This window comes from Parasteatoda tepidariorum, chromosome 2 (genome assembly GCF_982258835.1).
Source record: "Parasteatoda tepidariorum strain Cologne lab strain chromosome 2, Ptep-v5.0, whole genome shotgun sequence".
In the NCBI taxonomy this organism is placed as follows: domain Eukaryota; kingdom Metazoa; phylum Arthropoda; class Arachnida; order Araneae; family Theridiidae; genus Parasteatoda; species Parasteatoda tepidariorum.
Genome location: NC_141756.1, coordinates 9,726,129 through 10,256,336, shown reverse-complemented (window position 1 = coordinate 10,256,336; position 530,208 = coordinate 9,726,129). Strand labels below are relative to the sequence as shown.

The 530,208-nt window shown below is 29.5% G+C and overlaps 8 protein-coding genes and 4 long non-coding RNA genes across 63 annotated transcripts; 8 read left to right on the top strand and 4 right to left on the bottom strand.

Annotated features, from left to right (window-relative positions):
* Window positions 1–13,796: 13,796 nt before the first annotated feature.
* On the top strand, window positions 13,797–17,657 carry LOC107456401 (serine hydrolase-like protein). Of its 2 annotated transcripts, none has more exons than XM_043039868.3 (2): window positions 13,797–13,952; window positions 15,969–17,657. In XM_043039868.3, the coding sequence occupies exons 1-2, from the start codon at window positions 13,903–13,905 to the stop codon at window positions 16,930–16,932; spliced, it is 1,014 nt and encodes a 337-aa protein (XP_042895802.1). In that variant the 5' UTR covers window positions 13,797–13,902; the 3' UTR covers window positions 16,933–17,657. The 2 variants fall into 2 exon arrangements, with proteins under 2 accessions (XP_042895802.1, XP_015929743.1); XM_016074257.5 differs by having other exon boundaries at window positions 13,834–14,166.
* Window positions 17,658–18,873: 1,216 nt separating this feature from the next.
* LOC107456402 (lumican) lies at window positions 18,874–40,432 on the bottom strand. Its single transcript, XM_016074259.5, has 6 exons — window positions 40,050–40,432; window positions 34,817–34,986; window positions 31,521–31,681; window positions 25,856–25,970; window positions 22,922–23,070; window positions 18,874–19,085 (listed from the first exon to the last, which is right to left on the bottom strand). Exons 1-6 carry the CDS (start codon window positions 40,245–40,247, stop codon window positions 18,940–18,942), a joined length of 939 nt encoding a protein of 312 aa, XP_015929745.3. The 5' UTR covers window positions 40,248–40,432; the 3' UTR covers window positions 18,874–18,939.
* Window positions 40,433–45,421: 4,989 nt separating this feature from the next.
* LOC107456407 (small ribosomal subunit protein eS10B) lies at window positions 45,422–56,555 on the top strand. Of its 2 annotated transcripts, none has more exons than XR_015431272.1 (5): window positions 45,422–45,478; window positions 48,740–49,063; window positions 50,531–50,587; window positions 52,823–55,614; window positions 56,423–56,555. XR_015431272.1 is itself a non-coding variant. In XM_016074263.4 (5 exons), exons 2-5 carry the CDS (start codon window positions 48,745–48,747, stop codon window positions 56,504–56,506), a joined length of 471 nt encoding a protein of 156 aa, XP_015929749.1. In that variant the 5' UTR covers window positions 45,422–45,478; window positions 48,740–48,744; the 3' UTR covers window positions 56,507–56,555. The 2 variants fall into 2 exon arrangements, 1 of the variants encoding a protein (XP_015929749.1); XM_016074263.4 differs by having other exon boundaries at window positions 52,823–52,878; window positions 56,468–56,555.
* Window positions 56,556–68,748: 12,193 nt separating this feature from the next.
* LOC107456404 (protein FAM133) lies at window positions 68,749–85,337 on the bottom strand. 2 transcript variants are annotated; one of them, XM_043039864.3, is made up of 8 exons: window positions 85,049–85,337; window positions 81,054–81,151; window positions 78,768–78,846; window positions 77,200–77,262; window positions 77,061–77,093; window positions 75,308–75,367; window positions 73,467–73,547; window positions 68,749–71,527 (listed from the first exon to the last, which is right to left on the bottom strand). In XM_043039864.3, exons 1-8 carry the CDS (start codon window positions 85,070–85,072, stop codon window positions 71,471–71,473), a joined length of 495 nt encoding a protein of 164 aa, XP_042895798.2. In that variant the 5' UTR covers window positions 85,073–85,337; the 3' UTR covers window positions 68,749–71,470. The 2 variants fall into 2 exon arrangements, with proteins under 2 accessions (XP_042895798.2, XP_071033247.2); XM_071177146.2 differs by lacking the exon at window positions 75,308–75,367 and having other exon boundaries at window positions 85,049–85,332.
* Window positions 85,338–85,649: 312 nt separating this feature from the next.
* LOC147814429 (uncharacterized) lies at window positions 85,650–90,994 on the top strand. The gene is made up of 3 exons (XR_015431275.1): window positions 85,650–85,749; window positions 86,525–86,607; window positions 90,813–90,994. It is a non-coding gene; the product is annotated as an uncharacterized LOC147814429 (long non-coding RNA).
* A 3,706-nt stretch (window positions 90,995–94,700) lies between these two features.
* Window positions 94,701–121,017, bottom strand: Rab5 (RAS oncogene family member Rab5). Of its 3 annotated transcripts, none has more exons than XM_016074253.4 (6): window positions 120,741–121,017; window positions 117,879–118,049; window positions 115,660–115,811; window positions 110,757–110,879; window positions 106,366–106,459; window positions 94,701–96,898 (listed from the first exon to the last, which is right to left on the bottom strand). In XM_016074253.4, the coding sequence occupies exons 2-6, from the start codon at window positions 118,039–118,041 to the stop codon at window positions 96,780–96,782; spliced, it is 651 nt and encodes a 216-aa protein (XP_015929739.1). In that variant the 5' UTR covers window positions 118,042–118,049; window positions 120,741–121,017; the 3' UTR covers window positions 94,701–96,779. The 3 variants fall into 3 exon arrangements, with proteins under 3 accessions (XP_015929739.1, XP_071033246.1, XP_087012992.1); XM_071177145.2 differs by lacking the exon at window positions 120,741–121,017 and adding an exon at window positions 120,518–120,674; XM_087156866.1 differs by lacking the exon at window positions 120,741–121,017 and adding an exon at window positions 119,303–119,344.
* A 141-nt stretch (window positions 121,018–121,158) lies between these two features.
* On the top strand, window positions 121,159–143,337 carry LOC107456396 (uncharacterized). Of its 3 annotated transcripts, none has more exons than XR_011636084.2 (6): window positions 121,159–121,417; window positions 124,719–124,871; window positions 127,923–127,989; window positions 129,248–129,399; window positions 134,208–134,389; window positions 143,129–143,337. It is a non-coding gene; the product is annotated as an uncharacterized LOC107456396 (long non-coding RNA). The 3 variants fall into 3 exon arrangements; XR_011636085.2 differs by having other exon boundaries at window positions 121,165–121,301; XR_011636086.2 differs by having other exon boundaries at window positions 121,176–121,417; window positions 124,727–124,871.
* Window positions 136,971–138,351, top strand: LOC147814428 (uncharacterized). Its single transcript, XR_015431276.1, has 2 exons — window positions 136,971–137,944; window positions 138,148–138,351. It is a non-coding gene; the product is annotated as an uncharacterized LOC147814428 (long non-coding RNA).
* by (focal adhesion protein tensin) lies at window positions 141,292–506,512 on the bottom strand. 43 transcript variants are annotated; one of them, XM_087156864.1, is made up of 35 exons: window positions 506,061–506,418; window positions 358,380–358,485; window positions 354,581–354,618; window positions 230,838–230,879; window positions 195,074–195,120; window positions 194,813–194,874; window positions 194,494–194,591; window positions 192,552–192,602; window positions 192,338–192,460; window positions 190,439–190,503; window positions 188,172–188,255; window positions 186,952–187,064; window positions 185,944–186,004; window positions 185,464–185,666; window positions 184,405–184,470; window positions 182,596–182,706; window positions 180,715–180,744; window positions 176,945–177,103; window positions 171,754–172,255; window positions 169,935–170,154; window positions 166,971–167,131; window positions 164,296–164,552; window positions 160,548–160,669; window positions 160,206–160,341; window positions 157,862–157,907; window positions 156,746–156,829; window positions 153,279–153,421; window positions 153,052–153,138; window positions 150,355–150,483; window positions 149,455–149,547; window positions 149,293–149,370; window positions 148,092–148,154; window positions 145,170–145,338; window positions 143,903–144,013; window positions 141,292–142,744 (listed from the first exon to the last, which is right to left on the bottom strand). In XM_087156864.1, the coding sequence occupies exons 1-35, from the start codon at window positions 506,115–506,117 to the stop codon at window positions 142,585–142,587; spliced, it is 4,077 nt and encodes a 1,358-aa protein (XP_087012990.1). In that variant the 5' UTR covers window positions 506,118–506,418; the 3' UTR covers window positions 141,292–142,584. The 43 variants fall into 43 exon arrangements, with proteins under 43 accessions (XP_087012990.1, XP_042895786.2, XP_071033209.2 ...); XM_043039852.3 differs by lacking the exon at window positions 156,746–156,829; XM_071177108.2 differs by lacking the exon at window positions 156,746–156,829 and having other exon boundaries at window positions 153,052–153,135.
* LOC122268926 (uncharacterized) lies at window positions 447,928–453,787 on the top strand. The gene is made up of 4 exons (XM_087155178.1): window positions 447,928–448,264; window positions 448,894–449,004; window positions 449,614–449,860; window positions 453,472–453,787. The coding sequence occupies exons 3-4, from the start codon at window positions 449,628–449,630 to the stop codon at window positions 453,770–453,772; spliced, it is 534 nt and encodes a 177-aa protein (XP_087011304.1). The 5' UTR covers window positions 447,928–448,264; window positions 448,894–449,004; window positions 449,614–449,627; the 3' UTR covers window positions 453,773–453,787.
* LOC122268927 (zinc finger X-chromosomal protein-like) lies at window positions 454,587–462,784 on the top strand. Of its 2 annotated transcripts, XR_015431271.1 has the most exons (3): window positions 454,587–457,787; window positions 461,037–461,376; window positions 462,596–462,784. XR_015431271.1 is itself a non-coding variant. In XM_087156854.1 (2 exons), exons 1-2 carry the CDS (start codon window positions 457,652–457,654, stop codon window positions 461,300–461,302), a joined length of 402 nt encoding a protein of 133 aa, XP_087012980.1. In that variant the 5' UTR covers window positions 454,587–457,651; the 3' UTR covers window positions 461,303–462,784. The 2 variants fall into 2 exon arrangements, 1 of the variants encoding a protein (XP_087012980.1); XM_087156854.1 differs by having other exon boundaries at window positions 461,037–462,784.
* LOC139424936 (uncharacterized) lies at window positions 465,552–485,860 on the top strand. Of its 2 annotated transcripts, XR_015431270.1 has the most exons (5): window positions 465,552–466,489; window positions 470,697–471,547; window positions 476,279–476,579; window positions 477,780–481,772; window positions 485,632–485,860. It is a non-coding gene; the product is annotated as an uncharacterized LOC139424936 (long non-coding RNA). The 2 variants fall into 2 exon arrangements; XR_015431269.1 differs by lacking the exons at window positions 470,697–471,547; window positions 485,632–485,860 and having other exon boundaries at window positions 465,751–466,313; window positions 477,780–480,850.
* Window positions 506,513–530,208: the final 23,696 nt, after the last annotated feature.

The following is a 530,208-nucleotide window of genomic DNA, read 5'->3' as shown; positions in this document are numbered from 1 at the left end:
AACAAAAAACACATAATAGAGTATAATGCAAACATATATTACCCCAATCGCTAATTTTTTGTCTGGAATTATGTATCCATACGTGAAGGCGAAGTCTAAGTAGTTGTAAGACACAGATATACTGATTGTTGCCATCAAAACAGGTAAAATAAAAAGAAGAAATGATAAGAAAGTCATACATTTACATTTGTTGACGAACTTTTTTTTACATTCCGTTCGATCTGCCTGAAAGCTGTTCTTGGTTTGAAGTACCTTTTCGCAATTCTTGAATTTGTTTATTTTTAAGACCAAGCTTACTAAACTCCTCCGTGTAAACCAGCAGACGTGCCACAGACAAAATGACAGGGAATAGATGAATACGTATGCTGCACCGATTTTCTTATCGAAATGTGTAGTCATTTCCACCATTCCGACAGTTGTCAGAAAAATGCCAGATACATTAACCAAAGTTATATGAGCGTAAGAAATATATAATAAAAATCGCATATTAGAAATGTCAACTTGAACACCATTTAGTACTAGAGATGTCCACAATGAAGGCTCTGATAAGATCAATACTTTGAAACTTTTCCACATTTCTGCAACATTCGTAGGAAAAATTGTTTTCCTATTATATCTTCAATAAAGCGACTTCACAACGGTGGACTCATCATATTAATATTGTCATCTTTTTCTTCCAGCTCATGCTAAGGTATCCTTGCCCTTAAATTATTGAGCACAAATAAAATCCAAATTTGTGTCCATAAAAATTACGACGAGATTTTTTTTAAAATTCGTATCAAAATTTCGTTTAACTTAAATTATAAGCAAACTTCCATTGAAAAATCAAAGATATCAACAGCTATAGTATCAATATATCCACAGTTTTTTACATTTCTTTAGAAATCCTCTAAGTTACGTAATAATTTCAACTGAAACCGAAACTGTTTGTTGCGGTAGTATAAATATGTTAGCACTTTTCGAGGTTTCTTTAAAGTTTATGGTGAAATACCATATGACCTATATAAGAACTGTAATGGAAAATCAAAGATGCAAATGGAAATGGCACTCTGATTGGGTCAGTAATTTGAATTTCCGTTATTCTCCCCATTTCTTGTGAGTCCGTGAGTCGTTGATGTCTCCACATTTTTTCCTATTCTTTGGTAACCGTTGCAATTTCACTTATTTAAAAATTTCAATGGAAAACCAATACATAATGTGCTATTTTCAGAGACAAGATCAACATATTCATACTGTTCTAGAGTTCTTTCACGTTTATGGCAGAAAAACCATGTGATGTTAATAGAAATGCAATAGAAAATCAAATATGCAAAAGGAAAGAGAAATTTTAAGTGATCGATATTTTTAATTTTTGTTCTCCACATTCCTTAAGAGTTCGTAGTAAATTTTTGATATCTCCATATATTTTTCCATTTCTTTAGTAATCGTAGCAATTTCTCTTATTTAAAAATGAAAAATCAAAGCATACTATACTACTTACAGGATCAACATTTTCATACTTTTCTACGTTTCTTTCAAGTTTGTGGAGAAAAACCATATATGAATTAATTATAACTGCAATGAAAAATCAAAGATGCAAGCGGAAAGAGCAATTTTAATGGATCAATATTTTAAATTTCCGTAATTTTTTATATTTCTAAAGAATTCATAGTAAATTTTATACTCGACCTTTAAAAGAGCATTAAAGAAAACCAATTCTGTCCCCAGAAACAGCTTTGAGAAGATTTATTTAACATTTTCTTATTTTTTTAAGAACCATTGCAGAATATCGCCTCTTTTTCTTTGCTATCTTATTGAACTTGAACTGAATTTTCGCTAATTTGAAATTCACCTTCAAACTATGTTTAACCTCTTGATACTTTTATTAGACTGTAGGTCATCCTTAACTGTGCAGCATCAGTTACAGTTTTCATCATCAACATACATTGTCCATTAAGCATCGTCAATTTTAATTATGCATCATCAATTGTATAATTTTACTATATAAATTTTTATGTTCCAAAAACACTTTTACTTAAGAATTCGGTGGCATTGAATTTTTGTTTCAATTTATTTCACAAACAATTTTTATTGCCTTCGCTTACTTCTACAAATAAATTATCATTTATCAATTTGCTGTTTTTTTAAGATAAAAAACCCTTTGAGATGTCGTTAAATTTTTAAAGTTTACGCCTATTTGCAAACGGAAATAAACTTCCAAGATATAAATATTCTGCTAAATTTTTATTCGAAATAATCTTGAAAAACGATACAATTGGTAAAGAGGTCTTTCTACAATGCAATAGAATAAAGCGAAGCAAACAACTTTAAATTCATTTAGGTGAAATAATTATGTAATGTAGGAAAATTTCACCTTTATTGTTGAATACCTAAATGAATCGTTAATAATTCATCCAACAACATTTATTTATCGGTTTATCTTTATTTCGCGTGTCTTCTTTTTCGTTCTTCTAACATAAAGCATCGAAATTAAAGTATCGAATGAAGATGAACTAGTGCGTTTTGGTACTTTGATAGTTGTGAACGTTAAAATTATAAGAATGGAAATTATTGAGCGTTTCGAAATCGATATGTATATTGTATTTCTTTTGTTATAATAGCTTTTTTTTAAAAAAAAAAATAACATCAAGCGTTTTAATAGCAATGATACTGACCACATGAAAATTAAAAAGCGAAAGGGTGTTATTATTAGGTATTGGATTTTTCAAAAGGGGAGAATTCATTTTAATCAATCAAAATCTTTACGAACATTGAAACTATTTGGACTAAGAATTATTTTCGAAAGACGAGTTTCACGACCATTAAGTATTAAGTTTTTAAGTAAATTAATTATTTATTCGAAGCTCATAATTAACTTGTAACATTGGTAACTGTTAACTAAAAATAACACGCAATTCGCAAGCAAAACTGCCCAGGTTTCAATCAAAATATCCATTTGAAACAACCAATATAAACGTCAAATTTTTGAATAAATTGAAGAATTTTTCAAATCGGACTTTTAAATTTAAACTTTTCATATCGTTGTATGCAGCATGAGCTGGTGACTTCAATTTTTGCTTTTTTATGCTTATTATGAAAAAGGTTTTAAAAACCCTGATTTTTAAGTGAAATAAAAATGAAAAACTTATTTATAACTTATTCATTTATTATTTTCGACATTCCAGTTTTGCGTTCATGAGTTTGTTTTCGTCGAAAAAGTTCTAAAATTTAATTGACGATAAAATTCTTACAGTTTAAGGTTTTACATTCTGGCTTCCCAAATTTATTGAAATATTAAAAGTATGAAACTTCCACCAGCTTTTTCCATTGAACGTGGCGTCAAGATTAGATAATTTTATTTTATTTTATAGCCGTCGTTGAACAGCTGACCCAGTTTTTTGGGTTTACGACTAATAAAGTTCAACTCCGTAGCCTTGCAATTTTTAATCCAATCCAAAATGCAAGGTAACTCCTTGCTCAAATATTGGAAGAAATTTGTCTTCGTGAAGGACTTTTTAATGGAACTAACACGCAATTGAGTTACATGGAGAGGAAAACTACGAAATCCTCCGACAGTGAGCCTGGCGGCAAGGGGACTATTACTCATGATCCATCTACCACAGAGGATATTTTACGTCAGGACTGTGGTCGCTGAGAGCTGGTGCGGAATTCGAATCAACCAGCCATCGCTGAGATTCGAATCCGGATCACCTTATTGGAAGACGAACGCTCTGTCCCCTGAGCCATCACAATTCAAGATTGGATAACTATTAAAAATTTCGGGAAACAATGAGAGGAATACTCTGGTTAAATAGCTGAATTGAGATTGTATCCTCCCAGGCATTTTAGAATGGAGGAATTCTGTGACATATATATACGTAGTGTGGCCGGTGCTTATCGAAAAAGGTACAAGAGCGTGTAGAAATAATACAATTTTGTTTAAAGTAAGGGCCGGAGCCCCGAAAATGAAAACATTACATGCTGGTGGATAGATGGAGAAGAACACATTTGACCTTGGTACGAGGGCTCTTATATCTTTCTGGACAATATATTTAAATATTAATAGGTCTTAGTAACGTGGGACTGATCAAGATCTATATATATATATATATATATATATATATATATATATATATATATATATATATATATATATATATATATATATATATATATAACAAAATGAATAAGTACAGGAAAACACAAAGAAAGTTAAGAAAAACAATAAGTTTCATTTATTGCGCATAAGCTGCAAGTAAACAGAACTCATTAGATAAGAACAAAATGAAGATAAAAACAAGGAAAAATTATAGACATAAAAAAAAAAGTTTTGGGGGGGGGGAATAATAATTTAAAAAAAATAACAAACAACTGATTTAAAAAAAAAAGAAAAAAAACGGATAGAATTTTATTTAAAAACCGGAAGAAAAAAAAAGATATAATCTTTTCATCAAACAGTTGCGAAAACAGTTTTAAATCATTCTTGAAAAATTTTCAGTACATGTAAGTGCTTCTGATTTCGCTACCTGCTTTATAGTGTATATTTTATGCTGTTTTTTCTTTTATTTTATTTTCTATTTTCACGTGTTATCTTTACTTATTGTGATCTATTTTATTTTTTGTAATTTTTGTAAAAAAAAATTTTGAGTGCTCCTCACACTATTGTATTAATATATTTTGCTTTGGCTATATTGATACAATATCAGAAAGCACTCTTTTTTGCGGATATAATCGTGTGGGCTGATGATAAGATTATATCTCTTTTTTTTTCTTCCGGTTTTTAAATAAAACTTCATCCGTTTTTTTTTTTAAATCAGTTGTTTGTTACTTTTTTAATTATTATCCCAGCCCAACTTTTTTTCTTATGTCTATAACTTTCCTTTGTTTTTATCTTCATTTTATACTTATATATATATATATATATATATATATATATATATATATATATATATATATATATATATATATATATATATATATATATATATATATATATATATATATATATATATATATATATATATATATATATATATATATATATATATATATATATATATATATATATATATATATATATATATATATATATATATATATATATATATACAGTCAATTCGCTATAACTCGAAGTACGATAACTCGAATATTACTATAACTCGATTTTTTTATGAGGTCCCAACCCTTTTATCTTCAATTTCATGTTAATTATTCTCCATTACTCGAATTTTACTCCCTTTAACTCGATTTTTTTTTTACCTTTTAAAGCAAGAAAAAAAAACCTAGGAGCTGATATCTTGCCCCTTCCTTCGCAAAACACACACAATGTCTTTCACACTCTTCATGGAGAAGCTAAAGCTGTCCCTCTTGAAGTATGTGAACAGTGGTTAAATGAAACGTTACCAAATTTACTTCAAGGATACAGTTAAAATGATGTTTTCAATATTGATGAAATGGGTTTACTTATTAAATGTCTTCCAAATAAGACTAGGATGTTTAAGGATGAAAACTGCTCTGGGGGTAAAATGAGCAAGGAACGTTTGATTGTCCTAGTTGGAGGAAATGCGTCTGGGACAGAGAAATTGCCCATACTTGCTATAGGAAAATACCGAAATCCCCGATGTTTCAAGAATATAAAAACGTATCCTTTGGATTACAAGTCTAACAAAGAGTTTTGGATGACATCAGTTTTATTTGAAGACTATGTAAGAAAATTGCATTGGAAATTCTTTGCTAAAAAAAGAAAAGTGATACTCTTTATGGATAAATGCACAGCGCATAGTGATCTACCTAATTTGAGAACAGTAAACTTGCAGTTTCTCCCGCTAAACACAACAGCAAAGTTGCAGCCGATGGACCACGGTATCATAAAGTGCTTCAAACAGTCTTATCGTAAATGACTTGTCAGAAAAATGATCTTAAATATTGTAAGCATTTGGAAGATTTGTAATTAATAAGCATTAATTAAATAATCCGACAATATTTTGAAAGTCCAAAACCGAAACTAACGGTAACTCGAACTTCCGATACGTCGAAGTTTTTCGTCAGTCCTATCAGATTCGAGTTATCGCGAATTCACTGTATATATATATATATATATATATATATATATATATATATATATATATATATATATATATATATATATATATATATATATATATATATATATATATATATATATATATATATATATATATATGTGTGTGTGTGTGTGTGTGTGTGTGTGTGTGTGTGTGTGTGTGTGTGTGTGTGTGTGTGTGTGTGTAATAACAAGGCTACAACCCTGTTATCAGTGTTGCATTTAAATAGAAATAATGCAGTCGTAAGCCATCAGACGTTCTAAACAGGTTTATTTAAAGATAGGCTGGTATTGATAATAGTTCACGTCCCCACTCCTGCAAAGGAGGGGGAGTGGACAAGACTCCGGACAGTTCCGGAACAGCTTATCAGGATCACATCATGATCAGGACTCGCAAAACTATGTGTTCTTACGTTTTATACCAACACAAATTTGAGGTAAAAAGGCACACTTCGTATATTCCTTGTAACCTTACGCATTAAGGATTTACTGCTTCCTTATATGGAAGTGACAGAGGGAACGATTCTAAAAATAACTCTTCCTTTGAAATATAAATCTATTTATATTTCAATGGTATGTTTTCAGCCTTGAATTCCCAAAATAGAATCTCTCTACGCTTATTCTTTAACAAAGACATTTTATGAAAACGAAAGAGTTTTAATTCTTTTATTAATACAAAAGTATTTAATTTTTGCATTACATATATATATATATATATATATATATATATATATATATATATATATATATATATATATATATATATATATATATATATATATATATATATATATATATATATATATATATACAGTCAATTCGCTATAACTCGAAGTACGATAACTCGAATATTACTATAACTCGATTTTTTTATGAGGCCCCGACTCTTTTATCTTCAATTTCATGTTAATTATTCTCGATTACTCGAACTTTACTCCCTTTAACTGGATTTTTTTTGATCTTTTAAAAGATCTTTAAAGCAAAAAGGATCAAGTCTTTAGTCTTTAAAGCAAAAAAAAAAAAAAAAAAAACCTAGGAGCTGATATCTTGCCCCTTCCTTTGCAACGCACACACAATGTCTTTCGCACTCTTCATGGAGAAGCTAAAGCTGTCCCTCTTGAAGTAAGTGAACAATGGTTAAATGAAACGTTACCAAATTTACCTAAAGGATACAGTTAAAATGATGTTTTCAATGTTGATGAAATGGGTTTATTTTTTAAATGTCTTCCAAATAAGACTATAATGTTTAAGGATGAAAACTGCTCAGGGGGTAAAATGAGCAAGGAGCGTTTGACTGTCCTAGTTGGAGGAAATGCGTCTGGAACAGAGAAATTGCCCTTAGTTGTTATCGGAAAATACCGAAATCCCCCGATGTTTCGAGAATGTAAAAACGTATCCTTTGGATTACAAGTCTAACAAAAAGTTTTGGATGACATCAGTTTTATTTGAAGACTATTTAAGAAAATTGGATCGGAAATTCTTCGCTAAAAAAAGAAAAGTGATACTCTTTATGAATAAATGCACAACGCATAGTGATCTACCTAATTTGAAAGCAGTAAACTTGCAGTTTCTCCCGCCAAATACAACAGCAAAGTTGCAGCCGATGGACCAGGGTATCATAAAGTGCTTCAAACAGTCTTATCGTAAATGGCTTGTCAGAAAAATGATCTTAAATATTGTAAGCATTTAGAAGATTTGTAAGTAATAAATAAGCATTAATTAAATAATCCGACAATATTTTGAAAGTCCAAAACCGAAACTAACGGTAAGTCGAACTTCCGATATGTCGAAGTTTTTCGTCAGTCCTATCAGATTCGAGTTATCGCGAATTCATATATATATATATATATATATATATATATATATATATATATATATATATATATATATATATATATATATATATATATATATATATATATATATATATATATATATATATATATATATATATATATATATATATATATATATATATATATATATATATATATATATATATATATATATATATATATATATATATATATATATATATATATATATATATATATATATATATATACAGTCAATTCGCTATAACTCGAAGTACGATAACTCGAATATTACTATAACTCGATTTTTTTATGAGGTCCCAACCCTTTTATCTTCAATTTCATGTTAATTATTCTCCATTACTCGAATTTTACTCCCTTTAACTCGATTTTTTTTTTACCTTTTAAAGCAAGAAAAAAAAACCTAGGAGCTGATATCTTGCCCCTTCCTTCGCAAAACACACACAATGTCTTTCACACTCTTCATGGAGAAGCTAAAGCTGTCCCTCTTGAAGTATGTGAACAGTGGTTAAATGAAACGTTACCAAATTTACTTCAAGGATACAGTTAAAATGATGTTTTCAATATTGATGAAATGGGTTTACTTATTAAATGTCTTCCAAATAAGACTAGGATGTTTAAGGATGAAAACTGCTCTGGGGGTAAAATGAGCAAGGAACGTTTGATTGTCCTAGTTGGAGGAAATGCGTCTGGGACAGAGAAATTGCCCATACTTGCTATAGGAAAATACCGAAATCCCCGATGTTTCAAGAATATAAAAACGTATCCTTTGGATTACAAGTCTAACAAAGAGTTTTGGATGACATCAGTTTTATTTGAAGACTATGTAAGAAAATTGCATTGGAAATTCTTTGCTAAAAAAAGAAAAGTGATACTCTTTATGGATAAATGCACAGCGCATAGTGATCTACCTAATTTGAGAACAGTAAACTTGCAGTTTCTCCCGCTAAACACAACAGCAAAGTTGCAGCCGATGGACCACGGTATCATAAAGTGCTTCAAACAGTCTTATCGTAAATGACTTGTCAGAAAAATGATCTTAAATATTGTAAGCATTTGGAAGATTTGTAATTAATAAGCATTAATTAAATAATCCGACAATATTTTGAAAGTCCAAAACCGAAACTAACGGTAACTCGAACTTCCGATACGTCGAAGTTTTTCGTCAGTCCTATCAGATTCGAGTTATCGCGAATTCACTGTATATATATATATATATATATATATATATATATATATATATATATATATATATATATATATATATATATATATATATATATATATATATATATATATATATATATATATATATATATATATATATATATATATATATATGTGTGTGTGTGTGTGTGTGTGTGTGTGTGTGTGTGTGTGTGTGTGTGTGTGTGTGTGTGTGTGTGTGTGTAATAACAAGGCTACAACCCTGTTATCAGTGTTGCATTTAAATAGAAATAATGCAGTCGTAAGCCATCAGACGTTCTAAACAGGTTTATTTAAAGATAGGCTGGTATTGATAATAGTTCACGTCCCCACTCCTGCAAAGGAGGGGGAGTGGACAAGACTCCGGACAGTTCCGGAACAGCTTATCAGGATCACATCATGATCAGGACTCGCAAAACTATGTGTTCTTACGTTTTATACCAACACAAATTTGAGGTAAAAAGGCACACTTCGTATATTCCTTGTAACCTTACGCATTAAGGATTTACTGCTTCCTTATATGGAAGTGACAGAGGGAACGATTCTAAAAATAACTCTTCCTTTGAAATATAAATCTATTTATATTTCAATGGTATGTTTTCAGCCTTGAATTCCCAAAATAGAATCTCTCTACGCTTATTCTTTAACAAAGACATTTTATGAAAACGAAAGAGTTTTAATTCTTTTATTAATACAAAAGTATTTAATTTTTGCATTACATATATATATATATATATATATATATATATATATATATATATATATATATATATATATATATATATATATATATATATATATATATATATATATATATATATATATATATATATATATACAGTCAATTCGCTATAACTCGAAGTACGATAACTCGAATATTACTATAACTCGATTTTTTTATGAGGCCCCGACTCTTTTATCTTCAATTTCATGTTAATTATTCTCGATTACTCGAACTTTACTCCCTTTAACTGGATTTTTTTTGATCTTTTAAAAGATCTTTAAAGCAAAAAGGATCAAGTCTTTAGTCTTTAAAGCAAAAAAAAAAAAAAAAAAAAAAAAAACCTAGGAGCTGATATCTTGCCCCTTCCTTTGCAACGCACACACAATGTCTTTCGCACTCTTCATGGAGAAGCTAAAGCTGTCCCTCTTGAAGTAAGTGAACAATGGTTAAATGAAACGTTACCAAATTTACCTAAAGGATACAGTTAAAATGATGTTTTCAATGTTGATGAAATGGGTTTATTTTTTAAATGTCTTCCAAATAAGACTATAATGTTTAAGGATGAAAACTGCTCAGGGGGTAAAATGAGCAAGGAGCGTTTGACTGTCCTAGTTGGAGGAAATGCGTCTGGAACAGAGAAATTGCCCTTAGTTGTTATCGGAAAATACCGAAATCCCCCGATGTTTCGAGAATGTAAAAACGTATCCTTTGGATTACAAGTCTAACAAAAAGTTTTGGATGACATCAGTTTTATTTGAAGACTATTTAAGAAAATTGGATCGGAAATTCTTCGCTAAAAAAAGAAAAGTGATACTCTTTATGAATAAATGCACAACGCATAGTGATCTACCTAATTTGAAAGCAGTAAACTTGCAGTTTCTCCCGCCAAATACAACAGCAAAGTTGCAGCCGATGGACCAGGGTATCATAAAGTGCTTCAAACAGTCTTATCGTAAATGGCTTGTCAGAAAAATGATCTTAAATATTGTAAGCATTTAGAAGATTTGTAAGTAATAAATAAGCATTAATTAAATAATCCGACAATATTTTGAAAGTCCAAAACCGAAACTAACGGTAAGTCGAACTTCCGATATGTCGAAGTTTTTCGTCAGTCCTATCAGATTCGAGTTATCGCGAATTCATATATATATATATATATATATATATATATATATATATATATATATATATATATATATATATATATATATATATATATATATATATATATATATATATATATATATATATATATATATATATATATATATATATATGCGAATATATATATATATATATATATATATATATATATATATATATATATATAGATTAATTTTGAGACATATACGAGATATATTCACGCTTAATTGCAACGAAATTAAAAAGGAAAAAAGCAAAATCGTTAAAACGGAAGAGTCCTTGAAATAGGGAAATTACACCCGTTGTGAATAGGAACAATTTGTTTCATCAATGGATCCAACATAATTGGTAATATAATGTTCAATTAATTCACAGAATTAAAAAAAAAATGTTGTGAAAACCTATACTGTATACCCTCTAAATTATAAAATGGAAACAAAATTATGCGTAAATATTTTATTTGTAAAATACTATTTAAATTTTAAGGCTTAAGAAGGGGGAGATGAGAACGTCTCTCTAGGGAACTACTGGGATTCATATAAATTTTGTTTTAACGTTTAATTACACTAAATTTTACATAAATATCTGCAGAACAATTTTATTTAAAAAGAACATAGAATTTAGAGTTTTAGGAGAGGATGATGGTCGGGATAGTCTGGTTGGCAGGGAGCTGGACTCCCGTTCATGAGAACGGGAGTTCGAATCCAGCTGGCCGAAGACTTCCCCATCATTTAATGGAGATTGGTGCACGCTAAATCTGTCTGGTCACAATGGTGGCATATAACAAATCAATACTTCTGGGGGTACTGAATTGGAGATTGATCGTTCATTGATTCAGGTCAAAATTACCATCTGTGGACGAATGAATGGGTCAGCCCTAAAAACGAGTGTGACGTATGGGTGTGGTAGAAGTCGATTTCTTGGCCATAGATGGTGCCATTGGAAAACAAGAGCAATCACATCCCCTCTGCCTTAATGGCCGACAACAACAACAGGGGAGGATGATAAAGGAACATGTCATTCTCAGGAAGAAACACTTTTTTTACCGAGATTCATAAACCAAATTTTTGCACTTAATTGATTAAAAGTTTTAAAAAAATTTGGCAAAAGAATTTTTTTTTGGTAGTACTCTAAAATATGTGGGTTTTTCAAGGGGGTGGAGAATGTAATGTCATCCTCATAGAAAATGATCACTATTTTTCATTACAAGGATCCTTATAGGTTATATTCCAATATTTAACTGCTTTAAAATATAAAAAGGATGAATGTTATGCATGTGTTTAAAAGTTCGAATTTTAGGCAAAAAGCATAAGCATCCATCACTGTTATTGTAATCATTCGAATAAAATAATGATCGTTTTAACGATTGGATAAAAATGATCTGGCAATTTCAGACAGTGACGTGCAAAAAGACGTAGAGACTTGGGGTGCACGACTGCAAGATGGTGCATGTTTCGAGCAGTACACGGAATACACGTTTTTTTAGCGTGCACGACGAGGAAGAGGAATTTTTTATTGTTCTCCCTTATAATGATTAGTACGAGCTTAAAAACTTTTTCTCTCCCTTTAACATTAACTATTAATCCCTTACATGCATTGCTTCTGTTTGTTCAGAATTCTAAAAATATGCGTTAAAAGCAGTAAATTCAGAACACCGTTATGGACAGTGTATTCTGTAATTACAACAGATAAATATAATTTTTGAATTAATCGGAAACGTCTTCGTTCAACGCTTTATGATGTTTTTCACAAGAGCAGTGGAGATAACAGGGCTTCTTTGCAGCAATCATTTGAGATGTTATCGCCCACAGAGGGGTATGCAACGTTTCAAGAATACTGGCAAATATGCATGTAAACCATTTTGAATAAGAATTCGTTTCGCAGTGGACTGATTTTTAAGACACGGTTCCCAACAGATCACCGAAGTCAAGCATCATTGGCTGCGGTCAGTGTGCGGTATTGGTCCTCGTTAAACTGTTCTACCGTAAAGTGCTCGACTTGGCATGCAGGTCGTCGGGCTACCGAAGCTGGGGTGCCATCCCCTCTGCAGAGGATCAAAATTGTGATGGCATGTCTTCTGATCATCCTCAGGGATGTTTCCCAGACCGTCACCAATAGTCCATTGTGCAGCTCTAGAGCGACGTAAATGAACTGTTGTTGTTGTTCATTTATGTCGCACTGGAGCAGCACTGCTTCGGAAGCCCGATGACCTGCACGCGAAGTCGAGCACTTTACGGTAGAACAGTTTAACGAGGACCAATACCACACACCCTCGGTCCCTACGCACACTGATCCAATTGGTCACCCACCAGCACACTGACAGCAACCAGTGATGCTTGACTTCTGTGATCTGCTGGGAACCGTGTCTTAACGATCAGTCCACCGCTGGACCGACGTAAATGAACTACAACAACAACAATTAAGAATTTTATGTGTTAGTTTCGTCATCTTGTTGTTGTTGTTGTTAATTTACGTCGCACTAGAGCTGCACAATGGGCTATTGGCGACGGTCTGGGAAACATCCCGGAGGATGATCCGAAGACATGCCATCACAATTTTGATCCTCTGCGGAGGGGATGGCACCCCCGCTTCGGTAGCCCGACGACCTGCGCGCGAAGTCGAGCACTTTACGGTAGCACAGTTTAACGAGGACCAATACCGCACACCCTCGGTCCCTACGCAGACTGATCCAAGTGGTCACCCACCCGCACACTGACCGCAGCCAGTGATGCTTGACTTCGGTGATCTGCTGGGAACCGTGTCTTAACGATCAGTCCACTGCGGGACAGTTTCGTCATCTATTCGAGATATAATGACTTATCAAAATTTACAGAGTTTTTATGTTACAAAAATAAGCCGTCGGTAGTGTTGTCAATATATCAATCCATCAATAGTTTGTTATGATAGCCGGATGAGGATAACGTCGTATTATTATGCTATTACTGAAATATTTATCAAAAGTAAATCCTTTATATAAAATCAGGTGAGATAGAATATTATAACAAGTGTATTTGTTCAAACAAAAGATCTTTAATTTTTCCTTCTTGCATAACTGAAAGGTAATTTGCTGTGTCATTGTTAAAAGAAGGAAGGTTTTTCCTTTCCTTCTAAACTGAAATAGATATCTCCGAAGATAATCGCCTTTAACCCATTGTCTTTTGATACTTATTTTCAAACATACCGAAAGTATTCTCTTGGTAAGCTTAATAAATTTTTTAACCTTTATACATTAGGGCAAACTCTTTAAATGTATTTTGCGAAACTATGTTGATGCTTATATTACTTTAGTATAGTATTTTATGATCCTATCTTTTGTAAACAATTTAAAGTGTCACGGAAACAACATAATAAGCCCAAATAAATGAATTCAAAATCTAGATTGATTTCTTTTGTGTTTTTTAAAGATGGTACTCTGTTTCATGTCTCTCTAATATTTGTTGTTGTACCTACTGTTATTTAATGATCTAGAACAAAAAGAACCTTTCTCGTATTAAGTTTAAAATGTATTCTAAGGAGATTAAAATGTTTATAGTACTGAGGAGGTGCTCATATGTGATGGTAGTATTCTGAAAATTGTGGCAACTTGGTACATCACTCATCAAAATTAAAAAATTTTAATTTATGAGTTTGCACATATCTTTATAATAAATTGGTTAGAATCTCCATGCCATCAGGCTAACTGTAAGATGTTTTCGTGGTTTTTCTGTTCATGTTATACAAAAGAGGGTCAGTTCCATCAAAAAATCCTCCTCCAGGGCAAATTTTTCAAATTACTTGATTCAAAAGTAGCCTCGTCTTGTAGATTGGGCTCTAAATTAAAAGGCTACTGAGTTGAACATTGGTAGTTGTAAACACAAAATAGGATAACGATAGTTATAAAATAAATTTATATAAATATTTTTAAATATTATATTCATCTAAATAAGTACACATTCAAATAATGTTATGCTCTAAAATGTCATTAAAAACATAGTTAAAGTTTTAAATATAAAATAGCTAACATTAAAGGGCTAACTAACATTTAAATAATTATTTCTGTTTGTTATTTATTACCTTCAAGTTTATGCTACATTTACTTTTATAGGTAAAAATTCATTTTTTAAAGGGGAAATTAAATAGTGTTCTTGTTTCTAGAGTTCTATAGAAGGCTTATTATCCTGTAAAGTACGCTTTTCCATGGATTAAATGAATTGAAGAGCCTTTAGTTGTAGAAGAATCTAAATGGCATTTTGTAAAAAATTCAGATACCTCAAAGAAACTTCTTATTTTGATTTTGCCAAATCATTAAATTTCAGAGGTTTCATGGATGAAGTTTTTAAGTAACAAACTTAGACTGTTTTGTGGTTTAGAAGGTTATGCAAATACATATAGCTTGAGACAGATGATGACAACCTGAAAAAACCTTTCTTTATTGCATCATAAGCATATTTAAACACTAAGAGTGTGAATGCTTAGAAATGAACATTTCAAATGATTGTCAGGGATTTATTAATTTTGCTAATTCAAAGTTTGCAGACAAAAAATAAAAGGCATTATTTTTATTTTTTCTTTCACAAGAAAAACGACAACGTATAAACGTTACCGATAATCTTTATCCTTTTATCTTTTTTTTTTTTAATGAGTCCCGTCATGGGTTCCAGCCGATCACTGGTCTAGTGGTTGCTATACTGAGTTACGGGGCCAGTGGTTGTAGCTTCAAATCCCACCGTAGGCATGGATCTAACTTTTCTCTCTCTCTTTGTGTTCTATGTCCTTTCTTTTATGTAAATGTAACCTGCCCTATAAACAGGTTTGTGGTTATGTGAAGTGGGCAACGCTATTCCACCCCCTTGGCTTAGCAACAGGTGCCCACTGGGTAATGATAAGTGAGTAGAAAATCCGGCATTTCCGGGGCAATGGGAAATAGACCCGAGTGTCCACCATTAAAAAAAAATAATAATAATCTTTTTTTAATTGCAAATTTTATATCTAAAATAGTTTTTTCCTCTTTCAACAATAGGTACAATCTCAAAAAATTTTCTCATTTTACTGACAAAAAAATGGCAAGCCAGTGGTCTAATCCTAAAGAAATAAGAATACCTATATCATATGGTTTCATTGCAGTTAAGGCTTGGGGTGATGAAAGTGCAGAACCTGTCTTAGCACTTCATGGCTGGCAAGACAACGCAGGGACATTTGACAAACTTATTCCTTTGTTATCGTCGAATCTTTATATTGTTGCAGTTGATGGACCCGGTCATGGTTTGTCTTCCCATAAGCCCAAGGGAGCATTTTATCACTACATGGAAATCTTAGTTGATATTAAACGAGTCATCGATTATTTAAAGTGGGAGACATTTAGTATTATTGGTCATAGTCTAGGAGGTACCGTCGGTCTTCTGTACAGTAGTGTTTATCCAGAGAAAGTAAAAAATTTGATTCTCCTGGATATTATTAAACCTGCCTCTCGAGAAACTCATCTGTTGCCGAGTGTCACGAGAGAAGGAATTGAAAACCTGTTGAAGATCGAGAAAAAAACAAATGATCCGGCACCGGTTTACAGTTTGAAGGAGGCTGAATCACGCCTTGTTGCGGGAATGTATAATCAAATAACGGAAGAAGGTGCGAGCGTTCTTCTGAGGAGAGGTTGCAAGCCATCTGAATGCGGTAAAGGTGTTGTGTTTTCTAGAGACATTAGGGTAAAAATGACCGAAGATTTGCAAAAGTTCAGTCATGATGATTTAAAAGCCTTTATGAGCAAAGTATGTTGTAACTTGTTAATTATTGTAGGGAACAAATCAGTTGTTGTAAAATCTCGTACTCCGGACGTGCTCGATGATTTCTTGGAAGTGTATGAAAAAAACTGTCGCACGTTTAAAGTTGTGAAGGTTGAAGGAAATCATTTTGTACATTTGAACAACCCTGAACGAGTTGCACCACTTATAGATGATTTTTTTAAGAATTTGGTTAAATCTAAATTTTGATTAAAATCAACTTATGACAGATTCTTGTATGAATTAATATTTAATTTTATATTTAATGTTTGATTCCATTAATTGTTGGGCATGTAATATTTTCATGTAATTTTTATTTATTATTTTAACTTTAGAAAACAAATTTTTCAATTTATGGTACTACTTTTAAAGTAGCCTGTAATGCTAATTTCTGTAAATAGAAAAATTAATGTTAAGTTTCTTACAAATGTAATTTCAATTAATTTTTGATTGTACATTATGTTCGCAAAATTCAAAGGAAGTTTTATTAATATATCTTTAATTATGGAGCTCTTATTATGAATCGTGCTTAAAAAAAACTTCCTGTTTTAAACAACTTAAAAAAATATGTCATTTTTATAGCTGAAGAGTGTATTTGATTACAATTACTTCCGTTGTAGGTTGCTTTTATACATTCTGATTGTTATTATAACTGTTATCAAAACATGTCTTATAATTTCTTTTGAAAAATAATTTATATGTAGTAATTAGTGCTTTGTAATTATTTCAATAATTTTTAGCATAATTCTCAGTTTGTTTATTTTGATTTATTAGCTGTACGATCACATGAAAAACAATTATAAATTTGATTGCTTTAAAAGTATTATCTATTTGTCAATTTTATTTTAATATTTTGATATATGTCGCATCACTTTTAAGATGAATGTTGTATTTGTTTCATGTTTATCATTAAATTATTTATATATTTTTTGTTATTTGATTAAATTTTTATTTATTATATTCTTTGTACTTTTATATTTCAACATTAAATAGTTAGGGTTAAAGTGAAATTTTAAAAGTCACCTAAAACATGCTTCATGGTATTCTCCTTAATAGTGATTTACTTAACCCCCAACCCTAGTTACAAAATAAGTTAACCCTAGAAATGGTCAATTTTAGCTAGTAAATTCAGTTTCAAAAGATTTCTGAATTTATTCTGCACTTTATTTTCTAATTAGGATTATAGACACAATTTTAAAATAATAATATTGTCTTTTAATTTAATGTTTTAGGCATATCTAGAGCTTTTGTGACCCCACCGACCCACCGTTAATAAATATTTTTCGAATACTTGTTAATAATGAAACCCAAAAAGTATATATACATTAGAAATCGCAAATTAATATGTAAACTTGGAGGAAAAACTAATGTTATCAAAATTTGTCAAATCACTAGTGAGGAAGCAAGTTCAAAACACTCCAAAAACAGTTAGGTTTTCTGAGGAAACTTCTTTCTCAGAAAATCAAAACCTGATTTTTGAAAAACAGGTTTTGATGCTTTCAGTCTTGACTTCCTTCCTGAATTGAATATTGATCTGCTGCCTTTAATGTGTATACTTTTTTTACCACATTTTTAACTAGGATTCTTAAAATATTTGAATACAATCATCACGGAGCAACACACTATATGTACACATAAATTGATGTATTGCCTTTTCTTGTGTAGTAAAGTTTTCCAATGTAATAACAGGACACATGAGTCATGATTTTGTTTTATTTTCATAAAAAATATTGAAAATTTTTTATTATTCTTCTATAGATTTAACCGAAGTATATTGTATGGGAAATTTGTGTAAAAAATTATTACTTAATGTATATGCTTATTAATATTGAAATCAAAGCCCTATGGGACAAATTGAAGTGTCGTTAATAATTTATTGGGCCGGGATTGCCTGGTTGGCAGGGTGATGTACTCGTGTTCCTAAGAACAGGAGCTGGTGTACGTTAACTGTGTCAGGTCACGAAGTCCTCCATGTTCCCATAACAAATTATATCTCTTTGGGTAATGAATTAGAGATTGATCGTTCTCTTTTTCAAGTCAAAATTATGAATAGGCCTGCCCTGTAAACAGATGTGGCAGGAGTCAAATTCTTGGCTATAGATGGCGCCACTAACAAACAAGAACAATCGCATCCCTTGCCATAAAAGCCTCTGACAACAACAACATTAATAATTTATTAAACTTGTTACATTCTACAAAATCTTATTTGATATAACTTCAATCATAATTCATTAATTTATCTGGATCGAGCTCTGCTAATTGTGATCCATGCAGATCTGCTGGTTTAAAACACGATCCTTTTAGAACAACTGGCTTGTTGATGATGAGCCATTTCAGTTTATGATCACAGTATAAAGGATTACCTAAAACAAACAACAAAAATTATGAGATAAAGAATCCTGAATTGTGATTTTTAAAATGGATATTATTTTCTTCAACTAAAATTTTTTTTATATATACAGAGTATTCTGTAGTAACTGTACTGTTACATATTTTCAGAATTTCGCACCAGCCAAAAAACGTCATCGAATTCTGACGATTTACTATTATGGTCGGTCAAAATGAAAGAGGGGTTTAAGTCTTCAAAAATCAGCTTGAGGCTTGAAAAGCAGTTACTAATGAAAGGCAAGCCATAATCGACTCGTTACTTGTTTATTATTATTATTCCTTTTTTACGTCGAACAGTTCCTCAAAATATTACAACGTTCTCGTTCTTATTTATCTCTGTCTTAATTAATCTTTTTCTCTAATAGACCTCATTAATGATTTTTCTTCCTTTTTTCATTTTTTTTTCGCTTAAAGATTAGCTAGGTATACTTAATGCACATAGTTTTATTTATGTTTTATAAAAGTTCATAAAATATATATTACGGGTGCTCATTTCGAAATATCATACGTAACTACGATAAATTTATGGAACGAATGACACTCATTATAGTTATAAATAATAATACTTTATCATTTTATTGTCTCAAATTCTACATTATAGTATGTTTTTTCTAGCATTAGAAAAATCATTAAAATGTTATTTAAACTAAAATATTTAGTTATAAGGAGGTGCGTAAATGATACTGATTGAATATGATACTAAGTGAGTAATGATACTGATATTTATTTCACTGCATAATTCATCTTCCTGCGCCTCTTTTTCTTCTGAAAATACCTTAAACCGAATGTCTTAATGCATATTGACAAAACACCGTCTTCTTAGTTCTACTGGAGTTTTACAAAAGTTTTAGTTATTTAACCTTAACGCCGTATTTAACAACGAGGGTTGCTATTTATATTTCTGGCCTTGGCAACAGTAAGTGTTGCTAGGCGACCGCAGACGATTTTAATCGAAAGTTTGATATTTTCAAACATAAATTCAGCAGACGATTTACCATTATAGCTTCATTTGTGTTGTTGACAGTAAATTGAAAAGTTCTTCTCTTTCAAAAAATGGAATTGAATCGTGAACATTTTCGTGCCATTATTTTTCATAACTTTCGACGTGGATTGTCAAGACAAGAGTGCTTCGATGAACTTAATTCTTTATTCAGTGATAAAGTGCCATTCTACGGCACTGTAAAAAAATTGGTATAACGAATTTAATCGTGGTCGATGTTTGATCCAGGATTAATCCCGTGCAGGTCGTCCAAAATCCGTTGTTGTGCCAGAAAAGATCGATGCTGTGTGTGAACTGATAAAGCAAGATCGTCATGTGACATACCGTGAGATAGAGGCATGTTTGGACATTAGTATGACTACAATCAATAAAATATTGCAAGAACATTTGAGCGTAAAAAAAATTTGTTCGCGTTGGATCCCGCATAATCTGACAAACGCTCAAAAAAAGGCTCGTGTCGATTGGTGCAAGGAAATGTTGGGAAAATACGTTCAAGGTACATCAAAGGCTGTGTATAACATCTACACAGGTGACGAATCATGGATCTATGCATATGAGCCGGAAACAAAACAGCAATCAACTGTATGGGTCTTCCAAGACGAGGCAAAACCAACAAAAGTTGTTCGAGGAAGAAGCACATCGAAACAAATGATTGCCTGTTTCTTTGGCATTAACGGTCATGTGGCAACAGTGGCGTTAGAGCAACGCAGGACGGTCAATTCTGAATGGTGCAAACAAATGGTCGTGTGACCATTTGTTTGCCAGAAGTCATCGGAGAAATTCGAAAAAAGCAGAAGAACAGGCGAATCATTCTTCATCATGTCAATGCGAGCTCTCACACATCGACTCAAACAAAGGCATTTCTGACGGAGCGAAAGATCGAACTGATGGGTCATCCGCCGTACAGCCCTGATTTGGCACCCAATGACTTCTTATTCCCACACATCAAAAATAAATTACATGGACAACGATTTTCGACCCCCGAAGAAGCGGTTGATGCATTCAAAACGCATGTTTTGGAGTTACCTCAATCGGACTGGAAAAAGTGCTTTGAAAATTGGTTCAAACGCATGCAAGAGTGTATTGATCATCATGGAGAATATTTTGAAAAACAATAAAACCAATTTCGATCCTACATGTTTGTTTTTTCATTCTTAGGCCAGAAATATAAATAGCAACCCTCGTATAAGCTGCCTGACTTATTACATAATTTACGCACCTTGTATGAATGATTTCATAACCAACGTTGAGCAACCGATCCAGTTCTGAGTTTACGACTATCAGTCTTGTCATTTTGAACCCAATCCAGAAGAGAAGGAAACTCCTGACTCGAGTATTAGGAGAAATTTGTCTTCGCGGAGGACTTTTTTGATGGAACTAACCCGCTTTTGCTTTACATAGAGAGAAAAACCACGAAAATCTTCCACGGTTAGCCTGATGGCAAGGGGATCCTAACCCATGATACGTCTACCACGGAGGATATTTCACGTCAGCACTGTGGTCATTGTGAGCCAAGTGCGGAATTTATATCGACCAGCCATCGCTGGGATTCGAACCTGGTTCACCTTATTAGAAGGCGAATGCTCTATTCTCTGAGCCACCTTGGCTCTGTATGGACCGTCTAAAGCTAAGCACAGGTGGAGCTTGGGGTTAATATTTGTCGTAAGACTTCTGGGCTACAACTTTCGATTTATTTTTACTTGAAAAAGTGCACCAACCAATATTAATGTAATTATGAGTGTTTACGGTATAGCGTGTTCTATCATTTTAACTTTAGCTCAATCCATTTAAATGTGTCAGGAAACGAATTTGAACATGCTCCACAAGTATGCTACGAAAAAAAATATTAAATGAATCTTGGAATTTCGTACACCAGCTTTCTTTGATTGATTTTCCGGATTTCAGTTGCGTTCTTGTATTTTCATCGCACTATTTTTACTTTATTTTACCGCGTTTAACTTATCCCAACCTGTATATTTCTTGTTTTCATATTTGACAAAAACTATAAAAAATACATAATTGGGGTTGTCGTTGCAGAACACCCTGTGTATATTATATTGTTATTCAGCATAAATTTTAAATTGAATGCATGATTTCGATCAACATTGAAAAGAAAAAGTAACATCATTTACGGACGACCCCATATTTGAAGAAGGCAAACCACAAGAGATAAAGCGGATTTGGCATAAGCCTTCTATAGAACTCTAGATTAGCGGTCGCCAACAAGCATATAAAATTGGTATTTAGATATCAAACATTATCAATCAATCTGGCGATTATGTTACTGTGTAAAAGAATAAAATTTACGTGATATGTTAACTCCATTGTAAACTCCCATCCTTTTTCGATGGTTTTTTTCTGAATTTTTTTTTTTTTAACAAATTTACACATATTAGTTAAAATCCTGATATTTTTAATGCGATAATATGACACGCAAATATCGAATCGCGCCTTTCAGTAATCACTTTTTTAAAAACTCGATTCGTGATGAAAAAGAGATATAAATTAAAACTAATTTTAATATCTTTTTTTTTTAAATAACTTACAGTAAAATTTTAAAAAAATGAAGATTTAAATAAAGAAAACTGATTTATATCAAATAAATCGATATTTTTTCTAATAGAATATATTAAAGCAACAACCCTAGTGTTGGGCGAACACTTATATAATAAAGGGCAACCATTTTTTTTTATGACTGATAGTCAGTGGTTACTATACGCAATTCTAGAGCTATTACTTGTCTAAAGCTCTAGCTTTATGTTAGGAAAACTTATGGTGAAGAATTAGTTAGAGTAAAATGTACGTCCTTACCGTCTAGAATAAAATATTGTAACTTTGGAAATCGTGTTACAAACATGAAGGGAGGCAGAGTTGAGATGCTGTTTCCTCGTAGACCAACTGTTTGCAGATTAGGCATGTCAGTAAAGAGATCGTCAGGAAGTGTTCTCAACATGTTCTCGCTGTAAAACAAAAATTAACGAATTAACTCTGAGTAGTTTTATTCATACAGATACTGCAGGAAAGTTTAAGCAGTTATAGTTACATAATAATGCCTGGCCTGAGATTAATTGTTTATGTTATGATTTTTGGATAAAAGTTGCTAAGTTTAATTTTAGCGTTCGTTTGTTTTTTAAGTAAATCCATAGAAACTAAAATAAAATTATCACAGAACCTTTATTCATTTGAAAATAACAATAAGCTAGTTAATTAAGAATAAGACTTTTTTTTTATACGATTGAAATAACAACACTGTACAACAAGTTCAAATGTTTTTTTCTGTCCTTTAAATAAAAACCTGATTCCATATAAACATAAATTGCTAGATTCGTGTATCAAAACCGAAATGGCGCACCACGGGCCGATATTGTAGGAGAAAAGTTCTCAAGCTAAAATTGAATTTTCTTATATCTCGCTTCCAATGTGTTTAGAGCAGGGATGGGTAAACTTTTTTGGTAGAAGGCAAAAAATCGGGGGGGGGGGGAATAGTTTGATGGACAAAGTAAAAACTTCAACAACAAAACGATGTACAAGTTTTAATATAAATATTTAATGAGATGAATGAAAGTGCGATTACATTTTTAGAAGTTCTTTATATTGTACGTACTTATTTTAAGGAGCGAGGGTAAATACTTGTCTGTTAGTCTAATTCTGAAATGATTTTTTCTAAGGTTCCTAGTTGAAAACACTTGTTCACTTATAAAGGATGAAGCAAGCATAGCAAGCAAACATCACAAACTTGGAGCATACATACATTGTTTAACAACTCCCAATCTTCGAGAGATTTATTATTTTTCACAATATTGCATGCTGCAATGTAACTTGCACGCGTAGCTGCTTCTTGGACACTGTTTATCTTCGTGAAAAAATTTGGTCGTCCTGATAATTCTTTAAGAAGACTTTCTGCATTTTGTCTTCTTTCTCATTCATACATTGCTTCGTAGTTGGCATTCTTGTGCTTGGCTGTAAAATGTCGCTTAATGTTGTATTATTTAAAAACTGCTACAGCTTCAACGCAGATATGACATACTGGTTTATCTTTCACAACTGTAAAAAAAAATATTTCTAAGTCCATTCCTCATTGAAAGCACGGCACTCCGAATCAACTTAGCGTTTTTAGTAGCTATTTTGGCCATTTGTAAAAACAAGCACTAGCTATTTTATACATTTAATAATTTCACCATTATTTACAATAACGTCATACAATCTTTCCATACGCAATAAATAAAGATAGAACTCGAGGCGGCAGAAAAATCTGCTCGTTGGAGCTTAAAATATGCAGACTGCCACGCATGAAATACAATTCACATATATTAGATTCCGTATGTTTGCTCCTCGAGAAAGACAAACGCTCTTTGTCGCCAATCTACGGCTATTCTATAAAGAACTTCTTCAACATTTTACCAATTGAAGCTGTTTGTTCTATCAATTTATGTTTTGTAGAACACAAATAGAGAAAGTAAAAAGGTCATCAGTACTTTGTTAAAAAAGAAAGAACAAAAATAGCTTTAAACAAAGTAGACAAGAAAATGGATGTATATTGTTTATATTCGCCACAGATCAGCAAGTTAAAATTCTATCCGCTGACAGGATAAAACCTTCCTGCTGGCCACAGTTGGCCCGTGGGCCGTAGTTTGACATCCCTGGTCTAGAGCCTCGAAACTTCAGGAAGGTATATATTAGGCTTTTGTAGCCAACGATGCCGCAAAGATCACTAATATGATCGCCAAATGAGCGATGCTCCTATTGTTAATGAGAGAACTCTTCCATTGTTATTAAACTGTTATTGTGAAAGACGGCAAGTTAAAATTTGGATTTTTGGGAAACTGGTGTGTAATAAACGAAATTTAATTACAGATTCGTTATTGTCAGTCAAAAATTTTTAAGAGACGCGCATGAAAAATCATTTGTATAGTGTAATTTATTTTAAAAAAAGTATTCTGATGTTTTGAGTTCCAAGTTGACGAAAACATTTTAAAAGTCTCGTGAAATATGTAAAATGTGCATTAAATTGTCAGAAAAGCATCCTGCAAATCAAGCCATTGGTAATTTGCACAAGTATCGTTAATCTAATTTCAATGGGTACAATTCACTATTAATATCGCAAAAAACTTTTACGGTATAATAACTGAAATTAAAGTCGTTACGATTCATCATTTTCTTTTAAAATTATACCGTCTCTGGTCACCAACAGTTGAGAGATGAAATTCGAGAATTAGCATTTCTTAACACAATAAAGACCCCCTATCTTCATTGGGTTATAATAATGAATCAAAACTTAGTAAATTAAGGTGAACGCATAGGTCTTACGAACGTAGTCCTATGGGTAGTTACGCAAGAGTGTGAAATCTCTCTTCGCCATACGACGGGAGAAACTTTTCGTCGCAAATTCTTTTTTGCCTCCGTAACTAATTTGTAATTTGAAGTACAGAAGAAGTGGGTTCTAACAAACCTAGAGTAAGCCATAAATTTTCAAACATTGAAAATAGTTTTTTAAAATGTCACAATGAAAATAAATTATGAGAAGATAAATTAGTATCACACAATGGAGAAGTTCTCTTCTATTAATTTGTTCGCACTTTGATATCTCAAAATTTATTTTTTAGCAATTGAAACTTCATGGATTGCTCTAGGATTGCCTGAAATCACTTTTTTTCGCCTTTTAAATTAGTAATGGATGTAAAAGAGAATGTGCGATGAAATATTTCTCCCGTGGTATGACGGCCTTTTAAGAACGTAAGCACTTACTTAAAATATAACACTCGTCCTTTAAATGGCACGGGAAACATGTTCCTGCGGAGCTCTTGCAATTCACAATGATCAACAGCAACTTTGTCCAAATATGGGAAATTTGCCAGAACACCTAAAATAATGCTCATTTGAATAATATAAAAATGTTGAATATACAAAAACTTTGCTACGTATTTGTTTTTCAAGGTCCTATTGGTCGAGAATTTCAAATGATCGGGAAAATCTGATGAAACTTTTGGGAATAGCTCCTAGTTTAAGGAGCATTTTCAATTCAGTTAAAACTTGTTAAGTGAGGATAAAAATACGATGTAGAATATACACTGGTGTGCAAAACTTAAACAACAAGTGCGTTTTTTGTCATAACTCTACAAAAAATCATCCGATTGACATGAAATTTGAATATGATGTACATTATTTTGTACTTAAACGATGGTAAAAGAATAATGGAGCAGAAATGAATATAAAGCTTAAAGTAGGGTATGGAACAAAAAAAGCTTTATTTGACATATAGTGGCGTTACACATGATTGCCTGAAGAAGCGTAAGTACAACTGACAGATGTTCCCTAGTATGGGATACTGTAATGTACTGTAATTGTTGCTTGGCATCGTCTCTCCATGCTAAGCACCAGATTATCCAGGAGTTCTTGGGGTAAACGTCTCCATTCCTCCTTTAACGCATCTTTCAGCTGATGGGTGTTACCAGGAGGATACTGTCGTGTCGCAAGACTTCTCTCTAATGCATCCCACACAAGCTCTATGGGATTTAGATCTGGAGAGTAAGCTGGTCAATCCATTCGTGTGATATCTTCACTTTGCAGTAGTTCTTGAACATTAGCAGTACGGTGTGGCCGGGCATTGTCATCCATAAAAATGAAGTCTGGTCCAATGGCCCCTCGGAACAGACGCACATGGGGTAGGATTACCTCATTGCAGTAGCGGTCTCCAGTTACAGAACCTCGGTCGAAGATCTGAAGCTCAGTCCGCCCGTTCAACATAATGCCACCCCAGACGACAACTCCAGGATCACCGTAACGATCTCTTTCCGCGATGTTATTCGGATGAAATCGAGCTCCAACCTCTCTCCAGATCAACTGACTTTGAGAATCGCTTGTAGCACTATAACGACTCTCATCTGTGAAGAGGACGCGACTCCATTGATGAGGTGTCCAGGTTTCGTGTTCTCTGCACCACTCTAAACGGTGCTGCCGATGGCTAACTTTTAAAGGTATACAGCGTTCAGGACGTCTAGCAAATAAGCCACCTTTGTGGAGGCGTCTGGCCACTGTAAATCTTGATACTTGTCGTCCTGTGGCTGTGAACAGTTGCTGAGATATGGCGCTCGCTGACTGAAAACGGTTTCTTTTCGCCTGGAGGACAATGTAACGGTCATCTCTTGGTGTTGTTTTCCTTGGACGGCCACCACCAACCTTCCGAACAGCTGTACCAGTAGTTTTAAAGGCATTCCAAGCACGAGAAACAACACTTTCGTTGATCCCAAACTCTTCGGCGACACTGGTCACACTACGCCCCTCCCCAAGCTTCCCAATCATTCTTCCTAAAGTAAAGTCGTCTAAATGATTTCTTGAAGACATGTTTCACAAAACAAATCACTTGCACTTGCAGCGAATGTCTTTAACTACGGTGCTCTTCATCCTTTTATCACAGCTTTGACCTGCGCGCGCCGACCCACAAGGTTTACGTACACTTACATCACCTACGACGTTTTATTTCTAAAATTTGCATACAAATAATCTTTCTATTGAATTACGTGCATATTATACTGCAATTTCATGGCTATCTTATACTTTGTTGGGGAGCTGTGGCCGAAAAACCACTTGTTGCTTAAGTTTTGTACAGCAGTGTATATATATATAAAACCGCCTTTGAGCAGCCGATCCAATTTTGGGTTTACGACGACTAATGTTCAATTACGTAGCCTTGTAATTTTATTTTGAACCTAATTCAGAACACAGGAGAACTCCTGGAGATCAAATATTGAGAGCAATTTTGCCTTTGTGGAGGACTTCTTGATGGAAGTAACCAGCATTTGCGTTACATAGAGAGGAAAACCGCCAATGGTTAGCCTGAAAGCAGGAGAACTCTAACCCATAATCCGTCTACCACTGACGATATTTTACGTCAGCACTGTGGTCGGTGCAAGCCGGATGCGGAATTTGTATTCGTATTCTTTTTCATAGATGGCGCCACTGAAAAACAAGAAACGCACTCTCTGCCTTAAAAATTCGCTTGATTTCTCAAGCAGGCCTGCTAATATTGGCAAGTAGTATAAGTAACAACAACAACGAAAACCAGTTAAATCCTAACACAATTAGAATTCTATCTTTTATCTTCTTCTACGATTGCTATTGCAAATATGGTTGCCACTTACAGAGTAAACTCTTCTTAAAAATGAACTATAAGGAGTTTGAAAAATCTTTTTTAGAAAAGATTAACACCAGCAAAAGAGAGAATAAGAAAGAGAAAGAATAAAACTCCCCGTGGTCGCATATATAAGCATATGTAATCAGAGTCAAATCAATTATCGTATAGGCACTTATACTAATGGCATTTTGCAACACAGTCTACTTCTAGGTGTGTTATTTAAACAATTGAATTCTACTTTCGGCATCGTAATAAACTGAATTAAACTTCTCTCTTAGGGAATGGTGCTTTTTAAATTTCTTTACCTTTGTCAACCACTACTTATGTAGTTATCCATAAAACTGACAATTATTTGATCGCCATTAAAAGACAAACACCACAGACATAAATTATTTTATTTAAACCTTGTTCGGGTAATATTGTCTTGATTGAACTTTTATTATTGTTTTGAAAGAGATAGCTTGTAATAATCGATATTATCTTCGTATTTACTTTTATTGTGTGGGACATAACAGCAGCAGAAGAAGAAAAGCAAAAAAAAAATATAGGCCAATCATGGTCTAAAGATGAATAATCTTATCTAGTTAAAAATTGGTGTCACATTTGAATTTATTTGACATGCAGTTGAATTCATTAATTGTTATCTTGTTATCATTGCTTTTCAAAAGAGTAATACCTTGATCTTTTAATTCCTGAAAACAAAAAGTGAAAAAATTCGTAATAAGCGATTAAAATAATTGAATTTCATCTCTTAAATAAACAACATTTCTTCTTAAATGCTTTAATTTTTTTTTTCAAATTTCAAAAACGTAAAAAAATTTAGACTAAAAATAAATATCATGCTTTGCTCTTATCATCCGTTCTTATCCTAGTTCTTTGAATCAGAAATTCGCTTAATTAATTAGGGTGGATGTCTATATTTATCTTAATCACTTTTTGAGACCTAATTCTTTTCCATATCATTCTTAATAATCAAGTTAATAGATGAGATATCCCACGATAATAACTTTTTCTGTTATCAATAAATTCATTTTAATTAAAATTCCTTCTGATTTTTTTTAAAATCAAATTGTTTCTTATTTCTCGGAGGTTTAAAGTATTGCTAGGTGTTTGTTACTAAATATAGATATTTATACAATTAAACTTGAAATACACTTTCTTTTATAATTCAAATAGTGATACTTTTCAATTGATTCCTTCAAAAAATTGACGTAAATTGATATCGATATTAGACGAAAAATTTCCTACTCTAAACCGATATTAAATTATATTAATTTCATAAGACTTCTTAAAAAGATATCGATGTAAAATGAAAAGCCCTTTGTTCTTTATATCCTTTTTTTATCATAATTATTTATAAAGTTTTTCGTACTTATTTTGGCACTTCGTTAAGATTTAAAAAGCATGAGTATACAATTTTGTGCTACATTGTATTGTGTGCTACATATCAAAAAACAGCGTAAATAAAGCACAAATGATGACACGAAAATGAACAACGGTGCTATAAGCAAGAATCTTCCTAGGTCAGTGTTTCCCAAAGTGTGGTACGCGTACCCCCAGGGGTACGGGAACAGTTTAACCGGGGTACGCGTTCTGTTGCAACAAACGAAAATTTCAAAATTTTTTACTTAAAAACAAAGCTAGCCATGAAAATTTACGATGACGTACTTTTCTATTGGCTATTTTTTGCAGAGTTAACAGTTAATAATTAGTGGTGTCAACAACCAGTTGTGATTTTTAACTTTGGTGCAATTTTTTAATAGTAAAAATAAAGATATTTTTTAAAAAAATATATTCATTTTTTAGGAGTGGTACACAGCGTTACGAAAAATTTAGAGAGGGTACACAGAAGTCATAAGTTTGGGAAACACTGTCCTAGGTGACGAAACCGAAAATAATAAAATAAAACACGAGACAAACAGATAGTCTTTATGCATGAATGTACGTTATAATTTATGACGACGTCTGTGATTGTTTCAACTACTTTGCTTTTCTCTATGTACACGTCTATCATATTCGACTTGTCTTACAATCTGAAAAATTGGTAAAAAAGGAAGAAAAAAATCGCATGCCAAACAAGGTTACATGAAAAAATATTTTAAATGTGATGATTTGAGCTATGGTGGCTCAGGGGATAGAGCTCTCGAATCCCAAAGAGGTGACCCGGGTTCGAATTCCAGCAATGACTGGTCGATACGAATTCCGCACCCGGCTTGCACCGACCGCAATGATGTTGTAAAATATCCTCAGTGGTAGATGGTGCACGTGTTAGAGTCCCTTTACCGTTAGGCTAAATGTTGGTGGTTTTCCTCTGAATGTAATCTGGTAAGTTCCAACAAAGAGTCCTCCACGAAGGTAAATTTCTCATAATACTTGATCCAAGAGTTACCTTGTCTTCTGGATTGGGTTCGAAAGTACAAGGCTATGGAGTTGAATATTGGTAGTAGTAAACTCAAAATTGGGTCGGCTGTTCAACGACGGCAATAAAATTACGAAATAAAATTATAAAATGGGATAATTTGATCCAACTAATTAATTCCTTTTCACTGAAACTAAGTACATATGAGTCCTTATATTACTTGCAACACCACGAATGATAAAATATTCAGTTGTAAATTGGTGCAATGCATAATCATCTAGTGAAAGATAGGGATACCCTATCTTTCTAGTGAAAGATAAGGTATCCACACAAGCTGTAAATTGACAGCTTGTGAATATCCACACAAAACACAAATCTGTAAATTTCTAAATTTACCCTATCTTTCTAGTGAAAAGATAAGGTAAATACTTTAGAAATTTACAGCTTTGTGTCTTTTCCCAGAATTCGAAATTTTACGAAAATCGTGAAAAATTTCCAGCCAAAGATCTGAGCCATGATCGTACAGATTGAGCTTTTATGTATCAACGTATTCTTGGAAAACACTCATGCTAAGCTGTTGATTATAGCTCGTTGTAAATCAACGAAAATCGAAGAATTTTATCGAAATTTCTCTGTAGCCTAACAACGGAAAAGAATTTGATGAAGCTTCCCTAAACAATAGATTTTTTGAGAAAATCTCCTCAAAGCAATAAAATCTTGCAAAATATAATTCCTTAGACAGCGAATTCTTAGACAAAAATTTCCCCTATAGAGTTTTTGACACAATGTAAATGAAACATTATTAAGTGTTTTATAGGTAGTTAAAAGCTCTCCAAACTTCTGATAATTTGGCAAACAAATGAAATCAAAGGATTTTGTTAATAATAATGATTCGATTTCAAATAATAGAATGTACTTACCTGGTTTGATGTCAGTTGTTTTGGTCTCATAAAAAGAGAGTTGTTGCAAAGTTTTTGGAACATATGTGGCAAAATCGTCTCCAATGATATCAATCTGGTTTGAGTAGACGTTTAATATTCGAAGATTAGTCATCGGCGTCAGATGCTCCCAAAGTATTCCTCTTTGTTACAAATGAATAAAAAAGAAAATACATGAAAAATCTATATTTCACAGATAAAACTGATAGCTCAAAAAGTTATCGATATGCTTAGATTTAACATGGCAGTATCTTAAAGCAGTTCAAATCTCTGACATATACTATCAAGCCAATTCTGATATCAAGCTATAGAAATTTCCGCGATAGTCAAACGCATTAAATCATTAAAGGATTCTATGCTATTTAATTCTGACGGTAATTTACTAACATAAATTTCTTGTTGCTTACTCCTTTCCGCATTATGTTATTGCAATATTCTACATGTTTTTTTTTTTTTTGTGGAATACAGTATCTTTAAAATTGAACTGACTGTACTGAAAGGCCCATAGCTTCGGTTCGGATCGGGATGAAACTTCAAATGCATGTTACGTAGATCATGCGGTCGAGGTTTCCGCCGAAAAAATAGTTCCATTTTTTTTCTATAGATGGCGCTGGGCTGCTAAAATCATTGGCAAAAATTAACAGCGTTTGTAATTTCTTGATTTAAACGGCGCATATAATATGACGTAAACATTTTATCACATTTCGAACATGTCGCTCAAGAAGAAGGACCGCGCATTGATTGTGAAACTCATTTGTCAGAATGAAAGCAGATGATGAGTGCAGCTGTTGACAACGCAGTCGTACGTTTTCAATATATTGTTGACCGATAATGTAGGCACATAGAACACATAGATATGTGAATAAATAAAATATTGTTTTATGTTTTAACTTTTATATTTTTTATTTCCTTTTTTATAGCACCAATAGTTGACAAAATTTCGAACAATGTTTTTTTCGACGGAAACTACGACAGCATTATCTACAAAACATGCCTCTGAAGTTTCAATCACATTCCTTCAGTAGAACTCAAGCTACGGGCCTCTGATTATTGCTAGTTTAATTTTAACCACCTTGTATTTCTCTCAATTTTTAGGAGTTCTGAAATGTAAATGATAGACAGGTTTCTAAATGATAATGATATCGTGGATAATAACATAAGTGATAACAATGGATTTCAATGATACTAATCTAATCATAATCAAAATGATCTAAATGGTAACAATAGCTAAGTGATAATGACTACTTCGGCTTGGGCCATAGTAGCAAAGAATATATCGAAAGAAGTCCAGCTCTTCGAATACATAACTAACGCGAAGAACTGTCCAGTTCTTTATGCCATACCAGAAAAACAACGTACAGGGGGAGCTGATATAGCAGAGTATTATACGTACTAAGATCCAGTACAAACGCATAAGAAGCAAAGTGACAGTAGGTACGTCACTGTGGACCGGTTGTTAGACAACTGGTCATGTATGGTTGAGTATACGCTGTCTTCCGCCAATCGTCATTTAATTCTGTCTTTCTATCTCAAAATATGTTAGGAGATTTAGTCTATATGGATGATATAAATGCGTTCGCAAATCGGAAAGAAATATCTTAATAACTAGCGCAGTATACTGCTCTTTTAGCGATAGAAATGGGCTACAGATGACGTAGAGCAGAACTCTCTACCTATGGCAAACATTTCACATGCTTTCACCATTAGCGTGTGGAGAGTAATGGAGGAAGAAAATACGTTAGTTTCTGTTTTGATTTTCAAATAGATTAAAATCTTTTAAGTTAGGAAACTATATGGAACTGAAAACCACGTTAAACATAGTTCTAAAAGAGAGCGTCATGGAAATTTTAAAAAATATTTTTAACAATTAAATACGAAAAATATTAAGAAAAGGAAAAATATCGTGGTACATTCCTATATAACTGAAAAAAGAAGGAGGGGGAAGGGCCAAATGCATGGAACCGATCTTCTCCCCAGATGGTGTATTGAGCGTTGCGATCGCCTATGTATGGTGTTTTCTACACTAGGGAACGCTGCAAGCTCCATACCACCTATACTTCCGGGTTACTGTTTCCGGTGTATTTTAAGGCCATTTGGCTCACAACGTGATCATTGTGTTTTGAGATTCTTGCAAACGTGGTATTTGATTACTTATTACTTGTGTTTACAATGCTAAAGGTGCTAACACTAACGTAAGATGGTGCACGGCTTGCAACAAGAGCTAACAGTAATAAACAAATGAAAAGAGGCCAAATCATGACTGCCAAAAAAGCGAGTTATTCAAAATCTAGCAACCACGTCACCTTACTTAACAATATATCTTTAAATAACTAAAACAAATGTTTCACTTCACACTCACCAGAATTACTTTATAACATTAATATCTTATGAAATACGGCTGATTTGAACTCAGAAATTATCTAATTTACTTCTTTTATTAAAAACAGAATTATCCGTTTGAAAATATCGCCTCGCAGAATAAGCTGTAGTAAGCAGTTTCAAACTTTCTAACCGGAACTAAAGCAGGTGTAGAGCTCGAGATTGTTATTGTTTACATTTGTATTGAAAACACCATCCATAGTGCAAAAATGCAGAACAAACCAACAATAAGTAAAAAAAGAACATTTTCCGTCTGTAGGGAAGAGACCTATAGTGATTGGGAGGAAAAGACGCCTCTACTTGTGGGAAGGAAGATGGTAATGGTGTGATATAATGATCCGATGGTAATGATCCAACCACTTTTAAATTTTATCGCTCATAAAGGGAAAACCCGTTTCAAAAACCTGTGCTGTAGCCCGAAATGTCGCTTTTTTCGTTATACGACCACACCAAGCCTTGGGGGGCCGGTATACATTATGTCTATCGAAGCTACCCTTCTTCCTCCATGTACATTCTTTAGTTGTAGATCACACACACAGATGGATGATATCACGATAGAGTAAGAATATTTATTATTTAGTCAGCCTGTTGACTTTTAACATGGCTGTTTATATCTGGTTATCTGGGCTTTAGAACAGATAAATAACCTAAATATTTTAAAAGTTATTAAGATTTTTTAAAAATCGCCAATTTGGCGACATTTTCCCACCATTTTCAAAATAAACGTAGACAGCGCTGGTATTAGATAGGCTAAACTTGACCTAACAGTCATGAGTAACAGTTGCAAACACACAGCAGTTATAAAAATATCATATTATTCACAAAAAAAGCATAATTTCAAATTACGACTGAGCCTTTGAAAAACAGTCTTAATAACAGTATGAATATTGCCTACTGACCTGAAAATGTATGTCTTTTCAATATGAATAGTTCTTAAACTTTCAGTTTCTTCCGGCGTTTCATCAAAAAGCTGAACAAATGTTGAATTATAAAACTCTAACTCGAGAACTTTGGTATTTTTAAACAGATTACTGGGTAGGTATTGCAAAACTGAATTCGCAAAGCGAACCTGTCAAAAAAAAAAAAAAAAAGAGAGAGAGAGAGAGAGACAAAAAATAGTATTAGGATTTGTTGGACACAAAGTGATTTTTATTTTACAATGTTTAATTTGCTAATTTTGTAAAATATTAACACTTTGTATGAATTATTGTAGAATGTTGATTAATATTCAATACTCTGTAAAAACTGTGGCTTATTATCTAACCGAATTTGTTGTTGAGCAACCCAAATAATTGTGAGGAGGGACACTTTATTTCTACTAGTTTACACCTATAATGGGGTAGGTAATTTATTTATTTCCCACTAGAGCTGCACAATGGGCTATTGGCGACGGTTTGGGAAACATCCCTGAAAATGATACGAAGACATACCATTGCAGTTTCGATCCTCTGCTGAGGGGATGGCTCCTCCGCTTTGGTAGCCGAACAATCTGCGTGCGAAGTCGAGCACTTTACGGTAGAACAGTTTAACGAGGACCGATACCGCTCACACTCTGCCCCAATGTAGGCTGATCAAAGTGGTCACCCACCTGCTTACTGACCGTAGTCAGTGATGCTTGATTACAGTGTTCCACTGGGAACCGTGTCTTAACCTATAATGGAAAATGCTTTTCACCAAACTCACGCTCATTCACAGCATTTTCCAAATGCACCAATTTTAGCATATTTGGGATATTGTCAGAGTAAGCTGTTTACAATCGAGTGCGAGATGGCGTTAGTTTGTTGTCATTTTTTGTTTGTGCTATGTGTGTACTTGAACAAAAGTTCACCGTCAAGAAATGGATGTCATGTGTTAAGAATAATTTTGACCAAGTTTTAAAATTTTATAAATTCTATCCGCCAGTACTGTTCAGCCAAGCGTTATTTGAATTCGTGTTAAGTGGACGCCATACCACGGGGGAAACTTTTCATTGCAAATTCTTTTTCACCTCCATAACTAATTTGAAATTGGAAGTATGGATATAGTGAGTTCAGACAAACCTAGAATAAGCCATGAAGTTTCAAATGCTAAAAAGAAATTTTTGAACTATCAAAATGAAAATAAATTATGAGATGATAACTTAGTATTACGCAATGGAAAAGTTATCTTCCAATAATTTGTTTCCATTTTGATTCTTTGAAAAAAAAATTCTTAACTTAAAGGCTTACTCAAGCTTTGCAGGTACTCACTTTTTCTTTTTTCTAAATTAGTAATGGAGGTGAAAGAGAATTTGAGATGAAAAGTTTCTCCCAAGATATGGCGTCCTCTTAACTATTATCTCTGTTCTGTGTAAGTTTGATTCTCCAACTAATTTTATTTTAAGAGTAATGTAGCACTCTCTAAATTAACTGCTCTTACTTTAAATTGTATCGCAAAAAAATAATTTTACCGACCTTTATGAGTATAAATTGTTATTGTAAGTTTTAGTAAAACTGAACACCAAAAACGGGGAATTCTATTTTACTCCAAAAGTAATTAAAAACAACCTACCCGAGTTTCATCGCACCCCTAACACCAAGAAATTACCTGTGGTATTTCACTTTACTACTTTTGGTATAAAATTGTTGCCATCATAGATACATTTTACTACTAAAGTTTTTCACATAGTAAGAATATTTTTTTAAGTTTCAAATGGAATGCACCAGGAATTCCCAACTGATAGAAAACGTCCACTGGTGGTAAGTGAAGAGCTCACCGGCTGCAAAATGCGGGTTTTTATAATTAAATTTTCCTACTCAGAGGGTTGTGCAGGATGTTCTATAACATAGAGGGAGATAAAATCACACTTGAAACCCTGCACTTGAGATTTAATGAGTAAAAATTGGTGGAAAAAATTGCCAATAGGTGACGCTGGATTGCTTAGTATTAAATGTCAGGAAGAAAATTTGGACACTTCATATTATGTGCTCCATGCAAGGGTAACTAAGAGGTTCCTTGATCTCACCTTTATGACTTCCGATTAGTAGGAGATAACTGGTTCTTTCTTTTCTTAACTACTTTACCATATCTAGACACCACTTTTATAACTATCGATAGCTGCAGCCGTTCAAAAGTTAAGAAGGTAGATATGAGTTTAACTAGTGTGCTAATAGTTTAGTGTAGTAAATGTGTATATACTGTTACTAACAAATACCGCAAGTGCAATTTTGTAATTTCATTTTTGTGCAAACAGAGAAAAAAGTTCTTCCTAATCCCCCCACGTACCGAGAGTATACGTAAGCAAGGGACCGGACGATTTTTCCCATTAAGCCTAATTTCATTTAAAAATTCATATAAAATTATTGCCCCAAATAAATGCACTACAATTTACATTTTATTGTTATTGATAGTACATGATGTTGTTGAAGTTCATTTACGTCGCACTAGAGCTGCACAATGGGCTATTGGCGACTGTCTGGGAAACATCCCCGAGAATGATCCGAAGACATGCCATCACAATTTTGATCCTCTGCAGAGGGGATGGCACCCCCGCTTCGGTAGCTCGACGACCTGCACGCGAAGTCGAGCACTTTACGGTAGAACAGTTTAACGAGGACCAATACCGCACACCCTCGGTCCCTACGCAGACTGATCCAAGTGGGTCACCCACCCGCACACTGACAGCACCAAGTGATGCTTGACTTCGGTGATCTGCTGGGAACCGTGTCTTAACGATCAGTCCACTATGGGATGATAGTGCATGAATATACTGTAATAAAATGTTCGCGATATTTAAAAAACAATTAGAAAACTGACCTAATATTCTAAATACTGTCTAGCAACTCTCAGACTGCAATCGGCAAGTTTACACCCTCATAAACAAGCAAACATTTCATCCTTCTTGTTATAAATGCATTTATTTTACTATGAGTAATCTTCCAATTCCATGTTTATTATATTAGACACTGGATACCACTGTTATCTATTATGTAATGCATAACTTTTAATAAAATTCAATTCGCTGCTCAACTACCCTCCATCTTATTCAGAGCTCATCAACCAATTATTACTTATCATGTTTATTTAAAAATAAACTCCTATTTTAAAAGGCAATCTGAACATTATACTGAGTTATTAATACCTCAACTTATTTTATTTTTATAGCAGTCGTTGAACAGCCGACCCAATCTTTGTTCAAATTCGTAGCCTTGTAATTTTGAACCCAATCCGGAAGAAAAGGGAACTCCTGTATCAAAAATTGGGAGAAAATTTGCCTTTGTAGAGGACTTTTTGATGTAGCTAACCCACATTTACGTTACATGGTAAGGATATGATGTTTGAGGAAAAATAACTAAAGCATCGCTTAAACATCTGCAACTCAAGTTCGATTTAAAGCAAAGCAAATATCTGACTCAAACAGAGGTGTATTCAACTCAAGTTGAGTTCAAAAAATTTAACTCTTTTTTGAGAAGGGAATTAACTTATTCATTTAAAGTGAGTCTAATAATAATGCAGAACGTTTTAATCAGTAGGCTCGATATTAATATTTAGATAAACTAATATCGAGAGTTTTTCTTAATTTTTATTCTTTCTTTGTCTTAAACTCTTGTGCTCACATGACGCGTGTGTAACGTCAGACTATCTTTCAATTCAGTATTCGAAGATATTTGAAAATTTAAAATTATTTGTTATTCGATTCGTTAGCTTGTAAAAATTAATGTCTTCATCTTAGCTAAGAATTAATTTATTTCTGTTTTTTTTTTTTTTTTTTTTAAGTATTTACTTATGAAATGGTTCTTAATTTAGTAACCAAAATAAAAAGTAAGCAAAAGCTCATTGTAATCAAAGGGTTCTTGAAGGTTAAAGCACCTCAATTTCGGCACCAACGGCCTGATAATGGCAATGCAATAATCATTGCGGACAAGCTGCCTTTACTTCCTGATACTAGCTGACTTTACTAGACAAACTGATACCTATAGATCTAAAAAAGGGATCGGGATCGAACCCCAGTTCGTCACAGCAGTTTATTGCCTTACTCACTAAGCAATCGTAGCTGATTTAGAAGAATAATTATTTATAAAATCGCTAAATCAGCGGTGGAACATAGTATATAGTGAAAATATTAGCAGCAAAATAATTTGTTTATTGAAATAAATTAATTACATATCTATTTGTGATTTGGTCAAATTAAGAATTTGATTTGGCAAATTACTAATATCCTCCTTCCCTAAAATATAAGTTTGCAGTGCCCTTCACAAAGGTAAACATTAATTATTTCTGCTACCTTATATTCGTTTAAGTATGTTTTTACAAACGTGGGCGCGTGGTCATTCATGTGCCCAATCCTCTCGAAAAAGCCGCACAAGCGCAGTTTTAACATATTTAAATGCCTCAGATCAAATGAAAATAATAACTTGGACCGTTGAACCCATGTCCAAGCGGGTCGCGAGTTCGATCCTTGCCGGCCGAAGACTTCCTGTGTAGTAAATCGCGACTGGTGCGCGTTAAATCTGTCGGGTCACAAAGTCCTCCATGTTTCTATATCAAATCATACCTCTGGGGGTACTGGATTAGAGATTAATACTTCTCTGGTTCAAGTCAAAATTGCGATCTGTGGATAAATAAATGGATGTATGAATAAGTCCGCCCTATAAACGAGCTATGATGTGTGTGTGGCGGAAGTCGTATTCTTAGCATTCATAGATGGCGCCACTGAAAAATAAAAAACGCATCCTCTGCCTTATATTTGCTTGGTTTCACCAAGCAAGCTTGCTGATATTGATGGCATTAGAAACAACAACAAAACAGTAATAATAATACTAATAATAAAAAATTCAGAATCGAAAGCCCATATTCGAATGAAACTCTCTGTGAGACACCGCCATGCAGTGTTGTCAAAAATGAAAATTAAATGTTCCTTGAAATTAAGTGCGTGTATTCATGGGCTGCCGGTGTTGGAAAAGCTCAACTCATATATGATGCAGTGGATCGTAAAAGGAAAATTGCTTCATTACATAAATGTGACCACGGTCTTGAACAGGTTAACTATATGCATTTTGAAATAAACGTAGGGTCAACAATCTTTAATAGTTAAATTATAATAATTGCTGGTAAATTGTATTAGTAAATTACATCATTCGTTGTAATTGGACAGATTTATTTAAAGGCTCCTACCTGATTATACGATATCCCTTTTGAGTTTAGGAAAACTCTTCGTAAAGCTTCTGTATCATCCACATTGTCACAGCCCAAATAAGGACGCGGATTAGGATTACAAAAACAAGGTTCCACGGGTAACTTAGGACAACCCGTATTAATTTGAGAGGTTGCCAGCGCAAACAAAGAGAGAATGTACAAAGATATTAACTTCATTTTTAAGAACTTAAACTTTTCCAAACATTTAATTACGGTGTTTTAAATTTTTGTTCTATTTCAACGTTGAAGACTATTTAAAAATTCTACACGCATTGGTAGATGAAGTTGCCGATGAGTCGATTAAATTAGGTACTCGAAATTTTGATCGTTTTTTATAACAGCAGATGTTCGCTTCTGATTTCTGTTTTAATTTTGTTTTCTTTATTATTTTGACTCAGATAAACAGATTCGAACGAATCTTGGGAAATTGAAGATAAGAAGCATAAGGCTTTAATAATGATGTAATGAAAATCATATAATAATAATTGATATAATGGAAATGATATAATGAAAAATTTATTAATTAGAAATATACTAATAAGAAATTAGAATGTATTTATTTAATGTATTTTCTGTGTATTATTAGTTTTAAGGCTGTTTTTCGAAGACTTCGTCGTAATATCTAATGATGCTTTTTTGTGAATAATATGTTACTTTTATCACTGCTGTGAGTTCGCTACTGTTACTAATGACTGTTAAGCCAAGTTTAGCCTATCAAAAGTCAGCGCGGTCTAGGCTTATTTTGAAAATGGTGCAAAATTTTTAATAAGAAGAAAGGCCACGGTTTTGTGAAAATGAAAATATCAATGTGGTCTGGTTTTTAAATATTTAAAAACTCATTCCAATGCTGCATTACTTGGGCGCATAAAAATTTGCAAAAACTAAGAATAAGGTAGTGATTTTTATAATTTTCATCTAGGGTAAAAGTGTCGCCAATTTGGCGACTTTTAAAAAAAGTTTAATAACTTTTAAAATATTTAAGTTATTTGTTTTTGTCTAAAGCCCAGACGGCAGGTTAGATAAATAATTTAAAATCATCGCATTGCTTCAAATCTAAGGCACTTAAACTATGGCTTTTTTATTTTCCTTGGTGACAGAGTTTCGAAAAACAGCGCTAAAAATAATAATAATGGAGAAGATTAATTCACCGAGACTCTTTTGACCGTTTACAAAATTTACCTGTGTATTTTATGATAAAGTTTGATGATCAGGGATTAAAAAATCCCTGATTCTCAAAATTTATCATAAAATTCGCGATCGCAACGCAATGCTTGAATCTGGGAGATGTCTTGGCCCTCCCCCTTTCCCTCTCCTCCTCTTTTCAGTTGTATAGGATTGTACTACGATATTTTCCCCTTTCTTGATATTTTTCATATTTAATTGTGAAAAGTTTTTTTTTTAATTTCCATGGCATTTTTTTAACTATGTTCAATGTAGTTTTGGCTTCGTATATTTTCCTGACTTTCCTGAGTTTTCCTGAGTTTTTAATCTATTTATATTCGCGATCGCAACACTCGAATACGCCATCTGGGGAGAGACCGGTTTCATGCCTTTAGCCCTTCTCCCTTCCCTCTCCTCCTCTTTTCAGTTGTATCGGAATGTACCACGATATTTTCCCTTTTCTTAATATTTTTCCTTTTTATTTAATAAGAATATTTTTTAAAATTTCCATAATACTTTTCTTTAGAACTATGTTCAATGTAGTTTTCAGTTCCATATAGTTTTTCAAGTTAAAAGATTTCGATCTATATGAAAATCAAGAGAGAAACTAACGTACTTCCTTCCTCTATGACTTTTCACACGCTAATGGGGAAAGCATGTGAAGTGTTGCCATAGGAAAATAGTTCTGCTCTACGCCACCTGCAGCCCATTTCGATCGCCAATAATAAAAACAGAAACTAACGTACTTCTTTCTTTTATGACTCTCCACACACTAATCGTGAAAGCATGCGAAGTGCTGCCATAGGTAAAGAGTTCTGCTGTACGCCACTTGTAGCACATTTCGATCACCAATTTCAATGGATCGACTTATTATAAATTATTTCATTTCTTAAATTTTTTTTTACATTAGATTCTTTAAGTTTTAGGAGAATATAATTCCCTATCAGGTTCTTATTTTTCCTGGACGACTGCCTGAATCACGCACAGTCAGAAAGACCTTTAAATATATTTCATCTATCAGATTCTCACACGCAGCTTTATTTAAGTCACACAAATAGATTAAAACCTTTTAAGTAAGGAAACTATATTGAATTGAAAACTACATTGAACATAGTTCTAAAAGAAAGCGTAGTAGAAATTTTAAAAAAATATTTCTTTAAGAAGGAAATACAAAAAATATTAAGAAAGAAGGGCATATCACAGTACATTCCTATACAACTGAGGAGAAGAAGAGAGGGAAACGGAGAGGGTCAATATATGGAACCGGTCTTCTCCCCAGATGGCGTATTCGAGCGTTGCGATTACGATGTTGAGCTGCACAATGTGCTATACGCTAGCTTTTCCTAACTGTTTCTGTTTAAATGTTTATCTTTCCCCCATAAGTAAGGGGATCTCCGATGCAAGCAAGAGAAGAGGTTCAACCGGTTTTATTGACGATCAAAATGAGCTACAGGTGGCGTAGAGCAGAACTCTCTACCTATGGCCCCACTTATCAAGCTTTCACCATTCATTAGCGTGTGGAGAGTCATAGGAGAAGGAAGTACGTTAGTTTCTGTATTGGGTTTTCAAATAGATTAAAAACTTTTAAGTTAAGAAAACTATATGGAACTAGAAACTACATTAAACATAGTTCTAAAAGAAAGCGTCGTGGAAATTTTAACAAAATAATTTTGACAGTTAAATTCGAAAAATATAAGAAAGGGGAAAATATCGTAATGTATTCCTATACAACAGAGGAGAAGGGAAAGGTCGAGATATGGAACTGGTCTTCTCCCCAGATGCCGTATTCGAGCATTGCAATCGCGAATAACAAGCTCTGCTTTGTGTAAGTTTGAGAAAAGGAAAACCACTTCGCACATTTCAGCTCTGAGATTCTGAGCTCTCAAAATCGACAGTCGATTCGAGCGTTTGGAAGTCGCACCAGAGGAACCTGAAATTCTTTTGGAATTCAAAGCTAGTTTCAGTCGAGCTTTTGTGCTCTTTTTAGTAGAGGCGAAAACGGCAGGTTCGAGCAGTAGAATTATTGGAAGAGTGTGGAATATTTTATTCATGAACTGACTAAGGTCTGAGTAATCTTTCTCCATACTGGCTCAAAAAAAAGAAAATAAAACACAAATTAGTGATGATGATATGAACATGGATTGCAATAAATAAATAAATAATATAATACTATAGGCTTTTTTTACATAAAAAAACACTACAAGAAATACCTTCTTTTAGCCATATGCATTAAATTTTCAAGGTGATTTAACACTTAAATTGGATTGTCGGAACGTTAAAATTTTTGATTTAACAATAAAAATTCCTGATTGTCAAAATTCATCACTATCATAATAGTATTCTCGAAAACTGTAATTAAAGATCATGATATTTTTATAGTTATTTTTAAGTGCGACAAAATTTTTTTCTTTTCTTAACTTACTATAATTCAATTCGTGTTTGTCCACTTTTTCAAAGATTATAGCTTTTTTTCTTCATAAAGTGACATTACATTTATTGCTTGAGACCCTTACATAATCTAAGTAAATATAAATAAGTTTGGGACAATATTTTCAGATTGCGGGTACTCCTCTATTTCTTGATAGTCAAAAATCGAAATCATTTAGGGGAAAATGTTTACACTTATTGGGTGAAAATCCAATGATTTGAATCAAAGTTATCCAGAAAGATACAGGATTTGTTTCTGGCTCACTGCAAACCACATTTACTGCAGTTTAATTCTGAATATCGATCATACAAATAATCTGCTTTATACGTAAGCTATGCACTGCGGGCATTTCACTTTTTGAAATATCTTACACTCAAGTATCCAAGAGTACTTGTTTTATTCAATTTTTATTGTCATAAAAAATCCCCCAAATAAAGACTGAGACCTCTGAACAATAAAATTTTTATTAAGAATTTAGATTATATAAGGAATTAAAAAAAAATTTTATCACTTCATCGGATTTCCCATTTTTCTGTTTTATGAAATCATCAATTTGTGCAGGGAAATGCGTACATAAAAGAGTACCTTTTCTACAGAATTTTAACTCAGCACATAGATTCATTTCCATTTTGCAATATTAATCTGTGCTATTCCATTTCAGATTGTTGTGATATAAAAAATAATTCAGCTTTTACTGACGCCAATGATGATTATTAACTGTGATAATAGCTACCGAATTTTCTAATATAGGTTTTGTAATAATAGGTTTTCTCCGGCTCTCCAAATCAGGAAAATCTTTTTTATAGTCATTAGTGAAATTTTTGAAAATAATTACGGTACTACTTCATTTTGAAATACCGAAGAAAAGTCTGAAATCTTAAACCTAATTTCGTGTAATTAATTTATCTGTATAATTAATTAATTTATTTATTATCGGTCCCTTCACAAGCTAATAAAAGTAGTCTTTCATCCGCTCACTAATATTTGTCAATGATGCTTGACTTTGCTAATTTACAAGAAACCATGCTTTATGACTAGTCAATTGTCAAACGAATGGCGCAAGGATGCTGCGAACGGCAAGGTAGCAATGAGAATATTTATATAGAAGTTGTGAAGCCTAGTATGTGTTTTCGTCAGTGTGCTCATCTAAAATGTTAAAAGTCAATTTACCCACCTCCGATTGCAGTCGAGAGGAAGGAACCTGTATGATGAGTTTTTCACTAGAAAATATAATTCTCCATTCGGGTTCTTATTATCTTTCGATGGTATTTGGAGACCCATAAATCGTAAAAACTGAGAATTGCGCTGTGCTTCCCTCTTTTTAAGAGCTACATGTAGGCGCAAGAGCGAAAATGCTGCGAGAATTTCGCCCCTGCAATTTTCGCAATAACTCACTGCATGCGAAATTTCGCAGATGTGAATACGGGGATGCAAGATAAAATAGAATTGATGAAACATATTAAACTGCAAAAAATGGCCATTCTGGATATGTTTTTTTGTTTTCATACGCTCATAAGAGAGTCATTGGAGAATTATTTTTACCCCTCATGTCTAGTCAGGCTCTCATGACTACGACAAAATCACCTCCATTGAAAACGGGTCAGAACTTCCAAATCAGGGTCTCATCCGCATCAATGAATTCGCATATGCGAATTTTTTGAGTACAGTAAAAATTGCCATTGTAATCATGGCACCAAACGTGCTTGTCGAAATGCCATCGCATTATTTCACTGTGACCGTGACGTAGCCCATAGTTGTCTCGTTCCAAAATTTGCAGCCGCGTGTTCGTCGTGTTGTAGCGGAGTAATAAATAATTCAGGTATGTAATATTATAATTAATTTAAACTTTTGTACGAAGTTTAGAAATATACGTATTTTATAATTTTTTTAAGCTGTATAGCGTACTTTAACATGTTAATGCTTTAATGGGAAAGCACCAAGATAAGCCTAACGAATTCTGATGTCCAGTCTGTTATTATAATTTTAACATTTCTTAGACAAAAATCTAGAAAAATTTTAACGTGAGATTGTCAGAGCTGACTATTTTTATTAAATTCATTATCTCTATTAGTTTTCTTGTACCATTTTAAAGTTTCGATAAGCTAAGATCCAGCTCCTGCATTCACAGTTTGTACTATGCCCTTATTTCATTTTGTTGCTTAATATTTATTTAGTTTAAGAGCTGAGAATGTTATAAATTGTATTCATGATTACATTATAATACTCAGGATATATTTTATTATTGTGCATCAAGTTTTGGATTAATTGTATAGTTTTTCTATTGAAAGAACTCCCATCGCCAATAAGTGTAAGGTCGCCTGTTGTTGTAGAAACAAACAAAAAACGCGTAGAGCTCCTCACCTTCTCATTAATTTTCTCTAACAAACGTAAGTTCGAACATCCACAACATTACTTGAAATAACTAAATCTTGTTATCACTGCCTTGATTCTCTCAAAAGCCTAGAGAGATTAGGCTTTTTGGTTTCTATTTATTCATTCGATGTTTATAAGATGAATTAACTAAAAAGTTATTTATTTACTCCTGAATAATTTTTATTTTTTGTGCTGCCTGAATAATTTTTATTTTTTGTGCTGCTTGTTCATTTTGTTTTTGAGTGATCATTTTTAAAAATCACAATCTGCAAGGCTTGGGAAAACTACAGTCACTAAGGTGCTGCATATTTACACACCTTTTTTGTTCAAATTATTGTGTAGCTTTTTCTTAACGTTCTCCTCAATATTTATATACTTTTTTTAATGAATTATTTATAAAATGAAAAGAAAATATATGTAATCATTAGGATTCAATTTTGAATGAATTCTAAATAGAAATTATTTTCTGAATTATGTAATTTAATTTTATCAAATGTTTGTTTAAAATTATTTTCCACCAATATGACTGAATATGCATGTGGCTTTTAGTTAGGCAACCTGTTGTGCAAGTGTCCCTTCAATCAAAAGAGGTACCTTAAGGCAGTGTTCCTTAACCTTTTTATCAGGGCAGGGACCTGTCAATGTTTGATAATTTTACCGTGGCCCGCTGGGGGGAGTGCTTATATTTTAAATTATTTTGATACATTAACTTTAAATTAATAGTAATTAGACATGCTTCCTAAATAAAATACAGTTACCCCCAAAAAATTTATATAGAATGATTTAATATTCTAACTTATTAGAATGTTAAATCAATGAGAACCCTGAGCTTGTTTCTTTGCAATGAGACGGTTTCATCTAGGGTTAATCAGATACAATGATACTTTACAAACATTAAAAAATTTATGTCACTACCTTCGGGGGCCCCTTTTTTTAAATAAGTAAAATTTTAATGGAACACAGATATTTTTAATTTGGGGTATAAACCTAGGAATTTAAATTCAGTTTCAAAGAAATGGGCCGTCCGGTACCATTTGGTCCACGGACACTACCTTAAGGCATAGTCTTTTCCAATATCTAAAATTATGTTTTAATACTGAAAATGTAACTGGAAGCAGGGTTGGGTTTTTGACGTCAGAAAGTGGTTTTTGACATGACAAGGGTATAATACTGGTTTAAACCGTCAAAAACCCGTCAAAAATGTCAAAAACTAAAGTTTGCCAAGAAAATATATAAACTTCAAAACTACCAACAGTTGCCATGCATTATATTGAAATTTAATTATGCTGTAGGTAATCAGCAGGTTTTGAAATATTTTTTAATTAAAATTAAGGTAAAGTAACAGATTTAAAATCTCAGAAATTTATATTCAAATGCATGTGCAGAAAAATTTTGCACAAAATTTTTTTTAAATATTTATATTTTGAAAAAAAAAATTTTTTTTTGATGCTTAAGAAAATTAAAAGTTTATTACTATGCATTTTTGACATATAAGGAACATATAACTAATATTTATAAGGAACTTACAAGTTATGTTGTATAAATACAAACTTGATACAAGTGTATGAAAAAAAAATTTAATGTTATACCGAATATCTTTATTATCCAATATGTTAATTTGAATTTAAAAGTAGTTATATTTGGGGATAATGATAAATATAATTCATATTGTTTATTATATTTATTTATAATTATTACACTTATCATTTTAAAGCAATTTTTACCTCTTAATTTTTTCCCCCACTTGTATTAAGAATACAAATAATGCATATCTTGAAAGCAAGAAGTAATTATTCAGCAGCTGAATATTTAGATATTCAACAAAACTATATAGTATTCAGCAAAATGAAATTCACAAGTATTTGGATAAACTAAATTTTCAGCATAGTAAATGAATAGGCTGAATATACTGTAAATCGACACTAACTACTCTGTGTATTTAACAGAAAGCACTTAAATTCGTATTGTCTTATGTTAAAAAGATTATTAAGAAGATTTAAAAGAATATTAAAAAGATTTTTCTTTAAAAGATGTCTAATGTACAAAACTGCTAATGTTTATCTTTAAAAATGTCTAATTTTTAGTATAATCTATACTATACACTAAATTTGGTTATAAATAAATTTCTTAATAATATCACTGCAGATTTTCAATAACACATGAAAATGAATACATAATATTACAAAAGATGTGAGCTTTCAAAAGTACAAGATTTTGGTTACTATTCAAAATATAAGTGTTTCCTCAAAATTTTCAATTTATTTTTTCTAGAACATATTTAGAAACACTATCCTTTATAAAAAATATATAAATTTTGTGCATTAATTAAATTTCACATTGAATATAGGTTTTTGACGTGACGGTTTAAACCATGGTTTAAACTGTCACATGTCAAAAACCTGCCAACCCTGACTGGAAGAGTAAAAATTTTATTCACTTAGGGTGTATAGAGTATTCTTTTGTTATAAATCATTCAGCTCTTATACAGGGAAGTAGTCTCTCAAAAGTGTGAGATGTCAATCAAGCTTTTCAGTTCTGCTATTAAAACTTATTTCCACAATAGTTAAATTATTCACCTATCAACACAATTAGTTAAGCTTTACTGACATCAGTTATAATTGGGCAGAATTTTTATTGATCTTTGAAATATATAGGTAGCTCTAATTGTATATTTTATGCAACTGACTTTTTTTTATATAATTCACAGACAAAATGTTGATGCCAAAAGCTCATCGTATAGCAATCTACGAGTACCTTTTCAAAGAAGGCGTCTTAGTAGCCAGAAAAGACTTCAATGCCCCAAAACATCCTGATTTAGAAAATGTACCGAATCTTCATGTTATCAAGGCTTTACAATCATTGAAATCAAAAGGTCTTGTAAAAGAACAGTTCGCATGGCGACACTATTACTGGTATTTAACCAATGAGGGTATCCAATATCTCCGTAATGTTCTCAATTTACCTCCCGAAATTGTACCAGCAACTTTGAAGAGGCAAGTAAGGTCAGAAACAACCAGACAACGACCTAGAGGTATGTTAAATTGCTATTTTTGCTTGCAATTACTAAATGACCTAATGCAATATTTTAGCAACTAAATATTTTAAGAGATCAATCCTCATGCCCTCAATAACTTTCTGTGCATTTTATATTATTAAATCAGTTGAAAATCTTTTTAACTGGTTTCTTTTCGGAGCATCGTCTAATGAATCTTTATGAATTTGTTAATATAATCATAAGTGAAACACCGATCCAATTATTATACTTCATTTACATAAAGTGCCTGCTTAGCAGGGTTTTATTTTCTCCAGCAAATTGAATTGACTTGTTTTCTTTAATATAAATCTGATTTCTTTTTTTTTTTTTTTTTTTTTTTTTAAGTACTGCAAGTAAAATCTTTAAAAAAAAATTATGGATGTGATTATAGTTTAATTGTTATTAAGAATTATTGCCTTTCAATCCAATAATAATACTTACTGCCAGAAAAGGTGTCATCATTAACTAAAAAAAGCTGGTTTATAAAATCAAAATTGATTTTGCAGATGAATTTTTTCTTCATTTTGATTTGACGAAAATATACTTTTTACAGGGTAACAAATATTTCTGTGTAGAATAACTTAATTCTTTAATATATAAATGAAAACCACTGAAGAAAATTGCTATCTAAATTTCCATTTAAAAATTTAACAAATATTATTTTTAAAAAAAAACTTCATTGGCTGTTAGAATAAATATTTAAAAAAAATTATGTAGCAATCAAAATGTTATTTTAAGAATGCTTTTATGTATCGTGTGCTAAATCTTGTTCTAAATTATTTTGCTTATTAAAATTTAACACAGCAATATCTAACAAATTTTAATTAGCATTAAATGAATTAATTTCTTTAAGAGAATTGTTAAATTGAAATAATAATTATAATTGTTTTAAATCACATACCCAGAGGTGCCAACTTCCAAAAATCTGCCAATTTTAGTTTGTAGTTCACGACTGTGTTTTAAAAATATTTTGTGGAGTAGAATCCAAAGCAGTTGGTATCACAGCATACTTTTATTGTGTGTAGTAATCAAAACTTTAAATTACAATGTAATTTCATTGTCCAAGATATTACCTGGAGAAAAAAATTCCAGGTTAAAATGTTTGTACCAAGTTAAATTAAAAGCATTTCAACCTAGTTGAAGAAATTTATTTATAAGATGACGAAGTATGAAATGTTTGGAGTTATCAAATACCAACTAAAAAAAAAACATATAAAACCACCTTTATTGACAAGACGTTTGATGCTAGTAGGTTTGTACCATTTATTTATGAGTCCATAATTTTTGCTAGAAGAATATCTTTGTTAAACTTATTTGCTAAGAGATCTCCCATATAATAACAATGTTGTGATTATATTATTGTACTCTTTTGTTAGTTTTTATAATATTCTCTTATGTAATACATGTAGTCTCATTTAAGTTAATGGAAGCTTAATTATTGATTCCTGTCATTTTTATTTATAGCTCCAGATGCTGCTCCCAAAACTGCTAGTGACAGAGAAGGTTACAGATGGGCTCCAGGTACTGAGTTTAATTAAATTAGTGCTTAAAGATGCTTATTTTTGATTTACCTGTTTTAAAAGCCCTTAAAGGTGCTTTTCTATTTGGGTTTCGTAAGAAGGGCTTAATTTTTTTTTATCATATCAATGGTTGTTCAGGGTGGCCACTCACCTGAAATTATCAGGGAATTTTTTTATACTGGGAAAATCGGGGAATTTTAAAGAAAAGCTGGAAATTTTTTTTAACTGCACTAATTTAAATTTACTAATTTTCTTACTTTAAATTATTTCATCAATTATACCCACTGTTTTTAAACTGAAATGTATCGCTAAACAATTGATATTTCATCAACTTAGCCATTACAGCTCTGTGAAAATAGAATGTCATATAAAATTTTCCCACGCTTGCTAGCCGAATGTAGAAACCTTTGACTGCTATGGGACTGTACAATTTAGGAAAGATTCTGGTATGGTGGAGAAAGGGATTAGGATATTAGCTTCTGTTTTTAAATTAGGTCCTTGGGCTGAGTCCATTTATTTCTCAAGTTTGTTCCTATGCTTTGGTAATTTTTTTTCTATTTGCAAAATGTTTTTGTATTTTTAACTTTATAAAATTCTCCAAAAATTAGTTGGTCATAATTTAATAATAATAGATTTTATATTGCACTCTTTTTCTGAAAGCTTTTCTGCTCCCATTCAAAGAAATCTGTGAATTATTTTTTCTCAACAAACCAACCAATCACACATTTTTTTACAATCGCTAACAGCAATGTTTGTCGACAAATTGTTACAATTGTTGCATTAATGCTAATTTTTTCTATTTCATTTTAACCTTTTATAATATGTTTTAATTTTTAAAAAAAAGGCTTTTTTAAGAACCAGCTATATATATTTAATTTTACTGTTTTGTTGGTCAATATGATTTTTGATTCAAAATTTTGTACCAAAACATTAAAAAATAAATAAAAAATCTTGCCAAATTGTCAAAATAAATTATTTTTTTCAAGATATGTTTAAAAAAATAACATTGAATAAAATATTATGGACATTTTTCTTGTACACATTCTTGTACAAAAAAAGAAACAAAAACCTGGAAATTTTAAGACTTTTATCTGGAAAAATCAGGGAAATTTAAAATCTGATTTGAGTGGCCATCCTGTTGTTCTAAATTACAAAAAATGCATGATTTTCACAATTTTCTCTGCTATACTTATCAGAAACTAATTGTTTTATCATGTTATGTAAGGTTTTTGAAAGAGTTTTTGAATTTTATTGATTCTATGATTATAAATTAGGAGCTTAATTTTAAACGATAGAAGAAGAAAAGATAATTATTATTGCACAGATCCTAATTATGGCTTCTTTTTTTTTTTTGAGAGTGGTTAAAAATATTTCTTAGTGCTTAAAAGGTGCCATATTTATTGTTGAAAAATTTGGCAACACTATTGGATTTTTTTTTCCCCTTCAAGTTATCTTTTTTTTAACCCTTTCAAGCCGACTGTCACATATATGTGACAGCAAGAAACGCGCTCACTTCCCGGCCGACACACCCGCGTGTCAGAGAGTTTTCTCGTTCACCCCCGACCGTCACTTATTTGTGCCAGCGTTTCGGAACGTTTTAAAAAATGAAATTTCTTCCAAAATATGGCATTGTATGTCCATATGGTTTCAGATACATGTAGATTTGACCTTCTACTCAAGATGAAAGTACATTCACGTGGTTTTTAGGGGAAGGATAGGAGGGGGGGATGTTTTATGAGGACTCTTTAAATTAGCACGTGATATTTATTTACAGTGAGTAAGGGAGTTTTTTTTATCTCTCGCTACTTTCGATTTTCGGATTAGTTTTTAGTGGATAATTAGATCTTGTAGGCTTGAATTTTTTTTCTTTTTACCGTTAGAATGTCGAAGCTTCGAAAATTTTTAACTGAGCTGGAAATAGAGGAAATTATGCAAAATATTTAAACTTATTAATATTTATATTACATTTAAACAAGAAATAACTTAAGTAAATAAAGTATCCATAGAAATATATATAAAGCATATGTCACTTAAATACTCTACAGAACAATATTAAACAACGCGCTGATATTTCGGCAATTTCATGGAATTAGGCTTAACATCAAAAAACCCTCCGGCCCTGGGGAGACACACGCTAGAGAGACTGCCGGCCTCAGCGGTAAGCGCGCTTTGCGTCGCGAAAGGGTTAAAGAAAGAAAGGAAAAATGTGCATTACATTTTTGTAAATCTTTTTCAGGTGGTCCTGATAAACGAGGAGATGTTGGACTTGGTACCGAGCCCAAATTAGAATTTGTAGGTTTAAGTTTTCTTTCTTTTTATAAATTTTCGCTTCCTAATATCTGCTTAGTTTTTTATTGCATCTCATTTCTATGTGTATGGCTATTTTATGTTTTTAATAAACTTGAGGTAATAAGTGAATAGAGTTGCATGGTTTAGGCTATTTTTTAAGTAGATCTAAAGAGACATAGTTTAGTGTTTTCTTATTCAATAAACTCTTGCCTATGAGAAGTTAAGTAAGTGTTTGAAAAAGAAAAAGTCCGCCAATGGAACATGGCTAAATTTGATTCCTTTTGAAGTAATGTTTGGTTAGTCTTAGTTCTTTGTATTTAGTATATTTTTTGGCTCAACCTAGATTATAAAACAAAATGTATGAAAGATCAGATTTTTTTTAGCCAATTGTATCGAAGTAATACAAGTTTGGAACTTATTAGTTTTTATAATTTTAACCTGTATTAATTGGCTTATAAAGAATTAATTTAATAATTGATAATTAGTTGATTTATGGAGCTAACTTTTAAGACATTTTGTCCAGTTATTAAAATTTAAAAAAAATCAAATCAAAGTTTTTTTTTTTTTTTTTTTTTAAGAATATTTTTATAATTATTTAGCCATTATTATATATTTTAAGACATGTGATTAAATCAAACAAGATTTAGCTGAATTTCAGTTACTTCTCCAGTTTTTTAAGTTTTATAACTGAAACAAATGGTTCAAAAAATTTGTAACTTTGTGTTTTTCATGTTGCGAAAAGTGTGTAGTGGTGGTGCTTCGCACTCTCTAGCCTCGTGCCGAGCTTTCATCCTTTCAGTGGGTCGATAAAATGAGTGCCAAACATACTTGGCGACTAAACACTGGGGTCTGCGTTCGGCTGCCCACCCAGCCAGATCATCTACTCTTGCACATATGATTCCCAGGGTAAGAAAACTGTGGTGGGCACAGTAGGCCTTGGTACTCTACAGACTGTCACGCCACTGAGTTTAATTTTAGAAGAATGTTTAATAAACATGCCATGCTCCAAATAATTGAAATCTGGATTGTTAATCTAAATATATTTTTATTGGTTCAATTGATGTATAATTAATGTTAGGTTGTTTAAGTGAAGATTTAAAGATCTTACCTTAACATGTAAAACTTGTATTAATTATGAAGAGAGACAGAATAACCATTAATAGAAATTAATAATTTCTAAGCTTAGAATTATGGAATTTCTCAGGATACTTTCTCTTCTAGTTTGTTGCTTCATTCGTCCTTTCTATTATCTTAGAATTACTTTTTGTGTAGTTTTGTGGAAATTTTGAAAATATATATTAGTGTTAAAAGTTAACATTGGCATTTTTACACATAACTGATCTTGCATGCTAGGCATGGTATAGGTAATTAATTACTTTTTTAAAAAATGACAGTTAATGTATTGCATTTTTGCTCCTTTCTAATATTATGTTTGTTATGTTCGTTTTTATATTTTATTTTGCATAAGTCCAACCAGGTTAGATTATATGCCTCCCTGGATTTCACTATGCTAAAGAGATATCTTTTGTTTACTTACTATCTTAAATTAATTTTTTAGGTAGCTTTGTTCCAAAAGATGACAATTTGATATGTTTTATTTTTTATCAATAGTTTGCTCAAGAGGATGCTGTCAGTTTTAAACAAATTCCGATGTGACTATTTTGTTTTTGTTTCAAATTGTTAGCAGTTTTATATATTTAGGGAGAAAAAAAATTTTCTTTTCTCAGATTTTTACATATAACTGATCTAGCATGTGTCAACATACTAAGCATGGCTATAGCTAATTAATTACTTTTAAAAATGACATTTGATGTATTACATTTTTGCTCCAGATAAGTTATTTGTAGATTTTGCTTCTGATAAGTTATTTGTAAGTTGCAACTGTTTTTATATTTTATTTTGCATAAGTCCAACCAGGTTAGGTTATGTACCTCCCTGGATTTCATTATGCTAAAGAAATATCTTTTGATCTTACTAAAGATCCGTGATGTTACTGTCTTAAATTAATATTTAAGTACATAGCGTGTTCAAAAGATGACAATTTGATATATTTTTTAATCTATAATTTGCTTAAGAGGATGCTGCCAGCACAAGGAACGCTTCATGGAAAGTTCTATTTATTCGATGTTGGTAATTTTAAGTATGTAGAAAAAAATCAGTTATTGAGATTCATGTTGAATTATTCTAACGTCGATTACAATTATTAGTCATAAAAATGTTACATTTTATACAAACTTTAAAGCTCAGTTCTGAAACTTTGATCTTTCCATTATTTAAACAGTGAAGGTGTCTTCACTTGTGCCAAATTATGTGTATAATGGCGTCCTTTTAAGCAAAATTTCTGCTTTCAGACTATTTGCTTACATTTAGAATAAAATAGTGTGATGCATTTGAAATTGCTTCAAATCAGTGAACTCATCTACACTGTCTAAAATAAGTGAGTGGAAAAGAAACTATGTTTAGATGAAAATTGCTGTAAATATACATTTACTTAGCGTTGCTTACATTATGCATAAGTCCAACCAGTATAGGTTTTTCATGTAGCTCTCTGGATTTTATTATGCGATAGAAAATTCTTTTATCTTATAGGTCTTGAAAGGTTTTTTCAGATGTTACATTTAAAAGATAACAGGTTACATATTGTAGAGTTCTTGGTTGTTATTTGCTTTCAATTCATTGCTCATTACATTGTAGAATATCAATTGCATTACATAATATAAAATTTTAATGTCTATAGCAGTGATTCTCAACCTTTTTTTTTGTGGCGGCACAATTTTAACGATTTCGAAATTTGACGGCACACAATGAAAAAAACTAGTTTAAAAGTAGTTTACTTACCTATAATACACTGTGTTAAATAGTTTGTGATAATAATTTTGAATGTGAAATAAAATAATATGTACTACAAATGCACGTTTATTAAGGGATTAATTATTTCTTTCGATGAATTTTTTATTAGTTGGGAACAGTTATTTATTTTTTTGCTAGTTATTAATTGTTAGCTTGTTTTCTATAGTTATTTGCTGTTAGTTTTTCTACATTGTTATTTTTTTATGATTTCTTGTTAACTAGTTTTTTTTGCTAATTTTAATTGTTAGCATATTTTTTTGTTAGTTATCCTTTGTTAATTTGCTTTTGTAACTATTAATTGCATAGCTTACTTTAATGATTAGCTTTTATTTCCGTTTTCTTTCTTTCTTTTGTTATTTAATAATTTTAATGGCCATTAAGTTTTCTACTTATTTCGACAATTTTTAAAATTGCCATTGACAATTTAAACGCTTCCTCCTTATTTCAACTTACTTTAAGATTGTCAGAGACAAGACAATCAAAGATTTTCTCGCGGTTAAAGACCGGAAAAATTATTATATATATATATATATAATATTATGTATGTATACATAATATTATACATAATATACACTTTTCTTTAATTTAAACTTTACTCGAAATAAAAAAAGTATTATAATTTTTATTGTATCATTTCTAATATTTGGCGTCACACAAAAGTGCCGCGGCACAGTGGTTGAGAATCACTGGTCTATAGTGAATGAATGTCTTGTCTAATTAGGGATATATTTTTCTTTTGCAGAAAGGTGGATTTGGACGTGGTCGTGCTCCTCCCCAATAATTTTATATGTATATAAAGAAAAAAAATTAATAAAAAAGTGTCTACAAAATTTTGTTTGATCTTTTTATTTTTAGTAGATAACATGCAATGTACATGTATCATATTGAATTTAATAATATGAAAGGTATGTATGGTTATTTGTGATAGCATGAAAATATTTTCTTTAAATTAACAGACTGGTGGTTTAGCTAAAAGGTAGATTTGAACTAATGTTTCTCTTGGATATACTATTTCCTTGTCTGATAAGATAACATAGAAAAACTGGTTTTTCCCTGCAGAGAACACTTGGGGCTAATATAAGACTTTTTCATGTTAAAGTGTAGAATCTACAGTAAGTCGTGAGGTTTCAAATACTAAAAAAATTAATTGAAATGAATTCTAGTAATTAAAGGCATTTAATTTTCTCCAAATATACTAACAAGGTTCCCACGGTCCTTAAAAACTGCTAAAATAAGGGCCCTTTAAGGTACTTAATTTTTCAGCTTCCCTATAGTTGGTAGGAACAAATTTTTAAAACAAAATGTCGTTCTTTTATGACTTAAAATTAGATCATGCATCGAGCAGGGCTGATTGTGCTCCGGAAAAATCCGGATTTTTCGCTAACAGTGATCCGGAGAGCGAAGGTCCAGACGTTTCAAAAAATTATTGATCACGGAAGTTTTCGGAAATCAAATTTTCAAAGTTGGAATTTAAGAACACATTTTATTTCATTTGCTTGTAAGGGAGAGCCAGAGAGATACTTTATAAGCTTATATTCATGATTAATATTCATTTTTATCAGTAAATAGTTGTCATATTCATAAACTCAAAAAATGACATATTTGTAAATTTTAATTACTTCTCCAGGTCATCATAGGTATGTGTAAAATTTTTGATATATTTTAAGTAAACTAAGAAGTATTGCGAAAAAGGGGAAAAAACGTTGTTTAAATATTTTTTCAATTTAAACTTCTTTTTTTATTTTAAACTCTGGAAATTTTCCGGAATTTTGACTTGGGCTCACAATCACCCCTGATCGAAGGTAGAGAATTTTTGAGAGATGAGAAGGTGAAACGTTCTAAAAAGAAAAGGATAGTGTGGACAGGGGGATCCTGCATATGAAAGAGATTGGTTGCATTACAATTAGTTCATGATTTTGACCAGATTGTTTAGTAACATTATGTAATGTTAATTCCTAATAACAGGTTTGGCTGGAAATAATTTTGTGTAAGGCTTATCATAAAAGTAAATATAACGCATTTGCTATTAAGTAATTTCAAAATAAAGTTTCATACCGTTTTCAATGTTTTTCATAAAATTTTATTATTACAGGAATATTTTATAATAAAAGAATACCACGTATTGTTTTAAACTGTTAATTTGGGATCAAAAAATAAAATATCAAATCATAATAATAGAGAATAACAATGATAAAGAAATATTGCTAGTGAATATCTATAAATGATGAAAAAATAAATTTATTAGTTAATTAAGGAACCTTATCAATTTTCTGGCCATAGGAATATGTTCATACATTTGAAAAATCATTTTAAACCTTTTATATGTTTCACAGAGAACTAATAAAAAACGTTGGTTTGAAAATTATAAATTTATTTCATATTGAAATACATTTTATTTCATAAAAATTATTTCCATGAATTTAAAGCAATATGTTAAGTCTAATGAAAAAAAAGTGGAATGATTTAAGGTGATCGGACTTAATTTAGCATGACAGAATTAAGAAAACTCACATGCATAACTCTAATTCAACATTTTAGCATTAATAAACTTAATTCTATTGTTCAATAAAATTATTAAAAGTAGAATACGGATTAGCTTCATGGATGATGTCAGATTTAACAATCTGAAAATGTTTTTTAAAAAAATCCGACCTGAGTTTTCGAAAATTGGCTGGTACTTCTTTGGGGAAATCTTTTAATAAAATTTTTTTTATATGTATTCCAGATCTTACCTTATAATAAGAAAATTTTTATTATATTTTTCACTGTCACTGGTGGTATGTGTATATTCGATGATAAAGAGACCTTTTTTTTTTAAATAAAAGGTTTATTTTTTTTTTTATAAAAGCAGACCGACTGATTTTTTTGTTGGGAAAATTTAGTGCTAGAACACTAATGTTTATATATTAATTATCATATTTGCCACCAACTTGACTGAATGGATCATGGTATATGACAAATCATTTAATAAAATTGTAGTCATATTATTGAAAATTTTTTGTTCTTATTTCGGCAACTATTTTCATCCTTTATGCTACTAAAAGCAACCATGGTTAATCTCACTTTTCTCAAACTGTTAATATACCAATGAAGATAAAACTGAATTTGTCATGATCTATTTCTCCTACGTAAAATGTTCTGGGTATCTACGCGCCTGAAAAGTCAGATTTCGGTATTGAACAAAATTTGTCATGATTTTAACTATTTAAAAAAAAAGTCATGGATTTAGGTAGCTGAAAAATCTCATTTTAAAAATGGAATTTACCTCCCCAATTTCACAGTGTTCCGAATGTCTGAATTAGTAATAAAATCCCCAATCACAGGTCACATTTTATTAAAATATAGAATGTTCTTATGGTGTTTCATTAAAAATTAAGGCGTTCTTTCAAAAAATGAAAGAACATCATTTCTAGAGTTAATTATCTACTTACTTTTATCTTAAACTTCTGCGATTTCAAATTTTTTTTAGTTTATCAATTTCAAATTCTAGCTGAAGCAAGTCATTCAATTGCGAATTTTTTAAATTGTTTTTCAGCATGTTGCCCGCGATTCTGCCACGGGTCTTTGAGAGTAACCAGCAAGTGGTTAAAGACTAATTCTGCCTGCTTGAGCAGATAAAGGAAAATTATTAAATTTATTGTTGTGTTTTTGTATTGTAAATTTGTCGAATAGTAACTTCGGTGAGTCATGAAAAATTCTTGGAATTAGTCATGGATTAGAAAATCTAAATTGTAACAGATACCCTGTTTCTTTGGTTAAAATTCTTAAAATAGATAATGTTTTATTTAAAATAGCATAAAAATAGGATGTATTTTTGAAATAGTTATTTATTATCGCTGAAATGAAGGCAAATCGTTTGCACAATCGAGGAAGGACAAACCTATGTGGAAGAATTAAAGTTTTTTTTACAACGAAATATAACAGTCTAACGTATAACTAATTTAAAAAAATTGTATAATAGTCTCAATAGAATTTTGTAGTTCTTATAGGCTCGAAATAACTCAGAAATTTTACCCGTCCTCTTCTGAAACTAACCCGTAGCTTCTAAATAAATTAAAACATAATTTTCTCTTATTTATTACAAACATTTATATAAATTGCACAATGAATTAGTAGTTACTAGGATTACATTATACAGTAATAAGAGAAATACTAGGTTACTAATAGATAATACTCCAGATAACTTGACTTTAAAGTCAAGTTATCTGGAATGTCAATTTATCCGAGGGTACTACGTTTTTTTAAATAAATCAAATATGACGTTTGCCAGTTCCACAATCAAACCAAAGATTTACAGAGGTTTCTGCACAGAAATCTGAAAGGGGTTTTGTAAGATCATTGCTGAATAGATCCTTCAACTGCTACAGAACTCCTAGACAGAGAAAACATCAATTCCACCATACGCAGTATGTTGCTGTTTTCTAGATTAGAGGGTCATTTTAGATGTGAGGTCCTAAACTCTTGTAAGGTAACTAAAATTGAAAATGTATCACGAACATTAACGGGAAAATGGCCTTCCGCGCGGACGTCGGATTCGAGAAATTCGTTGTCCGCGGGGAATTTTTGAGCCCTGCCTTATTGAGTGTAACAAGCAGGGTAAGCCCACATTTTCTTAATTTTGCTTATTATTAACTCTCTAATTTTGTTATTTACTTTATCAATAAATTTAACAAATGACAAGAGTTTCCAATTTAATAATTATCTTCTCTAGTCACACAAATGCATTCATGTTTTAACACTAAACCTTCAATAGCGGTCAATTGACTATTTTTAAGATATGTAAAAAAGTTCTTTTTTCAACATCTTTTTTTTCCTAGTAATCATAAGGCACGAAATTATTTTTGGCTCCAAGTGACATTAGATAGTTATTTCTTTTATGGGTGATTAAATATATACAATACCAAGGATGTTATAAATGCGGAACAGAATCTCGAAAATTTCTGGTCTCTGGTGTATTTCGCCGTTTATGTTGATCGTCGAATTCTATACCTCAGTTCAAAGTGTTTTTTTCAGGCGTGTTTTCTAATTACTATGATTAGGTTGATTCAGGCACATTTTGCTTACTGCAGAGCCGTTTTTAAGGATGGGCCCCGAGTTCTGATGGGGCCCCTGAAAAGTCTAAAAATTTAATTTTTTTTTATTTATTTTTAACTCATTTATTATTTATAACTCAAGAGGGCCCCCAGATCCCACTTATTTTAAAGTTTTTATTCAGATTGTTTTTTCTTTTTTGCATAGTCGGATGCTTTTCAAAATCTAATCGAAGTGTTTACAATTATAAAATAATTGTTATTCTTCACTTTCCTAACCAAAAGAGCAATAAAACGCTTTTTCCACCGATGAAAATATCCCCACTTTCGTAGCTACCACCCACAGAGTTGTCAAGTAGCCTCCTCACTTTACACTGTGAGAAAATGTTTTTAGCTTCTTGATATTGCCTAGGAGCTCTTTTTTCCTAACTTCGGAAATATCAGATATCCACAGAAACACCCTTTTGTTTGATTTCTGGTCATAAATTTCTAAGAAGAAAACATTTCTAGGGCTGTAAATAGGGGGAGAGTCTTGTTAGAACCTGTCTTGAGATTTCCATAGTGTCTTTAAATTGGGACTCCTTCAATTCAAATTTTTTTCTCTTACAAAATTTAGATATTTTTTCTAATTTATTATAAAAGCTTTTTTTTTTCCATTAATTATCCTAAATGTTTCAACTGGCTTAATTGTTTAATTTATTTAATTATTGTAGTTGATTCAATTTTGCTATTTCTCAAATCAATCGTAAGAGAATGAAATAGGAATTTCTATATCAAATTTTCGTAGGATATTAAGAAGACATAAATCTTTAACGTTGGAGGTAAGCAAATATGTCTATTAAATCAATTTAGGTAAATCAATTTGATTTTAGGGAAAACGTGAAAGGTTTGCGCAGTTTTTTATATATACATTGAAATTTTTTTGTCTATTTATTTAAATGGCGGGCCAGTATTCAATTCGCTCTTTGACTGGCCTGTTTGCCAAAACTCTTGATTTGGTCTGTTCTGGATAAAATGGATACAACAAATGTAATTTTATTTTAATTTTACTTACTGCTAATAGACAGAAACAACATATGATTTTGTTTAATAGAGCATTGAAATCAAATGATCATCAGCTAAAAAACATGAGAAAAAAATTGTTTAAAACTACGGTAAAACCAAATTTTCCATGTTTCCCCTAAATATGAAATATGTTTAATTTGTAATATTATATTTCGTACACTAAATTAATTTATTTAGTTAGCTTATGGTTTTAGTGTTTATTGATCATGTTTGTTTCTATTTTTAACTCCTTTTTGTTGTTATTATGTGTTTAAAGTTAATAAGGCTTCTCAATTTTTTTATTAATAAGGTTTTTAATTTCCTAATCAAAGTCGATAGAATTTCTTAAAATTATAAATCGAAACTATATATTAAATTTTGACAGCTTTGTTTTTCTTTTAAATGTGTGCATTTAATTTATTGTAATAAAAATAAATAAAAAAATGGAAAAATATAAATAAATGACTGAATAAAATAAAAAACTTCGTTGTCATATCATCTTTTAAATAATTTGAGTATTAATAAATTATTTAAAAATAAGCAAATTTAAAAGGTAAAAATTTTTTTGATTTGTTTAAAGGGTAATTATGCTCCATCATTCGATCATGAGACTATTTAATATCTGTTCCTAAGAATCAGAACTCTTTTTTATTTTATTTTATAGGAAAAATGATATATACTTAATACTTTCATGTGATATGCTGCAATTTTAAATACCTAAAAGATTATTGAAATTGTCAATTCAAAAAACAATTAATACGCAAAAAAGTAGTAAAAACATAACTGTCGCAAACAAATTAACATTAAGTAAGAACGAAACAAAAGTGATATCAAAAGATGCTGAATCACTAGTGAGAAAGGTGGGATGAAAGACATCGAAACCAATTTGATTGAACATTAAAACTAGAAGGTGTTTCTAAAATCCGGAAATCAATTAGGCTTCAATTTTTTTTCGTCACGAAATTTATCAGGGGCTATTCGTTGGATTTCAATATGGGTTATGTTTTTTCTTAGATTAAATATTAAACATTAACAAATATTTGTCTTTTAAAACCTTTCACTCTATAATAATTATTAATTCTATATTCATTCTATAATAATCTTATAATAATTATTCTTTAATTGTAATTCTAAAACTAATTGCTAATTGATATAAAGCTTTAGTGTGTTCCATTGATATATTAAATGTCTTCCATCGGCGGAGCCCCGATATTACGATTAAAGTTTAGTAAGGTAATTACGAATATTATAACCTACAAACAGACTATTTTTAAAATATTTAATTCGAGGAATGTAGATTTTTCATCGTTTTATCATTTTCAATCTTTAATGCGGTTTTATATCCGACAGTTAAATTTGCAGTCTTTGTGTTATATCTAGTCTAGTTTTGATTTTATTTTTAGTGCATATACATAAGCTGAAAATGAATAAGATAAGCCGAATTATGATTTACTTCTAAATGATCTGAAGATACTTGATATAAATGTTAAAAATGGTAATTTGGAAAGCATTTTTCAAGAAAGTCAAGTATCCAAATGACTTAATTTATTAAATTATAAAAAAAAAATTTAAAAATATCCTCAAGGCAGGTGTGTATATTTGGGGCTGATGATTATGAAATCTAACACAAAACTGTGAGATCGTGGGTTCTATTCCAGCTGAAGACACTTTTTAATTATTTCTTAATACTGAAAAATGTTTTTTTTATTTTTTTAAGTACGCATGTTAATAACCAATAATTTAACAATTATTTAAAAAACTGGAAGGCACCACTACCTCTTCATTTTGCTCACTAACCCTCGTGGTTGCTTCTGCATTCATTGCAGGTTAAGAGGAAAAACGGTTTATTTCCTTTTTTTTTCTACAAAAATTACGATTGAATTACCATTTACATTTAGAAGATAATTAAATTTAAGCAAATAATAAAATTGGTACCAATCAATAAAATTGGAAAATTGGTACCTGCCGCAGAGTTATTACTCAATAAAGTTGGACTCATGGGATAGAGTTTCATGAATTAGAGTTCCCTTGGTATCAGACTAGCCGTGGGAGGATTTCGTGCTTTTCCTCTACATGTAACTCAAATGCGGGCTAGTTCCATCAAAACGTCCTCCACGAAGGCAAAAATTTCTTCCATTACTTGATCTAGGAGTTCTCTTGTCTGCTGGATTGGGTTCAAAATTACAAGGCTCCGGAGTTAAACATTAGTAGTAGTAAACTCGAAATCTGGTGGGTTGCTCAATGATTGTTATAAAAAAAACTAATAATTTGGCCACGATAGCTTGGTTGATGGTAGGACTATGGACTCGTGTTCGTGAGAATGGGAGTTCGAATTGAGCCGGCCCAAGTATAAAATGGTGACTGGTGCATGTTAAATCTGTCGGGGTCATAAACTCCTCCGAGTTCTCTTAACAATTCAATACCTCTGGGTATTGATCCAGGAGTTTCCTTCTCTTCTGGATTGGTTTCAAAATTTCAAGACTACGTAGTTAAACATTGGCTCCAAATTGAGTCAGTCTTTCAATGGCGATTATTAAAAAAAAACTAATTATCAAACTGCATTTTCTTGTATTTTTAATAACTCCTTGCATATTTTCTACACACCTTCATAATTTTATGTTTCTAAGTCTAACAGATTTTGATCTGCAAAGCAAAATGGTCTTATAGGAAATTGATTTTGATGATGTGATAGAAGATTCGCCTCTCAAAAAGCGCGAAAAGTATAGTTACCTTAAATTTTCGATAAAAATAATGTATATAAGCTTTTATAATTAATTTATATGTTTTTTACTCCTAAAATAAAGAAAATTTTAAAAATCATTCAAAAAAAATTTTTTTTTCTCTAAATTTACTCATAAAGGGCCCCCAGATAATGACAGGCCCAGGGCCCCTATAAACATAAAAACGGCTCTGGCTTACTGCTTTGAGATTTAGACAAGTCTGTATGATAATCATTTTAAAAAAAAATTCAGAATACTCAAGAAACAAAGAATCTAGCCTCAATTCTGTTAATTGACTGGGGAGGCAAATCTGAAATCTTTTTCCACTATTTAGAGCGGAAGCTGAACTGCGGAGAAAAGGCACTGGCATGTAGTAGTAGGACAGTGTAGTTTCCTGCCAATTGGCAGGAAACTACACTGTCCTGCCAAAAATTGCATATTCAAAGTTTTTCAAAAATGCTAAATCTGCCACTCAATCTATTTTAATACAATAATTTCTAGTTATATGTCGTGGTCTACTAAAGTGTAAAATCGGGGTGCACGTAGCGTTTTTTAAAGGTGCTATTTTCATTGGGTGTTTTATTTTAAAAAGTGTTTAATTATTCCTTTTCTAAAATGAGATTTTTTCTTTACCATATTGATTTTCGCCACGAATTATTCTAAAAGACGTTCTATTCAACGTTTTCAAAATTAATTCAACACCAATCTATTTCGGCGTACCGTGGGTCCGTAGCGTATGAAAACGCCATTCGTTTTGCATGTTTGATAAAATACTTGCTGGTCCACCTGTGCGTGTACTGAGCTAGATTCAGTGAGAAGATTTTTGCCTTCTCATATGCAACTCTGCTGCGTTTTGCAGGAGATTCTCAATTTCAGGCTTCATTTTCTGCCCTCTGGAATCAAACCAAAAAATCTCAATCATCAAGTATATATATAGTTTAGTTGGTCAACTTTCTTGTCTATACAGCTGAACATCAATCGAAAGAACAATTTCGAATATCGGTCTTGTTCATACAGAACTGAAAAATGAACTTAGAGTACAGGGGGCTTCAAAACTATTTTTTTGTTTGGGGAAAAGTGTAAAAATGGAAGTAAATGAAAATTGATTTTATATATAAGGAATGTTAAGTGTTTTTTATATGTAAAATTATTGTTTTTATATTTTTGTTTCCAATAATTAAACAATTTAAGAGATTTTATAAATTGCAATTTGACACATTTTATTTATAATTATTTAATATTTTACACTCCAAAATTTGGGTTCTTGATAGCAATTTTCAAAATAAAAAGAGTTTTATGTTAAAATAATTCAAAAGCATAATTAATGGATTTTACATGCATGTTAATTTAAAAATACTTCATATTTATAATAGGTAATTTTTATCCTTACAAGAAATTTTGGGTTTTTGACAATTGTCAAAAGTTTTTTTTTTTTTAAAAAAAAGACAAATAAAACTGCCAATTGTCAAAAACTTGCCTTATTATGATATTTTTTTAAAGTGCTTAAAATATTTTTGAGTGCTTGAAAAGAGCTTATTTTTTGTTGAAAAATCCGCCCTGTAAAATGCTTTTTGAATTTCTGTGGTTGGCAGGTCTGGTTTATGAGACGCGTGAACTGGCTTGGTATTTTAGGATTAGGTAGTTTTATCATTGAAATTGTAATAAAATTTACTTGCAATTTTATCCATAAGATTTTTCTGTAATGCATAAACTCTAGAAGATCGTGTGATCCAAAACCAATGTAAGAAAATTAAGATAACTAAAGCAAGGGTTGCGATGTTTTCATTGTTTTAGCTTTAAGCTTATGTTAAATGGATTTATAAATGTAAACAGTACAATAAAAAACTAGACGTAATAAAATCTGCAGTAACCTGAAAAACATGAATTTTTACCACTACTACGCCCTGTGCTTAGCTTTATACTTTTACCATACAAATTACTAGTATAGTTATTATAACAATATCCAAAATTTTTCTAAATAAAATGTTGTATTCTCATAAGTATAAAACAAAACCTCAGAAAAAAATTGAGGGAAACTTAAACATGGATTTCCGACTCGAAAAAGGGTTGTAACCGTAAATCTGAAAAATGTGATTATAATAGTTGAACGAGAAAAGCGTTTGACGCCTTAATGCTCTTATTCTGTATATTGTCTTATCTCTGGAGCTGTCTAATTGAACAAAGCAAAGCATGCTATAATAAATTTTGTTTATTCGAAGATGCTAAATCTATAAAACGTAATCAGTGAAACTTCCAGGATGGAATTTTTTGCGTCGACTTAGTGTTGAAGAAAACTTGTAGGAGAGACTATCAAAACCTCTCCTAGCAAACCTCCACACCAAATACGGAAAGCTCAAATAAGGAAACACAAAAATAAATAAATATCGAAACAAAATATATTAATAAAATAAATATGTAGAGTCATGTGTGTTCAAAATATCTGTGAGTGGCTCTTATATAGAGGGCTCTTTTTAACAGTCTCTGAAAGAAATTGACAACCTCATGTTGCAATCAAATTGTTCATGTTGCAATCAACCAATTCAAATTGACAACCTCAATACACTAAAGACGATGCTATCAATGATTTATTTTTAGAGATAAATTAGGGGGAAAAAAAGTTAGTTTATAAAAACTAAGTATCTTAAACAAACAACTATCTTCTCATTTTTTATTGAAGTAAACAAATTTTTATAATATAAAATTTAATGCAAATTTAGAGAAAACATAATTGTTTATTTTTTTAAAATAGTTCTATCATACACATAATTTGTTTTTACACAGTTATATCAGATGTGGTTATTTTTTATTAACGATAAATTTAGCTCATCGATCCATTTTTTATGACGCCAACACGGGCATTTCCGCATCAAGAAAATGACTTTTGGTAAAATTAAAATCGCTTGCGAAAAATCTTGTACCTCCGATAACATTTTGATGTCAATGGAGGTAACCCCTCAAGAACGACCAACCTCCATTAACGACCATTTTATTTTTTGTGGAATAGAGAATGGTTGCTCCAGAGATTTTTCACTATATGTAAAACAAAACTTTTTTTTACAATTCATATTTTTTTAAATTTCTTATAGAACTTTGAAAGTTTTAAACTAGTTTATAACTTTTTTATTTTATAATTCATATTTTTTTCATTTCTTAAAGAACTTAGAAAGTTTTAAACTTGTTTATTCTGTGATTAGTTTATTTATTTATTTTTTAATTTTCTTCTTTGTGTTGATTCATTTTCATAAGCTTAAAAAAAAAAGAATATTTTTCATTCTAGTTTTGTTACAGAGTTTTTCGGTCAGTGAGAAAATTTAAACTAAAGTTATGATAAATTTAATGCAGTATTTAACATTCTGAACATTTTAAAGTTGTGAAGCAACCAAGTGTAAACTATACAAATGTATTACTTCATGCATTTAAATACTATAAGAACTTTACTGTCGCAGATCAACACAGAAGTTTCTGCTAGTATGGCTTTTAGTTATTCATGATATGCATCGATAATAATGATATAGTTTTTTTTTCTTTTATTCTTGTTGGAAAATAGTCTTTTCCATAACATATCAAGAACAGCTTTAAAATTTTTCTCAGCTATAAAAGCAGGGAGAAAAAAAAAAACGTTTAGTGCATTATTATTTAATGTAAGTTTACTGTCTGAATCTTTTATAACATGTTAACAGATAAAACTTATAGGTTTTAATCTATTTTCTTGACTAATTTATGGAAAACAAAAATTAAGATTTTTATTCCTGTAATGGTCATAGGACAAGGGAAATCTTGGCGTATGAAGAAATTTTTCAACTAAAATATTGAGTTTTCTGCACTTAATTTTTGACGACATCAGATAACATTCTTAGTAATTTAAGAAAATCAGCAGCTATTTTCTCTACCTATTATTTATAATGTAAGAAATGGTGCAAAAATATATTTTTTTTTCTTAATCAAAAACACATTTTTTAAAATAAAAAACGGCAAATATTATTTATTTAGGGGTCATTGTTTAGGATAGGTTTTAGCTTGGATTGGCAAGAGAAAAATACTCTTTTTCTTGGTCCATTGTGGTAGCCCTACAGTGAAGAGAAGATATCCTCCCTGAAATGCTCTATTCTTGTTTCCGTAGCAGCAATTTTTGTGGTGATCCTAGTGTATGACATCACAAAAGAGAAAACCTCACATTTTAAAAGTAGTCTTAGCATTGCATTAAAAAAAAAAAATTAAAAAAGAGGATATAAAGGGTTTCACATTTCTTTTATTCACAAGATATAATACAATAAAAAGCATCAACTGTTAGACAAAGTCTCATACAAAGGAAATCTACACAAACATTTTATTCAAAGCTGAAAAAACTAACTTCACAACAAATCTAATGATTTTACAAATATGAACACTTTTGATTGTTCTCGCTTCTAGAAAATATGTATAGCAGTCAATTTATAAAGAAGAATCTTACTTTTATTATAAATACCTCAGTTGATAGTTATTTCATGACTGAAGGGACTATCAATTATTGCTAAGCATGCACGACTATAAGACCCCACAATGTATAAATTTTGAAAGTTACAAGGTACGGAAATTTTTTATGTCTGAAGATTTTTATCACATTACCGTTTGAGAAAAGTACCACAAGTGGTTTAAACATTTGCTTAAACTTGCAGGTTTTGTAGTGCACTGAAGAAAAAATCAGGATCCCATTTATCAAAAAACAAAACAAAAAAACTGGACATTTATTGGAGGAGTATACCTACACAATACTACCCTTAAAAAGGCAAACAATTAATTAAAAACTGTAAAAGAGTAGTAAAAGCAAGTTTTACTGCAAAAAATAAATAAAATATACTATTTTTAGTTTCATAATTTGTTAAGAACAGAAAGTTTAAATAGTTTCCAGAATAATTTTATCAATACTGAACAACTCGTAATAGTTTCAATTCAATATAAATTTTACATTAAAAAAATACATAATATCAATGTGTTAATTTTCCTTCATACAAATATTTCTTCCCATTTGTAAACTCTACTAGTATTTGTAATTGCATATCAAAGAGGTGCTTTCTGAATGGTCAAACAAATGGTAATCTGAAGGAGCTGCACATAGGGTCAAAAATTTCTCAATTTAAATTCTAAAGGTGTTTATGGGCTTAGCAGACTAATTGCTTGTACACAAATTCTATTAAATAAATAATATTGTTTTAAGAAATTAAACTTAACTTTAAAAATTGAACCTTTTTGATCTAAAATTGTGATATAAGTTAGAAAAATCTTGCCAAAAATTTGCCATTTTGACAATAAATCATAGAAATGCATTACAAAAGAAATGAAAATATACAAAGCATATTTACAAAGATTTAAAAAAAACTAACGTTTTATACAAACATTAGATTTACATCATAATATAACTTCTTAATATAAACAATATAATTTCACTATTAGAAATCCCTAAAAATATTCCACATTATTTTAAAAATTAAAAATGATACCAATTTTTAGGTATGGTGATTCTTTCTGAGCCAATAGACCTTAAAAATGCATATAAAAAAAATTATACAATTTTGCTAAGTTAATTGTCAAAATAGAGCTAAAAGTAAAAATTTTACTTATGGTTCTATTGAACATTCTACTAAAGAATGCTTTTTTTTATGATGTTGGTTAATGTTAATACATTTAAAGAATAATGATTTTGATCATAAGTTTTCAGTAAAAAATACAGAAATGTCACTAGAGCAAATCACTAACAAAATAAATTGAGCAGATGCTTATTAATTTTGTACTCAATAACGTTGTACATTGCTTTCATTGAATGTAATTGGGCTTTTTAGAATACAAAAAAAAAAAAAGATAAATAAACACAAGATTTTTTGTTACTTTCACAAAAGGATAGTATTTTACTAGAAAAAAAAAATATGAATGTCAAGTTCCAAAACTAACATATTAACAAATATTCATACAATTTTTGCACCGAAAAATTATTGTTTAATAAAAATAATATTTGAATTGTATAATTGACTAATATGAGTTATAAAAAGGTTGATAATGTGTTTAGACGAAGTCAAATAGACAGAGCAAATTTATTTTAACACAAATTTACTGAAAGTACTCCACAAGTTTTACTAAAAACTTTTTGATGAATTTTAGCATTTAAACTACATTTCTATCATTACAAATTGAAACAAAATTTCGTGTATGACACATATCAAAGCATAATTTTAAAATTATCTTTTATGCCAGGTTGCTACATATTTTGTAAATAATCATTCAATAACAACTTTATATTCATTAATATTTCTTTTTATGTTCATATAATCACCATTCTCATCAAATTTGAAATTTAATTACATTATCAGTTAAATAACAAGTCAAATTATGCACTAATGTGAAACTTTCCTCATCATTGAAAATTTCTCTGAATATTTTCAACATAACTTAAAGTAGAACTGTTGTAATACTATATAAAAGAATAGCTTCTTCTAGTTAGGCTATCATATAAATTTATTAAAGGATAGTAATAAATTTTTTTGACAGTTTTAAGTGTCATAAACAGTAGATTAATTAACAATGTACTGATTCAGTAAATATTTTGTAACCAAACACATTTTGGTAGAAAAAAAAGACATACAAAAATTTAGTTTTTAATTTTTTTTATAAACATTTAAGAAATTAATTTGAATTTATTTATTTTTATAAAATTGCATACAAATCTTACATATATCCTTAAAATAATGACTCCATAAGAAATTTCCTTTTACTTCAATTAATTAGAAATAAGCATTAAACCAGTTACATAAATACAATATTTTTTAACTATCATTGTGATATAAAGTTTTTTTTTTAAGTGCATATTTTTAATCAAGGGAAAAGTCTTTAAATAAAATTTTTCCCCGTTGCAACATTTTAAAAACAAAATATAATGACTACTTTGATATGCAAAATGAACAGATGGCTTCAAATAGTAATTTATTTATCCTTCTTATGCTTCTTCTTCACTTTCCTTGCTCCACACGATTCTCCATTCTAAAATAATTAGTCAATGACACATTAAGAAAAATCATATATTTGGGTATAGTTTTAGAAAATCAAATCTATTTGTGTATTTTGCATCTTTGTTACTAAAATTAATTACTTATAGTTGTTACAGCTTTCAAGTCTCTATAAAAATTGATTAACACATTGGACAATGAATACTTTACCTCAAAATCAATAAGATGGCGTGACTCTATTATGTACCACACTGTATTGTTAAGCACATAGATATTTAAAGTTTATTGTTTGCATGAACTATTTATATGAGCTTAATGTTTTTTAAAAAATATATATATACAGTCGAAGCTTCGTGTAATGATCTTTGTTGTCCAAACAAAAATCTACTTTACCGCTTGAGGATACTGTAATGTAAGTGCATGAAAAAATTTTGAATATTTGCACATGACTAATAAATGTTGGGGTAATTTTGATAAAGCCTTACAGTATTTAATAAGAGTTAAGAAATTGACAATATTAACAACAAAACCACATTTTAAATTAAATATACAGCAAACAACCCTTTTGTCAAATAACATAGCTTCTAAAAAATGCTAGGTGAATTGAGAGTTGAAAAGCAAGCTTCAAAAGTGTGTTTTTATCAGAATAAATATACTTTTTTTCTATTGTATTCAGATTTCTGATCCTCAAAATATGGTCCCAGTAATTAATTGAAGAAAACAGCAACAATTTGAACCCTTTAGATTTACTTTTAAATATTAGTTTAAATATTGTGCATTTATAAGTTATTTTTAATGGATGAGTTTATAAAATCAGCAGCTCTTTAAAAATCAAAAGTTCTCAGAAAAGTGATTTTAATAGATGGCAAACATTATAAAACATCAAGAAAAAAAAAAGACTAGTTATAGACCTCTAGAATGGTAAAAAAGAAATATCCTTACATTATCAAATAAAAATTTTTATGCCAAATTTTACCATATAAATATTCAACAAATATTTAAAAAACACAACATCAAAATCAGTCATTTTTTTGGTCTCTATAAGCTGAAGAGTATGCTTTTTATTTGGAAACTCAACTGAAATTGAAAGCTTGTACATAAGCTGATGTAAAAACAAAAATAATAATAAGATATGTTAGGCTTTGAAATAAAAATGTACCCTACGTCCGGTGATAATCACAGTGGGTAAAAAAAACATGGATTTTCAAAATTCGTAGTACGAAGATGAAAAAATAATAGTATTTCTCACAAGTTATACTTTTTATGTATCTTTCTCAATTTTGATATTTAGGCATTCCATTATCAACTATTATTTTATGCATTTTTATACTTTATATATAAGTTCTGTAACATTTACTGATTTTATTTTATTTTATAAATGTCGTTGAACTACCGACCCAATTTTTAGGGTTTACAAATACTAATGGTCAACTCCACAGCCTTGTAATTTTGAACCCAATTGAGACAACAAGGGAACTCCTACATCAAGTATGGGAGAAATTTGCGTTCATGGAGTACTTTTTGATGGAACTAACCTGCATTTGTATAAGATGAAGATGATATTTGTATGATTTGTATAAGATGATATTTTACTTCAACACGATGGCTGCTGTGAGCTGGGTGCAAAATTCGTATCAACCAGTCATCTCTGGGATTTGAACACGGTTCACCTCATTGGTAAGAGAATGCTCTACTGATTATCGTTAATGCTCAACAAACGGAGAAACATTTTGTTTGGCAATGACCTCCTGGAATTTTTCAAAATTACAAATTTGATTATAAGCCGATCCTCCAACTTTAGCTTTCAAAAATTTTCTAAAACTTTACGGCTTACATTCGGAAATATAAGGCATTTAAATTTACTTTTTACTCAGTATAAAAATTTAAGTCAAAAATAGAACAATTTAAAGCAATACAAGCAATAAATGAAATTGAAAAATTTTCTACAGAACTTCCAATTAACTTATACTTACATCATATTTCTTGCCGTCATCATGTTTGTCATGCCTTCTCTTTTTCCTTGACTTTCTGTGCTTATGTTTATGACTTCTAGCCTATATTCCAGTACCCAATAAGCATGGATCAGATAAAAAAGTAGCATCACATGGCATGAGAAATAAAAAAATATAACATTACACACAAATTTTCCTTTAAAGACTAATCTTAAGGTAACACTCACATAGTTAATCGAAATTAAAGTGGTCAGTTTTAAAAAACAGTACATTTTATGTAGCATATACTGATAAAGAAAGTATGCAATATAGAAATGTTAGAGAGGATGGCCCTCACAAGAAAGCATTGCGAAATGTAACTATTGTATAACTATACTGCCGTGCAATTGAAAAATCAAAGACAAAAAATTTAAATTTGACATTTTTATATATGTTGAACTTCATAATGTTAAAAAAAAATTTTTTTAAAGTAAATTTCAGCGTTCATAGCATTAGCAATAGAATGAGAAAAGTTTTCAAGAATGCAGCACTTATGCTGTTTTTTCAATTGCATGGCAGTATACATGTAAGTACCAATAATAATCTATTTTATATTTGATAAGACTAGTGGTATGCGATTCCCTCTCCACAATGCAATTTTTTTTTTTTAAAAATGGTCACATAAATAACTCTTTGCCCACACTAGCTAAGAAATACTTAGGTGACTATAAGTTTGAAAACATTAATGAAAAAAGTTAAAAGTAAATTTGTTAAATCAAATTCAAAATTTAATAACACTAAGGTCCAAAGCAAATTTCAAACTAATTCACAAAGAATGAGTTTTTGTTTGTAAAAAAAAGAAAAAGATTTTTGTTTGCTATATATATTACGAAAATAAAACATTTCAGTAAGATACAGTTCAAATATCAGGCAAATTACTTTTTAATGATTTTTCCTTTTGTAAACAAAAATAGCTAATTAATAACCCTCCTTAAATGCTTTTTTAAAATTTTGAGTTTTAGCAATAATAATAAGAACACTATTTTCCTCAGAAAGCCTTTTGTACTTTTAAAATTTAAAACCACAGGAGGTAAAACTTATAATACTCGAAAAATATTTTTTAATCAAATTTTTTTTTTTAATTGTGAGTTTTTCCGCCCTTAATTAATCCTCAAATTCACTTTTATAAACAAAAATCAGCTAATTTATTAACCATCCTTATATGCGTTTTTAAAATTTTGAGTCTTAGCAATAATAATAAGAGCAGTATTGACTGATCCTATCTTCAGAAAGCCTTTTTGTATATTTCAAAAAGGCTTTCTTTCTGTGGTTTTAAAAACTTAAAACCACAGAAAGTAAATAACACTCGAGAAATATTTTTTTTATTAAGTTTCTTACTCAAAAAAATAATTAATTTTTGAACTGTCAGTTTTTCCCCCTTTAAATAGCTTTTTAATGAGTTTTAATTCCCTTTTAATAAAAAATTTTAGCTAATTATTAACCTTCCTTATATGCTTTTCTAAGATTTCAAGTTTTAGCAATAATAATAAGAACAATATTAACTGATCCTATCTTCAGAAAGCTTTGTTGTATTTTTAAAACCACAGAGGGTAAATAACACAGAAGGTAAAGTTTTTGACTGAAATTTTTTTTTCTCGAACTGATAGTTCTTTTTCCTTAATTATTTTTGCAATTTACAGGAAATTTTTGACGACAAAGAAAATTTAGCGCCTCAATCATTGCTTAGACCCATCCTTTCCCAGTCTCTCAGCAAAAGTAATCAGATTGAAAATCCACTCCCTCCCTCTGAGAGTAATGAAGAAAACCAAAGACACATGTTCTAAAATGTTAAACTTCATTACATTATAATAGAAACAACGTACCTCGTCATTATCTGAGGAGCACCTAGATGAAGATGAGGATGAAGATGAACTTGAGGATGACTTAAGAAAAACAATTGTGTTAAAAATTGAAAGAAAAAAAAGTAAATATTAAAAATGCACCGATAAGTTAAAAAAGTTTTTAGTGATATGATGGTACAAAATTGATCATTTGTGATGTATTTCTTTAGTGGTCAACTTAAAGAGGGGATGAGTCATTTTTTTTAATCATATTTTATATATTCCATGTAATTTATGTTGATTGTGTTATTCATGTATTTGTTAGAGATTATAATAGACTATTTTAAAATAAAGTTAAACGTTATTAATTTTTTTAACATGTCTATCACTTTGATAAATTATTTCGTAAGTACTTTATATATTCAAAGAAACAAGATTAAACTAATTAATTAAAAGAAGAGATATTAAACTGATTACTTAAAATAAAAATGTACATTTGAGATATTTATTATAAACAGTTTCTAAAGATATAAAATATATATATATATTTTTTATTTTATAAATGTTGTTGAACAGCCGATACAATTTAGGATTTACGGCTACTAATGTTAAACTCCACAGCATTGTAATTTTGAACCCAATCCAGAATACAAGAGAACTCCTGGATCAAATATTGGGAGAAATTTGCCTTCCTGGAGGACTTTTTGATGGAACTAACCCGCGTTTGAGTTACATGGAGAGGAGAACCTTCTACAGTTAGCTTGACGGCAAGGGGACTCTAACCCATGATCCGTCTATCACTGAGGATATTTTTCGCCAGTACTGTGGTCGGTGTGGAATTCGAATCGACCCGCCATCTCTGGGATTTGAACCTGATTAACCTCATCGGATGGTGAACGCTTTATCCCCTGAGCCATCACGGCTCAAAACATATATATAATTAGAGAACATAATATTATATTATTTCAACAGCATTTATATGTGTTCAATATTTTTTTGTTATAAAACCTTATAATTTTTGATATAGGCCATTCACAACTGAGTTTAGGTCAACATTTTATGCTATTTCAATAATTCATTGAAATTTTTAACACGTTACATAACGGTAAATTTTTGGGAAGGTTTTTCTTCTTCTGGTTCCAATTTATGACGAGTTTAGAATAATATTTAATAACACCATGAGGCAGATTTTAATAGTCAACATACAAGAGAGAAAGGCGATCACATTACTAAGGTTTTGCTTCCCGTTACTATATAGGATAAATTCAGTTTTCGAAAATAAAGGCGAACTTAGATAGGTGGTTAACTTACAAGGGTGCGCAACTTTACAATTTTCACTGCTATTTTCTACTTCTTTTTAATATGATTTTTTAGCGCATATCAATAAAAAGAAAAATTATAAATTTTTGGGTATCATGATTTAATCGGTAATCATCATTTATATAACTCTTTATTTTTCAGTGTCATCATTTATATAACTCTTTATTTTTCACTATCATCATTTATATAACTCTTTATTTTTCAGTGTCATCATTTATATAACTCTTTATTTTTCAGTATCATCATTTATATAACTCTTTATTTTTCAGTGTCATCATTTATATAACTCTTTATTTTTCAGTGTCATCATTCATATAACTCTTTATTTCTCATTATCATCATTTATATAACTCTTTATTTTTCCGTATCATCATTTATATGACTCTTTATTTTTCCGTATCATCATTTATATGACTCTTTATTTTTCAGTGTTATCATTTATATAAATCTACCAATAAAAATAACCATCACTCACCCTCTTCTTTCTCCTTTTCTTTGCTTTTTCCTTCTGCAAAATTGAAAAATAAATAATTTAAACGAAATTAATGAAAAATGTTTTTAAAATGATTACTTTTTTATAAACTACTTATTAACAACTATGAGCAATGGCTTACCTCAGACCTAGTGCTTGTTCTTAGTAACTTTTCTCTGTTAATTCTTAATTCTTCTCTAAATTTCTAACAATTAACAGAAAGAAAATGACTTAATTGGCTAACAGTAAATTATTTAAAAATAGTACATCTAACACCATTTCACATTAACAAATGATTTGACAGATAAAAAAAATTTACACTCTCTTAGTTTCCAAACAAGATAAGTAGTATAAAAATAATTCATACTGAAATGAAATTAAAAATGACCATTTACAATTGGAGATCATAATGAAAGAATTATATCACATTTTTCTGAATTAGATTAAATTACAGTTTGAAAGAAAGAAAAAAAAATCTAGACAGTTCACAAATCTTTTATTAAAAACAACATTATTTAAAAATTGACAAAATATTTTAATTTTTTATCCTAATGTTTTTAGTTAGCTATTACATGCTGGGTCCAATTAAGAAAAGTAAAGTTCCAAATTCCCCCTCTTCATTTCTGTCTGAACTCTTAGCATATTTTGTAGAAAAATAAATTACACGCAAATCAAAAGGTTTATGAACAATAACAGTAATGGTCTTAAATCAGATATGTAAAACATTTGTCTTGAAGTGGGCCTTAAAAACTAAAAAATTCTATATTTGTGTTCAACATAAGTTAAAAGTAAAACTGTACTAGTAAAATGTAAAGTATTTTTTGATCCTAATTAAAAACAGCATGCATCTACATGGAATATCCTAATCATAATGTAAAATTTGTAGGTAGTCACATTTCCCAGCAAGCACTGAACTCATGGCTATAAATAAAAATTAAAAAATGAAATGGTCCAGTCCTGCACTAAAACAATAAATAAATAAAAGAACAAGATAACCAGTAAAAAAAGAAAGACCCTTTCTCTTAATTGCTTTATTAAAACACACAGGTTGTGCATCCCTTTCTTAAATTACAATTTGAGGATTAAGAATAGGATTAATTCAAGTAGCAAAACTTTAATGTTTTTATTTTTATAAGTTAGCTATGTCAAACGAGCTTAAAATCGATTCAAAAAACTGTTAATTAAATTATTATTATTATTTTTTTTTAAAGAGAAGCATTATTAGTTACTTAAAATAAAAAGATTATGTATTTAAAAATAAAAATTCTAAAATTTGTGTAGGCAAAAAACAGTATAAGCAAAAAAATATAGCAAAATCTATGATTACCAAATTTTTAAAAACAAAAAATGATTGTTCTTTACTAAGATGGAAAAATAATTTATCACAACAATGGAACTATCTCTGGAATATTTAATGTAATATTAAATTATCAAAAAAAAAAAAAATTACATTTCAAATTTTCTACAATAAGAATAGGAAACTTAAAACTTATTTTGTCTGCCTAGCCAAGACATTTAGGTTTTTTCAAATTAACATCTTCCATTCTACCCCTTAAATCATGATAAATAAACACGAACATTTTAAGTAAATGATTTTACATTGCATGCATAATAAAAAGAAACAATTGTAAAAAATAGCAATAATGGGAAAACAATTAGTAGAAAAATTATATCTTTTACGATAATTTTTATTATTTTTACTAAGATTACTTCATTCATCTTTGCTTCCCAGGCAGCAAGAGTATGTGAGCCTTCTTTTTTCTTTTGCATAATCTGTTTTACCTCTTCCCTAAAATACAATATTCACAATTCAATGAAAAAGGTATTTTACAATGCATGGGAAATATCACAAGTACCAATATATTAAGAGATAGTAGGCAAAGTATAGTGAAACAGTTTTAATAAGTATTCTTTTATAAATTGATAGACGGGAAATATTGTACAACACTGAAAATGTCAATAATGGGAATCATGAATTCAGTAAAATTCTTTCTATTTATAGATATATCAAGAATATAGCCATATCAATATTTTCAAGAAGGAACCTCCCCAGTTTGTCAGTCGTCAAACTTTATTCACTATCGGAAAATATCAAACTTTTTATTAAATATTGCATAACAATATGCAAAAAGCATATATTTCGATGTAAAAACCTAACCTTAACTTAATGATAATAATCAACAATTGAAACAACTATAACTTTTATAAATTAATTAGAAATATTGCTAAGACAACTATGTTGGCAGTAAATCATTCTTTATCAGTGTGTTTAGTTTTAAAACTACAAACTGTTACTGTAAAATAATTTGTAACATCAAGTGTCATAGTACCTTCTATTTTATTTAAAAATATGTAACAATGTATGGATCAAATGTATAAAACTGCTCCGATTCAATTCCAAAATTAAGCTTTGCATTGAGTTTAGTTTTGTTTACCTCTTATAGTACTTCATGCCATCTTTCAAAATGGCAAGCGATCTACAGCTATGTCAGAGTCAGACTCATTAATTTTTATTCATTTGCATTAATTTTATTTCACAGACAAATCATTAATAGTTTTTAAATTAGATAAGATAGGTTAAGTTATTATTATAAGCTCTGTAAGAATTAATAAACTGGAATGCTTATTGATCAGAGAGTCAATATTATCTTTTCATTGCAGAGATGGGCATTTGTCATTCAGAATAATGAATACATTTGCATATGAATAATCATTCAGAATAAATTTATTCTAACTAAATTTAGTCATGAATAAAATTTCTATGAATGATGCCCATCACTGCTTCATTGTATTTATTTTTCTCCTGTTAAAAGATGATGGTGAGTCTGAAATTTTTTAAATGAAAGAATGTTATTAATAAAAATTTAAAATTAGAAACTGTTTAAAAAATTAACAAATTATGAAATTGTTTACTTAAGAGTTTCATAAAAAAGTTTAAAAAAGAGAACTGTAATAGCATAAATAGCTTGAAATTATAGAAAAATGTAATTATTTTTATAGATCAATATATTGACAGGTTGTTAATTATTAATTATCACAATATTAACATACTTATTTGAACTATTTATTTCTATTTAAAGTTTGAGCAAATAAAAATTGTTTATTGACATTTCTTTTAAGTTATAAAAAATATTGCTCTCAGTAAAATTATTTCTTTATTGACCACTAAAATGTTTCTAACTTCTCCCATTAAATGAAAATTCTGTAATGAAAATCAAATATACATTTTTTTAAAAAAAAGTAGGCATAGGAAAGAAAATGAAAGGTGATAGGATTCAATGAAAGATAAAAATTTCTATAATCTTGAAAATATGTGAAATATTAAGAATCAAGTTTTGTCATCTTTTCTTAAAATTTTTACAAACACAGAAAAACTATAAAAAAAAATTAGAAAAAGAAATAGTCGAAACGTCTTCAAATTAGCTATGTTCGCAAGAAATAAAACATCATATCTTTGTTAAACTTATTTAAAAGCTGAGTTAAAAAAATTTTTTTTTTTTTTTTTTAGTTTGTCAGACATTTTAAAAATAATTTTAAAGAAATTATAAAAAATATTTAATAGAATAAACACATTTGAACTACATAATTGCTGACATGGAGGAAAGTTTTGAGGGCTGGTTTGTAAACTGTGCACAAACCCTCCGATTCATTTACTTATAAGGAAAAAAGCCTGCGAAAATATTTAGTGGCCTGGGGTCCTGAGAAAAAACACAAAAGTCTTAGAGTTTTCTTTCTTTATTTTTTTTGTTGAAAATCTGAATATGCAATGTGGGTAAAATAAAAGACAACTTTGCTTATTTTAATTACTAAAAATTAAAAACTTCATTTATTAAAACAAATAAAATAGGAAGCGTTGATTTTAGGCTTAGTTGATTTTTAAAAGTTGTTTTTTGGCTGATATTCAATTAAATTAATAAAAAAGAAGATTTTTTTTATTTCTGGAATTGAAACAAAATAATAATTTATATTACTAGTACAAATAAAAAAAGTTCATACCAAGAAGGTCGATCTCGATTTAGATAATCCCGAATAGATGGCCCTCCAGAGGTGGCAGGCCCTCGTGCTCTAGCCATTGCTATAGGATTCATAAATGCCTGAAAGCAAAGAAAAATAATTGTAAATATATTTATTTACCTAAACTTATAAATGAACAGACATGCATAAGTAGTTCTGTTAAAAAGTTGAACCTCGCGAAGTAGCATAAAATTCCAGGAACATGCCTTCTAAATTATGAAATAACCATTAATTGCAAATTGAATTATGCATCAAATAAATTATAATCATATTTAGTTATTTTATTTTAAATTGTTTGACTCTTGTGATCGTTGTTTCAAACTGTCATAGCTAATTTAACTCCCAAATTGGAATAATTAATACAGTAAAACCTCAACTAATCAATTTTCATTGAACCATTCATTACCAACAATAGATAAAGAAAAACTACAAATAATGGTTAATATTTAAATTTGTTTAAAAATTATGAAAAGTGACAAAGAATTAATAAACTTGAAAAGTAATAAAAAATTTAAACTGAAAAATTATGTACAAATTACAAAAGTATTGATAAACCATATTTTTTTAAAAATATGAGAAAGTTTGGTTTCCATGCATTCTCTTCTTCTCAAATGCAAATAATGAATTTTCAAAATTTTTAATAGATTGCTGTTCTTTATCTGTAAGTTCATGGGACTACAGAAAGTTCCTCATTATTTCAAAAACTTTTCATGTATCAGGGTAGTGACACAAAGTGAAAAATCAGGAAAATTTTATGAGCAAAAACTTTATATCAAGATATTAATGTATATACTATACATGTTTAATATAATAATTTGATACAATCTTCTCTGGCATATGGTTGTGGTTTTGCCATCTTTATCGGAATTATTTTCTACTCGAGTTTCAGCAACCATTTCCTCAAGTGACATCAGACTACAAGTTGCAACATTTTCATTTATTCATGCAAAAAACATCAAAAATGATGCTAGAGGCATTTTCACCAAACTTCTTCAAATTTGTATTTTCTTTTTCATTATTAGCATCAGGACATTCCCTTCAGCATTTTAGAGCAACTATCTTTAGACAGAAACAAGAAAAAAATTAACTGTAATAAATGAGTTTTAATTTTTTATATCTAGCATCAGGATATTCCCTTTAGCGTGCAGAGCAACTCTCTCAAGACAGAAACAAGAAAAAAATATAACCATAATTTTTTTAAATATTTTCCATCTTTAATCGAAATTAGAGCATTCCGAATTTTTTTTAAAAATGGAGCTTAAAATACCCAAATCAAAAAGTTGAACAGTGATAGTCCATTTCAAGAACATGAAAATGACACAAATATTCTTAAGGAAGACATATAGAGAGTACATAACAGTTGTAAAGAAATATAATCCAATTTTGTCATTTTTTCCTCAAATAAACTGCCAAAATCATGCATAAGCAAAAAAAAAAAGAAAATTTTTTGTCATTCATGCTTTTAAAGTCTTATATGTCACATGTAAGTAACTGACGTTTTTAAAATACATTGGTTTTAAAATTAATTATTTTGATTAACCTTGAGCTTGGTGATACCAGTTACACAGAAAAGTTTTCACATCTTTGTACATTGATTCTTGGTCATTTTCTGCTGGCAGACATTTTATTTAACTACCCTGGTAATATGATCTGTTATGAAATTGATAGTTTTTCTTTTACTTCAATTAAATCAACACTTTCTTTGAAAGAAAGAATTTGTCTTACCTTTTTCATTGTAATAAAGTGAAAAAAATACAAGAGAAAGGAAAGAAGAGCCAGTCTTAACTATTTGTTTGCCAAAGGTGAGCTGAGGAGTGGACATTCCGAAGTCTGGGCTACATATATATACTTACATCATGGGTTTTGTGACACAAAGTGACAAATCCCGAAAACTTTCTGTGCAAAAAATCAATATCAAGATATCAATTTATATACTATACTTGTTTCATATTTAACATAATGTTTTCAAAAAAGGATTTATAATTAAACTACCTACCAATGATGAATATCACACCTTTGTCTTAATTCTTACAAGAATCACAATGTTTGACTTTAAAATATCCTAAATATGAATCACGATAATGGATTTTTTAATCGTGTGAATATGAATCACTAGATGTACTATTTTTAAACAATGAGAATACAAATTACAACCTGCAACTTAAAATAGGGAAATATGAAAATTGATGTTTGATATTCCGATTTCGGTGCAGTTTCAAACATTCAAAATGGCTAAAAATCCACTATACCAAAAGAATCTTAATTGGCGGATTTCTGCTTATTGGCAGAAGAATCACATGCAATAGCAAGAATTCGCAAAATGTTTGAAATCTGAATTTTAGATTGAGGAATGCCATGAAAATTTTGTTGGATTCTAAGTTTTTGAATAATGAAAGAGCTGAAAATCAATAGTCTTAAGAGATGCGTAATTCTGCAATATTCCCAGAAAAATCATACTCCTAATTTTTAAACCCAGAAGGATAATGTGAAAGCCCTGGAAATCCAAGATACCCCTGGAATACAATCATCCCTGTTACGTCTAATATTTAAATTAGTTTTTATAAGCATCATTTCAATATTAATGTAAAAACAAATTATATTCAATTTCCGAGATTAAAATAGGGCATGTTAATCTGACAATTTAAAAACCAGAAGCATTCAATTAGTTAAAAAAAATTTGCATCCATGAATTAATCATCCAAAATATAATCATCAAGTTGAGTTAAACTTACTCCGGTTTGGTTAATCAAAATTAATTCAATTTTTTGCTCTGAATATTTTCTGCTCAAAAATTATTTTTTCTCAGTTTACTCAGAGTCTAATACATTTATTTAAACATATTATTAATTAATGATTTATATTGATAATAAAATGCATAACTCAACAAAATAGTGCTCAAAGTTGCGTATAATAATACATGATACAAGCAAGGCATATTGAGAAACCAAAGGCTGGGCACCGGAATTTAAAGACCTACTCCCAAGATAAAATTTATTGTGGAATCCTTTCTTTAAGCGAAGATTTTAATTGAAAATAATTCCTGGCAATTTCATTTTGATTGACAATTTTCTTTTCAGACCCAGGCCTTGAGACAATTTTCCCTGCCTTCCGTTTTTGAGCATGGCCTTGAAGAAACACTTTCTGTAATCGCAATTTTCTTTAATTAATTTTGTAATCAATTCTATATCAGTACTATGTAACTGATGCAGGCATAACACAAATTTAGACAGTAGATGTCAAAATAACTATTTCAGGGGGCAAAATGTTGCTATAACTTTTAATTTTAGGAATTAATGAATGTTTTTTTTAGGCATTAAAGAAGAATGCCAAGATCATGGCACACCATGAAAGAGCCCCAAAATGTCTGGATCACAAAAATTTGATTAAATCTATTGGTTTAGGGCATATTATTATATATTATGCCATAAACCATTTTCACCAACAAAACGCTTAATCCATTTTGTTATCTAACACATTAATTTGAACAAAATTATTGACTATAAAGAAATAGTCAAAATACAAAATATAACCTTTTGCTTGCAAAAATATTTAAATTTTTACTCCTATCACTAGGGTTCGATATGAACTCGACAGCAGATTCCTTTGAAAGCACATGACGAGGTTTGCCCTTAGAGATTGCTACAAGTTATACTCTTTTAGGTTGTCTCTTTCTGTATATATATATATATATACTATTTTAATTTTTACAGGACGCTAGAAGTTGCCAAGAATTAGTGATCGATAACTCTGCCGGAAATCATAATAGAGAAATCCACCCTTCATGTTTTCTGGATATACACATCTTTGTGTTTAGAGGAAGTTTCAGTTGGTTAATGCAAAATGAAATAATATTTTCTTATAAAGAATGGTCAATAATTACAAGTCAAGAATGAACAATAATTACAGATCGTTAAAATCAATTAAAATTTAAAGCAATTTTCAGCATTAAATGTGCAACTAAAACAAAATATTCATACATATCTAGTGTCCCTTTTTCCCATTTTTGACACAATGGAATGATCCGTTTACAAACGCACTTTTATAAGAATTTATAATCCTAATAATTCATAATATTTCATTTACAAAAGAGTAATATGAATGGAATTTATAATAAATATTGTATAGAGCAATAAATCAATTATTAGAGTTCTGTACACCCGAGGCAGACTGAATTTTTTTACATTCACAATAATTATTGTTTATAAAAATTAGAAAAAAAAAGAATAGTCTCGGTAGTTTACACTTCCGACTGCTTATTATTACTGCAGCATTTCTTCCCTGTGCTTAGTTATGCTTAGTTAACCTACCAAATGTAAACATTTTAAAGATACATTTACACTAAAAATATGGTATGCAGAAGTGATCTAAATAAAAGCTTCCGATTAGTTGTTTAAAATCATGTGACCAAAATGACTAATGAAAGGCTCGATCGCGTTACGGTTTGATATTATTAGTGAAAGCAGACCTTAAAAAGAGGGCGCTATAAATCTTCTTCTGCGCTGTTAACTTAACTGTAACCACTATTTTAAAAAAAGCAAGGTAAACGTACTTGACAAAATTTTATTCTCTCAAAATTTCTGACGAAGTTTGGTGAGCTTGAATCTGTTCTCATCGTATTTACTAATTTTATATTATAACTGAACGTGGTAAATAATATTTCCCAGCTATGAGAGCTAAGGTAATCAAATTATTTTTCATTAATTATAATATGAAATATCAATTTTAAGCAATGTATAGTTTGGTCTTCGAAATGCTTTGTGTGTGATTATAGTTTTTGCAAAATCTATCTTATTTTAAATTTATTAAGTAAAAACATTTTCTAATCCTACTAATTTTGAGCTTTACTCTGTAGATAATTTAGATATATTTTATATATCTATGCCATTTTAAATGTAACTAAGCCATTTTATTCTAGTCAGCCACGTGTGATACTGTGGCTGTGGATTGCTATGTGCATAATTTCTCTTAGTTAAATTAAGAATTTATACTTTATTATACGATTTTGTGTTATATATATATATATATATATAATTATTGATCGCATGAAGTTTTGAATCAGATGCTAATGTTCTTTTCAATTATGATAGTTTCGAGATTCCTAGATTAAATATAAGATATAGATCGTTTCCTAAAGATTTCTTATAATTTTATAAATGCATTAATTGGTACTTTTTAATTCATTGTAAGTATCCACGTGTACAAGTTGTAATAATCTATTCCTGTATTAACTGATAGTTCTTTAGAGAAACGTGTACGTAACTGTTTTCATACTCTAATATGACTGATTAGGAAATTATTTTCTAATTGATACCTTTCCGTATCATTTCACGTCCCCACGTGTTAGTCTTAGTTATTGTATCAATCACTTTTAGGCATGATAATTTGTGTTTTTTCATCACTAGTAATTCTTTTATATCTGTAGTCTTAAATTAAGATAATTCGTTCATTTTTAGTGGAGGAAGAAGCGTATGCGAAGGTTGAAGCGTAAGAGGAGGAAGATGCGTGAAAGATCCAAGTAATCTTACTTCATCAAGACGTAAGTGTCTCTTGTATTTAAATTACTCCAGTGTCGAAAATAATGATTTGTTAGTGTGCTTTTGATCTGAATATTTTATTTTAGTGTATTTTATATCATCCACTACTTACCTGCAATCTTATAACTGTGTATTACAATTCAGTGGTGAAATTTTTTTTAGGACAGCAGTTATTGATTTCCTTGTGCATGTACCTTTAATTTGTGTTGTAAATTGCTATAAATTTTATGGTATGATTTTCATAGTTGAGCTTGAGTCGCTTGTAACCGGTTTTAGGTTAGAGGTGCTATTTTTGCTCATAGAATAATTAAATTGATTTTAATACACATGTGTACTTAATGGTTAACATGTCACCCTATCTATTTAACAGTTTTTATATAATTTGAAGATAAGCACTTTGATTTGATCATATATTTATTTGTTTTGATTTTTATGCAGATCATAGGTGCCTTATTTTTTTTTGCTTATTTTTGATTTTTTGTATTGGTAAGAGTAATTTTTTCTTTTAATTTATGATTATTCTTTACATTTGATTAATAAGAAACTTTAGTGTGCTTTAATATTAATGTGACCAAATAATGCTGGTGGAAGCTCTTGTGGTTTATGTTTATATCCAGGGTTACTGACATAGTATTTTATTGATGAAATTTTATCTAAAACATGGGTAGCAATTGATATATGTGAGTTATATATCTAGCAAATATAAATGTTTAAATGGGCCATGGTTTCCTGGGATTTTAAAAACCACCCAAAAACCCCAAGGTGCAGATTAGTTTTTTTTAAAAATAGTGGCCCTGCTCAATAAATCCTAGGTTCAAAAGTTTTTTTTATAAACATTCAAAATGTATCTGCGTTACTTTAAAAAGTTAAGCATAATAGTACTTTTTACTCAGCATATCAGACTTAAGTGTAATTAACCATTGGGAGTAGAATTTTTCAAATCAAAATAACTATTACGAAAAAAGTTTTTAAAAGAGTTGAGTAGTTTGTTGGCCTACAAAAAAGATCATTTTAATTAATAGACAATTTTCTTTTTAAAAAAACAATGCAAAGACAATTAATTTTATTATAATTAAAAATGACTGAGGATTTATCAGATTTAAGATAATCAAATTTTATTATGCTTGCGTGCGGTACATAAACTAGAGAAAAAATACACTTTTTATAACCATTAAATACATTATACCCCTTGTTAAAATGCATTGCTTAAAATTTAAAACAATTGAAGAGATCAATGAAAAAAAAAATTTCATATTTTCTTTTCATTAAAAGTTTAAAATCGGAATGAAAAAATTCAATTAAACATTTATCAATTTCAATTAAACATGAGTTTTTTTAGGCATAAGTCAAAGTTCTTACAGATCATTTTCCTAAAAATAAGAAAAATCTAAAAAATCATAAACCAAGGCCATTATATATGGCATGATGGGCGCTAATTTAGCTCATAGAATAAATTGAGATTTTGTAGTATATGTGTGCTTAGTACTATTCAAGTAACTGTTAGCTTTTATTTTGAGTGATTAATGAATATGCTTGTGATGAATTTGTAAGATAGGGACAAATGACCTACATGATTATTATCTTTATCTGAGGCTTTTTATAATCTGCTTTTTTTTTCCTAAAAAAATTATCAGGCAAGATGGTTACATTGATACTGTTTCTATGAAAATTAATGAAAAATGCTAATGCACATTTTACATGCAGTGATGTATTATGATGATTTTAACAGATAGGGACAAATGATATTTGTGATTATTATCTGAATCTGAAACTTACTGTCTTACTGGTATGTTGTAAATGTTGATTTATCTTGAATTTTCTTTTTATCCTGATTATTTCTAGCAGGTATTGACAGTCTTATTCTTAAAGCAAAACTTATTGTTGAAAGTAATTTGCAGGAAGAATTATCCATAAAAAAGATAATGTCTATCAGATGCTTTTGTAAAATCCTGTGATAATAATTTTTAAATGAACCTGACAATAGGATTAGTCCTATTAGAAAGTATTGAAAAGAAGTAAGCTGTAGTGATTCAGTATTGAGTAATCTGGTTCGAATTCTTCAGTTTTAGCTTTCCATTTGTCTTTCAGAGCGCAATGAGAGTAAAAACAATTTCTAATGTATGATAATGTAATTTTAATTTTTTTTATCATTAAATAATTCTGATCACAGATCAGAGAAGTGTAAATAAAATAGTTCCCACATATAACTTGCCGAATATTTGGCGAGATATTTGGCTCTTTGAATATTTTGCAGAATTGCTGGATTTTTCCTACATCTTGTTATCAGTGTGAGATTTATTAAAGATGGAGTTTGAGTCAATTAACAAGTTTTCTTAGGGATGAGATACTTTCGCGGATTTCTGCTTTTTTCTCCAGGTTTTTGTATTTCCCCCCGCTTATTTCTGCTGAATTTTTTTTTTTTTTTTTTTTTGCAGAAGTTAAAATATTTTATGAGGAATCTAATTTTCCACGGAGCAAAATTATTGAAGTCCTTATTCATCTCTCAGAAGTTTCTCTATAAATCATTACCTTGGGATAAAACTGGTTGACCTTTATATAGAGATCAGAATTTTTTTTTCTGAAATTCAGCCTTTTTACCAAAAGTCAGATTCTCTAAAAGTTTCATTTTTTTTTTTTAAAAAAATAAATATCCCACTTTTTTTTCAAATTTCAGTCGTTGAAGTAAAATTATTATATTTATTTACGATTTTCAAAGATAAACAGAAAATTCAAACTTTGTCCTAGCTGCTAACCCCTCCGCATCTTTACTTAATAGCTATTTTCTGATTTCGCACACAGAAAATAAGATTTTCTGTATTTTTATCCGTCGGGATAGCTCGTATTTTCGTAATTCAGACGTCGCTGCTTCTTTTATTCTGGCGTGAAAACAGACCAAAAAAAGAGAAGAAAAATAGAGGTGGATTTGCGGTGAAAGTATTTATTTGCTCTTTCAATTAATCTTGTAAATTTTTATTTATTCTATCTCAATAAAAACAATACAAACAAGCCTTTTAGAATCCAGACCCAGCAAATATCTCTATTTTTATTCATGCGATATATCATCGATTTTCGTATTTACCCGGTTTAAAAGTTGCACATTGATTTAAAAATCCAATAACGTGTTTTGTATTTATGCATTTTTATTATCAAGCGTCGATTTTCATATTTACCTGTTTTAAAAGTTGAACCTTGCGATTCTTATTCAGGGGATTTATATAATGTACATTGCGATTCTTATTTACCAGATTTAAAAAACCAATATCACGATTTGTATTTACGAGCCATATGTAGCGGTTCGTTTCACACAAGCTTAAAATCCAATGTCGAGATTCGTTTTTACGGTTGTAATATCGCACGATTTAAAAATTATGCATCATGATTTAGAAATTGCTCATTGTGATTTGTATTTTCGCATTTCTAAATTCGGTGTGGAGTTTCATATTTACCTGATTTGAAAGCCTCAATCGGGATTTATACTCACATGGTTTACCAAGCTTAAAAATCGCACTTTTTCTGTCAAATTTTTGTTTATGCATATATATATATATTGGATTTCCTCTTTTTTACTTTCTGACTACTCTCATCCCTGTTTCTGCTGTATTTATCAACTCTTTCCACCTTTGCTACCTTTCTCAGCTGTCTTGTTAGATTTGATAAAATTTACGATAAATAATTATGAAGGTAAGTATATTTATTGGGATTATTTTATAAATTTTTATTTATTGAAGCATTCTGAAATTTTCTGTGTTTCTAATAGTGATCTGAACTATTTTTTCTGGTTCTATTGAGATTTGCGTTATTTCAGAATCTCGTTCTGTGGTTTAGTGATTTTTACTTGCTCAAATTTCTGTTATTTTTTCATTTATTTCAAGTGTAGGTATATTTTTTGGATGTCATATTTTCAGCTTTTTTGGTTTTTGCCAAATTAGTCTGTGTGAATAAGTTAAAATTTTATAAAAAGTTAGAACATTTTTAGAATGATCTTGTTTTTAAACTAGTTTTGCCTAAAGCCAGTCACCATCAAATGGATAGTTTTTAATTGAGATTTTGAGTTCAAGGAGAGTTTTTATTTTGTACAACTGTGTACATTATTTACTAATGTGTGACAGTCATTTAGTTAATTGATCAGTGATTTTTCTTTCTTCCTGTGTAGTTATTTATAATGTTGTAGGTATATGTTTTTCTAATTATGTGATTTTATATCTAGGTAACCATTATGGAACCATCTGTTCTACTGAATGACAGCTTGCATGTTGGATGTGTAGCAGAGGTCCCGTTTGTCATTTCTTTGGACATGACTTTCCAAAATTTGGAAATTAACCATCATACTTTTAATTATTGTAGCCAGGTTGCTGGCTTTTTTTTGTTTATTAAAAGTGAAATACTGAATATGCTCTTGTTTTTGTGAATGCTTTTTTTGTTTTTCGTCAACCAGTGAGTAGTTTCATGTTCTATCCTTTAGGGGAACTGCGTCTGTCAGCTTTGGTAATTGTTGGAATATTGTATACATAGCTTCATTGCTTTTCTAGTAGTCTACTGAATTTTGGATTTCTACTAATTTTGTAAACGTTCTGGTTTTTGTATATTTTAGAAAATTCCCTAAAATTGAGTAGTTTCCTTAAAAGATCCATGTTGTGATAGTTTTTGTTCAGATTACTGCTTTTTCAAATTCATGTGCGAACATGATACATAGCATTTCAAGTTAATTAATATTAGTCAGAATTGCATAATATTAGTTTTTCTATTTTGATGACTAGAAATTCTATGTATAAGGTGTTTAGTACATTTTGCAACAATTGTCTTGAAATTTATATTTCAGAAAGCTATGTAGCTTGTATAACCATTTTTTAAAAATTCCCTGAAATAGTTTGCAAAAAAAAATCATTATTTACATAAGAATCTTGAAAAAAATCTTGTGTGATTTAAAGTTTCTTTTCCCTCTTCATTATTTTTGTTGAAATTTTTTTATATTTTTATTTCACTCCTTTTATGGTTAACAAATTGAGACATTTTATAATGAAGTTAATTTCAAGTCAGTTATGGAACATGTTGCAGACCATTTATGGGGGATGTTTAATAATCTTGTTCACCCAATTTTATAAGTATATTCCACTGATATACCATACCTGCCAAGTCTTTTTTTTTTTTTTTTTAAATTTTAGGTTCCTGTATTCTATTCTTAGCATTGAAAAATATTCCGTGACAAAGGTTCCTGTAATTCCTCAACGATTGGTGCAATTGCCAGTACTGCAGTATGCTTAGTGTTTATAGTTTAGCTAATTATAAATGGATTAATAAATCCTAAGATTGAGATTTATATACATGATTTTTACTTTGCACACGACTTATTATTTCAAATTTTGGATTTTTTTTATTACTTTCATGATTATGCATGATGTCTCAAAACTTTATCTGCAGCCTTAGGCATAATGCTAGTAAAGGCTGTTTTATTTTTCCTAAAACAAGATAGAAATGAAGATAACAATAATTACAACAAATTTTCAATGTTTACATTAATGCATTTTTTTTATTTGAAGAAAATTCTGTAGTTGTAAGGAAAACAAATCTTGGTATTAAAAACAAGTGCGAATAAGAATAATTCAAAACTGATTTTAGTCTCCAGTACTGAAGAGTAGCACTCGTGATAGTTACTAAAATTATAAAAATAACCCTTATAATCTGCTTCAGGAAGCTGCTACCAATAATAGAAATTTATTGTTCATCAAACTGTCCTAGACTTCTTTATTCCACACTTGTGTGCTCTTCTCATCTCACTCCCAGCAATGCTTAAGAAATTTATTTTTAATTTACAATCCATCTTTGGTTAGAATTAAATTAATTTAGTCTTGAATTTTGCAACAATGCGTGGGATTTTCAGTTAGACTGCTTGCTGTAGCTTCAAGATCATGCATTTTGAGCGCAATCTAAAAATAAGTTAAACATTTGAAATAAGTTTTATTCCAGATTGATTAATGATAAAAAATTCCATACATATCCTTGGCAACTGATGGTATATCTGTGTTAATCTTTTTAAAGAGCATTTTTACTAAATGTAGCTCAACAATTATTAAAACACTGCTTAAAGTTATGGTAAATATAATAATGCTTAGGAGCAATATATAGACTGCAAGTAGTTTTTCGAAACATGTAAAGTATAAGGCTTGCAAGGTAACTTTTTTTTCCCCTCAAAATTATGCCTCTCTAATTTATTAATTAATCTAAATTAATCCTCTCAAAATTTCATCAATATCTCTTTTCACTTAGTTAAAATTAAAATGTCCTTTTGATGAAAATTTCAATTGAGATTTTCTAAAATGTGCATATTGAAGCAGTGGAGATGGCAGAGTATGTTTAAAGATTTTTTTAAATTAACGTTAAAAGATTTTCTTGACCGTCATCCAACTCGGTTTTCACCTATTTAAACTATTATAAGATGTTTTTAAGAATGTAAAACCTAAGAAACCATTAGTTTTAAATCGCAAATAGTATTTATTAAAATTCAATTTATTGCTCTTAAATTCCGGGTAAAATTTCAATAAAAATTCTTTAGATTATCAAGCGCTATTTCTCCTTACCTTTTTTTGAAAGGGGAAAGCGAAAGCTCAAAATAGTTATACAGCAGTGACAGACCTGGAGCTAAGTTGACAGTACAGTTCAAATATCCCATTGTTTTGAGATGTGTAAAATGTACATTACACATTTATTAAAAATGCCTAGTCACAATTGCTAATTAACTTAGATGACCTTAAAAATTTTAAGGAAAAAGGATAATTATTAAGACTAGTTTGACTCAAGTTCCCAAAGTTTTAAAATCTTACAGTGTTATTCAAAAATATGGCTGAAAGAAATTTTATTTTCTTATACGGTCCGATTCCATCCATGCACGCAATAACGACTACTTTCAGATCTAGTGAGCAGACATAATAAAGAATGTTTCATAAACAATGATAATATATCCAGAAATAGCCAGTCTTTCTTGCCCGTTAAATAGTTTTTAAGTATACGTAATACAAAATTATTGCATTGCATAATAACTAAGAATTTACGAATTATCTTCATATAAGTAGACCACCTCAAATTTAATATTCTTTTTTATCAATTACTCAGCTATTTTTCAGAAACGGAAGATTTTATTATCTTTTGTTTAAAATTAATGTTTTGCTTTAGATTATAATTAAATTTTCTTTTTTATAGCTGATATTTTAATTTTGAAAATTACAAAATCGGCATCAATCTTCTTCATAAAAACAATTATACCCAAAATACTAAATTTCAAAATAAATGTAAAAAAAAATATATATATGAAGTGTTTTAGCGGATTTGAGAGAATATTTGTAGAAATTTAAGAGATATCCTATCAATATCAAGTCTATAAATGAAAATTATTAACAATATTTTAATATATTTAGAGCGCATGCACAAAACTGAAGACATTTGAAGTATGTATAATTTATAGCTGCCAACATAGATAGGAAAAAATCCAGTAAATTTTACAAAATAATATAAATCTCATACTAATTATTGCATAATATATTAAATATTTGACATGCAGGGAATTAGATATTTTTAGTCATTAAACTTCTAACAGTATAAGGTCTGCAATATTTTTCAGTTAGAATTGACATTAAATGAATTTGAAATGTTATTTATTATGTTTACTCATAATTTTGAATATTAAGAGGCATTTAAATCAAAGATAAGATTTCTTAATTAATTTAAAAAGTTCTGAACAAAAATTAAACCGAAAATTTTAGAGCAAAAAAAGTTTTTAACTGATTTCTATAAATGAGGCTTGCTTCATTATGCATTAGTAATACTTATTAAAATATTCAAGCAAGCAATTAACTGTGCAAAAATTATATTTCAATAGGGATTTTTTTTAGGTAACTTACTCAGTTTCAGGAAATTTTATAAATCATACTAAAACCAGGAGAATTTTTTATTAACCCAGGAGAAACTGACAGAATCCAGCAGCTACGATAATTATTAAAGGATATCTTAAGAAAAATTCAAAGCTAATTTTCTACTACCTGGATATACACGATTCTAGAAAAGCATGAGGTTAAGAGTATGTAAGAAGACAATTCAAATGATATTAACTCAAAAAAGAGTAGCATTTTTAATGTTCAACAGTTTTGCACTCAACAAGTAAAACATTTCTGCTTTGATTAAAATTACAGATGAACTGCATAAACATAAGCAATTTAAACTGCGCTGAAATTGACGCATACTAGTTTACAAAGAACTCAAGACATTTTCGGAGCCATTAAATAAGTGTTAATTTAATGTGTGGATATATAAATTGCACATATACAAGTAATTACTCCTACATTGGAAATATTTCATAGCTTTTTAATACTTTCATACAACATGGATTGTACATAAAGAATGCAAATTGAAAATATAGATTATATCTAAATTTAAGGATTGCAAATAAAAGGAGAGCATAAAAAAATTCAAAGATGGTACTTAAGTTTGTCCTGAAAGTTAATTCTCGAGTAATCAGTGTCTGAGGAAGAGCACCGTTAACTGAATTATAGCAGTGTTACTCAACAAATCTATTGAAAAGGTCATTCAAAAAAAAGATTTACATCATAACGGGTGGAAACTTTCATAAATTTTGCACCATTATTCAATTTTTAAAGGAACAAGATAAGTTTATACAGTTATAATATGCAAATTACTTTTCTACTTTTGAATCATAATATTTATCAATAAATATTTAAATAAATAAAAAAACAAAAACAGTCTGACTATTCAGTAAATTAAGTCTATGATTGTTAAAGATTATAAACAAGAAAAGTTTGATACACACTTTAAATATCTTAAGCATAATTTAAGTAGCCATATATCATATCTGAATTATTTTTATTAAAAATTTAAGTAAAATCTTGAAATTTAGAAAAAAAATAGTTACTTTTGTATTGGAAAAACAGTATAACATTTATAATAAAACAACTTAAATATTTTTTAACATACTGAATTTTTTTTTTTTTAAAGTGTATTGCAGGCAAGATACTAGGGGTTGAGAAACACTGCTTTAATGTTACTTAAAGAATATTGCAAAAGATAATAAAAAATAAGCTGACTCTTTTGCATTGTTTCTAGTCATAATAACACTAGAGATTTTTTTTTTCCTTTATATATTTACATATTTTAATTTGAAGAAGAGAAATTTAAAGAAAAAGAAAACAGGAATGCTGTAACTCATCATTATCTCAATTACATTAGGAGATGAATAATTTGCAAAAAGAAAAATATATATGTATGGAAAAATATTAAATGATCATTCTATGGAATGTAACAAAACGTTTTCACATTTTTTTTTTACTATATTAAAACAATGAATATGGCATGGTTCTTACACAAAAAGGCATAATTTGAAATTTTCACAAAGATCATTAGTAATTAGCAGAGTGGAACCAGCCAAACATATTTAAAAATAAAGAACCAAAGATTTATAAAAACAACAAAATTCAACAATCAAACAGGTATACTTCAGATAATTGTGTAATAACCAAACATGTGTATGCATAAGAAACTGTTAGCAAATTTATTACTTAATAAATGCTGTTTATGGACCCAGAGCTGAAATTTTCCATTTTTCGATTTCTAATGCGACATATTTTATACAATCCAGTGGGATAATTTTATTGCATTTCCAATTAGTTGGAAAAACAATGCAGTACACGTTGTAGTGAGGTCTTTTTAAAACAAAATTAGAAAAATATAGCTACTTAAATAAAAGAACTTTTATATAAGAACATAAATAGTGATAAAAATTTCCACAACACTATAATAGAACATGTATAAGACCGCAGATTAACGCTTAAAAAAATTATAGGGGAGAAAAAAAATCATTCATGCCAAACTGAGATTACAGGCTTTCACATACACAAAAAGTGTGTGGGCATGTTCTGTATATTGTTCTTTCACTATTATCTAAAGTAAAGAACATGGCAACACACAGGATGCTATGAAATAATCAGTCTCAGTATACCTTTAGAACTTTTTTTTTTTTTTTTTTTTATCAATGACCAAATATCTTCAGATAAGTGTTATATAATATATACAAATCGTCCAATGTACATTACTTTTGAATTTTTCAAAAAAATGAAGAAAATGGTAGTTTTTTTTTCTTTATCAATTGTCTGCTGCCTGATGTCAGCCCAGCCTATGACTTGCAGCAGCCACCACCCGATTGATTTTGGTTTTCACTCAGGTCCACTCCTCTTCGACCATCGCTTGCACCACCATTTCCAGTATTTTGGTCACTTTTCGGTAATTTTTTTGCTATAAAGTTATTAACATGATTAAACTAATATTTTGATTAAAATCAGTCTACACAAAAGCAAATAAAAAATATGACAATAATAAAAATCTTAATATATGATGTGAAATTCAAAATATAAACAAAACTATTTTTTAATGCTGATTAAACCAATGATGAATTTAAATTTTTTTTTTTGCAAGTTCTATCTTATTAAATAAATTAAAACATTAATACTAAATCTAAAAATTTATTTTAGTAACTAAAAATTAATTTACTTTTATTTAGCTTATAATGAAGATTTTATGTTTCATTTAACCTTCCGTTAGTTGCGCGCACCTCACAGGTGCATCCCTACTGCACTTTCACCTCCTTTGCCGTCAATAGATTTTTCCAGGGGTCGAGCCTAATGTTATGTTCCTAACTTTGGATTACTCAAATGTCCGTGCAAAACCGACCTTAGAACATGTCGATGGAGAGTTGGAACCGCTCAAATCACCCCTCTGGTGCAGCGCGACCATTGACGCAAGTATTATGGATATAATATTTTTATGAATTAAAAATATATATTTTATCTCATTTTCAGTCCTACTCAACGTAGCAGGTATAAATGGTCAAGTTATATACACAGAAAATGGTTACGGAGTAAAAAACCGCAGAACCTTCTTGCGTTAATTGGTTGAACATCTTGTGATGGAGGAAGAGATCCGACGCGGGAGCGAGAAAAATTTATCTTCGGTACTTCGCTAAATAAGTTTTTTGATATTTATCTCTCTAAAGAGTCTTAAATTGGTAACAATTAACTATATAAACTAGACTAAATTTCATTTGGCTTTCAAAAAATCAGAAACACCTCACAGGTGCAACGCGATTAACCATGTCGGAAACAAGTGCGCGACTAACGGAAGGTTAAACTAAACTCATATATATATATATATATATATATCCCCCAAGAAACTTTATTGAAGCATTCTGAAATTTTCTGTGTTTCTAATAGTGATCTGAACAATTTTTTCTGGTTCTATTGAGATTTGCGTTATTTCAGAATATCGTTCTGTGATTTAGTGATTTTTACTTGCTCAAATTTTTGTTATTTTTTCATTTATTTCAAGTGTAGGTATATTTTTTGGATCTCGTATTTTCAGCTTTTTTGGTTTTTGCCAAATTCGTCTGTGTGATTCAAGTTAAAATTTTATAAAAATTAGAAGGATCTTGTTTTTAAACTAGTTTTGCCTAAAGCCAGTGGCCATCAAATGGTTACGAAAGTTTTTGCTATAAAGTTATTAACATGATTAAACTAATATTTTGATTAAAATCAGTCTACACAAAAGCAAATAAAAAATATGACAATAATAAAAATCTTAATATATGATGTGAAATTCAAAATATAAACAAAACTATTTTTTAATGCTGATTAAACCAATGATGAATTTAAATTTTTTTTTTTTTTTGCAAGTTCTATCTTATTAAATAAATTAACTTTTATTTAGCTTATAATGAAGATTTTATGTTTCATTTAAACTAAACTCTCATATATATATATATATATATATATATATATATATATATATATATATATATCCCCCAAGAAACTGGGGATAAAATTTTGGACAGAAGTGAAAAATTTTAATAAATAATCAGCAAGTTTAATATGGATTTATTAAAAATATATAGGATATAAATATTTCAAGTTATATAAACCTACTAAATGCATTCAAACCTAAAAAAAAGTAGAATAGTCACTATAAAGTGAAAATTAAAGCAATAAAAGAAAGAAATGCAACGTTCTATATAAGATTGCTTGAGTTAAAATATAAATAAATAACAGATCTAAGCATTTGACAAAAATATTAAAAACACCACAATTTACAGTTTTATAAATTTGTGCCTTTTCTAAAAGTTAAAATATTGGGATTTGATAGTAGTTTGATTACTGTAAATTAAGAAGCAATTCTTAGAACTATTTTTTACTTCAAATAATTATTTTTATAAATTTTATTTTTCTTTCTATTCCTTTTTTAAAACAAATCTTAATAATAAAAAATTAATAATAACATAAGCCTAAATATAGTTCAAGATCAAATATTTCATTTTCATGAAGAAAAAATATGACATTACTTTTCAAACACAATATTTTCTGTGTAGTTGTTTCCTTAAAATAAAAATATCCAGACAATTTTCTCCATCACATTTTGTGTACCAATGATATTTCAGTTACCGTAGAATTATACAGCTTGCCTCTGTCATAAATGCATTCTTTAACTTACTGATGGCTCAGCATTTAAAGACTTCTCTAAACATACAGTCTTCGCCTCAAAAAAAAAAAAAAAAAAAAAAAAAAAAAAAAAAAAACTGGTTCTTCCATGTAATTAGATATGGAACTAGTGTACTGGGGAGAAACATTCTCACAAATTTGCCCATTAGCTAAAGCCTCAGTGGGTAGAGTGGCAATTTAAAATTTACTTTATGTCTTGTTTAATAATGCTATTTTTTTTAACACTTACACATATCTATTGTTTTTACCTTAGATAACTAAATCATTCTTACTCTATTTCAAACAAATAAGCGTAGCCAAAAGGAAATACTTTTTAAATTTTTATAAAAAAATAAAAAATAATATTTTTAAAAACCACGTTTTTGTAGTGGAGAATAATAATTAAAAAATAAATATTTGAAAAACGTGGGGCGCATGAAATACATAACAGTTATGTCAAATTAGTGTGTTCTCATGAGAATATGTGCATGTATATCTGTAATTGTATCTGAATGCGTATGTGGAATGTGTTTGTGTATATGCATGTGTATGTGGCTGTGCATATGTATGAGTAAGAAAATGTGTATATGTACTGTTATGTATTTCATGCGCCCCACATTTTTCGTTTTTCAAATTTTTATTTTTTAATTATTATTCTCCACTACAAAAACATGGTTTTTAAAAATATTATTTTTTATCTTTATTTTTTTTTGTAATCACTCCTAAAATCTCTATTTTTTTCACTCACTGTACGCAAAACTTTTCAACTGACATGTGACACTAATTTGAAATAATCGAATCGACAACAAAAGACAATCGCGAAAATACTAATTTTTCTTTAATTTTATTTTATTTGGCATGTCTTCTTTCTCTTCATTTTCATGCATTGTCATCCAATTCTGAACTATGTGCCAAACTTAAAGTCTGTGGCTAGTTGGGAAGTTAGTTTAAAATAGATTACAAAATTCCACCCGAACAGACATACACAAAGGCAAATTAATATAAACGTGATAAAAATGAACATTAACTATCTCTGAAAATATTAAAGTAACATCTTTATTTCTCAATGAGTGATTCAAGTCTAGTCCATTGGATTAATGTTTAGTTACATTGGGCTAAATGTTAGATGCACATATTTTAATATAACAAAGAGCAATTGTTTTCATGATTTAAATTTTGAGTTCTGTCTAAAATAATATTATTTAAAAAGAATAGAACTTGAAATTAAAGATGATTCATGACTTCAATTCAATTACTGAATAAGATCATAGCCCAGTACAGGTCCTTGTATAAAAAATAGTGAAAAAAATGACTGAAATTTTTTAAACTGTGATAGAGACTTAATTAAAAACAGTTAATATCCAAGCAACATCATAATAACTTTACAAATATTCAAGTTAAAAATGTTAGAGAAATCAAATATAATTCTAAATTAGATTTTAATTAACTATTATTAAAAAAAATTACATTAGAAATATTCTCAAATTGTATCAAAATTTTTTTTTTTTGCATGTTTAATTTCAACTACAACAACTTTAATTATTATATTAAAATAGCAGAGAAAGCATACAATAAAAATATTGCGATCATGTAAAGTAAATACATATTAATAATAAATTTTTTTTTAAATGAATTTCTATCAGAGAAGATCTTTTCAGGAGTCTAAAACATGTAAAGATCTGTTAAACAACTTAATTTTGCAAAAAATTTAGCTAAAAACAACGTACTTAAACAATGGAATCATAGCAAAACTAGTGCGGAAGAAAGTGATTAGGTACTAAAATACAAAATAATATTGCGTTAAAAGTATAAAAATTAGTAAAATGTTTGGAACTGGCCAGAAAATGACAAATAACTACTTAAAAAAAAAAAAAAATGGTATTGGTTGCAAAGCAATTTGGTGTAAAAACATGGTTATCATGATAGAACTGAACTCGTCAAAAAGTGATTTTCGAATAAAGCATCAACAAATAGTCATTACTGGAACCCGAATTTCAAATGATATTAATGAAAGAACAAGCACACATGATCAGTTTGTCTCATATGTGCAGACCTGCCAACATTGTAATCTGCATGACCTTACAATTCTGAGTTAGTGTTTTACTCGACATAGTGTTATACAGAAAGTGTTATTATAGGACCTTTTTACACAAAATTAAGATCTGTTACTAAATCAGGGTGGACACTCAAATCAGATTTCAAATTTCCCTGATTTTTCCAGGTTTTCCAGATAAAAATCTTAAAATTTCCAGGTTTTTGTTTCTTTTTTCTTATAAAGTATAGGATGTGTACAGGAAAAGTGTCTATATTATAAAATATTTTATTCAAAATGTTATTTTTTTAACATATCATCTTGAAAAAAATAATTAATTTGGCTATTTTCAAGATTTTTTATTTATTTTTTAATGTTTTGGCACAAAATTTTGAATCAAAAATCATATATTGACCAACAAAGGAGCCTTTTTTGTTTAAAATTAAAATATGTTATAAGAGGTTAAAATGAAATAGAAAAAATTAGCATTAATGCAACAATTGTAAAAATTTGTCGACAAACATTGCTGTTAGTGATTGTAAAAAAATGTGTGATTGGTTGGTTTGCTCAGAAAAAATAATTCACAGATTTCTTTGAATAGGAGTAGAAAAGCTTTCAGAAAAAGAGTGCGATATAAAATCTATTATCATAAAATTATAACCAACTAATTTTTGGAGAATTTTATAAAGTAAAAAATACTAAAATATTTTGTCAAAATAGAGAAAAAAAATAACCACCAAAGCATCGGAACAAACTTGAGCCATAAATGGATTTAGCCCAAGGACAGAATTTAAAAACAGAAGCTAATATCCTAATTCCCTTTTTCCACCAGAATCTTACCTAAATTTTCCTAAATTCCCATAGCGGTCAAAAGTTTGCACATTTGTTTAGCAACCGTGGAAGAATTTTATATGGCATTCTAGTTTAACAGAACTATAATGGAGCAAATTTTGATGCAAGCAAAGTATCGCTAAGTTGATGATATTTCAACTGTTTGGCGATACATTTCCGTTAAAAAAAAGTGGGTATAATGGATGAAATAATTTAAATTAAGAAAATTAGCAAATAATTTAAATTAGTGAAATTTGAAAAATCATCAAAGAAAAATTTCCAGCTTTTCTTTAAAAATCCCTGATTTTTCCAGGTTTTTATCCAAATTTCCCTGATATTTCCAGGTTTTTTCCAGTATAAAAAAATTCCCTGATAATTCCAGGTTTTCCAGGTGGGTGGCCACCCTGTAAATACACTTGTCAATTTTGAATAAATCATTTTTTTTTAAAAATTCATTGTGAAAACAATAACAAACATTTTTTAAATCTTGAGTATTTTATTATACAATTGTTTAAACACATATTTACACTTAATCACAATTTAAAAATTAAATTTCTAGATTAATACAAAAAGGAAAAAAATTAAATAGACTTAATTAAAAACAATTATTGCTTTAAATGTTCATATGTAGCAGACTTAGCTGCTTTTAAGAATCCTTTATCGAAGGTCTGCTCATAACAACATCCAGTTTGCGTGGTTTTGGCAATCAGAATGTCCTCTAGAGATTTATCAGACAAAGAATTTCTGAACTGTGTTCTATTTTTTTTACTATGCTAAATACCCTTTCACATTCTGCATTACTGTGAGGTATGCTTAATATAGCAACCATGATTTTTGCTATTCTACTGTACTTCTTGAAACATCCATCATTGGATGTTATTTTAGAAATTGCATCCCATTTTTTGTCCATCCTTGTTTCCTGTTTAATCACAGAAGGTAAATCAGTAATCTGCAAATCACTAAATTCCTCTAAAAGTTTATCTCTTTTCATATCTTCAGTTTCTTCAACATTGTCATTAATCCACATCGATGGAAATTTTTTCAAGAAGAAATCAACATCCTTGAATCTTTTTGAAGGTAATTTATCAACATCTGCAACTTCAGCGGATAATAAAAACTCACTATTCAAGGGAAATTTCTGCCGTATATAGTTGCAGACAGCAATATAATAATTTTTTATATTACTATAGAAGAGTTGCTTATCTTCCATTTTTAAGACTGATATTAACTTGGAAGCAGCACTACCAATTATAATATCATCATCCAATTTATGATTCTTCTCTGACACTAAGTTAATGTCCATCAGGGAAGAACATTTAATAATGTCTGCTCTTATAAATTTTGAGACAAAATCTTTTAATAAATCTAATAATAAAGAATTCAAAATATGAATTTTTGGCTCATTAGATTGTAAGGTAATTAAGCTTCTTTCAAAAACTGGGATGATATAATTTAGAAACAAACAATAAGCTTTACAGATATCTGATGAAAGAAATAGAAGCATTTGTTCTTCCCTAGTCAAAACAGATTCCTGTTTAGAAGATTTCAGTGAAGAATTTTTAGAACAATTACCAGCTTTTAATTTCTTTGCAGGATTTCCCATTTCTGATTTTTGTTCAGAAGTTTTTAATGAACTATTAGAGAAATTACCTACCTTCAATTTCTTCACAGATTTTTCTATTTCTAAAGGCCTTTTCCTTTTAATATGTGCATTCTCCACTTTGTTGTCATTTGCAGATATTTTTAATGGTATGGAATAGTCATTAAGACTATGGCATTTGCTCTTTCGATTTATTTGATCCTTGTAAAAGCTACACAGAGGATCTCATTGTTCCAGAAGTCTCATTAAGCATCTACCCATAGAGAGCCATCTTGTGCAAGTATGTTTCAAAATTTTATATGTATCAACGTCATGTAAAATTTGCAAAGCTTTAAGTTCAAGTTTCTTTTTAGAACTCTTCTCTAAGTAAAAAAAAATATCAACCAAAACATCACTAACTGATATAGGTTAAGCAGCAGCTCCTCTTTCAGCAGCAATGTGTACTAAATGGCAAGGACAGCCAACAACAAAAATTTCTAGATTTGCTGTCTTAATCACAGTGGCAACACCATTCTTTGAGCCAACCATCACTGGAGCATTATCACAGCTAAGTGCTAAACAATTTTCCAAAGGAATATTTTTTAATTTCAAAGTTTTTAACACCAAATTACCTATGTTCTGTCCTGTAGAGCTTAAATCTAAAGTCGGCACGGCAAGCAACGATACCTTGACTTCACCGGCATTTGCGTCGAAGTAAGATACAACGATGGGATAAAGTTGCGCATCTGTATCGTTGCTACCATCAGTAGCAACAGCAAACATTTGCTTTTGAAGAGATTCAACAATTGAAGCTTTCTTCACATCAGCTATTTTTGAAATAATAGCAGCAGTTTTTGTTCGTCCTGCACCATACTTCTTAGCAACATCGCTTTTAGGGAACATTTTCCTAAATAATGGACCTGCATGATCTGCGACACTAATAGGTAGATTGTGCTCGACAATGAAAGACGTAAAATACTTTTCAGCCCGTATTACATCGTCATCACTTCCAGACGCAAAATACTTACTGATGTTTTCATTTTTATTAACACATTCCGCTAAATCCTTGTGTCTCTTTGTGCGTATATGATCATTAATATCGCTTTTACCGCCATGTGCTATTTTGAAATCTAGTCCACAAACATTACAAAAGGCATAGTGCTGCGATTTGTTAGACTTAATTATACAAGGAAAGCTTTTAGAATAAGATTCTAAAAAAATCTGATTGTAAACTTTAGGTGGCATTTTTACAAATAAAACAAAATCACGCTGCAATCCATGAGCAACAAATTGTAAACAAAAACATTACCGTTGCCAAAAAGCGCTTTTAATTTAGTCCGTGATTACCGGCCATGTGATCTCCTACATCAGCGTTCCCACTGGCTCATTTCGACGAGGCGCATACTCACTCTCATTGGCTAACAATTGTTTTAGCGTCACGCGATCGGCTCTCAATACCAACCAGATTAAAACATGTCAGGGTTTCGTTTTTTTGTGATGAGTTTCCTAACTAGTATTTAAAATCTTGTAAACCTTTGAATTTGTGACTTTAAGCATGCTGTTAATTTTATTTTCTTCATTTTTTTTTAAAAAAAAAAACGAACTATAAATGATTACGCAACCGTATGATTTTAACGCTTGTCCGTACAACCGTACGATCGAGTAAAATACCGTACACTGTACGGCGAAACCGTACAAGTTGGCAGGTCTGTATGTGGTTTTGAAAGGGGAAACAAATTTGAAAAACTTATAAATAAATAGCCGTAACCGAGATCTGAAAACTGTTTTACATAATATCATATTAAAAATATCCAAATTAAAAAAAAAAAAAATATGTGACAATTACTGAAAAAACGATTATAAAAACAAAATAAATTTAGAATGAAATCTGATGCATCTAAAATTATAACTCAAATTCGACACTCACGCAGAGTAAAACAGGAAAATTTGAAAAACCACATAGGAAGAACTGAAAAAATTCCAAATAACTGACATTAAAAAAATCCAATAATGTGAAATTGCGGGTCAAAAAGAGTTTACTCAAATTCAAACAATGTAATAACATCTTATTAAAATCAGATTTTTGGAAAGAAAAAAAAATTAATAACATAACACCAAAGTAAACATTATATTTGGCTACTTCTCTTGAAGGAAAGGTAAGGAATTTCAAACACTTTAAATCTAAAATAAGAACATTTAAGAGTGTTTAATTTTTGTGTAAAAATTTCAAATACTTTAAAGGCGTGCATGAACCAGATAAATAAAAAAAATCCTATTTAAGGAGAACTACACAAAATTTCCTGTCACAGCAACTCCACAGCGGTTAAATCAAATCGGTTAAGAGTTCAAATGGATGATCAATAAAATTATTCCTTGATACACTGATCAGCTCTCTTGTAATTCAAGAATAGTTTATCTTAATCTATTTCTCTATTTTACATCCTATATTCAACTCTCTTCTACGCTACACTCATTTGGGTGACTAGTTCTTTACTAGATCAGGTTGGCAGTAATATCGCAGGTACAATGAAGGAGGAAATAATGAAATGCCAAAAAAAAAAAAGAAAAAAAAAAAGTGAGATGAGTGACTAAGTCTTAAAAATAGTGAATAAAAGTTACTATTTTTTAAGATAGTGATATCAAATGAGAAAAGTAACTCATACCGAGCCCTGTAAGATTCTGAATATTTAAAAATGGCTGTAATACTGATCAAAAATTACAATCAATAAGAGGTAAATAAAAATAGTTTAACAATCAAATAAAACAAGATTTAATGGATCTTGGATGAACTCACCAATTGCAAGAAAAATGTCATTAACATTCATAGCTGTCTTTGCGGAAGTTTCCATAAAAAGTAGTCCATTTTCATCGGCATAAGCTTGAGCTTCCTAAAATATTTGAACACACATATAAAAATTTATAGAGAACCAAATTAGTACAAAAATAGAATGTTTCAACAGCTTAAATATAGCACAGGGATTAATTTAAGAGAAGGCTATATTGCAAGAGAAACTCTTCATGACAAATTCTACTGCATAAGTAATTCAAAATCTAAAGTACAGAAAAAGCAGACAAATTATGACAATAATAATCAGTGGGAAAGAAATACTGCAATAACTTATTTGCATTTTGATATTTTGAAAGCATTTTCTCAGCGTTTAAAACTTGATGGTTTGTCCTAGGTTTCCTTCTCTTAAAATACCAACAGTGGTGAAAAGGACTGGGCGATGTATCAGGATTTAGCATACGCTCAAAAATTATCTATCAGAAATTTTTAAATTAATCAAATAGATAAATAAATAAAAGGAATAAACCTATCAAAAACGAAAATGTCTTAAATAAAAACAACCCCAAGCTTAATTTTAATTTCTTTTTAAAATTAAAAATGACTTAAGATTTACAGGTTTAAAAATAATAATAAAACTAACAACATTTTTTATATTCATGCATTAAAAATAAGAAAAAGTAAAAAAATGAAAGGAAAAAAAACTAAAATTTTTACTTAAGTAAAACATTTTTTTTTAAAATTGCTTGTTGAAAAAAAACTGTTTTTCAAGCATTGATAGACCTTTTATTTATTTATTTAAAATAATAAAGTTGTATTTACTAATGGTCAAATTCTATACTCAATGAATGTAAAAATAAATTTAAGTTTATTTATTATTTCCTTTTTTGAAAATAAAATCGACTAAGGATTTATTTGTTTAAAAATGATACTGACTGTCTAACAAATTATGAAACAAACAAGTATTGAAATCTTTAGAAAAATTTAAAAAGAAAAATACTTTTAAGTACTATTGTTTAATTAAAAAAAGTCACAACATTGCTTAACTTTTCATTCAATTTAAAAACAAAAGTTGTATATATATTAACTACTAGACAAATTTTTTTATAATTAAAAATGACTGAAGATTTATGGTTTGAAAATAATCAAATTCTATCAATGCTTACGTGCATCAAATAAAAAAACTTTTTATAACAAAGTTAAATACATACCCCAATTAAATTGTAGCACTCAAAATAAAATAAAAAATAATAATAAAAAAAAACAATGAAGAATCCTTTTTTTTTAATTAATAGATTGAATTTAGAACGAAAATTTAAGATACCAGCAATTGTGCAGCGATCGTAAAGTAACAGTAGGTCTACTAAAAATAATTGACAAGAATCAAAGCCCGACAGGCCAAAATAAATAAATAATTTATAAGAAACGTTAACTCCTGACGAAATAAAGTGCACAGTGATCACAAAATAACGTAAGCCCAGCTGAAGGTAATCTTCAAGTAAATTAAAATCCCAAAGACAAAAATAGTGCATAAAAAAACTATGCATAGTGTTCTATTTCCACCCTGATCATCGCACAAAACCGGGAGTTCTGATTCAATTCGCTCTTCGTCATTCAACATCACGAAACTAACATTGTCTCTGCAGTTAAGACAAAAATCAAAATTGTCAGCCAGGTGACAGCGTTAGCGCAAGCAAGAATCTTCACATGTTAAATCGTTAAACATTGAGCGTTGTCTTATAGCGACGGCATAAATCACATTTCTGATGCATCGCCTTAAACGAAAGTCACTATTGGCCGCTTAAATGAGATTTCTGATGCATTGCCTAAAACGAAAGTCATTACAGCGGCTTGTCGATCTATGTATTAAATCTATATTTCATGATGCATCAATTTATAGCCCAGTCGTAGTGGTGAAACAGAATTTATCATGAAAAGTTTTTCTTGCAGTATGTCATCAGATATATTTCATAATGATATGCACTAAAAGTAATAAAATCTTAATAGGTAGAAGAAAAAAATAATAAAATAAAAAAGGAAAAAAATAAAAAAACAAGCATCAAATAAGGTGACTTGGTTGAATTCTGGGTAACTTTATTCTCAGGATAAATAATAGTCACTAACTTTTTAAGCATTACAATTTTTTTTATACAAAACAGCTAAATTACATCAAGTCATACTGAAATATTGTATTTATTTTATTGAAGGATCAAACATGTAACAATGCAGCAAAAAAAAAAAAAAAAAAAGAGAGAGACTTTATCCTACTATAAAAACATCTACATCTTCAAAAAAGATAGTTTCTGAAAATCATGAGATGACCATCACATATCTATAAACCATTATCAGTCAAAACATTTTTGAAAAATTTTTTTTTTTTGCTGATGCTGTTTTTAAATACCAAATGGTTTAAGCTCTCTATGCCTACATAAAATTTTTTCTTAATTATTTTGAAAGTTAACGTTAAAAGCAGTGTTGGGTTTTGGCAGTCAAAAACTGGTTTTTGACATGACAGTGGTAAAAACCGTGTTTTTACCGGTAAAAACTGTCAAAAACCTACTGTTTTCTTTCATTTATGGCATATAGTGCATAATATATTATTTTCACATAATTGCCTTTATAAATGAATGTTGTAATTGATTGCTATTGATTATGCAACTATATACATGTATTCTTATAGAAGGATATACATTCATACAGAAATATTGTAATATACTTATTGAAAATAGTGATACTTACTTTTATCATAATAGCTTGATTTGCAAAGGATTCAAAATTTTGCACTTCTTAATTGTTAGAAATAAATAAACAAACAAAAAAGCTTGTAACTATTAATAAATTCAAGAACTAAAAAGAATTTAAAATTTGGCATTTCTTAAATATTAGAAATAAGCTAAACAAAACTTTCAAAACTTGTAACTACTAACAAACTCTAAGTCAAGAATTACTGCTATTTTGTCAAGTTAAAAACTTTTATTCAGTTGAAAAAGCACATTAAACAAAGCTTAATTACAAACAAAATTACATGTTCAGTAGTCGGGGTCACTGTGCCGAAGCATACGATAGCAAGTGACTAATTTTGCGCATTTTTCATTGCCCAGTCGATTTCTAAGTTTAGTATGGATGAGTCCAAAATTCGAGAAGATTCAAAATTATTTTACCAAAACTATGGGTTTTTGACAGAGAGGTTTTTGACATGACGGTAAAAACCATGATAAAAACCGACATGCGTCAAAAACTTGCCAACCCTGGTTAAAAGTAAACTGATTTATCTTCCAATTTAATGGGGGAATTCTTGGTCATTTGGAGTAATTCTGGGTTTCGTCTGTTTTTTTTTTTTTTTTTTTTTTTTTTTTTTATTATTATCATTTTTTAAAAAAAATTTTGTGCAAAGATTAGTTTTTACTTTACTAAAATAATATGCTTCTATGAGGCATTCTCACGGCATATGCAAGAACAGTCTTTACATGTAGTCTCTAAACATTCTTATGCACATTAAGGACAATCGTGTTCAGTGTGAATGTGTATGCCCGATATATTTTACTGTAAGGAATACATTCTATTCTTGAAGAACAAAGATATTTTGCTCTATACCAAAGTCAAAATTTCTCAAGAATCTCCTCAAAAAAAAGCAAATTGACAAAATTTTAACTACTTCTTCATGAAGTTCAATGCTTATAAAAAAATCCCCTTTTTGTAAAGTATATTAATATTTAATTTTGCTTGCATTGTTCAAATACAAGAAAATGTGCATGTTTGTGGGTGAATTATCAATATTAAAACTTGTTTAAAAGATAAACATTTTCAAATCATTTTTCTTATGAACATTCCAAACTTGACAAGTGATACTTATACATGGGAGAGAAAAAAATTGACTGATCTCTGTTTAAAAAAAAAAGTTGGGTTTACTTTTTAAAGCAAGTTAAAAATTCCAAGACACAATGGCAGTATACTAATCTTAGGAGCAAAGTATCTAAATGCCAAAAGTATGAAATAAACATTTGCAACTATATTTACAAAAAAAAAAAAAAAATCTTGTATGCACTGAACATAGAAACCAAAAGTATTATTGATTTCATTGTCTAATAACATGCACACTTAATAGATACATAGAAAAAAAAAGGGGGGCAAATTAAACTAAGTTTCTATTGCTTCTCTTAAATTACTCTAATGGTAGTAATAATAACCAGATGCAAGAATTTAAAAGTGAAAATTAGATAATAGCCGGTTGCAGGACGCAGAAACATTACAATAAGTTCCAGTAAATACCTCCAAAAAACTAGTTATTTCTTGTAATGAAAAAACTTATTGATGAGTGAAATTTCGGTTGACCAAAAACTTCTGTTTTACAAAGTGTTTAACACATTTATAAGATAGAAAATTCAATTTTAGAAACTCACCTCATGTTCAACTGTTCTTTTTGCAGCTAAATCTGCTTTATTACCAGCTAATGCAATGACAATATTAGGACTTGCTTGACGCTGTAGTTCTTTCACCCAAGTTTTAGCACGGCTAAAAGTATCCTGCAATAAAAAGTTGCAAAGTAATTTAACTGACAATAAGATAGATCACAGCATCTAAAGAACAAAAGGAATGATGAACCTATAAAAGATTAGATCGATTCAACCAAAATGTTACCAGTTTATTACTCTAATATATCCTTTACAATTATGCAACTATACATAATAAAAACAATTAAAAAGAAGCTTGTTTTCTAAAATTGTAAAATCACTTTACTCCGTTGCAAGTTAAGAAAAAAGCATTATTCCAATGGAAAGAGCCTGTTTGCACCTGAGTACAATCCAAATGGATGCCAAGTTCCCAGAGCATAGGAATATCAACATTGCCAAATCTTAAAATGACATTACAAAGCCTTCTTTTTGCTTGCTTGTGCGAAATGATGAAAACAAAACTTATTAAATAATCAAATAACAAGTAATAAAAAAATATATATATAACATAATCGCAACAAATCTGCCACATTAAGAAAAAAAAACTGATGAAATAATAAATATTATTTTCTCATACACTATCATTTACAGCAAAGTAAAAATAAAAATTCTTTATCTCACATTTGATTTGCAGAGGGAAATTTGATTTGTCAGCATAAAACGCACCATTTTTAGTGGCCCAATTATATGTCTAATTGTGCAATGTCATATAGTTGTTACTTTTTCACGAACAAATGTATCAAAATATGTCATGCCTAGGATTCCAGTAAGACAAACCCTTTTTTACATAATTCTATGATATACATATTGTAAAAGACAGCACAAATTTAACTTTTGCCTGACGTGTTAAATTTTCAAAAGCTTTTATATTGTTTTGAAAGCATATTTTCATAATTTGATAACGAAATAAAATTTAACTATATGCAATTGCGGATGATTACTTAAATCCGGAACGACAATGGTAAAATGGTAATGGTATTCTTAAATTGCAACAGAGTATAGTAAGTATATGGTAAGGATTGCAAAAATCAGCCTTATACAGAAAAAAAACAAACATTCTTTAATTAGACGCAGTATTAACATAGAAAACAGACAGTTTACAATATTTCATTAATTTTATGGTATAACCATAATAAATTAAATTTTAAGCTGTGTTTGTAATTGCTTATATTGTTAGATTCAGGGTATCTGCTACATTTTAGATTTTCAAACCCATGACTTTCCAGGGCTAATTCCAAGCATTTTTCATGGCTTATTACTATTTTCACCGACAAAAAATTCAAAAAAGCATTAATTGAAATGATAGGTATAACCAAAACTGTTATACTCTGCATCTTCATATTTATAGATTTTAAATTTAAAAAACAGTCAAGGAGGGTTGAAGCAATAAAATAGTTGAAAAAATTACAAAAGCAAAAAAAATTTTTCCAGCAGAATTAAATTCTAAAGATACTTTTCTTGCTCATCAGAGAAAAAGAAACACTCCTGATTTTTCTGTTCTCACTTAGGAATAAAAAATTTTTGCCAATGACTGGCTTGTTTCAGCTAGAATTTTAAATTGCTAAAATAAAATAACAACAAATAATAATAAGCCTGAAATCACAGAAGTTTGAACGATAATTCACTCTAGAAATTATGGGTTTCCCTTTTATTTTTAAAGAACACCAAAATTTTTAAGGAATATGATAAAAACATTTTATATTTTAATAAAATATCACTGTGAGTGGGGATTTTGTTAGAAATACAGACATTCTGAACAGCGTGAAATTGGTAGGCAGCATTCCATCTTATAAATTAGATTTTTCGGTGACCTAAATCTATGACTTTCCACAATTTTTTTTTAAAAAAAATAGTTAAAATCATGACATTTCATGACAAATTTTGTCCAATACCAAAATTCATGACTTTCCAGGTGAGCGGATACTCTGTATATTTTAATAAAACTTAAATTTTTTAATTACCTTTTGCACAAGTTAATAATTTTAGTATTTAAATAAATATACAAGTCAAATATATTTTAATTAAAAATTTTGGTTATCAGCCTTTAATTCTGAGATTACCTATATTAAGCTAGAAAATCAAATACATTTACAAGTTACAATTAAAATAACATTGTAAAGAAGAAGCAATTTATAAAATGATAAGCAGGCTGATAACTATCTGATTGTTGAATAGTAGAAGACTGATAAAGTTATTTTTTTTCCTTCCTGGTTATCTCAAAATTGTTAATAAAAAATAATCAGATTCCATTAAAAAGAGGAATGCAAATTATCTAACTTAAGCTTTTTTAAAACAATCACAAATCTTTATATCAAGAGCATAGTACCTTTATGAAAATAAAATAACATTACAACTGATTAAATATGTTTTTTCCACTATGTTTTTATAAAATTAAAACTTGATAATTAATCCATAAATTCAAATGATGTGTACATTTAAATTTTGTTTTTCTTAAAGCTAACATTGTGAACTTATTCTCAAATTTTGATGATTTACAAAACTAGCAATTCGTACATAAATAAGTTGAGTTTAAAACTAACCAAATTTACACATTATAAAAACAAATACTTTAAAGAAATTAAGTTCTTGGTCAGATTACCAATGGCTTAAATTACTATATATTATTTAAAATAATTATTAAAACACAAAAATAATTTTAAGACAAGTTGGGTACTCGGAACAAATAGAAAATTTTAAAAAAAAAAAAAACTTAACCTTAAACTACTGAACATTTACAAATGCACCAGTAAGAATTACTGTCTTCTTTTAAGAAAGGGAAAGGTGAAAATATATTTGCAGAAAAATGATTTTTTTGTCTCCCTTAAAAGTTAAGTTTTATATGAAAACTAATGCTGCATTTCGAAGTTTACAAGACATCATTGGATATTGATAACTAGATATAACTCTTTGTAAGCAGTTTATATGATATTCAATATATGCAGAAAAAAATGGTAACAAATGACAATGGCAAATTAATTTCGGTCTATTTGCAAGTATTAAATCAATCATTAGGTGCCAACATAAGTGCACACTATGTCAAAAGAAGCTAAGAAACATTGAAATTAAATATTTATGATCTACACTTTTCACTGCTTAGATTATTGACATTTTAACCACAGGTCCACTTAGTTTTGTTGATAGTATTTTGCTATGTATTATCACATGGTTTTTAAGATCTTGAAATTTTAATGTAATATTGATTTGAAAGGGGAATATGGAATTAGGCATTTAAAAGATCCTTTTTAAATTCACAGGTTATGCAAGGTTTTCACCACACATTATTTTCAATTGCATTTTCTACTAGCATTATTATGGACTTTCACACAGTTTTAAAACCTTGATATTTTTTTTTTTGGGTATGATACTATTACAAACTACAGCTTCAAACTGTTATTTGAATAATCACCCAATAATCTGATGATGTTTTATTCTCAAATCTGCAAATTTGGATACCGGGTATTTGAAGTTTTGACGGAAGTAATCTTAGCACCTAAGACAAGAAATAAATAAGCAAATTTCTCAAATTGTAGTGAAATTTCACTCTAGTCACAGAGCTTTGGATATCGCTTAGGTGAAATCCAAATGATATAACAGCAGAAAACCGATAAAAACCAGACACAGCGTTAACAGGGTGCGTAGCCAAATCTCTCGACAAAATGTAAGCACCGTTAAGTACTTTTTAAGCACTCAAAAATGTTTTTAAGCATTATATACATTAACAAAATGCAAAACAATTTTCAAAAACTCTACATGATCATGATAAAATAACTAGTTTCTAATAAAGAACTCTTCTCTGGCTTATATTAGAAATTATAAAATGATCAAGAGATTTTTCTGTTCGATATCAGAGGATGGAAAATGAAGCCTGAAATTGACAACATCTTGCAAAATGCAGCAGAGTACAACATGAAGTGCAATTATCACCCCGAACCCAGCTCAGTAGACGCACATGCAGACTCGCAAGTTGTCACAAAACATATAAAATGATTGGCGCTTTCATAAGCTATAGACTGACAGTACGCTGAAATAGATTGTGGTTGAATGAACTGTAAAACTTTGGATAGAAAAATGTGAAAAGCACGCTTTTGCAAAATACACGGCAAAAATCTAACATGGTAAAAAGATCTCATTTTTGAAAAAGGAAAATTAAGCACTTTTCAAAGACACCCAATGAAAAAAATACCCTTAAGGGCTTTTAAAAAACAAAAATAAACACCTTTAAGCACATTTTAAAAATGCTATGCACCATGTTTAAGTCTGAAAAAAAAAATCACAAAAAAGCAGAAATTTCCATTCCTATAGGTATCAAAATACATTTTTATGCCCGTTGCAAAGCTGCAGAACTATATACTGCTATGATTTATTTGAAATACTATTGATTCCCTCACCCTTTAACTAATTTTTCTCCTCATTTTTGCTTATTGTTAACCTTTTTCTTTTTTTGCTTCTGTTTCCATCATTCACATGTTTTGATGTGGAATAAAGTTTAATTATGAAGCGAATAAAGATTTTTTAGTAGCCCAAAAGACAACTGTTTGAATTAAAAGAGCAATACTCATAACTTACTTGGAAATAAAAAAATTGTCTAGCAAACAACTAATAATATTGCAGTATTTACAACTTTTATAGAATTTCTTATAATAGAAGTAATAGCAAATCACTATACTTGCAGTAAGTAATTAAAAAATGCGACAACAAAGATCTTAGATATAATTATCATGTTACTATTTACAGAATATGAACGAAAACTAGACATTTTCTCTTTAATCAATTCAATTACTTATCTAAAGACAGCCTTCTTTTCAAATATATCAATTCGTTTTAAATAAAAACATTGCCATAAATAACTTACAACATTAGTTATATCATAGACAACAATTGCAGCCTGAGCACCTCTATAATACATGGGTGCCAAACTGTGATATCTTTCCTGACCAGCAGTATCCCATATTTCAAACTTTACAGTAGTGTCATCCAAACAGACAGTCTGTGTTAGAAAAGCAGCTGAAAAATAACAGAAATGTTATACTTTGTAAGCAGTTTATATCTAAACAGCTATTTTACACTCATTGATATTTAGTGAAAAGAAAAATAAAGTAGCAACTCGGCTCTTAATTTTCATTTTCAGAAGTGAGATAATTTCACTTCAGGGAGGGGGCAGTAAATTATTTTTTTGTTTAAATAGATAAATTTTGATAAGAATAGAGATTTCATTTTTGCAACTCACAGAAGTAATAAAATCTCTCCCATTTTATACAGTAGAAAAGAAAAATTTAAAAAAATAACAAATACATGAAATACAAATAAAGAAAAGACTTAATGCCTTGTTATGTTTAGCAAATATTCATATTGTTAAGTAAAAAAAAATTTTTTTTTTAATTTTATTATTGGACTCAAAGTTTAAAGAATTTTCATTTTTAAGAAAAACAAGTAACGTTTATAAAATGTATTAAAAAGCAAGTTTATAAAACACATAAATGAAAGTATTAAATTACAAAATAGCAGGGTTGAAACAATGTAACGATATTGGCATAGAAAAAATGTGTTTTGAGGCAAGTAAATTTGTTTTTGTTTTTTTATAGCAATTAATTTTTATATTTGGAGCAGCACATTATTAATAAAATTACATTAAGGAGATTTGAGAAAATAAATTACATCATTATACAAGGCTGAATACCCATTTTTCTTACAGGGCAAATTTAAAAAAAATTAAATTATCAATGAATCAATGTTAAATGACAGTACAAAATCATGCAGGAAACTACAAGGCATATAGTACAGACACAATTAATAAAGCTAAACTAATTCTAATTATTTAATTATAATTATGTCCGTCGTGGTAGATTTAGATCATGAGATTAAGAAAAATACATTTTTTCTTGTAGTGCATCCCATAAAAATAAATATGAACTCTATTTAGTACAACCTGGCATGATGCTGTAGCTAGTCGAACCACTATCAAGCAATTTTCTCCTGCACTTATCGCTTTCAAAGTGGTTGTAATTTAAGGTACCTATTTCCACAATATCTATATGAAAACTGCTCAGTATTAATAATTATCAATTATACCAATACCTCATACCGATATTTTATACTTATTATGCATCCCTGAACATTTGAGTTTCACATGAAATATGTTAATCAGTTGTAGCAAGCAAAAGCCAAAATTTTAAAAATAAATACTCTCATAACTTTTATAAGGACTAAACACGACAATTTTTCTATCTGACTTTTAATATACCTACTGTTTAAATTATTTAAAACAATGGTTAAAAAATTCCTTTGAAATCTAATTCATTAAAATATTAATGCACTATTTTTGCTGCAATAGAATTCTTTATTAAAAATATTGCATCAATTACCAAAATATCAGTAGTGAAGTGAATATTAAAAAATTTAATTCAGCTTCAGTGGCGACCATCATTTAATACAATGCTATCATGACAAATGAGCATCACTTTAGGACTTGTTCAATTCATCACGTTCAATGGTAATTTAATGTCGTTAGATGACAATTCCATCTTAATTTAATTAACTTAATTCCATCAAATTTGATAGTTTTTAGAAGATTTTAATCATTTTTAAGCTCTCTTAAAGTAGTTTTTTTTAATAATGATATTTAAGAGATTAGCTTTTGTATATAGAATACTTTTTACAATGATTTGGGTCAAATAAGCTTGCTTTCAAAGTTCTGTCAAATAGTCAAATAGTTTTGGTCTATGTACAGAATATTGATCATACAAGAATATGAGATAGTTATGTTCTAATATTTGGTGAGTGAAAAACTAAAAAGAGAAGCCATTCTGAGAACTAGCAGATGATAGCGAGCAGTAGGTATCTAGTTATATATTATTTACAAGTTTGTGATAATTCTTATAAAAAGCTTTATTTCTAAAAAGCAGACCTAACAAATATACATAATGAGATTTGCAAGAATATTTTCTCCTTTATGTCCCTTAAGAACAAGAGAGAAATCATATTAATCAAAATGTAGTTAAGTGCAGAGCAAAAGGTTAATAATAACTTCAATATACTCTACTATATAAACTAATATTACAAGAATTAACTTACCACCAATTGTACTTTCTTGGTATTCATGAAACTGTCCTTTAACAAATCTTAACACTAAGCTAGATTTGCCTACAGCAGATTCCCCAAGCAAAACAAGCTTGAACTGACATATCTTGCCTTGTGATGAATTGTTAGGTCTTTGAGCTCCTCCTCTATTTGCCATCACAAGGTCTGAAAACCAGAGATATCTTTCAAATAAAGATTTAAGTAACTAAACATTATGATGAAAATTTTAAATTCTATACATTTAAAGTTTGAGAAGTTTGGTTATTTAGTTCAGGACATGTAGGTACTGAACTAAATAACCAAACTTCTTTATTGACTTGACAGCTCTTGGAAAATCGATATCCTCTTCAGAATCTTTTCCAATTATACCATCTTTAAATTCAAATGTTTTTAAATTAATTCACTCATATTTATGATTAATATTTTTAATATTAAAAGGTTATCATTATCATTAAAACTAATCAAAATAAAATAATTATGAATAAAAAGAATAAACCAGAAGAATTTATATTAATAACAGAAGTTCAATTTTTGAAGATAAAAAACCTCATTGCTTACACAAAATCATACAAGAAAATGCCTAAGATTAGAAATACAAATAACGTAGGCAAAAAACACTTTTATTGCTCTCATTAAAATGAGAATGGTAATATATACAATTTTAAATAGTAAAAAAAGGCAATTCATAAAAAAAAAAGCAATAAACTTATTTTGTCCATTTGAAAGCAGAAAAATTTTTCAAACCTCACAGTTTACAATTAGTTTAGTTTTGGCATAATCACTTTAAATAAGTCTTTAGGATGAAAAAGGAGAAGAAAAAAATTAGAGTATATAAAATTTACTGGTTACCATGTAGTAGCCGTTGGGTGCTATCTTTAGAAGCTTAAGTTCAACCATTGGAACATATTGTTACACATCACTGGACATGCTCTATAAATTATTCAGACTACCATTTGTCATTGTTTTCTTTTAATCAGTTTTTATGGTAGGCTTCTTTTGTTTGTTTTCTTTCAACAATTTTTTTTTTTTTTTTTTTTGGTTTCACAAAAACACATAATGAACAAATTAGAGTCAATAAGGTATTTTGATTTAAACAAATTATTCTTACAAAAAATAAACACCAGAAAATATTTATAGGTATCTGAAAATATTTATAGCTAAAAAGATTTCTTAAAATATTTAGAAATAATGTGCTCATGTTTAGATTCCTAAAAATGATAATTCGAGTGCTGAAAAATAACAGTAAAATGCTTGTAAAAAATTAATTTGAAACAACCTGACAAAATCATTTACACATTACTATAATTAATGATCAATCTAAGATTTTTTGTCAAGGAATATATTTTTGAAACTTATTTTTTTTTTTTAAAAACAAAGAGTGAACTTTTAAATACAAAAATAAATGAAAAAGAAAGTACCTTGCCTAAAGGATTCCTAAATACACAATAATTCGTCAATTCGATACCTGTTATTTAATTTTTTTGAATTATAAATAGTTCATGCATAGAAGAAATACATTAATAATATAAGTACTAATACTAAGTAGTCATTAAAATATGAATTAGATCAGATTTAAAACACTGATACAATTGAATATAATAAACATTATCTTTTAAAAAAGTTAATTATCCTAGTATCCAAAGAAAAGCAAATTAAAAAGATATCTGGAATGAAAAAAAAGAAACATGCGCACTTTTTATTTAAATTATGTTAAAAACAAAAAGCCACACAATATTGCTCTTACATTTTAAAACTAGGAGATTATTTACAAGTAGTGTTGAGCTAGTATTATGTCCTTTCTTTATAAGTAAACAAATGTGAACTTAAAAAAAGAAGAAAAAATAGGTATCTTTACATTTTCACTTTACATTGTACACATTTACATTTATCTTTACATTGTACACATTTGTAGTATAAAAAAAAAAGAGAACAGATTAATGTATGCAAAATATTCATAAGAAACTATTGATAATTTTAGATACACTTATTTTACCATATGTAATTTTCACTAAACTATACACAATAGTTCGAGAATTTATCTTCTTTCAAAAGTAAGAAATCGGTATTAATAGAATATAAAGCCTGGCATTATTAGGATATTGAGAAATACATTAGCAATACAATGACTCATTAAGAGTAAATACAAGTTAATTTTCTTATCTAAGTTAACCAATTTGCTTAGAACTAAATATTCTTACCTTTAATTCAGTAAATACAATAGAAAATAAAAGCTTTAAGTAAAAGTTTTCATCAAATTTTATTGAAGGAAAAGTAAATTAATATATTTGAAATCACATCTAAGTAATTGACTAAAACTTATCAAAACAAAGTACTTATTGGTAGCATAATGTATAGAGTGAAAGTAAATCCTTCCTTTATATTTAACTTAAAAATATATTTATATGTTTTTAGAGCTCATTTACTTCGTCAATTGTTTGCAAGACTGAAAGTATGCATTATTTCCGCCTAATTTTTGACGAGCTACAGTATACACAAAGGAAAATAATTAAATTAGTGAACAATTTTTGAAGCCTTACTATCAGTGCAACGTAAGGATTAATAAGTTTAATGATTCAATAGAAATTTAATATTTTTCGCAAACATTTTAATTACGAGAACTAAAAAAAATATACTTTATTGTAAATATTAGGCTTAGGCAGTAGTTCAACTTAAAACGCAGTTGTATGATCATAACAAAAAGGAAATAGCCTTCGAGGTATTTAACTTTCATTACATTGAATTTTGTAAAAATGGGTGCTTTCATTTCAGGCATACATCACATGCAATCACAAGATAGCAAATTTTATAATTATCTCGTATAGGAGGCAGTAAAGTGAAAAAATATATAAAACTAACCTTTATAGCAGGACTAATCGAAAAGTTTACCTCAATAGATTGGAATAAATAAATTATAATGTACAAAATGTTAGTCCAGTTATAGTAAAAAAGTAAATTCCAGGTTTATGAATAGAAATTATTTATATAAATCTACGTCATTTGAAGAAAAAATCATTAGCTGAGAGTTCAGACATGAACCACCCTCAGCACAATGCGCTCAATAACACCTCATTACATGAATTACCATATCTACTTGCGCCCATACCACAACCTCAAAGTAAAAAATAAATGACTTAAGTAGTGTATAAATGGTAAATTTAAAAAATACCAATTTTAAATTAGTTTTTAAAAATTATTTCTTGCATAAAAGTATTTTTATAAATCATATATTTTTCAATAATCACGTTTTTTTGACGAACTACATTTTTCATTTGCTGCTCTACTGCAATAATCAGCTGTGTTTTCATGTTTTCGTTTGGAAAGTGTCAACTTTTGATAAAATGAAAATTTGGTGGTTCAATAACAAAATCTTATTACAAAATGTTTAATGAAATTTGAATTTATTGTTATAATTGAGGAGTATATAATTTTCCTACATTTATTCCTATTTTCTTGTTTATTAGTGGCTAATTCTAACGATAACTGTTATAGAAAAACTGATAAATTTCTTAATGAAAAAATATTTTACTACAGAAGTAAAAACATAGCATTATTTATTATATTTTTAATATTTATTCTGCTAATAGAAATGCTCCCAATTTTTCTATTTAGCAGTTATTACTATTTTTTTCTTTTTTAATTATTATATTGTATTTCAGTAAATTGAAAACATTTAAAAAATTTAATGTTCTTGTACCTTAGTTCATTTTTCTCTCTTATTTTTTTTTTTTTTTAATTCAAATGCAAGCTAGAAGAATACCGCTGATTGAATTTTTACTTATTATTTGTCAAAAAATGTGCGTTTTGTAATATTTTATAATATTATATTTTTTTAAGGATATTAGCAGTTATACTATTTTTTCCTAACAACTTTGTTTTATGTATTCCAGTATTTCTTATGTATTCCAGTATATTTTTATGTATTCCAGTATCTACATTGGTATCTATTCATGCCAACTATAGCCGCGTAAGTGCCAAAGGAAATTTGCAAAAATTTTTAAAAGAAAAAGAAAAAACCCTGTGTAGAGTTTTTTTGGGGCATGGACAAAGTTTGTGGTTTTCTGGCTTAGCTACTTTGCTTAGCCCATAAAGTATAAGTTTTAGTCCGTTTTTCTAAAAACTGTGTAACGTTTAAATTTCACATTTTTTTATCACTTTGTTAAAAATATTCCATTCCAAGTTCGTAATTATGAAAAGCAATTGTATACAGGGTGTCCCAAAACTCATGGTACATATGCAGTGTTTTCACTACAAAGCGAGAACGCGAGAATCTCGCATATTTTTTTCTTTTCTCGCATTAAAAAATGATTAACGCGAGAAGTTCTCGCACTCTATTAATGAATTTCAAAATGAGCGAATCTCGCGAATTTTGGAAAAAATTTCGTCTTCCACTATTTTAAATGAAATACGTTTCTCAATCCTTAATCCCTTGATCTTTCCTTATTTTCAACATCGGTCATTGTTATCAAGCTTTCCTATTTACCAGTATTGTTCAGAACCAGTGCGAACAGCAGAACACAATGCCCCCCACCTCCGAAACCCTTTCAGAACACATTTCTCTTCAACCACGTGTTAACCGTAGGTAAGGTTTGTTCATGTAAGACGTTTAAATTTTTTGAGCTTGAATGTAAGATGGACAAATACCTTGTTAAGGCAACATTTTCTAGTCCATAACGCACAAATGAAAAGGAAACAAATGTCGGTAGGAACGGTCAAAACAAAACAAGTACGGATATTCAATGGATACGAATCAAATACTAGCATGAAGTAAGAACATGAAAATAACTTCGCTATTCTATAGCAGAAATAATTGAAAAGCCTATGCTGGCAGGTGAAGAGGATAGGAAAGTGTGTGCACAATGCTACAAATTTGCTTAGTGGTTCCGAATAGTTCAGCATCTGTTGCATCCAAAACCGAATTAAGACAAAATATACTAACAGATTGACTGATAAGCATTTGAGCAACCTAATGAGAATAGCTGATGAAAAAGTAGATATAGAAAATTTTCCATGTGATAATGCAGCAAAAATATTCAATGCTTTAAAAATTAGAAGATGTTAGAAATGAAATATTTCTTTTCCAAGTCTATTCGTGTTTTTTTCATTTTTAGAAATCTCACCTAACTTTTTGAAATCTCACCCAGTTTTTGAGAAAGGGTGAGAAATTCTCACCCACTTTTTTTCTGTAATGAAAACACTGATATGTGCTAGGGGTGATAGAAGACAACTAGACAAGCACAAATCACTGTACATTCCATGGTCTGAACGCAAATTGTAACACGCTAGAAGGTGCAGACGCTTCTTCTGGGACTGAGCTTTTTTTCTGAGGTCAAATGAGGAACCCTATCTACGACAATGGTACCATAGATTTCGCTGTAGACCTTGTTGCCTGGATATCTGTAGCTCCTGGCACCTTAAGAGAAAGGCCTAGAGCAGGGATGGCGAACCAATGGCACGCGTGCCATTTATGGCACCCGACACAATATTTTGGACACGCCACCGATCACATTTGTTATTACACTATGAATTGTTTTTACTCAAATGCTATTACACTATGAAGCATATGTAACAATTAAATTAAAATTCACAAAAAACTCGCAAAATAATAAACAATTAATGAAAAAAATTAACAATTAATGCTAAAAAAGCCATTAATAACCATAAAAAACAAGCTAACAATAAATAAATAACAAAAAAAATAAAAAATAAACAGTCCTGCTTAAACTAACATCTTACAACCTAATTAAAGTTATTTGTCATCTAATCTGCAACAACAGAAGTCACACTGATGTTACTTTAAGTTGAATTACGCGTATAACTGAGACATTGCAAATATTTTTTTTTCAATGTAATTAAAGAGTTTTGAGTTGATAATATTTAGCATTATTATTTTCCCAATAATCACGAAGGCAAAATTATTTGACGGCACGTCTATGACCTCATTAAACAATTTTTTGGAAAAAATGGCACGTTGGTGTATAAAGGTTCGCCACCCCTGGCCTAGAGATTCTGCCAACGTACGGCGGCCACTCCTTTGGAGGTGAAAAGCCTCTGTTAATCTTGACAGCTGTTTTATCACGCAGTTCCTGTGATGGGAGTCCCAATGTTATTTAATTTTATTTTGTTCAATAAAATATTTTATTCTTAATTTTATCGGTTTCTTTTTGTCTTATCTCTAACTTTTCCCCCATCATTTCACGACTCAGCTTGTTTTGTGTTTTAGCGCTTTATGACTCGCCCCCCGACCGCGGATTGCATGAAAATTTGTACTTATCTAGTTTTCTTCTATCACCTATGTACCATGAGTTTTGGGACACCCTGTATATGACTTGATAATTATGTGACAGAGATGAGGCAGTCTCAGCAAATGTAAATATTCTTCCCACTTAGGTTAAATCTTTTGTTTTTCACTATGGTAATTAAAAATTTAAATGAATCTCCTTTATTCAGTCACCAAAAATAAACTGTTGATATTGTCCTTCTTTTGACTCCTTTTTGGGGGCGTAAAAAATTATCACAGTGCCTGTTGCCACAACTAATTGCACACATTAGTATCAATAACAGTTTGAAGACTGTTTTACAGGTTGCTGCAATAAAGTTGTAACAAATAATAGTCATTATAAGATTTCTATTACTATCTGACAACATGAAAGCGGAGGATCATTTTAATTTCAACGAGAAGACCTGAGCCAAAATATGCTACTACTGATATAAGCTAAACTCATCTTTGCTATATTATTCATTAGTTGTGCAGAACCATGTATTACAATCAGTAGTTGTGTAAAAAAAACTTTTAGCGGGATATTTTTACTAAAAAAATTTTTCTCTGTTTTTTAGATTAATAGAGTGTTGGATCCTTCAATTTTATCAAAGTTTGATTGAATCAATCAAGAAGCTTTTGAAAATCTAAGGAAGTTCTTCTTGGTCATGCTAAAATTTTAAATATATCAAGGATGGCTGAGAAACATCTTAAGGTGCTAAATAAATGTGGTAAGACAACTGAATTATTACCTACATTTAATGTTGTTTGATGTAATGCTTACAGTAAAAGTTCATTGTAGTGGGAATTCCTGATAATGGATGAAATTGTCATTTTAGCGAGCTTGTTATAAACAAATACACTTAATAAGCAGAGCCTGACTAAGGCAAGGGTATGCGGGGCAGTTGCCTCGGGGCCCCAAATCGAATAGAAAGCTTATTTTAGGTTTCCTTCTTTAATGAACATATTTTTAAGCAAAATGTAAGTACAGTGTAAAATCCATCAGTTTTATGTTAGCTTCTTCATTATATCTATATTTCGTAAATCCATGACTTTCTAGTGAAGAATTCAGTTAAATTTTCGCAATTACTATGCACAAATTTGGCCAATCAAAAGCCAGTATTTTTACACATCGCAAAGTGCGATATGTTTACAAAAATACAGGCTTCTGATTAGATTAATTGAGCCATCATAACTGCAAAAATGAGCTGTCTTCCTCCCTAATGTCAGCAAGCATAAGAATTTTTCGCAGCTAGATAACAAAGTTAACAATCAGAAAACTGCATTCAGCATGATGGACATAGAATTGTCAGAAAATCAGTAAAATTGACACAATGATATTTCATCTGACCATTGGAGGGGGGGGGGACTTTATAGCTATTTTAGGTTCAAGTTAATTTTCTTGTTATATATGTATAATGAGGTGAAAATTTAAATACAGTACAGAACCCGTTATCCGGAAATCAGAAAACCGGAAAACCAAGAAACCGGAACGAAATTCAGTAAATTTTCCCGCCATTTTAAAAAAATTTTTTTTTTTCCTCATAAGATTTTTGGATTTTTCTTTCTTTTTTGAAAGATGTTTACCATACCATCTTTTTAGAAATAATCATTACTGTATTACTTCATCGTTTTTTCTTCTTTTTAAGATTATTTCCTAATATATATATTTTTTTAGTTGAGTTTAACAATAAAAAAAACGACTTTTTGTAGCGATTCAGAAAACCGGAAAAATCAGTTATCTGGAATAGCGATGGTCCCGATCGTTCCGGATAATCGGTTCCCTACTGTACCTCCATAAAGATCGGTTTTTCGTTACTGAAGTAGTGAAGTAGAGGGGGGCCTCCAAAGAAGTTTTTGCCCCGGGCCCTGTTAATAAGTTATAAAAACAATGCAAGAGGCTGGATTATTATAATGTGCAATGGCTTTAGATGTAATTTATAATACTGTCCTTCTCAAGTCTACTGTAAGATTTCTAAAAGTAATGGAAGAATTTTCCTTTTGTAAGGTGTGAGTTCTTTGAATTTTAACTTGTTTTTTTAAAATTCTTATATTTTTAATACAATAATGCGACTCTGGATTATAAAAACACTACTACTCTCCCACTTTTTCAGGAGTTATTACTGCAGACTTCTACATATTTTTTAAATTGCATTGTTTTTTAATTATTTAAGTTTACTAAGTGTTGTCACTCACTTTTTCCAAAGTTGTTACTATGGATTCTCACATAGTTTTTAAAATCCTGACATTATTAATTTGGCAATCAAAAGCTCAGATAAATTTTTTTTAAATTAAGCTTGCTTAATATAATTATTATTATTAATTAAGCTACTTTTTACTAGCTATTTTATGATAAAAATTTAATGCTTTTTAAGGGAAGTGAAATTATTCATTAAAATTTTATTACTTGAGTGATCACCTTAACTTTTCAATGTGTTGATTCATTTTTTTTTTCTGTTCGAATATTTTGATCAAGTTTTTGCTGACCAAGTCTCAATGGCTAAATTTTTAGTTTTCTCTCCTTCCATGAATAAAATCTCTGATATATTTTACAAGTTTATTTAAGATTCTTTAGTATTATTACGAATTTGTATTTGCGTATATAATTGCATAAATATCATTTTGTTATGAGGCTAAATATCTCCAACAGACTACAGTAACAGTTTTATGAGAAAATTTAGCTAAAAAGTAGTGTAATTCTAATGTAATTTAGAGAGAAAATAACGTCTTATGAAAAACTCGGTTTCGCGACATTTTTACTGACTTGGCCATATTTTTGGTGACAAAATGATAGTTTTAAAAATTCCACTTAAGAAGCAATAGGACTAATATTTATGGAGATATACAAGAATTGTCTAGAATCAGGTTGAAAGTTCTGGGGCCTTGTCACCAAGTCTATACAGGGTGATTCTAAAAAGATGGGCAAAATTTTAGGAAGTGATAGTACACACCCAAGCAAACAATTTTTATCAAAGAATGCATGGTCGAAAACAAAACACAAAGGTGCTGGCGCATTTGGAAAATTGTTTGATGCAAATGTGAAAGCTCCATTCCTGTTACGAGTTACTGCGCTGCGAGTTATTATTTACAAGTTATGGGAAGATGAAGAGCTCGTATGCAAATTTTTCGTCACGATTCATACATAAAAGCTACTGATTCCAGTGCTATAATGTCAAAAAATATTAAAAAAATAATTGGCTTTTTGTGGGGACAGCTGAAGGTTCTTATGTATGAGACTCCCATTGAATCTGCCGAAGAACTTGCCGCCAAGCTTTCAGCCGCTGCAGGGAAAGCTCGTGATGCTGTGTTTCAGAATGTTCGCCTATCTTTTCTTCGCCGTTGTACTGCTTGCATATCCGCTGCCGGCCACTGTTTTGAACACTTATTGTAATCACATGCTATTAAATTTGCTCTTATAATTTAACTTCATCGTTCTTTGTGTGTTTTTGCCTCAGATAAGAACATAAACTTTGACGCCCTCTAGCGGTTTTACATTTTGTTTTCAACTATGCATTCTATGATAAAAATTGTTTGCTTGGGTGTGTACTATCACTTCTTAAAATTTTGCCCATCTTTTTAGAATCACTCTGTATAAATAGGAGTATACACTGAAGATAAAGTAGTAGTTGAGCATTAGTAGTCTGTTAATGTCTGTAATAGTATTCTGATTGGCTATTCTCTGGTGAGTTCATTGACTTGTCTGAGAATGTGGTGCCTTTATTTTACATGCTGCACTGATATTTGTCCTGTGATTGAGTGCTTATAACTGTTGTATTTTCTAGAAATTTCTGGAGTCTTAAAGACTGTTTCATTCATCTCTAATCGTCACGAACCCGTGTGCTCAGTGCAGTAAGTAAATATTTTTAATTGGTTACTATGGTACTTACATTATTAAATGAAAATTACTAAAATAGAAATTTTACATTATTAAATGAAAATGACTAAAATTTAAATTTGCCTGTATCTAAAGTTTCCTTCATAGTCATCATAAACTTTCTCGATAGTCTAAAATTATTTTTTTTGTGTATAATATTTATTGTAAGGTAAATATATTTGATAAATATATTTATATATTATGTAAATATATTGATATATTATGTAAAATATATTTATATATTATGTAAAATATATTTATATATTATGTAAAATATATTTATAGGTAATTTTTTATTAATTATATATTCCTAGGTTAACCTTTTTTTTCAAAAAGGGAATTTTTTTTCTCTGTATAATATTTATTGTAAGGTAAGTATATTTTGTAATGTCTGGTCGATCAGCGAATCTGAAAGCAATTATTGACTGACTTCAAATACTTAATAGGGCTTTGTGCGCTTTAGAGGTCTTGTTTGTACTGTAGCATATCTACCATTACAAAAATACAATTCCAATTCACTAGTATATAAGGCATGCTAACTCGATTCTCTGATGGGCTACCTTTTCATAGATGACATGGTCGATAGCAACTCTCCCCAAATTGGTGACCCGGGCGTGATGTGAACACGCCTACCTTGACAGTAACTCCCACTTCGATTGGAACATTCTTGCTTCGATGGATGGTTCACATTGAGCAGTTGACTTGCTACTTGTGACTGCAACATTATCCACCTCTTCGTGCTGTTGCTACTCAATTTCTATCACACATAACATATTCACTCGACTGCTAATGGCAACACAGGAGCGACTACGACCGTGAACTTAATACAGCTCTCACAATCCGCATTAAAAAAGTACGGTGATCTTAAAACAGCCCTCCCGGCTTCTCACAAAACAGCAATGAATCAACTAGTGGTAGCCGTTCATCGAATTCCATCACAGATAAAATTCTGGTAGGGAGTACTGTAGCGTATCTACCACTACAAAAATACAATTCCAATTCACTAGTTTATAAGGCAGGCTAACTCGATTCTATGATGGGGTACCTTTTCATAGATGACGGTTGACATGGTCGATAACAACTCTCCCCACAGTACCTTATGCAGGCAAGGGGTGTGCCGAACAAGACCCAGAGATTTTATGTTCTGTAAATTATTTATTTCCTCTTTTTTTTAAAGCATTGTTTGTTTTACAATTATATTTATAGGTTATTTTATTAATTATATCTTCATAGGTAAGTTTTGCTAAAGATGGAAGGAAGAATGCTTGTTAGACATTCCAAGGAGGATCTTTTTCTGTTGATAGCTCAGGAAGCCATCCAACAAACAAGCTAATATTCTCAAAAGGCTAATGCAAGAGAGGGAGGAGTGATCTTTTAGAATGACTGTAAGCTCAAATTTTGTGTCCATTAAACCTGTGTGTCAAACATACTCTTAATATAATGTGAATTTGCTTAATATTTTATGTAGAGCATACTTCTATTTCATCTCAAAAAGTAATTTAAGTTTTTCATCCAAATCGTACTGATTTTTTTTTTTTTTTTTTTTTTTTTGAGAAATTGTAACTATTTAAAAGCAAGACCAAAAGGTTAATTTTCAAGACAATTAGATAGTTACCCAAATCTTAGTACATTTTAAGTTAGCAACAATAAGCATATATACACTTTTACAAAATTGTACATATTTTGTTCTTTGATGTGTACTAAAAAAAAAAATTACAAATTTTTTCTGAGAAACTGAAGTAAGACTTTTTTTCTCTAAAAATATTTATTAATAGCGGCCTAAATCTTTTACACAATCATTCTGAGTGAAGGGCCACTTGCACAGCAGGTTGACTAACAAAGAGCCCCATGCATATTTAGTCAGGGCCGGATTAAGCGTACGCAGGGCCCTAGGCCATTCAAATTTTTGGGGCCCTTAGATTAAATTTTTTCTCGTATATTTTTTTTTTATTCAAATATAAAAGTATTTATATATACCTTTTCATTTAAGAAGGCGTATTTAAAATTAAAATAAATAATGATAAATTAAATTTTACTTTATTTTATTAAATTAGAACTAAAAAATAATAACATTTTGAAAAATCATTGTTTTTCTTAATTTTTTAAAATTTATTTTCAAAAAATCCATTTTAAGGGGGCCCCTAATCAAGAAGAAATCAGCACAAATAAAGCATGTCATAAAATTATCAATTAAATACGAGATTTATAGCTCACAAGTCATAATCTCATAATAAATGTGTCCGAATTAAAAATCAAATTGAAAAAAAAAAAAAAAACAATCGAAACGTTACAATGAAATAGGCATTTTTTTTCAAAACGATCCTAAATCAAGTGATAACTTGTTAGAGCACAGAGTTGCAATGCGAGTCCCTAGCAGAGAATCAGCATATATCTTTCGGTAACATTAGTTGTGCAGAAGCAATTTGCGTATATTTATCTCCCTTAGTGATTTTAATAGTTAATATTAAAGATTTAATTGTTGGTATCAATGTTATGTAAATTAGATCACCAAATAAATACCTATGGGCCCTGTGGCAGAATTTTTTTAAGCTATCTGCGATAAAACTCTCTAGCACTAATATCTTTCTGCAAGATATTTTTAATAATAACAAACATATATGTTACTTATTTAAAATAATAAAAGCGCTTTGCTTACCAAAAAAATAATAATAATAGAACCTGTAACAATTTTTTATTCTAATATTATGAGTGATATTCTCGCATTTTGTTGGAAGGGGAGGGACAGACAAATTATTTATTTCTTCGCATTTTGTAAATAATCATCATGGTAAAAAGAATAATTAAAAATCATGAAATCCGTTGTTGTAATTGCCTGAAAAAAAAGATTGACGGCGAAGTCACGCTAATCGGACTCCTCAAATGCGTGTTTCGTTTCGAGATTTGGTTATTGTAATAAGTAATATGGTGTAAAATATATTGGATTTAAAAACTATGGAGAAATCAATAGCAATAATTGCATAAAAATCGATAGAATCATTGACTTAGAAAAGTATATACTCAAATGCACGATTCGAATTTTCCGTATAGTTTGAAATGTATCGGGATATTTAAAATCCACATGAAAATCAATATCTATAACTGCCAAAAATACAATCGGAGCATTATATCAATTCACGATACTATTACAATGTCAATATCACGATATACATAAATTGAGCGCGTCAAAAACTGATTACCTAAAGGCATGATTCAAATATTACATGTAAACTTCTTAAGAAAAGCAATTATTTTCACTTTTTGAAAGAAAAATCATTCTGCAAGAATTCTGTAACGTTCTGCGACAATGTTGCCATGTCGCTGCGACCCGTGCTCCAATGCTTTTCTTTCACTTTCATACTTGCATGCTAAGTACCTTTCACGATCCTGTTACTTTACGATACTGTTCAACAGTAACTAGGTGCTGTTTGATGTATCATGCCATGTCGGCTGAAATGCTTTTAGTGTAAACGAGTGTTGTCAAATGAACATGCTGAGTGTGGAAATAACAAATATCACCTTATGCACACAAAAAAATTTCCATTGCGCGTTTATAATTGTTTGCGAGTAGCGACCTGCAACTTTTTGTGTGTTGATGCTATAAGTTCACTGTCTATTTACCATTTAGATAAATGCTTGCACCTATTAACCCTCCACGTTCAGCTCAGTTTTTATACTTTCCAGTCCTGAAATACGGGGCGATTTTTAAGTTACTTTTAGATTAGTATTTTTCATTTTAAGTAATTTTTTCACCACTAAATATTAAAAATTATAAATATGATATGAAATGCAACGTTAAAGCATCAATCTACTGGTTACTGTATTAAAAAGTAGGCGCTACTATCTTCCTTCAAAGAATTTTTCTATATAATTTGCGAAATTCCCAAATCCTCTAGTGCCACCTAGTAGCGAAAATAAGCATCAGATGATGGTCGTACACGGGGAAATGGCGGGATCCGTATTGAAATTAGGGGAAAAATTTCTTCGCCTGCGATTTTCACGTGACCTGTAGTTGGGGGCGAAACAGATACCCCGCTCAAATCGCGGGAGCCGTACGCAGAGGGTTAACAAAGCTTCTTGTTTTCCTACCATCTTCTGCACAGAAGTAAAATTATGAGAGTTGTAATACCTTTCATTATAAAGCCATAAAAAATATGTTTGATTCAAAAATATTTAATATACGAAAATGTTCATACTTATTAAAGTTATAATTTAAAAAAGTCTCTTTGTATCAGAGGAAAAAAAAACATCACAAATGTTACATTTCTTAGGATAGATAGTTGAATATTTTTTTGCAGTTATTTTTACATCTTGTACTATTACATAATTTTTTAAAAATTGGACTTATCTTTAATCTCCCGTACGCAGAAATATTTATATTTTCAATCTGAGTAAGTACGATTTTTAGGGAGAAAGCATTTACAGTGGAACCCGTTTAAGAAGTTCCCGTTTAAAAAGTTTTCCCATGTAAGAAGTTGATTTTTTTAAAAACCAAATACCATAATGTTACATTTACTTTTATAAGTTTTTTTCCCGTTTATTAAGTTTTTATGAGCTTCCAATTTTCTTCATTTTTTGAACTTTATATTTAAGATGTCTTATCTAGTTTTACCTTTCTGTGACAAAAACAGATAGCTGGACTAAGCAAAATTAACAAAGACCACAGGCTTTCTTTGCTCCTCCATTACACAAAAGGTGATTCATTGGGAACAGGTGTGAGCGAAGGAATATGAACCTTTAGATGAACAATGAAACTTGTGTGGGGAATCACTTGGACATTGTGTCTACTGTAAATTACAGTCGGAAAGCCTGATGATGCATGCACTGCACTGCTGTACCCAACCCTTCAGTGACTGATGCAAAAGATACATCAAAACATTTAGCAGCATCTCGTTGGAAATTTTCTTAGTGTGAAGGTTCATTTTGATTTTCATCTTAAATATCATAGAAAAAAACTTGATTTTTGTTGAAAATGTCCTGTAAAGGCATTAAACGTAACACATTATCTATTTAGGAAAAAGTAAAAATTTTGAAAGCTGTTGACAGCTATTCTCAATTAACAAGGGTTCAAATAGCGAAAAATTTCCCTGTTATTACGTTAAATGGCATTATTACTAAGAAAGACATCTTAAACTCTTCTAGTTCCAGTGCATCCTAGAAAATGAAAATAGTGAAAAGAGGAAAATACGAAGATGCTGAAGGAAAACTGATGATATGGTTTAAACAAGTGCAATGCTCGAACATTCCTGTCAACGGAACTCTACTTTGAGGGGAAAATTACAGATTGCGGAGAAATTGAACATTGATTTCACGCCTTCTAATGGATGGATTGATGGGGTGAAAAAACAAACTGGATTAGTTTTAACAATTGAAGATTGTAACAGTGTTGATTTACAAGAAGCTGAAGAATGGAAAGCTAAATTACCAGAAATTATTTCAGGTTATCAACCAAAGGACATTTTTAACATGGAGAAATGTGGACAGTTTCTCAATTTTTTTCCCGAAAAAACTTGTGCAGTTAAAGGTAAACGTTGCCATGGAGGAAAAAACAGTAAAAAACATTTGACACTTTTAGTTGAGGCTAGTATGAATGGTACAGAAAAATGAGTGATTTTTGTAATTGGCAAAGTGAAAAATTTATGAATTTTTAACCTTCAAATGTTTAAGAAGTTTTCCCGTTTAATAAGTCATTTTTTCCCACTCCCTTGAAAAACTTCTTAAGCGGGTTCCACTGTATGTATTTTATACAGCTATTTATTAATATGCTTTTATGCATAAATTCCATTTTGCTTGTCTGATTATGGTATTAATAGTTTATTACTATAATTTTTACCCCATTGTTGTTTTTCTCATCGTTTTTGCATCAGAATTAGTTTAAACACTCTTAAGCTTATGTAAACTGTTTTATTGCTTAGGATAAGCATAACATAACGAATTCTGTCCACTAAACTCACACATTGAATTCAAATCACCGCAATTGTGTAATTGCAGAAAATTATTGTATGCATATTGAACTTTTTAAATTTATTGCATATCTATCAGTGTAAATACCTCTGTAATTAATTATTATATTTTCTGACATTGTTATATCAAGTTTAATATCACAAAAATGCACATTTTCAGCTGATCAGTTGTAACAATTAATCGTACTTCTTATAAAAGTAAGTAATTCATAACAGAATCATTCTTCTTTTAGTTACATCAGATGAAGCTGGAATATCAATTAAAGACTGGAATATCAATGATCTGATGAAACCACATATTTTGAGTTTGGTTGAGATAAAAAAGCTATGGTTGAATTAAAAATATTTTTTCTGTTGTTCAGCTTAACATTTGGATTTATTGTGGATAGTTAATGTCCTACTGCTACAGTAATAGGTAATATTTTAAAAGAACATTTGAAAATTTTCTTTTCTGCGACTAAATATTTTCCTTGCTATCATGATTTGTGAAATGCTTGCCATATTGTTTATATATATATATATATTGTACAGTGAAACCTCTTGGGAGAGATCACTCTTATTTCCACCGTAAAATGGTCGTTAATAAAGGTTGGTCATTCTTAGGTGTTACCTCCATTGACTTCAAAATGTTATTGAAGGTACAAGATTTTTTGCAGCGATTTTACTTTGTGTCATTTTCTCGGTGCGGAAATGACACTTGTGATTCCGCCATGAACATTGGATTAATGAATTTAGCGTCAATAAAAATGAATGCCTACTAATAAAATTATGTGTGAAAACAAATTTACCAATTATGAATGATAGAACTATTTTATATAAATGAACAATAATGTTCTTTTCAAGTTTGCATTTAATTTTCTATCATAAAAATTGGTTTGCTTTAAAAAATAAGTAGAGGTTTAGTTTTTTTTTTAAATAACTTTTTTTATCGAATTTAGCTTTCAACTCTAAAAATAAATCATTGATAGTATCGTCTCTAAAGCAGCCCGACTGCAATCTTTAGTGTTTCCATATCTAACCTTTTCCGCATTTGGTGCGGAGGTTTGTCGGTTGCTGGGAGAGGTTTTTATGGTCTTTCCTAAATGTTTTCTTTAACACAAAGTGTATGGAAAAATGCCATGTCTCCCAATAGTGATTGTAAATAGAAGAGGTCGCTACACAGAGGCGGTTTTTCTGAAGGTTTCAATGTGTATTAAATTGGTAAACTAAACACTTGTCCAGGATCTATTATAAAAAATAGCATGTATATTGTTAATTTAAAGCTTACTTTAATTTTAAGATTAGCTTATGATTTTAATTTAATCAGGACTCAGAAAAACCCTTTCAAGTCTGGGCTTTAAAAAGAAAAAATGACATCTCCAAGGCTTTAGAGTTTTGAATACATTTTGAAATAATTTTTAAAAATATATATTTTTAATGGTTTAGGATATTTTCATTTTAATATAATTATGTTTTCATGATAATGAGACTTTATATTAAGATTTATAGTTTAATTTTGTTATCAACTACACATTTTAGACTTTTTTTATAAAAATTTGATACAATCATTTCTTAGCTTCTGTCCCCTAAATTCTCTCCTGTTTTTCTTTTTCTATTGAAATTTTTACATTCTATATTGTCACAAATTCACATGATTCATTTCAATCTAATAAACTAATTATACAATGTCTTAATATATGTGTTATATTTCTATATGTGCATTGTAACTCTCACCCAAAATTTTTCAAGTGTCGACACCTATTCGGAATTTATAATAGTCTTGTGACACTCTTGTCTTATACTTGCTTGTAACATTATACACAAATAATTTATGTCTCATGTGACTCTGTCTGTGTTATGTCTCATGTGACTTAATAAAATTCATAATTAAATTTATCTTATGCTATAATTAAATATTCTTAATAAGTAATAAAATAGGTTTAGATTAATTACCATCCATACCTCATTTCGTGTCATGCCCCACCAGACAACTGTCTTGTCTTTTGAAAATTAAATTTTACAAAATATCACCAATGATTAAATATTTAGGAGACTTTCATTTTTTTTTTTTTTTTTTTAATTTCATTAAAATATTTAAAATCTTAAGTGGTAAAATATTTATTAAAATATAAGCGTTTCAATGTCACAATGATACACTTTCATCGGTAGGATAATTGTCAGGGATGGTAAAAACAGAGACGATTTAGTCCGTCAGAAGTTTCGTCATACTAAAGAGATAATTATACAGTTAGCCCCTTCCTTCTCGCTCCCGTGAAAATGACTGGGTGAGGTTTCGCCCTCTATTTCTCGCTTGCATGATATTTCTGGGCTGGAGTGTTCAGTAGTAACTCGTCAATAAGAATAAAACTAATTCATTTCTTTTGCCGGAAAAACATTTTATTTCCCATTTTACACACCAGATGGCAGTGCCAGGAAATTTTTAAGGTAATTGTAAATAGTTAGAGAATGCAAAGTTTGTTCCTCCAGAAGAGATGAAAACAATAAGAGATGTTGTAAGGAAACTTGGTACTACTGTCCAGATTGTGACATTGGCCAGACGTTGAAATTTATCACACAAGAAAAAATTACTAATCTTTATTTATATTATACGTAAGTTCAATAAAATTCTTTTTTAATGTTTAAAACACATATTTTTTAAATTTTCCTTGCTTGCTGGAAAACCAACATTAAGTCATAGTAACCCTACCCTGAATGTTGGCTTTTCCTAAAAATTCAATTTTTTTTAAAATTTCAAGCTAAAAACAAATCAAAAATAAATATATATATGTTGTTCATACACATATTTTTATATAATTTTCAGGGATTAAAAAAAATAGGCACTTTCATGACCGTTTTCTTGAAAATTAACGGATCATTAAGGGGTTAAAGGAAAAACATTCAATTAACTGAAAATTTAATGATTTCCAAATATTTGACAAATATTGTTATATCAGCAAGCTTATTTACAATAGAGTTTTTATTTTTGATGATGTAAAAACTCTCCCAAAAATCTAGGCCAATGTGTGAAAAACATTTATGAATGATGCGAGGTGGATTAAAGCCCAACCTATGTCCTTCTGTCCAGCAATGTTTTGTGCAGTGGCATAAATAAGCTCCTACAATGATAAAGGGGTGGGAGGAGAACACTCACCAGAAATAATACTATGAGTTAAAACAAAGATATTTTTATTTATGTAATACAGTCAAACCTCGATATCTCAAACTTGAAGGGAGAGGAGAAAAAATTCGAGATATCGAAAGTTCGAATTATCGAAAATCGCATGTTATGGATGGTAGAATAAAGAAAAATGCTCTTTACATACCTTATTTACTATTCCATATTTATTCTAAAAACACTTTTTACATTTTCATTTAAAAAAGATTCAATTGTTGTTTGCTTTAGAGATGTGTAAGAAAGTTTGTCTATAACACTTTCTAAGTGGACTAAAGCTTTAAATGTCTCCTCTGACATATTCGGCTGCCTCTCAATAAATCTCCTTACATTGTCCACTGCAGAAAGTGCTTGTTTGTTAGTAACATTGGGCGGTAAATCTTCGATTTCCTCATCCTCTTCTTCTGATAGTTCACAAGATTCTTTCGTTTGAGCGATGATATCATTGTCATCCCACGGACCACACAGTTACTGCATCATCTACGTTTACAAAGTCATGAAATTTCACGTCATCAAGCTTCATGAGTTTGGTCAATCTGTTCCAATCATTTTCGGTGTAGTTTTCAGCAGAATTAACGATATTGATTGTTTGACTACTTTCGTGATCTTTAATTAATCCAGACTTCTTGAAGCCATTCATTATCGTAGAGGAAGACACATCTTTCCATGCCTTGTCAGCCATTCTTAAATTTTTTTATTTTTTTTGGAATATTTCTTTAATTTTTGAAAAAAAATCTACTCTATTTATGGTAAAAAAATTCAAGTTATCGAGGGATTAGAAAAAAAATTAGTGAAATCAAGTTTTTTTTAACATTTATTGTATAGGAAATTTGAAGGGAATTTTTTTTTCTTCAAGATATATTTTTTTCTTCATTCCATGCCTTGTCAGCCATTCTTAAAATTTTTTATTTTTTTTGGAATATTTCTTTAATTTTTGAAAAAAATCTACTCTATTTATGGGAAAAAAATTCAAGTTTTTTGAGGGATTAGAAAAAAAAATTAGTGAAATAAAGTTTTTTTAGCATTTATTGGATAGGAAATTTGAAGGGAATTTTTTTTTCTTCAAGATATCGAAAAATTCCTGAAATCGAGGTTCAAGTTAGCGAGGTTCGACTGCATATTTTTTTATTTATATAATATATTTTTTTATTCACTTTAAATATAATAACCCTTCACTTAACTTTGAATATAATTACTATAAAATAGTGGGCTATTTTCTTCTCTTTTTTTTTTTTTTTTAAAAAAAAAAAAAACTTAAATTTGGTAAGTATATACAGTGTTTCAATTTTAATCTAATTCCCTAAATTATACCTTTTCATCTCAAATACTAATTTTATTTTCTTAAATTAAAATAAAAATTAATTATTATAAATATCTGAATATCTCTTTATAGTGTTTTTGTTTCATATTATAATTTTAAGTCTTTTTATGGTAAGTCTAAAATAGGGCGCACTTATAAATCTTGCACGGAGGGGCACCTAAGTCAATGTACCCAACTGGGTTTGATATAGATGGGGTTTTTGATACTTGACATTCTGTGAGCTTATGCTTGAGTGCTTGTCTAATTTATCCTATATATGACACCTCACATCATTCATAAATGTATTTTATGTGGGTTGACTTGAATTTTTGGGAGCATTACTACATCAACAAAAACTCTATAAATGATCTTGTTGCTATACTATAACTGTCAAATGTTTGGAAATCATTAATTCTTTAAAATTGTAATTTTCTGTTAATTTAATGTTTTATTTTTCTTTTAGTATGCCGTTAACCTCTGTCGGATTTAAATCATCTCTTTATCACCATCCCTGTCATTTATCCAACTGATGAAAGTGCACATTTGTAACACAGAAATTCATATAGGTTTTAAAGAAAATTTTACTATTTATGATTTTAAACATAATATCATCACAAAGAATTACTGTGTAATTTTATAACAGGGTGCGTAACGTTTTTAAAAAGTGCTTAAAGGTGCTTATTTTCGACTTTCGTTTTTTAAAAGTCCTTAAAGGTGCTTTTTTCATTGGGAGTTTTTAAATAAAGCTTTATTTACCTTTTCCAAAATGAGATTTGATTTCTTTACCATATCAATTTTTGCTTCGAATTACTCAAAAAGCGTGGTTTTCACATTGTTCTATACAACGTTTTCATAATTCATTCAGCCACGATTTATTTCGACATACCATCTGCCTGTAGCGTTGTTCTATACCACGATTTATTTCGACATACCATCGGTCTGTAGCGTATGATTGCGCCAATCATTTTATGAAATACTTGCGGGTTCGAATACCGAGTTGGATTTGGTGGGAAGGATTCATGCATTCTCATGAGCAACTCAGCTGCATTTTGCAAGAGAGATAATCTTTTTAAATAATAGTTAAATTAATTATTCATAATTTTTTTTACATAATTGTGTAAAGTAATTATAATTTTAAAAATTTGAATGATTCACACAATATTGAATGTATTTAAAATTGTGCATAAATTGTTCTTATGGTGGCTAATATAATCACGAAAAAAATTCTTTGTCAGAAACTAGTTATTTTATCATGATCATGTAACTTAGAAAACTATTTTGCATTTTGTTAACATATATATATATATAAAGAACTTTCAACAATATAAAAGAAAAAAATTATTCGTGCACTTATCCTAATTATAATATTTTTCTTTAAAGTGCTTAAAAATATTTTTTGAGAGCTTAAAAAGTACTTAAAAGGTGCTTATTTTTTGTATATATATATTCATTAAACAATATATATAACACAATATTCATTAAACGGCTTTTTTCCGAATACATGAATCAGAGAAAAATGAATCCATGAAAACAAATTACACACAATATGTACTTTGTGTAATGAGTGTGTAATCAAAATTGAAAGATTTTTTTCATTTGTATCTTTTGTTTTTACCTTTTCTTGTCGTTCGGCAATGCTTCACCAGGGGATCCAATTGACTTTGACTTCTGGGAATTAGTGCATATTTTAAAATATTCTAATAATTCAGTTAATGATGTTTCTAGTATCCAATTTTTTCCTAATGTTAATAAATCTATTCTAATTTAATTTCTATATGTTGCCTCCTGTGGCTCTCATCAAATACCCTCCTATCTCTCTTATTTTATTGCCTTGTTTAAACTTGTCCCTCTTCCACTATTGGTTGAAACACTTTTATGCTGATTGCAATGTGTTAGTCTCTTTACTTTCTCGAATCGTGCATTTGTAAGTTGGAATCATTTAAACTTTTCCAACCCTTAATATTAGAAAAATATATTCTTACATATATTTATTTAAATTTTTTATTTGTAGTGATAGTCATTTTAGTAAAACTGTGTTCAACTAAGACAAAGATATAAATTTTGAGATACTATTTTAAATATAAAAAGTAAAGTCTATGGGCAAAGTCAAGAAATTTGGATAAAGAATTTATATATATATGTGTATATATATATCATTACATTAGAACTTTCAAATAATTGATAGCTATGTACCCTTTTTATTTTTGTGAATAAAATATTATACCTAAGTTAATGCAATAATTAAAAATGTTATTGATAATTATCATTTCTTAATTTTTTAAAATATTATCGGGCTGGGATAGCCTTGTCGGTAGTGCGCTGAAATCATGACCGAGAGTTTGTGGGTTTGTACCCCTCTGGTCGAAGACTCCCAGTGTAGAAAAATGGTGACCGATGCACGTTAAATCTATCGAGTCGCAAAGTTCTCCATGCTCCAATAAAAAATCAATACCTTTAGGGGTACTGAATTGGAGATTGATCATTCTCTTATTCAGGTCAAAATTACGATCTGTGAAATGGGTCCGCCCTATGTCCGCCGAATGTCTGAATGGGTCCGCCCTATAAACGGACGTGACGTATGGGTGTGGCAGAAGTCGAATTCTTCACCACAGATGGCGCCACTGGAAAACAAGAACAATCGCACCCCTCTGCCTTAACAGGCATACGGTAACAAGAACAAGTTATCAATTTTTCTCTCTCTCTCTCCCATTCTCCTTAAAATAATTCCATTTTTGATCATCTATGATATTTAGTGCTGTATTTTAAGAATGCTCTCTAGATTGTACTGAACAATGTTTTGCATAAAGCCTAAAGAAATAATGTGCGATGAAATTCAATCAATCAATAATAAATAACTTAACAATCATTCAGTTCTTTCAAATGTTTATTAATTAAATATAACTTTAAATTTGTAAATTGATTTAGCAAATTTATCTTGATATTAAACTATTGTAAGTAGCTTGTGAGTTGCATAATTAGTCAAAAATATAATCAGTTCAAAAGATGACTGAATATTTCAAAATAATATTGTTAACATTTGTTTTGTAAAAAGCTTACATAAGCATTATTTACATAGAACACTAATTATGTAAATATTTTGCAACAAGTGACATATATCTATTCTCAGATTGCAAAAGAAAATAATGTTCATTAAAATATATCGTTTTTGAAACAAAGTAATAATTTTTACAATACTGAATTTTATTTACAAAAACACATAAAATTTTCATGTTATTTAAAATGGCTTTTTCATTTGGCGCAAAGCCTATTAAATCATTTAACAATAATATTGCTCCACCTAATTAAGTCTGATGTAGTCAATGCACAAATATAGAATTTATTAATTTTAAAATGCAATTGAATATTACCAGACTTAAAGCCAACAGTTATTATACAACAATATATTGAAATCTAGGCGTAATTACAAATATTCTTTGTATATGAAAACAGAACGTTGAATGAGAAGGTTTAAGGTTTACATTCTTCTATTGATATTTCTTCATCCACTATTGTTCAAATATGTGCGTAATGCATTGACCTTGAATTCTGGGAAGCCTTTAAAATTATAAGTCTGACCAAGGTCCAATATTTGGGAAGTACTTTTTTTTTAACTTTGTTTCCTCGCTAGATGATATATCCTGTTGATGCTGAATTGCTTTTTTTTCTTGTTTTTTGTTTTATTCCTTTTTTTATCAGTTTTAAAAAGTTTTCTGGCCAATGATGGTACACTTAGCTGCACAGAAATGCTTCCAGTTTTTTAATAATGTCTTTATTCAACCTTCTGTTCCCTTATCACATCACACATTTTTCTCATTCCTGGTATGGTTGAAAAGATTGTTAATCCACAATTTGGGTTATGGGGCAGAAATGTTGATTTTTAGTATTTGATATTTATCTGTTAATGTCTAAAGCCAGCTGCCGTCACATCAACTAATATTCTCTTCATAAAGAAACATTCCGTAAATAGTTGCTCGAGAGAGAGCAGAAAATGAAGTACATCTTCAATAGTTACAAGCATTATAAAAGTTTTTCTTTTCGCAAATGAATACCTGTACACAAGTGTTCAGAAACAACTTTTGGCTTCACACACACATTCAACAAATACAACTTTTGCAGAAATATATTTTACAAAACAAAGAGGTTCTATCTATTAAAAAATTCACACCATTTGGGAGGATTGCTGAGTTTCGGCCATCATGACCTTCGTAACAAAGTTAACAATTGCACTTGCAGGCTGATCTGGATCCAGTTCAGCAAATATGTGACATTGGTTGTCTGATGGACTCGTGGGCTTACTTGCGACAAATCCAAATATTCGACTGAAAAGAGACAAACAGTTTCAATTTTTTTTAATACTTTTATTGTATAGACTCAAGAGTCTGTTTAGAAGAAATTTGGGTCCGTTAATGGACCCTTCACAAAATATTTTTACTTTAAAACGAACCCTTCACAAATTTCTTTGTCTTCATTATTGTTTTGTTAATCGAATAAACCCTTCCCAGGGAGGAAAAAAGAAAGATGGATGTAAACGAATTAAGTTTTGTCTTCGGCAGACGCTTCTTCCTTTATTCATCCGAAATGAATATTCTGCGTTCAGCAGTATAGGCTAAATACCAAATATTTGTATGTTGCATCTAGAATTTAGTAGCAGTATCTATGATGTAATTTACTTGTCTAAATCATGTTTGTTTCTCTTTTGATAGGTTAACCCAAAGATCGCCCAATGGCTCACAAGGAAGAACAGAAGTGGAATGATTTGGAAAGTATAGCAAGACAATCAACGTGAAAATGGACCCCATTTTAAAGAAAAGAACAGAATTTATTAACTGCATAGTCTTAAGGAGAAATGTAACTTATTTGGTACGGATTAATAGAGTTACATAATTAAATGTGATTTAATTTTCTTGCCAAACAGTATTTCACTCATTTTATTTTGTTGAAATATTTATACTCATTTTTTTTAAAAAAAAAACACTGAGTTTAATATCCCCCACCCTTTTAATATTACAAAAATGTTAACTTGATATTATCGATATTTAAAAACATGATAATGCAGAAAAAAAGCTGTTTTTTTTTTATTTCAGACACATCAGCCTGCTGGAAACATAAAATGAAATCCATAAATGAATCTTAAATTTAAAAAAATTTTATGTTTAGCTCTGTCTATGAAACTGTCCGTACAATTGAAGAACTATAAGGTATTGACATCAAAAATTAAAGAACCCTTAAAATATCAATATAGTTCCACTAAATGTCATTAAAAACTAGCTGTATTTATATATATATGAAAGACCCTAATGGACTATGTTGATAAACTGTGAAGTTGTCTAAAAATAGAACTAAATCAGCATTTATATGAGTATTGCAAAAGATATTCTGTAACTTGAAAGTTTAACTATGATAAATAAGGAATTTGTTGATTCTTCCACAATTGATTCATGAGAAAATTAAAAGATATAATCTGCAAATATACTTACCAAGTATTTATTGGCACTCCATCATCATTTGTTTGCGTCCATTTTCGATCACCAATGTCTAATCCACAATGACTGATGGCTTTCACTGGGTAGTGGCGTCTGAAGAATAATCTGAAAATATTTTTACTTTGATTAAAATAAAAGATAAATATTTTCAGAATGAATTGTGCACAATGCCTGCACGATTATTAAGTATCTTAAACATAACAGTACTGATTATCCTATAGGTTAGTTTTGGACTGCCTCTTATAAGCATTTTTAAGTATATTTCTTTAACATGTTTACTTTATAAAATGTGCTACCAGCTTTGACCGACAAAATTTTTCAGGGCATACTCTTCAACATTTTAATTTTGTGTTTTCTAATAGTTATGGTCAAATAGTCCTAGGAATAGTTGTTTTATCATAATTTACTGATTTGGCAAACTCAGCAAATTAATGCGCAAATCATTAAACCGTGTTTAAAGGAGTGAATCTAAGCCTATTTGAATGAATGCAAAATTTATATTGCATTAAAATATTCAGTTCAAATGCTCATGCATAGCAAGTCCATAACAGGGAAGTGCCCGTAGCGGCAAAAAATGACATTTCCGGTGATAGATTGCATTACTAAGAGCTATGGTAGCCTGCTTATTTTTAATATCACCATGTTTAAATACCAGAATAAATTAAATTGAATGCAAACACACCCTAAATTTTTAAACATTCTGGATGTTTTAAATTTCAAGATTTTGCAGAAACTACCCAGATGCAATATGAATTATTCATTGTATTCTATATACAGAGTGTTCTAAAATAACTAAAACTATACTCAGTGGCACAAAGGGCCAAGACCTGGCTATGCCCTTTTTCCAATTTTCTTGACCTTGCGCTCTGGGATACGAGAGCAGACGTTCCGTTTGGAAGGTCAGCTGAATGCGGAGCTGCCAGTGTTTATTCTCCTAGTATGCTTAGTACTCATTTTATCTATTTACTAAGCATAAGAGATATTAAAATAATATATAACCTGTTTCTGTAGTGGGGACTGGAATGCACTTGTCATATGTTGGAACTGCTTTTAAGCTTTATCTTCAATTAAAGTGTTTTTGGATTATTTTAATCTCTCTGTTTTTATCAAGTAATTGGTCAGAATTTAAAAACTTTTTTTTCACTTCAATTTGTGGACTTTCTGATGCATATATTTTTTGTTAATAATTCATTATACAAAATACGAAAAATATAGATTAAGGTTATAACAGATTTGTGTATTGTGGTACAATATAACCTACTTTCTTGAGTTGTCTGTCAGTGTTATCCCTTGATTTGACACCTTAAAATGCACAGGGACAACAGTTGGCAAAAGTTTCTTTGCTAATGTCTCAGCTACCGCTTTCTTGACTGCCTGGGGACCCGTAAGGGATTCCATATCTACACTGTTTAAATATAGTACACTGCATGCTAAAAATAACAGAAACAAGAAATCATGAGTAAAAAATCATGCTCAAGTTAAAGTATAGTAAAATGAATTTTCTATTGGGTGTTTATGGACTATGATTTAAAACTTAAAATGCTCCAAAGAAATTTACATTCAATTGATATATTTTGTCTGATTTTAGCTTATGTTTTATGTTGGAAAAAATAATTCTTAATACATTAACACAGTATTCCGTTTAATACGATTTGGATAAAATAAGGATAATAGTTTAAAATAAATAAATAAAATAATAACTCTTACAAAAACAATACATTTAAAATTAATTCAACTTCGGTCGATACAAAACGAGCGGTTGCCTGCTTCCTTCTTTTCTGCACCATATATTTCTACCTCAATAATTTTATGTCCTATATTGGATGAACAAAAGGACAGGGTTCTCAGTAGAACAGCAAAGTCAAGCATCACTGGCACTGATCAGTGAGTAGAGGGTGACCACTTTTAACTGCTGGCAAAAGTATGGGTCCTCGTTAAACCGTTCTACAGAAAAGTTCTCGACTTCAAGTGCAGGTCGTCAAGGTAACAAAGTGGTGAAATCATCTCTTCTGCCGAGGATCAAAATTGTGATGGCATGTCTTCAGATAATCCTGAGGGATGTTTTCCTAGAGAGGCATCAATAGCCCATTATGCAGCTCGAGTATGAGGTTAATAAACTACTACTACTATAATACTTTTATGTTCCAAGTGCAATATTCCATTTTTAAAATTTCCTAATGCCTTATAACAAATGATTTTCAAAAACCAGTCAAATCCAAATTAATGAGAGGAAGGTTCCTATCAATAAGTCAGGAAACAGAGACTTCCTTAAAATCCTTATATGGTTGTCACACGAGAGAAAATTATAAGAAACCATAGACCCAATTTCCACTCTATCTTCAAAGACAATTTTGTAATTTGGATTTTTATACATTTTTGCTTAATTGCCCGAAAGGTTGCTCATAACGAGTTACCATTTTTCAGCATTTCTGAGCTTTGGCTACTATTATATATTTCTTATGTCTCATGTTATTATTCTATCATTTTTCTCTTTTATTACTTTGTGTGACTATTTTTCTTTTTTAAGGCTACACAGTACCCTAAAATTCGCAAAAATATGCAAAAAAATATTTTTGCATTTTTGGGTGGCTAATGTGGTTGGGAAGCAAGTTGAAAAATTTTGCATCTGAGATCTAATTAGTTTTAGAGATATTAGGATTTTTCCGAGTTGTGTCAGACTCACAATTTGACAAGCGAGGGGGCGTGGTTAGTTTCGTTTTCTTTTAAATCTAATTTTAAAACTTTTTTTTTCAAAAAAAGACTTACTTTATTTCGATGATTATTAATTTTCACTTTCTCCAAAAGTTATCAAATTTCACTTTCACTTCTAGAAGCATTGTTGTTTATTTATGTTCGGTGTTTGATGGATGCGTTCTAAAGTTGTGTTTTTACTAAATTTTTATTTATAAAAAGTCTTTTTTAAGACTAATATTTTTTAATTTATAAATACATTCGTAACAGAATATTTGTTATACTTGATTGACTGAATATTTATATAATTATGAATATTTATATAATTATGAATATTTATATAATAATAAATATACTATTTCTTTAATCCTATTGCTTTGTTTGTCTAAACCAATGTTACGTGTATTTTAGCCGATACAGGTTACATATAAATTTTAAATGTGAAAAAATATAATACTATTAATATTCAAGTAAATTAGTGTTTTTGGACCAACAATAAGTTTGTTTATAATATATTAAGAAAGTAGGACTGTACAAGCATTTTTAGTTTTGGTTTTATGGTTCTCTTTACTTTAAATGTCATTTTCTCAGACTTTCTTTTTTGTTGATACCACTGTTTTCGATTCCCTAAGGCTTTTTTCCCTTTAAAGATAAAGCCTTGAAATTTTTTGTAGAAACTTTTATGTATATACAGACCAAAAGTTAGTATGGATTTCAGTGTGAGATGTATACATTTTTTTTAATAAAAATTTGAAGTTGGAGTTTTTAGAATTTTCGGGTTTTCCACGTGTTTAGTAACGATAAAAATAATTAAGATTCAACTAAGTATCAGAGCATCAAATCCATAATAACTTTTGTTCCTAATAATCTAAGATATTTATATTATTTAAAATAACTGAAAAATTTTGAAAATTAAAAAAGTTATAAAAATTTAAAAAAATCTTGAATTTTTTAAAAAATTTTAAATTTTTTAAATTGTGGTTTGTCGATTTCCCTTTTCTTTTTGAAAATCAGTTTAATAATATAATACAAATGAAAATCTATTATTACTTTTAATATTACTGGCCTTAAAAATTTTTTTTAAAAAAAGGGTACCGTGTAGCCTTAAGTTATTTTCTGACATACTAATTTACAAAAGGCTGGCATGTAGATATCAACAATGGAGAATCAAACAGCCTTTAATTATTTGCAGTTTAATTAAAAGTAAGGAAGGAATAAAAAAAAATGGATACTTAGATAAGTATTACTCGGATGTTATGAAAATTTTATGTGAATTATATAATTCATAATGGAGGGCTAATATATTCAAAATTTTTTCACATTTTTCTCCAAATTAATTCGGCTTCTTGTTCAATGTAAATTCAAATACAAAATTTTCAACCCTTAAAATAGTAATTCAATTTTTTTTTCATTTAGGAGATCTCTAAAATGTAGAGAGATTATTACTAGGGAGTACTATAATAAGAATAAAAAGTAAATCTTTAAAAATTACCTGCTCCTTGCTCTAGTAGAGTGTCATTATTAGATACTTGCTCATCCGATTCACCTGTTGGATCTAGAGAAAATGACGTATAGATAAGATTTTGAATAAAACAGATATTATACAATTGTTTTAATACATTTCTATTAATATCAATAAACAATTACTTTTGTTGCTACTTTATGCATAAACAATCTATAGAAACAGCAAATTTATTTTATAATGAAAAAAGAATTTAAAGCAGGCCTCAAAGAAGCAAGTGCACAAAGAGGTGACTTCTGTCGAAAAACAACTAAGGCACAACAATTATTATAAATTGTGAGATAACATACATAAACATGCGCTTTTTTTTAAAATTTATTTGAAATGTTGACCCTCAAAATATGGTCAAGATAGTTCAATCAATTTTGTAATTTAAAATAATTTAGTTAACATGATGTAAAAAAATAGTATTCCTTATAATTCTAAAAATTTATTATCTTTGAATAATTTAGTTTTTTAACTGTGCGCAAAAATTTCATTATCTCAAAATAGTTCTGGAGATATGATTAAATACACAAAAAGTGAAATAAACATAAAGGGATTCAAACTTTCGACCACTAATCCTACCTAAACTATTGGGACAATATTTCCCAAATAGCTGTTCTCCACATATTCTTAGTGGTCCAAAATTTTAACCCGTCAAAAAAATGGCATGATTATTCAGAGAAAGTAGCTTTTGTTACTTAAAATATAATCTGCACAAATGTTTTAGCTCCTAAATGATTTATTAGAGTACAGTAAGTCCCTCAGGCCGTACTAGCCCAGTGGTTAGAGAATCAGACTTCAATCCGGAGGGGCCGAGATTTGATCCTGAAACCCACCCAGTACATTTGACATACATGTTTGTAAAATCTTCCATGAGTAGAAGGATCAGGAGGGGAAAAAATTTTCCTTTCAGATCTATGTTGTGAAAGTGACCTCACAAATGAGTGATGCTGTCATCAATCTAAGAGGTTCTGAACTTAGACATACTTCCACTGTTGCATTACTCTAAAATGAACCTTCCTGACTTCATTCGCAAAACCCTCAGCTGACGAGCAAGTGTTATTAGACACAACAAAATAACTCCTTTGAATAATTAAGATTACATCCCAGTACATGAAAATCTGATCAGTAGATTAAAAGATATTGTGTTCCTTTTTGATCATTGCATATAAGTTTGTATGCTTACCTTGTTCTGGCAGAACTAATCTACAAGGCAATGCCAGAGGTGTTATTGAATGTTGATAAACCAAAGCAGATAAACTTCCTATAAAGACAAAAATAGTGTTACTATTACAGCACAGATTTTGATGTAAATTTTTTTTTTAAAAATTATATAACAAATACATACCAAAAACTGGTTCATTTGGACATCCTTTCAGACGAACTCCTTTTGTAGTTGGTTCAATCAAGAAGTGTCTTACCAATTCACTGGATGGGTCAGCTGCAATTCAATTATTCAATTGTATTTTATTTTTGTTTGCATATTCAGTATAAGATTTTTTAGAGCCATACACATACGAATGATTCAAGCAATATGCAATTAATTATTTTAGATATTTTCCAGAATTAACTTTATGTTAAAAACCGCAGATAATAAAATGGGCATGATTTTTTTGTTATTTTGTAAAAAAAAAAATTATAATTATGCTGATGTTGACTATTTCAATAGGTTGCAGATAAAAGCAAATTATTAGAAGATGCGCTCTTCGCACACTTGAATGAATGATAAAAAATATATAACAAACATGGTCGATTTAATGTCTAATTATGCTACAAACTGCAGAATTTCGAATGGGCGTTTTCTTTTTCTTATCAATTTCAATGCGTCACAGATGAAAACAAACATAAAATGTGTTTCTTGTTTTAAAATATTTATAGTCAAGAAATGTAAAATAGTGACTAATATCTACATCAAAAATTTGCAGAAGTTCAAGAAGTTAGTTTTTTTTTTTTTTTTTTAAAAAATTCTATTTTCCTCAATGTTTTCGATAAGTTAAAGAGTGAAGCAAACTTTTGCAAAAAATATACTCTTTGTGCATACCAAATTCATAATAAAAATCGTAATTCTTTACCTTTTTTTTTAAAGGTAAATTATTTGTTTTATTGTGAACAGTATGAATCAGATCATATTAAAGTAAAAAACTGCTTAATGTTTTAGTAACATTATGGATTATTTGTGAAGTAAAATAATAAATTTACTTTAAATTATTAAAGTTCCTTTTTATTATTTATTGTTAAGATGGCTTACCGGATCTGTTAAGTTGAACATTAGGGGGTGGTGTAGCCACTTTCAAAGCCAAACCGTAAGCTCCAGGAAAGGAGTTACTGTCGCGAACAACAAATGTCCCCGGTACTTTGTCTTTCAATATGCTGATGGCTGTAAAAATATAAGCAATGATGTAACACTTATTACTAAAAATGTTTTAATTTTCTTTGAACAAAAACAAAATTATACAAGAACTTAAGCAATTTTTAAATTTTACTGCGCATATTTTTAAAATTTTTTGAATTACGTTTTAAAATACAGGGTGATCTGTAATGACTGCTCTTACTACGTATTTTTAGAATCCTTGTAAAATAAAAATGATGCAAATTAGATGTCACACATATTTGAGCGAGATGGCAAAAATTCATTCAAATTTGACCCATCAATAGTGTGCTCAATAAGTAAAGGACAGCTAAAAATCAGTTTATTTGAAATGAAGATTTAAGGTCTTTTCTCTAGAAAGACTATTGCAGTCCAAATCTACAAAGCAGTTTTTTGTTGTCTGTTTGACTTTAATAATGATTGGTCAAAGTTTAAAATCTTTTATTTGCATAAATATTAATTAGTGATTTGCATAGCTTTGGAATTTTGAAAAAAGATTCTTCATACAAGGTAATAGGTAAATAGTTGTTCAAAACGTTCATTTATTGCTACAGTCATTGTCTGTGAGGTCAATAATTGTTGGCCATAACGATTTCCCCTTCTGTGTGTAATCAATATTCGCCGAAATTACAATGTATGATGCATCTCGATTCTGGCAGAAACGGATATCGTTTTTTTAATAACTTAATGCAAAAATACAGATGTTAAAAAAATAAAACAAAATTTTCATTACGAATAAAAATTGCTTATTAAGACGGAGAAAGATTTAGAAGACGACATGCTACATTACAATAAGCTTCGGTTTAAAATCTATTAATAAGAAAGGGGATTTTGATAACTATTAATTCTAAGTTTTTTTTATATTCTACTATGCATTTTATGGAAAAACCATTACGAATGTTGTCATTACGAATTCAATGTCGTATAATCGAAACTAAGAATAGGGTGTCCAATTAGCTCCCCCATATTATGGTTTACTAAAATATCATTCGTAAATTACTAAATTTTAGTCACCCAAAATTAAAACTCTAATTTCTCCGCTTGTCATATTACTATAAAATGTCAAGCATGTAAAAGAATATTTCGAAATGAATATTTGGGGAAACTGCTCTGTGAATCAAAACGTCACATTGTTTACGATTAAAAACAAAATTTCCATAAATAGAATTCTTATAAAAGTGAAAAATGATAACGCAACGTTATGTTATAGCTGACATATTTTCAAAAATATTTTTGTTAGCGCAACAGTTATGAAAAATGCGTTAGAATAATAGACAAAAATCGACTAGAAACTATATATTCGTTTGTTTTGTTTTTTGTAATGAAAACAAACGGTTTTTAATCGATTTCGTAACTGTTATCTATAAAGTGATATGGAAAAAAAAATTACAACAATTGTGTGAGATAAAATCACGTAAATTCTATGAGGCATGGTTTGATAACACGTTGTGTATTTTTCATCAATAATACCCAGTATCATCATCAATAATACCAATCAATAGTTTTAATCAATAATACCAATAATCACCCAACCTCTGAATAATATCAACCCAAATATAATAATTCTTTTTCGTACTTTACAAAATTTTTATTTTTTATCCAGCTCATTTTTCTGATCAAAATATCAAATATTTTTACGTATTTATTTTGTAATATCACTACTCAATTTTCGGACAATTATTAGGATTTAAGAGGAAAACAAATTTTCAAAAAAATAAATAATAATAATCTGCTTTAATCATTTAATTTTTGACATTGATAGAAAAAGATTGAATTCCTTTGAAAAATTAAAGTGTTTATTTATACACAGGGGTGATTGTGAGCCCAAGTCAAAATTCCGGAAAATTTCTTGAGTTAAAAAAAAAAGTTTAAATTGGAAAAAAAAATAAAACAAGATTTTTCTTCCTTTTTTTCAGTATTTCTTAGTTTGCTTAAAATATTTTTAAAATTTTACACGTACCTGTACCACTTACACATTCCTAGATGACCTGGAGAAGTAATTAAAATTTACAAATATGTCTTTCTTTCTTGAGTTTATGATTATAACAACTATTTACTGATAAAAAAAAATGAATATTAACCATGAATATAAGCTTATAAAGTATATCTCTGGCTCTCCCTTACAAACAAATTAAATAAACTGCGTTTTTAAGTTCCACCTTTGAAAATTTGATTTCCGGAAACTTCTGTGATCAATGATTTTTTTAACCGTTGGACTTCGATCTCCTGAAACTTCCGGATCTCTGTTAGCGAAAAGTTCGGAAATCCGGATTTTTTCCGGAGCACAATCAGCCCTGTATACGTAGCCAACCATAAACAACCGATCCATAATGTTGCTGCTATCAATATTAGCCTTATAATCTCAAACCCAACCCAGAAGACAAGGAGAATTTTTAAGCACGAATCAGTTGCTTGCGCTATGAAAATCTGTGAAACCATGAAACTTTTTAATTTTTCATGAAAATCTGTACCCACTACACCAAACAGTAAGGAGACTAACCCATGTTCAGATTACCATTGAGGACATTTTCACCATTGAGGACATTTTCACCCATACAAAGCAACACATTAACTCACCTTCCTCTCTCGAAATATTAGGCTTGTACCAATACTTTGATGTATCCTTCACAAACATTGGATGTTGATGAATTATATCAGTACCTTCTGGAAAAGAAAGTCAATGTTAATCAAGTACAATAACTAATTTCAAGAAAGGTTTGTGAACTTGATATTAATGATTTTTAAACATAGATTTAAATGCGACCTCAAATTAGGTGCAAATAAAAACATAATAGAGTTCGTACCATTTAGGGAAACCATGCTGGAGGGTCGAGATTGACCGTAGTAAACACTTGGCGAACTCTGACCGTTGGTATTGTTTGTTCGAGGGACTCCAGGCATATCGTGAAAGTTTATCAAGGTGGCCGGTGATGGACTGCGATCCTTACTGTGGAAGAAATATAATTAAGTTTTATTTTAAGTGCAACCCTTTGAATAATGATCCGAGAGGCAGTGTCACAAAATACTAATCGATTTTAATATATGCTATATTGTATGTATAAGGTGATCTGTAATTACTGCGCGTAATATATATTTTTTAAACCCTTGTAAAAAATGAAGTAAATTGGTATTATAAATCACATATGCGATTTTTTCAAGCAATGATTTAATTTTAAGGGAGGAAAAAATCAAAATTTGAGGATTATCAATTGAGGTTAAACAAGATTGAAAATATCAAAACCAGTTTCAATTACGGGATAAAATTTGAAGGTGTTTTAAATTATTTGTGTTCCCCTCTCAATCAATTTTTTCAGGTGATAAAACAGGTTTTGATTTTTTAATCTATTTTCAATAGATTTATGACCCTTAATGTGTACTTTTTAGACAAAAATTATATATATATATATATATATATATATATATATATATATATATATATATATATATATATATATATATATATATATATATATATATATATATATATATTGTTCTGTAAAGAAAACCCTTACTATACATTTTTAGAGTTCTTGGTTAAATATTAATTTTAGAATCCTAATAAAAAACGAGAACAAAATAGTAGGCACATTGGGGGTGCCAAATTAATATTTAACCAATGTAAAAGAAAGGCATTACTGAAAGACTGGAGTAATTAGTAACAAGGCAGGTTTGTTACTAAAAATCTTCAAACTCCAATTACTAAATCTATTTTATTGTTTATTACATCTGCCTTCCTCTACTGTAATTCGGCAGATTTCCATATCGCTTTGTTTTTATCCTCAGTTGTTTGCGACGGTACCAAATTAGAAAACTTTTTTATGTTCATTATTGATAAGAATTCTAAAAAATACATATTAAGGGCGGTTTTTACGGAACACCCTGCATAATGTAAAAAGCGAAACTTTCTATGTGAACAGCAAGGTTTTAAAGTGCGGAAGTTCACTATTCGTTTCAACTACGAATCACATCCACAATATAATATTTATCTTTCAAATGAAATACATGAATCAATAAAAAAATAATTATTTAACTTTATACTCTTTGAAATGGCCCTTAGAAACCAAATAAATAATTTTGGCAAATTAATCTTTTTATATTTCTATTATCGCTTAAACATAAATACTACGTAAAAAACTCTAAAATCATTTGTGGTATGCAAGAATTTAAAAATATTCAAATGACTGACTATTTTGTGACACACTGCCTCTTGGTCAAAATTTATGACACTGCTGCAGACAATTAAACTACGAATGTTTTTACATGCTACATTTTTAATAGCTAGGCTAGGGAGAAACACCACACACAACATATTTTTAAAATATAAGGAGAAGCAAAGAATAAAATATCACACACAAAATTTTTAATAGCTAGGGAGAAATAAAGTTTAGAATATGGATGCTCTAGATATCCAATTTTTTTTATGGGAGGGGGGAGAGGTAATGGTGGTACGAAATTCAAATACACAGCTAGGCTGAATTTAAATTAATAATAATTTAATGGAATTTTCTTCGTCTGAGATATTGCAGGAGACTTTCAGAGATTTCAATGGACCACCCTAAATAACTTTTGATCTAATCGGATCTTTTCGTTCTAGGACTTAATGGCTTGAGGGGTTGTCCTCAAATATGCCAATTAATTAGAGTAGACGATGTTTTAAGTTACAAAATAAGACTCAAAAACGTACTTTCTCTGAATAAACATATATTTTTCATGACAGATTCGGATTTCTGTCCCCAAAATATGATCCCCATAGTTTGGTCCAGAGAGCAATCCAAAATTTGAACCCCTTAATGTTAATTTCACTTTTTGCGTATTTCGCCATATCTCGAGAAATTTTTAAACGAATTAAAAAACTTTGGCACACAATTATAAAATGCGTTCGTCCAAAAAATATTCTATACAAAAAATATTTATTATTTTATTTAAAAATTGGCGAAAAATTTTGAATTTTAAGGTAAATAATATTTTACATAATTTTAACGTATGTAATTTCACATAACAAAATATAAATGAAATCGATCGAATATTCTCGATTTCTTAGGAATTATTTAATCGATGTCGCTCAAATTTTGTGTTTTGTCATGTAAAATTACATACTTTAAAATGATGTATAAAATTTTATACCTTACTATTCTTTGCACTATTATTAAATAAAATACTAAAACATAATAAATATTTATTAAAATTTATTTTTGTATAGAATTATCTTTAAACAAACAAATTTTATAATTGTTCGCAAATTTTTTTTTAATTCGCTTAGTTCTCGAGTTATAGCGAAATACACAAAAATTAACATTAAGGGGTCTAAACTTTGAATTGCTCACCTGAACAAACTATGGGGTAAAGGTATATTTATTCATATAAAGTACATTTTTGTGCCTGATTGCGTGATTTAAAATAAATATTGTCTGCAGGAATTAATTAGCATTTTTAAGGTCACCCTTTGGAACCATTAAAATTGAGTCCTAGAACGTGAAGATCTGATCATTAGATCAAAAGTCACTCAGGGTATTCCGTTTTTTCCTTGGGGTACATAGTAATGTATTCAGTGAACAATGTGGGAAACATATATTTTTTTAGAGACCTTATTAAAAATGAGGTTAAAAAAGTAATATAAAATTAGGAATCGCGAATTATTATTCAAACAAAACAACAAAAAAATAGTATCGAAATCTAACGAAACATGACTGAGGAAAAAAGGGAGTGAAAATATCAAAAATCTGTTTAATTACCAGGGAGTTGAAAGGCGATTATTAGAGACACTTCCTGCAAACAAATTGTTTTTGATATTTTTTTTATTTCGTCTTCACTAATAACAAGTGCTTCAACATATTTCGATTGCTTTAAGTTTTTTTTTCACTGAAATCTTGATTTGTAATCTCCAATGTGCATACTTTTTTATATCTTTTTTGACAAGGATCATAAAAATATATATTAAGGACGGTGATTACAGGACACCCCGTAAGTGTCCATCGATTTTTATTTCCTCTTCATATTATCAAACGATTTTTAGTTTAGTTAGATTTCATTAGTTTAAGACATGCAATTTCTTGTCCAGAATTTCTTATTTATTGTAAATATACTTATCACTAGCGTTAAGCTATTAGATATGCAGAAAATTATTTAACAATTAAAATATAACAAATTAAAAATAAAAGTCACAAAAAGGGTTCGCCCCATGCAAAATGTGAACATGCTATAAAGAGAAAACATCTTATCGCCGTAATTTTGTGAAATGCTGATCATGCAACACATGGTGAGTTGCACTTACTTCCAGCCTGGTTCAACCATACAAGACCACCTGCGACCGGTATTGAAGGATTCCCTATAAGTGAATCTATGGCCCGGACTATAGCTAGTTAGTGAAAATGTTAATTCGGATTAGTGAGCACACACATAGATTGTTAATTGACATCACACTTTTCAAGTTTATAGTTACACAACAGAGAATTAACAAGTTAATAGGTTAGGCATGCTATTAAGGGAAATAATCACATAAAAAAGTGCATTAATGGAATGTTTTTGTACAACATTAAACAAAAAAGGAAGACCTAATAAATTTAATTTCATTTTTCAAAATTAAAACTTATTCATTTAACTATTTTACTTTTTATTTAGACAGTAAATAAAAATGCAGTTCAAAATTAAATAAATAAAAAAATTTTATTCAACTTATTTTTTTTAAATTTAATTTATAAATAAAATGTAAAATAAATCTTCCAAATTTTGGTTAATTTATTTGCAATCTTCAACTGTAAAATGAATTATTTCATAAGTTAAAAAATAAAATTAAAGATGAGATATTTTTGTCAGTATACTATAGTATCCAAATGGAAGTTTTCATAAAATGTGCACCATTTTATGACATTGCTTCTAATAATATCATTCATTCGAGCTATTTCAAAGATTTTGGCAAGGTAAAATAAAAAAGCCGCTATTTAAGTATAATATAACTTTACCGTTATAATAAACTGAAAAGAATTGAATGGATTTAAGCGCGAACAAACATTTTATATATTTAAAAAACAAATATTAATTTCATTAAAAATAAAACACCATTTTGGAGAAATTTTTTCCAGTCCGATGAAAATTATTTAAAGCGATGAATAATTCTCAATTTTTGCACGTTTTCAATAGCCCGAACCTTAATTTAATAGCCACCTTTGCACATTTTTGTATAATGGTATAGATGTTTAGACATTATTTCAACAGTAGATCAAAAACGATTTTAATTTTTTTGAAAAACTAAGAGGCTCTGCCCCATCAATCACAAAACCTCACAATTGCTTCTCCATTCATCATTATTTTTCTAAAAATCTCGAGTTGCAATTACCCAATTCATAAATTAACAAAATATAAAGTTAAGAAGATAGAAAGTTTTAATTACCGTGATAGTAAAGGACTCTTTGGAGGCAGGTTGGAACACGTTGGATCTAAAGAAAAAAAAACATATTATTGCTTTTCTTGTTATATAAACAACAAGGACGGTTTATGTCTTCTTTTTTTTGTTGCAAAAATGACGATTTGGTCGATATTTATAACATTTTGAGGATTACTAAGCTTCGACAAACCAATAACTTGGAAAATCAGTTCTTCCCGATAGTTATTACACAGTGGAGATGAGCGTCGTTTTTTTTTTCTGCCCCCGAATCAGCTTTTATGGGCATATATCATTCTCTCCACTTGGTCTTCATATAACTTGACTTTAAAAAATTTCATATCTCAAGAAAAATTACATATTAATTATGATTGCAATTAAATAAAAATAGGTATACCTGAAAGTTGAGAGTGAATCTAACATTTGAGTATAGAAATGGATGTTTGTGGGGAAAAAAAGAACTGTTTTTGTTTAATATCCGTCGTCGAACAGCCGATCCTATTTTGGGTTTACGACTACTAATGTTCAACTCCGTCGCCTTGTCATTTTGAACCAATCCAGAAGACAAGGAGGCTCCTGGATCAGTACCCCAGAGGTATGATTTGTTATGGGAACATGGAGGACTTGGTGACTCGACAGATTTAACGTGCATCAGTCACCATTTACTAAACGGGGGATCTTCGGCTGGTGAGGATCAAACTCTCGGACACGGACTCAGTGCCCTACCGAACAGGCTATCCCGGCCAGAAACAACTGTTTGCAGAACTTAGTTTGGCAGATCTAAAAGCTGTGAGTACAACAACAAAAGAATCCATCATAATTTAAAATACTAAAATAAAGGTTAACAAAAATGCCGAAATCAGATAGTGCTACATTTTTCAAATATGCGTAGCGGAACCGTGGTGGCTCAGGGGATAGAACGCTCACCTCCCAATCAGGTGTACCGGATTCGAATCCCAGCGATGACTGGTCGATACGAATTCAGCTCGCACCAATGACAGTGCTGACGTAAAATATCCTCAGTGGTAGATGGATCATTGATTAGAATCCCCTCTCCGTCGGCCTAAATGTGGGAGGTTTGACTCTTCATGTAACGCAATTGCGGGATAGTTACACCAAAAAAGTCCTTCACGAAGGCTAGTTTATCTCAATACTTGATCCTGGAACTTCCTCATCTTTTTTATTGGGTTCAAAATTACAAGACTATATATAGAGTTGAACTATATATAGTCGTAAACTCAAAATTGGGTCGGCAGTTCTACGACGGTTATAAAATAAAATAAAATATGCGTAGTGAGATTTAACTTTTAGTGATATCGAAATTAAAAAGTTAAAAGAAAATATGGTTTTATTTTTCTGGTTTTGATAAGGAGTAGGGGAGAGTGGGGTTAATTGTAACATTTTTTACTTAACTATTTTTAACTAACAAAAAATCCAATATATTATTAGTATTTAATTGACAGACGAGTAAAGTAGACTATCCTCTACTGGAAAAAAAATACCTAATTTTAAATGTTATTATATTAGTTATTAACAATTTTTGACAGTCGAGCACTTGTTACAATTGTCCCCACTTAAGGGGTCAATTGTAACAGTTCATAAATTCAACTAAAACATAGTTAATTATACATATTATCATAGTTGTGATATATTTCTTTATTGATCAAAATAGTAGTGATATTTTAGGAGTAAAAATAATAATGAGCAGAGACCTAAAGGATTAAGCTTTTAACTTTAAGGGGTTAAAAATTTTAATTTATGCTGTGAAAGGTGACAAATAAAATAATGCACATGCAACATAATATAAATGATATAGGAAACTATTGGTGGTTCTTAAAGAGTTAAGTAATGGTTTGTAAACATAAGATTATTTATTTTCAGCTGTTACAATCGTCCCTTTACTTATTGTTACAATCGTCCCCAAGACGCCATTTCAGCTTCATTTGTTAAAAACAATGCTAGTTAATTAGCAAAACTGATCTTTTTTTTTATTGAAATGTTAATTAAGGTGTCCACTTAAATATTCGGTTACTAATTTTTATTTGTTTAAACAAAATTACTTTGTTACAATATAATATTCTAATACCAAAAAAAGTACTTACGTAGCGTGAAAATATCTTTTGTGATGTAACTCTTTCAAAAGTACATAAAAATGGTTGCCAGCAGGGGTGTACATGTAGATTTATTAAATACACCTTGTGCGCCACCTAGGAACCAAATCTAGAACCCGACACTCGAAATTTTTGCTCTGTTACAATCGTACCCTGCTACAATTGACCCCACTCTCCCCTACTATTGATTTTCCTTAGAATATGACTAAACGTAACATAAATAAATGAATGGTTTTCCTTACCTTGGTTTTGATAAGGAGTAGCGGGTGGCACCGGGAAAGCAGGGGTAATAGGTCTGTCCATCTTAGAGGGGCTGCTTGGGGGGCTTGATCCAATAACTGAAGGGGACCAAGATGAATTTTCAGTTAAATAATGACCCTGAAAAAGAAGAAATATAGAACATTTTACACATAATAGTTAACTAACTAGGGGAACTTATAAAGTATATAGTAACATAGTTACAAAGTATATAGTTACAAAGCATATAGTATAATGGTCTCGAATTTTTAAAAATGCAACAGTTAATTTTATAATTGTAGCATTAAATAATATATTAAATTGAGAATTTGGGAAGGGATACAAACCTTGTTGGGAGTTGACTGAGAGAATGGTAGGGGTGATCCTTGATGTTCTCGAGGACTGTTTGTGGAACTAGCAGACGATACTGACAAAGCTTGAAGAGTTTGTTCCAATTTATCGAGTTTAGCTGTAATTCAAACAAAAATCGTACTCTTCAGTTAACTAACATATTAGAGAAAAGTAAATTGTTAGCATAGTAATGGTAAACAATATTTTTAAAAAAAAATCTAATAATATAGAAATATTTACAATAAAAAAAAACGTCTGGTTGATTCTTTTTGACAAGCTATGTTGAATAACATTTTTTTTATCAAGCAGATTCTCTTAAAAAATGATTTTAAACGACATTTTTTACACTTCATTTAATGTGTAACAGTTTCTGAAAATTCAATATTCTTCAGTTTTATAGTTTATTATATTTAGTTCTGCAGTTCAATGTACGTTTCTTAACATATGTTCGATTTTTTCCATAAATTAATTGCGGGGTATGATTCGGGTTGCGCCGTAATGATCGCTCTTGATATAAACGGGATTTTCCTAAATGATCGTTTTTTCTTTTTTTTTTTTTTTTTGTATAAATGGGGTTTTTTCTTAACATCGATATTTATTTTAACGGAGTGATCCGTAATGATAGCTCTTCAGAAAACGGGATGTTCCGTAATTATCGCTCGTCATACCGTAACGGTGGCTCTTCATATAAGTGTGTTTCGTAAGGACCATTCTTCGTATAAACGGGATTTTTCGTAAGAATCTTTCTTCATTTAAAGGAGATGATCCGTAATGGTCGCTCTTCCTATTAACGGAGTATTTTATAATGTTTACTCTTCATATAAACCGGATTTTCGGTAATGATCCGGGATGTTCCGTACTGATCAATCTTCATATAAACGGGGTGTCACACATTGACCGATCTTCATATCACAGGGCGTTCCATAATGGTCGCTCTTCATATAAACGGATGTTTCGTAAGGATCCTTCTTCATATAAACGGGATGTTTCGTAAGGATCCTTCTTCATATAAACGGGATGTTTCGTAACGATCCTTCTTTATGTTAACGGGGTGTTTCGTAAGGATCCTTTTTCATGTAAACGGGATGTTTCGTAAGGATCCTTCTTCATATAAATGGGATGTTTCGTAAGGATCCTTCTTCATATAAACGGGATGTTTTGTAAGGATCCTTCATCATATAAACGGGGTGTTTCGTAAGGATCCTTCTTCATATAAACGGGGTGTTTCGTAAGGATCCTTCTTCATATAAACAGGATTTTTCGTAAGGATCCTTCTTCATATAAACGAGATGTTTCGTAAGGATCCTTCGTCAGATAAATAGGATGTTACGTAATAATCGCTCATCATATAAACGGAATTTTTCGTAACGATCGTTTTCATGTAAACCGGGTGGTATTTCGTAAGGGTTGCTATTCACCTAAATGTGGTGTTTTATAATGATCACTCTTCATATAAAAAGAATGTTCCGCATTGATCGCTCTTCATATTTGAGTATTTCATAATGACTACGCTTCATATAAACTGGGTTTTCCGTAATAATCTCTTTTATTGTATATTTCAAGAATCCTTGTAAAAAGCGTACTACTCATTGGGGATCACAAATTAATATTTAAGTCAATAAGGAAAAAAATTAAACAAATTTAAATCAAATTAAATGAATCAATCTAAACCCAACGAATCTAGTGAAGAAGGCGGGACTGAAAACACAAAACTGGTTTGATTGATCGTCCAAACAGAGAGGAGTTGGAAAGCGGTCACTAAAAACTCCTCAAAGTTTTATCAGAAAATCAAACTGGTTTTAATGATTTTACTTTCGATTGCTTCAGTGATGAAGACAAGATTTCTTTACTTTTTGTGTTTTTATTCCACACTTAAACATTAATTTTTGTTCTTCAATGTGTATATTTCATTGATTTCATTTTTGAAAATGATTTTTAAAAATCTACATCTTTAACGCAAGATTACAAAACATTCTGTATTTTTACACATTTTATAAGATTTAAAGTTTAAAAATAATTATACGCACTTTAAATTAATACTAGCATTTAAAATAAGAAGGAACAAAAATGTTTTCTAACTCTGACCTTTTAGTAATAGGATCACCGTCAAGATTAAAATAATTTATAAACAATTGATTTGATGATAAAGGCTAGTGACGAATAGTTTTAGAAATAGGTTATTCCAGATTATAAATACGAAGGATGTTTTTTAAGTAAGGGCCGTTTGAAAATAAAAACCAAACGAAAGAAAACTTTTAAGAGGTGAATTTATTTTCAGATTCTACATCGTTTCTCTTTTTTTTCTGCAGCTTAGCTGCCAAGTTTGTTACCACAGCTACCCTCATTATAGTAACTTCCGATAAACAAGAGGTCATGACCGTTTTCATGTCTTCATCATCATAGTACTGGTTGCTACCAAAATGATGTTAGAAACATCGGAAAAGGTGAAAATCACTTAGCGCAAGGTCTGGGCTGAATTGAGGGGTGGTCTAAAACTTCCCAGCCAAAAGAGTCCAAATAAAGTTCGGGACTGAGCTGTGTAGACAGTCATTGTCATGGAGTACCAGAATGGCAGAGAATTTTGCTACTTCGCAAATCTGCCAGTGAATGTATGCAGCACACAGGTTTTCTGCTACTTAAAACAAGTCACTGACTGTATCTAGTTCATGGTGGGCAATGTGTTAAATTTGAACATTTTAAAGACACGGAACTGACCGTACAGTTTGCCTACACAGATGCAACTGAGCACAGTTGCTCCCGAAGAATGTCGGGGAGCCACGATGACTCAGAGGATAGAGCCTTCACCTTCCAATGAGATGACCGGATTTGAATCCCAGCGATGGCTTGATACAAATTCCGCATCCGACTTGCATCGACCTCAGTGCTGTCGTAAAATATCCTCAGTAGTAGACGGATCATGGGTTAGAGTCCCCTTGCCATCAGGTAAAGGTTTTCGTGGTTTTCCTCTCCATGTAACGCAAATGAGGGTTAGTTGCATCAAAAAGTCCTCCCAATACTTGATCCAGGAGTTCCCTTATCTTCTGGATTCGGTTCAAAATTACAAGGATTCAGAGCTGAACATGGGTTATCGTAAACTCAAAAATTAGGTCGGCCGTTTAACAACGGTTATGAAATCAAATCAAACCTCTTGAGAGAGTTTCAAATTGGCAAATTTCTCTAAATACTTGATCCAAGAGTTCACTTGTCTTCTGAATTGGGTTCAAAATGACAAGGCTACGGAGTTGAACATAAGTAGTCGTAAATCCAAAAAATTGGGTTGGCTGTTCAACGATGATGGTTAAAAAATTATAAAGAATGCCGGGACACGACACAATTATTCGCTGCGGCGCAGGCGTCGCCTATTAGACTACACAGCAAAATGGCCCTTACTTAAAAAACAACCCTCGTAGATATTCTACAACCACAGATAGGGTTATATGATATTAGTGGTATTTTTTAAATAAAAAACTAAGAAATAAAGCAGATGTTATTTTTTCTTGTGGTTTAAAATATCTTTGAATTCAGTGTTCCCAGTCTGCTTACAGTTAATATCCCATTGCCCCTGAGGGACTGATATTTAGAAACAAACAGTTTTACAATTCTAAAGGTTTTCATTTTTTTCGGAATAAATATTCCCAGGCTGAGGATACTGTGTCAGAAAAAAATGAAACGCACTAGTTTCAAAATAAAAAAACTCAACACTTAAAGAACTTAAATGCTAATAAGAAAAATCATCTAAAGTACCTGTGTCTGGTAATCCGTTTGATTTGTTGGCTAATCCTAGTAGACCTGGATCTGAAAATTCAGGTTTGGGTGAATAAACATTCCCATAGACAGTTGAGGAGGCGATTACATTGTGAGGAGAGGTTTGTTTATTGGCGATCTGTTCTTTCGCCAACTGATGTGCTTTCTTCGTTGTCACGAATGGTCTTTCTCTATCGTATGAAGTGTCTGAGTTTTGCCTTGTTATGGGTTTACTTTGAGTTTGAAATTGAGGGTATCTGAAAATAAATAATCCTAACTATAGATTCTTTAAAGTAAAAAATCATCATCAGGTCAAACATAGGAGGTGATAAGAAAATTCAGTAACAAAAGACGTCAGATTAAAGTAAAAGGCAAAATTATTTACGATTCCTGGATAACTTTTGATCTAATGATGGGATCTTCACGTCTTAAGTCTCAATTTTAAAGGTTCAAGGGAGTGACCTCACATATGCTAATTAATTGGAGCAGACCATATTTTAAATTACGAAATCAGACACAAAAACGTTCTTTCTCTGAATAAACATGCATTTTTTCTAGACGAATTCGGATTTCTGACCCCCAAAATATAGGGAGTAGCCGCAATCTGGAAAATAGGGTCCCCATAGTTTGGTCAGGAGAGCGATCCACAGTTTCGACCTCAAGATGGTAATTTTATTTTTTGCGTATTTCGCCATATCTCGAGAACTTTTAAGCGAATTTAAAAGTTCTTGCATAAAATTAATTGCATAAAATTAATGCATAAAATTAATTTTGCATATGGGTCATTCTCACGAAAACTGTCATTTTTCAGTTCATAAAATCCCAAAAAAGTAAAGTGAATAAAAAGCTCTGAAACTTTTTATATTAATAGAAATATGTAATGGCATTATATAGAAAGTATATATCCTATAAATTATACTTAATATTTAAATTAATTAATTTATAATAATTAATAATTAATTAATTAATTTAATAAATAAATTAATTAATTTAATAAATTAATTTATTAAATTTTTAATTTATTTTTCAAATTAATTAATAAGTAAATTAATTATTTTCACTATTTAAAAAGTGAGGGAATGATATTTTATTTTAATACATGTTTTTATCTAAGTTACATCTACCTAAAGTTTGAAAATGATAACATACTAAGTATATCTAATATTTATTATAATTTAGTCTTATATATTTAATAGTTTTTACAGGTTTGGGAAATAAAATTGGCTGGCACGATTGAACAAAAAGAAATTTGATAATATACTCATCGTGAATCATTCCCTCACTTCAGCGTCATTCCCTCACTTTATACACTAGTGAGGGAATGACGAATTCAATAAAATTTGAAAATAACAGTTAGACCTAATTAATTTCTGAAGTCAATCACATACAATTATATTCATACAAGAAAGCAACATATAATTATCCACTTTCTCGATGAAGTTGTATTTTATTTTACTCTAAAAAATGACATGAGGGAATGACAAATGTAAAAATTTTTACCTGGTTTGATTCATTCAAATTTATTCCACAGCAAAGCTTCTTTAAGTTGAAGATGGAAACATACTGCAATTTTGTTCTATGATGTCATTTGTTAACTTCTGAAGTTTTTATTAAAATATTTTTATTCTAAGAAGATTGCAGGTGATAAGAACATTGTTGTGAGGGAATGACGCGAAACACTGGGGACAAAGTTTAAAATAGTGCTGTGTTAATATTTTTAGCAGAAATTAAATTTAAAATTGATTTTCTGAATTCTATATTTCAGTATTCTGAAATAAAAAACACGAATTTGTAAAAAAAAAAATTTTATTTCAGAAACAATTTTTTTCTTTTTTTAAATCAGCAGTGGGGACAAGTGAGGGAATGACATATTGGTATATTTTAATTACCTAAAATGGATAAAAAATAAAAATTGATAATTTTATTTTTATTCTTTTGTTAGCTTGCATTCTGAAGGACACTTTCCCTGAATTTTTTTTTTTTTCGTAAGCTGTAAAACAAACATAAAATATACTGGGGACATGAAAATGACTGTTTTTGTGAGAATGACCCATATAATTAATTTTTTGCATAAAGTAAGTCATTTTACATCATTTGAAAGTAAGCAAAATACAAAATTTCAGCGATATCTGTTAAATAGTTCTAGTGAAATCGAATTTTAAATATACGAATTTTTTAAAATTTCTCAAGTTCAATTACAAACTTAATTTCATGTAAAATTACAAACTTTAAAATGATGTAAAAAATTGTATTCCTTACAATTCAAATTTTTTTTCCATTATTATTAAATAAAACAATAAAATATAATACATATTTACTAAAATTATTTTTTTTTTCATAGGTTCTTTGGGATAAAGAATTTCATAATTGTAAGCAAAAACTTTTCGATTTGTTTCTCGAGACATGGCAAAATGCGCAAAAAGTCAAATTAACATTAAAGGGTTCAATCGCTCTCCTGACCTAACTATGGGGACTATATTTCCCAGATTGCTGGGTTTTTTATTTTGCGCACTGTACATTGCTCAAAGAAAAAAAAATTTAACAACTTTTTATTTTAATATTTTTTTTCAATAAAATTGGATAGTGTGTTGTTTTTCTATGAAATTGATTAGAATTTAAGGTGCGTAATATGGATTATTTTTTGATTATGTGAGGATAATAAATGAATGAAATACCTGTAGCGGGTAACATCTTTGCTGCTACTCCTCTGGGGTAAGAGGGGAGAGGATGGGGCACTCGTGTTTCTGTAGACTGGAGGCTTCATAGGAGCTATTTGGCTAGATGACACGTGACCGTTGTAAGTATTTACATGTAAAGGTAGCGTGTAACTTAAGCCCTAAAAATAGACAATATTACATCAATGAAATGTAAATACTATAAATATATTATTACATCAACAAAAGCGTAAAAATATTAATACATCAATTGAAAAAATGCAGCGTAAAGAAAAAATGCAGCGTTTTCTCCGCGACGCAGGAAAAATTTAATGTAGACAAAGCTGAGAAAAATTTGTAAATCTTTACAGATGTAATTTAGATAAAACACAATATTTCGGTTAATATTTAATTAAAAATTATGGTTCAATACTTTTTTTTTTTCAAATTTAGTTATTTTAAATATTTAGAAAAACCATGGTCTTGGGAAAACGGGCGATTATAATGGAATTTCAATGCAATATATTGAAATTTCAACGAAGTCATTGTAGAAAAATGTGATTCATGCTAGAGTATTGCAGAGATGCCAACTACTCAGTATACGACAAAATAGGGAGATTTCGCATTTTATTCGTTAGCTTCCGTAAGCAAGACTTGAATCAACTGCGCATGCTCACGTTTATTTTAGATGCTACGTCTCTTTACGTTATGTTGGCGACAAAGCTACAAGCTTTTTAGCTGTTAAATGTTGTTTTCTGTATAAACCTACTTTCGAACTTAAAAACATGGACATGAAATAAGAATTTGAAGAAATATATTGATGACATTTAGAAATGAATCGTGTGATATTACAACAGTTGGTTGAACGAAGAGATCGACTACGTCTTTTGTAAATGTTTTGATTTTGTAGTCAAAGTTAAAACAATATTCCACTAAGTTAGCGTTTTTAACTAGCGGATTTTTGCGAAATTATTATTTTCACTTACGTTAAGTTTGGTATTTTTTCGCAGGCGCATGCACACTAAGAGAGCGCATGCGTTATTACTTAAAAATCTTGCGTAAATTTGCGAAATCTCCCTAATATTTAAAAAAAAAAAACGGTAGCGAACTAGAAACTAAAATTTGCAGATTTTCAGTTAATTATGCCAACTTTTTAAAAGGCTCAACTGTAACAAAGCGGCGTGTTAAATAAAGTTTTGAATTATTTAGAAGTATTGGTGAGTAAAAATCCTATAAAATGAATATAATAAACAAAGAGCGGCCGGGATAGCCTGGTTGGTAGGGCGCTGGACTTACGTTCGTGAAAACGGGAGTTTGAATCCAGTCGGCCGAAGACTCCCCGTGTAGTAAATGGAAACTGGCGCACTTTAAATCTCTCGGGTCACAAAGTCCTCTATTTTCCGTAACAAATTACACCTCTGGAGGTACTTCAAATGGAGAATAATAGTTCTCTGGTCAAAATTACGTTCTGTGGATGAATGAATGGATTCGCCCTATAAACGGGTGTTACGCATAGGTGTGACAAAAGCCGAATTCTTGGCAATAGATGGAGCCACTGGAAAACAAGAACAATCGCACCCCTTGCCTTAATGGCCTACGACAAGAACAACTGAAGAGTCTTACATTAAAAGACGGCCAATTGAAAATATTTATCCGCTTTCCGGAGCAAGTTGGCATCTCTGGTATAGTAAAAAGAAACTTTTAAACTCATTATGCAATGAGCGAGACGACTGATATCTCTCAGAATTATGTCCTTTTTATACTAGGTATTATATTTAAACAAAATTTAGCGGGTACTGGCAGCCAATTCGTGGTCGGTAAAAAATTGAGCTTTGCATAAAATTGAAGATATATACTTGCATCTATGTGGGGGAAAAAAACTGCTGTAATCGAACTCAATCTCAATTTTCATTTCAGAAACAAGAAGCTTCCTTTTTTAAACTAATTAACTAGTCAAAACATCATAAAAAAATATTGTCAGACAAAATATTATTATTAATAATAGTTTTTCAAATCAGGGTAAAAAAAATCTATAATAAAAAATGGAGGCTCTTTTTTAAATATTTTGAAGTTACTCGCGCTCAACCACCATTTTGGTATGATTGAATAATATTTGACGAGAATATTTTGAAAACTTTAGTGTCATGCTCGCTCCTCAAGATTTTTATTTTATTTTATAACCTGCTTTGAATAGTCGACCCTGAGTCAATCAATGTACACTTCCGTAGCATTGCAAGCTTGAATCGAACCCAGAAGACAAGGGAACTCTTGGATCAAGCGTTGAGACTAAGTAGTCTTCGTGAAATCCGCCGAAATTTATCCGCTTTGCGTTACGTGAAGAAACCCGATTAGTCAGACGGCAAGGGGATTCTAACCCAGGATCTGTCTGAATTCGTATCAACCATTATTATGGGATTCGAACCTGGGACACCTCATTGTGGGGTGAGCGCTCTATCACCTGAGCCACAGCTGCTCTCTCAAGATGTTTGATTTTATTTTATAACCGTTGTTAAACAGCCGATCTAATTTTTGAGTTTAAGATAACCTATGTTCAACTCTGAATCCTTGTAATTTTGAACCCAATCCAGAAGATAAGGGAATTCCTGTATCAAGTATTGGGAGGACTTTTTATGGAACTAACCCGCATTAGCGTTACATGGAGAGGAAATCCACGAAAATCTCCCATGGTTAATCTGTCAGCAAGGGGATTCATAACACCACTGAGGTTATTTTACGTCTACACTGTGGTTGGGGAAAGCCGGGTGCGGAGTCTGTTTCTAACCAGTGGGATTCGAACCTGGGTCACTTCATTGGGAGGCGAATGGTTTATCCCCTGAGCCACCGCGGCGCTTTCAAAATGTGCGACTGTTTTGGGACTTACTGGGAGAGCTTGTATGTGGGTCGTCAAAAAGAACCAAATTATTAACAGGCGCTCAAGTCAGGTTAAAGGCGGGTCACCACTAAAGCTATAGAGTTTGAAATCACCTTGGAAGGAGATGTTTCCCTGGATGAAGATGAGAAATCCAATCCTAGACTGATGTCTTCTAAAGACTCTCCGTTCGTCACAGTCTTCTTCTGTGTCCTTCTCAGTTCATCCAGCATTAGCTGTTCCTTCTGATGTTTGTCTTCCCATCCCCTTCCTTCTTTGCGAGCCTTCAACTTCTCCTGCTGCCTCTGAAGCCACGAATAGGAATTGTCTTTGTACCTACAGGGAGAACAAAATTCTTCTATTGTAGTTGTTCTATCGTTTGTGTAATTGTTCTATTCATTTCTGTTTGTGATAATAATAATAAAATTGCGTGTCTGTATTTCTGATTAAATGTGAATACATGGTGGCCTGTACTGTCGTGCAAATGAAAAAACAACGTAAGTACTTCACGATTAATTCTGAGAAAAGTGGTATGCTAATGCTATGAACGCTACTGCTAATACTATCGATTGATGAGTCAGAGGACTGTAACACATAATAATTTATTTACAAATTTAAAGATATAAAATTGACAGGATCATTGTGAAGTTACAGCGAAATGCGCCTTGTTCCGTAGTTGAACACAACTGATGAAATTGACATGAGCGCCGCCTCACGGCATAACTTGACACTTTTAAACAAATTTACTTTAGAAAAAAAAATTCTTTTGCAATATGTAGCTGGCAACACAAAGTTGCAAAAATATAAAAATCTCAATTTTGTATTTTTTGTCGCTTGCGTTGATTTTTCAATTGCACGAGATTTTTCAACTACGAGATTTTTATCAGACGTGATGACAGAAGTCGTCCTAAATTTGCGCACCCCGAAGCTCAATCTTTTAAAAATTAGATTGTTCAAAAAACAATTAAAGTTACATTAACAGCTTTTTATACTGCCGTGGAAATGAAAAAACAACGAAAGTGCCTCAAGGTAGATTTCAAAAAAAGCGGCTCAACAACTTTGTTCCTTTCTACTGTTAATTCTATGATCGCTAAATTAGAATTTCAAAAACTGATACAACAAAATGTAATTTTGAAAAAAAAAATCTTTTGCAATAAGTAGCTTATCATATAAAATTACCAAATAGATAAAAATATTAATTTTGAATTTTTTATCATTTATGGTAAATTTTTTTTATTGCAGGGCAAAATAGGAAGGCTGCCGTGAAGAGAGACTGACAGGTCATCATAACGAACATTTTAGCTTAACAATGATATATGTCTTAGCAAAGTAGAAATAAAATAATTTTGACTTTTAATAGCCAGTTTACTATTAAAGAGTTATAGTATTGGTAATGAATTGCATTTGTCAAAAGTAATAACTAAAATAAAGAAGTAATTGTGATTGACGAAAGATAAAAATATTCAAACGAGGCAATAACTCGAGGCAATAATTACGCTTTACAGAATTCAAGTATTTAATCATAAGAACCTATACAACCATATTTATCCAAACAATGGTGTAAACGTAAAAAAATTAATTGACTTAAACATTGTTCGTTAAGTTTCAAGGATTCTCCCATACAGCATAAAACATTGTTCGTTAAGTTTCAAGGATTCTCCCATACAGCATAAAACATTGTTCGTTAAGTTTCAAGGATTCTCCCATACAGCATAAAACATTGTTCGTTAAGTTTCAAGGATTCTCCCATACAGCATAAAACATTGTACGTTAAGTTTCAAGGATTCTCCCATACAGCATAAAACATTGTTCGTTAAGTTTCAAGGATTCTCCAATACAGCATAAAACATTGTTCGTTAAATTTCAAGAAGGATTCTCCCCATACAGCATAAAATAAAAATAACAGATTGTTAAGTTTCAAGAATTATTTCTCACCTGTCCTGTATTGACAATGGTTGGTGTCCATCAGACAGCAGTCTTTTCCTTTCTGGCGCAGGACTCTGCATGAGATAGGTGAAGGGCGACGTGGACTTCCTGGCGTGGTATGGCATGTCCTCCTCATCATCGATGAAGACATCTCTCCTCGTGGTGGTTGTGTAGCTGACGGTCTCTGATTTGTATGGACTTTCAGTTAGAACTTGCTTATTACCATTTACACTTATGATACTCGTTGGATTATTATGCGGCATTGAATAGTCATTAGGTGCGTTAGTGGTAGTTATGCTGGAAAAGTTTCTATTTTTAGATGGCTGCTGCTGCGTGGTTAATGATGCTGTGAAGGGCCTTAAGGTACTGTACACTGGTGCGTCGGGTATTGACTGGATTTCTTTTAACATACCGTTAACTAGTTCGTCCAACTCCGACTGATCATCTTTATAATTCGAATAAGGAGTCGTTCTTGATGTGGAACGTTCTGAGGGATTATGGCTCTCGGCATCTGGTGGTTCAGCATATATAAAGTTGATTTCAGTATAAAATAGTAATGCATTCTTATGTTGAATCAACTGAGTGTCCCAAAAGCATCTGAAGATTTGAAAACTATTAAAGAAAATCGGAAGGCGATAGAAATTTACAGCCTGCTGCGATATGCCCAGGTAACGAGATCTATTCTCAACAATTTTCTAAACTAGCTACAAAGCTGGTCAATAGATGGAGCTGCTAGTCTTTAAGATGTATAAAGCTGTGTTTTCAAAATAACATCATTTGCAGAAATAATGCGGTGAAGTCTCTTAACAAAATGATTAGATGCGAGTGCAATCATTTCAATTCGAATAGTCTGACGGACAGTTATTTTTATTATAGTTTTCACATTCAGTAGCGCAATCTGTTGACAAACGTCACAGTCGTAGTTTATTTACGTCGCACTAGAGCTGCATAATGGGCTATTGGCGACGGTCTGGGAAATATCCCTGAGGATGATCCGAAGACATCCCATCACAATTTTGATCCTCTGCAGAGGGGATGGCACCCCCGCTTCGGTAGTCCGACGACCTGCGCGCGAAGTGGAGCACTTTACGATAGAACAGTTTAAAGAGGATCAACACCGCACACTCTCGGTCCATTCTTAGACTGATCCAAGTGGTCACCCACCCGCACACTAACCGCAGCCAGTGGTGCTCGATCTCAGTATTCTACTGGAGACCGTGTCTTAACGGTTAGTCCACTGCGGGTCTGTTGGCAAACGTAATAACTAGAATAAATTATCTAGTTCCCTAAGAAGAGCGCAGAACTCTGTATATTTCTATTACCTTCCGATTTTCCGAGTGATATTTCAAATCGCAGGACATTTTTGGGATACGCAGTATGTATTATTCTTAAAACTCGGATGTTGATAATTCAATAGTGATGCTCTTAATCGTGAAAAATAAATAAATAATAAATAAACAGGTAAGGAAAAATATAGGCAAATTCTAAAATTGCAAATTGTGCTGCCAAAAATATAATAGATTAGGCCACAAGAATTTTTTTATCAATATTTGTTTTTTTTAAATATTTTTAATATTTTAAAGTTCAAAACATTGTTTTCTAAAGGCCCAACACAAAAAGTTTTATATAAACCTAAGTTATAGAATTAGAAAATAAGTTCAATATTTCACTAGGATTATTTAAGCGGGTCCAAAAAAATGCAAAATTCCGCATTTTTGAAAGCTACTAATGTTGAGTGTTACTTTGTTCGATTTCAGAAACAAAATTCGAAAAAAAAAATTTTTTTTTTTTTTAATAATAAAGGCAAATATTTGGAGTCTTAAGGGACTTCTTAATCTTGTGGCATCTTAGAAGGTAAATATTTAGAAGGAAGTTATTAGTCTTAGAAGGATTAGTCTAGTTCTAGCTCCGCGTTTTCCTCACCTTTTTAAATAGAAATTAGGTAATAATTCAACTTAACTACCTGGTGCATTTCTTTTAGCGTACTTTTAAAATGCTGGCAAAAACTTTTGGCTCAAGAAAACATCTTAAAAGCTATATTTTCTAGACAGAGGTAGGATAAACTACAGATTTTTTTGTAGTTAGCCTAAGCTACTTAATTACAAATGTAGTTAACTACAAATTACTTTCGAAACGCAGTCACTTCTTCACTATTTTAGTATATTATATTTTAGTAGAACTTACATACGCATGTTAAAAAAGGTTTTGAATATTTGAATATAAGGCCTCTAAGAAATATATATATATTTCCCCTAAGACCAGTGCGCCAAAAGAAAAAAAAACGGACCGTCTTGAATAATTTTGGATCTAATGATCGGATCTTCAAGTTCTAGGACTCAATTTGAATGGTTAAAGGGAGTGACCTCAAATATGCTAATTAATTAGTGTTAACGATATTTTAAGTTACGGAATCAGGCACAAAAATCTGCTTTCTCTGAATAAACATACCATTTTCTTCCGCCGGATTCGGATTTCTGATCTCCAAAATTTAGGGGATAGCCGCAATCTAGAAAATATGGCCGCTCGGTCAGGCATGAATTGTTCGGTCAGGAGAGCGATCCAAAATTTGGACCCCTTAATGTTAATTTTACTTTTTGCGCATTTCGCTATATCTCGAGAACTTTTGAAGCGAATTAAAACTTTTTGGATACAATTATCAAATTCGTTTATCCAAAGATAATTCCATGTAAAAAATTATTTTTATTAAATATTTAAATATTAGCAGCACGTTATTCGAAACGTGTAATACGGAGGCAATTTCATTGCCTTCATTGACAGACCCGAGAAGATATGTACCAATCGGAATTGAAAAATTGATTGCGCTTGAATTTAGTTTCGTTATTAAATTAAAGCTAAAAGTAAAAGCCTGGAATCGCTACAAACTAGAGTTGTTTCGTACCGCATTACACACTACACTATTTTTTAAAACAGTAGCATACTGCACTACAAACTACGAAAAAAAGAAACTACTACAGTAGTTTCGCTATTTGTAGCGTGCTTCTAGTTCAAGAGAGAAACTTCAATAACACTCAATAAAAGGCATAACAACTGTTTCATAAATTCAGTGTCTCCAAAATCATTGCATGTTATTTATATATATATAAAAAATAATAAAGAAAGAAATAACGTTACGCATTAAAAAAACAAAAAAATCTCCTTAGCATCTAAAAAAAAGCATTGACCATTCAACATCCGAGCTTAAGTGTTGCATATAAGTAAATTGTTACAAGAATTGAAGTTGGTAACTACGAAACATTAATCATAAAATCTAAAATATTTAAATAACTTTAATATTCAGCAATTTGTTTAATATATATATACATATATACACTGACGGGGAAAAAGTCCCAACACCAATGAAGATTTGTGTTAGATAAACTAAATTAGGTGGGCTTGTTTATACAACTTAAAGATGATGTAATTTAGCGTTGGGCGCATAAGTGTGGCTCCAGTAGCGCCACTGTGAACATAGAATTCAGGGTTGCTTTAAATACGCGTTCTACAGGTCGTGAGCATTATTTTTCGTTAAATTTTGAAATAGTTAGTAGCTGTTAGTCAAGAATGCCTTTACGAAGACGAAGAAGCCATTATCAACAGCTGACAGACTTAGAACGTAGATCATGTCTAATAGGGCAGCGAGAAGGTGGATTTTCTTTCCGCGGTATTCCAGTAAGACTGAGCCGTAATGTGTGCATGATTTTATATTATAACCGTGGTTGAGAGAGAAAGAGAGAAAATTTACGTTATAGGAATCTAAGAGATTTAAAACTTACTTCATCGTTTCGATTTCTAAATACAAAGACAACGGTTGAAAAGTTGCAGCTGAAATATACCCAGACTTTCCAGTCATGAAGTCCCCCGTATTGATTTTTTAACCGTTGTTGAACAGTCGTGACACAACGAGCAGAACTGGCACTGCAGTGACACAAAGAACTGTTACAAATCGGCTACTTCAAGTACAGCTCCGAGCGAAACGTTCTGTAGCTTCCATTTCACTCACTCCAAACCACTGCCGTTTACGACGTGATTAGTGTCGAGTGAGAGCTCACTGGAGGACACGTGAGCACCTGCTACCGACCTGTGTCTGGTCAAGACACACTGGACCTACACCTGGTCAGGGAAGCAATTTCCTATGACAACAGGAACACTGGCATGGTTATTTCATGCACCTTGACAGCAAATTTGTACGTCAACCTGGTGATTCAACCTGTTTTGTTGTCATTCATAAGCAGCATTCAAGGAAGTATTTTCCAACAGGATAACGCCTGCCCTCCTACTGCTGCTGCAACCCAACATGCTCCACAGAATGTCGACATGTTGCCTTGGCCTGCTAGATCACCTGATCTTTCACCCATCGAGTACGTATGGGACATGATAGGACGACAACTTCCTTCAGCGTCATCCACAACCTGCATTAACTATCCCGGTATTGATTGACCTGGTGCAACAGGCATGGAACTCCATCCCACAAAGTGACATATGGCATCTGTATGACACAATCCATGCCCGTTTGCATGCTTGCATTCAAAATTAGGGTGGTGACACCAGTTATCGATGTACCAGTATTTTAAAATTGAAACAGTATTTTAAAATTGAAATGGTTTTTCTCTTAATTGTACAAACCTGTGATTTTGAAATTTTAATTAATTAAAAAATATATTACTCAGCCAAACGCATTTTTGAAATTTCATTACTCTACCAGATTTTTTTTTCGTGGTGTTAGGATTTTTTTCCCATCAGTATATCTATATATATGCTTAACTATTTAAAAACATAACTCTTACGTAAAATTTAGTTTTAATATAAAAATTACAAAATAACTTCAATATTCAGCCCTATGTTTAAAAAGTATACAAATTTTTTTTTTATTGCATGCTTGATTAACTAAGTAAATTTTAACTTTCTGAATGAAACATACATTTAGATATTTATAAATATTTAAATAATTACGAAATATAATTTCATTTATGAATGAAATAAGTTTATTTACTACGTTTGATAACTATGCAAAACTTTATTTTCAATATAATTTCATTTCAAAAATGAAAAATTCTTGTAAAATAACAAGCGAAATGAAATATTTCATTGTAACGTTAGTCTGTTATAGAGCAAATATTAAACAGGCATGAATATATATCAGTTGCCATGCACAAGAGCAAAATAGTTAATGAAAGCAAATTAATTAACCACATAAACTCACCAACATTACGAATGCCAGAACTTGAGGAAATGCCGGAGTCAATACTGTGGGGACCTTCAACGTCGGCGAAAGGGTCATGGGTCATTTGTGGATGAATAAGTACGTCTGCGTATTTCTTCTTAGAGACAGTAGCGTACAAACTACCATCTAAAGGACCTTCTGTATAAAGAACTACTGTAAATAAGTTTTGGTTGTCCAAAAATAACGTACAAATATCAAAATTCGCCTATTCTATGGCGGGAAATAATATTTTAAAAATTGAAGAGAAATTGCTAATTTGCCCATCCACTGATTTTGCTATTCAATAATACGCAGATTTATCGATGCGTTCTTTTACTACGCTGAATTCTCCGCTCACTGATTCGTTAATTTGAATGATGGTTGCCTACGTAAAATTTTTTAAAAAAGTAGGTTTTCAATATCTAACTTTAACTCAACAAAAGCATAAATACACCTATAATAATAAGGAAGCTATGAAAGAGAAAATATCTTTATTAAATTCAAGTTAGACTTAAACTATTCTCGCATTTACTGATTCACTCCATTGCAATTAGCTGATTTGCCCATTCACTGCTTATTTTGCTTTTCTCTGATACGCAGATTTATCGATGCGTTCATTTATTACGCTGATTTCTCCGTTCACTCATTCGTCAATGTACTACTTTTTTGCCGATTTTTCCGTCCATTGATTGGTTAAATTATTGAACCACTAATACATAGATTCGCTTTCTGTGATTTCACTTTCTTTCTTCTTTTTTTATTCACTTGTTATACTAATAATCAAATTGTAATAATATTCTTTAAAAAGTATAAGAACAAAAAAACGAATCGGTTAATTTCCTAACAAAAATAAAATCATCTGCGTGAATGAACGGCGGAACAGTTTACTTAATGGAAACACGTTTGTTATTTTTCAATTATTCCCACTAGACTTAATAGTTAGAATGAAAGTACTAATTGAATAAGATATTTTTTCTGCCAATATTCCTGAAACGGGATGCCCGTTTCCTGAAACGGGTCATTTCCTATCATTAAATAAATTATGTTTTTTTGTTTCCGCAAGCAGGTAAAAGTTGTAGTATGTTAATTTTTTTTCACAATGCAAGTTTTACAAACAACAACAATATAATGAAAGTGTTAGAAAAATCACCCATACACAAAAATAATCCTTATAATATTAAACAGATAAAATCGAGATTTCATTTTTTTTAAAAGTATTTCGGTGATTATAAAGAAACGGCATATGTTTAGCTCAAATTTTAAAACCTCCTTGAACGTTTATTCGGTTTCCCGAACTCTTAAAATGTGAAATCAGTTATTTTTTTCAGATATACAAAAATGCTTTTATTTCTCATAATATTAACAATATTTTAAAAGTTGAACATTTGTCTATTTTTCTTTAAAAATCGCCACTCCAGTCGATGTATTTTTGCGAACACTGCGACAGATATTGCCTGGTCACGTCATAACAGTTGAAATTATCTGTGAATAAATTGAGCCCTAACTTTTATATCGTCTTTCCTCTCAGATGTTCTTTTAACATATTTAATGACTGATAGTCTCTCGGTTGCAAGTCTAGACTATGGGGTGAGTGTGGGATGAAGTTGCAAAACTGTTGCAATAGAGCGACGGTTTAATTGAAGGCAATTCAACTGCAACGACGAGGTTGAAGGTGAAGTTGAGCGCTTTCTCAAGAATATGGTGGGGAGGTGGTATGACGTGGATATACAAAAACTGTCACAGCATTTTTTAATATGCATTGACAGAAGTGGAGATCATGTATAAAAATATAGACAGTTGTTCAAACTTTAAAATTATGAAAATAATATTTATTAGGCAACAGAAAAAAAAAGATGACAATAATCTAAACTAAAGAAATTAGGAAAATTTGAAGTTTAAATATTATGATGATAGTAGTTAATCAGTAACAAATAAAAACCAAATCTAAAAGAAAATAATATTAAAGTAACACAATGGTTTTAAGAGAGGCCATTGGTCACATACGCGCACGCAATATATATGATTTCTACATCAAGAATATATTCCTTGCTGACTTTAAATAAATATAAATAAATTTATTAATTCCTTTTTATATCTATAAAATCAGTTTTAAAAATCTTTTCACATTTGAAAAATTATTTATGCAAACTTCAGTTTGCACATTTTCTTAAAATTTACTTAAATTATTCAATATTTAAGTTGTTTAACATTTGAAACACAATTATATATACAAATCATCTAAATTCTACAAAATTAAAAAAAATTGCAAGAAATAGAGGGAAAAAAGGTAAAATTGCAAGCAATTTAACAAAGCAACGCCATCTTAAAATGAAGAAAAATTGTCATCGTTGAGTTTTAAATTCCGCCACAGCTCGAAATACGTGTTTTCATTTAATTCGTTTTTCAAAAGAATAAATTTCTTGTTGTCGAAGGCCATTAAAAGAAAAAGGGTACTATTCCTCATGTTTTCCAGTGGCGCCATCTATAGCCAAGCATTCGACATCTGCCACACCCATACGTCCCACTCGTTTATATAGGGCCATTCATTCATCCACAAATCATAATTTCGACCTGAACCAGAGAACGATCAATCTCCAATTTATTACCCTCAGAGGTATAATTTGCTTTGCGAACAGGGAGGACGTTGAGACCCGACAGATTAACGTGCACCAGTCACCATTTAATACAGGGGGAGACTTCGACCGGCTGGATTCGAACCCCCGTTCTCACGAACGTAAGTCCAGTGCTCTGCCAATCAGGCTATCCAGGATAAAAAGAATAAACTAATGAATCCAAATAAATTCCTAACGTGAAATCGTTCATTTACATAAATCAATTGGTACATTTTATCAAATTAGTCTTTTCCTTAAAAAAGGCTTTAAAAGTCAACAATTGTTGTTACTATGTTGCCACGAATGTTATAAACTTATAATTGCGAATAGGTTGAAAAATTAGCGTTTTAGGAATTTAGAGTTTTAAAACCTACTTTATTGTTTCGCAATATGAATACAAAGACAACGGCTGAAAAGTTGCAACTGTAATATACCCCGCCATTCGGCCTTGAAGTCCCCGTAGCTTAGCGATTAAGAAAGTTGGCATACAATTTCCAGTTTAGTTGTTAAATTTAGGTTGAAAACAGAAAAGGAGCATTTTTTGTGTGTGTGTCCATTTTCATAGACACGCATTTTGAGCTGCGTCCATTATCACAAGCGCGCATTTCGAGCTGTGTCCATTTTCATTAACACACATTTCGAGCTGTGTCCATTATCACAAGTACACATTTTGAGCTGTGTCCATTTTCGTAAACACGCATTTTGAGCTTTATACAACAATTAAAAAACTCACCGACGACGTGTATCGCGTGAAGTTTTTATAACTTTTAAATTGATCACAATTAATGACGACAAGAAATATATTTTAATATTGACTTGGAAAAGTTTTACTGGGTATGAATTGATATAGCATTTATTTCTAACAAAAGTACTTTTTGCTTTTGTCTATATATCATTCTAACCTTCCAAATGTAATACTTTTTGAATATTGATACCTTTTACCATTATTATAATTATTTTAAAAAGATATTTTTTAAAGAAAATTTAATTTCAAGGAATATGTTTAAAATAGAATTTATAAATCATGCATTTAATTCCAAACATGCATTAGTTTTAATTAAATTTAAAAACTTTTTTTTTCATTTATTGGCATGCATTTGGCGCGTGCAAGCATTCCATGCACCAAAGTGCCCATTGCCCAGATATCAAATCACTCACCGTGTAACATCCCTTCAAGTAAACCAACATCTAAGGGAAGTAATCAAATATTATCAATCATTTTGCGCCACTTAAAGAAATATACAGTAGCACTGCACTTAAAAATATACAGGGTGTTACGTAACGACCGCCCTTAACATACAATTTTTGATATCCTTATTAAAAAAAAGAATCCAAAAAGTACATAAATTAAGGGTAGCGAATAAATATTCAAATAAAAAAATAAAGCTTCACCAAAACAAGATGATTCCTTAAGGGGGGAGACGAGATTAAAAATATCAAAACTTGTTTGATTACCAAATGAAGAAAGTTAGAAGTAAAAAAAGATCATCAGATACAATTTCAAGTTTCATATGGCAATTAAACTTGCTTTGATATTTTTAATAATGACTTCCCCAATAAAGGTTCGTCAGATTTTGAAAGCTTTTTTCGTCACTTAAATAATAATTTTTGACCACTATTGTGATAATGATTTCATTTTACAAGAATTCTAAAAACAAATGAATTTGTTATATCCTGTATACTTAATAACTGCGATCAAGTTTTAAATGGGGATAGAACATAAATAATCACTAATCTTGAATTTTTTTATCATTGTGTTTTAAAATATTTTTACAATAACTAAGCGACGTGTTCTGTAAATGGCACGTAACTCAACTTTTTTCAATTATTGTACTGATTTCGAAATTATTTAGGACACATTTAGATTCATCAAATAAACTAGTTTGGTTAATATTAGCTCCACGTTTGTTTTATTTTTATTAATTATGGTAATGATTCTCTCTTCGCATTTTGATTAAAAAAATATTTCTTTAATATAACATTGAGATGTTTTTACTATGTAGGTCCTATCTAGTTTAATTTTGACTGATGTACAAAATATGCAAGGTGCGGCCATTTATTTAGAACTGATCAAAGAAACTCCTGAAAATATTATGCGAATTATAACCCCATTTATTGCGTTTCTAAGTAAACATGAACTACTGCAATGTGCAAAATGTCGTGCAATTGAAGAAAAAAAACAACGTACGCGACAAAAAATACGAAATTGAGATTTGTATAGATTTGACTTCATTATATAGTAAGCTACATACTGCAAAAGAAAAAAAAAATGCTTTATCAGTGTTTTAAAATTTTATTTTAGCGTTTATAGCATTATCAATAGAAGGAGATAAGTTGTCAAGTTACTTTTCTCGGAATCAATTCTGCAGCACTTACGTTGTTTTTTTCAATTGCACGGCAGCATATTTCTGTACTCATTTGTACAAAGAAAATTTCAGAAACAAGGTTTATAGTCCATTTTCGAAAGTTCTGAAATCCAGAAGTTGGAGTTTCCTTAATGACTTCGACGTCCTTAAATTTTGTTCCTTTAGCAATTGGTTTCTGATGTTTTGGAGAATGAACCATTCACCGTTCTTTTCGGACAAATCTCCCAATATTTGCAAAAATTTTTTAAAAAAATGCTAAGAAAACAAAGTTTAAAAACGTCGAAGTTATTAAGAAAAACCCCAACGTCATTCCGAAGGAAGACTGTTTCTGAAATTTATACATCAGAGTGCAAAAGTGCATCACACCTCAATTTCCAAACGTATTAACTGCGTATGCAATTCATTGCTTAACTTCAAGAGTTAATAAATCATTCCTCAAAATTAATGTCCATACATTGTGCATTAAAGAGCACATTTATCCTGCTACGTCTTAACATATCTTTAAATTAGCTTACATTTCAAACTAAATTTTTCTAACTGAAAACAGTACATTTATTGAATTCATATTTATATGAAAAATTTTTAAGCATGATTTTGGCATTTTTGTTTCTTCTGCCGCGTGCTTTCGTTTTGTGCCATAATACCTAGTAGTGATATAGAGAGGAGCACTTACCATCCAAATTGTCCTCTGGTGCTAAATCGAAATTCTCGTAGGAATCCCATTTGACAAGAGGATCATTAGCACTCCAGACAGGAACTGTTGAATCTTGTACTGACCCATTACCTAGAAAAAAGCACATTCAGAATCAAGGCTTCAAATTATTAGCCAAATATCAAAAATATTTACCAATTTGGCAATTTTCGACAAATACAAATCTAAACAATATTTTTATTGATTAATTTTTTCCCCATAGAAAACTACTTTGTTTCAGGTTTATATTATTTGGACCCGATTCCAATTGGTTATGCGGCGAATCTACAGAAAATAACTGTAATCGAATAAAAACAACTGATTTGTGTAGAAAAATTCATTCTGAAGTAATTTAGAAGATAGTATATTTCTCTTTCCAGTAGAAAAAATCATTCGCCAATACTTTTACCAAAACTCAATTTTATTCTTCAAATTTGCGATTTTATCGCATTTGGAAAGGTGGCGAATGCTTATGCGGACCCTGACAATTAAACTTACACATCTGCTTTAAATACCAAGACTTACAATGAAATGAGTCATTGGAATAACTTTAATGACTTTAGATTCATAATCATAATTCATAATGATTTAGATTCATAAATCTGGGTGCGTATATCGTGAATCTTTTTATTTTATATTTTAAAACCGGCCTTGAACAAACGACTCAATTCTGAGTTTACGACTATCAATGTATCCTTGTAAATTTGAACCCAATCTAGAAGACAAAGGAACTCCTGGATCAAGCATCGAGACAAATTAGCCTTAGTGGGGGATTTTTTGAAGAAACTAAACAGCATTTGCGAGACGCATCTGCCGATTCTAACCCATGATCCACCTACCAATGAGGACATTCTACGTCAGCGCTGGGGCAGCGCCTCTTAGAAGAGAGAAGGCCTTAGGACAAATCAATTTAGTAGTCCAAAGTAACGAACATAAACTGCGCAGAAGGGAAAAATTGAGAAAAATGTTACTACGTTTACGTGTCGTTACTTCCGGGCTACTAAACTGCGCAGCGGGGGTTATGAAAGATGTCATTACGTTTGAACAACTAAAGGATCAAAGTTCTGGTTTATTGTAACCCGTGCTGAGGCCTTCTCTCTTCTAGGACTGTGATCAATCAGAATTCGTATCAACCAGCCGCCGGGGATTAAACTGGTTAACTTATCGGGATCTGCTCGCGCTAACTATAATCGCCAAGGCACCAAGTAAAACCACCCGGTTGCTGACCTTTCGAATTTAGCCCCATACTGCAGTTTTTTTTCCTGCGTACCACTGCACGGTTATTGCTATAACTTAGCAATTATTTTGATGCAGGTACCGATATTGGAATTTTCCCTGAGGAATCGTGATGTCTTAATTCTCAAATATGAATACCAATTGTAAATCTTAATAGTGTGAATCGTGTGACAGTGTTAAAAAAGCAATCGTTCCATCACCTAATTCATATGGATGAACTTAGCGATATAGCGTTGGTAACGTAAAATTTTAATCATACATTTCACATAAATAAGTGTTGAAGTATAACACTGGAAAAGCAAGCGTTTTATTTTGTACAATTAAATTTACGTAGATTTGAAGCATAACGTTGGAAAAGAAAACGTTTCAAAGACTGTCCTGATCTGGACTTCAATTTATGAAATTTTATTTATAGGCCTCCTATTCCTGTACTAACTAAATATATTTAAACGCTATTGACAAGTAAGGTATAAGTGAACATACTATTTAAATTAAGGAAATGTATTTAAAAATAATTTTTTTTTTCAGAAAAAAAAAAGAAATTATAATAATTACCTCGAACGTCTTCACGATGATTCGATAACATCAGTTCAACTTTTCCTGAAGCAGAAAATCGAGAATCTATAAAAAAGAAAAATAATTAATCAAAGCAAAACTTGAATTATTGACAACCTAAAAAATAAAAACATTGAAGTATTGAAACCCTTACAAAATCAAAATGTCCGCGAATTTTACAGAAATAAATACATTTCAATACAAGTATCTGATCATTTCTTGTCATCTATAAGAACAAATTATGGTTGTTACTTATGATTCAATATCTAAAGCAAAAACGTTAACAATCTTCTATCACTGACGATAAGTGTTTTTCTTTGATAGCACAATTAATGCTTTTATTCTATTTCCAGCTGATTTCCTTGTGGTTCAACGGTTCCCAGCAGATCACCGGAGTCAAGCATCACTGGCTGCGGTCAGTGTGCGGGTGGGTGATCACTTGGATCAGTCTACATAGGGACCGAGGGTGTGTGGTATGGGTCCTCGTTAAATTGTTCTACCGTAAAGTGCTCGACTTCGCGTGCAGGTCGTTGGGTCGTTGGACAGGTCCAATCACTACACCTTGTTAACGACATTAATTCCTCACCACTCTCCATAGTGCCTGGAAATGCATTTTAACCTGATTTAGCAATCTTGGCCTCTTTGGTATAAATTTTTGTTCTGTTTTTCATCTTTTTTTTTCTCTCTTAGCTACTCTGGTTCTTCCAGTTTTCTCATTTTTTGTTGACAACTTATACGTTTTATATTTCAAAACACTTTAGTTTCCTCTCATTCACGTCTGGTAAGTCTTGATAATGGGCGCCTGTTTTTGAGCGTTTGAAACATGTTGATTGTTACTTCCCATTTGTATATTTTTGAACAAATAAAGTTTTTAATCAAGTAATATCCTGCCGCTTCAGCTACTTGGAATAATTTATTTAATATTATTTAATAGAAAAACTGTTATGAGACAACAGATAACTCCCATAGGACAATAGAGGATTCATATTGGACAACATTAATCTTAAGAAAAAAAAAGACTATGACAGTAAAAATAATTTAAAAAAAAAAGAATTCTACCTGTGCAGGCGCTGTCTAATTCGCTTTTCTCAAATATGACATGATCTGAGTTAATTGTACAAGTATGAAACTGAAGCTGGAATACTGTGTATCTGGCAAGGGGTCGATGGCTCATATGATAGCATTTAATGAAGACGTCTCCTCGGACCTGCAACCCACTTTCCAAGGGGATGATGATCTTTTTAGTTTTTTCAGTCGCTGAGCTGCAAAAATAAAGAAACTAATGTTACTGAATTTTATTATTAACCATTTAAAAACCAAAAAGTGATCAATTGTTTATTTAGTTGTTTCGTTATTCAAAATATCATTTTCACTTGCATTACAAAATCCAAGCTTCATTAATTACGAAAAGAAAAATAGAAAAATTCAAAGCAGTATGAATGATATTTCCTTTCATTTATGTTTAGACTTTCTTTTTTAAATTTATATTCCTTTAATTAAGAATGTTTTTAAATAGGTTAAAATTATTTACACACTTACTAAACGCCAGATGTGTAAATCAACTGCATTCCTTGATATATTTTGATGAAAGGCTTACAACCTGAAATGAATAAAATATATTTTAAAAATTAAAAACTGAATTCTCCTAATTCAGTGCATTAAAATTTTAATTCTTTAAATATTTAACATTTGTCACACTTAAAAATGAAACTAATTTACAATTCCAAAATTGGAGTTAACTTAAGATGTTTTTTTGCCAGCTAACCGAAGTGTATGAGGTAGGTCAGATTTAGTTTCAAATAAAATTTTTATCCAGAGCAATTTCAGGATGCACAGAAAAAAGTTTTGACGCCATGAATGGACGTTGTAGCGAAGTCATTAACTGCATAATAGTATAAAAGTCTCAAAAAAAGTTGGTGAATTTATTTATTTTTGTATTTTTTATTTACACGCTGAGGAGAAGTGTATGGTCAAAATTATTACAGTATGGTAAAATTTAGAGTTTCTGGTTTAAGGGAAACACCAAAAATTCTGGTAAGCCCGAAATAATGATTTTGGCGAAATTTACAATAAAATATGGTTTTTTAATGTGATAAAATAAAGCTAATCTGATTAAAATTTAGTAATTTTACCATGATAAATCAGAAAAGGGCATTAATTTTATTTATTCTGTTAAATTTTATTTCCAGATGAGTTTTTTTTACCAAATGTGTGGTAATAAAAACCATAATTTTGGAAACAGGAATTCCCGGTACCATTACCAAATGAATGGTTTAAATACCGTATATTTAGGTTTTATTAACTAGAATTATTATTTTTTTATAGGAAATGTTATTAGTTATTACCATATAATACGGTAATTTTACCAGAATTTTTTTCTCCGCGGCGGTTTTCCTTCGATTTATATTCTTATAAAGTTTGTGAAAAAAAATATACACATTGTTTTACTTTTAATAGAATTTCACTTAAGATTCGGGTGATAAATTTACATTTTCAGAGAAAAAAATTTAACACTTCAAAAGGTGTATTGTAAAGTAAAATGTTTACCTCCTCTGGATTCAAAATTTGGCACTCCGTGTATGATGACACGATGAAGGTAAATGGAGTTGTTGTTCATTCTTATTGCACCAGACAAAAGACCAGCAAAATAATGCACATACCTGCAAAGCATATCATCAAAGATATTAGATTCAAAATTGAACCACGATACCGATACCTTAATAAATCTAATCTTGTTTCGGTGTTAATACTCTATCGGTATCTTGGAGTCATTAAGTAAATTGGCTTCAACTTTACTAAGGTGCGCACCTACAACATGTTTCTGGTTAATTTGAACCGTAGTGAAGAGTAATAAAGGATATATAGTAATCATTTGCTTGGTTTTAAGATTTACCAGAAAGTGTAATGTTGATCAGTGGTTACAATTTTTTTTCTAGCAAAGCAACCCTAAATCAGCGTTTCCCTAAGTGTGGTACGCGTACCCCCAAGGGGTACGGGAACAGTTTAGCGGGGGTACGCGTTCTTATGTGGAATATCTTGCAACAAACGAAAATTTAAAATTTTTTATTTAAAAACAAAGCTAGCCATGAAAATTTACGTTTACGTATTTTTCTATTGGCTATTTTTTGCAGTTACAGTTAATAATTAGTGGTGTCAACAGCCAGTAGTTATTTTTAACTTTTGTGCAATTTTTTTATAATAAAAAGTACATTTATTTCTTAATTACTGGTACACAGCCTTACGAAAAGTTTAGAAAGGGTACACAAAGGTCATAAGTTTGGGAAACACTGCCCTAAATGATAGGACTTTTTCTGGCAGAACACCACGAAGTTCATTAGGGAAGCTGAAAATATTAACCAAAGAAGGACAACTGATTATTTTGTAAATAAATTTTTTTATCTACAACTGATTATTTAGTAAATAAAATTTCTTATCTTTTTATCAATAATAGTCTTAAAGACCTTTTATGCCAGACGGTTGAATTCCCAGATCTGGAACGGCATCACTCCTAGTTCTTAATTACCTTTTCCAGCATGCGTAAGTTCAAAATAAGTAAAGTAAGCTGAATTAAAGATTTTGTTATCAAAGAAGAATAAGATTTTTCCGTTGAATTCAACTACTTCATTTTAAATTGAAAAGTTCAATTAGAAATACTAATGCAATTTTTTATTAATGCATGTTCTTTTCTATAGCTTATTTAAATATATCTGTTTTTTTTCTTCAAATTTTGTTATTGGCTACAGAGTTTTGAAAAAGTGATTAATTACCTCTTTTGAGAAGGCTGCATTGAACCCGATAGACGATCTTCAAAAAACTTTTTCATCGTCAACCTGTCCAAAGCCTGATCAGCACTGAAATAATAATAATAATATTACACACACGCAAATATATATATATATATATATATATATATATATATATATATATATATATATATATATATATATATATATATATATATATATATATATATATATATATATATATATATATATATATATATACACTGCTGGACAATTGCTAAGGACGGATAACACTATCATCCATACCAACCTCAAAATGAAAGGAAGCAAAATGTTGAAAATTAGAATAAGTGCGGTATGTAGTAAGAAGAGGTATGCGTATGCAAATTTTTTTTCCCACGTCTGTTCATCACGTGATAGCGCTAATAAGAGCTTTAAAGGTTTTGACGCGTGTGGAGAGTTGTTGTTTCAAGTCAAAGTTTTACAGAAAAGATTTAGTTGACAAACTTGAAGTTTTCGGCATGTCTTTCCGGTATCACTAAGATGATTTTAAAGCGTGACCGAATTATTGGAAAGATCGAAGAAGGGCGAAAAATAACAGATGTTGCCAGGGAGTTCGACATCGCTCAAAGCGTTGTTTCACGGCTGTGGAAATCATTTAAAACTACTGGAATGTGTAGTAGGCTGCACGGGGGAGGTCGTGTTAGAAGTACGACACCTGCAGAAGACAGATACATCGTCCTATCAGCAAAAAGGAACAGGAGCACCACAGCTCAGCAGGTAACAAATCACTTTCTTGCTGTCACAGGAAAGCAGATTTCCTGAAAAACTGTTGCCAGACGTTTGAAGGGAGGAGGACTATACGCCCGCAGACCTGTTGTGTGTGACCCATTGACCAAACAGCGCCGTACGGCCCGTTTGCAATGGTGTCGTGAGCATCACAATTGGACTGAACAGGACTGGGCATGCGTACTATCCTCAGATGAGAGTAGGTTCAGTCTGTCATCGGATTGTAGACGCCTACTGATCTGGCTCGAGAGTAGTACTGGTTATCGTCCAGAAAATACCCAGGAAAGGGGCCGATATCCGACATGCATTGTCATGGTGTGGGCCCGCATCATTATCATTGGCCGCACGCGCCTACATGTGGTTGCGAATGGGACTATGACGGGCCAACGATACATTGATGAAGTTCTACATCCTCATATTCGTCTTTTCCGTGGTGCTGTCGGTGATAAATTTGTTTTTATGGACGACAACGCAACATGTCATCGAACACTCGCTGTTCAGGATTGTCTAGACAGCGAGGGTATTCAACTCCTCGTATGGCCATCACGTTCTCCAGATCTGAACCCCATTGAAAATGTTTGGGATGCTTTGGAGAGGCAATTTGCTGGTCGAAACTATCCTCCGACAAACAAGAACACCCTTATCCGTGCACTGATAGAGGAATGGGATAAATTGCCTCAGCAGGTGCTGGATAATGTTGTGCAAAGTATGATACGACGTATAGAATGTTGCATCACATTCCACGGTGAACATATCCCGTACTGACACCTTTCTTCAAGTTGCCTGCTGACATTTAGGTGCATTGCTCCATTTTTTCGTGCGCAGCATCAAATGAACATTTTTTTTTCTTTCATGTGTTTCATAGCTTTTGTACTTTCCAGAACAATGAATATTCTTTATTCTAACGTCTAAACAGTGTGGCAACAATATTTTATCCTACTAGGCCTCATGTCCCGTTTAATTTTATGCTACATTGCAAATTTGTGATCCGTCCTTAGCAATTGTCCAGCAGTGTATATATATATATATATATATATATATATATATATATATATATATATATATATATATATATATATATATATATATATATATATATATATATATATATATATAGCTTTTATGAATCACATATATATACATTTATCAATCATCTAATAATAAAATTAATGTAACATTAAAGTCAAGAAGAAGAAAAATGCTGTTGAAATATAACAAATCACTACAGAGGAAAGCTGAACTAGAACCATCAGAACCTGCTCAATTGCATCAGAAAACAGACTAGTTAAAAGGCGATTATAAGAAACACCTTCAACTATCATCAGTCAATAAAACTGATTTTGATGCCTTTTCATTTGCCTTCCACATTATTGATTCAACAGACTTTTCTACTCTCCCTGCTTAATTTACTTCTCATTCTTCGACCCGTATTCGACACAAATTCTTAAATTAAATATTTAGGGTGGTCTGCACGGGACACCCTTATATATTAATTTACTAACCTCGCACATATGTTGCTGTAGTGCATGTAGGCTGCTATCACAATGCCGGCTCTTCCGATATCACCCTGCAAATATAAAACATTTACGTAATTAGGACACTAATCTACAAATTCTTAAGTAATTAAAATGTAAAAGAGTTTAGAAAAAATAAAGCACGGAAACTTTTTTTCCCGCATCATGAACAAATTTTCCCTTTTTTATTTTTAATTCTTGCTACCTGATAATTTTAATATTTAATGACCGGTTCATCTTTTTTTAAAATTAGCAGAGATTATAGAATATTTCACTAGATTATAGAATATTATAAAAATTATAAATAGAATATAAGTATAGAATATAGAATTATAATTAGCAGAGATTATAGAATATTTCACTAGATTATAGAATATTATAAAAATTATAAATAGAATATAAGTATAGAATATAGAATTATAAAAATATTATAAATAGAATATTTCAGAGATTATAGAATATTATAAAAATTAACAGAGTCATAAAATATTTACTTACATTTTAATGTTTTTCGTAACTCCTAAAATACTTTTTGTTGTAGATACTTTTCGAATATTATTAGATTAATAAAATTAAAAAAAAGTATTTCGAAGAATTTTAAAAAAAAAGTTAAATTCAAATTTTTTTGAAAATATAATAACATGAAAATAATTTAGAACTACGTTTTAAATAGATTAAAAAGAATAATAAATTTTGTTTTTGACAAATCTAAAATGTAAAAAGCAGGGCACATATTTTGAATTTTATGTGGAAGTTTATTACGAAAGTAAAGCATCCTTGGTTTTTCATTTCAATTGTAATAGTGAAAAAAAGGATAATTATTTCGTAATTTTTGTAGTCTCTAATAAAAATATAATTTAAAAATTTCTGTTTAATTATTTTCCTTTCGAACTTGTGTCTCAAGCTTTTAAAGCCAGAAAGTAGTCAAAATTTATATTTGACATAAATTCATCCTCACGATAATATGGCATTCACAAACTTTGCAATTTGAAATTCTATCATCAGAAAGTGGTCAAAATATAAATCGATAAACTACTTTCGACGGTTTTACGGCGATAAATTCTGCCTACAGCCTTTAGAAAACAAACTTGCATCGCCATCAGGCACTGAGTCCCAGTAGATATTTAAAGACTCTAGCTAATAAGAAGAAGTTTAAACTTGAAATACTAGAATCTCGATGTTTAATAAAAATTACCAATAGTTTAAAGTTTTATCGAAGTTTCATAAATTAAGAATAATGTTAATTAAAACTAGTTTGTATTTTCAAATTTATATTTCAATTATGAAACAAAATAATATTTTTGATTTTCAACAGGGTTTCGACTTAATTTCAAAAAAAAAAAAAAAAAAATCCCTGACTTTTCCATATATATGAGGTAAATTTCAATGGAAATCCAAATCAAACTTAATCTATACCATGCAATTTTTCATAAGAAAACTTTGATTTTTTTAAATTTGTAAGAATGAGAAGGGAAACGAGGAAAAATTTAACTAAAAAGTAATAGTTTATAAAATAGTAATAGATGATAGAATTATTCAACTCGAATCTCAATAACTGATTACTGTTACTGACAATTCTAAGACTGGTTATTTTCCAGGTATAATATAGGAATTTTCCAGGTATTCTGTAAAAAATTGCAATTTTCCCTGACTATTTCCTGCGTTTTTTAGAGTTAAAATAAAATTTCCTGATAATTCCTTGACCCGTAAGAGCCTTGTTTCAAGTAAATTTTTCGAATTTTTGGTATTCTTTTGGAATAATTCCTTACATGAGTAAGTACCCTTAGTAATGATTCAAAGTTCTTCCAAAAGTTCTAAAGTTCTTTTAAATTCTATGCTTTATTTTCCCTTCTTTAATGAAGCGTTAAAAGCTTTATAATGACTTACTTTAGAATGTATAACTGCAATGTTTTGTGGATCACTATAAATCCATGAATCAATTGATTTACAAATGCTGCACAGCCTTTCCAGAGGAGGAGCGAGGTTTTGCGGCCATCCGAAATCAAGAACCTAAATAAATAAATGATTAAATATTATTCCTAAAGTATTAAAAGAGAACAAATGCCATCAAATGATTATATTAATGAAAATATTTAATTACCCTTTGATTTAATTTGGCTAAGTCATAACGTTTTTCAGAAAGATTGAAAACCTAAACACAAAGAATAAAAATATATAAAAATAATTAAGACAATGATAAATTTTAAATAATACATACAGAGGAAATTTAGAAATATTTTTGTCGAATTGTATAGAAACAAGATTCTAATAAAAAGAAATAACACTGAAACAAAAATTGATCTTTACAGAAATCATAAAATAGGGAAAGATTGAAGGCATTGGGACTAGGAAACGTAGCAGAAATCATAAAAGAGTCAAGAATTGAAGGCATTAGGATTAGGAAACGTAACAGAAATCATAAAAGATTGAAGGATTAAAGGCATTGGGATTAGGAAACGTAACAGAAATCATAAAAGAGTGAACGTCTGAATGCACTGTGATATGAAAACGTATCATAAATCATAAAAGAGTGAAGGATTAAAGGCACTGTGACAAGGAAACGTAACAGAAATCGTGCAAAAGAGTGAACGGCGGCACTTTTCTTACATAAAAGCTTATTTTTTATTCGCTATCCTTTTATAAGCGAATGCTACATCTTCCTGAAAGACGATTGAAAAATCATGATGATAATATATATTTTTTTACAGTTCACAGGAAGAAATTGTTTTTAAAAAATAAAGGGGTAAAAAACATGCATCTAAAGCTATTACATGATCAAAATATCATTCCAAAAAAAAGTATAAGATTTTGAGCATAGAGAGAATTTACAGTTATTTACAGTATTTTTGGAAACACGTGGATGTTTTTTATTTATTTATTTTTCTTTTTTTACTGACAAAACTTGAATTTCAAACAGCGACCTTTTTTAAGATGAAGTGATCGTATATTATCATCGATGCATGTTTTGAATATAATTTTAGAATATGAACTTTAACAGGAGTTAAAATGATTATTTTTAATTGACAGTAACAAGTGTTCAGAAATTCTGCAAGGATAATGAAAAAAAAAAAAAAAACATTTGTTTATTTCTTTTGAAATTATTTCTAAATATTTTTAGGAAACAATTATTGAGATATGGATCAATTTTAAACACAATTATATATCTTTATTTTTTTAAATTTATAATTTAGTATTTAAATAGTAAATTGCAAGACTATTAATGAAGGTAATTTTGTATTAGAGTTCTGACGTTCAAATTTGCTTAATTTATATCAATAATACTTATATTAAAAAGAAAAATAAATTATTTGCAACGTCAAGTTTTTTTCCAAAGAGTTCTCAAAGAGTCCCACGTGCCTTTCTTTTTAAACACAAATTGCATATCTCAATAAATATTCAAAAAAATTTTTTTTTTCTTTTCTTAGCTGTAAAAAGATATACATTGCAAAAAGAAAGATGACATTTTTGCGAAAGTTTCCGTTATAAACTTCTAGAAAAATAAGCTTTATCCATGATAATGTAAAAACTTCATTAGATTCAAAAATTATTACGATGAAAAAAGACCGCATGTTTTAAGTGCTCGAAAATAGGTGCCCATTCTCAAGATTCACCTGACGTAAATGAGAAAAACAAAACGATTTTTAAAAAAATCAATAAAAATAAAATATATAAAAGTAAAATTGACAACGAAAAAATTTAAAATAAAATAAAGGTGAAAAACAAAACTAGAAAAACACAGTAGCCGAGAGAGGCAAATAAGGGCAGAATGCAAAATGGAGTCTTAAGAGCTATTGAGGGGGGGGGGGGTCGACAAAGAAATATGACGTTAAATATTTAATATGCTCAATTAAAATGTACTTTATATGAATATACTATGCATTAAAATGAAGTTTATCTCTTTATATACTTTGATATGCAATTCATTTCTTGATCGTGTATTAAAATGTAGTTTATATTCATAAAATGTATTGAAATGAAATTTAGTTTATTTCCACACCATATATCGACAAGTAGTTTGTAAATCAAAATGAAGTTTATCTTACCATATAATTTGTACCATGCTTCGTACGTAACATCCGGGTAACTTCTTTAAGGTTATTTTTGTATGTCGCCTCAGATTCTGTCCGAGGAAAGACAACAACTGTAAAAAAAAAAATTTATTTAAACTATAAATTATAAAATAAATTTAAGATATACTTTTTATAATTCGTGAAACCAAAAAAAAACATTGATGAAGAAACAGATCGTTTGAAATAAAATATAGTATATAAATAAAGTGCAGGTTAGTGTATAATATGTAATAACATTTAAATAAAGTGCAGGTTATTATAATCATTATTAGTAAGATTTAATTGCACTCACCTATTATACGTTCGGTAACGTACGTAATATCCATAGTGACCGCGGAATGCCTATCTAAACTTCTGGAAAACCAAAATAATTCTTTTTAACAAACACGAGATTCACGAGTAAATAACATTAGATCAAACAGACTTAAGGATTCACACATGAATATGAACACAACACTAAATTAATTTTATACTGAAAGAGTCTGAAAATACTAAATAAACTCCAAAATGGTTTCCCATATGGTAAATGTGTAGTAAAGATTTAACAACTTACCTGGATCTTTTTATTTTTTCAGGCGTTCTGACTAACCCTGGGCTTTTCTGTAAGAAAAGAAAAAGAAATAAAAATATTTTAAATACAATTCAAACATTTGTTTCCTTAAAGTACTTTTATAAAAAAATGTACTTTTTTATTTCAGTTAAGCTATTTCAAAATAACATAATTTATTTATAATCGTATTGCATTTGAACTCTTTCAATATTTTCTGTGTAACACAAAAAAGGTAAAATTAAAGAAATCCAGCAACAGTAGTTGGTAAGGTAAATTGTGGAAGTCAAGACTCCACAATTTCGAGACTAAAGGCCTGACGATGGTAGTGCTACTAGCACAGCCCACCCATCCTTTTATTTTTCAGACAGACTTGTCACACATCGATCTGAAATTAAACGGGCTTCGAGCCACCGCACAGTTAGAAATTTCTCGGGGAAAAAATGGTTAAATAACAATTTATTTAACTGTCATTTAACCATAGTCAAACAAAACAGTCAAATAACTATAAATAAGATGATATTTAAACTGTTAACTGTGAGAAAAACCATCTGTTAACGGATTTTACCAAATACGGTTAAACAACCAGAATTTTATTGCAGCGATTCGGCCCACCTTATGAACTTAGTTCCTTGCAGATGGGTACATATTATAGGCAAGAAGGCTAATATATCAATCTCATGAACGGGGGTTCGAATCCTAGCGTTAACAGGACAATATTTCCTCCATTCCCTACAATAAATGAAGAAAATGAAGAGTGTCTTGCACTCCACAATTTGTGACCCTGGACTACTAGAAAACGATACTCTAATTCACGAATGCATGACAGCACCATAAATCTCTAATGTCTAATTAAGTTTCTTTTTAACAGTTTTGAAACCATGCTAGTTGTAGGTGGTTAATAAACCGTATGGTTTTGTATTTATGGTTTTTTAACCATACTAGTTGTAAAAGGTTTCAAAATCGTAAAGGTAAAAAATGTTCTTTACCATAAGTGTTATGGTTAATTGGATGGACAGACTGATGTCGGTTTTCTTTTATCATGATTTGAGAATGAAAATTCTAACAGTGTACTTGCAAAAGTATATCTTTTTTTAAAATTAAATAAATTATTAAGCATTTACTAAGTTATTTAAATATGTATTACTGTCATTTAAAAATTGCGACAAAAAAAAAATTTTTTACAAAAAAAAAAAGGAAAAATATGTCCTAAAAAGCTCGTTAAAAAGTTTTAATTTCAAGTTTGTTATGAAATAATTTTTAAACTATTATTGTAAACATTGTAAACGGTATGAAATGTTAGATTCTAAGTATATGAAAACATGAAAGCCTAGTGTTTATTACTGTTGATGCTATTAATAATTGCTTTCTTTATTTATGTTTGTCTCATAAAGAGATTTCTCAATAAATGGCACCATGATAACTATTTCCTTGAGCAAAGATTTTTATTTTGCATTTTTGAATGTTACTAAGAACCGGTTGATAATTAATTGTTAAAAAAAGAAAATTTTGTGGAATTAGTGTTTGCCTTAATGGTCTATGAACAAAACTACAACTGCTGAAGGATAAGAAAATTTTAGTACCGTGACATACCATCAAAAATATAGTTATTTCAAGATCTACCGCAATATGTGTATTATATAACCAATTTACACTAATCAATATATTTTTGAGTTAAATGAACTTAAGTAACATTCTCACTACAACATTTGATAATTATCATTATCGATAATAGTAGCGAGATTATCATGCTCGAAATTTTCGTAGTCAACAGCAATCACGATATTAACTACTTTTTAATTATTGCAAACGATTGTACTCACAACAATATGATATTCTGTATTAATCGATGTTGATATATAGTTACGATATTATATTTTTGTCGATAGTTATATTTTTTATATTTAGAAGAAGTATTCACAATATATCAAGCGAATAATTTTTAAAACATTCTTACAGAGTTGTTTGAAAAATATCGATATTTTATATCACCCAGCTCTACTATTCATCATCTATTAAAACTTCTACGGAACGCCATTTTTATTTATACTGAGAGGAAAAAAACGTGAACATTAAATGTTTTATAAACGGAATAAAATGCGGACCATTTGCAATCATACGTCATTGATATTTTCCAAATTTGTCTTCATTAACCGTTATTTAAAGGAAGAAAAATTTAAACGAGCGCAATTTCATGAAAAAATATTCCATAACAATATCCGTTTTGGAAAGTCTTTATTATAAACGAGGCGGCCGTGACATGAGAAAATGAAGAAAGGGTTAATGCTCCTTTTTTTCATCTTTTTAAAAAGGTCACTCTTGTTGTAAAGTAAATGAATACATCAGAAAGAGAAAGGGGGTTTAAAAACGTACAATAGAATTATGAGTTTTACAGAGACAGGCTACGCGTGGTGTTCGAATCGCTGCTGCCAGAAAATAAATTCCTATCACGGCGAATTTCGCGTTTTTTTTCTTCTTTACTTGTTCGACGTGAGATCACTTTTTATTTCACGTGCCTCGACGAAAAAAACGTGATCGACGTGAGCTCCAACATCGTGATCTTGAAACACATTTTTGTTCTTTTTATTATTAGATAGTTCGGCTACTTATTATTTTCATCTTTCTTTCAGTGTATTCTCTCAAACAGAAGGAAGTTGCTAACGTACTCGCATAGAAAGAAAGATTTTTTGATAAATGAATTTTTTGTTGAAAACATCGATAAAATTTACGGTATTTGTTCAAGTATTTTTTTTCCTTATAATTCAAGATGTTTGTAAAAAAACCTACCGGTTATATTTTTTTAAATATTTATTTTTTTAAAAATACTGCTGACAGTAATAGCGGCTTACAGTCGTCAACGGTTATTTATATACGATAAAACCATGTGCTACATTTATCTGATCATTATCAGTTGACAGTTTTGAAAAAAAAAACACATTATTGCAGACGATTTATTTCATAACAGAAAGAATTACGGGAATGACATTTTAAATTACAAAACTATCGTTTTCCAAGCAAAAAATTAATGAATTCCTCTAAAAACTGAATTTAATAGCAAAATAATCAATATCTAATATATATAATTCTCTTACGAGGCTCCCAAATTATGGCTGTATTTCGTTTCCGCCGGTGGCAACGTTTGCTTTGTTTTGTTTACGTTACTATTTCTCTTACATGGCGACAAAAAAAAGCCTCATTACAACTCCCCGAATGGCAACGCTAGAAAATCGACCAATGATTGCCGCTAAAAATGTCACATGCCAAATCTAGCTGAGGTGGCTCAACATATAGCGCTTCTAAAAACGGAAACTGAAATAACCAGAGAGCATCAGCTGCGGCAATCTCATACTATTAAGCTAGTCAGAAGTGAGTAGTCTTTGTCGATAGATCTCTATTTTAGTATTTTGTCGAAAGCGCTTTTTTTTCACGAATTTATGTATTACGAATTTATTAGACGACTTTTGATTTATATCACGAATTATACTATAGCACATTTCTAATAGGTTTAACGAATTACATGTCATTTATTTGAATTCAAATTTATTTTAATGACTTAGTATTTACTAAAAAGATGTTTTTTTTAAAAAAAAAAGTTTTTATATGGATTTGAATGATTGTTTTGAATTCTTAGAATTTTGTGCATTTGCAATGTACCTAAGTTAGTAGCGAGAGAAGCGAGCTTGGTTTGTGAAACAAACCATATAAGATTGCGTAGCAATTTTCGGGGGTTGGCGAGCGTCAGCGAGCAGGGGGCGCAGCCCACTAGTATAAATTATTTACTTCTAACAATACATCATTTTTAATATTTCATTCGTTTATTTTTTGTTACTTCGTTTATTTTTCGGAACTACCGATAGTTGCAACTGCTAACTAGCCCAAACAGTTTTAACGCCATCATGTAACGGTAAAAAGGTTAACTACCAGTTTAGATTGATGAATTTATCGTTTTCTTTTAATATTTTTTATTGTATTTATGAAGTTCTTAGTAATCGTTAGGTTTTTCGTTTTATTTTAGTTCTAAAAAATGTTTAAAAGTTAATTCGTTAAGAATGCCATGTGTTAATGAAGACAAAATTACATTCTGTAAAATAAATTATAATTTATTTTAAGTTGTTTAATTTCTCTTTGAATAAAATACATATACATATGGATGACATGCATCATTTCACTTTTAACATTAAATAATAAATTCCTTAAAGTTGTATTAATATAGAATTTTTCATTTCTCTGTTTATTATATGTCAAAATTATTATATCTCTCCGAATTCATTACATGTCAGATAGAAAATAAAAATATGACAAAAACACTTTTTACGTATAATAGAACTAAAAGCTAAGATAAAAGATTTGAAATTGATTAGAAAATTTTGTTTCTACATAAATGCCCAATATGAAAAAATTTCGAAACACTAATATTTATTCACGCCGTCTTATTATAATTGGAATAAATTGAATGAAGTAAAAAAATACGCATTTTATTGTTTATGCTATAAACATAATCATTGTTCATGATATACTCGTACAAAAATCAACAAAAATATTATAGAGACACTAAATTGTAACCGTAGAGTGTTAATTTATTTAACTATACTGTATCAACTAATCGTTTTCTATAAGTATTGCTAGAGGGCGTTGGAACCCGTTGGACTACTGAAACTTCAGAAAGTATTGTGTTGATATCAAAGTGGATTGTTCTCAACTAATACGGTTCATAATGGAAATTATGCGAAAATGACATGGCAAATACGAGTTGATGTAACAGTGTGACACAAAAAGTATTAGATTGATGTTATAAAATAAATATACCTATTCAAAATCTGCTGAACATGTTAGGAAATGTATTTGAAGAGTTATGTTCAAAAAGTTATTTTGATAGATGGGTTTTTATGTAAAAGTAGAAGATGATTGGACAGCCATAACCACAAATATGAGGAAAGGAAAGTTCGAGAGCAACACATGTTAGTGAAAAGAGATTGAAAAAAAAAAAGGCACTTTGTTCTTGTTTCAGAGAATCCTTATGAATGGAAAGCATCTGTGATTCAAGTGTGCCGGCAGCACTTCTTTTGTGTCACTTAATTGCACCTCTTTTATAATTATGGAATCACAACGACGTTACATATTATACAATCTGCTTCCTTTAAGGGCACTATTCGAAACCACAAAATAAAAAAGATACAGTTTGAGTGCCTCAAACCTGAAGCGAAGTTTTACTTTAAACTACTCATTGGTTCGTACTGAAAATAATTGACTGCACTTTAAAACGAATAAATAGTTTAAGAATTTAAAATATTATTGAACATAGAAAATCGAAGCTCTTTTGCCAAGATAAATAATAATAAAAACCACATATTGTGTGGCAAATTTAGAGCAAAGATATAATTTTAAACTATTTACATATTATATTGCAATAAAGAAATATCTATGCTTTAAACAGTCTAATTTTTCTTATATTTGTTTTTAAAAAAAGCTTTTTTTTTAAAAAAAAATCTACTAATTTAACAAAATTTTTCCTCAGATGAAAAGTAAAAAAATTCTCAATTTATGCACATTTTACAATCTTAAACGCAGCGTTAGAGTAACTTCTCGAACATAAAAAAAAAAAAAAAAATTCTATGTCAATAAAAGCTTTTGATATGCACAAAACAGTCATGATTAACTGTTGTATACAACGTCACAACAGTTATAAAAACAGCATATTATTCGCGAAAAAGAGTTATTTCATGCGATGGTAGAGCTTTCTAAAAATAGCCTTAAAGTCAAAGAATAATTCTTATTTTTTGCAAATTTTTACGAGCCCAGATAATGGAGCGTTGAGATAACTTTTCAAATAATAATAATAAATTAAAGAAAGAAAAAGATTACAAAGAAAATTTATAAAACTGAGTCATTTTTTCAAATTGATATTTTGCACCATTTTCATAACAGCATAGAATGGTGCTGGCTAAAAAGATAAACAAAACCTAACAGCCATGACAAATTGTTACTAACTGATACATGCCACTACAACAGTTATAAAGACAGCGCATTATTCGCTAAAAAGCATTTTTTTTCCCCGTGACAATAGAGTGTCTACGAAGAACAATTTTAAATGATAAATAAATAAATTAAATATTATCAAAAGCTTTCGCAATCTCACATTTTTTTTCTATGTTTCAAAAGCGTACAATAGAATTCCAAGTAAATGATAGCTATAAGGAGTGGCTTTCATCAAAAAAAAGTAATCACGAGTTTTCTAAAAGTATTACTTATAAGTGATGGTTATATTGACATGTCTTTGTTTAGTTCTTTATGCTTAGGCGGAATCAATCCACATTTTACTGTCTTCCTGACAGAACAATTTACATCGTTCGAATATTCTATAATTTATTCACAGCCGAATTGAAAAGTTATTTGTTGAATCAAACCAAATACATGTCTTCAAAAATCCCGCTCCTGCCATTTACTTTTTTTTTTCTTTCTCATGAAATCGATTCATGACCCGAAGCTAATTTGTTTCAAGATGTAAAGTGTTTTTGAATGCTGTCGGTAGAGGAAGGAGTAGGGTGGAGCTGTATTTAGGCTGTCAAGTGAAGTCGAAGTTTTCGTAGAAATTGCTTTTAATATACCCGGAAGAAGAGAGCTCTAAGCTGCACCCTCTTGATGCAGTGCCAAAATTACGCTTAAGTATGAAGAGAAGAAAAAAATTTAGTTCGTCTTTCTCCTATTCTTGCCAAAAATATAAAAACTGCTACATTTACAATAGACCAGAAGATATCATTCTGTAAAACGAAGAATAGTGGATAATGTTTCTGTTATAATACGTTCTGCTTTCGAACATTTTATAGATACCGTGTTTCCCAAACTTATGACTTTTGTGTACCCTTTCTAAATTTTTCGTAACGCTGTGTACCACTGATAAAAAAATGAACGTATTTTTTTAAAAATATGTTTACTTTTCTTTTTTAGTACTAAGTTTTCCGTAAAAAACTATTTAAATTTTTTTTAAAGATTATATGTTATGGATAAAAATTATATTTTATAAAAATAATCAAAATAGGTAGAATTTATTACAAACCTTTACTATAAAAAAATTACACAAAAGTTAAAAATCTTAACTGACTGTTAAAACCACTAATTCTTTACTGTTAACTCTGCAAAAAATAGCAAAAGAAAAATACGTAATCGTAAATTTTCATGGCTGGCTTTGTTTTTAAATAAAAAATTTTGAAATTTTCGTTTGTTGCAAGATATTTCGTATAAGAACGCGTACCCCCGCTAAACTGTTCCTGTACCCCTTGGGGTACGCGTACCACACTTTGGGAAACACTGTAGAAGAATCAGAACAAGAAAATGCGGAGATTTTTAAAAAAATTATTTTGAAAAATTAAGTTTAGTGTGTGTTTTTTTTTTTTAATTGGAACTCGGGATCAGAAATAGTTTCGGTTTTCGCTGTTGACTTAAGGCTGTTTTTCGAAGGCTCAAATCAAATGAATGTGCTATTGTCATAACTGCATCGTGAGTATGCAACAGTTACCCATGACTAAGTCAAGTTTAGCCTATCTAAAGCCACAGCTGTCTATACTTAGTACGAAAATGGCGCAAAACGTCAATATGGAGGAAAATCACAGTTTTGAGAGAATGAAAAAAGTATTTGGTCTATTTTTTTAATACTTAAAAACTTAGAAACCATAGAAATAAGTGATGACAATATAGACATAGTTAAATACAACTCATATTTAAATTCCACTGGAATATTTTAATTGTAAATAATGAGAAAATATTATAAAACAATAAAAATATTTGCAATATAAGACGCAATATTTGCAATTATCATCTACAGTCGAAGGTATTGTAACCTTGCTGCTCAGTACATGACTTTTTAAATTGTGAAAAGAAATTTATTATATTTATTCAAACCATTATTTCGGGGCGATATTTATTCTTTGAAACAAAGAGCTGCTGATATCCCACATGCTTTTATATCTTAAAACTATATACTTGGAAACTGGAAAAATATCTAAATACTTGGACTTAAAATTTTCGAGCAGCGCCTCTAAGTTAAATGCATGCAACAAGAAAACTTCCAATGCGTTATTCTCGAAGCTACATTTATCACGTCGATTTGAACTTCATATTTAAAATTGCATTATTTATAGAAGTACTTAGGATTATTGCATTTCCTTGCGTAAGTTTTTTTCGTATCCAGTTCTTTCGATGCATCAATTCTTAATACCTTTCTTAAAAATAATTAGAATAAAATTTCGTTCCCTCCTAACTTATAAATTGCAAGAGCTTTTAGTCCTTTAGTATACCTTCAAAAAAAATTGTCAAACAAAAAGCTGTACAGCTTCTATTTTGTTTCGTATTGTTCTGAAAAATTAATATTAAAAGTTCACTAGTTTTAAACTAATCTTTCTCAGAATTTTGACTTATTCAATTCTCTCACTAACAACGAAAAATTCCCGAAATAGGCTTAGCTTTTTAAAAGTGGCCTTACTCTTTAAAATATTGTTATTAATATTTTTTTTAAGAATAATAATAACGTTAAAACAACCCGATTTTTTTTTTTTGTGCATCATGCAGGATCTGTACCAACTTTCGTTCCTATTCCGATTCTAAGAATTTTCTGAACTCCAACCATAATAGTTCCCGAACCTGATACGCGACAGACGACACTGCATCTTTGCAATGTTGACAAAATCCAGTAGTTACGAAAGCATAACGTAGTAAAAGGGCCCGCATTTCAAATATCTCTTTACAACCACAAAAAGCGAACCGACACCAACAAAAGAGACATTCATACTTCTCCAGCTTTCCGGAACCAAACAGGACCCCTCGCAAAGAATTCAATTCTCTCGATGTGGCCCCTGACTCCTACAAGGGCCTAGGGTGGTCCCCGACAAACGATAGCTCATTTGTTACAGGGTCCATTTCAACACACAACATTCCATTTTGTTCGATTTGGCATTTATGGGCAACTCGCTTTGATTTCGTAAGCATCGAAGGTGTTTTCAAAGTTTGTGTCACATAAAATACTACTTTATTTTCCTCTGCAGCAGTCCCATTAAAAAAAAAGAAGGCTATGGATGCACTTTATGGTCTCTCAAAGCCGATTTTGAATTTATAGGCGACAATAAAAAGAAATATTTTTGATTCTTGTACGTCAGTGAATGAAAACGTTTTGACTGTAAGCTATGAATCATGGGATAGGTTGAGATTTCTTGAATAAGGCATGGAATGATTTTGGATATAAAAACGAGCAAATGTATACATTACGTTAAATCATACATAGAGAAAACATTGTTATAGCTTGTCTATAAAACCACTAATGCATAGTTTATTCCCAATCTTTTAATTTATAGTTTCACGGTTTTATTTTTATGTGGGTGAGATTTCTATATTGAATTATTTTATATCAGCAATTTTAAGACATGGCGATATTTATGTAATGTTACCAGCATAATTCCGGTTACATTTTAGAGTAAAAGATTGTTGTTATTTCTTGTTTATAGTTTAAATTAATTTTTATGTACCTTTACTTTTAATTAGCGTATTAATTTATTTAAAAATGCTATTATCCTATTTTATATTTTATTTTATTTTGATAAATACATCTAAGTTTGGTTTAAAAAATATAAAGTAACTGCATTTAAACATCAACATCTTTTAATAAAATTATATTAATAATTTTTAAAAAAAGTATTAAGCTGCAAAATTACTTTTCATACAATACGTCGATTAAATTTAGCGATTTTAATTTGGTGCAGTAAGTTAATATTTATTAGGTGTTATTCATTTTTTAATTAGTTTTTCGCTATTTTTATTTTTGTACTGACATAGATAAATACTATACGCTGTAGAGCAAGAAAATAAATTAATCGATGCATGAAAAACGTACGTGATACATAGTACGCACGCGATATGTTTCATTATAAATAGAATAAAGATACGTAATCTTTATTCTATTTATAATAAAAACCAATTATTCTTTGACAATTACAACAAATGAAAAATGAAAAATAAGTTGCATTTTTCACATATTTTCATTATCCCATTAAACAAAAATTCAATGATTAAATTTTACTATTAAATCAAACATGGAAAAAAAAAATTAGTTTGAATTATTCCTAAATTTTGTCACATATTTATATTATTTTTATTGTTAAATAAACTTTTTATCATCGCCGTAAATTATTTCTAATGAGATTTTTTTTTAAAAATATATAATTTAATCCAAGCAAAAAATAAAGTTTGCAAAAAGTGGCAATTAAATAAAAAGGAGCAATCGATATTGGGGACCGACTCATTATTTTTGAGGGGGAAAGTGGCTAGAGTCTACCGGCCACTGGCTACTAAAAGAAAATTTGAATTTTCATATCTAGGCATAAAGATATTCAAACAACTCCTACAATCCGAGGGAAACAAACAAGTGGAAAAACCTTTTTTTCACAAGAAATTTATTCCAAAAAAAATCTTAAGTTTTTTTTCTTTTTTTTTTCTGTGTAGTAACCAAATTCCAATAGACTCCATTCTTTAAGTAAAGAAAATGCGTCTCCGTTTTATCACTCAGTCCGATCTGCGGGATTTTGAAAGAAGGGATGTTGTTTTGGCTGAAGATCTAGGCGGGAGATGTAAAAGGCCAAAAAAAAAAAAAAAAAAAAAAAAAAAAGATAAAAATCTAGTGGTCTAGTAATCGATGTACAAACAGAGTAAATGAGACATGGCATTCAAAAGATGGATTGCACTGACATTGAAAATGCCCCATGTTTATTTTGTTTAAAAAGAAATCGCAACCTGCGGTTTTTCAATGAAGTCAATATATTTTTCTTCAGAACACCTTGGCGTAAGTTAAATATCCTCTTCACTGCTGAAGTATAAAGGAATATAGCGACAACAAAAAATATTTTACAGTTACGAATTTCTATTTGACTGCCATAAGTAATAATAATATAAAGAAAATAAGAATTATGCTGCCAGGAGGCTAATAATTTTAGGGGCACCTACGTGGACCTCAGATTTTAAGATAAGTAAAAGAATGTAAATATTTCAAATGTTAAATTACTAAGTAAAAACAAACATGCATATTGTTATATTATGGTTATTTAAATACAATGATGAATAGAATTAAAAAGCCCGGTAATTCTTACAGAAGTACTTTGGTAATGATTTTTGGTAAAATGAACAGTAAAATCTGGTTTTATTGCAGCAGTTAGGGAGCAATTGTTGTGAAATTCGGTAATTTTATCATAATACCTTTAGGATATGACATGAAAACTGTTTATTCCGCTAATTTTTATTTTTCAGTTTCGTATTTTTACTAAATGTGAGGTAATAAGAACTACAATTTCAAAAACCAAAATATCTGGTAAACCATATCATTACGAAAAGAAAAATTAACAAATTAATGGTTAAATACCGTATATTTTATTTTTATTACCAGAATTATAGTTCCTTTTTTTTTTTTTTTTTTACCAGAAACGTTATTACCATACATATACGGTAATATACCAGAATTTTATTCTCCCGTGCACAATTTAATTTTTCAAAACCGAGGATTTTGGTGCACCCATAGAGCCAAAAACACGGTAAATATTTCCTGCTCCTTATAATAATAGTTAAATTCATAGTTTATAACATAATAGTTTAGACCACACTTTTTTTTCTCAGTGTGTAGATATAATAAATAATGAGTAGGTTCCCTTACAAAGATTCTAAGATGGTAAAGCGTAGTTAATAAAATGTCACTAATTCAGTTTTAAAAAAAAAGATGATACTAAGAAATGAATGATGGGCTGAAAATTAATGAATGAAGCGTTGTAGAAATGTTACAATAAATACTACTTGTGGGTGAAAACATTTGTCAACGTAAAGACATGAATGAACAGAAGACATGCGTATTGAATTACATCTGCGCAGCTGTCGTTTCCGATGCACAGGTGTAATAAAAGAATGTTCTACAAACATTCTTACCCTCTTTATTAGACTATCAGAGTTTCTATAAGCCGCAAAACTATTATTATAGCGAGTACACATACGAATTATTATAGCAAATACCCATAAATGTTATAGCGGGTGCACATGATTATTGTAGCGGGAACACATTAACTACCATAATTATAGCGAGTACATAAAAAAAATATTACAACGAGTACACCTTAGATACCACTATTATAGCGAGTACACATTAGCTACCATTATTATGGTGTGTACACATAAGATTTATTATAACGAGTACACATTAGCTACCATTATTATGGCGTGTACACATAAGAATTATTATAACGAGTACACATTAGCAACCATTATTGTATACGAGTACACATTAGCTACCATTATTAGAGCGAGTACACATTAGCTACCATTATTATAGCGAGTACACATTAGCTGCCATTGTTACAGTGAGTACACATTAGCTACCATTATTATAGCGAGTATGCGTAAGAATTGAGCTATTCTGGAACATTGATAATTCTTAATTATCATGCTAAAGATATTTTAAAATGTTCTTTTACGATGCATCGTGTGATAACAGTTTTTGTGATAAATATGGAATCAATGATAATCTTCTACAACGAAAATACCACGATCATTATCGGCAATGATAAATACCAAATACGATAATGCCGTGATTATTATCAAACATTATAATTATCGTATGCCACAATATAGCGAGCATTACCGACACACTAATAGAACCTCTCTCATCCCGTTGGTGAATTATATAATAGTAAACAACGAAAATAAAAAGTAATGGCGATAATGAATCTCTCAGTCTGATATCAACATTTATATCAATATATTAAATCTTATCTTACAAGACAACAGAGACCCTTTGAAAAATAATGGTAATATATTTAAATTTTTAATGTCCTTAGTCATCCTTTGAATACTCTCTTTCACTAGATGTCCAGAGCTGTTGTCCCCTAGGCCCTTTTTCTGAATGCCATTAGCTACATTTTCAAATTTTATTAATAGAATTGTTTTAAATTTTTTAGGACACCAAGAGCATATTTTTTTAGCGCATGCAAAAAGAGTTCGATTGCCTAATAAAAGTTATGAAACATAGTTTAAAAATGTCTGGTGCAATTCTGCAAAAAGTCTCTGTAATTTCTCTAAAAGTTGGAATTTAACACACTCTCAGACTCAACCAAGTTTTCAGAAGAAGTAGAAAATAAATTTTAGAATTTTTAATAAGTCTGATTTCGTTTTATATACTTTTTTAACTTTAGAATGAGTTTTCTTTGCTTGTAAAATTTTGACTGTCATTATTTAATTTAATTTACATTTAGATGTTGAGTTGTCGTGGCTCAGGGGATAGAGCATTTCCTCTCAATGAGCTGACCCAGGTTCGAATCCCAGCGATGGTCAGTCGACACGAATTCCACACCCGGCTCGCACCGATCACAGTGCTGACCTATTGTAGTTTTTATGTGAATGTTATAATTAATGTTATGTGGATGTTTGGCAGTTATTCCTTAGTGGTCGACGAATCATGAATTAGAGTCCCCTTGCCGTCAGCCTAACAGAGGGAGGGTTTCGTGCATTTCATCTCCATTTAACGCAAATCCGGGTTAGTTCCATCAAAGAGTCCTCCACGAAGGCAAATTTCTCCTAATACTTGATCCAGGAGTTCCCTTGTCTTCTGGATTGGGTTCAAAATTACAAGGCTATGGAGTTGAACATTGGTAGTCGTAAACTCAAAATTGGGTTGGCTGTTCAACGACGGTTATAGAATGCAGGGCCCACGCTAAGCATTCGCCTTCTCGCAGAATGCGATAATTTGGCGAATAAAATTGTGTTTTGGTGGAAGTTTTGGAGAATGATTTTTTTTCTAATGGAAAGAAAAATATTTATTTAACTCGATCCTAAAAATTACGTCCAAACGAATTTTTATAAGCAAATCAATATTTTTTTATTCGATTATAGTAATTTTCGTAACATGGGCAGCATAACTAATTAGAATTGAGTCCAAATAATATAAGCCTGAAACAAACTACCGTAAAATAGTTTTATATGGGAAAAAAATTAATCACAAAAAATTTTTAAGATTTGCATTTAGCGAAGACTTTCGAAAATTGGCCAATACTTTTGATATTTGGTAATTTACTAGCTAATAATTCGAAATCCTTTAGGGCGAGCCCTGAAATATAAAATAAAACATATTCAGATGTTCGAAATATTTCCTGGAAGATAATTGTGCTGAAAACCGGTATAGAATTTTAGAGGAATTATTAAAAAACACTTCTTTGCCGTAAACAGTGATTTATCAAAAACAATTCAAGGTCTATTACTGTTGTTGCTGTGAATCGTGTCGAATATTTTCATCATTCAGTAAAGTGAAGAGTTCACGTGTATAAAAAACACTAAGGGAAAAGAAAAAAGACGAGAGATTTTACACGTTTTTATTTTTTTTATTTTTAACATTAATGTTTCATAATTTGTATTTATAATACAAAATGGCAACTGGTTTAACAAAAATATACTAAAACAAATAAGATAATTTAATGCTTTGTAGCTATTTCTAACACATTTTACAACGTAAAAAGACATAAATGAAGCTGTACACTTGTTAATAGAATATTTCTTCAAAAGGAAATAAATTTTAACGAGGAAAGAAAAAGTAGAGCAGTAGCTTATGAAAAAAATTATTAATATTATGTAAGTAAATAATTGGTTTCTTGATTTATTTAAGATGCTCCATGCTTTAAAGCATTTAGTCATTAAAAAAAGATATAAGAGGCCCTATAGCACTGTAGAACGCATTATTAATTTTTATTTATTTATTAATTTTTTGTAGCTTTTCGCTAGTTCATTGATGACAAGATTAGGCCCTAATTCCAAAAGTTACTCCAGCACACAGGGCAAAAGGCTCTCAAGAATAGTACAAGGCCAGTTTCCTGATTATCTTAAAGCACCAAATAGCCATTATACTCACCAGACTTGAATTCAGTAATTTTTCAGTTTAGCTCGATTTAGGAACTAAGATTTGTGCATGATTATAATACACAATAATGTAAAAAATTCTCAATATCATGAGCGATTTTAAAACATTTTATTAGAACTATTCTTTATTAAAATATATAATATTGTCAAATGTTTTTATGCTCTATTTTATAAGAGAATTGTTAATTCTGAATATTAAAATACCTTTTCGTGAGGACATTTAAGTAATAAAAAAACTAATTTATGCAAAATAAAAAAGAGAGAGAAATGCCTGAGAAAACATGAAATAGGCATTTTTATAACTGAAAGAGTTTCAGTTGATCTCGAATCCAAGACAAAAATTAAAGAATTTCACAAATGTTCTTCTACTAAAACTCACAATAGTAAAGCAGATATTTGTGTTAAGGCTGTTTTTCGAAGGCTCCGTCGTAATATGAAATGATGATTTTTTGCAACGAATAATATGCTATTTTTATAACTGCTGTGAGTTTGCAACTGTTACTCATGACTGTTAAGTCCAAGTTTAAATTATCTAAAGCTAGCACCGTCTATGCTTATTTTGAAAATGGCGTAGAGCGTCAATATGGAGAAAAGCTGCAGTTTTCTGAAAATGAAAAGCGTTTGTTGTCTAATTTTTTAATACTGTTTAAAAATTTTCGCAAATGCTACATTTCCCGGGCTCATAAAAATGTGCAACAACTGAGAATAAGGCAGTAATTTTGATATTTTCATCTAAATGGAAAAATATCGCCAAATTGGCGATTTTTAAAAAGAGTCTAATAATTTTCGAAAAATTTAAGCCCAGATAATTAATTCTTCACGGCAACATTATATAGTCTAAGGACATCGCTTTGTTTCACGTGTGAGGCACTTAAACTATGGATTTTTTTTTTTCCTTGGCGACAGAGCTTCGAAAGACAGCGTTAAACATAAATTTTCTCTGAAACAATGTTAGGCAGTACAAATTTCATTAGTACTGTGTTTCATTATAAAGAAAAATATGAACTGCATCACTCGGGCATATAATAATAACAATAAAGTCAACAAGCAGGGAAGGAAAAAAAAGATGTGGAGTTTAATCATGCCTCTCGATGATTGTACCATCTGCCGTAATCGCGGGTGGCCAATTACTCGTAATTAAACACGAAGTAATCGAGCCATCTCCCCCCCCCCTTCTTTTAGCTTGATTGGACTCTTTGGAAGCAGGATTTATGGCTTCAGTTTCTGTCAACTGTGACTGATTGGGAATTTCATAGTCTTTACCAACGGGAGTTTTCTAAATCGAATTTCAAATTTTCACTAATTACTCGAAAAGTTGTACTCTAAAAGAGCTAATAGACCGATTCCAATTATACGTCTAGGTCGGAAATTTTTAATTAAATTTTATCGGATTTTGAAGAAATAATGTTTTTGTTTTCAAATGTCTTAATGTCAGTAGCTTGTGATTGTTATTGCTATAAAAACTAAAGGTAATATTTTTTTAAAAATTTAATCACTATTATCCATGTTACATTTGTGGCTATGTTCAGTTCCTTATCCTTGTAATTCTGAACGAAACCCAGAGGACAAGCGAACATTTTGTTCAAGTGTTTAGTACTATTAAGTATTATGGATACTGTTTCCTCTAAATTTGCTGTCTCTTACATTGGAATGTTATAAATCCATATTTATTAAACATTTTAAGTATGTTTATTCAAAGATATGCTTTTTGTACCTATTTATATAAACTATTCAATAAACGACATTAACTGATAATCGAATTTTAATCTGATTCTTAAACCACAATTTACTAAAATTTAATCATCACTTAATCATTTAAATCTATCTCAATTTAAACAATTTTATCATTTAAATGTGTGCCATTTAATAAATTTAATCTTTTAGATGAATGTTCATATAACAAAAACTTTTAAAACTGAAATTCTATAATTTAAAAATAAGTTAATACATATATGTGTTGTTCTAAACATAAAAGGCTTCAACTCATATTTTTATATTATTCCTTTATCTAAATTTTTTTCTTAATTTATTATTCTAAACTAAACGCTCTTTCTCACATTTTAATATTCGTTTAATCTATTTTTGGCTTCCAGTCATGCATTAATTAACATTTTTGATTTCCCCCTTTTATGGAATCGCGAGAAAGACCTTTTCCCTCGACCTATTTAATAGACCAATTATAATTATTAAGATTTCCCTTATTCCCTAAACGAAACATTTATTCCCTATCTGTAAACGAAATATTTATTTTATTCAGAATGGAATATCTGCAAGTGACGTAGTGTGGGTACCTCGATCCTGATTGGTTGTTGAAACGTGGAATTGGTTTACGTTATCAATAGTTCTTTCCATTCTATTTCGAGTAAACCAAGCCCCTCACGCATCAATTTTAGTAGATGATACATTCTAAACAAAGATTATTTCACTATATATTTCTTACTTAATCCAAAGACATGTGGAACATAAACAAACTAATTATGCATCGAAGTTGCCAGGTACGCAAAACCAAAATACATTAAAATACATAAACAAAATAATAAATCTAAATTAAGTAAAAGACGTGGAAGAAAAATAATTATATTTCAATAAATTAGATTTGTGATATAGCACTGTATTTAATTAACTTCACGTTAATTAACATTTCTACTTATACGGAGAAACTTAGCTCAACTTTAACACTCCGTTTTGCTTATAAACGATCAACTTGCATGTGTGGGTATTTCTTCTTCTAGAAGTGCAAGTACCCAATTGCTAATGAAATTGACTTAATAAGTCTCGATAATCCATCAAAATGAAATCGGTCATTGAGACTTCCATATAACAAAACAAAAAAATAAATAAAATAAAAACCGCTGGTGCTATAATAGCTTCTCTTGTTCTTTATGACTTTTAATCTTGCCATAAAAGAAAAATATAATTGGGAGGTTAGAGATTTACGACAAATGGTTGAGAACATAAAAATAATCAATAAAACAACCCAATTACTCCACTTTTTTTAAAAAAGAAAATAATTTTGTTTATCTAATATTGTTGATCATTTACAGACATAATAGATAGAATCTTTTCTAAAAAAATCCTAAAATATCTTAAAAACCTAAATGCATTTTTACGAATAATATATTCAATACATATTGCGGTTACATTAAAATAAAATAAATGCTAATTGATTACGATGAAATCGTTAAAAAAATGATGGTCTTATTGTATTTATACACAGTAATAATATTATTGAAACTCTCAGATTTCTAAGAAAGATAATAAATCCTTTAAATTATGATTTCCCAAAGTATTCCATAAAAAACCAGTTACCTGGGTAATTAGGTATTATAAGAGTTATGCTTCAATAAATGCTTTCAAATGAAAAAGTGCAATTCAGATAAAAATCTTTTTATTTTTTGCGGTCAACGAATCGAATTATTTATGAACAGAAAAGTTTTCAGTTGTATTCTTCTTCTTTGAAATGGGATTTACAATAAAAAATTTATTACATTTAAAAAAAAATTTTATCGATATAGATTTATGACTAAAGGCATAATCGATAACGACTAGAAAAAACCGTTTGCTTTTTATTTAACTAAATGAAACCGCTGAGTGGAAAAAATAAACGATAAAATATTATTTTAAACACTGCTCCATAGAATTCAAATAACGCTATAAAAATTTTCGAAAAATGAGTTTTTTCCTTCCATTTAGAATTATAATATGTTTTTATATTGAAAAAATATTCCAATGCAACTTTGAATGATATACGAAGTGAAAATAAATGAAACTGTGAAAGAAATATTTTCCTTAAAATATTATTTTTCTGTAATTCGTCATTTAGTGAAAGAAAAATAAGTAAAATGGCGATTTTTCAACTCAACCATCGAAGGGAGAAATTTTTAAATTTGATTTTCATTATATTTGTTAAATTTTTACAAATAAATTGATGATTTATATCTATTATACTCGACAAGTAGTCACATACAGTCGACATCCAATCAGAATTTAAAGAACTCCATTCAAAAAATTTTACTCTAGAATTTTTCATTTTTTCTTTCTTTTTTTTGAATTAAGTGAAGCAATATGTTAATAGTAAAATGCATACTTTTGGGCAAAATAAATTAGTATTATACCTTTAACTGTTAAAAATATATATATATCGGTTTTTATTAATTTTTTGAAAGATCATTTAAATCTCTCTTTGCAAGTTTTAACAAAAAAAGAAAAAGAAAAAAAAAAGGGAAAAAAAAGAGTTTTAAGAATATTAAAATAGGCAAACAAACAGTATTAAATTACACAGATAAGGTCACCGCATACACATATATGTATGTAATATAGAATGTCTCATACGAGTCTTTCTATATTGAATCATAAGCTTAAAATAGATTTCTCTTATTAATTTTAAGACTAACAAAGTCATTCTTTCACAAAGAGCCACTAATATTCAAGATTCCAATTAAAATGTTAATTAAATTATTATTTATTTAAATTTCTACATTTAATGGGTAATAGTTCTTAGAAAAATACTCATTAACCCCTTCCTTCTCGCTCCCGTGATAATGAATGGGTGAGGTTTCGCCCTCTATTTTTCGCTACCGTGATATTTCCGGGCTGGAGTGTTCAGTAGTAACGTGCCAATAAGAATAAAACTAATTCATTTCTTTTTCCCGGAAAACATTTTATTTCTCATTTCGCACACCAGATGGCATTACCAGGATATTTTTAAGGTAATTGTAGATAGTTTATTTTAAACTAGATGTCAGCAATAATCAAATTCGTGTATTTGTGATATGTGATTAAAAAAATATTCACTTTTATGACCGTTTTCCTGAAAATTAACCGATCGTTAAGGGGTTAAGAACGTCCCAAAAATTCCCTATAGTCTAAATGGCGTCATGTCTTTGAACAAATAAAATCTCAAAATTTTCTTGCTTGAATGACATTCGATTAAGTTAAAGATATTTTAGCATTCAATTCCCTTTCAGAATCCCTAGATAAATTGATTGAACCATCCAAAATGCGTGGCTTTTTCATATTTTCATGGCTAGATAAATCTGAGCCAAATTCAAACATTCCTGCTAAGGGAAAGTATCAATGATGGAAAGCTCCAACGTAAGCTTAATATTAAATTTTTTTAAAAAAGCCAATTTATTTGAATAACCTAATTCTTTAGGATACTCAAGCCTTTGAAGACATTTTATTTCATTTATTTGAATTTTTTGGGGAAAAAAATCCAAAAAAAGTTCTAAGTCATTAAGTGTTATTTCTCCCAATTTAATAGAGTGCAGTTTTCATTCAAGAGTATTGGACAAATTAACGCTGTTCTTCGTAGCTCTGTCGCCAAGGAAAATAAAAATGCCATAGTTTAAGTGCCTTACACTCAATGCAATGATTTTAAATAATATACATAATCTTGCCGTGAAGAATTATCTGGGCTTTAGAACAGACAAATAACCTAAATATTTAAAAAGCTATTAACCTTTTTTAAAAATGGCCAATTTGGCAACATTTTTACACCTAGATGAAAATTATCAAAATGACTGCCTTATTCTCAGTTTTTTCAAACTTTTAGGAGCCTAAGCAATGCAGCATTGGGGTAAATTTTCAATTATTAAAAAATTAGACCACGAACGCTTTTCATTTTCACAAAACTGTGGCTTTTCTCCATATTGACGTTTTGCGCCATTTTCAACAACAATTTCAAAACAAGCGTAGACAGCTAGCTTTAGAAGTTAGAGCACAATAATTCCAAGCAGATGTTGCATTCTGCGCCAACACGAAACAAAATTTTAAGACTCATAATAATAAGGAAGCGCCGTAATAAATGTCGTCAATGATTTCTTCACTTCATTTTATTCTGATTTGACCTTGACTATATGACTAACAATAAGCCGTTTAAAAATACGACACTTAACTATTTTTAAATTTCCGATAACACTCTACAGGTGAAATCATTATGAAATCACTGCCAGATTTATCTTTTAAAAAGTTGTCTAAAAATAACACATTGCATTAACCGGAAATTCTGTCATCATTATTCTTCCACTGATTTTTAACAGTCAACTTCCCGTCTATTTAAACAAAACAAAAAAAAGTCATGAACTATTAGTTAAATAGTAGTTAATAAATATACTAGTTAAATATAAATATGAATCCCTTTAGCTCTGACTGTGTTTTTTCTTTTGAATTCGTAATAATTTATTCAGTTAAAAATCAAAAAAAAAAAAAAAAAAAAAGATTCGTTCTTCGAAATAAATCTAATAATTTCACATTAAATGAAAAAATTTTATTTCTCTTTACATTGTTCCACATGCCTTGAATTATTTTTGAGCTACGTTCAAACTATATTTATGAAAGATTGTTAATTCGAAAATAATGTAAATTAAGAATTGTTTTTTATACTTTTCTTGTTAAAGTTGACGAATTTTGTAGCAATTCATTGAATTTAGGGCAGAACAATACCATTAAAAAAAAATTTTCGCTTAAGCATATAAAATAATTTAATAATAAATACAAATATAGTTATTTATTTTTACATTAATCTACTCGTTTTAAAGTATGCATCGTCAAAAAATGGATACTCAAATATCACGAATTTTTCTTCGTTTTTGGTGAAACCATTAACTAATATATGGCTCAGAGGAAAGATTTCATCTAAGTGACGAAATAACTATAATACTTCGAGGAAACCGATTTCGTCAAAATTAAAGAAATTTTCATCATTCTATTTTTTTTTTCTAAAAACAAAAACCCTCAACGTGACCAAGGCATCTTCCTTGGCTAATAACCACTATATAGTGGGCACTATATAGCTAGCACATCACAACAAGGGTAGATAGAACAATAAGATTAAATACATCCATAGCCGAACCTCGGATCTACCGGGTACGAAGCCAACTCCTTGACCACCATACAACCTATCGGTTAAATTTGCCACTTTATTTTCGCTTATCTAGTATTCATTCTGGTTAACAATGTTCCACAATGCATTACGATGAGGTTTCGAGTTGAAGAAACATTTTCCTCATGATTTTGAGAGTGCAAGTTTCATCGTAAATCACGTGATTTCGTGACGAAATACTGCTCAAGGATTGCTGACTTTATTAAAAGTTTAGAATTTTATTTTTGAAAGTATGTTTAAACTATATGAAAGGTATATTCGGACTATGTTTATGAATCGTTTAGCAAAGTAAATAAGAATATAGATCAAATTAGCTTAGAATGATTTTTTCTTTCTTTTTTCCTGTTGAAGTTGAAAAATTTCTTAATAATTCAGAAAATTTAGGAGAAAACACGATTTTTTTTCTCCGAAAAATAATTTGTTTTTCAAAGTGAATGGAATAATTTCATGGGATAAATTATGAACACGTTCATTTTCACATCATTCGACATGCTTTGAACTACATATATTTAAACTATATTTGAGCTATGTTTTAAGTAAGTGAAAATTTAAATAAGAATATAATCAATTCAGTTTAAAATAATTAATATTTTTTTTTTAAAGCCAGTGAATTTCGTAATAACTCATTAATTTTAGAAACGAACACTATAATATTAATTTCCTAAGTAAATAGAATGAATTCATGGTAAATAATATCATATATTTATTTTCACATTATTTTACATGCTTTGTACCATGTTTAAAACATTAAAAAAAACAGTAAATAAAAAATAATTAATAAAACAAAACTCACGTATAGTAATTACGTAATATTCCTCTCGCTGTAATACTCCTATATTCTTATATTCCTATATTTGCTGAAGACGGAGTCGGTAAGAATTCGTCAGTTTTTATACAATTTCGTTTCAAATTTGAACAATATATTTATTACTATTGTAATTTTCGTTCCATGTAGAATAAAAGTTTCCTAAAATATATCATTTAATTAAAAACTAAGAAAGCAGCCGTCAATAACATATATTTTTAAGTTTTACTTTTCCCCAGTTGCTAAGTTAAGCTGAAGCTATAATTCTTAAAATTATAAACTTTGTAACTCCGGCTAATTCGAATTATAATAAGTTTAATTCATCTTCTTTAGATGTATTGTTTGAACTATTACTTTTGCCTACAGCCAATGATTACCAAAAGCGACAAATGAAGCTAACTAATGGAATTATTAATATCGATATTAATGTAATACTATCGATTTTAATAAACGAAAACATGCATAGAAATTTTGTTTTGAATATTAGTGACAGTTATTTCCATAGTAGCGATCGTTTCGATACTAATAATGGTATCGATAACCCTACTTTTTAGTTTAGATCAATCGACTCTTAAGAACTTTTTAAACTGTTGAATGTTGTGTATGGTAATTAATCAGATGTTTAAAATATAATGATCAACTAATAATATTTCCAATCCAATGGCATTCATTCTACTATCAAGCAAACGATTTTGTAATCCAATCCACTCAAACGATTTCGAATAAAAAATTAAAAACAAATAATAACAATAAACTAGTTGTCGGGTCCCTGAGTCAATTTGTTCACGCAAATCTTTCAAGTAGTATTTCAGTCTCATTGCTAAGTAAAAAGAGACGAAAATAGCTAGTTTGAGTAAAGGTAGAAAAGAAGGGTGTGAAAGTATCGTTTGCGTAAATAAAACCACGTGTTTTGAGTGATGCAACACCCGAGAGTGCTTGATGATTCATGGAGATTTGCTGTTTTTGTGGAAGGAAAAGCGTTCTAAAACCTATCATTATTATTTTTTCCCCGGCTATTAATGTGAAAGGTTATCAAGAAAGAATTTAATACTTTTCATTCAAGTTTAGAGAATAATACTTTCATTTGAATCGGTTGGCTACGCCTGTGGTCTCCAAAATAATGCTAGAGAAAGAACATATGAATTCGAATCTCAAAAAGAGTTTGATAAGTCTAACTTTTTAAGAGAATTTCGCAATTTTAAATTTATAAATCCTTTACGAACTTCAATTTAAGTAAAACTTTTAAAAATTAATTTTTATCAACTATCATTTGCTAAATTAAATATAGTTTCTAAGTAATATCGATATTAATTAATTGCTATCGAAATAAAAAAAGGACTAAAACATATGCAGACATTGAAGAAAAAAACTTTTGTTATAACGAATTCCTTTTTGGAATTTTTTCACACTACTTAAACGTATTAATAAAGACAATCAGTAGATTTTAAATGTTGATTAAATAGTATTTTGGAGATGAAACATTTATACGTTAATAATTACAAAATTTGTTGCCCTTACATTTATGCTATAAATTGATATACGCAAGAAATAACTGAAATAAAAACTTACATAAAATAAAAATTAATTTTTGCATTAACAGAAATTTTTTTATTGATATTTATGCTTATCAAACCTTTATTTAATTACTTTTCCCTAATATAAGAAGTTTCTTATTGTATAAACAAAATTAAATCATAAATTGTGTCTTAACGTTTGAACAATGTCAACAATATTTTGATGAAAAAAATATACATCATTTTTAATTTTTTACCAGATAAATAGATAAAAATATATGTATTAGATATATATGGGTATATTAAAGGCATGCATAGATAAAAAGTTCTAAAAATATTTTATAGTACATTTTGTGATCAATAACGAATACAAAATTCAAATATTTTTAAAAAGTCTTAAATAAAGAACTTATAACAACTTATTTTTTTTATATAATTTGAAACTACAATAGGGTATTTCTTAAAAGTTATTTTCACGCCTCATCTTTAACTTCGATTTTCCACGACGGTTTTTAAAAACTGTCGACAATCTCGCAAAATTTGTTAAATGGTGTTCGACGATAATATTGGTAACTCAGCCTTACTAAAGTATTAAAAAAAAACATTTTTCTTTTTAAGTTGAATTACAGTATCGTTTAATCAAGTTTAAGAAGGTTTCAATTTGCACAATAATATATTTGAATTTTCCAACAGATTAACATTGTAGCCTATTTGAACGATTTCACAGCACAAAAAGCTGCAAAATTTTTATCAACGCAGAAAATGTTTTAAAACTATGCACATTTTAATTTTAGTAAATTGTATAAAAAAAATAATAATAAATGTGATATTTAAGTGTTCAAATTCTTAAATTTTCCTTACAATAAAGAAATGACTGCTAACTAATTTATGACTAAGTACACTTTTTTTGCAAAAGGGTAAATTAAAACTAACATATAATATTGAAAAAAAATCAACAATAGAGAACATTAATGATTAAGACTTGAAGTCACTTCTTTTCTGCTCATTTAGAACATTATTTTGAGATTTTATTTTCTCAATTAAAGGTTGTTGTTTTTTTAAATTTTAGGGTATTTTTTTAATTTTTTTTTTTTTTTGAAATTTTTTAGAAGTAGGTTCATAAGTAGAAAGCCTAGCCTTATGTGCTTTAACATTTTTTTATGTTCTTACGTAAGGGTTTTAAAAGTGCTAACTTTAATGAAAATTGAATCTCAATTTTTATAAATATACATGCTTCAATACAATCATACATTATATGGAATTTGAGGCAATAAATGATATTTCAAATTAAAATATCATTTATTACAAATGATTTTTTTTTCTATTTTAAAAGCGTCTTTAGTTGTTTTTAAAGAAATTTATTTTTTAATTAAAGGGAATTTTCGTTATATTTCATTATTATGCGGTTTCAGTTATTTTTTAGGATATTTCTTGCTACTTATCACGGCATTTTTATGAATTTTCTAGATTTAAAAATCCAAGCTTTATATAATAAAATTACTGACGAAAATAAAGTGCGATATAGAATTTATACCCTTAGAAATTCATTACATTTTGCAATACGAAAACAAGTTATTTTAAAATTAAGATTTCAGAAAATATAAGATTTTCTATCTTTACGTTAATATATTTTTATAAAATTTTTCTAAGGAACAAGAACTGTCATCGTAAAATATAAAAGGAAAAAAAAACGATAACTTATAGCTATACTTTACGTACAGAACACAATAACAAGCAACATTGACAAGAATTAACTGCAATCACTAAAGAATGAGTAGTAATAACAAGAACGGAATAAAGAGATAATAAAAAGAACATGTAATTTTAAACAATGTGCAAGCTCTTCCTGATATAACAAAATGGTCGCGACAACTACAGACATTGTCTTCAAATTGAATCAAAATGGTGCGCTTTCCTTATATATTTGTATCAATTACTGTAAAGAAGTTAGAATAAATGACCGCCAGATAGTGTTCAGAATCATTAAAAAGTGGGATATTAGCCGACGGGGACAATAGGACGCATTGTACATAAAAAAAAAAAATAGAAGACTAGCAATGCGTGAGCAGAAAATATAAAATGTTGCCAAAAGGAAAAAGAAGGTTTTTAAAAAATGGCCAAAAGGTCTGTCATGAAACAGCCCACGCTCTATGTGAGCATCTATATATTTGTTCTAGGTAAGTGAAAGTCAGTGACTTTTTGTCCTTAAATATGTTTTTTTTGTTTTATTCGCATACTTTGCAAGGTCATCTAGAATATAAAATTAGTATGCGCATATTTTTTCCCTTTCATTATTATTATTACTTTTCCCTTCTTAAAGGATTTCTATTTTGTTACTCAATATGTTTTTTTTTTTAAAAAAAACAGCAATATTATTAAATAAATAATAAAATATTATTTAAAGAAATGCCATATTGTTAATTAAAAAATACTATTAATAATTATATTATAATTACATTAATAATTAATTCATTATTAATTATTTTTATTAACCATTATTAAAATAATTTTTATATTATTATTACCATTTACATAAGATGAATATTAATTGTTATTTTCCCCAAAAAGTCTACAATTTTGACATAATTATCGATTTTGTTTTAAAGATAATGCGAGTTTTTTCTTTTTGTATATTGATAAAAGTTAATTATTAGTTACACATTATCAAACTGTTGCTCGGATTGTACTAGGCATGGTATTATTTAGTTTTTGCTTTGACAATACTTGAACCATACTTGAGTCTACGTAATATTTTTAAAAAAATATCTTCATAAAAAAAGTACAAAAAATACAACTATAGTTATTTTATAACAATCATATCAAAATTATTGCCTTATTCTCAGTTTTTGAAAATTTTTATGAGTCCAAGTAATGCAGCATTGGAGTAAGCTTTTAAATATTAAAAAATTAGACCACAAACTTTTTTCATTTTGACAAAACTGTGGCTTTTTCCCATATTGACTCATGTCCCATATTGTAACTCATGACCTAACAGTCATGAGTTACAGTTTCAAACTCACAGCAGTTATAAAAATAGCATATTATGCAAAAAGCAATAATGCAATATATAATGCAAAAAAGCATCATTTCATGTTACAACGGAACTTTCGGAAAAAAAAGCCTTAAACACACAGCCCGCATAAGAAAAATATATCTTAATTAGTAATTTTTGTTATTTAATTGGGTGAAATTGAATGCCAGGATTAATATCGTCGCTTTGGAGTATGTCCGAAGCAGTTGTCGAATGTTGATAGTAAATTATTTTTTTCTCACACAACATTCATGCTGAATGTTGTCAAGGTGAAGATAAGAAACAATGGAGCCAGTGATGCGCTCTCTGAATTTTATCAAATTTTTAAGTTAACATTCGCTTGACTGAGAACTTTCCGAAGAATTCAGTACGTGGATTCCTAATATCGTCATAATCCTTTTTCTGGTAAAAATTTTGCTTTTAAAAATAATCATTAAAAAAAAAACTTAATAGTATACATCAAAAAACTTAAAAAAGAATAATATTCAATAGATTAAAAAAAAAAGAATAATATTCAATGAATTACTTTTCGAAGCTTAAGAGTCATTCTTTCTGCTTCAAACAAACCAATCTACTTAAATAATATTATGCTGATTTTCAATTTTTCAATATATATTTCATATAAATTTTAATTTCAAAGAAAAGGTGACAGTAAAAATCAGAATCGGTACAGTACTATATATTTTTCGTAACAAATTAATTTGTTATGAAATTTTTTTTTTAAATTTTAAATAATTTTTTTACATAAAAGAAATAAAAAGAGGAGGAAATATCTCATCTCTGAAGAGTTTAAACTGATTAAATTTTTTTTTTACTCTTTACGAACAGCTACAATTATGACAATTCGGAGTGAGTTCTGTTGGCTTTATGTCTCGGAACCCCAATGATAGTATTCATGCTATTCAATGCATACACCAAAGAGACTATGTAATTGCATACATTCACTATTTTCACCCTTTTACAGGACTTTAGACAACTATATTAAAAATAATTAATTATTAATAAGAAAAGGTTAATTGAAAGAATTTGTTAAAGGTTAAGGTTATCAAGAGATAGATCTTATTTTGATGCGAAGATTAAGGTGAAGGCTTATACGAACTTGGAATTATGTTTAAAAATCAAAAACTTAACACAGGAAACAATGATAAAAATTCTAATTAGCACAAAATAAAACACCCAAATGAAAAGTCATTAAATTATTAATCTCATTAAATGAAAAATGGCGCGTAACGATGAAAATGAACCATAATAAAAATGGGAAGAATAGAAGCACTAATTCTGTTCTGAAATATTCGGCACACCTTGTGTATAGGGGTCATGGGTAGGACTGGGCGATATTAGAAATTATATATCGTGATATATCGTCAGTTTTGCATCGCGATATAGCGATGTATCGCGATATAGTATTTTTGAATTTTATTTACTTTAAGGCACAGAAAGTCAGATTTCTATCAAGACTTCATACGCATATTGATTTAAATCAATTTATAAATTTGAAAATATATATGTTTGCTAAAGAAAGATATTAAATAAATTGACTAAGATGTACAAATCTTACTTAAAATATTTATTGAAAAAATGTGTGTAGATACAGAATGAAATACTTGCACTTCTTTATCGTTTATAAGGTATAAGCAGTCTTAATTTAAGTTAACCCCTAAAACACCCTTAATGAAAAAAAATATTGTTATTAAACAAAAGCTGATTTTAAAATTTCAAAATATAGTTTAATTAAAATAAAAGTTAGATTGACTAAAAGCCGAAGTTTAAAATTAAAAATGTTCGAATTTTAAACTAAAAAGTAAACATAAGATTTATAATAATTTCTTAAAATTTTCGTTCTCTGAAAGATTTTTTAGTTTAAAAATAAAAAGGGAATTTTTAAAGATATCTGGCTGAAATTATTGAAAGAAAATTTTAAAAATTATAAAAAAAGTTTGTTAAGAAATTCATTATACACTTAAAACAAAGTGTTAAAAATATTTTTTTTTTTTAAAAAAGAAACTTTTTTTAACAAATCAATATTTGCTTGTACTATTATGCGTAAATAATTACAGAATTATTAAGTTCGATCGTAATGTTCAAATTCTTAATGAAGAAGTAAGCACAAGTTTTGTTATATTTTCCAAAAATGATCACGCAAATAACAAAAGATTTCTTAGTGTAAAAATAAAAAAATAAATAAAAGTGAAATTTAACAATATATTTACCTAACAGCATAGGAACAAAATTTAAAAAATAAGTTCGTTAAAAAATTATTTGTATGCTTAAAACAAAGAGCTAAATAAATTTTAGAAAAAAAATGCTTCTTAAACACTATTTTTATTATTATTTCATATAAATAATTAAATTAAATTAAATAATGACCGAATTATGAACGAAAAACAAAGTAAGGCAAAGTTTCTTAATTAAATTCTTAAAAATAAAAACAAAAGAATTGTGATATTCGGTAATATATTTAGCTAATTAACTAATAATATGAAACGAAAATTAAAAAAAAATAATGATTTTACTCTCTAATAAAACGAAGTAGTAATTGATAAAAAAAAAAAAAAAAAGAAATGAATAAAATTCGCAAACTTTTCAAATTCTTTTGAACAAATAAAGTTTATAGACTTATGTCCAAAAAATAAGTTTTGTTTTAACTTTATTTCTAAAAATAAAAACAACTCAAGATTTATAAATTTAAAATCAGTAATAGAAGCCCATTAAATTATTAGAAGTTTTATCCGAAAGGTTTCTAATAAATTAAGAGAAAGTAAAAAAATAACCTAACAAATTTATTTACTTTGTAATTTAATTCCTTATGGATGCCTTAAATTAGATTTCCGATAATTTTCACATTTAAAAATATAAAAAAAGTTTTGTCAGAAAATAAATAAAAAACTTACCTAATTAATGAAGAAACTTTTCTTTATAAATTCTTTTCAATAATAGATTGCGTTCAGAACAAGGTTACGACGGCGATCACGAAGGTAATCCCATTGAAAATAATCTACAAGAAACGATTTCAAATCGCGAAGGTGTGATATAACGATATTAGACGAACATGTGATATAACGATATAAGGTCTCAAAAGTGATTCTGATTCTACCGCTCATCAGTCAAGGCCGTCTCAACATAACGAAACAATATCGTCTTCCACAGCGCGAGTTGGCATCGGAACGTAAGAGAAAGTCCTTGCGTGTATCGCTATATCGTTATATCGTCTTCTTCACTCTACGGCTTAAATCAGATTTCTGATGCATCGCTTGGAATGAAAGTTGCTGTATCGGTTTGCCGATATAAGCGTTAAATCGATATGTGGCGATATATCGATTTATAGCCCAGTCCTAGTCATGGGTGATCGTTAACAGGAAATTATTCCCTGTTCGTGAATAGAACTTTAAGAGAATTCTTTTTCACTCTTTCGCCAAATGATGGGTTTTAAGGACATCTTCAAAACAATTTTAACGGAAGACAGCCAAATAAAGAACAACGGGTGGTTCCTTGTTTTTTCTTTATTCCGTTTTTCAGTGTTCTCAAATGAGAGAACCGTAAAATTCTAAGAAATGTTCTAGAAGTGTAGTGAATTAGTTCTATTCTTGGTGCTTTCGCGCTTTGAAGAAAATATTAGAATTTCGAAAAATAGCCACATTCATTAAAAAAAAATTTCCTTGATGTGATAAACAAAATCCGCCTATACTCCGGTTCCAAAAGGGATCATCCATCGAAACTTTAAGAACAGAAAGAAAAAAAATTAGAGTAATTTGAAAACGTGGGAGAGTGTAAAAAAATCTGCTTGAAATTTTTATTAAAGCTAATCTTATTTGAAGAATAATTCCTGTAGATAAAATAAATGTAATAATATGCTTAATTGCTTTTTCCTTATCTGTATGTGAAACCAAAAACAGAAATATGGCGAATAAAGGAGGGCTGTTAAATTAGGCATCCAAACATATTTTATAGCATCTCAAAAACAATTCAAGTCGGAATTTTTTCAAGCATTTACGATAGTAGAATTTATGGAATGAATGTTTTTCAAAAAAAATTCTTTTTATGTGAATATTTGCAAATAATTTCAAAGAAATAAAAAATATCAAAGTGCTTCCTCACAGAAGAGAGCACTTTGAGTTTTTAAAGAATTATCAATTAAAATTTATAAAAATGTGTAATATTATGTAAGAACTAAATTAGATCTTCAACAATTATTAAATTATCCTCTTATAATATTTTATGTGTATTTTTCAAAAAGTAATTCTCACTTAATATCAAAATAAGGAAAAAAAAATGCAGTTAATAAAAATAATTAAAGGCATACTAAAAGACAATCTCGGTCCATAACTTTTTTTTTTTAACTAACTTAAAAAAGTTATTTCATAAACAACGGAAAAGCTTTTTTTTTCTATAATTTTAACTAAAAATTTTAAGAAAATGAACATTTAAAGGTGGATTTTTTTTTAAAAGGTATTTGTTTAAAAAATAATTTTTAAATTTATAATCACTTAAATTCATCGCTCTCCATCAAAAAAAACTTATAAAAATTTGGTCAATTGAGAATAATCCTAACAAAGTAAATATTTGTAATAAAAAATCAGATATCTTAATATATTAGTTCAACAATTAGAACAATTACCTCAACATCAATCAGTTTTCAATCGAACTATCTTTCATAAATTTAAAGCAGGGCTCACGACAAGCATTCGTTACCTCGCCAAATGCAATAAAATCGTAAATTTGGCGAATAAAATTGTGTTTTAGCAAAAGTATTGGCGAATGATTTTTTTCCACTGTAAAGAGAAATTTATAAAAAAAATTAAGATTTGCAATTGGCAAAGACTTTCGAAAATTGACGAATACTTTTGATATTTGGCTAATTTACAGGCTAATAATTTAAAATCCTTAGAGCGGGCCCTGTAATAGAAATAAGTATCATAATGTCCGTCGGTTTTCAAAAGAAATCCAATGAAAAAAAAGCGCTTTTTCATAAAAATAAAAGAAAAAAAGTGAACATAAATAAGTCATGTGGACTTTTAAAAATCACTATATATATCTAATTAAATGTAAAAACAAATTCGTGAAAGGCACTAACGCAATTTACATAAATCTTTCTCTATCATCACTTTTCCAGAATAGATGGAAAAGTTCGAAGGGGAAAAAAGTTTACTTTTCACGCTTGAAGAACTCTCCTTTCGGACAGTTTATTTTAAGGGTGTGACAAAATCTCGGAACATACACAACAGTTTAAAAAAAAAAATTTTAAACTGATAGAGCCCACACATCTTTCCTCATATAACCTGTAAGAACACTTGCGGCGGCAATGTTACAAAATTCTTAAAGCGCGATGCCTACGCGTTTTTCTGATGTATCACAGATTGCCCAAGGATTTCTCTCAAAAAATATGCGCCTTTTTTTAACGATAAAAACTGTAAATCTTTTAGCAGTTCATTCAAAAATGCACATATGTTAAAGATTAAGCGGAGCATTTAGTTTTGAAATGAGGTTTGTTGTGTTTGGAATGAATTTTATCAACGGCCTCGTTCGCTAATGTGAATCTTATCTCTTAAGAACGCGTATTTGTCAGCAATAATTTTTAAGGCGTCATTAAGCAGTTTTTAAGGGTACAATTCAAAAAGTTTAATTTAAGTTTCAGAATGTTTGCGAAACATTTATCTAGGTCTAAATTACTTTTAACAGAAGGAGCACGAGGATTTTCTAGACAAATAATTCATAACTTTCCGCAAGGTGAAAAAAAAAGTATGGTCAAAAATACCAGAATATGGTAAAATTTACCGTGTTTCTAGATCTATAGGAACACCAAAAAGCTCATTCATTTTTAGTGATGATTAGGGAAAAATTAGCAATAAAATATAGTTTCATAATATGCGATAAATTTTATCATGATACCTAAGACCATGGCATAAAAACCATTTATTCGGTTGCATTTGTTTTTCAGCTTTGTATTTTCTACAAAATGTGAGAGAAAAAAACTATAATTTTGAAAATCAGAAATTCTGGTAAACCGCAACCATATGAAGGAAAAAAATTGCCAAATAAACAGTTTAAATAACGTACATTTCAGTTTTACTAACCAGAATTATGATTTTTTTTTTAAAACTGAAAATGCCATTACCATGCAATACGGTAGTTTTACTAGAATTTTTTTCTCCATGCGAAGAAACTTGTAGATTTTTTTAATTTTTAAATTAATTTGTACTTTTTGTATCGAATTTTCATAGCTTACAAAAAGCGATAAAATTATTTAAAAAAAAAAATTCTACGATTTTCGATCAAATGTCGAAAAGAAGTCAGATTAATTCAGACGACAATAAACTAAGCTACAAAATCGGACACAAAAACCCTTTTTTCATTCAGAATAAACGCTACCTTTTCCCCGACGGAATTGAGGTTTTGAATTGAAAATGATGGGAAGTAGCCGCAATCTGGGAGGTATGACCAAATTGCTTAAAGAGACCATTAAATATTTTTTGCATCTTAATGTTATTTCTATACATTGTGTATTTAACTCTATGTCGGAAACTGCAATAAACTTGTTCGAATAGAAACAATCTCTGTTCTAGTATAGGAGCTTTATTTTGATGTTCCGAAATGTTGTTCTTTTTTCGAATTCCAGGGTTTCACGCAAACGAACTTCACGAACATTATTTTAACTTGAAAGGCAGGAGAAATTCACACTTAGAAACAAAAGAATATTGTGTTAAGACATAAGTTTTTGAGGAAATAAAAATTTCAATAAAAAGTGAACGATATTGGTTGTTTTATGAAGCACGCATAGTCTTAAGAATTGAAATATTATGTCACGTATCTTCAACCTTGTGTGACGTGCCACACAACGACAATAGAAAAATGTTCGATTTATGACATTATAATAGAACATGTTACATATACCACGTATCAACTACCTCAGCCGAATCGGTAATGGTTCATTGTTCAAAATTCCACAACTATTGTTTACGGAAAAGATCGAAGATGCTTTTTTTTTTTATCCTATTTGTGAATTTGAGCTTTATATACTTATAACCAGAGGTTAAAAAATAGTTTTTTAAAATAATTTAAAATGATATAAATAATTAATAGTCAGTGCAAAATGTATTAAATACACTGCCCTACAATAATGGAATAAACACTTTCAGTTTCGAAGTTTTTTTTTTTTTAAATTTCTCAATAAATATTTCTTTTAGAGGATTAATTTGTAATTTTAGAGCTGTTTAGTTCCTGCGAATTTTCATACATAGCAATAAGGTTTAAAGCTTACAAAGATTTGAGGGATTAAGGTTAAAGCTTACAAAGATTTCCCAATAAATTACGAAACAGAAAAAAGCATTTTGAAACACCTTATGCCAGAAAATTAAGTAAAAAGCTTATAACTTATATAAATGAATTCGATTGTTATTTACAATAACTGCAAAAATTGTCACAAAACCTAGCTTGAATATTTATGGAAATATGAATATTTTTATTAAAAAAAAACAATTAAAAAAAACAAACAATTTTTTTGTCTTAATTTTTTTAACTTTAAAAATATTCAATGAATTTAAACAAAATTTTTGGAGCAATTAAAAAGTAATTACAAAATTATTGCTGTTCTTATATATTGCGCATGCGCGGAAAAAAAAAATTTAATTTATTTTTTTTTTCACAATTTTGTAATAAGTAGTATTTAGCAACTAATGAAACAAATCTGATTTTGCATCCCCTGTTTCCCATACTAATCTATAGAGAAAAATACGAATACCAATTTATTATTTGAGTCAGTAATTGATATTTTGGAATGTTTTTATTGAATTTGATTTATTGACGAATATTAGTCAGCAAATTTTAATTGTTAAGTTTTAAAATATTTTCTAGAGCTATTATAGTAGCTTAAGCTATAGTTTGAAAATATTAAAAAAAATTCTTAAAACTTTAAAATTGCTAATTTTAAAAACAAGGTCAAAGCATTAAAAATTTTAAAAGCTACAATAGTTTTGATAAAGTTTAGCTATGTTAAAAAATTTTTAACCGTAAATTTTAAATTTGATAACTAAGTTCTATGGATAAAATGAAACCACATATATTGCAGATATTAACTTCAGACTTCAAAATATTGGGAATAATTTACCCCAAGTAAACATAGATTTAGAATATGATTTTAAGATACGTTAAATAGTAAAGCATGATGATGATGATGTTGAATAGTAAAGCATACAAATTTTTTACATAATTTTAAAGAATGCAATTTTACATGTCAAAATATAAAATTTGAGTGTAATCGGTCGAATAGAAATCGAATTTTAAAAATACAACTTTTTTTAAAATTCGAATTCATTGAAAAAAGGGGTATGGTAAATCAGAGGAAGTGTGTTTTTGCGTCTGACTTAGTAACTTAAAACATCGTCTGCACTAATTAATTAGAATATTTGCAGTCACCGGCCTCGAACCATTGAGATTGAATCCCCCCAGAACATTAAGATCCGATCCATAAGGGTGTTCCTTTTTTTAATGCACTTATCTTAGGGCTTATATTTTTGAAAATTAGTATATGTACTCTTCTTTTGTCTTTATCGTTCATAAAACGATATGATACGATTTAAGATATCAAGCTGATATTATATCGATAATAGTAAAACACTTACCAAATCATAGCTTCCAGATGATGGCTCACAGCCAGTATCAACCTAAAATTAAAAATCAGCAGATAAATATTTCATTGCCAAAGAGCAACAAAGATCACCAAAAAACACAGACCAAAACATAATTTTTTTTAAGTATTAAAGAAAATCAAAAGCTATCTCAAAATTATCTCAACCATATCGATATTTTTCAGCACTTGATGCGAAAATAATCTCATTTAAGAGTTAGTTTTGCTGATAAAATATCGCTTAGAAGTAAGATATTTTGTTTATTGACGAAGCTTAAGAAACGAAAGTGAGATAAATAAATCATTTCCCCATTTGTAGATGTGATTAATATAAAAAAAATTTAAACTTTATACACAACTGTAGTTAAAAGAAATAAATAACAAATGGTGATTCAAGGTATAGAGCTTTCGATTCTCAATGAGGTAACCCGGGTTAAAATCCCATCGATGGCTGGTCGATACGAATTTCGCACCCGGCACACACCGACCGCAGTGATGACGTAAAATATTCTCAGTGGCAGACGGATCATGGGTTTAGTGTCAGGTAAACCGTCGTAAGTTTTCATGGTTTTCCTCTTCATATAACGCATGTTAGTTCCATCTAAAAGTCTTTCACGATGACGAATTTCTCTTAATACTTGATTCTGAAGTTCCCCTGTCTTCTGGAATGTGCTCAAGATTACAAGACGGACTGGTAGTCGAAAACTTAAAATTACGTCGACTGTTCGACGACGGTTATAAAATATAAAAAATAACAAATTAAGAAGTAACCCAGACGGATACCTTAAAACAAAACGAAACGAAAAAGTTTATTTTCCGAAAGAAGATGAAAAGCAGTTCTAATAATTTATTTTATTTTATTTTATAACTGTCGTTGAACAGCCGGCCCAATTTTGGGTTTACGACTACCAATATTCAACTCTGTAGCCTTGTAATTTTGAACCCAATACAGAAGACAAGGGAATTCCTGGATCAAGTATTAGGAGAAATTTGCCTTCATGGAGGAATCTTTTGATTGTGGGTTAGTTTCATCAAAAAGTCCTCCACGAAGGCTAGTTTATCCTAATGCTTGATCTAGGAATTCCCTTGTCTTCTTTATTGGGTTTAAAATTGCAAGTCTACCGAGTTGAATATTGGTAGTCGTAGTCGTAAACTCAGAATCGGGTCGGCTGTTCGAAGGGGGTTATAAAGTAAAATAAAAAAATTCTTGAAGTAAAAATTTACAAACATACTTTAAAACTAAGACATAATCGGCTTTATTTCGAATTTATTTAACATAAATTCGAAAAATAAATATAACATTTATACTTAGATTACGGTAAATAGCCTTACTTAAGGTATCCGACTACCTTAAAAAAGAGGATTTTCACAAAAAATCACTTTTTTATTTTATTGCTTTATAATAATGCCCAATTTTTCTAGTTTTAAAAACTGTTTTGTTTTTGAATGCACGTCTAGCAGAACTTTAGTTATAGCTATTTTAGTAACAGATGACAGCTGTCCAACTTACCGGAAATTACAAAAATGAAGCCGGTAGTAGGTAATAGTTTCGGTTCCATTTCTATTTGTGTGTTTATTTTTCTTAGATATTTAATTTTTAAAAGCTCTTAAACTCACGGCTAATAATCTGAATTATATTTTAATTAGATTTTACGTTTCGTGGTTACTGTTTGTGGGTAACATGAAAAGTTAGCATATTTTCTGATAGTTTGTTTACATTTGAAGCGTACTTTCTATATCTTGATTTTTATTTGTTTTGAAGAAATTTATTGATTTCTTTCAAAAAAATTTGTTATTTATTTTGATGAATTTATTGAAATGGGTAAAGGACATACTTCTCGATCTAAGAAACGTAAATATTACGGTAATCAACATGCCACCAAAAGCAATGATTTGAGTAAAGTTGATTATACCATTTATTCAAAATTGTGTAAAGCAGATGAATCTATTACTTCAAGCTCTTCAAAATTATCGATTTCTATGGATGTCAATAAAGAACTGATGCCTTTGGATAAAAACAATCTGTGTGGCAATCGAATAATTGATATTGAGATCCTAATGGTGATATTAGCTTCATTATGTTGTCCGGTTTGCTATGATAACAAATTGCATTTAGAAGAAAATTCTAGATTTGAGCTATTATAAATATTATAAAAAATATTTTTTACTTCTAATTATTAATAAAAACTATATTTAGACCTATATATTAAAGTGTGAAAATACAGTAAGATGGTTGTTTAATAAAAAATTGTTCCTTTGTTAAATGCTTTATAAGTAGTAGACTTTTGATGTTATTCACTAAATACTTTAAAATATCGCTAAATAATACGTTAAAATATCGCTACGTTAAATAAAACTAAGAAAATGTGTGAAGGAATGTGCCCCCTATAAAATATAATAATTTCCTACTGACAAACATTCATAGTTTTTAGAAAAAATGTAATTATAAACTTTAATTGTGTTTTTCTCAAAATGACAATTTTGCTGTTTTTTGTCTACCGAAAACAAGATAACTCAACTAATTATAATAAATTTGTCTTCAAACTTTCAGAGATTGTTTCTTGTATTGGTGGTTATGTAACAGACCTCCAGAAATCAGATAACTGTATTATGTTTTGTTTTATGAGATATTTTGCAGTAGATAATGTGAAGAAAATGTGAAAAAAATGGAAAAATATGCTTAACACTCCATAAATTTTTTTAATTTCATGCTATCATTTAAGTTGAGGTTCATAACACTTCAGAGGGTTATACGAAACGGCTCAAAAAGTTTGATAGCTGCATGTACAATAGTTTTTTGTGTAGAGTGTTTTCCGTTAATGAGTTATTTTCATTAAAATTATCTAAAAAATACTCTTTAAACAAAAAATTTCCTGTATATTAAAATTTTCTCTATTAAATATGTTTATTTAAATTAATATACAATATAAATTGCAATAATGTTGTGAAAAATATTTATTTTTCAAAAATTTTGTCCCGAAGGTAGTCGGATACCTTAAATGGAAAGCAGCCTTAGTTTTTCCCTAACAAAAGCGTCCCCTTTAAGCATAATAATAAAATATGAAATACAGAATGATAAAAATATGAATACTAATTTTTAACGAATGGTTAAATAAAGCAAGGGAATGGATACTTTTTTTTCTTCCATTCATGCGTAGTTGCTTCGCATATAATATGCAAGAATGTCACTTAAATAGACCGAAACGACATCCTTTTACCATTTTGTGGATATTTAATCCAATTTCGCAGTAAACAACTTGTGGCCTTAATTACTTGACGTCTTTTTAACACTTGTCCCGCGGATTGATTACATGAATACTCGTTTCATATAACAGCAAATAAATTTATCCCTTTTAATCGGTTTGTCCTTTTTTGGAGATTAACCCTTTGACGCAGATGGGACACAGGTGCCCATTATATATATATATATACATATATATATATATATATATATATATATATATATATATATATATATATATATATATATATATATATATATATATATATTATATATATATATATATATATATATATATATATATATATATATATATTTGACACTCCAATCAATTACAAGCAAAAATATTTTTTAGTATTTTTAAATAAAGAAAAATAGTTCAAGGGGACTCTAACTCATGACCCGTCTAAAAATCTGTTTTATTATCAGAATTGCATTTTTACTAAAAAAAATGAAGTTTGGAAAATAATTTTTGTTATTCATATTCAGAAATTTATCAATAATTGATTTTGAAAATAAAAGAAATTTTAATGATGAAAAACAGTTTCTCTTAGATCTAAATAATTGCAAATAAGAGCAAATTCGAAAAAGCATTGCTTAGAAGTGAGTTGCGTTTTGAAGTTTTTACCTTTAACGTAGAAAAAGATATCGGTGATTCATGCTATATTTCATAACCATAAATTATAAAAATGCTAACTATAATATTTTTCAAGGGGACTCTAACCCATGACCCGTCTACCACTGAGGCACGGTGTGGAATTCGTTTCAACCAGCCATCGGCGGGATTCGAACTCGGTTCACCTCATGGGGAGGCAAACGCTCTATCCCCTGAGCCACCACGGCTCAAAGATAATATTTTGGAAAATTCCATTTCCTGAAACTTGGTTCAGTAAAGTTATTTCCTTTATAATTTGGCTGTTTCGTTCCTGAAATACATCACACGCCAAGCTTTGGAATAAATCCAAAGGATGCAGAAAAAAAAACCGATACCACTCACTTTGAGACAATAGTATTTGACTAATATGTTTTTTTTTTCGGTTAAAAGAAATTTAACGACGGCATAGAACTATTATTACTGAAGATTCTTTTCTTTCCACGAATCTATTTCTGGTTTAGAAATTGTTTTTCTTCCGGATTATACAATTATGCAAATTAAGTTTACGATTCAAAAAATGAGATGCGTCATTGAGAGCGATACTAACGACGTTTTCTTTTGTTTCTCAATTATGTATCTAAGATAATTAAAAACAGCTTAGACGAAACATCAGATCATTAATGATGTTTCCTACGTAAGTTTTAAATGACCTGATCACGCGCAAACATCTTTAAATAGAAGATATTAAACAAACAATAATTAATCTAAACATTTTTTATCGATTAAATTGATACCTTAAAAGAATTAATACCACTGCGTGATAACGGATTGATGCTACATAACATGGTTGTTATTTGATTTTTTTTCTATCAACAAATTATACATTTGACAGACTATGTGATTGAGTTTTTTTATTTATATTTTTACATTAATGAAGCGGTAATATCTGCTTATTAACATATTAATATGTATTTGCAATAATTATTAATGTCTGATGCATATTAGATGGAACGGAATTCAAGGTTTTTAAGGAAAGTCGTAAAAAATTGATAGTATTGCTGTTTTTCCAAATCAAAACACTAAAAAGTTATTGCAAATAAACAAAATTCTAGTAAAATAGTTTTTAAATGATAAAAAACTACTATATTTAATTTTTTGTAACATAATGGAGTTAAATAGAAGTTAGAGTTAGCTTAAGAAATAGCCTTATTACTCATTCATAACAAATTCATTCAATAATTCTTGTTTTAAAAATATTCTTATGAGACTATATTACCTACCACCTATTAATTTTTAATACATTAAATATTTGCTTCATTTAACTATATATGGGTGTTAAATATATATGGTAGGTAGGTACTTTCAGCATGGAGTGTTTTCCCTCTTTTGGCTATGTAGGTAGGAATTTTATTGATGTCTCTCTTGAGATGCACAATGGGCTATTGGCGACGGTTTGGGAAACATCCCTGAGGGTGATCCGAAGACATCAAAATTTTGATCCTCTGCTGAGGGGATGGCTCCTCCGCTTTGTAACTACATATGAAGTATGGGGTAACTTTATAACTCAAAAATAGTTGCAGCCACTTTGAACTACAGCGATTTGTGCGACAAAGATTTGTGTGACATAGATTTATGTAATCGATTTGTGTGACAAAATAGTGTTTTTATTAAACCTGCTCTCTAGATATTTAAGTGTGAAAATACATTGACGTAATGCGTTAAAACTAGTTTTTAAATTATTACCACAAACTTTATTGCATTAGAATAATTCTTCATCAAAAACCTAATTTTGCCAGTTTTTATTTTATTCAAAAGTTAGGCTTTAAAAATTAGAAAACCAGTTTGAAAATTCATTACCGTAAACCGGGGCGAGTCTACCCATCCAGGGGCGAGTCTACCCATTTTAGTTTTATTTAATTTTCACTATTTTAAATTGCAAATAAAAAATTTTTTACCGATGGAGGACTTAGTTCAGACTCTAAGGAAGATGGCGCTGTAGTAGTTTGATCCGTTTTTATTTATTTGGTGTCTTTTTAACCGACCTGTTCAAACGTCTTTTGAGAGATTTGTATTGAAAATCAGCAAACTTTTAGTTGGTGCTCCGTAAGTATATTATTATTATTACTATTTTCACTTTGGTTAAGTGATAAACTTATCTAAGACTAAGATTACATTAATTTTATATGAAAAAAAACAAAAAGAATGTAAGTTTTGCTGTTGTAAGCAAAAAGCCAGAATTCGCGGGGCGAGTCTACCCATTCGTATTTAGTTTTAATAAAGCATAATAATATAATTTAGAACTTTGTTTATATTAAAATTAAGTCATTTTAAATGAATTTGAGTATATTATTTTAATTCTGCATTGATAAATTTATCATTAATAGGAAAATTTATAGGTTAAATATAAATGTAAATATAAAATATGTTTATTTTACCTATTTTTTCAATTTTTATATTACAAAATTAACTTTTTTTATTTAATGCAAGTTAAATAAATTATTATTTATAAATTATTATTACCTCCCAAAAGAATGGGAAAAGGATTTTTCATGATTCCTAATGTTTGAATTTCGATTTTGTTAATAATCTTTAATTATTATTACTTATTAATTATTTAATTGTAAATTCATATTAATTTTAATTTATTTTTATCAACAATAATCAGAAAAAAATGTTATTTTGTAATGTTAATGATTATAAAAACAAAACTGTGATCAAAATGTGATAATCTATCAAATACTCAATTTGTGTTATTTTATGAATAAAAAAATTGAATATATAATAAAGTTATGAATTTTACTTCATAAATATCCTATATAGTAACTAAAAAAACAATTTAATAGTAAAATTTGATTATTTACAATGATAACATTCATTTTAGTAGAATGGGTAGACTCGCCCCATACGAGAGATTTGTCAGCAGTTCTATAAAAATATACAGTAACAGCGTAACTGTTAATATTTTCTAAAATCGATTTCACAGCTTTAAAGAGGGATAAATAGCGATTCCGAAACACCTATTAAAAGCCTCTTTTCTTTAATATTTACAAAAGTTTGACCACTTGAAAGTTGACAAACTGAAAAAATGGGTAGACTCGCCCCGGTTTACGGTACTTATTGAATTCATTACTTATTGGTTTGATTAAAGAAAATAATTGCTTGTTTTTTCACCCTCCCATTAAAGAAATATTTGAATAAAATAAAACCCAATAATATATATTAAGATAACTCAACTTTAAGTTGAAAATATTTCTTGATTAAAAGCTTCATTCGCTTAAAAAATATAGAAATTGGTGAAAAAACAGGCGCCTATTTTTAAGGCTTGCCAGGCGTGAATAAAATGAATCAAAAGTGATTTGAATTATAAAACGAAAAGTTGCCAACGAAAAAAGGGAAAAAATAATAAAGACGAGAAACAAAGCTAGAAAAATCACAGTGGCCAAGTGAGAGAGAAAGAAAAAAGGAGAGAAAAAACCAAAACAAGAAAAACCATAGTGGCAGAGAAAGGAAAATCAGAGTAGAATGCATTTCCACGAACTAAAATTTATTCCCAATATTCCAACTATATGCAGCAATTGATGATTCTTCGTATCTTTATTAATGAACATATCTATCGTGTTCCTTAAATCTTAATTTTAAAGCGGATAATCAAATAATATCTCCCCAAATAATTTGTAGGTTGAGCAAAATTTTAATATATTTTTTATTTATTCACAATTTTTATGTTCTTTAATGGCGAACAACAAATTGAGTGAGACGACTTAATGTACTAGTTTATGTTCAAACTGAACCATAACTAGATTAATTTAGTCATATTTAAGACGCAAAATTATATAGTTCAGCTTCCATACTTGGATACCAGGGCTAATCTGTCGATCTCATGACTGTACAGGGGTTCGAATCCCAGCTCTGACTTCACTTCCATTCCTTCAATGAGTTCCATTCCTTGAAGAGTTCCCTAGTGTCTTGCTTTCTCCAGTTGATGACCCCAGACTATTAGAAGGGAAACTCTCATCCATGCATAGATGACAGCACTACTGAGTTGCTTAACACAAAAAAAAAGTCCAGTATTTCCAAACTCTCACGAGATGGCACAACCAGAAAAACTAATTAAGCGTCATTCCACGGTTCATTCGGTAAAACATTATTCAACCACAACTTAACTCTTAAGTCCATTACCTAACGAAAAGCCTGGCATAATCGAACTCGAATGCCTAGGTAAATTTCATTCTTATCGATTTTTAACTATACCAGTTGTTAACGGTTTCAAAACAGTAAAGGTAAAAAATATTCCTAACCGTAAACTTTACGGTTAATGGGATGGACAGATCGATGCCGATTACTTTACCGCAATTTTAGTTTGAGAATTTTAACAGTGTGTACAAGACAGTTTAAAAAAAAAAAAGTAGAATAATGCGGGAATGAAATGAAACGGATAATAAAATAACACCAATAAACGATGAATAAAAATAAGAAAACGGAACGTTTTATTCCACTCCTAAGCACATGGTCAACTTGCGTAACATGATTAAAAAGATGTTTCCATAAATTCAGACACCTTTCCGACACTAAAGATGGAGACAGGTCCCATGAAAAGGCATGGCCCTCCATAAGAAATTGACCGTAATTACAGCGTTCAATCTCCGCTTAATTTATGAAACCATAGGGTCGAAAAACGAGTTCCATAATTTTTCGGTATACAGGCCCTCGGGACTGATGGGATCGTATCTCAAAAAGTGTCGCAACTCACTCAGGGAACGTCATCTTTTCTCTTGAGGAGATGATTGGTATCAGATACTCTTAAATATCGTACAGACGTCGGAATAACTATATTATTTTTGTAGTTTACTACAATTACTTTGTTACAAATGTAAATAACTAGACAGGGGTCTGTTCAGACATTGTGTGAAAGGTTCGGTTTTTGTGAAATTGTGAAAAAATTACTCGCATTCTTTCAACCAGGGTCCTGCTTTTGTGAATTTGTGCAAATAGGGTCCGGTTATTGCAAAAAACTTTTTCAATGAGTTCTTAAATTGTAAATAGATACAAGAGTATGCTCAGCACTGTAAAATTGTAATTAAAAAAAAATTAAATTTTCAAAAATAAGCTGCAATTTGCTGCTTCTAAATTAGAGATGCAACATGCAAATATTTGATATTTAGCCTATACTGCTGAACGCAGAATATTCATTTCGGAAGAATAATGGAAGAAGCGTCTACCGAAGACAAAACTTAATTCGTTTACATCCATCTTTCTTGTTTTCTGCTGTGGGAAGGGTTTATTCAATTAACAAAACAATAATGAAGATAAACAAATTTGTGAAGGGTCCGATGAAAAGAAATACCATTTTGTGAAGGGTCAGTTTTTAAGTTAAAATATTTTGTGAAGAGTCCGTTTTTATGAAAAGATATTTTGTGAAGGGTCCGTTAAATTTCTTCTAAACAGACCCCTGCTACAGCTAGTTTTTTAAAAATGTTGTGACTACTAACTAGTACTTTGGTTGAACTTGAGTAACTACTTCACTACTGCGAACTTTGTTGGAGGAATTTAGTTACATATTATGTTCAAAATGGTTTTTAATAAGAAATTGGCTTACATTAATTATGAAGGAATAATTAAGAAATATTTATTCATGTTCACAACAGAAAGTTTGTTTTTCCAAAACATTTGTTTTTTCGAATTTGTTTATTTAACCTTCAAAACTTTATGCCTTTTTCGACAGCAAAATATTTCATTTAAGAAATACCAAATTATCAAATACTTGCAACTTTTTAATTGTTTAATGCTCTTTTATTTCCTCTAAGAAATTAAGTACATCGAAAATACTTTCCGTTTCCTTGAAATAATAGCAATGTTTCACGGGTATGCATGTGAAAGTGTAACCAAAGTGATTAATTCTCTATTTCTAAATTGAGCGTTTTTGACTATATGGGGAACGCCAAGAAGCTCGGTAATTTTTAACGCAGCGCTTTGGTTATTATTTTGCTAAAACTAACAATGGTTTTATGATGTGTGATAAAACTAGGTAAATGTGTTAATTTAGTCACGATACCTGAAGAGCATGGTATAAAAACCATTTATTCGGTTACATTTACTTATCAGTTTTCTAATTTTTTTTTTAACTAAAGGTGTTGTAATAAGAAATCAGAATTAATGTAATGGTGTTGCAATTTGAAAATCAGAATTTCCAATAAGCCTTTCCCATATGAACGGAAAAATCACCAAATGAATGGTTTAAATACCGACTATTTTGGTTTTTGTTAAAAGAATTATGGGGTTTTTTTCTTTTAAAAAGAAATGTCATTACTATACAGTACAGTACTTTCAACAGAATGTTTTTCCCCGTGTACGATTTGTTATTTTTCCGCTGATGAGTTGGATGGTAACGCATATTCAAAGTATTATCTCACGGCACTTAAAATAACTTGTTACAAATATTTGTTTCAAATAACAATTTTGCAAGATACTGTTACATCAATCCTTCTCTTTAAAACACTTGAAAGGGGATGACCTTTCATTTCTTTTCTGTTTATACCAACAAGACTTCTGGAACATTACCCAATTTAAAGAATAGTTAATATTTTTTTTCCACGGATTTTCTTCAGACAGGCAACTGCGATTCTTCTTTAAGCCTTTTGCTGTGGCAAATATTTTAATAACTTATTAACTTTAGACTTTTTGAGAAAGGTGAAATTTAGGTTTTTTGTTCGAGATGAATTCGTAGAGTGAAAGAGAATAAGAAAAAAGAAAGAAAGAAAAAAAATTAGGAAAAATAAATAAATAAATAAAACCGGAAAAATAACAATAATACAAAGAGTTTAGCAAAATAATAAGTATGCCCTCAAAATATCTCTGTATATATTTATAATTTATTGAAATAAATATTAAAAAAAAACATACAATCTATTTTTCATTGAAATTTTATTTATTAAGTCTAGATTGCCATTAATAACTTGCATTTTAATAATTCCAGGACGTACCTTATCGATCTACATTATTAATTTATAACAACTCTAACGGCGAAATAGCAAGGTCTTCATTTTTTAAAAACTTTTTTACTTCACTATTTTTCAGTCGACTTCGAGAAATTTAACATTAAAGCAAAATAAAAATAGTATTAACAATAAACGCTACCCGAGAGCTTGAATGCAGTTAAATTAAAACCAGAGAAATATTTTGTTTTCCATAAACAATAGCATGTTTTGGTTTAAAAAAACAATGAATTATTTGCACCAACATGCTATTGATATCATTTCTAATAAAAGAAAAAACCTGTCTAAATGATGAACGACATGCAATTCTGCAAACAAATGGAAAAGATGTGGAGTAAAAATTAAATTAAGATGATAAGTTAGAATGGAGAATTTTAAAAAAAAAATGGAAGAAAGAAAAAAGAAAATGAGACGCCTACGCCGTTAACGAGACGGCTATCTGAACTTTGAACAACAGAATAACACCACACGCTGAGAAGGAGTTCTTAAAAGAAATAAAAAGTCAATAAATAAGGATGAAAATAAGAAGGTTCGAATTGGATTTCTCAACATAAAGTCATCCCTTCAACAACTTCGGTGTTTAGAGAGGTTGCCACAATAAAAAGCAGCCGGCGTCTTTAAACTTTTCCTTCTTTATTCTTTTCTATTTGTTCCTTTATTGGAAGCCAATTTAAAGGTTACAGTACACATATTTATTGCAACAACTGATTTTTATTTCGTTTCTAGGTCGATTTTTTTTTGCCTATACCATTATGAATTATACGTAAGGTGTTCTAGTATTTTTATTACCATGAATGACCGAAATCAAGAGAATGTCGACTTTCACCGGTGAATGTCAACAATCACATAGTCGCTTTGTGGTGAATGTCAAAAATATTTATTACATCCGATTTGATATTAATTTGTTTGTTTATTTGATATTTTAATATCTGCTGAAGATAGATTAGGAGAAACATCAGTGTTCGGAATACCGGTTAAATGCATACGGTGCCGTGGCACTTCACCTTAAAAAAACATTGGTGTAGAGCATACCGGGCAAATGTTTGCCGGGAAGTGGCACTGAACCTTAAAAAAACATTGATGTAGGGCATTGGGATAAATGTATACCGGGCAGTGGCACTGAACCTTAAAAAAACATTGATGTAGGGCATACGGGATAAATGTATACCGGGCAGTGGCACTGAACCTTAAAAAAAACATTGATGTAGGGCATACGGGATAAATGTATACCGGGCAGTGGCACTGAACCTTAAAAAAAACATTGATGTAGGGCATACGGGATAAATGTATACCGGGCAGTGGCACTGAACCTTAAAAAAAACATTGATGTAGGGCATACGGGATAAATGTATACCGGGCAGTGGCACTGAACCTTAAAAAAAACATTGATGTAGGGCATACGGGATAAATGTATACCGGGCAGTGGCATTTAACTAGACCTAGTATATATTTCGGACATTTACCAAAGCGACTATGTGATTGTCAATATTCACTGGAAGTCAACAACCACAAATTTTGGTCATTCACAGTGACATTTTTACTGTGAAAAATGGATGCTCAAATTTCACGAAACTTTAGTCGTTTTCGCCAAAACAGTTTCCTGGTATATACTCCGAGCAAACATTTCGTCAAAAAGACGAACTAGCTATCGTCACTTCTTTAAGGAAACAAATTTCGTCAAAATCACTTTATCACAATGAATCACTTTATCGTGGGTACCATATACGTGGATCAATGTTGCCCAAACGACACAAGAAAAACAGATAGAACAGAGAGACAAATGACACTCATGCTCGAAGCGAGATTCGAGCCCGGGATTTTCTAAGTTAGAGATTTTCTAGTAAGATTTTCTAAGTAGGTCTCTAAGTACCTTTTCCTGGTAAGAGAACACCATAAACGCCGATCAGCTTGTTTCGGCACTTTATTTTCGACCGTCTAGTCTTCATTCTTGTTCATTATCTCTCGCAATACACAGTGATGTGATTCCGAATTAAGGAAACATTTTATATAATTGAGAAGTATGCAATTGAGACATACAATTGAGAAACAAAATTGAAAGAGAAATAGTGCTAATTCGTTTAAGGGAAACGTAAAAAATCGCCATAATATTATTGACGCCTGATAATTAATTTTAGTAATAGGCACTACTGATATTATGGTAATTGTTTCAGTTTTAATAGATACCAAATACGCTTACTAATATAGGTACAAAGTATTACATTAGTATATTTGGTACCTAATAAAACTGCACTAATACTGTGCATTTTTAATGTAGAAACTGCGGAAAGAAGTTTCTTATCTGCCCTTTCGAAATAGATAGAAACAGGAGAAAATGACTTGACTGTGATAAATTTTGAGTATGAGTTACACTCCAGCAAAAGGATAGTGCTAAATGATATTGAATAAGTTAATCTTTATTTCGATGGGATTAACTACTGAAAACGTGTTCAGTTTAATCTAATAACGTAAAGTTACCAGAAAGGGCAAAAAATAATAATAATTTTAAAAAATTGAAGTTATTTTAACTTTATTTATTGTGCTGGTATGCGTCTCTCAGTTTAGGGCATCATTTTAAAATGTTGTACAGTACTGATTTATCTACTAGTACTTTTAGTACTTTTTGTTTTCACTTCGTACGAAGAACGGGTATTAACAGCTGGTTATAAGCATAATGAGACACCTTATCAATTAAAAATGATCTCTTTATTGTCGATGAGAAAGATTAGAAACAAGGAGGTTTATTGAGCAGTTGAAATGGGCGATGTGGGGGCCAATCTGGCAGCGCTATGGATTAAAAGTCGCTTTTCATTACTTTTATTCGGCCTCTCTCATACATGTAATTCATCACGTCTTTCTCTTTCGTTTCTCATCACTCATAAAATAAGAAGAAGAAAAAAAAGAAGAAGTACATGAAGGGGAAAAGAAGTGAAAAGGACAGATAGGGCAAGATAGAAAGGGCTAAGTGTCAAAAGAAAACATCTGGAAAAACAGCCTAATAACGCGGGGGCCCCCAACGCCACTTGAGAAATGCATTAAAGATTCAAAACGCAGTTACATAAAAAAGATCCAAAAAGCACTTAAGACTTTTTTTTTATGGAAAAAAAAATCACAGGTAGTAGTAAAATTGATGAGAATCGTGGTAACCGTTTAATCGATCACGCTTTGAGGGTATGTACCCGATATATTAAGTTATAATTTTAAAGAAAGAACTTTTAGAAGATTTTTTTTATGAGTTTATAACAGTTTTTATAAAAAAAAAAGTTTTATGAGATCGTAAAAACTATACTATCGGGAAATATATAAAAGTTTAGTACAGGCATCACACAAATATACTTAATGAGGTTCATCATTGTTACAAATTTTGCAACGTACTGAAGAACAATATTTTCCAAATTTACTGCAAACATAAAACAATACTAAGTTAAACCATATTAGACATCGTTTAAAGTTGAACTAAGTTAGATATGGTTTAACGTTGTGAACTATGTTAGATATGGTTTAACGTTGAACCACACTAGATACAGTTTGACGTTGAATCATATCAAACATGGTTTAACATCAATAGCATGATTTAACTTTGAATCACATTAGATATAATCTAACGGTGAACCATATAGTTGAATGTTCAACTCATTGTAAATACATTTCATGTGGTTCATTGTAACACATTTTGGAGCATAATGAAGAATAATATTTTCCAAATTTACTGCTGACATAATACGACGATAAATAAAACAATATTAGATATGGTTTAACGTTGAACCATGTTAGACATGGTTTAACGTTGAATCACAATAGATAAGGTTTAGTGAATCATATAGTTAATATAATCATATAGTTAACATAATTTTTCTGAAAGTGTATAACATGACTTCCTTGGATAGTAAAATAAAAAATAAACATTAAAAAATACTTTTCTTTAGAGTAAAAAAAAAAAGAACTTTCATAAACCTTTGACGCAAAATTTATACTAAACATATTTTTCATACTTTCTCACTATTTTGTATTAATTTAGGTCAAAATAAGAGAAAAATTTTATATTAAGAATTTTAATGATTTATGGTTATACATCAAGAAACACCGGTGTCTTTTTCTGCGTTAAAGGTAAAACCTTTCCAACACTGCTCATTGCCAAACAAAAAGTTTTCAAATTAGAACTTATTTATAGTTATTTAGATCTAGGATAATCAGTTATCTATCATTGAAATTTCTTTAATTTACAAAATCAATTATTGATAAATATTGAGAAAAAAATCTCAAATTCCTCTTTTTTTAATTTTATATTTTATTACAAATATAATTCCGATAATCTAGAAGATTTTTTTAGTAACTATCAGGCTGGTTTTATAGTTAAAATATACTAAAATATATTTTTGCCTTCAACTGAAACGTCAGAAAAAAATTACATAAAATAGACACCGGTGTCCAGTTTGCATCAAAGGGTCAAAAACGATTTTTTTTTTAACCTTCTTATTACATTTTCAAAAACAGACAAATATTCTAAAAAGATTTTTTAAAAAAATCATCACATAAAAATTTTCCAAAAAATATTTTTAATTAGGCAATTATTATTACTTTTTTTAATAGAAAATGCAATTTTACCAGCTTAAAACAAGACATTTACGATTCGTTTTTTTAACAATAAGTCTAATCCAAATCCGATTATCCCAAATTACTTCTCTCGCAAAACGTTATAAATGTTTTGAGATTAAAAACAACCTAAAAAAACAAAACAATAAACACAAATATCTCTGTTCTGTGAACTAGTTTTTAAAATGAAATGCCTCATATATTTAATAACTGAAAAGTTTTTGAAGATTACATCATCATCATCATATGTCTTTCCTAACAAAAACAAAATTCAGACCTATATCATTAAAAACAGATTCATTTTTTTTCAATGCGCTGATGCCACTTCTGATGATAACAAAAAAGTAAAATAAAAAAAAAACTACGAGTATGCTAATATTTTATCATATTCTAATGATATATCCTCCTACATGTATAATTAAGCAAGTTCTACTTGATAAAACCAGATATGACCATAAATTAATAGTATTCATAAAAGTCAAGCAATCACGATGGAAAGGAAGGAACAGTTACAAAAATGCCGCATTTCTTTTTCAGAAGATTAATATGAATTTCAAGGAAATTGTTATTAGAAAAAATAAGACATATATCTCGTTAAGGGTCATTTAAGCTTTCATAATCAAGGGTCGAAATAAGAATGACCCTACCGTTATTTTTAGAAACCGGAAAGAATTTTTTTTTCTTCAGAATTTTAAAGGAAAGAAAATTGGAAAATTTACTCAACAGTAACTAAACATCGAATGTATTAAACTATAATTGTGTTTACTAAGTCGTATTGAAATATGTTTTCTTTTTTATCATTGTTTTTCTTAATTCATTCTAACTTGTGTAATGCCCCTTTCTAAAAGAGTGACAATTTTAAAAATATTATTTTTTATCAAGACTATTAAGAAAGAAATTTAAAAAAATTTAAAGCTTAGGTACATTTAAATATTACTAAAATAAATTAAAATACGTAAAATTTGTTAACATTTCAAAAAAAAAAATACAAGTCTCGTAAAATTACTATAAACAGTACATACTGAAAGAAAATGACAAACAAATTTCGAAATTTAAGAAGATCAAATTAACATAATTATCTAAGTTATATTGCATAGTTAAATTTAAAAAAAAAAAAATATTCACACTTACACTAACAGGCAAGAATAAAAAATAGGAGAGCTTTATACCTAAAACAAAATAATTTAACTTTTTGATAGACCATTCACTTTTGACTTTTACAATGTAATTCGTTACCTAAATTCATTAAAATAATTCAAATTTTTGACAGAGCTTTCACTTTTGAATTTTACAATATAATCCGTTACATAAATTTATTAAAATAGACTTATTTAAATTAAACACTGAGAAAAAAGTATAGCCGAAACTACCAGAATGTGTTACCGTGTTTCTGACTCTATGGAAAAACCAAAAAGCTCGGTAGTTATAACCGAAGCGATTTGGAAATAATTTTGGTTAAACTAACCATTAAGTATAGTGTTATAATATGCGATAAAATTTGGTAAATAAGGCAAAATTTGGTAGCTTTATCATTATTTCTATGAGTATGGCAAAAAAACCATTTCCATTAAATCATTCAGTAATAATATGAAACGTATAAACTATTTTAAAGCTATAATAAACTAATGTTTATTCTATAGTAACAAACATATAAAATAATAACAAATGCATAAAATAATGTATGATATATATATTATTAAAATGTTCATTTTAAAGCATAAAAAAACATTTATCCTATAAGTTAGGAATAAATTATGTTTATTTTAAAATCTAGTAATGTTTATTATTTCATAAAAAAAACGCCGATACAAAATAGAATTTACTCTGTAACAAATAAATGTTTAAAACAGTTTTAATCTATTCTGAATTAATGTTACATCTATAATGATGAGCAAATTAAATTAAGCTTAAGTTGTTAATACAGATTTTATGCTTACAATATACTTTTAAAGAGCTCAATAACAATATTTTATTTGGATTTTTTAATCAAAAAGTAACATTGTTTATGTACGTTGACCAAAATATGGTACTCCCTATAGTCAAAAAGTATTTCTCTTAAAGAGATAACGCTACATGAACAATCTTCTGAACTAAATTAAGGCGTTACCAAAAATTCGTTTTTTTTTTTTTTTTTTTCTTTCTTTTCTTTCTTTTTTTTTTTTTTTTTTGATAACAATAATTATACCTGTTAAAGTGGACAATTGTTTGATGAAATTTCGAAACTACTTTTTCTTACACGATTAAAAGCAATAAGAATGGTTACTTTTAGAGAGAAAAAAAAAAGAATTTAAATATTTCACCACAAACAAGGGACAGAATCAATAATTTGTTGAAGGTGTCAAGGTTGTAGTTATCAGTCACGGTTAAGATTTTTTCTGTACTTAAAACAATCACACCCCGTGAAATCGACCTTTTCAACTACATAATAAAGATAGGGTGTTTCAACTTAAAAGTTTCCTTTTCATTCACAAATTTGCTCTTTAATTTCATGACACGCTCATGTAAGTGTTATTTTAAGCTTTTTATCACCAGTTTAACATTCAAGCAAATTGTGCGCACAAAAAATGTTTCTTTTTTGTTCACAAATTTATTCTTTCATCTAATCCCATTGTGTTTCAACGAATTTTGTTTAACCCTGAATTTATACTTACAATTGTACTTTTTAATCAAATTTTGCATAAACGAACTTTCTTTACGATTATATTTCATACACAAACATACCTAGCAATTTCAACACGTTTTGTTGTACGTTTGTGGATGGATGGAAAACGTTAAAGAAAGTTCATTTGTACAAAAGTTGTTGGAATTACTAAGTATGTTTGTGGATAGATGGAAAACGTTAAAAAAAAGTTCATTTGTACTTAGTAATTCCAACAACTTTTGTACAAATGAACTTTCTTTAACGTTTTTCATTCACAAACATACTTAGCAATTTCAACACATTTTGTTGTACAAATGAACTTCTTTTAAGGTTTTTCAACCATCCACAAACATACTAAGTGATTTCATCACATTTTGTACAAATGAACTTTCTTTAACGTTTTCCATCCACAAACATACTTAGCAATTTCAACATATTTTGTTGTACAAATGAACTTCCTTTAACGTTTTCCATCCATCCACAAACATACTAAGTGATTTCATTACATTTTGTACAAAAGAACTTTCTTTAACGTTTTCCATCCACAAACATACTTAGCAATTTCAACACATTTTGTTGTACAAATGAACTTCCTTTAACGTTTTCCATCCATCCACAAACATACTAAGTGATTTCATTACATTTTGTACAAATGAACTTTCTTTAACGTTTCCATCCACAAACATACTTAGCAATTTCAACACATTTTGTTGTACAAATGAACTTCCTTTAGCGTTTTTCATCCATCCACACACAGACTTAGTAATTCCAACACCTTTTGTACAAATGAACTTTCATTAACGTTTTCTTTCCCTCGACAAACATACTCGCAATTTCAACACATTTTGTTGTACAAATGAACTTTCATTAACGTTTTCCATGCCTCGACAAACATACTCAGCAATTTCCCCACGTTTTGTACAAATGAACTTGTTTTAACATTTTCCAAACATACTTTGCGATTTCGTCACATTTTATACAAATGACTTTTCTTTAACATTAAATTATTTAAAATCATAAAAAAATCACGTTTTATATAAAAACAAATTAAAAAAATATTTACGTCCACTCTGTTACGTTTTTCGATTTGCTATTTTTACAAAAAAAAATTTCGATTACAATAAAATTTTTACACACATTAGGTTATTATGTTTGATCATGCAGTTTTATAGCCCCAATACTCAAATCTTCTAATTTTGGAACAATGATATATTCAGTATTTAGAATTTAACAAGCAATAAATGCAAAATCCAAAAATAATGTTTAATAATAAAATTGCTTGTATGAGTGGTGTGAACGAACACAATAAACCATAAAAAAAGGGGTGACTTCATTTTAAAACGATTCCCAAATAACATTTTAGAAAGAAAAGATACCATTCGAGTAAATTTCCGAGAAAACGGGTGTTTGTTTATTCGGGTACTTTCACTTTCAATGGGGACACTCCCACAAATGAGGAATGTTAAGTGTCCTAAAGTAAACTCATAGCATTCTGACCTGAATTACTCACACACTTAACAAAGGGTGAGCGCATAGGATGGTTTTTATTTCTCACTAAATGCGAATAATTTTTTTTATCTAACTATGCAGCTACTTTGATGCCTTTTAATCAAATTATCCGAATTGAACCGAAATTCCGTTTGATACAAAATGTAATGAGTTGGAAATTTTCGATTTAGGATCTTGAAATATTTGAATAATAAATTTAAAGATGAATTAAGCTAAATTTGTTCCCTTGACTTTAATATTTAATATATATAAAAGGACCAGCAATCAGGGTACTGGTAATCCAATTTTACCGGTACATTGTTACAGAACAAAAAAATCTGATATACTGTAATTTTTACTGTAATAATTGCCGTAAAATAAACTAATCATTCTATAATTAAATAAAGAGTACGTTAATAATTACGGTATGAAATTTTGCTTAAAAATGGATTTTAATGATACATCCGAAAGTGCGGGTACTTTATACCGTAATTTGATTCGGAATTTTTTTTACGGTGAATATTTTTTAATCTAATATTTTCAAATTTTTTTTTTTGTTTATGCATATTTATTTATCTTTTTTGAACAACAGAACTTGTTAAAATATCCATTATGCTTAGTTAAAAATGTTTCAAATAAAATAAAATACAGTTTTAATTATTAAAAAAATTAAAGAAAAATAAACAAAGAAATCAATTCATAAAAGATTATTTTGATTTTTAACAAAATCCACTCTTTAGATTTCTGTTATTAATTCTTGAAACAATTAATTACTGAACCACAAACTAAGGCCAATAGAATTGTGTTTCTCTATAATTTAACAAATCAATATAAGCTTGATACTAGTACATTTCTGTTTCAGAAACAACTAAAAATAATTGTTTATAATTCTACACTTATTAAAAGTAAACTTTAAATTTTTCTTCGCAGAATTGAGTTGGAGTTCGAACCTAATGCCTCAAAACTTCATATTAAAAAATGGTTATGTAAGTATGGTCTTATATAATCCCCATCATCTGACTCGTTTGTATAAGTCGGCAACAAAAAAGAGATCTACTATCGATTTTCCCATTTAGTTTATTTCCAATATTTGATGTTGAAAAAAAAATATAAGAAACAATATTATCCATTAAGTAAATATTAACAGGTCATGTGATACGCGTCACTCATTTACTGTAAACAACTGAAGCGTTTCCTTTTAAGTCACACAGTTTATTATTAACATGTGATTATGTATAATGATAAAATCTTTATACTTTTTTATTTTTTATACCATTTAGGGTTGGCATTTTGTCCGGAAGAAAAGTGAAAAGACCGGAAGAAAACAGACAAAATGAAAGAAACCAGAAGAAATGTATGAAATTAAAAATAACCAATACAATTGCTACAAGAATAACTTAAATTTAAGCAAATTAAATTTAATTTAAAAAGAAGTTAAGTTTTTCCCAATTGCTTTTTTAAAATAATAACTTTTTACAGGAAGAAAACAGACATAATGGAAGAAACTGGATGAAATGTACGAAATTAAAAATTACCAATACAATCCTTTAGAAATAATTGTTACAAAAATAACATAAATATAAGCAAATTAAATTTAATTTAAAAAAAGTTAAGTTGTTCAGAATTGCTTTTTTAAAATAATAACTTTCTTCAGATTACGTTTTTTACTTTTACAGAATTATAACGTTTATACTTCCTACACTGTAAAAAATTCCGGATCAAATTCCGGTAAAAAGTAACGGCACTTAAAATTAAAATCTATTTTTATTGAAACAAGTTACGAAACAAAAAAATATGTACCGTAATTTTCGCAGTAATAATTACCGTAAAATCACTGAATTACTCTTAATAAATAAATATTATTGTGAAAATTATGGATAATATTTTACTGTGAAAATGTCCAACACTCTTATCTGGACAAGTAAGATATTATTTCCTTCGTACTTAATGCTAAATCAAGTAAAATCAAAACAAAGTTAATAGGACTAATGAGTCACAAGTTATATTTACGTAAAAAAAGTACAGTCTTGTATATTATACCTATAAGAACAAAACTATACCACACGTACAGTTTTGTACTTATAACAATTTATGCATTTGTAAATTTTAAACTGATCCGCAAAGACATTCCATTTTTTGCATTGTTTTACGCTAAATTGAATGAAGTTAAAATTAAATTGACTAATAGTTTAGAAGTTATAAGGATTTCATTTAATAAAATTATAATTTTTGACCCATTTGTACATATTTACAATTTTCAGAAGGCACTTTAATTAGGGTTTTCAAACTTATAAGAAAAATTATAAATTTTAAAATCGAATCTTTTAGGTCGCGATGTCGCGTCGCGTTTCATAAGGACTAGAAACCAATACATTATTTGTCAAAAACAAAAAGGAGTTTTTGACAGTATTGCTAATGAAATATTTGTGTCAAATAAAAACAATAAATTTAGATGCAGTGAATAATGAATAGAAAAAAAAATAAGAATTGACCACTACCAGGAAATAATGGAGAAATATATCTCATTCAAAAGGAGGTTCACCTTAAGGTTAAGGTTATTCATGAAATATTCATGTAAATTCCAATAACACCTACAATAGTTTTGTTTGCAAATAGCCTAATATTTATTGCTGTATGCAAAAGACAAATTAGGCAAGGAATACAGCTGGCCTGCCATAACGTCATGAGTGCATAAATTAAAACTGTAACGGGAGGGATTTACTAATGAGACTCGTCATAAATTGTTTTTTGTACAATAAATTATCCCAAATTCTATAGTTATTTAGACAGATCTAGATTAAAATAACACAACTTACCTTTTATTTAATAAGTGATATTTGATTGAATTAACACTGACTTAAACAGTTGAAGTTTTAATATGATAATCATACATGTCCCATAACCAAATGAAAATAATAATAATAAAATAAATAAATAAATAAAATTTCGCAAGTTTATTTCTTGCATTAATTATTGAGAATTAACTTTTTTTATAGAACTCATGTATAAGAAACTAAGTTTTAATTAAATTTTCGTTATGAAGAATTATAGTTTTTTCAAATATAAATACCAAAAACTTGAAATTTGGACTTTTTCATTCTCATCAGAAAAGTTTGTAGTAAAGGAAAAGTTTGGGGGCTCGGTGTTTTTATAACACTCAGTTTAAATTTTAAATTCATAATTATTTTTTGCCGTACTATATATGGGCTCTAAATATTATGCGTAATTACATATTTTAGAGCCGTGGTGGCTCAGGGGATAGAGTGCTAGCCTCCCTATCAGTTGACCTGGGTTTGAATCCAGCAATGGCTGTTCGAAACGAATTTCGCACCGACCACTGCGTTGAAGCAAAATACTTTGCCATGCAAAAAAATTGTTTACCTTACGATTCAAAAATTTTTCAGCATTTATTAAATAAAATAATAAAAAACAATAAATGTTTACTGATTATTTTTTTTGTGGAATTATCTTGGGGAAAACGAATTTTATAATTGCGTGTAAATTTTTTTCAATTCGCTTAAAAAGTTCTCGAGATATGGCGAAAAATGCAAAAAATAAAAATAATTAAAGTGTCCAAACTTCGGATCAATCTCCTGACTAAACTATGGGAACACTGTTTCCCAGATTGCGGCTACTCCCTATATTTTGAGGGTCATAAATTCGAATGCGTCGAAAAAAGGGTATGTTTATTCAGAGAAAATACGTTTTTGTGCCTGGTTTGGTAACTTAAAATATCGATTGCACTAATTTACTTGCATATTAGATAACCCTTTCGAACCATTAAGAGCGAGTCTCATCAAAAGTTAATGAGAGTGGTCTGTTTATTTTTTTGCGCACTGTAAACAGATGTATCAAACAATAACAAATGTAATTTGAAACTTTACATTCAACGTCTGAGATGAGACAATTTTTGCAGACTAAAAAGTAATTTAAAAAAATCTATTGCTGATTTTTCTGAGTATCAGGGATAATTCGCTTGTATTTAAAAGTTATTCGAAAATCAGAAGAGATCTTATCAACTATGTAAGGGTAGTGAAGTGTGACTGCATTACTTGAGTCGAGGAAAAGTAAGATTAAAAGTGTGAATAGATGCTTTAAACATGGCAGAGATACAGTTACAGTTCATGTAGCACAATACCTTCCCGATGAATGAGAATAAAAAGTTAAATGCAAAGAAAATCAAATATTTCCTCTTTTAAAGACTCATATCTTTTCATTTAAAGTCCCTGGCTGATTTATTAAAAGCACTCTAAGATTCTATGTAAAATCTTAATTATCATGTGATACTATACAGCTTTATTGTTTTTACGTGACTGAAACCGGTTAGCACTTGTTTATGTTCGTGTATCAATTGGTGAAATTAGACGATATGTAATATAAATTCAATGATTGGATAAATTAGACGATATATTATATAAATATCGAATATTTATTATATCAGGTATTATATTAGCATATAATAATTAGACAAAAAATGTAGTGTTTTAATAATGACATGTTTTGCACGAGTTTAAATGCAATACTTTTATATTTAAACATACGTGTACATACGTGTTAACGTATTGCATTACAATGTTAACCAATTAATACACTAACGTAAACAAGCGCAAACCGGTTTCAGCCGTGCAAAAACAATAAAGATATATAGTATCACTTGATAATTAAGATTTTACATAGAATCTTATAGTGCGTCCAGTAATTTGGCCAGGGACTATAACTTACAAAGGAGTAAACGTAATTCAAATAATCCTACTTCCAAGTTTTGTCACCAAGTGATATAAATATGTTTAAACCCTCGCAGATGGAACACGGGTGTCCTTTTTATAGAGTTTTCTTCTGGTTCTCTAATTACAAGCAAAAATATATTTTGGTATTTTTTAATTACAAGAAAAAGTATAATAGTTACTAAAAAAATCTGTTAGATTATCAGAATTATTTGTACTAAAATATAAAATCCAAGAAAAGTACCTCGTAATTTTTTTTCATTCATATGCAAAAATTTATCAAAAAGTGATATTGTAAATTGGAGAAATTTCAATGATGAATAAATGTTTTTTTTTTTATCTAAATAAATGGAAATAATTGCAAATTTGTTCGTAAAAGAGCAGTGTTTGATTAACAAGATTTTATATTGTTGACGAGATTTTACATTTAACGCAGAAAAAAACACCAGTGTTTCATGCTGTATTTTATAACCATAAATTATGAAAATGATAAATACAATATTTTTTCAACTTAAACTCAACTTAACCTTACTTTTGATCCAAATTAATGCAAAATATTGAAAAAAGTATGAAAAATACGGCGAAGACGGTTTTTGCGTCTCAAACTCAAAGCAAAGCTGTAAATTTAAATTATATATACTATTAAGACTAAAAAAGTTATCTTTATATGAAAAATAGTTCAAAGATTTTTAAAAAAATATTAAGAATTTTTAAAAATTTCCCAATAAAAGAATTTTTTCGTTCTAGATGAGAATCATTAAAATCTATGAATAATTCACAATTTTAGAAAAGTTTTAAGAACCCATACAAAGCAGTATTGGAATGATTTTTAAAATGCTAAAAAAAATGCCTTTCCTTTCGCAAATTAGTTGCTTTCCTACAAATTAGTATTATTGCACCATTTTAAAAATTAACATAGAAACATGCCGTTTAAAGATTGACAAATCTTAGCCTAACAGTTATAAATAGTTATAACAAACAACAGTTACAACAGTAACAACAGTTCGACGATATACTTTGAACAGTAAATACAATTCAAAATCGTCGAAGAACAGCTTGAACATACAGTAAGCTACAAAAATTAAAATAAATAATTATAAAAACGGGGGGGGGGGGAAGCGGAAAAGAAACATATTTTAGTTACTATAAGTTTTTTTTTGGCATAGCTGCTAGTGAGAGGGCGTATAAATATTTTGAAAAGATAAAATGTACAAATAAACAAAAAAATATTATTATATTCAAATGAACAAAAAAAAAATATTATTATATTATTATTATTAAAAGAAAAATATAAATGCAAGTATGATTTCAAAAAACTCATAAAACTGCTTTTTACGTTCCTTTAAATACACTATTAAAGCAAAACATGAGGAAATGGATCATGACAACTGAAAAACCAACATCAACTTAAAAAACGAATTTTAAGTGTTTTCTTTATTCAAATCAGTGGCTTATCAATTACAAACACAGTTACGCATCAGTGAGCTACATCAAAACGCATCGCATGTACATCTTTACGGAAGATTAACAGAATTAAAAAGAAAATCATAGGTTGTTTTTTCGAACTAACTAAAATGTTTTCTAAAAAGCTTAATCAATTGCATAAAACACGCTCTGATTTCAATTAAAAAAAGTCTAACAACAATAATTTTATTAAAAAAAAATTTCACTTTCAAAAATATATTCTTTGAATTGAAAAACCTCAGGTCAATTTATCAAACTTTTGATAGTTGAATAAGTTATTCTTTCATTAAAAACAGTATTTTTATAATTAAAGCGTTGCTATTTCAAACTTCAAAGAAACCCATATTATTATATACAGATTTAATAGCTCGGTTATTTTCTTTTCATACAGAACTTTTTCAATATATTTCATTCATTTTCACAAAAAAAAAGACATTTTGACATAAAGAAAAATAATTAGGATAATATAGAATATAATTTAACTATTAAAGAAAACTTCATTAAAAAGGAAATGATTTTTTAATTTCAAAAGAAACAATACAAAATATTTTCCTTTATTCTAAAATATTAAAGAATTTTTGAATACATAGAGATGATTGAAAAATTGGTTTGGAATTCTATTAAAGAAAGAATTTAAAAGAGAATTTAACTTAAATGCTTTCAATAAATAAACATACCAATAACTGGAATGGGAATTTAATCTTAAATTCATCATAAACTTAATGAACAAAACATGTTTTGAAATCTAAAATTCTGGAATAGACTTCAGTTTTCTAATAGAGAAATATTTCTAATAATTATTTATCAATATAAACTACGATCAAAACATTTATCGTTATTTCGATTAATAAATAGTTTTGATTTGCAAAAGAATGCGGAGATTTTAAAAATAAATGACTTTATAGAGTAAAAAGTATTTGAAATGTCAAGTATTTATTTCCTTCAGCATAATTCAGTGAAAAAATGTTTTAAGGTTTTCAAAACTTCACAATTGTTTCGGTTTTAAATTTACGAGATTTTTACTCCCAGTCATATAATTAATATCTCTTGGCAGCATAATACTTACTATATACGTATAATTTATACTTCATGTGTGTTAAGACTGAACAAAAACTACGGAAGCAATAGTTTTCAAACATGGAACATGAGCTGTGGTGGCTCAGGGGATAGAGCGTTCGCCTTCTCATGAAGTGAACCGGGTTCGAATCCCAGCGATGGCTGGTCGATACGAATCCCGCACCCATCACAGCCCAGACGTAAAATATCGTCAGTGGTAGACGGATCATGGGTTAGAGTCCCCTTTCCGTGGTGACACTCTCTAACAGGGTGCGTAGCCAAATTATTCAACAAAAAAGTAGCACCTTTTAAGCACTTTTCAAGCACTCAAAAAATATTTTTAAGCACTTAAAAAAAGCATCATAATTAGGCGGGATTGGAAAGTTTTTGACAATTGATGGTTTTATCTTGTTTTAACCGTCATGTCAAAAAAAAAATCCTTTTGACATTGTTTTTGACAATTGTCAAAAATCATGAAATTTTGAATCATGTGAAACGAATGGCGTTTTCATACGCTACGGACTGGCAATAAACCGAAATAGATTGGGGTTGAAATAATTGCGAAAACGTTGAATAGAACAATGTGAACTGTGTCTTTTTGCATACTTCGAAGCGAAAATCAACATAGTAAAGGAAAAATCTCATTTTGAAAAAAGGGAAAATTAAGCACTTTTTAAAAACACCCCATGAAAGAGCATCTTTAAGGGCTATTAAAAAACGGAAATAAGCACCTTTAAGCACTTTTATAAAAACGCTAAGCACCCTGCTCTAAGAAATAAGGACGAGATATCTCGTCTTTCTTTAATTTGAAACGTAAAAAAATTTCTTCATTTTTAAAACTTTTCGAAGATTAAACACACAATAAGCCAAGTAATAGAATGACTTATTTTCTGAACATGAAACCCGTTGTAAAATAATAAGGCATAAAATTTTTCACTTTACTTTATATGAATTGCCTATATAATATTTCTTGGGGGGGGGGAAGAAAAGGTCAAAAGTGTCGGGGAGATGACACCTTTTGTCAGCCGAAAAATATTTCATTCCTCGACTCGCCTTTTTTTGTGTCATCTTCTCAGAACTGATGATGAATATTATGTAACAAAATAAGTATCAGGCTGAACTAAAGTGAATAGAACTTTATACACGGCGCAAATATTTTAATTGGCGCTAAAATATGATAAGGTGCTGTTTTAGCCAATAGGAAAAAAAAGTAGTAACAGAATAAACAAAACATCTTAATAAACGAAATGAAAAATGAATATTTTTAGTAGGTAGTAATTAAGGTTTAGTAGGTAATATTTTGAGCAGGTTTATTAGTTATTATAAGAGTAAAAACAACACACTTATAATCGTCAGGATACTTCTTTTTTAACCATTTGATAAGAACTATTGTACGTATTTTGATTTGAACCATTTTGATGCGTATTAATGTAATACATTTCAGAATGTATAAATTAAATCTGTTATTAACACTTTCATAACAAAATATACTTTTTCGAACAAACGTTTCTCGTTTCATACTAATATTCATAACGTTCGTTTTCATATTTAAAATTCAACTGCCCAGCAAAAAAAAGGAAAGTTAAAACGTTAATAATTATAATATGCATAGAAGGAAATAATAAAAAATGTTTAAGATGAAAAAACAAGGGCAAAAAGAGTTAAAAACGATTTTACAGAAAAATATTTTTGTTAAGTATCTAAAACTTGTTTTTTCATACTATACTAACTGGACTTAGTTTAAAATTAAATTTATTTAAATGGTTTAAACGGTTTTACAGTTTTAAACGGTTTTTTATCCATTTACAACCAGCATGATCTCAAAACCCTAAAAAGAAATTTAACTGGAAATCGGAGCTAAACTTTTCCTTAGGTGAGGGGCATTGTAGTTAGGTAGTTAAGTTGTATTTTATCAAATAAACTGTGGAATGTGGTAATCTGGCTGTTATACCTATCGTAAGAGATGGGAAATACTAGACGTTTTAATGTTAAACAGATTTATGGTGCTGTCATCCATACGTGAATGAGAGCACCCTTTTCTAATAGTCCAGTGTCACAAATTGGGGAGTGCAGGACGCTGGAAACTAGCCATGTGTTGAAGGGAATGAAGGAAATAGTGTGGCGTCAACGCTGGGAATCGAACCCCCGTTCTGTCGGTCATGAGATCGACAAATATAGAGTTCTCGGCTATAATATGACCCAGCTGCAAGGGGCTAAGTGGTTTCATTAGCTTTGCCAAAATGGTGCGATAAAATTCTGCTTGTTTAACCATATTATGTGAAAGTTGTTAATAAACAGTTTTCCTCAAAGGTAGCAGTTTGAATACCATCTTATTTATAGTTATTTGACCGCTTTTTTTTCAAATATGGTAAAAAAGCAATTAAATATATTGTTATTTAACCATTTTTTTCCGAGAAATTTCTAACATTGTACGAAGATACAAATAAGCGATAAATACCATAAAAGGAGGTATCTGATTACTGATAACATTTATTAACTTTATATTGGTACAGCCAAAAATATATATTTTTATTTCAGGAATAAACATGTCATATGAATTTTTTTTTTCCAATGAGAATGCTCGGACAACAATCAGAAAAGTCAGACATACTTATTGTATAGAGAAACTACTTTTCCAGAAATTCCTTTCGTTTTATTTTTAAAGATGGCTCAAAATACAATACCTTAATATACAAAGAAAGAAAGGGAAAAAAAACGAATGTATTCTCGTTTAAAGAAGTCATTTAAATTTTTTTACCCCCTCGCCATTTTCGAATTTTTTATTCCGGATGATGATACTGACTCACAGTTTACAAAAACAAGAAAGTTTGACTCTATTCGAACTCGTGGGCGAGTGAAACGAGCTATTTTTCTTTAAATGATATCATTTATTTTCAAATGACCCCTATAGTTCTTTTCCGTTAAAAGTCAATGTTCTTTGAACAAAGAACAACGTAAAAGAACAAGGAAATCAATTAGAAGACGTTTTCTGTTGTATAAGAACACAATTAGTCAATTAATGAACAAAGAAAAACATCTTACTCACCTCGGAACAGTTCCCAAGTAATATAAATAGCGGTAAACATCAAAGATTTTATTTCCGTTTTTTAAAAGCTCTTAATTCGATTCAACAACAACAAAAAATTTGTCACCGGAATTGTAATAAAATTAAATCAGACAAAAAATAATTAAATATGAGCATTTATTTCGCATGACATTATTTGCAAAAAAAAAAATCAACCTCTCTGAAAAATCAACTCAACTTAGAATCCTAACATCAGCAACAAGAATCATGGTATAAATTTGGTGCAAAATTTAATAAGATGTTATAAATTTAATTGAAGCATCGTGTAATAATTATAAGAAGCATTATTACATGGTTCAACCCAATTTTTAAAAACTAAGAAATTTATAATTTTTGAATGGTTTTAAAGAAGGTAAAAATATATCCTTTAATAGAGCTTATTACAATTTGATTCAATAATTTATCTAAAGTTATTTTGTAACAGCCATGTATAATTATTTTATTATTTTTTTTTGATTAATCGATATTAAGTAGTTAAAAACGCAGGGAAAAAAAAAACAGCCCTGTAAAACTTTTGATCTAATGATCGGATTTTCACGTTTTAGGGCTCATTCTTAATGGCTCAAGGGGGTGACCTCAAATAAGCTAACTAATAAGTGCAACCGATATTTTAAGTTAAGAAATCAGACAGGAAAACTGAATAAATATGCCTTTTTTTCCGACAGATTCAAAAATCTTTGAAATATAGTCCCCCCAATAGGTGGATCAGGAGAGCCCTAAATGTGAATTTCTTTTTTCGTATTTCGCTATACCTAGAGAACTTTTGAAGCAAATTGAAAAATTTCTTACACGTAATTATATAATTCGTTTATCAAAGAAAATTCCACGCAAACAGGAACTTTAAGTAAATATTTTTTTATTATTATTATAATAAAAAATATTTTATTTAATAATGGTCGAAAAAATGTTGAATAGTAAGGAATACAATTTGTAACATAATTTTGCATGGGAAAATAAAAATTTTCAGCGAAACTGATTTCGCTAAAATTTTTTATTTTGTCATGTAAATTTACATTCCTTAAAATGACGTAAAAATTCTTCACTTCAAAATTTTTTCGACCAATATTGAATGAAGTGATGAAAAATTATAAATATTTACTAAAACTTGTTTTTTTGCATGGAATTATCTTTGTAAAAACGAATTTTATAACTGTGTACAAAAATTGTTTAATTCGCTTTAAAAGTTCTCGAGATATTGCGAAGAATGCATTAAGTAAAATTAATATTAAGGGGTTCAAACTTAGGAGCTCTCTCCTGACCAAACTATTGGGACCGTATTTCCGTATTTTCCAGATTCCGTATATTTTGGGAGTCAGAAATCCGAATCCGTCAAAAAAATGGTATGTTTATTCAAATAAAGTACGTCTTTGTGTCTGATTTCGTAACTTAAAATATCGTCTGCACTTATTAATTATCATATTTGAGATCTCCCCTTAGCCATTAAGATTGAATCCTAGAACGTGAATAGGGATCATTAGATCAAAAGTTATTCAGGGTGGTCCGTTTTTCCTTTTTTTCTTTGGCGCACTGTACAAAATAAATGTGTTTAAGTTTTAATCTAACATTGGAGCATAAAATAAATCCAGTGACAACAAGAATATCGATATTGGAACCGTTATGATCTTATATCAATTGATAAAATAAAGTACTCATAATTTGCCAACTCAAGTACCTTTAGTGCTTGCATTATTACATAAATTAAGTTACCTTGAAATAAAATAGATAACTATCATTAAATCACAAGTTTATATTAGAAAAACGAAGCATAAAAAAGGCCTTTTTGTAATACATCAGGTAGCTAATGAAAATAAAATGAAATAAATTACGTGTGTCTAATTATTTTAACCTTCGATTCACAGCCGTTAAATTTCTCTTAGCATAGCTGTAAATGAAAATATTTGATGAGAATATACGATGGCACCAGATACTATTTTCCTTCAAGGAGTTGCCCGTAATTGGAATTCACGGCTGCCTGATTAAAATTTATGTCCTCAGAATTATCTTCAATTATATTGATAAGACTAATCAGTGAAATACATGAAAGCTTTTAAAGATTTATTTAATAACATTTCTCAGAAGTACAGGATTTTACGGAGAGCACTTTTTTTTCTCTCTTTTTTCCCGTTGCAAACATATTTGTACAGCGTAACATAGGAATTTGCAGAGTCATAAAAAGAACGCTATATCAGCTGTTTCGATGGAGTAATAACGACGCAAAAGATTCGTTTTTAATGTGCGACGCAATTGTACTTTGGAACTGTTTTTAAAATAACACGTTTCCGGGAAAAAACGTTACAAAATAATCGTTACTACGTTTCTGTTTTCTGTAATCCGTCTTAATACAAGGAATTTTGAACCCAATACAGAAGACAAGTGAATTTCTGGATCAAGAATCTGGAGAAATTTGCCCCCGTGGAGGAATTTGTGAAGGAATTAACCCACAATTGCGTTACTGGGAGAGAAAAACCACGAAAACCTCCCAAGGCAAGGAACCCTTGATCCGTCTATCATTGAGGTTAATTTACGTCAGTGGTCGGTGCGAGCCGTGTGTGGAGTTCGAATCGACTAGCCATAGCTTGGATTCGATCACGTGTCCTCTCATCGGGAGGCGAGCACTCTACCTCGTGAACTACATGGCTCTCTATGTGTTTCATACAAATACAAGTTCCTTTACGCAATATCTACGTTTTTGGGGGGGGTTATTCTACGTATTTTCATACTAACAGAAATGACATTTAGCAATGATAACATAAATGCAATATGAAGCAATTAATCGATAATCCTGTAGTTACAACAAATTAGTATACATAATCAGCGTGATGTTAGTATTAAAAAAATTAATCAATTTGTTCTGGGTGAAGAAAATGAGGGGGGGGGAGGAGAAATACGCGTAACGTAAAAAGAAAAATGTCAGAGTGGGGAAAATTTGTTGGGGGTAAACATAAAGGGAGGCACATCCTCCGATATGCTTCTTGACACAGCTGTAAATCAAGAGAAGGGGGGGGGGGTAAGGACGTTGCCATTTGTTTTCACTCAGAGAAAAAGCTGCGAGTAAAAAAAAAAAAAAAATTATTAAGAGCGTATCTGAAAGAAAGAAAAAATGTCCAGATAAATTGTTAAAGAACTGATAAAAATGATGTAGGTCGGATGTTAAAAGAAATTGTTTTTGATTAAGCCGCGCTTGATTTAAAAAGATGGGACCCACCTCGGGATAAAGTACGATGGCTTCTCCTCATGAATTATGACTGAGGGAACGTTATCGATTCGAACAACAAATTCAATTTATCTCAAAATTTTTTTTAAAACAAATACAAGTTATGATTGATGAGCTTAAAAGAAGATGGTTTAAAGTGATGTTTAGAATAAATTTCTCGGGAAAATGTTTTAGTCTCATTTAAATATACAATTTTTAAATTATTTTGTCAAGTATTTTTTTCACAGATTTCGATAGATGAAGGTTCTAAGTGACAATGTTTGAGTGTCTTAAAAGTGAAAGAAGGTTACAAGTGCGTTTGGCAACAATTTAGGGAGTAACGTTAAAATCTGCTCTTTTGACAGCAAAATAAACGTCTGAAGACATGAATATTAAAACTCTCTTCACAATTTAAATGAGTGTTAGGGATTCATTAAATAAGCGTAAAAAATCTCCACTAACATTTTATGAGACATTTTAATAAAGACAAGTTTTTTAAAGAATTAATCTTTCAAATTTTTAATATAATTACTTTGAAATTAATAATTTAAAAACGATTTTGAATAAAAATATCTATGCTATGCTTTAATGCCCATGTCTTTTGAACTTTTTGCTATTACTTTAAAAAAAAGAATAAAAAAAGTTCAAATTAAATCTTCACCTTTTATTATTTTTATTATTATTTCTTTTTAATTTAGTCATCAAAATTAAATAATAATTTTTAAAAATTAATATTAGTATTAAAATTATTACTAGAAATATTAGTATTATATTTTTATTAATTTTTAATTACTTAAAAACAGTTTAAAGCAAAATATATATGTTTTTCAAATTATACAATTATCTTTTTTTTTTAATTTTTTGAGACATATCGTTTTAAATTAATAATTAAAAAGTGAAAATGAAGTCTTAATCACGTTCTAACATGCTTTCTTTCTCATTCGAAAATCATAACAATAATTCCTAATAACTAAATAAACAAATTCTTCAATTTTTCAAAATAAAATTAAAGCAATTATTTTTAAAAAAAACTAAATAATCCAATATTTTGTAATCTCTTGAGTTCAAATATATTAAGAGTCTACAGTAAAAGATAAGAAAAGGAGAAGAAAAAAAAAAGATAAGCTGTAAAGAAGAAAAATGAAAAATTGCGTAGAAATTGTTCGAACTTTTCATCATTAAAACGATTCCAACTAACAAATCTACGGACAAAAGACAACTTTTGAAACGATCTATAGATGATGAGTTCTTACAACTTCCACTGAAAAGAAGCAAATTCCATAAATAGACAAATTGGAAGGCATCTTATCGGGTCATAAGAAACTCGAGAAGATTTCCTTCTTTTTTATTCTTTTATGCTTTTGAACAAAAACCCGGGGGCGTCTTCGTTTATGAGACGTTCAACAATTCATCATAGGATGGAATTGATTAACGATTGCCGTTCAGATACTTGTCATTTATCTTAAGCGTGGAAAATTGTAGAAAAAAAGTTACTTTACCAAGAACGATAACTCATAAAGTGTGACAGAGTGCTTTAAAAAAATTTAGAAATGAAACAAAAACAAATTTTTTTTTTTTAGATTTTAATTAAGAAATTGAACTTCTGATTATGAAATTGATCTATAAATAAATATACATGGGAAGAAACGGAGTCCATTTTTTAAATCATAGATATTAAAAAAAATAAATCGAAAGATGAGTATGACCTATTAGACTCCAATGCCAATTGAAGTATTTTAATATTATTTCATTTTGAAAGTCCATGAGGAATTAAGTGGCAGCACGAAGCTTTTTATATTCAACTAAAGATAGGATAAAATTGGCCCACGATGCCTTTTTAATTAAAAAGAAAGCGGATAAAATAGATAAATGATGCCATCTTAATCAACAATGGTCGGTTAAAATGACCACACAACACTTTTTCAATCAAAAAAGTTAGGATAAAATGGATGCCTTTTCAATCAACAAAAATAAGATGATTGCTAAATGGCATACCAATAAAACAAGGCAGGTCAGATAAAATGATTACAAAACATCTTTTTATTTAACAAAGATCAGTAAAAAGGTTCACATGATACCTTTTCAGTCGAAAAATAACTCCACAAATCCTTTCGTATAAAAAATTTTTTTAAAAAAAGGTCAGATAAAATGGCCACGTGTTACCTTTATAATTGACAAAGCTCTGATAAAATGTCCACTCATTACCATTCCAATCAACAAAAGTAGGAACAAATGGAAACATTTTCAATCAACAAAAATAAGATAAAATGGCTAAATGGTATACCAATAAATCAGGAAAGGTCAGATGAAATGATCGCTAAATACCTTTTCAATTAACAAAGGTCAAATAAAAAGACCAAATGAGAGCTTTTCCATCAACAAATATTAGGTGGACCGGAAAGTAATGTCGTTTCGGCGCATTAAATATTCTTCAGTCTTAGTTCCTTAGTCCAATTCATTTTTTTTTCTCTCGATCCATTTCGATTTATTTTCCATCTGGCATTGAAAGGTTGCTAACGAAAGTGAATACATTATTGATTAAAAATAAAATCTCGATAACAAATATCAAATGCACCGAAACGACATTACTTTCTGGTCCATCTAATAGCACCACAGATTCTTTTGAACAATAAAAAAAAAAGGTTGGATAGAATGACCACATGATATCTTTTCAGTTAACAAAGCTCTGAAAAAATGACCACAATACCTTTTCATTCAACAAATATCGTAAAAAGAATTTCATATTTTTGTACCAGTTTTAATCTGCCAATTTAGAGCAGTTTACATTTTAGAATGCAGCCTAAATAACCTAGTAACAATAGAAATGTAGCTGAAATTACAAAGTTAGTATTATAGCAATAAAATTGATTTTGGTGCAGATTTGGCATCATACATACAAAATTTATTCATAAAGAATGTAATGGCTGAATTGAACGTAATCAACAGACTTACTTGTCTAGACAAATTTCATTTTCTATTTATGGACTATTGTTTCAGTCAATTGAAATAATGGCTTCCATTGATTTATAGTGATTTTGAAATGGAGGGTACCTTACTATTTTAGAGGTTGTATATAGCATTAAGATATTTATACTATTTTAAAATGTAAAAATACTCTTAAAAACTTTACAGTCGATACTCTTATAAGATTAATTTTATTACATTCTCTTATAAGATTTAAAAAAAGGGTTACAGTAAGAGATTTAAAGATGCTTTTTAGAAATGTGGCATTCCTTTTTATGTCAAATTTTTTGAGATTAAATTATTACACCTTTTTAAAAAAATCTTTCCCTAAAATTAAACAAAAGAAAAATTTTGATGTAATTATTACATCATTATTATATTTTGAAACATAAGAAAGCGGAGAACAATATAACATTATTTTGGTCTCTTGTTGCTCGAATCATAACAATGCATGCTTATTTTACGATCAGCAACGAATGCACAACGCAGTTGAGACGTAATTGCTCGCTTTTCCTAGAGTCCCAGACAGAAAAATGTGACATTTAGAAATTTATATTACGCATGTATTCTTAAATACAAAACGAAAATACAAACATATTAATGACAATCTTGCAAAACGATATAAATAGTAAATATAATATAGAGAAAACATGTAAAATAAGGAGAGAAAAAGTAAAATTATTAAAATAAAATATTTTTAAAAAAATTTAAAAAAAATTATTTTAAAGAAAATTAAAAAGCCGGAAGACAAAATAATGAAAAGATATAATCTTTTAATCAGCTCACACGATTATATCCAAAAAGGAGTGAGTATGTTTTGTTCTGTATTTTCTTTACATGTTATTTTCTGTTTTTTGTTTGATATGTTTAATTTCGTAAATATTTTTTAGTTATGCGTTCCATTTTCGTTTCAATTTTTTAGTGCTCCTCACACTATTGTATTGATATATTTTGCTTTGGCTATATTGATACAATATTAGATAGCACTCCTTTTTGCGGATATAATCGTGTGAGCTGATGAAGAGATTATATCTTTTCATCATTCTGTTTTCCGGCTTTTCAATTTCTTAAAAAAGTAATAATAATTTAAATAGTTTTATAAATATGTTCTTTTAATAATTTTTCTTCTCTTTTCATTATTATTTACTATTTTCCATGTTTTCTTTATATTACTTGCAGTTTATGAGCAGTAAATAAATCTTCTTAATTTTCCTTTTTTTTCTTTTTATCTTTACTGTGCTATATATATATATATATATATATCGTTCAACCCATACTGCAAAATTGTTTCGTATAAAAGTATGTATTAATTTTCTTTTTGTAGTCTTAAATCTAAATCTTCTACAATATCTAAAATATTAATTTTGACACTCTTAATATGTTCTCTATAATGATTCAATTCCAGGTTATTGATAATTTTATTAGTGTTTATATCAGAACGGTGTTGATTAATTCGAATATTAAGCAAGTTACTGGTTTGACCACCTACAAAAACCACAGGTTAACATATAAATAACATTTTTCATTTTAAAAAAAGATTTGGAGGTATCGTTATTAAGAATTGTATGTTTTTCGTCAATATTAGAGCAAGTTTTGGATCTTTTATCACCACACACTTTATAAGACGGTAAAATTTCGAGTATAGAATGCAATTCAAAAAAACATTTGCTTTCGCTTTTGCTTTCAGAGTAGCAGGATGTTGATCCGAAGGTCCCCTCTGAATTAGGCTCTTCGTACCGGGTACAACATGAGGAATAATTTAAATATTGAACATATTTTTTACCAGGAGATAAATTGTTGTAACTGTTTAAATCCATAAAAATAGGCTCATAGAGCAACGTCCTAAATACACGGAACGTCCCAAATACACAAATAGAAGGAAAACGAAAGTAAGTACATAAATAGTAGATAATATTAAGCGCTAAAGCTGCATTAAATAAGATCACTAAAACATAGCATAATAACGAAATATAAAAATGACAAATAGAAAAAAAAATAAAACGAAGAAAATTATTAAAAACAATAAGCATTTTATGTGCAGTAAATAAAACTTATTGTTTCTCTTAATTTTCTTCGTTTTTTTTTTCTTTGGTGTCATTTTTATATTTCTTTATTATTATTATTATTATTATTATATATATATATTATATATATATAAATAAGCGTTTTAGATAGAAAATTATTACAAAATATGACATAACTATTTCTTGATATGAATAAGAAAATGAAATTTCGATTTAGTAATATTAAATTGAAATATGGTTATGATATTTTAGTTTCGAAAATAATTGAATAAAAAATGATCAGATCCCAGAGGCTGCACAGTGTGAATACGGCGAACGAGCAGAAAAATGCCATATTTAAAATTTACAGCAGTTGTTGGAAAAAAAGACAAGAAAAAAAAATACGAAGTTATGTTTTGGGGAAACAGCCAAAGAAAAAGAAAAGTTTACTTTTCCTGTACTAACATTTTAAAATCATTCATTATGTTTTTTAATTAATTTCCACAACTCACCATACTATTAATTATCCGATTTAAAATAGCGCATATAACAAACTTTGTCGAAGAAATAATACTTGCATTATTATTATTTAAATTTTTTCCTCCGAAAACAATTACAAATATGGTACGAATTTTGGAAATAAAATAAAATTCAATGAAATAATAATTTGAAAACTATTGCAAAAAATGTAAACGGCACGCATGTTACAGTAATAGAAGTTACAAACGGAAAGAAAATTAATTCTCAACATTTATTTAAAGGCATTTCTTTCGTTCCATTTTTTTTTTGCATTACAATTTTTTAAAAGCGCGTAGAATGTCTGAAAAAAATTCTTTTATTAAAGAATAAGTTTTTGTAAATCGATTGAATAATTAATTTCAAAAGATTTAATTAATAAAAATGGATACCTGAATGCAGAATAGTTTCGATCCGAGGACATTTTACATTTTCCAAAAGAATCCAGAAATGCAGATAACAGAATCGTGTTTTGAGATTTTTGGATGCAAAAGAAAAAATCTGTGTTTATAAATTATCTAAAAAAAAATGTGATAAAATTAGCTTTAAAATAATCTACTTCTGTAGAATAATTTTCGACCTTTCCAAAGGTTTATTTCATTAAAAAAAATACCTTAAAATTGAAAAAAAGAACTGATTATTAGAATTTTTCTTGTTTTATCGTTTGAGAAAACGTTTTGATGTAAGGCATTTTAGAATCGTTTTATAATTTTTAATTTTAAACTCCTGATTTTAAATACAATAAGATTCATGAAAAACTTTTTACAAAAATAATTGCTCAACAAAATTAAAGTTAAAGTTCGTTTTATTTCTTGTGAAAAAATTATAAATACCGACTTTTATACTTTAAATTACTGTAACAGCTACTTTAAGAACGGTAAAGGAAGAATCGTCAACTGCTACAATCAAAATTTATCTCACCTTTTTTCGATGACATGAGCATCTACAGTTGGGTGAGGCATCTCTGGATGAAGACATAAGGGGTTCATAAGCTGGTCGACTTTTTGATTTTTTTCTTCTAAAACATCCCATGATTTTTTGATCCTTTTAATAACGTCACACAGTAATACACAATTTCGTTTTGGACAGTTTTAATAACCGAATGAGCGAGAATTTTCGCACGATATTCTTCTGATCCGCATAATCGACAAGAATAAAAAATAAGTCGACATTTTCCAATATCGTTAGACTAGATTCCAAAACTGGCAGTATGCATGAAAGGGAGAATGACTTTACGAATTTCCGAACGCTTCATTGGAAATTTTTTTTCTGTCACTGTTCACATATAAACCGGCAAAAAGAAAGAACTTGAAAAATAAGAAAATTCATTAAAATAGTTTTAAAAAAATAAATCTGAAGTACTAAAACGATTCGGATTTTTTCCACGTTGAAAACTATTGTTTCTAATTATCTTTTGCAAAAAAAAGGGGGAAAAAACACAAGATAATAACTGCAATTTAAAAAAAAATAATAACATGTGCTCATTTAAAAAAATAAATTGCATTTGTTATAGCATAAATTTGGCGTGTTTTTAAAATTCCCGCTACTTTTCGTTCCCGCAGGGATTATAATCCCACATTTCCAAAAACTTTTCTTCGTCATCCAGTTTTGCTTTCAATTATTTGACATCCATTCGAACGATATTTTGGTGAGAAAATATTTACATCCAGCCAAGACACCATCGCCAAATATTAGCAGAAGTTAGAAATCGAGGAACTTAGTGCGTTGCGGCCTTTTTCGCAATTATAGAAGACGGAAAAACATGAGACTTTTACGGAGCTGTCCGGCGCTTGGGCATGCGCGGATGTTCTATTCTCTGCCACTTTCCTCTCTGTTCTGCGATCTTCTTGGGATGGAGGATGGAACTCCCTACGTTCACTTCACCCCCGCCCTCTCCCTCCCACCATCCCATCCCGCCGCAAGGTCAAAGTTAAAAGAATTGGACCGTTCGCTTTTTTTCGGAAGTAAATAGATGCTCTTGTTAAGATAATTGTGCGATCCTTGAAGAAAAAAAGTTTCTTTTTTTCTTTAATGGTCCTCCCTCTTTGCTTGGAAAAAAAGCAAACGATAATTTTAAGCCAAAAGCTTTCTCGTGCAGCTATGCGGCCACCTAGTTTTTAATAACATTGCTTTTTCTTCAAAGATCGCATTTAAAAATAAAAAAAGGGGGAAAAAATAAAGAATAAAAAAAGTAGAATGCTAGTAGTTTACTTAAGTGATTTGATATTGTGTGATAAAAAGAAATCCTCTTAATTTTATTGCCAGCATTTTTCTTTAAAAAAAAAATCGTAAGAGCTAATTGATAGTGAATGAGAAAAAGAAATGTTTTTAAAACTTGCCCTTTTTTAGCAGGGGAGCATATATCTTAAGAAAATCTGTAATCCAGCATCATTAGGCAGGTACTTTGTTTACGTCGCACTAGAACTGCACAATGGGCTATTGGCGACGGTCTGGGAAACATCCCTGAGGATGATCAGAAGACATGCCATCACAATTTTGTGTGGCCACTTTCTCAATTTTGACATAGATTTGAAGGGGAAGGTTAGGACTAACTAAGTGCTACAATTTTTAAGATAATTAATTAACTAATAGATAATTAATTAATAGATAATTAACTAATAAATAATTATCATAAAGACACAGCTCATCAAAATAAAATGTTTCGTTTTCAAAATGACTTATTTATATCTTAACAAAAAGTAATCATACGTTCAGAGTTTCAAAGATTTGGAGAAAAAATTTTATGGTAGGGAATGTGCGAGTTGGTTTACATTTATATTACAGACTACAAATTTTTATAAATGAATTATTTCTAAATATAATGACCTAAAATTGGTCCATACGTACATTTGGTTATTTTATTTGAGAAAACTTATTTCAGTTCACATTTTCTTTTAACTGCATTTTAATTAAATTAAATTAAATCAATTATATCATTCATTCAATGATAGAAAAACGTAAACGAAAACAACACAAATGTATGAATTGTACAAATATTTTTCCTAACCGTCATTAAGATCCATTTGTAAACACTAAACCTAATCATAAAATATACAAAAAAAAAAGGGAAAAAATGGGAAATATACCATATCAATCTCATATAAAGAGCATTTAAGGAAAAATTTCAGTATAAAAAAGTTGAACTTCTAGTAAATTTCTCCTTAATATATCTTAATGTGTTAACCAACTTTATAGCTTCAATAATATTGACGCTAAAATTACTTAAATTGTATAATTTTATCTTTTTAGAATAATTTGTTTTTGTTACTTAACAACATGTTGTTATCGAAAAGCAAATGTATAAAATTGAAATTAATAGAACGATACCGAAAGCAAAAATTTCATCTTATTTTTACTTTTTAACACTTTTTAAAATAATTATCAATATTTTTAAACGACACATTTTTTTTATTACAAAAAATTATTCCCTAAACAAGACAATATTTTAAAAATCTAATCATAAAATTTATATCAGTATAGTTAATCAAATAAAATTAAAATGCTACTTTTAACGAATTTCATCAAATATTAAATCTAGAATATTGTAATTATTTAACATATCTTTTCTTCGAATAAGTAATAAGTAGTAAGATTTTATAGGATTCTGATTCTGATCAAAGAAATTCGTAGGAATTAATTCATAAATATAAAATTTGCATGATTAGCTTAACTCTTTAAAGACCAAGTGGCCTGAAGAAGTCCGGACTACTTAACGACCGTCTGGGGTCAGTGGGGAACTCTGAAGGGTGAATGGGTAGTAGTGATTGGGAGGGGGTGAGCTGCTTGACAGTGATGCATAGGAACTCATTGACAGTCAAAAGGAAAGAGGTGTGCGAACTTCACGCTTTATTTAGAAACATTTCCCCCTGTGGTTTTAGAGAAACACAAAATCCTCTTAATTTGTAACAGATTTGTTGAGATGGACCTTTTCATTTATTTATTAAAAATTCGGGAATGGCGGGCTTTTGGGAATTTATTTTTGAAATCCCCGCGTCCACTAAAATAAATATCTTTTTAATAAAATTGCAATGTGTTAACTGTTGACTACCAAACGCAAATTTGTTATATAATTAAAAGTGCACCATCATAAATACCGAAATTACTGAAAAAAATTTGGATAAAACCAACGTTGTATAATGCTTTCTGTTAATCACTGATATTTTAATGATAATGTTATCATTAGTTCATAGAAATTTTGATTCTTGAATAAAAAAAAGATTAATATTTCTATCATTTAATAAACTTTTAATAGGTTTTTCTTTTTAAATATTTTATTTATTTCCGTTTTGTTCTCTATTATGCTGTTTGGTGTTTCTCAGTAATCAATTTTATTACAGTGTGCTTTTTATTAGTGAATTTTAGAGAATAGATAAAATAATTTAAAATACATTATATTAATAATGTATCTTTTAAGCTTGAACGAGGAAAGTTGTTTTAGACTTTGTTTTACTGGAGCGAAAAAAATTTTAAATCTTAAAATTCCTATAAAAATTTCCATTTTATGCTCAATTAAGGAAAACTGAATTCAATTCTATCTAAATTTATGATTAACGTAATATAATGCATACATTAAAATGCCTTTTTATATAATTTTAAATACTATACAAATATTTAAAAAAAATAATAATTTTTTCTTTTTTTTTTTTTCAATTTCGTTTTATTCTATTATATTTGCATTGTTGTGTTGTAGTAATTTCGTTCTTTTTGGTATTGATTTCCTATTACTTTCGAGTCTTAAATTTCAGTAATTTTATACTTAAAATGCTTTCAAAATAAAATGAATTATTTATTAAGGATAATAAATTATATAAAATTATTGTTTACAGGAAATTACTTTCATGTAAGGGAATTTTTTAAATGTTATCTCACTTTTATGTAAGCATTTTTGATAATGCAGTTATTGTATATCAGTAATTCACTAGGTATGGTCAAACAATATCGTAGATCTTCCTGAATGAAATGGTTTTTCAAATTTCACCTGTCATGTTTGTAAATAATTAATTGTTATGAAAATAGCTTATTAAATTTGAATACATTTTCTTTGAGAAACAAAACAAGTTATATATTCTAATTGTAAACCAGAGCCTGTTAATCATTATTTACTTTTTTACTACTATTACAATTTCCAAATCAGCTTAAAAATAAGTTTATTGCTTTTTTTTTACATTGATGATAAGAATTTAATTTAATTGAATAATTTTATAGTAAATTATGTAATAAATGAATAAATTATGTATATAATAAATTTTGCGTCCTGGATCAGATAGCAGCAAAAAGCATCCAGGTAAAAAAATTATCTTCAAATCACGATACATAATAGTAAGTATCTATTATCTGGAGTTTTCTGAATGGTGCAATTCAATTGTTAGTCACTCTTTTGATTACTTAAGTCAAATTGTTAGATACTTCAGTTGACTTAAAAATTGAACAAAATTGTTTCAATATATATCTAATATATATTTAGGGAAAAATTTCAAAATCAACTGATTTATTAGAGAAAAGAATTAGGTTATAATGAGCCTTTTAAATCATTAGTTGTTAAAAACGAGTTTGAATGCAACAAATAGATTTCGAAAAAAAAACCATCAGTCAGGAGAAGTGCAGAAAGCGATTTTCCTTGGTCGAAAGGATGGCATATTTGTGTTCTTTTGTGACTAAGCCGAAAAGTGAAGTAAATAGATAGGCATTGACAATAGCAACGTATCTTGTTTGAAAAATACTAGGAATCTATTTCCAAGCACTATACGCCGCTATTATTTGCAACCATCCGGTAGTACTCTCATGTGATTAGTAGGTAAAGTGTGCAATTGAGTGCAGGTAGTTAAATAGAATTGACAATACACTCATTTGCAATGATAAATTTCACCCAGTCAATGGTTTATTCAAATAAATAAATAATTTAATTTAATAGCAATTTTAAAAGATAATCTCTAATCTCAGAAAATAAAAAAAAACCCACCAGCTAAAAAGTACCATACCTTATTTAATCGTTAATTTTTTTGTCTGATTTGTTATTATTCTAAAAACAGTATTATTGCTGAATTATCCGATATTTATTTGTTTATGAAAATAATTTTTTTTTCACCATAAATGAATTTAACAATGTAAAGAGCGGTATAAGTAAACTATTTTCATGTTTCAAGATATTTCAGATATTTTATGCTGAGCAAAATATGGCTTTAAAGGTGTAGGTAGCATAGTTATGGATAAAACCAGACATCAATCAAAATAATTCAGATTGATTCATATATTTCATTTATATGCATTTCAAAAAACATTATTTAGATATACTATTAAATACCAAAGATACCACCTACAAGAAATTTAGGTTTCCTTATTATTTTCTTTTTAAAAAAAAAGAAGAAAGAAATATATATATATATATATATATAGACATAAAAGAGAAATAGCTAACATGCACCCATTTTCGTTACGCGAAACGGAAAAACTTCTGAAGTAATATAAATGAAGGAACTCATTATTTATTATTTAAAAAGCTTATATTACATTACGTAAGAAAAGAAATTATTTAATTTAAGTAAATTTTATTTGTTAAACAATTTTATTTGTTTCGGCGGCAGGATTAATTTGATAGATCAGTGAATAAAAATATTTCGTTTAAAATAGTACGAACTCTGTAAAAAATGCTAAATGCTTTTATTTTTTTTAAATTGTATAATTAATATTAAAAAGAAGTATTACAATTTCCTTTTTTCAGTTGATTTCTAAATCTTTACTAACAAGCGGTAAAAAATCCAATTACTGCAAAAAACTTGGTTTTTCGTTATGATATTCCTTACTCAAAATTGTAGTCATAATATCATTAGTTCTAAAAATGTGATGTAAAGCCGTTGCGGCTCAGGCTATAGAACATCCGCCTTTCGCTGAGGGGAACCAGGTTCGAATTCCAGTGATGGATAATCATACTTTCATATTATGGGTAGTCATCGGCTTTTTACAGTAATTAATAAACAGTATTTTCCAGTTTCAGCGTCTCTTGCTACAGTTACACCTAAATATCTACGCATTTGGAAAGTTATTTCTGTTATTCTTCCACGTATTCAAATCAGGAAAATAGTTCAAATAAATATTTTACAAAAACATTTCTATTAACGAACTTCAATATAATCGAAGCTTTATTTGATTCTTAAAACTGAAAAGAACGCGAGTTCAGTTAATATTAACACATAAAAAAAGAAAAAAAAAATTTAAAATGTTTTTGTTACTTTTAGAAAGCTGATCTTTCAACACATTTTAAAAATAAAACTTTTTTTTTTTTTGTAGGACATATCCATTTAAAATAATCAGTTTTAAGAAAAAATAAACAGAAACTTAAAAAAAAATGAAGAAAAATAAATAAAAAATAATTAAAAAGGAGATTTGGGAAAAAGATATAAAAATCTCTTTATTCCCGCTTTAAAATAGTTAACGAGAAAATTGTTCAATGGGGGGGAGGGGAAATAAGCGATCTTCACAAGCCGATTGTTAGTTTGAATGCCAGGAAGTTCCACTGTCAAGATGAGCACGCCTTTGATTTATTAGTGACGTGGGGGATACTCTTGCCAGCTGTGAAGCAAATGACCAAAGATGCCCCCAACAAAATGGGTGAGTTCATTTGCCAATGAAAAACTAAGGATGTTTACAGTGGTAAATTTTCTTCTGCTTGGGTCTTTAAAGAGTTAAAAGAAAATTTAGTTTGAAATAAAAAATACTTTTTATAAGATTTTTTTAATTGAATTATTTACTTACATTTGAAGTGCGGCATATAATTGTATGAAAAACAAAGACTTCACATTATGCAATAAGACTTTCGATATTAAATTTAAAGAACACACTCTATGCAGTGAAAATAATATTTTTCTGAAACCTACTAAATTTATCTCAAAAAAATTAATTATCATCAACAACAAAAAAATATTACATTTTGAAAGAAATAAAATCGAAGAATAATAATTTTAAATTCAATTATGCAACTAAATATTATATTCACAATTTAGAAATACTTGTGTAAAACAGAAAAAAGTATTTATTTTAAATTAGTTCTTCAGGGTTCACGCTAAGGATTTTAAATTATTAGCCAGTAAATTAGCCAAATCTCAAAAGTATTCGCTAATTTTCGAAAGTTTTCGCCAAACGTTACATCTTAACAAAAAAATTTTTACACATTTTTCTTTCCAATGGAAAAACCATTCGCCAATACATTAGCGAAAACACAATTTTATTCCCTCACCAAATTTACGATTTTATCCCATTTGGCGAGCGAGGTGACGAATGCTTAGCGGGGGGCCCTGATTTTTACACAATATGCATTCAAATGCAAAAAAAACATATATTTTAAAATTTCATGCAAAAAAATCTTTTAACACAAAATTCTTTTTTTCTGAAATTTTTTTTGACTCTTAGTTTACTTAAAAAAAAAATCAGTATAAGACACAAAGAAACGGAAAAGTTCTAAATTACAAGAGAGAAAAACAATTTCGAAGCAAGCCAATCACGATATCGAACACACATCACTTTCAATTCTTTCCAGAAATAAATCCCCATCAGTATTTTTATGACTGGAAACATTCACAATGCCGTATAAATCACCCAGCAATGGCACAAATACAGGAAACAATCGGTTACGTCACCATGTTGACAGAGTATAAAAATCCCCCCCCACCCTTATTTCGAACATATCCCTGTACTGTATGGATGCTTCCTAAAGCAATAATAGTAATTCATTCCCTTAGAAAGTGACCCCTCACTATACACACACACCCAAATGAGATCTTCAGAACAAGCAGAATTTTGATAGAACACCATGACGTAAGGCACATTCTTCTGTGATCATATCCCCCTCCCCGCTCCCTCTAAGAAGTCACTATAATCATGTTTGGGGGGTGGATAAAAACTTGACTGCCCGGGTAGTAAATATTGGGTAATCCATTAAACAGGAATCTGTATTAATAGCGGGTGATCCATGAGATATTTTTGAAGGGTAGTTATTAGCTGGCTGGCTAATTCCGTTAAAAGAAGAAAGACTAAATAGTTTATTTTTTCCTTTACTAAATTACAAATACTTCGTTGCGCAATTCATAATTTGTGGATAAAATTTTCTAGAAAAAAATAATGTTAAATTGAAATAGTTGAACACTTTAAAACATATGTTTATCATGAGGGGTGGTGGCTCGGGAGATAGAGCGATCGCCTCCCTAAACGATGACCCAGGTTTGAATCCCAGAGGCAACCGGTAGATATGAATTCTGCTAAATCCTTAAATATCTTCAAAATATATTCTTAAATATCCTCAATAATAGTTAAGAATTTATTAAAAATTATAAAATAAAATAAAAATTCTTAAATTAAATATACGAGAAAAAAATTGTTAAACATCCACAGTGGCAGACGAATCATAGGTTAGAAACAACTTGCGGTCAGGCTAACCGTGGGCGGTTTAAGTGGGTTTTTTTAACCATGACACGCAAATATGGGTCAGTTTCACCAAAAAGTTCAATGGTAAACGAATCATGGGTTGGAGTCCCCTTGTCGTCAGGCTATCCGAGGAAAGTTTTAACGGTTTTCCTCTTCGTGTAAAGCAAATGCGGGTCAGTTACATCAAAAAGTGCTTTACGAAGGCAAATTTTTCTCAATACTTGATACAGGAGTTTCCTTGTCTTTTGGGGTTGGTTTCGAAATTACAAGGCTACGGAGTTTAACATTGATAGTTGTAAACTCAGAATCGGGTCGAATGTTCAACGTCGTTTAAAAAATTAAAACAAAATATGTTTATTGTGAAACCGAACAAACAGAGGGGGATCGATAACTTTTGGGATCCTATACACAATAATCGTTGAAATCTATCAGATACAATAAAAATGACCAAAAAATTTTCGAAATATTTAAATGTTGCGATATTTGTATAATAAAACGATGCTAGCGAAAATAAATCGATTGTAAGACAGGTTGAAGGTTGTTTAAAAAAAACAAAAAATTGCGCTACACTTAATAACAAAGCATTTTCATTGTTGAGCAATATTTTAAAAATTAACGGGTCAATCTCTGTAAATGTTATTTATTATTTGAGTTATCAGAATGGGCTGCCAAATTCAAGCGATTTAACGCCATGGGACTTTCATTTATTTATTTAAGAGAAATGTTTATGAAAAACAACTTCATAACAGCACATGCTTTGAAAGAGGAAATTAAGCACTGTATCAAAATTAGCAACAATTATGGAAAACGGTTGTTAAAAATTTCGACAAAATCGGGCGTATTTGGTAACAAAGCAGTGGACGCCAATACACTAAACAAAACTCAATAATATATGAAGCGAAAAATAATTCATACATTTTTAATCATAACCCCTACCCTATGATTAAAGCTACTTTTATATAAATTATGGGACATTTTGTTTAAAAAAAAAAACATTTTAGAGCAAATTAACTATGCAATAGTACTGTGATTAAATACGTCCAAAAAGTAAAGGTGGTAGCTAAACGATAAACGTTAAGATATTGTAGCTACAATTCTGCACTAAGCCTTTCTCTCATTATAACTCTAAGGGAAAGATAATAATATTACAGATGTTTATTCATATATAGTGGTTAAAAACCTACATTTTACCTAAAACTCAAGAAAATTAAGAGACATTTTATTTTCCAAGAATTAACCGTTTTCAGTTATAAAAAGCAACACTCTTTTGTTCGTGTGTTACTTACTTTTCTTTTATCTTCATTATGCATAGTGTACAGAAAAAAAGCACCTTTAAACCACGCTACTTTAATAACGCAAAAACACCATTTTTCAAAGCTTGAGTTTGGTGCCGTACAGCCGCATACTACTATTGTTTCATCAAATGCAGATGAACTAACCGTGGAGCTGTATTTTTTTAAAAACGAATTTTTATTTAACCAGAAGGAAATAGTAATAGCCACTTTTCAAATACAGATTTTTTTCCATAATTTTTTTTTTAGTTTAAACATAGTTCCAAAAGTGATCCTTGATAGGAATTTTTGTAGGAGACTACCTTAAAACAATACAATTTCGAAAATAATCATCAACCAAAGGAAGGCAGCTCTGATTTATATAAATATTTTTATTTTCTTCTTCTCTAATATTCATTTATTCATTATTCGTAGACTTCATTGTATTAGAAAAGAATTCAAAACAAAAGGTCAAACATGGCAGACCATAAAATGTCGTCTGCTGCGTCTCAGCACACGATTTAACGATGACGTCAACGAGATTTAGACTTCACTCGAAAAATGTTTATTGATGTATGAGGGGGGGGGGTTCAAGAAAACGTGGCATAACATCCCGAGTTTTGCGGATATTCGCGTAAATTTCCCGTTTGACGTTTTTACCCGCACGTGCTCGCCAATGCTTGCTTTTAGCAATAAAGTAAAGAATTGACGTAGGTGGTCCTTGACTATGGAATTGACGATGAATCACGGAATATCGTGGAAAAACATCCCTTTCACACAAAAAAAAATTGGACTAAATTATGGGTATTTTCACTATTTGAGAATCAACTTTTAAACAATAACAGTGGGTTTTACCAATGGATTAGTGTCAATGATGCAATTTAATTGTTTCCGGGTGATTTAAATATAAGTATAATTGATAACAGGATGACAGACGTGATAACATGATACGACTTAAAATAAAAGCGGAACTTCTTTAATAACTTTCAAACTAATAATCGGATCACTACGTAAAACATGGAATGGCAATAGCCTTACATATGCTAATTGATTGGCGCAGACGATCTTTTTAACGTTTTTCTCTGAATAACCCGACTTTTTTCTGACGAATCTGATTTTTAACATTCAAAATAGCTGCAATTTACCGATTATTATTTCCAAGAGGACCGTGGTAACTCAGGATATAGAGCATTCACCTTCCAAAGAGGTGAACCTGGTTTGAATACCAGCGATGGCTGGTATATACGAATTCCGCATCCGACTCGCACCAACCACAGAGCTGACGTAAAATATCCTCAGTGGTTGACGGATCATGGTTTAGAGACCCCTTGCCGTCAGGCTAACCGTGGAAGTTTTCTTGGTTTTCCTCTCCACGTGACGTAGTGCCATCGAAAAGTCCACCACGAAGGTAAATTTCTCCCGTTACTTGATCCAGGAATTCCCTTGTCTTCTGGATTGGGTTCAAAATTACAAGGCTTCAGCATTGAACATTGGTAGTCGTAAATGTAGTCCAAATAACTGAGACAAAAAGAGCAATCGAAAGTTAAATCCCAATTTTTTATTATTTATTTATATATTTTTATTGCTAATTTCTATTTATTGATTGATTATGTTTCGTTATTTATGTTTCGTTCTATAAAGTAAAGCAATTTCACAACAGACACACATTTTTAATTAAAAGCGAACTTCTTTACAAACACACACAGCAACGCCTTACTCCCGCAGTGATTCGGTAATTTCGTAAACAACGACATGTTTGTGGCACTGTAGTTAACATCGTGCATTGACCGCCTTTACTTCATATAATAATAACATGAGGAAAAAACTGATGTTATTGATCACATCATTATTACAACTTTTACCTTGTTTCTTTTTCTTTAAATCTATTTCAAAACTTTTTTCTTCCTTTTTGTAGAATTAGAAAACAATACAACCACATATCTAGTTCAAAAGTCACGAATCAATTTGTCATTTTTTTTTTTTTTTTAACTTGAAGAAAGAAAGGGTTTAATGAAGAAAAAGACGCAAAACTGAAATGAAAACATTCACGAGTAAACAAAGCAAAAAAAAAAAAAAAAAACAGGTAAAAAAAGTACTAAATTCATTCTTGCGAAAAGAAAGGTAAAAAAAGAAGAAAAAAAAACATTCGAACAATAGACATGTTGGGATTTCAAAGTAGTTGAAATGTGAGGACCACCTGGACTTTATGAAAAATCATTCATACGATTCATTGAATCGACACAAAAAAAATATGTCCAAAAAATAATTATGTATTTAAGTATCGTTGAACTCATTTACTCTAACATGTACCAGCAAGAAAAAAAAAGTAGATAATTGATTGTTTTACTAGTTTTTTTCCCCCTCAAATCAAGCCTAATTCGAAAAATTTTGAAAAATAATAATAAATTAATTAATTTAATGAAAATAAAATAAAACAACTGCAGAAAAATAGCACTTCGGTAGAAAATGAAACAATTTAATCTTAAAACAAAGTTAGTAGAGGAACGAAAAACTAGAGGCAGATAAAAAGGTATCTACAAGTAAATTATTTGTTGCCATCGCAGGGAAGTAATAAAGGCACATGAAAAATCGTTTGAAGTTTATTTCCGAATCTTCAGAAAAAATTTTTAAGCAGTTTATTTTCAAAATTTACTAAACAGGAAATTTACATTTTACAATTACTTGCTCATCAATTAACTTCAAAAATGAAGAAGCAATAAAATGGAATGTATTACCATTTATTGCCTTACTTTTGCTTAATTTCAGCATATACGGGAACCGAAAACCGAAACAACTTGTCATTTGAGGTTTATCACGAGAAATTTTTTTTTCATGAAATACATCGATTATTTATCCACAATGATAAAATGAGACTTGTCATCCTATTCCGTTGGATTTGATGACATTGAAAGGGCATTTGCGTTCTCCGGAACAAAAAAAAGTATTCCGATATGCACGACAAATATTTACATATTGGTTCAGGGAAGAACCAGAACAAGATATGCGGAATTGAATTCATGACCAGAAATCGTCAAAAACGATATATACAGGTCAGATCGAAATCGTGATTGATATTTTGAAAACACTTTTATCAAATGACACCCAACCTCTATCCGAATTCGAAAATCGAAACGATCCCCACAGATTCACCCTACCTATACTATGGGGGGGAGGTAGAATTTGGAGTCTGTCAAACAGTATTTATTTTTTCTACTTCACACTTATTTTTCAAGGTCTCACTATTTCAAAAAGTTTGTAATCCATTAAATCATTACAAATGCCTTTAACATAAGATATTTAATAACAAAAACATGGAAGATGTTCACGATACAGTGCCATAGTGGAAGCTGATTACAATTAATGATTTTACATTAATGTGCAGAGCGCCATCTGTTGAGTTTTAGAAATTATTATTAATATTGAGAAATATTATTAACAATTATTTCCACCCCAGTCACATCAGCCTATCTTGATGCCCTGGAATCTTGTTTTATTCATACAGACATTAGTTCTTCACCACCTCTCTATATCGCATGAAAATGCATTTGCATTCAACCCTGATTTGCCCCCTCTCAGTCACAGTGGATTTTCTTGTTCTGTTTTGCATCTTTTTTTTTCTCACTTCCCTCGGCTACTGTTGTTTTTCTAGCTCTATTTCTCACTTTTATTTTTCTATTTTTTATTGGCAACGTTACGTTTTATATTTCAAAATCACTTTTGTTTCTTCGCAATCACGTTTGACAAGTCTAGAAAATATGCGTCTGTTTTTGAGCGCTCGAAGCATGTCGACTGCCATTTCCTATTTACATATTTTTGAAGCGAATGAAGTCTTTAATCAAGTAATATAATAGTAAAAAAAATTAATAATTGCGGTTAATCAATTTGTCATTCGCATCACAAACTGATTAACCGCACTTTCAGCTTAAATTTAAGAGTCAAAGTTCAAAATGTAATATAATTAGTTCAGCCATTTTACAATCAATAAAGATTACCACTTCTAAGCGGCAAGATATGTTTTTACTATAAATGTATAGTATGAAAGAAATTTATTTTTAAAAAAAATCATGTATTGCATTATTTCATCGTTTTACACCGTATTTTCACGAATTTGTGCCGTGAAAGGCCACATATCGAAACAATCCCGTCAACATAGTTACAAGTCTTGTAAGATTTATTATCTTCAGCTGAACAAATATGAGAATAGTCTTTAGGCAAGCAAACAATTCATTTGTGAGTTTTATTTACAACTAAACAAAAGAAGTTTTGTTGTCTTATTATTGCTTACGCTGTTTTGGATTCTTAGCGACGCGTTCACGGGAAAACATTGTAAATAGTCGGCGAAAGAATTTGCGGACTCTTTAAAATACCGATGATGTCGCCGACATTCATGTTTGACAATCGCATGGAATTTTTTCGATCTCATTGTTCAATTGTTGCGTGTTCTTTTATCCGAATAAATCGAAACCTCACGAAACACTATTTAGAGGAGAAAAGACTAAACAATATTGTTTTTATTGCGTATATTACTTGTTTGTTTTGATTGAGTGTCACAATAAAATAACTACAACATTATAGACTAAACAATGTTAGTATTTTTGTTTAGAGATTTGAAAAAGCTTTGAATTCAATTAATGTAAACAATGTGAAGTAGATAATTTAAGTTTTGAAAACCTTTCTGCGTTTTTACGATAATGTGAAAAGCAAAGCTACAGTTCTAGCGGATGCGATAGCTCAAAGGTTTAAGGCCACTGATTTTGAAGAATGATACCAGTGGCGGTTTAAAGCCCACCTAATTCAGAGCGATGGGTGACAGCTTTTACGGGAAGTAAAGGCCGCTGGTGCGCAATGCCACAATCATGCGGTTGGTCACGAAATTGTGGAACCTTAACCACTATGGACACCCTTGGCCTACTACGGGTTGTTGTGAAAACGCTTTACTTTTACAAATACTAATAAATATCTAATAAAGAAAACGGGATTTAACTTTATGTTATTTTGTAACTTTATGTTTTCATTAATGAAAAAAGGAGAAATAATTTGTCGAATCTGATAGACATACCTAGCACAATAACAACAACAAAAAAATGATTTTATTTAAAAAAAAATGGTTGTAGTTTTATTTTTATAAAAAAAATAATCGTTCTTATTCACAACAGAGATACATAAATCTATTATCTTGACAGGTTTTACAGAATGCGAAAAGGATTTGGATAAAATAGTGCAGTTGACATTCTAAATTTCGAAAAAAATTCCTAATTTTTCGAAAATTACATTAAAATAAATAAATAAATGAAATCCGCTACTCATGTAGGGCCCGCCACCTCCCCAAATGTGATAAAATTGTAAACTTGCGAATAAAATTGTGTTTCAGCGAAAGTATTGGCGAATGACTTTTTCCACTGGAAAGAAAAATATATAAAAATTGGTGAAATTTGCATTTGGGGAAGACTTTCTTTTGATATTTGAATAATTTACTGGCTAATAATTTGAAATCCTTAGCACAGGCCCTGCTCATGTTAGTAAATATTTGATAAAGGAAACAGGAATTTTCCTTTATCATACACATGTTCCTGGGTGTCATTAATGACAAAAATGGAGAAATAATTTGTCGAATCTGATATACTTCAGCTGGAGAAGTGACAGCAGGAAAGGTGAAGACAATCGAAAAAAAGAACGAAAAAAAAGACGAGGTAGAAAGGGCTAATAGGCGCGGAGGGTGGCATATTTTGGGTGCCGAAGTACAGGAACAGGATACGCATTTTTTGGCTAATAGGAATTCCGCCTCGAAACATGACATTTTTCCTCCGGATGTCTTATGGTTTAAGCAATGAAAGAGTGTTGTTTGAGGGGATAAAATTGATTTTACATATATCTCTGACGAATCATTAAAGCGGTAGATTTGAAAAAAAAAAACAATATCCCTGACGAATCCTTAAAACAGCTGATTTAGAAAGGAAAAAATAATATTTCTGACGAGTCATTGAAACAGCCGATTAAGAGAGAAAAAAAATAATATCCCTGACGAATCATTAAAATAGCCGATTTAGAAAGGAAAAAAATAATATCTCTGACGAGTCATTGAAACAGCCGATTAAGAGAGAAAAAAAATAATATCCCTGACGAATCATTAAAACAGTCGATTTAGAAAGGAAAAAAATAATATCCTTGACGGATCATTGAAACAGCCAATCTGGAGAAAAAAAAATTTTTTTTCTTTAATTGAAATGTCGCTACACAAATTATTCTAAATCATATTGTTATACTTACGATAATTATTATCCAGAACTTAGTGATATCAAACCATTAAATTTACAGATCAAAGAGCAGTCAATGACCTTATCTAACTTTTTTGCCGTCCTTTATTTTTCTCATCTTTTATTTTTTTACCTTAAATATTATTATAAACTAGGTGGCTCCGCCCCCTGCTCGCTAACGCTCGCCAACCCCCGAGAATTGCTACGCAATCCTATGTGGTTCACGCCGTGAACCATGGCTCGCTGCGCTCGCTCGCCAATGAACACAATGTTCTAGCACAAAGACATAATATATTATCATCAAAGACATACTATTTTATCATCAAAGACATAGTATTATACTTATGTAGAAGAATTCTATCAATGTTCTTATTGGCTTTTAAAAAAGTATATTAGCTAATTAGATTGTACATGGTGAAAAAATCAAAACATTAGCTAAATGAGAAACATATTAGCAAAATAAATTATCAAATATTGCAGTTACTCACCTAAATTCAACTAAATGTGTATAATAAATTAGTTAATGCTAGAAATTCTGAAACTTTTAGAAAAAAAAATTTATTATTTTAAAATATAAACTTTAAACCCTAACTTTTCCTTGTGAGATAATAATCCTCAAAAAGTCTTTCATTTTCAAGAACACAAAAATTTGTTTTATCGCCAAAATGAAATATTTTTTGGTGATCAGCATTTTTGAAATCAATTTTTATATTAATTAACAATTATAATAAAGTACATAACATTTTAGAACAAAATAAGGATGTTTTACATACAATAAATTAAAATGCATGACTGTTAACATTACCCGAGAAATACCAAGTGGAGGTCGCCATGTTGCATTTCTAATCGGGGAGTTTTGATTTTGGCAGTTCCCCTTGCCAACTGCCAATAGAAGTTTCAATTAAATTTTTTCCAAAAAACATTTTTTTCTGCAAAGCTCTAAGAAATTAACTGAAAGGCTGTCAAATGTCGCAAAAGTCTGACCTTGTGACTTATTTACAGTCGTGGAGAAGGCCAGCCTAATTAATTCCTAATTGAGTTTAAATTAAATATTATCATGTTTTTAGGGCATGAATCTGAATTGAACAACCTGATAATGCTCACTCTGGTTATTGTTTCCGTTTTTAAAAGCGCTATATGTTGAGCCACCTCATGTGACATTTGCCATGTGACATTTTTAGCAGCAATGATTGGTCGATTTTCTAGTGTTGCCATTCGGGGAGTTGTAATGAGGCCTTTTTTTATCGCCGTGTAAGAGAAATATATATATAGATAATCATAAAAACAATTCTCTGCAGATATACTCCATTGCAAGTTAAGAAAAGACCATGGCAATATCGAATTTAAGTAATCTTCCGCGACGGCATATAGTCTCGTTTAATTTAGCTATCAAATGATAGAAATATGCTTTTAAAACAATATAAAAGCTTTTAAAAGTTAAATTTGTCGGACAGCAATTGTGCTATTTTTTTTATAAACAAAAAAAAAAAAAAAAAAAAAAAAGGCCGTGGTACGTCGTTTCAAGAGTAAACGATGTTTATATTCGTTCGCGCTTGGAGCTTGGCCTCGATTTGGCGTGCAAACAGGCTCTCTTCATAAGGATATTACAATCCCGGAAATTACAGTAAAGAGTATCGGCACTCAGAGTACCGTTCCTTACCGTAAAATCCATTTTAACCGAAACATGCTACGGAACAAAATATCTAATATACTGTAATTTTTGTAGAAATAATTACCACAAAATCACTGAAACACTCTAATTAAATAAATATTACTGTAAAAATTACGGTATAATATTTTACTATAATATGATATTGACGGATGATGCACCCATAACCCATACATACCGTAACTTTTGTAGTAATAATTACCGTAAAATCACTGAATCACTCGATTTATATAAATATCACTGTAAAAATTACGGTATAATGTTTCACAATAAAAATGAATTTTACGGTAAAATGGAATTGACGGATGATGCAACCAAATATACTGTAATTTTTGTACAAATAATTACCGTAAAATTACTAAAATCACTCCAATTAAATAAATACTGTAAAAATTACGGTATAATATTTTACGGTGAAAACTGATTTTACAGTAGAATGGAATTGACGAATGATGCACCCAAATATACCGTAATTTTTGCAGTAATAATTACCGTAAAATTACTGAATCACTCGATTTATATAAATATCACTGTAAAATTACGGTATAATGTTCTACAATAAAAATGAATTTTACAGTAAAATGGAATTGATGGATGATGCAACCAAATAATACCGTAATTTTTGTACTAATAATTACCGTAAAATTACTAAAATCACTCCAATTAAATAAATATTACTGTAAAAATTACGGTATAATATTTTACTGTAAAAATGGATTTTACGGTAAAATGGAATTGACGGATGATGCAACCAAATATACCGTAAATTTTGTACCAATAATTACCGTGAAATCACTGAATCACTCAAATTAAAATAAATACTGTAAAAGGTATGGTTTTACTGTAAAATGGAATAGACGGATGAAGCCCCCAAAGTGTTGGTACTTTATAGTGTAGCTATCGAGACCAAAATGTGTGCTTTCCGGAAACGGATTTTTCGGATCTTTTTCCATCGAATATTTTATTGAAAGACTTATCTTATTTCTTTTTTTTTATTTTGTTCCATCATTAAAAATATAAAATGACATAAAAAAAATACATATAAAAGGGTGAAAAAGAGTAATGCTTCACTTCAATTAGAGGCCAGCATTAAGCGCAACAAGTCATAAGATTTCAGATAGTGAAGTCATGTGTGATCGACTCTGCTTTACATAAAGTTTGACATTGTGGGAACACAAGAAATAAAATAAAAAAGAAGATTGAAATGCTACCAACTTAAGTGGAATATAATTCTAGACTTCTTAGCATCCGCTTGGTTTTCCCATAGTCAATAAAATAAATAATAAAGAAAGAGAGCTATTCACTGGGTTATCAGGATGGAGCTATTACATCGCTGAGAGGCTATTTCTTTCCTTAATCGATGGCTGTATACATGGAAAAAGAGAAGCTCGAATTCACACTGCAAATGTTCGAAACACGCGATATCGCTCAACCGCAGACGATTATTTGTTTACATCATCATTTAGAAGGAGGTGCCCTCAAGTAAAAATAAAATAAAAAAATGTGTTTTGGTTGGAAGCGTATAATTTTAAAGGACTTTAAAGGCGACGTAATTGCTTCTTGAATGAGGATTTAAAAACCACTTAACAGTGCCGTTTGAATACATTGCCTTGTTTTTAAAATAAATTTAAATAAAGAGTATAAAAATAAAGATCAATAAAGATACATTTTTAAAGTAAATTTTTCATTAAAACTACATTTGTGAATAATTTAAAATTGAATAGCGACGCATTCTTAAATAATTTTAAAAAGCGAGCTTCCGTTAGAAATATATAACTTGAACAATTTAAATTGGATGTAATTGCTTCCTGAATAAAGATTGAAAAAACATATAGTAGTGCTATCTGTGTTTATAATGTTGTTTTAAAAATAAATTTTAAAGAGTATTATAAAATAATGATCAATAGAGATGCATTTTTTTGAAGATCTTTTAAATAAATATTTCATTTAAACTACCTTTGTAAATAATTTTTAAATAAATTGGATAACGAAATATTTTTAATAGCCATAAATAAGATTTATTAGCTAGATAGTTTTAGGTCATTTTAAAAAGCTAGTTTCATCAAAAGTTCATGAATGACTTTAAATGGGATATAAAAAAAAAGGAATCTAAATAAAAGATTACCAAAAAACCACATAACAATGCTATTTAAATTCATCCTGGTTTTTTTTTTTCTTCTTTAAATAAGTTTACATTTCTAATTATATTTTCAATAACAATACATAAGTTTTAATAACGATGCAGTTAGAAAGAAATTTGAAAAAGCTAGTTTGGGCAGACTTTTATGACTTTAAGTAAGATGTAATTACTTCCTGGATGATGTCTTAAACCACTAAATAATGGCATTTGAATTTATTTTTTATCTTGTTCTTAAAATAAATTCCAATAAAGAGTTCAAGAATAATTTTCAATAAAGGTATATTTTTAAAGATCTTCTAAATAAATTTCAGTCAAGATATAATCATAAACAGTTATAAAATAAATTAATTAACACATTTAACTATGTTTTAAAATAAATTTTACCGTTCATTTTCAAATAATCTTAAAAACTGAATGTTTTAAAATTTCTTTTATAAAAATACACTTTTAAATAATGTGAAAATAAATTTTAATAAAAATAGAGCTTTAAATTAATTTCAATAATGATTCATTTTTAAATATAAAATGAATGTGCAAATAAAGATGCATATAAAAATATAATTTAATCTCTCAACTTTAAATATTTCGTTTATTTTTTACACTCGTGTTGAAGTCATTTCGGGTTTACCCTTTCTCCTTCAACTCGTATATAGGTAAATTTAACCCTATTCCAGAAGACAAGAGAACTTCTGCAATAGGTTGGCTGGACCTATTCGGACAAACTTGCTTTCGTGATGGACAATTTTGAGTGGAACTAATCCGCATGAGAGCAGCTTATTTAATTTTTTAACCGTCGTTGAACATCTGACCCAGTTTTTGGGTTTACGACTACTAATGTTCAATTCCGTAGCCTTGTAATTTTGAACCCAATCCAGAAGACAAAAGAACTCCTGGATCAAGTATTGAAAGAAATTTGCCTTCGTGGAGGACTTTTTGATGGAACTAAACAGCATTTGCGTTACATGGAGTGGTAAACCACGTAAACCTCCCACGGTTAGCCTGACCCAAGGGGATTCCATGATCCATCTACCACTGCAGATATTTTACGTCAGCACTGTGGTCGGTGCGAGCCAAGAGCGGAATTCCGGGTGCCTGGTTCGGACCAGTCATCGTTGGGATTTGAACCAGGTTAATCGCATTGGAAGTCGAATGCTCTATCCCCTGAGCCACCACGGCTCAGAACTGCATGGAGAGGAAAAGTGCCTGACAGAGGAATTCCAAACCATGATGACTCGTTACCATTATAGATTTTTAACGCCAATATTGGCTGAAAGCAGCAGGAAAAGAGAATTGACGAGCCATCATAGAGATTCGAACCTAGGTTAAATCATACGACGGTAAGTTCCATCGTCTGAACTAACCGAGATGTAATGAATTGATTTTAAGAACCAGCTTTACAAAAAATCCGGCAAATCAGGCACTGGATACTTGTTATATTTGATTTTGTTAAAATTTTAAGCATATGATCTTCATGTAAAACCAGTAGACGCGTGATTTTTAATTTTGTGAAGAAAAAATTTTTTCATTAGACTTTGGGAAGATCTTCAAGAAAATTGAGGATTTATAAAAGCGGTAATACTTTTTTTTTAATGAGTTAACAACGGCCATTGTTTTGTGATACTTTTACGGTAACTGTTTAGACGTTAAAACTTCCAGATGATCTTTGAATTGAAGGTTAAAAGTCATTCCAAATTCACCGAAATAGGGCTATTTTTTTTAAATTTCGCCCGTCAAAGAATTTTTGTGCCAACCATGAACAACAAAGGTATATATTTCTTCGAAAGCATACTAATGAATAGTACCTAAAAATCAACTTATTGGTGCTGTACATACATTTGATTCGACCTTAAAACTAATTATATATATATATATATATATATATATATATATATATATATATATATATATATATATATATATATATATATATATATATATATATATATATATATATATATATATATATAATTAAAAAAAGACTAGGTCACGTCTAATGTTACTTTTAAAATTCGATATCTTAGGAACTATTTCACCGATTTCGTCATGTAAAATGACATTTTAAATAATTATGTGAAAAATTTTACACTTTACAATTCAAAACTGTTAAAAATAATAAATTAAAAATAATAAATATTTACTAAAACTTTTACTTTGCATGGAATTATTAACGATTTTGTAATTGGGCGCAAAATTTCTTCGATTCGCTTATAAGTTCTCGAGACATTGCGAAATATGTAAAAAAATAAAATTAACATTAAGGAGTTCTAACTTTGGAACCTTTTCTTGCCCAGACTACGGAGACCATATTTTCCAAATCCCCTATACTTTGGGAGTCAGAAATCCGAATTCGCCGAAAAAAAAGGTATGTTTATTCAGAGAAAGCACGTTTTTGTGTCTGATTTCACAATTTAAAACATCGTCTGCACTAATTAATTAACATATTTTAGGTCATCCGATTAAACCATTAATATTTAGTTCCAGAAAATGAGGATCCGATCATTAGATCAATAGTTATTCAGGATGCTCCGTTTTTTATTTTGCGCAGTGTACATCACATATATGTTGATTGTTTAAATACTACTCACAGAAATATGTATTTTTGAGGTTCACTGTTGGCACACAAGTAAATTTTAGAGGTCAAAGTCTAAGAAAATAGCCTTATTTCGAAAATTTTTAAATGACCTTTGACTTTCGAAGCAAAGATCCACTGAAAGTGTTAACAGTTAGTGTGAAAGTAGTAAAACACAAAATAATAGTCAGTGCCCTGGTTCACAAAAAGTTATACCAAGCATGTAAATAGATGTATTTTGCGCATTACTGCGAAAAATCTCCAGTTTTGACCTTTCCAAAAAGCTCGAAACCCGTGTCTTATAGTTTTACATAACGAACTTATACTGAAAATATCAACCAAATCAAAAATGTCAAGTATCCAACCCTGTTTGACTCTTTAAAAAAATGACTCTTGATAACATAATTACAAGAAGCCCAATATGGTAAGATCTAAAACGAAATAAACACACAACACACGAGTTATAGCCTAAACAGATTATCTTTGAATTATTTTTATTAGAAACATAATTGAATTATCTTTAAAAGATTCACAAATGAAAATGATATGATAAAATAACTTTTCAGTAAACGATTTCATATGAAAAAAAATGGCACTTTTCCGAAATCGTCTTTGGAACTGTCAATTAAAAATATTTATTTTTGAATGAAATGAAATACACCAAAGACATATAGATTTGGCTGGTTATTTTACAGCATAAGTTAAAAGTTCACAAAAACTTTGCAGGCCAAATTATACATATTTCATAAGAAAATGTGAACGCAAAATTGCATTCTAGTTCTTCAAAGAATTTTTTGTCGCAGCATCTTTATATCACTAAAATTCTATTAAAATCTAAAACATACGCAGTGCACACAGGTCGTAAATCTAAAAGCATCCGCCTCAGAAAAAAAAACTTTAAAAAGATTCAGGGTCGTCTCTATCGTATTTGGAAGGGCAAGGCGTGAAAAACACGGCATTTTACATAAAAGACCGATAAGTAATCGTTCGCCAAGACTTCGTCACGAAATTATTCGGTGAGCAGGTGCTCTTGATATCGCTCAGAAACACCCCGATTTACATAGAAAAAGTAATAAAAAAAATCGTTTATTTCTAGAATAATAGAAGACTAGAACTACTGAAAGTTCCGATGAACAGTTCACGTTGGTAGCCTCTTGTTCTAGTAGCATCTTCGGATCATAGGATACTGAAACTGAGATCCTAACAATCGATAAACGGTCAGAGGAATTTTTTTTTTAAATTTTACGCGCTTTTAAAAAAAATAAAGCACAGAATACACGATACAGAATTTGAAAAAAAAAATTAAAATTACGATTAATTGTAATTAGTATGATTAATTCATTAAATATGGAGATTATTATAATTGATTGATTAAATATGGAGATTATTATGATTGATTGATTAACTATGGAATTATTAATGAAGGTTATTAAATATGGCGATTATTGCTGTTGATTATTTATGGTTTTTTTAAGTCTTTGAGGAGTAAAAAATAAGTTTTACATGCAAATATGTTTTACCTAAAAAACTTTTGTATTTTGTCAGATTTTTTCAGATTTGTCAGATATAGATATATATGATATAAAGGATAAAAAAATAGAGATTAACGAAAAAAAATTAAGAAAAATATTATAATAATTGTATTAATATATTATTATTGTATTAATAATTTACTACAATAATAATATTATGAATTTGTATTAATATATGCTTTTGCTGAATTGATATAATATTAGAAAGCACTATTTCTTCGGATATATTCGTGTGAGGATGACAAGATTAATTATATATATATATATATATATATATATATATATATATATATATATATATATATATATATATATATATATATATATATATATATATATATATATATATATATATATATATATATATATATATATATATATATATATACATAATTAAAAACTATTAAAACGCATGGAAGCAGTTTTTAAAATGTGATTAAATTAGATAAAAGAGGAAAAATATTTTTAAAGCAAAAAAATAAAATAAAAAACTTTTAAACTAATTGTTTGCGAGTCCAAAAAGGGGGAGAAAAAAACGCATTTTTGACATAGAGAAATTCACAAAAATATTAACATGAGAAGTACAGTTACAGAAATTGAGGATGACAAAACAAACATGGTTGTAAAAATTCCGGAAATCAAATTGTCACAGGCCTATCAACGTATCTGTCAAGAAACTTTCATAAAGAGACAGCTATGATCGATATTAATAACACTTTTTCGTTATTTGTGAAATCGTTTCACGCGAACTTCCTACACTTCACGCTTACAAAAAACGTGGTCGCCATTTTTCTCTCTCCAAACGATAAATATAGAACATTTCTGATGAAAAATAAGAAACACCGGAGGGTTAGAATGGCTGAGGAATTTTTGTTCGTTTTTTTTAAAAGGTGGGTGCCTTTATTAATAACTTTTTTCTTCTAACTATTTTAACACAAAAAGGAAAATATAATTCCTAAAAGTGTTGCAACGTTATTATATGGTATGACACATAAAAATACACTTTTTGACGTTATTTTTCATGCTGCAAAAAAAATCGTTTTTTCTTCCTATAAAAAAATATATTGAAACAAAAATTCAAAATTAACATTCTGCATTTTATATAAATTGAGAAACAACAAAAGGTTTAAAAAGACCAGGGGCATAAATAGAATTTGTAACGGTTACAAAAATGATTATTTAGATATTACATTTTAGAACATAGTTCGTAAACTGAATCGACATATTTCCTCTCTGTATTAAAAAATCGTTGGGGCCACCGCTGTTTAGGGCATTTAACTTAACGTTACATTTTGTGTTACTGTGCTAAAACTATGAATCTTAGAACCTTGAAATTACTAAGGTATGTAGAAAAGTTCACAGATATTACGATGGAATAAAAAAATTTAACATTCGATAATTTATTCGAGAATTATCACTGTTAAATTTGCTGTAAAAAATACGATGCGGGCCACTCTATAGGCCGCTGAAACAAAACAACAGAAATGAAATTCGGCAAGCTGAAAGAGCTACATTTGTTTATGAACTTAAAGCAGAGTTTTTTCGAAATTCCAATTTCTTTAAATTTATTGCAGTTTTAAGTGTTTTTTACTACATTTTGCTTTGCTGCTCAAAATCTTGAAAAAGAAGCGTGAAACTACGAAGGTGTGTTGGATTTAAAAAAAAAAATTAGGACAGTTCGAAGATTATTAAGTGACTCGAAGTTCGAAGATTATTAACTTGTAGAAAAGAAGAAAAAAAACGTTGGTTCGTTGAAATGCGACAAGAGTTGAAATTTGATAGGACCATTTTGTATTATAATTTAAACAAGAGTTTTTTTCCAAAATTCTGATTTGTTCGAAAATTATTGAAATTTGACGAGCAAATAGGACCTTTTTGTATCATAATTTAAACGAGAGTTATTTCCAAAATTCCGATTTGTTCGAAAATTATCGAAATTTGACGAGCTAATAGGACCATTTTTTATATTAATTTAAACGAGAGTATTTTCCAAAATTCCGATTTGTTCGAAAATTTAACCATTTTGTATCATAATTTAAACGAGAGTATTTTCCAAAATTCCGATTTGTTCGAAAATTACTGCAAATTCAATTTTTTTTTGTCAGCTTTTTTGGTCTAAATATTGACTATTTACCCAATGTTGTAGAAATGTCTTTTTTCTCTCACGAAGTTTTTATTTTAATAGGCTCGCGCTTGAGTAGATGTCAATCAAAACTAACAAAAACGGAAAAAAGAGAGAGACTACATGCTTCCAGATATGAACCTTAGAATTCATAGTGAAAATTGAATCTTCTATTTCGTTACGATTAGCACATTAACGAAATGTTCTTACACAAAGCTAAAGTAATTCTATATTTTGAAACCAAAATGTTCAGTGTTTTTGTGGGAAATAGTTAGGTTTAAGTAGAAATAAGCAATGATGAATACGGGTGAAGCCTCCTGTATAATATAAAAATTATCATATTAAAACAATTTAGCAACCTTTTTCTTCTTTTATTTTGGAAAGTTTTCAACACTTTATTTTAACTTTTAAACTGCAAGATTAATTTACAATTATTTTATCTAACATTTATTCAAAATCTATAGCTCATTTTTTTTTAAGTCCTCAAAATCTTTAAAAAATTTTGATAGTGGTTGTAAGTTTATGATAAATTTTGAGGGAGTTTTCTCTGTTTTTCTACACTATATTAAATAATAAAATGAACTAATATTCAAATTTTATTAAATTCTATTACATTTAATCGTTAGATTATTTGAATAATACTGATTATTTGATAATTTAAAAAATTTTTAAGTGCTAAAATAAATAATAAATGAATAAGAAAAGAAAAAAAAGATATTCGTCTTCCGTTAGGAGCAAATAATAACAAATGCTTCTTCTATAACAAAAATTAGTTTCAGAAAACAAAGAGGCATTAGAATACTTAAAACATCCTAATTTCTTGAAATTCAAACAAATTGCTAAAAAAAGGTTGCTCCGTTGTAGGAAACGTGAACATTTTTGATTTATATAGTTTAATAACGTAAAAATGCTTGGTTAAAATTTATAAATGTGTAAGAAATATTATTTAAAATAATTAACATAATAATTTATTGTAACAATAGCTAACGTTTAGAAACAATTCATAGAACATTAAAACAATTCATGGAACGATTTACTGAAAATCACTAAATTAAAGCAAATTACGGAAAATCGGAAATCAAACTTTTGATATTTTCTTAGAAGAATTACCTAAAATTTGAGAGTGGCTATTTTTATAATTTAATGTGATAATTGGATTCTTAATCAAATGTTTTTATCTTAATAACACCCACCGGGGAGTTAAGATTTGATGATTCAAACGAGATTAAAACAGAAATTTGACAATCGCGCCACCTACAGCGAATCAAATGAGAAAAACACTTCCATGTTTATTAATGATTACTAATGGCATATAAGAAGGTGTGGAACACAGCCCGATTCCGCCCTACAAAGAAAGAAATTAATTTTATTAATTCCTCCGAAGTTTCCACGGGATAGGGGAAGGGGATGCTTCTTTACCCCACCCACACCCCTAAGAGTGAACATCCAGAACAGAACTTCTATAAAAAGACGAGGGAACTGCAGCGACAGAGCGTGTCTTACTTAGGAATATTTTTAGAAAATGAGGGCGGAACTAGGTGGAGTGTAGAACAAATTTTTTTATTCGAAAATTGCACCTGTGTTCGACTCCTGAACTTCACCTGTTAAAGACAGGGCAAGTATTTAAAGGAATGTCATAAACAAAAAAAATTTGTTCTAATGAGAGTTTTTTTTTATTGCTGTTCAACCTCAGTGCAACACGTTAAAACGATATTTTAAGAATGCATGTTGTTAAAAGAGCTCTTTTTATTAAATTAGGCAAGTGTAACATCAACACAATTAATAATTAGAATTTTTTTAATTATCATTATTAAATTTCTAATTTCTTGCATAAAATAAAACAAAATTAATTTAGTTTGTTTAAATTTCATGATGCAATGCAAAGAGGAAAAAATTTTGGTAAGATTACCCAACAACAAATGATAATTCTGATAAAAAGAAAAACCATAATTTTTATTAATTCTGAATAATAAAACGAAAATGTACGGTTTTTGAATCATTCAGTTTTTTCCGCTCATATTATAACGGTTTACCGGAAATTCCGGTATTCAAAATTATACTTCTTATTACTACACACTTAGTACAAAGTACAAAACTGAAAAGTAAATGTAATCAAATAAATGGATTTTATGCCAAGCTCTAAGGCAGTGATCTCCAACCCCAGGGACGCGGACCGGTCCGGTTCCAGTCCGTAGATCAAATGGTCCGCCCAAAGAACGTCAAATTACTTCCATTTTATTTATTATGTTTTAAAACCATCGTTGAACAGCCGACCCAGTTTGGGTTTACGACTATCAATGTTCAACTCCGTAGCCTTGTAATTTTGAACCCAATCCGGAAGACAAGGGAACTCCAGGATCAAGTATTGGGAGAAATGTTGCCTTCCTTGAAGTCTTTTTGATGGAACTAACCCGCATTTACCTTACACGAAGAAGAAAACCACGAAAACCTTCGGTGATTAGTTTGAATCCAAGGGAATTCTAACCCATGATCTGTCTAATACTAAAGACGTTTTTACATCAGCCCTATGGTCGGTGCGAGCCGGATGCAGAATTTGTATTGACCAGAATCGAGACCGGTTCACCTAATTGGAAGGCAAACTCTCTGTCCCCTGAGCCACCACGACTCCGAGGAATTTCTTTGTCTTCGGGATCTGCTTCAAAAGGACGAGGTGTCGGAGTTGAACATTGATAGCCAAACGAAAAAAACAGGTCAGTTGTTCAATGCCGGTTATAAAATGTAAGATAAAACCAACTGAATCCAAAGAAAAAAAAATCAAAAACAGATTCAGTTGCCCCCTCTTAGAACAAAGGTATTAAAAAGAGTAATAATTCCTTTTTTAGAGTCCTAATAGAGGGACCTAATTTTTTTTGCGTCCCTCTTACAAAAAACATCGAACTTTTCCACGGGTTAATGAGTTTTTTGAGAGTTCAAGCCGCCTACTAATTCATCATTTCCTGTAGCGAACCCACTGAAAATATTTATGTTTTTCATTTTTTAGTCACTAATTTATCACTCTTGCAACTTTCAACGCTCTCTCATAAATAGAAATGAATAAAATAATTGAAGAACGTCGTCCCATTAACGCCCTCGCTTCAACGTGACGCTCGACTTTTTTTTCTTTTAATGTCCTAAATTGAATGTCCAATAAAAGAGATCGTTTTCCACAAATATCTTTTAATTATTTTTATATTGAAATTTTTTTTAAAGGAATATCAAATATCAGTTAATATCAAAGTAATCGAAATTAACAACCCATTTAATGCCTTAAAATGGACAAACTAGAATACTCTCGATATCTCGAACATCAATATCTCGAAAACTTTATTATGTCAAAAAAAATATTTTTCACAATTTATTATTATTTATTATTTATATATTATTATTTACTCAATTTATTATTATTTATTATTTATATATTATTATTTACACAATTTATTATTATTATTTATTCAATATTATTATTTATTCAAATATTTTTCACTAATATATTCACTTAATGTTAATTTTATTTTCTATATCGAAGGGTTTCTTCCCAAAACCTTGTCATGGCGAATTCTGTTTCGAAATAGAAAATTAATTTCTTGAGAAAAATCACAATGCAAGTTCATTTTAAATCATTTTCTTACTATTTAATGCATAATTGCTCTTGTTTTACTTTAAAAAATAAAATTACCATTGTTTTAGACTTACAGTTAGCTACCGTTACATACATGTTTAATAGTAGTTATTCTTATGCTTCATGATTCTGCTTATCAGTAATATTTTAGAATACATTTTTTTAAAACTTTTCAGAACGTATTTAGTTCTGAACTTGCTATCTCAAAAACTCGCTATCTCGAAATTTTTTTTAGCGTCCCTTCTACTTTGATATATCGAGAAAATACTGTATTACCAACTGCGGATGTTACTACATGTGAAGAAACAAAGTAAAAAACAAACAATTAATGGAGCAACGCCTTAAAAAAATTAAATATATATGTAACGGTCAATGTGAATTGTCGGTTATTATTAATACTAACCGGTCAATGTTAATAATAGCCAAATAAGCCGGTTAAAGTGAATGAATTTAACTAATTTTATCACCGGTTATTATAAATAATAACTTTTATTGTGAATATTTCAGTATCGTGATCTACCACGCCAACTTGATTTTAAACTAAAAAAATTAAAAAAGAAAAGAAAAACGTGTATATGCCTGCCCGGGGGTGGCTACGAGTTATACCCTTCGAGTTGGTCCCTTTCTGTGATGTTTTTTCTTTTAGTTTCTAGCAGGCCGCTGCCTGGAAGTTGCCAAGACTTGGCAATTATTCTACCACACATAACGATACGGAATCTCCCCTTTTTATTTCTCACTTTGACCAAAACGGTCACTGTTAACTTTGACCGGTTAGTATTACTATTAACCGGATTTATCATTTTAACCGTAATGCGGCACACCCATGTCCCAATGCTATATAAGTTATTTAATCATATTAACCTTATAAGCTACATTTATATATTTACATTTTAATTTTATAACATAAAAAAAAAGTCGATTGAACTTGATCAAAATACTTTGTTTCGTTTAAATGCATATTACGTAAAAACAGTGTCTAAGTTAAGCATGTCGCATTGTCTCTAAATCAAGCATAGTCTTAGTTTATAACAGTTTTTTTTATTTATCTAAATGATTGTTAGGCTGTTTCTGAAATGGATATCCAATAATAAACAAACTGTTTGTCATAAATATCTTCCCACTTCTTTTATTCATAAACTCCTATTTCAGTTATCTTTACATTCTGCAAAGAACGTGCTATCTTTAATACCGACATTTTCGCAACGTCAAAGGTTTTGCCGACTGGCGTAGGATATAAACAAACATTTCATTTTGGCTATCTTGGACACGTGTCCATAGCTTAGTCTTAACATCACAGTGAATGAAATAATTATAGTCCATGCTTCATTAATGTCAAGTAAAAATTAATCTACTTGACGTAATTACTTTCTACACTATTTTATTTCAATATGGAGTTATAATTCAATTGCAATCACATTCTCATCTACCCATTTACTATCCTAATAACGGACAAAACTGTCTCTTGAGTTTGAATTTTTGACAAGTCACAGACGTACAGAACAGCAACGACTGGAGTCCTGAATCACGAACATTTCAATCTCGTCGTCGTAAATGTCGCCATTTCCCGAAAGAAGCACCGACGCATCATTTTTTTGTCGGCACCCTTGTCTGCAGCAGAGTATCATAAAGAATCCGAACTGCATCATAGAGATACCAGAGCGACTGCTGAAGAACTTCAAATTGGAATTGTAGCGCGGTTGCAAAAAACTTCGTTATTCCGAATTCGTAGTAAATAAATTACGGTCTGTGCGAAGACTGCACGCTGTGATCTTTTCCAAGAAGCAATGCGGGAAATTTACGACGAGGAAGACGAAGAACAGTAGAGAGAGAGAACGACAGGGATTCTTCAGAAAAGGTAGAAAACAACAATAAAAATTCGAATTCTTTTCTAAAACAGAAACGTAAATCTATTCCAGTTTAAGTGAAAACTTCACGCTTTTACTTGAAAACAGAGCATAAATATTGAATAACGAAGCTAGAAAAAAAAAATTTGGGTTTCATGAAAAGGTGACCACAGTTAGAACAAAACAACAGCTAGACGACTTTAAAGGTGACGAGGGGGTCACTCAGAAAACATTCCGGAAAACGATATTTATGGGCACTTGCAATTTACGAAGTGAAAAGAAAGTTGGCATGCTGTTCTGTTAGCAACAAAATATGTGTGACTTAAAAAAAATCTTATTTTTTTCATTTAAAAGAAGAAAGTTCCGAACATTAAAGTTTGGTATGTGCACTTTATATTACTTGGCAACTGTGAAAGTTATAAAATAATTAGGCAATTAAAAGTTTTTAATGAAATAAACGATATAAATTTTAAAAATTCATTATAATTGCATAATCAGCTTTATTTAAAATTGCATTTTTCGAAGGAATGATGATACAGTATAGTTGAGCTCAATTATTAATTTTATTTTTTCCTGTCACATTATCTGTTTTACTTTTACACATTTTTATACATGTATTTATCAATGTTCTCTCACGGAATAAAAAAGGGCAGGGGTGCTTGACCACAGAAACAGGCACTCACCACCGTAAACATTTATCAAAATGTGAATTATTATGTAATAGTTGAATTGGATCCTCAAATTTTAAATGACTATCTTATACTATTTTATAAGTATATGTTACTGTGCATGACCGAAATTAGAGGTTGTTGACTTCCACCGGTGAATGTTGACAATCACATAGTCGCTTTGATAAATGTCCGAAATGTGTACAAGGTCTAGTTAAGTGCCACTGCCCGATATGCCCTACATCAATGTTTTTTAAGGTCAAGTGCCACTGCCCAGTATGCATTTAAACGGTACTCCGAACACTGATGTTTCTCCTAATCTATTCTCAGCAGATATTAAAATATCGAATAAATATCAACGAATGAATTAATATCAAATCGGATATAATAAATACTTTGGACATTCACCAAAGCGATTGTGTGATTGTTGACATTCACCGGTGAAAGTCGACATTCTCTTGATTTCTGTCATTCACGGTAACATATATTTCACATTCAAGTATCAAATTAGCAGAAAAATTTGAAACTTCTGAAAAATAATTAAAGTCAAGCTAAAAGACAATCTCGGTGTATAAATTTTCTTCAAAAAAAGGTAAATTAAAAAAAGAAGGATTAATTAATAAACAACTTGAAAGCTTTTTTTTTATATTTTAGACTGAAAATTATGAGAAAGTAGACATTTAAAGGTGCATTTTTAAATAAAATGCATTTATTTGAAGAAAAAAATATACTCTCCAAGCAAAAGATGTGAATATCTCTGAGGCCGAATATCATGTAAATTTTAACTATATAACTAGACAACACAAGAAAAATTTTTAAATAATTGAAGTTAAATAATTATTAGTAACTAAATAAATCAGAAGTGGATTTTTCATTAAAACAGATGGTTAAGAAAACAACCTTTTCCTGAAAAAATAAAATAAAAAGGCAATGTTTTTAAGGCATAGCAGCTTATTTTTACAGAAAAGGGTTCATTTATAAGATATTAAAGTAGGGAGGGTCGGTCTTCTAAAAACGCTTAGGGAGAACACTGTTTTTATCTTTTTTTTACCTTTGTTTCTTTTATCACGTAATAGTATTTTTTTTAAAGAAAAGCTTTTTTAGATATTTTAATAATGTTTTTGTAATTTTAAAGTTAAACATTGTAAATTTAACTTTATATTTAAATAATTCTAGAGCATTAAATTATTAAAGGCTTAATTTGAATTCATACTTAATCTTTAAAATTGAAATTTTAATAATTTTTTACGTTACATATTATCAAAATACTATTTTAGAATTCCACCTGGGGCTGATTGATTCATATACTACACCTTACTGTACAACTGATAAAAAACATCACTAATGCAGGGCTCGCGCTGAGCATTCGCCATCTCGCCAAATGCGATAAATTCGTAAATTGGCGAGAAAAATTTTGTTTTAGGGCAAATATTGGCGAATGATTTTTTTCCTACCGAAAAAAATATATATATCTGTCCCTCAATCGCGGGGAAAAAAAGGTGAAAAGAAATTTTTAGGAAGAAATCTTGCATTTTTTGTTCGATTACAGTAATTTCGGTTAGATGAGTCGCATAATTAATTAGAATTATATTAAATCCAGAAAATGTAAACATCAGCAACAAGAAAGATTAGGAGAAACATCAGTGTTCGAAGTACCGGTTAAAAGCATACTGGGCAGTGGCACTTGACCTTAAAAGAAACATTAATGTAGGGCATACCGGGCAAATAAATACCGGGCAGTGACACTTAACTAGACCTAGTATATATTTCAGACATTTACCAAAGCGACTATTTGATTGTCAACATTATTAATAATATATTATATATATAAAATATAATAAACATTAAATATATATATAATTATAATTATAAATATACATTATATATTTAATTACAATCAAAGAAATAAAATAAAACAATTTTCCGAAAAAAAGTATTAGATGAAGAGAACAGCATATAAAATAAATGAATAGAACTTTACTATTAATATTTGTCTACTATTTTAAGCACATTTCAGAGGCGTATACGCGAGTTATGATATTATGTTACGATAGTCACTCAATTACTCATTAACACATACAAAACTAAACATATTTTTAAAAAGTCACATTTGTATCAAACAAATTTAAAGCTCTAAAATAAAATTAAAAAACTAAAACACTTACTACAGTCATTTTTTATTTTCCCTTTTTTTTTACTCCATTAATACATCAGATTCACACGTGAATAATTGATAATTCTTTCTCAAGTCCAGAAGCTTATCACAAAATTATCACCTTCAAGGCGAAAATTTCTGTAACTAATCAACACTTTACCGACCAGCGATTATAAACAAAATAACAGTTTCGAATGTAATGTTTCTAAATATTTTTAAAAAGAATCTATTTCGGTATCTTCATAATAAAGGTCAGACAATTAATGAGGAGAGTTAACTAGAATATCAAACCAACCCCCAAGGTTAAATTGGTTTAAATTTTTATCGCCAAGCTGGCTAGAAAGCTAATTTGAAAGTGCGCTCTCTTCTGAGTTGATTAAGTAAGCAAATAAGACGAAGAGATGATAGAGTGGCTCACACATAATTCATTTTATCAAGGCCGTTTTTTATCTGTCTTGATTACTAAAGGTAGCACGGTACTTAATGTAAAAGTAGAAGTAGACGTGAAAAAAAAAAACTAAAATTGGTATTAAAGATATATGCCTTTGAGATATCAAATTATACGAATAATAATCTCATTTCATAAGATATTGTAAAAATCGAAGTTTTTTAGGGTATAATGGAATACAAGAAAATTTTTATCTTATATTTTATAACCGTCGTTGAACAGCAGACCCAATTTTTGGGTTTACGAATGTTTAACTCCGTAGTCTTGTAATTTTGAACCCAATCCAGAAAGCGAACGAACTCCTGGATCAAGTATTGGGACAAACTAGCCTTCGTGAAGTACTTTTTGGTGAAACTAACCCTCATTTGCGTTACTTGGAGGGAAAAACCAAGAAAGTTTAGCAGCAAAGGGGATTCTAACTTAATGATTGAGGATATTTTAAATCAGCACTGTAGTCGATGCGAGCCGGGAGCAGTGTTTCGCATCGTCGAGTCATCGTTGGGATTCAAAACTGGGTCACCTTATTGTATCAAATGTATAAAATATTTAAAAAAAATTCAAATATTAAAAGAAATATCACATTAATATACAAAATATTAATCTGATACTTTTATTTTTTAATATTCGAAACGTGCATATCTTTACGATTTTTTATATATATTTTTCCTTCCAGTGAAAAAATTCCTTTGCCAATGCTTTCGTCCAAAATCTGGTGTTCTATTCCATGGTGCACTATTCCATGGTGTACTATTCCATGGTGTACTATTCCATGGTGTACTAATCCATGGTGTACTATTAGCCAAATTTACGATTTCATCGCATTTGGCGAGGTGGCGAATGCTTAGCGCTGGTCCTGTATTATAAAAATAAGCTTTGGTTTACTTTTTTTTATTTAATCACTCAAAAAATAGGGAGTATAGTATTTTACCCCTCCTTAATATGCATTAACAGAGCTTCTATCTCACTGAATATACTCGATATATGGAAATGGAAATCGCAATAAGTAAATAAAAATTCGTTTTTTAAATAAATTCTTGCTCGTATCTGTTACATATATTGAAATATTTTGCAAAAACAAAGATATTTATCAACCATTTTTATTCCAAAATGAATGCACCGGCACGTTCACATTGAAGCTCGGTGTCAATGCGTAATCATACCTTTGTTTGGTAACAACTCCGCCCAAACTGTTGCGGAATTAATTACACCACCTGTTTTTGCAGTGATGGTATGAATTCCCCTTAATTACCCTCCTCAATTATGCGTTCATCGTATACACCTGTTCGAAAAAAAATACTAAAAAAAAACAGCCTACCAGAATTAAGATTCATGATGGACAAAAGACGAACATTTATTTAATAATATTACAGGATGTCGAGAATTAACAGGATGACAGTGATTAACGAAATATCATTCTCATCAACAGATGCATGGTGTAACGTTTAATTTAGTGTGTAATTTTATTTCGATAATTAATTAATAGAATACATAATAATACAGGGAAACGTTAATTAATAAGGAGGTCATGACAGGTGTGTAATCAGAGCACAATGAATTCGTCTCCTTTCATAAAAAAAAACGTTATTATTATAATACTATTAATATTGAAGTGTTAAAAGATAGGTTAAATTGTTCCGTAAGAAAAGTTTAATGACTTTTTATACATTCCGCAATATTCCGAGTTTTGATATTCAAAAGAATGCACAAAAAATTGTATATATATATTTTTTTAGAAAAATTTTTAAGCATTCCTATAAAAAGCGTTTCTTTAAAAAGCATTATAAGAAAGCAGTGATTTTATCAAAGAGCTAAATCATAGCATACATCAATCAATATTGTAGTTTTATTAGTTAATATACACGGAGAAAAAAACTACTCAAATTACCGTACTGTATGGTTAAGACATCTATGGTAAAAGGAATCATAATTCTGGTTATAAAACCCAACTTATACGGTTTTTAAACCCTTTCATTTCGGTTTCCAAAATTATAGTTCTCATTACTACACGCTTGGAAAGAATACAAAACTGAAAAGTATATTTAACCGAATAAATGTTTTTCATACCATGCTCTAAGTTGTCATGATAAAATTAACACATTTTACCGCTTTTACTAAATTTTAACACTCGTTATAAAACAATATTTTATTGTTAATTCAACCAAAATTATTATCAAAGCATTTAGGTAAAAAATAACGTGCTTTTTGGTACACCTTAAATTTTGCCATCTTCTGGTATAGTTCGTTCACCAGGAGTTGGCGCTTGGCTCCATCTCTTCGGACGCAGAGTTCAATTAACCGGGGGCAGACAACCCTTAATGCGCGCCAAACGCCAACAGTGAATTCTTTTTTAGTCACTTACTTGGCTTCATTATCTGCTATTATACCTATCGTTACTCTAGCTAATTAAATATATTTTAAATTTAAAAACTGTTTCCTAGTAAAATATCTCAAAAAGGACAAACTATTCACTCAAAAGAGAGAAATATCATGAAATTTATGAAATATTTAATGTTAAAAAAAATGCAAATGCGAAATAAATATTTTTGTCATACGATCACCAAATAGCAACCTTGTTCAGAATTGTTCACAGCCTTCTCCTAAAAATAGCAAAATAGTATCGTCGGATACCACGTGATGAAGGCAGAGCCAAGTGCCAACTCCTGGTGAACGAACTATAGTTTTGACGGTACTTTTTTACTCAGTGTATTATTGCTTGAAAATGTCATACATTTTCAACAGTAAATTACACGTGGCATTAATTATCGCACTAATTCAGGATCTCCTTTTACCCATGCATGTTATAATTAAATGCATTATGTAAACATATTGCAAAAATTTTACCGATAAATCTTCACATTAAAAATAGTTGTATAATCATTCTTTAAAAACAAAAACTAAAATTCAAACCAAGAACTATATTTTAAGAGCAAAAGATACATCATCTGGTACTATGAAAAGAACAGTTTAAAGCAACTCATCAAAAGAAAGAAAAAAAAATCAGTAATCGAAGAATTACATACAATACATTTGATTTTACGAACCATAATGAATTCGGATTCACTATATAATATCCTCGGGTGATTAAAATTAATTCTGAAATCTGGTTGAAAGAACTCTCTCAAGGTTAAGAAGCGGTCGTTTTCGTGTTTAGTGGAATAAGATAGTTTTCATTAAGAATGTTAATATCGCCAAATAGGCTTCTTTTTTTTTCTTTCCAGAAAATGATAATTGAGAGTAAGGTTTGCAATGGAAAAGTCGCTACCTCGATATTCAAAGAGTGAAACGAATTGGTATCATTTGCTTTAACTTATCCTGTAATGGTGGCTGATTTTAATTTTAAGTTATCACTAGCTGCCCGCAGGTCAAATGTGTCCGGCCTCTGGTATTGTATCCCGTAAGAACTTATATATAATATTATAATGTCTCTGTCCTTAATAAACTCTTAAACAATCCGACCGAGAGCGATAAAATTTAGCATACTGATAGTTCAAAACGCGGGAAAGGTCTGTAGACATTATAGAACATTCTACCGCGAACGTTCATGCGGGAAAAGTGAAAAAAAAACGAATTTTCTCTTAAAATTACCATTACGCACTGTTGCAATTTAAATTGCAGACGATTCCTATTTTAGCTTACAATTCTAATTAATAAAAACTTAGTTTAACCTAGGTGTTTATGGCAGGTTTTTAATGATTATTTATCTTTGGTTCTTAATGTCAAGGACGCCCGGTGGCTGAGCGGTAGCGCTTCGCGCTGTCGTGCCACGGGTCCTTGGTTCGATCCTCGGGCCGGGCAAGGTTGACTCAGCCTTTCATCCCTTCAGTGGATCGATAAAATGAGTACCAAGCATGCTTGGGAACTAAACACTGGGGGTTCCGCGTTCGGCTGACCACCTGACCGGAACATCTGCTCCTGCACCCCAGAGCCCAAGGTCAAGAAAACTGAGATGGGCACAGTAGGCCTTGGCCCTCTTTGGGCTGTCGAGCCACTGAGTTTAGTTTTAGTTCTTAATGTCAAGAAAGCTCAAGTAAAATCATCGCGAATAGTTTTTTGGGTTAATAGTGGTGTCACCAATTTAGTATTTTGATGGCTATTTTCATGAACAAGCAACAATCTATTACCACATGTTTCTTATAATAGCTGCTTATTTTTTCTTCATATTTGTCAAAGTTTGCGTTAAAATGCGTTATATTTCAGTTTTAATATAGTTACGCGAAAAACTATATTTCACTAAACGAGCTTAGAAATTTTAAAAGTTACTTTTAGAACTTTTTTTAGTGAAACATGAACAAATTTTTAAAATTTAGATCTTGAAAAACAAGTTTTCTAATTTCATTAACTACATGTGTGTTAAAGACAGTTCTACAAGTAGCTATAGAATAATTTGTTACCAATAAAATATCTGGTGTTTTATTTAAGTATTAAAATATTATTCAAAAATGATAAAAATAATATGATTTTATAAGCATGCGATATTAACAATATCAAAATAATTTCCTTATCATCTCTTCAAAACTATCGCTTTTATATAAAATTCTAATAGATCAAAATTGCTTTATACTTTATGGCAAGATTTATAGCCCCAACTGGCTGAATTAAAAATTCGTAGAACATTGGGATATTTTTGAAGCTTTATAAATTTCGAGGAGGAGATTCATACTAAAGGGTATATTTAGAAGCTTTTAATAAATCATATTCATAACGATTTTTATCATAATTCTCAATCTCATATAGCATCATTCATCATCTAATACGCCACCATGCCGAAGAAAAAACATAGCAGATAAAAAAATAGCACAGTATAAATGAAAAAAAAAGGTTTGCAAGATGATACCATCAAAAGAAAATAAAGAAAAATGGGTGTTAACCTTCCACAAGAAAAGAGAGAACAAACTATAACGATGAAAGAAAGAATAAAAGAATTTTATATAAAGAACATTGGGAAATCTTTCTTTTCGTAATCACCGGTTTCTTTATTGGGGGAGTCGAAGGTAAAGTAGAATTTCGAGGGTGTGGCGCATGGTGCATCATTGCAATTGGATTCATAAAAAAAAACTGTTTGGTTAACTCCCTTAACCCTAACTCTTCATCAGAGCGAGTTTTCGAACGAGTTAAAAATACCCGATAAAAGTTTGACTAAGTGATTTTTCTTTTAAGTGATTAGTTCCGGAGAATTCATATTACATAGAAAAAAAAAAAGGACGATATAAGATACATACTAAATAGGGGGATATAGATACATAATAGATACATTTATGTATAGATACAATTTCTGGCGAGCCAAGAATATTAACGGTAAAAGTCTACATGGTTTTTTCTTCTTTTCGTAAGTAATCAGTTTTGGAATATAACGAATAAACGATGATCTGATACAAACTAAATGTGGGTCTATATATACTTTTGTGCAGTGTACAGTAAAAAGAAGATGAAAAAAAACCTTCATAACTTTTGGCCAAAAATGCTATCTTAGTGGTATGGCCCTTAACTGTGCTAAATAATTAATGTAGATAATCTTTTAAGAATTCAATCTTTTAAGGACACAGTACGGAACAAAAAGAAACTTAATCTGAATTATGTACCTTTTTGGTTTTTGCAATCTAGATAATACATTCCCAACAGTTTAGGCAGGGAAAAAGTCGAAAATTGGATGTTTATTTCCGATTTTGTATATTTCGAAACAACTCTGAAATAATTTAAGCCAGGATTTCCGAAACTTTTCCAAGTATCAGCATTGTTACGACATTTAAAATTATCTAACGACACCTCAGCCATATGATACTTATCTGCGATACCACTCTTATTAGGTACAGCGTGCAAAAAAATGCACTTTGGATCAACAAACTTTGGATCGCTTTCCTGACCAAACTATAGAAACTATTGTAAGATTTCAATTTTCGTCAACTCTTCATTTTAATAAAAAAATTTTTTAAGGAAATACACAAAGATATAAAACATTTTGTAACATTTAGAGATCCTGTGAGAGTTAGGCCCGCCTGTCTTGGCGAGTGGTGGCCTTTAGGCGATGAGATATTGAGTTGGGTCAACACCTCCTAGATGTAGAAAGGCCTCAGCACGGATTAATTTAGTAGTCCGATGTGACGAAGTTAACTGCGCAATAGACGAAAAATAAGAAAAATGTCATTACGTTAGGGGTACTAAGCTGCGCAGTGGTTGAAAATACAAAATATGTCATTGCGTTTGGACTACTAAGGGATATTTATGGTAATTCGTGCTGAGGCCTGTTCTTTCTAGGAGGTGTTGGTTGGATCCGAGAAGAGAGAATGGGAACACTGCTTTTGAACGTTCTCTCGTTCGAAATCAATTTTTATCTTATTTGATGATTTGTCTGATTGTTGTGTGTTGTGGAAATTAGAAGATTTAATAAATATTAGATTTCCAATCCTGGAATACTTATTTTAAAACACATTACACTATATTTCAAAGATTGCGGCTAGCCCCAAAAATTTTGGGAGTCAGAAATCCGAATCCGCATATTTGAGGTCACGCTCTCGTACCATTAAGATTCAGTCCTAAAGGGTTAAGTTCCGATCATTAGTTCAAAAGTTATTTAAGATGATCAGTTTTTTATTTTGCATACTGTAAGTATGTTTGTTTTATAAGAGTATGATTATGAAACAAAAACTATAAACTACTCTCCTGATTGTACTTAAAAAATAAAATAAAAAATAGAAAATAAAAAAGACCGGAAATAAGTTTTTAATAGTACATTTTTTACGTTCTCATGTAAAGATTTTACAATGTAAGTTAACAGGAACCTACAGTATGTGCAAATAATAGTGTGCCTCTATTGTATCAAAAATTATTGATCTGAACAATTTTTACACAAAAATTATATATGCACATCCCCTGAAAAACACCGCCCGCGTAGAAATCCCTGTAGGAGGTCCTGACCATCGGCGATCTAGTCACCCCTAGAAGTGTTTGAGAACGTTCTCATTTCGAATATTTGTGTTGATGGAAGCACATAAATGTTCTTGAAGTGTTTATCAAAGGTGCGACAGCCGTGAGAATTATCACAATGGTTAGAACAAAAACAAAAGAAAAAAAAATAGCAGCAATAGAATTTCCGCAGTAATGAAATGATGGATTATGATGTATAGTCATATGAAATTCCGATCGTAAAAAGTTATTGTGAATTAGATACCGTAAAGAATAACCTTATATTATATAAGCATCCTTTATTTTAAAATAATACGTCAAAAGTTTCACGCACAAACATGTTCTGATTATTTATTATTTTTTTTTACATTGTAGTGCGTAGATTTGACTTACTGTAAATATTACAGTTTACAATCTGCAAAATAAAAAAAAGTGAATAACTACAGGGGTTACACCCTCTGTTCGCTGACGCTCCTCAACCCCCCAAGATTGTATGCAATCTTGTATGGCCTGCTTTGCTAACCATGCTTGTTTCGCTCCCTACTAAGTTAGCCCCATTTGAAATGCGTTCCAGCATAAAATCTCAAACATTTAAAGAAATTATTCAAATATTTAAAACTAATTGCTCTTTTAAAAATTGATGATTACAAATATCCGATTATCTCTTCACCACAGTGTTTTTGTTTATTATAATTTTAAATTTTTCACGGTAAGTCTAAGATAGGACGCACTTACAAATCTTGGTGGTTGCGCACCTAAGTCTATGTACGCTCCTGTGAAAAATATCCAATTCAGGGGACAAGGGAACTCCTGGATCAAATATAGGGAAAAATTTGCCTGCATGAAGGATTTTTTTATGGAACTAACCAGCATTTGCTTTACACGGAGAAGTAAACCACAAAACTCTCCCACTGTTAGCCTGACGACAAAGGGACTCTAACCCGTGATCCGTCAACCATTGAGGATATTTTACGTCAGCATTGTGGTCGGTGCAACTCTGTGATTGTTGACATTCGCCTGTGAAAGTCGACATTCTCTTGATTTCTGTTATTCACGGTAACATTAAATGTATTTTGCCTCTTCAAATTTTTTTGCATAAAGTTCTTTAATATTATGTTTGACTAATTTTTTGTTTTACATATTTGTTTGAGTTTTATTGTTGAATTAACTTTCTATAGTCGTAGATGATTTCTAATGTGGATTTTTTTGGTAAAAATATAATTTAATAGAAGCAAAAAAAAGAAAAAAAGGTTTGCAAAAAGTGTCTATTAAATGTAAATCGATGTCGGTCACCGAAGAATTAAGTGGCTACTAAGTTATTAGAGGGCTACCAACTAAAAATTGAAATTTCCAGGTCTTCATTAAACTGCCATTCCAAGCGTTATTTTTATAGTTCTCGACATCATACCTCCGTTGCCTATAGGCAAATATTTTTCGATGAGTGCGAGGCAAGTGCCGCGAGGCAGGTACCTCGCAAAATACTATTACATTAAAGCAATTCAGAATAAATCACCGTATATAACCAATAGTGTTATTTTTTGAACAATAATGAACGTATAAGCTATACAAGAAATTAAAAACTTCAATTACAACAGATGTTTGCTATGGAACGCTTTGTTTCGTAAGAACTTTTAAGGCCATCTCTAATCAACGTTTCGAGCTTGCTGCTCCCTATTAAATTCCATCACACATATGTTAATGGAGTCATCTGATATCAATCAGGCATACCTCTTCCACTCATTATTTACTACATTAAATAATGACTGTCAACACGAGAGAAAGATGTTTTAATGACTCCCAGGGACTGACTATTCATTCGCATAATGGAACAAGCGAAGCTGACTGACCGATATCATATTACTGACATGTCGTTTCATAGCGATGACGATCCTTTTCGAAGCATTCGATCCCATCAGCTTTTTTGATGTAACAGGTTGTAATCGGACCCTTATCAGACGATCGAATAATGGAGGCATATGGAAGGGGTGGGCACTGGAATATTTTATTCGACAAGGACGACATAAGAGTTGGATTATAAAAACATGCGTACATCCAATAAAAGATGGATATGGGACAGATGTAGTAAAAAAAGATAGTTAAAACGACGCATTTTAGAGTATTGGCACACAAGAATTCGATATTAATTTAAATGTGCATTTTTAGTAAATGATGCATTACTGTCAAAGCATTTCTATGCTCTTATTAAGATGCGAAATGCTTTAAATGTCACGGATAGGGTTGGTTAAGTGACACTCTCAATAGGATTGGTTCAACATTGAACCGGCAAGGTGAACCATTACAACGGTTCAAATTCATTCCAACTTGAATAAGGTAAATTGAAACATGCTACGTGTCAAGATGAATATTATATTATTGTGTGTGATACGATAAGTTGGTTCAATTGTTGCGAATTTTTTGTAAAATTTAACATTCTGAAATTAGTTCGAGAATGACTAGCTGTTAAAATTATAGGAAAGAATACCATACGATCCGCTCTACAGTCCGCAGAAATGCAACTGCAGAGTTGAAATTTGGCATGCTGAACAGGTCATATAAATGTGTCATACGAAAACGTAGTTTAACTTTTGCGATATCTTTAATTGTATCGTAACTTAATATATGCATTCATTTAACTTATTTAATTTAATATTTATTTAATTCTATTGTTTTTCTAAATTGGTCCTATCCGGTCCTATCTTGTTTTTAGAATTATCTGCTTGGGCAGACGTTTTTATGTTGTTGTTGTTAATTTACGTCGCACTAGAGCTGCGCAATGGGCTATTGGCGACGGTCTGGGAAACATCCCGGAGGATGATCCGAAGACATGCCATCACAATTTTGATCCTCTGCGGAGGGGATGGCACCCCCGCTTCGGTAGCCCGATGACCTGCGCGTGAAGTCGAGCACTTTACGGTAGCACAGTTTAACGAGGACCCATACCGCACACCCTCGGTCCCTACGCAGGCTGATCCAAGTGGTCACCCACCCGCACACTGACCGTAGCCAGTGATGCTTGACTTCGGTGATCTGCTGGGAACCGTGTCTTAACGATCAGTCCACTGCGGGACGACGTTTTTATGATTCCGGTCAATCTTTCAGAAAAGTTCCGATTAGGGGGTTTAGGATAACCTTTGACCAGCAGTTTAATGAAGTGGACTATTGATCTTCCCTTTTAACGAAGGATAGATTAAAGATATCTAGTTTTGATTGGATCTTAGCTTTTATAACCTAAGATGACTGCATTTTAACTTATAAGGGGATGGATTTTTGTAGGACAATTAAAAATAAAAAAAGGATTCCTGGAATGTAAGGGAGAATTTAGATGAGATGAAAAGAAAGTCGAATAAATAAGACAGAGAATTGAGTAAAAAAAAAAATGTGGAAATAGAAGTGCAAGAGAGGGGAGGGGTGGATTTAGAAAAAAAGGAAAAAAAGTGAATAAAAGAATCTTACAAGATAATTTTCAAAGATATGGTAATTGAATATTTTGTGATTCAATTTCTTTGCATGTTTTATCCTTAAAATTATTAACTCATTTAGTACATAATTTTTTCGTACATTTTATATCCATGCTCTTGTCATTTGATTATTTAAAAATTTAAAATGAAAGGCATGTTAGATGATAATTTTATGTAGTTTAATAATGCAATCGTTAATGCGTCTTTTATTCTACCACTATTCACGGCAGTCACTCTACACAACACAACCGCAACAGTCTTAACGTAATTAAGGTTGTTGTATACTTGAACGATATTATGGTTCAATACGGCTAAGAAATTTCTAATAATGTGGAAAGTGAGATATATCTTCATTTTTTTCAATATGATTAAAACTTCGCATCATTTTTTAATGTGATTAAAACTTTGAGATGATTTTCCAATGTGATTGAACCTTTGACATTATTTTTTAATGTGATAAAAACGTGCTTCGTTATTTCTTTCAATGCTTTCTAAAAGTTAATAACAGTTTTTAGTAGATAACAAAGTCTCAATACAAATGAAATTTACATTTGTACTTAATATTTTTGCCTTTTTTTAATGAATAATATTTAATTTTTACTTTTAAAAAGGGAATGCAAATACTATTTTTTAAATCTAAATAAATTGAATAGACTTGATTAGAGTGAAAAATATTATTTAATATGAAAATATGAATAAACCTTAATAATTTAAAGGTTGCAAATTTATACGAAATGACTGAAATACAGAATTTAAAATTTTCGTTAAAATATTTTGACTAACTTTAAACTGAAAACTTCCAAGATTTTTTTTAACAAATTAAGTGTTGAGATTGGTTTTTTGAGTGAAGACTAGTGAAGTTCTAAAATACTATTTACAATTTTGAGTAGAAACGTAAAACAGTTAAAAACATATTAATAACTTAATTAAAAATGAAATAACAAATTAGAGAAAATAATATATCTTTAAAATGCTAAAATGCCACATGAACTTAAATCAAATTCATAAAATAACCTAAATAATAATTTACTATTGTGCGCTTTAGTTGAACATTAATAAAGGAAACAAAAAAGACATCTAATTAAATAAGATAAGCAATTACTTTACTTTGTAAATATAAATATTAAATATTCATTTATATAGATGTCTTTTATAAAAGGTGCAAAAATATATTTTCGCAATGAAGATAAACTCACGTTTCTTTTATCATTTAAAAACCTTGAACTACTAGAAAATAAAAACAAATAAATGAAGACTTAAAAACAAACTTAATATATCTTCATTTGTAAAGCTAATTTAAAAGCATTCATTAAGCGTTGTCCACGATAATGGAATTTCCTAATTACGAACATGTAAAGCAATAAATAAACAATTAAAAAATACACTGGAATGCACAAACGAGTAATTGCAATTATTTTTTTAATGAAACAATGTGTGCAGGGACGCCCTCTATTCTTGTAGATGCACGAAATTCGTGCATGCGTAATCAAGCGTGCGATGCCGTACCTTATTCTTATATAAAAGAACTATGTTTCTTTTTTTTCCCCCAGAATTATTTATAGTTTCATAATTTTGAAATAAATTTTCTCGCGAAACATAAGATAATTTTAACTAAACACAACTAGTAAATTTGAATTTGACTCTTTTTCTGATGCTTGCGGCTTTAAACAACAGTTAAAAGTTGCGGGGGACTTGATATTCAGGTAATAACTTACTAATCTGCTAGCTAAAACAATGTTACGATAATGACAGAAGAATCTGGAGCCGCGGTGGATCAAGCGATAGAGCATTCGCCTCACAATGAAGTGACCCAGGTTCGAATTCTAGAGACGGCTGGTTAATAGGAATTCTGCTCTTGACTGTCACTGATAACGTTAAGTATCATCAGTGGTAGACAGATCATGGGTTAGAAACCCAATGCCGTGGGGGTTAATCGTGGAAGATTTTAGTGGCTTATAACGAAATGCGGATTAGTTGCATCAAAAAGTTCTCAAATTTCATTCTGCACTCCTTGTTTAATTTTTGTCTTGTTCCTTAAAATAAAATTCGTAATAATTAAAACTAATTTCCGGTTAAATTGCAGGGAGATTAGGGTTTAAACTTTACATATTTACCTAACCTAGATACCCAACGTACTGTTTTTTCCCGTCGGTTTTTTCACCGACAAATAACAAAGCTTTCCCTTCAGCAGAAAACATAAACATAAACCTTCAAGGCCTACAGAAAGTAGATTACCTTTTTTTTCTTAATTTTCAATTCTCGCTGCTTCTTTTTGGTGAAAGAGCAGCTGGTAAAGAAGGCGTCCTAAGCCAGACTGAGCGAAGAGCCAAAAACGACTATTTTTGGGTAGGTTTCAGGAACAGTGCCAGAAAACCACCGCCGTCTCTAGAAACAACCATTTTCAAAGATTTTTTATATCATGTTTTTCCCAAGGATTTTGCTTTATTTAAAAAGAATAAATAAAAAACTCTTTTCTATTGTTCTTTAAGAACAAACTCGTAGGAACAAAAAAATTAAAATTTTTTTTACCCCTTTTTAAGATTGCTTTTTAACAATATCACAATAGTATCTGAATACAAAATGTATCAAAATTCTAATTTAATGAACATAAGTTTCATAAGGTACATAATAGTTATTTTATTTACATAGAACAATACTTGCAAATTAAATCTTAATATTTTGTGACAAGAATATTTTTTTAACAGCTTATTATTTTTGTCCGGATATTTGGAATAAAAAACACTTAATGTTTAAAATACAAAAATATTGATTTTATTCATTTTTTGAAAAAATAAAAGCAAGTATATATCGTTAGCTAGATATAATTTTTTTATACATTTAATTTAATGATTCCTAATTACAATAAAGTCTTAACTTTTTTCACGATTATCTTTTATCTATAAGACTTAGGTTAAAAATTTTAACACAACAGCAGTCAAATTAGGGACAAAATATCTTTAATTAAAAAAATAATAAACTTACCTGAAAACAAATAATAAAAAATAGAGCTTAGAAAACAAGTATTTAAAGCTATATATTTCACATAAAACATTTCATTCATTTATCGCTTGCATTTTCGAGAAACAAGGCTAGTAAAAATCAGACGATTCCGACAACGCGAATGCAACTTTCCCTCCAAAAAAAGAAATAAATGCAAATAGATTTACTTTCCCATTCTTCATTTGCAACGTGAAGTATCTGTCAAAATTAATCACGCCTTTCCCTCTACACCTGCCCTAATTGGTTTAGAATTATATAAAACGATGCAGGAACAGTTAAACTAATGTTGACTATTTAGTAGGGGAGAAAAAAGAGCAGTATACAATTCCAGGAAGTATTCAAGTGAAAACGATTTGCATTAATATGAATTTCTGACGTTTGTGATCGTTTGGTTCAATTGCTGCTAATCTGAGTTCTGAATGGCGTTTCATATTGGAACGCAAGTCGAATTTCATGCAATTGAAAAGGGCATTTAAGATTGAAGTAGATTAAAAGAAATAAAGTACGAAGAATAAAAATTAAATTGTGTCCGAAATTTTCAATTGGGATTTATTTAAGAACTGATAAAGAAGGAAATTTGAGTTTTTTTTATAACTTCACTTAATAGATTTATTGTTTTTGCCCATAAAAACATGAAGACAAAATATAAAAGACATATAAATTTAAATAAGGAATTTAAATAAAACAAAAGACAAATTAAATTATTTTTCTTCAATAATAGAATAAAAAATTAAATAAATTAAAAACAAACAAAGTACGTACACAGATTAATAATTACATATATTAAATATATTTATTAACAGTTACGCAAAATTACATAAATAACAAACTACACCGTATTGTTATTAAAAACTTAAACAATCGTTCAAATTAAATAATAAGAATGAAAATTAATAATGATCTAATCAAAACTTTTATTTTCCTGGCATATTTCAAAATTGTTGGCAACTCTCAAAGTTTTGGTTGTAATTACACTTATATTACAAATGAACTAAATGAGTGGTACATTTATTCCGCCGAAGCCACTTCGGGTTACTGCAAAAAAAATTTTTCGATGCAAAAACTATAAGACTTAGAAACTTGAAATTATGAGGTTGTGTAGAAGAATGTACAGGGAGTGGAATAGAATAAAAAAGAAATGTAACATTCGATTGTTAAACTGTTCGAGCTGTTAAACTTGTAGGGAAAAACGATACCACATGGGTGTTAGTATTAGCTGTCGAACAACTTGTAAAGGAAAAAAAGATACCTTATAGGCAGTAGCTCTAGAGTCCGCAGAAATGCAACTACTAAGTTGAAATTCGGTATGCTAAACACAATATATTTGTTTATTATAAACACATATTTTTAATTCCAATTTGTTTGAAAGTTATTGAAATTTCAAGTACTTTTCTCGAGAATTTCTTCTATTTTTTACATTTTGTGTTTCACTGCACAAAATCTAGATAACTTCGAAATTTGAAATTATGAGGGTGTATCGAAAAAAGTACCTGGGGTCCGACAGATTATAAAAAAAATTTCAAATCCAACTTTGACTTCGAAAATTATTAACTGTTAAACTTGTAAGGAAATAATAATAATAAGTATTGTTGATCTTTAGCCCGCTGAAATGCCATTACAGAGTTAAAAATTTGACGTGGTAAAAAAGCAATTTTCTTCAAACCTTTTTTTAAATATTGACAATTTATCAATGTTATATGAAATTTATTTTTCCCACACGAGATCTTTATTTTATAAGCTCGTGTTAAAAAAATACCAAAAATTAGAAAGAGAGAATACATGCTGTTGGACATAAATCTTAACGTTTATAATGAAATTTTCAAAAAAAAAAAAAAAAAAAACTTCATAAAGAGCGATAAAAACTGTTCCCTGCTTAAATTATTTTGAATCTCGTCACCGAACGAATAAAATTCTTTCTCATTTATTTCTTCTTTTTGACCCCCCCACAGACTGCATTTCCTTTGATTAATTTTTTTCAATATTGATAATTAATTTTCAAATGAAGGTAAACGTCGATTTCGATATGATTAATATATTAACAAAATGTTCTTACATAAAGATATAATAATTACGCATTTTAAAAATAAGATGTTCTATATTTTTAAGGAAAATATCGATGCTTTAGGAAATGACGTTTGGGAAAAAAGAATGATGAATAAGAAACAATTATGGGGGTGGGCGAGCAGGGTACAGAGCCTACAAGTTGTTGAAAGAAAACTAATAATTATTTTTAATTAGAATGCCAAGGAAATTAAAACTTACAAGATAAGTACGCATCTGTAAGATTCTTATTAAAAAAAATTAGACCTAAAGAGCCTGGGGCAAAATATGCCCCATTGAAGGTAGACACAAATAAAGCACGTAAAAATTAATTACTATTTTCACAATTCGAAATTCGCGAGTCTTTATAATATCGTAATGAAAAGATCGAAATTTTATTGAATAAACACGTGGAAATCCGACACTATAGCCTCCCAAAGCAACATTGAAAAGTCACTTGGATTAAATATAAAATAATGCACACAAAAAACGACAAAAGTGATAAATAAAATTCGAAATTCAAGCATCATAATTTTGCCGTATTAAAAATATTGGGATTTTTAAAACTACAGAAATTCATACATCACCGAAAAAAGCGATCGAAAAAATACATTGATTTAAATTTGGCGCTTCCGAAATTTAAATCTAAACAATTTCGGATTTTTTGTTACTTTATTTTCCAAAACAAATTATAATATTTTTTTTTTGTTTCATTATTATTATGTTCAGGTTCGATCCCCGTCGGCCGAAGACTCCCCGTGCAGTAAATGGTGACTAATGCACGTTACACACACGCACGTTCGTCGTGTCACAAAGTCCTCCATGTTCCCATAACAAATCGATACCTCTGGGGGTACTGATCCAGAAGTTTCCTCGTTTTCTGCATTGGTTCAAAATGAAAAGACTTCGGAATTGAACATTAGTAGTAAACCCAAAATTGGGTCGGCTGTTCAACGACGATTATAATTATAATATATATATTATAATATTATGTTCAGGAGCTGCCACGGGCGGCACATCAAAAGCTTTCGAGATGCAGGTTGCGCACCCCTATCATATAGTGAATTATTTCTGAATCATGCGGTTTGCGGGGGTGTTATTTATGCCACTGGTTTTCTCAAAGGTATATTTATATCGAAACAAGAATTATCCATAATGGTTGGGAAACCTTAAAACAAATTATTTTAATCCGCTAATTCACCAAAAATATTAGCTCATCTTAACTTTTTCTAGCTGTCAATAAATGGAATTGTCTTTATTTGACAATCATGCAAAGTAGCAGAGAAAGTGAATCAGAATGGAACCCAAAGACTTCTTTTTAGCATCAGCTGGATTCGCGGAACAAGCTCATTTCCTGTTTTGATTTGTTTTGGGAAAAAGCCAGGAGAATAAATATCCCTTGTGTTGTGTTTCCCCTAACAAGGAGAGCATTACACGCATATAAGTTTTTCTTATAATAATTTAATGCTGATAAGGAGAGAGAGAAAAAAAAATTGCCGAAATTTTCGAAATCGGTTCTGTTTAAGTAAAATTTAATTATTAATTTTTCTGTTTAATGTGGTCTGGGGCATAAGAATCTCAAAACTCGTGAGCTTTTTTACTGCTAAAAAAAGGATGAAAATAATATCTTTCGGATAGTGTAAAAAAATATGATTTTAACTTATATCGAGCGTTGTTACATCATGCCATGTAGACATAAACTATAACAAAGTAAGTAATAAATTTTATGCTTAAATGAGGTAATTATGTCATTTAGACATAAAAACTAGATACATCCATTTAAAAAAAAATTATTTGTAAGAATTTTTTGGACATGGTACAACAGTATTAAAATTTAGCAAAACAAAAAGGCAATTTTTCAAAAAAAATTTAAAGTATGTGCTCCGGGTGTCCTTAAATTCTTTCTATGAGCCCAAGTAATGCAGCATTGGAATAAGTTTTTTTTTTAAAAATTAGATCACAAACGCTTTCAATTTTAACAAAATTTGACTTTCCATCATATTGACGTTTTGCGCCCTTTTCAAAATAAGCATAGACAGAGCTGACTTTAGATAAACCTAAACTTGACCTAACAGTGGCGAGTAACAGTTGCAACTCACAACAATTTTATAAAAATAGTATATCATTCGCAAAAAAAAGTATCATTTCATACTACGACGGAGCCTTTCGAAAAACAGCCTTTATAACGCGTGATAAACACTGTAACTAGTAATAAGTATAAGGGAAGTTATAAAGAGAAAATAAGTCGCGAAATGATACATTTAATTACACTAAATTAATTACACTAACCATTCATAACTAGCATGGTTTCAAAACCGTAAAAAAAGAAATTAAGAAATTTAACTGAACATTGAATTTGAGTTTTTCGTTAGGTAATGGGCATTGGGGTTATGTTGTAGTTGAGTTGTGTTTTATTAAATGAACCGTGGAATGCGATTTAATTAGCTTATCTCACCTATCGTAAGAGGAAATACTAGATTTTTTTTGTAATAAGAAGCTTTAGAATATTGCTATCTACGCGTGAATAAGAGTATCGTATTCTAATATTCCAGGGCCCCAAATTGCAGGACACTGGAAACGCTTCGTGAGTTGAAAAGAGTGGAGGAAATACTGCGATGTCAACGTTGGGAATCGAACCCCTGTTCATGAGATTGACAGATTTGTTTGAATACGTTAAGGTAACAATTAAACAAATTGTTATTTAACCATTTTTTCAATAAATTTCGAACAGTGTACCAAATAAAATTTGTATAATTACCAAAACGTCAAAGAAAAAAAAAAGGATAAGCAGGGTGACCAATTAGTCACAGAAATTGAATCTATGAATTGATAATATTAAAAATAATAATTATAGTTAAAAATCGTTAAAGAATGGCAGAATTGAAATAAATGAATTGAATGCTTTAAGATTTAAAAATCAACAATAGAAACAAAACTAAGGAGAAATTAAATGAATTCGTAAAAATGTTCCATTTCAAGAATTTTTTTTTTAAACGAACTTTTTTCTTATTAATTAATAAGAGCCGTTCTTATAAATTAAACTTGGTAAGTTAGTTAATAAGAATCATCGAAATAAAAATATTAAAATGAATTCATAAAGAAAGTAAAAAAAAAAGAACAAAACTAACATGTAATTATAAAATGTAATTAGTTGATTCATAAGTGCGAACGAATGAAAAAAATTCAATGTCTAAAGATTTTCTCTTAATTTCACCTGAAGATAAAAACAAAAAGAACAAGACTAACAAGTGATTATAAAATGTAATAAGTTAGTTTGTAAGAATGTCCGAATTCAGAAAATTAACTCCCTAACGATTTTTAATCTGAAGAAAAAATAATTTTTTTCTTGTGAACTAACTTCATTCCCATAAACTAATAAACGTAACGTCATTTAGTTCACAAAAAGTACTGAATCAAAAAAAAAAAAAAATGAAATGAATTCCTAAATATTTTCTAATAATTAAAATCACAATCATAATAATTAAAATCATAATAATTAAAATCAAAAGCATAATAATTAAAATTAAATTAAAAGCATAATAATTAAAATTAAATTAAAATCATAATAATTCAAATTAAAATCATGATCATTAAAAACATAAAAACAAAACAAATGACTAGTAATTAATGTTGAAATAGTTTTAAATATAATCCCGTTTAGCTTATTTTTTATTATAAACCCATTTAAAAGAGTAGCAAAAAAAAAGGTTATTAAATTCCTTATTATTTAAACGTATATTATTTTCATATAATTTGGAAGATTTCGAAATTTTATGTAATTAGAGAGGCATAATAAGCAGATATCTTTGCCCACTGGATATTACTTAAAAAAACCAAAAAATTTTTTTTCGTTAAGTTTAGCTGAAACTACTTATTATATTTTGAAATAATTTAGTTCGAATCTAATATACTGAGAAAATAATAAAATTCTTCCTGTATAACGTAAATATATTAGCAGATTTCAAATTAAATGATAAACATCTTAAAATTATAACAACTAATTACAGACATTAGAATTTAACTCAAAGCAACCAACAATGAATGTTATATTGCTACAATTTTTTGTATAAAAAGTTATCTCGACTTATCCTTATCTAAATATACTTTTTTAAGTACTAATTGTGTTTATTTCTAATAAATAAACATACACTAATAGGATATTTTCTATACAGGAGAAAAGTAATTTGCATTTATTACATATTTTTGTGTAATTTATTAAAAGTTAAATTTAAGGTTTGCCATTTTTAACAAAAGCGATCTAATATACCCTATTCCACAAAAAAGAACACAATTTGCGAGATTTTAATGATAAGCATTAGTTTATAAGATTCGAATAAATTGATGACAATGATGATGATGATGAACGTAAATAAAATGCAAATATAAAAACAAAGCATAATTCTCTTATGGGAATAATTCTAGTAAAAACAACGAAGATTGTTTGGTTTAAAAATTGAAAGATCAAACTAAATTTGCATTAATTTATACATTTATTAAAATTACTAGCTTCTGAACCCAGCTTTGACGTGATATTTCTTTTGTTGTTGAATCTTCAATATAAACAGGATAAACTCTCGAAAAGTACTTATATTAAAATTTTATAATTCTTATTGTTTTTGATTTGGTTATAGATCCTGTCTGTTATGGCTTGCAAATAAAATAACTCTTAATATATTCACAAAATTAAAAAAAAAATACATATATTTTGTTGCTTTTGTATTCTTAGGTTTATAAAATTATGTTTTAGAATGGCAATTAATACTTAAAAAGAAGTAGCTTGACATTTGCATAATATTAAGTATTGACGTCAATTTAATCCCGTCAAATGTCACGAAAATATATAATTGAGCTAAACTAGCACAAGAAAATTATTTTCCGATTTAAAAAGAGCTATAAGCTTACCAAAGTTACTGGTGCTATAATCAATTTCCAAGAATCGTCTGATTTTAAATACAACAATAACCTATGTTAATCAAATTAAACAATACTTTCAAGCCGTTCAAAATTCAGTACGAGAGCGAATTTATTTTGAAAAGCAGAAACCATTTTGCAATTAAAATGCGTTTAAAAAGTTTCTCGAAAATTTATATTTTTAAATTGTAGTTATGCATTTTTAGAAATAATAAAAAAGTCCCTAAATAGTCTAAGTATTATTTTTAATTACTTGGAATAGAGCAAATTTTTAGCCTTTTGCAAATTTTTTCATTTTAAACTAAAACTTTACAGCCTCGATTTGAAACAAATGAGAAGATTAGAGTAAATATAAATGTATTTAATTTTTTCTATATCTTCTAGCAGAAAAGTTCACATTATTTATGAATCTCTGAAAAATTCTTAAAGATTAAAAAATTTTAAAATTAACATAACTATTTGTTAAGTAGTTCAAAAATTCAATTTTATTTCTTTTTGAAATATAAAAATTGGTCTTTGTGGTTTGAACAAAGATAATGTATTAAATTCTTTTCGAATTTTTCAACCTTCATCTAACTTAAAGAATACAAAAAAAGAAAAAGAAAGCAGACTATGTAAATGTCTGTTCATAAATTAGCATTGAAATTTTGATACCATAAACCTATTTCGTAAAATCAGTAATTTTCAAAAAACAACAATAAAAGCTAACAGAAAAAAGCTAAACATATCAGTCTCAGCTAAACTTTTAAATATTGAAAATTTTGAAATTTTTTTTTTCCCATACCATTCATACTATAGAGATAAAATGTTTAAATTTTAAATATAATTCTATCGGTCATTACACTATGTGATAGTTATTAGCGTAGTTTACTATTGAAATCCTATATGGCATGCAACACTTAGTTTGCATCAAATGCGACCTACAGAATATTAAAAACTAAACTAATAAACCAAAAATCAGTAAATAAATAAATGAAAAGAAAAAATTCTTCATTCTATTTAGGCTTTTCTGAAAAATTAATATATATTATTCTTCATTTGTGTAAATCTAATGCGGCCTTCCAAATCTAGTAATAAAAAAAAATAAAATAGAACAACCAGAAAGGGAAAAAAAAAGAAGAAATTCATAATTCTATTTTGGCTTTTTGGAAAAATAATCCCCATCACTATTGATTTTTCTATTTCTTTCTTTTCTTAGCCTGAAATAATTGCCTTTAAAAAAAAGAAGTATTTTAATGGAATCCACAATACATTGTGACCTACAGAATACTTTGTCTCCTTAAAAATATAAATCCATAACGCATTATTTCCTTTGTGTGAAATAACTGTATTTAATAAGGAAATATTATGCATACGGCCCCTCAAACACATTATTTGCATCTACTGCAGCCTATAGTATCCAAGACAGGGAAATAAAAAAATAATTTTTTTGGGGAGGGATTTGTTTTTCCACGAAGCCAAAACAGAACTTAAAAAAGAAAATATCAATATTTCTTCAAATGGACATAAATTATTTCGATAAAAGGTTGGGGGGAAAAAACTAAAAATATAGCAGTTTGGCGACTTTTAGATATCTAAATTTATTGTACTAAAATTTCCTCCCCAATCATCCGGCTGGGTACACTTTGGACCACGTGTTATCGCTTTGTCAGTCGCCGTAACAAATAGCCTGTATTCTAGAGATGAATGTATTCCATAACTCAAACAGCCTTTACCGGGCCGTACAAAACTGAGACAGCATTTTCCAGGCCATCCATAAAAGGACGACGGGGCCCTCCTGCCAGACGAAAAATAAATGAAGAAAATACAGGAATGGATTCCCAATCATCCATATGCTTACAGGTGTCGACACATTGGTTTATTACGATGACATTGAGCTCAACCTCCATTGTTGTCGTTCACTAAAAAAGACGTCGTCTGTTGAGGTTTCATGTCGCAAGCGACATGCTGCGAATACCATGGATATAAAATAATAATGAATGATCCATACTTAGCGCAACTATTTGTTGTCAGTATGGAAGAAACGTCCGAATGTCATACGTCATCGTGTCGGCAACCCAGTTGGGAGTTGAAATAATACGTCACAGTCATGAGCACGTACTGAGCAGCGGTCGGATAAACTACATTATTTTTTATGATTACTACAACTACAATTACTTTTTTATAAATGTAGTGATTACAAACCACCTTCGAAATGTAGTTAGTGACTACTTCGTTACTTTAAGCAACTGAACTTGCTGGAGGGATTAATTTACACATTGTATAATTTACACTTCTGAAGAGAAATTAATTTACATATTATGTTCGAAATGGTTTTGAATAAAAAATTGGCTTAGATTAAACGTGAAGAATTATCGAGAAATATCCATTTATGTTTACATGAACCAATTTGTTATTTTAAAACATTTTTTTCCCCGAATTTATTCATTTAATCTTCAACTTCCTATTCCCGTCTTGACACCCAATTTTTAATATAAGAAATGCTAGGAAAGTATCCAAATACTAGCAATTCCGTTAAGTTTTTAATTCCTTTTTTATTTCCTCTCAGAAATTAAGTACATTGAAAACATGTTTCCTTCCTTTTCCTAGCAGCAAAATAACGTGGGCCAATATTCACGAGTCTTGGCTCAATAAGGGTTTAAAGGGCCGTTATTTTCCGATATTGGCCTTCCATAAAACTGTCCTGTTCACCCACTATTTTACAGCCACTTCACAACTAATATTGGCCTTATATAGAGTTTTCAAATTCATCCGATAATTTATAGTCATTATCCAGCCAATATAAGCCCTATTTTGGTTGTACATAGGCCGATATTGGCCTTATATAGGAACAATATTAAAAAATCTAGACATTCCAATATTGTTCCCTCGGTGCATGTTCATATAGAACCCATATTGAGCCAATTTTGAGCCCAACTGGGGCCAAGTTATAATTGAAATATCATCAATGTTTCAATGAAATATTAATACAATTGAAGTATCAATGTTTCAATGAAATATTAATTCAATTGAAATATCATTAATGTTTCAATGAAATATTAATTCAATGAAAGTATCATCAATGTTTCAATGAAATATTTATTCAATGGAAGTATCATCAATGTTTCAATGAAATATTAATTCAATGGAAGTATCATCAATGTTTCAATGAAATATTAATTCAATGGAAGTATCATCAATGTTTCAATGAAATATTAATTCAATGGAAGTATCATCAATGTTTCAATGAAATATTAATTCAATTGAAATATCATTAATGTTTCAATGAAATATTAATTCAATGAAAGTATCATCAATGTGTCAATGAAATATTTATTCAATGGAAGTATCATCAATGTTTCAATGAAATATTAATTCAATGGAAGTATCATCAATGTTTCAATGAAATATTAATTCAATGGAAGTATCATCAATGTTTCAATGAAATATTAATTCAATTGAAATATCATCAATGTTTCAATGAAATATTAATGCAATGGAAGTATCATCAATGTTTCAATGAAATATTAATTCAATTGAAATATCATTAATGTTTCAATGAAATATTAATTCAATGAAAGTATCATCAATGTTTCAATGAAATATTTATTTAATGGAAGTATCATCAATGTTTCAATGAAATATTAATTCAATGGAAGTATCATCAATGTTTCAATGAAATATTAATTCAATGGAAGTATCATCAATGTTTCAATGAAATATTAATTGAATGGAAGTATCAATGTTTCAATGAAATATTAATTCAATTGACGTATCATCAATGTTTCAATGAAATATTAATTCACTGGAAGTATCATCTATGTTTCAATAAAATATTAATTCAATGAAAATATCAATGTTTCAATGAAATATTAATTCAATTGAAACATCATTTATGTTTCAATGTTCTTTCGCATTTGAAGGTCGCATTTCGGTTTATAGGGTAGAGAACTCTTAATGGAAAATCAAAGGATTAAAATTCTTTGTTTAAAATTAGGTATTTAATATAGTAATTGAAATTCAGTTAGTAAATAAATTTCTTAAAGAATTTTATTTATAAGTAGATCTTGTGATTTTAAAACGAATTTACTAACCAATTCAGTTATGAAATTATGGGATTTTTCAAATATTAGTTTTTGCAACTATTAAATAAATTTAAGATAGATCAAATGACATTAAGATGAAATTCCAAAATCACCTTTAAGTTAGTTTTTAAAATTGTAAAATAGATTTGAAGTTTTTTTCTTTGGTGAAATATAAAATATTTTAAATTTCATGTTAAATTGCTTAACTGGGCAAAACTAGATTTTGAAAAAAAAAATTAAAAAAATTTTTAAGTAAGTTTTTGTTTATAAAACGAATTTAAATTTTAATTATATTGGTTAAAAATATTCCTAAAATTGTTAGAATTTTTAAACGAATTAAAATTTTAAGAGAATTAAATATGACATTAAACTAAGTTGCGATAAAAACCAATAAAAAAACAGATAAAAATAAATAAATAAAATAATGATATTTATATATATAAAGAAAGATACTACTAAATGGTACGTTGAAAAATGACTTATTAAAAGTTTGGATTAATTAAAATGTTTTTTAAAGAATTTAACTTGATATCAAGAAAATATTTAAATTAGTTTTTAATTGTAAAAAGAATGCAAAACTTTATTTAAGTGGTAAAACACGTTTTTGAAATCACAAATTGAATTTCTAGACTAATTAAGGTTCTAAAAGAAATAAACTTGAAATTGAATAATGATCTAATAGAAACTACAAAAACAAATGTGCTTTTGAAAATAATAAAATGCATTCAAATGTTAATTAAAGTGTCCATGAAATTTCCAAATTAAGTTTCCGTTTATTTAAAAAGAAGAAAAAAAGAAGAAAAGAAAGTTCTTTCTAGCTAAAGGTGGAAAAAATTTTCATAAAAAACTAGTAGTTGTTGTAACAGTAAATAACTTAAATAGACATAAGGTTTTTTGAACCACTTTATTTCTTTTTATCCAGTTGTCACTACTAAAATAAACTCTTCATCTTTTTGGAAATCATGTATCTATTCTTCAGCTTTTTTGACAGGTAAAAACTGCTCTTTTTCCGTGTTATTATTAGTATTTAAAAAAAAAATTACACAAATAAAAACTTTTTTAATTACCGGGGATGAACACTAAATAAAGTTTGTCTCAAAACATGTTTTGCAAATATCATAACAATTATTTTGAGGTTTAACTTCAACAAATTGAGAGGCAAATATCGTTATCAAAATATTTTTTGGAAATATCATAACCATTATTTTGAGATTTAATTTCAACAAATTGAGAGGCAAATATCGTTTTCAAAATATTTTTTGGAAATATCATAACCATTATTTTGAGATTTAACTTCAACAAATTGAGAGGATTTCAAAATATTTTTTGGAAATATCATAACCATTATTTTGAGATTTAATTTCAACAAATTGAGAGGCAAATATCGTTTTCAAAATATTTTTTGGAAATATCATAACCATTATTTTGAGATTTAACTTCAACAAATTGAGAGGATTTCAAAATATTTTTTGGAAATATCATAACCATTATTTTGAGGTTCAACTTCAACAAATTGAGAGGCAAATATCGTTCTCAAAATATTTTTTGGAAATATCATAACCATTATTTTGAGATTTAACCTCAACAAATTGAGAGGATTTCAAAATATTTTTTGGAAATATCATAGCCATTATTTTGAGGTTCAACTTCAACAAATTGAGAGGCAAATATCGTTTTCAAAATATTTTTTGGAAATATCATAACCATTATTTTGAGATTTAATTTCAACAAATTGAGAGGATTTCAAAATATTTTTTGGAAATATCATAACCATTATTTTGAGGTTCAACTTCAACAAATTGAGAGGCAAATATCGTTATCAAAATATTTTTTGGAAATATCATAACCATTATTTTGAGATTTAATTTCAACAAATTGAGAGGCAAATATCGTTTTCAAAATATTTTTTGGAAATATCATAACCATTATTTTGAGATTTAACTTCAACAAATTGAGAGGATTTCAAAATATTTTTTGGAAATATCATAACCATTATTTTGAGGTTCAACTTCAACAAATTGAGAGGCAAATATCGTTCTCAAAATATTTTTTGGAAATATCATAACCATTATTTTGAGATTTAATTTCAACAAATTGAGAGGATTTCAAAATATTTTTTGGAAATATCATAACCATTATTTTGAGGTTCAACTTCAACAAATTGAGAGGCAAATATCGTTTTCAAAATATTTTTTGGAAATATCATAACCATTATTTTGAGATTTAACTTCAACAAATTGAGAGGATTTCAAAATATTTTTTGGAAATATCATAGCCATTATTTTGAGGTTCAACTTCAACAAATTGAGAGGCAAATATCGTTTTCAAAATATTTTTTGGAAATATCATAACCATTATTTTGAGATTTAATTTCAACAAATTGAGAGGATTTCAAAATATTTTTTGGAAATATCATAACCATTATTTTGAGGTTCAACTTCAACAAATTGAGAGGCAAATATCGTTATCAAAATATTTTTTGGAAATATCATAACCATTATTTTGAGATTTAATTTCAACAAATTGAGAGGCAAATATCGTTTTCAAAATATTTTTTGGAAATATCATAACCATTATTTTGAGATTTAACTTCAACAAATTGAGAGGATTTCAAAATATTTTTTGGAAATATCATAACCATTATTTTGAGGTTCAACTTCAACAAATTGAGAGGCAAATATCGTTCTCAAAATATTTTTTGGAAATATCATAACCATTATTTTGAGATTTAATTTCAACAAATTGAGAGGCAAATATCGTTTTCAAAATATTTTTTGGAAATATCATAACCATTATTTTGAGATTTAACTTCAACAAATTGAGAGGATTTCAAAATATTTTTTGGAAATATCATAACCATTATTTTGAGGTTCAACTTCAACAAATTGAGAGGCAAATATCGTTCTCAAAATATTTTTTGGAAATATCATAACCATTATTTTGAGATTTAATTTCAACAAATTGAGAGGCAAATATCGTTTTCAAAATATTTTTTGGAAATATCATAACCATTATTTTGAGATTTAACTTCAACAAAATAAGAGGCAAATATCGTAGTGAGACTGAGGAATAATTGGTTCACTCAACTCAAGTTTAAACATGTCAATAAAATGTCAATTGAACCGATCTCTTCTTTGAACCAGTAAGTTATCATGTGAACTGCGAAAAACAAACAAAATCATAAAAATTAAGTGCACTCAGAAAACAGTATGGTCAAAACTATCAGATTATGATAAAATTTATCGTGATTCTGTCTGAATGGGATCATTAAAAAGCATGGTAATATTTATCGAAGCGCATTAATGGCTTTTGTTAAAATTAATAATAAAATATGGTTTTATTACTATGTTTAGTAGTAAATGTTGTAAAAGTTAATACGTTTATCATGACACCTTACCAAGGTATAAAAACTATTTGATTAAATTAGCCAGTTTTCCTTCGTCCTACTTATAATTTCACAAAATGTACAATAATAAAAACTATAATTTTGAAAACCAGAATTTCCGGTAAACCTTTACCATACAAACGGAAAAATTACCAAATGAATTGTGTTAAATACAAATTATATTTAAGAAGCTGTAGAATTAATTCACAGTTTCAAGCCAAAATTTTCATAATAGTCGACGAAAAATTTAGAAATTAAATGCCTTACAAATACACTTGTTTACTCATTTTAAGCCAACGTATCTTTTTAGTTATCATTTGAATCTTTTAACTTTTAAGCCAACAAGTTATCATTTAAACTGGAAAATAAAGTGAAATAAAACCATTACAGAATGTTTTATTGTAATTGTAAAATTGGCTCAGGGTTGAAACTTAAAACTTGCACGATTCTCAAAAACAAAACAGAAATTAATGACCGGTGCACCGATTTGTTTACTCACTTTGTCCTTTGTGGCAAATGGGACATGGGTGTCCCTTCAATAATTTTTTTTTCTGACTCTCTAACTATAAGCAAAAATTTATTTTGGTACTTTTCAATTATAAACAGTCTAACAATTACTAAAAAAATATGTTAGATTATCTAAATTATATTTGAACTAAATTTTAAAATACAAAAAAAAGTAGCTTAAATTTTTTTCTTCATTCCTATTTAAAAATTTATTAATAATTGAGAAAATTCAATGATGAATAACTGTTTCTCTTAAATCTAAGTAACTACAAATAAATGCCAATTGGAAAAATCATTGTTTGTAAATGAACCGTTTCTGGAAGATTTCACCTTGAAAGCAGAAAAAAACCAGCGTTTCATGCTTTATATCATAATCATGAATTTTAAAAACGCTACATATTATATGTTTTACTTATTTTGACCTAAATGAATGCAAAATAAAAAAAATATTAAAAATATGTTTTACAAATACTCTGCGTCAAGGGGTTAAAGCTACAATTTTATAAACTTAAAAAGATTTAAATTAACACTATCTATAAGCTGTTTATTTGAATCGATTGTCAATTAAATATTTAAGTGCTAATTTGAAACCATTCATTAAAAAAATCTATTAGTTAACATTCTACCAATAATCATTTAAAACTTCAAGATATCAATTGACATTACATATTATAATCTGAATCAATAAGTTATAATTTGAATCTATATATTAAAATTTAATAAGTTATCATTTGAATCTACATATTATACTTTAATAAGTTATCATTTGAATCTACATATTAAAATTTAATAAGTTATCATTTGAATCTACATATTAAAATTTAATAAGTTATCATTTGAATCTACATTTTAAAATTTAATAAGTTATCATTTGAATCTACATATTATACTTTAATAAGTTATCATTTGAATCTACATATTAAAATTCAATAAGTTATCATTTGAATCTAGGTACATATTATACTTTAAGTTATCATTTGAATCTACATATTATAACTTAATAAATTATCATTTGAATCTACATATTAGAATTTAATAAGTTATCATTTGAATCTACATATTATAATTTAATAAGTTATCAATTGAATCTACCTATTAAAATTTAATAAGTTATCATTTGAATCTACATATTATACTTTAATAAGTTATCATTTGAATATACATATTAAAATTTATTAAGTTATCATTTGAATCTACATATTATACTTTAAAAAGTTATCATTTGTATCTACATATTAAAATTTATTAAGTTATCATTTGAATCTACATATTATACTTGAATAAGTTATCATTTGAATCTCCATATTATAATATAATGAGTAATCATTAGAATTTATTCATTATAAGTCACACTTACAAGTCAGATGTATCCCTTAACCAGGCATAAAAAAAAACTCAGATTTCAGGTGTGAGCAATCAACTCCACGTGCACTTCAACACAATTCACCAGATGTTGCCCCTTTCCCTCAACCCTCACAGGGGAAGGAAAAAAAACTGTTCAAACCGAAACTGTAACAACTACTACAGAGAGGGGTCGGCGGACACACAAGTTGCTTGCTTTCACTTCTCCCAGAATCTCTTACCTAGGCAGCCAACGGTTGCAGTTAACTCTCGCTCTTCCCTTCCCCTGGAATTAGATGCTAAAAATAAATTCTGTTCCTGATCAACTGGGGAAGAGGCAGACGATTTTTATTCTTTTTCATGTATTAAGAAAGGGTGTTAGATGTCACGTGTTGGCCACGCGACCGGATAAGATAGGGGGATTTCAGCTTAAGACCCTCTTTGCGGTACGTTTTAAAAAACTTTCTTTTCTTTACGAATGTTTTAAATGTGGCGTGTCTTCCGCTGGAGGCGGATGTTTAATTATTTGTTGTTGAACTCGTTTTGAAAGTAACGATGCGAAATCCTAGGGGGAAAACCATAGACACCACTAAATCTCTTACGGTTTAAAACAAGCATTTTTTTTCTCCTTTTTACCATTTGCGTTTATTTATCTTTTTTTCTGATTTAATTTTTTTTTCTTTGAGCCTTATTCTTATTATAAATCTGATTTCACATTTACTTTAATCCAGATTACTTAAGTTTAAGAAAGGAATATAAATCAAGATTAAATAATTTCTTTTCTTTTCGTCTCGCCATTCTTCATCCTTTAATTCCTCTTTTTTTTTTTTTTTTTTTTCAGGAAGCCTTTCTCAACCTTGTGGTATCTGTTTTTGTTTCAAGTTGAAAAGATATTTTAAGCTATTATTTGTATTTACAAGGAAACCCCCACATGTAAGTGGAAAAAAAATCCCACTACTCCCATAAAAGATGCATACAACAGGCAACAAAGCTTGTTCTATCAGAGTATAGTATTTTTAAAACACTTGAAAGTATTATTTGTGCCTATTTTCACTCTGATCGAGAAATAAGTTAATAAAATAAATAATTAATTACCGTTCCGCCATTTAAATAAACTGTCATTTTAAATAAACTATAGAAGAGTAAACAAGTCCGCTACAATTTTATTTGATAAAAGGCTTAAACATCAAAAGGTTAAAATTACTAATCAATAAGTAAAATGAAGAAAAGTTCTGAGGAATATCTTGGTAATTTTATGATGATATCATAGAGCATGGCATAAAAATCCTTTATATGGTAATTTTACTTTTTCAGGTTTGTATTATCATTAAATATGGTGATAAGAGCTATAATTTTGAAAACCAAAATTCCAGGTGAGCTGTTGCCATATGAATGGAAAAATTACCAAATGAATGGTTTAAGTATCGTTAATTTTAATTTTACTACCAGAATTATGTTTTTTTTTTTTTTTTTTTTTTTTTTTTTTGTACAAGAAATTGCATTACCAAACAAGCTCGGTGATTCTACTAGAATTTTTTTTCTCTGTGTAGAAATTAGAGCTTTGGTCATTCAAAGGTATGATATTGGATGATTCACAGAATGGTATTGGAGAGGTAGAAGAGAAGATTCACGGAATAATATCGAAAGGGTGGAAGAGAAGATTCACAGAATGATATTGGAGAGGTAGAAGAAAAGTTTCACAGAATGATATTGGAATGGTAGAAGAGAAGATTCACAGAATAATATCAAAAGGGTAGAAGAGAAGATTCACAGAATGATATTGGAGAGGTAGAAGAGAAGATTCACAGACTGACATTGGAGGGAAAAGAGAGCAGGAGTTACAAAATGATATCGTAGGGGTAGCGTAAGAGGTTTAGTAAATGATATCGTAGCGGAAGGAAACTGTTATCAAAACAAAAATCGTTGTCGTTACCAAAAAGTTACAACTATGTCATTTTGAGAAATAAGAACTAACTTCTTTTTCTAAAATTAAATTAAGGACTATGAAATACGATTAACAATACAATGCATACTAAAGAAACGATTCTTATGTTTGGTTTTCCACTTAACTTTGAAACATCATGTTTCTTCATCATTCATAAAAAAAAAGAAAAAAGATTTATGATAGTCCAAGAAAAAGATATCCTTAAAATCAGTTAAATGGTGATCAAATTAATAGAGCTTTTCTTGACTACAGATCCCAGAGAGCAGAAGATTTCATTTTTCATGCCCTTCTATGTTCTTTTTTAGAAACAGCCTTCACGGAGTGCTTCATGTTGGGTGGAAGAAGTCATCGTCTGAACTCCTTCTCCTACAGGTGTCACCGCATTGAAAACCTCCACACCACACTTCGTTTCTTTTGTTCCAAATGTACACTTTAAATGGATGGTAGATTAAAAAGAGGAAGCAGAAAAAAAAAGCTCCAGTGACAGTACAATCTGGGAAAAAGGTGTATTTTAGTTCTCGCTCCAGAACAGCGACAAATAAAACAAAGTCGTCAAACAAAATATAAATGATGATCCTGCCTTCCGAATTTTTTCTTCCTTTATTATTTTTCCTTCGTTGAGATCACTCATTGGGCGTATACGAGACACAGTGGCAGTGTCTGTGTTTTTTTGCAAGAGATATGATATTTCAAAGACAGGGTGACAACCGTGACTGGCAAGAATACAAAATCAACGAAAAAGTTCGAGTGAACCTGGTATTCTAAAATTGGAACTGAAATCATGAACTTGATCATAGAACCAGTGTAACTTAACCTAAATCTACTAAAAAAGAGCTGTAAGTTAATTCAAATAGCTGTATTAAAATCACTGCACTAACGCAGAATAGGTAAATCCCTCATAAAGCTCTTGATAATCCCTCTCATCTTTATTCAGACGTTCTAGAATTGATTTAGCTAATTCCTATCTAGTCTACAGAATACTTTATGATGAAATTCTAGATCATAGATCTTTTATCACCGCCTATTTTGAAAGACAAAAACTTTACTACACCCCTTACAAAAAAAGGAAGAAAAAAACATTACCAAATAATTTAAATAAAATTATTTGGGTTTTCTTCTGAGAATTTTAATACTCTTATTATGATACTCTTTTCTAGCTATTATATTGAAAACAATGCTTTTGATACTCTGCATAATAGTTATACAATGCCTTCTACATCTTTTTAGAAAACAATGCCTTTGATACTCTTCTATAACTATTATATTGAAAACAATACCTTTGATACCCTTCTACTGCTATTATATTGAAAACAATGCCTCTGATACTCTTCTATAGCGATTATATTGAAAACAAGGCCTTTTATAAAGATATTTTGAATACCTTTTTAAGTTAATAATTAACAAAATTTTTATGTTTTCTCCTCTGTTTAATAATTCAGAGGGACATTATCAATAACACAATTAAATTTAGATTTCTTATTGCTAATTTATAAAATATTGATTTTTGACTTAAATTTGAAATTTTATAAGTTAATGTTAAGAACTAAGCCTTTATATTGAAAACAAACATAAAAAACATAATAACCAATACCTAATAACCAATGTTTTAATATTATAAACAGTTTTTATACTAATTTTGATGAAAATAACACTAATGCAAAATTATTAAGAGTTTGCAATAAAAATAAATTCAATAAATAAATTCAATATATCGCTTGGCGATTTAAATTAAATAATTGAGTATTATTTTTCTGATTACTTACAATTAAAATGTGAAATAAGAGCAGGTAATTTATAATCAGCTCAATCTGTAATCCATTGTTTGTCGTTTTTAATACAGCAAATTTCAAGTTCAAGTTAACTAAAAAATATATTTCACATTTAAATCAGAAATTTATATTTTATAAATTAGCAATAAGAATTTCAAATTTAATTGTATTTTGATAATTTCCCTTTGAATTATAAAACAAAAAAGGAAACATAAAAATTTTGCAAATTTTTAACTTAAAAATGTATATACAGATAAAAAAAAACTTCTTCTTAAATCTATTTATAAAAGAAAAAAGTAAACAAAAACTGAAATAGTTTAAATTTAAAAAAAAAATACTTTTTTCCAAATGCGTGTTAACGTTACAGAATAATACAGTCTTTTAGGCGAAATTTATAAAAGCAGCTACGGTGCTGATGTTTCTAATTCGTACGAAAATTATTGCGCCGTTTAACGTTAAAAACTATTAAGTGGATATGACATCTGTAACTTTGTAATTTTGAACCCAACTCATAAGACAATGAAATTTCTATTCCAAGTAAGCCACTCGGATGTTTTGTTACTGAGGATATTTTTCGCATCGCGTAATGGATACATCCAACATTTCTCCAGAATTCAAGCCATAGTCGTTTGTTCTAGAATCACACGTTCTATTTTCCGAGCAGTTCTCGAATTAATTGATGAAAAATAACACAATTTCGTTTCCATAATTAATATTTACATAATTATACCCTATCACTCCCATTCATTCCAGAAACAAAGATATGCTTTTAAAATTTTATACCCAAATGTCGATACTAAAATTGTTCTAAGTTAAGCATCCAAATTAAAGATAGTAAATTTCGTATCAATAATTGAAAATTTAAAGCTTGATAATACGTGAACTTTTTAACAAAAAGAAAAACATTTTTAGTTTAGCTAAAATTATGTGCAATTGTAATGTTCTTCGTTGAGAATATTAAAATATCTTATTTTGTAGCTCACTAATTCGTCAGTCTGGAAGATCGAGTGCTGCTATCAATTGCTAATCTTAATTTTCAGTCCTTCTTTTTCCTTGCTTCTTTTTTTTTTTATGACTGAACTTACACGCCTTTCCATTTAGCGGTTAAAGACTTAACCAAAAAAATAGTTCCGTAATCTACATCGAGTTAAGATATCTCATTTACTAGGTACAAATTAAAAACCCGCAGACGATTTAATCTCGAACAATAATAAGCAGTCGAACTATGATTTACTTTTAATTTTTTTCTACTTCTTTTTTTTAATTTCGTAAATGAAGGGATTTTTTACAAACGTTTATGTTACATTTCAAAAGCAATGACAGGTTGAAAGGTTTTTGATTGAGCAATTATGATAGATTTTTCTTGTTTGTTTGATCTTCTCCGCACGATTTCTTTTGTTAGATGGCAACGATAGCTTTTCAGGAGAATTCTGATCGTTTGCACTCGGTTCGAATTAAATCGAGTTAAATGCAGTATTTATCTTTACATGGTTATTATTTTTATTTATTTATTTACTTGCAGTTTAATGCTGTTTCTGGTATTTAAGACTAATTCTTTCATTAGGGAGTTCTAGTTTTAAAGACTATATCAGATAAAATGATTAAAATACTATATAAATCGTGTTTCTCTCTTTGTTATTTGGTGTTTATACCACTTCCTGTTAAGGCCACATTAATATGATTATTTAAATCGATAACCTTTTCTTAAACAGAATTTATTATTTAAGAATTAACTTTAAGAGTACTTTTTAAAGTTAGTTTGTCAAGAAAAATGCTAAAAAATAAACGTATAAATTAAATAAAACTCACAAATTGAGAACAAGAAATCTAAAGTAAATACTCTTTGTTTCATTTTACGGAAAAATATATTTTTCTAAAAAACGGAAAAAAATTAAACCGATTTTTGAAGCGTTTTTCGTAATGTAGTATTTTATAGCAAATTTTTCAGCGGAAAAAGCTAGTTTTATATAACTGTTGAGTGTGAATTCATACAATTATTTATAGCTGATAATTTAAATTTAGTCCTTTTTAAAAAAGGGCCCTCTATGTTAATTTTAAAAATGAGGTAAAATATCAACTTGAAGTAAAGTAAGATTTCTTTCTTTTTTTAAAATATTATTTTCTAATTTATAAATATTAATATTTGAAAATGTAATCCACTACTGCATGGTTTGGGATGATTCGATGCATGCAAAATTTGAGAATTTGTTGTTAATTTGAATAACATTCATCATAACATTCGTGAGTTAAAAGTCTCGCGAAATTGACAACTTTTTAAAGGCATTTATTAACTTTTCAATGTTTTTTTTTCTCGTTTTACAAACAATTCTTTTCAACGAAATACGATAGATAGTTTAATGCTAAAGTTTTATTTTATTTATAAGGCATTCAAAATGTAATTTCCCTTCATTCCTTGGCAAATAAATAGAACACCCCTAACTATTAAAAAATAAAAGAACATCAAACGTTTTTTTTTTATCGATAACTTAGAGAATTTTTTCTCACATTAAATCGTGAGTATCAATGAATAATTTTTACTTAATAATTCACTGGAAGTCTAAGAAGCGACAGAGTACCTTTTCAAAAATTTAATAAACTAGATCCAAACATTTTTCATTAAAAAGTAAATGAAACTCCACGGCATTTTTTTCATGTTTTACTGTTGCACTCTATTCATTACAAGAGTAGAGTGTGACGGCTAGAGATAAGCAACACTTTACCTAACAGCTAAGAAGTGCTGTTACAACAGTAAAAAAATAGCCCACTATTCAATAAAAAGAATTATTTAGCACGACGGGAAATCTTTCGATGACATAAAATCCAAACAGTTAAGAGTAGCCTCTTCATTTCTGTTTTAAATTAAAAACAAAATTTCATTACGGTTCACATAAAACAGAATTCAAATGAAAGACTGAAGGAAGTTTACTGATTGGTCAAAATTTTACCAATGATGACACTATTATATCCAAAATGTTCCTTGAAATTATTTCCAGACATAAAACAGTACAATTTTTCCTAATTTTCTCTAGATAACAGATAAATAGAAACGCTTTGCTCTCTCTTCGTGGTGTTTTTCAACAAAAACGCTTCCCTAAACCAAATGAAAAAATAAAATGACTTGTCATTATCTTGCCTCATACTAAGAGCAATTTCACAAATGGAACAAAAATCTTCAAAAGACTAAATAAAGATATATAAAAGAATAGTTTTTTTTATAAGAGAAACTATAAATCTTTTATTAGCTCGTGATTTCCGACTTATAATGATCCATAGAAGGAAAACTTTTAGTCAATATTTTATGATGTGGAGAAAGAGAGCTATAAGCTTGAAATCACGACTTTAAAGCATTATATTTTATTTATTACCACCATGACTATTTGTTGTAAATATCAAATGGTTACGGTACACTTAAAAGAATCTCTTGTGATTTATTGCAGGAAAAAACGTTGTTGAAACATCCATCGATCTATGATTTAAAAAAGGTTTTGTCAAAATACCCATCCATCTATGGTTTTAGATATGAATCACCGACATTACAATTACATTAACAATTATTTTTTATTGAAAAAAAATACACATTTCATATTTACATTTAGAATCCTTATAAAAAAGACTAAAATTATGTACACATTGGGGTAACAGATTACTATTTTAAAGAGGAAGATAATAAAAACGTTATCAATTACTGACGAATCATTGAAGAGGAAGGCGAAATTTCACAACACGTTAATTGTTAGAGGAAGCTTAAGGGAAATTAGAAGAATATATTGGAAACACCTTCATGTTTCAATGCTTCAGACTGCATTTTTTTTACTCCCACCTTCATTGATTGTCATTCGTCAGATTGATTTCGATGACGTTTTTTTTCTCTTTTTTCCTGGCTTTTACTAATTTGCAACTACTCACGCAAGTTTCCTTTTAAAAAAAATTTTTTGAAAACGATTCTAATAATATATGTTATGGGCTGAGATAAAATATGATTACATACAATTGATTTTAAAATCAATAAATAGATGGACTTTTAAAATGGCTGACATTACGCTGTAACCGTATTTAACTATCACTACAATAAAGGCAAAGGAATCTGAAGTTGTTGTTTTAGTTTAAAATTACCTTTTTAAGTAGATATTAAACAACCACTAAACGAACGTATTACGCAAGAGCTGAGAAATGAGGGGCGGTTTGATTTAGAGACATACGCTAACCACTTATAGCCAATTTTAATTACTTAACTCCAAGGACAACAGATTTGTTGGCTTAAGTAAAGGAAAGAAAAGCTTTAATTTCTTACTCTCATTTTGCTCGCAGAGGATTCGAAAAGTGACAGGCAAGGTTACAGTTACGAGTTGAGGGAGTGTAACATTAATTGCAATTTCTTTTTTTATTTCGGGTTTTCTCCCAATTGGTAATTTGATACACAAACAGCGGCCACCCTCAAGCGTTTATTATCGTTTGATAAGAGATAAAATGGCTAGCGTTTCTTAGGTAATTAGAAAGAAACACCCCCAAAATGTATTGTGAATAATAATGGAGATGTTCGAGAAAATAATTCCAAAATGAAAAACTCGTTGTCACTCGAGAAGAAATGAGAAACATTCCTTTGACTGAAAATGGAATTTTTGTTTACAACGACATAATAAATTAATGTCAACAATAATATATTAACTTTGATAAATTTAGATCTGTGATAGTAATTACTTTTGATGTTTTCAACATCGAATCGAGAATATTTTAAAGCAGTTATTTAATTCTTGAATGTAATTTTTTTGAAAATGTATTTGCTATGGTTAAGAAATATTTTATTAGGTGGTTTAGAATGATTATTTGATAACTAAAATAAGTTAACCTTTTCATGAAATTACTGCTTTTCATTTTTCCTTTTTTTAATTTAAATTATGAAAAAATTTATTGTTTTTTATTTTTTCCACAAGAAAATAATTTGAAAAAAAAAATTTTTTTTTGTGTAAAAAATAACATTTTTTACTATCCTTTTTTGAATATCTATTGCATTCTATTGGCACCATTTCCTTAAATTTACTTCTTCTCAACTGCCGTGTTATTTTTACATACATAAAGATCACACAAATGAATAGAAGAATCTAAAATTCAATGAGCACAATTATTTAATAGGTTAAAATAGATGAATATCATAATATTATTTATATGAAACAAAATTAAAAGAAAATATCATCTTTAGATATAATAGTCTCCAAAATGAATAAGCACATTTTTATAATATGGGTTAAATTTAATGGTCACTTATCATAATATCACCCATACAAGCAATCATAATATCACCAAAATTGATACAAGCAACTATAATAACAAATTAGTCCTGTTTTATAAAGAAACATCTAAAACGAACGAGCGTTTATATAATATCCTCTTAATGATTGTATAGACAATTTAAACTTTATAACACTCAATCATACGCTGTGCTATTTTTTTTATTATCGTGATGCTATTATACGATAATTTTGATGCTATTATAATTTTTAATTTAGTTTTAATAGCATCAAGGTTTGTGGCAATCTTAGTAATAATTCATGAAAGTAATAAATAGAGCAATTTTCAAATATTATAAATATTGCACTTGTTTGATGCCTTATTTTTATGACAAAATATCATAAAGGAATACGATATTATTACAAAATAATATTATTATTATAAAAATATTATTTTCTAACACTATAAAATGACATCTTGTTTCCAAATGATATCATTATAAAATAATATTTTTTGTATTATTAAAAAATTAACTCTTTATACAAAGAACGTCTTTAATAAATTACGATAAAAACTTAAAACCAACACAAATTATAAAGAACTGAATTTTACAAACTTCTGCGACCTTAACAAGGCATCAAACAATGTTATAACGTTCGAAAATAATTACTTAAAAATAATTAGTAAGATTACAACAAATCTTGATGCCATTAGAATTCAGAATAATGCTTTTAAAGCGATGTACTTGAAATATGAAGTAAATAATTAAGATAAAGCATAATTTTTAAATTTTGAACAGCAGCAAATTTACAAACTGTTTACAGGTTTAAAGACTTGTCTCTAACCGGATATCATAAACAAATTCTAAAAATATTTTGGGCGATTTGAAAGTCAGGACACGATTATTTCAATACCCATTCGTCAGTTCTGAAAACATAAACACTTTTACTTTCAACTCGCATCAAAAAATTTATTAGCCACTTGGGTGTTTAGTTTTGAGCTCGGTTCACGCTTAAAAGAAATTTACGGATATTTTGAGTCGGGAATTTTTTAACTGAATCCTTCAACAACACTCAAAAGTTACGAGTCAAATTTTGTGAGATTTGAAATTCTGGCAGAAAAAAAACCTAAATATTTTACTGAGAGAAATAGCTCTGTCAAGAAAAAAAATATTTTCCAAAATAAATATACTATGCATAAAAGAACAGAATATTGATGAAAGTACATGAAAATAAAGAGGGAAACAATACAAATGTAAAATATAATGAAATTAATAATAAAAACATCTTTTAAAATCACGCTTTTTAATTATATACGAACTAAAAAAAATATTTTTGAGTTAAAATTTCGCGAGTCGAAAATGATGAGGAATTAAAGGTATTGTGACTACGTAACAGAAATCATAAAAAGAAGGAGTAATCAAAAACATTGCAACAAGAAATCGTAACAGAAACCACAAAAGAGCGAATAATCAAAGGCATTGTAACAAGGAATCGTAACAGAAACCACAAAAGAGCGAGTAATCAAAGGCATTGTAACACGGAATCGTAACAGAAATCATAAAAGAGCTAGTAATGCAAGGCATTGTAAGGAGGAATCGTAACAGAAACCACAAAAGAGCGAGTAATCAAAGGCATTGTAACACGGAATCGTAACAGAAATCATAAAAGAGCTAGTAATGCAAGGCATTGTAACGAGGAATCGTAAAAGAAACCACAAAAGAGCGAGAAATCAAAGGCATTGTAACACGGAATCGTAACAGAAATCATAAAAGAGCTAGTAATGCAAGGCATTGTAACGAGGAATCGTAAAAGAAACCACAAAAGAGCGAGAAATCAAAGATATTGTAACAAGGAATCGTAACAGAAACCACAAAAGAGAGAGAGTAAATAAAAGCATTGTAACAAGGAATCGTAAAAGAAACTATAAGAGTAAAAATATGGTTGTGCAAGAAAAAACAGAAAAAATCAATAATAAATTTTGAAGGGTGGTTCTATCGTCAAGACAATTTTCTCAGGATAAGACTATTAAAATTGTTTTCTTTATAACTATTATTATTTTTGCTTCTGCTTCTAAAATTAGAGATTCAATTATATTTGTCGTTAAGTCACATGAAAGCAATCGCCAATGGCAAGAAGATTCGTTAACTCTAAAATGAAGGGTTTGAATGAAGAATAGGGCAAATAAATTTTATTAATTTTATTTTTACAAAATAGGATGAAATTCATGACCACCGGGAGAACACAGGGTGACTTAATATAACGGATAGTGACCAAAAAACTTGTCAGTCAGTTGCTACTTTTTTCGTCGAAAATATGGCATTTTATTATTTTTTCTATCAAATAAATATGAAAAAATAATAAACACGTTATAGTATTCTATAAAATCGCTTTACTTCACGCTTGTTTCTTATATATTTGTTTTCCTTTTAAAAATAGGTCTTGTAATCTTCACTGAATTTAGATAAAAGCTTAAAAAAAATGCTTTACATTATTAGTATTAACAGTTTTTTAATCATTTGAAATTTTTAAAAGTGGCCACATAAGCCACTGTTAAAAATGGCTACTGACCAGCAGCAAAATTTCCTAATTTTGTCAAGGAAAAAAAAATCGGCTTTGAAACTACTCAATTTAAGCCTCTGAGATACAAATTGAACGTTTTTTTCCGATAAATACTTTACAAGACTTTAACTGCATTAGTATTAACAGTTTTTTTAATCATTTGAAATTTTTAAAAGTGGCCACATAAGCCACTGTTAAAAATGGCTACTGACCAGCAGCAAAATTTCCTAATTTTGTCAAGGAAAAAAAAAACGGCTTTGAAACTACTCAATTTAAGCCTCTGAGATACAAATTGAACGTTTTTTTCCGATAAATACTTTACAAGACTTTAACTGCTCCTAATGAGTGTTGCCAAAAAATAGTTACTAATAAGTATTAGGATTAAAATATTTAAACAGTATTAAATAGCTTTTTACAGGAAAACAAAGGCCGAAGAAGAGAATCTACTTTATAGGTTTCTTGCACCCAATAAAAGGCATATAAGGACGTATTAAAAAGTACTTTCAGGGATTACACTTAAAAGCATAATCTGACAGACCTTACAGCTAAAAAGAGATTCAATAAAATCGAACGCCTCTCAAGTTCAACGACTTCAACCAGGCCCATCCATCAAATTGAATATTTTGAAGCGATTCTCTCAAAAAATCGCCAAATTAGCTCCACTTTCATCAAAACTGCGGAGAGTCCATTAGAAAGGCTTTTATCAGCAAATCCTTAACCCAATCACTTCATGTCGATTTGGCGAATCACTCCGCAGGATTAGGTGACAGACAGTGCTAATGGCCGCTTTAAGCTTTCTCGTTATATTATAAAAAGCTGATTTTCATTTAATATTTACTTTTTTTTACCTGGAATGAAACCGGTTCAGGTTCTGTTATGGTTTACCCTTTGAGATATAAGGACTGACAGCGGGCGGAGTTTCCTTTCAAGGTTTTGACACCCCGTTCAAGGTTGATACTTAAAGAAGATTTAAAAAAAAGAAAACTTTTTTCTTATTATTTGGTTCCAATATTTACAGTTCACTTTTTTTTCTGCATAGTAACACTTTTACATTCCCAGCAGAGGTAAGGTCAGGAAATAGATAAGGTTACAAGATCACTATCATGACTTAGGAAGTATTGAATTATTCCCAGAATGCACTTTTTCAATTCTGTTTAATATGATAATATTTAAATATCCTGATATTATCTGAAAAAACTACGAAATATAATTGCTTACAATTTTTTTAATTTTTTTAAAACAATTTTAAAAAATCTAGCAAAAATAGTAAAAGCAAAGCGACGTACTTAAAAATTATCAAAACCCTTAGAGAAAGAGGCAAAGAAAAATGAAGAATTCTTACACTTATATATTCACTAAAATACGCTGATACAGGTAAATTAAACAATAAAATAATATCACAAAAAATTCTGGACATTTTATATTTTATAACCGTCGTTGAACAGCCGACGCAATCTTCAGTTTACGACTATCAATGTTCAATTCCGAAGCCTCGTAAATTTGAACCCAATCCAGAAGACAAGGGAACTCCTGGATCATGCATTGGGAGAAATTTGCCTTCGTGGAGAACTTATTGATGGAACTAACCCGCATACGCGTTAGATGGAAAGGAAAACCACGAAACCTTCCACCGGGGTTAGTCTGACGGCACGGGGCGGAATTCGAATCGACTGGTCAGCGCTGATATTCGAACCCGGGTCACCTCATCGAGAGGCAGTGCTCTATCCTTGAACCACCACAACTCTCTTTCTGAACATAGCAAAAAACTGCTTTCTGTTAGAGTTTGAAAAAGAAAGTAGCAGTAATCAACCGAATACTAAATACGCAATAAAATTGCGATGGAAAAAATACAAAAAGTTATTGACTCAAAACTAACAATGGTAATAATTATATAATTCCAATGATCCAAAAATAATTATAATAATTCCAGTGGTTAGAAACTTCCTTAAAGATGACCGTGTTAAAAAATGGCTGTCCAGTACTTGTGACTTACGTCAGCAAGTACTGGACGACCATTTTTTATTTTATAACGTAAGTAGGTTTGATATAATAGCATACACACTTGTATTCACCTTGCAACTTGATACCAACTCAGAAGACAAGGGGATTTCTCAATTTTAGGGTCCAAAATCAGAATATATTTGAAATTTTCTGTTAAAGCTAGCCCTTGTTTTTATTACGTAGAAACGGAAACCTTTCACGGTTAGTCCAACAGCGAGGAGACTGTAACCCACCTCGGGAATATTTTGTGTAAGCACTATAGTTAGTTCAGTTAGAGAAAAATATATATGAATTCTCCCGTCATAGCGGAAATTCAAACATCGGAGGCTTGCAACAGAATGTAGAGCTCTACAAAGCATCAAACGTGATCAACGGCATAACGATTGATAACGTAGATGGAAATTAAAAAAATGCTTACTTTTAGTTTTTTCATTATTATCTTCATTATTTATTATGTTAGAGACGCGTGAGCATAATGTTTTCTTTCTTAAATACAAAATTTATGTACAACGAATAGCCCTTTCAATGTACAATTTATGTACAACAAATACTCCGGGCGATTCAAATTCCAGAATCCCATAAAATCATCAGGGTAATCACAAGAGAATTTTTGGTGCTTTTTCTTTCTCTCTCTCTCTTTTTATTTTTTATTTATTTATTTATTATTATTATTATTTTTTTTTTACACAAATCATGGATTAGGGGCAGGTTCTTTCTAATATTTCCTGCTAAAGGTTATTCTTAATGATAGTAAGGTTGACGAGCAGCTTATATTTTATATAACATTATTCTTAATAAAAAGTCTTAGTGAGGAGTTATTTCGGAACTTTGAATATTTATTTAAAAAAAAAAAAAAACTTTTGTCTGAACTCATGAAAAAAAAAAAATTTCTGAGAATTTTTTTTCCTTAAATATATTTATGCTATGTAAAATCAAAGAGAGATACATTATTGCAGTGGAGAGGGAATTTTTCGTTACATATTTTGAAGAATTGAAAATTTCTTTCCGAAATAAGTAAGAAACTAAAGAAAAAAATTTTAAAACAAAATCTCAAGTAATCTTTTTAAGGAATGTTATTTTAGTAAAATTAACTTAACTAAAATTAACTAAGTAAAATTATTTTAGAGTATGACTTTAGTAATTTAATAAACAGAACTTATAGGGTGGATTTATTTTCCGCAACAAATATAAATATACTATAAATTTTTAAACCTCCATGGTAACAAGATGATAAAGTATGGTGTCGCCATCTAGGTACTGTTTGTAAGAATAGAAGCGGACCCGAGAAGTTCCTATTATAAAGAACACATCTTACGAGAACGTTACAATATCAGGTGTTTGCTTTTCTGAAAAATACGTAATTAATTACTTTATAATAGACTTTCTATTATTTAAAGTTATTTTGCGCCTTCAAAAGAAATTTCCGTAATGTAATTAATTCAATTTACCTCTTAAAAAACAAATATAGTTTGAATCTGAAATGTTTTATAAGAGCATCTTATCTTAAAAAGTAGCTGATTAATCCTTTTTTTTTCTAATGAAAAAAAGGTTTTGTAATAAAAAAATATTTTGTCCATAAAATATTTTTTCAATGGTCAACTAATTTTAAATAAATTTTAAAAAATAATTTTGAACTAATTTTAAATAATAGTTCAAAAAATGATTTCGTGAGACATAATAAAACTTTTCAAAGCAAAAGAATGTTTAAATTTTTCTAGGCACAATTAGAAATTAAATTTTCAGGAAGGTAAGGTACTTAAAAAATTGAAGCTCATAAGCTTTTTAAAATTAATAAAATTTATATTTATTTGAAAAAAATTTCGTTAAAAACTTCTAAAAACACAACTAAAAGAACCAGAATACAATATCATTCTGAATGCAATATCATAAAGAAGACTCAGTTATTAAAACAAATAAATAAAATAAACAATGAGCATAAAGATATTATTTTAATGCATTAAGGAATATTTTGAATGCATTAATAGGTTATTAGTAAGTAAATAAAAAATTCTGATCATTCGAGCATTCAGTGCTTCATATGCAACCATTTTGTTAAAATATAATATTATAACCAGCATTATTGATATTCAAGCTGTTAAAGTTTAAAATGAACCGGATAAATTTGTTGAGGATATCAAGTTTGTTGTTTTTAGATATTTCAATGAAAAATTATTTACAGATCAATGGGCATTTACCTCCTCACATTTTTTTATTAACTTATTTAATACAAAAATTGGAGAATGATGCAAAAATAAATAGATTATATGTTTTCATTTATTTTGTAATCGTATAATTCAAAATTCACCTACAAAAATGAGAATATTTGTTAGGCAACCATTGTGGCATTTGAATCAAAAATAACGTCTCAATATGTTGTAAAAATATTAAACAAATATTTTTTAATTAATATATGATTCTCAAATTATGTATATGTGATTTTACTAAATTGACTTTTTAGTTTACAAAATTAATAAAATCTGTAAAAAAACACATAATATACAATGATAAACTTGCCTAACCATCCATAATTTTTTTACAGATTTGTACTTTTTTTTATATAATTTATAAATTTTAGAATAATTATTTTCATACCTTTTCGCAAATTTTTTTCCTTCACTTTTTTCGTTTCTCTTACATTACAGCTTGGTACATATACATATATACGTAAAAATACGTAGCCATACATATTGAGTAATAGCGACAGTTTTAAACAGTTTAATCATGACATTATAAAAAGTTTTATAATAAAACTCAAACCAATATTAATCGTTTCCTACAAGCTGCTAGCAGGATTCTTATAGCCAAATAGCAGTTACCGTTAACACTGTTTTACGAAACTCTGTCTCCAAGGAAAATAAAAAAGCCATAGTTTAAGTGCTTTATACTTGAAGCAATGATTTTAAACTATATTGCCGAGAAGAATTATCTGGGTTTTAGAACAGACAAATAATTTAAATATTTTAAAAGTTATTAAACTTACTTAAAAATCGCCAATTTAGCGACATTTTGTCCTCTGGATGAAAATTATTAAAATCACTGCCGTATTCACAGTTTTTGCAAATTTTTAAGAGCCTAAATAATGCGGCATTTGGTTAAGTTTTTAAATAATAAAAAATTAGACCACAAACGCTTTTAATTGTCACAAAACTGTGATTTTTCTCCATATTGACGGTTTGCGCAATTTTCCAATAAAAATATCATATTATTCATAAAAAACATCATTTCACATTACGACGGAGATTTCGAAAAACAGTCTTAAGGGGTCTAGAGGTTTTTTTTCAAACAAAATGTTCGGCTCTTTAAAAAAAAAAAAAAAAAAAAAAAAAAAAATCTGGTGTAACTTATTTTATTTCGGGAAACTCGACACCAAGTTTAATATAATATTTAAAAAAAAAAAAACTTTCTTTGTCAAAACAAAAATATTGAAACCCACTCACAGAAAATAGAAAGTAACGCAAACACTTTCTAAATTGTTATCTTCTTCAAACTTCGATATTTTGTTTACAGCTATTTACTCAAACTTTGGTATGACCTTAAAAAGTCCATACTTAACTGCCTATAAAAAGTTATTTCAAGTCATTAACAAGATTTTCATCACTTTAATCACACGCACAAATTGCCATCGTATCTCATTTTTTCCTCCGCATTGTAAACTCTAAAGAAAAACTTGTTGAGATATTTCACAAAAGGGTTTCACAAACTCTTGCAAAAGATTCAAAATCCAATGTCGAAATTAAATAGTTAAAAAAAAAGTTGAACATAGATGCCTTATCGACGAAATTAAAACCACCCAGACCCCTTAAGGTACTAGTGCTAAGATACATGCTGACTAGTGCTGAAACATGATTTTGATCAGAATTTTCAAAATTGAGTTTATTATAAATTTAAAATCCCTGTACTCTTAGCCTTCTAAAAATACTTTACTTTTGCTTGTACTCTGATTATTTACAATGTTATAGCAGTTTTTGTGCAAGGTTGATAACAGTGGAGACACAAATAATTTTAAATCTTTAAATGCGTTTATTACAAAATCCGACTTTTTTTTTCTTCACATTTCACACCATCTTAAACACGATATCTCATGTTCCTTTTAAAATAACTGTTTACATTTTTTCATAAGTGCTTATGATTATAACACACCTGTTAACTACAGACTAAGAGAAAAAAGTAGAATTTCATTTTTGTATGCATGTATTTTCATAAAAACAAGAGCGGAAATTTTTAAGAATATGCTTTTTTTACCACATCCATAGTACATATATTACCTAACTCAGTAATATATGCACTTGCTTATAAGATAATAGTTCAAAACATAGTTGATAGTCTTCTAAATAAAATGTCAAAATTTTTTTTTAGGCTATAATATTTTTTACAGTGTTTAGCATATATGCAAAAAATGCCTTATCTTTACCTAAAAATGGTCATATAAAAAGAAAATAGTAATAATGATAATTTTTTCGCAAGCTTTATAAATTTTTACACATAATAAATCAAATAGACTAGTTTTTTGACATCTAATATTAATATTTTTAAAAAAAGTTGTCGTAACTATTCGGATACCTTAATCGGATGAAAGTTTGCCTGAGCTTAAAACTAAAAATGAAAGTATTATAATTCAAACATCTCCTATTCCTGAAAAGGAAAACTACTTTTATATCAAAGTTCATGGGTAAATCATTCAACAATTTTCTTATATATCTCAATCGCACTTTCTTTATCTAAAAAGAAAAATGGTTCCGGTTCTTTCAGCCAATAAAGAGGGCACCTGCTGGGTTTCCACAAAGATCACGTGTTTCTACAAATCTTTAATATTGACTTTGCATGACATTGGTGGTCAACTTCCGTCACCATTGCTCCTCTTCGGAAAATCAAACAAAACCTTTTTACCCAGAAACCTTGACTCCAATGCAATGAGTGAAAGATTGAGCAAAGATGCTCTTTGGATAAACAGGGATTGACGAAACACAGGTGTGTTTTCGTAACGTTTGCGTAGCAATGTGTGCAAATTGGATCAGTTAAAATAAGGCACTTCCGATACTATTTTGGCGGTAGTTACGATTGTTTATTTTCTCGAACTCTTTTTCAGTAAAAGCAAAGTATTTTTATTATTCAGGTCATTTCGGAAGTAGGTCGTTTAAACAAAATATTTTACAATCAATATTATATTGTGTGCAAAATTAGGGAAAGATGATAAATTTTAGTTCCATAATTTCGAGTTCAATTTATTAAATGTAAAATGAAATACTATTTAAGTAAAACAAATTTTGATTTCCAAATCAAAATTAATTTGACTTTACCATTTGGAACATAATGGAAAGTTTAAACATTGATAATTTAAAAATGAAATACAGAGAGAAAGTGGAGCAATTTATGTACAAATTTTAATGCAGTAAACTCATTATATAATACACTACACTTTTTACATAAAGTCTTTACACAGAGAAAATAATGTATGGTCAAAACTACTCGAAGATGGTTAATTTTACGGTGTTTCTGGCTTTGTGGGAACACCAAAAAGCTGGGTAATTTTCACCAAAGCGCTTTTGCAATGATCTTTGAAAAATTAACAATAAAATCTGGTTTTATAATATGTGATGAAAATGGGTAATTTTATCATGATTACTTAGAAAATGGCATAAAACTATTTATTTGATTAAATTTATTTTTCAGTTTTGTATTTTTTATTATATAAGACCAACCTATAATTTTGAAAACCAGAAGTTTCGGTAAACCGTTACCATATGAACGGAAAAATTCCCAAATGGATGATTTAAATATCGTATATTTTGGGTTCCTTTTTTTTATACAAGAAATGTGATTATCTTACAGTATGGTAATTTCATAAGAACTTTTTTTTCGTGTATATACATAACTGGCGTATTCAATAATTATTAAAGAGAGAATAATAGAACTATTTCAAAATATTGCCTGATCAGGTCAATGACAGTGAAAATTTTTATCGTATTCTATTTAGTCTTTAAAAAGTGTCGAGAACCAAGAATTGTAGGTTCGCATACGCATGTACTGACTGCTCTTTACTTGAAAAAAGAAAAGAAAAAAAGCGTTTTTTTTTTCTTTCTGTCATATTTAATGCTTAATAAATACTTGTGTTCCGTCTTAACTTTGATATTTCAGTTTAATAACCGAGTTCAACCTTAATATAAGGTTTACCCACACTTAAACTCGATTAATAAAAGCATTGAGATTGTCTAAGAAGAGTATAGATATAATCCCAAACTTTCGAATAAGAACACGGCTGTTTTACAACGTTGCTATAAATACGTTTTTTTTTTTGTTGAAAAAAATCAATATTAATAATATGATAATAATAAACTAATTTGAAAAATCATGGAAAAATGCAATAAGTACTTACGTTTACTTCGCACTCCTTATGGCACGCATATTTACAACCTATAAAAATAATAATTAAGAACAAGTAAGAGAAAGAATGAAATGATACTATAACTATATAATACACACCTCTCCTCTATTTTAAATTGTTACGACATCTTTAATTGCATCTTAATTTATATTTTAATGCAACTTATTTAATTTAATATCTATTTTAATTCTACTGTTTGCTTTTTCTTTAAAGTAGAGATTTAAGTCCGGTGTTACCCCGTTTTTAGGACTCTTGTTTGGGGTGATAACATTCATGTTATGGATGTTATATGGTAAAGGGTTATGTTACATGGCTTTATGTTACATGGCTTTATGCTACATGGTTAAAGATATTTTAGTTTTGATAAGATCTTCACTCTTTTTAGGATAGGAATTTTGAAGGATATTAAAAAAAGTTTTTTTTTATTAAATTGGTTCATTTTAATTATATTTAGGATGATTATAAACTTTTTGTACCAAAATTATATAGCAAACCGCTTAAAATTAGCATTTAATGTTAATTTATTGTTTTGAAAATTTTAATTTCAACTTTTTATCCCATGTGGTTTTATTTTTAGTTTAATTCCTTTTTAAGTTTACAACTTTATTTTTAAAGATACTTCTAACATAAGAAATGGAACATAGGGAATCCCAGCCTAACATTGTTGACAATAATATTTTCTTAACAAAGCAATATAGTTTAATAAAATGTTCATTTATAACAAAACAACATAGATTATTAAAAAGTAGTTAATCAAAACAATGCCGTTTACAACAATGCAATACAGTTTAAAACAAATGTTGTTAGCAGAAAAACAATTGCGCAGCATTTTTTATTTTTTACGATATTTTAAATGTCTGGAAAAACCGAGATCTTACAAAGATTAAAAAGCTTAAGTGAATACTTAACAAAAAAAAAAAACTGCTTATCAGTTTTTAACTAATTTTTCTTATCTAACGCAAGCAAGCGTACTTAACTGGAGAAGAAAAAGAAGACAAAACCCTTTTAAATCCGATAATTTATCGTTATAAGATAACATAAACCTAAAAAAAAAAAAAAATGGCAATAACTCTCAACTGGGAAATTATTTTAAGCCTGTTTTAAGAGAATACACGGAGTACTTTTTTCTGAACTCGACTCAAAATGTTTATTTCCAACAAGTTCGAGAGGTTAAAACAACACTATCCAAAACACACAACACCACGTTGTACTTAACTGGAATTCATAACATGACAGGAAAAAAAACCACGATGAAGAGATCTAACTTTTCCTTTTCCATCAAAAATATGTGAAATGTGTCTTTAATGAATAGAAAGTTCTACCAAGAAATGACAACCGCCGAGCGTTTAAAAGAACTTAAGGGTGTTTATAAATCATGTTTTACAAGAGTTAAATCTGTCTGAAAACAAACAGAGGTGGTCCACATTTTTTTTAAAATTCAGATGGCCATCTGCGAGTAATTAAAAGGAACGATCGCTATTTATCACGTTTTTTTATGTATCATAAACATGAATGATATCAGGGTGTGACCAGTAAGAATTTGTCAGAAGGGTGTCTCCAATTTATTTATAGATTAATTATGAAATGATGAAATAACAAATCATTCACTTCATTTCGTTACAAATAGGAAAAGATAAATTAGAAGTATTTAGAATCTGGAGATATAAACCAAAATATACGGTATTTCATTCATTTAGTAATTTTTCCATTTATATGGTAACGGTTTAAACCGAATTGAATGAAACCAGAATTTCTGCTAAATAGCGGAAATTCTCTTTTTTTTTTATTTTTAAATTGCAGTTATTAATTCCAAATATTTAGTAAAAAATACAAAACTGAAAAGCAAATTTAACCGAATAAATGGCATTTATGACATGCTCTAAGGCAGGGATGGCGAACCAATGGCACGCGTGCCATTTATGGCACGAGACACAATATTTTGGGCACGCCACCGATCACAATTGTTATTACACTATGAATTTTTATTACACAAATGTTATTACACTATGAAGCATGTGAAACAATTAAATTAAAATTCACAAAAACGAACAAAATAAACAATTATTAATAAAAAAAATTAACAATTAATGCTAAAACACAATTAATAACCATAAAAAACAAGCTAACAATAAATAACTAGCAAAAAAAAATTACAGTCCTGCTTAAAGAAACATCTTACAACCTAATATAAGTTATTTGTCATCTAATCTGCAACAACAGAAGTCACACTGTTGTTACTTTAAGTTGTTTTAAGACATGGCAAAATGTTTTTTTTTTCAATGTAAATAAAGAGTTTTGATTTGATAGTATTTAGTATTATTATTTTTCCAATAATCACGAAGTCAAAATTATTTAACGACACGTCTATGACCTCATTGAACAATTCTTTAGAACAAATGGCACTTTGGTGTATAAAGGTTCGCCACCACTGCTCTAAGGTATCCTGATTAAATTGCCAAATTTTACCATATTTACCAACGCGCTTTGGTAAAAACTATCGAGCTTTTCGGTTTCCCATAGAGCCAAAAACACGGTAAATTTTACCATAGTCTGGTAGTTTTGGTAATACCTTTTTTTTTCTCAGAGTAGATGATAAAAATAAATTCTTTGAATCATTACTGACATTGATGTTTTAAACGGTGAATGAAAAAATGTCGTTAATTTGGCGATTTTTTAAACACAGTTTAATAACTTTCAAAATATCTAAGTTATTTATCGGTTCTGAAGCCTCATAATTCTTAAGATTATACAAATAGTTTAAAATCGTCGCATTGCTTCAATGCTATAGCTTTTTTATTTTCTTTGGTGACAGAGATCTTTGAAAAACAGCGGTAATGCTATCTGCAGTCCGGGCCACGTTGACAAATCTGCTACATGTTCTGAAATTGGGAATGGTGCCACTTGAGGACAGCCTAAGATCTGTTCTCTATAGTCAAGAGGCACCTAGGCTTTCGGCAGCAATCGCACAGACTTTCGATGTTCTTTGAAAATCAGAAAGCAGAAAACGAAACATGAAAACCAGAAAACAATAACAAGCCCATGATAGACATCATGAAAAGCAAATAATTCTTCTAAACTTTTGTATTTTTTGAACCTTGAGACCCCTTAAGAGTTTTCCTTTTTTAGGTAAACATACAGGTCCTACGATTCTCTGGTGTCCTGGTGCTGTGTCAGACTCAGTTGGTTTGGACAGCTTATTTAGTTTGCATAATATCAAATTACTTTTGCATTTGACGCAATATAGATTTCGGTTCCTCCACCATTAAACTAAACTTAATCCGTTCCGGTTCTAGCACTATTAAACTAAAATTACCAGAATTTCTTCCGGATCTCGAAACCATTAAACTTTACCAAATCAATTTCGACTTTAAATACCGTTAAAATATACGTTAAAATTGGCTAAATCTCTTTTGGTTTTTCTGCCATTAAACTCTATATTCAATTCAGCAGAATTTCTTACAGCTTTTGCAAATTTAAACTCTATATTCAACTCAACGAAAACTTTTCCAGGTTATGTACCATTAAACTACATTTAATTCAACTACATTTGATGCAACTTGTACTATAAAACTTTATATTGAAACTTATCTGCAATATCATTCAACTTAAGTATCACAAGAGCTGGGAGAGGTTTAGGTAAGTTCTACATTCGAAATTACTTGAAAAATTTCGTTCTATTAATAACTTGTTGCTTTAATATCTTCCGCAATTTACTTAGTATTATTTAAAATTTAAAAAAATATCTATAATTAAAATTTTTTTTAACTTTAAAATTTCGAACACTTCTTACCTTTACAAGAACTTCCTTGATAATCTATAGGCAATTGGCACACGTCGCAACACTGGGATTTTCGGAACGTTTTCGTTCGAAAACAATGCGAAGAATCATCTGGTTTCTGAAATTAAAAAAAAAATCGAATGAACTTAAACAGTCTTCCGCAATATATTTTTAAAACTAGTTTTATTAATAAATTCTTTATGTTTTTAAAAAAGCTTTTATAATAAATGTACCTTTTTTGGGCAGATCATGCGATGAAATTATTAGTTTATTACAATGGTTTTCCGACTAAAGCCAAATACATATTTTGTTTTCGTTTTTTTTTTTCAAATAAGACAAACGATAATATTACTTGGAATGTTCGAATTTGATAGCTACTGCTACGGCCGGCATATTTCAAACTGTAACCGAATGGAATGAAATGGCGGTATTTAATAAAAGGATACTACTTTTATTTCGACTTTAAATTGTAATAGAGTTTTTATTTGTATAGGTAAAATAAAGAGTAACATATTATAATAAAATAAAATTAAAATCACGAAGTATATTGAAAATGTAATTAAATTTAAATAGAATTTAAATAAAGTATAAGAAAAAAAAATGACGAAAACATCAATGAGCAAATCAATAAATTTAAATAATAATAGCTCTAGAATGCGGTTTTGAAATTCTCAACACGTAAATGTTTTGAAAACATACGTCGGAGAAAACATGGATCAAATAAATGAATGATACTATAAAAACAAATCAACGTCCAACTAACAAATAAACTGAATAAAAAATAAATATCAGAAATAGTTCAATAACTTATGATTTCAAACTTAACTCTATTAAAAATATACTTTTTCAAGTGATATAGAATACTTTTCTTAGAAAATGACTGTGTTGAAGCAAGCTTCTTTAATTTTATTTATTTATTTTTGGTTACCTTTAAAAATACTTTCACTAGTACTCTCATTACTTGTTTACAGAAAAAATACATTTGCTACACGGCGAAAACCATCTTATTAATGGTTAATTGACTGTTCTTTTTTTTTTTTTTTTTTTTTTTTTGAATATTGTAAACAACAATTACATAAATTGTTATTTAACCATTTTTTCCGAGAAATGTCTAACAGTGTATAGTAATGACGTTTGTGAAAAAAAAAACATAATTCTGGTAATAAAACTCAAAATATAGGGTATTTAATTGATTTCTTTGGTAATTTTTTCGTTCACGTGGTAAAGGTTTACCGAAATTTTTGGTTCCCAAAATTGCAGTTCTTATTACCACACAATTAGAAAAATAAAAAAAATAAAAAACAAAATATATAAGGAATTTAATTCATTTATTTGGTAATTTTTTCGTTCACATGGTAAAGGTTTACCGAAAATTTTCGTTTTCAAAATTACAGTTTTTATTACTACACAATTAGAAAAATTCTGGTAATAAAAACCGAAATATAAGATATTTACATCATTGATTTGGTAATTTTTTTGTTCACATGGTACAAGTTTACCGAAAATTTTCGTTTACATAATTACAGTTCTTATAACCACACAATTAGAAAAACATACATTTATTTTTTAGTTATGATAGTTCGGTTCATTATATTCTTATTACCACACAATTAGAAAAAAAATAAACTTATGTTCAGTTATCAGTTAACATAAATTATTATTCAGTGTTTTTTGCTAAATGTGTGGTAATAAGAACTATAATTTTGAAAACCAGAATTGCCGGTAAACCGTTACCATATAAAAGTGGACTAATTACCAAATTAATAGTTTAAATACCATATGTTTTGGTTTTATTGACCAGAATTATGTTCATTTTTACCAGAAATGTCATTATAATACAGTGCGGTAATTTAAATTTTTTTTCTCCGTGTGGGGTTTGGTCAAGAAAGTCCTTTTGATGGTCAAAAGTATTAGAAATGAAATGTAAGTTAGTGACCCTCAACTTGACCCCAGTCTAAATTTAACAGCAAACAAACGTTAAAAAATAATTTAATCCTTCAATTTATACAAAACGTTTTTAATTACTCTTCACGAAAGTTAATGAGCCGTTTCATTACTAGTTTTTGTAAAGTTCACTTACAAACGTTTCGTTTTATAAATTTTATTAGTTTCCATTTTCAACTTGTTATTTCCATCCGTTATTTTTCAAAAGCAATACAATACACTGTAAAAACTGTAGTGTAATACCTATCCGAATTTGGTGTTAAAAAACTCAAAAAATTGTGTAAACAATTACTTTATTTTAAGATGGTTGTTCGAAACTCTGTCTCCAAGGAAAATAAAAAAAACACAGTTTAAGAACCTCACTATGGAGGCAAAGCGATGATTTTAAGCCATTAAAAGCGAAGGTAAAGTGATGAAAATCGCCTATTTGCCGACATTTCTCTACCTAGACAGGCTGATCTTGATTTAACAGTCATGAGTAACTGTTGTAAACTAACATCAGTTACGAAAATAGCATATTATTCGAAAAAAAGCATTTAATACCAACAATTGATTAAGCTTGCACCTATCTGCAAGCTCATTGGTGAAGTAGGTTGTATTTATCAGAGCTCCGCAAATTTGGCGAATAATTATTGTATATTTAAACTGTTAACGCTGTTTTTCGCGAAGCTCTGTCTTCAAAGGAAATAAAAAAGCCATAGTATAAGTGCCTTACACTCGAAGCATTTCGATTGTCATAAACTAAATATATAATATTGTCGTGAAAAATTATCTGGTCTTTAGAACTGACAAATGACTTAAATATTTTAAAGGGTATTAAACTTTTTTTTAAAAAATAGCCAATTCGGCGATTCATTGCCGTATTCTAAGTTTTTGTAAATTTTTATGGGGGTAAGTTTTAAACAAATAAAATGCTTTTGGATTATTATTATAAGTTTAAAGACGATTAATTGTGCAATTTCAGGAAAATGACAAGAAGGCGGTTTGTTTAAATAAAATGTACTTTTTGAGGGATTTAATTAATAAACTCGTAAGAGCCCGTTTAATACCAAGTTAGTTTCAATCTTCTTTCCTGATTGACAACCAAATATTGATTGTGATCGATTAAAATACAATCAGTCTATCAACTTAAATCATAAATAGAATTAGTGAAACACCACGTCGATGCATTGTTACCACCATTTTTGGTTAACAGATTATAAAAAAAAATATTTATAGTGTACTTTTAATTTCAAAATCGTTGCTTTTTTAAAAGCATGCTTAAATAATAAAATAAAAACATTTTTATAAGTAATTCATAAGCTAACCAAGCGTAAAAGTTATGTATACCAAGTTTAAAATATTAAAATGCATTTATTTGAAATGTTTATGCAAAAGGCACAAAATATCAGATGCACTTACATGAGCGACTATTCAAATTTTTTACAGTTTTAATATTAAATCCCTTATTATTTTTTAGGTATCCTATAAAGCCAATCAAATATGCTAACTAGTAACAAAATAGAATCAGTCTATCAACTTAAATCATATACAGAATGAGTAAAACACCATATCGGTGTACAGTTACCACCATTTTTAGTGTTCAGATTACGCACAAAAATTTTTCAGTGTACATTTAAATTAAAAATCGTCATAGAATGCTTAGATACTAACATATCTTTTTAAAAGTAAATCATAAGCGTACTAAGTGTAAAAGTCATGCTTACCAAACACAAAATATCAGATTGCATTCATTTAAAATGTTTCTGCGAAAAGTACAAAACATCAAATGCAGCGATATGTATGACGATTCAGACTTTTCACTGTTTTAATATGAAATTCCTCATTATTTTTTATGTACGCTTTAGAACCAATCAAGTATGCTAACTAGTAACAAAATACAATCCATCTATCAACTTAAAAATTATAAATAGAAAATTTATTCCAATTACAATACTGATTTGGAAGCTATTCCCTAATTAGGCAAATGACCTTCAATTTTATGTGCGAAATAAAAACTTTCCAATTCAAATCAATAACTTGACGTGTAAAGAAAAAAAAGCAGTACATAAACAGATTTTTATTGCTTCCAAACGAAACAATTGACAGTTGAATTTTATCCAGTTGTATTTGAAAGTATTAACAACTGTTCGGTCATGATTTGATAGTAAGAACATTTTTTTTTTCTTCCTATACGTCTTCCCTCCCCTTTATCATAGTTTATAGAAAATTCGAACAAAATCTTCGATGGATATTTAGCTTTTCGCTTTCGAGACAAGAGAATAACTTTTTAATTTTGATCTTATGAATGGATTTTCATTTAATATTTATGGTTCGAGGGCTTAACTTAAAATATGTTTTTTAATGGGATACCTCAAACGTAGTGCGGGTATCTCTATCCTGATTGGTTGTTAAAACGTGGCATTTGTTTACTCTAACAACCGTTCTTTCCCTTCTATTTCGATGTCCGTCAAGTATCAATTCTCTTAAATGACACATTCTAAATTCTTCAACAAAAAATTTATCTTTGGAACATTTCACATCTTGAATATTTCGTTTATAAAAATTTATTTTCAGGTCAAGACACGCCGCACAATTGATATTTTGTTCCTGAAAAATTAGCTCCCGGATAATGCACATCCTGGGTATTTCGTTACGAAAAATTTACTTTCCCAATATTCCGCACTTTTTTATTTTATTTTGCAATTAAAAAATTTCCTTCCGAATGCAGTAGGATCAACGCGGAGCCACAGCTTATCCATAGAGTTAATATCCAACAAAATAAGTCGCATTAATATCAGTTCATGCTAGTTATCATAAGTATAATATCAGTTAGTATAATATCAGTATTATATCAGTATATATCAGTTCATCAGTTAGTATAATATCAGTTCATCAGTTAGCGCAGAAAAAATTAGTAGCTTAACATGTTTCTTCAAAGAAACACGCTATACAAATTACATTTAGTTTTAAAAATCATTCCTTCAAGTAATAATCCGCATAAGCTATCAGTGTTTCCCAAAGTATGGTACGCGTACCCCCAGGAGTACAGGAACAGTTTAGCGGGGGTACCCGTTCTTATGCGAAATATCTTGCAACAAACGAAAATTTAAAAAAAATTTATTTAAAAACAAAGCTAGCCATGAAAATCTACGATTACGTACTTTTCTATTGGCTATTTTTTGCAGAGTTAACAGTTAATAATTAGTGGTGTCAACAGCCAGTTGTGATTTTTAACTTTTCTGACATTTTTTTACCACAGCAAAAACAATATCATCCTTCTCACTGATACAAGTAAACTTATTAACAAAAAGAGTACCAAAAAGAAAAATAAACATATTTTTAAAAAAACACATTCATTTTTTTTATTAGTGGTACCCAGCGTTATGAAAAAGTTAAAAAGGGTACACAAAGATCATAAGTTTGGGAAACACTGAACTAAATAATCTTTCAGGGAAATCACCAAAAAACCGGTAAAAAGACTTTGATTGATAAGGCTTTTACTTGATGTTATCGACTTGAATTCACTTAAAAGTAAAAAACACTATTAAAGTGAAATTAAGATAGAGTGATTTATTTTTTGAACAAAACAATGCAACATGAGTTCATCGAAAAATAAAAACATTTAAGATTACTTTTTATTATGGGAAAACGGCATTGTCTGCCATTATGGTTCGAATTAGCGGTTTCAAGAGTCCTTGGCCTATTTAATAGTGATTCTCGAACTATTGTTCTTCAATTAGGAAAGTGAACTTATAACTCACGATTAATTCTCTTTTCAATAACCTCGCTAATTTCATCTAACCCGCAAAAACAAAATTAACCTCGAAAATGTACAACTCTTTCACCCTTTTCAAATGAAATGACTCGGTTAAATAAAATATTCTGTAATAAGATCCAGTTATCTAAAATAACTGCAAAATACTGCACAATATTCTTACGTCAAAACTACGTCATTATAGTGTTAAAGCAAAATATTATTTTATATTATAAATATTACTTTATTTCTAAAAATTATTGCGTATTCTCTTTACGTAGTTAAATAATGTATCAAATTATTTTTAAATAACTATAAAAACCGAATTTGTTGGGTTTTCGTTTTTGGTTCATGATGAATAAAAATCAATTATATAAAAAATTATTCTACACGGAGAAAAACAATTACTGCAAAATTTACCGTCCGAAAAACAATTACTTTTCTGGTAAAATTACCATACTGTATAGGAATGACATTTCTGGTAAAAAAAAATAATTCTGTTACTAAAAATCAAAATACACAGTATTTAAACGATTTAATTAGTAATATTTCCGTTTATGTGGAAACTCTTCAACGGAAATAATGGTTTTCAAAGTTATAGTTTTTATTACCATACATTTAGTAAAAAATGCAAAACTGAAAATAAAATTTAACCGAATAAATGGATTTTGTGTCATGCTAAGGTATTATAAAAAAATTAAAAGAAATTAAAAATGATTTTTGTGAAGATTAAAAAGATTCGTGAATGTTGGTCCAATGAGTGTCCAAGTTATTTTGCTTCTAGGGATATTACAAAACCATATTTTGCAGTCAATTTTACAAAAATGATTTCTAAAGCGATTCAGTAAAAGTTACCCAGCTTTTTAGTGTTCCCATAATACCAGAAACATAGTAAATTTTACCATATTTCAGTTGTTTTGATAGTCTTTCTTTTCTCATTTTATGAATTAAAAATCGATACCATGAATTCGAAAAATTGATTATATTAAGCCTAAAAATCGATTGTACGTGCTATCTTAAAAACTCTAGAAATTTCTTACAAAAATTCTAAAAATCGATTGTATTTATTCCAAAAATTAATTATATATTGAAAACATCGCTTAGATAAATATATGGAAATAATTCATACTTAAATGCCAGAAACATGCAGTTAATTTTGTTTTAGATTAATGGTAGATAGAGAATTTTTAAATTTTTATCAAAAGAATTTTAAAAAAATACTTATAAAAAAAATTACGAAATGAAATAGCATAAAGAGAAAGTATAAGTATTATAAATATTTTGACAAACAGTGAAAAGAGAAACTTAAATTGTCCTGCAAACTACTTACTTAGATAATTATATTTAAAAGCTAAAAAACAAAACAAAAAAAACGATATTTTATTTAATGCAGATGGGTTATTAACGCCCTGAAAATAAAAAAGGGCGCTGACTTTCAAAAGAAGGTACTATAAGTTTTAAAAAAGCACTCATTTAACATCGTAAAATTTTTACAAAATGTGCAAAATTTTGTTATAACTGAATTTTGATCTTCAATAATTTTTAAATTACCCTCTTATACTATTTTATATGCATATTTCAAAAAACTATTATCTCTCATTATCAGAATAAGATAAAAATTTGTAGTTTATAAAAATAATTTTAAAAAATAGTACTTATTTGATAAGCAACTTGAAAGATTTTTATAAAATTTGAACAGATAATTTTGAGAAAATAAACATTTAAAGTAGCATTTTTTTTTTAAAAAAAAGTTATTTTTTTAAAAATAATCTTAAAAATTAAAATCATTAATTTAAAAATTAAAATCATTAATTTATTGATATATCCTCCTCAAAAAAAGACATATATATAAAAATTTAACAAGTAGAGAATAATCCTAACAAAGTAAATATTTGTAATAGTAATCAGAATTAAACCTATAAACACAGATAATGCTTATTTTTAGAATGAGGGCACATTTATAGGGATCAAAGGATAGGCAGGGTGGTTCGCCCTTCTAAAAACGCTTACGGAGAACACTGATTAAAGGATCGATAAAATTGTTTTGCTGTATATAAAACCTAGAATTAAACACAGGTAAACTTCACAAGCTATCGAATTTCAAATGCTACAATAATAAAACAATTTGAAATGTGCAAAAATTTGCAATATTTTTCAATTATAAATTAAGAATGCTTTTATCCTTCATCAGTTAACCGAAATTGTTTATAAAAAAATTGTTTCAAAAGTACTATTCATTAAATTAAAAAATATATAGTTTACATTAAATTCCTACTTAATAAATAGCTTCAATGCCCTTTCACTATTAATAAAAAAATTTTGTTTACAGAACAAAAATATATATATAATTATTATCAAATAATATAATCATATAATACGATATGAACATGCATGTATTTACCTTAGTTTATCAGGATATTTATGTTATAAAATCGGTGAAAACTATATACTATACGGCAAATGAATCCTTACACCTTTAATGGACATTCAGTGGATGAAAATTGAATAAATATTTGCCCACAATAAAAATTTTTTTTAACAAATTTCCACTCTTGGTAAATATTGTATTTATGAATACATAAAAATCACCAAATAAGGAAAGCTGTTCACCACGTGATTAAAAACGCAGATAGCCACCTAAACTTTTTAATAACAAAATCATTTTATCTAGCCCGAACCCTATACCACACCCAATTCATTTGTTTCGTAAGAAGTAGACAGCTTATGGATGCTGTCTTACTTAAAAATGCAAAAGAGAAACAAAAGATGATCTCATTAATCTGGACATTTCACCATGAATACATGATGAAGGAGAACCGTTATAATTTCATTTACAGATAACTGTTATTTAAAGTAACCGTTATGTTGTAGCTGTTATATTGTTGAATCTATTCCATAAACAAAAAAATAATTACCAGAAAGGAATCTAAAAAGATTGTTCACACGCTATCTAGGTACAAAGTTAAATATTGTTATGAATGTTATTAATTATACGTTATATGTATTTAATTATATGTTACGAATGTTCAAAAGTTAGAGAGGTCAATACAAACTTTAGTAGATACTGATTCAATAAATGATAATTACAGAGGTAACCGATGAAGTGTTCAAATTATTTAAATAAAGAGGACAAAAAAATGATAAAAAAAATAGTGAAGAACATGTAAAAATTTAAAAGAAACCAAACTTTCAAGTTATTCATACATAAGAATAGTTTCATGCATAACAAAGGTAGATAAGAAAATTTATTTTATATTTATAATAACCAAGAGTAAATTAAAACAAAAAGAGGGGTTTCTTAACGCAAAGCACTTAACCCTGAATTGGGCAATTCAAATCGTTAGCCAGTTTTATTTCTTTTTTTAATTTCGGCATATTACGAAATGAAAATAACCACGTCATCTGTACTGATTATTTAATTAATTTCACTTAAACAAATTACCGTTCCGTCTGCAAATAAAATGAAAGACTTGGCTGCAAATAGGAGAAAAATCTTATTTGTGTATATAAATGCTTCGAAATCAAATGGCGAAGAAATTATTATTCTATAATTCATTGCTTTTTATTAATTTAGTTTTACACGATTAAATTCGATAATTTGCTGCATCTGAAAGCAACATTTTAATTTTTTTTCCGTTTCGTAAGATTTTTATTTTATTTTATAACACCCTATTTTGAGTTTATGCGATGTTCAATTGCTTAGCCTAGTAATTTTAAAACCAATCCAGAAGACAAGAGAACTTCTGGATCAAGTATTGGTAGAAATATGCCTTCGTGGAGGCCTTTTTGTTGGAACTAACCCGCATTTGCGTTACATGGTTTGCAAGGAAAACCACGTAAACCTCCCACATCTATAGTCTATTTCTTAATTTGATTTTAGTGTACGCATGTACTAAAAATTAATGAACTGAATTATGGTTTCCATTAAAATTTAACTAAAAAATGGAGCAAATAAAAGTTGAGAAGGGTTTTCAGCGAAATACACTACTTTATTGTAGAATTTGGTTATTTTTCTTTGATACAAAATAGTAACGGAGTTTTTCACAAAAGCATAGATTGATAATTCATTCACTTTCTTCACAAGCATTTCAATTAAATAATTTCACAGTAGTAACGGAATAATAATAACAGATTATTAATTGGATATAAAGTTTTAACAAAAAATTAAAAATTTCAAAAAAAAAAATAGATGTTTTCATCAGAATTAGTATAAATAACGTTTTTAATATAAATACATTAGCTATGTATTTAGTTTTATTTTCAGCAACGTATGGAAGTATATTACAACGAAAATTTCAAATGATTTAAACGCAAAAACATATATTTAATAAGTATTTATTTGTACGGTTTTTTTAGGGGCGTTAAAATATATATGAATTGCTAAATTGGAAATGATCAAAAAAGGTTAGGAGCCTTTACTTATGAATCAAAATGGTTTTAATAATTTGTAGAAAAACAGCAATAATAGTATTAAAATGCACTTGCTGTAAAATTTCAATATCTGGGATTAAACCAGTTGCACTAATAGATTATTACCTGATAAAATTGACAGATTTTGGGTTTAAGGAAAGCGCGTTTTATTATTTTGCATAGCATTTTCGTGCAAAATCATTTAAACAGAAAAGCACTTTTAAAACTTTTCCTAAAATAATACTTATGTCTTAAAAAGATCAACATTAGGAATGACATCACTTTAATCAAATAAGATAATCAAAGATATCTATAACAGAAACAAAAGCAATTTAAAATCAAACGTTATTTTTTGTACATATATGGTAAAAAGCCAATTTCAATGCCAACCTAAATCACTTCCTTAAAAAGTCAATCAGCCTTCCCCTTCAATAACGGACACATGATTCCGTTTACAACATACCATCTTCAAATACATCGAATAAAATCGAGAAAAAAAGTCGAACAAAACGAGTTTTGAAAAAAGAAAGAATTACACAATTAACTGTGACATCAACAGCATTAAAAGCAACTCAGACCGCGATTGTAATTTGTCTGTGATAAAATCAACTCTAAATCTGTTCTAGAAGTCGTGATTTTGTAATTATTAAATTTCGGCATTGAGTTATGTTCAGCTTATGATTATCGTTATTTGTCATTAAGGAATAATCATTAATAAGATAATGAGAATTAAGCTTAAGGATCTAGATTTTCTTTTCGAAACAATATTATATTAACAAAGCATTGTCGAATATATAAGACAATTTTCATTCAGGTATTTTTTACAATGAAAAAAATAAAATAACATTCTAAAATCTTTCTTTACAAAAACGCATTGCACAGAATATTACATATAAATTGGAAAACACAGGGCTCGAAAAAACTCAGAAATTTTACCCGTCTTCGAGGACGGCTTGTCCAACAATGTACCCGTCCTCCTTTGAAACTAACCCGTCGCTTCTAAATAAATACAAATATAATTTTCTCTTATTTATTACAAACATTTATATAAATTTCAAAATGAGTTAGTAGTTACTAGGATTACAAATACTAGGATTACATTATACAGTAATAAAAGAAATACTAGGTTACTAATAGTAAAACCTAGTATTTCTATTATGAAATAATTTATTTCTATTATGAAATAATTTATTTCTTTGGTGAATTAATCTAAATAATAAAGGTAAAGTTATCTGTCAATTATCATGTCAATTTATCCGATGGTACTGCATTTTTTAAATGAATCAAGTATGACGTTTGCCAGTTCCACAATCAAGCCAATGATTTACAGAGGTTTCTACACAGAAATCTGAAAGAGGTTTTCCATTTAGGTAGATGTTCATAAATGCGTTTAACGCTTCTTGTTTAAGACCTGTAAGTAATGTGTTTTTTTGTAAATTCATTGCTGAAAAGCCCCTTTCAACCGCTGCAGTACTCCCAGACAGAGAAAACATCAATTCCACTATGCGCAGTATGTTGCTGTATTTCGAGATTAGAGGATCATTTTAGAAGTGAGGCGCTAGACTCTTGTAAGATAACAAAAATTGAAAATGTATCACGAACATTAATGGGAAAATGGCCGTCCGCGCGGACGCTGAATTCGAGAAATTTGTCGTCCGCGGGGAATTTTTGACCGCCGAGGACGGGCGGACGGGCGGTTTTTCGAGCCCTGGGAAAACATTTATAATACCTAATTTAAATCGGTATTCATATATATCATTCGTATTGTATTATCTTCTCTATTTCATATCAGTCAAATTTGTAAAGCCATTTTATTATTTGAAACAAGATTGGCATTTGTGATAATGCCAAGATTGGCTATAAGCAATTTGTTTTGAGAGTATCGAACTTAAATGTTGCATTCTGCAAGTCGTGATTTTGTTATTTTTCACACATGACATGGTATTAGGCTCAATTGTTCATTTCTCATTAGGAGTCTTCGTTGATATAGGATAACGAGAATTAAGCTTCAGATTTTGTTCAAAATGCCTGTTATATTAATAACGCGTATTCTATGAAAAATGTATTGTTGAGCAAATTAGAATACCTCATTTAATTATATTAAACATAAAATGCATTGTGTTTATAAATAATTACTTCAAAACCAGCGTTTTTGCACTAACTTCTATTAATATTGCCTTTTTTTTCTATTTTATGCGTGTTTTTTTTATTCCGCCATTTTATTTTCGAAGCAAAACTAAGCGCGAGAACAATTTGTCATTGATGATATGAAATTTAAATCTCCATTTTGTATATTTAAAATGTGAATTTATTGTTTTAAAGCTTGAAATGGTGCTATGTTCATCATTTGTCATTAGAAAAATCTACATTAATAGCATTACGATAATTAAGCGTTCTATACTATTTTGAACGATATTCTACGTATGAACTCTTTTATCATACAATACATTAGACATTAATAATTTATGCTAATATTAAAATTGAAATTAAAAAATGAATGTCCTAATATATATGAAGGCATTATACGCACACACAAACGTAAAACATTTATAACGTCGAACAAGTAACTGACGCCTTTTTATCAGTTTTCATTAATATCACATGATTTTTTTTTTTTTTTAATTTCACGCCTTTGCATTTGATTCGCCATTTTGTTCTTACTAACAAAATCAATCATGAAAGCAATTATTCGTTGATAAGATTTACATTCTGATTTTAAATCGTGAATTTGCTATTTTTTAACACTTCGCGTAGAATTCTGCTCTGTTCATAAATGAACAACATTTATCAGTTCTTGTACGATTATTCATTAATAAAATAAAGAAAATTAGATACTCTTTAAAACTTTTACACTTTTCCATAATAATGGATTGATGATACATCATTTAAGTATGTTAATTACAGTTGTTAATTATATTCCGTTTCTTAAAATAGAAATTTTACATAATAAGTACATTTGTCAGAACAATGAAAAATTTCAATTATCATAATTTAAAATCAACGCCTTTTAAATTAGCTGTCACTAATTTTTTATTCCATGCCTTCATTCTTGATCAGCCATTTTCTTCTTTTAAGCAAAATGAAAATCAAATGCGAATGCAATTTGTCATTGATAAGATCAACTTATTTTGAGATTCGGTTTTTAAATTGAGATTTTATTTTTAATACCTAATATTTTGTATTCCGCGATGCACATTGTGATCTTATTTTGTTACTTAAGAATGAAATAATTCATCAAAAAATAATAAGAATTAGACGTTAGATACTCTTAAGATACTGACATCCATTATTATATAATAATGGATTAAAAATGTGTCATTTCCATAGATTAATTACAAAGTTAAAATTAAATAACTAAAATATTTCTTTCAAAGTAAGTATTCTACATAATAATTTCATTTGTTTTTAAAATGCATTTATCATTAATTATTTAAAAATTCCTTAATTTGTATTTCATTTCTGAAGTCGTGATTTTATGAACATGTAATTCAACTATGTTCATAACGATCGTCATTTTTCAGTCAATTTTCAGTATTTTAGCAGAGCCTTTATCATTATAAAACATTAAAATATAATACAAAATCAACGCCTCTTTGTTTTAATTAACAATTCGCCATTTTTTTTAAATTTCATGTTCGTCTAATTTGACATGCCATTTTGATTCTTTCAAATGAATCTAGTCGAATATGTAATTTGTAATTGATATTTGATAAGATCAACTGTAATTCTGTATTAGGCCTAAGAAGTCGTGACTTTGTTATTAAAACTAGGAATGGAAATTCAGTGATGTCCATTACAATCAACATTTGTCAATGAGGTATAATCATTTACAACATGATGAGAATTAGTCTTTAAATTCCCTTTCCAAACAAGATTCTATTAATAATGCATTGTTAAATGGAAAATGCTATCTTCTTCAAGGACATTAATTACAAGATAGAAGTTAGCAAATTAGTATCCTCAAATTGAATAATTCTTTTAAAAAAATAATCAACGCATGTTGAATATTAATTTCGTTAAAAGGAGATCGGTCAAATCAAAGCAAATCGAATTTTTTGAGTACTTAAATCTAACTTACAAATTGAAACAAAAATGTATCACTGATCAAATCATTTGGCTAAAAAATTTGTATTCACTTTTTTATTAAATGCTATTCAAAAATAATAATTATGATATTGAAGTCTTAGCCCTTTTTCCAAGCAAACGATTTCATTATTATAAAAAATAAAAAGCAACGTATTAAGAATCGTTTGGTAAGAGTAAGACATTTTACACTAAAAATGAGATTATATTTGTGTGAAATTAGAATTTCTGTTTCAGGATTTTTTTTTTACAAAAATAGGGTTGAAATTTTTTCAATAAATTATTTTCATACATAAGGTTTAATATTCTATATTTAACATAATCTTTGTATTAGTTTATGCGAATACGAAAAATAATAGTTTAGTATAATTATATAGGATTTACAATTTCAAATATATATGTTATTACAAGCTTTAACTGCATTCTATGTGTTAAATATTATTAAAGATAAGATATTTTATGATTATATTATTCTGTACTTGAACAATCTTATATAAGAATATTTATTCTTAGAAGAGATTTGAAACGATATGAAATTTAAAGCAATAATTCACAACAAATAATCTTTACTAATTTAATAGCTAAAAATAACAAAATTGTACGTTTAATCAAATCCCAATCGCACCATAAAAATTTGATATTTTTGATCACTAGCATATGCTTTTTTATACAAGTTTTGCTATAAGGTTTTTATTTAAATGTTACATTGTCATTCTATAATATAACGTTACTGGTTTAATTATTTTTCAATATTTTCCTTTTTTCTAAAATTTTTTCTGAATTTTAATGTAGAATTTCACTATTTACTTCGAAAGAAACATTGTATTTTATAGAACGTGTTTAAAATAAAAAGATTTTTATTTACCTCAATAATTTATAGCTTAAAATAGAGCAGTCAAAAGGAAGTTAAAAATACCGAATAACTTATATTATAGTTTTACAGCTTTTTTGGGATGCATTTTATCCTAGAAAAAAAACAATAAAATAAAAAACAGGCCGCCATGAATCAGTATCAAAAGATTCATGGCCATTATAACTAAGGCGGACATGTTATGCTTGCAGACGATCTATTTAGAACGATCTGCAGGTAAAAGTTTCACTTCTCTTCGAATAAAAGTTTCTTTTTTTATTTCATCTTTATTTACAGGTTATAACATATCGCAGGTTAAAGCACGAAGCAATTTAGATAATCAGTCACTGTGTTATAGCGGACATTAAAAGACAATGAAGCTCAATATTTGACACAAAGAACTATAAAAATAAAGGAATCCGGTTTAAAGTTCTACCACGATTTTTGGATGATAAAATTAGATGGCTTTGTATCTGTCACGTCATAGATATGGACATCTAAACACTAAAAAATAATATCTAGAGGTGCCCTAATGTAGTACGTGACTAGAAATTGGGAATTCGAATTAATTTCAGAAGAATATTAGTGTCTAATTATCGATTTGATGTGCCGTGTTTCTTCAAAAGCAAAACTTCAACCGCCAACGAAGTCTAAATTAAGCCAGTTGGGATATAGTAGTTAGGGACTGGTGATGAGTAAACATTTTTGTTACAATTTTATATTGTGTGAAAAATGATACTTACAGATTGTTTAAATAAAAATCAAGTAAAAAATTATAGCAATACTCACAAATAGTGCGATGTGATATAGGAATTTTAATATCGCGATATATCGTCTAAAAATATAGATATTTCCACAATATAGAGCTATGGTTTTTCTTAATTTAACCAATTTAGATTTTTTATATTGTTTAAAATTTTAGTGAGCAAGAATATTCTTGACAACATTGTATTCGATATTTATCGATGCCCATAATTATCATTATTCGATTTTTAAAGAGATGTATAATTGATTGACGTTGTATTATTTTTGTCTAATTTTGTCTTTTTAATTTTTAAAGAGATATATTATTTTTGTCTGATTTGTCAAAAAAAAAATGCTACTAAAAACATTTAATTTAATGAAGATGAAATGTAATTTTGTATAGAATTCCAATTGCTAAAATACACAATCATAATGATTTAGAAGACACACTTTAAATATGCCAATTAATTAGTGCTGCATATAATTTAAACAATGAAATCAGACACAAAAACGTATTTTTCTGAAAAACATGTCTTTTAATCAACAGATTCTGATTTAAAATGAAGGGGGGTGGGCACAATTAATGAAATATAATTTCAACAATTTAATTAGGAAAGTTATCGAAAGTTTTTTCTCTTAATCTTATTGTTATGTTATCTCTTAATGTTATTGCACCTTGTTTTACATCTCAACACTTTCAAATGAATCAGTTCAACGAAGAACCATAATAACAGTATTTTGAACCGGAATACGCTAAATGAGGGGCATATTAAACCAATTTAAGACCCGATTGGAGCAGGATCGAGACGCTGGATGCTTATAGCACAAATCTTACTATGTACAGTACGGAAGAAGAAAAATCAGACCACCCTGAATAACTTTTGATCCAATGATCGGATCTTCAAGTTCTAGGACTCAATCTTAATGGTTTCAGGGAGATACTTCAAATATGCTAATTGATTAATCGAAATTTAAAAAAGTTGTATATATATTTTTCTTTTACAAACTAATATAACTTTATTGGGAACAAAAACAAACACATAAATACAAAGAATATATATTCGTCGTCAAGAGGAAAATCCTGTCCAGGCGACAAAGAAAAGTAATACAATAAATTTAAATTAGAAATTTAAAAAAAAAGGGGGGGGGGTATTACAATCATGAATTATTTTGCTCATCATAAGACATCATATATTGTTGAACACTGTAATAATAGAAAAAAAAATACATGAAACTATATAAAAAAAATAACAAAAGTAACATAAGAAATTCATTTGTATTGGCACAAGACTGGTATAAAAAATCAAATGCTTCCTTTAAAGTGAAAAATAGAGGTCTAAATCGTCAATGTTTATCATAAATTGAAATAAAGCACGCTTAAAAGAAGAATATATTTGGATGTTTTGCAACTGGAATGGTAATTTTTTATATAATTTAGTTGCTAAGTAAAAAAACTGTTTTCGTGAAATTTCTTTTGTAAAGTGGGGAATCTCATATATTTCAGTTGGTCTCCTTTCAGACACATTAGTTTTTAATTTGCATATTAATTTATTGTTGTGTAAATAAAGTAAAATACGAAAAAATACATTATGGCGAAATGGTAATAGGTTAATTCTTGTATATATATTGGTAGTAGTTATACTTGAATTATTTATATTTAGAGAATTAATAATCTTGAAGCATTTATTCTGAACTGAGATTAAAGGAAGTAAATTAGTTTTATATTCACCGCCACATATTATTGCACCATAATTAATTAAATAATAAAACCAGGAGTAATAGAGTGTTTTCACAAAATTAAAATGAGTTTTATTCTTAAGATGATAAAATTTAACTAAAATAAAACGCAATTTTTTAACTAAATTGTTAATATGTGTTTTCCATTTCAAATTAGAATCGATATATAGTCCTAAATATTTGATATTATTTACAGATTGTAGAATATAGCATCGACAATTTTCATTAGTAATTTTACAGGAGAGAGAGAGAGTGAAATTTTAAATTTAAGTTAAATTCTGATTTTCTTAAGCAGAAATAAATATATTTAGTTTTATTTAGATTTAAATTTAAGTCATTTACTGTAAACCATTTTGAAATTACGCTTAAATCAGATTCAATTTGAAAAATTAGTTGATTTAAATCAGTGCAAGAATACAAAATTACGGAATCATCAGCATATGTTATTATCTTACCAAAAAGTTTGAGTTGACAAAAGTCATTGATGAATATAATAAACAATAAGGGTCCTAGAATAGATCCTTGAGGAACACCACGGTTAGAAAAAATATAATTACTAAAATTACTTCGGATTTTAACTCTATGTTCTCTGTTTGAAAGATATGAAATAAACCAATTTAAAATCATTCCTCTGAAACCAGCAAATTCTAATTTTTTGATAAAAAGATTGTAATTGACATTATCGAAAGCTTTTGATATATCAAGAAATATAGCTACTGTTAACTTATTTTCAGCAATACTATTATGAATAAATTTTGAAAATTCCAAAAGAGCTTTTTTTGTACTTTTGCCTTTAATAAATCCATGTTGATTTTCAGAGAAAAAATTTGTATGTTTTAAATAATTGTACATTTTATCAGCTAGAGCTTTTTCAATGATTTTAGAAAAAACAGGTAGTGTTGAAATTGGTCTATAGTTTGATAAACAAATTTTTATCGCCGGTTTTAAAAATAGGAGTTATGGCTGCTCTTTTCAAAGAAGTTGGAAAAATGGATGACTTGATTGAGGTATTGATGAAATTAGTTATAAAATTTATATTATTGAGACCAAATAGTTTAATTAATTATACAATAATACCATCATAGTCAAAGCAGTTTCTATTAGAAAGAGAATTTATTAAGTAAAGTTCATCACAATCATTCAATTCTAGGAAAACAAACGAGGTTAAACTTGGTGAAATATATATTTTTAAAACTATTTGAATTTGGGTTTGAGGTACTGTTAGCATTTGCAAATGATTTACTGAATTGATCAGAAGATTTATAGTAGTTTAAAATATCAGGTAAAGTAGGTGATTTGCTCTGATTACCAATAATACTATTTACAAGATCCCATTTTTGTTTATTTGAATCACAATTTAAAAATTTGATTTTTAAATATTCTGATTTTGCTGCTTTAATTAAGTTCTTAAGCTCAGAAACTATAGTGTTGTATGCTGTTTTGTAAATAATATCCCATGGATATTTTCTAGTTTTTTTAATAGTTTTTCCCTTCTTCGAATTAAAATCAAGATATTACTAGTCATCCAGATATTTTTGGCTCTTTTGTCTGATTTATGCGTATATTTAAAATTATTTTTTAAATTATTCAGTTTGAAAACAAAACTTCGATATAGTTGATCAAGAGAATCTTGAGGATTGTAATTAAATTTGTAATTTGACAGATAATTATATAGCTTATTATAGTTGATTGAAATTTTATTTTCAGTTTCCTTAATTTTATTTACCTCATTGTTATAAACACTGGAAAAGGTTGGATAGTGATCGCTTATGTCATTTAAAATTAGATTTCTCAGGAACTATTCAACCGATTTTGCAAATATTTTGTATTTAACATACTTTAAAATGACGTAAAAATTTTATATCTTACAATTCAAAATTTTTTCGACAATTATTAAATAAAATGATAAAAAATAATAAATATTCATTAAAATTTATTTTTTGTTTGGAATAATCTTTGGATAAACGAATTCTAAAATAGTGTGCAAAAAGTTTTCAATTCGTTTAAAAAGTTCTAGAGATATGGAGAAACACGCAAAAAATAAAATTAACATTAAGGGGTCGAAGCTTTGGATCGCTCTCCTGGACCAAACTATGGGGACCATATTTCTCAAATTGCGGTTACACCCCATATTTTGGGGGGTCAGAAATCCCAATCCGTCAGAAAAGGTACATTTATTCAGAGAAAATATGCTTTTGCGTCTGATTTCGTAACTTAAATTATCATATGCACTAATTAATTTTAATTAACATATTTCAGTTCATCCCTTCACGGGAGTCCTAAAACGGGAAGATCCGATCATTAGATTATAAGTTATTCAGCGTGGTCCTTTTTTGCTCTTTGTACGGTGGTGTAACTTCTGAAATGTATATTATAGTGAAAGTAATATAAATTTTATTGTAAAGGAAAATGTTGGAGGTCCCTTAATTAGAATTCTGCCCAAAGCCTCAGCTTCTCTTAATCGGGCTTTACCTATGTTTTTCATAAAATGTTTTAGAATATTAGTCTTGTCTGACCTAGATCAGCCCTCTTTAAACAAAATCAAACCTGAGACGAAAAATGAGTTGATGTCAAACAAAAACTCAGATAAGAAATAAATATTGAAATAGAAATCAGTTATTGATTGATTTAGAATTGTTCGACTTAAGTCTTATTTGATTTGCCTCAATAACAGAGCTGATACAAAACCATACAATATTATAGATTAAAAAAATGCTACAATATCCTGAATTATAAACCTCGAGTGACCTGACTTCTATTTAAATCATTAAGCACACAAACGCGTATTTTAACAAATGGGATAAAAAAAAAACTCATTCACAATCTCATCCCATTTCTTAATAAAGGTCTATCTAGCGTAAGATTAATCCATTTCTATTTATCTCAATCTATTATTGCATTTCTAATTACCCATTCTTTGCAGACTATCTGAAAGGAAAAAAAAATCTATGTTGGCAGATATAATCACTACTCAACTGGAGTAGCTAAACATTAATGGTCAAAGGGATTAAAGATAGGGTATATAAATTATATTTTTTTTATACCCAGTTCTTTAAAAATAACAGTTCCAAGTAAGCGTTTAAAAATAACAGATCTCAGCATATTGTGTAATGGATACCTCCCTGTCGGTTAGGAAGTAAGATCAAGTAATAGGTTTTCTAAGCACAGGCTTGATGCTTGGTTTACATAAGTATCTGTTCCACAATAACAGATCTCAGCATTTTATTCAGAAGTCTGTTTATTAAGTTCACGTCCGATATAGTTACTATTCAGTGTAAAATTTACTTAGTTTAAAATTATATTTTTAAAGTCTTTTTAAGATTATCACCCCCAACCATTAAAATTATATCAATTCATAAGATCAAATATTATACGGTTGTTCCATTTTCTAACGTTATGTTTGTTTGTTTTTTGCAATAATCATTATAAGAAATCATGATCACACTAATATCTGCAATTAAAAGATCATGATTCCAGGTAATCTTTAAAACAGAAGTTAAATGTTTATCAGAAATTTTAATATTTATAACTGCAATGACAAATAAGCCATGTAAAATATCAAATAATCGTTGTCTTTGATTATATATTATTCGCAAACATGATCACTTAAGACCGGGATAGCCTGATTGGTAGGGCACTCGGCCCATGTCGAAGAGTTCGTGGGTTCGATCCCCTCCGGTCGAAGACTCCCCGTGTAATAAATGGTGACGGATGCACGTTAAATCTGTCTAGTCGCAAACTCCTCCTCAGGAGTTTTCTTGTCTTCTGGATTGGTTCAAAAATTACAAGGCTACGGAGTTGAACATTAGTAGTCGTAAACCCAAAAATTAGGACTGCTGTTCAACGACGGATATAAAATATAAAATAAAAACATGATTACTTATTCTGCAAACATTGTTCATATAACTCAAAGGTAATCGTTGTTCATTATCGTTTGTAATTACTATTACAGTAACAGTAAATTATTATTGCTCCAAATCACTATTCCAAGTATTTGACTATATAAAGACTGTATGTAATGAATTACAGTTTTTAACGAATTTTATATTCAACTTTTATCTTAGAAGTCTAGTATGAAATTTGTAACTGTGCACGCGCATGCGTAATTAGTTTATCTTTTGTTGTTTATTCTAGGAACGATATGAAATAGATTAAAGACATAAAAGGATCAAATTGCATATTACAATACCTGCATTATAAATACAGTTGAATATCGTTTTATGCAATAGTTCGAATGTGATTGTTTTGTTAAATAGCAGTTTTAATATAACTGTTACAGCAAATAACGGATCCAAAATATCTGTGACGAGAAATAACGGGACTCTCCGAAAAACAATCGTCATCATTAAGCATCCATCTTTAACCATCTTTGATTCATATCTCCCTGGAGATCTCAAAGCTTAAACCCCCTTGCGTAATCTTTTTTATCGCCACTCAAATAGATTTCTGCTAGAGCACGCCAAGAAGCCATTTAAAAAAGAAAAGAGTTAAATGGAAGAAACGTGAAGTGCGATCTGCAACCATTTTTAACACGTGATGTATTATGATGTCTGTTCTTTTAATGATGTAACAAGCTTCTCAGTTTGATTTATAGTTCTCACTTGAAATGTTAAGTTGCTGCACTAAGTGCTCGATACCGGTTAAATTTTTTCAATTTTACGTTCCTTCTTGGGCGATTTGGTTGTAAACATTTCACTAAGAGTCTATTCATGTTTGCTTTTTTTTAATTTTTTTTAATACAAAGTGGAATTTGAGTCAAGTGTAAAATTTACGAATTTGTTTACCATTTTCATTCATTAAATGCTATATACTTCCTAGTTTGAAATGATTATGGAATGTTTTTAAGGACTGAATGAGGTTACCTAAAATTATTTATCTTCGTAAACAAGTGAAATATGAATAATTAAATTCTCAATAAAGGGGAACAACGAAATATTCTTTGTCAAATCTATCTGAAATTAAAATATATTTCGTTTTTTCTATTAACTCATAGAACACATTTTATTTTTTAATGATTTTAATTAAAAGCTAAATAATGAAAGTACTAAACTGCAACAAAATTTCATTCAATTTAAATTTCAAAAACTTCGAGAACTCCAGATTTATATATATTTGCTATGCGCTATCTATTTAATTATATTTTATTTGCTTTTATGCATTTGGCTTAGAAAATAATAACAATATTTTTTATAAGATATCTGAAACTGAGCTTCTACCAGTTTTTTTATGCGAAGGTAAGGGTTCAGAGTGAATGGTCACAGTTATCAATTTGCCACAAAGCTCATTTTTTGTTTTTTTAATAACTACCTCAACTCAAGCATTGCGGATATTTCCGTATCGTAATCTCGCTCCAACTACAATCGTCAAGGAGCCAAATAGATTTTAAACTTTAAAAAAAAAAAAAAAAGAAAGAAAGAAAAACGTGTATATGTTTGCCCTGGGGGTGGTTACGAATTAGACATTTCAAGGTGGTCCCTTTCTGTTACGTTTTTTTTATTTTTATTTTTAGTTTCTTGCGGGCCGCTGCCCGCGGAACGATTATTCTGCCACAGATCCCGATACGGAAATCTTCCCCAAACATTTTACATTATTTGTAAATCGACAATGTTAGTTCATGGACATTAGACACATTTATATTTTCATTTTTAATCAATAACATTTTTTAAAAAAACTGGCAATTATTATTGTCAATGGCTAGAAACACTTATCGCGCAGTTAGTTGAAAAGCAGATTAAACTTCTATTTATTTTATCACTATCGTTAAACATTCGTTCCATATCGAATTTGCAGCAAACAATATTCAATTCTGTAGTGACTTTTTATCCCCAACCCAGAAGACAAGAAACCTCTTGGTTCAAGCATCGGAACTAATTCGCATCAAAAGTGCATGTTATTTTTTTTCCTTATGAAACTAACTATATTTACGTCTAATGGTGATGGAAACGACCGAAACTGTCCACGGTTAGCCCGGTGGCATGCGCACTTAAATCCATGATTCGTCTGGATTAAAAAATGGATCACCGCGTAAGAAAGATAGTAAATATTTATTTATGAATGAAAACTGAGGATTGAAGGAATTTAATTCTAAGAACTAACTTAAGATAAGGTGTACAAAAACTAACAAGATGTAAGCTCTCCCTAAGGTGGAATATTTAAAGTTTGGAATATGGATATCGACTTAGGTACAAACCTTGTCATCTGACTGAGATACAAATAATTAAGATGTGTGCTTGGTTATATTTAATTGTGTGTTTTAGTATCACCATTAGCTTAGCTGATATTGATCTGATGTGAAAATTTTAATTGAATTACTGCGTGAGTGATCACAAATTAATTAATTAAATTAATTAATAATAAGGAAACCTGAAATTATTATTATGATTGTTTATATACTCCTTAGACGGTGATGCACCATAAACACTGCAAAAAGTATATTTTCTTTGCAAATTAATCACACTTACAGTCAATTATGGCAAGTTATTCATCATATCATTGTATACAAGTAGCAAAATTTTATTGTAAAAAAATTTATGAACATGGAAAAGTCTTTCTTTAATAATGTCTCGCTGTTTGAATTAATAGATATGAATATTGATGCATACGTTATACAAATAATCGTGCTAGAAGCAACATTAATAACTGCGCCGATATCGAAAGAAAATATTAAATTATATTTTTACTTTAATGAGCATAACAGTTTAATTGAGGCAACAGTCAGGCACAGCCATAAATCTTCATCAAAGTAAATCATTGCTCACGAAATTTATTTTCTCTCATCACGGTTGCACGATTTCACTGTTAACGACGCATTAAAATTTGGGTTATGGATAAAAATGCATATTCATTATATGAGATTGTTTTTGAAAATAACATTTCGTCTCAAGCTAGTTAGCTAAACAAAAATTTTGACTTATGTGGTAATGACGAAAACCGGCCATTTTAGTTTTGATTTTTAAATTAAATTATATCTACGTCAAATAATATATTGATCTATATTATTTGATCTAGTTCTAACAATCATCCCATTTTGCTTTGATATTTCGGCCATTATCAAAGTGCAATTTTGGTGGCCTGTAAGACAGTACACGTCATTTTTGCCGGGTGATTTGGCCAGACAGATCTCCAGACCTGAGTAGGATAGAAAATGTCTGAAATTACCTTGGAAGACAAAATGCTGCTTTGAATCTTCCGCAATGGTCGGTACACAAGTTGAAACACGATTTACTTTATCTCTGGTATTCCTTTCGCATTTTGGTGTCTGGCAACTTAATTGGCAGCATGGAAATTCAATGCAACGAAAACATTGAACTTATGAGTGGCAAAATTCCTCACAAAAACACAATTTTGCATGATTTCAACTTCTCTTATCCACATGAAAGTTACATCAGTGTGCAAAAAGAAAAAAATATTGTGTATATGTTACCATGAACGACCGAAATCAAGAGAATGTCGACTTTCACCGCTGAATGTCAACAATCACTTAGTCGCTTTGTGAATGTCCGAAATATTTGTTATATCCGATTTGACATTAATGTATTCCTTGATATTATTATATTCATTCGATATTTTAATTTCTGCTGAGGATAGATTTGAAGAAACATCAGTGTTCGTAGTACCGGTCAAATGCATACTGGGTAGTGGCACTTGACCTTAAAAGCATTGATGTAGGGCATACCGGGCAAATGTATACCGGGAGATGGCACTTCACAAGACCTAATATATATTTCGGACATTTATCAAAGCGACTATATGATCATCAACATTCACCGTTGGAAGTCAACAACCACCCATTTCTGCCATTCACAGTAACATGCATATAAAAAATTTTACTTTTACTTTTTGTACAATAAAAATTTTGCTTACATTATTAGATAAAATAACAAGAATTAATAAATAATTACTACAAATTGAATTAATAAATAATTACTAAAAGTGGAATTATCTATAGATGAATGAATTTTATAACTGTCAACAAAATATTTTCTGTTCACTTAAAAAGTTCACGAAATGTAGTAAAATACGCAAAAAAGTGAAAATGACATTAAGGAATTCAAATATTTTGAGTGCTCTCCTGGTTAAATAACTGGGACCCTATTTTCCAGATCAAAGCTACCCCCATCCACATTTTTTGAGGATCAAAAATTAAAATCCATGGGGGGAAAAGGATAGGTTAATTTAGAGAAATAATGTTTTTATGCCAGATTCCATACCTTAAAACTCGTTTGCACTTATTAATTTGCATATTTCAGATTAAGCTCTCGAATCATTAGGACTTCAGTCTTAGTGCATGAAAATTCGATCCTTAGATTAAAAGTTATTCAGGCAGGGTGTTCACTTTTTTTTGCGTCTTATTCATTAATTTTAGGAGATTAGTGTGTACTTATTATAATCAAATTTGACTTTATTAAATTTATATTTTTATGTTAAAGTGACTACTATTTGCTCCTTTTAAAAACATCATCTGAGCAAAAGATCTCAAATGTCAACATTATGATATTATTCGCTGAGAAAAAGTCTTACAATGTATCTTACTAAAGTTCAACTTTAAAAAAAAAAAAAACAAACATGGGTGATTTTAAAAAAGGTTGTAGCAAATTTGCACCGTATTATTTATCAAAGTAACGATCATATAGTTCAACCTTGAAAGAATTTTTTTAACAGCGTATTCCTCAAAAATTATAAAATTTTCACTTACGAGTTTATGCAAGGTTAAAAGGTCGTTAAACTTGAAAGAAATTTATTTCACAAAGCAAAACTCACCGCAATAACAGCAGCATGTTTTTATTAGGTAACAGTAGCCTGTTATTAATCAATTTAAAAGAATAACACAGGATGAAACTGTCCGTTAAATTAATTACATGTGTGATCGTTCGTCAAACCTATACTTCCGGTCTTCTTTAAATCTATAAAAGAAATTAAAGAATAATATTTTTAACAATGAAAGCTTTAATCATAGAATGAACCCATAGTGTCAATCACAATTAATATTGATTTTTGTGGCACAAACCTCAAAAAAGAGGAAAAACGTATGTTTCAACTTTTATCATGTTCTTTAAAGTATATATAATGTAAAGAGACTGTGATATCATACTGTCCAAATAAATAATTAGACCAACAAAAGAACGTCTTTTCTTTCCAGCCGCTACGTGCGAACTCTCGACCTTTATTTACAACATCTACATTTGCTGACAGCGCCATCGCAACATGGAGGCATGACACCCCCCCGACAAGATTGCGCTACACCTGGTATAGCGAAATCTGATCCACACTATAGGATAATATATATATATATACAAAAATATATTTAACACTTAATTATAAATAAAACAGATGAATAGAACACTTGTTACAATTACTTACACATAAAATATGCAAAACGCAGATGAAAATAGTAGAAATATGACAGATGTATAGTTGCTTGGTTATAACGCATCATATATACAATTACTATGTACAAATCAAATTTATATAAAACTGGTATATATTTCTATATAACTACAGATGAAAAGAAACCTTGATACAATAGATTCGATATTACCATGAAAATTAAATTTCAATTGAATTATGTATATTTACAGATGAAAAGAAGCCTAGTTATAAAACAGATTATTATATATGTTAGTTTGTTTTCTAATAAACACACCAACATTCAATCACTTACTAGTCTTGATAGACCATCAGCATTTTTTAATTGAGCACCTGGGCAGTGTGTGATGTGAATATTGTACCTTTGGAGAGCTAAAGCCCACCGTTGCAACTTAGCAGATTGTGGTGCTGACTTCTGTAAAAATATTAGAGGATTATGATCAGTTATAATATCAATATTCGCACCAAACACGTAATTTTCAAACTTTTTGATCGACCATACTACAGCATACGCTTCACGTTCAATAGTAGCCCAATTTTGCTGCACTTTGTTCAGTTTTTGGCTAGCAAAACTGATTGGGCAAAGTTGACCGTTATCATCTCTTTGGGATAAACAAGCACCAACACCATAGGAACTTGCATCACACTGTATAACATAAGGTTTTTTTGGATCTGGAGTATAAAGGGAAGGAGCTTCACTCAACTTTTTCTTTAGTTTTTGGAATGATAATTCCTCTATGTCAGTCCAAGGAATAAGCTCTGGAACTTTCTTTTTGGTTAAATCCGTCAATGGTTTTGCTATCTCAGCATAGTTTTTTATATAATTTCTGTAATAATTGAAGAGACCTAACGCACTTTTTAAAGCTGACTTGGTTTTAGGTGTTTCGATAATTTCAATAGCAAGAAGCTTTTCAGGATCTGGTTCATGTCTACCATCTCCTATAATATGACCTAGATACTTGATTTGTGTTTTTGCGAAAACGCATTTCTTGACATTAACGGTGAATTTCAGATCAGTTAATTTGGTCAGTACCATATCTAACTGTTTAAGATGCGTATCCCAGTCACAAGAAAATATAGCTATATCATCGAGATATGCTTTGCAGAATTCACGATATTCGCTTAAAGCACTGTTCATCACTTTCTGAAAAGAAGCTGCTGCGTTGCGGAGGCCAAATGGCATTACCTTCCATCTATATTGGGCTTGATGAGTTTTAAATGAAGTAAGATCACGGCTTTCCTCTTCTAAAGGAATTTCCCAGTACCCTTTTAAGACATCTAGGCAAGATATAATTTTAGCATGCCCAATTTGGTTAATGAGGTCCGCTGAATTTTCCATTGGGTAATCAAAGGGTTTTGTTACGGCATTTAACTGTCTGAAATCGATGCATAATCGCATACTGCCATCCTTCTTTGCCACGCAGACAACTGGGTAAGCAATGTCTGCTTCGCTGTGTTCGATAAGACCTAGATTCTCTAATTCCGAAATTTGTTTGTCGACTTCAGTCTTTAAAGATTCGGGAATTTTGTAAATGTAGGGTTTCTTCCTCTCAGCACCTGGTATTAATCGAATTTTATGTTCACCTACATTAGCTACTTGTACTTTACCAGAGAATAATGATGCATGCTTGTGCAAAAGTTCAAGCAACTCGGTTTGTTTACTTTCTTCTAAATGACTAACATCTACCTCAATGTCATCTTTTCTTAACGAAGGTGTTATAATCGGTGTAGGATGAATTTCACCAAATTCAACATCGTCTTCAAATATAACACCCACAGTTTGTGCTCTAGCATGAAAATGTCTTATTTTGTTAGCATGAATATGTCGCACATTGCCATCTGGTAATTTAACCTTATATGAATTAGGATTAACTCGTTCTATTATTTCGCCTGGTCCCGTCCATCTTGCGTATAGTTTATTCGAAGAATCCGGAATGAGTAAATAAACTAATTCACCTTTCTTAAACTCTTTCATTCTTGTACTTCGATTAAAATAATGAGCATAAGAATTTTGTTTTTTAGTTGTAGTCAAAGAAGCGAGATCTGCGGCCTTTTCCAAATTTATTTTTAATTCCTGTAAATAATCTACTGCCGAATTGCTAAGATTTAGGGGTAGTGGAATCTCACCCGACCAAGAAGATTTTAAAACTGACAAGGGACCTCTAGCTTCGCGTCCATACATAAGTTTAAAAGGAGATATGCCCGTCGTACAATTTGGTACTTCGCGGTACGCAAAAAGTAAATATGGAATATGTTTATCCCAATCGGTAGGATCTGAACGGATAACATGGTGCAACATCTGTTTAAATACCCTATTCCATTTTTCTACTAAACCATTGGAGGCTGGGTAAGACGGAGTGGAAAATCGAGGACTTGCTCCTAACCTATTTTCAAATTCTTTCGTCAATTGCGACGTAAAATTAGTACCCTGGTCACTGCAAATTACTTCTGGAATTCCGGTACGCATGAATATCTCTAAAAGGGCGTCGCATGTTGTCTTAGCAGACAAATTTTTTAGTGGGACGACTTCAGGCCATCTAGAATTTTGATCAATTAAACATAAACAATATTTGTGTTTTCTACCTGAGGGTGGAACAATTTCTCCAATTAAATCTATATTTACCGTGTGAAAAGGATATGGAGCTCTAACAACAGGGGTTATAGGAATTTTATCAGATTTTCGCTCCGGGCTCTTTAATTGACAATTTTTGCAGGTTTTACAATAATTTTCAACATCTTTTGAAACATTAGGCCAATAAAAGGATAATTTTATGCGTTCTTTAGTTTTCCGTATTCCTAAATGATTCTCATTATGAGCTAATTGAAGAACTTTATCCCTATAAATTTTAGGTAATACTAACTGATATATTGTATCGCCACTAATTTTATCTTTATGAAATAATAAATCATCCCGCAAAAAGAAATTATTCTTTTTCAAACTAGCATCTTGAAAAGAATTCTTTAAAGTTAAACAATCTTTCTGCATTTCTCGAAATTTGTTAGCCTCCGAATATTCATCACTAGAACTGCATAATTTATTAGTATCCGACATTAAATAAACAACGCACCCTGTTTCACTTTCTTTCGATTGAGAAAATGAATTCTCTGACCTTGGTGAACTTATATTCATTTCTTCCCCCACGTCTACTGACGGGTCGAATTCTAAAACTAAAGTGTTTTCGATTTCAGCTGAATCATCATTTTGACAAATCAAAGAATTATAAGCGTCCGGTGTAATTAAGCAAGGGATGTTTAATTTATCTGTTAAAGCAAACAAAATATTTGAACTATAAAATAGACAATCGTCAGGGTTTTTATAATAAACTGGCAATACTGCTAATTTCGCCTCGACTTGTTCTTTAAATGCGGATTGTAAAATTATTTTTCCCTTAGCTTCTATTTCTAAAGACGGAAGTAGGGTCGTATTCAAAATAGAGATCTCAGCCCCGCTATCGATGATTGCGTCTATTTGTCTACTTGCAATAGAAATAGAGACTTTTTGTAAAGGGTACAAATTAATTTCATTTAAAGTTTTAGAACTCTGCAAATGTTTCGAATTTACATTTGTAACCACTGCAGTGTTATCACTGGATTTATTTATAGACGTTTGTGTGTTACTTCGTGTCTTGTTTTGAATATCATTACTGGCTTTATTTGATTGCTCATAGTATTTATTTCTTCTATTTGGGCAACTCTTAGCCATATGTGAGTTACTAGAACAGATATAACATTCGCGTGTGTAGGGAAAATATTTGTTTTCTCTAGTAAATGGGGAGTTTCTGAAAGGAGGCGGAACATACTTATGGTTTCCATTCGAATTGTGATTGTTGTTATAAGCCCTTAATTCGGTTCTCTTTTCAGTTATAATTTTTCCTCGAGATGTAAAATATAAGTCACATTCTTTTGCTAACTCAAGTGGCTTAAACCATTTTTCGCCCTGCCTAACGTTAATATGTGAGGCTGTATCTCGATCTAGTGTTCGAAACAGTTTGTCTGACACTATCAATTGCTTTAAAGTTTCAAAATCCTTTACTCCTCTCAAATTTAAATAGTAATCGAAACTCGTAGTTAAGCGCGAAGCAAATTGTATATGTGTTTCGTTTTCTCTTGATGCCCTTCTAAAATTCTCTAATACTACCTGCGCTGTGGGTTCAAAATCTCTCAAAACAATTGATTTAATCACCTCATAATTGTTTAGATCTTTCTCTGTTATATAAGTTAAAATATTAGACGCCTTTTCCTCTAACAAGTTTAGTAAAATCTCTGCTTTATATTTCTCAGATATATTTTTTGTGTTAAAGGCTCTTTCTAAGGAAGTAAAAAAAAAGCCCCACCCTTCCGACTTACTCGGCACTCGAATTGTTAATGTTCTCACACTTTTTATTAAATTTTCTAAATTATCGCAATCCATTTCACTGGTCACTGTAGTCTTAGACGTGTCAACTAGGTTACCTCTAATATTCGCAATTTCTAACTGCTTTTCTAATTGAGCTAATTTTAACTTTTCTAACTCTATTTCCTGTTCTGATTCCCGTTTTGCTTTTTCTAACCTTTCCCTTTTTTCTTCCAAAACATTCTCAATTAGATCACGTAAAAACTCAATATCATTTTTAAATTCATCGCTAGATTCAATTAAGCGCTTTAAATCCACTATTTTAGCATTTTCGGGAATTATTAAACCCAATTCTTCTGCAATCGTAATTAACTCATCCTTTTTAAGGTTCAACTTAAGTGCCATTTTTATATTTAGTTATTAAAAGAACTACACTTTAATATCAGTAACTCAATCAACTAATCACTACGCTTTCATCGAAAGCAATTCTCTTCACTAAACACTAATTAACAAAGTAAACTAACTCCTCTAAAGCAATACACATAGTAAACTAAAAGCATCACAAATTACAATTAATCGAAGATTCCACTTACCCCTACAACTTAAATCATACTCAATTATTATTATTCAAAAGGGGAGCGCCATTGCACTTCCGCTGTATCGGGATCGTTGTCCAACGAAACCAAAACTATCGCTCAAGACACAGAATTAAATATTGTAATCCATAACTTTACATAAATCATCTCTAGGTCTACTGGCCATGTTTTGGCTCTGGTTCTCGAAAGAGAGCGTGCTGTGATATCATACTGTCCAAATAAATAATTAGACCAACAAAAGAACGTCTTTTCTTTCCAGCCGCTACGTGCGAACTCTCGACCTTTATTTACAACATCTACATTTGCTGACAGCGCCATCGCAACATGGAGGCATGACAGAGACAACTTATGTCAAAATTTTAAAATTTAACATCTGAAGCAGTTAAAAACATGGATTAAGTCCAAAATTTAAAAAAAAAAAAAATCGTAGTATGACACGTATTAATAATTGTTAAAGTATGGTATTTCAGAGCTACAGAGAAACAAGTCCTTGAAACCAAGCCCAGGTTGGTTTAATTTGCCTAAAAATTCTACCAGAATTAATTTTAACTTTGATTATCCCAAAATTAAAATTTCTGGACTTAATCTATTTTAGTTCGGTAAGGAAAAAAATATTTAAAAGTCTCAAAAAATTGATAATTCTGTAATACTGAAGACACTTTTTTTGACCGCAGAGGCATGAAATCCCTGTAACATTAAAAATATTTTTTTTCAGTTCAAGAAATTTGTTCGATTTTGAAAACTGTTTGATTTCTTTTCTTGTGATAAACCTTTTCATTAAAAAATAATTAATAAGTGCAGCCTTTTCATTTTAAGAAGAATGCAAAAAAAAATCACTTTTTTACCAAATATTTTGATGTCTTCACATATTTTGAATCACTTTACAAAGCTATGACAGAAATAACTTTCAATCGTTTTCGTAAATTTACTTTATTTTTTATGTTTAAAATTAATTATTCTTATAGAATATACCGATTTTCTTTTACTTAATCAGTACTACATGAAAATTAACGCATTTAAAAAGCATCCATTCAAAATAAATTAAAAATAAATAAATTATTGATAAAAGCAATTTAAAAGGCATTTATTCTAAAACTGCAACGATATTCATTGAAAAAAACTTTTAAATAATGAATGAATATTTATACTATTTTATCTCGCAAATCGACAGTTGATAAATGGAATGGGATATAATTAAACATAGCAAGTTTAAATAAGTTGAAATCTAAGTCTTAGAAAAAAATCGGTTACTTAAATGTACCACGGGCAAAAACAATTTAAGTTTGTAATTATGATACATAATTAATTATAGTTGTCGACAGGAACAATTATAATATAATAATTGATCAATTAATTATATTTCCGATTAATATTTCAAGGATTATGGTGAGAAATTAAATGTTATAGTATAAAAAAATTTTCTAATTAATCATTTGAAAGAAATCGTACGGCGTTTAACTTCGACTAGGGGCGGAGGAGGGGAATTTAGCCTATGATGCTATCACTTATTTAATGAGTGTTTGAAATATAATTTAGAACTTAAACTTAAATCTATAAAGCTCCAAAGAACTCTATTAGCTCTCAGTTATTCTTATTCTTCTATTAGTTCTTCAGATAACTATAAAGTTCAAATAAGTAGTCTATATTTCTTCCAAGTAATGAAAAATATTCGTAGTGTTTAAAATTCTAACGCGATTGATAAAAAGTGTTATTATTGTAATGAGTCCTGTTATTACAGTGGTATTTTCATTAAAACAATTGATTTGAGAAAATAGTACAAAAAGCGATTCCCAATTAATTTTCTGAAATTTGGATGAATCGTTCATCTCAATAACTTAAACAAAATGAAGCAATTTTGAAAGAAAAATAATTTTTGGGATATTAAACTATAACAATTCAAAAATTCCATGTATGCTGCTCTTAAAAAAATTCAATCATTCTAGTAAAAAAATACCATATTTACTCCTGTGTTTTGTAATCAAACGTTTAGGCTTATTACAAACAACCCATATGCGTAAAGACTAAGATATATGTTAAGAATTACTCAACCTGAGTTTATTTTGGCAGATTCCAATGAGCTTAGTCATCTACCGACACTTTGAATAAAGAGTTGAAGCTAGTTTGAATATTAACTTAATAATTTTATTGAAAATTTATTAAAAATCCTTAATTTCACACGATTCATTGCACTAAGCCTGCAGTACAGTGAGCTCATTGGAACCATTTAAAATAAATAAAGTTAATTAAGCAATGGATCGTATATTATCTTAATTGCCGAAAGGTAAATAGGCTCACTGATATAGGCCTAAACATTAATTGGGTTAACTAAAAAAATACTGAAGATTTTTTTCTAATTAGTTTCGCATTAACTGACAATGGCATTTTACAAAATCGAAGATTTTTCAATCAACCTACGAAGAACCAAGGTGGAACCAACCTAGAAAGGACAGAGCATTGGCAACCCAATGAGGTGAGCCAGGTTCGAGTGCAAACGATGGCTAATCGATATGAATTCTGCATTAGAGTAGCATCGACCACAGTGTTGCGTTAAATATACTCAATGGTAGACGGACCGTGGGCTAGAATCCCCTTAAAGTCGGGAAAACCATGTAAAATCTTCATAGTTTTCCATCTCCATATAATACAGATGCGTGTTGATCTCATTCATTTGATCCGAGAGCTTCCTTGTCGTCTGGGTTTGGTTTAAAATTACACGGCTACAAAGTTGAACAGCGACAGTCGTACACTCAAAAACTGGGTATCCTCTTCCACATTCGTTATCAAATAAAATTTTTCTACGAAGTATATAAACCGTAAAACCTAATTTTTCATAATTCTGACAAAAAGAATAGATGTAAATACTTCATTTTTTCTTCTTAGAAACAGACAGTTGTAGAAAAGAATAATAAAAATCGTCATGAATCTTCAAAATAAGCATAATTGTGAAATGAAAAGAGAGTAGAGAAGTTAAATATTCATAATAATCATCATTACGAACGCGTGTTTTCCATCCGAAATAAAGTAAAAGCGTCGCCTAGATTCCATCTCATTATAGTATAACATATCATATATCCCACGCTCTGTTATGGAGATTTCTAAGTCGATAAATAACCAAAAATGGTAATTGCACGACTTTAATAAAGAACATATGGATAAAAAATTAAGATTTGATCTCATCAGAGTGGGTTTAAAAAAATACGAAAAACAACTCAAGATAGTAATTTAATTCTTTTAAAAATGAGAAATAGCTTAACTAATCACGACATGCCTTTGAAATAATGCCGGATAATTGGAACAAAAAAAAAATTCGCTATCAAATAATTGTGTTTTTCAGATAAAATAACTTATTCTTTTAAAAGAATCATGATGAATTTAAATTTTATTTATTACATAAAGCTATATCATTTATCGTCATCACAGTGTTTCCCAAACTTATGACTTTTGTGTACCCTTTCTAAATTTTTCGTAACGCTGTGTACCACTAATAAAAAAATGAATGCATTTTTTACTATAAAAAATTACACAAAAGTTAAAAATCACAACTGGCTGTTGATACCAGTGATTATTAACTGTTAACTCTGCAAAAATAGCCAATAGAAAAATACGTAATCGTAAATTTTCATGGCTAGCTTTGTTTTTAAATAAAAGTTTTTGTAATTTTCGTTTGTTGCAAGATATTTCACATAACGAGTACCCCCGCTAAACTGTTCTCGTACCCCTGGGGGTACGCGTACCACACTTTGGGAAACACATAGGAAATAAAAGGGGTTGAGCACTTGGCGTCGCTTACTTTAATTCAGGACTGGTGATGTTTGGAGTTAGAAGTAAATAGCAATTTATATTTAAACTCAGTGCGGCAAAAAAATTTCCTTATGAAAATTATACCCAAGCGGTATTTTTTGGACCACTTTGCTTCCTAATTGTTTAGTTCAGCAAAATGGGGGAAAACAAAAAAATTTAATTTTTTTATTCCTCAAGAACTAATTAACCGACTTCATTCAACTTTAGGAATTTTCTAAATTTTGAATAGTGTTAGAATTTTCATTCTAAAATTATGGTAAAATAGTTTTTTCTGCAGTCCGTCCAAGAACATTTTATACCTTTATGGTTTTGAAACAGTTTATAACTAGTATGGTTAAAAAGAAATGAATTCTAAACTACACGGTTTTTTAACCATTTACAACTGTGCGGTTTAAAAACCGTACAGTAAAAATTTAACTGGACATTGGAGGTAGGCTTTTTGTTAGGAAATGGGAATTGGGAGTTAGGTTGTGTGGTTTATCAATAGGAAATATTGTGCTGTCAACGCTTGAACTCTAACTCCCTCTCTGCCAGCCATGAGATGGACAGATTAACCCTCTCGCGACTATAATATATAACCAGCTGCAAGGAACTAAGTGGCTTCATTAGGTGGGCCTAGTGGGTACGATACAATTCTGGTTGCATAAACCGAATTAGGTAAAAGAAGTCACAAAACGGTTTATCACATGGTTAATAGTTTGAATAACACCAAATTTACAGTTATTAGACTGTTTTGCTTGAATATAGTATTAAAAAAAATTGTTATTTAATTATTTTGTCCGTGAAATTTCTAACAGTGAATGATTAAACATGTAAAAATAGATATTACGGCCACAGTTTATCTCAAAGCAACTGTTGAAACCATAATTTCCAGATGGCAACTATCTACCCTCTTCACCCACATTTTTAGCGCCAAAAATACTAATCAGCAGGGGTCTGTCCAGACATTTTGTGAAAGGTCCTGTTTTTGTAAAATTGTGAAAAAACTATTCATAATTTGTGAATATAAAATAAACGTTAAGTCACATTCTTTCAACCAGAGTCCTGCTTTTGTGAATTTGTGCAAATAGGGTCCTGTTATTGCAAAAATTGCTAAAAACCTTTTCAAGAAGTTTTTAAATTGTAAATAGATACAAGATTCTGCTCAACAATTGCTGCTACTAAATTAGAGATGCAATATAAATATTTGGTATTTAACCTATACTGCTCAACACAGAATATTCATTTCGGACGAATAATGGAAACAAAATTACTCACATTTTTAATAATTTCAATTGACGTATTTTAAATAACACAACTTAGTAATGTATCACTTTTAATGTGTTACGCATTAAGTAAACTTAAACAGTTCTTAAATTTATAATATTTAATTTAAAAAATTGCCAGAAATTAATTTTTATTTACATAATATTCTATTAATTAATTTTATGAATAAATATAAATTGATCAGTTTTTTATTTACAAAACAAATTATGACTTAATATTAATAAGAAACTGCACACGATGCTTGTAAAAGGAGAAATATTTTCTTAGAATACTACATTTGGAATTTAAACTTAGGGAAACCTAGTTTGTCTGAAACCGTCTTTCTCTCCCCCCCCCCCAGGAAGGGTTTATTCGATTAACAAATGGAAGATAAACAAATCTGTGAAGGGTCCGATTAAAAAATAAATTATTTTGTGAAGGGTCCGTTTTTGTGAAAAGATATTTTGTGAAGGGTCCGTTTTTGTGAAAATATATTTTGTGAAGGGTCCGTTTTTGTGAAAAGATATTTTGTGAAGGGTCCGTTTTTGTGAAAAGATATTTTGTGAAGGGTCCGTTTTTGTGAAAAGTTATTTTGTGAAGGGTCCGTTTTTATGAAAAGATACTTTGTGAAGGATCCGTTTTTGTGAAAAGATATTTTGTGAAGGGTCCGTTTTTGTGAAAAGATATTTTGTGAAGGGTCCGTTAACAGACCCCTGATCAGTCAAAAAAAGAGTTTATGTTTATTCAAAAAAGACATTTTAATGTCCGATTTTGTTGTTACTTAATTCATACTTACGACAATTTTATTAGCATGTGTGGAGTGCTTCCGCCTAATCAAAATGGTTGAATAACACCAAAATCCGATTTATAAACGATAAATGATTTAGAACCATAAATTTTTTTTCTCATTTTACATATGCATTAAAAATATTGAACAATTGCAGCGTCATTTTTCTCTCCATATATCAGACAGATATCAGAAGATAATAAAAAGCTGCATTAAATTTCTTCAGTAAATCATTCAAAATCTTTGCAAAACGAACTTCCTTCGAAAAAAAAAGAAGAAAAAAAAAAGAAAGAAAAACAAACAATTATTTTGTTTTTGAAAGAAAATGAAATTCAAAGTTCTCATGGTGAAAATTCATACCAAAATCTTATTTTTCTTTCAAAAATAATAATAATAACAATTAAATTGTGTTATTTAAGAAGAATTTAAACTAATTTAACGACCACAATTAAAATTAAAAAATATAATACTACGCTATTCTAATTTAAGAAAAGCTAATAACAATGGTTTTATAAATTTTTTATTCGTTTAAACAATGCAAATAACTAAACTTAAAGATTTTTTTTATGAACAGCAATTATAATATGATAATTTCTAATGAAATAATGCAATTATTTTATTAGTGCAATCAACGACAGCATAGTTTCGCTTGATAAATCACTTGATAAGCATTTTAGAAAGTTCTTTTTTTATATATTATTATTAATCAGAATTTCAACAAGTGATGCATTTCAATTTAATAGGCAGATACCAATTAGTTAGAAAAGAGTGTATAAAAAATGAAGCATATGAAATAGTAAAATTATGATGGGTTATCAATCAACAGAAATTAAGAAATCAGTTTTCACTCAGTGAAAGAGTAAACAAATTTTCTACTCTAATCTAACTCTTTTATCTCATGAATTTCTTTAAGAAAAAAATTGTGAATGACTTGAGTTTCAGATACAAAAAAAAATATATATATATTAATTAATAATAAAAATCGAGAGCTTTTGGCACTATAGTAATATGCTGAATTTTTTTTCGCGATGAGACATTTTAATGTCGAATTGTTCCTTATTATCATTTCCAGATAAATACTTTGCAAGACGTCTTAACTAAATAATTTGAAAATATGACGTATACTGTCTCAAATATTGTAATATAGCTAATAAATATCGATTATCTAAGAAGAGAAATGGAAGAAAAAAAGTTTAAGAGTAATTGAAATTTCTAAGCGTCATTCATCAAACGAAAGTGCGTAAACCAGTTGAGTTAACTAGTTTGTTAATCCATTATTATAACTCCTTCGGTTACAAAAAACACTTAAGGCGTCACCATTTTTATCGCCAAATGCATTGGGTGATTTATAATATTCGTTCTAAAAATCCTTTTAAACGACTTCGGGATAAATTAAAAGCCAAATTCTGGTGTTTTAGTGCAGAAGCTAATGAACTGAGAACTCTTATCAAACTGTGTGGAACGTTTGAGAGGAGGTTAATTACTCGGGTTTGGCTTTTTAATTTAAGACTTGATAAGAAATTGTGTCAAGACGACATCGTTTTCTACACACTTTGTTTTGTTCTTATTTATTTTGTAGTTAGCCTTTTGTTTTGACAAATATTCTATAAAATTTCCGGTTTTCCGACAACTCGATTTGAACATTTAAATTTTCAGTTAGTAGCCAGCTCTTCTTCCTCAAACCTAATGAGTCGGTGACCGATATCGATATGCCCTCAATAGCAGCTTCATGCAAATCTCTCCTTTATGTGGAGTAAATTTTTTTTTTCTCAAAAAAATTTCATATTATAAATAATTTACTGCTATAAATAGTTGATACAACAATTAAAATAATATAAATATGCACAAAATTTAGTTAAAATATACTGACTTTAAAGAACTTTATGTAAAAACATTTGAGGAGGCAAAATACATTTAATGTATACATTACAACTTTGAAATATGTGAATTGTAAAAAAAAAAAAAAAAAAAAAAAAAAAAAAAAAAAAAAAAAAAAAATTCTCCTTCAACGTGAATCTTTGCATCACAAATTGATAGATTTTGAAAGATCAAAATTTTGAATGGTGACAATTCAAAATTCTGTTTTTGACAATTTAATGACATTAATTAATTTCTAGTGTCTACATTGATATACATTTATCACAAAACGATTTTTTTTTTAAAGCGATGGATAAAAGTGGCCGGTTGTTTATTTAATTTAAGTCGCCACTTGTCGCGGTTTTGAAAAATGTCGCCAACACCGAATGACGTTCTAACAATTGTCGCCAGGAATTAGTGTAGGAAAAACCATAGAAAATTAAAATTCAGGTTACGATTTTTTATGCTTTTTTTTCCTATGTATGTTAAGGCTAATACATATATATAGACTATAAAGAAAACATAAAAATGAAAAACCAGCAAATCTCGCCAAATTTGCGCCTGTAGATTGCAAAGTTTATCTCCCTACCATAAATCGCCAATGGTGCCAAATCAGCCGTGTAACGCATACTAGGATTAAATTAAATATTGTTGTTTAACTGTAAATATGAATCTGAAAACTAAATAACTCATGTTTACAACAACCAGATTTTCTAGCAATTAATACAGGTTAATTTTATTCGAAAATTTTTTTCCCTATAGATATGCAAAACGTACACACACATACGAATTAATTAAAAAGATACGATTGATCACATACGAAGTAATTAAAAAGCATTTTTTTAATTTTTATGTAAATCTCTACAAGTAAAAGAAGTCTTACAAGAAAAAGGATGTTTAAAAATCATGTCATATTTAAATTTTATCATAATTTAGCAAGATTGAAATTCTTTTTACCTTGACCTCCATTGACATCTGGTTCGCTCTGACCTTCCCTGTTTCAAGCTAACATGAAGTCTTTATCCGGTAGAAAGTGTTAGTAAAATATTAAGCAATATTACACGGATTTTACTACTTATTAAAGTAAAAACATTCCGATAAACAATTATTACATAATATAAACTTTAAATTAAAAAAATATTTCAGAATATACCATCATACAAAATGCTCATAATTTTATAGTTATATTTTATAAGAATAAAATGAAAATTTTAAAAACTTCGTTTTTATCGAAGACTAAAAAGTTTTATTTTAGTAAAATCTAAACCGGAAAATGTAGGACGTATCACTTTCGAAAGACGTGAGGGGAATGTTCAGTGATCACTCAGTTAACTACGCAAATGATGTGTTTTTGGTCTGATGATAGAAAAAAAACATTTCCCTTTTTTTAGTCACTTCATAAACGTAGGTTTTAAATTTAAACAATTTCTTCTCTATTCTTTTTTATGTCTGCTTTTAGTGTGAAAGTTGTAAAAAAACTGCAGTTGAAATTCACGATCTTAAGCTGGTTGAAAAGTTGACGAAATTTTGTAAACATTATATTTGTTGATTAAATGGCGATATAAAGTATGCTAATTGGCTTAACTTTAGAAACGAGGAACTAAGGAAACGAGTGAAACTTGTTATTTTCATCAATACAGTAGCGATTTTAGTGTTCTAAGACAATGGTTAAAAAAAAACGGTTCACGTTGGTGAAAACCAACGCAAAAATATCGGATTTTTTTATCCTTAAAAAGCAATTGCAATCCACTTCAAAAAAGCAACAAAATTCTCATTTCTCTAAAAATAATTCAATTAAAACCGATTTATTGCTTAAATAGGATAAAAATAAAACTTAGAATTATTCAATACAATTAATTTATAGATATTCAAACTTAATTTCACTCAAATCCATAGTAAACAAATCATTCAGACGCGTGCATTAATCTTGGGTTTGCTTACATTGATTCAAGGTCAATCTGAAGGTCGGATATTTGCTGCCCAACAGAAACAAAAGAAAAGAATTCAACCCCGAACCGCAATGCCATTTTTCACAAGCAAAAAATGAAAAGAGTGCCATAAATCCAGAAATCGAATTACGGGAGAAAAACAAAATGCAAAATGGCCATAGTCTTGACAACATCCATTGATTTAAAACAGGAACTACATTGCCAGTCTGCATAGTTTTTCTTTTTTTCTTTTATCGTCAGACGATGTAAATCGTTCAAAAGCCATCTTGTATGAATAAATCAGAAGTATCAGATATTTTCCCTTTATGGTAGGGAATTTTATTTCAAGAAAGTTGGATATTTGAATGGAATAAAACTGTGTTTGGGTCCAAATAAAAATTTTATGAATATAAGTTTCAATAAAAATATGACTTTCAATTGTAAAATGTACATTAAATAATATATAAAAAAAGTAATTTCTTAAAAGTTAAAGAAAGTTCCTTTAAAGAAAAAAATTGACATGATTTTTAAACACTATCAACTTAACTGTTTCAAATTTTTTTTTATTTCTTAAATTTCTTGATTCCAATAGAAGAAAAAATAATTGACAACTTTTGTCTGAACCATTTTCCTCATTAAAATGATCAAAATAAACCCTACAGAGCTTTATTTCTATACTTTAAAAAGATTTGAAGTGAAAAGATTTACCAAAAAAGAGGGAATTCTTACTTTCATTTTTTCTTTCAATCAATCAAAAGGATTCTCTCTGGACCATGTTATTTATATAACTGACACGGCCAATTAATAGTACCTATAACCAGGGATCTATAAAAAAATTCATAACTTCTAGGTTCCTGGATGTCAGGTGAAGTTACGCTTTTATTTATGTGTCTATCTTAGGACTTCTTTATGTGTCTATCTCAGGACGTTTTTATTATATCTATCGATTTCAGAACGTTTCTTGTATCTCATTATGTATCTTGCTCAAGACATTTTGTTTGTTTTTTATCTCTGAAAGGTTTTTATGTATCAAGACATTTTGTCTTTATCCATCTTGGAACTTTTTTTTAATGTATCTATATCAGAACGCTTTTTTTAATGAATCTGTTTCAGAATGTTTTTTTTTAAATATCTCATGTTTTTTAAATATCTGAAACTATACATTCATACAGCAGGGGTAATTGTGAGCCAAAGTCGAAATTCCGGAAAATATCTTAAGTTAAAAAAAAATTTAAAAAAGTTTTTTTTCTTCCTTTTTCTCAATATTTCTTAGTTCACTTAAAATATATTTAAAATTTTACACAGACCTACACCATTTACACATACCTATGATGACCTGGAGAAGTAATTAAAATTTACAAATACGTCTTTCTTTCTTGAGTTTATGACTATAACAACTATTTACTGATAAAAAATGAATATTAATCATGAATATAAGCTTATAAAGTTTCTCTCTGGCTCTCCCATACAAACAAATAAAATAAACAGTGTTTTTAAGTTCCACATTTGAAAATTTGATTTCCGGAAACTTATGTGATCAATGTTTTTTAGAAACGTCTGAACCTTCGATCTCCGGAAACTTCCGGATCACTGTTAGCGAAAATTCCACAAATCCGGATTTTTCCGGAGCACAATCAGCCCTGACATTGTAACACAGTATCATACAGTTTTAACTCATACTAAAAGTCTCCTGTTCACTATCACACTCCAACCCCCGAATTTTCGCAGTTTTGGATTATTTTGCGACACGAACTCACTAATGAACCGTCAATCAATTATTCCAACTAAAGCAACAACAAAAAATAATAATAAACATGAAAAAAATTTCGATGAATAAACAATCGATGAATTATTGCAAATTTGCCTCACTAACCAACGTATTCACTATAAATTTATTTATATTGAAGAATTATAATTTAATTTTAAAATATATTACGTGACTATTTGTGAATAAATTGCTCATTTATATGTAACATTAAGATGCTTACTCATATCTGAAATATTTTAGCCTATAAACAACAATTTCAAAATACGATTTTAAAAAATAAATTTTTAAAAAGTTAAATCCGGTATTAAGGACCTGCCGATGAATTATTAGAATTTGCCTCACTAACCTACCTTCAACTGTGACCTTGTGGAACATATTTTATACTAAATATCGGCACTTATTCACGTCTCCAGCCATTCCCCAATGAATAAAACATGGTTTAAAGTCTCGGTTTAATCAGAACACTTTCACCGATACTTGCCTCAAGGAATAGGACGCGACACTTCTATAAAATACGCGCAGCTATAAATTTGTGGTTTTCGAAAAAAGATTCGTGGGCAGTTGCAGTGGTTGCGTTGGATGCTTCACTTCCTGACACCAACGCTTCTTCACTTTTTTTACCTCTTTTATACATTGGTAAAGAGTTGGAAAAAAAAAGAAAGAGGGGCAAGGACACAGCCGGAATATTTTATATAAAAAACTGAATTTCAAAGTGATAATTTCACTCACGGTTTTTAAAATATTTCAATTTATTAAAGCAATTCCCATATTGCAAAATAAGGTTTATTTTCACACAGCAAAAACCTTTTAATGTAAACCTGATTGATTGATTTTGATTTGTTCATTTACGTCGCACTAGAGCTGCCCAATGGGCTATTGGCGACGGTCTGGGAAACATCCCTGAGGATGATCCGAAGACATGCCATCACAATTTTGATCCTCTGCAGAGGGGATGGCACCCCCGCTTCGGTAGTCCGACGACCTGCACGCGAAGTCGAGCACTTTACGGTAGAACAGTTTAACGAGGACCCATACCGCACACCCTCGGTCCCTACGCAAACTGATCCAAGTGGTCACCCACCCGCACACTGACCCGCAGGCAGTGATGCTTGACTTCGGTGATGTGTTTGGAACCGTGTCTTAACGATCAGTTCACTGCGGGACTAAATGTAAACCTAAAAAGGTTTATTGTGCGGTTTACGTGTAAACCTTCTAACCTTAAAACGATATCTGTGAGAATCTGCTCTATTCTACGCACATTACCCTCATCCAAAACCTCTGAAAACAACCTTCAATATAAAAACCTTAAATCGAGTTTGACTTAGGATTTTCAAGCGTGAAAAAATCCTTAAATAAAACTAGTTTCATTGTGAAAATAATCTTAAATCTAGGAAATTATAAGGTTTCTTTTCGCAACGTCTTGCATGCTCAGCTAAAATCCACCTTGTCACGAAATTTTAATGGACAATGCAATTTGATCCTATTGCTAGTGTGACGTCAGGTAATACGTCATTATGGAGCTTTAAGAAATGATTTTTAATCCTTCTAGGATGAAAGGTTTGAAACTGCAATATTTTTGCGATATTGAAAAAAGGTTTTTGGTACAAACATTTTCGTGACAATAAAAAGGTTGCCCTAAGTTTACATGCTTTCTGGGAATTAGGGGGCTCCCCATTACGCGAACGACAGGAACAGCTGTCGGAGAATCTGATCCGAGCTCAATTAACCCTTTTGACGCAATTGGAACAACGGTGCACCTTATATCTGTTCTTTTTTCTGCTACTCTAATGGAATACCTGCAAGTGACGTAGTATGGGTATATCGATCCTGATTGGTTGTCAAACATGGCATTTGTTTACGTTCGCTACTGTTCTTTCCATTCTATGTCGAATAAGACAAGACCGTCTAGTAAGTGACACATTCTATATTCTTACGCAAAGATTCTTTCATAAAGATTTCAATTCTTGCGCTATACATTTCGTACTTAACACAAAGATAGGCACGAAGCCATGTAGAACATAAACAAATTAATTTGGCATCGAAGTTGCCAGGTACACAAAACAAAAATATATCACGGCTACAATAAAATACGTAAACAAATAATAAATCTAAGTTATGTGAAAAACGTAGAAGATAAAGAATTATATTTCAACAAGTTCTACGTGCGATACGGCGCCGTACTTAATCAACTTCACGTTCATTAACATTCTGACTTATGTGGAGAAACTTAGCTCAACTTTTAGAACAATTCTGCGTCAAAGGCCAGAAAAAATTAAGCCAAAATTTTAATCAAGCAAAACCAAAAATAAGTGAGTTTAATATAAAACCAGCACTCAGTAAGGGTTTACAGTATTTTCAAAGCTCTTCAGCCAAGGAAAATAAGGATTTAGGACCGGACAATTATATTAAATATTGTATTAGTTACTAAACTTTTAAAAAAATCGCCAATGTGGCGAAAATTTTCCACCTAGCAGAAAATTATCCAAAATCAAAGAAATTCTCAATGTTTGCAAATTTGTGCCCAGATAAATTTAAACCAGAGCTATGTTTGCAAACTTGGGCCAGATTTTCATATAGAAATCAAATTTCAATAAAGTTTAATTATTTTTTAGTCATATATATATATATTTATTTATTTGCGTTTAAATAAAAATTTAGCAATCTTATCGATTTGGTTTCATGTGTAAACTGCATAGAGAGACCTAAAAAAACTAGTTTGAAATATTTAGCTAAAAATTAAAATTTACTAGTTTTGAATAATTTATTTAAAAAAAAAATATTTAGATGAGGTTTAACAATATTCAATCAATGGTATTTATTATCTATTTTTTCATGTTTAATTAATGTTGTAATTCTAAAACGATATACCAAATATAAAACACAAAGTTATCACGTCAATAGTTGAGATCATCAAAAGATATTTTTCCGATTATTGAATAACATTAGATAATCTAATATCCTGGAGATTTTGTCCTATTTTTTATTTTATTTTTTAAAGTTAATATTCTAATGTATGCAGGACGCACCCATATTCAGATGAAAGAGTAGTTGGGATCATGAAGTAATGATCCATTTTATCTAATCTACATCATAAGAGGAAGCCGCGGTTGCTATCCTTATCAGGAAGATAGAGACGCCCTCCCTCCCATGTTAACAAAGGGGCCCCCAAATACCATAGTTCGAAATTGGCAGTTAATTTATAGCTCATCTTCTTACAAAGATGCTTATCCGATGATTCTTTTTCTCTACCGTAACCTTCAAGTTCAATTAATAGTTTCTTGGGAAATATTACTAAGTTTTTGTTTTGTTTTTTACATTAATTGGAAATCGATTTTAATAAGATATTCTTAGATAATTTGTTTTTTAGACGTTTCATCAAAGCAGTGGGCTACTCGAATTCTAGAATGTATGACAGCCCCCAAACACTGGAAGTTACTTCAACTATGATTTTTACAAAAAATATCGAGTGGGCAAAAATTTGAATGTACAAAATATTTCAGTAAATACCTATTCTCGTTCGATATTTTTGACTGCGTAACATTCAGATCGGTGGTATTTTGTATCTACAAGATTATGATCTCGCGAGTTAATATGTCGATGCGATTTCCCGCGTTATTTTATTTTTTTAACGGACATTGAACAGCTGACCCATTTCTGAGTTTACGACTATCATTGTCCACAACTCCATGGCCTTGCGAATTTGAATCCAACCCAGAAGACAAAGGAGCTCCTGGATCAAACATTGGAACAACTAGCCTTCCTAGATGTAGGTCTCTTCGATGGAACTTGCCGCATTTGCGTTACATGGAAGGGAAAACCACGAAAAGATGCCACGATTAGCCTGATGACAAGAGGATCCTAAACAATGATCCGTCTACCACAGAAGATATTTTAGGTCAGCTCTGTAGTTAGTGTGAAACGGGAGCAGAATTCGAGCCAACCAGTACCTGAGATTTGAACCTGTGCTAAATCAATGGCAGACGAACGCTCTATCCCCTGAGCCACCGCGGCTTAGTAGTATTATACTATTATTCATTGTTTAAATCAAGAAAGGTCCCGCAGTGGACTGATCGTTAAGACACCGTTCCTAGCAGATCACCGAAGTCAAGCATCACTGGCTACGGGCAGAGTGCGGGTGGGTGACCACTTGGATCAGTCTGAGTAGGGACCGAGGGTGTGCGGTATTGGTCCTCGTTAAACTGTGCTACCGTAAAGTGCTCGACTTCGCGTGCAGGTCGTCGGGCTACCGAAGCGGGGGTGCCATCCCCTCCGCAGAGGATCAAAATTGTGATGGCATGTCTTCGGATCATCCTCCGGGATGTTTCCCAGACCGTCGCCAATAGCCCATTGTGCAGCTCTAGTGCGACGTAAATTAACAACAACAACAAATTAAGCAAGCTTTTATCCGCATGGTTTCTGTGACATTCAGTCCGTGTGGTGTTTTGTCCTCGTGAAGTTTTATCCATATAGTTTGTCCCTGTGAAATCATTAATGTTATAAAACTAATATTATAATAATATTAACTTTTTTTAAAATTGGGAATTAAGGGGAAATTTCCGTATCGTGATCTGTGGTAGAATAATAGCTAAGGTCTTGGCAACTTCCGGGTAACGGCCTGAGAGAAATTAAAAAAACATCACAGAAGGGGACCAACCCGAAAGGTATAACTCGTAGCCACCTCCGGGCTAAAATCCACATGTTTTGTAAGTTTAAATTTTATTTGGCACCTTGGCGATTGTAGTTGGCGCTACAGATCACGATGCGGAAATATCCCCAGAATTAAAACAAATAAAATAAGTACCTGCTTTGACGAGATTAATCAAAATATTTATCCTCTCTGCCAAGAAGAAGAACACTCACTCCAACCCACCTAAACAGCTTTTCAAACTTTAATCGATTTTGAAATTAATTTCTCAGGATGAAAGGTTGAAACATTGTTTGCGACATTTTCAAATTTCTCACAAGACTTTCGTAAATCCTCGAGATGAATGCAGAAGCACAGGTGTGCGTGCTTTTTTAGAAATATTCGAAAATCGAAAAAGACTCCTATAATTCCACTCACAATTCGAGCGTGGTTGTCACCCACACGACGAAACAAGTTGAGATTCCTTCAACATTCTCTGCCCACCACCTTTAAAAACGCGACAGAGCAAACACCTCTCGATAACCAAACCCCTACACACTTTTCGAATTTTTCATGACATTGAATTACATTTGTTGATTTCGTTCCATGGTTTCCAACCATAACTGCGAAATGGAAAACTTTGATAAAACATCCTTACGGAATGTTATTATGAAACTGTTCAACTCATTGCTGTTAAGTAAATAATGTACTAAATAACCATTATAAAACTGCTATGTTAATGTGAAACAAGAAACTCTTCTGCTATTATCAAACCAGTGGTAACAGGTACGAACATCTCCTAGATTCTAGTAGAATGTATGAATAAATATTATTCCATATATAAAGCCGTTTATTTTTAATCAAATGTCAAATATATATAAGCAAATACTATATTATTAAATCGAAAATTTTTAGTGGCTCTTTAAAAACTGGGAAATTTTGAAGTGAATTGCAACTTTTGGCTCTTTCGTTTCAATAGGTTGCCGACTCCTGTACTAGAAGAAAGAAAGTGTTCGCACGGGTTATCATAAATGAGAAATCCGATTCTTTAGTTGTCTGGACGTTGGTATATTTATCTTATTTAAACCCTTCTGCGCAGATTAGTAGTCCGACATCTCTCTTATTTTCTCCAAATGCGCAGTAAGTGTTCGTCGGACTAAAAAAGGGATTCATGGGGAGTCCTTCACTGGAGGTGGTGGGTTCGAATCCCGCTTTAAACCTGGATGTATTCTTCGTAATGGACTTCTCTGAATTGTTCTGTCTTTCTACTTGACTAAGGTTTATAAGCCTAAATTAAGCACACTAGCCTGCAAATGTATGTAATTTCAACAAAGAAACCTTTCCCCCATCTAGATGATGTTTTGAGTCCCGCTATAACTTTTATTCATTGTTACACACATATGCAGACATGAGTGATCATTACAAAGAAGACTTTATAAGATCTATTGCTCAAATTAGAGAAGGATAACGCGAAGGTGCATCCATGAGGAGTTATGCTGGGATACGAACCCGCAACCTTCATGCTACAGTGTGCTAAAAGAAACGGCGACACCGTTCGGCCAAGTAACTCACCCCACTGTAACCTTGGATATATTTTTGTGGTGTCCTTCTCTTATTTATGTCATCTGTAAAACTAGAAAAAGTCTTATAAGCCGTGATGGCTCATGGGATAAAGCGTTTGCATTCCAATGAGGTGAACTGGGTTCTAGTCCCAGCGATGGCTGATAGATACGATTTCCGCATCCTGCTTGCACCGACCACAGTGCTGACGTAAAATATTCTCAGTAGCAGACGGATAATGAGTTAGTCCCCTTGCCTTCAGGCTAAACGTAAGAGGTTTTCTTGTCCATGTAGCGCAAATGCGGGTTAGCTCCAACAAAAAGTCCTCCACGAAGGCAAATTTCTACCAATACTTGATCCAGGAATTCCCTTGTCGTCTGAATCGGGTTCAAAATTACAAGGCTGCGCACTTGAACATTAGTAGTCGCCAATCCCCCCAAAAATTGGGTTGGCTGTTCAACCACGGTTGTAAGACAAAATATAAGCACATAAACCAGCATGCCTGTGGTAATAATAAATAAAATAAAATAAATAAATACAGAACTGAAAGCTATTACAAAATTGAAAACTTATGTTATCATCAAACGGGAAACTAACTGCATATTATGGAAATACTGAACTGAAAGTTAATTTAAAAACTTTTATGCTATTGTCAAACCGAGAACTATTTTGTACAAAATCTAAGAAATAAAATAAGGAATATTTACCATATATATATAATTTAAGAAAGAGTTTTTCTAACAGATCTTCAAATCCCCTGTGACCTAAGTATTGTGTTAATAAGTAGTTAAAAGTTTTAGTTTATAAAAATGGGAAACATGCGTGAAAAAAAGGCGATTCTATCTTCTCAATTATTTGTCATATTAAGTTCCTGAATTTCATATTCTTTTTAACAGTATTTCACCATACGGTCGAATGTCAACATCAGGAAAAACACCGTAATGTAATGTAATAATATGTAATCAAGAAAAACACCGTAAACTAAAGAGAAAAGGGGGTAGTCAAAAACACGAAATGATTTAACGAAATATGCAATAAAATTTCGTCATCGAAACAAGGTTTCGATTTAAATGTGCATAATCAGCATTTCAAGATATTTACGTGTTCATAAAATGATGAATAAAAACAATTGTATACATGGAAGGTGTTTGTTCAGAAAACCCTCATGAATTAGATGGCAAATAGATGTTGAAATCGATTACAATTGTATTCCAAAACTCGCAATACCATAATGAGTTGGTTCAATCTCAAAATGACAATAAAACAGAAAAAAGCATAGAAAATTATGTATTTCTCCGTCATGATACAGTTATAAATAAACAAGAATCAATATTTGCGAAAAACAGGCTCTCATCGAATTCGCTGCTGCGTAAATGATTTCGCGGAAATAAAATACTTTTTATGGCAGTTGTACAAAGGCTTGCTAAATTATATCCATAATATAAAAACTGGTAAATTATAGCTTGTAGATTTATAAAACTGTTTTTTTCAGCACCTTCCCTACAGCTAAAGTGACGGGCACTTAAGACCATAGTACCTGTACTAAATGTGTCACTTTTAATCTGTTAGTCTTCGAGGTACTCAATTTCGTATACCTCAAATTATTACTGCGAAAAAAAAGTGCTAAATAATTAACATTACTCGGTAGAAGATTGAAAATTAACTCTCGATATCTCGAAAACCTTGTTATGTCAAAAAAATATTTCTCCCCTTGGCATTATACAGTCGGACTTCTATTTAACGAACTTCCATTTTAAGAATTTCTCGATTTTGCGAATTTTTTCGAGGAACTAAGAACATTTTGGAAATTTCTTAGTAAAATAACTTCCAAATAGCGTAGTGAATTTTCTATTTAATGAACTTGTTAACGCATTTTATGGGGGAAAAGACTCTGAATTGATTTTCGAAGAGAAAGCATTTCAAACGAAAAACTCAGACAAAACGGATTTTATCATTAATAATTATTCTTAAGAACGCACGTGGTAATGTATGTTTAATAAATGCAACTATAATTTTATAAATAAATTTAGCTTTTTTTAGTTGAAAATGTGTTTAGTATCATATCGTAACAATGGATAATATTTTGCTCGATTCTTGTTTTCCATGCAGATTTCTTTTATGGTTAAGATTTATAAAATAAATAGTAGATACTAGTTCACAAGTTAAAGGTGTATCAATTGCTAGCTTAATTATGTCCAGTGTTTATGAAATTAAAAGCTGTTTTGTGTCGTTTAAGTATTTCAAAAGGAGATTTTCTATTTAACGAATTTTCCATATAACGAACTTATTATCGGGTATATCCTTCTGATGTTAATTTGAACTCCTATGTCGAAGAGTTTCTTCTCAAAATCTTGTTAAGTCGAATTTTTTTCGAAATAGAAATTTAATTTTTTCGGGAAAATCACAATGTAAAATTATTGTTACACTAATTCTTTTCTATTTGATGCATAATTACTTTTGTCTTACTTTTTAAAATAAAATTATCATTTTTGTATATAGACTTGCAGTTAACTATCATTACATACACGTTTAATATTAGTTATTCTTATGTTTCATGACTCAACTTTTTAGAGTAATATTTCAGAATATATTTTGCTACTTTTTAAAACATATTCAGTTCTGAACTTGTTAACTCGAAAACTCGCTATCTCGAAATGTTTTTAGTATCCCATTAAATTTGAGACATCGAGAGCATACTGTATATAATAAAAATACTTATTACAAAGATTGAAATATATTGAATAGATAATTATAGCATAGTGAATAAAGGTCCTTTATTTTATTTTATAACTGGCGTTGAACAGCCGAGGCGATTCTGAGATAACAGCTATCAATGCTCAACTACGTAGCCTTGTTATTTTGAATCCAATCCAGAAGACAAGGAAACTCCTGGATCAAACAAGGGTGCAAACAAGCCTTCGTGAAAAACTTTCTAACGAACCTTACCCGCATTTACGTTACATGGGGAGGAAAGCTTCCCACGGTTAGTTCGACAGCAAGGGGATTCTAACCCATGATCCGTCTAACACTGAAGATATTTTAAATCAGCACTGTGGTCCGTGAGAGTTGGAGGCAGAATTCATATCGACCAGCCAACACCGGTAAGAACCTGGGTGACCATTGGGAAGTGAGAGCTCTATCCCCCGAGCCACCGCGACTCAATATAGGTCTTTTATGCTATTTTAGGGAATCTAATTCATTATTTTTATGCATTTTTTTTTAAATACATTAAATAAAATGAAAGATTGTTGGAAAAATTGTTATAAATTTCTTGCGTAACTATTAAGAGGATAATTAGTCTCATTAGAGGATTATAAATATTTAAAAAGATTGCAATGTATAATATTTTCTTCCCATAATACATTTTGCAATAACAATTCGAAAAAATCATAGAACTCTAGATACTTGCAGCAATATCACTTAGCTTTTACAACCTTTACAAGTTGACGTGGAGATAGATTATATTTTTATTTTATTTGAATGAAATATAATATAGCAAAACTCTTCTTGAAGAGGATATTAGTAACTTAAAAGCTTTGTTTAAATAATGCATTATTGTGTAATACTTAGCTAATCTTTAGTATATTTCTTTTGGGAATTATTATGATGTTCTTGAAAGACTTGTCGTGTAACTTAGAGTATAAAAGAGAGAGAGAGAGAGCTTATGAAAATTCAATTTCTTTTAAAATTCCATTAAAAATCTGGACTTTAACAAATAAAGTTAAAATTAGTCGTTTTTTTCACAATTAAATTAAAAATAGAATAGAAAACGATTTTTTACGTCGGTAACTAAGAAGAAAAAAAAATGAAAGAAAGAAAACGATTTTCTGACAGAATATAAAAGAATAAATAATGTGTGAATGAAAAAAATGTGGCCGGATTATTCCAAAGTATTATTTAATCACGACAAATGAATGTTTCAACTTTAAATTTCAATATATTGTTTCAATTATGTTTCTTTTACAATGGAATAAACAAAACAAAAAACGATTTTGTTTTCTTCGAGAACTTTAGGAAGTAAAGGAATAAAATTATTTGACAGAATTTCGAGGAATATATAATATGTAAATGAAACAAAATAAATATATTTCATGGATTTACAAACAGCAGTGTTTCGAAATGTTTGAAAACATATAATTTTCGTTAGTTCACATGCAGCCGAGAAAGAAAAAAAAAGAGAAGAAGAAAAACTCATTTTCCGCCTACGAACTTCTTTTTACGACTTCTGTCTGGCTGTTCTTTCCGATTTTCGACCTTGCCGGAAAAGAAAAAGGAATATTTTCCTCTCTATTCTGTTCTTAGAAGATTTTACAAAATTAAAGTTTAAAAAATAATACCGTAGAACAACCTAAAAATTTAATAACTTAAATTTTAACTGACTCTAAATACTTTTATGCAGCAAGAGTTTAAAAATAATGCAATACAACAAGTGACTTATTGATGACTTATTAAATATTAAGAACTTCGAACTTCTCTCTAATTTCTTTGTTCTCACGTGTACTTTAAAAAGTTGGAAAATAATATTGCTTGATATCTACAGAAAGTGGAAAAGTTTAGGTTCTTATATAGATATAAGGCATTTTTTTATTGTAAATACATAAATAAAATTGCAAGCTGAATAATTAAAAAAAAATTGTTTTAACAAGTGTAATAAATATAAATAATAAAAATAATGAACTTTGTCTATATTTAGTAATTATCAATTTATGTAACTTTTAATTTGTACGGAAATAGAGATAGAATGATAGGGAAAAAATCAGAGGAAAATAAAATATACAAAAAAAAATTTAATTAGCAAATTACGTAAAAAGTGTGAGCACATTTCAGTACATACAAGAAACTTTTTTAAAAATTTCCAACTTGATTTCCTCGCTAACTTGGCAGTTGTCAGTTACTTCGTTTTATCTAATATATCATTGAGTAGTTTAGGAGTCAATAAACACATATTACAATGCGTACAACACAATACGATATAAAAATTTCAAAACTGATTTCTCGTAATATTGAAACTATCAGTTATTTTGTAGATCTAAAATGTTACCGATTAGTTAAAAAGCCACAAGCTAATAAATACATCACATTACATAAAAGTTAATACGATTTAAAAATTTTTAAACTTGATTTTCTCGGAAAATGAAGTTGTCAGTTCGTTCGTTTTAGGAGATACGAGCCAGTAAGTACAGATTACAATACGATTTAAAAGTTTCTAGCTTTATTTATCATAATATTGAAACTATCAGTTACTACAGTGGTTACATTAGGTATATTAAAATAAAAGTATTTTCTAAAACGTTATGTGACGTGGCTGCTATTGCATTAAAAAAAATGGAAAATCCTTGAGTGATTAAACATGTTTTATCCCATATTATTAATCAAAAATGAGAAAAAAAACATTTTTAATATTCATGGCAAAATAAATGAGCTTTTATGAGCATTCATCTATAAAGACTTCAAGTCGAAAATTAAATATAGACATCGTGAGATATTAATTAATATAATTACCATGATTGACATCAATTAAGCTACTGGATTTTCCTGGATCGTCAACCGATTCACATAATACACATGCCAAGTGACGTATTCTCTCTAAACAAAATGGCTTCTGGATAAAGTTACAGGCAACGTGTGTTCATTAATCTTTTTTCCAAAAGGTAAATTCTGTCTGTTCCCTAATATTTAATGATCGACCACCCGGGAAGAGGAAGTTGAACAACCAGATAGATGTATCGCAATCCAACAACCGGTACACCCTATCTCTCTCTGCAAACAAGGGTGTAAAGAAGCACCCATCAAGACGTTCTTTTTCGCACAATCACCGTATTCCAGAATATCCAGCTCATTGAAATTAACCTTCCATATACTTAGAATAATAGAAGGGGTCTGCTTAACATTTATAAAAAAAAAACAACAAAGATTTGCTTCAGTTGTCAATTTCAATTGCGACATATATAGGCAAAGATCAAAGTTTCGGTTGCTTATTTTTCATTTTTCCTGCCTCCTTTTAAAATGGCCACTTGCAAATCTAGATGTGGTAAAATATTACTTGATTTAAAAACTTCATTAGCTTCAAAAACACGTATATGGTAATAAAAGTCGACACGTTTTAAGCACTCAAAAATAGCTGAGCATTTTTAAGACACAGCTGAAAAATTGACATGTTTCAAGCGCTCAAAAATAGGTTCTCATTTTGACGACTTACTATTAAGGAATGAGAAAAACAAAACAGATTTGAAATATAAAACGTAAAGTTGCCGACGAAAAAGGGGAAAAAAATTTTTAAAATTGTTATTTTTATTAATTTTTTTTCCATTTTTCGTTCGCATCTTTTTTATGTTTTATATTTCAAATCACTTTCGTTTCTTCTCTTTCATGTCTGGCATATCTTGAGAAGGAGTGCCTATTTTTATTGCCCTCTGCCAATTTTTGAAGCTAATGAAATTTTTTTTAATCAAGTAGTATTGGAACAATATTTCTTGTTGGAATTCGGTTAAAACTATTCCTTCTTGTTTTGATGTATCAATCCAACGAAGGAAGGTATTTAATTCAGAGATAGTTTGCTTATAATTTCGAAACTTAAAATATTGTCAGCACTAATAAATTAGCATTTTAGTTGTTGCAGACGATAGGTACGAATTCCGAATCCGGCTCTCACCGACCACAATGCTGACGTCAAATATTCTCAGTGGTAGTCGATCATAGGTTAAGAGTCCCCTTGCCGTCAGGCTAACCGTGGGACGTTTTCGTGGTTTTCTTCTCCATGTAACGCAAATGCAGGTTAGTTCCATCAAAAAGTCCTCCCCGAAGGTGAATTTCACCCAATATCTAATTCATGAAATCTTTTTTTATTTTCTGGACTGGGTTCAAAATTACAAGGCTTTGCAGATGAACATAAGTCGTAAACCCGAAAAATTAGGACGGCTGTTCAACGACGGTTATAAAATAAAATAGGATATTCCTACCGATATTTCGAAGTTCGATGAACACTTTGTTATCGTGCTACTTAAATGTTGTTACTGCTAACACTTTGTTGATACTTAATTACTTCTTTTAATTTTTCTAACTAATTTTTCAAATTTTAACATTGCTATCGATATTTATGACTGCTGTCAAAAGTTCAGAAAACATTTCTTGCTTTTAAGAAAAAAAATATTTTAAATTCCAATTTCAATAAAAAAAAATTATCAAAGCCATATATATTTTTGCTTTAAATTCACAACAATAAGTGGCCATCTAAGAATTTGTTTTGTCCTCTTCAAGAGATCATTCTTCTTAAAAGTTGTTTGTTTTTGACAATATGTGCGGTCTCAAACGGGCAACTAATCATGTCATCATAATGGCTGTCCATCTTAGGGGGCTCCGAGTAGGGTGCCGAAGGGTGTGGTCATGATGGCTCCGCAATTATTCTTACATTCCATTTTATTTGAGATTTATTCATCCAGCAATTGTACTTTATGCATTTTATAAAGAAGATATCAAACCCTACATAATGGAGTGAAAAATTCTCAAGATCTTTATAAAACCGTTTTTAATTATGAAATGTACTTTAAAAACGATATTTATCGGATTAAAAATTCACCTCCAGAAAGTTTTCGTTTATTTATTTCATTCTCCAGTAAAATCAAGCAGTTTTGTGCTAAGAAATAAAAAAAAAGTGCATTTAAATATTTAAGTAACAAATTAATAGTCTTTTAAAATTTAAAATAAAAATCTTATACTTTCCTGAATTTTTTTTGTGGACTTCTTTTTAAAAAATTTTATCTATTTATTTTACTAGAATTTTATGCATTTATTTATTCTAATAAAATTTATACTCTTATTTAATTTAATTTTCAATAACTGAGTAGTGAATAACAATTTTAGTGCTTAAAAGAGGTTTCTGTTTTTTTTTCTTTTTAACTAGCAGATTTAAAAGTTAAAAATCGAAATAATATTTAGTTTTTTTTCTTCTTAATTTTTATTATAATGTCTTTAAAAACTATCAAGGGACAATTGCCTTCATATCTTATCATGCTTAGTTTCCTTACGCTGTTTCTTCTCTGTTATTTATTTTTGTTGTTTATTCTTCTTATTCAAAAAAAATAATTATGTATTTTTTAATAAGTAACTAATTAATGCACAAATAATCTTTCATCTTGGCATAATTAAAGCAACATTAATTACACACATGAATTACAACATTAACACACTTATGAATAAACATGAATTTACGAACTTGGGTATTAAATCTGCTAAGACTGGCACTTGCTTATACATTTAAGCGGGGTAGGGGGATTTCTAACGCAGGTGGTTCTAATTTCGTTTTCCAAAAGTGTCATGATTGTTTAGGTAAAAAAAAATCTAACCATAATTAATAAACAAATAAGAAAAATTATCTGACTTATCAAAATGAAAGTTAATTTTAGATAAAAAGTTTCAGTGTGATTCAAAGATAGTGCGATTCATGCGATTCATTCAGTGCGATTCAAAGATAGTGGATCTTAGTCGATTTGAAAAAAACTGAAACATCGATGAATAAAATATTAATAAATATGTGGAAAAAAAAGTTTTTTTTTACGGACTGCAATCTCGAACCGTTCTGATATAAATCAGAAAAACTAAACAAACTTATCTGAAACAGAATATCTTTAAAAATAGCGTTCAACCACATCTAATTTTAAACACAAAAAACTCAAAAGTGGGGAGCGTAAAATTTGTGTTTTAGTTTCCACTGAAATACCGGAAACAGAGAGGAGAGGGAAGAAAAAGAAAGTTAATTCCAAATTGAAGTGGGGATTTACAAGTTTATTCTCACCTTATGTTATGTTGGTTTCATGTCAAAAATAACACACACTGAAAACCACGAAATGCACCGTAGTTTATAATCATGGACTACTGCATTTGGTTTAGCTTTTTTTTTTTTTTTTTTTGCTTTCTGTAAAGGTGCTTAGAAATTGTCATAATTCCAAATATCTGTTTCAGAATAAATAAAACAAAATGCAACACGAGTTTGATTTATTTATACATGAAATGTGTCTTTATAAAAACAGTTTAGTGTGAAATTAAGCCTAAATGTTTACTGTTTTGAGATTTGTTTTATTTAATTTTTTTTTCTGTCCATTTTATTTATTTATTTTTTTTCAGTTTTGAGGCCATTTCAATATATTTTTCGCTTTTGTTTTGCGAAAATTACTACGCATATAACATTGCGTAGTAATTTTCGGGGGTTGGCGAGCGTTAGCGAGCAGGGGGCGCAGCCCACTAGTATTTAATATTAAGCTTAACATTTTATTGGAACAATTAGAATAAAATATTCGAATAGAAATTCAGCATTTGATTCGTAGAGTTCGTTTCTCTTTTACCCCTATACTTTGTTATTTAATATTAGTTAATAATCACAAACAAATCCATTTTCCACAAGGATTCTAAAGGTATAAACAATAAACACAGTGTTTCTAAGAATAACCTATTTTATACATCGTTGCCAAAGAAATTTTACGAATAATAAATATATCTTTTAGATATCAATCGAGTTCACGGAACTGAAAAAAACTAGATAATTCTTGCAACTTCAAAAACATATGAATGAAGAAGAAGAAAAAAAAATCAAACTGTCGTTGACAAACAAATGAAAATATGTCAAAGCGAAGAAATTCTCCAAGTCCAACGGGTAAATGAACGAAAAATAATAAACAGTCGAAGAAAAAAAAAAGTAAGAAGAGATGCCTAGTCAGATAGATAACTTTTTTATCATTGGGTAGTGACAACAATATGAGATAGCTTAATAGGGAAAAATCGCGATAAAATATGACATATCCTTGAAATATCCAAAGTATATCCTACTAGACAACATGAAGAAGCTTCTGTTTGGTATCTATGTTAAGAAAAACAAGGAATTATGGGAGGGAAATTGTAAATAAAAGAATCATGAATCATATTTTTTATTAGATATCTTTTATTTGGAATTTGTCATTACTCTAAAAATTTTTAGAAGTTTACTCATACAAATCGCTTCTATAAATATAATATTTAGCTTAAGATATGGTTGCTACGATAATAAGTATAGAGATATAGCAGTGGGAAGCATATCGAACGAAGACAGTTTCAAAATTATTTTTTTTATTGTCTAGTTTCTTTCTTCCAGCATGAACTATTTTGTATAAGAGCGTCATATCAAAACTACTTTTTCCCAATCTTATGTTAATATTCTGTGTTAATAAATGAATAATTTTTTCATTATATATATATATGTTACGGTGAATGATCGAAATTGAGAGAATGTCGACTTCCACCGGTGAATGTCAACAATCACTTAGTCGCTTTGGTGAATGTCCGATATATTTGTTATATCCGATTTGATATTGATTTATTCGTTGTTATTATTATATTTATTCGACATTTTAATGTCTGCTGAGGATAGATCAGAAGAAACATCAGTGTTCGGAGTACCGGACAAATGTATACCGGGCAGTGGTACTTAACTAGACCTGGTATATATTTCGGACATTTACCAAAGCGACTATGTGATTGTCAACATTCACCGGTGGAAGTCAACAACCACCTATTTCGGTCATTCCACACAGGTTTTGGTTTGCTTATACATTTCCAACTCTCTTCTTTTACATCACAATAGTTCTAAGAGTTTAATTAAAGAGGTAGCGACACCTATCGGTCTTAGTTGGTTTTCTCGCACAGAAGTTGTTTCGTTTGTCGTATTCTAGATAAATAGATATAAGAGATCTTATTTGTAGAAAATACGATTTCCATAGACGAGGCACATATTGGTTTCTTTTGATTTTTATTCATCTTAGTGCAAAATTCATTGAAAAAGAGGTTTTCCCAATCAGGGTCTTGGGATCTGGCCATTGTTACGATAGTTTTACAAGCAGTTATAACATTAAAAGCCACGCGGAATTGGTCACTCCCGTCTTTTATGTAGGGATAGCGAAAGGGATCTCGCAAGATCTTCCTTGACGTAATTCGGGAAAATTTAACCATCTCAAATCGTTTTTACGGATGGCGAAAGGAAATTTTAGGGATTTTCCTAACGAGTATATTTGCAAGTATTATTACCCATTGAGTTTAAGAAATATTCCTTTAATTGGAATACTTGCTCTATGTGAAAGAAGGAAAACTTATTCGCCAATTTTAAATATTTTTCCGCCAATAGAGTGAGTGAAAATTTCGCGACCTGTATGTAGATTCATCGTTGTATATATTAATAGAATGTCACGAAACTCAAATGTTCTACTAATATATTTCAATTCACAACAAGCTTAAAAGAATAACTGTCATGTTTATGTTTATATAGTTCACTTTAAAAATCAATTATTAAAAAACCATTGTTGCGCATGTTTATAAATAATAAGCTAAGTAATTTGCATCGAAAAACAATTGTTTCATAGTAATGTTTTAATGCTTAGAAAAAGCCGAAAGGGAATAAAATCTAACACTCCACAAAAAGTGTATATATATTATCATTATAGGCAACAGCAACAAAAAATAAAAATCAATTATATTTAATTTCAATAAATAAGTTTAAAACAGCAATCGTTTCAATTTCCCGGCTTTGGTACCAACTTTGTCATATTTTCATTTTCTATTAAAAAACAAATGCATCCTATTTTATATTTATAAAAAAAAAATATGTTAAACTTTTACATCGCAAAACGTTAATTAGTTTTTCTGATATACAGAGAGAGAAAAAATAGCACTTTCGGAAATGTTTGTGCCAGAATTTTTTACCCCACCCCCTACAAAATTAACAGCAGCAATTCTATACATTTTCATGTATTGAAGGAAAACTAAAAAGAAGAAGAAAAAAGAATTTAATTATTAATGGAATGTTAACAATGTAAGGTTATCAGTAATTTAGTAATATTCCGTTGAAATATTAAGGCGAGTTTATGAAAGGCAAACATTTTATTGAAACTGGGCAATCCATTCATTGTGATAGTCTATTTTTACAGACGCATAGCTTAATATTCCTGTAGTTGACGTCATGACGTCTACTATCCATTCAAATGTTCACAATTACCTGTTAGGTGAGGAAAAAGCTGCTTGTCACCCCTTTTGATCATTCTAAGTAATGGGTTTGATTCCCTCAACTGTTCATTCTTCGACCATATAGATTTATGGGTTTGTTTACCACTTTGGAATTATAAGAAATGAGTTTAAGATTCGCATTGACGCTAAATAACAAGTTTAAAGGGAAAAAAATCATAAAAAATACTAGAACGTGCAATCTAAAATTAGAAGTCAGTAACAAAGCTTTCAATTTAAAAAAAAAAAAAAAACTTGAATAATTTAACTGAATTTGAAAACATTTCTTTTTTTTTCTTCTGTGAATTCTAAGTCTTGTGTCATATCAAAACATTTCTTGACTCATTTCCTTATTATTTTTTTAAAAATTAAACCACACCCATTTTTTATATTAAAAAACAAAATACGGTATTAGAACTAATATGCATTTCTTTAAAAAAAAATTGCAAGATTTAATATATTTTTTTAAGAAAAACTACAATACAATTCCAAAATAAAGCATTTAATTAAGTTAACCGAAATTTACAAAGATTTTTCTTAAAACGAATAATCCCAAGAAAACTGAACCGAAACACGGTTTTAGAAAAAAATTACAATTACTTGGAAAAGTATTTTGCGCTGATCTGCCCCCTTCGGCTTTCAGTGTCTTCTCGTTTATCTTCATTTCTTTTATAACCCCCCCCCCCCAATAATTTTCCTTTTTTTCGTTACCAACTAAACGTTTTCCTGTTTATAATTTGTTTTTTGTTTTCATAATTCATGTGTTATCATCCCGAAAGAAAACATCATGTTCATGTTCAACCATTCCTACATATCAACTAAGATTCAAAACATAAAATTAATTTTTTAAGTTATGCCTAGAACAACATAATAATCCAAAATGCGTTTCGAATTCTCAATTCATTTTTAATTCACACCACTTTAAGAAATTTCTCGGAAAATATTGCTTGATAAAAAAAAATTTTAATTGTAATTTTATCATATTCAACCATAACAGTCAAATAACCATAAAAAAAGATGGAATTCAAACGGTTAATTGTGAGAAAAATCTTTCATTAACTGTTTTCACTTAATACGGTTAATCAACCAGAATTTTATCTACGCCAACTAGGCCCACAGCCGATGACAGCTTCGAAAGTTTGAATCTAAACTATATAAGGATATCGAATTCATGTTTTCATTTTCCACCATCGGATATCTAACACAGCAGTCAGAGCCTAAGAATCTCATAGCAACAAGTGTGTGGGGAATACTTTATGAAATCACTTAATTCCTTACAGCAGGGTACATATTTCGGACGAAAGAGCTAATCAGTCAATCTCATTACCAGTTGAACGAGAATTCGAATCCCAGCGTACACAGTATTTCTTACATTTATTCAACACATAAGAAGATTTTATTATCCTGCACTCTTAAATTGGCGACCCTGGACTATTATCATTTACGCATATATGAAAGTACCGCAGACCTACTTAACAAAATGTCTAGTATTTCCCATCTCTTACGATCGATGGTAAACTAGTAATATTCATTACTAACGAAATCCCTAACATAATCTAGCTCCAATGTCCTGTTTAATTTAATTTTTATGGTTTTGAAACCATGCAACTGTAAATGGTTAAAAACCGTGTAGTTTTTTTAATTGCGTTTTTTTTATCATACCAGTTGTAAACGGTTTTAAAACCGTAAAGTGAAAGAAACGTTTCAAACTGTAAACTTTACGGTTAATTAAATGGACAGACTGTTGTCCGTTATTTTACCATAATTTTAGAATAAAAATTCGAACAGTGTGATATCCAAATATATATATATATATATATATATATATATATATATATATATATATATATATATATATATATATATATATATATATATATATATATATATATATATATATATATATATATATATACACATTTCTAAATTATCCCACCTTATGCAAGCATAAAAGAAAATAAGAAAATCTTTTTAAATCTTTTAAAACATCTTTTCTTTAGAAAATCTTTTAAAGATCTTTTTAAATATCCAAAAAAGGAGATTGACTCACTATTAAAATTTCCAAATGTCGTTAACATCCGAATCGAGATTAATGTTGATAATTTTATGCAAATGATTCTATTTTAATATTATCATCTTAATATCAGAATGTGGCTTATTTTTGGCTTTTATAATCGATTTGATACTCAGAAAATTCCAGACGGATTTATCAGACGATAATTGAAGAAAATGTTCTTTCCTCGACACCTAATGATGACCTTGAAAATTAATTACGTTGTTCTATATCTTGCAAGACCCACTTTACGATGCAATTAGAACAAGATAATGCACACTTGACAAATTGAATTCCATTACATAAAAAAAACTTAATCGTAATCAATAACAGGAAAAAAATTATGCGGTTTTTTTTTCAGTTTACTAATTAAAAGCCTACTAAGTATTGCTTGCGATGTCGGGATTTGAGTGTCGCGAGACATCAGTAGATCAAGCAGTATCGCACAATTTTTTTTATTTAACTAATTTACATACTTTTTACACGTGTCAGTATTTTCGTTACGTAATAATCAACATTAAAAAGATAATAACCATTAGTATATAACGATATAAATAACGATAATTATCATTATTGATAATAACCCCCCCCCCCGATTATTTCCCTGTTAAATATTTTTAGCTGTCGATATCAGCAATAATCGAGGCATTATCATATTTAAAAATTATTGTTGTGTCAAGGATTTTCAGTTATATATTAAGGGCGTTAATTAAGGAACACCCTGTATAAAGTTTAACTCCCGAATCATTATGATTGTATCTTAGATTGCATCGATTGAAAAATTATTTAGAAATAAAAGGAATTGGAAAAGTTTTAGTTTTTTTATTTTTAAAGTCGAAAAAATTAAAACACTATAACGCAATTGCAAACTATTTATTTTTTTAAAAATTAAAACAAATCTATTGTTTGTGAAAATACTTAATAATAAGTAAGTAAAATAACTTTAATTACTGAATAATAAGTAATTAAAATAATAAGTAATTTCGCGAATAATTATAAGAATAATAATAAGCAATTAATTGATAAGTAATAAGTAATAAGTATCACGTATTATTATTAATTAATTGTTATTGTTTTTGATTATTGATTAATTACTTATTAGTATAAAACTATTGTTTGTGAAATTATGTACCGGTACATAAAAGATCCAATCGATTGTCAACCCTAAAAAGTACTCTATTTAAAGAGGGGAAACGATATTTATGACCGCTTTTAAAATTTGTTGAGTGTTGAATAAAATAAGATCCATGCAGCATACTTCTTGGATAATTTTTTTTTTTTTAAACAATGAATTAAAATTTGTACAAAATTTAAAAGCTAATTTTGACATGTCTCGACAAAACTAATTTCGTAGTTCAGCTATTTTTAAAAAAATTTAAATCCTTCACTAAAAAATAAATAGATAAAAACTATAATATGTATCCAGAAAAAAGGTGAATATGTCCTATGTTCCTTCCTTCTTTTCATTCATTTAAATACAAATTGTTACATTCAATATTTTTTAAGAGTTTAACAGAGAAAAAAAAAAGTTATAGGCATGTTTTTTACAGCTTTCAATTTGTTTTCAAAACTTTTATAAGATGTTATTTAAAATATTTATATTCAATCATAATAATTTAAAATAAACTAAAAAAATTATTTTGAAAAAATAAAATAAAATAAAAAGAATAAAATAAAATAAAAAAGAACAAAATAAAATAAAAAAGAATAAAATAAAATAAAAAAGAATAAAATAAAATAAAAAGAATAAAATAAAATAAAAAGAATAAAATAAAATAAGAAGAATAAAACGCAAAATTTAGTATTCTTTTTGTCAGTAAATGTCTGGAACTATTCGATGTTTTCCTTGTCGGATCCTTTTAAGAAAAAAATAAGAAGAAATTGTTTTATTTTTCGAAAACATTTTTGTTTGCTTATCAAATCGATCACGAGATTCAAATAATAAGTCGGATCATATATCATCTTCTGACAATCGAAATAGGAAGTTTTCTTGACGATAATATTTTGAGGATATATATATTTCGGATTTTGATTTCAATACAAATAAACAATATTCAATAAAGAAACAAAAAATTTAAAAAAATAGATGGTTCCTTTAAAAATTAGAAAGTAACAAAATTAGAAAAGCAACAATTAATTATGAATTTATTTTTGCATGAAATTATATGTTAATGAGTTAAAATAGTTCGATGTTGTTGAAAAAGTTGACCACTAGAAGTGTCTATGATTAGATAGCCCACTTAAATTGGTTGTCAGCCGAGTACAATACCAATTTATTTAATTTTGAATTGCTTAAGTCAATTTTTTTCGTCTATTAAATTACATTATTATTATTATTATTATTACTATTTTCTTCTTTTATCCTTTACTTCGAAATTTTGAATGTTTGTAATATATATTTCAAACAAAATTAACTAATTTATATTCAATGACAACGTTTTCAAATAAATAAACAAAAAATGACACAATATACAATTTTATAAATAGTAACTATAACAAATATGAGTGTTTTGAATTGATCATAAGAGTTCATGATCGTATTATATGATTCCAAAAGGTATAACTATTAAATAAAATATTTCACTTGATTTGATTTTTTAAATACATAAAGGATAGCAATTAAATTAATTTAAAGTACACATTTCAAACAAATGTAAAAGACAACCAGTATTTAATAAAGCAATGTTTAAAAATAAATGTTTACAGTTATTATAAAAGCTTTAATAAAAATATTTTTTTTTTTAATATTTATGAAAATTTTCCACTTAAATGTTAAAAGAAAGTTTCATTATTATTAACAATTTTTTTTACATAAGTAACTCATTAAAAAAATTTAAATTGCGAAACAAAAAAAAAGTGATTTACCTGGTCAAATTTCATTCCGAAACCAAACTTTTAAGAAACTTTCGATTCAGTTACGGGCACAGTTCACACTTTTTCCAACAGCTGAGGGGAAAAATGGTTCCAGAAACTGAAAAATCGGAATCACCGCACAGTGTTTTGCGCCGGGAAATTGTAACAGAAGGAAAGTTAGCGAAACTCACGCGGTTTTGCCGTAGGCGCGCCTACAACTTAACTACAACTCTTCGACCTGACCTGACGCCATAGGGTGTAGATGTAGCTTTCCTTATTAAGTCAAAGGGCGCAAGCGCACGTCTTAGCTACGTCACAAGGGAAGTTGCCGAATGAGTAGGGATTTTCTACTCAACATAGAATGGTAAACGTTGCGTCACTAGTTTTGTTTTGGCGGATTTTGTTTGCTTATGAAAAGCGGGAGTTATGATTTATTTTCTATTTTTAGGGTTAAAAAAGTAGAACAAACATGTTTTTCAATGGATTGGTGATTGAGTTTTAAAACAAATAATTCTTAGAAACCTCTTAAAATTGATTCTAAAAATTTTTTTTATTTGTTCAAACTATATTTTTACAAATATCTTGTCTGTGAGCTTTTTATTTTGAGCACATCTCGAAATGTGTTTTTAAGAAAATGGGCATAGTTCGAGATGTGTTTTTAAGAAAATAGGCATAGTTCGAGACGTGTTTTTAAGAAAATGGGCATAGTTCGAGACGTGTTTTTAAGAAAATGGGCATAGTTCAAGACATGTTTTTAAGAAAATGAGCATAGTTCGAAATGTGTTTTTAAGAAAATGGGCATAGTTCGAGACGTGTTTTTAAGAAAATGAGCATAATTCGAAATGTGTTTTTAAGAAAATGGGCATAGTTCGAGACGTGTTTTTAAGAAAATGAGCATAATTCGAAATGTGTTTTTAAGAAAATGGGCATAGTTCGAGACGTGTTTTTAAGAAAATGAGCATAGTTCGAAATGTGTTTTTAAGAAAATGGGCATAGTTCGAGACGTGTTTTTAAGAAAATGAGCATAGTTCGAAATGTGTTTTTAAGAAAATGGGCATAGTTCGAAATAAGTGTTTAAGAAAATGGATATAGTTCGAAATGCACGTTTAAGTAAATGGACATATCTCGAAATGCGTGTTTAGGAAAATGGACACGGCTTCAAATGCATGTTTAGGAAAATGGACACGGCTCCAAATGCGTGTTTAAGAAAATAGGCACAGCATGAAATGCATATTTATGAAAATGCACACAGCTCGAAATGCATTTTTAAGAAAATGGACACAGCTCGAAATGCGTGTTTAGAAAATAGACATAGCAAAAAAAAAACAGTCTCTTCAATGATCAACCTATGTTTAGCAATTAAACGAGGTATTTAATACTTATTTTTCTTCACTTTTATAGCATAATCAATACGGGACTACGGTATATCACGGATATAATTTCTGAGGCATGCCTTCGTACTCGTTCACTAAACGATAAAGTGGTTTTAAGCAAATATAAATTTGTACAACGTCTCTTTAATACCACTATTATAAATTTTAAGGATCCGAGACAGCCTTGTAAAAAGAACTACTGTTTTTTAATATCTTATTTTAAAACAATAAAATAAAAAGATGAGTTTGAATAAATGTCTTAGTGATTATTAAAATGGATGACATCACATTAAGAATTTATTTGGATCCATTAGCTTATTCTTTAAAAGAACAATTTTCTCACGAAAATGGAATCAAATGCTGTGTCATTTTCTTCCATTTTTTAAACAAGCAGGTAGAGCTGTGCTCACGGACAATCTGCAGCGATCTTCAGAAAGTAAAGAGGAAATTTTTAATGAATGGTAGGTTTTTAATGTTAAAAAGATTACAATAAATTCTGTTATTAACAGCATAGGTCGAATTCAAATTAATTTGTGAAGCTATCAAAAGAAGTATTTGACTCTTTATCGAAATTTCATTTCCTTCGAAGGAGTTGAAGCCACTATTCACATAAAATTGTATGCGAAAATGTTGAACATGAATTGTTGTACATGAAATTGTGTTGTATTTTATTTCATAACCGTCGTTGAGCAACCGACCCGAAATAATAAACAATTACTTTTATTTATGTTTTGCTTGGAATTATCTTTGATTAGGTGAATTTTATAACTGTGTGCAATTTTTTTTAAATTTTCTAAAGTAGTTCTTGAGATATGACAAGTTACGCTAAAAGTAAAATTAGTAAGAAGTTTTGACCGCTCTTCTGACCAAACTATTAGGACCATAAGATTGAGTCTACCCTCTTTATTTTGGGGGTCAGATATCCGAATTCGTCAAAAAAAAGGTATGTTTATTCAGCGAAAGTCTGTTTTTGTGTCTGATTCCGTAACGTCTGCTCTAATTTAATTAGCATATTGGAGGTCATCCTTTTGAACCATTAAGATTGAGTCCCAGAACGTGTAGATCCGATCGTAAGATCAGAGGTTATTTGAGGTGACCCGTTTCTTTTTTTGCGCACTGTAGATCATAGTATTTTATTTTTATGGTTTGGGTTTTTTTTTACATTAATTTTAGAATGAAAATTATAACAACGTAGCATTATTTTCATCTTTATTTTTCTTTTTTTTATGGGACATATATATTGTACAGTATTAAGATTAAAGATTCCGTTTCAAGACTTCAGTATAACTTTTCATTAATGTAAAAATGGATTTTATTCTGTTCAAAAGCATATTGTGTTGGCACTCCCTTATATCCTTCAAGTGTTCTCAGATCTAAAACTCATTCATTATTATCTTTAACTATACATTATATTCTTTTGAGTCTAGCCTAGACCTAATCTCTAAGTCTACAGATATTGAAACAGTTACAAAAAAAAATGTCATTTGTTCACTTAGTGGTCATGAATTGAATTCGCAGTTCATCACCGAATCGATGTTTTATTCATATCTTCTCAGTAATTGTCACTTCACAAGTTATGAACAAAGCCTTTCAGATTTTATGAGTCAATTAGCATACAAGATGACAAAATTAGAAGACACTCCTGTGCTCTTAACTCACTAAGCCCCCTGTTCGATTGCAATTATTGTTGTTTTTTGGCATAATTCTTTTTTTAAAAATATAAATGTGATGAGTTCTCAACCGTCATTTAATATGGGCGTTTACCAAACAGGCGATACGAGTATATTAAATACAAGGTTATTAGACACATAAGGTTGTGCTTTATTCCACAGGAAGTTTCTCACATCGGTTCTTCCACGCGTTTTATGACGTCACATACTCAATAGGTCGCTGTATTTTCGATTCGTTGTAACTCTTGTTGCTGTTGTTGTAGTTCATTTACGTCGCACTAGAGCTGTACAATGGGCTATTGGCGACGGTCTGGGAAACATCCCTGATGATGATCCGAAGACATGCCATCGCAATTTTCATCCTCTACTGTGGGGATGGCAGCCCCGCTTCGGTAGCCCGACGACCTGAACGCGAAGTCGAGCACTTTACGGTAGAACAGTTGAACGAGGACCCATACCGCCCACCCTCGGTCCTTACGCAGACTGATCCAAGTGGTCACGAACCCGCACACTGACCGTAGCCAGTGATGCTTGACTTCGGTGTTCTGCTGGGAACCGTGTCTTAACGATCAATCCACTGCACTGCAGGACCGTTGTAACTCTTTGAATGCTGTTTTGTTGTTGCCGTTGGCCGTTAAAGGCAAGGGGTGCGATTGTTCTTGTTTTCCAGTGGTGCCATCTATGGCCAAGTACTAGACTTCTGCCATACCCATACGTCGCACCCGTTTATAGGGCGGACCCATTCATTCAACCACAGATAGTAATTTTGACCTTAACCAGAGAGCGATCAATCTCCAATCCAGTACCCCAAGAGGTATAATTTGTTTGGGGAACATGGAGGATTTTGTGACCCTACATATTTAGCGTGCACCACTCACCATTTACTACACGGGGAGTCTTCAGCCGGCTGGATTCGAACTCCCGTTCTCACGAATGTCCAGAGTCCTACCAACCAGGCTATCCCGGTGAAATGCTGTTATAAACTAATTAAATACAATTTCATGAGACCGGGATAGCCTGGTTGGTAGGGCACTGGACACGTGTCCAAGAGTTCGCGGGTTCGATCCCAGGTCGGCCGAAGACTCCCGTGTAGTAAAAGATGACTGATGCACGCTAAATCTGTCGAGTCGCAAAGTCCTCCATGTTCCCATAACAAATCAATACCTCTGGGGATACTGATCCAAGAGTTCCCTTGTCTTCTGGATTGGGTTCAAAATTGCAGGGCCTCGGAGTTGAACATGAATAGTCGTAAACACAGAATTGGGTCGGCTGTTCAACGACGGATATAAAATAAAATAAAATACAATTTCATATTATCTTTTATTCTTGTTACTTTGTTGTGATAAATATCGATAGTATCTGGGTAGAATATTTAGTTTAAAAAAAACTGTCAAAGTTATTAAAATTATGTTTTATCTTCTTTAATTTCTCATTTATGAAAATTCAGAACATTAAAACAAAAATTTCAACAAAATCACGTAAAAAACATTAATTTATTCTTCTTCACATAATATAAATTGTAGAATAATGTAACATTAAGAAAGTAATAATAATATTTAAATAAAACTTCACACTTCGACTCGAACCATTGTTATTCTAAGCGGTAAACGGATAAAATGTATTTATAGATAGATCATTTGTAATTCCAAAAATGTATTTTAAAAACAAATTTTCTTTTCAAGTACTCAAATTAAGTATTCATTGAATTAAGCAGTCATCAAATAAGCAAATATAAATTTGAATATTCATTATAGTATTAAAAACATTTATAAGAAAAGAAAAAGATTCTTATACAACATTTAGAACGAATTGTAATGCAACAGAAAGAATTACGATCTTTGTTAAGTAGATGAAATTGATATTAAGAATGAGTTAAAATTTAATATTAAAAATCGAAACCACCTTACATTAAATACCTTACATTGATTATTAAATAAAAATGGTAATAATCCAATTAAGAATGAACTTAGGGGGATTTTATTCATCATTCGCTGTGGCAAATTAATAATTCCTATTATTTATTTGGAATTATCGCAAATGAACCCCATAGCAGAAACCCTCCAGCACTCTACAGTGGATGCTGCAGATTACTACAGCATCTGCAAATGATTTTCTCATTTAAGTTTTCTTTTTCTTTTTAAAAAGCAACCAACAAACTGGGAAATTTTGCGAAGGCCCCTCCCCGTTTTTAAACATCTCTAACCTTTTTCTGATATAAGTTAAATAAATGAATTGAGAGAACAACGCAAAGAACAAAAAAAAAAAAAAAAAAAAAAATGACGATTTTTTCTTCTGTTTCCTGATTACCGGTTTAACAGTATCGGGACTTATTTCATTATTTTTTTTTTGTAACAAAATAACGATGAATAAAATTCAATTTAAGCGTAATATAAAGCTTTTATGCTAAAGACCTTTTATTTGCAAACATTACTTTATGTATGTTAGATTAAGCTCGAGGTCGCAGCAAACTAATTTGGATATATGAATATGAAGATACATTGCAGATTCACTCCGTTGATTCTGTTACCGGGGAATTTTATTTTATCTTATTATATTATTACCGTCGTTGAACAGCTGATCCAGTTTTGGGTTTACGGCTACTTATGAAGTAGGCTTGTAATTTTAAACCAATCCAGAAGATAAGGAAACTCCTGGATCAGTACCCCCAGAGGTATTGATTTGTTACGGGAACATGGAGGACTTTGCGACCCGAAAGATTTAACGTGCATCAGTCACCATTTACTACACGGGGAGTCTTCGGCCGTGCAATCCCGACCCTGTTACCGGGGTAATAACATTTACGTTTTTAAGAGCCGGGATTGCGTGGTTGATAGGACGCTGAGCTCGTGCTCATGAGATCATGAATTCGAATCTCACCGGCCGAAGAATCCCAGTTGGTGAATGGTGCACGTTAAATCTCTCGTGGTCACAAAGTCCTCCAAGTACCCATTACATATCAATACCCCTGGGGGTACTGAATTGGAAATAGATCATTCTCCGGTTTAGGTTAAAATCTACGAGCTGTGGATGAATGAATGAAATATGAAAGGCTCCTCCCTGTTAAACAGGCTATGATGTGTGTGTGGCTGAAGTCGCACTCTTACCATAGATGGTGCCACTAAGAAAACAAGAAAAACACCCTCTGTCTTGAAAATTCGTTTGGTTTCTAGCAGGTTTGCTGTTAATGGCAAGTAGAATAAGTAACAACAACAACGTCTTTTAATTTTTTTCAAAGATAAATCTGTACTTTTTTTATCTCTTCAAACCAGTGCAGAGGATGGTGGTTTAATACTTGTAAAGAATTGTTGGCAAACATTAATGATTTCCTTGTTAAATTATAATTTTTTTTTTTGCCAAGGACTCCCACGTATTAAAAGTTTCCCATATTATCTGAAAATTATTCCAATAAATTTATTTTATGCTTTGAAAATGGAAAAAAAATCCTTAAAAAGTAACATTTCTCTTAAAACAAATAAATTATCCTCTTTTAGTTCATTTCGTATCATCCTAAAGTGAAACTGTAGGAAAAAATTCATATCAACTTATCAAGTGTTTTTGTTTGCATTTTACAGCTACTGCCCAGCAAAGGAGAATAACAGCTGTCCACCTAAGAAAAAAAATTAACCAAAAAGTTCGCAAACAGAGCACGGTTGCTTACTCTACTCAATAGATATTAAACTGAAAAGATAAAAACAGAATTAACTGATTTGAGAAGGAAAACTATATGTAGGTTGGCGAATTCATCAGTCGTCGACTCGAGTGGGTTGCTGTTTTGCATAGATAAAATGCGTTGGTTTTGCAGTCAAACTTCAGAGCAACCCACGATAAAAAATGCGTGGTTGTATTAAATTCGCCTAAGAACTTATTAAAGAATAAGTAATTTGTGGTCGAACAGCGTAATTCGCCAGTTTATGTCTTGATAAGTTATTTCGAAAGATTGTCCAGTTGTATCCTTTAGAGTTGAAAAGCTAACTGGCATTCTGAAATTGTGCACCATTTTGGGATTAAAAACATTTTAAATTATTATAGAAGTTGGATCCATAGTCAGTGATCGGAAGCAGAGTTGGTCGTCGATTACAGTAATCGATTACAACTGTAATTGATTACAGATAATTACAGCTATGTAATCAATTACTTGTAATCACGATTACAAGTAATCAAAATTTTTGATTACATCAGAGTAGAGCGAAATTGTAATCGATTTCATCTTTCAATTACAGTAATCAATTACTGGTAATCATGATTACAAAGTTTGATTACAGCTGTAATCATGATTACATAGTCGATTACAGTAATCAATTACTTGTAATCGTGAATACAACTTTCAAAAAATTTTGATTACAGCTGCAATCATGATTACAATATTGATTACAGTAATCAATTACTTGTAATCATGATTCCAAGTAATTGCGATTACAAGTAATCACAACGAAAACGATTACGGGTAATTATGATTACAAGTAATCGAAATATATGATTACATGTAATTTGATTACATGTAATTGTGATTACTTGTAATCAAACTATACGATTACAAGTTATTACGATTGTATACTATATGCAAATTCATTATGTAAGTATGCATGAGTTTCCATATTTTTATGTACATAGAATGTACGCACGCATGAACGTACAATTTGCGATTCCAATATATACTATGTATACACAAACGTTGTTTGTACGTACAATATTCATAATTATATTATAACATTTTGTACATATATTATAACAAATTGTACACATGTAAAATTTGTATGAAAGAATTATGCCCAATATATTTACGCACATATGTACTGTTTATGTACACACATACGTACATTATATGAACATTATATGTTCATTTCATCACATGTACATTATATGAATATACATCTGTGCGCTACATGTATATACATCTGTACAATATATGCATCTCAAATGTGTGTATGTACATACGTTATGCATGTCGAATGTATGTATGAATATATGTGAAAGATAAATACGTCCAATGTACGTACAATCGTACACAAATGTATTATGCATATTTGGATGCATACATTGAACATGAACATATTGTGTATATGTACATAAATACATTAGACATGCATATCAAGTACATGTATACATACATATATTATACTGTTCATAAATAAATTGCACATGCATGCATGGGACATACATTGTACAGACAATGTATGTATGTTCGTACAAACAACAAGTACTTGTATATACATGCGTACATGAACATAGATATGGTATACATTTTACATACACAAATATTTGCATAAAATACATATATTCATTGTGTATAAATGTACATGTCTACATTGTTTGCACATACATACGTAATTATTATCTATATACATACGTACATGTATTTTATACTTACAATATAAGTGTATGTACATGTGTGTGAAACTAAGATGTCTGAACATATGCACTAGATAAAACCATATGTACATACATTTTAGTTACATTCATTTGTACTAATACAAATACGTACAAAATGCAGTACATGTAAATACGTGCAAAATGTATCATTATAAAATACATTATACTATCTACTGTAAAATATAATCATTTATAAGAATAAGTCTAGAAATCGTGTATTTAGATTACATGTAATAATTACATGTAATCATGATTACATGTAATCATATATTTTGATTACTTGTAATCATAATTACCCGTACTCGTTTTTGTTGTGATTACTTGCAATCGCAATTACTTGGAATCATGATTACAAATAATTGATTACTGTAATCAAAATTGTAATCATTATTACAGCTGTAATAAAAATTTTTTTGAAAGTTGTAATCATGATTACAAGCAATTGATTACTGTAATCGACTATGTAATCATGATTACAGCTGTAATCAAACTTTGTAATCACAAATACAAGCAGAGCCGGATTATACCTTTCGTAGGCCCTAGGCACAGCCGTTTTTGGCCCTTCCCTCCTTCCCCCACTCCTTCCCTCTTTTCAAAATATATGCTAAAATTTTTTTGCATATTTTTTTTTTACATTTTTATTAATATGGATTTTAATTTACAAATTTGCTTATCGAACTTTATCTGCAGTACCGACATACTGCCGATATTGCAGTTGATATCGATTATACCAATATGATTAGTTCGATCGATAACTCGTTGAATCCAAAAATCGCAAAAAAGTAATATATTAGATCATAAGATTCTGCAAAATAATTTATTACCGAAAAATATTATATTTTAATTTGTATCTTCATAATTTTGTGCAAAATACACTTGTTTTTAAAGCTAAATTATTTTTGTCAACAAATTTTTTTCTCCCAAGTTTTTCGTAGGCCCTAGGCACGTGCCTAGTGTGCCTATAGGTTAATCCGGCCTTGAATACAAGTAATTGATTACTGTAATTAATATTGTAATCATGATTACAGCTGTAATCAAAATTTTTGAAAGTTGTAATCATGATTACAAGTAATTGATTACTGTAATCCAAAAATGTAATCGATTACATTTTTGACCAACTCTGATCGGAAGTAGCGAAACTACAGTCGTCACTACTTCTTTTTCGTAGTTTTTAGTGTAGTGCGTAGTACAATAAAAAAGAAACAGTAGGTAGTAGAGATTCCAGACAAGTTCTTTTAATGTTAGCTTTAAAACGAAACAATGTTCAAACGTCAATAATTTTTTGAATCTGATTTTTACAAATCTTCATGCAATCAGAACATCAGAGCGACGAGCTTTTCTTCTTAATCAAGCTATTATATGCGACTTACATTTAATTAAATTATTTTTGTCATTGCGAATATTTGTCATTACGAATGAATAATAGCTAATTTAGAATTAATTTTTAAAAAGTCGTAGATTTAAAATTCGATTTCTCAGTAGTTATTCAACCGATTCCGCTCGAATTTTGTATTTTACTACGTAAAATTACATATTTTAAAATGACGTAAAAAAATAGTATACTACAATTCAAAATTTTGAGATTATTATTATAAATTAATAAAAAATAATAAATATTTATTAAAATTTATTTTTTACATGGAATTATCTTTGGACAAACGAATTTTAAAATTGTGTTCAAAAATTTCAACATTTTTTAATAGTTTTCGAGGTACAATACTTATAGTTTCCGAGATGCAATAGTTGTGCAATAGTGTGCTCAGGGGATAAAGCATTCACCATCCAATGAAGTGAAACTGGTTCAAATCCCAGAGATGGCTGGTCGATTCGAATTCCGCGTCTGGCTCGCACCGACCACGGTACTGACGACGTAAAATATCCCACGTGGTAGACGATCTTGGGTAAGAGTCACCTTGCGGCCAGGCTACCGTGGGAGGTTTCGTGGTTTTCCTCTCCATGTAACGCAAAGGCGGATTAGTTCCATCAAAAAGTCCCCCAAGAAAGCAAATTTCTCCCAATACTTGATCCAGGAGTTCCCTTGTCTTTTGAATTGGGTTCAAAATTACAAGACTACGGAGTTGAACATTGGTAGTCGTAAACCCAAAATTGGGTCGGTAGTTCAACGACGGTTATAAACTTAAATAAAATAGTTCTTAGTATTCCTGCATCTTTAACTAAGCTAATTTCTTATTAGAAGCCATTTTGAACATGGGTTTAGATTAAATTCTCCAACGAAGTTTGTCTCCTAAAAGTAGTGACTACCTTTCGCAAGTCATTTGAAATCAATACATTTTTTTTTAAAAAAAAAGTAGTTGTAGTATTAGTTGCATTGGTAATAAAATAATTGTCATTTACTGCAAAAAAATGTAGTTTTTTTTAAAACCATAATCGTTCATATTTGCTGCAATCTTCATGTGGTGCTAAGTTGGAACGATCAAATTATTGCATTTGTTTGATTGCACGGTTGGTGGATCAACTTGAAACGAAACATGGTGAAGTTTAAAACTTCTAATATTGCAGCTAATTTTCGTTTTACTATGCTCCAGCTTCAAATCTTTCGGGAGCTGTAAAAAAATTCAGTTTTTTTTTTGCGAGGTCATGAAATAAAATATTTTTTAAAAATAAAAAATATTTTGTAAACAATTTTTTGTTGTTGCTATATTTTCTGAGCCTAAATTTACAACAATGTCACTAAACCTTTTTGCCAACTGGCTAATTGCAAGATCCTGACACGGCACTTTTTTGTACACAAATGTATTCTCTTATTCAGGGTTAGACCAACAGTATAATAATATACTGTAAAAATATTTTAAATTTCCATTTCATGATTATAACATCAGTCAATTTTTCACTGTCAGACTGTCAATTAAATATCGCAAAAATAGAGGAGTTAAAGACGACGCCATACCAAGGAAGAAACTTTTCATTGCGAATTTTCTTTCATCTTCATAACCAATTTAAAATTTAAAGGAAAGAAAAAATGAGTTCTGACAAATCTAGAGTGCGTCATGAAGTTTTAATTGCTGAGAATGAAATTTTGAAATATCAAAATGGAATCAAATTATTGGAAGATAACTTCTCCATTGTGCGATCCTAAGTTATCTCCTCATAATTTATTCTTATTTTGATATTTAAAAAATTTCTTTTCATTTTGAAATATCAAAATGGAATCAAATTATTGGAAGATAACTTCTCCATTGTGCGATCCTAAGCTATCTTCTCATAATTTATTCTTATTTTGATATTTAAAAAATTTCTTTTCATTTTGAAATATCAAAATGGAATCAAATTATTGGAAGATAACTTCTCCATTGTGCGATCCTAAGTTATCTCCTCATAATTTATTCTTATTTTGATATTTAAAAAATTTCTTTTCATTTTGAAATATCAAAATGGAATCAAATTATTGGAAGATAACTTCTCCATTGTGTGATCCTAAGTTATCTTCTCATAATTTATTTTTATTTTGATATTTAAAAAATTTCTTTTCATTTTGAAATATCAAAATGGAATCAAATTATTGGAAGATAACTTCTCCATTGTGCGATCCTAAGCTATCTTCTCATAATTTATTCTCATTTTGATATTTAAAAAATTTCTTCTCATATTGAAATATCAAAATTTTGAATATCAATATTTTGAAATATCACAATTTTAAATATCAATACTTTGAAATATCAAAATGGAATCAAATTATTGAAAGAAAACTTCTCCATTGAGCGATCCTAAGTTATCTTCTCATAATTTATTTTCATTTTGATATTTAAGAAATTTCTTTTCATTTCGAAATATCAAACAATTTTGAAATATCAATATTTTGAAATTATGAAAAACCAAAATGGAATCAAATTATTGGAAGATAACTTCTCCATTGTGCGATCCTAAGTTATCTCCTCATAATTTATTTTCATTTTGATATTTAAGAAATTTCTTTTCATTTCGAAATATCAAACAATTTTGAAATATCAATATTTTGAAATTATGAAAAACCAAAATGGAATCAAATTATTGGAAGATAACTTCTCCATTGTGCGATCCTAAGTTATCTCCTCATAATTTATTTTCATTTTGATATTTAAGAAATTTCTTTTCATTTCGAAATATCAAACAATTTTGAAATATCAATATTTTGAAATTATGAAAAACCAAAATGGAATCAAATTATTGGAAGATAACTTCTCCATTGTGCGATCCTAAGTTATCTCCTCATAATTTATTTTCATTTTGATATTTAAAAAATTTCTTTTCATTTCGAAATATCAAACAATTTTGAAATATCAATATTTTGAAATTTTGAAAAATCAAAATGGAATCAAATTATTGGAAGATAACTTCTCCATTGTGAGATCCTAAGTTATCTTCTCATAATTTATTCTTATTTTGATACTTAAAAAATTTCTTTTCATATTGAAATATCAAAATGTTGAATATCAATATTTTGAAATATCAGAATTTTAAATATCAATATTTTGAAATATCAAAATGGAATCAAATTATTGAAGGATAACTTCTCCATTGTGCGATCCTAAGTTATCTTCTCATAATTTATTTTCATTTTGATATTTAAAAAATTTCTTTTCATTTCGAAATATCAAACAATTTTGAAATATCAATATTTTGAAATTTTGAAAAATCAAAATGGAATCAAATTATTGGAAGATAACTTCTCCATTGTGCGATCCTAAGTTATCTCCTCATAATTTATTCTCATTTTGATACTTAAAAAAATTTCTTTTCAGTAATTGAGACTCTAGATTTGTCGGAATTCAATTATTTCAAATTAATTATAGAGTTGAAAGAGAATTTGCCAAGAAAAGTTTTACCCGTGGAATGGCAACACACCCCAACACAGTCGAAGAATGTAAAAAAGAATGAATTTTTAAAATGGTTTTTCGAAGCTCTTTCGCCAAGAAAAATAAAAAATCACTATCAAGTGCCTTAAACTTGAATAATTTTAAACTATATATGCAATCTGACTGGGCAACAGAATGGACAAATAACTTAAATATTTTAAGAGTCATTAAACGTTTTTAAAATTCGCCAATTAGGTGACGTATTTCCATAAATATGAAAATTATCAAAATCAATGCCTTGTTCTCCTTTTTTGCAAATTTTTCTGAGCCCGTATAAGCATGAGCAGCATTGCAATAATTTTTTAAATATTAAAAAATTAGGCCACTTTTCATTTTCTCAAAACTGTGACTTTTCTCCATATTGACGTTTTGCGCCATTTTTAGAATAAAAGAGAATGCTAAAAACAGTCTAAACTTGATTGAATAGTAATGAATAACTGTTACAAACTCGGATCACATAAAAAAATAATATAAAAAAAATATCATTTCATGTGACACCAAGCTTTCGAAAAACATTCTTAAAGAATTTTGCAACGATTGTGATAAACATAATTCTTTTTTTTTTATCATATTGTGCAGTAATAATCGGATCTTCACGTTCCAAAATTCAATCTTAATGGCTAACTTCAAACATGGTAATTAATAATGAAGACAACATTTTAAGTTACAAAATCGGAAACAAACTCGCACTTTCTCTGAATAAAGATATCTTTTTCTTCTTTTTTTTCTTTCTTTTAGACAGATTCAGATTTTTGACACCTAAAATATAGGGGATAGCCGCAATATAGGAAATATGATCCCCATAGTTTTGTCAGGAAAGCGCTTCAAAGTTTTGACCCCTTAATATTAATTTTACTTTTTGCGTATTTCGCCATATCTCAAGAACTTTTTAAGCGAATTGAAAAATTTTTGCACATGATTATAAAATTCGTTCATCCAAAGATAATTCCATGTAAAAAATATTTGTTAGTAAATATTTATTATTTTTAATTATTTTATTGAAGAATGGACGAAAAAATTTGAGTTGTAAGGTATACAATTCTGTGCTTCCTTTTAAAGAATATAATTTTGCATGGTAAAATACAAATTTGAGCAAAATCGGTTGAATAGTTCCTGAGAAATTGAATTTAAAAAAAATTCAGACATTTAAAATTCGATTTCTCAGGTACTGTTCAACCTTCCCTCAAATTTCATATTTTGCCATGTAAAATTACATAATAATGATGCATATTGTAGAAATGTTAGAAGAATATATCGAACAAAGAAATTGTTATTTACAAAAAAACATGCAATTTGTAGTGAATGCGAGTGGAACAATATATCAGATAGCACATGTGATCCGAATAAGCTTTCAGTAAAAAAAAAAAAAAAAACCGAACCTCTGTTATATTTTCTTTTTTCTGTTCAAAGCAACTCATAGGAAGGAAAACATCTCTTACTGGAATTTTACCAGAATAAGTCGGACAAAGAATTTTAATTTTGCAAAGAATGCATAGAGAACAAGAGATTTAAAAACAACTGTCCAAAACTCTCATTAAAATTATCCGTACTTATATTCTAGTACTTCCGTACATGGTAGTAGATATAAAGGAAAAATTCTTAACAGGATTGTTTACACAGAAAATTACAGGGTTATTACAGGAATCGATTTAACGAAGATTATTTGGCAAGGAACATGCAGAGATCGCATGTGTGGAAAAAAAAAACAACCAAAAAACACATGCAATTCCATAGTTTTAGAAAATTATCAGTACGTGTTTCCGTACATAATTTTTGAGAGTGGGAAAAACAAATTTTTTACAGGGTTGTTGGAACTAAGACCTCATACAAAGTTGATTATACAGCTGCATAATGTAATAAAAGTTCTGCGCTATTAGATTCAATTAAGAAACCTCCCTGAAAAAAGATCCAAGACTTAACAGTAAATTAATTTACTCTTTACTGCTTAGGTGAATTAAATTCAATGAGGATATATTCTCTCATTTTTGCGAATTAAAATAGTAATTTCCTGCTTAAGACTGTAATAGACGACGAAATTAAATAGCATTTTGTTACCTTTTTTTTAAGTCTACTGTTAAAATAAAAAAATGCTTACACAAAAATAATATGTCCTTGTTAAATATTATATACTTTTGTATTTAAGTTTAAAAAAATTAGACCCGTAATTATTAATGCTTTTTATCTCCCGCTAATCTCAGACATAAATTTAACCCTAGTGTTGAATAGGGCATTGGAGTTTTATTGCCTGTGGACTTGACTTTGAAGGATTCGCTATTTGGTCTTTTCCTTAAAACTTAAATGAGAATCGGTTTCATTAACTTCTGTGTATATCAGAAGTTAATGAAACCGATAAGAATAAGTTACTGAAACCGATATCGTAGAGTTAAATTTATGTTATATATATAGAGTTAATCTTCTGTATTATGAAAGATTTCAATTATTTCTCTATTCTTACTTAACACAAAGACAGGGATGAAGCCATGTAGAGCATTGACAAACTAATTATGCATCGAAGTTGCCAGGTACACAAAACAAAAATATATTACGGTTAAAATAAAATACATTAATAATAAATCTAAGCTAAGTACACCGAAGTCAAGCATCACTGGCTACGGTCAATGTGCGGGTGGGTGACCACTTGGATCAGTCTGCGTAGGGACCGAGGGTGCGCGGTATTGGTCCTCGTTAAACTGTGCTACCGTAAAGTGCCCGACTTCGCGTGCAGGTCGTCGGGCTACCGAAGCGGGGGTGCTATCCCCTCTGCAGAGGATCAAAATTGCGATGGCATGTCTTCGGATCATCCTCCGGGATGTTTCCCAGACCGTCGCCAATAGCTCATTGTGCAGTTCTAGTGCGACGTAAATTAACAACAACAACTAAGCTAACTAAAAGACGTAGACGAGAAAAAATTGTTTTTCAATAAATTCGATGTGCGATATTACGATGTATTCAATGAACTTCTCGTTAATTTACATTCCCCGCCATTTTGTAAATAAGCGATCAGTTGGCGATGACTTCATAGGTCACATGTGTGGTTATCCGTGATCTTCTTCTTAAATTGCAAGTACCCAAATTGGGAAATCATCAAACCTAGCATTATATAAATTGTTCAAAGCAAACCCAGTTTTCATTTTTCAAAGAATTATTGGTTTTAGTAACTAGTTTTTGCTATCAAATTATCTATGTATTAATCATTTTTCTTTCCAAAAACGAGACACAAAAAAGCTGAAATTTGTAATATTTTGACTAAAATCGTAGTTTTGCACTCATGCCCCACAGTGGCGCACGTGCTGTGGATTTGTCATCTACACGTCATAAAGTACGATGTCACTTTATTTTTTTTTATAAAAAAAATAATTAAATTGCAACCAAAAGTACGTCATAAAGTACGATGTCACTTTATTTTTTTTATAAAAAAAATTATTAAATTGCAACCAAAAGTACATCATAAAGTACGATGTCACTTTATTTTTTTTATAAAAAAAATAATTAAATCGCAACCAAAAGTACGTCATAAAGTACAATGTCACTTTATTTTTTTTATAAAAAAAATTATTAAATCGCAACCAAAAGTACGTCATAAAGTACGCTGTCACTTTATTTTTTTTATAAAAAAAATAATTAAATCGCAACCAAAAGTACGTCATAAAGTACGATGTCACTTTATTTTTTTCATAAAAAAAATAATTAAATCGCAACCAAAAGTACGTCATAAAGTACGATGTCACTTTATTTTTTTCATAAAAAAAATTATTAAATCGCAACCAAAAGTACGTCATAAAGTATGATGTCACTTTATTTTTTTTATAAAAAAAAATAATTAAATCGCAACCAAAAGTATGTCATAAAGTACGATGTCACTTTATTTTTTTTATAAAAAAAATTATTAAATCGCAACCAAAAGTACGTCATAAAGTATGATGTCACTTTATTTTTTTTATAAAAAAAATAATTAAATCGCAACCAAAAGTACGTCATAAAGTACGATGTCACTTTATTTTTTTTATAAAAATTTTTTTTAAATCGCAACCAAAATTAGCCCTATGAAAGAAATTAAATTATCTGTTAATCCACAATACAAAATTATCATTCACGCGATGTGAGCGATGGCAAATTAATAGGTAAACAAATATTTATTTTTATATTTTTAGAATCGTATGTTAGTGTGCGGTAGGAGAATAGGGTACTATAAGTTGGAGGAGGCACAACTATAAGTTGGAGTACTCTATAACAACCGTGGCTGTTACTACCGTCCGTTTAATTAAACAACAGTAGTTTTATAGCAATTTGATAAATAGATGATTTTGTGAAAAAAGAAGTTAAATATTAAAAAAAAAACGAATAAATGGATAGGATCAGGAATCAACTTATCAGGAATCAACTTATCGGTTATTGAGCGAAGTGGTGAAAAAATGAACCAGTTTTTCAAGACGAATTGGATAATCACTAGTTAGTTTTTGATTTGTTCATTTACGTCGCACTAGCTCTGCACAATGGGCTACTGGCGACGGTCTAGGAAACATCCCTGAGGATGATCCGAAGACATGCCAGCACAATTTTGATCCTCCGCAGAGGGGATGGTACCCCCGCTTCGGTAGCCCGACGATCTGCACGCGAAGTCAAACACTTTACGGTAGAACAGTGCAACGAGGACCAATACCGCACACCCTCGGTCCCTACGCAAACTGATCCAAGTCGTCATCTACCCGCACACTGACCGCAGCCAGTGATGCTTGACTTCGGTGATCTGCTGGGAACCGTGTCTTAACGATCAGTCCACTGCGGGACTAATCACTAGTTAGGGAATCGGTGTATTAGTAAAAGGATAAATTAGGTTGTAATTAAAAAAAATTGGGATCCGTGAGTAAATGACGGAAGTTTCATTTAATTTCTTTTTTACTTATTTGCCAGTTTTTATGAAATATTTTTCATATCTTAAGTGCAGGTTTTAGGAATTTTTCTACAGTTTTTTTAAGAAAATGTGCAATATATTAGTATATATTGGACTTTTATTAAGCAAAAGAAATTTTATTACAGTTTTGTGTGCAATCGTACTTGTAAATATAAAACATTTAGTCTTATAATTCGCGATCGCAACGAACTATAGGGGGCGTTGTTGTATGAAACTAATACCTGCGATTTCTATATGAACAGTCATTCAGTTACTCTAGAAACGTCGTTAATCTAGCACGTAGCATTGCAACGTTCCTTCTTTATTGTGGCTACTTAAATTTAAAAAAGAAAAATGCTTGATATTCTTTCTTATGCAAACGAAAACAAAATGGTATCTCTTTTTATTAGAGAAGGAATATCCAAAACACATCGGAAAAATATTTATACATTAACAGAAAAAAATATGTATATTCTTATAAGAGTTAAAACCCAATGCCCGAGAAATAGTATTACTAAATTTAATGATATAACATGAAAGGCCCATTTAAACTTTACATTCTATAGTTTTAAGAATCATATTACTTCAAAAATTAAAATGAACAAAAAGTATACATAAGCCTTATAATTTTATGAAATTTAATTTTGCAAAATATTTAATTTTGAAATTTAAGTTTTTTGACAACAATTTTTATCAAGAAATTTCAAGTTTCAATAAAAATCATTATTTAGAAACTAAGAAACGTAAAACAAAGAATGCTGACGAAACAAAAACAAAAAAACAAATCTTTTTTGTCGCTATTTTTAGTGCTACGAAAATTCGTCTTTGGGATTTGCCAAAAACAAAACAAGATGCAATTTTATTTTTTCAGGAGGGAAATATTTTACCGAAAAAACGAAAATGTACCAATTCCCACAACATGAAACTTTATCTTGGTAAACGTACGTTTTGGAAATGTTATTTCTTATTTATCAGAGTTCATATGGCGATATGATTGTTTTGAATCTATGCTATATATACTATATATATACTCTATATCGGCTCATTTTCCACCGAAATCCGATTGACTATTTTGATTTTAAATAAAGTGTTTTATTTTAAGGAATTGTCGCAAAAATTTTAAGTGTAGATTGGCGGCACTTAAAAACCGCCAAATCTGTAGCTGCGGTGGCGTTAATACGTAAGTACCGAATTTTTATTCCATACTTCTTTGAATCATATTACTTCAAACATTGGAATATACAAGAAGTATACATAAACACATAATGTTATACCATTTTTTTTTTCAAAAAAAGTATTTTGAGAACAATTTTTATCAAAAAATTATAAACTAAGAAACGGAAAATAAAGAATTCTTAGAATAAAAAAACGATTTTAAGAATTCTTTACATTGAAATAAAAACTTTCATATTGTTTCTTTTTTTATTATTCTTATAGTTCTTAATCAAACGTAAAAAACCATTCTGTAGAGAATCATCATGAAATGAAAAAAAAATATTTACAAGCAAATTTTTTATTGTAAAAATCATTGCACTTACCTGATTTATAATTCCCGGAGAATTCCAAAATGATACGTTCCTTGTTTGAAAACTTTATTCTCAAATAATAGATACATAGTTTATCCCTTCATTACTTTTAGATAACATACTACATAGCAAAATTTTATAATTGATATGAATTTGAATATGTAGCTAAAAACAGAATAGCTGAATTCTAGTTGAACTTATTCTTTCAAAACTAAAAAATACTTACCAAGAAAACGATTAAAATTAATTAAGAATCAGCACAAATGGCACTATTTCAAGTAACTTGGATAATTTTTTATTGTTGTTTTCCGAATTATATGGATACAGAAATATATACTATTCCATAACGAAGAAGAATATGCTATAACTATTACAATTCCGTATGTTCTGAATTCATATTTATTCACTGGAATGATGAAAGCAATGTTGACTTCACTTTGATTCGTAATGAATTGAAGACAGAAGAAATGCATTTTACCTTAATACCAGTGGCGTAGCGAGCTTAACTCGCGCTCGGGGTACAATACCCTTTTAGCGCCCCCTCCCATTCGAAAACCATATAATATTATATGTAAAATATACTCGCAAATAGATAAATAAACAAAGTAAAATAAATAAAGTCATAGACTCAAGCTAGGCTTTAAATTTGAGACAAAAAATGTAGTTGAGAGAACAAGACTAGATTTTGAAATGTATATGATCATCTAGAATTAGTTCAAAAGATATCTATTATTTATTTTACATATTTATAAAGAAATATTTTAGAAACACGCAGTTTTAAAACAATAAAAAAGTAAATATTTATTATCTCTAAGGAGATACATATATTTAATAATCATATGATTATAATACATTAATAAAACTAATTACTATGTCTAAATTTTCCGTGTTTTTGATGAAGAAATGCTAGGTCACTTAGGCGATCTGTCAAAATTAATTTTAATTTGCTGAATGAACGTTCGCAGCTAGCAATTGGTACTGAGATAGTCAGGAGTATTTGAAATGCCGTTCTCAGATTTGGAAAAACATCTTCTCCATGCGAGATTGATTTAAGAAATTCTAATGGAGTTTTATGTTTAATTTCTTTTCTACTGCGGAGTAACATTTTGCTGTCATATATTTTGATAAAAAGTTCTATTACATTGAAATCTGTATTATAAAATTCACCCGGATTTTTACAATTTTTTTTCAATGTCGTTATCAACATTATCCTTGTTTAATAAATTTTCAACGTCTTGTAGAAATCCAAATTTGAAATTAAAGTCACTTAATCGTTTACACATTTCTTGATGGAGACGATCAAAAGTGCTTTCCTTCCATAACGCGGGGAAATTTCACTTTCTGCTGAATGACCACCATTGCCAATTCTCCAGGCACGTATTGTTGTATCCATATCCCATTTTTCACAAAGAGACTGCTTTTTCTATTGCCTCCTTACAGAGCTCGTCTCAAATTTCGGCTAGTTCAGTCGCCAATGATTCAAGATCATGGAACACTTCTCTAAAATTCATTCTAGGATCTTGTAATCTGAGCTGCACACGATCAATCCTTCTTAAGATTTCGTACCAGAAATGAACTAAAGTTACAAAACTAAAGGTTAGTATATTTTACAACAGAATTGTAGCTTCACTTCTGTTGTCACTTGTAGTGGTAGTGTGCTCTGCTAATTTTTCTATTAGTTCTTTTATATTCTATAGCCCATAGATGATAACGATAACCGCTCCGGTGGCGCTCCATCGCGTTTCAGATGTGTGACCTGCCATCACGGCAGCATTATCACAACATTGTGATCTGCAGTTTGTTAATGAAATTTCATCGTAATTTAATTTCTCGAAAATTGTATTTTCGATCGAGGCTGCATCTTTAGCATGTATTTCAATAAAACTCAAAAAAGATTCTTCGATGGAAACTTTCTTATTGATAAAATCAGCATCTACATACCTAGCGACTTGGGACATTTGTTCTCGATGAGAGATATCAGGAGTTGAATCAAACAAAAGTCCATAATATTTATTTCGTTTGATATCGTTTATTAGTTGATTTCGAACTGTAGATGCCAGAAGATGATGTTGTTGTTGTAGTTCATTTATGTCGCACTAGAGCTGCACAATGGGCTATTGGCGACGGTCTGGGAAACATCCCTGAGGATGATCCGAAGACATGCCATCACAATTTTGATCCTCTGCGGAGGGGGTGGCACCCCCGCTTCGGTAGCCCAACGACCTGCACGCGAAGTCGAGCACTTTACGGTAGCACAGTTTAACGAGGACCAATACCGCACACCCTCGGTCCCTGCGCAGACTGACCCAAGTGGATCACCCACCCGCACACTGACCGCAGCCAGTGATGCTTGACATCGGTGATCTGCTGGGAACCGTGTCTTAACGATCAGTCTTCTGCGGGACGCCAGAAGATGAATGAATTCATTTGTGGTGACAAATATGAGAACAACAAATTTTCCTGTTAATAAATATTTTCATACTCTATTCACTTAATAATAGAATCGTCGAATAGATGTAGTAAGTAATCTTATTTGATTTATTACTTACCAAGAATGCTTTGAAGTTGAAAGATAATAACATAGTGAAATAAACAATATAATTTATGCTGACATTAAACTTATATACAACATTTAATAACATTTCATTTTTATTCTAAGCAGAGCGCGATGACAAGGACGTGAATTAAATATTGAAATACATTTAATATGAATTTAATATAATATGAATTAAATATTATGAATAATATTTATGAATTAACATTTATTATATTACACTGGCACTAATTTAAAATATATTTTTCAGAAATCAATTATAATAAAAAAAAATTATCCAGCAATTTTTTGTTTAGCGGACCATTTGGCGCCCCTTTGTGAGTAGCGCCCGGGGCATGATGCCCCCCTTGCCCACCCCTCGCTACGCCACTGCTTAATACACACATCTGTAACAGCATCCGAAATCGGAAGTCATCAGTTGCAAGTTTGTTGATAATAGAAATTAAAAATTATTGAGGAATTTTTCTTCAAATGTTTGGTGTGTTCTGTTCCTGAAAGATTTACTAATATTCTGGAGATTTTTTTCAAGTTCTTCTGCCTTTTCCTTAGGGAAATTTTGTTTCTTATTTGCTGCTAAAAAATGGCGTCTGATTCAGTCAATGATTTTGATGGAACTAAATGAAAACGTGATAAATTAATGTCTGATATTTACAGGCTCCCGCTAGACGGCGTACTCGAGCGTTGCGATCGCGAATTTCTTAAAGAAAAAAAAAAGTTTTTCATTTGCGATCGAAATGGGTTACAACAAATGGCAAATTCCCCTTCAAATATAAAAATAAATAAATAAATAAACGTTGAAAATCTGTGTTTAATTTAATTATTTCTTACTAATACTGATATAATTGCAAAGAAAATTAAATTATTTTTGCTTTGTTTGCTTAAAAGTTTGTAATTTTGGCTTGATGAAATAAAAATATGCGAGTCTTTCTTTTTTACAATTGTTGATAGATGGCACAGTAGTATTAACTTTATTACAGTAGTTCAGGCTAAAGCGTAATAGGTTTATAGTCTGTTTGAAGATAGCGAGTTCCACTCAAAACATCTCAACTCTTCCGAATCCAATTTGTTTATTTTATCGCGGCTTGCGCGTTCTTCTGATAAATAAAAATTTTTTTGTTCACAAAATATTGACGTTGCTTATTGAAAAGCTTAAAGGACACTTTTTAATTTATGCCAAGAATCCTTTAAAGTTCTTTACTGGTGTTAAAGTTTTGTTCAGAGCCCAGTATTTATTTGCTATGTTAAAATCACACTAAACGAAGGGAGCATAAATGAACGGATAGCAAATAAAAAAGATCATATTAAGAAAATTGCTTTCTTAAAATGTGCAAGAACAAATGGGGAATTTCGAATTCAACCCAAATTAGGTCGCAATAAATGTGCAGCATGTTAAACAGAATTATAAATTCAAATAATTCAACTGTTAATTAAAGTTTCTCTTAGTTTTACTAGATTCTCAAAGCCTAAGCCATATTTACCAAAAAATGTTTTGCAAAATTAAATTTTTCTTAGATTTTAGTCTGAAATATATACGTGCTGTATTATATATTATTAATACTTAGATGCAATTTCGATTGATTTTTTAAAATTTTAAACAGAGACTTTGAAAATGTAAAGATTATGTATAAGAAACATTGATATGAATAAATTCGCAGACTTGTATATTAATCTCGTTTAAGAAATTTTTCTAGGGAAGGAACGAACGCATAAGCTAAAATAATTTTTTATTTTAAAGCTATTATGCAAAAATTGTTGTTGCCATGCAATATATCAATATTATCTTATCTCAATAGTTGGTATACATTTTTACTTATTGAAATATTGAGAAGAGAGGTTTCAGATGAGTTTTGTTTTAAATTTTTCGAAAAAAATGCTTAAAATTTGTTTTCTTCAAAAGTGTAATTTTTCACTTGCATCTATGGTTGAAAACAGTACAAGTCTCTTTAATTTTCTTAAGATTTATCAAATCCTCTACAGTGCTTTTTCTTTCTTATAGCATTCTTCAGATACCTTTTTTTTAAAAAACTATTCTATGACCTATTTTTCTGAAACACAATCAAGACTGCTTACATTTTGTGTCTTTCAATTTCTTTTCGAAAGATTTTTGGTAAATTTGTTTTCTTATGATTTTTTGTTGTTGTATTTTTAAGGAAAACTGGCAGTCTGAGAAAGTTTCTTAACTGATATAAAATTTCTTAAAAGAATTAGTTTTGAGTTGTAAGAGAGATTAATATAAGCTGCTGAAATGGAAACAAAATTTTAAATTAAAATTTCTGTGTAATTTTACTGTTTAGTTTTATTTAATCTAAACTTACATGCATTTTTATAATCTGTTGCACTTTTTGCTGATATAAATATTTCAAAACAACTTTTTTAAAAAAGCTAAATAGTTCAAGATGCCTATCAAATAGTTAGTAATTTTAAAGATTTTTTTTTACCTGGTTTAGTGTTATGAATAGTATAACTGTTTGTGTATTTTATGTAATAATTTAGCTTTTATATATTTTATTGGTTTACATATTTTAGTTTAGATGTATTTTAAATATATCTAGGATATACCTATTTGATACTTTAATATAATTGATATTGTTTTATAGTGTTATTAATTTAATAAAAAAACATTCTATTTCTTAATATAGGTAAATGATATTATCTATATATTATTGGTATATGTTTTTGTAATGTATTTTAACCATTGCTAATTATTTTCTTTTAGGGAATATTGATGTAATGAATTTCAGTGGAGAGTTTGGTTTGTCTAATGTAAGCAAGCATTTTACCGCAAAGCAGAATTTGTATGTATGTACACTTTGTACTTATAAATCATCAAGACTTGACAATTTGAAAAGACATGTACTTGTACACTCTGGAGATCGTCCTTTTAAATGTACTATTTGTGAAAAAAGTTTTACACAGAAGGCTCATTTAAAAAAACACGTTAATACTCATTCATTTACTAGTCAGTAAACTTCTCAATTTCCTTTAGCCATCGCACAGTTGAACAACTGAGAAAAATTATATTGAAATTACCCTGCTGCTCTCTACTTTTCCAATGAATAACAAAAAGGAATAGCAAAAAGAATTTTTAAGGCCTAAAAAAATGTCCTTATGTTCGTAAAATATTCAGACTAAGGCTCGATGGGTTAATGAAATGTAAACGTGTGTATTTGAAATTTTTCACTGCTTGTATGTATTTAAATTAATTTACAAAGGCCATAATTGTAAGGCTATTATTGTGATTATGTATGTGTTCCTTGAAAATGTGTGTTGTAATTTGTTTTATTGTGAAATTTTGTGATAGTTTTAAAAAGAAAATAAATTCTGTGATTGAATGAAATTCTTTTTAATATCAGAGATATGAAGTTTCATTTTGTTATTTATAACATTAAAAAGAAAGAGTATTTACCATAAGCTGGATGCCATTAAGTTTAACTATAGGTATAAAAAATTTTTTTTATGCATTTATTTTTAAAAAAAAAAATAGTAGTCACCGAAATTAGAAAATAGTAAAATTTACTTGTGTTTGGCACAAAAAGAGAAGTACCGGAAAAAATTGTAAAGATTTATTTTCTGGAATTAATGTTTCAAATATAAATCGCTCCTGAGACTATGTAGGTAGTCATTGAATTGTAATTGCAGTAAAAGCTGTTTTTATTGTGTATCTGTGTTTTTTCAGTTTGTACTATCTGTGTTTTATTTTTCTTATTGTTAATATCTTCTGTTGTCATATTTCAAATAACAATTCCGTAAAATTTCGATAATATTTGTTTTCAAAATTTTCTTAATTTTGTTCCAATTGTTAGTCCAAAAAATTTTTCAATTATTTTGCTCCAATTTTGCACTTTAAAACATATTAGTATTCTGAAAAAGCAAAGCAGAAAAATTATAAGACTTAGAATTAATTCATATGTTTAAAAAATATGATCAATTTTTGTAAAAATGTTTAACACAATTAATATTTCATAGTATTTTATATTTTTAATTAATATCTTTTTTCTTTCGTTTTTTACAATGCATTATTTTTTTATGTATTCAAGCTCTTTTAAGGATAAACTTTCTTTATCAACATTCTTTATAACTCTTGTTTTTTATTTTAATTATATATAATAAATGATTTTCAAAATTAGTAATGACATAAAATTTATGATTATATTTTTCATGCATTTAATCAAACTGTAATAGTTCTTGTCTTTTGTTATCAATGAACTTAGATTATAGTAATTTAAGGCTTTAAAATTTTAAAAAGAAGAAGAAAAAACATTTTTTTCAAAAGAAAATTATGAATATTTTTTATAACATAGGTTCAACTTTGAAATAGCAAATTGTTCTTTATTTTATTATTGTGTTATTCCATTTTTTATATTCATAAATTATGGTAAAAGTGACGTAAGTTAACCAATAAAATTCAATTGACTTTTAGATTTGCATTTAGTTTTTTCAAAATTATGTTAAAATGGATACAACAAATATCCTTTAATAAAATATGAAAAATATAATTATTTATCTTCAAATTTATTCACAAAGAAAAAACCTATCCATAGTTTATTACTTTGAAAATACACTGCTGAAACACTCAACTATGTTTTGAATTTAATGCAAGTACATATAAAATGTAAACTTAAATACATAAATACTTTCAGGGCTCTGAAATATTTTAGGAGAAAAAATGATTTTATGAAGATTCTTTTGCCCAATTGTATCCTAAATGTCTAAAGATCTTTTATTTCTCTCCAAAATGTCCCTTTCAAAAATCTTTAGCCACTTTAAATAAGACTGTCTGCACAAACTTTGATTCCACCAATAAATTTTAACCCACCACAAAATTTGTAACTACAAATCATTTGTGGTTGCCCCCCTTTACATGGTGGACCCTACAGGATGGGGGCTCGGAGGTTGTGAGGGCAACCTAGGGTCAGCAGAGGGAGGGGATAAGGATTGATAGATTCAAGAAGAATTAGAAAGCAGAAAGCCTTATCTTTCAATTTGTTTTTGTGGGATATCGGTTTCATTGAGAAACAAAAAACTTGTATGCCTGCAGCCTAAGTGGTCAGTGATCAAAAAACTCCTCCCCCCCTCATTAAATGTACCACACACTTGATAATACAGAGCTTTAAGATGAAGGTTTTATTCAAACTACTATATGCTATTCATGTAATCGGCAGCAGTACTGATGAAGGGTTTATCGAACACATATTTGATTTGTAAATTGTAATGCAAATCTTCATATAGAATTTGTAAATCTCTTGAATTAATATCACAATTCAAAGCTTTAAGGAAATTGAATAAAAATTTTGATGTCTACCATGTAAATTTTGAGAATATGTAGTTTAATGTGAGATTTTTAAATCAGGAAATTTGAAGAATTGAAAGATATTTGTATAATCACACTTTTTCTATGATTAGGTTCTGTGATATAGCTATGGAAAGTTTTAACTATTTCAAAGTCTGTATCATTTTGTAATGACCTTTTTTATATTTTCCTCTTTTATTTTATTGAAGTTCTAAGACTGGTAAGTAATTTAAGATAATAAGCTGAGTAGACTTGTGCTTTTTTATTCCTAAGAAGGGAATAAAAAAAAAACATCTTTCTTTCCTTTTTCATATCTTTATTACTTCTCTGTAACTTTATTACTTTTCATATCTTTATTCTAAATTTGAGTATTTTTATAATTTAGTTGACAAAAATTATCCTTGATGAAATTTATCTTTAAGGCATCTTACTTGTATTTTAGTGCATAAATTACGTAATGTTGAACTTTGCTAATGTTTGCATATTCTGGTGCCTCTATTTTAACATATTTTCAAGGGAGTTATTTATGACTTATCCTTATTCATAAAGAAAATAATTTTATTACTTAATAAATGAAAATAATTTTAGTGTATTATTACTTTAATAAATAAAAATATTAGATTTATTTAATCTAAATTTTCTTAAGATAATATTAATTATATAAAATATATGTGATTTTTGTTTTATGTTTGTTTTTATGTTAAAATCTGTATTAATATGTATTATTGTACTAAAATATTTATATATAAAAAAGTAATGATTAATAGTGATAAAAATCTTACAACTTTGTTAAATAGACAATTAAAAAAAATTTGTTTTTTTTAGTTGGATTGTACAAAAAAATATGTTTAAAGAAATTTTAATTTAACTATCTCAAATCTTTTTTTCTGAGTAACTTTTTTTAATTCATGTATTATTACATTTTTCACTGAAAAATATAAAATTAAATTTTATTTTGATTTTCTATTTTTAAAATGTATCCTTATTGTAAAACTACTATAACTTAGTAAATTTTAATAATTAGTATAATAGTCTGTTGAGATTAAATCCAATTATTTTTCTAAATACTAAATTAGATTTAGAGTTGCTTACTTTTTTATTCATTGCTGTAATATTTTTAAAAATCTTTCTATATTTTATTTTAAGTTTGTTAGAATAATAGTATTCGACATCTCTTTATTAAATATGAATGTAATAACGTTAAAGTTCAGGATGATAGATTAGATTTATATTTAAATTTTGTGTTTGTTACTGTAATAATTTTTTCAAAATATATCTGTAATAAATATCAATAATGACATTTTCGTTTTCTTTAGAGTTTATTGGTAAAACGGATGAGGATGTAAACGAAGACTCTGATTATGTTAAGTTCTGTGCGACAAGAAGCAAGCTATCTTCAATCAAGCAGCCAGTTTACCAATGTCAATATTGCCATTATAAATCAGTGAAACCTGACAATTTAAAAAAACATGAGCTAGTTCACACTGGAGAGCGCCCTTTTGAATGCACTATGTGTCACAAACGTTTCAAACAGAAGACCCATTTAAAAACACACACTAACTATTTACACAAATTTGATAAATAGTCAACCAACTTTTTTAAAAAAAATTTTAAAAGTAAATTTATATACAGGGTATCTGCGCACCTGAAAAGTCAGTATTGAACAAAATTTGTCATGATTTTAACTATTTTTTAAAAAAAAAAATCATGGATAGTCATGAATTTCAGTCGCCGAAAAATCTAATTTTTAAAATGGAATTTCCCCCCACACTCACACACAATTTCATGGTATTCCAAATATCTCAATTTGTAACAGAATCGCCACTCACAGTCATGTATTATTAAAATATAAAATGTTTTTATCATGTTCTCTTGTTCTTTCAAAAAATGGAGAAAAAAAACTTCATTTCTAGAGCGAATTATCATTTACGCTTCTGTGATTTTAGAATTTTTGTTATTTTTATTTTATCATTTTAAAATTCTAGCTGAAGCAAGTCAGTCATTGGCGAATTTTTTTAATTCCGAAATGAGAACAGAAAAATCAGGAGAATTTCTTTCCTTTCCGATAAGCAAGAAAAGTATCTTTAGAATATAATTCTGCAGAAAGGAAGAAAAAAAAATTGATTTTGTATTTGTGATATAACGTATAATTTTTCCTCCTTTTCCCTTCTTCATTCAGATACTTCCCAAAATCACAATTGGCCAAGTAAATGGTAACCAGTTAACAACACAAATATTTATTAACAAAGAAAAAAAAAATGAAGTTTGAAGAAAATTAATATAACCAATCCACCTAAACAATTCGCTTCCGCTCTCCATCAGAGCGTTCCCTCCTCTGTCTTTTTACAACATCTACCTTGATTACAGCGCCATCACAACATGGAGGCATGACAGTATTTATTTCAGATATTTTATTACTTCAACTCTTTCTTTACTCTGTTTTTGGTTATACCTATCATTTAATATATTCGTTAAGTCATGAAAAATTTTTGGAATTAGTCATGGAAAGTCATGAATTTGAAAATCTAAAATGTAGCAGATAGCCTGTATATAACAATAGATTCTGTAATAGTTTGTTTCAAAAAGAATTGTTTTTCTCTGTAAATTTTGTAAGAAATGAAAGATTATACTTATGTCTCTATTCTGTTGTTGTAAAAAAAGAAATGTGTTAATATAATAATGTCTTGATGTTCCATACTTTTAATCAAAAATACTTTAAAATTGTAAAAAATGAATGTATAAATGGCATATTTTCTAATTTATAACGTCCATTTTTTTTCTTTTATTTTTAATAAAAGAAAGAATGCATTTAAATCTGTCTTATTGAGTTGTAGACAAATTGTGAAAGTTACAATGACAGAGTTTAATGACGAGATAGATGTCAGTCTTAACAATCCAAAAAATGATAATTTTTTTTAAAAAATAAATTTATGTTAAATCTATGAAAGACGAAAGGTACAATAAATGAAGAAAAGCTACAATGAATTCCACAGATGAGACACCAACAGATTCCTTGGAATTTTTTTTTTTTGCAGTGTAAGCTTCTTCCTTACCTTAACTGATTTTATTGATTTTTAAACCTTATTTTATGTAAAGATTTCTCAGCAGATATTTGTTTTCATGAATTGCAGCTTCCTTCAGTTCTTATTTCTATGTTAAATAATTTATTTGGTATTCTAGTGATTGTGCTTTTTTTTTGTTAATTTATGAAATGCATGTTGTTACATGTGGAAAATATAAACATTGGTTGTAAAATCATTTTGTTTTTTCCTTTTTTTTTCAGAAGAAATATTCAAACCATAATTTCCAGTACTCATTAATAGTTATAACACATATTTATTTGAAAAAACTGAACTAAATTTAAATGTTAAAATTGAGAAAAATAGTTGGTAGACAGGTATAGTTAATTCTCCTAAAAGAAAAAGGTAAATAAGAAATGTTCCCTTTTTTTTTTTAGTATTTTTTAATTTTTTCCGTTAAAGTAGTAGCCCTGGCAATGTTAATTATTCAAATAATTGTTATAAAATTATTTGCATGATTTCATGTTCTTTTTTAATCCAGGACTTAAGATTAAGTCTTGAAAAGCTGTGATAAAGATATAACTAGCCACCAAAGGACAAATAATGTAAAATAAGATGAATATAGATGCTTTTTCCAGAGCAATATAATATTGAGCAGCTATATTGTTAGTACTTTTTACAGAAACAAAGAAATTTTTTTTCCTTCTAAATATACTTAAGTCTTAAAATTGAGAAAACTTAAATATATTATGTCAATACTTAAATATATTAATGTCAATGCGAAACAGCACCTACAAAATATTTTTTTCCTAAAATTCTGTTTATAATTTTATTATATTTTCAAAGGAAGGAAGCTACATTTTATAATTTCCATGTTCTTTTTAGTAATAACAAATTTATTAAATCATTGTTTTATATTTACTCTATAAATGTATTCCTTAATCTTCAAATATTCCATTTAAAGAAATCAAAACAAAAATAAGTTCAAAGTTATTCAAATAGTTGTAATAAAAAATTATGTTAGTTTCATATCATTAAAAGAAATGGAGATAAATAAAATGTTTACATAATAAATAAGAGAATTTATAGAACATACATGCCATTATTTGCTATTAATTTTTGCTAAAGATGAATCCCAGAGCAGTGCCAATGGTCCATTAGTATTACTCTAATGGAACAAAAGCAATTAGATAAAAACTATTTACACCTCTACGGCAAAGATAATGTGTTTTATTTTTTATTAATTTATAGTATAATTAATTTATTAATTATAGAAATAATATAATTATTCATTTTTTAAATTTTAATTTATAAATTGCATAGGGGGAAATAAATTTAGACAGAGAGACAATACGAAAAAGTATATTTAAATCAATGCAAATTTGCTTTCATGGTACAGCATTCTAGAATTCTGTATCATTCCATACAGTCTGCTAAACAAATTTGCAAATTATGAACAGTATGTAATGAGATGTAAAATAATTTAAGAGATGTAATATTGATATTTAATATTGGTTTAAATCAAACTAGCTAGTCTGCAATTTTTAGTATAATATTAGTATGATGAATTATAATGATACAAATATCCCAGTAAAAAAAATAACATAGATTAACAGCTACATATTTATAATTATATAAGCCGATTGTATTTCATTGTGTTCTTTCAGTATAATATTGTTCATTTTTAATACATAATTACTTTAAAAATGATAGTTCAAATTGTGTGGAATATATAGCTGAAATTTATGCTCAAGATTAATAAATATAAACTGGAAGATCTTGCAGAAAAAAGAATCAAATGAACAGAAACTTCATTGTCAAAATTGCAAAATGAGGAATGACCCGTTTATCCAAAATCTCTTAAATCTAACTTGGACCACTATCAAATAACGGTGATCCCTTAGACCAGCAACCAATCACTGTCAATCGAGTGAAGAATTATAAGTATGCTGATTTTGTTTTTAAATTTTTTGGTCTGTGTTACTGTCTTTGGTGTGTATTTTTTCATCATGATTTCAAATACTATGCATTTAAAAAAAAAAAAAAACTTTTCATCTAATTTCACTTAAATTCAACCTATTTATTAAAATTTCAATTTATTAAAGTTGCAGTTTTGAATTAGCTCACAAAGAAATTAATATTGTATTTGTAAGAAGTATATATATATATTTTTTTAAAAATCTTAAATGGACATCTGAATAGATCATTGAGTTTCAAATATCTACCCCTATTTAATAATAGTAATTGATAGAACAAAGTAAATTAATTGTTTACAATGTCTCATTTTTAATAATATATATTTTGTTTGTATTTTATTCTTGTTTTTAGTTTGTGATTGTCGTTTTCGTCAGCAAAAGTATTAATGTCTAAATTCCTACATTTTAGGGTACGACCTTGATACTTATCATAGGATATGTAATTCTGCAGAAGATTTGTTTCTACAGATGCAGCCTCGTCGTTTTAGTTGCACGTTGTGTCCTTACTTTACATTTTTCAAGAGCAATTTAACGAAGCATATAAGGAAACACACGGGTGAACGACCATACAAATGTAATATCTGTAATCGTGCCTTCACTCAAAGTAATGCTCTGAAGAAGCATCTAATATGTCATATGTAAAATCATAAAAGAACATTCGGAAAGTTTTTTTTATGTATATATATCTATACAAAATTCTTAATATTTTATTTGATAGTTGTTAACTTCATTTTAAACTTTTGTTTGTCTCAGTATCTTGTTTTATTTGAAATTTGTTTTTGTAATAAATTATTGCATTACAATGAACAACATTTTAAAAGTGTTTTTTTTTTTTTCTAATCTAATATTCCACTGATACAATATATTTTATCCTTTTAATTTTGTTCCATAATGATAGAGTTTATGTAAAAAAAATTAAATAAGAAGAATATTTACATGGGAAGTTGCTAATTAATACTTCGAGAAATAAAATAAAAAATCTTTGTTAGGCTACGGCTGATCAACATTAAAGCCCGTCAAACCAAAAGTAAGATTAAAACCTGTTTATTTGTCTTTTGGAGCAATAAAACTTTTATTTTTCTTCATCTACAAACTAATCCTATGCTTTGATCAGCTTTAGTATTCACTGTTATGTTAATATCATATTTTTCTCTATTAAATATTATTTCGAGGCTCATGTAAATATCTTTTAACTTCTCACATCATAAATATTTTAATCATAAAGGCAATTATTAGGCTACATCCTATGTATGTCTACACACTTGCCTATTCCACTATATAGAGGGTGGAAAACTCTCCTCCACGCCTAACTTCCTGTAACTTTTTTTATGGGATCATACTGAAGATTGTTCATTCATACCTCATATGCTTAGTGATTTAATGAAATTACCACTGCGTTCGTTACCATTGATCATTACTTGTTGCAGTCAGTGTCGCAAAAACTTAAATTTTTAACTTGAATTCTGCCGCATTACCAAAAGTTCACATATTAAATATTTTTTTTTATTTTAAAAAAGTGATGTTTCTTTATGAGATAAAGTAAAATTCGTTCATGCAATAGATATTCTTATTAGCAATGAAAATTTAGTAGTCCAATAAGACCACTTGGGTATTTATTTAGTGGTCCAAAGCCTTAATAGGGTCGAAAAATTTGAGAAAAATAATTGAACTTTACAATTACGTAATTCATATTATGGTAGACATTAACAATTATTAAATGCCGTCTATAACTCATTAGGTTTGTTAGCCCATAATGACTGAATATTAGTATTCATTAAAATTAAATGTAAAGGAGCTAAATTAGTATTAGTAAATATATTCAATATAGAGATTTAAATACTGATACCAAATAAATGAGGGAAACAGAGTAAGTAAGAGTTAATAAAATATGTCAAAAATTAATCATCTAAACTTCTAAGAGAGCAAAAAATGCTATTTTATTGATTAACTATTACATTGTCAGTACTTGAATGAAAAGCACAGCACAACATGTAAATTTAAAATTTCAACATTTAAATTAAAAAAATTTTTTTTATCGGACTCTTTTTTTTATTCCATTTAAATACCATGCATTCGAATTCCATACCAAGCGTAGCAAATTCCAGTAATTATTATTTTTTTTAATTGCATGGAATATAATGCAAAAAGCAATTTTTTGATACTGTTCTATAATTTCCAAACATATTTCAAGGAGACAAATTTGTCTCTCATGTGAAGGATTTTTAAGGACATTTGTGGAACAATCTGTGACAATTGTCACAATGCTGGCGTGAACTAGAGTTATGGTAATGTTTTGTTTGTTATAAGCCTTCTAAATCATTGAGGGAATTGGTACACACCCTATATTTGCAGCAATGGAAATATTCTTAATTTTTTGCTTAAATTTTTTTTTATTAATATCCAAGCTATTTTTCAATTCATATGTGATTTGTGTACTTTAATATTAAATATTTACTAGGTTCAAAGCCGAAGTTATTGTTCAAAAAGTTTATTATTTTTTATCTGGAATGACAAATCTTGCTATATTGTTTGGCTTTTTATACTTTTCTGTAGCGTGGTTATAGTTTTATATATATATATACAGGAAATAACTTTTTGTTTTCTAGAAAATGTGTATTGAGGTCATTTAAAAACATACTTGTCATGTAATAGGAACATTTTTAGAAAAGTTTTTGACTTAAAGAAGAAGACAAACATTTTATTGCATAAAAAGATTACTTGCCGTGGTAAAAAAAAGTTTTCTGTTGAATATATTGTTAAAGTTTTTGAGATCAGCTGCTTTGGTCTGAATGTTGAAATCAACAGTGAAAATATGTACATTAAAAAAGTCTGTTATAATGGCAGTTTTGTAAGTGAATACACATAATCGAAGTTAAAATAGCAATATCAGAACTAAGAAATGAAGTAGACATATTTACCTCCTTTTCATTTATTTTGAACAACTATTTTGATTTTTAATACTTAACTCAATTAGACTGCCTTTGCCAACAGATTATAGATAGAATTTCGTAACTCTGTATTTTAATGAAAGGCGGAAATATCTATGTCGGGAATATTTGAACAACAAGTTTCCAAATTGTAAAAAGTTTTTATAAAAATTCAAATGAAGTGCAATAATTTTGACATCATTGATAATAATGATTGTAAATTGTTTAGAAAGAAATATGATGTTGGTCAACGGAAATCACATTATTTTAAAGACGAACTTTTATTTTGTTAAGAAGACAAATTATCTGATGATCACTCACACATTGCATTATACAAAAAGAGGTTAAAATTTCAAGTTGACAAAAAATTTAAATTTTTTACTTTTCTCTATTGATATCAAAAATAAATGAAAATGTCTTCCATAAAAACTTTTTCCGTGCAATATTTTTCATTAAGCAGCAGAAAACATATTTCCTTAAAAATGTTTGTCATAACAGCGGAAGACTGGTAAGTCTTTCCTCGTTCAAATGATAATTGGCATATTATTAGCATTTTGACAGTTTCTTGGAAATTTGTGGTCTTTTCATACTATGTCATAATATTCATAATATGTCATACATATAAACAATTAGGTTCTCATTTGTTGCCATTATATAAATTCCTATTTCAGCACTTTTTAATAATAACAATTTAAATGACCTAAGTTTTTTGAAGCTGAAGTTCACATGTGTGATTGATTAAGATTCTCTTTGCAAGTCTTTTAAAAATGTCTTAAAATATTAGAAAAAAAATACATAAAAAAAGTTTCTCTCATAATTGTTTTTATATAATGAATGCAAACAACTGTATTATTAATTTTAATTTTATTATTTTATCCAATAATGAATTTCCCCTTTTAACTAATGCTTAAAATCTTGTGTTTTAGAGTTTTGTCTGAGAACATTTAATTCTGGTCAAGACTTGGTGCAGCACGTAGAAGCTCATCTTTTTAGTTGCATAGAATGCCCGTATTCCACACCTTTCAAAAGCAATTTAACGAAGCACGTCAGGATTCACACGGGTGAGCGTCCGTACAAATGTGACGTCTGCAGTCGCACCTTCATACAAACGAATTCTATGAAGAGGCATTATGCAAATGTTCATTCAAAAATTATTCCAGGAAGACTTCAAAAGAATCATCTTAGTTACTAACAGAACGTGAAATCCACTCTTGAAGAAAAGGATGAATTAGACGCAATTTACGGGAAATGGGACGTAGGAGTAAGGTGGATGAAATCTACTTAATAGATCATACTATAGATGCTCAATTTATTGTAATTTAAAATAACCTTTGTAATAGTTATAATTTCAGTTGATTTTACCCTTGAGCCTTTGGTATAGTTTAACTGAAAATTCACTATGTTCTTATAAAATAACAAAAGAAACTAGGGTTTAATCACCAACTAAAATGCTAGACTCATGTTGAGTAGATTAAAAATTTATTTATCTGTTCTTTAAAGCTCTGTCCTCACATAAAAGGATTAATGTTGTTTACCCCATGATATTTTATTTTAATGACTGTTGTAACAGTTATTCGTCGCACTTAGGTTAAGTTGTGCCTGTTTTTTAGTCTGTGATGAAACGCTTCAGTTTTGTAAAAAGGATTTATGATATAATTTTTATGTGTTTGAAAAATGTCAATTGTTTGCCATGTTGTTCTGACTCACAAAAGTATTGAAGAATTAAGAATTGTTCATTGATTTTTTATGATTTTATCTAGAAATTTTTTTGTTGTTGAAATATTTAAGATATTTGTGGTAATATTAGTACTTTCTTTACGCCACACTAGAACGCTTGATGGGCTATTGGCGATAGTGTCGGAAACATCCTCGAGGACGATACACTATCTCAAGCTCGATCCTCTCCGGAGGGGATGACTTCCCTGCTTCGATATCCTGACGAACAGTGGAGGAGGTCGAGCGCTGTACAATGGAACTGTTTATCGAGGACCGATACTTCACAGGCATATCCTCGATCCCGTCACAAACTGATCACCCACCCAATCACTGAAAGCAGCCAGTGGTACTAGACTTCAGTGATCTGCTGGGAACCGTATCGTACGATCAGTCCACTGTGGGACGAGAGACGTTCGAATGTTCTTAATCCCAGATAATTCTTTAATGTATGATATTAATTATAGTTTAAATTTAAAGCTTTACTTTAAGTGTACAGCATTCACACTGTGGCTGTTTTAATTTCCTTCTGTGAGGGAGACATGATTGCTTCTAAGAACTCCTTTAAATAATAATTTGTTAGTATATATTAAATAAAACTGACCTATCCCTCAAAAATGCCAGTAAATATACTAATATTCCTATGTAAAAGGTCTGTTACTAACTTAATTTAACAGCTAAAATTGATTTCACAATCAATATTCTTTTTCATAGTGAGTCTATTTTTTTTCTTCTTTCGTATTTAACTTATATGTAGAATCTTATATTTTAGTGTACGCTTGTCATATTTGTCGGAGGAGCTGTATTTCTGCTGGCGCTCTGATGTTGCACATGCAAGCTCATCGTTTTAGTTGCACACTGTGTCCTTACTCTACACCTTTCAAGTGTAATTTAACAAAGCACATGAGGAAACATACTGGTGAACGTCCATACAAATGTAACATTTGTGGCCGTGCCTTCACCGAAAGTGGTGCAATGAAGAAGCATGTTAAAATGATTCATGAAAAAGATTCTTATAGAGAAATCTTGAAAAATTAGGTTTAAATACTATTAAGAGAGTAGGACTATTTTGTTCTAATATCTGTATTTTTATTTAAAATTTTAATAAAACTTTTTGATTTCATGTTCTTTTTTACCCATTATTTGATTTAATATCTTTTTAGTAAAAGATTTCAAGGTAGTTGAATTTTTTTTTATTTACAGTATGATAGTAACATACTTTAAATCTTACTTAGATAACTTTAATATCCACTTTTTATAAGATTCGTTCTTTATTTTTGCAGCATTAGTTTTTTTTTTTTGAATTTTCAATGAGTGAAAATATTTTCTATTGTTTTCAAATATAATTTTAAAAATTTCTATATTTTATTCCGATATTATGACTGTATAAAGAGGACGCTATACTGCGGGAGAAAATTTTCGTCAAAAATTCTCTTTCTCCTTTATTTCTAATTTAAAGTGTAGAAAAAATGAGTTCAGACAAAGCTAGTGTAAGCCATGAAGTTTTAAATACTAAAAAGAACATTTTAAAATGTACAAATGAAATAAATGATGAGATAATAACTTAGGAGTACACAACGGAGAAGTTCTAATTAATAATTTGATCAACAGAGAAGTTCTAATAATAATAAAAATCTCTTCTAATAATTTGTTTGCATTTTAATAGTTTAAAGTATTTTTTTCAGCAATTGAAACATCATGACAAACTCTAGATTTGCCTGAACTTTTTCTTTCTTTTAAATTAGTAATGGAGGAGAAAGTGAATTTGCGACGAAAATTTTCTTCTGCAGTATAGCGTCCTCTTAACATTAAATAGGCATAAAGTAATTAGCCTTATCCTTTATTTTATTCAGTTAAACTGTACAGGTTGTTCTGTAAAGACTCCCCTTTATATATATTTTTAGAATACTCATAAAAAAAGAAAATAAAAGTACATTCAATGAGGTCAAATAATTAATATTTAAGTGAGTAAAAAACAAAAATGCAACGACTGGAAAACAAATGTAATGAACATCAAAACAGGTTGAAACTTGAAGGTGTTTCTAATTATAAGCTTTCAGCTCTTCTCTATTTCCTCCTGCTATTAAACCTATCATGTTGCTAATTACGACTGCTCTTTCCTGTACTGTGATTTGTCAAATTTCGATTGCATTTAGTTTTTTCGTCTCTTAAACATTGACTTGCCACTCACAATGTGTGTACTTTTTTGTTATTTTAGCTGAGAATTTTAAAATGTGCATATTAAAAGTGATTTTAAAGAGACACACAGTGTATCTTTGAAGTATAATATTTTGAGAAAATGCATATTAAGGGTGATCTCTACGGAACACCCAATGTCTTTTAAATAAAATCCTTTTTTTTTTTTTAAAGATGCACGTTAAGGGCAGTCTTTACGGGTACTCTGCATATCTTTTAAATACAATATTTACAAATTCTCAAATTTTGCTCAAAGTATTAAATCTATTTTAGTGCTATTAAATCTATTTTAGTGGATTAAATTTTTTTTTAGTGCTTTCATATATATATATATATATATATATATATATATATATATATATATATATATATATATATATATATATATATATATATATATATATATATATATATATATATATATATATGTATGTATATATATGTATATGTATGTATATATGTATTTTAAATGCTAACAAGCATTGGCATTCGACTAACAAGCACTGACATTGGATCAAATCGTCTGCTATATTTATAAACATTGCTCTTTGCTTGTCATCTTTGTTTTACATTATAAATCAATATTTAAATTTTTTATGTATTCAAATGATTTTTATCATAATTAGCATTTTAAGTGTGTTTTGGTTGGTAATCTAGAACAATAATGTAAGCTTTGAATCACAAAAATTTAGCTGAGAGTTACTTTTAATGGCACATAGTTTTGTGTAATATCAAATGTATGCATTAGTAATTGAAATGTTTTTATGCTAAATTTTACTGTTTCTCTTACTTTGCCTAAAATATAAATTTTCTTTTGCTGACAGTTTAATGTAAATTTCAGTAAGAAATACAAATAGTAATTTTATATAGTATTTTTGCTGTTTGATATTATTTATTGTTTCATACATGTTTCAAATTAAAATAAATATATGTAAAGAAAATTGACATTGTATTAATTATTAATTCTTTTTTAGTTTCTAAAGTGTATTGTTATTTATTAAAATTTAAATCGTGCTATATATCTCTTGAATACTAAGTTCAATTTCTAATATTCTTTTTCGTTCTTAGAGATATATATTTTTTAGACTTTTGTGATAAATTGACGTAATAAGAGGACTTTCATCATTGGACTATTTCAGTTTTTTATGCTCATAAAATTTTTTCAATGTTATTGGATAATAACTTCTAATGTAATTGGATAATATCTTTTTAAAATATAGACTCAATTCATATTTTTACAGTTACACCATTGTGTGATTTTCAAAAATAATTTGTTATGAGTTGTTGACAACAAGTAATTTTTTTCTCATATATTGTTAAAACGCAGAATAATAATGTGAAAAATATGAGAAATCCAGAATGTTAAACTTTAAAATATGTTAAATGATTTTTTTAGGTAATAAATTGATTTTAAAAAAATAACATGACCTAAACACTATGTAATAAGTCATCAATTAATTCTAATTTTATAAACTATAATTTTAAAAATACTTAATATATCTAAATAGCCTAAATCTTGTTTTAAGCTCTTAATTTTTCACAATTGAAAAAGAAATGAAAGTATCAATTTTCCAAATGGAAACAATATTTCTTAAATGAAAAATAAAATATTTAGAAGACATGAAACTGTATAATTGAATAAAGAAAGATTATGGTGTTGTCGCATTTAAAAATCAAATCCGTGCAACTTTGTTTGATGTATACAATTTTAATTATTGTTTTTTGCTCATTTAAAGTTTAATTAAGGATTAATAAGAACTAAGAAAAAATTGATTGAAGCATTAATTTAATTAATATTTTTAATTCTGTATTTTAGGGTACGAGTGTAATGTTTGTCAGGGGAAATGCAGTTCTGCAGAAGATTTGTTTCTACACATGCAAACTCATCGCTTCAATTGCAACCTGTGCCCCTATTCTACACCTTTCAAGTTTAATTTAACGAAGCATATGAGGAAGCACACTGGTGAACGTCCATACAAATGTAACATCTGCAATCGCGCCTTCACACAAAGCAATTCTTTGAAGAAGCATATAACTATTCATGAAAAAGAAAGTTTTTTAAGAATGATTTCATCCTAAAGGCAAAATTTCAATACCTAGTATGGAAGACAGTGAATACTTTTTCGAATCTGTGTCTTTTCTATAAAAAAATGCTCTGTAGAAGCATTTTCATGAAAAAGAAAGTTTTTTAAGAATGCTTTGATCTTAAAGAAAACTTTCAAGTTCTTAATTTGGAAGATAAAGGACGCTTTATCCTAATTGGTTTTACAATCCATGAAGCAGCATCACAAAAGGTCAGCCACTTTATAATTTTGTATACATAAATCTATAAGCTAATGCTAAATTATATCTTTTGGCCAGATAGCAGTGGAACTTAGATTAAACTGAGAAAACTTTTAAGAGATGACTGTCTTTACATGCTTTACTTACATAAGTATATAATTTTATTAAGTGATTGTTTCGCATACTTGTAAAAAGATTTCAAAGATCCGTTTCCCATTCCTTTGATTGTGCTTTTTTGTCTTCAGATTATTTAAGTTAATAAACAATTCTTAGTGTTAATCTAATGAGCCACGATGACTCAGTGGTTAAGGCACTGAACTGTCATTGTGAAGAACTGGGGTTCGATCCCCAGTGGCGTCTTGAAGCCTACCCAGCTTGTTTGGGAAATAAAGGCGGCCTGTGCACAGTGCTGACCACATTGCCACAATCATGCCAATGGTCACAAAATTGTGGAGCCTTAAACTCCACGACCCCCGACCCACAGCAGGCTGTTGCGGGAATGCTTTACCTTATTATTAATTGAATACTTCACCCCAAATTAGTATTTTTATCTCTCTTGATGTGCATTTAAAACCTGGTATTCTCTTATTTTAATCAGATTTTCTCTTATAGGTATAATACATGATTAAAGGGTTGGTTCACTATATTTTAATTAATTGTAAAGACTTCTCTCTGCGACATATAATACTCTATTGAATCAATTTTTGGCTAATTTTGTCATTAATTGGAAAAAATTTTCTTTTGAAGACATAGAATACACTGTTGGAGGGTTGCTGATCAATTTTTTTTATTAACTGTTATAAAAACTCCTCTGCAGATATGAAATCCTTTATTAGAAAGTTGTTGGCCAGTTTTTTAATTAAGTTAACTCCCTAAAGTTTGCTCTTGATCTGCTGTTTATAAAAATAATTTTTTTTTTAAAAATTGCACTTTTTAATGTTTTATACACTGCTATCCAGTTTGCAGTGCATTAACACTTGCTGTGCTTTATCTTACTGTTTTTTTATTTATGCAAAGTATTAAAATGACCAATGTTTTTGTAATGCTGCTTCACCAGTTATTTAATTTCGAGTCTTGAAGGTTATTTTTGCAATAATATTCAAAAGTTATTTAGACTTTTTATGTAACGAATTATTCATAAGTAAATTAAATTATGCACAGCTGTACTTGATTGTTGGATATTTTAATTAAGATTATCACTAGTTACACAGTTTTTAACTCTTATCAAACCATTTAATTTTCTTAGTTTTCTTTAATCTTGTAATTTATGTAATAAAATTTTTTTACGCATCTATTAACATTTTGAAGGCATCGAAGGAATTTTTTATGTGCCGTTGATAAAATAATCAGCAATTGCTAATTAATTTTTAAAGAAAAAAACTGGCTTTTTCCTTTCTAAATTTAGGCTTCCACTTTACTCCTTTCCCTCAAACCATCAAATTTAATGAAAATCAATAAAAAAAATAAAGAATTAAATTTTTAAAATTTGGATAAAAAGATTTTTAGCCAATTATTTATTAACCCTTTATAGGGCAACTTTTTTTCTAGCAACGTTATGTTAAAAAATTTTGCAAATTTGAGTGATAATTTTTTTATTTTTATTTAGCTTATTACGTAAAATAAATTTTATATTTAAAACCATTTTTTTTATTTATGGAAAGGTGGATGAGGATATTTTAAGACTTTACCAACTGTAAAGAATTAGCCATAAATTTGAACTTCCGTGCTTGTAAATAACTGAATTCATAAATACAAAAATAAACTTAATGAGCAGAGATCCAATGAATGAATGCATAACACACAAAAAAAAATGCTCTTCTGTGTTATAAGTTAGTGTTATAGTAAAACAATAGATGAACAAAAATGTTATCAGATGCTGAAATTAACAAAAATAAGTCTTTAAGCAATTAGAAATTGCATCATTAAATTTGCGGAGTAAAAATCGCAACTTTTCTGACTAAATTTTTCAAAACACTGATAAACAAACAGCCTAGACCCAGTGGCGTAGCGAGGGGTGGGCAAGGGGGGGCATCATGCCCCGGGCGCTACTCACAAAGGGGCGCTAAATGGTCCGCAAAACAAAAAATTGCTGGATAATTTTTTTTTATTATAATTGATTTCTGGAAAATATATTTTAAATTAGTGCCAGGGAAATATAATAAATGTTAATTCATAAATATTATTCATAATATTTAATATCTAATTCATATTAAATATTATATTAAATTCATATTCATATTAAATATATTTCAATATTTAATTCACGTCCTTGTCATCGCCGCTCTGCTTAGAATAAAAATGAAATGTTATTAAATATTAAATATTATAAATAAGTTTAATGTCAGCATAAATTATATTGTACATTTCACTATGTTACTACCTTTCAAGTTCAAGACATTCTTGGTAAGTAATAAATCAAATAAGATTACTTACTACATCTACTCGACGCTTCTATTATTAAGTGAATAGAGTATGAAAAAATTTGTTAACAGAAAAATTTGTTGTTCTCATATTTGTCACCACAGATTCAGAATCAATTCATTCATCTTCTGGCATTTACAGTTCGAAATCAACTAATAAACGATATCAAAAGAAATATATATTATGGACTTTTGTTTGATTCAACTCCTGATATCTCTCATCGAGAACAAATGTCCCAAGTCGCTAGGTATGTAGATGCTGATTTTATCAATAAAAAAGTTTCCATCAAAGAATCTTTTTTGAGTTTCATTGAAATACATGCTAAAGATGCAGCCTCGATCGAAAATAAAATTTTAAAGAAATTAAATTACGATGAAATTTCATTAACAAACTGCAGATCACAATGTTACGATAATGCTGCCGTGATGGCAGGTCACACATCTGAAATGCGATGGAGCGCTAGAATACAAGCAGTTATCGTTATCATCTATGAGCTAGAGAATATAAAAGAACTAATAGAAAAGTTAGCAGAGCACACTACCACTACAAGTGACAACAGAAGTGAAGCTATAATTCTGTTGCAAAATATACTAACATTTAGTTTTATAACTTTACTTCATTTCTGGTATGAAATCTTAACAAGGATTGATCGTGTGCAGCTCAGATTACAAGATCCTAGAATGAATTTTAGAGAAGTGTTCCATGATCTTGAATCATTAGCGACTGAACTAGCCGAAATTTGAGACAAGCTCTGTAGAGAGGTAATAGAAAAAGCAGAGTCTCTTTGTGAAAAATGGGATATGGATACAACAATACGTGCCTGGAGAATTGGCTATGGTGGTCTTTCCGCAGAAAGTGAAATTTCTCGCGTTATGAAAAGCACTCTTGATCGTCTCCAAGAAATGTGTACACGATTTACACGATTAAGTGACCTTAATTTCAAATTTGAATTTCTACTAGACGTTGAAAATTTATTAAACAAGGATAATGTTGATAACAACCTTGAAAAAAAATTGTAAAAATCTGGGTGAATTTTATAATACAGATTTCAATGTAATAGAACTTTTTATCAAAATATGTGACAGCAAAATGTTACTCCGCAGTGGAAAAGAAATTAAACCTAAAACTCCATTAGAATTTCTTACTTTTATAATCAATCTCGAATGGAGAAGATGTTTTTCCAAATCTGAGAGCGGCATTTCAAATACTCCTGACTATCTCAGTATCAATTGCTAGCTGCGAACGTTCATTCAGCAAATTAAAATTAATTTTGAAAAGCCTAAGTGACCTAGCATTTTTAAGAGTGGAAAGAGAAAAATTTTAAATGATCAATTTTGATGATATTATTGATACATTTGCTTCATCAAAAGCACGGAAAATTTAGACATAGTAATAGTTATATTAATGTATTATAATCATATGATTATTAAATATATGTATCTCCTTAGAGATAATAAATATTTACTTTTTTATTGTTTAAAAATTCCGTGTTTCTAAAATATTTCTTTATAAATATGCAAAATAAATAATAGGTATCTTTTGAACTAATTCTAGATGATCATATACATTTCAAAATCTAGTCTTGTTCTCTCAACTACATTTTTTGTCTCAAATTTAAAGCCTAGCTTGAGTCTATGACTTTATTTATTTTACTTTATTTATTTATTAATTTGCTATAATCCAAGTCGCCTATATATAAACCATATATATTTTACATATAATATTATATGGTTTTCGAATGGGGGGGCGCTAAAAGGGTATTGTGCCCCGGGCGCGAGTTAAGCTCGCTACGCCACTGCCTAGACCAGTAGGGTTCTTTAGAAACTTAACACGGGTTCCAAGAGTAAGGCTTTTTTTTCTATCTGTCAATGATTTTTTAAATCTGTAAAGATATTTGTATTCAACTAATAATCCATCATTTATGAAATATTTTGGTTGATTTATATAAAATGAAAAATTATAGCAAAATTCAGAAAAATATATGCATTTTTCTATTTATTAAATAAATCACAAAAAAGAAGAAAAATATGTTTTCCTATCTGTATTGAATAAACTACAAAAAGGATACACATTTACAAATAATACATACGCCTGGTAGCATAAATCCAGATTTGTTACTGATATAGTTTTTAGCAATTATTAAATTTGATTAGTTCTCATAAAGAATATTTTAAAATGAAATTTTATGTTATGTTAGATGAGACTAAAGTTTGCATACATTTAAATTCTTATTATTGGAAATTTTTTTTCACCTACAACATAAGGAAATTTTTGAAGTTTCTATTGGGGAGAGAAGTTTTTAGTTATTAGTAATAAGCAAATGCCAAACCCTTGATTTTGTTATTTTCACCCAATCTATCTAATCAACCAAGTTTTTTTTTTCAATCATTAAAAGATTTAACATTAACTAATTTAAAATAAATAGGGATATAAGACTATTTCATAATAAAAGAATCCATAAATGAATAGCTGAGTAAAGATATTATTAAATAAATAAATCTCTTCCTAAAAAGAATCTTTTTGAAAGAATCTTTTTTAAGTAGCATTTATTTAAATACTATTCCTTCTAAAAGGAATATTCCTAGAAAAGGAAGTGGAATCGTAAATTGTGCAATACCATAGATCAAGTACTAATAAATCTAAGCATTTTTTGTTTGTTTTACTTATATGTCTCAGCTGGTGTTTATTGCGCAACTCTTAACTGTCAGATTATATCATTCTAAAGTAATATGTTCATTGTACAAATGTAGTTAATTCCCAGTTCATTTCAAGATGAGTGGTGTTTTCTTTAGGATACTAGGTTAAAAGAATTTACTTAGTGCTTGTAAGTAAATTTTTCTTATTTTAAAAATGTATTATGGCATGAAGTTCATGCAATTTTCTCTCATATTTATTTTTCAACCTGTATTTATATTTGTTTAAACAGTAAAAGTTCATGTAACTTCAAGTCATGTTAACTAATTCATTTTTTTCATAATAAGTTATGTTTACTAAAATTGAATATTATTTGCATCTTTGTATATTGTTTTTACATAGCAAAATTAACAAGGAACATTTATTGTCTATAAAAAACTTTCATTTAACATTTTAAGTGGTGACATATCAACTAAACCAACTTATAAATAGTATGTGGAACCTGTTTAAAGTATATTTACTGTTTTTTTTTTTTTTTTAATATTTATATATTAAGGGACTGTTCATATATTACATAGGAATAGTTTTTAGATATTTTGAACTTTTTGTAAGCAAAAATAAACAAATTCAAAACTTCTCCCTATGCTTTACACTAAACTAATATATATATATATTTTTTTTTTGCAAATTGTTTTTTCAGGCATGAGATCCTTCCTTAAATCTGAAATTTTTTGCTTTTTTATCATTTCCCCTCCTTTTTTAAATATATTAGAATTTTGATACTGTAAAAAAATGCTCTATCATACAATTTTCAAAACATATAAAAACCAATTAACATCAAGTTTCAAATTTATAGATTTATTAAGGTCAAGTGCTAGCAGTTTTAATTTTTCATTGTGGCTTATAAAGGGGTCATTTATTCATTAATTATTGTAAAGTTACGTCATTTCACTAAAATTGAGATTACTTTGTTTGTTAGTCCAGTCTTCTTTAATTATATTATCAGTTTTATGTAACAATTGAATATTATTTCATTAAAACTTAGCTACTAACGTTCCGTTATTCTAGTATGTTTGAACACATAAAAATGCTATATTTTCAAATCTGTTTTCTATTAGTAATAAATTCATATTTGAATTCAATTTTTAAACATTTTAGAAATTGAATTCAAATATGCTAATTATTTTTATATAGTAAATAAAATTTATTACTTTTCATCTGATGAAGCAGCATTTAAACAAAAGATATTGTTTATTTAGGTATCCGACTAGATCCAAAAACAATTTTTTTTTCTTTTAAAAATAACCTTAATTAAAATGTTATTTTTGGTAAGCTGGGTTTCTAAAATTAAAAATCTAAAGTGAACTTAAAAAATTTGCAAATATTTTTCAGAATAAGGGCAAATTTAAGATTTAAGCTTTCAGTTCGAAACATTATACAAAATCTATGTACAAAGTTTCAAAGAATTCTATTATAAGCTTTTTTTGTAATCTGTGTTAGCAAAAATAAATTTTCTCAAAATAAATCTCCTAATATAATAAAGATTTTTCTTAAAATGCAGTTAAAGTATGTAATTGCTATTCAGCATGCAAAAAAACAACTATAACTTCGATTCTAAAATTCGGAGAACAACATTCAAAATTATTTAAAAAGCTAATGAACAAAAGTTCAAATATATAAACAATTGGACCATAATAGCCTGGATGGTAGGGTGTTGGACTTATGTTCGTGAGAATGGGAGTTCGAATCCAGCCGGCCAAAGAAGACCTGTGTATTAAATTATAACTGGTGCATGTTAAAGTAAAGTTGTTGGAGTCACAAAGTCTTCCAAGTTCCCACAACAAAACGATATATGTGAGGGTAATAATCCAAGAGTTTCCTTGTCTTCTGGAGTGGGTTCAAAATTACGAGGCTATCGAGTTGAACATTCGTAACTGTAAACTCAAAATTTGTGTTAACAGTTCAACGATGGTTATTGAATAAAATATAAACAATAAACAAATCTAAAATTTACTCAAAATTTCCCATTTTCTCCCAGTTAAATACCTTAATAAGTTTACTGCATACAAAATTATCTTAATTCTTTTTTCATGAACATTCCATCTAGTTTCTGTTTTATTTTATATCATTTTCTTTTTGAAAATCTCATGTGGGTGTTTTTCGTCAACATAAATTTACATAATATATTTTTATGATAAAAAGAAATTTGGCATATTATGAATTATGTTTTATTTATTGCATATATTCCCCCATTTTTATTTTATTTGCAAGCATAAATAGTCCTCTTTCCACTTAAATAGTACTTGAACAGTTCCCAATATTGCTGTTTATGATTTTGTTAATCTAAAAATTTTGTTTAAAATATGAAATTTTTAATAAAAATGTATTTTTTTTTAAATGGTATCTATTTTGCTTTTAAATATTTTTTATTATTACCCTCTGCCCTGATATCCAAATTGTGGTAAATGTATTCACATATACATTAGTATTGTTGTTGGATCATCATTAGAAATGAATCCTAGATTGTTACCATTTGTCCATAATTGACGTTATCAACTAAAGCATATTTTGTAGTGATTTTCTGTGTTTTTAATTAAAAATGTAAACAATGATTTTAGTTTTAAATTTGCGTGATTTTTTTGTCTGATACTAGTTTAAATTTTGTTTGCAATTTTTGTGATACATTTTTTCCTCTTAATCTTTGTTTTTTTTAATTGCATATATTTTTATTCAAGATTTTTACAAACAAAATGCAATTTTTTAAATTTTGTCATGTTCTTGCTAACTAAATTTTATTATAAATCATTATATTTTATCTAATAAGCAGTGATAATCGGCTTTCTTCCGTGACAGTTTTGTGAAACCTAACTAACTCATAAAACAGTATCCTAAAATTTAAAATTTTGAAACTAACTCAGAAGATGAAAACTTCTTTGAAGATGAAATTGGGATGAAATTGCTGTCATAAATTTATTTTATAAATTCTTTTGTTTGATTGTAGTGAAACTATCTTGTGCTAACAATGTTTGTTTAACTGAAAGAGTTTTATTCTTGATGTAAGTGTTTCATAACTCTTGTAATGTTAAATTTACCTATAACAGTGCCGAATTACCCATTAGGCTAGACTAGGCCATGGCCTGGGGCCCCCAATGATTAGAGGCCCCCTTAAAGTGAATTTTTTTTAAATAAATTTTAAAAAAATTAAGAAAAATAATGATTTTTAAAAAAAAAGTCATGCGTAATTTTTTCATGCGTTAATTATATTTATTTATTACTTATTAAACTTTAATTTATTATTATTTATTTTAATTTTAAATTTGCTTTGTTAAATGAAAAGATATATAATTACTTTTATATTTGAATAAATAAAAAATATACGAGAGAAAAAATTTAATCTAAGGGCCCTAAAATTTTGAATGGCCTAGGGCCCCTCATACGCTTAATCCGCCTCTGACCTATAAGGATAATGTATAAACTTATTTTCTCATTAGGATAATTAAAATGTAAGTAAAACTAAACTCTTGATATAAAAAAAAAATAGCTAATGTTTACAAGTATCTTCTTTAGTTAACATATTTTCTAATTTATTAAAAATAAATGACAAACAACCAAACCAAACTTAAATTTTTGTATCAAAAAAGTTTTAATGTTAAATAAATTTTTATAACTTTAGTTGGATAGTGGATAAAAAGATTGTTGGATAGACGATACAAAAAAGATATGGTTATTGAGATATGGAGAAATGTGCAAAAAGTGAAATTAACGTTCCCAATCATTCCACCGCTCTCCTAATAAAACTATTAGGACTTTATTTCCCAGTTTGCAGCTACTTCCTATATTTTGGGGTCAGGAATCATAATCTGTCGAAAAAAAGGTATGTTTATTCAACACTATTTTTTGTTTAATTTTGTAACTTAAAATATCATTTGTACTAAACAAGTAACATATTTGGGGTCACCTTCTCATACCATTGAGATTGAGTTTCTAGTATATGAAAATCTGATCATCAGATAAAATGTTATTAAATTTTTTTTTTTTTTGCACGTACGATATAGTATATATTGAATGGACTTTTATGTGCTAAACGGCAATTTCAGTATAAGATTTAATTCAATTTTATTGCACCAATTAATTAGTACTTATCTATACAAAAATGTATTGCCTCTGTTTTTTCTTTCTGATTTGGATTCTTGTAAATAGAGTGGGTAGTTTATTTTAATAATATGGAACTTGTTTCATATAATGCAGATTAAAATATTTTTGTGTGAATTAAATTATTTTTAATTCACACAAATATTCAATAGTAATTTCTTGCTCAAATTACATTGTAAGAATTTTTTATTATCTGTAATTTTTTGTTTTTTTGTAGTAATTAAAAATGCTTATTTTTCTGTCTCTGGAACAATTTAGCATATTTATTACACATTTTTCATTTAGGCTATGTATCTTAAGGCCTTGTAAAATTTATACTTCTTTTTTTATTTCCAATTAATTATTATCTTTTGTGTAGGTGTAGTCTGTATAAATTTTTTACAGGCACATGTTTTTTCATTATTAATATTCCGTTATATATTATTCGTTATACACACATGTTAGAATCAAGGGACAAAAATTTTTAAAATGTCTTTAAGAGCTAAGTTCTTCAATGTTTAACATATAGTTCAGAGTTTTTTTCTGTGTTCAATGTCAAGGAATATTTATGTAAAAATGCCAGTTTTTGAGATTTCTAAGTGTATTTTTAAACAATATTATATATATTTCAAATATTTACTTTTACCCTAATATTTTTTATTAATTTTTTTATGTAAATACCGGGAAGTTGCTTTTATAGGAATTATATTTCGTTTTAATTTTCAAACATTGTTGTGTGATTTCCTGGAATAACCCTTCAACTCACCCTATTGAATTTTTGTATTTTTAGCTCTCGTCTCAAAATTCGGTAATAGTGTTGGAAACGCAAAATCGAAATATTATGCCTGCGTGGAATGTGATTACACCAGCCCATTTATCACCAACATAAAGAGACATGAACTGAAACACACGGGAGAGAGACCTTTCAAGTGTCCTTATTGCTGTAAAGGATTTAAACAAAAAGTCCACATGCAAACCCATTCTTGCCTCATGAAATAGCATCATAGGATAGGACTGAACAATGATTATACCATCTTCACCAAGATTGAAAAATGTTTTGTTATATTTTTCTTTATACGCTTAAAGCTTGGGTAACTCTTGTTTATGATTAACAAAAAAAAAAAACATGAAAATTCTATCGATATTAAAATCACTTATTTGAAATGAATTTGACTTTTTAGTTTAGGTTTTAACATCTACATTTTAAATTCAATTCAATTATTTGGAAGAACATTATGGAATTTTTTTTTTTTACTTTATAGCCTTTAAAATTTAATCTAAATTTTAATTGTTTAATTCTGAGGTTTGTTTTACTGAATTTGATATTTTACTTTATTCTGTAACTAAAATTTAAATACAATTTTAATCATTTCATTATGGAAATTATTTTATGATGAATTTGGCTTTTTACTTTGAATTATATGACCTAAATTTTTTATCCAAAGTATTATTAATCATGAACTTATAAATTTGAATAGTGATTTGAAAAGATGTTTTAAGAATATAGTAAATTCATGCTTTTATCTTAAGAATAAGGAAATTCCTGCTCCTATCGTAACAGTATGAGAATAAACAAATTTAAATGCAGGATTATTATTATAATTTACTGGGAGAGAAAACTTTTTGTAATAAGTTCAGTTAATATGATTAACACACCAGAACTTTTGGTGTTTAATTTGTCTATAAAATTTTTATTCTCTAATTAAAGAATAGACTTATAAACAAGCTTAATTTTTTTCTGGTGCTTTTGATTAGGTTTAAATTATTAAATTAGCTCTATTTCTGTTAGTTTAACCCACTGGCGGTTAAGGAAATGGGTAAAATTGGGAGAATGTTTCTCCCCTAGACACATTTCCCCTATTAGTTAACATGGGAAAACCGGTTTTGCTATGCAGAGAAGACTGCAGGTTAAAATGCGACTTTTTACGTGCAGAACCGTCAGTGGGTTAAAAGTAAACTAAAAAACAATTTGTATGGGTATTTGTTTTGGCAAGAAAATAAAATTGTTTTCTTCTATACCTAGTAAGAAGGTTATCTTAAAGCTTAAGATAATGTGTAATATTTTTTTTCTTTGTATAAACTCTTTCTTTCTTACTTTGTATATGTATATTTCGATTTTTTTAAAAAACTAGAACTTTTCAATATTATCTAATGGTGTTACGTCTCTTTCTTATAAATCTGTAGTCTTGTATTTTTAATTGAAATATATTATTCTAAAAATTTTTTTTATATCGTTTGATATGTCATTCTCATAATTGTAATAAGTTTAATTTGTTGTTGTTTGTTTTCAGCTCGCATTTCAACCAAAGATATTTGTGGAAACATAAAAATAAAAATGTATGCCTGTCTGGAGTGTGATTATACAAGCCCATTTGTCACCAATTTGAAGAGACATGAATTGAAGCATACTGGAGAGAAACCTTTCAAGTGTCATTCTTGCTTCAAAAGTTTTAAGCAGAAGATACAACTTAGAACTCATTCGTGTTTCACGAAAAAGTGAAACCTTATTTTAATGGAAATCAAAAAATGAAACCTTTTTGTTAGTGAAAACTAAAAAGTGAAACCTTCTTTTAATGGAAACTAAAAAGTGAAACCTTCTTTTAATGGAAACTAAAAAGTGAAACTCTTTTGTGGAAATTTCGATACGAAACGTTTTATATAGAAACGGGCGATGACTGTAACTTTGAGATATGGAGTTCTGGGATGAAAATTTACTCAAAAACAAACTTGCATATTGAATTCAGTTTTTTATCATTTTTTTATACTTATAAGAATTTATTCTGATTAAGATTTACTTTTAATTATTTTATTTCCATGTACTGATAGATTTTCTATCGAGAGACTTGAATTTCTGTATGAATTTCTTGAGTTAGTTTAATTCATTGAATTTTTTTCACTCTATATATTTAAATAGTATATTTTAATATTTTTACCAAGCTTTTTGCAAACTCAAAACAGGAATCTTTCTAGTTTAAATTGATTTATCTGTTTAAGTGTATATAACATTTCCAAGAAAAATATTTTCTATACATAAAAGGTAGAGTCTGAAATTTTTATTCGACATATAGCTAACAGTATTTCAAGAATTCAAAGCAGAAATCAAATTCAAATTAATAATTCCATTTACATGTACTAATAAATTTTTATTTACATGATCATTTATCTGTATATTTGAGATAAAAATAATTAATTTCATCTTTAGATTGCAAATACTTTTAATGTTTCATTATTTTATACTTATTTTATTAAAATAAGTATTGTTCCATAATATTTACATTTTAATTTTTTAAATGATAAGTGCTCAGTGACTAAAGACAGTGACTAAAACAGTCACAAGAAGTCAGCCTACTTTTTTAATACTGAATAGTGTAGAACCACATTGCAATTAGATAAATGATCATAGTAAAGTGGCTGCTCCGTATAAAAACTTTTATGAAATTCTGATCAAACTTATTTTGAAAGCCACTCTAAAATATTTTTTCGGTGCTTCTAGTTTCAGTGGTTATTATCTAAATTGTTTTAATGAAAATATACTTTCTTGATGTTTCACTTATTTCAAATTAAGTTAAAGGAAAAATTTTCGAGTGGATGGAAAAAATTAATTTTTTTTTATGGCAGTTTGCTGAAGTGATGCCACTAAATGATGCAGTGCATCGTGAAGTATGCACATTGCATGTGGTTAACTAATGTTTGGATTTTCTAATTCAAGTGTTACATAACAATATATTTGGAATTTTGCGAGCATTATAAATAAAAATATAGTGTAGGATCATTAAGAAATATCTGATTAATTTAATTCAGTATGATAAATTTTAAAAATGGGTTGACATACAAATCTACATTATAGTTTTTACACTCATACTTAGATTCTTGTCTTTTGGCGTTTGCGTTGCAAATGACACATTTTCTATTTTGGCTTCTTCAGCTCATTTATGAACTAAAGGAAGATGTTTTTCTCACTTACATAACATATTAAGTTTATTTAAAATGTACTTTTAGTGGTATTAACTCAATATAAGTCAATGGTCTAGCCATTGGCAGTTTGAAGCATATTAGGCCGGTTATCAAGCCTTATCAGGCTAAAACCAGCTAAATACGGTCCTCATAAACAGGGGGTATTGCGTCGAAGATGGCTAAATATGGCACTTCTTATAAAAGGGATATTAATGCAAAATTTTGATTTCTTTGTAATTTCTCCAGAGATGGTTGTTCTCTGGAAAAATCCGATTTCTGGATTTTTCGCTAACCGCAGTCATGAAGTTTCCAGACATCCAAGGTTCAGAAGTTTCAAGAAATCATTGATTACATTTATGTATAAAAATTCTTGTATATTTTATTTAAAAATATTAGAACTGGAATTTATACTTGGCATCTCTTTCATTTGTAAATATTTTTTCTGGTAGAATAATAAATGTGATTAGAGATAAAAGTAAATGCATAATTATTCATTTAAATTGTGCTGCATATAATTGATTTAGAATTTCATGTTTCGAAAATACCAATGATTTAAATTCATACAGACAAATTTTTTGAAATGCGTCATTAATGATTTTACTCAAGAAATGTTCAGGGTTTTTGAGTTGAGCTCAAAATCACCCCTGCTACCCTAAATGCGTAAATATTGCTCAATTTTTTTTTAATTGAAGAACAATTGTTACCTGATTCCATTACATATTGACAATAACTTATGTTTTTAAGAATCCCCTTCAGACAAAGAAAGATTTTACTTCCTCCATATTAGCATACGAAGAATTGTATCCCAGAAATTTCCTTGTTCAAAAATGTATTGTTAATTTAAATAATTTTTATTTCATTTATTTATTAAAATGTATTCTATTGAACTTAGTTATCAAATTTTAAGTTTGTAAGTATTTCTAAAACTTGAATTTTAACAAAAATTTTAAAAATACTTGCAATCATAAAATGTAAAGTTCAGTAACAAGTTCAGTCAAATGCATTTCAATAAATAAAATGAAACAAAAATTCTTCGATAATATTAATTAGTTACTGAACAAATAAGGAAATTTCTAGAATATATATTTTTGTACGTTAACATAAAGGGTGTAAAATCATCTTCTGTCTAAAGGGGACCCTTAACAATAACTTCTGTTACAGAAGTTATTGTTAAGATTAATTGTTTCACTTAATGAAGTTATTGTTTCACTTAAACTTCAAATAAATAAAACGTCATATGTTGTTGTATGTTCTAATAGCATAGCTTGGTTATCTTATTTCCTGTATTGTGTGACAAAATTAGATTTTCATTCATCTTTTAACTATCATTACTACTACCTATTAATTGTGTTTAGTATGCAAAGTTGATACCTTAATCAGATATCAATAAAAATAATACTTGTGTGTATGCATCTGATACAAGTAAATTTTTACCATGGCAGAAGAATTTAAAACTCTTCAATCCTTAGGTAGCTCAGGTTTTTCTAACGCAAGCAACCTTTTTTCAATGCTGATTGGTTAGTTATTATTCTACACCACAATACGAGCGCAAAATATACCTCACAGAATGATAGATTATAAATATAATTTCATTGAAATAAATCCTACATAAAAGTTTTTGAAAAAAAATATTACTTGTCTGTACGCAATTTCACTCATCTGTTGATTGGCTCGATGAGATTTTATTTTTAAAAAATTGATTTAAAAAAAATATTACAAGACAGAAAATGTGTCATGTTCACAGTTATAATGAAATATACTATTTTGTAACAAATAGCCTATCACCCCTTTACATGAATTGTTGGTATGGGGAATTGCTGATAATTTCTTTTATGGTGATAGTCAAATTTTAGTAGTCCCGGATCAACGAATCCCCGTTAATTTCGAGCCCTGGTTTACATTAAATTGTTCGAGATACCAATATTATAGCTCAATGTTGAAACAATAATTCTGCATAACGAGCATAGTTCATTTTCTTATTTAACTGTCCATAATACTTTTGTTGCATAAGTTGTTTACTTATTATTATTCTAATCTTTTGTTTTTGTGTTCTTTTTTTCCACAGCTTATTTCTCAAAGTTTAGAAATATTTGTGGCAACATGAAAGGGAAGTTTTATGCCTGCTTGGAATGTGATTACACCACTCCCATCAGCACTAATCTGAGGAGACATGAACTGAAACACACGGGAGAGAGACCGTTCAAGTGTCATTATTGCAACAGAGGATTTAAACAAAAAATCCACTTGCAAACTCATTCTTGCTTACAGAAAAAGTTAAATCCTTGATGACATACCGGCTGTTGAAGCTGATACATTATCAGAAAGAAATGGTTTTATTCAAATTTGTTATCTTTCCTCCCCTATGTGTTCCTTGCTATCTACTCATTTAAAATATTGTTCCTGTAAAATAAATAGTTAATTATATGCTTATTTAAATTAAAAGTATTTGTTGGAGGGAATGCGTCCCACACTTATTACTTTATTAACTGGGTGGAGAGAATATGAGGAAACGTGGGTCATTAGAATATATTTTTCGATCCCTTTCAGTTATTCAGAAAATAAAATAGCATTTCTGCTTTTTTTTTAATTTTATTTATTATTATTGAAGAAGGTGGGAAATACACGCTTCTTGTATGATCCGGATAAGTGGACAATCCAGTAAATTGGCGCTCCAATAATTGATGCTCTACTGTGTGTATATACATATACAGTAGAGTCCCGATTATTCGAGTTAATGTGGACCACGACTAACTCGGATAACTGAAAAACTCGGTTAAAACGAAGAGTATAAAAAAAGAAAGGAAAAGAGTCGGTATAAATGTAATATATTTAAGAAATATAAAATTTATACGAGTATACCACATGCAATTCCTATTATTATTAAAAAGCTTACTTGAAAAAACTTAAAAAGTATACTTTGCAGGAATTAAAGAGTTTTTACTTAAAAAAAGTCCTTAATTGTTTTTTGTTTGACATAACTTTGGTGCTTTTCTGCAGCAATGTTTCGCCATTTTTTAGGGATAACAGGAAGGCTGGTGTCGCCTCTTTCTGTTGTTCTACGTATTCAGTAGCATTTTCGACAGCTTTAAGTTCATCTGTGTGAGAGATTTTTATATGTTGATTTTCATCGTCACTGTCTTTATCATCTTCGCTAGGTTCATTTTCATTATTGACGATATTAACGATCATTTCATGGGATCAAGTTGTTAGATTTTGTTTTCCCGAGTGTTTGGAAGATAAAATTCAGATTTATTTTTCGGTGGTATTTTTAAAAATAAAAAATAAGCTAGAACAAAAAAAACCTTAAAATATTTGATAGCTCGGTTAAAGCGGAAACTCGGATAACCGGGGCTCGGATTATCGGGACTCTACTGTATATATTTCATATGTTTAAAAAAAAAGAACTTTGTAAATTATCGATTTCAATCTCAAAATTAACATTTTTAATCTTTTTACAAATTGATTTAGTAGTTTCTCACACAGGGGCAGATCCAGAAATTTTTCCTGGGGTGGGGAGGGGTCATAGACTCAGATTCCCCCTTATGCCTCCTTAAATAATTTTATTTCTTTTGTAAACTAATAATAAAATTATTATATTTTTTTTTCAATTTTGGGGGGGTCATGACCCCCCCCCCCCAAATCATGTGTTGAGCGATTGCATGTTGATTTTTTAGTTCATGTTTTTGTTTTTAAGTAGCTCTGTCTGTTATTTTAATTTAACCCTAAATGTTATTTATCAATATATTTGACATTTATGTTCTTGGGTAATCTAACTGCTGATTTTTTCTATATAAAAAAGAAGATATTTTTTAAAATTTTGAATTTTTTCCCCTTTAGCAAAAAGTACTGAAACTTATTTCTGACTCTAAGTAATATTTATTAAATATACTAATATTTATAATGCTTATTTAATAATTCTATGTGACTTATGTTATTGTAAATTAAGTTTTAAAGTGGGAAAACTACAAGAAATGCTGCAACTTATTTATCAGTTAACCTAATATTTATTATTAAATAATTTTATATAATTTGCCAAAAAAATATAGATTGTATCTTTAAATTTTGTAATTTTAAAGTTATGGTAACTAGATTTTAAAAAAATAGTTTTAAATTGTCTTAATTTAGCTCTCATCCTATAGGATGTGACATGAGCTTGGACCATGTGATCTTACGAAGAGAGATCCCAATATTTCTTAGAAAATTAAATTTTTTTTTTCTTTTGTACTTTCAGGCAGCACAATAAATTGAAAAAACAATAAATAAAAGAGATAAAAGCACAATAATACCTGATCTACGTGCATTGATGTTTTAAAATAAAACTACATGTAACAGCAGCATTTTGTACAATATTTGCTTCAATTGGATACCTGCAAGTGAAGTCACATGTGGGTAAATCATGGCATTTATTTATGATACGATTCGGCAGCCAATCAGGCGTGACACATGCGCATGCCGTCGCTTGCTGGCAATCAATCAAATATTATTCGAAAATTGATTCTGCCTCATAATGAACTAAGCCTAATAACTGTAACAATAACACGCCAAACACAACCGTGTGATTAGGCACAACAATGTGATTTTTGTGGTATTCTTCTTTAAGTTGCAAGTAACCAATTGTAAAATTTTTTACTGTTTTTTCCAATCCTTCCTTGCAACCAAAGAAATTTTTCCTACATTGTGTAATTAGAAAAAAAATATTTGGTTTAAATTTATTCCCACTCATTTTAATAGGAAAGAGTATTTTTGTACTTATGTAAATGCAGCTGAATAAACAAAAGAAAAACACTGTTTGCATTCAAAAAATAATATAAGTTTTCAGCTTCACTTAATTCAATAAATAATTTTTTCTACTTTTTTCATGATAGATATGTTCAAACAAATACTAATATTTTTCATAAAATGTAAATCTTTTAATTTTAATTGATTTTTATTCTAATTTTAAATTCGAATATTATATTTAGGTATATGTTCTTTACTGTTTAATTTAAATTTATGTGGTTGATTTTATATAATTTTAAATTAGTAAATTTAAGAAAATATTATGATAAAGGAATTATAGTATGAAAGTCCGTAAAAGTTTAGAAAATATTATCCAGAACATTGGCAGACTACACTCTAGCATTTAGTTTATCAATACTATTATTATTGAAGATTTTTATTGTATTTTAAGTCGCATTGAGATAAAATAACCTTCTAACTCAACTAATTGTTTATTCATCAGTTTTTTTTTATTTATTATTATTTTATTTTGAAAATCTTAGCTTTTGTTGAAAAATATTTTTTTTTAATAATATTCTTTTTTTAAAAAAAAATATTGTTAGTTTCAAAATAAATTCTTGGGGCACAAAGTCAAACTAGCTATTTAATGTGAGTCACGTAAAAAAGTAATTAATGAAATTTTGTTCGTTTCAACATTAATGTATTTTGAGGGAGCTAATCAGAGTTATCAAAAAAGAGTAGTAAAAAGGTAAAAGTTATAAAAAAGCTAAGAGTAAACAACATGAAAGTAACAATAAATGTTCCATAATGAGCCCTCTCAATCGAAACATTAATATCCATATCAAAAATTAAGCATATAGTATATTCAATAGGGCGTGCAAATTAATATTTAATTGAGAAAATTAAACTTCATTGGAGTCTGTGGAATTACTAGTGAGGAAAGAGAGTGGGTTGAAATTCAATTTTCTATTGAAAATTCTAGGTATTTCTTATAATAATATTTTTTCTACTCTTTGTTTTCTCCTGCAATCAAGTAGGTTTTGATGATTACACTCTTGTCTTTCTGAGTAAATTTTAGTAGTTACTACCTACTTGCTACTATTGCTACCTTACCTAAATATTGATTTTGGACATAAATGCGATTTTTTTTGTTTCATTCTTATCATGAACTCTAAAAAACTAAGGGTGGTTAAAACTGAACACCTTTAATTGTATAATTCTGTAATTTTATTTTTCTTCTTACAGATATTTTTTTTTTTTTTGGTTGTTTACAGAATTTTTTTTGACTTACAGAAGTTATGCCCTATTTTTCTTCAAGAATTATCTAATTTGCAAAATTTTTCCCTTTAAAAGTTATGTCGTACTGCAAAAAATATTAAGCTATTGAAACTTTTATTTATTTATATATTTTTTGCACTACGCATTTTTTAAAGACAGTTACTTCAGACTTTTTTTTTATTACCTTTATAGGCTTCTTTCTTTTACCTGAAGGTTTACCTAGCAAGAAATCACGCCAATATGCGTGTTTGGAGTGTTCATATGAGACACCTAATATGAAAGATTTGGAGCGGCATCAAGTGGCGGCTCACATTAAGGAGGAATCTTATGAATGTCACATTTGCAATCTTGAATTTACTACGGAAATAAGTTTGTTGTCGCATATGATTGTGCACAATGAAAATTGGTTGAAGCTCTAACATTGTTTAATAAAGTTACAGGGTTTAATAAAGTTGGTGTTATTTCTTATGTTTTGACTGTTTCATTTTGTTGGTGGATATTTACAAATAGAAATGTACGGTTAATTAAGTTCACGGTTATGACTGCATCTACCACTGATGAGAGTTTTAAACAAAAATCTCTTTTAATCGTTCTTGTTGTTGTAGTTCATTTACGTCGCACTAGAGCTCCAGAATGAGCTATTGGCGACGGTCTGGGAAACATCCCTGAGGATCATCCGAAGACATGCCATCACAATTTTGATCCTCTGCAGAGGGGATGGCACCCCCACTTCGGTAGCCCGAAGACCTGCACGCGAAGTTGAGCACTGGTACAGGGGACCTTTTTCAGAGTTTTTATACTACATTTATGAAACTCACAGTATTTACTTATAATATCTTTAAAAAGCTGTATACAAAATTTCATGTAATTTGATTAATAATTTTTAAAGTTATTTAACTTTTAAAATAGCATAAAATCAAAATACTCCACGCCGCTTAAAATTCACCGCAGAATCTTACTTTTTTTTTATATGACTCGTTTTTGAATTCCAAATAAAAATTACCATCATTCAGTGGCTAATTATTTTGCTCTAGCTCAAAAAAACACATTTTTTATGTATTTCATGAAAATTTCAGGAAAATTTTTAAAAATCTTAAACTTTTTTTTACTATAAACAAATTTTATCAAAGTTCTAGGCAACAAAACATGGTAAGTTTTAATTACATACATACATAGTACACATAAAAAAAGTTTCAACTAAAAAAAAAAAAAATTGAAACTCGTGGAGCATTTCAAAAACACGAAAATCCGTCAAAATTTCATTTTGAGAAAATAGCATTTTTTTAAATATATTTAAAATAACACTATTAGCTGCGCATAATACCTAAAAAATGACTAATTAAGCATATATCTGTACTTTTATCTCCATTATTATGTTGAAATGGATGAAAATTCAATTTAATATGTGCCTATGAAAAGAAATACACAAACGTACTCAACAAACATATTTACTTTTTCAAAATTTAATGCAAATAAATTCACTAAAGTAATAACATAAAATAAGTTAGTAAGTATGAAATTAATTTATTTTAAAAATTATGAATGATATATCAAACGAAAAATGAAACATTGATTAAAATGTAAATGTACAAACTAATTGTGTGCGAGTCAAATATAGAAAATTTTCTTAAAATCCTTCCAATCTTACATAATTTTGATCATCACTAATTTTCTTCTATTTTTTCACATTTCGTTCATGCTTATAATATTTACAATTACCCTTCTCAAATGAATGATATAAAGCTCTTTTAGCTTTTAACTTAAAACGAAACTAAAAAAAATCGTCTGCTTCAAGCTGCCGACTTCTGTTTTCTGAATGTAAACAAAGGGGCGTGGCCTAATTAAAATCCTCATATCTCAGTAAAAAATGGTTCGATTTCCAAATTTTTTTTTTGTTTGAAAGCTTATAACGTCTATTTTTTGAAATAATAAAAATCGAAATTTCGGTCACTTTTTTCAAATTTGAAGGTCCCCTGTACCCTTAGGTAGAACAGTTTAACGAGTACCTATACCGCACAACCTCGGTCCCTATGCAGACTGATCCAAGTGGTCACTGACCGCAGCAGAGTTGACTTCGGTGATCTGCTGGGAACCGTGTCTTAACGATCAGTCCACTGAGGAACTTTAATCGTTCGATTAAATACCATTTCTTTTTTATCAAATTCAATAGAGAAATTTTATTTTCGAAATTAGTTCGCCCATAAATCTACAAAATGAATCGAATTTGAATGATAGTCACGATAGTTTTCGTGACCTGTAAACACTTATGCAAGGTCATATATCCCATGGGGACTATTAATATGGTAATGTTTTCCAATTAAAAAGCATACAGAGTGTTCTATAATAACCACTCTTAATCTATTAGAGTTCTTGCAGGTTTTTTAGTTGTCCTGATTTTACCCAGTATTTTGTTTGTGTTCAGGTTTAAAACATCCCATTTTTTACAAACAAATGCGAATTTTAAAATAATCTATTTGAAGAATAGTAAGATTCATATTTTCTTTCCAACATCTTTTTATTTTAAACTATAATACTTAAAAAAAGTATCTGAATTCGATAATTCCAACTTGGGGACCACCCACTCATTTTAATGTTTTAGGCATATGGTCTAACCCACATTATTCATTTTCATTGTTTCAAACTTATTGGGAATGCAGTCTTCGTATGAAAAATAAATTTAACTAAAAATTTTGCGTTATCAAATTTTTATAGTGATGAATTCAGGGGACAAACATTCTTTTTAGCAAACGCAGTTTCAAATCTTTTAAGGTTAGAGTTTTATAGTTTAACAATTATTTAATCATCACTTTATTCCAACCCACAATACTGTAACTATGTAGAATTTTTAAATGGTGAACTAAGGGATCATACACAAAAATACGTTTGTTAAAAAAAAAAAAATTGATGTCGCAAATTAAGGAAGTCTTGATTTCAAATTTGAATTGATCTGAGGGAATATTATTTTATAATTATTCGTAATTTTTTTTTTAATGCAACTGCAGTATGAAAATTTTCTACATCTTGCTGTCTGCTATTCTGTCATGCAATAGAAAAAACAACGTAAGCGCTTCACGATGCATTTCGGTAACTATTTTATTTATATTATCTACGCTAAAATATTATTTTAAAAATTTATTTAAAAAATTTATTCCCTGAAAAAAAACTTTTTTTTAATGTGTAACTTATCATACTAATATGTCAAATGTATAAAAACCTCAATTTGGAATTTTTCATCCCTTCTGTTGAATATTTTTTATTTCACTGCAGTATTTTGAGTCTCTTGTTTAACGCTAAAATATTACTTTAAAAACTTCATATTTTGAAGAAGAAAAAATACTTTTTACAATGTGTAGCTTATTATGTAAATATGCCAAATGTATAAAAATCTCAATTTGAAATATTTTGCCTCTTCCGTTGATTTTTCGTATGCAGGTCAGTATCATGAGTTGATCAGTGCTTCATTAAATAAATTCCTGAAAATTTTTTAAAACTATTTGTTTTGCATAAAGTAATTCTGAAATTTAAAACATTTATATTTTAATATTCTTTTGTCTTTATTACACCTAAGTAGAGCAAATCAGATTTTATCACTTAAACGCTTATTCATTTTAAAAGTATTCTGGTCATCAAATCGAATAGAAAGTTTATTTTACGTTTCCTTCTTTATTGATATTTTTTTGAACGAAATATCAGTACAGTGTTAAATTCGTCAGTTTTATGTTAGCTTCTTCATTAACCTATCGTATGAACACAAAAAAATCTATATTTCGTAAATCCGTGGCTGGAATTCAGCTAAATTTTCGTAATTACGATGGACAGTTTTGGTTAATCAAAAGCCTGTATTTTTATATATCGCAAAATGCGATAGGTTTACAAAAATACGGACTTCTGATTGGCTTAATTGAGCCATCGCAATTGCGAACATTTAGCTGAATTCCGCCCTTATGTCAGCAAGGATATGAATATTTCGCGGCTGGATGACAAAGTTAAAAATCTGCATTCGGTATGATGGACATGGAATTGTCCGAAAATCAATGAAATGGACAGAACGATATTTCGCCAGACCATTGGAGGGGATTTATAGCTATTTTAGGTTCTAGTCAATTTTCTTGTTATGTTATCTATAATGAGGTGAAAAATTTAAATGCCTCCATAAAGTTCGGTTCATTACTGAAGTAGTAAAGCAGAGGAGGGCCCTCAAAGAAGTTTTTGTCCCGGGCCCCAATTAAGTTAAGTCGGGGCCCTGCTGGTATATGTATCTTACTATTCAGGAAAATGTGTGCAATGGAAAGGTCTGGTATACGCATATTATTCCAGAAAATGTCTGAAAAGGAAAACGTTTGTTTCAACTAATGTCCTTGTAAAAAATGAAGTGAAAATTATGCATATATCTAGGATCAGCAACGTCATCGATTTCTGGGAAATCACTATTGAGAAATACGAGATTAAAAGACACGGTTAGTTTTAAAATTTTATCCCTACATTTTTGTATAAGTACTCTTATTTTTTCTTGTGGAGTGAACAAAAAAAATCTTTTATTCTAATTTTTTTCCTTAAAATACTTAAAATTTTCTTTTTAACCTTAGCTTATTTAATTACTCTTTTTTTTTTCCAACTGTCAACTCGTTGGCGTTTCAACAGCACTTTTTTCAACTGTCAAACCTTTGGGAGAAACAGAAAAAATTAGGTCTTTCACAGAGAACTACGCCAATTTCAAAGATTGTAACATTTCTTTTAAGCGTAAAAAAAGAGAAGAAAAAAGAATAAGGAGTGGAAAATTCCGTAACAACTACCCGCATATAAAGAGATTGCCCTACCCCACATACCCTTCCGTTCTTAAAGTTATAGAGCTGGAAAAAAAGAATATTATGGCCAATTTTCTTTGCCAACTGGTCTTCGACGTCAAAAAGCACTCATCAGCTATTTAAGTTCGGAGTTGCGTTAAGAGAAAAATATGCGATAAAAACCTGATATTTTATCAGGAGTGTCAGTTGGCAGATTACGTACCGACATTGTGTGCAAGGGAAAGTATTGAAAAAACTGACTACTTTATCTTTGAGAGGACCGGCTACTGGTTTTTTTTTTCTCACTCTCTCTCTATATTTTTTTTTACAGCGGCCTTTCTTACTTTTATTTTAATTCGTTTAAAGATGTAAAACAGCATTGTTTCTAAGAATAGTAACATTGTGGAAACCGTAATTTCTGATTCAACTGATAAAAATGGTGGATTATTCGTGGGAATGGAAATTTCGTGGGAATGGAGTAGAATAAGGAAAATAAATAATCGAATCAGACCTAAGGTTTCCGTATTAAAAAGTTTTAGTGTTTCTTAAAAACGATGAGTTGATTTCAAAATTTTAGTTATTTGATTGAAAAAAGTAAAATACGTTTCATAGCTTTTGATTTAGAAAGGGACACTACGACTTAAGACGGAAATATTTTTAATTTTTTTTTTTTTTTTTTTTTGATGGCGTGTTTTCTCAAGAATAAATGTAAAGAAGTAAACATTTAGAAACATTAATTTTATGTTATTGAGAATATTACTTACAAAACAAAAAATACAGCTTTAGAGCCGCGGTGGCTCAGGGGATAGAGCGTTCCCCTTCTAGTGAGGTGAACCCGGTTCGAATCCCAGCAATGGCAGGTTGATTCGAATTTCGCACCGACCACAGTGCTGACGTAATATATCCTCAGTGGTAGATGGATCATGGGTTAGGGTCCCCTTGCAGTCAAGCTAACCGTGAGAGATTTTCGTGGTTTTCCTCTCCATGTAAAGCAAATGGGGGTTAGTTCCATCAAAAAGTCCTCCACGAAGGCAAATTTCTCCCATTACATGATCCATGAGTTCCCTTGTCTTCTGGATTCGGTTCAAAATAACAAGGCTAAGGAATTGAACATTAGTAGTCATGAACCCTGAAAATTGGGTCGGCTGTTCAACGACGGTTATAGAATAAAGTGTAACGCAAATGCCGGTTAGTTCCATCAGAAAGTGCCACTGCTCGGGATGCATTTGAGCTGTACTCCGAACACTGATGTTTCTCCTAATCTATCCTCAGCAGATTTTAAAATATCGAATAAATATAATAATATCAACGAATAAATTAATATCAAATCGGATATAACAAATATTTCAGACATTCACTAAAGCGACTATGTGATTGTTGACATTCACCGGTGAAAGTCTACGTTCTCTTGATTTAGATCATTCACAGTAACATATATACAAGGAGTCTCTGCCCTCTGCTTATTTCGCTCACAACTTAACACCATTAATTCGCAATTATTTTATGTTTTGTTGCCTATTCTTACAAGTTATTCAATTAAACGACTCCCAAAATGAACACAGATTCGGTTCCTCAGATTTAATCACTGATTCAACTGGAATCATGTTCAGACCTGATCATTTTAAAATATTAGCATTGGAACCTCAACCATAAACTTGATTTTAAAGTACTGGCTTATTTATTGAATGCTAAAAGAAATAGTAAAATAGTTTTAGACAAAAAACTATTAAGGAACAGTGGAAAGACTTAATTCCAAATATTGCTTTATAATTTTTAATAGTTATTGTGTATTAATTATTTTAATTAAATATGTTGTCTAGACACAGTTTTAGATTAAATTATTTAATAATTATTTAAGTAAATATAGGTTATTTGTTATAAAAAGGTAACTAAATGTCTTTATCATAAAACTATGCATAATAAAGAAATATGTGATATCTTCATAGTATAATAATAGAACATATCTTTTAGTTTAACTTTGAATAATTATCGAAATCAAAAATATGTTTAGAATAGTAAAATAATATTTTCAAAGTATGATAGATAAATATTGCTGTAAATACCGTAAAGTAATTAAATAAATAATTTATAGTTATAACCATTTCTTTGATTTTATGCTAATAATAACCAAATATATCTAGATATTCTTCTTTTATTAATGATCATATTGATTTTTTCTGTCCAATGAAAATGCACAGAACGGTAAGACGACAATAATTTTTTATTACGTATAGAGAATCTAAAGTTATATACAGAAGCAAAGACGGGGCAAGCAACGTAAGAGATAAACGTCAAATATTAATTTTATAACTATTTTTATTCTTTAGAAAATTTGAAAGAGTTCAGAAAAACGTTTTCACAGCAAACGATAAACGTTTTTACACCATGAATATTTTGATTTTGGCATATACGTTTGTCCGTTCTAATAACAGCCCTTTCCTATTCTTCAAAAACTAACAGGGATTTCATACAAAGAACCCGACACAAGCTATATAACTCGGTTTTTACAGCTTGACTTATACTCCTTTCCCAAAGTAAAATCGGAACTTTATTGTTATGACCTAACAAAGGTTTTTTTTATTTTTTATTGTTTAGTTCTTTCTTTCTTTCATTTTTTTTAAGGGAAAAAAAAATGATAAGGGCGGGGATCAAAAGATTTCTACCGCTTTTCATTTTCTGTCCCTGTTTTTTCTTTTAGCACTAAAATATTTTATGTTTAATTTTTCTCAGCAGGTAATATTTTTAAAAGTGATTCTAAATATTGCAGAGAAACAATAGTAGTAACAATATACATTTACGGTGAAGTATTATTTGAATGAATCCAAAGAAATCATTAGATTGGGATGGGATATATGCAAGATTTTTTTCAATCTCTCCCTCATTCATTCCTCCCCAACAGCAAAATGACTCTAAATTTGTATTTGCATTTTTGTAAAATAATTAATTTATAATAAATTTGCATTATGCTTAAAAGTTTCCTACGGAAAAAATCAATCATAAAAAATTTCTGAGATTTTCCTTTGGCTAAAAATTTTAAAATCTGGCAAATAATTTGAAATCCTTGGCATTGGCTATGTATATATATAAATAGTAATATCATAATTAAAAGTCAATAAAGAAAAAGTGCAGATAAACAAAGAAAACACAACACCGGAAGCAAAATTATAATCATACTTAATACAATGACTAATTAACCAGTGAGAATAGCGTAAACCAAGTTTACAAAAAATTATAGTTTAAAATAAAACAAAATTAGCACTATAATGAGAAAATAAAATCTCATAGTCTATAAATAGACTATAACGCAGTGTGGGTATCTCAATCCTGATTGGTTGTTGAAACGTGGCATTTATTTACGTTAGCAACTGTTCTTTCCATTCTATTTCGAATAAGTCAAGACCGTCAAGCCTCAATTCTCTTAAATAACACATTCTATATTCTTACACAAAGATTCTTTCACTATATATTTCGTACTTAACACTAAGACAAGCATAAAGCCATGTATAACATAAAGAAACTAATTATGCATCGAAGTTGCCAGGTACACAAAACAGAAATATATCACGGTTACAATAAAATACATAAACAAATAATAAATCGAAGTTAAATAAAAGACATAGAAGAGAAAGAATTAGATTTCAATAAATTGGATGGGCGATACGACGTTGTATTTAATTAACTTCACGTTAATTAACATTCTTAGCATAACTTAACTCATTTCTAACATAACTTAGCTCAACTTAAACACGCAATTTTGCTCAGAAACGATCAGCTGACTCTGACGTCATAGGTCACATGTGTGGGTATCTGTGGTCTTCTTCGTGAAGTGCAAGTACCCAATTACACATTACAAGTACCCAATAACACGTTACAATAATCTTACTTTCAAAAAATGATTAATTTATTCTCAAAAATATAATTTTTATTTTTGGAGCTATCATTCAAATAGAATTTTTAGCAATTTCATTATCAAGTTTCTTGGAAGCAAAAAGTGGCACCTTAAAAACCCGGTTTAGACCGACTTTCCCTTATTTACGGAGAAGTATTTATTTATTTATTATTTTTTTTTTGAAGAATCTTTAAAAAAAATAATTTTTTATTGCAGATAGCAAATTAATATTTAAATGTAAGGATATTTTTACTTTCGCACTGTGGTCGGTGCAAGCCGGGTGCGGAATTCGTATCGACCAGCCATCGCTGGTATTCAAACCCGGTTCACCTTATTGGAAGACGAACACTCCCTGAGCCGTCACGGCTCCGATTAGTTCATTTATAGAAAATTAAATTAAAAGGAATTGAAGCATATTTAGATTTTTCCACCCCTTCGACAGTTGAGTTAATATTTGGGAGCTGGGGGTCATTTTTAAAATCTTTTTCAAAATCATTTTTGAAATTTAATATGGTAATATTTTTCCACTCAAGCTTAGTACATCATCAATGCACAGATTTTCCTTTACTCTCATATAAAATAACACATAAGAGATGATTATTTACAATTAGTGGTTTAGTTTGAGGGGAACAATAATTTATTTTTTTGGGTGGTTAGCTAACTTTCAAAATCTTTTTTAGTGGGGATTATATTCTCTACAGCCAAGTTCATTCTATGTTCAACTCAAAATGTACATAATAAGAGGAGCACATTTATAGTCAGTGGATTGATTGAACTGAAACGCTAGTTTTGTTGACCGGGATAGCCTGTTTGACTGGTCGCTGGACTTACGTTCGTGAGAACGGGAGTTCGAATCCAGCCGGCTGAAGACTCTCCGTGTAGTAAATGGCGACTGGTGCACGTTGAATCAGTCGGGTCACAAAGTCCACCATGTTCCCATAAAAAATTATACCTCTGGGGGTAACATCGCGACATAAAACAAAGCTTTAATTAGTTAAATATTACGAACTAATTAAATATTGCAAATTATTTTATTTTTATTCGTATTTTGTCTTCTTTTTCGTCAGTTTTTGATTGAATCACTAACTACAGAAAGATTCCAGCATGTTAGCAGGGCACTGTGTCCCCGGAAGAAGTACTGACATGTTTATTTTTGAAATTTTCGTTTGGTTTTCATTTAAGCTCTCTCATATTAGTTTAAATTGTGTACCAAAGACAATGTTGCAGTATATATATATATATATATATATATATATATATATATATATATATATATATATATTGACAACTTGAAAAGTTTATGTCTAATCACCACCTTTAATATAATTGTTGCAGTTCGTTTACGTCGCACTAGAGCTGCACAATGGGCTATTGGCGACTTCCCTGAGGATGATCCGAAGACATGTCATTACAATTTTGAGTCTTTGCAAAGGGGATGGCACCCCAGCTTCGGTAGCCCGACGACCTGCACGTGAAGTAGAACACTTTACGGTAGTTTAACGAGGGCCCATACCGCACACCGTCGGTCCCTAAGCAGACTAATCCAATTGGTCACCCAGCCTCACACTGACCGCCGCAGCCATTGATGCTTGACTTCGGTGATATGCTGGGAACCGTGTCTTAACTATCAGTCCACTGCGGGACTTTAATATAATTAAAGGTCATAATTAATATTTAACTGAGGTCATAATTCATAAGGTCATAAATTAATATTTAACCGAGGGAATAACATTTACCATATCGAAAGCTTAATTAATCACTACTGAAGAAGATGGGACAGTAAACATCAAAACCTGTTAATTTGCCGGAGAAAAAACAGAGAGAAAGAGAGGTCATGTTTACCAACATCTTGCATCTAAAGTATGATTTAGTGTAGTAAGAAATACTAAAAAAAAAAAGAATAATTAAAAGTTGCTCATTATTTTTATTTTGCGTTTTGGACAAAAATAGGAGATTTACACTAAATCTACAGATTTTTCTTCTTAGAATTTTTGATAAATGATTAATTAGTTTAGTTCTCGTGTTATAAATTAACATTACTCTAATCCACATAGCTAATCATCATTTGAACAAGGGATATGACTGCATTATTTAATTGAGCTTCTCATTGTTTATAAAATAATGACCTTTTATTTATCTTCGAGTTATTTGTGAAATAATGAGTATGGTCAAAAATATGAGTCCTTTTTTTAATATGATAGATTGTGAAGTAAACGTGGCATGCAATAAACGTAGCGATTCTAAAGTGGATAACAAAGCGTTTTATGCATATATGCATTTGCTAATTACGCGATGCGCCTTTTTCTTTAGCTCGATGTCAAAAATAATAATTAATGGAGTAAAGACATTATTTTAAGAAGCATATTGTTTACGCATACTTAATGACAAGTCTTGACACAAGAGGGCGTTGCATTAAATGGTCAATGAAGATTTAGTAATGTCATCATCTTATTGAATCTGACAAGATTAAATAATTGCAGGGACTGAGTAAATAAATGTTGTGAGTAAATAATTGTAGTCTTTTTCTTTTATTTATTCGATGGAGCTTGATTGAATTACATGATTAAATTAGATTATAAGAAGAAGAAATAGAAAGAAAGAAAAACTATACTTCTCAAGTTGGCTAAATGAAGAAAATTATTATTTTTAGTTAATTTTGTAAAAAGAAAAAAGTAGGCACATCACTTTTAACCGATAAAAGGGGGAGGGGGGTATTTTCAGTGGTGATAGAACAATATCTAGGATGTGATGCGCCTTAAATTTCTTTGTCATATGTTTGAAAACGAAAGAAAGAAGAAAAGAATGATTAATTTTTTAATTTACTTGAAGAGTACTGTTTTTATAATGCTTATTATTTTCTTTTCAGCTTTATGTATTAGATTGCTTACGCCAGATAAATTTCGAAATTTAAGTATACCATTACTTGTCGTTATATTTTGCATACACGATTTAGAAAACAATTTGAACTTAGTATATTGGAATCACTCAGAAAACATAATTAGAAATTTAAGCTCTTTAGCTAGATTGGAAAGTGGTAGAAATTTCGATTGGCAGACCACATACTGAGGAGCAAGCAGTAAGTGAGAAATATACGAGAGACCTACTAGAAGAAAGAAGCACGGATCGATTTAGTAATCCGACGTACTGAGCATAAACTGCGCAGTGGATGAAAAATAAGAAAAATGTCTCTACGTTTGGGCTGCGACTAAGCTGCGCAATGGTGGTAAATACGAAAGATGTCATTGCGTTTGGACTGCTAAAGGATCAAATGTCTTGTTTATGGTAACCAGTGCTGAGGCCTACACTCTTCTATTTTATTTTATTTTATAACCGTGGTTGAACAGCCGACCCAATTTTCGGGTTTACGACTACTAATGTTCTTCGTCGCCTTGTAATTTTGAACCTAATCCAGAAGACAAGGGAACTCCTGGAACAAGTATTGGGAGAAATGTGCCTTCGTGGAGGACTTTTTGATGGAACTAACCCACCTTTGCGTTACATGGAGAGGATAACCACGGAAACCTCCCACTGTTAGTCTGACGGCAAGAGGACTCTAATCAATGATCCGTCTACCACTGAAGATATTTTACGTCAGTACAGTGGTCGGTGCCACCCGGATGCGGAATACGACCAGACATCACTGGGATTCGAACCCGATTCTCCTCATTGGAAGGCGAGCGCTCTATTCCCTGAGACATCACGGCTTTTCTAGGTGGTATTCGACAGACTCCCATACTTTTGCATTAGAATGCGCACATCACCTTTGCGCACCCTAACGCAAAAGTATAGGAATTCGCTATCCGTATGCCTCGATCTTACCGCTTGCCTAGTCAGTGTGTCCGATTCTATTCAGTGATGGTATGGTGATATAAATCTTGCTTGTTATGATCGAGAAAAAGGTACTGTACAATACCTCCAGAAAAGATTTATTAGTAGAAATTTTAATTGACGATAAAATGACAATAAATTTCATCACATGACTCCACACGCACAAACATGAAAACGTGAGAAAACGTATTAGGCACAAGATTGCACCACAAACCTTTCTGATAATTGTCTTTAAGGATAATTTCATTAATTTATGGTAATATTGGTTACCAATGTGAACCTTTAAAGGACAAAAACAAATAAATAAATGCATAAATCAATAATAAGTAGCGAAAGAGTATAAAGCTGTTTTGTCGCATAAATAACGAGTTTTAACGAGAAAAAAAACTGTATTTTTATAACTATTAAGAGCTTGTAACAGTTATTCATATCTGTTTGGTCAATCCTCAGTTAGCTCCCTGTTTGCTAATTATGCAACTAGAGCAAAATAAATATTTGTGAATTATTGTGATCTAATTTTTAGTATGCGAATTTTGAATTGTTTAAGCTTATAAAATCTGTAAAAATTTAAAATTTTTTGCCGATTTTAACAGTTTTCATGTGCAGTAAAAAATACTCAACAAATTAACGCTTTTTTTTAAAAAATTTAATTGCATTTTAGTATTTAAAATATTTGACCGTTTTCGAGTCTAACCAAAGCACTCGAATTATGTCTACCCTAAAATATATAAATAAATTTTAGGGTAGATATAATTGTCATCTGAATGAAGTATTGATTACGATAGTTGTTTTCGAGGAATCGAGTGAAATCAATCGCAAATCGATAAGACTAATAGTTTAGAAGTTATCAAGTTTTTAAGTAAAAACAATATAAATTTTGACTTATACCTACTGTTGGAAAACCGACACATGTTTGATTTATAATTCACGCCTATTTTATTGAACTGAAATGAAATGAAAAGGTAAATAGAAAAATTTAACAGAAGTGAAAAAAAAATGATTAGATCTTTGAAACAAGGAAATATTTTTATTTTTTATTTTATAATTTTTTTTTCTTAATGGGATACTTGCAAGTGACATACGTATGACGTTTGATCCTCTGCAAAAAGAATGGCTCCCCTGCCTTGGTAGTCCGACGACCTGCGCGCGAAGTCGAGCACTTTACGGTAGATCAGGAGGACCGATACCGCGTTTCCTCTGTCCCTACGCAGGCTGATCAAAGTGGTCACCCACCCGCTTACTGACCGCAGCCAGCAATGCTTGACTTCAGTGTTCTACTGGGAACTGTGTCCTTACGCGGTGGCATTTTCTTAAGTTTGCAACTGTTCTTTCCATTCTATTTCGAATAAGCCAAGCCTGTCAAGTATAAATTCTCTTAAGTGGCATTCTAAATTTTTTCATAAAAAAATTCTTTCACAAAGATTTCACTTCTTATGCTATATATTTCTTACTTTACCCAAAACCAGGTACGACGCGACATAGAACATAAGCAAACTAATTAACACGGCATCCTATTAATATACGAATAGTAGACGATGAGATCATTGGTCACATATCTGGGTATCAGTGATCGTCTTCTCCTCGAGTTGCAAAAACTCAATTCTCTTTATTCGTAAATAGTATATGAGATGGTCAATAAATATTTTCTTTTTTTTTTCCTAAATTTTCACGCAGTTTATAAACACTTATCTAACTTATGAACTATTAATCCTATTTTATTTTATATTTTACATCCGTCGTTGAACAGCCGACCTAATTTTGGGTTTACGACTAGTAATTTTCTACTCTGTAGCCTTGTCATTTTGAACCAATCCAGAAGACAAGTAAACTCCTGGATCAGTACCCCCAGAGGTATTGATTTGTTATGGGAACATGGAGGACTTTGCGACTCGACAGAGTTAACGTGCATCAGTCACCATTTACTACACGGGGAGTCTTCGGCTGGTGGAGATCGAACCCACGAACTCTTGGACATGGGCCCAGTGCCCTACCATCCAGGCTATCCCAACCAAACTTTTAATCCAATTGATTTTGTTTTAGTCTCATTCGATAAGACTTAAAAAATGCATAGGGCATATTTCACTTACCTAGCATTGCTACATGCGTAAATAAGCATGTACAGGACAATATGTATACTATCTCATTTGCAAACCTTGATAACTTCTTAACTAGTAGTCCCATCGAATTGAGTGACATTTAATTCAATTCAGCGTTGAAAATATATATATAATAATAATAAATAAAAAAAAACTCACTAGACACAATACTTTATTTGTCTAGGCAGCAATACTTTTTACCCTTCTCCTCCAATCACACTAACCCTCCGAAATGGAGTAATAATTGTGTCCCTACATCCTTAAATCATGTTCATATCATGTATAATACCCATGCTTTATATCATGTATAGTTTTATGCTTTTATCACAAAGAACATAATTTTTTCGCTTAGCCATCCCACTCTTATTTATTTCCTTTAGCGAAAAAACTTTCGATAAGCGTATTTTTTCTGTAAATCACGTATTAAAATCATGGTCAGCAAAATTTGATTATAATTCAAGATAGTTAAAAAAAAATCCTTATGTATTTAAAAAACAAATTAATTGAAATACTATAACTTTATGAATGTTTTAAAAAGTGATAAAGTTATAACATCTGCATTTTTTTCTATTTTCTGCTTTCTTTCTATTTTAAATTTTATGTGATAAGAAAATAAGAAAATATTTTGATCTGATATCAAATGATTAAATAGTTTTCCGAGAAATGTTTCTGCAAAACTACACAATTTTTATGAAAGAAATAATTACTGAACTTAATGTTTTCTTTCAGAAATATGGAATCTATTTGATAAAATGTATATCCATGTGGATAAAATGTCATCTAGGTTATATAAGTTGTCTAGAAAATAAGAAAAAATCATCTAGGTAAAAATGACAGAAAAATATTTGATAAGACCCAAATCTGTCTTAAAGCATTGTAATCTAACACCTGACAAAGAAACCAGCTTCCGCCAACTGCTATAGCGAAAAGTAATTTTATCAATGATCAGAATCATCTGCGTTGTTGCCACAGACAAAAACAATAAAAAAAAATTGCGTATGAAACGAAGAAAAAAAAATTTACTCGAAATTAAAGATTCATACCGGTAGCTCGCCAATGTGGCATGACTTGATGAAAGACGATCTTTCTATTCCATAGTAATTGACGTTCTTTACCTTTAGATTTGAAAAAGGGCGACGACGCAAACGATAATTCTGAACTTGATAATAATGTCAAGGATGAAATGAAGTGAAGAATCGGGACGTGCTGAGGTGAAAAGAATTGAAAAATATCCGAACTCTGAAATATATCACACGAAACGACCATTGCTTTTTGCACCTGTTGTGATTTTTGGCTCAAACTTTTTTTTCTTCTTGTTCTTTATTGTGATGTGATTGACGTTTAATACAGACACCAGAAAAAAAAGTTCATTGTTGAATAAACGCATGAATAGTTCGAATTTTGTATATTTCAAGACATACTTAATAATGTGTGATCTTTTGAAAACATTGCATAGATTGTGGATTTTTTAATCGTGAAATAGGGCAGCCGTTTAAGAAGGCTATAATCTTAACTTACTTTTGCTAATATCGAACATATTTTAAATATAAAAATATCGCAAATTTTAAAATTATTTTAAGTATTAAATTTTAAATAGTTTAATCGATTTATAACTTTTATTCCATTATAATTTTATTAACACGTAATTTTAAATTAAACATATAGTTTGTTGGTAGTAACAGCTACTTATTCTTGTGTGATTTACAACAAATTACGAACATATAAGCAAAATTATTTATAATTTTGGGTTATTGTTATATTATCCTAATCGAATTGCAATTTTAGTAAAGTCACTTTCTAAAAAATTAAAATGCATAAAAAAATTATATTTTTATTTCTGTGCGACTCCTTGATTTAGCTTATATGCTTTTATTCATTAACTAATTCTTAAATTTACAGAAAAAAAAGATGCGTGAAAAAAAAAAACAAAGTTCGAACAAAGTAAATTTTAAATTTTTTACCATTTAATAAATTAATAAAGTGGGTTATAAAGAAAGTTAAGTTTAATTAAAATTTAAAAAGCCTCTTTCCTGACATCCGAATTCAATCATCAGAGGGGTGTGGATAGAAGGATAAAATGTTAAATATGTTTTTAATCACCTTTATTTCCTTTTTACAAACAATATACGTGCTATCTGCTTCATTCAGCAGAACCCTTTAGGTTGTAAATTCACGTCTTCATTTTTTTTAATCAAAATTCTTGAACATATGTATACCATCAAAACATTTCCTATCAGTAGAAAAACTAGTAGCAAAGTGACATGAAATAAACAAGACAAAATTAGTTTTCAATGCGGATTCAAATTTGAACATTCGCATGAATTATTCTGAAAAAAGTGCTCAAAGACTTATTTTGTAAATTTAATAAAGTAAAATAACGTATCTAAGGAAAAGTTTTTAAAGAAAAAAAGTATTTAATAAAGTAAAATTGTACAATTAACTGCTTACTGTATGTTCTAACATGAATCAAGTAGTAATGTACTGTAGTAATATTTATCGCATGTCTTATACTCAAACTTATCTTCTATCGTACGCATGTCCTGCGATAAATTATTATGTGTGTAGGACAACACTATGCAAAAAGTAAAGGTAAACAAATTTACTCAGTTTTGACATTTGTTTATGCTTATGTTAAAAATGTATGTAAGAAATTTGGAATTTGTAACTTTGCCTTGAATTTGTAAACACGAATATCACAACCCCGAAATGCTCTAGAGATTTTTTTCCTCTTTTGTTTTCAAACGATGTTTTTTGTTTTATAATATCTTTCATTAGCTTAACCTTATTATGTAATGGCATTTAAATTTAGTCAACACCTCCTGGAAGAGAGAAGGCTTCCGCTCGGATCAATTTAATAGTATGACGTAAAGAACAAACTGAGCAGTAGGGGTTAATTAAAAACATGTCACAACGCTCGGACTTCTGAAGATGCTCGGATTTTTTGCTTATGCTAACCAAGTGCGACGACTTTCTCTCTTTTAAGAAGTGTTGGTTTAGTGCAGTGTAGCCGATTCATACACTTATACAATTAAATACCGACACTTATCCAATTTAACTCTACAATCTCCTCAATTTTTGTCTGAAAATATTTTCAAAATAAATGTGACAATGCGAGGATGTTGGCGATAAACGTTGGCGAGATATGCATTCATTCTAAATGTAACAACTTGCTCACCACACGATTTCTGTAAAAGTGTTTTTCCAACAATAATACATTTTTGAGAAGGAAAACTATTTTAAAGTATAGACTTCACAATAGTGTCAACACTTTTTTTATTATTTTTCTTTGGAGAATTTAATTTATTTGAGGTTACGCACAATTTTCTGTTATATTTGGGATGCTGTTCAGAATTTTTTTCTTTCAGAAAATCTTTTTCTGAGAGATATTGCTTATGATTATAATTTTTATATCCGTTTTCTCATTAATGAACATATTATTAATAAATAGAATTGATAAACAGAATCATGTGCTCAAAATATTAAAGTTCTATGAATTAGGTTGTGTATGAAAAAAGCCTCATATTTACGAGCTTGTCACGCCAGGTGGTCTCTTTATAAATCATCAGCTGAAGTTATACAGCAACTAATTAGGCTAAAGTTACAGTTCAAAGACTACTTCCATAAGACGAGTTACTGTTTACATTACGAATAATATCAATCAAATTAAATTTATTTAGTTAATTAATTGCATTAATATTAATTTTCATTTCGAAAACACACGAAGGAAGAACAAATTATAAAAGTTGACAAAATAAAATAAAAAATTTATTTATTATTTTTATTTTTTATGATTACACATACGCAATACGCTTTAGATGCTTTGAAATCAGCATGTATCACAACGTATATTTGAGAAATATTTAACTGAAATAATTATTATTTGGTGCTGCAATAAAATTTTTTACGTGATTTTCAATTAGTATATATTAGTTTTAATTGATATCTGAAGAACAAACTTACTTTTTTGAATCATCAATATTTTAATCAAAATTTTAAATCAAAAGCAATTTTATCAATATTTTAAATCGAAATTTCGACTTATTTTTCTAAAGTAATAATGACCTACACACGCAATTGAAAAATAGCGTTCTTTTCCTGTTTTGTAAATTTTGCATTTTCGAATGAATTTTGCAGTTAAATACACAATTATAATCATCATTATAATCCTTTGAGTTAATCACTTTATTATTTGTTTTATTTTATGTTATTTTATTTATTTATTTTTGCAAAATGAGCTGTTTAAGTAAGTTTGTTACAGTTGAAACATTTTTATTCTTAAAAGTACCCGGGGAAAAATTGAAAAGTTTTTTTTTTCTCTTCTGTTATTATCTTTTCATATGCTAAAGATGTTTAGATGGAAAAATACAAAACTTGTAGCGGTTTATAGAAATATTTTGTGGCTGTGATATAACTTCATTTTATTACTTTTCAGATATGCATGATTGCCAGCTTTTGGTTTCAATACACCTATCATGAGTAATCTCCAACATTATCTTATTTATGCTCCTATATTCAGGAAAGAAAAAAAATAAATATATGAGTGATCCTCTGCTTATCTTATAAGCAACTGATCTTTAGATGTATGTATTCTACAAACAGTGTGTATCAGTGTTTCTCTTTTGTCATTTTTTTTTCGGCACGCTTTTAAATTTAATTTTTTATCTAACACTTTTATAATTTTAGTATAATAAATTAAAGGGCTTTACGTAGAGGATAAGCTATATTTTCATTTTAATCAGAAAAAGTTTTTTAATAGCATTTTTGGATTAAAACACCAGGATTTCCAGGCAGGCAGAGAGATATTTCGGTGCATTGTATTTTCATTTAGCGGAAATTTTCGTAAGCTTGTGGAGTTTCCATCTTGAAATAATACTAAATTACAGTTTAAAGTGAACATTTTTAAGCATAACCCTATATTGTCACAAAGCTGTTAAATTTACCATGTGTACAAATACAGTGTGCAAAATAAAAAAAGGGACAACTTAAATAATTTATGATCTAATGATCAGATTTTCACTTACCATGGTTGAAATTTTAATTGTTTGAAGGTTATGTATTAAATATGCTAAGTATATGATGTACTAAATTAAGAAATTAAAATAAAAAAAGAACGTACTTTCTTTGAATAAATATAACTTTTTTTTTTGTTGTTGTTGGTGATGGATTGGAATTTTTGACCCTAAAATTGTAAGGAGGGAACTGAAATAATATTAAAACTGTATTGCGCAATAATTCAGTGTTTATTAAGATCATAAAATATAAAATTTCGATAATGACATTATTGAGTACAATATAATCCAGTATCCTAATTGAAGAAAATAGTAGAAAAACGGCAAATTTTACGGGAAATTTTACTCGATTTTACTTTTATTCAGTATCGAAATAAGATAGGAAAAAAAATCTAATTGATGAGTTGCAAAAAATAGTTTTAAACAAAAGTTTAAAAGAAGTTTTAAAATGATTTAACATTTCTTTATTTCACTTATTTATTTATTTTGCTAAATTTTTTAATCCAAAAAATAACAAATATTTGCTACGGAGTGGGATTATCTTATGTCTTATTGGATGAAATACAAAATATGTTGAAATGTTTAATTTATGCTGTTAATTTTTCAAACAACGTGCACTTTAAGAAACATCAATCACCTCAAATCTCTTGAAAATGCATCATATGTAAGATTTAGTTCAATGAAAATTAGTTTCTAGAAGTTTAGTTTGATTAAAATGAAACTAAACATGTAGTTATCCTGCACTATTCCTTATATAATACTTTAAACTACCCGGTAGTTTATGTTTAGCTGGCTTTGAAGTGTTTTTAGAATGCAAAACTGACTTGAATTGTGTAACTATGTAAATAAAAACTATTTGAAACTTTATTTTTTATTCACACAGGAATATCACATTTAAATAAGATAAGCAATGCTTAACTCGTCGAGTTTTGAGAAGGGTTTCAAAATTCAAAAAAACAAACAAACAGTATGATTGTTTAGGGATTAAAATAGTAAATAAATTAAATGGACTTACATGAATGAAAGCTCGTCGAGTCCCTTTTGGGCTTAAACACCAACACAACGCAAGCATTTTCTCAAAATCCTTGGGAAAAGCTTAACAAGATTTACATCCAACTAGCAACACTCTTTTTAACCCACTAATTAGCATATCCATTCGTAGTATTTTTCCCCGCAGATTTCATTCATAAAACACTTGACTTATCACAAAGAAACACACTTTTATATTCCAAGCAAATTTAATTTTTTTCCTTTGATCAAAGAACAGACAAGAATTAATTTCCCCAAAACGTTCAAAATATCTAAAAAGAAACTATTTTGCCGAGAAGTATTGAAAACACAACCGCGCGAGAATAATTCCAGTTTTCTTTTTCAATCTTAGCGCTCTTTTCATCTTAGAAGAAGAGCTTTTTACCGATATCAGAAATTTTTTCCTCTTATTTTTCTCACCCTTCTCGCCAAGAACTAGCCAAAGTGGATGTGTAGTCAAGTCACCCATTGAAGTGCTGAAGTTCTTGTTTCACCTCTGCTCTTCATAAATCAACAGTTATATGATCTTCGTGATTGATATTAATAGAAGTGGCGTTCTATTTTGGAAAACTATAATTTTCATTTTTTTTCTACTTCTGTACAGTTTATTGAGACAGGAGTTCGATTCGTTATAAAAATACATGACAATATAAACAGTATAAACATGATTTCAATTTGCATATTTTAGATAATCCCTTTGTATCATTCGCGAAAATCTGATTATTAGAGCAAAAATTATTCAGAGGGACATCTTTTTTTTTTTGCTCACTGTACATTAGTTAGAAAAACTACTGTATATGTTTAATATTTAAAATCTTAAGTAACAATATACATGTGAGTTAAATCTCTAAATGGATTGTGATAAGAGATTTACAAAAAATCTGATAAAAACCAAAGATTTCTGACCAAATCTTCTTCAATGACTCGACAGCCCTAGGTGTGTCCTGGCTTTCCCCAAAAGTGTTTTCCAAATATTTTTATAGTTGGCGACTACTTTCCAGTTTTTAACTCTTAACAATACTGCGAATCTTCTGAGTTTTGATTCTGTTATTCATCGAGAAAGCATCAATGTACAATTTTTTTTATTTTTACTTTCTATAATTTATCTAAAGCTTATCTTAGAGTACTGAATTTTTTTACAGGAATTTGACATTATCTAAACTCAAACACTTTTGTACAATATCCCAAAATACTATTATAATTTAATGTTCTTTAGAGACAAAATTTGAAAAGAGAGAAAGAAAGAAACACTAGGTCATGTTGATGACTTCAAATAACTTTTAACAGAACGTCAGATATGCTCTTTTTAAAAGCATATGACTCGAAGAAATTGAAAGAAAAATTTAAATTATAAATTTTTTTATTTTTCTTGGAATTTTATGAAAAAAATATTGTATTTCGACCAACAACATTAAAAAAGAATACTCAAATGCAAATATGAGTTTAAGCATACTTTATTCAAAGCATTTACAAAGTTTTAACTTAATAGGTTTATTAGAAAGTGAAAAAACTTGAATTGCGAAAAATTGATTTAAAAGCAATATTTTGACTGAATAATTTCAAACAACATAAGTGAGTTCGAAAGACGATTTTAATTTAAAAAATGGGTAGGTTATTGTCCGTTTTCCGTAAATGAATTTCAGTATTTTTTCCGTCGCTTCAGAATTTTTTTGAGTTTTATATTATACTTGGTGTCAAATTTCTCAGAATAAAATAGGTTATAACAAATATTTTTTTTCTCCAAAAAGTCGAAAATTTTGTTTAGAAATATCACTTAGAACTGTTAATGTAATTCCTCTTAAAAGGGCCAATTCTGAAAGTTGACACACAAAGTTCATATTTTTTTAACAATAAGCACATACTTTTTTAATTCATTTATCGTGAGGCTTTAATTTTTTTTTAAGGTTGAAAATATTTCTCTGATATAAAATGAGGACTGAAAAGCAATATGTTCATATGAATAAACAATTTTTGAAAAATAATTTAGGTGGAAATTCTCATAAAAATAATATAAGGAACACACATTAAAGAAAATGTAGGTTTATGAAGCATTAAGTTCCGAAAACATATTTCTTTCCCATCGAACTTTGCAGAATCGAGGAAACGCCCTATAAAGAAGCAGGTATCAAAGTTAACGAGTAGCAAAAAGCGTTTTTGAAAAAAGAAAATTGCAAAAATACATTGAATATCAAATAAAATAGAAATTGAAGAAATTTTTTAGAATAAGAACTTGACAAAAGTGATATTTGCTCGATAGGGCAGCGACCCCTTTAAGTATTACTTCGAATATTGTAATCTCAAAAAACATATAGTCTTTTTAAAGAATATTTATATTCGAAGATCTCATTTGAAATAAATCCGGTAATTATTTTCTCATTACAGTACAAAACTTTTTGAGAGACTTGCCGAAATTCGTTTCTTCAAAAAAAGTCGATTACTACCAATTTTGCACCTTTTTTCTTCAGTTAGAAAAAAATGAATTGATATGATATTTTAACAAAAAAATTCCTTCCCTTTTTGTGTAAAAAAGAATAATAATTGACAAATTTACCTTATCAAAAAAAATTTATATATTGAAGAATCATAATAAAATTTCACACTTTGAGTTAGAATCTTATTCTAAATAATAATAATTGTCCTACTGAACCCTTCATTACGCAAAGAACATTAATTCTTAAAAGTTGAAATAAACTGTAAATAAGTTAGATCTATTAGCTGCCGCAGTTGAAAAATATAGTTTTGCATGGAATATATGTACAGTTTTGAGTTTAAAATTGGAGCAAAAATGCCCATTTACTTCAAAATGGCTTATTAAAGAAAGAAGGAAAAAAAATATTGTAGAATCATAATAAAATTTCCCACTTTGAATTTGTAGAATCTAATTCTAAATACTTAAATTATAAAAAATGAAATAATAATTTTTTTTTAACGCTACCTAGTAAGTACCTCGTTAATTGAGTTTAAACAAAATATAAACTAAATAATTAAGAGCTTAAAAAGTCTAAAAATGAAATAAACAAAAAATGATCCCACTGTATACAACATAAATTATTTTTTAGGGATGTAAGTTTCATTTATTTTTAGATATTATTCTGTCACGCAGTTGAAAAAATAACTTAAGTTCATCTCGATAGATTTTGAGAAAAAGGGCTTGACAACTATTTTCTTTCCATTGCTAATGATATAAAGGCTAAAACAGAATTTCTAAAAACTAAAAAAAAAATAATTTGTTTTTGATATTTTTTTTGTAATAGACAGTCTATCATACAAAAATGCCAAATATACAAAAATCTCAATTTTTATTTTTACTGTTGGAATGCAGTATTAATTTACTACAGTATTTCAATCAAGTTTCCAAACATTTTTAAATACCACCTGATCATCTATGCATCACTTTAATAATTACTGAATGGAGCTCTAAGCTCTAAATTCCATTTTTAAAATGAAGTTTCAATTCATTTGTAAACTTATCAAAATAAAAGATTATATCTACACATAATTGAGGTAATCAAATTTGTAAACAATCGCCTCAGATATTTTCACACCCAAAATCAAAAGAAAACTGATTTACACCGTGAAAAAATTCTATGGAACACTTTTTATAGAGTTTTTCAACAATGTCCGGGTTGTAGTCATTTTATGAATAATGCAATGTAAACTAAGTAGAGTTGCCAAAACTAGATAAGAAATTTTTGTTTGCAAGAGAATGGAATTACGTGATTCCACTTTAATAATTGCCAGGCGCAAGCGATATTATGATGAAAGTAAAGGGTTTCGAATGATAGTGTTCTAGAATTATGGTGGACAAGGGAAGTCTCATTAGTAAAACGATTTTTTTTCCAGATCTTTATCAAGAATATTATTAGTGGAGGAAAGCAGCGTGACGATTTTGAATATTAAAAAAGAAAAAGTAGCATCTGCCCACCTTCTGGCGTTAAAGGGTTTTCTAGGTAGCCATTTTTTTTTTCTTAATCAAAATAACAAGTAAAGATCGTTCATACACCTTTCGACTAATCGTATTTATCCTCATTAAAAATTTCATAAACATTTTTGATGCCGTTCAACTCAATGATTTGACTAATTTGATAATATTACACAATTCAAAGCATGTTTGGAACAGGTAATTAAAATTACCTTTAGTAACATAAACAAAGAATTGAAATTATTATTATTAATTGAATTGAAATTATTATTAGTCTCGTACTACTAATAATTGTGTCTCGTATTTTGTAACAGAGAGATTTGAATTACTAATAGTGAATTTTTAACAGGATATCAGAATTATAATGGATTAATCACTACAAAAAGAAAACTCTACGATTTCATTTTTTTCTGGTCAAAAAGTTGCTTGATAAAATTCATTTACAATCTTTTTTGAAATATGCAGGGTTGAATCAGAATTCGTCGATAAAAATATAATGATCATCTCCGACGTATCAAAATTCATAGAGTTAGCTTGTTAATTAATCCACAGTAAGTAATTTATAAATTACTTCGATAATTATTATAAATTAGATTATTTATAAATTCATGGCTAAACAACGCTGCTTAGTTACAACTTCAGCTGTGCTCGTAATTGATCAGATGATTGAACTTAAAATTGATTGTTAATTAATTTGTCATTTGTTTAAAAAAAATCAGAAATGCTTTCTTTAATGCTTAAATATCTTAGAATGATGCATGCTTAAATGATGAAAAATGCTTAAATGATGCCCAACATTTTAAGCCCCAGAAAGGTATTTACCTCTTCGAAGTTTAGTGTTACTTCAATATAGTTTTTAATATCGAAAATATGCATCAAATTCATTAAATATTAGTGGTTTTATGTAATAGTTTTTAGTATATTTGAGTTTCGAAAATAATTGTTATCTTCATAGTTTGATCTTAATTCTCTTTTGTAATTTTGATTTTATTGAACTTTTTTCATAAGACATTTTAAGCTATTCAGTCAAACTATTTATCCTCGGGTCCTTCATCATGATAAATATTTCGTGAGCCATCCATTTAATTTCAAAAAACTCTTAAAAAAATAACTAGTTTTTCTAACTTAAAAATCATTAAAGACGAGGAAGTATTTTATACTCTGGAAAATTAATCTTCTTCGCTTTAAAAAAAATCTAAAAATCATTCCTTATTTCATATTTATAATTGTAACAACATTTCGTTGTAAGAACCTACTTAAAATTTTCGGACCGACTATATCTAATTTTAGAATTACCTTGTTAAAACCAGGAGTTTCCTACTTACATTAGGTCGGGAGCCACAATTGAAAACACCAGTCAAATGGCGGGCCGCAACTTTACTAAAATTTTATATAGCACTCTTTTATGCTTGAGGGAACATTAAATATTACTGTCAGATTTTGATCAAGTTGTACAAAGCAAACGTATTGAATTACAAATTAAAATTAAAAGTAGATTATAAGCAACATACATGATTATTTTTGCATTTAAATAAATATTTTCGAGGATGAAAAACCTGAAAAAAAATTTTTTTTTGCTCCGTTGGTATTTTAAATTTTACAGAAACGAAAAAATTAGGTTTTTTAAACGAAAGAAAAGTATTTTAAATCCATATAGATTTTTACGAAAATTGTCCGCAGAAAATGACAACTAATATATTTTAGTTCGTGGGCCACAAAGAAGGTTTCATGGGCTGGATGCGGCCCACGGGCCGCCAGTTGATAACTATCAATAAGCGTTCATGCGTCCATGTAAACTTCTGGCAAGACTATGAAATTCATAAGTTCAATTTGTGTTTTGATGAAGTTATAAGTTGGCATAATATTATTTTCCAAATTGGTAATTTTAGTCAGTGAATTTTTTTATTAAAATTTATGGTACTAATCCAATTTTTAAAAAAAAGGTCCATTTTGAACATTCCACTGACGTTTATATTTTGATTAAATGACAGTTCCTTTATTTTGAAAGAAAAGAAAAAAAGGATTCCTATAAAGGATTTATCGTTTTTTAGTTAGTAATTTTGTACAATTTATGGTTAATTTCAATGCAGTTTTTTATTACGTATATGAAAATAATAACAATTAATTTAATTTTTTTCATTTTATTTAATGGATACCATTACTTGATGAACATCTTACAATAATAAAAAAATTTAATGAAACGGACAGACTTAGCCAATCACAGAAGAGTATGACATACAAACAAAGAATATACAGATAAATGACAACTGGCAGGAAATTAATAAAAATTATCGTGCTATTCATGGTTGAATTATGTGTTATTTTTGTCTGCCGTAATGTTTCCTCTGCTATTGCGTTCTTGGTTTTATTTTGGTGAAATAATGAATAAAAACTAAGAATGATTTTTATATATCTTTATTTATATTTATTTTTTAATAACATAATGCTGTAATAATAGATTTTGAATATCGTCGTCATGTGTAATTGACATTTCACAGTAAACGTTTTTAGATCTTAAGTGTTAATCGTCCAAATATAATTTCTTTCAATAAATAAACTCTGTATATGCGTTCTAAAAAATGTTTCCATATTTAATATGGAATTGCATTCAGTCAACAAATTAATTTAAAATGCTTGCAAAAAAATAATTGATTGAAATTTAAGAGAAATAATGACCATCAATTATTATTGTTATTAAAATGTTATGGCAAAATATATTCTTTTTTGTTCCTAGATTAGCCGTAAAATGATTAATGCTCCGTGCGTGAAGTTGCCATGTTATGAAAACTGTAACCGAAATTATTAATTCTTTTCAACAAAATTCTATTTCGATATTATAGCGACAAAATCTCCTTTCCACGGTATTCTTTAGTCCTTCGAGCCGTGATGGCTCAAGGGATAGAGCTTCCAATGAGGTGAACCGGGTTCGAATTTCAGCGATGGCTGGTTGATGCAAATTCCGCGTCCGGCTTGACCGACCACAGAGCTGACGTAAGATATCTTCGTGGCAGACGGATCATTGGTTAGAGTCCCCTTGCCGTCAGGATAACTGGTTTGAGATTTTCGTGGTTTTCTTCATTATGCAAAGCAAATGCGGGTTAGTTCTAACAAAAAGTCTCCCACGAAGGCAAATTTCTCCCCATACTTGATCCAGGAGTTCCCTTGTAATCCTGATTGGGTTCAAATTACAAGGCTATGCATGTAGTTAAACATTAGTCGTCGTAAAAAAAAAAAAAAAATGGGTACGCTGTTCAACGACGGTTATAAAGTAAAATATATATATTAAATCAAAATTTTGAAAAGTTTTGTAAAAGTGGTTGCTAAGAAAGGCGATCGCAAACGAATCGCAATAAAAATGCAAAACAATTATTGGGGAACTGACAATTTAGTAATACGAACGAAGCGCACCATTCCCCCCCCGTTAAGCGAATATTTATACAGTTTATATAAGCAGTTTATGTCACATCGAGTAAAAAAAAAAAAACTGATTCCAAACTAAGCATTGCAAAGAATTTTAAAGCTAATTATTGCATTGTAAAGTAATCATATTTATTTCTTGCAAGGCATTTTATTTTATTATTTAACTGGCGTTGAACAGTCGCCCCAATTCTGAATTTACACCTATAAGTTTTCATCTCCGTAGCCTTGTAATTTTGAGCCAAATCCAGAAAACAAGGAAACTCCTGGATCAAGCATTGGGACAAACCAGCCTTCGTGGAGGACTTTTTGATGGAATAAACCTGCATTTGCTTCACGTGGAAAGGAAAACTAGGCAAATCTCATACGGTTGGTTCGTTGGCGAGGGTATTCTAACCCATGACCCGTCTACCACTCTAGATATTTTATGTCAACACTGTGGTCGGTGCGAGCTAAGAGCAGAATTCGTAACAATCAGCCACAGCTATGATTCGAACATGGGCAAACTCATTGGGAGGTGAATGCTCTATCCTCCGCTGTTATGCTTCAGAATGCAATTAGTAGTCATAGGGGTTAATGAGTGTAGTTTGTTCACCAGGAGTTGGCGCTTCACCACGTGGTATCCGACGATACTATTTTGCTATTTTTGAGAGAAGGATGTGAACAATACTGAACAAGGTTGCTATTTGGCGATCGTATGACGAAAATATTTATTTCGCAATCTCTATGGGCATTTTTTTTAACATTAAATATTTCATAAATTTGATGATATTAATTTTTCTTGGAGTGAATAGTTTTTTTTTTTTTTTTTGAGAAATTTTGCTGGGACAACAGCAGTTTTTAAATTTAAAATGTATTTAATTAGCTTGAGTAACGAAAGGTATAATAGCAGATAATAAAGCGAAGTAAGTGACTGAAAAATAATTCTCTGTTTGCGTTTGGCGCGCCTTAAGGGCTGTCTCAATTTCAAGCGCGGAGATGTTTCTCCTCAGACTCCCGCACTGAAATGAACTCTGCGTCCGAGAAGGTGGAGTCAAGTGCCAACTCCTGGTGAACGAACTATAATTGTTGCTTTAGCTCTTTCAAAATTCTTCATTTGATCTTTATACTATTTCATCGTATAAAATAAAACGCTATTGCATATTTTTATACGAATATAATTATTTTATGAATGCTTAACTACATGCAAATTCTTTTTGTACATAAACCAGAATTTCTAAAAGTAAAAAAGTTTCCACTTCACGTGATTGCGATTTTATTTTTGACATACTACTTACATACTTTGGCATAATATGTAATATGTAACTTATAATATGTAATAGTAATAATTACATAATATGTTTTTAGGGCATAATTACATATTATAATATTTCGGAAGACAAATGATTCTACATCACAGTTTGTCCAAAATGTAAAACTTAAAACTAACAACATATTTTTTAATAACTTTCTCATTTATGTATTGACTGTTAGTTCATGAAACTTCCCTAAATAGTATACTTTATGCAAAGCTTGGATGTAAATAGACAGAGATAAACAAACAGAGATAAAAGAATTCAGCTAAGAAAAAAATTATTTCCAAAGCACTTGAGTTTTTTGAATATTTATTTGTATGCTCAAATAAATACGAAGAACGTCACTAAAAATCAATATTATTATTAAAAAAAATCTCTGCTATTGAATGATATTTACTTCAGATATCGTTCTGCTACCTTTAACAAAAGGGGGTCAATAAAATAAGATTAAAAAAATTAAAAATATTTATTTTGATAGATAAAAAGGAAATAAAATTTTAAAAAGAGTAAGATATACGTTTCTTCTCCCCCCCCCCTCCCAACGGAACAGTCTTTTTTAATAGTTACGTTATCTTAAAATAATATGGGATTCTGTTACCACGTAGAAGTTTCAAGAAATTTTGTCAGGAAAAATCAACTGGAAATCTTAATGTTTTGTTTATCTGTTAATCATTTAATCTGTCTGAACTAAAATTTATTCTTTCACTTTTTTGATGATGTAGTATCTTTTATTAATTATTCTGTACTGAATTTCGTTAATATTAAAATAGTGAAAAATAACCTGAGCTTTATTATTTAATCAAATAAATATTTCGTCCCAAAAATCGTTACTTTAAGTTTTCATCCGCACCAATGGGAAATCAGGTATTTTAAAAATGCTTCATCTTAATATTTTAGACCAGTAACAAGCATTAAAAAAAGAAAAAGAAATCTTCCGTAGTTTAATTTGTAAATCTATTTTTTTTAAAAAATAAATAAAAAAAGAACTGTCAAGCAAAATTGAATAAAATTATTGTTTGGCTTGCTTGTTATTTTCTGGATTAACAAGTGTTTAAAGTTGTATTTTCTGACTTATACTAAGCCAAAATAAAAATAAATAAATAATAAAATTAACAAATAAATAGAGATTTATCATAAATTTTAATGTCTTTACTTCCGAACAGGTAGTAAAAGTTTTTATTTTTATTTATATGTAATAAAAGTTGAATTATGGTGTTAAATTTTAAAAGATTTTCTTAAAAAAATAAATAAAAATGCATTAGCGATATGTTTGATAACCTTAGTACTCGTTTGGTTTAGAAAACTTAAATTTAAAAAAGCTGAAAGTATAATTCGTTGTTTAAAAGGTAGAATTATTAAGATAAAATTGCTTTATTATTTTACTCGAGCCCTGAAGAATTTTATATACGTATTATTATTATTTACACTTTTTTTAATTTTTTTAAGATAATTGCTACTTTATATTTTGTAAATACAAATACTGAAACAGAATACTTTTAAACACGATGCCATTTTATTTCAGAAAATAAACAACTACAAACCAATATGTGTATTGAACATTGAAACTTATAGAAAACAAATGAAACATTACCATAAAATAAATAAATAAAAAATAAAAAAAAGTGAAGAAAAACACAAATAAATAATTAATGTATATTTTAATACTTTGTTTAAGTCTCTTTAATTTTTTCCGTTTCAGTTCTTAGAAACTAACACAAAATCGTAACAATATTTACAGATCATAGTTAAATATTTATTTAGTTTATTTTTCTTAATTATTTCATAGGAAAAAAAACCCGTAATCAATGGTTTTGTTAGATTATTTTTAATAATTTTATAATAGTTTTTATAGAGAAATTAATTAGAAAATTAATTTTAGCTCTTTGTTTTTGGATAAATTTTCAGGAAAAATAAGACAGCTTTAACTTTATTCAATGATGTAAAATTTAAATTTTACTGAATTTTCATTCTTTACTGATCGAAAGATGGAGGTAGGAAAAAGGTATAAATAATGGTGAAGTAAATAATAATAATAAAAAAAAATTGAAAAGTATCAAGAATTTGTTTTTTTTTTACATTTGACTGCCATGTGTCAAATTATAAATTTATAATGTCTTTCAATTCTTTGTAAATGAACTCGCCCATGCACCGATTCACTAAATAAACCATTCAATGATTCACCCCTCTTTTGTTTGATTCCCTAATTCGTTATTCTCTTCCTTTCTTCCTTCATTCCTTTCTTCTCTCATTCTTTTCTTCTTTCCTTTACGCACTATATCAAGAATTATCCATAATAGGATTCCATTGGAAAGCGAGCTACAATAACATGCTTCAAAAATTCAATTAAATAGTTCTAAAAATGACTATGCTTGCAGAAAACTATTTAAACAAACAAGCAGAAAATTCCAAAAAAAAAAAAAAAAAAAAAAAAAAAAAAACTACTCCATATTAAATATATCAAAAAATTAAAAATATAAAAAAAGAGTATTAATAATAGAAATAGGAAAATATTAAATGACTCGTGCGTGAACTCTTGAAAAAAAAAATCGAAATTCCATCAAAGATTTCTGCACATGGAAATGAATAATATTAATGAGATTAAATCTAGATAGCATTTTCAACATTTATTATTTTCAAGCCAACAACAAAAATTTTTGCTGGGAATATTAAACCTAAATTCAAAAAACATAATAATAATATTTTTTTAAAAATTGTTTGAAAATTTCGGATTTCACCATGGTTGCTGCCGTGCCTCCTTGCCTTAAAGTAAACAAACAGCTACAATAATAAAATAAAATTAAATAAATAAATAAAAATAAAAATGAATTTAATGGCTTATTATCGAAGGTCTCTTTCTAATCGATCGAAACAAAAATTTTAACCTCTTTAGAGAAACCACCTGCTCATAAACATGCTGCATTGTGGGAGACGAAGTCACGCGAGCACTTTTCAATCGCCCTGCGGCACTCTTAACAATGACATCGGAATCATTTGTTGAACCAGGAAGACGAACACCGGAAGGCCGAGACCTCCTCCTCCAAGGATGATTTAGTAACTATTTAGAAGATAGATTTGTTAAGAGAAAGCTTATCGCGATCTTTCATCAATGACTCTGAACAAAACGTTTTAAATCGAGGGTGTATTTATTCCATTAGAGTCAAATATATATCATTATCGTCTTCGTACAGAGACTCAAGTTTCTATTTTAACACTTTGCAATAGTATTCCGTTTATCCATAGATGTTATTCTGATCGAAATTGATTTTTGTTGGACGAACATAATAATCAAGATAATAAAAAACAAAACAATTATGATTAGAATTATTTAAAAAAAAAGGGGGGGGGGGTAATGCTATTAACATAAACACAGTTTTTAAAATATAATTTCGAATTTCGTATTCTCCGAAGCTGCTGTATATATTTTCCAAATACAATGTATATTCTTCAACATTCTCCAAAGATTATTCATTTGAAAAGTATTGTTCAACATTATAAGATCAGTAAGTATGATTCTTATTTTTGCTGGAGATCAGATATACGACTGAAACGGTAGAAAAAAAACTTCGCTTACTGAGAGTCGACAGGCAACTGCAAAGGGTTAATTTGAAAAGAGTTAAATTTAAGTACTTAATTCGTTTACTTTTTTCGTTTTCCTGGCCATTTTCATGGCCAGGAAAACGAAAAAGTAAATGAATGTCTGAAAGAGAGGGTGTTTCTAATTTAATAGAAGTAATTTCCACAGAAGAAGTTAGAAATGTTAAGAGTTTCCATGGGGAAGTTAAAAGTAATTTCCACAGAAAACACACGTTTTGCATTAAAAAAGGAAAAAGTTTTATTGGTTTATTAACAACACACAATTAGGTTATGTATTAAATGGCATATCGCGTAACGGTCCATGACTTTTGTTGGCACATTCCTCAATTTTGTCGAATTGCTCAATTGTGCATAAATGTGGTTGAATTTCTTTCAACAAGCGTGGGTGGTCGTGAAATTTTTTTAAGCATAAATCTCAGATTTTTAAAAACACAATTACAATACAGTTAAATTGCATGGACGCATAAAATATTTAAGTTATTTGTCTGTTCTAAAATCCAAATAATTCCTCACGGCAAGATTATATATAGTTTAAAATCATCTCATTGTTTCAAATGTAAGGTACTTAAACTATGGCTTTTTTTATTTTCCTTGGCCATAGAGCTTCGAAAAGCAGAGCTAAGGAATGGACAAAACTTGAAAGGGAAGTAGGGCATATGGATTGATAATTGTATAGCAACCCATGGCCAGAAATTTCATCGTATGCTGATAGGGTCATTATAAGATGACTGCTCATGCGCATTTAAAAAGCCACTTTTATTTATCTAAACCAATTTTAATTTTATGTTTTCTAGCAACTATTATCTTAAATTAGATTCAAATAGGCCCAGAAACAGCTATTTTATCCTAGTTTAGCGATTTGGTTTCAAAACTTGAACTCGAGAAGTATGTTTGTTTTATGTATTTTTTGACTTAAAAGGAAAATACGAGACAAAGCTAAAACTATTGATAAAAACTTTCTTTGCATGTTCGATAGGCCGTCATTTGGAAAAGAAAGTAACTAATTCAACTCGAAATAAAAATTACGTAATTAGCTTTTATTTATATTCACTAATTTAAATCAATATATCTACTTACTGGGAAACATTTGATGCAAATCTGTTAAGCGATTTTCTGTGCAACTGCACTCTACTGGCGGAGAAAACACATTTCTTGATTTATAGGGGAAAATTGAAGAAATAAGGCTAAAATTATGTATCAGCCAATTAGTTTCTTTGGATATTCAGTAAATCAATATTTATGAACTGAAATTACTAATTCAATTTAAAATATCAATGAATTGTGTAATGAATTCTTGTAATTTTAGTCTATACGCGGAGGAAAAGAATTTCTTAACTTAAGGGGAAAATATAAAGGATAATGCTTAAGTTATTGGTAAATAACATTTTTCGATGGGTCATCATCTGAGAAAGTAAATTAGTAATTCAACTTAAAGCGTAACTTAATTCTATAATTAATTTTCATTCCCACTCAATTATTTAAATTATCTATTTTTCGGAAAATGTTTAATGCAGATCTGTAAAACGGTTTTCTCTGCAGATGTACTCTACAGGCGGAGTAAACTCATTTCTTGACTAGCGGGGAAAACGCAAAGAATAATGCTCTACTTAAGTATTGGTAAATTATTTCTCATCGGGAAATAAAATAACAAAATCAATTTAAAGCAAAAAGTAAGTGTGTAATTAGTTTCCAATTTTATTTAATTCTTCCAAAATGTGAGCCATTTTTTAAAAAAAATGGGAAAAAAATGAAACAGTTTAATGCTTTGTATAATAAATTAGGAAATATTCTTGTTACATTGTTTCTGTAAAGATAATCACAACGTTCAACGACAGAGGAGAACAAACTTTGTTAAGTATCTATAGTCATTTTATGTTGATATTTTTGTCACCGTCTGGCATAAACAAAGTTTTTCTGAATAGGGGACAAAGCTCATATTTTTCTTTTATCAAGAAATATTTAATTGATCAGATATTAAAAATAATGATCAGATATTAAAAATAATAATCAGATATTAAAATTAAAAGTATATTGTAATAACAAATTCGGTGATTTTGTAACTGTGATTTAATATTTTTGCTTACCCAACGGACGGGTGTATTTTCAGTACAATTTTTGAATTTAATACCTTGTGCACGAAGATGAAAGTTAAGTTCTAAATCATTTAACGAATTTCTTTTACCGTAATTCATATTAGAACATTAATGTAATTTGCATCAAAAAAATGATAATTGTAAAACGGTTAATGAAATCAGGCACCCATTTAAACAACTTTATCTTAAAATGTAACGTAGAACTACATTATTCTAATAATAAAAAAAAAACAAAACAAGGAACAATCCTCTTAAATTGTTAATTCAGAAATCAAAAACGTAGTAATGACAGTACAGGTAATTTTAACCTTTAAATTAGGGAAACAAAAATATTTAAAATAATTTCAAGTAACATTTGTTCTTGAAATTAATATTTGTGGAGTAAAATACTTAAAAAAAAAAAAGCTTAATTAAAATGTATTTTAATTGACATCTTCGTCATTTTTCAATGTATTTTTTGAAGCTTGGTATCAGGTGGCTTGCGTGGCTGATACACAAAAAAATAAATAAGCAAATAAAAATAGGTTTTAGCATCAAAGTTATGAAAATAATTTTAAAGGTCCTTTACCCTCTTAAATTCTTCTCATTATTAAATAAAATAAAGTTAAAGTAAATTTTTCGAATTTTGTTACGAACATTTATTTCATCGTTTGAAAACCATTGGTATTATAACTTACTCTTGGGCCCGTTCTAGACCTCCCAAAGCGCGATTTTGAGAGGAAAAAAAATCGTTCTATTTTGTTTTGACTCCCCAAAAGCGAGGGTAAAAGGTTAAGTCCATTGATAAAAATATTAAAAAGAAGGAAAAGAAATCCCCTAGGCGTGCTTTACGGAATCTTATTGCATCTGTAAAGCTTACAAAAGTCTTGAATAAACTACAGGCTAAGAACGTGCCTTTGAAATTCTTTTATTCTTTTGTAGAGGACTTGATTTTTTTCTTCTGCATACAAGTGAGAATTTAAAGTGTACTAACTCAGAGGAAGAATAAACAAGAATAATTCTATTTGCTAGAAAGACCTTATTCTTCTTTGGCGGTATAGAATAGGAGGGTGTCGCCAACAACACCCAGTTCTTCAACAGAAATCTCTTATAGTTTTTTATTTTTATCTATTTATTTTATCATCTTTTTATTTTATATTACTAAGTCTCCTAAAAGTTAACCGTTGTTTGTGATATTTTGCTATTTCACTTACTAAATAAAAAAAAATGTATATATTTGTTTACGTTGATAAAGATTATTAATGAATATTATGAATAGATTATAATGAATAGAAATATGAATAGAATCTGAAATTTGCTTTAATGAATAGAAATTCATAAAAGTAAATTTCAGAATGAGATATAGTAGAAAACAAATATTCATGTATTTTTTAGTGTAGTAAAACAGTTTTTATAAGTATGATCATATTTTTTAAAGTATTTAAAAAAGCTTAACAGCTTAGTATCATTTTTTATGGATTTTTGTCAATATATTTTTAATTCAAATTACGACAATAAAAGTCTGTGAATTATCAAGATAATTTTGAAATAATTAAAATACTCTTTAAGTAATTTATCTTTTTCCTCAGAACCAACTCCGAATGTTCTTTGCTTTTTATTGTATTTTATACAACTACTTTACTCTATTTACCTTTTCTTCATCTTATAAAAATTGAAAATATTTAGTAAACAAAAAGTGGAATATTTGTGATTTGATTTTAAAATCTTATAACTCGAGAGGCAAATGAAATAGGATCATGAACTCTTAACAAAAGGATATTTAATAAGCATTTTAAACATTAAAAATGCATAAAATATTTAAAAGAACATTAATTATTTAAATTTAAAATACAGATCTTAAAAAAAATTTATGAGATTGAAATAGTAAAAAGTAGAGAAGAAAAACATCTTACATTTTATTATTGAAGAATAAAATTGACATTTCATTAATTTCGTTAAAAAAATATTAAGAAGCAAAGATAAAATAATGTAAAATATATTTCCGAGTTATTGTTGTTGTAGTTTACTTACGTCGCACAAGAGCAGCACAATGGGATATTATTTAAGATCTGGGAAACATTTTTAAGGATGATTCGAAGACATGCCATCACAATTTTGATCCTCTTCAGAGGGGATGGTACTCCCACTTCGGTAGCCCGACTTGAGCGAGAAGTCGAGCACTTTACGTTCGAACAGTTTAACGAATTCTTATACCACACACCCTCGGTCCTTTCGCAAACTGATCCAAGTGGTCACCCGCCCGCAGCCAGTGATTCTCGAATTCGAAGATGAGTGTTTTAAGGTTTTCCTTCGGAGGCTCTGTCGTAATATGAAATGATGCTTTTTGGCGAATAATATGCTGTTTTTATAACTGCTGTGAGTTTGTAACTGTTACTTATGACTGTTACGTCAAGTTCAGCCTCTACACAAAGCCAAAGCTGTCTACGCTTATTTCAAAAATGGCACAAAACGTCAGTATTTAGGAAAGCCACAGTTTTGTGAAAATGAAAGAGCGTTCGTGGTCTAATTTTTAAATGTTTAATAACTTTCTCCAATGCTGCATTACCTGAGCTCATAAAAATTTGCATAAACTGAGAATAAGATAGCTATTTTGATAATTTTCATCTAGGGGGGAAAAATGTCACCAAATTGGCGATTTTTAAAAAAGTTTAATAACTTTTATAATATTTAAGTTATTTGTCTGTTTTAATGCGTATATAATTATTCACGACAAGATTATATCTATAGTTCAAAATCATCCCAGTGCTTCAAGTGTAAGGCACTTAAACTACGGATTTTTTTTATTTACCTTGGCGACAGAGCTTCAAAAACTGCGTTAACAATCAGTCCTCTCTGGGACTATATTCTAAGTTAAAACATGTAAAAAATTTAAAAGATGACTTATAAAAAAATTCTAACGAAGACCATAATTATTAGAAAGTAAAAGAAGTATTATTTTAAATTACATTTCTTTACTTATTCAATCCACATTTTGGACGAAATCAAAATGTTTATTTAATTTTATGCCAATTAAAGTAATTTTCGCATAACGAAATGTAATGGAACCTACAAGCGTTATCAACAAACGTAGAAAAATTCCTCTGTCCATTTATAGACTTGCGGCGATCGAATTTGAACTCGCGAATTTATTTGTTTACGAACTGAGAAGAAAATGGCTGCATTGCAATGGGAGTGCTCGAATCTTCTTTATTTAGTTCAAGAGATCATAAAGAAGTCACTTTACATAAATATAACGTAAATCAAATCAACATATCCCTGAGCTGTTAAAATTCGAAATAGAAAACAGATGTAAATTCACTCATCTCCGGTATATGATTTGTTTTTTGAGAAAAGCAGCTAAAGATTCCTTTTTTTTTTTATCATAAAGGAGTAATTAAATGTTTTTCTTGATTTTTGACGAAAGTTTAAAACAGCCCTTTTTAGGCTATTTTAAACTTTCGCTTTCGTTATTTATATCATTCTTGACAAAATTTAAATTTTTTTGCAAAGCATTATATAGGTTATTAGGTTATAGAAATTTCTCATCTTAAAAAATAGTTTTAACTACATTAATTAAGTACATATTTGTACTAAAATGTTTAAAGATAGTTTTAAAAATAGGAAACATGATTATTTTATTCGTTTCTAGTTATTAAATTTATGCGATTCTGGGTAGCTCAAATTAATAAAGGCGAGTTTTTTTTCTTTTTAATGTCGGTACATTTCACTTAAAAAAAAGAAGATAAGAAAAGAATATTAACATCAGCAATGTTCTGAATACTTTAGCCAGAAGGGCTATCGGTTTACGCCTAGTGCTATTAAATTTTGCTTTTTTATCGTTTTATATTTAGCACCAGATGAGCAAATGAGAAATATATTGCACAGTGAGGGAAAAAAACTGTACAATCTGAACAACTTTTGATCAGATGATCGGATTTTCACGTTAATTAATTGGTGCAGACGATATTTCAAATTTCGAAATCAGACACAAAAACATTCAGTCTCTAAATAAAGTGAAGATACTACTTCTCAACGGATTTGGATTCCAGACCCACAAAATATGGGAATAGCCGTAGTCTGGAAAATATGGTCTCAAAACTTTGTCAGAACAGCGATCGGAAGTTTGGACTTCTTATTATTAATTCTTTTAGTGTATTTCGTCATTTCTCGAGTTTTGGTTTAGTCGAATTGAAAAATTTTTGCCCACAATTTTAAAATTTGTTCATCCAAAGATAATTCCATGTTAAAAGTAATTTTTAATGATTATTTGTTATTTTCATTTAATAATAGTGGAAAAAATTTAGAATTTTAGATCATTTTAAAGAATGTAATTTAATATGTCGAAATAGAAAATTTGAATGAAATTAGTCGAATAGTTCCTGAGAAATCGAATTTTTAAAAAGTCGTACTTTAAACATTTGGTTTCTCAGGAACTAATTGACCGATTTTGTTCACACCCCTATTTTGAGGGTCATGAATCTAAATCTATTAAAAAATGTGTGTTTACACACAGAAAGTATGCTTTCGTGTCTAATTTCATAACTTAAAATATCGACAGTTCAAATAAATTAAATAATTCATCATATCTCAATAGCCTTTTTGAGCTTTTCTTTGCTTAAATATCAGTTAGCGACTTCCAATGTGTAAATGATTTGGACTTCTTTTTTTTTTTGTCAAGGATTCTAAAAATATAGATAAAGAACGGTCATAACGGAACACCCAGCACATAATTTAATATCTTGATATAACAATCTACGTTAATTAAATAGCTTAATGTGTGTACTACGAACCATTCAGTAAAAATTTGTTAAAAAAATATTATAAATTGAATTATTTATTTTACTACACTGCCATTTTCATGTATTATACTTCACATTTTTCTCGAAATCCTTCCTCTTTTTGAGGATTTTCTTGATTTTTTCCCTCGCTTTTAAAGAAATATATCAAACAAAGTCACTTTTAATTATGTCAACACAACATAAATATCGCAGGGAGATAAAAACGGGGATTTGACCAAATCCCCATGGAAACCTAAGGGTCAATTCACAGGAGATGTAAAAACGACTACTTATTTTACTCTTTTGGGTCATTATTTAAACATCTTCCGTGAATTTATTGTCTTCCTTAGGGATTTGGTCAAATCTCAGTTTTCATCATCTCCCTGCAACTCCTATCATCATCCTTAATGGAAAGTTTCGAAACTACCATACCTTACATACATTTTTGTCAAAAATAAATAAGTATGCTTATGGGGATTAAAAATTTAAAAAGCTACCAACATTCAACGAATCACTACTAAAGAAGTTACATCTGAAAACTCCAAAACCAGTTTGATTGCTTAAGGAAACTAACTCGAATAATAGCCTTTCAACTCACCTTTCTGTTTCTGCCTAACGGTTTTCTTAATCACTGATTCAACAGATTTCGATATTGTTTCCTCAATTTGCCAGCCTGCTAATCCTAATGCAGATATTTTTTTTCTTCCCTTCTGATAAGTATAATAAAAATATATATCAAGGATATACAGTGCGCAAATAAATAAACAGTCCACCCTGAATAACTTTTGATCGAATGATACAATCTTCACGCTCTAGGACTCAATCTTAATTTTGCGAGGGGGTAATCTCAAATATGCTAATTAATAAATGCAAACGATATTTTAAGTTACAAAATCAGGCGCCAAAACGCACTTTATCTGAATTAACATACTTTTTCTTCGACGTATTCGAATTTCTGACCCCCAAAATTAGCAATTCGGGAAATATAGTCCCAATAGTTTTGTTAGGAGACCGGCTTAAAGATGTTAATTTTATCTTCTGCGTACATATTTCACCATACATTTAAAACGAATGGAAATTTTTTTTTGCATATAATTATAAAATTCGTTTATCCAAAGTTATAACTGTATTGTTTGTTTTGCAGAATATAACCTTTTTAGTAAATGTTTATTATTATCTTATATAGTAGAAAAAACATGTGAATTTTAAGGAATCAAATTTTTTTACAGCATTTTAAGGAAAGCTATTTCAAATGACAAAATTTGAGCGAAATCGGGTGAATAGTTCCCGAAAAATAAATTTTAACAGAACGACTTTTTCAAAATTCGATTGGACCATATTTTGGAGGTCATAGATCTAAATCAGATGAAAAAAAATGTACGATTATTCGAAGAAAGTACGTTTTTGTGTCCGATAAAGCTACTTGAAATATCGTCCTAATTCGCATATTTGAGGTCTATCCCTCGAATTTTTAAGATCGAGTCCTAAAACGTGAAGATCCGATTATTAGATCAAAAGTTATTCAGGGAGGCCCGTTTCGCATTTTGATCGCTTTACATAATACCCTACTTATACTTAACGAATTTATATTATAAAAAAGATGATTATTAATATCAAGTTCTCCATTATATGCAAACGTCAAAATTACAGTTAAAGCATGCAAATTATATTTACCCTTCTTCAAAAATAGGAAACAATCGTCTTTATTTTAAACCACAATAACCATTTTCTTTCGACAATAGCATACTCGAATTGAACTTTCACTGCAGCATATGCTACATAAAACGATAGAAGGTTCCGGACTTTAAATGAAGCGGGAGAGCAAGAAGTGAAGATCTGTCCCGGAGACGCCGTCTAGTCCGGAACTTCGTTGCTAAGCAACTGCTACCAGTTGCTTTCTATTAACATTGATTCAATTTTTATTTGAAGCTATTCACATAATGCTTACTTTTTCTTTGCGAAGCTTCAGCTGTGTAAGTAGTCGATATCTATTTCAATTTGTATGTCGATTTTGTGATCGGTTGATTGACGATTTTCAGAGAGTTAGAACACATTTTATTTAGATAGTTTTATAGCATAACAAATAAATAGAAAGAATACATGGTGAGTGTACAATGTAGGAAAAAAAAAAGAATGCTTGATTGACTTTTAATCGAATCGTCATATTTTAAAATGCAATGAGAATGGTATAGGAAAGAACTTTAAAGTTGCTAAATAAATAATAAGGACGATATTTTAAGTTACGAAATAAGAAACAAAAACATACTTTATCTACATAAACATAACTTATCTTAAATTGATTTGGATTCTGGACCTTCTAAAAGAATGGTATTCTTGATATCTGTAGGAAAAAAAAGGGGTCCCAATAGTTAAGTCAGGAGAACGATTGAATGCTTGGATCTCTTAATGTTAATTTCACTTATCGCATTCATGCATATATATATTATAACCGTCGTTGAACAGCCAACACAATTTTGAGTTTACGGTTACCAATGTTCAACACTCCGTAGCCTTGTAATTTTTAACCTAATCAAGAACACAAAGAAACTCCTGGAACAAGTATTGGGAGAAACTTTTTGATGGAACTAACCTGGATTTACGTTGCATTGAGAGGAAACCACGAAAACCTCCCATGCTTAGCCTGACGATAAAGGAGATCTAACCCATGATCCGTCTACTACTAAAGATATTTTTCATCAGCACTGTGGTCGGTGCGGAATTCATATCAACCAGCCATCGCTCGGATTCGAACCTCTTAGGGAGGTCAGTGCTCTATTCCCTGAGCCACCACGGCTCATTTATTGCAGAGAAGCCAACTTGCTTCGGACAGCGGATCAATATTTTCAAGTGATCTTTTATCGTTTCATTCTTGGTTTAATAAATTTGATTAATAGGAGTTTCACTCACCACAACTCTTAAATATTTCAAAGGGTTGTGTGAAACACCACTTTGTTACCGTTAGGGCATTATTGACTCTTTCGTAAAGTTGGTAAAATTAACCGAAAATCTGCAAATTTTAGTCTGCAATTCTCTACCTTTTTTAAAAATATTTTGTAGAATCTGGAGCAATTAGCATCTCTGATATTGCGCCAAAAATCTCTTCTTATTAAACTCTGCAACTTACTGAAATGAATCAAAAGATTTCTGTGCTCGTTTCTGCAAAGATAATTCAAAGCAAAAAACAGTTTACACCTTAAACTTTTATGGCTACAATTTTTAACAATTCTTTTTTTTCGCTTATTCCTTCTTAGAAAATCATTTTCTTGACTTTCCAATCTAAAATAATGCGTAAAAAATATTAGCTCACAAAGGAAAAATCGGACCTTCAAAGGAACAAATAGCTAAAAAGGAGTGCAGAAATATAAATATATATATAGTTTAATTTATTTACTAATTGATTCTTTGTTAGTACAATGGTTCATAATCTAATGGATTTTAAAAAGCTTGAAAATATCTAATATTATAACCGTTGTTATAATATAAATATAACCGAAAATATTTTATATTATAACCGTTGTATTTGCGACTACCAATGTTCAACTCCGAATCCAGAAAACAAGGGAACTCCTGGAACAAGTATTGTAAGAACTGTGCCTTCGCGGAACGCTATTGGATGGAACTTACCCGCATTTGCGTTACATGGAGAGGAAAACCACGAAAACTTTCAACGGTTAGCCTGACTGCAAGGGGACTCTAATCCATGATCCGTCTACCACTGAGAATTTCTTTAAGTCAGCACTGTGACCGGTGCGGGGAGTCGTATCGACCAGCCATTGCTGGGTTTCAAACCCTGTTCACCTCATTGGAAGACGAACGCTCTATCCCTTAAGCCACCACGGCTCTAATGAATATTTTATTTTATAACCGTCATTGAACAGCCGACCCGAGTTTGGGTTTACGCCTAGTAATTTTGAACTCAAGCCAGAAGACAAGGGAACTCCTGGATCAAGTATTGGGATAAATTTTGTCTTCATGGAGGACTTTTGGATAGAACTAATCGGCATTTGCGTTACATGGAGAGGAAAACCACGAAAACTTTCAACGGCTAGCCTGACTGCAAGAGGACTCTAATCCATGATCCGTCTACCACTGAGAATATCTTTAAGTCAGCACTGTGACCGGTGCGGGGAGTCGTATCGACCAACCATCGCTGGGTTTCAAACCCTGTTCACCTCATTGGAAGACGAACGCTCTATCCCTTAAGCCACCACGGCTCTAATGAATATTTTATTTTATAACCGTCATTGAACAGCCGACCCGAGTTTGGGTTTACGCCTAGTAATTTTGAACTCAAGCCAGAAGACAAGGGAACTCCTGGATCAAGTATTGGGATAAATTTTGTCTTCATGCAGGACTTTTGGATAGAACTAATCGGCATTTGCGTTACATGGAGAGGAAAATCACGAAAACTTTCAACGGTTAGCCTGACTGCAAGGGGACTCTAATCCATGATCCGTCTACCACTGAGAATTTCTTTAAGTCAGCACTGTGACCGGTGCGGGGAGTCGTATCGACCAACCATCGCTGGGTTTCAAACCCTGTTCACCTCATTGGAAGACGAACGCTCTATCCCTTAAGCCACCACGGCTCTAATGAATATTTTATTTTATAACCGTCATTGAACAGCCGACCCGAGTTTGGGTTTACGCCTAGTAATTTTGAACTCAAGCCAGAAGACAAGGGAACTCCTGGATCAAGTATTGGGACAAATTTTGTCTTCATGGAGGACTTTTGGATAGAACTAATCGGCATTTGCGTTACATGGAGAGGAAAACCACGAAAACTTTCAACGGCTAGCCTGACTGCAAGGGGACTCTAATCCATGATCCGTCTACCACTGAGAATATCTTTAAGTCAGCACTGTGACCGGTGCGGGGAGTCGTATCGACCAACCATCGCTGGGTTTCAAACCCTGTTCACCTCATTGGAAGACGAACGCTCTATCCCTTAAGCCACCACGGCTCTAATGAATATTTTATTTTATAACCGTCATTGAACAGCCGACCCGAGTTTGGGTTTACGCCTAGTAATTTTGAACTCAAGCCAGAAGACAAGG

Bases quoted from the DNA above. Each gene is read 5' to 3' on its own strand.
- Rab5 (XM_016074253.4), bottom strand. From the start codon at position 118,041: ATGGCAAATAGAGGAGGAGCTCAAAGACCTAACAATTCATCACAAGGC. The intron at 110,880-115,659 runs GTAAGTTATTTA...TTTTTATTGCAG, and splicing joins TCTATGATATAACTAATGTT to GATACTTTTAGCCGTGCTAA. The intron at 106,460-110,756 runs GTGAGTTTCTAA...CAAATATTTTAG, and splicing joins AAAGAACAGTTGAACATGAG to GAAGCTCAAGCTTATGCCGA.
- LOC107456407 (XM_016074263.4), top strand. From the start codon at position 48,745: ATGTTGATGCCAAAAGCTCATCGTATAGCAATCTACGAGTACCTTTTC. The intron at 50,588-52,822 runs GTACTGAGTTTA...AATCTTTTTCAG, and splicing joins AGGTTACAGATGGGCTCCAG to GTGGTCCTGATAAACGAGGA. The intron at 52,879-56,467 runs GTAGGTTTAAGT...TTTCTTTTGCAG, and splicing joins CCGAGCCCAAATTAGAATTT to AAAGGTGGATTTGGACGTGG.
- LOC107456404 (XM_043039864.3), bottom strand. From the start codon at position 85,072: ATGGGAAAAAGGGACACTAGATAT. The intron at 81,152-85,048 runs GTATGAATATTT...CTTTGCTTTCAG, and splicing joins GAAAAAGGGACACTAGATAT to GCATTTATGAATCCTATAGC. The intron at 71,528-73,466 runs GTAAGTATAAGT...TAATTATTTTAG, and splicing joins ATGACGGCAAGAAATATGAT to AATGGAGAATCGTGTGGAGC.
- LOC107456402 (XM_016074259.5), bottom strand. From the start codon at position 40,247: ATGAAGTTAATATCTTTGTACATTCTCTCTTTGTTTGCGCTGGCAACC. The intron at 34,987-40,049 runs GTAGGAGCCTTT...TTTTTTTGACAG, and splicing joins AAGGGATATCGTATAATCAG to GTTCGCTTTGCGAATTCAGT. The intron at 31,682-34,816 runs GTCAGTAGGCAA...TTTGTAACAAAG, and splicing joins GAAAAGACATACATTTTCAG to AGGAATACTTTGGGAGCATC.
- LOC107456401 (XM_043039868.3), top strand. From the start codon at position 13,903: ATGCTATTACTGAAATATTTATCAAAAGTAAATCCTTTATATAAAATC. The intron at 13,953-15,968 runs GTGAGATAGAAT...TTTCAACAATAG, and splicing joins AATCCTTTATATAAAATCAG to GTACAATCTCAAAAAATTTT.
- LOC122268926 (XM_087155178.1), top strand. From the start codon at position 449,628: ATGAATTTCAGTGGAGAGTTTGGTTTGTCTAATGTAAGCAAGCATTTT. The intron at 449,861-453,471 runs GTAAACTTCTCA...ATATCTGTAATA, and splicing joins ACTCATTCATTTACTAGTCA to AATATCAATAATGACATTTT.
- by (XM_087156864.1), bottom strand. From the start codon at position 506,117: ATGCTTGCGTTGTGTTGGTGTTTAAGCCCAAAAGGGACTCGACGAGCT. The intron at 358,486-506,060 runs GTAAGTCCATTT...TTTTAATTTCAG, and splicing joins CTCGACGAGCTTTCATTCAT to AAACCAGATGATTCTTCGCA. The intron at 150,484-153,051 runs GTGAGTTAATGT...ATATTTTTACAG, and splicing joins TAATATTTCGAGAGAGGAAG to CCATCAGCATATTGAAAGAC.
- LOC122268927 (XM_087156854.1), top strand. From the start codon at position 457,652: ATGCAGCCTCGTCGTTTTAGTTGCACGTTGTGTCCTTACTTTACATTT. The intron at 457,788-461,036 runs GTAATGCTCTGA...CTTGTGTTTTAG, and splicing joins TAATCGTGCCTTCACTCAAA to AGTTTTGTCTGAGAACATTT.